Consider the following 534,219-nt stretch of genomic DNA (forward strand, 5'->3'; position numbering starts at 1 on the left):
CCTTACTTTATCAACACCACCTGTCTTATGGTGTGACAACTTGGGAGCAACTTACCTTTCCGCCAATCCAATTTTCCATGCTCGCACTAAACATGTCGAGATCAATTATCACTTTGTTCGTGATCAAGTCTCTGCAGGACGCCTTCATGTCAAATTCATCTCCACCAAGGATCAGCTTGCTGATATAATGACAAAGCCTTTGAGCTCTACCCGTTTCAAATTCATTCGAGACAAGTTGAGAGTTCAAGAACGCTCAACTTGAGGGGGTGTATTAGCTGTAAATATCCTACAATTACTTTTCCATCAGTTATAGAATCTCCATGATCTCAGCTGCTCCATGTCTACAAAATTGGATGATATACAACTATGTTTGTTCTCCATGATCTCAGCTGCTTCATGTGTATAAATAGAGAAGAAAACCTCAACACAGTTGTGTGAGGAAACCTGAATCTTATAATATACAACTATGTTTGTTCCATGTTTACAAAATTGGATGATTTTCATCCCTAATGGTTGAAAATGTTGTGAAGAGAGACTCTGGCTTTGATCAAGCGCCTGAACAGGCACTCAAGTCCTTCTTCTATATCTTGAATGTTAATTGCCTCCAAATCCTGGAGCCCAATTTGCACATTCTCAACTTGCATTGCGTAATCAGATTTTTTAAACTTGTGAGTAATAAGGGCATTCAATGCGGCATCCACTTTCTCAAGTTCATTCGTATCTGCAGTTTCCTCACCCTCACAGGATACTCTTTTAGGCTGCACTAGCTTGGAAACTAATGACCTACTGCTTGACTTTGATTTTGAACCAGCTATGAAGGACAACAAGAATTCAAACACAGCAACAGTTATTGCATCTAACTCTTTCAACATGTTGATCACAGCTTGAGTTTCATGGTTCCGTAACTTTCCTTGACCTTGAAGGCCTTGTTCATTGCCTTCTTGACATCCGTCCTAGAGGCAAGGTATTTTCTAACCTCACTCATGAAGCTCATGTCACCTCCTCGTCTTCTGCGCATAACGGATTGAAGTTCATGTGTGCACTCCTTTGTTTGCAAAAGGGCATCCTTAATGATGCCACACACATCCAGGAGCCTCAAAGATCCATCTAGTAGTTCATTGATCCATTTGTCTCCACACTCCTGGGATAAGTTTTGCTGAGAGTGTGGCAATAGAAAAAACTTCTCAACACAATCAGGCAAATCTTGGAAAAGAGAAAGGTCTTGTACTTTGCAGTTGAATGTTCAATTTGGTGTTTCAGTTTGCTTTCCTTCCCTTTAGCATCTGCTCAATATATATCACTGTTGAAAAGTAAATTGCTCTCTAATTTCTCATTAGTGAACAGTTTACTTAGCTTAGTTCATTTCTGTTTTTAGCTGAGTGAGTTTTATGTATGCTTGTGCTCATTTGCCAAGTGTAAGGAGCAGATTAGTCAGTTAGCTTTCAACGGCTCTTAGGCCTTGTGCTTCCATGTGTCATATCCACATTGGCTCTTGTAATTGAATTAATCGGCTGATGTAATGAGAGAATGAGAATATATACAAAAGGTGTGATCTCTGCAATGTACTGTAGATTGCATCTGAGAATATTTCCAATTTCTGATTTTCTCTTCTTAGCTCTCTCTCTCTCTCCCTTCAAGCTCCCTTGCCAATCCAAATATTAACATGGTATCAGTAGCGAAGGTTGGATCTGGATAGTGGGCGTTGAAGCTGTGTGAGCTGAGCTTGGAAATTTCAACGAAAATTTTCAAACTCCGATCATCGATTCTGGTCTCAAATGGCTGGGTCAGGTAGTAGTGATCTTCGGGCTCCAATATTCAATGGTGATAACTATGAATTTTGGAAGATCCGAATGAGAACTATTTTCAAGTCGCATGGAATCTGGGATCTAGTTGAAAAGGGTCTTGAGATTTCAGACTCGAAAGGGAAGAAGGTTGATGAAGAAGGGTCATCAGAGTCAGAGAAGGTGTCTCTGTTAATGAAGGATGCTAAGGCGCTTGGGATTATCCAAGGGGCTGTCTCAAATGACATTTTCCCTAGGATTTCGAATGAAGAAACCTCAAAGGGTGCGTGGGATATTCTTCATCAGGAGTTCCATGGTGACAAACAGGTCAGATCTATCAAACTTCAAGGTCTGAGACGTGATTTTGAGTACACAAGGATGAGGGATGATGAGACCTTGTCAATGTACCTCACTCGTTTACTTGAGCTGGTAAATCAGATGAAGGGCTATGGGGAAGATCTATCCAAAGGCAGGTTAGTTCAAAAACTGCTCATTAGCCTAACCAAGGAGTTTGATCCTGTTTGCTATGTCATTGAACAAACCAAGGATATTGAGGCTATTGAGGTACAAGAAGTAATTGCTGCACTGAGGGGATTTGCTCAACGTTTAGATAGGCACTCTGAAAGCACCACTGAGAAAGCTTTCAGCAGTATGAGCATAAATCAAAAAGGGTCTCAGTCTCATTCTGGTTTTGGTAATAACAAGTCGAAGAAAAACTGGAAATCGAAGGACAAGAAATGGGACTCTAAGTTTCAGAATAATACTCATCAAGGTGGAAAGAATGGCCAAGGAGACAAAGCTGAACAAGCTAAGGGAAAATGTAAGCACTGTGATAAGCTTCATTATGGTGAATGCTGGTTTAAAGGAAAGCCAAAGTGCTATGGGTGCAATCGTTTTGGGCATCTCATTAAAGACTGTGATTCAAACAAGACTGAGAGACTTGCAAACTTGGCTAGTAAGGTAACAGAACCTGCTACTATGTTTTATGCTTGTCATTCAGCTACTATTGGTAGAAATATGAATGTTTGGTATGTGGACAGTGCTTGTAGTAATCATATGACTGCTCATGAGTCCTTGCTTATTGATATAGATAGAAGTGTGAACTGTAAAGTTAAGATGGGTACTGGTGATTTGGTACAATCAATAGGCAAAGGTACTTTGGCTATAGATGTGCAAGGGGTTACTAGGTACATTAGGGAAGTCATGATTGTACCTGGTTTGGATGAGAATCTGTTAAGTGCAGGACAGATGATAGAACACGGGCATTGGTTGGTGTTTGGTGATAATGAGGTTAAGATTTATGAAGACAGACAGTTGAAAGAGTTGATTGCAAGAGTGCAAATGAAAGGGAACAGATGTTTTCCCTTAGATTTCAAATATGTGAATCCTCCAATGGCAAATAGAGCAACACTGGAAGAATCTTCCTGGTTGTGGCACAGAAGATATGGTCACCTAAACTACACTAGCCTATTGCTGCTACAAGAGAAAGACATGGTGCAAGGCCTGCCGAAGCTGCAAGGATCTGAGAAAGTCTGTTCTGGTTGTGCTATAAGCAAGAGTCACAGGAACTCATTTGATAAAGAGAAGGCATGGAGAGCTACTCAACCACTTGAACTGATTCACTCAGATATATGTGGTCCAATGCAGGTTACCACTCTTGGAGGGAATAGGTATTTTCTCACTTTTATTGATGATCACACACGAATGTGCTGGGTGTTTTTCTTACAGCACAAGTCTCAAGCATTCAACATTTTCAAAAGGTTCAAAAGCATGGTTGAACTGCAGAGTGGTTATCAAATTAAAAGGCTAAGAAGTGATAGGGGTGGAGAATATACCTCACTGGAATTTTCAAAGTTCTGTGAAGAATTGGGGTTAGAAAGACAATTAACTGTAGCTTACTCTCCACAACAGAATGGTGTTGCAGAGAGGAAGAATCGTACAGTGGTAGAAATGGCAAGAGCCATGATGCATGAGAAGCAGATTCCATTGAAATTCTGGGCAGAAGCTGTGAACACAGCTATCTATCTACAGAATCGAAGTCCAACAAGTGCTTTGGACAACACAACACCATTTGAGAAGTTCAGTGGGAGAAAACCAGGTGTTAAACATTTGAGAGTATTTGGCTCACTGTGCTATATCCATATTCCTTCTCAGAAAAGACACAAGCTGGAGGAAACTGGAATGAAGGGAGTCTTTCTTGGATATGGAATCTGTGAAAAAGGATATAGGATTTTCAATCTAGAAACTAAAAAGATTGAACTCTCAAGGAGTGTTATCTTTGATGAGAAAGCAATGTGGAATTGGGAGTTGAATGAAGAAGTTCATGTGACTATTCCACGGCATGAAGAAGAAAGTCCAAGAATATCAGAATTTGGTTCATGTTCTAATGAATCACTTCAGTCTGCTCAATCTCCACAGAGATCACAAGTGGTTAATGAGCTGCAAACTTCTATGGAATCAGCTACACATGATTCATCAGTTTCAATCTCTGAAATTTTTGATCATACTCCACAAAAATGGAAGAACTTAAGTGAAGTCTATGCTCAATGCAAAATGAGCATTATTGAACCAGAAAGTTACAATGAGGCAGCTCAAGATGATGCTTGGAACAAGGCCATGAATGAGGAGATATCAATGATAGAGAAGAATTCCACTTGGGAATTGGTTGACAGACCAAGCAGCAAACCAATTGTGGGAGTGAAGTGGATATATAAAACAAAGCTCAATCTTGATGGCTCCATTCAAAAGCACAAGGCAAGACTTGTAGCCAAGGGTTACACACAGAAACCAGGGATTGATTTCAATGAAACCTTTGCTCCAGTAGCAAGGTTAGATACTATTAGGACTCTCATTGCTCTAGCTGCACAGAAAAGCTGGAAATTGTGTCAATTGGATGTCAAATCAGCCTTCTTGAATGGCATTCTTGAAGAGGAAGTTTATGTAGACCAACCTGAAGGCTTTGTGATTAAAGGAGCTGAGGATAAAGTGTATAGATTGAGAAAAGCTCTCTATGGACTCAAACAGGCTCCAAGGGCCTGGTATAGTGAAATAGACACTTACCTAACTGAGTGTGGTTTTCATAGGAGTCCAAGTGAAGCAACTCTTTATGTAAGAACCAAAGAAGATGGTGAAACACTAATTGTGTCAATCTATGTAGATGACATCGTGTATACTGGAAGCAGTGATGGAATGATGGAAGAATTCAAGGCTGAAATGATGAGCAAGTATGAAATGTCAGATTTAGGCCTTCTTCACCATTTCCTTGGCATGGGAGTAACACAAAATGAAGGGAGCATCTTCATTCACCAGAAGAAGTATGCTCTAACCTTGCTGGATAAATTTGGGCTTAAGGATTGCAAATCTGTGAGCACTCCTTTGGTTGCTACTGACAAATTACAAAGGGAGGATGGATGTGAAGCTGCAGATGAAAGCTTGTACAGGAAAATTGTTGGAAGTCTTTTATACTTAACTGCAACCAGGCCTGACATTATGTTCTCTGTTAGCCTACTTGCAAGGTTCATGCACAGTCCTTCAAAGAAGCACTATGGAGCTGCCAAACGAGTTCTAAGGTACATACAGGGAACAATTGATTATGGAATTGAGTATGCAGCTGGAAAATCTGCATTCTTAATTGGATACTGCGATAGTGACTGGAGTGGATCTGAGGAAGACATGAAAAGCACCTCAGGATATGCCTTTTCATTTGGCAGCGGTGTGTTCTCATGGGCCTCAGTTAAACAGCATAGTGTAGCTCTTTCTACAGCATAAGCCGAGTATGTGAGTGCAGCTGTAGCAACCTCACAGGCCATTTGGCTTAGGTTCGTTCTTGAAGACTTTGGGGAAGAACAGACCACTACTACTACTCTATTCTGTGACAACACTTCAGCTATAGCCATGTCTAAAAATCCTGTTTTCCACCAGAGAAGCAAGCATATTCGAAGGAAGTTTCATTTCATCCGAGATGCAATTCAAGATGGTGAGATTGATTTGGTTTACTGCAAAGGTGAAGAACAAATTGCTGACATCTTTACCAAGGCTCTTCCCAAGGACAGATTCAGTTATTTGAGAAGCTTGCTTGGAGTGAAATCAGATAGCAATTTAGAAGGGAGTGTTGAAAAGTAAATTGCTCTCTAATTTCTCATTAGTGAACAGTTTACTTAGCTTAGTTCATTTCTGTTTTTAGCTGAGTGAGTTTTATGTATGCTTGTGCTCATATGCCAAGTGTAAGGAGCAGATTAGTCAGTTAGCTTTCAACGGCTCTTAGGCCTTGTGCTGCCATGTGTCATATCCACATTGGCTCTTGTAATTGAATTAATCGGCTGATGTAATGAGAGAATGAGAATATATACAAAAGGTGTGATCTCTGCAATGTACTGTAGATTGCATCTGAGAATATTTCCAATTTCTGATTTTCTCTTCTTAGCTCTCTCTCTCTCTCCCTTCAAGCTCCCTTGCCAATCCAAATATTAACAATCACATGGTTCGGGAGACAAGAGCAACTCATCCTCTTCACAGTAGAATCAGTCACAACGTGATTTCGATCTGGATCCGAAAACTATATCAGCGATGTTTATGCATTGTCTCCCCACCACCGGGTCACAAACCCCATCAGCACCTATATTTTACTTATAATATAAAGCATGAGTATCTTCAATTCAGTAACAATGTCATGGGATGCATTGTACAATCAACCATAAAATATGCAGAACATTAATGGTATTGTACCATATCTCTCTCTCTCTCTCTCTCTCTCTCTCTCTCTCTATCCAGCATTCCGGCTCTGCCTACCTCCCGTCCCCGGTGACGAGTTCTGTATCACTCTGCCAGGAAATATTTTGGCATTAATTTATATTCATGTGGTACATTGTCTGTGTCAAAATCAGTCATCACCTTCCATTTCCTACCAACTGGTTTTTTAATATCATACACATGCACATGCTGCAAGTGTTCGAAAAATCGGCCTAGGCGGCCGCCTAGGCGGCGCCTAGGGCGGGTCTGGGCGCTTGGGGGGATCCTTCATTTCCGAGAGCTTTAGGCGGCCCCATGTGGTAAACTAAGCGAAGAAGATTTGGCTGGATCTGCTCCACGAGCTTGCGGCGGCAGCACCAGGTGGTAAACGCGAAGAAGATGATCTAATGGAATACGCTGTACGCATCGTTTTGTTGGGTAGGACTAGGAGTTATTAAGCTATACGTATCGTTTTGGTAGGTAGGAGTTATTAAGCTATATGTATCGTTTATGGGCCCAACAAACTAAAATTGCAATGTAATATTTTTAACTAATATGTTAATTGAATAATAGAGTATTATTATATGCTTTATGCTTAACTTTTTTCCCATGTTTTATATCAAGAGTGCTGCTAAACGAACCCTAAAATTAACTGATTTCACCCTATGATCTAAGTACACCCTTATATTTTAATGAAAATGTAAAATTAACTAAGTACACCCTATTTAACTATCAGAAATACCCCTAATATACCCTAATACACTCTCCCGAAAGTTATGGATGTGCAATAATCACATGCCTAATAGTAACAGGTTAGGAAGGATGTATTTTGAAACTAGCCATATTGATTCACCTAGTGTGTGTTGTTTTGAGAATTATAACCATCCATTGAAATATCTGTACATCGTGTGTCAGCCATGGCACTGACTAACCAACCCTGAGTGACAAGAAATTTGTGATCTAATTTACAAGGACAAACGTTTGCATTTATGAAAAAATGTGAATATCTGCTGCACACTAGTAACAAATGCCAGAATTTTTGGTTGATTATTATGGTTTGTTGACGCCAAAAAGTGGTTCTTTGACTTAGAGGGTCAACTTAGTAATTTTATGCCTTCGGTATCCTTGATGCCTCGGTAGTCTACGCGATCTGCAATATGAGCAAACGCACGGTAAGACCTAGGGCACCGGTGTGGTACCGGCCGAAGGCTCTCCGATGCTTAAGTAAGTTCGGGAATAGAAAGTTCAACTGACAGATCAATAGGCTTGTATGCCGTGAGTTCTGATTACCTCCATTTTGGGATAGTTGGCCTCCTTTTATAGGTCTTGGGAGGTGTGCATTTTGTTGAATATTTCAATGTGGGACTGTGGGCGTCGCTTGGGAGCGTGCCACGTGTCCCAGGAGAGGGCGTTGCCCTAATGGAGAGATCGGTAGGTAGAGTGCCGAGGGCGCCTCTGACCAAGCCCAGTTTTCTCCACGTGTCTTGCCCTTATTGGCTGTTTATTTTGGGTGTAAACATGGTTGAATGGCTTTTTTTGTTATTATTCTTTTACAATACGAATATTTTATTTCTTCACAATTTTCTTATACACACCATGAAAGTCTTCAAAGGCTTATGCCTAGCCTTACGGGACATGACTGTTCTTAAGACTTTCGCAATATAAAAGACTGGAAAAGACTTCATAGGAAACTCATCTAACTTGCAAGAATATATCTCTAGGCTCATCCCTCACTGCTGTGAATGCTAACTCTTTCTTACCCTCTCTATCTGGGGGGTTTCGTTTCCACTTATACTTAAATCATTTGATATTTTGAAGAACCAATAGCGACAAAGTTCATTGCACATGAAAGAGGCTAACAAGGGCAGAGACAGAAAGCTTTTAAAACAATGAAAAATATTTGTGGAATGATCGAAAAAGACAAATCTAGTTAATCAAATTCTTAGTACGCCGAACAAAGATTCAATTTGCACATACAAACAGCAAGAGAAATCATATCATAGAACATTTGAATTTTTTGTGTATATCAAGGGAGGACTGCATTTGTTTGTCATTTCAGCAAACTTATGTGGGCAGCAAACCAGAGCATAATACATTCAGTTAAAACATATTGCATGGATTATCGATGATCTTAATGCATTATATAAAGATATAGCAAATGATGCTCATCAGCAGTTTCACCATTAACTCCTTAATTATGTACCATGGCTTTTGAACTACCATATCCTTTTTTCTTTCTACTCCTTGTACAGATGCTGCCATTTTCAATCATTGCTCGAACTTACAACAACATATCTTCGGGCTCATCCCTCTCTGCAAAGGACAACAATAACTCTGTCTGGTGCTCACCATCTGGGGAATTCTCTTTCGGTTTCCAAAAGATTGGTAGTGATGGTGGCTTCATACTAGCCATCTGGTTTAACAAAATACCTGAAAAGACTATTATCTGGTCAGCCAATGGCAACAATCCAGTGCAACAAGGATCCACAGTTGAAAGCACTGCACATGGCCAGTTGATGCTCAATGATATTGCAAAAGGCAAACAAAAAAGGATTGCTGACTTTGGTGGTATTGGAGTTGCCTATGCAGCCATGCTTGATACAAGAAATTTCGTTCTGGCCAATGGAAATTCAAACAATTTGAGGGAGGGTTTTGATCAACCAAACTGATACCTAGCAACAGAGACTCTAAAACTAAACAACACACTCCAAGGTAGCTACATGGTGTCAAACTACTCACGAGGGAGGTTCCAGTTTGCACTACAATCTGATGGAGCACTCTCGCTTTATACAACAAATTTCCCATTGGATACTCCTAATTATGTCTATTGGTCAACACACACTGAGGGTAGTGGTTTTCAGGTCATCTTCAAACAGTCTGGCTCTATTTACCATACAGCCACAAACGGATGCATACTTTATATTCATGTGGTACGTTTTCTGTGTCAGAATCATTCATCACCTTCCATTTCCTACCAACTGCTCTTTTAATATCATACACATGCATATACTGCTAGTGTTCGAAAAATCGGCTTAGGCGGCCGCCTAGGCGGCGCCTAGGCGCTGCCTGGGCAGGTCTGGGCGCCTGGGCAGATCCTTCATCTCCGAGAGCTTTAGGCGGCATCATGTGGTAAACTAAGCGAAGACGATTTGGCTGAATCTGCTCCACGAGCTTGCGGCGGCATCACCAGGTGGTAAACGCGAAGGAGATGACCTAACGGAATACGCTATAAATAGACTTTTAAAAGTATAGCCGCACGGCTATACGCTTTAAATAGAATATTTTCACTGTATAGCCGCACGGCTATCCCCTTTAAATAGTACAATCCTGATTTCTCTTTCTTAATTGCTTTATTTAGTAGTTATGTTTTAATTATTATTTACTTGGTGAATAATTAGTATTTAAATATTTTATTAAATTAAAAATTAAAAAAATAATTTCAGATGAAAGTAATTAACAATTTATCACTTTCACGTTTAATAATGTATTATACATGTATGTATGTATTTTTCATTAATACATCTGTGTTCTGCATACATCTTAAAGACTCAGTAAAATTCACGTTTTTAAAAAAGCAAACGCATTAATACTCCTATTATACAGGTACATACATATTTGTCATGCTAAATACACGTATTTTTTACAAAAATTTCAATAAGACACACAAAATTCACGTATTATACACATAATTCTCACATATTATTGAATAAAAATAATATATATTTAAAAAATAATATAGTGGCCGAACATTTAAGTTGTAATATGCAAAAATTTTGCCGAATGAAACACTTACTATTTATTTAGTATTTTTTCACATTCCGTATTTTACTAACTATGAATGAATGTACAGCCACACGGCTATACTCGGTTTTTTTCACCTATACTTGGTTTTTCTTTTAAATAGTACCGCTGCGCGGCTATACTCAGTTTATTTAATTTTTATTTTAAAAATAGTATAGCCGCGGAACTGTACTCGTTCTTCCTCAATTCTTTTTAAAAATAGTATAGTCGCGCAGAAAATTCAAACTACACAACAAACCATAGAATATATATAATTATAAGGCAATAACTCTTCTATCCAACATTCCAGCTCTACTTGCCTGCCTCCATGGAGACAAGTTCTCTATAACTCTGCCTCGGAAATATATAAATTCAATGGAAATGATCACATAACACAATATTTTACATTAAGAAATCAATTAAAATCATGTGGTCGCATATTGTCTGTGCAAAAGACTCAGAACCTTGTTAGATGCATGCATTTGAATTTTCCTGTGCTTTTCTTCATGAAATGAATTTATATATGCTATGTTATAATCAGAGCGGAACCACAACCAAGACTGTGGTGGACTATAGCCTAGGAAAGTTTTGAAGAAAAATAAATAAATAAACCTATATCTATATGGCCACTATAATAATAAACCAATATCTCTTTTTTTGTTGTTGAAATTAGAAAGGCAAAGTATCAAAAAAGTGCACGTAGGCTCTGAATGAGACCAACTGGCATGTGGTCCTATTATCATAATAAGTAAGTTGAATGTGGATAATGGATTGATGGGCAAGTCAGACCAACCAACCAGACCATCCGACATATATACTTGTTTGGTAGTGTTTGATGAATTCTATTCATTTTCCTATATACTAACATTGATCTATTTCTTTCTACCTATTGGGTTTCTTGTTGTGCGCTTGTGTACAATTACTTAGAACCATTTTTCGCAATGGGTTTTCAAAGATTAGCTGTATGCATGTGGCCATGATCGCCATGCATTATTAGGCAACAGTACTAACCATACACAGTATAAGTTATTCGGTACACGACTATTTAGGATCACTTACGAATCATGATTAGGTATCAAACTAACAACAAATGCACATCATTCTCCAGTTCATATGAACCGGAGATTAGTTGAAAGCCATTAAACACTATTATAGATGGAGGTAGATTGGCTTATGGATTAAAAATTAATAATCCTAGGTTCAATGTATAATCGGGATTAATCTCTTTTAAAGTACTTTTGGTTCTGAGAATCCTTCCTGTAAAGTCACAATGGCTCGTTTGTATTTGTAATTTTGTAAGCGCCAAGTGCCAACGACTCCTTAATCGCGCGCGAAAACTTGATTTTAAAATAATAAACAAGTACCGAGAAAACGCACGTGCTGATCTGTGCAACCTAGGAGGATTTCCCGCGACTAATTATTTAATTAATTAATTTAATTCAATACCCTAATGAACCAAATCGCATTGGACGGTCCTGATCTATAGACCGTATTTATAAGATGCATATTCGAGGGTCAGGATCTGAGGAGTTACGACGCGTTAGCGTCACCAACTGCTTTTTGAACGTAGGGCCCACTGCATTAACTGTTTGTCTGCTAAAAGTGGGGTACTTTCTGTATGCGACACGTTGAATTGGATGTCAAAGCCAAACACTTTCTCGTTATTGGAAGTTATAACGATTTCCATTTTTTTTTTTTAACTTTGATATAATTCAGTTTCAAGCCTTAAGGTTTGTGATAATATCATAAACACCCCCTATTTTTGGAAACATCACAGGGCGACCCTTTTGTGTTCATACATAGTAATATAGTATACATTCCCATGTCAATTATATGATTGTTGTAAGGTTGTCACACATGTTACAACAAAATAAATAAATTTGTGTAATATTATGGGAGTAGTAAGAATTGGAGGCAAGATCAAAATGAGGTGGTCATATATTTACCAAATTATATTATATTTAAACTTTTTATTATTTTCTATTTCATAATAAGAATATACGATATTTGTACAACATGACAAAAATTATAATCAAAAGTGGCATATTAGATTTTTAATTATTGGAATCTAAGACAATCATGTAAATAAGACCTCTATTTACATTGACATGAAAATATTGTCACACATTTTTCTTTGGATTCAGGTTCTTTATTTTTTAACATAAGCGTTATTGGATATAACATAATAATCAAACTTAAGACCTAACCAAAGATAAATACTCTTAATTATTTGAAGTATATGCGACTTACGGAAATTTTCTTCATTAAAGCTTAACAAATTTCATATGTTTGGATTGATGCATAGTGTGCAATTGAAACGATGGCTCTAATTAACTATGTTTTGGGGTTTAGGCCTCTACCTCATTAAGCCCCGTTCAAACATAAAAGGTGAAAAAAATGAGACACATGGAATGAAAGTATTGATTGAAATTTGCTAATATGTAAGTTATAATATGACGAAGATTTTTTTCCCAAAGATAATTGAACAAGCTCATATTATTTGTCAAAAAACATGAATTTTCTTTATTAAAGTAAATAATGAAATTGAATTGCGAAGTTTAGTTTAATGCGCGCCACGTGCAAACTGAAAAACCATGTATGGCGCGTTATGACATTATCTAAAACTCAGGGTGGTTCCTGATATTCTCTGAATTTTGATTTCTACCTGAGTTATTATTATTTTTTTGTTGGAAGAGATGCTATCATGTTCAATACTTCTTAACTTCCTTTTCTTTCTTCTCTTGCTAAAAAAAACTTCTCCTTTCTTTTATACAACCCCATTCTAAATTTAGCAACTCTCCCTCTCTCCCCAATCTGAAGAACAACATCTTTCAAACCCAAAAACAGGTACCAATATTTCTCAAATCACAACCTGATTTTTAATTTTTTTTATATTTTAAATTCATGTGTTTCATGGTATTTAATTTCCTCATGCAGTTACCATCTCAATTATTCTCTTTATGTTCTGTTTCGGTTACAAATTCATGATGGCATTCACATATTTTGAAATATCAAAAGTCATAAATGGTGATTTTGCACCTTTATTATCTGCATTATTGTGCTTATAGCAGAAGCTTTCAATTCATGGTTTTTGCTTCTCATTGTATTGAGATTTTTTCAGGGCCGTCTCCATTATATGCATTGTTAAAGTTCAAAACTTTCATGGAAATAGTGAAGTTTGCATGACAAAGGACATAAATTTGTTGATTGTCTGAGCAAATTGAAGGAATTTGCGATCTGGGTTTTTGTAAAATCGAGGATCAAACACATTTGAGGAGAAATCCATTTCATATGTTTTTGTCATTTGCAATCTGGACGTCCTTATTGCTGGTTGGTATGTTAAAAAAGTGGTAGGAAGTAGTGAAATGGGTTAAAATGGATGGAAAAGAAGATGGTGAAGCATACGAAGAGCAGGCTTCCTCGCCTATTCAGGTTTTGCAGGAGATATCCGAGGAGGCATTTAAAATGGCAGGGGAGACACTGCAAAACATGTACTCGGGTAATTCGAGCATGCCGCCATTGGCACCGGGGCATAGACGCTCCCAAAGTGAAGTTGTAACTACGAGACACCGGCGCAGTAACAGCTTGCAGAAATTGAAATGTCAAATGCAGAAGGCTTGGAAATGGGGTAGCAATTCGCGGGGTGATTTGCAATTGGCTTTCAATCCTGAGGTTTTGGCAAACCAAAAACGCCAATGGTATCAGCTTCACTCCAGATCAAAGGTGTTTTTCTGTAATTCTTGCTGCCTGGAATCCCACTTAAAAAGTTATATTCTTTATCAATTTATTCTTGTGCCTAATGAACTAAAATTTATGATGATTCCATTCTAGGACCGTATAAAATTTACGGAGCCAGATTCACTGTTTGAGCATTTTATTATCGCGGGGCTTCATCCTGATGCTAACCTTGAGACTGTGGAGGGTGCATTTGGCAAGAGAAGGAAATGGGAGATGGATATGATAAACTCTGGAATAGTAGACCTTAAATTGCTACAGCAGCGGGGACCTCCAATCCCAACATTAGAACCTCAGGTTGACTGCATAACTGCACTTGTTTCAACACTAAATGTGAATATGTTTTCAACACTATCTTTTTAACATTCGGATATGATTTTAGTCGTATTTTCGGACAATGCAATCTGTCCTGATGAGTTTTCCTTGTGGATACAAATAATTTTAAAGTTCCTCAATAGAAATACATTGGATCTTAGTTCAAAAAGGAGAAAAAGAAAGAGACTTTGGATCCATTATCTAACATTTTACAAGATTTTTACATACTGCATAAATAGGCAGTCATTTGTGGTTGTCTTCTGGCATGTGATGATAATATACTTATTTTCCAAATGTGTTTACTGAATCCACAGATACTTTTTAAATATCCTCCTGGGAAGCGGCTAGCAATGCGTTTGAAAGATTTAGCTGCCTTTTGTTTTCCTGGAGGGGTTAAGGTTTGATATTACTCATTTTCCATGATGCTAAGTTCACTCATTATATTTATATTCATTTAACACTTATGTTGTATTGATGTAATTCTAAATGATTCTCTTGAGTGGATTTTCATGATACAGGCACGGTTAATGGAGAAGACTCCGTCATTAAGTGATTTGAATCAAGTTGTTTATGGACAGGTGCACACCAAATCGTGTATCTTGTACTCTGTGACATATTTATTTCTCAACCTTTCAAAAACCTCCTTTTTTTTCCCATCTATCTGACACAACGTCTTGTTTGTTGGATAGTTTGCATCTGTAACAATATTTTGCAGTAGTGGGTTCTGTATAACAAATCAACATGTGAAGAAAAGTAGCGATTTTAACCTTTTCATCGTATTCTTGTTATATTTCTTCATCTACCTTTTTCTATTTGCACAAACAAAAACAAGTGAGAAAAAGAAGAAGAATACAAAGCATAACAGGTATTGAACAATGAAAAAGTAGGTGCCACATAATTATCTTTTTCTCTGTTCTTCCTTGCTCATACCAGAACCTACATCTAAACTGTTAGGAAGTGAGTCACAATGTATATTAAGCTAACACCCTTTTCCATGTGCAGTCCATCCTGCACCTGGATAGGCAAACATACATGTAGATGGAGAAACATAGGTGCATCCCCAACCTGCACGTTGCAAACTAATAAATAAGTGGGGAACATGGATATGAGGTTTCGAACACAGGACCTCTGGGAGATAAAGCTCTGATATTTGATACCACCATTGAACCTCAAAAGCTTAAACTATTAGGGAATGAGCCAACAATGTATATCAAGTTAAGATGATCTTTGAAAGCTCTCCTCTTTGTCATCAAGTTAGCCTACTGAAACTCTTTCTCAAATATTTAGGTTGGTACCTTGCCTTTTTCGACAGTCCCAATAGATTTTACTTCTCAGAGTGGAAGCAAAGATAGCAACAATGTTTGGGGCTTGATTGATTTCAAACCTTCATTTTTAACTAAACAAAACTGATCTTGTTTTTGGAATAGGTCCTTACTTTTATCAATCAGATATATCCTTGTGAAAAAGTGTGAGTCATTTCCATTAGAGTTTTGCATTTGACTTGCCACTTCATGTTTTATCTCATTATTTTTTGATTAACTAATGCTATATTAACTTGTAAATCTATAACATAGATAGCACTCTAATTATTTGATTTTCTCTTCAGGAGCATTTAGGCAAAGATGATTTAGCATTTATTTTCTCACTCAAGGTATCTTATGTCTTTATTTGTTGTCTCTTTTGAAGATTTATGCTACCTTCTTGCTTTCACAGTGTGCTATTTATATATGTTTGTAGCACACATGGTTTCTGAAAGTTATTTTTATGCCCTTTGATCAGGTGGCAGACAATGCAACACTTTATGGTATTTGCCTACATGTGTCAGAAATTGTTCAGAGGCCTCCTGCTATCTTAGGCATCTCATCCCCTCATCCTCATTCATCTGGAGGACTCTTCCGTTTTTTGGTTTCTGCACCTCGATGCTACTGTGTGCTATCCAGAGTTCCTTTTTTTGAGTTACATTATGAGATGCTCAATAGGTAATGCGATGGAATTTTAATTTCTCTATAACTTGTAAATATGGTATAGACATTTCAAATTCATTTTTTATCCTCACGAAATCAATTATTTCGCTGTATTTACTTGGATGCAGTATCATTCAAGAGGAGCGTCTGAGTCGAATAACACAATTTGCTAGTGAAATGTCCCTCCATGATTATGTTCCTACATTGCCCAAAGTACATGATGAAATGAATGATCATGATGATTCCCCTCATAAGGAGTCATTTGATGATTGGATGGACTCTGCAATACCTGTTGACAGTGCACTAGCCCTGACGGCTGCTGGTGCAGGAATTAGATCGGATGATGAGACTCCACCTTCACTCAAGTTATGGGAACCTCAGTCCCCTGAAAGTGTTACTGCTAGTGAGAGTTCAGATTTTAGTCAAGTACGGTATTTAGACAAGGATGGTAGAAAGGATTCACAATGTTCTGATGACTATGGTTTTGAGGCCGTAGAAACTCGCTCGGAGACTTCAGAAAGAATATATGGAAGCTATGGAAATGGCCACACTTCTCCAGAGGTTGGGCCATCTTTCTCCTCCAGGAATCGCACATTGGAGAGTCTTGGGAGTTCTGAATATCTATTTAGGTAGAAAATATATTGTTATCTTACTATTTGGTTTATCATTTTGTGCTTAAGACATAAATTTATTGATTGTTTTCAGAAATGGCCATACTTCTCCAGAGGTTGGGACATCGTTTTCCTCCAGGAGTCGCACATTGGAACGTCTTGGGAGTTCTGAATCTCTATTCAGGTGGAAAATATATGGTTATCTTACTATTTGACTTGTCCTTTTATTCTTAAGACATAAATTAGTAGTTTTTCTTTTACCCGGTGCTCTGTTGGTATATATGCTGTTACATGGGATTCAGTAGTTCTTGAAACATTTCTGTTACTCTTATGCGGTCATTTGGATATGCCCATTTATAATTTCTCTCTCAATTCTTTATGGCATGTCAAATAACTTAATGATTCCCATTTGTCTAAGTACAACTTCAATAATCTATTATTATCTTTGGCAGTCCAGCTAGAAGCATGGTATCAGAGGATGACGACGATGACCTTTTCTCAAATTGTGAGAAAGAGTTTGGTGATGAATTGATAATGGAATGGGCTAGGGTGAGTTTATCAATTTTTATCAATATCTTTGATGTTTACACAACTTTTTTTTTTCTTTTCTATGTAAGTGATATTTTGAATTCCATATGACAGTTATTTTTGTATAAACTCTCTATGATAGGAGAATAAGAACGATTTGCTACAGATTGTTTGTGGTTTTCATGCTCTGCCTCTTCCCCAACCAGGAAGTGAACTAGCTTTTCAACCTCTTGAACATCTACAGGCTATTGAGTATAGACGACCTCCAGTTACTGCCCTTGGTTTTGATGAAAAAAGTTTAGATTCGTTCGAAGATCCTGGGGTATTTGATTAATTACTCATTGTTCTTAGGCCACTCTCTCTCTCTGTCTCTCACTCTCCCTCTCCCTCTTTCAAATATTTTAGCATTTTATAATTTTCACTCAACATTACTTCACTTGGTTAAAGGTCAATGCTAAGTTGGCTGCTGCTGAGGAAGCTTTTGCACTATCACTATGGACGACTGCTACAATTTGCCGAGTTCTCTCCCTTGAAAGCGTAAGCTCAATTGTTTTGCTCAAGTCCATGTTAATATATATTTTTTTTTTTTGTTTAGATTTTTTTTTTCTGTAGTAACCAATATATCATCATGTCACGTAATGAGTTTCTATTCTTTCCTATGTGATCAATGTTTTCTCAATATAAGTTTCACCAGAGGGAAATAAACACAGCCGGTGAAAATTTGTTTATTAGGCCAGAAATCCCTAAAGATCTAACTTAGAAAAAGAACAAGTGGATAACCTGTAACTGTATTGATGTGAGCCCTCCATCCGGTAGGATTTTTATCATTTTCAAATTTGAATGGCAACAAGGAAAGCTACAAGGACTGTACAACAATTCTTGCTCCTGTGACTTTGTAACACAAAGTAAAGGTGCCGTATAAAGCCAAAACCTTCGAGGAAACACCACAACTCTAAAGAAAGCCCAACTTTGTGGACTATTATCATCTTCGTATGGCCATCTGAGTTAAGTCAATGAAGTGAGACTAAAAGTAACAATGGTACCACCACTGAAAATGACTTTCATTCTTTAGCTTATCTCATTTTCATGTGATTTACCTCTTAATAAGTTGGTAGATAAGGTACTTAGGTACAGAAACAATATGGAGAACTTGTTAGCATAGTTCTTCTGGAAATGCTTGGCACATGATCTTAAGCCTTCACATTTTGACCTAACAGCATCTTTGAAAGTGGGCTGATGTTTGTGGTCAAGAATGTACCCACTTTTGCCCCAGGAAAAAGAAAGTTTATTTTGTCCCCCCAGTAAATCTTGTTGTCTACTTTTGTTAATTCATAACTGATGTTTTTTTCCAGATTTTAGCGTTGGTTGCGGGTGTATTACTAGAAAAACAAGTGGTAGTAGTGTGTCCGAATCTGGTGAGTTAATCTTTGTATTGGAATTACTTTGTCAATCCTGAGAGCACTTTTTTTCTTCTTTAAATTTTGACCATTTGACACTTCACTAATGCAGGGTGTGCTATCAGCTACAGTGTTATCTCTCATTCCCATGATTCGTCCATTTCAATGGCAGAGTTTAATGCTTCCGGTAAGCTCGATATTATTAGTGTTCTGCATCTACTTTAATTGGTTTATATATGTGAGTTTATGTGTACTTTAACGAAACTTGGGAAGTCTGAGTTCTTAAATATTTAATGAGAAAACTGTTGTGGGGTTTTGTCGTAAATAAAGTTTGTTAGTTTTAAACCCCTTCAACAATACTGGGTTTCCACCAATGAGGATTACATGCATAAACGATGGTGCTTTGTTCAGTGTACATAAATGTTTCCTAATACACTGACTTCACTCTTCCTTTCCTTGTATTATACACACACACAGAGACACACTGTTCTTTGATAATATTGTTTCGTCTCGGATGGTCTTTTACCAAGTATCTATAGGTGCACTAATACTCTTTGTGGACATCATATTTTCTTAAGTTTCTTCAATATTCTTCAGGTTCTACCAGGGAAAATGCTTGATTTTCTTGACGCCCCAGTTCCGTTTATTGTGAGTTTCATCCCATATTAATCGTCATACTTGTATCTTTTGTTATATATATTCCATTGCATTTTGTTGTATGGCTAGTTAAGTTTAAGGCTTGATTAAACACAGTTGATTGCTTCGATTGAATATTTACCAAACCAGAATTCTAAAGGGGATGCCAAAGCGAAATGCATAATATTGCTTTGCTTGGAATTCTATTTTGTTCCTAGATTATATATAGGAAATACTAACTTACTGCTAGAAAATTCATGTAACTCTTAAGTTCGAACTTGAATTTCAGGGTTTGTAAGAAAATGGTGCCATTGTTTCCAGTTTAATTTCTTTTTTTCTCTTATCATTTTGCAGGTTGGGATACAACAAATTCCTGCAGATCTAAAGAGGAAAGCATGGGATCCTGTTCAAGTTAATGTGCAAAAGGATCAGGTTTCTTATTTTTACTTTTTTCCGCAAACTTTTTTCCTCTGTCAAATATGGATGATCTCTAAAACACAACAGAAAGATTTTTTTTGAATTTTTTCATGCTTGATAATCACACAATTGAAATTGATCATTCTAGAACTTCTGAAATTTTGAAATTTGTTGCACTTTATAAGTTTCCTTTTGGACTAAGAATGTCTTTTTTTCTTTGGGTCTGAGGACTACCGATGTACATGCTTCAAATTGTCTTTTTTCTTTTTTATCTTATAAGGATGAAAAAAAATAAAAACTTCCGTGGTCTTCCACTTTATATCTCTTGGGAACTACGGAATGCTCAGTTTTCCTTGCAACTACTTTGATGGAATTATGATGTATTTTATAGTTTTCAATAATCCCCAAACATTTGCAAACTAAGAATAATAAGTATCCTTGCTGTTACTTTATTGCTCATGCAGGTGAAAATGTGTCATTTGCCAACACTTCCAAGACATAAAGATCTAGCCTCTGAACTAGGGCCCATCCATGCTAGACTGTCACGTGAAGGTTCATTTGCTAAAAAGCATCCTGTATATAGGTGCAACGAAGTGCAGGTTTACTGTCATACTTGCATGCTTACTGCTTCTGCTCGTGATTCTGATGGATTTACACTAACAAAGAGTGATGTTGCAAACTTCACTCTCATACTTGCATGCCTCCTGCTTTCGTATTATGGAAAAATGTTTTAGAATCTATGATTAAAGGCCTGGGGTCATCCCATAGCTAACGAGTCCAAAGCGAGTTTTTAAGTTTTCAACAATATGGTTATGATACTTTTCTAAGCAGTTTCACTCTTTTATGTTTCAGGTTGAAGCTGCAGGTCAGTTTTTAGATGTCATGAAGAACTACTTGGAGTCACTTTGTTCGGAGCTAAGGTCTTACACAATAACGAGTGTACAATCAAACAATGACAGGGTAGAGAAATTAATGCCATAGTTTCTATATTCCTCCAAATCCTCAATAATATAAAACTGCAAATAGCTAAATATCACAGACGACCTGGCTTATCATACTTTTTTGACATGTAACTTTTTTCCTGTCTTTTCAGGTTTCTTTACTTCTTAAAGAGAGCTTCATTGATTCCTTTCCTAGTAAGGATCGGTCATTTATCAAGGTAACCTGCAATTCTTTCTAAATGTCTCATGCATATTTCATTACATTTACTTATCTATTTAGGTTAAGTTGTAGATGAAAGCGGTTATTTTATCACCTTTCTATTATTTCATCTGCAACTTTCGGCTTCTACAGTTGTTCGTAGACACACAAATGTTCACTGTTCTATCGGACTCTCGCCTGTCAAGCTTCGAGAATGGTGACCCCTAAGTTAAACCTTTTACAAGTTTAAGTGCATCGTTGTAAGATTCCAAATTGCAACTCAAAGATTTTCTCAAGGGTAATGGCTTCTGCAACAGTTGACGAATCACAAGGCACAACTAATTCAGAGTGAAGGGGCGGAATGGCTTATGGTCCTTTTGGTGATAGCCTGTCCAGGAATTTGCCAACCTAATATGGTTTGGGAGCCACGCCACTATCTCTTTCCAACTGCTGGCTAAAGCCTGCGGCAAATACTTTGTAACATAAAGTTATAGTCAAAAGTGCAAAATCCCCACACCAACATCTATTGTGGTGCACACACTAAAGGATCAGAATCCCAATTATTTTATGGGATTTGATGTTGGATCTATAAGAAACTTCCATCTCGTTCAAAATCTTGTAAATGTCAATAGACAAAACATAGTATTACGAGACTTTTTTCTGATCAAATATGTTTTAGCCGCTGATGCTTAACTTGTTATTGCCATAGGCAGATGTGAATTGCATCGAAATACATTTCCCTTATTTTGAGAGCTGAATAATCTCGACTATTTTCAATGAATTGTGAGGCTGAGCATAAACAAAAAACCTGATTTCAGTAAATGTAAACACAATTGTAATATAGCACATGCCCTTGTATTATTTGTTTTACATGCAACACACAGTTTCCAACCCCCAAAAGAAAAATGTTTCCACTAAACATGCTCTTCATTTTGATCACATATGCATTGCCATAGTCTAATTTCTGAGGGCAATGTGGCATCCACCATTCTTTCTAATTCCTTTGTCAAATTTAATGCTACGAACAAGTACGACCGCATTTCAGTGTACATTTACATTGTCATTTAATGCAGTGGCTAATGCCATTAGTTAATTCATGCAGAAGCACTGTACATAGGTAAGGTGCTATGCAAGGGCTGCCTCAAAGTAGCCTCAGGTTTCTGCCCTGTTACAGCAATTGCGTTTTCTAGAAATGGCAACCTTAATCAAATCATTTCTCTTCATCCTCGGAGTCCGATTTTGCAAAAACTGTTTCGGGCTGGGTTTGTGCATAAGCTGGAGCAATGTACTTTGGATCTTTTGCTGCAACATCCGCAAACTTCAATATGGCTTCTCTGGGATCTTCCTCCATCCAAGTCTCCTTGATCATGCCCCCTTGCTGAGATGGGACTCAAGTATGAATATCTTTTCTACAGTTGCATTAAATTTGGAAAGAAAAGATAAATAATCAATGGAGAAATAACCATTACCTTCATGAGGTACTGGGTCAATAAGCTTCCTTTACTTGCGCCTACTCGTCCACCAAAGCCTGGGCCTGTCATGGGAAGTTCAGGCTTATGGGATTTCAGTGGGTCCTTCAATGTTTTCTCTCGCTCACGCTTACGGCTTGGTTGATCTCTAAATAAGGGTAGAGCATGAGGGTTGTGAATCACTGGTTTTGCCTCAAAATCGTCAATAGATTTTTTCCTTGGAGCACGTGCAACACAAACAAGAGCTCCTTTTTCACTAAGGGTTGGATCATATAACACATGAGTTCCTCCTTGGCTTTTATCTCCTGCTGTTGCAAAGATCTTCACAAACAAAGGCATGTGAGACTTTTCATTTTTTTACTTTTGGAAAATCGAAGGCACGTAATGATGAGTATACTTTCATTCTTCATTTATTGTGCATGCATGCATATGAATGTGTTCAGTGATTCTCAATAGATCAACAAGCGCTTCAGAAAAATGATAGATTAAAAAAGCATGTTATTATTGAGAGTTTACCTGATTGAGTTTTGGGTGCCAAGCACACTGTACAACACTACAGGTGGGGGATATCCCAACTTTTGAAACAAGTTGAAGTTTTGCTCGATCGAAGAAGCATAGCAAACCTCCAGTAGTGCTCTCCCTTTCAATAGATGTTCCAGTCAAGAAGAGTTGCTCATCAGGACTAAATGCTATATTAGTTTGGGCATAGTTGTTTGGGAGATCATCAAACACCTTAACAGGATCCTTCATCTGACGCAAATCCCAAACCTGGTACACATGTAAATTAGAAGGGAAACACACAACAGAAAGAAAAAAAATTCCGAGTTAGTCCGATAATAAACAGCAGTATACTCCTTACTCATGTAATTCATTACCTTCAATGAACCATCAAGGCTTCTTGATAGTAAGATTCTCCCATCCATAGAAAACTTAAGTGCAGTAATATCATCTGAATGACTGTTTTGAACGTGTATATCTGGCCTGCTTCCCCATCCAGGCTTAAGGTTCCATATCTGTCAGAATGATACATGTTATGTGAGAAGAAGCTGATGGAAATAGCGTTAAGTACAATAACATCATAAATCTATCTATCCAACCAATGCAAACTTCCATTTTGGGGTGGGGGAGACCTAGTGAGCTTTTTTAGTACTGAGCCCATTTGAAGTAAGAGAGATTCAGCCAATACCTGTATAGAACCATCTCCTATACCACCTGCAATGCGTTTTCCATCACGATCCCAGGCACAAGTGGTGACCGGAATTCTTCCAGGCCTCGCAAGTTTTGGCTTGATTACCTGTTCATTGAGGTATTGCATCATTTAGTTTAAAGCATCAAGTTCGGTAATATACCTTCTCATTAATAAAAAAAAAAGTAAAACAGAGTATCCACAGTAGAAATCGATCTAAAAGGCAAAGTAGCATTATTGGATCCAGGATCAATAATCCAATTTACTATTACATAAAGCACTTGCAAATTCTGCAGAGAACTTAAGCCATTTTGCTAGTCACATAGTTATGCAAGACAACCCAAACCAATATTATTCGAAAACATATGTTTAAGCAAGACCCAAAACAAAGTCGAACCTGTTTCTGAGTTTTGAAGTCATTGACATCCCAAATACGCAGTGATCCATCCTCGGATGATGTCAAAATGGTGTCTTTAGTTCTAGGGTGCCACTCTCCACAAGTCAATCCAGAAATGTGGCCCTTGGTATTCTTGAGATCACGAATATACATGTCGCCTTTTACAAACTCTCCCAAAGTAAGCCCATCGCGGTCATAAATCTGAAAATTTCAAACAAAGACGAAAATGGTATAGGAAATGCAAATGCCCATTACGCGCCAATCTCATATACACAAAACCAAAATCAAAGAACGCCGAAAATAATAACAAAATTCACACAAGAAGATGTTGATTAAGAGCACCTTCGCTTGAGCTGAGCCTGTAACACAGAGAAAACGATCGGCTGTGGGACTCCAGCTTATGGTACGAACTTGATGACCTTCAGATGGTTCGAGCTGCCTAAAAGATTGCAACTTTGAATTCATTCCTTGGAAATCGTACATTCGCACAGAATAGTCATAGCTACCGGAAACAACTCTAGACCCAGTGTGATCGACGGCGAGGGCTGAAACGACCTTGGTATGGCCCTTCAGCACAATCTCATTGCTTAGCGGAATCCGATACCTATTCTCCAACTTTGAATCCGAATCAGAATCCGAATCCGAATCGTCCATGTTGGACCCCACCGGCGGCCTCGGCGGTCCAATCATCTCGCCATCGTCGTCGTCACTCTCGGCAATCTCAGATTGTGGCGGCGGAGGCGGCGGTCCAACCATGACATCGCCATCCCCATCCTCATCGTCTGCAGGGCTAGGTTCAGGATTAGGGTTAGGTTTAGGGTTTTTGGGGGCGCGGAGGGAGGTGAGCCAGGTTTGGGAGGAGGAGGAGAGAGAAGGGAGGTCGTTGGTTTTGGTGGAGGAGGGTTTTTCTGGAGGATTGTTAACGGAACGACGAGTCGTGTTGTGAATGGCTTCGAGAGAGGTTTGAGCCTTGGATTGCTTGCCAAACGTGAGAGGAAATTCAGCTCTAATTCCGTCGTATATCTCTGCCTCGTCGTCCGCCATTGGAATGTGTCTCTCTGCACTGTGCTTCTTCTTCTCCTTCTTTATCGATGTCCAAAACGTCGGCGTTTCTGGTGTTTTCCGACGGAGACTGGTTTATACGTGTCCAAGCTCCACCGCCATAAATTTTAAGATTTCGTTGCTGTTTGCAACTTTGCCGCGAGAGAAAGAAATAGCTGGTGGGTTGGGGTGGCCCAATTACTGCCCCATTTTGGACTAAGCCCAATTTTTGAAATTTTATTTGGACACCCAGTCTAAGTTTACATTATTCCAAACACAATATAGTTTCTTTTACGTCTGTGACAACCCCCGTATAATTAATCTCTTCATAAATCAAAGTCCCAACACTCCTTATAGGTTAGATTATTGCTTATACCTAAAAAAAAAGTCAAAGTCCTTTATAAAAATTTCTTTAAAAGAATTCTATGGTGTCCAAAGCCATAACAGTTTATCCTGAAAAATGCAACAAAGCCCTAGAAAAGACTTTGATAAAGTGTGACTATTAGCAATTAAACAATTCTAATAGACGGAAATATAAATAACTATAAAAAAAATAAAAGATTTGCGCACTATGGAGATGCTCCAATTGTTGAAGCTCTTGCTGTTGAGATTAGAGACCTTGATAGCAATGACCCAGATCTGATAACCAAAAGCTATGCTTTGGTTTTAATCCCATAATTTCCAAAATCGTTCCGTGGTCATTTAACTTCACTTTCACTTTCATTGGTATAAATGGTCATGCCTTCAATTTTGTTAATTTTTTCTCCTAAATGCAGGAGCAAAATGGTTTTTTTATATTATTTTTTAAAGGGTACATTTCATTACTGTGTTAGCCCAACACTAGGTAAACAGACACTGCCTTACGCTTGGAACATTGCTCCTTTTTTTTGTTTCCCAGATATCGGATTGGTTTGAAACTTGCATATATTTCATTTCCCAGATATCAATAACATCGACTCAGTATAAAAGTTGCTCCTTTTTTGTTTCCCAGATATCGAATTGGTTTGAAAATTGCATATATTTTATTTCCCAGTCCCAGATATCATCAACCCAGTATAAAAGTTAAAAGTTGCACCTTTTTGTTTTAATTTGCCAGATATCAAACGGATTAAATAATTGCTTCTTCTTTTTTCAAAAATGTTTTCCAGGTTTCTAGCTTGTAGAAAATTTGCATCCTTTGCTCCTTCCCTAATATCAAAAGTGTATTATGGTTTGGGTTTCTTATTGTTATCCTCATTGTTTTGATGTTCTCATCGTTGAAGGATTGAAAGAGAAAAATAAAGGTGGGTACTACCAGTGGCGGATCCAGGATTATGTGGCCAAGAGGGTTTAGTGTAAAAGTTCCAAAATTTTTCTACAATGAAGGGTTGGAAGAGCTGTGAAATTGGGACTGAAGGGTTTGGAGAGGTGCTGTGCAGAGTCGGGCTCGGGTAGGTAAGTGATGCTGTTTTTATTTTATTTTTTTATTTTTAAACCTGGCCCAAAACGACGTCGTTTTGAGGCCAGGTCAATTATAAAAAAATTGACTGAGCCTTGGACCAAACGACGTCGTTTGGCAAGGCTTGTTTTAAAAAAACAAGAGACGCGTAGCGCAGCAGAGGAAGCAATGGCCTGGGACTTTCGTCGAGCACTTGGTGTGCATACAAGGGGTCGTCCAGCAGCTGTCCAAGGGGGCATTCATGGAGTCCCTTGCCAACTTTCCAGCCTTCTAAGAGGTCGTCTGACCCCTCTTGTCACAACGTGCGTCCGCCCCTGGGTATTACCTGGCAGAACGAATCAGTGTGATGCCAGATTTAATAAAGACAATGGTGCACCCAACCTCTCAACTTGTCCAAGAAGAGGTAAACATTGGCTTTTACACTAGAAAGATTGCACCTTTTTATTTCCCGGATATCTAATTGGTTTGAAAGCTGCATCCTTTTTAACTTTCTAGATACCAAACAATTAGAGCAATTGCACATTGTTTCTTTTAGTTTTGCCATGTAAATAAGTTGTAGAAAATTTGCATTCCTCTCTTTACCGAATATGAAAGTTGATTTTGGTTTGGTTCTTATTGTTACAACACTATGTAGAAGCTGCTGATACTAGCCAACCAGAATTCAAACAATTCACAACACTATGTAGAAGTTGCTAATACTAACCAGCTAGAATTCAAACTCAATTTGCTACTATTTACAATTTAAAATTCATATCTATCAAAGGCAGTCACAGTCAGAATTATAACTACTACTCAAAATCTACATCCAATCTCCAAAATGAGACATACTTATCAAAAGCAGCCACAGTCAGAATTCAAATTGCCATTCAAAATCTACATCAAACCCCCAAAATGAGACATATTTACTCAAGTATCAAAATAATCCAGTAAGGCTCAAGGCCTCAAATACTCCACAAATCCCGTCTGAGTAGCCTTCTCAAACCATCTTCACTTTTTGCCTCTCACCCACCATGTCTCCAAAAGCAATCAATTGGCCAGCAGTGTTCCAATTTCATTCATTATCGATCTTGATCAGAATGTTCAGCTGGGTTGTTGAAGATACCACCACAAACTCGGAGGCCGCAACCTCTTACACCATCGCCTCATAACCTTGGATTGCCTCTAAAAGATGATGTAAACCCCATATTTCCGATTTGAATTGATCCACATATCATCGAAAAAATCTCTTGCTTCGAACTCCATGTTTGAATTCTCTTTGAATTGCTATTCCTGCTTCTGATGCCATCTCTAAGAGCCGATTAAAGTTTGGATGCAGTCACAGTCAGAATTCTAACTACTATTCAAAATCTACATCCAACCTCCAAAATGAGACAAACTTATCAAAGACAACCAAAGTAAGAATTAAAATTACCATTCAAAATCTACATGCAACCGACAAAATGAGACATACTTACTCAAGCATCAAAATAATTCAATAAGGCTCAAGGCCTCAAATACTTCACAAAACCCGTCCGAGTAGCACTCTCGACCATCTTCACTTTTTGCCTCTCTCCCACCATATCTCCAAAAGCAATCAATCGACCAGCAGTGTTCCAATTTCGTTCATTACCGATCTTGATCAGAAGGTTTAGCTGGGTAATTGAAGATATCACCACAAACTCGGAGGCCGCAACCTCTACCGCCACCGTCTCATAACCTTGGATTGCCTCTTCAAGATTATGTAAATCCCTTATATCCGATCCGAATTGATCCACATATCATCGAAAAAATCTCTTGCTTCGAACTCCACATCTGAATTCTCTTTGGATTGCTATTCCCGCTTCTGATGCCATCTCTAAGAGCCGATTGAAGTTTGGAGGTAGTCACAGTCAGAATTCTAACTACTATTCAAAATCTACATCCAACCTCCAAAATGAGACATACTTATCAAAGGCAGCCACAGTCAGAATTCAAATTACCATTCAAAATCTACATGCAACCTCCAAAATGAGACATACTTACTCAAGCAGCAAAAAAATCCAATAAGGCTTAAGGCCTCAAATACTCAACAAATCCCATCTAAGTAGCCTTCTCGACCATCTTCACTTTTTGCCTATCTCCCACCATATCTCTAAAAGCAATCAATCGGCCAGCAGTGTTCTAATTTCGTTCATTACCGATCTTGATCAGAAGGTTCAGGTGGGTTGTTGAAGATACCACCACAAACTCGAAGGCCATAACCTCTGCCACCACCGCCTCATAACCTTGGATTGCCTCTTCAAGATGATGTAATCCCCTTATTTCCAATTCGAATTGATCCACATACAATTGTAAAAATCTTTTGCTTCGAACTCCATGTATGAATTATCTTTGGATTTATTCCCGCTTTTGATGCCATCTATAATTGTCGATTGAAGTTTGGCCCTTGTCGAATGTAAACATCGAGCTCCAATGTCGGCATCTTCTCCACAAGATCCATCTGGGCTTCCATTTGTCTCTCATTGTTGATCAACATAGAACTTCGGTGCCAAAAACAATCTTCCATTTGTCTCTCAGAGATGGGAATAACAATCCAAAGAGAATTCAGAGATGGAGTTCGAAGCAGGGGAATTTTCTGATGGTATGTGGATCAATTCGAATCGGAAAGAAGAGGTTTACATCACCTAGGCAATCCAAGGTTAAGAGGCGATGGTGGCGGAGATTGTGGTCTCTAAGTTACTGGTGGCATCTTCAACAACCCAACTAAACCTTCTGATCAAGATCGGTAATGAAAGAAGTTGGAGACATGGTGAGAGAGAGGCAAAAAGTGAAGATGGTCGAGGGTGTTACTCAGGCGGGATTTTTGGAGTATTTGAGGCCTTGAGCCTTACTGGATAATTTTGATGCTTGAGTAAGTATGTCTCATTTGGAGGTTGGATGTAGATTTTGAATGGTAGTTTGAATTCTGACTGTGGCTGCCTTTGATAAGTATGTCTCATTTTGGAGGTTGGATGTAGATTTTGAATAGTAGTTAGAATTCTGACTGTGACCGCTTTTGATAGATATGTATTTTAAATTGTGAATAGTAGCAAATTGAGTTTGAATTCTGGTTGGCTAGTATCAGCAGCTTCTACATAGTGTTATGTATGTTGAATCATGAGTTTTCATTTCTATTATGTTTTGTTGAATCCTTCTTTGAATGTTGAATCCTTCTATAATTTTGCCACATTGAGAGTGGCACCAAATCCTGAATTTTCATTTTCATTATGTTTTGTAAGAAGAACATTTTCCTTACACATTGTTCATATCATCTGGACGGCGTCGTTAAGAATTAGGCTTAGGGATTTCGTTTTGGTCGAATACGTTTGCGGATTTTGTGTTTTCACTCACTTGAACTAGAAGCCGTTAAGAATTAGGCTTAGAGGTTTCGTTTTGGTCGAATAGGTTCGCGGATACTCACTTGAACTAGAAGCTCTTCACATCTTCACCTATGTTATACTTAACGACGAGGTAGAACACCAAACAAAATTTTCCGTTCTCTTTTTGGGTTTGAATACTATGTGTTCATATATAAAGGTGGTATAGTAATTAGCTACTCAATGTCAAAGTCAAACCCCTTCATGATCAATTTCACGTTTTCTTAGGTCTCAATATGTAAGCTAGAAACATATTCATTTCTTTCTATAAATTAATAAAATCATTCCACGAAAGTGGCCAACAAAAGCCAGAGCCTTTTTCTGTTTGCCCATCATTTGTTATCTTCTTGATTTATCAAACTTGGATAGCTAGACTTGGGCTTCTGGTGGTGTTTAGTCTGTATGCTCTAAGCTGTTTTTCTGCAATGGAGGGAGATGAGTTGTGATCTTGAGAAAGCTGGTCACAGTTTCAAAAGGAGTGGTTCTTTCCTTTGGACTGACAACGGAGTAGGAGTTTCCTCACCATCTTCACATGGAGAGGATGATGAGGAAGCTCTCAAGTGGGCTACTCTTTAAAGACTTGCAACTTTACAGTGCTTGAAGAAAGGTTTGATCTCTACACCTCAAGGCCATGTCAATAAACTTGATGGGAGCCATCTCGAAGTAAAATAAAACAAGAATTTGATTGAGAGGTTGGTTAGAGTAATGTCGCATCAACCGTTCTTATGAATTCCTTTGTCAAATTTAATGCTATGTAGGTACGAACCAGGACGGCATTTTGGTTTGCACGTACATTATTGTCATTTGCTACAGTGGCCATCACTTGGTTTTTGCAAAAGCACTGTACAGAAGTTGTTGAAGTGAGTCTCCTAATTAATCAAGGAGATTTATTTCCTTGATTAATTAAGGGATTTACTTTCCTTTTTTATATAGTTGTCAAATCATTGTATAATTAGGAGATACTTTCCTAATCCTTTACTATATCTAATTCCTTGTAAAGCACTCATGTAAACTCTTATATATACCTCTTTATGGAGAAGAATAAAATAAGAACCTAACATATTCAAAACCATATTCATATTTTAGCATGGTATCAGAGCAATCGATCCTCAGTTGTCTCTAAATTCTCATATCAAAATTTCTCCTCCCCCCTCCTCTTCAAAGGGGGGGGGGGGGAGGGGGAGTGAAAAAGGATCTGTTTCTCTTTCTCATGGAGATTTGCCTCTTTCTTGACTCCGAAATACCCTTCTCTTCAGGGGGAGAAGAGGATTGAAGAGAAGTTTCTATGTTCTTAAGTCGTGTTCACAGGGTTTCTATGTCCTTAGCTGTGTTCATAGGGTTTCTGTGTTCTTAAGCCGTGTTCACAGGGTTTCTGTGTCCTTAGCCGTGTTCACAGGGTTTCTGTGTTCTTTAAACTCCTCATATCAAATTTATCATATCCTACATCAAATTCCTCAAATCAAATTCCTCAAATCTTATACACATACCTCTCAAATCCAATTCATACATCAAATTCCTCAAATCAAATTCCTAAATCAAACGGTCGGTCACCAGTGGAAAGCGACCGGCCCCCCCTTAGTTCTTCGAACACGGAGAATCTGCTTCAAAACTACCAGTCGCCAGTGGAAAGCGACTGGTAGTCAGAGAAGCTGTTTCAAACCGACCGGTCGCCAAAATCCAGCGACCGATCACTAGAGGAAAACGATCAGTTTTCTCCACGCTGTCAAAATCAGGAGGAGGAAATTGAACCGTCTTATGAGATTTTGCCCGCTTCAGCTCCAGTACCACACAAATCACATGCTGAGGAAGTCATTTAGTGTGCCGGCTGACACACCCATTGAGATGAATCACAAGTTGTGTGAAGACATGGACCAAGAACCAACCAATAAGGAATAGTATCAAACGCCTTGTTGAAAGGTTGATATACCTGGCACACACAAGACCAGATAGTGCATATGCTGTGAGTGTGGTTAGTCAGTTTATGCATTCACCCAGTGTTTCTCATATGAATGTTGTTGATTGAATCTTAAGATACTTAAAGTCAGCCCTTGGAAAGGTTTTAATGTTATCAAAACATGAAGATCTTGAAGTTTTCGAATATACATATGTTGATTGGGCTGGGTTCATTACAAATAGACGCTCTACTTCTGGTTACTTTACATTCGTGGGAGATAACCTAGTCACTTGGCGGAGTAAAAAATAAAAATTGGTTTCTCGGTCTAGTGCAGAAGTAGAGTACAGAGAAATGACTCTAAGAGGTTGTGAATTATTGTGAATCAGAAGACTCTTGACAGAATTGGGTTTCAAGCCAGAAAAGCCAATGGAGTTACATTGTGATAACAAGTCAGCCATTAATATTGCCCATAATCCAGTTCAACATGATCGAACCAAACATGTTGAGGTGGATAGACATTTTATCAAAGAAAAAATTGAGAAGAAGATCATCCGCCTACCATTCATAAAATCAGAAGATCAACTGGCAGATATCTTAACCAAAGCTGTTTGTGGCAGAGTATTTCATGACTCACTTACCAAGTTGGGCATTTGTGACGTATATGCACCAACTTGAGGAGGAGTGTTGAAGTGAGTCTCCTAATTAATCAAGGAGATTTATTTCCTTGATTAATTAAGGGATTTACTTTCCTTTTTTATATAGTTGTCAAATCATTGTATAATTAGGAGATACTTTCCTAATCCTTTACTATATCTAATTCCTTGTAAAGCACTCATGTAAACTATTATATATACCTCCTTATGGAGAAGAATAAAATAAGAACCTAACATATTCAAAACCATATTCATATTTTAGCAGAGGTAAGATGTTATGCAAGAGAGGAACCTGCCTGCCTCAAAGTAGCCTCTGGTCTCTTCCTTGTTACAGCAATAGCGTTTTCTAGAAATGGCAACCTTAATCAAATCATTTCTCGGAGTCTGATTTTGCAAAAACTGTTTCGTGCATAAGCTGGAGCAATGTACTTTGGATCTTTTGCTGCAAAATCAGCAAACTTCAGTATGGCTTCTCTGGGATCTTCCTCCATCCAAGTCTCCTGATCATGCCCCTTTGCTGAGATGAGTATCTTTTCGGCAGTTACATAAATTTGGAAAGAAAAGATAAATAGTGAATGGAGAAAAAGCCATTACCTTGATAAGGTTACTTGCGCCAACTCGTCCACCAAAGCTGGTCCTGTCATGGGGAGTTTCAGGCTTATGGGATTTCAGAGGGTCCTTCAATCTTCTCTCACTCACTCTTACGGCTTGGCTGATCTCTAAATAAGGGTAGAGCTGCATGAGGGTTGTGAATCAATGGTTTTGCCTCAAAATCATCAATAGATTGTTTCCTCAGAGGACGTGCAACACAAACAAGAGCTCCTCTTTCACTAATGGTCGGATCACTAAGAGCTCCTCCTTGGCTTTTATCTCATGCTGTTGCAAAGATCTTCACAAAACAAAGGCACGTGAGACTTTTCATTCTTATATTTTTGGAAAGTCAAAGGCATGAGAATTTCTGAGTATACATTCATTCTTCATTTATTGTGTGCTTCTCAATAGTTCACCAAGCGCTTCAGAAAAAAATGATAGATTAAACAAGCACGTTTATAAGTGAGAGTATTATTACCTGATTGAGTTTTGGGTGCAAGGCACACTGCACCAACACTACAGGTGGGGGATGTCCCAACTTTCTGAAACAAGTTCAAGTTTTGCTCGATCGAAGAAGCATAGCAAACCTTAGTAGTGCTCCCCCTTTCAACCGATGTTCCACTCAAGTAGAGTTGCTCATTACCTTCACTTCAATGAACCGTCAAGGCTTCTTGACAGTAAGATTCTCCCATCCATGGAAAACTTAAGCCCAGTAATATCATCTGAACGACTATTTTGAACGTGTATATCTGGCCTGCTTCCCCATCCAGGCTTAAGGTTCCATATCTGTCAGAATGATGCATGTTATGTGAGAAGAAGCTCAAGGAAATAGCGTTTTTAAGTACAAGAACAGCATAAATCTTCTCTCCAACCAATGCAAACTCCATTTTGGGGTGGGGGAGTCCTAGTGAGCTTCTTCACTTCTGAGCCCTTTTGAGGTAAAGAGACATTCAGCCCACACATGTATGGAGCCATCAACTATACCACCTGCAACACAGGCACAAGTGGTGACCGGAACTCTTCCAGGCCTAGCAAGTTTTGGCTTCATTACCGGTTCATTGAACAAGTATTGCATCATTTAGTATAAAACATCAAGTCCAGTAATATGCATTCTCATTACTAAAAGCCAAAAAGAGTATCCACATTAAAAATCAATCTAAAAGGCAAAAAAGCATTGTTGGATCAATAATACCATTTCGCTAGTGCCATAGTTATGCTAGACACCCTCCCTCAACACGGGAGTAGTTTATTTTACCTTCTATTTTTTTCTTCAGCAAAATCAGTCAGTTTGTAATCACAGTTGGTACCAGCATTTTCATCTTCTTCGCCATTTCAAACACCCAAAAATAAATCACAGAAAAGTTTAGCTGTTTTCCGACAATCCAAATCTCAAATCGTACCATTCAACTTTAGTACATCAAACTCGAAGCCTAGTATTTGATATATAGTACCACCATAATCCGTAGATAACCTAAGCATTGTACCAACTACAAGCATACAAATTCAATTGACGACGGAACTTTTCTTTAACTCCTCTGTCAATTCCATGACACGATCCACCCAATTGACATATCTACAGCATTCCAGGTCTCGTAACTTTTTCCCGGTGTGAATGAAACGGGCCCTATTTCTACGAAGATGAAAGTTAACATCAAAGTTGAGAGTCATAGTAGACATCCACCGATACTGCCTTCGCCTTGAAAGGGTACTAGTAGCTGCTGCTTCCTTCTGCGGCAAGAGAGACAATATGCTAACGAGAATTTCATCTGGCATCTCGCTGATGCAATCCACCGAGTTGTACTCACCATTACTTTTCTCGATCTTCCTTTTGTTATATTTTGGCCCGTGTCTGTCTCCCAGTTTGAACTCACACTTGTGATAGATGAATTGGCCCAAATAAAAACAGAAACATAAAAAGAGTAAGGACTGAGGAGCAGTGGCAGACCTAGAACTATATCTTTGTGAGAGATTTCAAACTTTAAACACGGACACTTCCAGTCAATAAAAATTTGATCTGTGTCAAATAAGAAAGATGCAAGATTAAACCAGTTAGATATCTGAGAAATATAAAAGAAACAAAGGGTGAAATTGTTATAGTTGTCTGTTATCTGTTATCTGGCAAATAAAAAAGATGCTATTATCAAAACAATTGATATCTGGGAGATAAAAGAGTGCAAGCTTTCTAGTGTAAAAGTCAGTGTTTACCTTGTCTTGGACAAGTTGAGAGGTTGGGAATCCATTAAATTATTAACAAAAGGCATAAGAAAAACACCCATCGTAACAATAAGAACCAAACCAGAATCAACTTTCATATTCGGTAAAGAGAGGAAACTATGCAAATTTTCCACAACTTAGATACGTGGCAAATAAGAAATATGCAATTTTAAACCAGTTAGATATCTGAGAAACTAAAAGAAACAATGCGCAATTGCTCTAATGGTTTGATATCTGGAAAGTTCAAAAGGATGCAGCTTTCAAACCAATTAGATATCCGGGAAGTAAAAAGGTGCAATCTTTCTGGTGTTACAGCCGGTGTTTACCTCTTCTTGGACAAGTTGAGAGGTTGGGCGCACCATGTTCTTTTTCTCCTTCTTTCCCAAGTAGACCTCATACTTCTAATAGGTGTATCAGCCTAAAAGCAAACATAAAACAGAACATAAACAGAGTAAGAACTGAGTAGGGCTGTTAGTCAGTTTGAAACTGTTAATATTTCGCCAACATAGATTGGATTGTGTATTTTGCATCCAATGCAATGAGGTCAGAATCGAAACCAATCCGCTCCAATTACATATAATCAAATTGGATTGGATAATCAGTTAAAAGATGCAATTTTTAAACTAAATCGATTCTGGGAAATAAGAAAGTTGCAAATTTTCTTGCGTAAAAGACAATGTATGTTTACCTTGTTTTGGACAAACTCTGAGGATGAGCTTGCTCTTCCCTTCATCAAATCTGACATGCTTCAGGGTTTTTTTTGGTTGGTCGTGTGAAAGTAAACTGCATTCGAGATTCCTGAACTGGATCAGTTTCTCCAATGTTAAAAGATGAGACAGGTTATTTACCCAAAAACAAAAAGAAAAAACGAGGCAACAGGTTACAGGAAAAAATCAGGTAGACTAGAGAGATTTTATTAGAGTCTGTGTGGCATAAGACCTTCTAAGAAGTCATGTTGGGTTATTGAGGTTTACCTTATAAATCCAAGAATAATATTGGCTAAAGTTAATATATGAAGAGTTTAGTGCTTTTGGTCTGAGAATGGTTTTTTATTTCACTGTGAAATGTCAATTACATATGTCGAAGCTCTACCAACTTGAATCGTTGATTTCTTTGTTTACTAAATTGTCCGCAGTATTATTGGGGAAGGAAAATAACAATATCTACCGGAAATCAGTAGAAAGTAGCAACTATTGTTTTAGATGACGATTATCCATATCTTGCGGCGATTTTACATGTTTTGCACCGGTTTCTTAGGCATTAGTGACGGCTTTTGAGCCCATTATATGGAGCGCATCTTTAGCTACATTTTTCCCGTCACTAACCGCAGCTATTGATGTTTTTAGCAACGGCTGAGAAAACCACCGCTAAAAGTTGAAATTTTGGTTTAATTTCCCTCCATCCCCTGTTTAAAGAGGTTTTTTTTTGCCACACACAATGTAAATTAGGAATGTCCTTTGATTCCATTTGTTAAAAGTTTCACTCAAGTTATTTCCTAGTGTTATGATGAAAATATTGTGCACATATGAAACACTTGGCATGATCTCTCAAATATCTCTCATCTTCCTCACCCATTTCTTATACCACAACAAAACAAATGATTAAGCAAACTTCAAAACACATCTGCTTTGCTCTATGACTTGCATGGTAGAATGCTTCTTGGCTGCTGAAAAATTAACTTGATCTGCTCCAATGCCTAATTCACAAATACAACAAAGTCAGAAAAACTCCAGAAAATAATTTCATGCATCTGTGTGTACATAACACCAGATAAGCGAGAACATAGAAGATACCAGAATAGACGCTTTCAGCTCATCTTAAGACTCATGCAACAAATAAGCATATAAAGAAAAGGGCTTCTGAAATCAAAATAATTACAGGATATGAAGAATTTTAAGAGTAAGCCAAAACTGGAGTCTTGAAACACCATCTGCTTTCCAAAAACTCGAATTTAGGGTTTGAAATACAAGAGCAAAGAATTACATCAAATAGGGGAAAACTTTTTTAAAACACTAAATTGCAGACCTTGCAGCTTTTGGTGTTGTGGAACTAGAAATGGAGAGGATGGCCGTACTCTTTTCTTCACTGAAGCGTCTCCTACTACTCTGACACAGGTCACGTGGCGGCTATGGCGTAGCAGAAGTGCTCGCAGACGGCGTCGTGACGAATTTAGGGTTAGGGATTTGGTTCTGGTCGAATAGGTTTGGGGATTTTGGTAAAGACAGAAAAATTGGGGATTTCGCCAATTCCTTCCCTTACTAATAATCCGATTTGGGGCTTCCCCAAAACTGATTTGGGCCTTAACGACTAGCCCAATTCCTAGCCTTCTGGACTTTCCAATTCATCTAAAACCCAATTATTTCTTAAAGTGCGCCGCGGGGCCCACATATCCAAACTTTCATCATACGTGTCTATTAATATCTACATGTCATTGTTAGGAATAGATGTGACTCCTAAATCGGCAGAAAATCTAATTAGTTTAATAGTAATTATGTAGTCAATGTCAAAGTCAAACCCCCCGCATGGTCAATTCATCAACAATGCATAGAATATTAAAAATTAAATGAACGGTGATGATAGACATTGGAATGTATTAAGCAGCCTCAATGTAAGCTAGCCTATAAACATATTAATTTATAAATTAATTCAATCATTACATGAAATCAAAGTGGCCAACAGACCCTAGTTGCCTGGGTTTGAGCGCATTATAAAAAGAATGCGACCAAGGTCATTTTATGTCTGACTTTGACCTCGTCTTTAGTTGCTTGGGTATGCGCACTTGTCGTGGCTTCGATTCAATTCCTCATTTCTCAAACCAAGACTTAAATGGGAGCTGTGGTGGCGGCAGTGGGTTGTTGTGCTAGTCTTCTTGGGATTTAGACTACATGGGTGGGTTGGGTTCAATGAGCCCTGCTGTAGGGTGGTTCCTACTAGGTGTAGGATTTTATCACAAAAAATATTGGTCATATTCGTAGTGAAACTATTCATTATATATTTTATTTTATTTAGTTAAGTTTCCAATATGAAACTTATATTCTTCAACACTCGTTTAAAACAAAATATTTGAGCGAACCCAAGACCATATACATCTATGAATTGTGATATGTAACACGTGTTTGTTTTTATATCAAGTTGACTTGAGGCGAAATAGAAAATGAAATAAATTACAATCAATATGGAATATATGGTGAACCGACGCATTTTCCTTTTGGCAAATATGGATGGCGCTTATGTTCGGAATAGGTGGCCGCCGATATGGCGCATTAGCAAATGATGTAAACTCGATAAATGCAATACAAATATAGTTGGTATAAAAGTCAATGTATAAAAGTCAAACCCCCCACGTGATGGATTTCACCCTCTCTTTAGCGTGAATGGTGAAGGGGGCTAGCCACAATGCGTGTGATATATGAAAATGTAATGAATGGTGATGATATCATCCATGATGTCTGAAACTTTTGATCATGACATATATCATGCACGGCTTCTTTCTATAAATTATTCCAGGAAAGTGACCAACAAAAGCAAAACCATTTTTCTCTTGCTTTCCGTTTTCCCATGATTTGCTATCTTCTTTATTAAGTTTGGAACTTTGGATAAAAAAGACTTGGGTTTTTCATTTGTAGCTCTAGCTAGCTCTTGCTGGTTCTTCTACAATGGAGATAAGTTGTGATCTTGAGAAAGCTGGTCACAGTTTCAAAAGCTCTTCCTTTTGGACTGACAATGGCGCAGGAGTTTTCTCATCATCTTCACGTGGAGAGGATGATGAGGAAGCTCTCAAGTGGGCTGCCCTTCAGAGACTTCCAACTTTCCAGCGCTTGAAGAAAGGTTTGATCTCTACATCCGAAGGCCGTGCCGACGAAGTTGATGTGAGCCGTCTTCAAGTACAAGAAAGGAAGAATTTGATTGAGAGGTTGGTTGGAGTAGCTGAAGAGGATCATGAGAACTTTTTGTTGAGGCTCAAGAACCGCATTGATAGGTAAGAATTTAGAATTAATCTCAACTCTACATATTGCTATTTTTCTTGAATTTTCTCTGTTTTTTTAATTATATATTTATAATAATGGGTTTGTTTTACTTGGAATGTATCTCAGAGTTGGAATTAGCCTTCCTACAATTGAAGTTAGATTTGAGCATTTAAAAATTGCAGCTGAAGCATATGTAGGAGGCAGAGCTCTGCCTACAGTCTTTAACTACTGTGTTAATTTAGTGGAGGTAATGATTAACCACTAAAATCCAGTTTGTGTATTGCATATATAATCTTGGTGTTAATGCATTCTAACATAACTATTTGTTTCTGGGTTCCAAAGGGTTTGTTGAACTCCCTCCGTATTCTTCCTAGCAAGAAGCAACACTTGACTATCCTTAAAGATGTGAGTGGGATCATCAAGCCTTGCAGGTGAGAAAGTTGCAGACTATGTCTAAAATATATATTTGTTGGAGTTTGTGTGGCCTAATACTCACTTGGTTCATGTGTTTGCTCAGAATGACACTGCTTTTGGGTCCTCCGAGTTCCGGAAAGACCACACTGTTGTTGGCTTTGGCGGGAGAGCTTGACCGGGATCTCAAGGTTACACAAAATGAAATGGCGCCTTAAGATTTTTTATTTTAGCTTTAGTCTAAAGGTATTACTCTTGGATTATGTTACTAATTAGTCAAAATTCTTGTGCAGTTTTCTGGACGTGTGACTTACAATGGTCATGACATGCATGAGTTTGTGCCTCAGAGGAGTGCTGTCTATATCAGTCAACATGATGTTCATATGGGCGAGATGACAGTCGGAGAAACGTTGGCTTTTTCTGCAAGATGCCAAGGGGTTGGAGCTCGTTATGGTTCGTTTACAGGACTTCTTTTAATTGAACTTTCAGAATCAGACGAGAGACTATAACAGGAAACGATGATTGAGGTTTTTTTTCTTCTTCTGAATTTTGACAGATATCCTAGCAGAGATAAGTAGAAGAGAGAAAGAAGCGAATATTAAGCCAGATGCAGACTTGGATATCTACATGAAGGTGAGAATATCTACTTAAGAGACTACAACTATATTATGGACACCATTTTTCTTGGATGACAAACTATATTTCAGGATTCAGGGGAGTTTTTCGTTTTACAAGATGTTTTTGAAATGATCAACCATTTAGTGATGTTAATTTTAAGTTGTTTTTTGTAATTATAGGCCGTGGCATCAGAAAGCCAGAGGGCACAAGTGGTGACAGATTACATTCTAAAGGTAGAGCATCATATTTGTTTTTGCAATAACAAAAGGACTTTTGAAAATTACCCTTGCACTATTTCTCTTTATTGATCAATGATTCTATTTGATTTTCAGATCCTGGGACTGGATGTCTGTGCAGATACCTTGGTAGGGGATCAATTAATTAGGGGAATCTCTGGAGGACAAAAGAAGCGAGTCACAACGGGTAAACAAAGTCTAGTTCTTGCATTAAAGCACATGCATTGTAAATTTAAGTGGCAAATCTTTGACAAATGAATATTATATAGGTGAAATGTTGGTTGGACCTGCTAAGGCATTATTCATGGACGAAATATCTACTGGTTTGGATAGTTCAACTACGTATCAAATTGTGAATTCAATCAAGCAATATGTTCATATTCTCAAGGGGACTGCATTCATCTCACTGCTGCAGCCAGCACCTGAGACTTATGAACTATTTGATGACATTGTTCTCCTTTCTGATGGTCAAATTGTGTACCAAGGTCCTCGTGAACAAGTTCTTGAATTTTTTGAATCCATGGGCTTTAGATGTCCTGAGAGGAAAGGTGTGGCTGACTTCCTGCAAGAAGTAGGTCCTTATATTGCTTTGTTTTGATCATGTGAAAATAAAGAAAATGAGCATCACACATGGAGTCTCACATAAAATATGTTGTAGGTGACGTCAAGGAAAGATCAGGAGCAATATTGGGCAACCAAAGATGAGCCTTACAAGTTCATCACAGTAGAGGAATTTGTTGAGGCATTCAACTCATTCCCTGTGGGACGCAAACTTGCAGATGAACTTGCAACTCCATTTGACAAGACAAAGAGCCATCCAGCTGCATTAACAACAAAAAAGTATGGTGTTCGAAAAACAGAACTATTGAAAGCTTGCTTTGCAAGGGAATTCTTGCTTATGAAGAGGAACTCATTTGTCTACCTTTTCAAGCTTACCCAAGTGAGTTTTAACTTTACTTAAGCTTCTACTATAACCATTCTTTTGTCTTGTGCTCCTGGGTTTGATTTTTATTTTTTATTTTTCTTATTTTTAGCTCTCAATCTTGGCTCTAATTACAATGACACTGTTCCTACGGACTGAGATGCACCGTGATTCAGTAAGTGACGGAGGAATTTATGCTGGTGCTTTGTTCTTCTCCCTGGTTGCTGTTATGTTCAATGGATTGGCAGAGCTTTCAATGACAATTGCCAAGCTTCCTGTTTTTTATAAGCAAAGAAAACTACTCTTCTTTCCACCATGGGCATATGCCCTTCCCGCATGGATCCTCAAGATCCCTATCACTTGTCTTGAAGTAGGTGTTTGGGTATTTATTACCTACTATGTCATTGGATATGATCCAAATGTTGAAAGGTAAAACAACTAGAAAAAGTTACCACTTTATGGCTAACATTTGTTTTCATGTTTTCTCCATAAAAAAAATAATGAATATTCATGCACATGATGCAGGTTGTTTAAGCAGTTCCTTCTACTCTTACTCATTAATCAGATGGCTTCTGCGTTGTTCCGATTCATTGCTGGAGTTGGTAGAAGCTTGACTATCGCGAGCACATTTGGATCATTTGCTCTGGTCATGCTTTTTTCTTTGGGTGGCTTTGTCTTGTCAAGAGGTATAAAACAAGTAAAGAAACTTCATGTTACATTGCTTAATTGCTATGCAATGGTGTTTATTTTCTTTTGATTGTTTCCACAGAGGATATAAAGAAATGGTGGATATGGGGCTATTGGATGTCACCTTTGATGTACGGGCAGAATGCAATAGTAGTCAATGAGTTCCTTGGAAAGAGTTGGAGTCATGTAATCCTTTGATTTGCCTTTTTCAAACATTTTGGCTTGTGTCTCTTATTCATAGTCTAATTACTTTGTTCTCTTAAAGGTTCTTCCAAACTCAACCGAACCGTTAGGAGTTGCTGTTCTGAAGTCCCGTGGATTCTTCACTCATCCATCTTGGTATTGGATTGGCGTGGGAGCATTGGCTGGATACATGCTTATATTCAATATTTTTTTCACTTTGGCTCTCACTTATCTAAAGCGTGGGTACCTTCACCTTATCTTATGTGCACTAAATCTTACAAGTGAGACTTTAACTCATAAGATATAAAACATTGTGCAGCATTTGACAAGCCACAGGCTGTTAGATTGGAAGACTCTAGCTCATCCCCTCAAATTAGCCAAGGTGATATATCTCATAAGTAATGTTTGTGTATGTCTGCTTTGAGTGAAATATGATTAATATTTTTCTCTTTTTGGTGAAAATCAAATTTTATGGACGTACAGAGAATGGAAATGGAAGTGTATCTTCCAGGTCCTCATCTGCAAGGACAGAAGCTACTGCTGACACTCACCCTAACAAGAAAAGAGGAATGGTTCTTCCGTTTGAACCATATTCTATCACCTTTGATGAAATCACGTACTCTGTGGACATGCCACAGGTGATTTATATATGCAACCAGAGTTTTAGTGTGTTTGACTTTTGGCAAATCTGGTGCAAGTCCAACATTGTAAGACTTTTTTTTTAATTCGGACTTGCAGGAAATGAAGAATCAAGGTGTTCCAGAGGATAAATTGGTGCTCCTCAGGCGTGTGAGTGGTGCTTTCAGGCCGGGTGTTCTGACAGCTCTAATGGGAGTGAGTGGTGCTGGTAAAACGACGCTAATGGATGTACTTGCTGGCAGAAAAACTGGTGGTTATATTGAGGGAAAAATCACAATCTCTGGGCACCCAAAGAAGCAAGAATCATTTGCCCGGATTTCTGGATATTGTGAGCAGAATGACATACATTCTCCTCATGTTACTGTCTATGAGTCTTTGATGTACTCAGCGTGGTTGCGTTTACCTGCAGAAATCAATTCTGAAACTAGGAAGGTGGGTATTTTAAGTTACAAACTATAGTTTCTAAGCTTAATTTTGATTCTTATGAAATTTTGCTGTTGTGAACTAGTTGAGTTGATTGAAAGTTTGTTCCAATTTCTTATCCAAGTTACCATTCTTGTACATATGCATGATTTTGTGTAGAAGTTCACTAAAGCTGGGTTGCTAGAAAAATAAGTTTGTAAGTCAACCACCTGCCTCATCAAGTTTCATAAAATGAACATGATTGCAGATGTTCGTTGAGGAAGTGATGGGACTTGTGGAGCTGAATCCGTTGAGACAAGCACTAGTGGGGTTGCCTGGTGCGAATGGTCTCTCAACAGAGCAGCGGAAGAGGCTGACCATTGCGGTTGAACTCGTGGCTAACCCCTCCATAATATTCATGGATGAACCAACTTCAGGCTTAGATGCAAGAGCTGCTGCTATTGTTATGAGAACAGTTAGAAACACTGTGGATACTGGAAGAACAGTTGTCTGCACCATCCATCAACCAAGCATTGACATATTTGACGCTTTTGATGAGGTGAAAAATTCTTCATAGATCGAAAGATTTCGGACTTGGAACTCTACTTCATTGATCTGTTCTACATGAGTATGATTGTTTAACATGTCATTGCAGCTATTCCTGCTGAAGAAAGGAGGACAAGAGCTTTATGTAGGGCCACTTGGCCGTCATTCTTGCCATCTAATCAAGTACTTTGAGGTATGATGAATCAAGAAATTTCGAGCATGGAAATATCTGTATATTTTCTTTAAAGGTTTTGCTAATACGTGTATTTTTCTATGAAGGGAATTGAGAACGTGAGTAAAATCAAGGATGGTTATAATCCAGCAACCTGGATGTTGGAAGTCACCAGTTCAGCAAAAGAAATAGCTTTGGGGATTGATTTTGCTGATGTGTATAAAAAATCAGAAATTTACAGGTTTGGTTTTATATTGGAAAGAACCTCTCTCTTCCTAAGCAAGACTTGTTGGTGAAAACATACTCATCTATGGCATGTCTTTCAGGAGAAACAAAGCACTTATTGAAGAACTGAGCACCCCGGCTTCTGGTTCCGAGGACCTCTATTTCCCTACTAAATACTCTCAGCCATTTTTAACCCAATGCATAGCTTGCTTATGGAAACAACATTGGTCATATTGGCGCAATCCACCATACACTGCCATAAGGTTGATCTATACAGCCATCATAGCCTTGATGTTTGGGACAATGTTCTGGAACCTTGGCTCCAAAACGTAAGTTACAATGCAGACAAAAAGACAGATATATATTCTTACCAATATATTTTCTTCCAAATGTGATTTTGAAAATTTTGAATCCAGGACAAAACAACGGGATCTCTTCAATGCAATTGGTTCTATGTATGCTGCTGTTCTCTTTCTTGGTATTAAAAATTCTACAACAGTGCAGCCAGTCGTAGATGTGGAAAGAACAGTCTTCTATAGAGAACGAGCTGCCGGAATGTATTCTGCCTTGGCATATGCCTTTGCACAGGTGACTGATCATATATTCTACTAACATAATATTTTAGGTTTCACTGAGATTACTTGTACTATTTATCTTATGCCATTTCCGTATGTTGTTGCAGGTTACAATTGAGATCCCTTATGTTTTTGCACAAGCAGTTATCTATAGTGTCATAGTTTATGCAATGATTGGGTTTGAGTGGACTTTGGCTAAATTTTTATGGTACCTATTCTTCATGTATTTCACATTTTTGTACTTCACCTACTATGGCATGATGGGTGTGGCCTTGACGCCGAACCAACACGTTGCTGCTATAAGTGCCAGTGCATTTTATGCAATATGGAATGTCTTCTCAGGGTTCGTCATTCCCCGAACCGTAAGTGTTGCTTACCCTCAACTTGTAATGCATGTTTTTTGTGTGCATAGATTCTGTCTTCATGTCTTATTTTCTCATCCTGTAATTTTGATTCATGTTCATTTGGCCAACTACAGAGGATTCCTATATGGTGGAGATGGTACTATTGGGCGTGTCCAATGGCTTGGACCTTGTATGGACTGGCTACGTCACAGTTTGGAGATATACAGGACAAGCTTGAGACTGGTGAAACGGTGGAAGAATTTATGCGGAATTACTTCGGTTTCAAGCAAGAATTTATAGGAGTGGTGGCTGCCGTGGTGGTTGGATTCACTCTACTCTTTGCAGTTATCTTTGCCTTGTCCATCAAGATGTTGAATTTCCAGAGGCGATGAAATTTTTGTTTCAACAGGATTGTCTGGGGATGGCTAACATCTCAACGACTTTTTCATCATCTAGGAATTACTTTGATCTTATGTGTTGCAGTTTTAATTGTATAATTGGAAAAGCTGCTCATGTGATACAAAATTAATAAATAATAATATGATTCTTTTACAAGTTTCGAATTTTCGAGGGCTAATCACTCCACGAGCAGGCCAAAAAGTTGGCACCAACCATTATCGTTTTTGCCTCTATCATGTGAAGCCTAACAACTGACAGTTATATTCATGAAGGCCATGCTAACTAAGTTGATTGTAGAAGATATTAAGCTCAAACTTACAAGTTATTTTTTGATAGTATGTTGATCGTAGATATAACAGTATATTCTTATTTGTTGCCTGCTAAATTTCATGTAGTATTAGCCTGAAAAATAAATGTTGGCTGGAAAGCAGAAGGAGAAATGCTTTAATCAGCAGAAAGCAGCCAGTTTAGAGTTTAAAATGACGGTTTAACAGATTTTGAAACGATTTTGTGGATTTTGCGGCGAATATCTGACTTTTTCTGATGAAATTTGGGCACTTAACACTAACCGCTGCTAAGCGTTGCAACAGCGATCTTTAGCAGCGTAAGCCTAAACCGCCGCTAAAAGGCAATTTTGGAGTTTCAGTCGCCTCCTTAATCCGGAGACTATTACAAATGCATTCTTTCACACATCGTTCATTTAGAAATCTACTCACTAAAAAGAGCAGACATTTTCTTACATAGTCCACGTTTACAATTATTACAAGAAAATATTACAAATTTCACTACAGCTATTTCACTACAAATATTACAAATTTGCTGTGCAGAACTCCTTTCCCACTTGTCAGTACTTAGGTGATCACTCCCCCATAATTTAGATGTAACAAAAATGTCGTCTCTTTCAAAATTCGGATCAAGAATTGCCTCTGTCAAAGCATTTCCTAGAGCTGCCGGCTCAGAATCATAAATCTTCGCAGTGTCAAAATGCTGGTAACCCATCTGCATTACAAAATCATGCACTTTTAGAACACATTCATTCAGTGCTTGATAAAATAAATAAATAGTAAATAGTTGAAAACTAGAATATCCGTATGATCAAGTGAGTGATTGACATAGTTGCAAAACAAAAGGCAGTACACAAGCAAGCATGGAGGTTCTGTTTTGGCCTTCAATGGCAAAGGTTGAGGAATTAATATGGGTGGGCCAGGCTTGCCTAAAAATGGCCATACACAAACCAAAGCTTAAGTATTAGACTTTAACAAACTCATAATTAGGCTGTGTGTGTTAAGATATTACGCAAGGAGGATCCACATGCTTGATTTTTATTAATTTATGCATCTTAGCTAGCACCACCAGTGTGGCTTGTGATGAACACCAAATTTTATTCTACGACTGCTACGAACACCAAATTTTATTCACCAAATGACGTAACAGTGTTTAATTGATATATGGCGGCTATGGCGTCGCAGAAGTGCTCGCAGACGGCGTCGCAGAAGTGCTCGCAGACGGCGTCGTGACGAATTTAGGGTTAGGGTGGTTCTGGTCGAATAGGTTTGGGGATTTTGGTGAAGAAAGAAAAATTGGGGTTTTCGGCAATTCCTTCCTTACTATCAATCCGATTTGGGGCTTCCCCATTAAAAATAAATAAAAATAAAAATACTGATTTGGGCCTTAGCGGCTAGCCCAATTCCTGACCTTCTGGACTTTCCAATTCATCTCAAACTCAATTATTTCCCAAGTGCGCCGCCGGGCCCACATATCCAAACTTTTGTCATTCGTGTCTATTATCTACATGTCTTGGACTCTTACATGTAAATGGTTTTTTTATTGTCGGCTGAACAATGGTGATTTAGACGCCAAGTCAAGCTATAACTACTAATTCTATTTACATTATGAAATAGAAAATGAAATAAATTACAATCAATATGCAAATGACGTAAATTCCCTGTTATGATAAATGCAATACACCTATCGTTCTGATGAAATTTTTTTTTTTTCATTTTTTTCAGTCTCTATGTAAAAGTCAAACCCTCCACATGATACTTATTACTTTCACTTTCTCTTTGGCCTGGTGCGTCAATGCCTGTGATATCAAAAACTTTAATGAATGGTGATGATATCATCCATGATGTCTGAAACTTTTGATCATGACATGTTAACTTCTTTCTGTAAATTAATACAATCATTCCATGAAAGTGGCCAACAAAGGCCAAATCCTTTTTCTCCTGCTTTCTGTTTTCCCACTATTTATTTGCTATCTTCTTAGTTCATAAATAAAGTTGGAAACTTGGATAATAGAAAAAAGACTTGGGTTTCTGGTGGTTCTTCTACAATGGAGATTGGTTGTGATCTTGAGAAAGCTGGTCACAGTTTCAAAAGCTCTTCCTTTTGGACTGACACTGGCGCAGGAGTTTTCTCATCATCTTCACGTGGAGAGGATGATGAGGAAGCTCTCAAGTGGGCTGCTCTTCAGAGACTTCCAACTTTCCAGCGCTTGAAGAAAGGTTTGATCTCTACATCCGAAGGCCGTGCCAACGAAGTTGATGTGAGCCATCTTCAAATACAAGAAAGGAAGAATTTGATTGAGAGGTTGGTTGGAGTAGCTGAAGAGGATCATGAGAACTTTTTGTTGAGGCTCAAGAACCGCATTGATAGGTAAGAATTTAGAATTAATCTCAACTCTACATATTTCTATTTTTCTTGAATTTTCTCTGTTTTTTTAATTATATATTTATAATAATGGGTTTGTTTTACTTGGAATGTATCTCAGAGTTGGAATTAGCCTTCCTACAATTGAAGTTAGATTTGAGCATTTAAAAATTGCAGCTGAAGCTTATGTAGGAGGCAGAGCTCTGCCTACAGTCTTTAACTACTGTGTTAATTTAGTGGAGGTAATGATTAACCACTAAAATTCAGTTTGTGTATTTGCATATATAATCTTGGTGTTAATACATTCTAACATAACTATTTGTTTCTGGGTTCCAAAGGGTTTGTTGAACTCCCTCCGTATTCTTCCTAGCAAGAAGCAACACTTGACTATCCTTAAAGATGTGAGTGGGATCATCAAGCCTTGCAGGTGAGAAAGTTGCAGACTATGTCTCAAATATATATTTGTTGGAGTTTGTGTGGCCTAATACTCACTTGGTTCATGTGTTTGCTCAGAATGACACTGCTTTTGGGTCCTCCGAGTTCCGGAAAGACCACACTGTTGTTGGCTTTGGCGGGAGAGCTTGACCGGGATCTTAAGGTTACACAAAATGAAATGGCGCCTTAAGATTTTTTATTTTAGCTTTAGTCTAAAGGTATTACTCTTGGATTATGTTACTAATTAGTCAAAATTCTTGTGCAGTTTTCTGGACGTGTGACCTACAATGGTCATGACATGCATGAGTTTGTGCCTCAGAGGAGTGCTGTCTATATCAGTCAACATGATGTTCATATGGGCGAGATGACAGTCGGAGAAACGTTGGCTTTTTCTGCAAGATGCCAAGGGGTTGGAGCTCGTTATGGTTCGTTTACAGGACTTCTTTTTATTGAACTTTCAGAATCAGACGAGAGACTATAACAGGAAAAGATGATTGAGGTTTTTTTTCTTCTGAATTTTGACAGAGATCCTAGCAGAGATAAGTAGAAGAGAGAAAGAAGCGAATATTAAACCAGATGCAGACTTGGATATCTACATGAAGGTGAGAATATCTACTTAAGAGGTCTGTAAACTACAACTATATTATGGACACCATTTTTCTTGGATGATTAGTTAATTTTCAGTTGTTTTTTGTTATTATAGGCAGTGGCATCAGAAAGCCAGAGGACACAAGTGGTGACAGATTATATTCTAAAGGTAGAGCATCATATTTGTTTTGCAATGACAAAAGGACTTTTGAAAATTACCCTTGCACTATTTCTCTTTATTGATCAATAATCCATTTGATTTTTCAGATCCTGGGACTGGATGTCTGTGCAGATACCTTGGTAGGGGATCAATTAATTAGGGGCATCTCTGGAGGACAAAAGAAACGAGTCACAACGGGTAAACAAAGTCTAGTTCTTGCATTAAAGCACATGCATTGTAAATTTAAGTGGCAAATCTTTGACAAATGAATATTATATAGGTGAAATGTTGGTTGGACCTGCTAAGGCATTATTCATGGACGAAATATCTACTGGTTTGGATAGTTCAACTACATATCAAATTGTGAATTCGATCAAGCAATATGTTCATATTCTCAAGGGGACTGCATTCATCTCACTGCTGCAACCAGCACCTGAGACTTATGAACTATTTGATGACATTGTTCTCCTTTCTGATGGTCAAATTGTGTACCAAGGTCCTCGTGAACAAGTTCTTGAATTTTTTGAATCCATGGGCTTTAGATGTCCTGAGAGAAAAGGTGTGGCCGACTTCCTGCAAGAAGTAGGTCCTTATATTTCTTTGTTTTGATCTTGTGAAAATAAAGAAAATGAGCATCACACATGGAGTCTCACATAAAATATGTTGTAGGTGACGTCAAGGAAAGATCAGGAGCAATATTGGGCAACCAAAGATGAGCCTTACAAGTTCATCACAGTAGAGGAATTTGTTGAGCGATTCAACTCATTCCCTGTGGGGAGCAAACTTGCAGATGAACTTGCAACTCCATTTGACAAGACAAAGAGCCATCCAGCTGCATTAACAACAAAAAAGTATGGTGTTAGGAAAACAGAACTATTGAAAGCTTGCTTTGCAAGGGAATTCTTGCTTATGAAGAGGAACTCATTTGTCTACCTTTTCAAGCTTACCCAAGTGAGTTTTAACTTCACTTAAGCTTCTACTATAACCATTCTTTCATCTTGTGCTCCTGGGTTTGATTTTTATTTTTTATTTTCCTTATTTTTAGCTCTCAATCTTGGCTCTAATTACAATGACACTGTTCCTACGGACTGAGATGCACCGTGATTCAGTAAGTGACGGAGGAATTTATGCTGGTGCTTTGTTCTTCTCCATGGTTTCTGTTATGTTCAATGGAATGGCAGAGCTTTCTATGACAATTGCCAAGCTTCCTGTTTTTTATAAGCAAAGAAAACTACTCTTCTTTCCACCATGGGCATATGCCCTTCCCGCATGGATCCTCAAGATCCCTATCACTTGTCTTGAAGTAGGTGTTTGGGTATTTATTACCTACTATGTCATTGGATATGATCCAAATGTTGAAAGGTAAAACAACTAGAAAAAGTTACCACTTTATGGCTAACATTTGTTTTCATGTTTTCTCCATAATAAAAAATAATGAATATTCATGCACATGATGCAGGTTGTTTAAGCAGTACCTTCTACTCTTACTCATTAATCAGATGGCTTCTGCGTTGTTCCGATTCATTGCTGGAGTTGGTAGAAGCTTGACTATTGCAAACACATTTGGATCATTTGCTCTGGTCATGCTTTTTGCTTTGGGTGGCTTTGTCTTGTCAAGAGGTATAAAACAAGTAAAGAAACTTCATGTTACATTGCTTAATTGCTATGCAATGGTGTTTATTTTCTTTTGATTGTTTCCACAGAGGATATAAAGAAATGGTGGATATGGGGCTATTGGATATCGCCTTTGATGTATGGGCAGAATGCAATAGTAGTCAATGAGTTCCTTGGAAAGAGCTGGAGTCATGTAAACCTTTGATTTTCCTTTTTCAAACATTTTGGCTTGTGTCTCTTATTCATAGTCTAATTACTTTTTTCTCTTAAAGGTTCTTCCAAACTCAACTGAGCCGTTAGGAGTTGCTGTTCTGAAGTCCCGCGGATTCTTCACTCATCCATCTTGGTATTGGATTGGCGTGGGAGCATTGGCTGGATACATGATTATATTCAATATTTTTTTCACTTTGGCTCTCACTTATCTAAAGCGTGGGTACCTTCACCTTATCTTATGTGCACTAAATCTTACAAGTGAGACTTTAACTCATAAGATATAAAACATTGTGCAGCATTTGACAAGCCACAGGCTGTTAGATTGGAAGACTCTAGCTCATCTCCTCAAATTAGCCAAGGTGATATATCTCATAAGTAATGTTTGTGTATGTCTGCTTTGAGTGAAATATGATTAATATTTTTCTCTTTTTGGTGAAAATCAAATTTTATGGACGTACAGAGAATGGAAATGGAAGTGTATCTTCCAGGTCCTCATCTGCAAGGACACAAGCTACTGCTGACACTAACCCCAACAAGAAAAGAGGAATGGTTCTTCCGTTTGAACCATATTCTATCACCTTTGATGAAATCACGTACTCTGTGGACATGCCACAGGTGATTTATTTATGCAACCAGAGTTTAAGTGTGTTTGACTTTTGGCAAATCCGGTGCAAGTCCAACATTGTAAGACTTTTTTTTTTATTTGGACTTGCAGGAAATGAAGAATCAAGGTGTTCCAGAGGATAAATTGGTGCTCCTCAGGCGTGTGAGTGGTGCTTTCAGGCCAGGTGTTCTGACAGCTCTAATGGGAGTGAGTGGTGCTGGTAAAACGACGCTAATGGATGTACTTGCTGGCAGAAAAACTGGTGGTTATATTGAGGGAAAAATCACAATCTCTGGGCACCCAAAGAAGCAAGAATCATTTGCCCGGATTTCTGGATATTGTGAGCAGAATGACATACATTCTCCTCATGTTACTGTCTACGAGTCTTTGATGTACTCAGCGTGGTTGCGTTTACCTGCAGAAATCAATTCAGAAACTAGGAAGGTTGGTATTTTAAGTTACAAACTATAGTTTCTAAGCTTAATTTTGATTCTTATGAAATTTTGCTGTTGTGAACTAGTTGAGTTGATTGAAAGTTTGTTCCAATTTCTAATCCAAGTTACCATTCTTGTACATATGCATGATTTTGTGTAGAAGTTCACTAAAGCTGGGTTGCTAGAAAAATAAGTTTGTAAGTCAACCACCTGCCTCATCAAGTTTCATAAAATGAACATGATTGCAGATGTTCGTTGAGGAAGTGATGGGACTTGTGGAGCTGAATCCGTTGAGACAAGCACTAGTGGGGTTGCCTGGTGCGAATGGTCTCTCAACAGAGCAGCGGAAGAGGCTGACCATTGCGGTTGAACTCGTGGCTAACCCCTCCATAATATTCATGGATGAACCAACTTCAGGCTTAGATGCAAGAGCTGCTGCTATTGTTATGAGAACAGTTAGAAACACTGTGGATACTGGAAGAACAGTTGTCTGCACCATCCATCAACCAAGCATTGACATATTTGACGCTTTTGATGAGGTGAAAAATTCTTCATAGATCGAAAGATTTCGGACTTGGAACTCTACTTCATTGATCTGTTCTACATGAGTATGATTGTTTAACATGTCATTGCAGCTATTCCTGCTGAAGAAAGGAGGACAAGAGCTTTATGTAGGGCCACTTGGCCGTCATTCTTGCCATCTAATCAAGTACTTTGAGGTATGATGAATCAAGAAATTTCGAGCATGGATATATCTGTATATTTTCTTTAAAGGTTTTGCTAATACGTGTATTTTTCTATGAAGGGAATTGAGAACGTGAGTAAAATCAAGGATGGTTATAATCCAGCAACCTGGATGTTGGAAGTCACCAGTTCAGCAAATGAAATAGCTTCGGGGATTGATTTTGCTGATGTGTATAAAAAATCAGAAATTTACAGGTTTGGTTTTATATTGGAAAGAACCTCTCTTTTCCTAATAAGACTTGTTGGTGAAAACATACTCATCTATGGCATATCTTTCAGGAGAAACAAAGCACTTATTGAAGAACTGAGCACCCCGGCTTCTGGTTCGGAGGACCTCTATTTCCCTACTAAATACTCTCAGCCATTTTTAACCCAATGCATAGCTTGCTTATGGAAACAACATTGGTCATATTGGCGCAATCCACCATACACTGCCATAAGGTTGATCTATACAGCCATCATAGCCTTGATGTTTGGGACAATGTTCTGGAACCTTGGCTCCAAAACGTAAGTTACAATGCAGAACCAAAAGACAGATATATTCTTACCAATATATTTTCTTCCAAATGTGATTTTGAAAATTTTGAATCCAGAACGAAACAACGGGATCTCTTCAATGCAATTGGTTCTATGTATGCTGCTGTTCTCTTTCTTGGTATTAAAAATTCTACAACAGTGCAGCCAGTCGTAGATGTGGAAAGAACAGTCTTCTATAGAGAACGAGCTGCCGGAATGTATTCTGCCTTGGCATATGCCTTTGCACAGGTGACAGATCATATATTCTACTAACATAATATTTTAGGTTTCACTGAGATTACTTGTATTATTTATCTTATGCCATTTCCGTATGTTGTTGCAGGTTACAATTGAGATCCCTTATGTTTTTGCACAAGCAGTTATCTATAGTGTCATAGTTTATGCCATGATTGGGTTTGAGTGGACTTTGGCTAAATTCTTGTGGTACCTATTCTTCATGTATTTCACATTTTTGTACTTCACCTACTATGGCATGATGGGTGTGGCCTTGACGCCGAACCAACACATTGCTGCTATAAGTGCCAGTGCATTTTATGCAGTATGGAATGTCTTCTCAGGGTTCGTCATTCCCCGAACCGTAAGTGTTTCTTACCCTCAACTTGTAATGCATGTTTTATGTCTGCATAGAATCTGTCTTCATGTCTTATTTTCTCATCCTGTAATTTTGATTCATGTTCATTTGGCCAACTACAGAGGATTCCTGTATGGTGGAGATGGTACTATTGGGCATGTCCAATGGCTTGGACCTTGTATGGACTGGCTACGTCACAGTTTGGAGATATACAGGACAAGCTTGAGACCGGTGAAACAGTGGAAGAATTTATGCGGAATTACTTTGGTTTCAAGCAAGAATTTATAGGAGTGGTGGCTGCCGTGGTGGTTGGATTCACTCTACTCTTTGCAGTTATCTTTGCCTTGTCCATCAAGAAGTTGAATTTCCAGAGGCGATGAAATTTTTGTTTCAAAAGGATTGTCTGGGGATGGCTAACATGTCAACAACTTGTTCATCATCTAGGAATTTCTTTGATCTTATGTGTTGCAGTTGTAAGCAGGCCAAAAAGTTGGCACCAACCATTATCGTTTTTGCCTCTATCATGTGAAGCCTAAGAACTGACAATTATATTCGTGAAGGCCATGCTAACTAAGTTGATTGTAGAAGATATTAAGCTCAAACTTACAAGTTATGTTTTGATAGTATGTTGATTGTAGATATAACAGTATATTCTTATTTGTTGCCTGCTAAATTTCATGTAGTATTAGCCTGAAAAATAAATGTTGGTTGGAAAGCAGAAGGAGAAATGCTTTAATCAGCAGAAAGCTGAAAGTTTATAGTTTAAAATGACGGTTTAACGGATTTCGCAACGATTTTGTAAATTTAGCGGCGAATATCTGACTTTTCGTGACGAAATTTGGGTACCTAATATGTTAAATACCCTTTAGCAACACTTTTAACCGCTGCTAAGCGTTGCAACAGCGATCTTTAGCAGCGTAAGCCTAAACCGCTGCTAAAAGTCAATTTTGGAGTTTCTGTCACCTCCCTTATCCGGAGACTATTACAAATGCATTCTTTCACACATCGTGCATTTAGAAATTTACTCACTACAGAAAAAGAGCAGACATTTTCTTACATTGTCCACGTTTACAATTATTACAAGAAAATATTACAAATTTCACTACAGCTATTTCACTACAAATATTACAAATTTGCTGTGCAGAACTCCCTTCCCGCTTGTCAGTACTTAGGTGATCACTCCCCCATAATTTAGATGTAACAAAAATGTCGCATCAAGAATTGCCTCTGTCAAAGCATTTCTTAGAGCTGTCGGCTCAGAACGATAAATCTTCGCAGTGTCAAAATGCTGGTAACCCATCTGCATTACAAAATCATGCACTTTTAGAACACATTCATTCAGTGCTTGATAAAATAAATAAATACTAAAGAGTTGGAAACTAGAATATCTGAGTGATTGACAGAGTTGCAAAACAAAAGGCAGTACACAGCAAGCATGGAGTTTCTGTTTTGGCCTTCAATGGCAAAGGTTGATTAATTAATATGGGTGGGCCTGGCTTGCCTAAAAATGGCAATACGCAAACCAAAGCTTAAGTATTAGACTTTAACAAACTCATAATTAGGCTGTGTGTGTTGAGAAAATAAGCAAGGTGGATGGATCCACATGCTTGATTTTTGTTAATTTATGGATCTTGGCTAGCACCACCAGTGTGGCTTGTGATGAGTCACTCATAGGTGTCATTCATATTTCATTCTACGACTGCTACGAACACCAAACTTTATTCACCAAATGACATAACAGTGTTTAATTGATATTTTATTCACCTAATGACATAACCTAATTGATGTTTTATAATGACAAACTTATTTGCACTCTCTCTAAAAAAAAGTGTAAGAGATGTTTGGGTTGTCCCAATATCATGAAGCCATTTCCACAGCTAAGCCATTATTCGAGTCTACTACAATGTGAAAATACCATAGGGTAAGGAAAACTGCAAAGTAATTTCATGCTAATCCAAAAGAAAAATAATAGAGATGTCAATCTTCAAACTAATCGACCCCAGAGAGGTAGTCTAAAAACTCTTCTAAGGAATTGGTTTCATCAATTCAAACATTTTGAATTTAATCTTATTCCTCTAAGTGTCAAATATAGTGTAATTGAGAGAGTAAAGAGTGAGGAATAATAGATGTTTTGCAGAGAATTCTCCCTTATATCTTTGTATTGCTATCATGGAGATATTTATACACAATGTAGAAATGGTAACTATTAGTTACAAACAAGTATACAAAACCATGGAGCATTTCCAGGATTTGTGTCTCCCTAAAACATGGAAAATGTAAACATACCTAACTAAGACTTGCCTAACTATGACTTGCCTAATTATGACTTGCCTAACTTACTTGCCTAACTTACTTGCCTAACTCTTATGACTTGACTAACACTCCCCCTCAAGTTGGTGCAAAGATATCACGCATGCCCAACTTGTCAAGTGAGGCATAGAAAACTTTACTTGATACGGCCTTTGTCAGAATGTCGGCAAGTTGGTTTTCCGAGTTTACAAACGGAAACTTAATTATACCACTTTCAAGCTTTTCTTTGATGAAGTGTCGGTCGACTTCCACATGTTTGGTACGGTCGTGTTGTACTGGGTTATGTGCTATCTCGATAGCAGCTTTATTGTCACAGTACAAGTTTGTAGCTTTTAAGGGTTTAACTCCAAGATCCTTCAGTAATCTCCGTAACCAGAGCAATTCACACACTCCTTGAGCCATTCCCCTGAATTCTGCTTCAGCACTTGATCTAGCCACAACTTTTTGTTTCTTACTTCTCCAAGTGACTAAGTTGCCACCCACAAATGTAAAGTATCCAGATGTAGACCGTCTATCTGTGATGGATCCTGCCCAATCAGCATCTGTGTATCCTTCCGGGTACATATGTGTATGTTTGGAGAACATTAATCCTTTTGCAGGGGCAGCCTTCAAGTACCTCAGAATCCGAGTTACTCCATTCATGTGTGTCTCACTCGGTTGATGCATAAACTGACTCACCATACTTACAGCATAAGCTATGTCGGGCGTGTGTGTGACAGATAGATCAGTCGCCCAACTAACCTTTGGTACCTTTCTTTGTCAGTGGGTACTTGATCTGGATACATCCCTAACTTGTGGTTCTGCTCAATAGGTGTGTCAGCTGGCTTGCAATCAAGCATTCCAGTTTCTGTTAGCAAATCTAACACATATTTTCGTTGGGATAGAAATATGCCATGTTTTGATCTAGCAACTTCTATGCCAAGGAAATATTGTAACTCACCCAAGTCCTTCATCTCAAATTCACTAGCAAGGAGCTTCTGCAGATTCTTCATTTCTTCATTGTTATTACCGGTAACCACCATATCATCAACATAGATGATGAGGGCCGTCAGTTTGTTACCACGACGCTTTAAGAATAAAGTGTGATCCGAGTGACTCTGAGAGTATCCAAAACGCTTCATGGAATCAGTGAATCTTCCAAACCAAGCTCGTGGCGACTGCTTGAGCCCATATAGTGATTTTTTCAGCTTGCAAACGGTGTTGGGACCGAATGTCGTAGAGATCCCTGGTGGTGGTTCCATATACACTTCTTCTTGCAAGTCCCCGTGAAGGAACGCATTCTTTACATCATACTGCAGTAGTGGCCAATCAAGATTTGCAGCCAATGACATTAGAACACGAACAGTGTTGATCTTGGCAACAGGTGCAAATGTCTCATGGTAGTCAATTCCATATGTTTGTGTATACCCTTTGGCTACTAATCGAGCTTTGTATCTGTCTATGGATCCATCAGCTTTGTATTTAACAGTGTATATCCACCGACATCCAACTGGTTTCATCCCTTGTGGTAACTGAACCATCTCCCATGTAGAATTCTTTTCCAGAGCTTCCATTTCAATTGCCATTGCTTCAGCCCATCTGGAATCTGTTATAGCATCCTGCCACTTATTTGGAACACATACAGTAGATAATTGATTGACAAATGATGCATATGACTTTGACAATCTATGAGTTGAAACATGGTTATTAATGGGATATTTAGACTTGGCAGCAAGGTCAGGACAATATTGAGGTTTGGGTTTTCCTCTAGTGGTCCTAGGTGGGAGAGTGTATGGTATAGGATTAGGTGGTTCGGGAATTACCTCGAGTGTTTCTTCATCACGAGACGATTGGTCCGATGGTTGAGAAGAAGGGGTTGTATTTTGTAGTTGATCACAGCAAACATTTGGATTGTCATCTCCGGGATCTTCACCAAATAAGAACGATAATGTTTCTGTACCTTCATTGCTGTCCAGATATCCAGTTTCAAGTCTCGGCGACCGGTCGCTGGCTTCTGGGCGACCGGTCGTTTCTGAATCTGTACAAAAGCGACCGGTCGTTTCTGGAAGGCGACCGGTCGTTTCCGGCATTTTTGACTCTGTGAAAAAGCGACCGGTCGTTTCTGGGAGGCGACCGGTCGTTTCAGGACGATTTTCAGTGTTGTTGGAGCACGACGACCGGTCGCTGAGGTCCGGGCGACCGGTCGCTTTTGAACAGACTTGATTTTCTTCTTGAGCCTTGTTTTCCTTCTCTTCATTCCTCCTCTCCCCCTGAAGAGAAGGGGGCGTAACAGTTTTAAAGTATGATAAATCTTCATGGAATGTGGCATCCATAGTGACAAAGAGCTTGCGAGTAGGAGGATGGTAACACTTGTATCCTTTTTGATTTGATCCATACCCAACGAACGCACAACGAATGGCACAAGGGTCCAGTTTACTTCTTTGATGAGATGGAACATGAGCATATACAACACAACCAAATATGCGAGGAGGCAACTTGAGGACTGTAGGAAGAGAGACGTGACGAGCCAAGGTGTTCAGTGGAGTTTCAAACTTCAAAACACTACTAGGCACTCGATTAATGACATAGACTGCAGAAAGGAGGGCATGTCCCCATAAGTAGTGAGGGACCGATTGATCCAGCATGTATGCACGAGCAACCTCAAGTAATTGTCGATTCTTTCGCTCTGCGACACCATTTTGTTGTGGAGTAAAAGGTGTGGAGGTTTGATGAATGATGCCGTGGTCTCGAAAAAATTGTTCCAAGACCTTGTTCACATATTCCCCACCATTATCAGACCGGAATACTTTGATGGAGGCTTGGAATTGTGTGGTAATCATAGCATGAAATTCACGGATTGCAGCGGAAACATCACTTTTATGAGCAAGTAAGTATACCCAAGTCATGCGAGTGCAATCGTCAATAAATGTAACAAACCATCTTTTGCCATTGGAAGAGACTTTAGCAGGACCCCAAACATCAGAGTGAACCAAATCAAAAGGAAATTCTGTCTTATTATCACTTAAGGGAAAAACAGTTCGATGGCTTTTGGCCAATACACAGGTTTCACACTGAAACTGGTGATTATCTAAGCCACGAAACAAAGACGGAAACAAACGTTGAAGATAGCCAAATGATGGATGCCCTAGACGACGATGCCAGAGCCAAATCTGGTGTTGATTTCGAGCTTGTGAGCTGGAACTATGAGTATGAGCTGCCCTTGGTGGTGGAGATACCGTCAAGGAATACAACCCCCCTCTTCGTTTACCATGCCCAATCGTCGCGTGAGTCGTGAGGTCCTGAAAAATACAATGGGAAGGATAGAATGTGGCATAACAATTATATGAGTCAAGTAATTTTCCAACAGACAGCAAATTGCAATTGATGGAGGGAACAAGTAGTGTATGAGATAAAGATAAGGAAGGGGAAAGTGATATAGTTCCTTCACCAGCAACATTAGAAGGAACTCCATTGGCACTAGTAATGTATGGATGACAAGACTTAGAAGATAATGTGGAAAACATAGTAGAGTCAAAAGTCATATGATCAGTGGCACCTGTATCAATTATCCATGTAGTGGGTCGTGTACCTGATTCGGAGTCAGAAAGTAGAGTGGAAGATGGAGAAGCATCGGTAGTTATAACACATGCTGCCTTGGGAGTTTTGTTGCGGGACTTGAGAGCATCCCACCACTCAGGATAACCATGAAGCTTAAAGCACTTCTCAACAAGATGATTACCACCACAATGAGTGCACTTCTGAGTTCCCTTTGCATCGTCAGTTTTGGGACCCCGGGGGGGAAATCCGGAGGACGTACGGTGTGGTGGTCGATAGGGCTTGACGGCCATTGCACTTCCCCCGCCAAGCATGGAGGATTCTCGGTTATCTTCTTCTACCACAAGTGCATAAGCTTCAATGACTGCTGGAAGCGGGTTCATAGCAAGAATCCGACTACGAACGGAATCAAAGTTGGGATCGAGTCCTCCCAAAAAATCGTACACACGTTCAACTTCAAGTGCTTGTTGATGAAGAGCCACATCATCGGGATTGGTATGTTTGCAGGGACGGAGGCTGTCAATTTCCTGCCATATGATGTGTAACTTTTCATAGAAGACATTCACAGGCTCACCATTTTGAGAGGTGGTGACGGACTGGCGACGGAGTTGGTACAACTTGGAGCTATTCTGAGTAACAGTGTAAGTCTTCCGAGATGCATCCCACACCGCATAAGCCGTTGAGCAATGGTCAAATAAGGCACGTACATTTTTGGTCATGGAATTGAGGAGCCATGACTGCACCAAACAGTTGTCTTCATCCCAAGTTTCATAGCTAGGATCATCAATGGCAGGTGCAATTTTTTTACCATTAATGAAACCAGCCATACGACGAGCAGTGATGGCCAAGCGAACACTACGAGACCATGCAGGATAGTTGGACCCATCCAACTTATCAGGAGTAATTTGAGAGCAATCATGAGAGGACCGGAGTGGTGGAGTTGTGGAGTCGCTTTTGGTGGAGTCGATCTTAGAGGAGTCGGCAGTGGAGTTGGTGGTGTCTTCCATGAGGTAAATAGGTGAAGAGATTGATGCTGGGAAGAGGAAAAGTTGGTGCTGGAAAATTGGTAAAGGAAAGAGGTAAAGAGATGCAGCGGAAGATAGCTTAGAACTTCAGCAAACAAGAGCACAATTTTCAGCAAAGTGTAGAGGCAAGGCAAGGGTAGAGGTAGGAGCAATACAGCAGCAAAGTATGAGCAAGGGTAAGTAGAGATTAGGCAAGGATAAGGTTATGCAGAGGCAACCAAAATCGATTGCTCTGATACCATGTCAAATATAGTGTAATTGAGAGAGTAAAGAGTGAGGAATAATAGATGTTTTGCAGAGAATTCTCCCTTATATCTTTGTATTGCTATCATGGAGATATTTATACACAATGTAGAAAGGGTAACTATTAGTTACAAACAAGTATACAAAACCATGGAGCATTTCCAGGATTTGTGTCTCCCTAAAACATGGAAAATGTAAACATACCTAACTAAGACTTGCCTAACTATGACTTGCCTAATTATGACTTGCCTAACTTACTTGCCTAACTTACTTGCCTAACTCTTATGACTTGACTAACACTAAGTTCATGGTTCTAATAAATTACTGAAATTATATCACTAATAGCATAACCAAAGTAACAACAACAAGAAGGAAACCAAATCAAGACGAACTTGTATATCAGGTAACGAAAAAAGGATGCAAATTTTAGTTTTCTACTGGTCAGATATGTGGAAAATGAAAATAAAAAGATATGATCTTTTGAACCACTTAGATATAAAAGGCGCAAATTTTCTAGTGCAGAAGCTAAGCATTTACCTGTTTCGTTCAAATTGGGAGCATGGTAGTCCATTTCCCCTCTTGTTACTCATCTTTCATGGCAGCTATGGCACCGTAGGAGTGCTGGCGACGACGGTTTGAAGAATTAGGTTTAGGGATTTTGTTTTCGGTCGAATAGATTTGGGGATTTTGTCAAAACGGGTTGGTCAACGTCGCAACGATAAACAATTGGTCCCAATCGCAGGCCTGAAATCGTCATTTCATATTCTTCCAGTTCGGGTGAGGAGAGAAAGAGAAAATGGGCTTTTTTTGAGGCCCAAAGATATACTTTTGTATTCAGTAATGCGCCCAATCTAGAAAAAGCATGTTTTAAATAAGAGTGCTGCTAAACGAACCCTAAAATTAACTGAGTACACCTTGCTACTAAACTATTTATTGAATTACTAATTTACCCTAATATAAAATTACCAAAAAGATAAAATAATATTGGTATTTATTATTTTGAATCCATGCCTTCAAACAAATTGACTTAATTTTTAACAAACAACGCGGAATCCATGAGAACTGTATTGATCCAATTTGATATTTTTATGCATAAAACTTAAACAATCAATAACACAAACCAATTCATGCTGAAATATTGGAAACCCACACCCAAAGAGTTCTCCGCTGCAAGGTTGGAGGCTAGGAGAGTCTGAGAATGCCATGGTTGAGGGAGAAGAAGCATTCAAAATGCCTATTGATATTTTACATTATTTTCCATACGAGTTAACAATGTTTGTGTATTGTTAAAGGTTGAGAGACGTGTCAAAATTTTAGATAAAGGACATGAGGAGACAGGGAATTTGGGGACAGCAGATCTCAACTCCCCTGAGATCCTATTCTCTACGCCACCCCCCTTAACAACCCTAGTCACCATTTCTACTTAAACTCCGATGGCAACTCATTAAAACCCAATTCTCAAATGCAACAATCTAATCCCAATCCCAATTCAGATGTTTTCAAAAAACACATGGTGGTCGTGGTGGAGAACTGCAATTCCAGGTGGTGGTGGTTGCACATGAGAGAGAGAAAAGAAGAAGAAGAAGCAGGAGAGAGAGAGAGAGAGAGAGAGAGAGAGTTTTTTGTCAAAATATTATTTTATTATTATTTTACTGTAATTTTTTATTTTAAATACTTTAAAAGATTAAAAATTAAAGAGGGTGTACCATGGATATTTTTGGTAGTTAAATAGGGTGTACTTAGTTAATTTTACATTATAATTTAAACATTAGGGTGTACTTAACTCATAGGGTGTACTCAGTTAATTTTAGGGTTCGTTTAGCAGCACTCTTTAAATAAATATGATTGGAATAATTGCGGTTGTTGCAGTGGGAGTGTGGGATGCGGAGAGTATGAGATATGTCTTTTCATTTTCAAATTTTCTTGAAGTACTTTCCATTTTACTATTTTACCCTTATATAAAAAATAGTGTTCCATTTTACATGTTATTTAACTTAGGGCATTTTAAGGAATTTATTAAAATATAACAATAAAAGTATTTTCTTTTAGGCTAAAATGTCAAAATAGTCCCTGTGTTTTAGCATAATGGCCAATTTAATTCATGTGCTTTTAATTTGGCCAATTCGATCCTTATGTTTAGGATCATTAGCCAATTTAGTCCATTCAGTTAAAATTGTCCTTAAATATGAACATGAGAATCTTTTTCTTTTTCTTTTTTGTGCTTTTGAAAACCTATAAAGCTTTTTTAAATTAAAAAAAGTTGAATTGATTTAAAAATATATTAAAACTTCAATTAAACTAACATAACATTAGAAGAAAAAAAAACTTGTAAAAATGAAGGAGGCGTAGTCCGGGGAGGAGAAGTGCTGCTTAACGAGTGGAGTAGTGGGAAAAAGGGTTGACCATTGTAGGGTGGGGGAGGGTGATGAACGGAGGCATATAATAGAAGAGGGAGAGATGGGAGTTGGAGATGGTGTGGACGATCTGGGAGCCATGACTGAGGATGGGGCAAATGGCTAGGCAATGGTTGGGTCTGGGAAGATCTTGCTGGGAGTTGGTCAAGTAAGGGTAAATGGCTAGCCAATGATTGAACTCAAATAATTATGTTTTTTAATTAATGTTTAAATAGTTTTAAACTTTTTTAACTTAGATTTAAAAGAATGGATTACATTGACTAACAGTTGTAAACACGAGGACTCAATTAGCTAAATTAGAAATACATGAATTAAATTGACCAACATAATAAAACAGAGGGATCATTTTAGTATTTAAGTCTTTCTTTTATATATAGATAGATATAGATTTTTTTTTTAAATTATTCAATCGTTGGGAAGGGGGGATAGGGTAATATACATGGGGTGGGGTTTTTGAAAGATACCATCTCATGTGGCTCAAACCAGGATGACAATTAGGTGGAAGGGGGGAAAGTTGCTGCTCAACCACTGCGGCTAAACCCCATTAGATACTAATAATCCGATTTGGGGCTTCCCCATTTTTTAATTTTTAATTTTAAAAAAAACAACTGATTTGAGCCTTAACGGCTAGCGCAATTCCTGTCCTTCTGGACTTTCCAATTCATCTAAAGAGTCAAACCCAATTATTTCTAAGTGCGCCGCCGGGCCCACATATCCAAACTGTATCATACGTGTCTATTATCTACATGTCATTGTTAGGAATAGATGTGACCTCCTAAATCTGAATCTTCGCATATCTTGGACTGTTACATGTAAATCGTTTTTTTATTGTCGGCAGAAAATCTAATTAGTTTTATAGTAATTATGTTGTCAATGTCACAGTCAAACCCCCACAATGTCAATTCATCCACAATGCATAAAATATTAAAAATTAAATGAACGGTGATGATAGACATTGGCATGTATTAAGCAGCCTCAATGTAAGCTAAGCCTATAAACATATTAATTTATAAATTAATTCAATCATTACATGAAATCAAAGTGGCCAACAGACCTTAGTTGCTTGGGTTTGAGCGCATCACCTCGTCTTTAATTGCTTGGTTATGCGCACTTGTCATGGCTTCGATTCGATTTCTCATTTCTAAATGGGAGCTGTGGCAACAGTGGGTTATAGCACTAGTCTTCTTGGGATTTAGACTACATGGGTGGGTTCAATGAGCCCTATTGTTCCTCGTGTTAAATTTCATAGAGACGGGCCAGTAGTCCACTACTAGCAGCATTGATTTTGTCCACAATTTAGTCATCTACAAAGCCCAATAAATATGGGATTTTATCATAAAAGGTCTCGGTTATATTAGTAGTTGAACCATTTGTTATATATTGTATTTTATTTAGTCAAGTTTCCGATGTGGAATTTATATTCCTCAACACCTCGTTTAAAACAAAATATGTGAGCGATCCCAAGACCATATACATCTATGAATTGTTATCTGTAACACGTGTTTGTTTGTATATCAAGTTGACTTGACGCGAAATAGAAAATGAAATAAATTACAATCAATACGCAAAATCTGGTGAACTGATACCAACACATTTTCCTTTTGGGCAAAAATTGATGGCACTTATGTTTTGAATAGGTGGCCGCCGATTTGGCGCATTAGCAAATGATGTAAACTCCCTCTTATGATAAATGCAATACACCGATCGTTTTGAACAAAAAAAGAAAATTTTCATTCTTTTCAGTCTCTATGCATATAATAGCAATTAGCTAGTCAATGTAAAACCAGGGCCGGCCCTCCAGGGCAAAAATCTAAAGTGTGCCCTATAAATAAAGTAATCACTAAAATTATAATTTTTTATCTACTAATTAATTTTATTAAAATTATAGCATTCATTGCTTTACAACATGAGCCTTCCCATTTGTTATTGTTTGATGATAATAATTTGAGGAAAAATGTCATCGTGTTCATCCATAGGGAATTTGCAGTTAATTTCTCTTACATGAAACTTTTCTAAAAGTAAATCTACCATTTTTGCATCATAAATTTTCATTTCATTTTCATTTTCTGCCTATTCTTCCAAATGAATATGAACAATTCATTTGGTAAATCTTCAGATAAATTTTCATGTTTAAAGGAGGTAATCCATTACAGAACTCACGTTCTCCCTGCAAAACAGATTAAGACCCAAGAAAAATCATCTTTGTTTCTTATCTGGGTTGCACCTAAAACCCATCTCAATTCTCAATGAATAAGTTCTCAATTGACGACCTTGAATCTGCAAGAATGCCTATACAAAGTGATTATTTGAAAAATAGCAGCAACATAGAGAATAAATAGACAAAGAGAAAGGACTTACAGCTCTATTGGCTTCGTCTTGTCAGCCATGGAGAGGAAATGATAGGGAAAGAGAGAGGCGATGGAGAGGAGAGAGGCTGCGATGTGACTCTGTGAGTGAGGGATGATTGGTAGGTATGATAGGGAGGATTAAACAAATATGTACGCCTGGTTATTTTTTTTTTTTTTTTTCTAAGGACGTTTAGTTTTTTAAAGAATGGTGATGATATCATCCATTGTTGAAACCAATTGTGTCCGGAGAGAGAGGGAAGGAGAAAGAGTACTTTAAATAGAATTACCCCACTCCAACTAATACCGAGGCCTTTTGTGATAAAACCCCACACCTGAGGATTGTGCAGGTGGTAAAGTGGGGACAGTATCGGTGTTGTTGGAGTGGGCCCTCGGCCCGTTAACCTGGAAAATTTGACATGGTATAAGAGCCTAGGTTTTCTTGTGACCTGTGTTTGCGTTCTCCTTGCAATTTAAGTGCTCTCCTCCCCTCCTCATCAAGGGGGGGAGGGGGAGTGAAAAGGATATATTTATTGACGTATCCCCATTAGCTTGACATATTCCCATGAAGATGTTGCTTATTTTTTGACTCCGACGACCTCTTCTCTTCAGGGGGAGAGGAGGAGTGAAGAGAAGTTGTCTACGTGAATTAGCTAAAGTTGATATGGAAGACCTGTTGCTGTTGTCGTTGCCTCTACTACCGCAATTGATGTTACCGTTGCCGCTATTGTTGCCGTTGATGTTGCCTTTGTTTGCTTCGCTTTCTGTTGCTATGGTCATTGTCGATGATGTTGCTGTGTTTTGATATGTCTCTACCCTAACCCTAGACACTACCTATTTCTACTGCACTATACATCTAGCCTATAATCCTAGCCTGCCGCCTCCGTCGTCTACCTTGCTACTATCGCCGGCGCCTACTTTGCTACTGTCGCTGGCTCCTACCTTGCTATTATCACCGTTGCTCATCTATTCCGCTACAATTTAACCACCTATCTTCCATGGCTGATTCTGCTACATCTCAGTGTTAGTCAACGCATGTTTCTCAAGTACCATTGATCATATGGCTCCATCGACCCCTTCTCTTCAAGGGGAGAGGGGGAGTGAAGAGAAGTTGTCTCTGCTGTTGCTGGTGCCAATGCCTTGTATCGCTGTTGATGATGCCTGTTATGTCTCTGCCTTGTTACTCTTGTTGGTGCCAGTATTGTTGCTCATGCCTTTGCTGGTGTGTTTCCGCTGTGGTCATGCCCGTTGACCTTGCCTTTACTCTTGACTTTCTTTGCCTTGCCTTACCCTATTTGTTAGGGTTAGGGTTTGCCTTGCCATGCCTTGCCTTACCCTATTTGTTAGGGTTAGGGTTTGCCTTGCCATGCCTTGCCTTACCCTATTTTTAGGGTAAGGCTTTACCTTTGTCGTGTCTTACCCTATTTTTAGGGTTTTGTTGCCCTATCTGGGCTTTCTTTGCCATGCCTTGACACCTTGCCTTTTCTTGGCCTTTATTTGCCTTACCTTGCCTTACCCTATTTTTAGGGTTTGGTTTCTGCCTTATCTATTGCCGTGCTCACAGGGCTTCTGTGTTCTGCCATATCTATTGCTGTGCTCACAAAGCTTCTATGTTCTGCCTTATCTGCTGCCATGCTCACAGGGTTTCTGTGTTCTGCCTTATTTGCTGCCGTGCTCACAGGGTTTCTGTGTTCTGCTATGTGCCCTATTTCTTAGGGTTTGCTCTTGTGTTTCCGCTGCGAACTTTGCTTTAGTTTGTCACTTGTTTCACTCGTGGTTGACGAAAAGACCTTCTCTACAATTGGTGCTTCTCAAGTATGGTGTTCTGTGACTCGCTCGTCAAGTTGGGCATGCGAAATATCTTTGCCCAACTTGAGGGGGAGTGTCGGCGAGTCCTTACTTAGTTAGGATTTTGGTTCCTTACTATGTTAGGATTTTAGTTACTTACCTATTTGTCTAGTCCAATTATAATTAAGATTTATTTCATATTGTAATTTAGATTTATTTCCTATTTTATTTAGGGTTGTACTTATATAAATACCTCCATATTGGAGAAGAATAAAAATATGAGAAAATATGAGCATATACGAGCATATCTGAATATTTGCCCTACTTTGTTTGACATGGTATCAGAGCCAGGTTGCGGGCCCGTACTTGCCACGTGATGGGTGGGTCCCCGTTTGGCCCCGCGCGATGGGTGAGTCTCCATTTGGCTCCATGTAGGCCAAAGGTGCCACGTGATGGGTGGGTCCCCGTTTGGCCCCGCGCGATAGGTGGGTCCCTACATGGCTCCACGTGGTTGCCGATGTGTGGATCTCCACGTGTGACCCACAAAATGGGGTCTCACGTGCGGAGGAGTGTTGAAACCAATTGTGTCCCACATCGGAGAGAGAGGGAAGGAGAAAGAGTACTTTAAATAGAATTACCCCACTCCAACTAATACCGAGGCCTTTTGTGATAAAACCCCACACCTGAGGATTGTGCAGGTGGTAAAGTGGGGACAGTATCGGTGTTGTTGGAGTGGGCCTTCGGCCCGTTAACCTGGAAAATTTGACATCCATGATGTCTGAAACTTTTGATATCATGCATGACTTCTTTCTATAAATTATTCCATGAAAGTGGCCAACAAAAGCCAAACCATTTTTCTCTTGCTTTCTGTTTTCCCATGATTTGCTATCTTCTTTATTAAGTTTGGAACTTTGGATAAAAAAGACTTGGGTTTTTAATTTGTAGCTCTAGCTAGCTCTTGCTGGTTCTTCTACAATGGAGATAAGTTGTGATCTTGAGAAAGCTGGTCACAGTTTCAAAAGCTCTTCCTTTTGGACTGACAATGGCGTAGGAGTTTTCTCGTCATCTTCACGTGGAGAGGATGACGAGGAAGCTCTCAAGTGGGCTGCTCTTCAGAGACTTCCAACTTTCCAGCGCTTGAAGAAAGGTTTGATCTCAACTCTACATATTGCTCTCTTCTTGAATTTCCCCTACTAAATACTCTCAACCATTTTTAACCCAATGCATAGCTTGCTTATGGAAACAACATTGGTCATATTGGCGCAATCCACCATACACTGCCATAAGGTTGATCTATACAGCCATCATAGCCTTGATGTTTGGGACAATGTTCTGGAACCTTGGCTCCAAAACGTAAGTTACAATGCAGAACCAAAAGACAGATATATTCTTACCAATATATTTTCTTCCAAATGTGATTTTGAAAATTTTGAATCCAGAACGAAACAACGGGATCTCTTCAATGCAATTGGTTCTATGTATGCTGCTGTTCTCTTTCTTGGTATTAAAAATTCTACAACAGTGCAGCCAGTCGTAGATGTGGAAAGAACAGTCTTCTATAGAGAACGAGCTGCCGGAATGTATTCTGCCTTGGCATATGCCTTTGCACAGGTGACTGATCATATATTCTACTAACATAATATTTTAGGTTTCACTGAGATTACTTGTATTATTTATCTTATGCCATTTCCGTATGTTGTTGCAAGTTACAATTGAGATCCCTTATGTTTTTGCACAAGCAGTTATCTATAGTGTCATAGTTTATGCAATGATTGGGTTTGAGTGGACTTTGGCTAAATTCTTGTGGTACCTGTTCTTCATGTATTTCACATTTTTGTACTTCACCTACTATGGCATGATGGGTGTGTTGGAAAAATGGCTCACATTTAGTATGCAAGTGAAGGAGGAGGCGACCGGTCGCTGGGTATTTGCGACCGGTCGTTTTGAAGCAGATTCGAAGTCTGGCGACCGGTCGCTTTCAGACAGATTGCAATGCGACCGGTCGCCAGGAACGTGCGACCGGTCGCCAGACGTGCTGTGTCGTTTTTCCATGCGTTTTTCAAGGTGCATTTCACATGTGTTGGTTCCCTACCTAATCCCTCGAGCTTCCAAGAGTTTTATGGGTTCTAGGAAGTTTGGAAAAGTGCCTTAGAACCTGGAACACCATTTAAATGATGTTTGTTGTCTTGTACCAAAGGGTTTTCTAGGTGGGAGACAAGGGGACAAAGGGTGCATGCTTTATGGCTTGTTTTCTGGTTTGCCTAGCCTTGTGTTTAGTTTGGTAGCTGAAAGCAAGAACGTGAAGGAGTAATTGCAGCCCTCTACTAAGTCCAAAGGTCTGCCTACAAAAGAAAGTGAAGATGCAAGACAAAGTGTGGTTAATCTCAAAGTTGTTAAGTAGCTGGGAGCTATTGTGTTCAAAGGGAGGTTATCTCACCAAGGGAGGAAGAGAGAGAGGGAAATCAGTTCAAGAGAGAGCTGAGTTGGGTCTTGAGAGTTTAGACACCAAAGAAGGGAAACACCAAGTGTGAGAGAGTGTTCACAAGTGCATCAAAGTATTGAGCAAGGGGTGAGAGAGAAAAGAGAGCTTGGGAGAGAATAGAGTTCTAAGGGGGTTTCTTTGTAAACCAAAGTTGTAACTTATTCTTTCATTAGTGAATTTCTCAAGGGGATCACCAAGAGGATGTAGGCAATTGCTGAACCTCTATAAATTCTTGTGTCACTTTGTGCTTGGTTGGTTTCTCAAGTGTGTGTGTGTGATTCATCCATTATTTTGTTTGTCACAAAGTCCATCAACAACAAGATCATTAGGGGAAGGAGTGAAAGTGTTTATCCATTTTCACAACAGGGTGTGGCCTTGACGCCGAACCAACATGTTGCTGCTATAAGTGCCAGTGCATTTTATGCAATATGGAATGTCTTCTCAGGGTTCGTCATTCCCCGAACCGTAAGTGTTTCTTACCCTCAACTTGTAATGCATGTTTTATGTGTGCATAGAATCTGTCTTCATGTCTTTTTTTCTCATCCTGTAATTTTGATTCCTGTTCATTTGGCCAACTACAGAGGATTCCTATATGGTGGATATGGTACTATTGGGCATGTCCAATGGCTTGGACCTTGTATGGACTGGCTACGTCACAATTTGGAGATATACAGGACAAGCTTGAGACTGGTGAAACAGTGGAAGAATTTATGCAGAATTACTTTGGTTTCAAGCAAGAATTTATAGGAGTGGTGGCTGCTGTGGTGGTTGGATTCACTCTACTCTTTGCAGTTATCTTTGCCTTGTCCATCAAGAAGTTGAATTTCCAGAGGCGATGAAATTTTTGTTTCAACAGGATTGTCTGGGGATGGCTAACATGTCAACAACTTGTTCATCATCTAGGAATTTCTTTGAGTTGCAGTTTTAATTGTTAGCAGGCCAAAAAGTTGGCACCAACCATTATCGTTTTTGCCTCTATCATGTGAAGCCTAAGAACTGACAATTATATTCGTGAAGGCCATGCTAACTAAGTTGATTGTAGAAGATATTAAGCTCAAACTTACAAGTTATTTTTTGATAGGGAAAGCCTCTATGTTGATTGTAGATATAACAGTATATTCTTATTTGTCGCCTGCTAAATTTCATGTAGTATTAGCCTGAAAAATAAATGTTGGCTGGAAAGCAGAAGGATAAATGCTTTAATCAGAAGAAAGCAGCCAGTTTAGAGTTTAAAATGACGGTTTAAGAGATTTCGCAACGATTTTGTGGATTTGGCGCTGAACATCTGACTTTTCGTGACGAAATGTGGGTACCTAATATGTTAAATAATCTTTAGCAACACTTTTAACAGCTGGTAAGCGTTGTAACAGCGATCTTTAGCAGCGTAAGCCTAAAGCGCTCCTAAAAGTCAATTTTGGAGTTTCGGACGCCTACCTTATCCTAAGACTATTACAAATGCATTCTTTCACACATTGTGCATTTAGAAATTTACTCAAATTTGCCACAAAATACATCAAATTCAAATTTAACATTTTACATTTCACATCTCCCTTGGAGATGCTCTACGAACCTAAATGGATCAAATACACCCTATAATAAAGTCCAACTTCTTTTTTATCCTTTTGCATTATATCCTATTTTTGTTTTCATATCACGCAAGCATGTTTTAAATATGTGAACAAAAAAAAAAAACATGCTTTAAATATGTGAAAAAAGCATGTTTTTACTATGATGGAGGAATAATTGTGGTTGTAGTAGGAGTGGAAGTAATGTTTGCATTAATCAATTATATTTTTTGGTATTTTGAATGTTTCATCAGTCTCTACCTTTTGCTTTTGTATATATAAATAGGGATCGATATAGATGGTGATGTTGCATTACTTGTAGTTTTGTATAATTTGTTTTTTATTCATAAGATATTTCTTGTATATAATTTGTTTTGTATAATTTAAAATGCACAATTTTTTTTTTGGTTGTATTTAAAATGCACCATTATTAATAACCAACTGTCCTTTTTTTTTTTGCCCCCAAGTTTGATATTTTGATTTGTAATATTCATGAAGGCAAGTTATACAAGGAATTCCTTAAGAATCGCCAACTCAAAAGTGATTAAATGAAAGGTGGCGTCAGCCCATGAGTCACAGGATAACAACATATTATGAACAAAATATCTTCTAAATAATCTTTTCCCATAAATACAACTTTCCTTGAATTGCTGAAAAAAGCAAACCCAATCATACACTTCTTTATTCTGTTCATTTCTTCTCATGTTATTTTGTTTCTTGGTAAGAAAGTTTGGGAGAAAGAAATTGCAGCTGTTTTACAATGGATATGATGAGTGGTGATCTTGAAAAGGCAGGCCATAGTTTCAAAAGTGGTTCTTCCTATTGGGTCGACAATGGCATTGCAGTTTTCTCAACATCCCCACAGGTAGAAGACGATGAGGAAGCTCTGAAATGGGCTGCGCTGCAGCGTCTTCCTACTTTTCGCCGTCTAAAGAAAGGTTTGCTCACAACACCTGAAGGCCATGCCAATGAAGTTGATGTGAAGCGTCTTGGTTTGCAAGAAAGGAAAGGCTTGGTTGAGAGGTTAGTGGGAGTAGCAGAAGAGGGCCAAGAGAGCTTCTTGTTGAGGCTCAAGAGCCGCATTGATAGGTAAGATTTCACAATCTAGTCTTCTGGGTTTTCTTTGTTTTTTATCATAATGGGATTGTTTTTTCTTGGGTATCTCAGAGTTGGGATAAGCTTTCCTACAATAGAGGTCAGATTTGAGCATTTAAAAATTTCAGCTGAAGCTTATGTTGGAAGCATGGCTTTGCCTACAGTCTTGAACTATTGTGTTAACTTAGTGGAGGTAAATTATATATTATAGAACATTTGATTTTCCTGTCAAATCTCACTATATTCTTAACACGTTATTTGTTTCTGTGCACCAAAAGGGTTTCTTGAATTGCATCCATGTTCTTCCTACTAAGAAGAAACACTTGTCTATCCTTAAAGATGTCAGGGGGATCATCAACCCATCCAGGTGAGAAGAAAGGCTCTGTCCTATCCATGAAATAAACTCTGTTTTGTTCATCTTTATATATTGATCTCTTTCAATTCAAGATTAGTCTTTGAGGCCTAAATATGCATACTCATTTGATTACTCATTTAATATAAATAATTAAATACTTTAACCAGTCAACAAAATCAATGCAATTGATATAAACTGGGATTCAACTATATATCAATTAATCATTAAATCCAAGTGAAATCTATGGTTAAGCCAACACTTAATTATCCTAAGACCCTTATCTTTTAATTAATTGAATATATATTTATTAATCAATCACTAAGCCCACATGGCCCAATCCTTTTTAAACTTAAAGGAGGACCAACACTTAATCTTCCAATGTGGGACAAAGTTTCAACTCAAACACTCTACCCTCTAACATTTTCACCAATAAGAAAGTACTCTACTCACTTAACTTAGTGTTTTTCCTTTTTTTGCAGAATGACACTGCTTTTGGGTCCTCCAAGTTCCGGGAAGACCACACTCTTGTTGGCTTTGGCTGGAAAGCTTGGTCAGGATCTTAAGGTTAAACAAATGCAGTGCGCCTTTAATTTCTCTCAGTTTTTCTATCATTTTTTTTTTCCTTTTGAGCTTTACCCTTTAAATGTTACTCTTGCATTTTGTTTTTAATTTATAAAGTAGAAATACTTGTCCAGTCTTCAGGAAGTGTGACTTACAATGGTCATGACATGCATGAGTTTGTGCCTCAAAGGAGGGCTGCCTATATCAGTCAATATGATGTTCATATTGGAGAACTGACAGTCAAAGAAACCTTGGCCTTCTCTGCAAGATGCCAAGGGGTTGGACCCCGTTATGGTTGGTTTATAGGACTGTTTCTTATTTAGTTTCCTTTGATTTTCAAAACTAGACCAATGGATTAAAACATGACTGGTTTTGATTTTGAATTTGGGCAGAAATGATAGCAGAGCTAACTAGAAGAGAAAAAGAAGCGAATATTAAGCCGGATCCAGATGTAGACGTCTACATGAAGGTGAGAAATAAGCTACTTTAAGACTCTTAAATGAAGAGGTCTGTAGACTCTTGCTATATTTCAGGATTTAGGAGATTCTGCTATATGTGACCTTTTTCTTCCTATAAGATTGGGACTTCCTTTTTTGCTTGTTCTACGATATGCTTTTCAAGTCATCAAACATTTCGGTTGCTTTAATTAATCTGCTATGTTATCATAGGCAATTTCAACAGAAGGTCAGAAGGAAACATTGGTGACAGATTATATTCTTAAGGTAGCATCAATAATTCTTCTGTAATAAAAAAGGACTTTTAGAAATTACCATCAACTAATCAATATCCATTGATTTGCAGATTTTGGGATTAGATACTTGTGCAGATACCTTGGTGGGGGATGAATTATTAAGGGGTATCTCTGGAGGGCAAAAGAAACGAGTCACAACAGGTTAACAAAGTAAAGTTCTTTACATCAAACATGTAATTCAACTTCTTCATAAAGTAATTGTAGAATTTTTGATAATGTGTATAGGTGAGATGCTTGTTGGACCTGCTAGGGCTCTATTCATGGATGAAATATCAACTGGATTGGATAGTTCAACAACTTATCAGATTGTAAATTCAGTCAAGAACTATGTTCACATCCTTAATGGGACTGCAGTCATCTCACTGCTGCAGCCAGCACCTGAAACTTATGAACTTTTTGATGACATTATTCTCCTTTCTGATGGCCAAATTGTGTACCAAGGCCCTCGTGAACAAGTTCTTGATTTTTTTGAATCCATGGGCTTTCAATGTCCTGAGAGGAAAGGCGTGGCTGATTTCCTGCAAGAAGTAGGTTCATATATAGATTTTTGCTTCATCTTATGAACATAATTAGATAAACATTAAACGCGAGTCCTATAACCTAACATGTTCTAGGTGACATCAAGGAAAGATCAGGAGCAGTATTGGAAAAACAGAGATGAGCCTTACAGGTTCATCACAGTTCAGGAATTTGTTGAGGCTTTTCAGTCTTTCCCAGTGGGTGTAAAAATTAGAGAAGAACTTGCAGCTCCATTAGACAAGACCAAGAGCCACCCAGCTGCCTTGACGACCAAAAAATATGGTGTTAGAAAAATGGAACTATTGAAAGCTTGCTTTTCAAGGGAACTCTTGCTTATGAAGAGGAATTCATTTGTCTACATTTTCAAGATCATTCAAGTTAGTTTTGACTTAATTTTAACTTCTACAATAGCTTTTTCCTTTTTCTTCTGTGTGCCTGGATTTAATCTGCATTACTTCTTTTCCTTCATTTTAGCTTGCAATAATGGCACTGATTACAATGACTGTATTCCTATGGACTGAGATGCACCGTGATTCAGTAGCTGATGGAGGAATATATGCTGGTGCTTTGTTCTTCTCCTTTGTTACTGTTATGTTCAATGGAATGTCAGAGCTTTCTATGACTACTGCCAAGCTTCCTGTTTTCTATAAGCAAAGAGACCTCCTCTTCTTTCCGGCGTGGGCATATGCCCTTCCCACATCTATCCTCAAGATCCCTGTCACATTTTTAGAAGTTTCTGTTTGGGTATTTATCACTTACTATGTCATTGGATTTGATCCAAGTGTTGAAAGGTAATTAAGTACGAAATTTGTCACATTACCCTTTACATTTCTCTTCATATTTGTTCTAGCCCATATAATATACAATTCTGAAAATGATGCAGGCTGTTTAGACAATACCTTCTATTCTTACTCATTAATCAGATGGCTTCTGCATTAAACCGATTCCTTGCTGGAGTGGGTAGAAGCTTGACAGTTGCTAGCACATTTGGGTCATTTGCACTGCTCATGATTTTTTCTTTGAGTGGCTTTGTCCTGTCAAGAGGTATGAAATAAGTAAAGCAAGGGAACACCACTTCTCATAATTGCTATATAATGCTTTCTAATTTTCATTGGTTGATGTCATAGAGGATATAAAGGTTTGGTGGATATGGGGCTACTGGATATCACCTTTGATGTATGGGATGAATGCAATACTAGTTAATGAGTTCCTCGGAAAGAGTTGGAGACATGTAATTCCTTTACTTACTAATTTCAAACATTTTTGTGTTTGTCTATTCTATTTTGGTCAAATTCTGTGTTTGCCTCTTAGTAATTATAAATTTTTATTCGTATTTAAAGGTTCTTCCAAACTCAGCAGAACCACTAGGAGTTGCTGTTTTGAGATCTCGTGGATTCTTTACACAGTCATATTGGTATTGGATCGGCGTAGGAGCTTTGATTGGATACATATTCATGTTCAACATTTGTTTCAGTTTGTCTCTCACTTATCTAAACCGTAGGTACCTTCACCTAATCTGCTCTAAAACTTAGAGAAGTGAGAATTTGACTTATACTACCATAAAATGTTATGCAGCATTAGGGAAGCCACAGGCTGTTAAATTGGAAGAATCTCAAAGCAATGAACATGATGAGAAGAGTGGAAAAGTTGGTCGGTCACAGAACAGAGGAAATAGCTTGATTCCGCAAGTCAGCACAGGTGATATATCTCTCAGATAATGTTTGTGCTGTATGCAGTTGTCTATTGATGGTGATGATCAAAATTTTACCCTTTTTGATGAAAAATTGTATGGACATGCAGATAGTGGAGATGGAAGTACCTGTTCCAAGCCCACATCTGTTGGGACAGAAGCTACTACTGACATTAATCATAAGAAAAGAGGAATGGTTCTTCCCTTTGAACCACATTCCATCACGTTTGATGAAATCACGTACTCCGTGGACATGCCACAGGTGATATATATATATATATATATATATATATATATATATATATATATATATATGTGCAACAAACTTTCAAACATGTTCAAGATTGGACAAGCTTGTGCAACTCCAAATTATGAGTAATTTTGTGAATCCATCTTGCAGGCAATGAAGAACCAAGGTGTTCTTGAGGATAAATTGGTGCTTCTCAAGTGTGTCAGTGGTGCTTTCCGGCCAGGTGTTTTGACAGCTTTGATGGGAGTGAGTGGTGCTGGTAAAACTACTCTAATGGATGTACTGGCTGGTAGAAAAACTGGAGGATATATTGAGGGAAATATTTCAGTTTCTGGGTACCCAAAGAAGCAAGAATCATTTGCCAGAATTTCTGGATACTGTGAGCAGAATGACATCCACTCTCCTTATGTTACTGTCTATGAATCCTTGATGTACTCAGCATGGCTGCGTTTATCCACCGAAATAAATTCTGGAACCAGGAAGGTTGGTGTCTGAATTAGTAAAGCATAATTTTCTAAGCTTTATTTTCTTTTAATGCAATTTATAGTCATGAGCACGCTTGAACTGATTTGAAGAATTGGTTGTAGATGTTTGTTGAGGAAGTGATGAGACTGGTGGAGCTGAATCCATTAAGGCAAGCACTAGTAGGGTTACCTGGTGAAAGTGGTCTCTCAACTGAGCAGCGGAAGAGGCTGACCATTGCGGTTGAACTAGTAGCAAACCCTTCTGTAATATTCATGGATGAACCAACTTCAGGTTTAGATGCAAGAGCTGCTGCTATTGTAATGAGAGCTGTTAGGAACACTGTGGACACTGGAAGAACAATAGTGTGCACTATTCATCAGCCAAGCATCGACATATTTGAATCTTTTGATGAGGTGAAAACAAATATTGACTAAAGAGATTGAAATTCGAACTCTGTTTTTTGTCTGTTCTAAGTGATTAACATATGTAACATTTCATTGCAGTTGTTTCTATTGAAGAAAGGAGGACAAGAGATATATGTGGGGCCACTAGGTCGTCATTCTTGCCATTTGATCAAGTACTTTGAGGTATAATCTTATGAAAAATAAGGAAATTTTAGTGATAGAATATGATATATGATGTTCCTATCTTTTTTGCTTTTTTTTTTTTTTTTGTTTTTTTGGGGAAACAAAGGTTTTCCTATACATGTAATTTTCTGTTCAGGGAATTGAGGGGGTCAGAAAAATCAAGAATGGCTACAATCCAGCTACTTGGATGTTGGAAGTTACGACTTCAGCAAAAGAAACAGAATTGGGAATTGATTTTGCTGATGTGTATAAAAGTTCTGAACTTTATAGGTAGGATTATCAGACCGAAAAACCATCTACTACATTACAAATTTGAACCAACACTAAGTTAACAGAAAAACAATGAAAGAACCTCTCTACTTAAGTAAGATTTGCTGATGAAAGTGATTTTTTTCAGGAGAAACAAGTCACTCCTTCAAGAATTGAGTAACCCTGCGCCTGGTTCAAAGGATCTCTATTTCCCTACTCATTACCCTCAGTCATTTTTCACTCAGTGCATGGCTTGCTTATGGAAACAACATTGGTCATATTGGCGCAATCCGCCATACAATGCTATAAGATTGATATACACAACCATCGTAGCCTTGATGTTTGGGACAATGTTCTGGAACCTTGGTTCTAAAGTGTAAGTCATAGTGCAAAAGTAAAAAATAGGTGTAATCAAAGATGATATATATTCTTGCATTTGTAATTTTGGATTTGTTAATTCCAGGACAAAGCCACAGGATCTCTTCAATGCAATTGGTTCTATGTATGCTTCTGTTCTTTTTCTTGGTACTAAAAATGCCATGACAGTGCAGCCGATAGTGGCTATTGAAAGAACCGTTTTTTATAGAGAACGAGCTGCTGGAATGTATTCTGCCTTGGCATATGCCTTTGCACAGGTGACTTATTCTTTTTGCATTTTACAAACATAGTTGTCATAATGCATCCTCTTATCTTATTTGCCTTATGCTAACTCGATTCTTTGCTGTAGCTCACAATTGAGATCCCTTATGTTTTTGCGCAAGCTCTGATCTATGGTGTCATAGTTTATGCTATGATTGGATTTGAGTGGACTGTGGCTAAATTCTTTTGGTACCTATTCTTCATGTTTTTCACATGTGTATACTTCACCTTCTATGGCATGATGGGGGTGGCCTTGACGCCGAACCAACACGTTGCTGGTATAAGTTCTAATGCATTTTTTGCATTATGGAACCTCTTTTCAGGGTTCATGATCCCACGAACCGTAAGTGTTGCTTGACCTTTTAAGTTTCTAGTACTGCAAGTTTTTTTCTTTTCTTCAGTTAATAGAATCTGTATTGATGAAAAAATTTCGTTCTGGTTCTTTTGACCTCAATCAGAGGATTCCTATATGGTGGAGATGGTACTATTGGGCATCCCCAATGGCTTGGACCTTGTATGGATTGACTGTATCACAGTTTGGGGATTTACAAGATAAGCTCAACACAGGTGAAACAGTAGAAGAGTTTTTGAAGAATTACTTTGGTTTCAAACAAGAATTTATAGGAGTGGTTGCAGCTGCAGTTGTTGGATTTTCCCTCCTCTTTGCGTTTATCTATGCCTTGGGCATCAAGATGTTGAATTTCCAGAGGCGATAAGAAATTTTGTTTCGAATTATTTCAGTATCATATTTTAGGCTCTTTTTTGAATGGCAAACATGTCGACAACTATATATTCAAGGATTAGCCTCATCAGCTTTGATATTATATGTTGAACACAGACCACCATCGTCAAAAGATGTAATTCCGCAATCTATCTTTTTTGTATATATGTTAAGACTCTGTAAAGATGCCGGAGGCTTATGAATATATGTTACTCAGTTATCAAATAAAGGCATTTTGTACTTACACTACAAGTAAATTTATACGTACTGTCAGCTTTTATTATTGGTTTTTACCTTATGTTTCATGTTCCCAAGATATAATATGCATTCAAAAATAATTGAGTATAATTTGTTGATCTCCATTGATCATATGTCGCTCTGTGTTAGATACTGAATATCTGATGGACTCGTTGAAAAAACTAAGCATGGTTATCTTATTTCACTCGGTGAGAAGGCTATCATACTGCAACTTCTTCATATTTTGGCAGATATATGATCCCGGTTTATGAATATTTCATGCTAACTTCGTTTAAAATAATTCCTCAAGTTATTTCTTTTGGTTTTCATATGAAAATATTGGGCATATATGAAGTACTTTGAGGGACACGATCTTTTATCCCGCTTCTCCCCTCCCCCTTTTTCTTTTTGGTAAGGAAGCACTATAATAAATTAGGTGTACATATTGTTCAAAATTAAGCCAGAAGAAATAAAATAGCAACCATCCATGCAAAGGGAAATGGGCACTGTAAGGCAGCCATATGATTTGCTTTGGTCTACAGATGGTGTTTTTTGTTGTGTGTCAAAAAGGCAAATAAGTTAATGACATGAACATCAGACTTAGAAAAGTTATCAGAAATGGAGTTAAAACAATTTCAATTCAACTATCTATCTATCCATTGCATTCCATTTAACTGAAGTTCAAGAAGGTGAGTTCAAGAAATACATAAAAATGAAGTGTTTTAACTGAAATTCAAATTCAACAATTGGATTGAAGTTTGCACCAAACCCAATAAGAGACTGCATAATTGGAGGCTGGAGCCTAGAGAATCCATCTTAGCCCCAAAAAATTTAAAATGAAGTTTAGAGAATCCATTTCTAGCTAGATCAATAATAAGATTTACCTTAGAGATTAGCCAAGCCTTATCGATTCGATGAACGAAATTAGAGGAGCTTTTATACAACTCTACAACCAAAGCTCACACGCCAGAAACCCTTGTCACATTACCAAACCTTTCTTTCAAACCATATAATACCAATAAACTGCAACCTGAGACTACCAAGTGTTTGTTTTTAGGCTATGCTTCACATTATAAGGGTTACATTTGTTATTATCTGAAGACACACAGACAGTTGATATCAAGGCATGTCATTTTTTTTTATGAAAGTTGACTTTCCATACAAGTATGGTTCATTACTGCAATCAACTACAGGTTCTAATCCTACTTCAACTTCATTCTCTACTCCTGCAGTTTACATTCCTCGTCACCCAAATGCACCTGGTTCTGCTGTACCATCCTTACCTACTGAGCCTATTCAAACTTCAGTTTCTTCACCACCCACCACTCTGCAGATGAATTGTCATCCTAATCTTCCCTCTTTCACTTCCTGGGTTTGTGGATTAGAGGTAGAATTAGATTGTATTGGAAATGATAAATATCATTTATTGGCACTAGTGTCTTAGGTTTGTGTTGCGGCTCCCGGATCTTGGGTCCAAAGTCAAAGGAGTTAGAGTAGTGGGATTATGTATCCCGCCTTTTTAGTAGAATAAAATTATTCAACAAAAATGCATATAATGATATTATGTTGGGATTATCATTTATTCTATCCACATTCATTTTTTAGCACCAAACATGGTATTGGATTAAGCTAATCAAAGCCTACGACTTATCCTAATCCTACCCATCAAACGAGTTAGTGTTTAAACTCTCACTAAAGTGGCTCACTATTTTTCTCTCTTGAAAAATTCATCTGCACTCTCTTTTCTCTCCTCTATCTCCTTTCTGTCTTCCCTTTCTTCCTTATCTTTTTTCTCCTTCCTTCCGTTGTATGTTCTCAAATAATGTTGAAGAATGTTTCCTTTTTCTCCCGAGGCTCCCACCACCTAGTGCACTTAGATCATGTTTAGTGACTAGGATTAGATTGAATTAGGAGGCTGAATTGGATTCCATTGGTACGGAAAGAATAAATATTATTTTGTGTGGCGGCTCCCGGGTCTCGGCTCCCACCACCTAGTGCATTTCCATATAGATTCACACAAAAGTCTTAGAGGCTTCATGATTGTGTTTTCCCACTTCAACTTGTGAGCTCATCCACTTGCTTTCACAACATAATGCACTTTGTTTGTACTTAAACAAAACGGCCTCTGTTCTAGAAGTATAGTTAATTTAAGTTGGAGGGGGGGCAACTTGATTATATTATAAAGAAGTTTCCTCTACCAACCATAATTCAGATGTGACAAAGATGCGATTTCTATGTCTACTTTCCCATCGAATATTTTCGAGACCGCTACAAACAATGTACAAAAAATACTATAAGAAGTAATTACATGATGATAAAGTGATTTCAAATACGTCACCTCCCACTACCAAGGAGAAAGTAACCATATATATAATATATAGATGACAAATACTTGTAAAGGTAATAGCAAAAATAACAGAGATACCAATCTTCAAACTAACAGACCTCAGAGGTCATCTAAAAACTGTTGTAAGGAATAACTTCTTGGGTTCATCAATTCTTTTTTTCTTATACAAGCGATATGAGAGAGGAGGAATTCTCGAGCTACAAGCCCCTTGCCTTGGTGATCCATCAACGTGATATGGTTCAAATATGGTTATGAAATGATCCATCAACCATACTTAGATGTGATATATATGTCTTCTCTTTCTATTCTACCAGTAGTAATTCATATGAATGCTTGAGCGTAGTGTGAACAATATTGATAAAGGTGATCCATCAACGTGGTCAGCTAATATGGTTGATATGAATGATCCATCAACTTTCTATGATGTACAACAGATGGGAAAAGTGATTGAAAAGGGGTTGGAGTGTCGTGTGTGCAAGGAAAACATCGAAAAACTGCAGGTTTGGGCATTGAGCTCAAAATCGGGCCCATGATTCACGTTTTGAGGAGAACGACGTTACGAGTTCAACTCTGATGCAGCGGAACAAGAACAAAAAATAATTTCGAGCAAATTTAACTCCGTTGATTCTAAAAATATCCGGAATTAAAACTCTAATATGTTAATTATGAGAATACCTAAAAGAATAAAGAGATGAGAGAAAAATCTCAATCTTCATTCAATAAACAAACATCAACTGCCCTTGAAGTCTACCAGCCAACCAGCTTTAATAGCCAACAAAAACAAACGCGGTTGGCCCCATGAGCTTCTAAGCATTATTGAAACACTGAAACAGTAATTAAAACATTATTGCAATACTTAAATAGTAATTAAAACGAATGTGTAAAGACTTCAAATGTTAGGATAGACTTTATTCATCATGATCAATCATAACTCCATCAAACTCACTGCTTTTTTATGATATGCTCTTTTTCAGGTGTTTGACGTCGTTAGTAGCCCAAAACAACATTTTAGTTTTTGAGCTAGTTCTTGGAAATTTTGGGCATGTTTGGTATTCAACTTGAATCCAACTTTTTAAACTCAAAAACAGAATTTGAGTCCAAAACAAAGAAAACCTGTTTGGTAGCCCTATTTTTAAAAACTTGAACTCAAGAACAACTAAAAAACACCCTAATAATTGAAAACAAAAAATATCTGTTTTTTAAGTTTTTTTTCTAACAACCCACAAGTTCTTAAATTTTTAAGATTTGAAAATAGTTTTCAAGTTGCATACCAAACAAGTTTTTGAATCTTAAAAATAGATTTAAGAACTCCTTGTTTTTAAGAAAAATCAAAGTTTTTGAGTTCTCTATTTGAATAGGATACCAAACGCCCCCTTTGTTATTTCTCGTTTTTATTTCCTTTTTGGATTCCTAGGGTTTCTAGAACTTGAGCTAGTATTTAAACCAACTTTAGCTACAGGTTTAAGGTTGTTACCCGATTATCATTCAATACACGTTGGAGTGGAATCCAAAGCCTTTGGCCAATTATTTGATGGGGAATGCTAGCAACATTCTCTCTAACCTTCTCCTTTGGACCTTCTCCCCTCTTTGTTTGACATGTATCATTCTCTCTACACTTAAAACAATGCCATTAATTAACCAAGGTGGTTGGTGTGAGTGGTTCGGCACTCTCATTCCTTAAGAGAGGTCAGGGGTTCGATCCTTGCTCTCGTACGGAGTCACCACTTTGGCCAACACTTTGCCCTTTACGGGCCGACCCGGTGTGAGTGGGGATTAGTCTGGGTTGTGGTTAAGGCTTAAAGGTGCCACCCATAGTTGGGGCCCATCCAGGACCACCTCATGGTTTAGACCAAAAAAAAAAAAAAACAATGCCATTAATATATTATACATGCTAACTTTTGCTTTATGAGTTTACCCTTATTACATGTATTTAATTTATCCAAAAAAAATTCACAACTTTCTTACCATCTTATTAATCTTTTTTTAACGTAAATAATTTTTTTAAAGAAAATATGTGCTTTTTTTCTTAAAAGAGGAAATGTCCCTTTTTTATTTTATTTATAAAACACAAAGGGTTTAGATTTTTTTTTATAAAAAGTCTAAACTTGACGTTAAAAAAAAAGGGGACATTTCCTCTTTTTTTTTAAAAAAAAACAGATATTTTCTTTATAAAAAAATAAAATAATAAGATGGTAAAAAAGTTGAGAATTTTTTTTGGATAAATTGAATACATGTAATAAGGGTAAACTTGGAAAGCAAAAGTTAGCTTGTATAATATATTCATGGCATTGTTTTAAGTGTAGAGAGAATGACACATGTCAAGCAAAGAGGGGAGAAGGTCCAAAGGAGAAGGTTAGAGAGAAGGTTGCTAGCATTTCTCTTATTTGATTGCCTATCGTATTATCACGTTGCATCATGATACATGGTCAATCAAATCTGGAAAGATAATGTGGTTGAAATAGGTCTTTAATTTTTCACGTTAATGCTGATGAAAAATAAGTTCTATACGGAATTTCTTAACAAAGGCCAACTCACACGTGATTAAATACAGAACATTTTTGCCCACCACCCTAATTGGTGGGAGCATTGTCATCCTTTAGTTGCCATTGAATGAGTGTGATTTAGTCAAATCTCAAAAAATTAAATTAAAATTATCCAAATGGCAATTAACGTGGTGGTGACCAAAAATAATTTCAGGTGATGTAAACCCTTATGTCACGTAAAGACCTATCTCCATAAATAACTACTCTCCTTGCATTGCTGAAAAGAAAAGAAAGAACTTTGTAGCTGTTTTACAATGGATACGAGCCATGCCAATGAAGTTGATGTGAAGCTTCTTGATTTGCAAGAAAAGAAAGGCTTGCTTGAGAGGTTGGTCGGAGCAGTGGAAGAGGGTCAAGAGAGCTTCTTGTTGAGGCTCAAGAACCGCATTGATAGGTAAACAGTTCACTATCTTCTCTGTCTACATATATGTATATCGTTCTAGATTTTCTTAAATTTTCTTTGTTTTTTTATATTTTTTTAATTTTTTATTTATCATAATGGGATTGTTTTTCTTCGTATCGCAGAGTTGGAATAAGCTTTCCTACAATAGAAGTCAGATTTGAGCATCTAAACATTTCAGCTGAAGCTTATGTTGGAAGCAGGGCTTTGCCTACAGTCTTGAACTATTGTGTTAACTTATTGGAGGTAAATGATATATTAGAGCACATATGGTTTTCCTGTCAAATATCACTACATTCTTAAGAAGTTTTTTGTTTCTGTGCACCAAAGGGCTTCTTGAATAGCATCCATATTCTTCCCACTAATAAGAAACACTTGTCTATCCTTAAAGATGTCAGCGGGATCATCAAGCCTGGCAGGTTCATCCATAAACTCTGTTATGTTCATCTTTTTCAACTCAAAATTAGTCTTTGTGGCCCAATATGCATACTCACTTGGGTTTTAACCAAAAATAAACTACTCTACTCACTTAGTTCAGTGCTTCCTTTTTCTTTTTCTCTTTTTTTGTGCAGAATGGCACTGCTTTTGGGCCCTCCAAGTTCCGGGAAGACCACGCTCTTGTTGGCTTTGGCTGGAAAACTTGATCACGATCTTAAGGTTAAATAAATAAATGGAAAATTACTAAAATGGTCCTCAAACTTATACCCGATTTACATTTTGGTCCCTCAATTAAGTTCAAATGGTCCATCAACTATATATTAGTTGCTCCATTGATCCTACTGTTAAATTATGTTAATGTTGCTGTCAAATGTAAGGGTAAAACCGTCCATAACCGTCCTATGTTCCCCAAATAGGTGATAAAGTGGTGATACATAGGTGATACAGTGGTGATAAAGGGGTGATACATAGGTCAAAAGTCTTATTTACCCCCATAAATGCAGCATGTTTTGCTCACATGACTAAATTTAACAAAAAATGTAATAGTAGGACCAAAGCACCGATTAATAAAGAGTTGGTGGACCATTTAAACGAATAATTTAGTTTAGGGACCAAAATGTAAATCGGGTACAAATTTGAGGACCATTTGAGTAATTTAGCCAATAAATGAATTTAATTTCTCTAAGATTTTGGGTTATTCATTTTATTAGTCCCTGAACTTTGACCCGATTTGCATTTGAGGCCCTCAATTTCCAAAATTGTTCTCGTGGTCCTTCAACTTTTCGTTAGGACAAATTGTCCTGCTGTCAATTTTGTTAACTTTTTCTGTTAAATGCAGGGGTAAATGGTATTTTTGTATTATTTTTAGTTTTTAATTTCTCAATATTCCTTTCACCCCAAAAATAAAAATAAAAATAGAAACTAAAAATTAAAAAATCTTATTCCTATCCTCGGTCAAACTAAAAATTAAAAAAATCTTATTCCTATGCTCAATCAAACTAAATATTAAACATTAGTTCTTATTCCTAAAAACTTGAATTTTTTTTCTTCTTATTATTATTTTTTAATATTTTATTAATATTTTAATCAATTAAACATAAATAAAAATACCATTTTGCCCCTGCATTTAACAGAAAAGTTAACAAAATTGACGGTAGGACCATTTGCCCTAACGAAACTGAAGTTGAAGGATCACGGGAACGATTTTGGAAATTTAGGGACTCAAATGCAAATTGGGTCTAAGTTCATGGACTAATAAAACGAATAACCCCTAAGATTTTCTATCAAATTTTTTTCCCAAGCTTTACCTTTTAAATGTTACTCTTGACTTATAAAGTAAAAATACTTGTCCAGTCTTCAGGATGTGTGACTTACAATGGTTATGAGATGCATGAGTTTGTGCCTCAAAGGAGTGCTGCCTATATCAGTCAACATGATGTTCATATTGCAGAAATGACAGTCAAAGAAACCTTGGCCTTCTCTGCAAGATGCCAAGGGGTTGGACCCCGTTATGGTTGGTTTATAGGACTGCTTCTTATTTAGTTTCCTTTAATTTTCAAAACTAGACCAATAGATTAAAACATGATTGGTTTTTATTTTGAATTTCTGCAGAAATGCTGGAAGAGCTAACTAGAAGAGAGAGAGAAGCGAATATTAAGCCGGATCCAGATATAGACATCTTCATGAAGGTGAGAAATAAGCTACTTTTGATATAAGACTTTAAAATTTAGAGGTCTGTAGACTACTGCTATATTTCAGGAGTTAGGAGCTTTCTGCTATAGTTAACTCTTTGTTCCTATAAGATTTGAGACTTAATTTTTGCTTGCTCTGCGATATGCTGTTCGAATCATCAAACATTTCTGTCGCTTTAATTAGTTGTTTATGATATTATAGGCAATTTCAACAGAAGGCCAGAAGGAAATATTGGTGACAGATTATATTCTTAAGGTACCATCAATAATCTGTAATAAAGAAAAGCACTTTTAGTGATTACCATGAACTAATAAATATCCATTGATTTGCAGATTTTGGGATTAGATACTTGTGCAGATACCTTGATGGGGGATCAGTTATTAAGGGGCATCTCTGGAGGGCAAAAGAAACGAGTCACAACAGGTTAACAAAGTCAAGCTCTTTATATCAAACACGTAGGTTTTTACTTCGTCATAAAGTAATTGTAGATATTTTTTTGATAATGTGTATAGGTGAGATGCTTGTTGGACCCGCTAGGGCACTTTTCATGGATGAAATATCAACTGGCTTGGATAGTTCAACAACTTATCAGATTGTAAATTCAGTCAAGAACTATGTTCACATCCTTAATGGGACTGCAGTCATCTCACTGCTGCAGCCAGCACCTGAAACTTATGAACTATTTGATGACATTATTCTCCTTTCTGATGGCCAAATTGTGTACCAAGGCCCTCGTGAACAAGTTCTTGATTTTTTTGAATCCATGGGCTTTAAATGTCCCGAGAGGAAAGGTGTAGCTGACTTCCTGCAAGAAGTAGGTCCATATTTAGCTCTTGTTTGATCTTATGAAAATAATTGAGATAAACATTAAAAGAGAAGTATTATGTATAATTTCTCTTTTGTACCTAACATGTTGTAGGTGACATCAAGGAAAGATCAGGAGCAGTACTGGACAAACAGAGATGAGCCTTACAGGTTCATCACAGTCAAGCACTTTTCGGAGGCTTTTCAATCTTTTTCTGTGGGGAAAAGAATTACTGAGGAACTTGCAGCTCCATTTGACAAGACCAAGAGCGACCCAGCTGCCTTAACGACCAAGAAATATGGTATTAGAAAAGTGGAACTCTTGAAAGCTTGCTTTTCGAGGGAACTCTTGCTTATGAAGAGGAATTCATTTGTCTACGTTTTTAAGCTCACTCAAGTGAGTTTTGAGTTAATTTCTTCTGGATATGTAACTCTTTCTCTCTCTTCTTGAGAGTCTCTCTCTCCTAGTGAGAGTTCCCATACCCCTGGTGGTATCTCACTTCCTCATACCTGTTCCCATCTCAGGTCTTATCCTTTGTTCTCAATCCTTGTTACCAGCTTAGATTTTATCCCAATTCTCCTGTCTTCTACCTTCTTCTCTTTTCCCCTGTTTCTCTTGATCGTTTCCTTTGCTCTCTCAAAAACTCCAAACTTCAGTTTTTTCTCTTAACCCACATTTTCTATCCTCTGTTTTTCCATTACACCTTTCCCATATTCCACAATTCTCAGTTTTTATCCATGCCTTATATCTTCTTCAAAATCTGCCAATTTCTGCGTTTTGTTTAAATCTCATCTTACTCTATTGGGGTTCTTTATTTGTACCAGCTTTGGGAGGATGGAGGTTGGTTTGACTACCCCTGACCAACTTGCGGTTCAAATAGGGACATCACTAGGTTTACAGGAACTCAAAGCTGGAGTTACCCTGTTTGGTTCTTTGATTGCTGATAAACCTCCAAATATTGGGGCTGTAAAAAGGATGCTTAGGAATGCGTGGGCTGCCTTTGGAAATGTCCAAATCGTGGATGTCAAAGATTTACTTTTTTCTATAAAAGTAGATAATGAAGTTGCTGCAAAAAAAATTATAGACGGAGGTCCATGGACGATTATGGGGTTTGTGTTCTGTGTTCAGTATTGGCCACTAAATCTTGCTCTGGAAGAACTGAACCCCAGTCTGATCTCATACTGGGTTCAAGCCCATGGGGTTCCAAGGGGACAAATGAATGGGGAAACGGCGGGTCAGATTGGAGCACAATTTGAGAGGCTAATTGGGTTTGAAGACCCAGACCAACCTGGGGGAATGAGAGGGTATCTTCGTTCAAGAGTGGAACTGAATGCCTCGAATCCATTACCCTTGGGTATTTGGCTCCTACGCCCTGATCAAACTGAGTCTTGGGTGGAATTTCTCTATGAAAGATTGGCTAATTTCTGTTTCCAGTGTGGTCGCCTTGGTCATGGACTTGATCATTGCAAATTTGACTGCGTTCCTGATGAGGATGATGGGAAGCGCCAATATGGATCCTGGATGCAAGCCAAGATATCTCGTGACCTGGGTGTTTCTCCTCCTATCAAGTTACCAGTAGAGACACGGCGTCGAGCGGTGGCTACTAGGAGGACAGTCGGTGATCCTATAGCGAGTGGTGTTCACGTTCCCACTGAGCGTGTGAACCGATGTGAACAGGGCGTGCCTCGCATGGCTAATCCAGCTATTATTCCTGCTATCCAGCCATCTGTTGTCGGAAGAGAGAACAGTGCTTGCACATTGTCTATTGTGCCTAATAAACAGGGCGTGCCTCATATTGCTATTCCACCATCGGTTGTCGGAAAAGGACACAGTGCTTGTACATTGTCTATTGCGCCTAATAAACAGGGCGTGCCTCGTATTGCTATTCCACCATCGGTTGTCGGAAGAGGAAACAGTGCTAGTACATTGTCTTTGGTGCCTAATGGTGAGGGCCCAGTAGCTAGAATTGGTTCCAATTCGGGTGCTTTTGCCAACAGACCTATCTTTTTAGCTGATGCAACTGTTAGACAATGGATTAATCAGGAATTGTTTATTTCTGTGACCAATAATTGTGCTTTTGTTGGACCTAAATGTTGGAACTTACCCTTGGGCTCAATGGCTGGTATCAAAGCCCACACTCTTGGCAATTCAGAGGCTTGTAAGAGTGGACCTGGCTATTTTATTAATACTCCTAAAATCCAGACAGCCCCCGTGTCTGGAGAAATCCAACCTTCTGAACCTCCTCCTATTCATCATACACATGCAGTTTCTAAACCTATCTCCCCTGAGTCCCCTCATCCCATATTTCCATCTAAAAGACCTCTTACTATGTGTTCCTCTCCTGAGGAATCTATCCGGAAAAAACCAAAAATTGCAACTCAGCCGTTCCACTTAGCTGTGTCTACCAGAGGTCCCAATATTTCACCAAAAATTAGCAGGGGCAGGCGTGGTAGGAGCAGATGTGTTAGAAACAGATTTCTTCAATCTATGGACCTCTGTGATGACTTTTTCAGTGAGGTAAGGGTTCCTTCAGCTGATCGTGATGAGTTATATTTGGATAAATTTGGTGTTGAGATATTTCCTTCTTTGGAGAGTGGTAGCCTCTCAGGCGGTGGCGGCTGGCCTTCAACAGCCACAACATCGCCATGAGTTATGTGGTTTGGAATTGTCAAGGGTTAGGCTCCTCCTTGACAATTCGGCCACTAAAGGAGTTAATTAGGAGGCGTCGTCCTTCTATTGCTTTTCTGTTGGTTTTGTCAAGGGTGAAGCTGCATTTGATGTGTGGGTGTATGTTTTGTGTCACTATGGATGCGGGAGGTCTTACTGGGGGCTTGGGTCCTCAGAGTTTTATGGACTCCATTTCCTTGTTGGATCTTGGTTATTTTGGGCAGCGGTTTACTTGGCAAAATCTTCTTTTTGGTTATGTCGGCAGCTTTGTTTTTGTGTGTTTGTCTTTGTTTCCTATTATGCTTGTTCTCCTCCGATTCCTTGCGGTTTTGTCTCGTTGTTGGATCTTCTCCACCGTGTTACGTTCTGGAGCATCTCTCCTCAGTAATACTATTGCTGTTGAGGATGCTTTTAAAGTGCTTTTGGCACTTACCTCTCGGATTATGGTAGCGCTCTCTGTAGCTGTGATGGCGTATCCATCACCATCTTCCTCTCGGTTCTTTGGCTCTTGTGACTTCTCTGGTGGTTTTGGTCTTGCATTGGGTGCCTTGCCAATTGGTTATTGGTGGTGCAGCATGTCTCAGTTTCTTGTATTACGGACTTTCTTTCTGTTTCTTAGTTGTTGTTGTTTCCTTTTCTTTTTTTCTTTTTTTTCTTTTTTTTTTTTAAAATTTGATTGGGTAAGAAGCTTGGTTCTAGCCTTGAACTGAGGTCTAGCTGCTTTTACCTGGTTCGTGTATTTCTGGCTCTATTTGCAATCTATCCCGTTTTGGTTTCTTTGAAACCAAACATTGACCAAAAAAAAAAAAAAAAAAAAAAAGTGAGTTTTGAGTCTATTTTAGTTTCTATTAAAACCTTTTCTTTTTCTTCTGTGCACCTGGATTTAATATGCAGTACATGTTTTCCTTCTTTTTAGCTTGCAATAATGGCACTGATCACAATGACCGTATTCCTACGGATTGATATGCACCATGATTCAGTAACTGACGGAGGAATATATGCTGGTGCTTTGTTCTACTCCTTTGTTACTGTTATGTTCAGTGGAATGTCCGAGATTTCTATGACTATTGCCAAGCTTCCTGTTTTTTACAAGCAAAGAGACCTCTTTTTTCCGTCTTGGGCATATGCCCTTCCCACATGGATTCTCAAGATCCCTATCACGTTTTTAGATGTTTCTGTTTGGGTATTTATCACTTACTTTTTCATTGGATTTGATCCCACTGTTGAAAGGTAATCATGTACAAAGTTTTGTCACATTCTCGTTTAATTTGTTTTCATGCTTGTTGTAGGCCATATAATATATCATTCTGAAAATGATGCAGGTTGTTTAGACAATACCTTCTGTTCTTACTCATTAGTCAGATGGCTTCTGCGTTAAACCGATCCATTGCTGGAATGGGTAGAAGCATGGTTGTTGCTTACACATTTGGGTCATTTGCTCAGCTCATGCTTTTTGCTTTGGGTGGCTTCGTCCTGTCAAGAGGTATGAAATAAGTAAAGTAAAGAAACACCACTTCCCCTTATGTGCTAAACAATGTTTTCTAATGTCCTTTGGCTGATGTCACAGAGAATATACAGAAATGGTGGATATGGGGCTACTGGATATCACCTTTGATGTATGGGCAGAATGCAATCGTAGTTAATGAGTTCCTGGGAAAGAGTTGGAGTCATGTAATACCTTAATTCACTTGCCATTTCAAACACTTTTTTGTTTGTTCCTTAGTAATTATATTGTTGTACTTGCTATTAAAAGGTTCTTCCAAACTCAACGGAACCGCTCGGAGTTGCTGTTTTGAGGTCTCATGGATTCTTTACACTTCCATCTTGGTATTGGATTGGAGTAGGAGCTTTGGTTGGATACATACTCATATTCAACATTTGTTTCACTGTGGCTCTCACTTATCTAAACCGTAGGTACCTTAACCTTACCTGCACTAACTCTTAGAAATGAGAATTTAGCTTAAACTACCATAAAAATGTTATGCAGCGTTAGAGAAGCCACATTCTGTAAAATCAGAAGAATCTCAAAGCAATGAACATGACGAAAAGACTGGAGAATTTGGTCAGTTACAGAACCAAGGAAATAGCTTGATGCTGAAAATTAACACAGGTGATATATCCTCTCAAACACTGTTTGTGTATATCTGTTTTGTGTGGAATTGTATATTGGTGACCAAATATTACCACTTTTTATGAAATTTTTGTGGACATGCAGATAATGCAGAAGAATATATTAATCATAACAAGAAAAGAGGAATGGTTCTTCCATTTGAACCACATTTCATCACGTTTGATAAAATAACGTACTCTCTAGATATTCCACAGGTGATCGGACAAGTTTAAAACATGTTTGATATTAGACAAGTTTGTGCAACTCCTAAATTATGAGTAATTTTGTGAATCCATCTTGCAGTCAATGAAGAACTCCAAAGGTGTTGTTGAGGATAAATTGGTGCTTCTCAAGTGCGTTAGTGGTGCTTTTAGGCCAGGTGTTCTGACAGCTCTGATGGGAGTGAGCGGTGCTGGTAAAACTACACTAATGGATGTACTGGCTGGTAGAAAAACTAGAGGATATACTGAGGGAAATATTTCAGTTTCTGGGTATCCAAAGAAGCAAGACTCATTTGCCAGAATTTCTGGATACTGTGAGCAGAATGACATCCACTCTCCGTATGTTACTGTCTATGAATCCTTGATGTACTCAGCATGGCTTCGTCTATCTACGGAAATTAGTTCTGGAACAAGGAAGGTTGGTATCTGCTAGTTAAGAATAATTTCTACTATTTACTTTCTTTTAATGCAATTTAAAGTCATGAGCAAGCTTGAACTGATTTTCAGAATTGGTTGTAGATGTTCGTTGATGAAGTGATGAGACTCGTGGAGCTGAATCCATTAAGGCAAGCACTAGTAGGGTTACCTGGTGAAAGTGGTCTCTCAACCGAGCAGCGGAAGAGGCTGACCATTGCGGTTGAACTAGTAGCAAACCCTTCTGTAATATTCATGGATGAACCAACTTCAGGTTTAGATGCAAGAGCTGCTGCTATTGTTATGAGAGCGGTTAGGAACATTGTGGACACTGGAAGAACAATAGTGTGCACTATTCATCAGCCAAGCATCGACATATTTGAATCTTTTGATGAGGTGAAAACAGATATTGACTAAAGAGATTGAAACTGGAACTCCATGTGTTTTGTCTGTTCTAAGTGATTAGCATATGTAACATGTCATTGCAGTTGTTTCTAATGAAGCAAGGAGGACAGGAGATATATGTAGGGCCACTAGGTCGTCATTCTTGCCATTTGATCAAGTACTTTGAGGTAGAGTCTGATTGAAACTCAGGAAATTTCAATGATAAAATATGATATTCTTATCTTTTCTGCTGCTTCTTTTTTCAGAAAGGTTTTCTTGTGCATGTAATTTTCTGTGCAGGGAATTGAGGGGGTGAGCAAAATCAAGGATGGCTACAATCCAGCTACTTGGATGTTGGAAGTTACCACTTCAGCCAAAGAAACGGCATTAGGAATTGATTTTGCTGATGTTTATAGAAGTTCTGAAATTTATAGGTAGGTTTATCAGACCTTGAACCATGCATTAACTTTTACTGATGAAAGTGATTTCATTTCAGGAGAAACAAATCCCTTATTGAAGAACTGAGTACCCCTCCTCCTGGTTCAAAGGACCTCTACTTCCCTACTCAATATCCTCAGTCATTTTTCACTCAATACATGGCTTGCTTATGGAAACAACATTGGTCATACTGGCTCAATCCGGAATACAATGCCATAAGGTTTATCTACACAACTGTCGTAGCCTTGCTGCTTGGGACAATGTTCTGGAATCTTGGCACCAAAATGTAAGTCACAGTGCAGAAGTAAAATAGATGTAATAGAAGTTGAGATTCTTGCATGAGTAATTTTGAGTTTGTTAATTTCAGGACCAAACCGCAGGAGCTCTTTAATGCAATTGGTTCTATGTATGCTTCTGTTCTCTTCCTTGGTATTCAGAATGCTATGACAGTGCAGCCGATAGTGGCTGTTGAACGAACCGTCTTTTATAGAGAACGAGCTGCTGGAATGTATTCTGCCTTGGCATATGCCTATGCACAGGTGACTTATTCTATATGCATTTTACAAACATAGTTATTATTATGCATCATCTTATCTTATTTGTCTTGTGCGAATTCGATTATTTGTTGTAGGTCACAATTGAGGTCCTTTATGTTTTTGCACAAGCTGTGATCTATGGTGTCCTAGTTTATGCTATGATTGGCTTTGAGTGGACCGCGGCTAAATTCTTTTGGTACCTATTCTTCATGTTTTTCACATGTTTGTACTTCACCTTCTATGGCATGATGGGGGTGGCCTTGACACCAAATCAACATGTTGCTGCTATAACTTGTAATGCATTTTATGCATTATGGAACCTCTTTTCGGGGTTCATAATCCCACGAACCGTAAGCGTTGCATGCCCTTTAAGTTCCTACTACTGCAAGTTTTTTTTTTTCCAGTTAATAGAATCTGTATTGATGACAAATTTTCGTTCTTTTGGACGCCATATCAGAGAATTCCTATATGGTGGAGATGGTACTATTGGGCATCCCCAATGGCTTGGACCTTGTATGGATTGACTGCATCCCAGTTTGGAGATATACAGGCCAAGCTCAACACAGGTGAAACAGTGCAAGAGTTTCTGAGAAATTACTTTGGTTTCAAACAAGAATTTGTAGTTGTGGTTGCAGCTGTAGTCGTTGGATTTACACTACTCTTTGCATTTACCTATGCCTTGTCCATCAAGAAGTTGAATTTTCAGTGGCGATAAGAAATTATGTATCAATTAATTTCAATCAGCATAGTTTAGGCTAGGGTCTCAATAGCAAACATGTCATCAACTTGTTGACCATTTGGGACTTAGCCTCATCAACTTTAACACTTGTTAAAAATCCACCTAAGAACGGAGGGAGAAACACTTCCATTCGCATAATGTAAGATTGTGTTGTTTAAAATGACAGTTAATAGAACCATCTGATTTGATTCGTTCTCAATAGCCATGAGATGATCATCTTAGGGTGATCCTTTTGTCGACGGATGCTCCTATTACACTCGTAGTCTCTGAAGAATGAGAACCGACTATGTAGCATCTACATCGAGAATTCAAGTATTGTATACGTCATTAGTCCGATTCTTTGTTATATCTTTTGCGGCCGTTTGCAGCGATTTTATGACATTTAGTGACAAAAATTTAGTCTCAGATATGAAAGTCCCCTTTAGCAGCGGTTTTTTCCGTCGCTAACCGTTGTAGATTCACTAATTTGCAGCGAAGATAAAACCCGCCGCTAAAGGTTGCGTAGAATGCCATATTTCAGCCCTTCAGAAATGTGAGCTTTTACCGTCTTTCCCTCTTACATATTATAATTTTGGGACGCTACTCTAGTTTTAAAAAGGGCAAATTTTGTCACATGATCCTTGTTTATGAATATTTCATGCTAATTTGTTTTTTAATGCAATATTGGGCATATGCGAAGCATTTTAAAGGTCATGATCTCTTATCCCACTTCTCCCCACTCTTTTCTTTTGGCAAGGAACCACTACAATAAATAAAGTGTACATATTGTTCAAAAATCAGCCAGAAGAAATAAAATAGCCATCATTGAACGCTTTGGCCTATGCATTGCATGTAAGTACCCAGTGGAACAGTTGTGCTTACTGGCTGCACAATATCGAAAATCAAATATAAGTTGATGCATATGTGTAAAGGAACATTCAGGTACATTGTAGAAAGACTTAGAAAATTTACCGGAATTAGAGTTTAAGCAATTTCAATTCAACCATATCAGTATATTTGTGCACTAGGATCAGCAATTTCATAAATTATGAACATGCTTTAATTTTAATGAGACAGAACAAAATGCACGCCCTATGAACTTAAGAACATAGCATGTTGACTCTACGATACTATTTTTAAAAAAAACCATAATGTACAAATCGGTGAACAAGAAATCCACCAAAATCTTAAAACTACGATACCTCTCTACCACATTTCACTTGCAAAACTATAACTCTACGATACTACTGCTTTCCAATCCATAGATTAGCAAAACGTAAACGCCCTAAACTCTAAAGACGTAGATGCCCAAGAGGATGCCCGAAACCGTATACGATGCCATAACTAATCCATCTCATCACCCTTAACAATAACAAAAACCCTCCTATTCCTTTCCACCCACACTACCCAAAAAAACTGCCAACATAGAACATCTTCCCAGAACTTCTCCCCGTTTCTTTCCTCCAAAAAGATTGAACCTCTCTCCAAACAATGCACTGCATGAGGCAAGGAATGTCCCATGCACTACAAGTTGACTGTGGGTTAGCCCCATGATACACTCAAAGTACTGTCCTTCCTCCTTCTCAACCAGTGACCCTTGTAAGTTTAAAAAGGGCACAATTAAGGAGGTTTTCAAAACTAAATTTGAGGGCAATTACATAAATCTTAGTTAAATGGGTTATTAAGTCTTGATATGTAATAAATCTTAGTTATATACACACCACTCAGTTTATAGATTTATATATAATACTTTAACTAAGTTACACAGCCAGCCACCAATACCAATATCAAAGTCAGTACTTAAAGTTACATAAAGACAGGTTTAGTGAACCATCCACCAATATATGAAACCAGCTTTTTCTTTTTGTCAGAAAGTGATAAAATTCTTTGCAAAGACCCAAAAAAGGGCATCAAAATACACCAACAAAACTAAGCCCAAACAGACCGTTTCAATGAGATCATTCTACACCAGAACAGAAAACTAAATCGTATATACATTGTAGAAAGAAAAGTTACCAAAATTGGAGTTTAAACAATTTCAATTATATCAGTATATCATTTGTGCACTAGGATCAGAACCTTCAGAAAATTAAGAACATGCTTCGATTTCAATGAGGATACATAGACCAAAATATGTGTGAACTTACGAACATTACATGTTGACTGAGTTTTTTTTATAAGAGACCACAATTTTATTAAACAGCCACCACTCTATCTCATCACCCTTGACATCATAAAAAACTCTCCTATTCCTTTCCACCCCCACTACCCTAAAAACTTCCAACCTTGCACATCTTCCTAGAACTTCTCCCTGTTTCTTTCCTCCTAAAAAGTTGAACCTCTCTCCAAACAATGCACTACATGAGGCATAAGGAATGTCACATGCACTACATGTTGACTGTGAGTTAGCCCCATGATACACTCAAAGTAATGTCCTTCCTCCTTCTCAACCAGTGACCCATGTAATTTTAAAAAGGGCACAATTAAGGAGGGTTTCAAAACTAAATTTGAGGAAAATTACCTAAATCTGAGTTCAATGGGTTATATAGTCTTGATATGTAATAAATCTGAGTTATATACACACCACTCAGTTAATAGATTTACATATAATACTTAAGGTACACAGCCACCAATACCAATATCAAAGTCAGTGCTTCAAGTTACATAAAGTTAGAATCATATATTCACTACTCCAACACGAAGTGGGAAGGACGAAAATTTCGACTTACGATAAGTTATATATCAGGAAAATAAAAAATTTAAATAAAAAGAGGATGCAATTTTGAAACCAGTTTTTTTTTTTGTCAGAAAGTGAAAAACTTCATTGCAAAGACCCAAAAAAGGGCATCAAAATACATCAACAAAACTAAGCCTAAACAGACTGTTTCAATGAGATCATTCTACCCCAGAACAGAAAACTAAAATCTTGCAGACTTTGCCCAAAACAGAAACCAGTCAGATATTTGAGAAAGAAAAAGGGTGCAAATTTTCTAGTGAAAAAGCCAGATTTTATACCTTGTCTTGGACAAATTGAGACGATGGTATAGTGCTTTTCTCCTCTCTTCACTTATCTCATAGAAGTGTCACCGCGATTTGATACCGCTGGAGCCCAACCGACGTCGCGGTGGAGAATTAGGTTTAGGGATTTCGTTTTGATCGATTTTGGGGATTAAAGAAATCGGGTTTTCTGGTGACCCGAAGGAAGGCCGTCTTCAGTAATGAGCCCATTTCATGTTTGGACTTTTAACTTTTGACCCACAGTATAGAAAACCAAACTGTTGGTTCAGTTTAGGTTTCTTTTTTATTTAGTAGCAGAGTTTGGTGTAACTTTTTTTTTTGGTCTGAACTATGAGGTGGTTCTGGATGGGCCCCAACTATGGGTGGCACCTTTAAGCCTTAACCACAACCCAGACTAATCCCCACTCACACCGGGTCGGCTCGTAAGGGATAAAGTGTTGGCCAAAGTGGTGATTCCGTACGAGAGTTTGGTGTAACTTTTACTCCTTTTCTTTCATGGATATATGTTTTTAATTTTCCTAAAAATAATTTTAGCAAGTTTGTTTCGATAAATAATAAGAAATTTGTGTTAATAATTCCTAAACAACACCATATGTAGTAAAATACATTATTCTGCAAAATTTCAAAAAAAAAGTTTCAATGAAATATTCGGTCATTATAGAGTATTTTAATACTAATTAATTTCAAACAAAAATTACTGTATAGTATTTTATTCAATAATATGTGAAAAATTCGTGAATTTTGTCTGAATTATTTATAAATTATAAAAGTATATGTATTAAATGTGAATAATACATTTGTAAATAATATGTGTATAGTATATTTGATTTTTAAAAAACGGGTATTTTTACCATATCTTTGGTAAGCGTATGCCTATAATACGCGTACTATACCCAAATTTATTAACTAATTCCAATATTGGCCCAAAAAATAAGACATTACAATGATCCATTGAGGCTAAAGTCCAAAAAAGTTAGATAATAGTAAGTTTGGAAAGCAAGAAAACAAGTTGAACAAGTGGCGCTGAATCATTGAGGCAAACTTTAATAGGGTTACATGGTGAAAATGGTCTCTCAAATGAACTGAGCAGCGAAGGAGGTTTGAATACATAGCACAGCACCTGCATACCATGCCTATAATAAATAAGCCTTGTGGTCCATGAAGGTTGAACCAGATATCTCCATCAACACTAGAAAATTAAGAAAATTGCTGAAAGAACCTCTCTACTTAAGTAAAGTTTGTTTGTGAAAGTAATTCGTTTCTCGTTTCAGGAGAAACAAATCACTTACTGAAGAATTGAGTATTGCTGCTCCTATCCTCAATCATTTTTCACTTGATGCATGTGGCTTGTTTATGGAAACAATATTGGTCGTATTGGCGAAATCCGATGTAGAATGCCATAATTAAGTTTGATCTACACAACCATCGTACAAAGCCATAAGTAAATACATGTAACAGAAGTTGATGTTCTTGCAAGATCTCTTTGATGCAATTGGCTCTATCTGTGTATGCCTATGTTCTATATATGCAGTTGAACGAATGTTCGTTTATATTGAACGGGCTGCTAGAATGTACATATATATGCCTTTGCACAGGTGACTTCCCAAGCATTTTATGCACAATGGAACCTGCTTTATCAGAGTCCAACTGCTTCATCTATAACTTGGTAGCCACATAAACTCTACCTATACTTTAAGAAGTAAGTTTTTGAAGGAACAAAAGAAGAAGTGAATTTTGACCAATTCTATTTAATCTTTTGTTCATGTTTAATGAATGGTTTTGCACAACTATACAATCTGTGACTTGTATTGATGGTAAATTAATTATTCTTCCGAGATTTACTAAATTGCATGTGGTATTCTGGTGGAAAGAAAGTGAATGGCATCCGTAAATCAGAAGGAAAAGGACTTCAACCAGCAAAACGTAGATAATTTTGTTTTAATTGACAGTTTTCTATCTTTCACTGCGGTTTGCGACGGTTTTCTAATCTTTAGTGACAAATTTATGGTCCCAATTATGCAAAGGAAATTTAGCTACGGTTTTTTTCGTCGCAAAGCGCTGTTAAAAGGCATTCTGCGACGGTTACCCAAAAACCGCCGCTAAAAGTTGCAAGCAGTGTTTAATTTCTCCTTCCTTTGGAAGGTCGTTGTTTGTGTAAATTTAAAATTTTATTTAGTTGCTGTTTTAAGAAAATTGTTGGACCCATAAATTCTGAGGTGTACAAATTGCTGTGATAAATGTTATCTATATTTTTGTAAATTACGGGGGAAGAAATAAAATAGTCGCCATCGATCCAGAAGTAATTCACTATAAATGCCCACATCATTTGGTTTCCTCTATGGCTTGCATGTAAACAGTAAATGCTCACTCACGGTAGTAAGCTTTGCCTGCTAAAGAATACCACCATTAGAAATAAAATGAAAGTCAATGCATCGTTGCAAGACTAGGGAAAATGGCAGAAATGACGTTTAAACATTTTCAACTCAATTATTTGTGCACTATGATTTGGAAATAAGACATGACGAACTTAAAATAACGTCCTTCCCCTTCTCGGCCAACGACACTTTAATGTAACGTTCTTCCCCTTTCATAAACTTTCAGATGCCTAATATGGCCAGAACATGGTTAAGCATATGTTTTCCTAGCTGCAATAAGATAAATTTGATCCAATCTAGAAATAGAAAACTTTGACGGATAATTAAGTAGATAGCTTAAACATAAAGAATAACTCTACCACTTATTTTTAGTAGCTACTAAAGATCAGGATTCCACTTCCCGGTACATATTTAAGTTTATAACCCTACCTTTTTGTGTCTATCAGACCAGACACAGATAAAGCTCACTAAGAAGGTAGCATATATACATACAAACGAAGTGTTTTAACTGAAATTCGAACTCAACAATAGGACTGAAGTTTGCACCAAACCCAATTATCGACTACATAATTGGAGGCTGGAGCCTAGAGAAGCAATCTTAGCCCCCAGAAAATTTAAAATTAAGGTTTTAAATGGACCTACCATAATATTTACCTTAGAGTTTAGCCAACCCTTCTGCATGCTATTAAGGAAACTATAGGAGCTTTCATACAACTCTACCAACAAGTCACACACCACAAACCCTTGAACTGAGGGTTGTAACAGGATTGTTTAAAGAAAAAAAAAGCTTGGCATCATCTGGTCAGATTAATCCCAAGTTCTGTTCTTCTTCAGCTGTGTATTCGAACGAATATCTTTTTATGAAATAAATCTTAGTTACATACTTATCATTTCATTTACAGACTCATATCTGATACTCTTAATCAGATGCACAGCCACCAATACCAATACCCAACTCAATTCTTCAAAACATATTGAGTTAGAATCTTACATTCACTACCCCCAACAAAAAGTGGGAGGGGGGTGGGGGGCTATATAAGCCTGTGGATATGTATATATATTTTCTTAATGCAATCAACTACAGGTTCTAATCCTACTTCAACTTCATTCTCTACATTCCTCTTCAACCAAATGCACCTGGTTCTTCTGTACCATCCTTACCTATTGAACCTATTCAAACTTCAGTTTCTTCACCACCCACCACATCTACAGATCAATTCTCATCCTAATCTTCTCTCTTTCACTTCATGATTCCAACTTTTGAATCTATTTCACAAAACCCTTAACCAAAATAACGATGATAACGAAAAAAGATGCAAACTTGGATTTTTTTACAAAGATCGACATGTGGAAAAAGAAAAAGCGAAGAGCTGCAAAATTATCAACCGATTAGATATCTATTGCAAAGTTCAGTGCTTACCCCATCTTTACGAATTCGACGGTAGTGCACGCAACGTCGTGGTCTTGGGAATTAGGTTTAGGGATTTTGCTTTTGTCGAATGGATTTGGGGATTCAAGTTCTGAAGGGGCAAAGAGGGCCGATCGACGATAGCCGTTTGTGATCAGATTTGGGCCACAATGGCAGGCCTAATATTGTAATTTTTCTCTGTATTGAGTAATGAGCCCATTTCTTGTTTGGACTTTCGATTTTCAACTTTCGACCCACAAATGTTGATAATCAAACTATTGTTACAAGTGATCGTCTAGGGTTTCTCACACGCAAATTATTAAAATATCATGGGAGTTCAAATTTCAAATCTCCAGTTTACAAGTCAATGCAGTTTTCCCCTAAACTAGACCCGTTAGCTGTTCAAACTTTCTTTATTTACTAGAAGTGATGGCCATAACTTTTATCCCCTTTTTGTTCATTGGTTTTTAAATTTATTTTTAAGGTTTAAAATTCGTTTGTATTATATAAATAAATACATAACTATTTATTTAGTCTTAATAGTTGTTTATGTAAGGAAAAAAGCTACTTGGTGTATGCGTGAACGCGCACCAAAAAATTAGTATGCAAAAAATATTGACTGAATTTATGTTCGGATTAAAATATCCTCCTTACTTTGGCCATGTTTGGCTTACCATAACTTATAGAAAACCAAAGCTTGGATAGAAATGATAAGGCATTACCACACATGTCAATCTTTTTATTAAATTCAATCTCTCCATTTATTATGAGTCCATAGTGTAGGTAAAGCATTACCATTTAGGTTTATGTTTTTGCACCGAACCAAACACGTTGCTTGCCCTTAATTTGTAAGGAAGGTGTTGACACCATAACTGACCAAGCAACTAGAAGACTAAAAGGAACTCTAAGCAAAGCAAGAGGAGTCCCACATCGGAAAACAACAAGAAGTGAAGGCTCCCTCTCACCTATAAAAGCATACCACTCTCCACTTAAGAGGGGATGAAAAACTGAGCTGGGGGCTCCCTCTTCAGGACTCTCCTGTTAGTCCAGCCTTCGGGTCCTGGGTCTCCAGACCCGGGGACTTGACCCCTGGGCTCCAGACTCCTAGCTTTGTACTTTAGGCCCTAGGCCTTCTTCCATTTATCTTTGGGTCTAACCCCCTTGTACAAATGTAAACAATATCATAATGAGAACATCTTCTCTGTGGACGTAGCCCATTCATTAAGGGTGAACCACATATATCTTGTCTTTTGTATATTTATAAATTGGCCAAAGCCCTCACATACCTGCTGAAGGTCCAAGCCTTCACCTATCATCCATCACACCTCATCACTAAGTTGGACTCAATAATGGCCCAACCATTTTGAGCATCAACAGTTTGGCGCCGTCTGTGGGAATTGACACAAAAGGCTTCTGTCGTTCTCCCCTCTCCAGTGCTCTTCGGCACCCATACAATCAACATCACCTAGGCTGCCGTTAGGCAATGCCTTACTGGAGCCACCTTGAATGCCAGGTCAACAAATTGCAGAAGATGATATTTTAAGAAAGCCAATCAGTGTGGCTATACTTTGCATGGCTTGCAGGGCCAACCCAACATCTCAGTTCAAAGTACCGACCGACACTTCTTTGAAGAGTAAAAATATGGGGACTTGAGCTTGTCCCACAAGCTCCATCATTCGGCGTGCGCTGCCTTCGGCACCCCACCATACCCTTGCCATGGTCACGACACCCTTGCTTGGCTGACCCAGGTTCCTTACAACAGTACAAGAGACCCCAGCCTTAGCTCCGAAGGTCTATCAGTCGGAGCTTGCCGAACGAACTTGAGTCTTCTCCTTGCAAAAACCCTTGCAGCCATCTATCTATCTTTCAAAAGCTCTTGCCAAAGACACCCCAGCTCTGGCAAAAGCATTTGAAACCTCACGGCACCAATTGAAGCCAAGAGAAATCGCGAACGCCTTGAAGGACCAGCTAAAAACTTTGCCCACACTTCAGAAGGATCGAAAGGCTCCAATCACTTCCTTGCCGTCAGTCAAGGACCCAGACCCTAGACGGTCCTAGATTGGATGAACCCCCCTCCATGAACAAATGATGAACGACACCACGGACCCAGCTCCAACTCGATGCGAAAACTAGGCACTTAGACCCACTCCTCGCCGAAGACAGATCAGCCCCTCACCAAAATACCTTCGAATATCTCTTGCCGATCGGCACCTCCTCCGAGCTGAACTACGGACCCAGCTCCGAATATATTTTGGAGCCTAGCTTCCCTGCCGAACGGCAGGGAGCATGCAGAAGGTGAAGGAGTGACTTACCAATTTTTGGCTGACCCAGCCCCTCAAGCTAAAAGGTGACGACATGTCTTAAGCTAATAGGGGACTTGCACCTCCTCTCCCCAAACCCTGGCCCTTATCTCCAATCTTTGGACTCCCTTACCGAAGGTATAAAAACCCTAGCTATAAAAGCACAAGGGCCCAGCTACAAAAAGGCCCCAGCTACGTTTCAAAAACGGAAGGACCCAGCCTCTAAAAATCCGAATCTACCCTCAAAACCCTAGCCACCACCTGGGTCAAGGAGGCTTGCCGAAGCCCAGCTTTGGAACCCGGCCCCAAGGCCATTGCTCAAGCCCAACATCGCATAAAACTCCATTGCTGAAGTTTCAAACACACCTTCGCGCCACCTTGGCCTTTCTACTAAACGAACACTCGGACCCCCATGGACCCAGCTCGTAAAGTGCCCCCCAAGACACCCTTTCCAAATCTGGAAGCCCCCAGCCCCCGCTGAAGCCCAGCTCCACATAGCACAAACCCCAGGCCTTTGCCAAAGCCCAGCTCATGAGGCCCACCTACCAAGAACTTGGAAACTCGCGGGATCAAGCCCCTCATTCTTCCTGCCGAAGGACAAGCCCTTGCCGAAGCTCTGAAGGCCCAGCTCCAAGGACATGCCACAAGCTCAAATATCCACAAGGTACCCAAATTTCTTAAAATAATAATAAAATTTGCACATATGCATTCCTTCTCTTCGGCACCCTCGTGCCCAGGCACATTGCCTTGCCCCATGCAAGCTTTGTGTCACCTTTGGCATCTCATTTGCCTTCGGCACCCCCGTGCCTAGCTATACCTTCGGCACCCCCGTGCCTAGCTTCACCTTTGGCACCCCCGTGCCTAAGCCCACCTTTGGCACCCCCGTGCCTAAGCTCACATTCGGCATCTTCTTGCCTAAGCCCACCTTCGGCACCCCCAGTGCCCAAGCTCACCTTTGGCACCCTAGTGCCTAAGCTCACCTTTGGCACCCCCGTGCCTAAGCTCACCTTCGGCACCCCCGTGCCTAAGCCCACCTTTGGCACCCCCGTGCCTAAGCCCACCTTTGGCACCCCCGTGCCTAAGCTCATATTTGGTACCCCAGTGCCTAAGCTCCCCTTCGGCACCCCGTGCCTAAGCTCACCTCCGGCACCCCGTGCCTAAGCCCACCTTCGGCACCCTAGTGCCCAAGCTCACCTTCGGTACCCCCGTACCTGAGCTCACCTTCGGCGCCCCCGTGCCTAAGCCTACCTTTGGCACCTCCATGCCTTGCCACATGCAAGCTTGGCACCTTCGGCACCCCATGCCCTCTGGCATTATTGCGACAAGCAAGTCTTATGCCTTCGGCATCCTCATGCCTAGCCCCTTCCTCTTGCGACATGCAAGCTTGGCACCTTCGGCACCCCGTGCCCTTCGGCATTTTATATTGCGACAAGCAAGTCTTATGCCTTCGGCACCCCCGTGCCTAGCTACTTCCTCTTGCGACATGCAAGCTTGGCACCTTCGGCACCCCATGCCCTCTGGCATTATTGCGACATGCAAGTCTTATGCCTTCGGCATCCTCATGCCCAGCCACTTCCTCTTGCGACATGCAAGCTTGGCACCTTCGGCACCCCATGCCCTCTGGCATTATTGCGACATGCAAGTCTTATGCCTTCGGCATCCTCATGCCCAGCCACTTCCTCTTGCGACATGCAAGCTTGGCACCTTCGGCACCCCATGCCCTCTGGCATTATTGCGACATGCAAGTCTTATGCCTTCGGCATCCTCATGCCCAGTGTTGCGTAGATACAGCTGCACCAAAGTGGATTCAGTTGCATCCTCAACTTGTGATACTCGCAAGTGCACGAGCCGTTGGTAGTTTAGCATATGTAAGTGCGAGGTCGATTCCACAGGGATTGGTGATTGAATGATCCAACTCAGTTTTCCTACAAAACATAAATGAAAACAAAAGAAACAAAACAAGAAGAAAGAATGTACATTAAGAAAAATAAATTACAACTTGGAGAACATTAAAGAGAGCATTTGAGGAAGAAAGGAGAAGTGTTTGGGAAAAGTGGTTAAGGACATGGAGGCTTTTTGGAGAAGAAAGTAGAAGTAGAGAATTGTTTGAGAAAGTGTTTGGAGAATTTGATGAAGAAAGTGTTTGGAAACTTGGAGGATTTTGGAAGAGAAGGTTTGAGAACATTGGGAATTTGGAAGAGAAAGTGTTTGGGACATGTTTGAGAGCATGGAGAACTTTGAAGGAGAATAGAGAAGTGTTTGGAGAATTTAGAAGAAGAGAAGGGAGAAGAAAGTGTTTGAGAGCTTTGAGGATTAGAAGAAGAGAAGAGAGATGTGTTTGAGAAATTTGGAGAATTTGATGAAGGAATGTGGAGAAGTGTTTGAAGAACATGGAGACTTGAAGAAGAGAATATTGGAAGAGTAAGGAAAGTGGTGTTTGGGAACTTTGTGGATTTTGGAAGAGAAAGTGTTTGGAAAATTGGAGAATGTTTGAGAACTTTGGAACGGAAAGAAAGGTGTTTGTGAAGTGTTTGAGACATGGAGATGTTTGGAAGAGAAGGGAAATGTGTTTGGGAAATTTGGAGAAGGGAGGAGAAGTGTTTGAGTAGTTTAGAGAATTTGATGAAGGATGGGAGAAGTGTTTGAGAATTTAGAAGAAAGAAAATTTAGTAGAATGATCTCATTACAACAATTGAGAACTACAAAGGGAAACTAAGAGAATTTGAGGGAGAGAAGGGAAGGGAGCTCTAGAGAAGTGCTTGAGAGCTCCCCCCCTTGGGGTGTGTTTACAAGCTTGGGAAACCTCACTATATATAGGCCTAAGGAAGCTGAAAATCTGAATTAAGTATGGCTAATGCATACAACACTTGTTTTATAAAATCTGAAATGGTTGATGCACTTCACTAATGCATACAACACTTCCATTATAAAATCTGAAATGGTTGATGCACTTCACTAATAAATCCCACCAGCAGCCCTAGCTCATCTTCATGTCACCATGACCAAGCTTCCAACCAGAAATAATAGCTCATCCTGAGGTCAGCATGACCAGCAACTTCAAGGGCTTACGAATTGGGCTTCCCTTAAGCAAATTAAGACTTTAAGCACTCAAACTTGAAGTTCAGAATGTCTTCTTTCCAGCCATATATCATTTGGGCCAATCCAAGGTCGGAGGAGGAAGTTAAGGCCAAAACAAATTTCTAACTCATTTTGCGCGCTGATAAAATCCATCCTGAGCATGGCTCTGTGTTTGCTAGGTAACAGACTCCATATTTATCCAATGGGGCTGAATTTTGGATATGTTATATTACACACCCATTGGAACAACTTTCATGAAGAATGTGGCCTCATCCGAGCTATGTAGGTTGCTGAAACAAAGCTTGCAATATGACCTACGAAACTGGGCTGGCAGGGGACTGTAGCCAAAATTGAGTTTGTCTTTAAGCTCTTCATCCATTCATCCAAATTAGGCCCTAACATGCTTGAATTGCATGAATTATGCTCTCTAAAGCCATCATTATTACCTAAAGCTCAATGAACTGAAAGATAAACACAAAAAGGATTAAAAGCACAAGTTTAACTCAAAAACATAACCAAATCATAAGCTAGAAGGGTACAAAATGATATACAATTATGAACCGATCAAATACCCCCAAACCTAGATTTTGCTAGTCCTCGAGCAAAACAACACAAAACAAAACAAGAAGTTAACTAGACCACTTTCGTAGGTAACTCGATTGCATTGAGCGAATGCAACAAGCCTTTAAACCTCTAGGCATCCCTAGTAGGAGGAGTTGTGTCTCCTGAGGGTTTAACAGATACGATACCCACAAACGTTTTACTGACTCTGTAAAACAAGGTAATTAGAAAACTTAAAAGATTGTTAGTCCTTAAGCAAAATAAAAAACAAAAACAAACAAAAAATTACATTAACAAAAACAAAACAAAACAAAACAAAAAAAATTACAAAAATAAAAAGAACTCAAAACAATCTTTCCGAACATTTTCTGAAGAGAAATGACTCATGCACATGACTCAAAAGTTTTAACAATAAAAGCTCAATTTTAAACATTATTCACAAAGCGGAAAAGTTCAAAACATAATATGCTCAAAGTGTGGTAGTGTGATAGCCAAATGCAACAAATTCCCCAATCTTAGTTTTCACACAATTTCAAAAATCATACAAAGCACAAGTTCAACTTCAAATCTCACCAAAGTTGTCCTCTCACAAATGAATCACTCGGAAGAGGGCTATAATGCAACACTCAGTTATAAACATGAGATTAGAGTTAAACCATAAAGACTTAACTCGAAATAGAAAGATGAAGAACTTGCATTAATATGATCTCAAGAAGGATGCCAAACACTTAAAAGTAGAAAAATGAATGCAATTCAACCACATGACATTTAAGATCAATTTAGGTCTTTAACATAGGTTGTAATGGGGCCAAGGGTGTAAGGTGAGTAAGAAATGAAAGGTATGGATAAAACAAAGTCCAAGGAACTCAAAATATAAGAGCATAAAACAATTGTTTGCAAGACTTCGAATCATCACGATTAGATTTTTTCTTTTACACGATCAAAACTCCTTATACCTTCATTTACAATTATTCATACTCCTTTCCTTGAATTGAACAAACACCAATTTATTTAGAAGGCCCAAAAATGAAACCCAAAAATGAAATTTCATTCAACCACCACTTAATCACAATTTTTCTCTTTTCTTTTCTTTTCTTTCACCAATTGAGTGAATTTTATTTTATTTTTTATTTTTTTATGTAATATCCCTTCCCAAACTTAGCATGAAAAACACATCCGAATTAGAGCTCATGAATTCCTTAGAAAGGTAAATATTTGTTTTTCGGGCTAAGGCGAGGAAATATAATTGGTAAAATGAAAGAAAAGGTTTACATGTAGGCTCAAAATGGTAAACAATGGAAAATCATGCTTAAGCATGCATAAGGTTAGCTTGAAAGGCACAAACGATCCAAAGAAGGCCTTAATATCACTTCTTAAAATGTCATGAAGTCAAATTGCATAAGAATGAATGACTTTTAAGTGTTCAACCAAATCAATGAATAATGAGATCAAACAACAACTTTGATGACAAGAAAATAAGAGTATGTGTATAACACTCATGAAATGAAGCACAAGGCTCAAAAGCTCACATTATATGGTTATATAAGTCTAATTTATGCTTGATACAATTCTTTAGATCATGCAAATCCTTTAATTGGAAAATTATGAAACAAATGGCAAGTGCAAAGAAGGTTTCGAACATGTCATGCTAGAACGATGCCAAATTAATTAATTAATTAATTATTATTTTTTACAATAAAAATTTACAAGGAAAAAAATAAATAATAAATAAAATTCAATTTTTTATTTAAGTCATGCAACATTTATCACAATCCCATCAAATGTGTTCAGAAAGTGACTAAACAAAACAAGATTCAAAACAAGAAAGAAATTTAAATTTTTTTTAATTTTTTTTTAAAGAAAAACCAAGTTTACTTGCTAAACTCCAATACCCCCAAACCTAGAAATGAGCATTGTCCTCAATGTTTAAAAATTAGCCACAAACAATGTCATAACAACAAATGAAAGGTATTAAAGCAAATAAATAAAAAATCACAAAATCACAAAAGAAAACAAAAACAAAATAATTATAAAATAAAAATTACAACACAAACAAACAAACAAACAAAAAAAATGAAACAGTAAACCCTAATCACACAATTCCGAAACCCAAAAAAATTTTGAAGCCCAAAGCTCACAATTTCGAAACACAAACCACGGTGAATTTAACCCACTTTGAAACCCAAACTAAAGTGAAACCCGACCCACAATTTGTTTTCATTTCCAGCTTTTTATTATTATTTAGTTTTGTAAAAACAAACTATCGAACCATGAATAGCAACACAAAGAGCGGGATTTTAACATGGGTCATGATGTCTCGGTTCAGTGTAAGGGACCAACAGACAGGGTGAGACACGTGTCGACACATAGAGGCGCCGCAGACTCCACAAGCAAAAATTACGGGCTCATGGAAAGGCGCGAAGACTTTACTGAACGCGTTCGTTCAGAAAAGACACGTCGTGATAAATGAGTTGGGTATGGTTGGAAGGCGAGAAGGTTGTGGGACTCAAGGAATGCTGGAGATTCAGAAAATGCTCAGATGCTGCAATGGCTAGGGTTTGTCAAAGACTAAGTCTATAAGAAAGGGTGAAAAAAAAAACGCAAACTCAGAAACACACAAAAGAGAAAAGAAAGAAAGAAAGAAAAGAGAGTGAGAAATCAAATGGCCTCTAACTACCCATTTTCGTTGGATCTCAACCTAGCTCCACCGACTCAGACACGAGGCCAAGCAGCGGCACCAGTATGGATGCCCTACTTTGCTTCCGCACGGGGGCCTGTGACAGTAACTGACTCAATACTCCTGGACAACGATGTTGCCATTGGAGTGGGCAGAAATCTGGTGACTCCTAAAGATATACGTGTTCTGGGGACAAGGGATGACAACCGGGTCGTGAGCGATGCCCTGGCACTGAGCGTGCAGAGTACGGCAACAGTCGCAAGTTTGGGTCATCGCCTACTTGCGAAGTCCCATGAGGTAGAGGTGCTGAAAGGTCAGTTGGCGGCGGAGCGAAGTATGGTTGAGGAGTGTCAGACTGCTATAAAAAGCTTGAAAAGGGAGAGGTCAAGGATAGTGGAGGTGAATCGACACCAGCTAGAAGTATTGCGGGACGAGAATAGAAACCTATCAAAGATGGTAGAGTTGTACTCTCGCGACATGCGAAAACAGCTGGAAGACCTAGACAGACCGGGTAAACGCAAACAAGCAGATCGCGAGAGTAGTTACGCTCAAGCTAAGATTGCGATCTTTGGGAGCTCAAGTGATGAGCCCCAAGAAGCTGTGCGTGAAGCCCCGGAAGAGGACAGCCAGAGGGCCAAACTCAAAGCTCCAATGGTCGAGACACCAAGCACCGAGAAGAAATGATTTCCTACTGCATTATTGTTGTTTTTATTTTATTTTGTTGTTTTTGTATTTTCGTTATTTTGTTTTGAAAATAAAATAGTAAAGTTGCAGAAGAAAAAAAAAAAAAAACGGAAAAGAAAGCACACTTCCCAAACTTAAATCAAATAAAGACGACAAACGGAAAAGAAAGCACAGTTCCTTAACTAAAATAAAATAAAGATGACAGCCGAAAGGAAAAAGCAAAAACACAAAGCTCTAGAAAATGAAAGTAACGGGCAAAAACATAAAACACCAGAAAACACGGAAAAAAAGAAAAGTAAAGTGAAAGTAAAGGTGCTCCCCCTTGAAGCGATTAGGTCGAGCATGCCCGGGAAATCCGAAATGGTGTTGGCTTTCTCTCATCAGTGTATGTCTATTTAAACCACACCTCTGCAAGCGGATGATACCCAGCATTTCTTCCTGCAAACTCAAGGAAAAACATCAAAAAATTCAGAAGCAAAACAAATGGCATCCTCATGCACTCACCTTGATGATCTCAACCTTGAGCTCTCACTTGCACCACCGAATGCCCAGACAAGGGCTCCTCCAACTCCTGTCTTCCCAAACTCCACATATCATCACGGTACGGCCTCAAACTTTGCTGAGATAATACCGAACTTTTCTGAGGCAATGCCGAACAGAGCAGCGCTGCTGGGAGGCATGATTGGTAACAAGCTCACACCGACAGATCATCTGCATGTGGCACAGAGGTCTGACAAGGCAGCGGTGGAGGAGTCCCACAATTTAACTGTACTCCACGCGGTCTCGGCTACCAATTTGGGCATGCGATTGCTGGCGAGAACACGGGAGTGTGCCGCGATGAGCGAGGAAATAACTTCCTTGAAGGCTATGGTGGCGGACTTGCAGAAGCGGCTCTATTGTGCCAATCAGCACGTGGAAGCACTGCAGAGAAAAAATGAGGACCATGTGGAGCTGCTGCAGATTCTGCAAGTAAGAGAAAACAGAGGCATGCCATGAAGATGAAGATGAAGATGAAGAAGTTGTTTTTTTTTTTTTTTTTTTTTTTTTTTTTTTTTTTTAAACTTTTTATCTTTTTGAATGCAATGTTTGAATAAAAATGTGTTTTTAACACTCAGAAATAAACTAATTAACCACACCACGTAAATAAATAAACTAACCTAATAAAACAACAAAAAAAACATAAAAGAAAACAAAGAAGTTCCAAATTGCAATTTACAAGGAAAAATAAAAACCCAAATTTCAATTTTCAATTTTTTTTTTTTTTAATATTTATTATTATTGTTTTTAAAACACACAAATATACAAGCAACTCACGGATGACCAGTTAAGGGCCTCAGAAAACACAGCCAGGGGATCCGGGAAGGTTGGAGGGGTCACAATGGTCCCGCTTAAAACCCAAACTTCTTAGACACCGAAGGTGTCGCCTATAGAACTCCTAGACACTGTATTGACGGAAGTGCTCACTGGAGTTACCATAAGTCAGCTCATATGAAAAATCTTTTTAAAATTTTTAAGATAAGAAACAAAAACAAATTAAGATAAAATGGAACAACAAACCATAAACGAAAATGAACTAAGTACTCTAAACAAATTCAAACAAACAACATAAATTGTTGTACTAAAAGAAACAAACCAAGAAACCAAAGAAAAAAAAAAACAAACAGCACTTTCTATCACCCGTTTATCACCATTTGGACAGATTCGTTTCTATGTTTTTCAGCTTCGACCTCTGTTCAGTTTTTAGGCTATAACTTTCCAACCGTAAGTCCAAATTTCATGTTCTTTATATGGTTGGATTCAGCACAGAAAAACAAAGAACTCAGCGCGTACCAAAAGGTAAAAACAATAACGGAAATAAACATAATTCAAAGAAGAGAAAGGATTGAAATGCTCCCCCTTGAAGCGATTAGGTCGAGCGTGATGCATTTGGAGGTCGCGACTTCTCCCACTACTCCACACTTCCTATCTTTGAAGTTGCCATCTCTCTCCATTTTTATTGAGCTATTTACATTGCTAAAACAAACACATACAAAAACTTGAAACGGAATTAAAGGATTACGAAATATATATAAAAAAACTAAAAATGAAAGGGAAAATCAACACAAGTCCAATTCCATGCTTCAAAGCAACAAGCACCAATGGGTTGTGTAAGCTGGGACTTAAACCCAGTTCTCTTGCTTGTTGGGCAATTGTCCTTTTCTGTTGGACTACAAACACAACTTGTCCATTAACGTCATTAACTTTAAAACTTGAAATTGTCTAGTTAAGAAAAAAAAATAAAGTAGGAAAGCCAAATAGAATCAAACAATGTTACCGATCCCCGGCAACGGCGCCAAAAACTTGTTGCGTAGATACAGCTGCACCAAAGTGGATTCAGTTGCATCCTCAACTTGTGATACTCGCAAGTGCACGAGCCGTTGGTAGTTTAGCATATGTAAGTGCGAGGTCGATTCCACAGGGATTGGTGATTGAATGATCCAACTCAGTTTTCCTACAAAACATAAATGAAAACAAAAGAAACAAAACAAGAAGAAAGAATGTACATTAAGAAAAATAAATTACAACTTGGAGAACATTAAAGAGAGCATTTGAGGAAGAAAGGAGAAGTGTTTGGGAAAAGTGGTTAAGGACATGGAGGCTTTTTGGAGAAGAAAGTAGAAGTAGAGAATTGTTTGAGAAAGTGTTTGGAGAATTTGATGAAGAAAGTGTTTGGAAACTTGGAGGATTTTGGAAGAGAAGGTTTGAGAACATTGGGAATTTGGAAGAGAAAGTGTTTGGGACATGTTTGAGAGCATGGAGAACTTTGAAGGAGAATAGAGAAGTGTTTGGAGAATTTAGAAGAAGAGAAGGGAGAAGAAAGTGTTTGAGAGCTTTGAGGATTAGAAGAAGAGAAGAGAGATGTGTTTGAGAAATTTGGAGAATTTGATGAAGGAATGTGGAGAAGTGTTTGAAGAACATGGAGACTTGAAGAAGAGAATATTGGAAGAGTAAGGAAAGTGGTGTTTGGGAACTTTGTGGATTTTGGAAGAGAAAGTGTTTGGAAAATTGGAGAATGTTTGAGAACTTTGGAACGGAAAGAAAGGTGTTTGTGAAGTGTTTGAGACATGGAGATGTTTGGAAGAGAAGGGAAATGTGTTTGGGAAATTTGGAGAAGGGAGGAGAAGTGTTTGAGTAGTTTAGAGAATTTGATGAAGGATGGGAGAAGTGTTTGAGAATTTAGAAGAAAGAAAATTTAGTAGAATGATCTCATTACAACAATTGAGAACTACAAAGGGAAACTAAGAGAATTTGAGGGAGAGAAGGGAAGGGAGCTCTAGAGAAGTGCTTGAGAGCTCCCCCCCTTGGGGTGTGTTTACAAGCTTGGGAAACCTCACTATATATAGGCCTAAGGAAGCTGAAAATCTGAATTAAGTATGGCTAATGCATACAACACTTGTTTTATAAAATCTGAAATGGTTGATGCACTTCACTAATGCATACAACACTTCCATTATAAAATCTGAAATGGTTGATGCACTTCACTAATAAATCCCACCAGCAGCCCTAGCTCATCTTCATGTCACCATGACCAAGCTTCCAACCAGAAATAATAGCTCATCCTGAGGTCAGCATGACCAGCAACTTCAAGGGCTTACGAATTGGGCTTCCCTTAAGCAAATTAAGACTTTAAGCACTCAAACTTGAAGTTCAGAATGTCTTCTTTCCAGCCATATATCATTTGGGCCAATCCAAGGTCGGAGGAGGAAGTTAAGGCCAAAACAAATTTCTAACTCATTTTGCGCGCTGATAAAATCCATCCTGAGCATGGCTCTGTGTTTGCTAGGTAACAGACTCCATATTTATCCAATGGGGCTGAATTTTGGATATGTTATATTACACACCCATTGGAACAACTTTCATGAAGAATGTGGCCTCATCCGAGCTATGTAGGTTGCTGAAACAAAGCTTGCAATATGACCTACGAAACTGGGCTGGCAGGGGACTGTAGCCAAAATTGAGTTTGTCTTTAAGCTCTTCATCCATTCATCCAAATTAGGCCCTAACATGCTTGAATTGCATGAATTATGCTCTCTAAAGCCATCATTATTACCTAAAGCTCAATGAACTGAAAGATAAACACAAAAAGGATTAAAAGCACAAGTTTAACTCAAAAACATAACCAAATCATAAGCTAGAAGGGTACAAAATGATATACAATTATGAACCGATCACCCAGCTACTTCCTCTTGCGACATGCAAGCTTAGCACCTTCGGCACCCCATGCCCTCCGGCATTATTGCGACAAGCAAGTCTTATGCCTTCGGCACCCTCGTGCCTAGCCACTTCCTCTTGCGACATGCAAGCTTGGCACCTTCGGCACCCCATGCCCTCCGGCATTTTATATTGCGACAAGCAAGTCTCATGCCTTCGGCACCCTCGTGCCTAGCCACTTCCTCTTGCGACATGCAAGCTTGGCACTGATCGGTGCATATTTACATATCATTTTGTACCCTTCTAGCTTATGATTTGGTTATGTTTTTGAGTTAAACTTGTGCTTTTAATCCTTTTTGTGTTTATCTTTCAGTTCATTGAGCTTTAGGTAATAATGAGGGCTTTGGATAGTAAATGATGCAATCCATGCATGTTAGGGCCTAATTTGGATGAATGGATGAAGAGCTTAAAGACAAACTCAATTTTGGCTACAGTCCCCTGCCAGCTCAGTTTCGTAGGTCATATTGCAAGCTTTGTTTCAGCAACCTACATAGCTCGGATGAGGCCACATTCTTCATGAAAGTTGTTCCAATGGGTGTGTAATATAACATATCCAAAATTCAGCCCCATTGGATAAATATGGAGTCTGTTACCTAGCAAACACAGAGCCATGCTCAGGATGGATTTTATCAGCGCGCAAAATGAGTTAGCAATTTGTTTTGGCCTTAACTTCCTCCTCCGACCTTGGATTGGCCCAAATGATATATGGATGGAAAGAAGACATTCTGAACTTCAAGTTTGAGTGCTTAAAGTCTTAATTTGCTTAAGGGAAGCCCAATTCGTAAGCCCTTGAAGTTGCTGGTCATGCTGACCTCAGGATGAGCTATTATTTCTAGTTGGAAGCTTGGTCATGGTGACATGAAGATGAGCTAGGGCTGCTGGTGGGATTTATTAGTGAAGTGCATCAACCATTTCAGATTTTATAATGGAAGTGTTGTATGCATTAGTGAAGTGCATCAACCATTTCAGATTTTATAAAACAAGTGTTGTATGCATTAGCCATACTTAATTCAGATTTTCAGCTTCCTTAGGCCTATATATAGTGAGGTTTCCCAAGCTTGTAAACACACCCCAAGGGGGGGAGCTCTCAAACACTTCTCTAGAGCTCCCTTCCCTTCTCTCCCTCAAATTCTCTTAGTTTCTCTTTCTAGTTTTCAATTGTTGTAATGAAATCTTTTGGGCTGAAATTTTCTTTAAGTCTTTCCAAGTTCTACTTTACTTTTCATTATGTAAATTCTTTTCTTTAGTCTCAAGTTTGATTAGTTTCCAAGTTTCAATTATGGTTCATGTTCTTATTCATTATGCTTATAAGTTAATATGCTAGTTTGAATGATTGATCACCATTAAGGCTTGCATGTTAGCTATCTTGGTTTGAATTAAGAGTATACACCATGCTTTAATTCGAATTGAACTATGAATAGGAAGAGTATGTATGGACATTCGACAACAGGGATTAGATACATGCTTGGTTGTTTAAATTGTTCTTCTATGCTTAATGGGTTCCTAATGCTTAATTTTAGGTTAGACAACAAATGATCAAATTAGGGAATTAGGAACACAAGGTTATGACCACACACCATGGCTTAATCATACTTTAGCTAGAATCAATCCATTAATCTAATTGAACTTGGGAACTTATTTGCTTGAGTTATTTCCTTTTTTCTTGTTGTATTTATTTCCTTTCTTTTTCATTTCTGTTTTGTGTAGGGAAAATGAATTGAATCATTCAATCACCAATCCTCGTGGGATCGACCTCGCACTTACATATGCTATACTACCAAACGGCTCGTGCACTTGCGAGTATCACAAGTTGAGGATGCAGTTGAACCCATTTTGGTGCAGCTGTATCTACGCAACAAGTTTTTGGCGCCGTTGCCGGGGATCGGTAACATTGTTTGATTCTATTTGGCTTTCCTACTTTATTTTTTTTTCTTAACTGGACAATTTATTGTTTTAAAGTTAATGACGTTAATGGACAAGTTGTGTTTGTAGTCCAACAGAAAAGGACAATTGCCCAACAAGCAAGAGAACTGGGTTTAAGTCCCAGCTTACACAACCCATTGGTGCTTGTTGCTTTGAAGCATGGAATTGGATGTGTGTTGATTTTCCTTTTCATTTTAGTTTTTATTTCCTAATCCTTTTAATTCCATTTCAAGTTTGTGTGTTTGTTTTAGCAATTTATGATAGTTTAATAAAAATGAAGAGAGATGGCAACCTCAATCATAAGAATGGGAAGTGTGGAGCAATGGGAGAAGTCGCGACCTCCAAGTGCATCACATTCGACCTAATCGCTTCAAGGGGGAGCATTTCAATCCTTTCTCTTCTTTGAATTATGTTTATTTCCATCATTGTTTTTACCATTTGGTCCGTGCTGAGTTCTTTGTTTTTCTATGCTGAATCCAACCATATAAAGAACGTAAAATTTGGACTTACGGTTGGAAAGTTATAGCCTAAAAACGGAACAGAGGTCGAAGCTGAAAAACATAGAAACGAATCTGTCCAAATGGTGATAAACGGGTGATAGAAAGTGCTGTTTTTTTTTTTTTTTTTTTTTTTTTTTTTTTTTTTTTTTTCTTTGGTTTCTTGGTTTGTTTCTTTTAGTACAACAATTTATGTTGTTTGTTTGAATTTGTTTACAGTACTTAGTTCATTTTTGTTTATGGTTTGTTGTTTCATTTTATCTTAATTTGTTTTTATTTCTTATCTTTAAAATTTTTTTTTTTTAAAAAAAAGATTTTTCATATGAGCTGACTTATGGTAACTCCAGTGAGCACTTCCGTCAATACAGTGTCTAGGAGTTCTATAGGCGACACCTTCGGTGTCTAAGAAGTTTGGGTTTTAAGCGGGACCATTGTGACCCCTCCAACCTTCCCGGATCCCCTGGCTGTGTTTTCTGAGGCCCTTAACTAGTCATCCGTGAGTTGCTTGTATATTCGTGTGTTTTTAAATTAAGTTTATTTTTATTTTCTTTGTTTTCTTTTCTGTTGAGTCTTTGTTTTTGATTTGTTTTTGTTTTTGTTTCGTTAAGTTAGTTTATGTTTTTATTTACGTGGTTTGGTTGGTTAGTTTATTTCTGAGTGTTAAAACACATTTTTATTTCAAACATTGCATAAAAAAAAAACATAAAAAAAAAACAAAACAACAAAAACAAAATAAAAACAAAAACAATAAATAAAAAAAAACAAAAAAAGAAATATTCTTCATCTTCTTCATCATCATGGCTTGCCTCTATTTTCTCGCACTTGTAGAATCTGCAGCAGCTCCACATGGTCCTCATTTTTTCTCTGCAGTGCTTCCACGTGCTGATTGGCACAGTAAAGCCGCTTCTGCAAGTCCGCCACCATAGCCTTCAAGGAAGCTATTTCCTCGCTCATCGCGGCACACTCCCTTGTCCTCGCCAGTAATCGCATGCCCAAATTGGTAGCGGAGACCGCGTGGAGCACAGTTAAATTGTGGGACTCCTCTACCGCTGCCTTATCAGACCTCTGTGCCACATGCAGATGATCTGTCGGAGTGAGCTTGCTGCTAATCATGCCTCCTAGCAGCACTGCTCTGTTCGACAGTGCCTCAGAAAAGTTCGGTATTGCCTCAGCAAAGTTTGAGGCCGTGCCGTGATGATATGAAGAGTTTGGAAAGACAGTGTTTGGAGGAGCCCTTGTCTGGGCATTCGGTGGTGCAAGTGAGAGCTCAAGGTTGAGATCATCAAGGTGAGTGCATGAGGATGCCATTTTTTTTTTCTGTTTCTGGATTTTTTGATGTTTTTCCTTGAGTTGCAGGAAGAAATGCTGGGTATCATCCGCTTGCAGAGGTGTGGTTTAAATAGACATATGCTGATGAGAGAGAGCCAACACCATTTCGGATTTCCCGGGCATGCTCGACCTAATCGCTTCAAGGGGGAGCACCTTTACTTTTACTTTACTTTTTTCCGTGTTTTCTGGTGTTTAATGTTTTTGCCCGTTACTTTCATTTTCTAGAGCTTTGTGTTTTTGCCTTTCCCTTTCGGCTATCATCTTTATTTTATTTTAGTTAGGGAACTGTGCTTCCATTTCCGTTTGTCGTCTTCGTTTGATTTAAGTTTGGAAAGTGTGCTTTCTTTTCCGTTTTCTTTTTCCTTTTGCAAATTTACTCTTTTATTTCCAAAACAAAATAAAGACAAAAACAACCAAAAAAAATAAAATAAAATAAAATAAAAACATCAATAATGCAGTAGAAGTCATTTCTTCTCAGTGCTTGGTGTCTCGACCATTGGAGCTTTGAGTTTGGCCCTCTGGCTGTCCTCTTCCGGGGCTTCACGCACAGCTTCTTGGGGCTCATCACTTGAGCTCCCAAAGATCGCAATCTTAGCTTGAGCGTAACTACTCTCGCGATCTGCTTGTTTGCGTTTACCCGGTCTGTCTAGGTCCTCCAGCTGCTTTCGCATGTCGCGAGAATACAACTCTACCATCTTTGATAGGTTTTTATTCTCGTCCCGCAATACTTCTAGCTGGTGTCGATTCACCTCCACTATCCTTGACCTTTCCCTTTTCAAGCTTTTTATAGCACTCTGACAATCTTCAACCATACTTCGCTCCGCCGCCAACTGAGCTTTGAGCACCTCTACCTCATGGGACTTCGCAAGTAGGCGATGACCCAAACTTGCGACTGTTGCTGTACTCTGCACGCTCAGTGCCAGGGCATCGCTCACGACCCGGTTGTCATCCCTTGTCCCCAGAACACGTATATCTTTAGGAGTCACTAAATTTCTAGCCACTCCAATGGCAACATCGTTGTCCAGGAGTATTGAGTCAGTTACTGTCACAGGCCCCCGTGCAGAAGCAAAGTAGGGCATCCATACTGGTGCCGCTGCTTGGCCTCGTGTCTGAGTCGGTGGAGCTAGGTTGAGATCCAACGAAAATGGGTAGATAGAGGCCATTTGATTTCTCACTCTCTTTTCTTCTTTCTTTCTTTTCTCTTTTGTGTGTTTCTGAGTTTGCGTTTTTTTTTCACCCTTTCTTATAGACTTAGTCTTTGACAAACCCTAGCCATTACAGCATCTGAGCATTTTCTGAATCTCCAAGCATTCCTTGAGTCCCACAACCTTCTCGCCTTCCAACCATACCCAACTCATTTATCATGACGTGTCTTTTCTGAACGAACGCGTTCAGTAAAGTCTTCGCGCCTTTCCATGAGCCCGTAATTTTTGCTTGTGGAGTCTGCGGCGCCTCTATGTGTCGACACGTGTCTCGCCCTGTCTGTTGGTCCCTTACACTGAACCGAGACATCATGACCCATGTTAAAATCCCGCTCTTTGTGTTGCTAATCACGGTTCGATAGTTTGTTTTTACAAAACTAAATAATAATAAAAAGCCGGAAATGTAAACAAATTGTGGGTCGGGTTTCACTTTAGTTTGGGTTTCAAAGTGGGTTAAATTCACCGTGGTTTGTGTTTCGAAATTGTGGGCTTTGGGCTTCAAAATTTTTTTGGGTTTCAGAATTGTGTGATTAGGGTTTACTGTTTCATTTTTTTTTTTTTTTTGTTTGTTTGTGTTGTAATTTTTATTTTATAATTATTTTGTTTTTCTTTTCTTTTGTGATTTTGTGATTTTTTTTAATTTGCTTTAATACCTTTCATTTGTTGTTATGACATTGTTTGTGGCTAATTTTTAAACATTGAGGACAATGCTCATTTCTAGGTTTGGGGGTATTGGAGTTTAGCAAGTAAACTTGGTTTTTCTTAAAATTTAAAAAAAATAAAAAATAAAAAAATTTTAAATTTCTTTCTTGTTTTGAATCTTGTTTTGTTTAGTCACTTTCCGAACACATTTGATGAGATTGTGATAAATGTTGCATGACTTAAATAAAAAATTGAATTTTATTTTTTATTTATTTTTTTTCCTTGTAAATTTTTATTGTAAAAAAATAATAATTAATTAATTAATTAATTTGGCATCGTTCTAGCATGACATGTTCGAAACCTTCTTTGCACTTGCCATTTGTTTCATAATTTTCCAATTAAAGGATTTGCATGATCTAAAGAATTGTATGAATCATAAATTAGACTTATTTAACCAACCATATAAAGTGAGCTTTTGAGCCTTGTACTTCAATTCATGAGTGTTATATACATACTCTTATTTTCTTGTCATCAAAGTTGTTGATCTCATTATTCATTGATTTGGTTGAACACTTAAAAGTCATTCATTCTTATGCAATTTGATTTCATGACATTTAAGAAGTGATATTAAGGCCCTCTTTGGATCGTTTGTGCCTTTCAAGCTAACCTTATGCATGCTTAAGCATGATTTTCCATTGTTAACCATTTTGAGCCTACATGTAAACCTTTTCTTTCATTTTACCAATTATATTTCATCACCTTAGCCCGAAAAACAAGAATTTACCTTTCTAAGGAACTCATGAGCTCTAATTCGGATGTGTTTTTCATGCTAAGTTTGGGAAGGGATATTACATAAAGAAAAAAAAAAATTCACTCAATTGGTGAAAGAAAAAAAAAAAAAAAAAGAGAAAAAATTGTGATAAACTCGTGGTTGAATGAAATTTCATTTTTGGGTTTCATTTTTTGGCCTTCTAAATAAATTGGTGTTTGTTCAATTCAAGGAAAGGAGTATGAATAATTGTAAATGAAGGTATAAGGAGTTTTGATCGTGTAAAAGAAAAAATCTAATCGTGATGATTCGAAGTCTTGTAAACAATTGTTTTATGCTCTTATATTTTGAGTTTCTTGGACTTTGTTTTATCCATACCCTTCATTTCTTACTCACCTTACACCCTTGGCCCCATTACAACCTATGCTAAAGACCTAAATTGATCTTAAATGTCATATAGTTGAATTGCATGCATTTTCTTACTTTTAAGTGTTTGGCATCCTTCTTGAGATCATATTAATGCAAGTTCTTCATCTTTCTATTTCGAGTTAAGTCTTTATGGTTTAACTCTAATCTCATGTTTATAACTGAGTGTTGCATTATAGCCCTCTTCCGAGTGATTCATTTGTGAGAGGATAACTTTGGTGAGATTTGAAGTTGAACTTGTGCTTTGTATGATTTTTGAAATTGTGTGAAAACTAAGATTGGGGAATTTGTTGCATTTGGCTATCACACTACCACACTTTGAGCATATTATGTTTTGAACTTTGCCGCTTTGTGAATAATGTTTAAAATTGAGCTTTTATTGTTAAAACTTTTGAGTCATGTGCATGAGTCATTTCTCTTCAGAAAATGTTCGGAAAGATTGTTTTGAGTTCTTTTTATTTTTGTAATTTTTTTTTTGTTTTGTTTTGTTTTGTTTTTGTTAATGTAATTATTTTTTTTTGTTTTTGTTTTTTATTTTGCTTAAGGACTAACAATCTTTTAAGTTTTCTAATTACCTTGTTTTGTAGAGTCAGTAAAACGTTTGTGGGTATCGTATCTGTTAAACCCTCAGGAGACACAACTCCTCCTACTAGGGATGCCTAGAGGTTGAAAGGCTTGTTGCATACGCTCAATGCAATCGAGTTACCTACGAAAGTGGTCTAGTTAACTTCTTGTTTTGTTTTTAGCTTTGTTTTCCTTTTGTTTTGCTCGAGGACTAGCAAAATCTAGGTTTGGGGGTATTTGATCGGTGCATATTTACATATCATTTTGTACCCTTCTAGCTTATGATTTGGTTATGTTTTTGAGTTAAACTTGTGCTTTTAATCCTTTTTGTGTTTATCTTTCAGTTCATTGAGCTTTAGGTAATAATGAGGGCTTTGGATAGTAAATGATGCAATCCATGCATGTTAGGGCCTAATTTGGATGAATGGATGAAGAGCTTAAAGACAAACTCAATTTTGGCTACAGTCCCCTGCCAGCTCAGTTTCGTAGGTCATATTGCAAGCTTTGTTTCAGCAACCTACATAGCTCGGATGAGGCCACATTCTTCATGAAAGTTGTTCCAATGGGTGTGTAATATAACATATCCAAAATTCAGCCCCATTGGATAAATATGGAGTCTGTTACCTAGCAAACACAGAGCCATGCTCAGGATGGATTTTATCAGCGCGCAAAATGAGTTAGCAATTTGTTTTGGCCTTAACTTCCTCCTCCGACCTTGGATTGGCCCAAATGATATATGGATGGAAAGAAGACATTCTGAACTTCAAGTTTGAGTGCTTAAAGTCTTAATTTGCTTAAGGGAAGCCCAATTAGTAAGCCCTTGAAGTTGCTGGTCATGCTGACCTCAGGATGAGCTATTATTTCTAGTTGGAAGCTTGGTCATGGTGACATGAAGATGAGCTAGGGCTGCTGGTGGGATTTATTAGTGAAGTGCATCAACCATTTCAGATTTTATAATGGAAGTGTTGTATGCATTAGTGAAGTGCATCAACCATTTCAGATTTTATAAAACAAGTGTTGTATGCATTAGCCATACTTAATTCAGATTTTCAGCTTCCTTAGGCCTATATATAGTGAGGTTTCCCAAGCTTGTAAACACACCCCAAGGGGGGGAGCTCTCAAACACTTCTCTAGAGCTCCCTTCCCTTCTCTCCCTCAAATTCTCTTAGTTTCTCTTTCTAGTTTTCAATTGTTGTAATGAAATCTTTTGGGCTGAAATTTTCTTTAAGTCTTTCCAAGTTCTACTTTACTTTTCATTATGTAAATTCTTTTCTTTAGTCTCAAGTTTGATTAGTTTCCAAGTTTCAATTATGGTTCATGTTCTTATTCATTATGCTTATAAGTTAATATGCTAGTTTGAATGATTGATCACCATTAAGGCTTGCATGTTAGCTATCTTGGTTTGAATTAAGAGTATACACCATGCTTTAATTCGAATTGAACTATGAATAGGAAGAGTATGTATGGACATTCGACAACAGGGATTAGATACATGCTTGGTTGTTTAAATTGTTCTTCTATGCTTAATGGGTTCCTAATGCTTAATTTTAGGTTAGACAACAAATGATCAAATTAGGGAATTAGGAACACAAGGTTATGACCACACACCATGGCTTAATCATACTTTAGCTAGAATCAATCCATTAATCTAATTGAACTTGGGAACTTATTTGCTTGAGTTATTTCCTTTTTTCTTGTTGTATTTATTTCCTTTCTTTTTCATTTCTGTTTTGTGTAGGGAAAATGAATTGAATCATTCAATCACCAATCCTCGTGGGATCGACCTCGCACTTACATATGCTATACTACCAAACGGCTCGTGCACTTGCGAGTATCACAAGTTGAGGATGCAGTTGAACCCATTTTGGTGCAGCTGTATCTACGCAACAGGCACCTTCGGCACCCCATGCCCTTCGGCATTTTATATTGCGACATGCCTAGCTCTTCCCCTTGCCACATGCAAGCTTGTTTCGCCTTCGGCACCCCCGTGCCTAGGCCCACCTTTGGCACCTCCATGCTTTGCAACATCCAAGCTTTGGCATCCCTTTGCCTAAGCTCACCTTCGGCACCCCTTTGCCTAAGCCCACCTTTGGCACCCCTGTGCCTAAGCTCACCCTCGGCGCCCCCATGCCTAAGCTCACATTCGGCACCCCCGTGCCTAGGCACATTGCCTTGCAACATGCAAGCTTTGTGTCACCTTTGGCATCTCCTTTGCCTTCGGCACCCTCGCGCCTAGCTTCACCTTCGGCACCCTCTTGCCTAAGCCCACCTTCGGCACCCCCGTGCCTAGGCACATTGCCTTGCAACATGCAAGCTTTGTGTCACCTTTGGCATCTCCTTTGCCTTCGACACCCTCGTGCCTAAGTCCACCTTTGGCACCCCCGTGCCTAGGCACATTTCCTTGCGACATACAAGCTTATGTATTTGGCAAACCCCTCTGCCTTCGGCACCCTTGTGCCTTTAGCATCCCTTTTGCCTTCGACATCCCCCCCCCCCCTTGCGGACCGACACCTTGGCTCCTTGCCTAGCTTAGCCTAACACTCTAGGCTCAACCCAAGCCCACATGGCCCCTTGTTGAACGGCACGACACATGCCTAGCCCAAACACACCCAGGCCCTTCTGAAGGTTCATTCTCTTTCTTCCAGAGCCCAGCTCCAAATCCATGTCAAAATCCCCAAAGGCTTCACTACTTCACCATGACGAAGAATGGGCCACAAGGCCTCAAAATTTGCCAACAAATTCCCTTGCCGATCGACAAGGGATGTACCGAAGCTCCTAGCTGACCTAGCTCCAAATGCGACCTAGCTCATCGACTTGCTGACCTATCTCCAAAATGCGACCTAGCTCACACTCACCCACTTGCTGACATATCTCTTTTTGCCGACCTAGCTCCAAGCTCCAAAAGATGACCTAGCTCCTTTTTGTTGACTTAGCTCCAAAATGACCTAGCTCCTTTTTGCTAACCTAGCTCCAAAAGCCCGCCTTGGGCCTAGCCCTATTTCACCTACCAACTATCGCTAAAATGCCCAAACCCAAAAACTGGCGCTCAAACAAAAACCGGGACTAGACTCATCTCTAGGCCCAAGCCCGGGACTTTCTAAACCCCTTGCCGAACGGCAAGGGGCATGCAACTTTTTTTGGGGGCTCCCATAAATCTTAGCTCACCAAATGGCCCGGCCCCTTAAAAGGCCAGCCCTTGATGTTGGCCCCAATTCCTTGCCGAAGCCTCAAAAGCCAACCCCGTGAGGGACTCTATTTTCCTCTCCATGCTCCTTACCGTTCGGCAAGGAAGCTAAACCCTCAAGCTTTGTTCCCTTACCAAAGCAAATGGCTGACTTAGCCACACAAAAAAAAAAAAAAAAAAAAAAAAAAAAAAAAAATTTGCACCTGCCGAACGGTAGGCAACATGCAGAAGGAATTTGGGGGAGTTGCCAATTTTTGGCTGACCTAGCTCAAAAAAAAAAAAAAAAAAAATTTTGCACCTGCCGAACGGTAGGCAACATGCAGAAGGAATTTGGGGAAGTTGCCAATTTTTGGCTGACCAAGCAAAAAAAATAAAATAAAATAAAATAATTTTTGCACCTGCCGAACGGTAGGCAACATGCAGAAGGAATTTGGGGGAGTTGCCAATTTTTGGCTGACCTAGCTCAAAAAAAAAAAAAAAAAAAAAAAAAAAAAAAAAACTGAAACCTGCCGAACGGCAGGCAGCATGTAGAAGGAATTTGGGACTACCCAATTGGCTGACCTAGCCCCAAAAAAAAAAAAAAAAAAAAAAAAAAAAAAAAAAAAACTTCTCTCCCTCCAAACCACTTAGGTTCTTGTTGCAACTTCTCTCCCTCCAAAGTCCTTCTTACCCGGGGACTTGGGGGACTGGGGATAGTGCACTATACAACTTTGAAGACAAACTACGGTGTTGCTCGGCCAGTGCACTTAAAATTACAAATCCCCAAGCAAGAAGTATCTTCTTACTCGCGAACTTGGGGGACTACTGTTGACACCATAACTGACCAAGCAACTAGAAGACTAAAAGGAACTCTAAGCAAAGCAAGAGGAGTCCCACATTGGAAAACAACAAGAAGTGAAGGCTCCCTCTCACCTATAAAAGCATACCACTCTCCACTTAAGAGGGGATGAAAAACTGAGCTGGGGGCTCCCTCTTCAGGACTCTCCTGTTAGTCCAGCCTTCGGGTCCTGGGTCTCCAGACCCGGGGACTTGACCCCTGGGCTCCAGACTCCTATCTTTGTACTTTAGGCCCTAGGCCTTCTTCCATTTATCTTTGGGTCTAACCCCCTTGTACAAATGTAAACAATATCATAATGAGAACATCTTCTCTGTGGACGTAGCCCATTCATTAAGGGTGAACCACATATATCTTGTCTTTTGTATATTTATAAATTGGCCAAAGCCCTCACATACCTGCTGAAGGTCCAAGCCTTCACCCATCATCCATCACACCTCATCACTAAGTTGGACTCAATAATGGCCCAACCATTTTGAGCATCAACAGAAGGTTTTTAAGTCCTTTAAGAATAAGTGTCTCTATTCTACAAGTAAAGTTATTACGTTGGTGGCGGACACAACATGATTCCTCTATCTCATTCTCAACCATAAGTTGCATGTGACAAAGATATCTTCTCTCTTTCTTCTTTCCCATAGGAAGTAATTTCATGCTGAGGATAAAGTAATGTCAAATACTTCACCTCTCCCACTAGTCAATGAGAGAAACTAACCATATATAGATGATAAAGACAAGCAATAGCAAAATAATAGAGATACCAATTTCTTTTAAGGAATAACTTTTTGGTTTCATCAATTCCTTCTTTGATACAAGCGATACTAAAAAAGGGGGATTCGAGTACATAACCTTAAGTGCAGGAATACGTGCTCTTAACTACATAAGCTATAAGTCCTTTTCCTTGGTTTCATTAATTCTTTTAATACAAACGATATTGGGGAGGATTTTTGAAAACAAGAACTACAAGTCCCTTACCTTGGTTTCATTAAAATTGATAAAGATCAGATCAAATACTTGATAAGAACGATCCATCAACTTGCTATGTGGTCAATTAAATCTGGTCGGATAGTGCGGTTCCAATAGATCTTTGATTCATCACGTTAATACTTGTGATTAAATGCAAACTGGAATTTCTCAAAAAAGGCAAACTCACAAGTGATTAAATGCATAAAGCATCTTGGCCTCACCACCCTTAACTGGTGGTGACAGGGTGGTGAGCATTGTCACCACATTACTTCCAGTTGTAGTTGCATGAGTGTGATTTAATCTACATATTCCACAAATCTCAAAAGCTATAAAATTATCCGACGACAATTAACGTGGTGGCCAAAAATATTTTCGGGTGATGTCAACCCTTATGTCACGTAAATACCTATCTCCATATATAACAATTCTCCTTGCATTGCTAAAAAGAAAAGCAAAAACTTTGTAGCAGTTTTTCAATGGATATGAGCCATGCCAATGAAGTTGATGCGAAACATCTTGGTTCGCAAGAAAGGAAAAGCTTGCTTGAGAGGCTGGTCGGAGCAGTGGAAGAGGGTCAAGAGAGCTTCTTGTTGAGGCTCAAGAGCCGCATTGATAGGTAAGAGTAAACAATATTCTCTAGTCTACATGCATATCATTCTAGATTTTCTTAAATTTTCTTTGTTTTTTTTATCGTAAGGGGATTTTTTTTGTCTTGGTATCTCAGAGTTGGAATAAGCTTTCCTACAATAGAAGTCAGATTTGAGCATCTAAACATTTCAGCTGAAGCTTATGTTGGAAGCAGGGCTTTGCCTACAGTCTTGAACTATTGTGTTAACTTAGTGGAGGTAAATGATATATTAGAGCACATGATTTTCCTGTCAAATATCACTACAGTCTTAAGAAGTTTTTTGTTTCTGTGCACCAAAGGGTTTCTTGAATTCCATCTATATTCTTCCCACTAAGAAGAAACACTTGTCTATCCTTAAAGATGTCAGTGGGATCATCAAGCCTGGCAGGTGAGAAGTAACCTTCCCATGAAATAAACTCTGTTAGTCTGTTATGTTCATCTTTTTTCAATTCAGAATTAGTCTTTGTGAACTAATATGCATACTCACTTGGGTTTTAACGAAAAATAAACTACTCTACTCACTCAGTTCAGTGCTTCCTTTTTCTTTTTTTTTCTTTTTTTTTTTGCAGAATGGCACTGCTTTTGGGTCCTCCAAGTTCCGGGAAGACCACACTCTTGTTGGCTTTGGCTGGAAGGCTTGATCAGGATCTTAAGGTTAACTAAATGCAATGCGCCATTAATTTCTCTCAGATCTTCTATCAATTTTTTTTTTCCGAGCTTTACCCTTCAAATGTCACTCTTTGTTTTTAACTTAAAAAGTAGAATACTTGTCCAGTTTTCAGGAAGTGTGACTTACAATGGTTATGAGATGCATGAGTTTGTGCCTCAAAGGAGTGCTGCCTATATCAGTCAACATGATGTTCATATTGCAGAAATGACAGTAAAAGAAACCTTGGCCTTCTCTGCAAGATGCCAAGGGGTTGGACCCCGTTATGGTTGGTTTATAGGACTGCTTCGTACTTAGTTTCCTTGAATTTCAAAGCCAGGCCAATAGATTAAAACATGATTGGTTATGATTTTGAATTTTGGCAGAAATGCTGGTAGAGCTAACTAGAAGAGAAAGAGAAGTGAATATTAAGCCGGATCCAGATGTAGACATCTTCATGAAGGTGAGACATAAGCTACTTTATTTGATTTAAGACTCATAAATTAAGAGGGTCTGTAGAATAGTGCTTTATTTTAGGATTTAGGAGATTCTGCTATATGTGAACTTTTCCAATAAGATTTGAGACTTACTTTTTGCTTGTCCTGCAATATGCTTTTCAAATCATCGGACATTTCTGTTTTAATTGTTTACATATTATAGGCAATCGCAACAGAAGGCCAGAAGGAAATATTGGTGACAGATTATATTCTTAAGGTAGGATCAATAGCTCTTCAGTAAGAAAAGGACTTTTAGAACTTACCATCAACTAATCAATATCCATTGATTTGCAGATTTTGGGATTAGATGCTTGTGCAGATACCTTGGTGGGTGATCAATTATTAAGGGGTATCTCTGGAGGGCAAAAGAAACGAGTCACAACAGGTTAACAAACTCAAGTTCTTTACATCAAACTCAAGTTCAAAAAGTAATGGTATAATTTTTTTTTTGATAATGTGTATAGGTGAGATGCTTGTTGGACCTGCTAGGGCACTATTCATGGATGAAATATCAACTGGGTTGGATAGTTCAACAACTTACCAGATTGTAAATTCAGTCAAGAACTATGTTCACATCCTTAACGGGACTGCAGTCATCTCACTGCTGCAGCCAGCACCTGAAACTTATGAACTTTTTGATGACATTATTCTACTTTCTGATGGCCAAATTGTGTACCAAGGCCCTCGTGAACAAGTTCTTGATTTTTTTGAATCCATGGGCTTTAAATGTCCTGAGAGAAAAGGCGTAGCTGACTTCCTGCAAGAAGTAGGTCCATATTTAGCTCTTGTTTGATCTTATGAAAACAATTGAGATAAGCATTAAAAGAGGAGTATTATGTATTAATTTCTCTTGTGTACCTTACATGTTGTAGGTGACATCAAGGAAAGATCAGAAGCAGTACTGGACAAGCAGAGATGAGCCTTACAGGTTCATCACAGTCAAGCACTTTTCGGAGGCTTTTCAATCTTTTTCTGTGGGGAAAAGAATTACTGAGGAACTTGCAGCTCCATTTGACAAGACCAAGAGCGACCCAGCTGCCTTAACGACCAAGAAATATGGTATTAGAAAAGTTGAACTCTTGAAAGCTTGCTTTTCAAGGGAACTCTTGCTTATGAAGAGGAATTCATTTGTCTACGTTTTTAAGCTCACTCAAGTGAGTTTTGAGTCTATTTTAGCTTCTATTATAACCTTTTCTTTTTCATCTGTGCACCTGAATTTAATATGCAGTACTTCTTTTCCTTCTTTTTAGCTTGCAATAATGGCACTGATCACAATGACCGTATTCCTACGGATTGATATGCACCGTGATTCAGTAACTGATGGAGGAATATATGCTGGTGCTTTGTTCTACTCCTTTGTTACTGTTATGTTCAGTGGAATGTCAGAGATTTCTATGACTATTGCCAAGCTTCCTGTTTTTTATAAGCAAAGAGACCTCCTTTTTCCGTCATGGGCATATGCCCTTCCCATATGGATTCTCAAGATCCCTATCACGTTTTTAGATGTTTCTGTTTGGGTATTTATCACTTACTATGTCATTGGATTTGATCCCTGTGTTGAAAGGTAATCAAGTACAAAATTTTGTCACATTCTCCTTCATTTTTTTTGTTCATGTTTGTTGTTCTAGCCCATTTAATATATCATTCTGAAAATGATGCAGGTTTTTTAGACAATACCTTCTATTCTTACTCATTAGTCAGATGGCTTCTGCGTTAAACCGATCGATTGCTGGACTTGGTAGAAGCATGGTTGTTGCTTACACATTTGGGTCATTTGCACAGCTCATGCTTTTTGCTTTGGGTGGCTTCGTCCTGTCAAGAGGTATAAAATAAGTAAAGTAAAGAAACACCACTTCATCTTAAGTGCTATACAATGTTTTCTAATGCCCTTTGGTTGATGTCACAGAGAATATAAAGAAATGGTGGATATGGGGCTATTGGATATCACCTTTGATGTATGGTCAGAATGCAATCGTGGTTAATGAGTTCCTGGGAAAGAGTTGGAGTCATGTAATTCCTTAATTGACTAGCCATTTCAAACACTTTGGTGTTTGTCCCTTAATAATTATATTGTGTCCTTGCTATTAAAAGGTTCTTCCAAACTCAACGGAACCGCTAGGAGTTGCTGTTTTGAGGTCTCATGGATTCTTTACACATCCATCCTGGTATTGGATTGGAGTAGGAGCTTTGATTGGATATGTACTCATATTCAACGTTTGTTTCACTGTGGCTCTCACTTATCTAAACCGTAGGTGCCTTCACCTCATCTGCTCTAACACTTAGATATGTGAGACTTTTACTTATACTACCATAAAATATTATGCAGCATTAGAGAAGCAACAGGCTGTTAAATCGGAAGAATCTCAAAGCAAAGAACATGATGAGAAGAGTGGAGAAGTTGGTTGGTCACAGAACAAAGGACATAGCTTGATTCCACAAATCAACTCAGGTGATATTGATATATCCTCTCAGATACTGTTTGTGTATGTCTGTTTTGAGTGTAATTGTTTATTGATGACCAATATTGTACTCTCTATGCAGATAATGGAGAAGAGTGTACTAATCATAACAAGAAAAGAGGAATGGTTCTTCCATTTGAGCCACATTCCATCACGTTTGATAAAATCACGTACTCTATAACATGTTTGAGATTGGAAAAGTTTGCCTAACTCCAAAATTATGAGTAATTTTGTGAATCCATCTTGCAGTCAATGAAGAACCAAGGTGTTGTTGAGGACAAATTGGTGCTTCTCAAGTGTGTTAGTGGTGCTTTCAGGCCAGGTGTTCTGACAGCCCTTATGGGAGTGAGCGGTGCTGGTAAAACTACTCTAATGGATGTACTGGCTGGTAGAAAAACTAGAGGATATATTGAGGGAAATATTTCAGTTTCTGGGCATCCAAAAAAGCAAGACTCATTTGCCAGAATTTCTGGATACTGTGAGCAGAATGACATCCACTCTCCTTATGTTACTGTCTATGAATCCTTGATGTACTCAGCATGGCTGCGTCTATCTACGAAGATTAGTTCTGGAACCAGGAAGGTTGGTATCTGCTAGTTAAGAATAATTTTCTACTCTTTATTTTCTTTTAATGCAATTTAAAGTCATGAGCAAGCTTGAACTGATTTTAAGAATTGGTTCTAGATGTTCGTTGATGAAGTGATGAGACTTGTAGAGCTGAATCCATTAAGGCAAGCACTAGTAGGGTTACCTGGTGAAAGTGGTCTCTCAACCGAGCAGAGGAAGAGGCTGACCATTGCAGTTGAACTAGTGGCAAACCCTTCTGTAATATTCATGGATGAACCAACTTCAGGTTTAGATGCAAGAGCTGCTGCTATTGTTATGAGAGCGGTTAGGAACATTGTGGACACTGGAAGAACAATAGTGTGCACTATTCATCAGCCGAGCATCGACATATTTGAAGCTTTCGATGAGGTGAAAGCAGATATTGACTGAAAAGATTGAAATTGGAACTCCCATGTGTTTTGTTTGTTCTAAGTGGTTAGCATATGTAACATGTCATTGCAGTTGTTTTTAATGAAGCAAGGAGGACAGGAGATATATGTAGGGCCACTGGGTTGTCATTCTTGCCATTTGATCAAGTACTTTGAGGTAGAATCTGATTAAAACTCAGGAAATTTCAATGGTAAAATATGATATTCTTATTTTTTCTGCTGCTTCTTTTTTCGGAAACAAGGTTTTCTTGTACTTCTGTGCAGGGAATTGAGGGGGTGAGCAAAATCAAGAATGGCTACAATCCAGCTACTTGGATGTTGGAAGTTACCACTTCAGCCAAAGAAACGGCATTAGGAATTGATTTTGCTGATGTTTATAGAAGTTCTGAAATTTACAGGTAGGTTTATCATACTGAAAAACCACCTACTGCACTAAAAGAAAATTGCTGAAAGAAGGCATAAGTAAATTTTGTTGATGAAAGTGATTTTGTTTCAGGAGAAACAAATCCCTTATTGAAGAACTGAGTACCCCAGCTCCTGGTTCAAAGGACCTCTACTTCCCTACTCAATACCCTCAGTCATTTTTCACTCAATGCAAGGTTTGCTTATGGAAACAACATTGGTCATACTGGCACAATCCAGAATACAATGCCATAAGGTTGATCTACACAACTGTCGTAGCCTTGCTGCTTGGGACAATGTTCTGGAATCTTGGTTCCAAAATGTAAGTCAGAGTGCTGAAGTAAAATATATGTAATAGAAGTTGAGATTCTTGCATGAGTAATTTTGAGTTTGTTAATTTCAGGGAAAAACAGCAGGAACTCTTTAATGCAATTGGTTCTATGTATGCTTCTGTTATCTTTCTTGGTATTCAAAATGCCATGACAGTGCAGCCAATAGTGGCTGTTGAACGAACTGTCTTTTATAGAGAACGAGCTGCTGGAATGTATTCTGCCTTGGCATATGCCTTTGCACAGGTGAGTTATTCTATATGCACTTTACAAACATAGTTATTACAATGCATCATCTTATCTTATTTGTGTTGTGCTAATTCAATTATTTGTTGCAGGTAACAATTGAGGGCCTTTATGTTTTTGCACAAGCTGTGATCTACAGTGTCCTAGTTTATGCGATGATTGGATTTGAGTGGACTGTGGCTAAATTCTTTTGGTACCTATTCTTCATGTTTTTCACATGTTTGTACTTCACCTTCTATGGCATGATGGGGGTTGCCTTGACACCAAACCAACATGTTGCTGGTATAACTTCTAATGCATTTTATGCATTATGGAACCTCTTTTCCGGGTTCATCATCCCACGAACTGTAAGTTTCTAGTACTGCAAGTTTTTTTTTTTTCAGTTAATAGAATCTATTTTGATGACAAATTTTCTATCTGTTTCCTTTGGCTGCTATCAGAGAATTCCTATATGGTGGAGATGGTACTATTGGGCATCCCCAATGGCTTGGACCTTGTATGGATTGACTGTATCACAATTTGGAGATATACAGGCCAAGCTCAACACAGGTGAAACAGTACAAGAGTTTCTGAGAAGTTACTTTGGTTTCAAACAAGAATTTCTAGGAGTGGTTGCAGCTGTAGTTGTTGGATTTGCACTACTCTTTGCATTTACCTATGCCTTCTCCATCAAGATGTTGAATTTCCAATGGAGATAAGAAATTCTGAATAGCAATCATGTTATCAGCTTGTACACTATTTTGGAATTAGCCTCATCAAATTTAATATTGGTAAAGTGGTTCATTGCTTAAGATACAAGGATTTTTAAGTTCTTGTATGACATGGAAGAACACCTCTCGATTTTGTTGTAGGTATAATATTAGCCAAATGGTAAATAAGTTCTTTTTTTGTGGTTTACGAAATTGCCTGTTTGAATTTTAGGGGAGGAAAATTAAATATCCACCAAAGAAAGGAGGGAGAAACACTTCAATCAGCATAAAACAGGTAGTCTTCTTTTAAATGACGGTTTTGAACCTTTCGCTGCGGTGTGTGGCGATTTTATAACCTTTTGCAACAACATTAGGGTTTCAAATATGAAAATTCTCTATAGCAACGGTTTTTATCGTCGCTAACCGCTATAAAAGCCCTGATTAGCAGAGGAAAGGAAAACCGCCGCTAAAAGTTGTACATAGTGCTAGATTTTCCCTTCTAATGTGAGGTTTTACCGTCTTTCCTTCTTGCACATTGCAAGTTTGGGACCCTAGCTAGGGAAAATTCTAAAGACACAATTTGTCAGATTGTCCTTGTTTCTGAATATGTCATGCAAATTTATTTTTAAAAAGTCACCCCAAGTCATTTTTTGTTGGTTTTTTTTATGGAAATATTGGGCATATTCAAAGTAGTTTAGAGTGACCCGATCTCTTATCCCGCTTCTCCCCTTCTCTTTTTGGTAAGGAAGCACAGTGTACATATTGTTCAAAATTAAGCCGGAAGAAATAAACCAACATCCAAGGCATTAGAAATTGAGCACTCTAAAGTACCATGCTCACTCACAGTGGAACAAATAGAAGTTGATACATTGTAGAAAGACATTATAAATGTTATCAGAAATGGAGTTTAAGCTTTGCCCTATATAAATTTCTTCATTTTGTGACAAGTGTTATTGGGTAACTTTCTCTCTTTAAGTTCACAATTCTAATAAATTATGGATTTTGTTCCACAATAAACATAATTAAAAAAGAAATGACAATAAAAAGGAAACAAAACCAAGAGCACTTGTCTATTAGGGATAAGAAAAAAGGATGCAAATTTCGATTTACGGCAAGTTAGATATCTGGAAAATTAAAATAAATAAGAAAATATGCAATTTTGAAACCAGTTAGATATCTGGGAAATAAAAGAGGTGCAATGCTTTTCCCGGTTTGTACTTGTACTTCTAATATTGACCTAAAAACCATCAACAAAGATAGGACCTTGAAGAATGTTTACATCTCCATTTTCAATACAATCAAGCTACAAGTGTTCCATTTAAATTTGGCCCTAATCAAGCTACAAGTGATCTCTCACCCGAATCAGGCATTTGATTCCTTACAAAATCAAGTAAATAAATTACATAAATCTTGATTTAACGGGATAATTTTGCATTTAAAATTTAAGCAACTGTCTTGACAGGTAATAATCTAATTAGGTTACCAAAACCAATATCAAAGTGACTTCTTCAAATTGTATCGACTCAGAATCATATACATTCACTATATTGCATGGATTCAGAAAAAGGCTGCCAATTTTGAATTTCTACAAGTTCGAAATGTGGAAAATAAGATTTAAAAAGATGCAATCTTTAAACCGATTAGATAGCCATCCAAGGAGCCAGTGTGTACCTTCTCTTTACCAACTTGACAGAGGGGTCCTGGTGGCTCCGGTGGTGCGAGCAACGACGTCGTTCCGAGGATTAGGTTTAGGGATTTTGTTTTGTCGAATAAATTTGGGGATTTGGAGGGGGAACAAAGTCGGGTCGGGTCGGGCGATGGACGACAGCCGATTCTGAAGAGAAAAGAAGTCTTATTGTAGCCCAAAGCTTTGTTTGGGCCCAGATTATTTATTAAGAAAACAAATCGAAATTACTTGTGGACCACACCGACTTAGAATTAGAATTGATAATCCATTAGAAATATTGTATTTATCTTATACAATTAAATTCCTAGTGGGTTTAGAATTCTTTTCGTTTTCGTTTTCCTAGTTAGCTGTGTATATATATTGCGGGGTAGGGCGAGCTACACAGTTGAGTACTTGTGTAGGCATTATTTTTGTAATTTCAACATGTCAACAACGACAACCATTTTGTTACCCGAAGAAATCTTGTTTGAAATCCTTGCAAGATTACCGGCGAAATCTCTTTTGCGCTACGTATGTGTCTGCAAATCTTGGAACACTTTGATTAGAAGCCCTGATTTCATAAGCGCCCATCTCCAAGTCCAAGTGAAGAAAAATAAAGCATGTGATTATCTACTCATCCCAACCAGCACAAAAAATTGCTTTTCAATCTATTATGCTAGAGCTGAAACATTTTCCAAGTGCTTGGATTTAACGGTTCCTGATGTGCCCGACTCTTTCCATTTCGTTAATGGTTCTTGCAATGGATTGTTTTGCCTCTCTGATGCTTTTAATAAATCTATATATCTATGGAATCCATCAATCAGAAAAATCAAGAAACTTTTTCCCTTTCCAAAACAACCCCCCAATAGGGGCCTTACCATTGCTCTCGGGTTCGTGTTTCATCGTGCTGAAAATGACTACAGGGTTGTGAGGGTGAAGTGGTTTGCACACAAACTCATAGCCAACACAAATAGTTTTGAGGTTGAGGTTTACAGCCTTAGACTGAATGCTTGGAGAAGTATTAGCGCAATTCCTCCAGTTTCATTTCATTTCTGCATTTCGCTAGACATAGGTGCGTGCTTGAATGAAGTTGTGTATTGGTTGACAATGGAGCGTAATTCCTTCAGTTTCATTCTTTCTTTTGATTTTGTCAGTGAGGAATTTAAAAGGATTATTCTACCTCATCAAGTAGTGCCACCCACACTGGTTTTCGGAGAAATTCCTCCGATTATTCGAGTGTCAGAGAAATCACTTTTCTTTTTTCATCACATTCGACGACATGATGATGAGCAACTGGATTGTCTTTATGAGGTGTGGGTTCTTGAAATGGATGATACTTGGAAGAATACCCGCATGATTCTTCTCCCCAAAATGGGATATACAGCATGCCCACGGCCACTTGGGAGATTCACAACAAATGGCAGGTTTCTTATGGCTATGCCGTCGGGATATTTAAGCTCTAAATTGTTTTTATATGATCCTCAGTCGCACCAAGCCACCGATACCGGAATCAAAATCGTGAATTCTTATCAGTGTATCAATGCTTATAGTGAGAGTTTAATTTTACTTAACTGATAAATCATGAGTTGTATCTATTTATTTATCTATCTATATAAGCCACTAATTTGGCTATTTCTTTATTCAAGAATCCTTGCCCCATGCAAATCACCCTCCATCTATGCCAACGGCCTTTATTGCATTTGATTTAGCAATTATCTCTTCACTTCCTCTCTCTTGTGTATTTATTCGAGGACAAGAATATTGCAATTGTATGAAGTTCAGTCTCCTTCCTGAAAATATGTTATCTTGTATCTCAAGCCAATTAAAGATAATTCTTAAGAATTATCTCATAGAATCAAGATAATATCTTAAAGACTTCCTTCCAAGTAAGCCAATATTATAGTCATATTTTGGCCATGTCAAGATTATCTCATAAAACCAAGATAATATCTCCAAGAATATCTTGAGATTTCCCTTATTTGGCCTATATCATGTGATTGGTCATAAATGGGTAAAATTGTAAATTTTGGGCTCAAACCTTTTCAAACCAAAAAATAAACGGCCCTTGTTTTTATTTACAGGAACACTAAGCCAACCAGCCCAAAATTGTTCTAATATCGAAGCAAATTCAGCCCTAAACGTGGTCATGCCCACATAAGACTCACACAAATGCACCGCCAGCCAGGTGGTTTAGTAATTAATTTTGAAACAGTATACAGAATGCAACATCTCACGCATAATATTATAAATTGGTTTGTATTCCTGATGCCAACGGTTTTAACAGCTTTAAGGAGTTAGCGGGAAGTCGGGCACTCAGAATTGAGGACTGCTGAAGAAGCTGCTGCAGCTGCAGCAGGTACAGTTTCTTCTTCTAACTCCACAAGTTAGGACATTTTGTTAACTTCCGTTAAGTGTAGTTTTTATTTTTAAATTTATAAGGAAGCACATTCAGTTTCTTGCTCTAACTCCATGAGTTAGGCTTAGGACATATTGTGAATAGCTCTCATTCAGTCCCGCTCACCTAAAGACCTAAAATTGAAAGGATGACCAAATTAATCTCAACCACAAGATTAATTTATCAAAGGATTTTCAGAAGTTTTATCCCCTGAACTATCACGCTAAAAATACAAATTAAATTATAATAATTAATAAATAATTTTAAAAAAAATAACTGTATCTAATTGTATTATTGTAATTTTGAGTAATTGACTTTTAATGAATTTATCAAAATATGGATCAATGGTATTGTCACAATACTATTGTGTGTAATTTTGAGTTCTTTTAAATTTTAATTGTATTATTGTAAAATTACATTGTATGTTTAATCTAAATTACTACCTACGAGTCTATGGCCAAATTTTTTATTATCCCTAAACCTGATTGTCCACCACGATGTCGGTTGGCTCCAACGGTATCAAAATCGCCATGACAATTCTGTCATAACAACATTTAGAGCCTTCCTAACTAAGCAATCAAATGGGTCAGTCTTTTTTTCTCGTCTCTCTGTGTTTGGAATGACCACTATTCAAAAAAGCTCAAGCCAAGTCTAGAGAAAGAGGGGATGGGCCCATTGCATAAATCATCTCGTCAATAACCAATTGATTATTGTTGAAAGTCATATAATCATGATAATTATTGTTAAAAGTCATATAAGCATGAATAATTATTGTTGTGATTAAGGATAACAATTTACTACAGGATCCGATAAACAACTGAGAAAGATTATTTGGGCAACTGTTGGCAACATTGTGAATGATGTGAGAGACTTACTCGTGCAGTTTTCTTTAGAGGAATTCCAATTTTGACTTAGGGAGCGTAACAAAGTGGCTCATGTTATTGCCCGTTTTGCTTTACACGAACAAGGTCCTTATTATTGGTTAGAAGAAGGCCATGTGTGGCTAATGAAAACGACTCTGTCTCTGGCCTCAGGTACCTCCTCTGCAAGTTCCATTCACCGCCGAGGCGCCCAGACCCACCTTTCTCTTTTTTTGTTGACTTTTGTTTAGCCGCTCGACAACTATACCATTCACCATATGATATGATCTGTTTGAAATGGGAGACACATGTGAGAACGGGTTTCAAAATTAGTTACTTTTTTATATTTTATTTTATTTTTGTGTTGGGTTAGGAATTCTTTTCCTTGTTGTCATAGGATTTGTCTGTGCTTTATATATATTTTGAGGGGCTACCCTTTGAATAAATCATCTCGTCAATAACCCAACACAGTTGAGTACTTGTGTAGGCATTGTTTTTGTAATTTCAACATGTCAACAACAACCCCCCTTACCCTCCTCAAGTATGAAAGAAGAAGAACAAGACGAAGACAAGTGTTACCCGAAGAAATATTGTTTGAAATCCTTACAACATTACCGGTGAAATCTCTTTTGCGCTGCACATGTGTTTGCAAATCTTGGAACACTTTGATTAGCAGCCCTGATTTCATAAGCGCCCATGCCCATCTCCAAATGAAAAACAAAGCATGTGATTATCAACTTATCCAGACCAGTGAAATAAATTGCTTTTCACTCTATTCTTATAGTGCTGAAACATTTTCCAAGTGTTTGGATTTAAAGGTTCCTAATGTGGGCAACTTTTTTCACTTCGTTAAAGGTTCTTGCAATGGATTGCTTTGCCTCTCTGATTTTGTTCAGAATTACACATATCTATGGAATCCCTCAATTAGAAAAGTCAGGAAAATTGCTTCCATTCCCGTTCAAGACACAAACTATACTGTCGCTATCCTTGCTCTCGGGTTCGGGTTCCATCGTGCCGAAAATGACTACAAGGTTGTGAGGGTGATGAGGTTTAGACGCAAACGCAAAGGCAAAAAAAGTAGGTTTGAGGTTGAGGTTTACAGCCTTAGACTGAATGCTTGGAGAAGTATTAGCGCAGTTCCTCCTGTTTCATATGATGTCCAAGTTTCGCGACGCAAATGTGCACACTTGAATGGTGTTGTGTATTGGATGATAATGGAGCCTAATTCCTCCACTTTCATTCTTTCTTTTGATTTTGGCAGTGAGGAGTTTAAAAGGATTATGCTACCTCATCAATTAGTACTACCCACACCGGTTTTCGAACAAACTCCTCCGATTATTCGAGTGTCGGAGAAATCACTTTCCTTCTTCCATCGAATTCCACGACAAGATGATGATGAGCAACTGGGTTGTTTTTATGAGGTATGGGTTCTTGAAATGGATGATACTTGGAAAAATACCTGCACGATTCTTCTCCCCAAAATGGGATATATAGCATGCCCACTACCACTAGGGTTCACAACAAATGGCAGGTTTCTTATGGCTAGGGCGGGGGTATGTAAACGCAGGGAAGTTAAAGTGGTTTTATATGATCCTGAGTCGCACGAAGCCACCGATACCGGAATCAAAATGATAGATTCTTATGAGTGTGCCGATACTTATAGTGAGAGTTTAATTTTACTCAACTGATCGATCATGAGTTTGTATCTATCTATGTTTTCAAGTTCCATTTTATTTTATAATAATTAGGCAGTAGGTGGCTATACCTATACATGCCTTTGATCGACTATCTATATATGCATTCAACACTTGAGTTCAAAATTGTGGTTGATCATATAAATATTTATTTGAGTGTAATTTTATTCTAAATTTACTTAAGTACGTAATTGTGTGTTGAATTTTATTCTAAATAAACTTGAGGGCTTATTTCACGTGCATATTTGGTAGATCGATCCGTGTTCAACATTAATTTTTAAAACCAAAAAGTGATCAACCCTTGTGTTTTTTTTCTTCTTTTGTTTGAATTTACGGGAACCCCAAAAAATTGGTAATTTAAGTTGTTACATTTAGAAAACACCACGCATGCTCAAAATTTAAAAAGTTTATGATGCGTTTTTGGCTGAGTTTCCTTTGTGTTATGGTTATTGGAAAATATGTCCAAGTATTATATTAACTAAATTACACTATATACCATTTACCTTAATATTTTGTAATTATAATTTATTTTGAAGCATGTCATTAACTCCTTCATTTCTAATTAATACTCCCTTATTTCTAGCATAACAATATTCACAAAAGCCCCAAAATTTCGAAAAAAAAAATCCATAAATTTTTATGATAAATTAATCCTACAAATTTTCCACTCAGTTAATGAAGTTAACTTAAAGCACTAGTAAAAAAAACCCCTTGCGCGACCAAATTTTGCGCGACGAAACACAATTCGTCGCTCAAAGTGACTTTGCGCGACGAAAATTAAACTTCGTCGCTCAAAGTCTTACGCGACTAAATTTTGCGCAACGAAACACAAATCGTCGCACAAAGTCACTTTGCGCGACAAACCTTTGCGCGACGAAGTGTGGTTCGTCTCGTAAAGTTACAAAAATAAACAAAATAAAAAATTATTTTTAAAAATCTTTGGATGACTTTGCGCGACGAAACAATAAAATTCGGTGCACAAAGTCTTGCGCGACGAAGTGTGGTTCGTCTCGTAAAGTCTTTACAAAAATAAAGAAAATAAAAAATTATTTGTAAAAATCTTTCATGACTTTGCGCGACGAAAAAATAAAATTCGGTGCACAAAATCTTGCGCGACGAAGTGTGTTTCGTCTCGCAAAGTCTTTACAAAAATAAATAAAATAATTTTTTTTATAAAAATCTTTGCATGACTTTTTATAAAAATCTTTGCATGACTTTGCGCGACGAATTTCTAAACTTCGTCTCGCAAAGTCTTTACAAAAATAAAAATAAAAAAAATAAAAAAAATTATTTTGTTAGAAAAATATAATATTTTTAATGTATTATATTTTAAATTGACGATCAAATTGGTTCATTGTATTCATATAGGGTCAAGGAGTGTAGCTGTAAAAAATCATCAAAATCAAAATTGAAATAACCGTTAAATCGTGATTTTTCGTTTATAACCGTCGAAAAGTTTTGTCCTATTACTTGATCTCTGAATGTTTATTTTTTCCGATTTTTGGCGTATATGATCTCGAAGTATAAACAAACAAGTTTGATGGTTGGATCTTTGAAACTAGTTTCGTAGAATGCGTATGCCATCAAAACAATATATTCACTAACAATTAAGAGTTTATTTATACTTTCATTAAATACAACATAAGATTTTGTGGTATCCACTAGTGTAAATATTTTAAATTGACGATCAAATGGAGTCATTGTATTCATATAGGGTCAAGGAGTGTAGCTGTAAAAAATCATCAAAATCAGAGTTGAAATAATCGTTAAATCGTGATTTTTCATTTATAACCGTCGAAAAGTTTTGTCATATTACTTAATCTCTGAATGTTTATTTTTTCCGATTTTTGGCATATATGATCTCGAAGTGTAAACAAACAAGTTTGACGGTTGGATCATTGAAACTAGTTTCGTAGAATGCATATGCCATCAAAACAATATATTCACTAACAATTAAGAGTTTATTTATACTTTTATTAAATATAACATAAGATTTTGTGGTATCCACTAGTGTAAATATTTTAAATTGATGATCGAATGCAGTCATTGTATTCATATAGGGTCAAGGAGTGTAGCTGTAAAAAAATCATCAAAATCAGAGTTGAAATAACCGTTAAATCTTGATTTTTCGTTTATAACCGTCAAAATGTTTTGTCCCATTACTTGATCTTTAAAATTTTTTTTTTCCTGATTTTTGGCGTATATGATCTCGATGTATAAACAAACAAGTTTGATGGTTGGATCGTTGAAACTAGTTTCGTAGAATGAGTATGCCATCAAAACAATATATTCACTAACAATTAAGAGTTTATTTATATTTTCATTAAATATAACATAAGATTTTGTGGTATCCACTAGTGTAAATATTTTCAATTGATGATCGAATGCAGTCATTGTATTCATATAGCGTCAAGGAGTGTAGCTGTAAAAAATCATCAAAATCAGAGTTGAAATAACCGTTAAATCTTGATTTTTCTTTTATAACCGTCGAAATGTTTTGTCCCATTACTTGATCTCTTAATGTTTATTTTTTCTGAATTTTGGCGTATATGATCTCGAATTATAAACAAACAAGTTTGAGGGTTGGATCGTTGAGTAGCTTTAAAATTGTTTATTTTGTACGTATAACACTTAAGAAATTGAATAGTATATATATTTATTAGTAGCTTTAAATTTTTTTAAGACTTTGCGCGACCAATATAATAATTCGTCGCGCAAAGTATACTCTAAAAATTTCGGCGGGTACAAAAAATGGGAATTTAAAAAAATAAAATAAAATAACGACTTTGCGGGACGAATATATAGTCGTTCGTCGCGCAAAGTTTTGCGGGACAAATATAAAGTTCGTCGCGCAAAGTTTTGCGGGACCAATATATAGTCGTTCGTCGCGCAAAGTATACCCGAAAAATTTGGGCGGGTACCAAAAATGCGAATTTTTAAATTTTTTTTTCCAACTTTGCGCGACCAATATATAGTAGTTCGTCGCGCAAAGTAAACTCTAAAAATTTGGCGGGTACCAAAAATGGGAATTTAAAAAAAAAAATTACGACTTTGCGGGACCAATATATTGTTCGTCGCGCAAAGTATACCCGAAAAATTTGGGCAGGTACCAAAAATGGGAAGCGGGAATATTGTGGTCGCGCAAAACTTTGAGCGACCAAAATTTCGTCGCGCAAAACCCAAAAAATTTGGGCGCGCACCAAAAATTGGAATTTTTTTTATAAAATTTTTTCGAGACTTTGCACGACCAATATATTGTTTCGTCGCGCAAAGTGATACGGTTTTTAAAACCAAAATAACACCTCCACCATTTTCTCAATGTCTTCTACTCTTACCTCTCCTCTCTCTTTCCTTCTCCCCAAATCCTACCCTTTCTCTCACACTCACTCCTCTCACTTAATCTCTCATCTCTCTCTTCACTATCTATCACTCTCACTCACTCTCTTATCTCTCTTTTCATCATCTCTCACTCTCACTCACTCTTTCATCTCTCTCTCACTATCTTCTCTATTCTCTCACACTCACTTCTCCCTCTCATTCTCACTCACTCAAAATCTTGCCAAAAGGTATATTCTCTCCAAACTTTAATTTTTTTTTCATTAATATGTGTTTTTGGAGTTAGTTTTGAGTTTATTCTAATTTTTTGTTATTTTGTTGTTATTTGAAAATATTTGTTTTTTTTTGGGTAGGGAATCGTCGAGACTTTGACGGCTAAAGTTGAGGATTTGGACGCTATCGAAACATATCCTCCGCCACTATCACCACAATAGGCTTGTAGATTTTATTATTGTACTTTGTTAATTTATGTGTACATTTTGAATATTATATATATTGGATAATTTGACCACTATTTTTCATATGTAATTTTATTTTGAATATTTCAATTTAAATTAAAGTAATTAAAAAAAATAAAATCATACAATTAAATTTAATTTAAAAAGTAAAAATTTGAAAAATTAATATAATGAAATTGATATAAGAGAAATAATAATAAAAAAAATGTCAAAAACCTTGGGTGACAAAATATTTCGTCGAGCAAACTATTAAACTAGTTTATTTTAATTAAAAATTTTAAAAAAACAAAAAATTTAAATTTTTTTTAAAAAAAACAAAAATTTAAAAAAAATTGAATATTTCGTCGCGCAAAGCGACATTAACTTTCGTCGCGCAAAATAATATTATTCGTCGCGCAAAGTAATTAATATTCGTCGCGCAAAGTTGATAGTATTCGTCGCGCAAAGTAGTTATAATTCGTCGCGCAAAGTACCTTTGAGCGACGTTAGTATTCGTCGCGCAAAGTTGTTATCGTTCGTCGCGCAAAGTATCTTTGCGAGACAAAAAAAAAATTCCGTCCCGCAAAACCTTTCTTTACGATCTTTGCGCGACCAAAATTTCGTCGCTCAAAGTTTGCGCGACGAAATTGTACTTTGCGTAACAAAATTATTTCGTCGCGCAAAGTGTTTTTTGTAGTAGTGAAGGAACGCTACTTATATTAAACAAAAAAAAGAGGTAGTTATTCACAAAATGTAGATTATAGATAGATTATTCACAAAAAATAGGTATTTATTTATATAAAAACATAGGTAGATTATTCCTAAAAAAGTAGGCACAGTATTTAGGTAACGAAAAAATAGGGGTGTGTTATTTATAGGTACACAAAATAGGTACAGTATTTAGGTATAAAAAAAAAGGGTATGTTATTTATAGGTAAATTACAAAAGATATGTAGATTATTCATTAAAAAAAAATAGGTATGAAAAATAGGTACATTAGTTTATGCTAAAATTCCTAAATTTAAGCCATATGTTTTAGTTTCCGATCAAATGTAATGTTTTCCTGTCATTAATAATATATCATCTTTCAGAAGAAAAAAAAAACCATTTGAATGTTAATGACAATTGAATTGCATTAAATATGTTCAAAGTATATTCAGAATAATTAATGGAGAAAACAACAATTGCAAAGACGTAAGGTATTTTGGCCATCTAAAAATTATAATAAATAAGATCTTGAGCTTGATAAGGCTTGATGAGTTGGATCCTAATTATGGGTTTTTATTTATAAAAAAATGGGTTTTATTAATATGAATAAAAAGTGATGGGTTGCAGCAGTTAAGGAAAATTCAATTTAGAGGGGGTAAGCCAAATTTATTGGTTTGTATTCCTGATGCCAATGGTTTTAACAGCCTTAAGGAGTTAGCGGGAAGTCGGGCACTCAGAATTGAGGACCGCTGAAGAAGCTGCAGCTGCAGCAGGTACACATTCGGAGGGTTGTTGCCAAGTAAATGGTTATGAGGTTGGATCTGATGTTGCAGAATAGTGTCCTAAACCTATAAGTGCTGGCTTAACAGAAGCAGAGGAGTTGGAGAAGTACATAACCATTAATGGGATAGACTGTGTAGAGAATAAAAACCACGCCTTGCTTTTTTCTCATCTATTAATGGGATAGATTCTGTAGAGAATTGAAGTTCTAAGGTAGTTATAAATTTGGAAGTTGTCTTTGAGATAGTTATCAAGTCCACTGTCGTGCATGAATTTTCCCAAGTTTCTTTGTCTAAAACGGGACCTGTCACTGTTACAAACATGAGTGTGAGCTTACATTTTGGAGCATGCCTCCCTCATGTTACCACTTGATTGAGGAATATTTCTTTTTCTCTGGGAATGTTTAATGTAGGACTTGTTTGTCTTGAAATGGCAGAGAAAACCGGAGATTCACATTTTTGCTACTCGGTTCAAAGAACAGATATACCTGGTGCTCTGGCTACCTATCAACTTGTACATTCTGAAATTTCACCTGGGCTTCTTGAAGAAATCATCGTTAAGCATGCAAACATGGAACACTGCTTGGTGAGATGATATGAACAAGTTGTACCTTACACATATTGCATGTTTGAACAGGATTATTTTTCACAGGGAAATGTGGAATCTGCCTACTGTTTATATGAACAGGCCATTGCCATTGAAAAAGGAAAAGGGCATTCACAGACATTACCCATGTTGTTTGTGTTGGAATTTTAAAAGGTTTTAAAAATTTAACTATTTTTATTTATTTAATTATTTTGGTCGTTTTATTTTATTTATTGTGGGGTTATACATATTTAATTTTCAAGTATTATTTCTATATTGAATGCCTTAATTTTCTGGTTTAATGTGGTGAAGGTTACATGTTATTGGATGCTTATAAAATGCCACTCCTCCTTCACATTTGTAAAAAGACAATACACAATCAGAATATCGCATAGCACAATCACCACCACAATTTGATTCTCTCCTATTCTACTTTTTATATACTTTCTCTACTTATATTATTATTTTGGGCAACGGTTATGTGACATGGATACCTATATCCGTCGATGAAAGTGCTCATAGTGGATCTTGAGTTTGTGTACAAGGGGTCGTATCTTGGAGTCTTGTAGACCGCCAATACCTGCACGTAAGGAGGCTACAAAGGCTTTAGGACAACGTCTTTGATGTGCTTCACCATACCAAACTCATCTTCTTACGTATTATTTATTTTGCTTTTACATACCTATCAATTTGTTTTCTTCAGTTTCATTGTACCTTAATAGCTTTCCAATTTGTTTATATGTTATTTATAATATAAAAGTTTTTGTATTTGGCTTTACGAAGGAGGAAAAATGTATATTTTTATAACAGTTTGTTCACTACTCTCGGCTCACATACATGGTAAGTTATTAGTTAATGTCTGTCTTTTTTTTTTTATGGATTCTTGCTAAAATTACTCAACTTATTCAAGTAAACTAGATGTCCTTTTATGACTTTTGGGTGCCATTTTAGGATACGCCGCTGTGAACTAAATGTTTTCGCATCTCGTTGCTTTTCCTTTTCATTTGATCTTAGGTATCCTTGAATGCTGAGAAATTGTAGTTGAAGCGCTTGAGCATGCAGAGGTGTTTATATATAAAATCCTACTCCTTGAGTTGAGTTGCATGATTTTTGTCTGGATCCTCTCTCTCATACTCACACATTACACTCTTGAAACTCAAGGGAATATCTAAAGTGCCTGAGAGTTTCTATGTTGGTCAAGCATGGGACTCTATTTTTGTCAACTGGAGGAATCTCTGGTGTTTTTGTTTTTGAGGAGTGGTAGACAAACTTCCTCTAGAAGAGGAAAGGTGTGAGGTTTGTTCTGTTTTGTGAGTTTTATTTGCAGTCTTGTGCTGCTTTATTACTACCCATGTTCAGCCAGTGATGAAATATCTTAATTTCCATTTGTCCTTATCTGCTTTTTAACACGAATTTTCTGTTTCTCTTGGATTTTGGCCTCAAATTCTCATGTGCTTGGAAATAATTTTGCAGTTTATTGATCTCTTTGGGGATGCACAGTCCATAATGAAGCTTTGGAAAATTTCTATTTACCTTATTTAGGTAGTGGAAAATCAGACTTGCCCAACCCCACGTTAAACATTCCATCCATGTTCCTCCATTAAACATTCCATCCATCAAACATCCAATGAAGCTTTGAAAATTAGTTCCCTCATTAAACATTCCATCCATGATGTGGGTGTGGTTATATCCAATCCAAACACATGACTTGAACCCTAATTGGCAAACTCTATTGTACCTTTCCTCTATACTAGATTTGCACCCATCCTCTTCTCAAACTCAAAAGGCTGGAAATTAGGCTACCATGCCCTTCATTCCACGTTAGCAAATCCGACCAAAATATCAAGTGGACCAGGGTTGGTTGTGAGATATTTGAGGCCCTTTACGAAACTTAAACTAGACCTGATACAACAATATAGATCCTACTAATTAGCTATTTACCAAACATGGTTCCTAAACTATTGCAATCATATCTTCCAGACTAAGTAAATATCAATTACAAGAATCAATTACAACAATTATGCAGATGATGATAATCAAATATCTTAACACGCCTCCTCAAGTTGGTGAGTAGATATCATACACTCCTAACGAGCCAAGTAGAAAAGAGAATGGTGCCCTGCCTAGTGGTTTCATAACTAGGTCAGCCAGTTGCATCTTTGTGGGTGTGTACACTGTGAAAATTAGCCCGAAAACAAGATGTCGCACTAGGTGGCAGTCGAGCTCAACATGTTTTGTTCTCTCGTGGAATACATGATTCCTGGCAATATGTAGAGCCAATTGATTGTCACAATGAAGTGTTGCATGTTCAGAATGTGGAACGTTCAAGTCCTTGAGAATGTATCTAAGCCACTTGAGTTCACAACAAGCCTCTGCCATAGCCCGATACTCTGCTTCAGCTGATGATCGTGAGAAGGTGTTCTGTTTCCTTGTTTTCCATGAAATCAAGGAATTGCCAATGAAAGTACAGTAACCCATCACAGAACGTCTTGTGGTAGAACAAGTAGCCCAATCTGAGTTACAAAAGGCTTTGAGATTGAGATCGTTTTGTGCTGGAAAGAAGATACCTTGTCCAGATGAATTTTTAATGTACTGCAACATTAGTAAAGCAGCGTCAAGATGTGGTTGGTGCGGCTCATGTATGTAGCGGCTGAGCACATGGACAGCGAAGCTTATGTCTGGCCTAGTCACTATAAGGTATATGAGACGTCCGACCAAGCAGCAATACCTAGTGGGATCATGGAGTAATTTTCCTTCGTTTGGCTTGAGTCTTAGGGTTTTCTCCATGGGGAAGGATGAAGAACGTGCTCCCAGCAAACCAGTGTTATCAAGTAATTCAAGTGCATATTTGCGTTGTGAAATAAATATGCCTTTTCTGGATTGTGCCACTTCTATGCCCAAAAAGTATTTCAAGAGTCCCAAATCCTTGATGCGAAAATGGTGGTTGAGAAAGTCCTTGATGGATTGAATGGGTTGGGGATTGTTTCAAGTAATCACAATATCATCAACGTAAACCAAAATGGCAATAAAGAGTTTTTGTTGGACCTTGTAAATAAAGAATAATCAGTAATAGATTGTACAAATCTAGCTTCTCGGAGGGCAGCGGTGAGTTTTACAAATCAATTACGGCTTGCTTGCTTTAAACCATAGAGCGACTTTTATAGCCGACATACTAAGTTCCCCCTTGTCGACTAAATCCGGGAGGAATGTAAACTTCCTCATCTAAGTCGTCATGGAGAAATGCATTTTGCACGTCAAGTTGATGGAGATGCCAATCACGAGCGGCTACAATGGCAAGGAGGTAGTGGAAGGTAACGTGTTCGGCAATGGGAGAAAATGTCTCAGTGTAGTCGAGCCCTTCCTTTTGCTTGTAACCTTTAACAACAAGTCAGGCTTTATATCGTTCAACGGTACCATCAGAGTTGTATTTGACTTTGAACACCCATTTACAACCAATGATTTTGGAGATTGATGCGACAAAGGAATGGTGAGTAGAAGACAAATTATGGTAAGAATTAAAATTAGAAAGTGGGTAGCAAAAACTCTTACCGCGTGTGATGGTAAAAGATGAATTGGAATAGGCGGTGGACATGGTACTGTTACAGAAGATGAATTGGAATGGGCGGTGGACATGGTACTGTTGCAGAAGAAATCTCTGAGAAGGACAGAGGGTTGGGGGATGCGAGCGGAGCACCGAAGAGGAGGAGGTGGTGGTGAGGTAGGAGTGTTGTCTGGGCAGTTGGGATGGGAAGAGAGAAGAGGGAGGAGATGTAGGGTTGGTTGTGTTGGAGAAATTAGGTACAAAGAAGATAAGGGACGGTGAGGTTAGCATTGCAATGGTTTGGTTGGGTAATGGGCTGGTAATTGTGTTGCATTCCTAAAAGGACACAATTTAATGTGCAAACAACCAATTAAAAATACCCGCAAGTGCACGAATCTATCGAAGTATAGATTGTATAAGTACGGGGTCGATCCCACGAAGAACTTGTCGGTTGTCTATAAGTTCTAATTCGAGTACAAAAAGAACATTTAACTAACACACCACAATGCACAAATGAAAATTTTAAACTAAAAAGAAATATAAAAGAAACAAACAAAACAAAACAAAAAAAAAGAATTGTGCTGTGAACAGTGACCAGCGACCGGTCGTTTGTTAAGAGCGACCGGTCGTTTTTTTTTTGTCTGGCGACCGGTCGTGAGGTAAAAGCGACCGGTCGTTTTAGTACAGAGTCGAAACTTCAGAATTGTGTGCTGAGCGACCGGTCGTGAGACACTAGCGACCGGTCGTTCATGGGCAGAGTCGTTTTCTCTGTTTTTCCAGTTTCAACCTCTATCCAGTGTTTTGCCTATAACTTTCCAACCGTACGTCCAAAATTCACGTTCTTTATACGGTTGAATTCAGCACAGAAAATAGAAGAACACCACGCGGACCAAAAGTCCAAAACAATTACGAAAACAAATAGAATTTAGTAACAAAGACACGTAACGTGTCAAACACGCAACTCACACACACATTGGGGGGGGGGGTTTTGATTTGTTTGAAGTAACCTATTTCTATTGCATGAAAGTAAATGGACTTTGAAATTAAATGAGAATGGCGGAGATGAATTATCAAGATGTGAAATCAAAATGTAACAAACACTAGGGTTTCGGAATCCACCCTAAACAATTCTACCCAAGTTCATGAATACTCAAGTAATGAACTCTAAACGTGTTGATGAAGATGTTCGCAATCAAGACCATGGGTCGTGGCTCAAGACGCATTGATTCTCTCTAATATACGTAAAGTGCATGGTTCGTGCTACAATACTTGTGCCCTCCTCATAACCGAACCTAGGTATGGTTCGTACTTCGATTCAATTACAAGGAGAACCCATTAAGTTCAAAGAGAATATGAACATCACAAGAATCCTAATAGCATGGTGTTTACATTAGGTATTCAAGAAACCAATTCACATAGATGATTCTTACTTCATCCATTTATTGCTTAGGATAACATGAGGATACACATAATCCCAACAATCTCAAGAAGCATGCTTTCAAAGGTGATCAATCAAAGAAGAACATACATCAAGGATAGATTAATTTGGTGAATTGGAATTCATCAACAATATCTAGAAATTCATACACTCAAGCATCAAAACAAAAAGGTAATCATGTTTAGGGCTTCAACCTAAGCCCTAGCTATGGAGTTTAGTTGCTCATACTTATTCCAAATACAAACTCAAAATGAAATTAGAAAGAGTTTACAGATTTTCAGAAAATGATGAGAGCTTCAAGATCATCAATGGTGGAAGTCTTCTTCTCCACTTTTCTTGGCTGCACCTTGGCTTTCTCCTAGCTCCAAGCTCTCCAAAATCTGCTCTCAATTGTGTAGAATGATAGAATGAATTGGCTACCCACGTTCAAAACCTCTCCCACTTCAGATTGCAATTAACTTTCCATTGCCCATCAATTTCCAGCTCACAAATATAATATAAAACTCATACTTTAGTTAAAGCCTTTGCCCTTGTCCCCTTTGCCATGATGAAGCCTTGACTTCACAAAGATGCCAAAAGCTTCAGAAAATATCTCATTTGCAAAGGTAATTCCTTGTTACCAAGAGTTATGGTAACAAGAAATTAAGATGACACAAAAGAGGTAAAAGCTGGCCAAATCCGGATTTCCAGAGCTGTGGTAACATGCTGGATTGGTTGGATAGGCAATACTTGTCCAATGGAGCTCAAATTTGGATATGTTGTAGTTAACATCCATTGGAACAAGTCTCATGAAGATCATGACCTCATCCGAGCACCAGAGCATGTTGATCCCAGGCCAAGAAGTTGACCTACGAAAATGAACAAAAACAGAATTTATGACTAATAATGCACTTTTAGCTCATTTTCATCCCAACCAAGGTAAAACCTATTAAAACACAAAAAAGAAGTAAAAAGCTATAAAATGTCAAGAACTAACTCAAAATAGTGGGTGAATAACATGAAAAATCATGTGTAAAAATGAACCGAACAAACTTCCCAAACTTATCTTTTGCTAGTCCTCGAGCAAAACAGAAACTAAAACAAGACTCGAAACAAAACTTTCCGAACACTTTCCAAAGAGAGAGTGACTTATGCAACTGACTCAAAAGTTTTCACAAGAAAAACTCGGTTTAGACATCATTCACAAGGCAGCAAAGTTCAGAACACAACATGCTCAAGTGTAGTAGTGTGATAGCCAAATGGAACTCATTCTCCAATTTCAGTTTTCACACAACTTCAAAAATCATACCAAGCACAAATGTAACTTCAAATCTCACCAAAGTTGTCCTCTCACAAATGAATCACTCGGAAGAGGGTTACAATGCATCACTCAATAGTAAATATGAGAATAGAGTTAAACCATAAGGGACTTAACTCCAAATTAGCAAGATGAAAAAAAAATGCATGAATATGATCTCAAGAAGGATGCTAAACACTTAAAAGCTGAAAAATGTGTGCAAATCAACCACATGACATTTAGGATCAATTTAGGTCTTTATTATAGGTTGTAATGGGGCTAAGGGTGTAAGGTGAGTAAGAAATGAAAGATATGGATACAACAAAGTCCAAGGAACTCACAATGTAAGAGCATATAATCGTTGACTAAAAGACTTTGAAACATCACGCTTGAGATTTTCACTCAGTTTTTGGTGATCAAATAGACCACAAAGCCTTATACCTCCACTAATTATGATTCACACTCCTTCCTTCCATTTGAACAACCAAGAAACATGGAATTGAAATTGAAACCATTGCCACTTAACCACGACTTTTCTCTTTTCTTTCACCCTTTGAGTGAAGTATTTTTTTTTTTTTTTTTTTAAAGAATGTAATAACCCTTCCCAAACTTAGCATGAAAAACACATCTAAATTAAAGCTCACGAGTTCCTTAGAAAGGTGAATTCTTGTTTTTCAGGCTAAGGCTAGAAGTAATAATTGGTTACTTGAAAGAAAAGGCATACATGTAGGCTCAAAGTGGTTACAATGGAAAATCATGCTTAAGCATGCATAAGGTTAGCTTGAAAGGCACAAACGGTCCAAAGAGGGCCTTAATATCATTTCTCAAATGTCATGTAATCAAATTGCACAAGAATGAGTAACTTTTAAGTGCTCAACCAAATCAATGAATAATGAGATCAGACAACAACTCAGATGACAAGAAAAGTAAGAATATGTGTATAACACTCATGAATTGAAGCACAAGGCTCAAAGCTCACATTATATGGTTATACAAGTCTAATTCATGCTTGATACAATTCTTTGGATCATGCAAGTCCCTCAACTAGAGAATTATGAAACAAATGGCAAGTGCGTAGAGGGTTTCAAACATATCATGCTAGAACGATGCCATTTAGTGAATAACAAATTATTATTTTTTTTATAAAGCATTTTCAATCAAGTCATTTAAACATTCATCACAATCTCATCATATATGTCCGGAAAGTGACTTAAGAACAAAAAAGACTCAAAACAGAAAAGAAAACAAAATAAAAGAAAGTAAGAATTTAAGTGAAACGAAAAAGACTTGCTATCCCTTCCCAAACTTAGAAACAAACATTGTCCTCAATGTTAAAGAATTCAGGCACCAACAACGTTATAACAAGAATTAAAGGGAATAAAGCAAGTAAATACAAGAACAAACACGAAAAACAACTACAACACGGTCGCAAAAACAAAAACAAAAACGAATCCAAACAGAAACAAATAAAACAGTAAGCCCTAACAACAGTCTTACACATGCAGAAATCCAACCCAAAGAAACGCACAAACCAAATGAAAGCCCAACCCAAACGAAAGCCCAAAAGCGAAGAAAGTAAATAAAACAAAGAAACCAAGTCAGAAGCACAAAGAGCGAGGACTCAGTAAAATAGAAAAAGTGGGCCCTAAAGTCTCGGCACCTGTGAGTCACGGGATACAAAGTGAGAGACGTGTCGACAAGCAGAGGTCTCTCTCACGGTCCCAAGCCAGAATTATTGGCTTCATAGGAAGGTGTGACGACTTTCGTTTCTCAAAAGCGCTGAAAGGCGGAACTGTAATTAAAGGGGTTGGGGACCAGGTGAGGTGACCTAAGGGGATAGGCCGTAAGGGCCGCGCAAAACGCAGAAGCGCAGTGGCTAGGGTTACGTAAAAACTAACTCTATAAAGAAGAAGAGAAAGAGTTGGGGAAAAAACACACAAACGCAGAAACACACAACAGAGAAAAGAAAGAACAAAAGAAAAGAAAGTTCAAATGGCTTCTTCCTACCCATTCTCGCTGGATCTCAACCTAGCTCCACCGACTCAGACTCGGGGCCAAGCAGTGGCACCAGTGTGGATGCCCTACTTTGCCTCTGCACGGGGGCACGTGACAGTGAATGACTCGATACTGCTGGACAACGATGTTGCCCTTGGAGTTGCTAGAAATCTAGTAACTCCCAAGGATATACGGGTGCTGGGATCAAGGGATGACAACCGGGTCGTGAGCGATGCTCTGGCACTAAGCGTGCAAAGCACCGCAACAGTCGCAAGTGTGGGTCATCGCCTACTTGCGAAGTCCCATGAAGTGGAGGTGCTAAGAGGTCAGTTGGCGGCGGAGCGAAGTATGGTGGAAGAGTGCCAGAGTATTATTAAAAGTTTAAAAAGGGAAAGGGCAAGGATAGTGGAGGTGAATCGACACCAGCTAGAGGCGTTGCGGGAAGAGAACCAAAATCTCTCAAAGATGGTAAGTGTTTACGCCCATGACATGAGAAAGCAGCTGGAGGACCTGGACCAACCGGGTAAACGCAAGAAAACCGATCGCGAGAGTAGGTATGCTCAAGCTAAGAGTGCGATCTTTGGGAGCTCGAGTGATGAGCCCCAAGAGGCTGTGCGTGAAGCCCCGGAAGAGGATAGCCATAGGGCTAAACTCAAAGGTCCAATGGCCGAGACACCGAGCACTGTGAAAGAATAATTTCTAATGTATTAGTGGTGTGCCTGGTTGTCTTTGCCCTTTCCGTGTATTTGTTTGTTGTTTTTTTTTTGTTTTTGTTTTGTTTTGTTTTGTTTTTTTTTTTTGGGTCAGAAATAAAAGAAATGAAGTTGGAAAAGAAAAAGAAGCACACTTCCCAAACAAAACAAAGACGACAGCCGAAAGGGAAAACACACTTCCCTAACTAAAATAAGACAAAGGTGATAGCCGAAAGGGAAAGGCAAAAACACAAAACACTAGAAAAACACGGAAAAAAGAAAAGTAAAGTGAAAGTTAATGTGCTCCCCCTTGAGGCGATTAGGTCGAGCATGCCCGGGAAATCCGAAATGGCGTTGGCTCTCCCTCTCATCTGCATATGTCTATTTAAGCCACGCCTCTGCAAGCGGAAGAGTACCCTGCAATTCTTTCTGCAAACTCAAGGAAAACCATCAAAAACATCCAAGGACAAAACAATGGCATCCACATGTACTCACCTTGATGATCTCAACCTTGAGCTGTCACTAGCACCACCAAATTCCCAGATAAGGGCTCCTCCAAACCCTATCTTCCCAAACTCCTCATACCACCATGGCTCGGCCTCAAACTTCTCTGAGGTGGTGCCGCGAAGGGCAGTAATGCCGGAGGGCATGACTGTCAGCAGACTGACAGTTGCAGATCACCTGCATGTGGCGCAGAGGTCTGACCAGATGGCAGTGGACGAGTCCCACAATCTAACCGTGCTCAACGCGGTCTCGGCCACAAATTTGGGCATGCGCCTACTGGCGAGAACACGAGAGTGCGGGGCACTGAGTGAGGAGGTGGCGGTCCTGAAAGCTCTGGTGGCGGACCTGCAGAAGCGGCTCTACAGCGCCAACCAGCATGTAGAGATGCTGCAGAAAAGGAACGAAGATCATGTAGAGCTGCTGCAGATTCTACAAGCAAGAACAGACAGAGGCAATTAGCAGAAGCCTCAGCTAGCTCAAAATGCAAAAGAAACAAGTGATTCAAAAATTTATTGTTTTTTTTTTTTTTTTTTTTTTTTTTTTTTTTTAGAAATTTGTGTGTAGAATCACATGTTTTGGAATGAAATAAGCATTTGAGCCAAAATTCTGAGTGCATAAACATAAACAACCTACTTCCCAAACTTATATGAAACAATGTTTATAAATGATGGAGATTTAATACTAAACAATGCCATATAGAAAAATTGGGATGGATAATCACAAAATAAAAGAAATAGTAAACAATTAAAAGTTGAACTAACAGTAAAAGTTGAAACAAACAAACTAATAACCGTCTCAAAATAAAACCCAAAAACAAAATAAATTAAAAGTTCAAAAGGGTACAAAGCTCAAAGTACTACTGATCATCATCAGTCTCATCATCATCATCACCATCAACATCATCACCATCAACATGTGCAGAGGTCCCGGGATGACCTGGCATCTGGAGGTGCGTCCAAATGGCGTCAATGGAAGTGCTCATATGTTGCATCTGCTGATACTGGAGCATCTGCAAGTCCCAAATGGCTTGGAGAGAGGGCTCCCAAGCAGAAGTGTCGACAGTGGGAGCAGGCGGGAATGGCTGGAATGAGGCCGGCCCGTGTGGTGGTGGTGGTGGCATATGAGGCGGCACTGGAGCAGGTGCGGGTGCAGGTGCATGTGCATGGCGCCTCTGAGAGATACTCTTGGACACAGAAGTGTCCGAAATGGGACCCATGGGCTCAACATATATATCAGTGGGGCGAGCCCGAACACCTGAGCGGTCACAAATCATGCTAACAAGGCAAGGATAATAAATTATGCTTTTCTTACGTGCACAAGCCTTCAGGCGTTCAAAAATGATGTCAACAACTGGTAGGATAAAAGTTCCCTCATGCAAAATTTGCAGGAGCTTGACCCCTACTGATGGAATTTCCGACCGTTGGCCGGATGGATAAATGTTGTGGCGCACAAAGCTCCACAGGATGGCAAAGTAGGGTGTCAACTTACCCTGAATGAGGACAGTCTTTTTAGTTTGAGATGCAAAGGCAGCAGGGTCAGCATAAAAAAGTGTTTCAGCTGCCCTTTGCATGTCAAAATCCTCACCCAAAAATTGTCTCCAATTAACAGTATTCTCTCTGTCACTTATTTGAAGAACCTCAGAGATAATGGAGGTGGATAGTACAATATTTTTGCCCCGAACCTTAAGGGGCACCTCTGCATTACGTCTAAGTTCTTCCCTAGGGAAAGCGGCATAAAACTCACGCACAATTGATTCATTATATTTTGCATAGATGTGAGCTAAGGGTAGGAGGTTTCGGTCCCTAATAAGGTGCCGGACTTGAATAAGTCCAGCGGTTTGGATGGAGGGACTAAGATCTAAGTTACGCTCAGTAACCACAGTGGCAGTGAGCATTGCCTCTTCCGGTTGAGGTGCACTTCGTGAAGAAGATGCACCCCCTCTGGTACCCTGTCTAGCTCTAGACATCTAAGGAGAAAAAAAACCAATATGCACAAAACAAATCAACAACAAAATTCATGCCACAATTCCCAAACATGCAATACGCCACAATTATACCAATATCAAAACCAAAATGCATGCACATAGCCAAAATTTGCCACAATACAAATATACACCAATTCGAACGAGTCAACAATTTAATCACAATGTAAAAATACCACAATGCCACAATATTAATCATAATGCACAATTAAGCCAAAATTCCAAAATGTAAACAACATTCCCAACATTCAACCAAAATGACAAAATTCCAATAATAAACACAAATAACAACAACAATAATCAAATAAGAGATTGAGAGTGAGAAAAACATACCCAATTGAGGAAAATCACACCAAATGATAAACACAAGCCAAACCCAAAACAAAAACAAGAGAAACAACAAATTAGAAACAAAACAACTATAGGAATGCATTAGAGTAAGAAAATCAAAGAGAAAACACCAAGAAAAATTCGAAAATTACCTTGGTGCTACAGTAACCCTAACTGAAAATCACCTCAAATTGAAGAAAACACTTGAAATTTCAAGGAATAGATGCCAAAAACGGATTCTACTCGAAAAATTAAGTGAGAAAAGTGTGATTTGGGTTAGGATTAGGGTGGGTTGTGAGGGAGGTAGAGGGAGGGAGAAGAGAGAAGTCGAAGGGGGGGGGTGGGTCTGTCGCTGGGAAGAAGAGGAAGTGAGGAGAGAGAAGAGAGAAAGGAAAGAAAAAGACGGTTTTTAAAAAAAATTGCGACGAGCGACCGGTCGCGAGTGAAAAGCGACCGGTCGCTTTGAAGCAGATTCAATTTTAAGAAAAAAAACAACGAGCGACCGGTCGCGAGTGAAAAGCGACCGGTCGTTTCGAAGCAGATTCAATTTTAAGAAAAAACAACGAGCGACCGGTCGCGAGTGAAAAGCGACCGGTCGTTTCGAAGCAGATTCAATTTTAAGAAAAAAACAACGAGCGACCGGTCGCGAGTGAAAAGCGACCGGTCGTTTCGAAGCAGATTCAATTTTAAGAAAAAAACAACGAGCGACCGGTCGCGAGTGAAAAGCGACCGGTCGTTTCGAAGCAGATTCAATTTTTTCTGAAACTCCAAACGAGCGACCGGTCGCGAGGCATGTACGACCGGTCGTTCTCTCTCTCTCTTTTTTTTTTTTTTTTTTTTTTTTTTTTTTTTTTTTTTTGGGTTGAAAACTTTATTAAGGACTTACCTTCCCAACTCAGTTTTGCATCCCCGAATGTATATCAATGAAGTGAAGCACTTCATCTTCTTGATGCAAAGTATTTTCGTGGTAGATTTTCAACCTATGCCCATTAACTTTGAATTCCTTTCCTATGCCTATTGGTCGGATTTCAACTGCACCATAGGAAAAGACATTAGTAACAACAAATGGGCCAGTCCAGTGGGAACGAAGCTTACCTGGAAAGAGTTTGAACCTAGAGTTAAAGAGTAATACTCTTTGCCCTACTTCAAACGACCTTCTAATGATATGCTTATCATGAAACGCCTTTGTTTTTTCTTTGTAAATTTTTGCGTTCTCATAAGCATCATTGCGAAGCTCATCCAGTTCGCTCAGTTGTAACCTTCTGATATCTCCTGCTTCCTTCATGTCGAAGTTGTACTTCTTAATTGCCCAAAGGGCCCTGTGTTCAAGCTCAACAGGTAGATGACAAGGTTTACCAAAGATTAAGCGAAATGGAGACATACCGATTGGAGTTTTGTAAGCAGTTCGGTAGGCCCAGAGAGCATCGTTAAGGCGCAAAGACCAATCCTTTCGAGTAGGACCAACAGTCTTCTCTAATATATGCTTCACCTCTCTGTTAGAAATCTCCACTTGTCCACTAGTCTGAGGGTGATAGGGGGTGGACACCTTGTGAGTTATGCCATACTTCTTGAGTAGGGTCTCAAATGATCGGTTGCAAAAATGGGATCCCCCATCACTAATGATGGCCCTCGGTGTTCCAAACCTACAAAAGATATTGGCTCGAAGAAAGCTAAGAACAACTTTCGCATCATTAGTCTTGGTTGGAATTGCTTCCACCCATTTTGAAACATAATCAACCGCAAGTAGAATAAATAGATTTCCAAAAGATGAAGGAAATGGACCCATGAAATCTATTCCCCAAACATCAAATATTTCAACAATTAGAATTGGGTTTAAAGGCATTTGATTTCGAGATGAAATGTTACCCATTCGTTGACACCTATCACAAGATAGACAGAATTGTGATGCATCTTTGAACAAGCTTGGCCAATAGAATCCACTTTGCAAAACTTTTAAAGCTGTCTTCTTGGCTCCAAAGTGGCCACCACATGCGTTCGAATGACAGAATGTGAGTATGGACTGAGATTCGGTCTCGGGAACACATCGCCTAATCACGGAGTCCGAACAATACTTCCACAAATATGGGTCATCCCACACATAGGACTTAGTGGTTTTCAGCAATTTGTCCTTTTGACCTCTTGACAAATCCCTTGGTATATTTCCTGTAGCGAGAAAGTTGATAATGTCAGCATACCATGGGTCAGAAATTTGTAATGCAAAAAGTTGCTCATCAGGAAAGGATTCACGAAGAGGAAGAGTGTCTTCTTCGGTATTGGAGTTAGTGATCAATCGGCTAAGGTGGTCAGCTACCACATTCTCCGATCCCTTCTTATCTCTGATTTCAATATCAAACTCTTGGAGCAACAAAACCCATCGTATCAATCTTGGTTTTGCTTCCTTCTTTGCCAAGAGATATTTCAAAGCTGCATGATCAGTGAAAACAATTACTTTAGAGCCTATCAAGTACGAACGAAATTTCTCTAAAGCAAAAATTACAGCTAACAGCTCTTTCTCAGTAGTTGAATAGTTCAACTGAGCATCATTAAGGGTACGGCTTGCATAATATATTGCATGCAATCTCTTCTCAACTCTTTGTCCTAATACAGCTCCAACTGCAAAATCAGATGCATCACACATTAATTCAAAAGGTAAATTCCAATTTGGAGGCATAATGATAGGTGCAGTTGTGAGAAGAGTTTTGAGCCTTTGAAAAGCTGCCAAACATTCATCATTAAGATCAAAATTTGCATCTTTGGCAAGCAAGCTACACAATGGTCGAGAGATCTTAGAAAAATCTTTTATGAATCTTCTATAGAACCCGGCATGTCCTAAGAAGGATCGGATCTCTTTCACTGATGTGGGAGGTGACAACCCGCTTATCACATCTACTTTGGCTCTGTCAACCTCAATGCCTTGACTGGAAATCACATGACCTAAAACGATTCCCTATTGTACCATGAAATGACACTTTTCCCAATTGAGAATTAAGTTGCATTCCCGGCATCTTTGCAAAACTAAAGACAAGTTGTTAAGGCATGAATCAAATGAATGACCAAACACACTAAAATCATCCATGAATACTTCAATAAATTTTTCTACCATATCGGAGAAAATACTCATCATGCATCGTTGGAAGGTGGCCGGGGCATTACACAATCCAAATGGCATACGCCGGTAGGCGAAGGTACCATAAGGACATGTGAATGTCGTCTTGTGTTGGTCTTCAGGAGCGATGGCAATTTGATTGTATCCTGAATAGCCATCCAAGAAGCAGTAGTAACTGTGACCTGCAAGACGTTCAAGCATTTGGTCAATAAATGGTAATGGAAAATGATCTTTTCGGGTGGCGGTATTTAATTTTCTATAATCAATACAAACACGCCATCCCGTTTTGACACGAGAAGGAATAAGTTCATTTCCCTCATTTCTTACAACAGTTATTCCTGACTTTTTAGGAACCACTTGGACCGGGCTGACCCACTTGCTATCGGAAATAGGATAAATTATACCCACATCCAATAGCTTCAGAATTTCTTTTCGGACTACCTCTGTCATGATTGGGTTTAACCTGCGTTGAGCATCCTTTGTGGGTTTGGAATCAATTTCCAGTAAAATTCTATGCATGCATCTTGTTGGGCTTATTCCCTTGATGTCCGCAATACTCCAACCAATTGCTCCCTTGTGTTCTCTTAACACTTGCATCAACTTCTGTTCATTTTCCACATTGAGATTGCTAGCAATAATCACGGGCAATGTCTCTGTTTTACCTAAATAAACATACTTCAAGTGGGATGGCAATGGTTTGAGCTCTAACTCGGGTGCCCTGTCAAGAGAAGGAACAAGTTTTTCAGTATTGACTGGCAAAGGTATAAAATTTGGAGTGTACTTACGTGGTATGGCTGGACATGCATCAAGGAATTTCACAGCCTCAAGTAACTCATTATCAACAATTTCAGCAACTTGAGGATTTTGTGTCAACACCTTTTCTAATGAATCTGTACCATGAGTACTATTAAATGTATTTTGCACAATATGACACAATGTATCAATACGAAAACATTCATGTTCATCATTGGGGAGTTTAAAGGCATCATAAACTTTGAACTTTATTGTTTCCCCTTGAACTGTCATTGTCAATGTTCCTTGTCGAACATTGATCACAGTATCTGCAGTGGCCATGAAAGGGCGGCCAAGAATCAATGGAAGATTCGCACCCGGAATAGGAGCTTCTTCCATCTCTAGCACCAAAAAGTCAGCTGGTAAGATGAGATCATTTACTTTCACAAGTACATCTTCCAAAATTCCTCTTGGATATCTCACTGATCGGTCCGCCAATTGAATGCTAACAGAAGTTGGTTTAAGATCACCTAAGTTAAGGGCTTCAAAAACAGAATAAGGCATCAGATTAATTGAAGCACCTAAATCAAGTAAAGCTTTGTCAAACAATTTATCTCCAATTATGCAAGGAATTGTAAAACTTCCTGGATCTTTCAATTTGGGAGGGAGCTTCCTTTGCAAAACAGCAGAAGCTTTTTCCGTTAGTGCAACCGTTTCATGATCTTGGAATCTCCTCTTGGTGGTACAAAGGTCCTTCAAAAACTTTGCATAACTCGGAATTTGCTTGATTGCATCCAAGAGAGGAATATTGACTTGCACTTTTCTGAAGGTTTCCAATATTTCCTTGGCTTGTTGAATTTTTTTGGAACTCATAAGCCTGTGAGGAAAAGGAGCACGTAAGATTTCTTCGTCAGTAGGTTCACGACTTACCTTCTCCTTTCTTGCCCTTCTTGCAAGTTCATGCTTTGGGATCCACTCGGATGAAGAAGCTGCTTGCTTATCTCTCTCTTTGTTGCTTTCATCCTTTTCTTTAGGCTCAGCCACTTGTTCAACCTGCATGTCATCAACATTGTGAATCAAATCTTTAGAACCATTTATTTCACCAATTACCTTACCAGTTCTCAAGGTAACTGCTTGAACATGCTCACGCCCAGTTGGATTAATCTCTGGTTGGCTAGGCATCATACCAGGTTCCCTTTGACTCAAAGCTTGAGCAATTTGTCCCACTTGATTTTCTAGATTGGCAATGGCCTTATCCGTTTTCTGCATGTGGGTGTCATTCCTCTGCATGTAGCTTTTTGTCTCAGTGATGAAACTATCTGTGTTTCTAGCCATGGAAGCAACAAGTTCTTCCAAAGATTTTCCTGTAGATTGTGGTTGAGGTGGTGGTTGTGGTGGATTGTAGTAGTGCATTTGACCATGAGGTGGGCGAGTATGTTGTTGACCATGAGGTGGGTGAGTTGGCCCTTGAGGTGGTTGAGTTGGCCCTTGAGGTGGTTGAGTTGGCCCTTGTTGAACATTCGAATTGTCACTCCACCTGAAATTTGGATGATTTCTCCACCCCGGATTGTATGTTTGTGAGAAAGGATCATTCTTAGGCCACTGATTTCTTTGAAATGAGCCCACTGCATTTGCTTCCTCATGTGCCAAGGGACAATCCTCAGTGTCATGACCAATTGTGGAGCAAAATGCACAAACCTTGGATGATCCCGGTGCCAATTTCTTCACCATGTTGGTTAGGTTTGCAATCTGAGCTTCCATACTAGAAAGGGTACTTACATCATAGGATTCCCCTTTTCTGACTGGTCTTTGCCTTGAATTATATTGGCGAGCATTTGCAGCAACAAGATCAAATATTGCTCGCAGTTCTGTTGGAGTCTTGGTCATTATAGTTCCTCCTGCAGCTGCATTCACATTGTTTTGGTCCGCTTCAAAAAGTCCTTCATAGAAGTGTTGCATTAGAAGCCAAGCTTGTATGTTATGATGCGGACAAGTGATTAGAAGTTTCTTGAAACGGTCCCAATAATCCTGGAAGCTTTCTCCCGGCCTTTGCAGAATTCCTGTAATCTGACTTCGGAGTTCATTTTTCCTTTGTGCTGGGAAAAAATGTTGCAAGAACTTTGTAGCAAGATCCGTCCATGTTGTGATGGAATTTGGAGGTAGATAGTGAAGCCATTCCTTTGCTGTATCCTTCAAACTAAATGAGAAAAGTCTCATTCTTATCTCATCACTACTCATGCCTTCAATCTTTATTGTGGAACACACTTCCTCAAAGTCTAGGATATGTGCATTAGGATTTTCTCCAGGATTTCCCAAGAACTTAGGCAATATGTGTATCATGCCCGATCTCAACTCAAAGTTTTCCAAAGTGCTTGCGGGATATACTATGCAAGATGGTTGTCCAGTTGTTGGCGGTGAAGAGTATTCTTGCATAGTAAGTTCCGCATTTGCAGCTGCTGCCGCCATTGGTGAAGGTGGAGGTGACTCGACTTTTGGTGAGCTTGGTGATGATGAAAATGGCGAGAGTGAAAAAGGCAATGGAGTAGACACAGCTAGTTGGATGTTCCTTTCTCTCAAAGCTTGAGCTTGGATATCTTCTACAGTGCTATCTAATGAAATATCCAAATTCAGAAGGGACATAAGCAAAATGTTCCTGCAATAAGAAGAAAACAAAAACAAACTCAAATAAAATGAAATGACAAACAAAGAAAAAAAATGAAAATAAAATTAAGTACTCTAAATATACTCAAACAAAACATATAAGCAACCGTGCCAGTTCCCCGGCAACGGCGCCAAAAATTGTTGCATTCCTAAAAGGACACAATTTAATGTGCAAACAACCAATTAAAAATACCCGCAAGTGCACGAATCTATCGAAGTATAGATTGTATAAGTACGGGGTCGATCCCACGAAGAACTTGTCGGTTGTCTATAAGTTCTAATTCGAGTACAAAAAGAACATTTAACTAACACACCACAATGCACAAATGAAAATTTTAAACTAAAAAGAAATATAAAAGAAACAAACAAAACAAAACAAAAAAAAAGAATTGTGCTGTGAACAGTGACCAGCGACCGGTCGTTTGTTAAGAGCGACCGGTCGTTTTTTTTTTGTCTGGCGACCGGTCGTGAGGTAAAAGCGACCGGTCGTTTTAGTACAGAGTCGAAACTTCAGAATTGTGTGCTGAGCGACCGGTCGTGAGACACTAGCGACCGGTCGTTCATGGGCAGAGTCGTTTTCTCTGTTTTTCCAGTTTCAACCTCTATCCAGTGTTTTGCCTATAACTTTCCAACCGTACGTCCAAAATTCACGTTCTTTATACGGTTGAATTCAGCACAGAAAATAGAAGAACACCACGCGGACCAAAAGTCCAAAACAATTACGAAAACAAATAGAATTTAGTAACAAAGACACGTAACGTGTCAAACACGCAACTCACACACACATTGGGGGGGGGGTTTTGATTTGTTTGAAGTAACCTATTTCTATTGCATGAAAGTAAATGGACTTTGAAATTAAATGAGAATGGCGGAGATGAATTATCAAGATGTGAAATCAAAATGTAACAAACACTAGGGTTTCGGAATCCACCCTAAACAATTCTACCCAAGTTCATGAATACTCAAGTAATGAACTCTAAACGTGTTGATGAAGATGTTCGCAATCAAGACCATGGGTCGTGGCTCAAGACGCATTGATTCTCTCTAATATACGTAAAGTGCATGGTTCGTGCTACAATACTTGTGCCCTCCTCATAACCGAACCTAGGTATGGTTCGTACTTCGATTCAATTACAAGGAGAACCCATTAAGTTCAAAGAGAATATGAACATCACAAGAATCCTAATAGCATGGTGTTTACATTAGGTATTCAAGAAACCAATTCACATAGATGATTCTTACTTCATCCATTTATTGCTTAGGATAACATGAGGATACACATAATCCCAACAATCTCAAGAAGCATGCTTTCAAAGGTGATCAATCAAAGAAGAACATACATCAAGGATAGATTAATTTGGTGAATTGGAATTCATCAACAATATCTAGAAATTCATACACTCAAGCATCAAAACAAAAAGGTAATCATGTTTAGGGCTTCAACCTAAGCCCTAGCTATGGAGTTTAGTTGCTCATACTTATTCCAAATACAAACTCAAAATGAAATTAGAAAGAGTTTACAGATTTTCAGAAAATGATGAGAGCTTCAAGATCATCAATGGTGGAAGTCTTCTTCTCCACTTTTCTTGGCTGCACCTTGGCTTTCTCCTAGCTCCAAGCTCTCCAAAATCTGCTCTCAATTGTGTAGAATGATAGAATGAATTGGCTACCCACGTTCAAAACCTCTCCCACTTCAGATTGCAATTAACTTTCCATTGCCCATCAATTTCCAGCTCACAAATATAATATAAAACTCATACTTTAGTTAAAGCCTTTGCCCTTGTCCCCTTTGCCATGATGAAGCCTTGACTTCACAAAGATGCCAAAAGCTTCAGAAAATATCTCATTTGCAAAGGTAATTCCTTGTTACCAAGAGTTATGGTAACAAGAAATTAAGATGACACAAAAGAGGTAAAAGCTGGCCAAATCCGGATTTCCAGAGCTGTGGTAACATGCTGGATTGGTTGGATAGGCAATACTTGTCCAATGGAGCTCAAATTTGGATATGTTGTAGTTAACATCCATTGGAACAAGTCTCATGAAGATCATGACCTCATCCGAGCACCAGAGCATGTTGATCCCAGGCCAAGAAGTTGACCTACGAAAATGAACAAAAACAGAATTTATGACTAATAATGCACTTTTAGCTCATTTTCATCCCAACCAAGGTAAAACCTATTAAAACACAAAAAAGAAGTAAAAAGCTATAAAATTTCAAGAACTAACTCAAAATAGTGGGTGAATAACATGAAAAATCATGTGTAAAAATGAACCAAACAAATTGGTGTAGAAAGTGGGCTATGAGGTGTTGTGGGCCTGGTTGGATTGAAGGTGTATGGAGGATTTGTTGGTGGAATTGTAGAGTGAGTGGGCAGAAGTGTGTTGTTGGTGGTGGGTGTGAGAAATGGGAATATTGCAAGCGAAGTGCTCGTGCCATTTCAACATCGCAACTGACCAAAAACTTGTGGTTGTCAAAATCATACAAACAATATGCCTTTTGCCCGAAAGGATAGCCCACAAAAACACATTTACGAGCTCAATTGTCGAATTTATTGGTGGGTTGGAGGTTAGTAGCATAACATAAGCAACTGAACACACGAATGTGTTTGTAAGTAGGTGGTGGTCCAAAGAAAATTTCATAGGGTGTTTTGTTGGTTAAAACTAGTGTAGGGAGACAATTAATAAGGTAAGAAGCAGTGAGTACACAATCACCCCAAAATTGAAAATGAAGGTTAGCATGCAAGCGAAGTGCTCGTGCCATTTCAAGGAGATGCCGATGTTTTCTCTCGACAACTCTATTTTGTTGGGGTGTATAGGTGCAAGTGTGTTGGTAGATGACGCCATTCCCCCCCCCCCAATTATCGACACGAATGACTTTGATGTTGGTGTTAAATTGTGTTTTCACAAAAGAGAAGAAAGATGTAAGCAAATGTTGTATCTCAGATTTTAATTTCATCAAATAAACTCATGTAGTTCAGGAATAATCATCGATGATAGTTAAAAAATATTTGGCACTGGAGTGAGAGGCAACTTTGTGTGGTCCCCAAATATAACAGTCAATTAAATTAAAAGGCACAATACTATTTATTGAACTGGAAGGAAATCACAATCTAGTTTGCTTAGCTAATGGGCAAAAATCACAAATATGTTTAGGAAGGGAAATATTAGAAAATTACTTGGATAATAAACGAAGTTTGGCATCGGAAGGATGTCCCAATTGAAGGCGCCACACATTATTTTGAACAGTCACATGGTAGGTGGAAGAAGAGTGAATATGCGAAGTGAGGTGGTGCAGATCAAAGTAATACAAATTCTCATGCCTGTTGCCTAATCGAATCATCTTCTACGTGCACAAGTCATGTATATAACAAAAGGTAGGAAAAAAACAAACAAAACAATAAAAGGATTGAGTAAGACGTGGTACGAACAGAAGATTAACGTTAAAAGAAGGAACACATAAAACATCAGTAAGGTGAAAAAGAACATCAAATTGTATAGTGCCTATTGAAGTGATTTGTGCTTTATCCCTGACCCAATTGGTGGAAGAAAAATGTGTGAAAAAGTGGTAAAAAGATTAGGAGAGTGTAATATGGTCAGTAGCGCCACTATCTATGATCCAGACATCCGGTAAACATGTTTTGGCATGAAAACTAAAGCAAAAAGAAAATTTCAGACCTGCAAAATTTACTTGTGTTGGATTAACATCCTCCTTACCAACGGCATCCATTATTTGCATGTATTATTTGCCTTCACTTTCAATGCTCTTGGATTAAGGTAAGTTTCATGTTATTTGATGGAAGCACTCTTAGTTCTCGTATATTTGGATCTATTCGAGATACTTGGGTCATCTTGAATTTGTCCTTGGCCATTCATTTATTTGTAGGGTTTAAACCCTCTATACTTAAAATTGCACTCTTGCCGACATGTGGTATCTATCTACCTTCATATTTAATTACTTATATATATTAGTTTGTGCTTGTTGTGTGTAATTTTATGCTTGCATATGAGTTTTGGTGATTTTTTGGGTCGTTTGGTCAGAGAGAAATGGTATAATATTTTAATGCAATGGATTTCTTATGGGACATGGTCAGTTACTAGGCAATTGCTTTAGACTTTGGTATCTAGAAAATTTAGAGATACTTCATACTTTTATAATTATTGTGGATTGGGTGGTTGCTGTTTCTTTGCTCAGTTCCCTTCATTAGGAATTTATGTTGATATATAAGATGATCCAGTTAATAACTATAGTCTCTCGGTGCAACAAGTGCAGCAAGATTTTGAGGATGAAGTTGTGGTGAGGAAACTCCTGTAGAGGAAACGTATGCTTCATTTTCAAAATGAGGTAAACATTGTTCAAGAAACACCCGTTGTTTTGGTGGGGGAATTGGTGGGAGAGCCTAAAAAGAAAACTTATGCTTCTATAGTATGTGCCTAAACCCATGTCTCCTACTACTTCTATATGAGCATGTGTTTATTTCCCTGTTTGTGCCTTTGTGTGTGTGCTTTTCCTTGGGTGTTGGCAGACATTGCCTTTGACTATATTGCTATTGTGCATTCATCTTGTATTCAGTTATCTATCTTCTCATATTCTGTTGAGTACGTATTAATAACTTATGTTTTATTGTTTTGTGGTTTGTGACTGGAAAATAATAGATGTAAGTTGCTAAAAGGACGTCTACACCAACAGTAACTCCACAACTGGATTGCACAAGTGCTCAAACTGTGATACACGATCTGCCCAATTTTGACATTTTTGCTAGGGGAGATATGGAATGTGTTTTGGTATGTAGAGCTGTGTGCAAGGGATGGAAGAAGTTAATAGCTAATTCTGAATTCAAGAACACCTGACACATGAGGAATGTCTTAGTAGGTCAAAGTGATTTTGTAGTAGTACAAAGTAGCAACGAATGTTGCTTTTCAATCTTTAATACCAAGTATTTTCATAAGGATTTTGATGTTGAAATTCTTGCAAAAAAGAATTCAACATTTTTTTGCTATGGGGCTTGGTCTGCATTTTTGCTATCCCTTGGATAAATTTTGGGAATCCAATATATATACTTAATATGTCAATAAGGAGGTACAAGCAATTTCCCGACTACCCAGCCCTCTAGAAGAAAGCCAGTTTTGTTACCCTGGGCTTCGGACTTTATGATCAAAAAATGATTACAAAGAGTGCGAATTTTGAGGTTTGTAAGAGGTTCCTTTGTTGTTCAGATTTACAGCCTCAAAGTAATGGCTAGAGAACAATTACTGCAGCTCATTCGATTTCACAAGTAGCACCATTTCCTGAACCCAAGTCGCTATCACTGAATGGGGTGGTGTGTTGGCTTGTAATGGAGTCTTGTTCCCCATTCATTGTTTCCTTTCATCTGGAGCACGAGGAATTTCGAAAGATTATCCTTTCTGATGGGTTGTCAAGAACATTTTCGAAGTTCAACTTACCGACTATTGAAGTATTCGAAGGATATTTGTCTGTGTTGGTTACATGAAAGATGGAAATATATGGTACTGTGATGTCTGGATTGTGGAAGCAGCAAATGCTTGGAGAATCAATCGCACTTTTCGACTGCCAAGAAGTGATGTAATAGCATGACAGTTAGGAATCAGAAAAGATTATAAGGTCCATTTAGTAAATAGAGCCCGCAATTTGGTATACCCGAAATTGTTCTTGTTATTATCTAAGACTCAATATGCATACTCAGATCATAACAAGAACAGTTTTGGATATATCAAATTGCATGCTCTATTTACTAAGTTGATCTTGTAATCTTTTTTTATCCCTAACTAACATGCTATTGCATCACTTCTTGGCAGTCGAAAAGTGCGATTGATTCTCCAAACATTTGCTGCTTCCAAAATCCAGATATCACAGTACCTTGTATTTCCATCTTTTCTTGTAACCAACACAGACAAATATCCTTCGAATACTTCAATAGTCGGTAAGTTGAACTTCGAAAATATTCTTGACAGCCCATTAGGAAGGATAATCTTTCGAAATTCCTCGTGCTCCAGATGAAAAGAAGTAATAAATGGGGAACAAGACTCCATTACAAGCCCACACACCACCCCATTCAGTGATAGGGACCTGGGTTCAGGAAATCGTGCTACTTGTGAAATCGAAGGAGCTGCAGTAATTGTTTTTCGGTCATCTACTTTGAGATTGTAAATCTAAACAACAAAGAAACCTCTTACAAACCTCAAAATTCGCACAACTTTGTGATCATTTTTTGGATCATAAAGTCCGAAACCTAGGGTAACAAAGCTGGCTTTCTTTTAGAGGGCTGGGCAATCGGGAAGTTGCTTGTACCTCCTCATTGATAAATTAAGTATATACATTGGATTCTCAAAATTTACCCGAGGGATAGCAAAAATGCAGAGCAAGTCCTAGAGCCAAAAAATGTCGAATTCTTTTGTGCAAGAATTTCAACATCAAAATCCTTACGAAAATACTTGGCATCAAAGACTAAAAAGTAACATTTTGTTGCTACTTTGTACTACTACAGAATCACTTTGATCTGCCAAAACATTCCTCATGTGCTAGGTGTTCTTGAATTCAAAATTAGCTATTAACTTTCCCTTGCACACAGCTCTACATAACAAAACACATTTCATATCTCCCCTAGCAAAAATGTCTCAAACATCACATCAATGGGCATATCGCAATCTGAGCACTTGTGCATCCGATTGTGGAGTTACTGTTGGTGCAGACATCCTTTTAGCAACTTGCAACTATTATTTTCCAGTCACAAAACATAAGTTATTAATGTGTGCTCAACAAAATATGAGAGCTACGGTAGTGCTAGCTACGACATCGTCTTCGAAATTAGGTTTAGGGATTTTGTGGATTTTTGCCGAAGTATAGGCATTCAATTTCTGCAGAGGAAATGGTCCAATTGAATTAAATTTGGGCTATAATGGAGTGAGCCCATTCCATGTTTGGACTTTCGACTTTTGAGACTCACTATATTGAAAGTTAAAATTGTTCGTTTCTTTCCAAATGAGGCCATTTTTTTTTTCTTTTTAAAAACATTTTGTGGTAGAAGGGACTTGAGGCGACTCAAACTTTGACCCTCAAAAAAGGAATAGGCATAACTTCTTCTTTATTCATTTATTCATAACTTTTTTAATTATTTTTATGTATAAATAAAAATTTACTCTTAAAATTGTCTACATAAAAACAACAAAAAACTGTTTGGTGATTGTGACAAGACCCACCTCGAATTCCTCGGAATCCGGGACGAATCCCGTGAAAGTTCCGGCACCTTACCGATGCCGAGCCCACTTACTAAAGACACGAGACTTTCTATCGAAATTTCGGCAGAGTTTCCTTCGAAAATTGGACATTTCCCAAAATTTCTCAACCTGTTAAAATCACATTTAATAACTCTAACTGGCAACATGCACAAGTTACAAATCATGCAGTTTACATAGATGGCCTCCAGCCTCACAAATCAAACCCTAGTACATGCGATAAATGAGCAATCTAGGAGTTTCAGTTTACAAACGATAACAAAGTTAAACGGGAGAGGAACAAACGAAGTTTAAACTATTGAGACTCGAGGTTCGGAAGCTCAAGGCTTGACTCTGCTGCTCAACTCAGTCAACTACTGTCTAGGGGCGCAAAATAGAAAAGTGTGAGTAGACAAAAACAAAGTTTAGTTCGCAATTGAAACCAACATAATATAACCCCACCGTTTAAAAAACGATGCCGAAATCCATATGCATTCAAACCATCATGGATATATATATATATAAAGTTTGGTCAAAACCATAACGAAATTCGGAATCCCATAAAGATAATTAGTTTATCAACCCAATCAAAACTTTCATACTAATCCCAAACCATTCTCTCAAACTGGACAGATGGAGATGAGTGCAACTTACAAGCGAGATGGACGATCGAGAGATCGATTGAATGTTGGATGCCGATTCTTCCTGTCCTTGGATGCCGATCCTGAATAGAAAGAAGTCGAGACTCGTAAGGTCTATGGAACCGGTGTGGAACCAGCCTAAGACCCTCCGATGCCGAAGTAAGTTTGTTGTTTTAAGAGCTCTTGCTGTTGACCATATAGAAGTATAAAAGTCAAGCTGAAAAGTCTTACCCCTGTATTGTAGTGGAGGGGTCTATTTATAGAGGGCATTTAGTATGCTCTTAGTGCTCATTTTCGATGTGGGACTCGTGGGAGGGCCTTCTGAGGTCGACACGAGTCCTTAGATATTTTGGGCGGATACTTCGAGGCTGATTCTCTACAATCGGTAGGGGATGCCGATTGTAGACGAGTTGGGCTCGTAATGGCTGTTCGCAGCTTTGAGACAATGCCATCGGTGGCCGATGCCGATTGTCCGAGGCCTTGGGTACTTGGGCGAGTTTATAAGATCCACGTGTCGTTGTACGAGTGGAGGGTCAGATATGGTACAAACAGCGAGAGAGGAAGTATCCTCAGTGATAAATAAGAATAAACGAATAGTTATATATATGTACATAATATAAAATATATAAACATGTAAATAAATATATAAGTATGACATCACCTAGTTTGTACCAGGGAAACAATCCAACCGGGAAATTGTTTGACTAGTCCACGTGGAAGAATCCTCAATTGACCATATGGCTAGGGAACAAGCCGTCCAACTGGGACTAAGCTCTCCAACACGTACAACAAAATCCTTAATACTCGTACGCCTGTGACAAGTCTACGAAACACCCCGTCAAGGGTGCCCAGGTTCCAACATATCCAAGTATCTCAAATTCCAAGTATCATGAGAGGTACACAGGGTAGTGCGTATAGCACTTCAAGCTGACATACTAAAATCCATTTTCTTTGTGTATTCTCACATCAACACCCCACGTACCCCACACATAACCAACCATAGCTAGAAATTCTCAAAATCCATATATATAAATTCAAGATACTCAAATATGCCAAAACCCAAATATATTGCAAATACTTTACAAAAATATTAAATTCAACAATTGAATATATAATGAATTCAATAAACCATTAAATCCATATGCATAGTTTTTCCATCATAAAACAATGCTTATTATTTGAAAACAAAGTCCACTCACAAATAGTCCAATGCTGCTTGACCCTATGAGGGTCCCACCTTCTACGTGCGAGTAACCGAAGTACCTATTTACAAACACAAGCGCTAGATTAACATAAAGTAAATAAAATTCTAGTTTTCCCGGGTTTCAAACAAGTGTACGAGGAACGAGACGTTCCTAAAGTCCAACTATGTATTTCAGATGATGGGATAGCCTCGGAAGAAGCTCGGTCAACCGGGCGGTCAAACTTTCCATAATGGGTCAACTGGGCCCAAGGGGCCCACGACCTCCGATTTCTGATTCTGAAGCTCCTATAGGTTCAACAAGGTTTAATAAGCATGTCCTGCAAGTTTGGCCTGAATCGAACTGTCGGATCGCTCACGATTGCATGATCGGACGGTTATTGTTTAACGCAAATTTTAAGTTATTGAATTGGAACATTCGGGGCTCTGATTCACGATCCGCGAATTCCTACACTATCCTAGGGATGCCTAGATCAATATATATTAAATTGAAGTCGATCCAAAGATCCGAACATGTCGAACCCAGATAACCCCTAATATGCGATATCCGATCGACGGTCAAACAAAAACCAAATTCAAATCCGAGCATACCGTCGTGCTCGGGACAACATGGGGATCATTTTAGGACCAAGGGAGACACCCAAATAGTGCCCACACGCGCCGACAACACGTGGGTGTCCAAGGCGATTCCAGCGATTGGAAAATCTCCAAACCGCGGTCAAGACTTATACCTACATTATTAGGACATTAAGTGGAGTAACTTTTGTTCTTAGGCCAACCCCAAAAAGTGCCCGGAGATGGCTGGAATCAAGGGTCGAAACCGGCCAAAACTTCAATCGCTTAATTGACAACCAAAACGCAGAAATTGATCCTAAACAACCCAATCATTAGCTAGAACACATTGAGAGGATGAAAAAGCATACCTAGATTGCAAAATTTGGTAGCCGAAAACATCCGAACAAGCGATGAGAAAAAATGATCAAAACCGGCATCGTTTTTGCAGTTTCCGGCGGTGGCGCTGGCTGTTGGTGGCTAAGATGAGGTAGAACGAAGAGATGAGATCACAGTGGTCCTTTTGGTTTTGGGACCTGTGCCACCCAAAATGGTGGTCGGAGTTGGGCGGTGGCTTGCCAAACGTGGCCGGCTGTCACCGTTTTTGCGAGAGGGGGGGTTCGCGATGGGAGAGAGAGAAATGGGAGAGAATTTGATTTTTAGTAACCCTTTTCAAATTATTTACGATTTTGCCACTACGTTTCTTTTGATCGTAACTTCTTCGTTACAACTCCGATTCGAGCCCACTACATGTCTACGGACTCATCTCGATACGATCTTCGCAAAAGCATCCTTTGTTTCCCCCAAATCCTTCCGAATTAAAAAGTGACCAAATTTCCCCTACCTCGAGGGCTAAATTGTAATTTCACTATTTAATAAATTAATTTAATTAACGAATAATTAAATTTTTGGGTTCGGATGTTACATATTGCATGACAAAAAATTAAGGGTTAAATACCTTTTTGGTCATTGAGTTTTACACAAAAATTCAATTTGGTCACTAAGAAATTTTTTTAGCCAAATTAGTCATTATGTTTCCCAAAATTTACAATTTATAGACATTTTGTTAATTTTCATTAATTTCAATTTTTAATTTTATTTTTTAGAAAGCACGTTCAAGTCTTCTTCCTTTAACTCAACGAGTTAGGTTATTGTGTTATTAATATTTTTAAAAATTGGGGGAAATCTTGGGTTGAAATCGAATATATGATATATAAGGTCACAAATTGGATGTTATATTGAAGCTTGAATCGATTGAGTGAAAACCGTATTGTGACTTCGGATGACAAGGAGATGTAATCAAGGTGATATAGCAACAAAATATATTGGTAAGTTGTTGATTTCATTATAATTTGGTTTGGCTTTTTTATTTTCCTTATACCTCACAATTTCAATCAACCTAAGATTTCCCCCAATTTGCTAAACCCTAATACCACAATATACCCTAACTTGTTGAGTTAGAGGAAGAAGATTGAAGGTGCTTCCTAAAAACAAATAAAGCACTCAACGAAAGATAACAGAATGTCTATAAATTGTAAACTTCAGGAAACACAATTACTAGTGACCAAAAAAGTATTTAATCCAAAAATTAATATGCAATTAATACATATTAATTTTTGATTTTTTTTTTCTTGAGAACCTTTTTTATTGAGAGGGACGATAACATACTAACTCACACACACTACACGATGCTAGGACTCGGACTCAAAACCTCTTCAAAGAGCAATTACTCCAAACCACTATCCTGAATTTTTTTATTAATATAAGTAATAGCCTACATTAGACTATTCAAGGATCATACCGTATATGCAATTAGTATAAAGTTCGCTCATGAAAAATAAAGTTTAATTAAAGTATGACGTGGCACAACCCAGGCCGTTGCATTTCCTTGGAATGTTTGTAATTTTGTAACGCTGGTGGACGATGATTGCATACCGTCCACTCAGCAGCCCTTTGCAGAATTCAAAAGAAAGGACAAACATTTTCTGCATGCCTCCAAGTTCCAACTTCTCATTCGTTTTTTTCCTCTTTCGGAAATTCAATTTCAACCAAAGAAAACAAGTAGAAGCAGTCCAACTTGAAATGAAATACAAGACTGACAGTCCACCAGCTACTTACTGGTTTCCTTTCCAAGCCAATAACCCTCTTCACCTCCCTCATTTCTCTGCAACAATCTTCTTTGAGAAAGAAAGAAGAAGAAAACAGAACAGAGCATCAATCAGCAGAAGATGTAAGTCTCCCAATCTTTTTATCCTTTTTCTTTGGTAGATATATAATTTTGCTGCATACCAATTTGAAAGCTTCTTCCTTTTTACACATATGGATATGCAGGGAGAGTGGGCTGAAGCCAATGGATGCTGAGCAGCTCAGAGAGAATGCCCACAAGATGGTAGATTTCATTGCTGATTACTACAAAACCATTGAGAATTTCCCTGTTCTCAGCCAAGTGCAGGTTTCAACTCTCAATTCCATCTCTCTAATATCAATTCTGATTTAATTTCCAATTACCATTAGCATAACGCCATTCAATTTTGCAGCCGGGATATCTCCAGGAACTTTTACCGGATTCTGCACCTACTCATCCCGAGCCTTTGCAACTTATTTTTGATGGTATAGTTTCAATTGGGTTCCCCATGTTCTAGATTTCACTGCATACTTATTGCAAATGTGGTGTTTAGGATTAAAGTTTCTGGCCTGATTATGTAGAATATATCACTTTTTGTAAATTCTCTAAAATGCTGTCTTATACATGATAAATGTAATATCCATGCTTGGGCTAGAGTGGGCTCTAGCCCAGTGTTTACTTTGGAAAGAGAAAAATTAGGATTAGTTGTGTAACTGTAAACTCAATCCAAAAAATAATTAAATAATAGCCCACCGCTTTTTTAAGAAAGCAACCCACATCTACAGCCAAATACTTTAATACTTCAATTACTAAAGTTTCTTTTTTTCTCTCTCTCTTTTTTGGTTTATTCAGCTTTTGATTTGGCTCAAATAATGTTTATATGTCTCTCTGATTTTGTTTTTTCAAATTTATTGATGTTGCTTCTTTTGGAAATTTTGAAATATGAACCCTCCCTAACTAAACCACTCCGCTGAGCCAAAGTCCCCGAGCTTTAAATTGTTCTTCATCTGAGCCTCTGAATTTTGGTTTCTCTAGGTTTTCTTTGTTTGTTGTAGGTTTCTTTGTTCACATATCTTTATGAAAATATATTTTTTTAATGAATTCTGAAAATAGTTCTTAATTTGAAGGAAATATACTGAATTAATGAAAAAGTATACCACTTTCATTCATTTGAAGGAAATATCGCTATTGGACCAAAAAAAAAGAGGGAAATATCGCTATATATATATATTTGTTTAAAAATAGAGCTTATAATTGATCCCAACACACACACACAAAATTAGCCCAGCCCCTGTAAATATTCCTGGGTCCGCCATTGAATGTAATTTGTGTGGCAGAAACATGTGTGAAGAACAAAACTTTTATGCGATTGCAGACATTCAGGCTAAGATATTACCAGGGGTTACCCATTGGCAGAGCCCAAATTTCTTTGGGTACTACCCTTCCAACAGCAGCATTGCTGGATTTTTAGGTGAAATGATGAGCGCAGGCTTAAACGTTGTTGGGTTCAGCTGGATAACTTCTCCTGCTGCGACTGAACTTGAAATGATCGTATTGGATTGGTTTGGTAAAATGCTTAAACTACCCGAAGAATTTCTTTCAGCAGGTGAGATGATCGATTTTTACACAAATATATTTTTTTAATGAAATTCCAAGTGAACATTTTTCCTTTCGTTTTTCTCTGCCAAAAGTTGAAGAAACTTGTGTTGTGTTACTGCGGTGGAACCGTATTGAGCTTCTCGACTTATGATCGAACATCTTGTTGCAGGAAAAGGTGGTGGAGTGATACAAGGCTCAGCAAGTGAAGCTGTTCTTGTTGTTCTGTTGGCAGCTCGTGATAAGATTTTGAGGAGAGTAGGAAAAAATTCCCTTGAGAAGCTTGTTCTCTATGCATCTGATCAAACACATTCAGCTTTGCAAAAAGCTTGTCAGGTATCTTCCTAGTGTGCTCTACTATTCTTTCTTTTCCCGTCTTTTTTTCCTATGGTTTTCAGCAGTCTAGTCTTGCTTGCTAATCATAATGCCTTTCATTTTTCATAAGATTTATTGTTTAATGGCAGATAGGGGGGATCCATCCCGAGAATTGCAGGCTGCTGAGGACTGATTCTTCTACTGATTATGCCCTTTCTCCCAATGTACTTAATGAAGCGATTTCAGACGACGTCACCAGTGGTTTAATTCCATTTTTCCTCTGTGCGACAGTAAGAAACTGAAAAACCTTTGATGCTAATGTTGTTATTTGACCACAATGAAATGTTCACTAATGTTGTGAGGAGACCAAAGAGGTCTTTAAATTTAATTAGTTTCTGAAGGGCATAAGAATGGTAACTTGTATGCAACTAAATATGAAATGTATGGAATCAATTTTGTTTTAAACAAAGCAAATAATTTAACTATTGAACATTTTCACACACAACCCATTACGAGTCAAACCCATTACAAGGGTTGGTGCATGTGTTGATAATGGAATACGGTTTACCATAAACTCATAATAATATTTCGAATTTTTTTTCATGGTTTTATATGTTGTTATTAGAATTCTGGTTAACTAAAGAAACTTTGCATTTGTACTTTCAGGTCGGTACTACTTCATCAACGGCTGTTGACCCTTTGCTAGAACTGGGAAAGATTGCAAAGGTAACAGTTTAACTGTAAAATTTGCTTTAGACCATTAAAAATGGTTCTTCATTGCCAGCAAATTTTATGAAAAACCCTTTTAGATTGTGTAAATTTGACTTTTGAAATATAATTTTTAAAGTTTTTATTGACTTCCTGCTTAGAATATGAGATTCCATATGCCTTTTCTATTGTTGAGGCGTTGTTAAGGCAATTTTTTTTAAGGATGTTTGGAAACAAGATCTAATCAATGACATTAAAGATTTACCTAGTTTAACCATAATTGTAATGCTTTGCATTTTCCCAGAGTAATGAAATGTGGTTCCATGTGGATGCTGCATATGCTGGTAGTGCTTGTATATGTCCAGAGTACCGCCATTACATTGATGGTGTTGAAGAGGCAGACTCATTTAACACAAATGCACATAAATGGTTTCTCACGAACTTTGACTGTTCAGTGCTCTGGATCAAGGTATGTCATTGTCATGGTGTAGCTGTGCACATTGTTTGTATGCTTACTAGTTTTTTGGTTCCTCGCAGTTTTTCCTACTGCTGCTCTCCCTAAGAATTACATGCACCGTTACATCAAAGATTCATGAACTCCATTATCACCCTTGTCTTCATTATTTGAAACTTAAGAACTGACTCAAATACTTTTACATGAATTGTACTTCTCTGTAGTCAACTTCTAATGGAAGCATTTTGATTTTCTTCATGCATATGACCTTGTCAAATGAATAGGATGCAAGATTCACTGTGGCTTGCTATGGCAGTCCTCTTCACTAGTGTTTTGATACTTCATTCTTTCATTTTTGTTGTTCTTGTGGCAAGAAACACCTGATTTGTTGGTTGTCTTATGGCCTCAGTGGCTATAAATCCTGCTAATACCAGTAACCTTCTTTTCCATTAAAGAATAATAATCATATGAATGATATGTGTAAACATTTCAGATATCTTGGCTAATATCCATCTAAAATCATTTATGTCTTCACTATATTCTAATAATCCATCAGGAAATTAGTATGATCCACCTGATTAAGACTGTTTTCCGCTATATGATCAAATATCAGTTTTGTGTAACACCTTTTGTTCTCATTTCCCAGTTCTTGTTATTTATTAATACAGTTGTTGATGCGTCTATCTGCCGATACTTGTTTCATGATAACAGGATAGAAATGCTTTGATCCAGGCTCTGTCTACAAATCCTGAGTTCCTAAAAAACAAGGTAAATATGTTCCTCCATTATTTTCTTTACTATTAGGTACCAACAAATTAATTTGGGCAGGTGAATTCTTTAACTGTGACAGTTGATGCCCAGCCAACAAAAAAATACTGCAACAGGTTTGCACGTTTACTGATAATGTTGTTGATACTACAGGCCTCTCAAGCAAACCTAGTTGTGGATTACAAAGATTGGCAAATCCCACTTGGACGTCGGTTTAGGTGTGCCTTTGAACATTTTATAGCCAAATAAAACTTTTTTGGTTTGTCTTAGTACACTACGATTTAAAGTACTCTTTTTCTTTGAGAAGGCAGGTTTATTGACTAATGTGTTTTTACTGAGCTTGAATTATGAGAATACTTCATATTGTGGAAAGAAGAATGTTTCACTTCACATTATACCACATTTATGCCCTTTCAGATAGTTATCATGCTTTATAATCTTAATCATTGACTGCTGCTTCTAGATCATTAAAGCTATGGATGGTGATGAGACTTTATGGTCTGGAAAACCTACAATCATATATAAGAAACCATATTAATTTAGCTAAACACTTCGAAGAGCTCGTTGCTCAAGACCCCAGATTTGAGGTAATGGTCTTCTTCATGAAGTGTCTTTTTTCACCGCTATCTATTTACAAGTTGAATATGAAAATTTCATGCATACCTAATCGTGTTGTCGATAATTCACAACAACTCACAGATTGTTACTCCGCGGCTATTTTCGTTAGTTTGTTTCCGTCTTCTGCCCCCTCATAACGACGAAACGTGTGCTACTAAACTGAATCATGGCCTATTAGATGCTGTGAACTCAACCGGGAAGATTTTTGCTTCTCACACGGTAAGCTCACTTTTTACTTTATATTGTCATACACATTGATGCTGTTTTTCGTATCCTGGTTTTAAAAAATTATGTAAATTCAGTGTTGCTGATGACTACCAACATATTATACAGGTCCTGTCAGGGAAATACTTGTTACGTCTTGCAGTAGGAGCTCCATTGACTGAGGAGAGGCATGTGAATGCAGCATGGAAGCTTTTGCAAGATGAGGCTTCTGCCCTTCTTGCGACTCTTTAGTAAAAAGATTTTCTTATTTATGCAAACAAGAAGAAATTCTTGTAAAGCACAATAATATGTTGAATTCTCCTTACTTCCGAGGAGAAGTAACATACATTATTCGGGTACTTTAAAAAAAAAATGTAAATATGCACAATATTTCTACGTACATATTTGCTAGAATACTTCAATATATATGCATTTATAGAAACCTGATATGAGAGGAAGCTACATATGTTTGTTCCCTCGATAAATTATATGAGGTCAAAGTTCAAAAGTTCAATTTATGCATTACTTGTAAGACTTGAGGCAGAAGTTGATCAAAGATGATGCATTTTATGAACACAATGCATCATCTTATCTTATTTGACTTATGAGGTGGAGATCTTGTGCTAGGCCAATTAAATTTGTATATATATATATATATATATATATATATATATATATATATATATATATATATTTCTGGGTAGATAGATTCTCATGCAAAGTATAAACTCAGGTTCTTATTTCTGCACCACCCAAAATGGCATAAAGAGAATTGAAATTTACCTTTGGCATACTGCTTAGCATATGCACCAATTTAAAACAGAGAATAAAATCCTCAACAAGATAATTTCCTCACAATCCTCAACTTGCCTTATCTCGGATCTTATGGACCGATTTTACGGAGACAAGGATGAGAAAATTCTCAGTGAAACGTAATCTTGTGGAGCATAAAGTTTGATTGCAATATGATCTATAAGCAAGTGGAGGGACATACGAAAATTTCAAGCTTAATACTGAATATTGGTCGCTGGTCAATTGAGATGCTTATGCTTCTGTGATCATAATGTGTGACAGATACTAAAAGCAACTCTTGGCTCTGCTTCAAATCTATTTGGCATGAGCCAAGGGAACATGTTCCAAACTCCAAACTGGTCATTTTCAGTGATTGAAATAAAAATGTCTCTTTGGAATGTCCTCAACTTCTAAGGGATAAGGCATGAAGTTTGTTTTTTTGGAATTTTTTTGGGGGAGAAGTGTAGGAATGGTAGGATGGTGATGCTCTGGGAAGCATCATCTGGAAATATTCCATATCTGAAGTTGGTAATGGAAGTGTGAGATTGACTACAAAGATCTCCTTTTGGAATGTTCTCCCAACTTCCTAAGGCTAAAGGCACCTTTTTTTTTGGTCTGGAATATTTTTTGGGCAAAATCTTCATCAAGAATATTCAATCTAAATCTTATATTCATTGTTAATTACCTTTATATCCCTTCATCATGAATACCTAAGGTGTGGCCCAATATTATAGAATCTGCCAATGTGCTTGAATTGACTTCGAAAATATCTTTGGTTGGAAAGGTTTGAACAAACTAGCATCCTATTTTCAGCTTTACCAAGTAGAAAATTATTCCAATATATCATTAATTGATTTTTAATGAAAATTTAAATCTAGATCCCTATTTCTTCAAATGCAAACCCTGTTGTCCACCTTCAAAGATTTTTCTTTGAATGGGATACTTTAAAGCTTTTTTGCCCTGTTTTTTCGAGGACATAACCCGATAATTTTGTACTTGTTTTCACTCCTCATCAATAAAAATTCTATCACCTTTGTGTAAAAAAAGCCTTTTTTGCCTTGGTTAATTATCGAATTCCAAAATAAAGTAGAAATTGACATTGTTTTGGTTGAAGGAGCATGTGTGGAATATCTGTTTTTCTGGCCGACATACTTATAGATTCTAACACAAAACATCTGTTTAAAATGCTTTTGCCACGCATACATAACATGAGAAGAATCTGATTTCTTTCATTTTTTTTCTTTTAAAAACCCAATGGGAATATAAAATTTGTTTGCACTGCAGAGTGACAATAAAAAGATATATACTCATGCTAGGGAGACCAACTTGGGATACGAACTTATGTACCAACTCTCTAATAGAGGTGGAGCCCACCAATACAATAGGTCCTACGCTCTATTAGAGAGTTGGTACACAAGTTGGTCTCCCTAACATTTTCCATACTTATATGGCTAGACGAACATCATGGATCGCAGACAATGCACAATTTTCCTCTAAGCCATTAGATTCAATACATTGTTTTGTCATAAAAAAAATGTATGATCTTCATTATCAACGTCTAGATTCGAATCCAGCTACCAACAATCCCCTTAGTAGGTATTTGTAAAAATTCAAAAAAGGAGCTAAGATCCCCTTTGTAAGTTCTCAAATGGAACTTAATATGCCCTGACCTTGGAATGGGTAGCCTACCCTCTCCCTAAACTTTTCAAAACCCCAAAAACAAATGTGTATTCTTTTAGTGGTAAAAAGGATCCACATCATTCTTTACGTTTGTTTGTTAGGTTTTGATGAAATGGTATGATAAATGTTAATCTTGCATATCCGCACATTCATTCTCAACCATAAATTCCATCACCAACTTCACCTCCATCATGGTTGAGAATTACGCGCATGAACACAACCAAAGTTTATTGAGGTAGGCCTTATAATGAATTCCGATCGATACAATTGGAAACAAAATTTCTTTGACTGACAGCTAGCAGGCATGTTACCGAACTTTTCATTTTCATCGTGGTTGAGAATGGATAATGCAGATGACGAAGATGATTGTTAGTTGTTAATGAATTCAACATCGATGATCAACAGTTGAAAGTCATCCACGTATATATATCTTTCGATAGATAGATAGCATGGCCCACCCCCACCTATCTCCTTAGGCCTTTGTGCGTCATTTGCGACATGTGCAATGTATGTTGGAGAGGTTATCACCATCACATTTGCCATTTTCGTCTGCCCCACTTAGCCTTGGTCCTCAAAATGTACATAATAACTTTATGGTTGGGGTAGAAAATTCAAAGGCTACATTTGTGTAAAGGTTAAGCCATTGGGTTTGGACCGACCTTATGGTACACCTAGTCTTTTCAGCCGTACATAATAATTGTAGAGAAAGTAAAAATGAGCATTTATGGCTTGCTTTCAGTGGGCATAATATGTGCAGGATCTGAGTCATCATTATCCCTAATTATAACTACCGACAATGGATTTGAGTCATCTCTCATTGTCGACTATAAAGAAAGCTAAAGAAATTAAGTTTGGTTTTCATGATTATCTAAGCCCAATGGCATTGCCTACTTACTCTAAAGGGGCCGGAATTCATATCGAACTTTTAACCTAATTTTGTTTATGCATATGCGCAAAGTGTTATGAATTTACATAAAGTGGTCCGATAAGTAGATTAGAATGATTGAGTTTAGAGGTAATCGATGTTCATTGTTAATTATACTATTAGATGCTAAACTGACTGAGTGGCGTCATAACATGTCTTCTTCATTGTCCTTCTTTTGAAATAGATCATATCCAAACAACCATGGACTCTCTGGTGCAATATATGTCTTCATGCTTTTGTTTTGAGTCTTTGACCTAAAGTAAGAAATAGGGCAACCATTTGGATAAGTATGAGGCCAAAGCAATGTCCAAACCCAACACAATGCAGCTGGATGAAACTGCTGGCCAGCAACATATGGATTAGCCAAAGCTAATATTAAACTCCTAGTTTATTCTAAATCAGCCCATTAAGTCCTGGACCTTCTCATCATAAAATAAAAACCAGCCCACTCAGTCAAAACATTTAACAAAGTTTTGTCCCTAATTGTTATCATTAACATACCTATTTCTAAGTAAGGGTTCGTAGCTCAAGTTGTTAAAAATATTGATTCTTGCATTCGAATTTCTATTTTCCTTTTTTCCTATATCGTTTGTACCTTCACTCTGTCTAAATCATCCATCATATTATTCAAGTATTAAAACAACTGTCCCACTTTCCATTAGAATTTCTAGGAAAAAGAACATTGTTTCACTTCATGACATATACGTCAGTGAACAGTATGAGAAAGATTGTAGTCACAAGATCGAGATGGTCAATGGTGCTTTTCTTTCTTGAAGTTAAATATAGGATTAAAAATAATAATCAACATCTAGTTTTAAAATTAATTAGTGATCAGAATTACATGAAGTCTACGAATTTTGAGAGATATGCTGAGGTTCCCACGTGTGCCGACTTAATTGAAAATTGTTGGTCCAAACTAGGTGGGGGTTTGTGTGAGTTTGACAGCTCTTCAGAATTTGTATTGGCTCAGGTCAGCATCAAATCTGGCAAAGAATTGAATTCCAAGCTGAAGCGTGTTTATGGTCTTCTTTAGTGATGGATACCATGCAAAGATGGTAGGTTTTAAAGGCGAAATGTTTGAATGGCAGGTGGTTAATTACTGTTTAAACAAAGCATAAACACTGAGCTTTAAGCTTGTTTTGCTCCTGTCTTTACTGGTTAATTACTTGGGTAGCACCAACTTTAGGAACTTTGTTTGGTTCAAAAAGAGCTTTTTGTTTTTGGTAAATTATAACTGAGAAGGTTACAGAATCCAAAATGAACAGTTTTGATTCTCTATCTGAAGTTTTCAATTCATACACATACCTACTTTTTACCCTTTAATTTATAATAAAGAATGAAAAGCATCCCCTTTTCTTCAGCTTCCTTTAATTATGCAGGTTTCCTTGGTTGCCTTTGAAATGCCATGCAATTGAGGAGACATCACCAAAGTTGCACGCTTTCATTAGCAAATTTCCCTAAAAATTTCAGTGCTTTACAGACATGAACCAGCTTAAAAATTGTTTCCAAAAGCACAAGAGCAGCCCCACAGCCACATGTTCATGTCAGCTATAGAAAGAAATTTGATCATCCTAAGCCCATAGAGGCCATGCCTTTCCCAATAAACCAGAAAAGGCTTTACAGATTTTGTCATCATCTTCATCTCTGCAGAAGCAGCCAAACTAGGTGATAAGTGCGGTTCCTGATATGTTCAACACAAAAAACAACACTCAGTTTTCTTTAGGCACCCCAACCCATGAATTTCAATCCCTTGAATCAAAAAATTCATGCCACTGCGGCAGTCAGTTTTCTCTGCAAACCACAGGGCAGCGCTGGGTTTTCCCTTTTCATTATTAACTTTTTTATACAAGCTATTCTACTTTAATTTAATCCAAATTATAAAGAGGGAAATTCAAATTTAGGTACAGAGTGGGGAGCACATTCGCTCTAACCAACTTAGCTATATCTACCCATTTTCACTAATCTTAATTAAGGTGTTAGGGCGCCCTCATTAAAGAATCTTTAGGGTTCTCAAACTCAAAGTAGTGAATATTTTTAGGGTACAAGAGATACTCTAAATTAAAAGGGAGGGAATTTTCTCACAAACACTATCATGGTGTCATGGGGATTCGAACATGAGACCACTAGTCTACAAGTCAATGCCTCTTTTTACTAGGCTAGACCCAATGAGCACTAATCTTAATTAAAGTCCTTTTTGGTTCACATAACGGATTTAAGGAGAAATCATTTCCCATATTATTTCTCAAGAAATGAGAAATTAAAGATTCATTTCCCACGTTCGGTAATGTTAGGAAAGTAACCGGGAGATATCACTTTATTTCCTTTCCCATATTTGTTTGGAGTAGAAATGGAAAACAAAATTTGTATGATTTTCCAATTATATCCATATTAAATTAAATAAAAAAAGAATACATCTAATGTTTCTCATGAACCAAACGTGACCTAAGAGTACTCAAATTCAATGTCCTAAATCTTAGAATAAATACTATTAAACCCAAAAAAAAAACCTTATCATCATGTAATCACAGTCATTTTCAGTATTCTCATTAGGAATCCAGTAAATCCACCATCACCACGCATCACACCACTAACAAACACACACTGTAAAGTGTAAACAAACAAAACTCACTCTCACTCTCTCTTTCTCTCTCTCTCTGAAACATTAACAAATGGACGGTTCACTCATAATCTAATATTTCCTTGTTTGATGATGATATCCCTGTCACGATCTCATCAATACCCACAAACCCATGTAAATAATAATACTCTTTTGATTACCAACATATTCTTTTTCTACATTCCTCTATCTCAAATCACACATATGTGTGTGTGACTCGAGTCTCCAAAACAAAACATGCATACGTTTTTCATATAAATAATAATTGAAGCATATAATTATTTCACAATCTGAAATTTAAAACTAATAATAAACACACACACAAAGCTTTCCCATTTTTCATTCACCAAAGAACTACCCTCCCTCACCAATACCTTCTCTTTTACGTCCTCCTTCCTTCCTTCTCCATCTAGCTTTCTCACACGACAGTCTAAACAACTTTACAAGATGGGCATGCATATGCATAGTTAAAAAGAAGAAGGAAAATAAAGAAAGACTCTCTCTGTTTTTTCTCTCTCTCTTCTCGACTTCTACACGTTAAAGCCCAAAGCTTTATCGTCGACATTGACGTTTTTCTATAAATTTTTAGTCTGAGCTTTGTTTGCTCTGGTGTTTAATCTGCGTTTTGAGAGGCAGAGCTTGTTGGGCAACCTCCTTCACAGGCTTGCCTCAGCAAAACCTCCATCGGCTCACACCATTAAATCAATTTCAGGTCTGTTTTAATTTTTTTTTTGTTATTTTTCCATTGGAAGTTTTGATTTTTCGTCATCGTCTTTGTCCCGTTGTGTTCCCTCTAGATAACAAAATAAAATAGAGAGCGAAGAAAGAGAAAGACAATCGTCTACTCTCTCTTCATCTCCCTTCGTTTTCCGTGTTGATAAAAAAATCTGTTTGTTTCCATGTGCAATGTGTCTGCAGAGCTTTTATCTACAAATACATATTTGGTTGCATCTCAAAACCCAGATGGTGAAATGCCCTTCTCTGTCAAACGATTCGATCTCTCTCGCTTAGCTCACCATCGACTTACTCTCTTCAACCGACTCCTTCACAAGTTCCGCTATATTCAATAATGGGTCTCGCTCTTTTGCTCAATGGAACCTCAGCTTCATCACCAGCTCAACAATCATCGATTACCTTTTTGAGAGCTTTGCAAGGTCTGCCCGTTTTGGAACTCTCTTCAATTTTCATCAATTTGGTACTCTTTCTTGCCTTCCTCTTCATCGTCTCAGCCAGGCGAATATTTGTTTGTCTGGGTCGGATTAGAATCCTCAAAGACGATTTGGCCTCGAACGCAAGCTCAATTCGGCATAATAGTGTTGTTGATGCTGAAACTCGTGAGGTTCGAGTTGGTACAGCCTTCAAATTTTCAGTCTTTTGTTGCTTCTATGTGTTGTTTGTACAAGTTGTGTTGTTGGGTTTTGATGGGGTTGGTCTGATAAGAGCAGCTTCTAATGGGAAGGTTGTGGATTGGTCTGTGCTCTGCTTGCCAGCTGCACAAGGCTTAGGTTGGTTTGTGCTGAGTTTTTCAGCTCTGCATTGTAAATTCAAGCCGTCTGAGAAATTCCCACTGTTGTTGCGGGTCTGGTGGTCTGTGTCATTTCTGATTTGTCTGTGCACTTTATATGTTGATGGGAGAGGTTTTGCAATAGAAGGCTCAAAACACCTCAGTTCTCATGTTGTGGCAAATCTCGCCGTGACACCAGCCCTAGCCTTTCTTTGTTTTGTTGCATTTAGGGGTGTTACTGGTATTCATGTTTCTGGACACTCTGATCTTCAAGAGCCATTGCTTCTTGAAGAAGAAGCAGGGTGTCTTAAAGTTACCCCTTATCATGAAGCTGGGCTTTTTAGCTTGGCCACACTTTCTTGGTTAAACCCACTTCTTTCAACTGGGGCAAAGAGACCGCTTGAGATCAAGGACATTCCTCTTCTTGCACCACAAGATCGAGCCAAGACCAATTATAAGATCTTGAATTCAAATTGGGAGAAGTTGAAGGCTGAAAATCCTTCAAAACAGCCTTCTTTAGCCTGGGCAATTCTCAAGTCATTTTGGAAGGAGGCAGCTTGTAATGCCATATTTGCCGGCTTGAATACTCTTGTTTCATATGTTGGTCCGTTTATGATTAGCTATTTTGTCGATTATTTAGGGGGGATAGAGACTTTCCCCCATGAAGGGTATATCCTTGCTGGGACATTCTTTGCAGCCAAGCTTGTTGAGACCTTAACGACTCGGCAGTGGTATCTCGGGGTAGACATCTTGGGTATGCATGTAAGATCAGCTCTAACGGCAATGGTATACCGAAAAGGACTCAGGCTTTCCAGCACGGCCAAGCAAAGTCACACTAGTGGAGAGATTGTTAACTACATGGCTGTTGATGTGCAAAGGATAGGGGACTACTCCTGGTATCTCCATGACATGTGGATGCTTCCTATGCAAATAATTCTCGCCCTCGCAATTTTGTACAAGAATGTTGGAATTGCTTCTGTTGCGACGTTGATTGCCACCATTATCTCCATTGTTCTTACTGTTCCTGTGGCAAAGATACAAGAAGATTATCAAGACAAATTGATGACTGCGAAGGATGAAAGAATGAGGAAGACTTCAGAGTGTCTACGAAACATGAGGATTCTCAAGTTGCAAGCTTGGGAGGACAGGTACCGTTTGAAGTTAGAAGAGATGCGTGGTGTGGAGTTCAAGTGGCTACGCAAAGCCCTCTACTCTCAAGCTTTTATTACATTCATGTTCTGGAGCTCTCCTATATTTGTTTCAGCTGTAACTTTTGGTACCTCTATATTTTTGGGTCATCACCTCACTGCAGGTGGTGTTCTTTCTGCTCTAGCCACTTTCAGGATACTCCAAGAACCACTCAGGAATTTCCCTGATCTTGTATCAATGATGGCTCAGACAAAAGTTTCCCTTGATCGAATTTCTGGATTCCTGCAGGAGGAAGAGTTGCAGGACGATGCAACAATTGTCCTGCCAAGAGGCATCACAAAAACGTCAGTAGAAATTAAAGATGGTGCATTTTCCTGGGACCCTTCTTCTCCCAGGCCAACATTATCAGGAATACAAATGAAAGTGGAAAGAGGGATGCGTGTGGCTGTTTGTGGAATGGTTGGTTCTGGAAAATCAAGTTTTCTCTCTTGCATCCTTGGTGAGATCCCAAAAATCTCCGGTGAAGTAAGTTTGTATTTTTTGAATTTCTTATTCTGTTTTGCATCTCATGTTTTCGTTCCTGGCGGGTTCATGAAGTTGTTTTTCTTAGGCTGACTATTAATAATTCCCAATAAATGCTTCTTACCATATCATTTCAGGTAAAGTTATGCGGTACTGCTGCTTATGTTCCTCAGTCGGCGTGGATACAATCTGGAAATATTGAAGAAAATATTCTTTTTGGCAGCCCAATGGATAAACCAAAGTACAAGAAGGTTATCCATGCTTGTTCACTGAAAAAAGATTTGGAACTTTTTTCACATGGAGATCAGACCATAATTGGTGATAGGGGTATAAATCTGAGTGGTGGCCAGAAGCAACGTGTGCAGCTTGCAAGGGCACTCTATCAAGATGCTGACATTTATTTACTTGATGACCCCTTTAGTGCAGTTGATGCACACACTGGGTCAGAGTTGTTTAAGGTTAAACTTGCTAATTGTATCATTGATATCACATTTCAATTGACTTGAATATGGCTAAATATATTTTATGGGGGAATTGCAGGAATACATATTGACAGCATTAGAAGATAAAACTGTGATTTTCGTGACCCATCAAGTTGAATTTCTGCCGGCTGCTGATTTAATACTGGTATAGTCTTCAAACTTTTAATATATTGTTTCTGTAATGAAAGGTCCACATTGGCATCAATAGTCTGTTGCTTATTTGGATAAGTTAGCCAGTTAGCATATTTTGGCATTATTTTGAAGGCCTGTCATACATTAGCGGTTGTACCATCACTGGTTGGCTTGGAAAGTTTATACTTGTGTTGTTTCTGTTAGTTTATTGCAAAACTTTTGAAGTTTTATTTTTCCTTTTGTTTTCCATACTTTCCCCTTCCATTTCCATTTATTCTCAGTTTAGTTTCCTATATCTGGTTTTATATAATCTACTTTATGTGTCTTTGAGAGGTCTTCTGTAACCTTCATTTTCCATCTCTGAAGGTTCTTAAAGGAGGGCGCATCATACAGGCAGGAAAATATGATGATCTTTTACAGGCAGGAACTGATTTTAAATCACTAGTCTCAGCTCACCACGAAGCAATTGAAGCTATGGATATTCCTAATTACTCTTCAGGAGATTCAGATCAAAGCTTGTGTCCAGATGGCTCTATTGAACTCCGAAAAAATCGTGATACACCTAGCAGTAGTGTTGACTGTTTGGCAAAGGAAGTGCAAGAAGGTGCATCAGCTTCAGAGCAGAAAGCAATTAAAGAGAAAAAGAAAGCAAAGCGTTCAAGAAAAAAGCAGCTTGTCCAGGAAGAGGAAAGGGTACGAGGAAGAGTCAGCATGAAGGTTTACTTGTCATATATGGCTGCAGCATATAAAGGGTGGCTGATTCCACCCATAATCATTGCACAAGCAATATTTCAGTTCCTTCAAATTGCTAGTAGTTGGTGGATGGCTTGGGCAAATCCCCAAACAGAAGGAGACCATCCGAAAGTGAGTTCGATGGTCCTTCTTGTTGTTTACATGGCCCTTGCATTTGGGAGCTCTTGGTTTATATTTGTTAGAGCTATTTTGGTAGCTACATTTGGTCTAGCAGCTGCACAGAAGTTGTTTGTGAAGATGCTTAGAAGTGTGTTCCGGGCACCAATGTCTTTCTTTGACTCAACTCCTGCTGGACGGATCTTGAATCGTGTAAGCCTCTTGTTTTTGCTGGAATTTATGTGACTTTCTGTTTGTGAAAACACGTGTTACACAAACTCCTTTCATTTGCATTTTTAACTTTTGAATCGTTTACAATCTATAGGTATCAATTGATCAAAGTGTGGTGGATCTTGATATTCCTTTTAGACTTGGTGGGTTCGCTTCAACGACAATACAACTTATTGGTATTGTTGGTGTGATGACGACAGTTACCTGGCAAGTTTTGCTTCTTGTTATTCCTATGGCCATTGCTTGTTTGTGGATGCAGGTAATTAAATTTGTTGCCCTGATATTGTTGTTTTAAGTACTCTTTGGTATTTAGAAATGAAGAAGAAAAAAAAGGGTATTGCTCACTGTTAGTATCATATTCAATTTCTAGCATCTCCTCTAAATTGTAGATAAATCAGATTTTAGAACTTTAATGACATAAGGTCTCAAAAAATACTTTGCATCTCTTCTTCAAATAATTGGGGGGAATACAATTACTTTTAAAATTTTATTTCTGAATATATAAGATTCAGAAACTATGAGTTCGCTAAGTATTAATGCACCATCATTGTGTGGAGCCTGCAGTGATTGCTACAGAGAAAAGCATGTAAATGATTTTGATCAATTCCTTAACTTTGAGTAGCCTTATTCTTTTGTCTTTTTGTCATGTTGTGTATATGAATCTTCGAGCTAATTACTTAATGTTATGAAAAACTAATTCAAAGGGTCTAAGATCTTTTTCCTGTTCCCCGTTCTGCTGAAAGTTATTAAATATTGCACCTGAATGTAAGCATTCTGTGATGCAGAAATACTACATGGCTTCATCAAGAGAACTGGTCCGAATTGTTAGCATCCAGAAGTCTCCAATTATCCATCTTTTTGGTGAGTCAATTGCTGGAGCTGCCACGATAAGAGGATTTGGACAAGAAAAAAGGTTCATGAAGAGGAATCTTTATCTTCTTGATTGTTTTGCTCGTCCATTCTTCTGCAGTATTGCAGCTATTGAATGGCTCTGCCTGCGCATGGAACTACTCTCAACCTTTGTATTCGCTTTCTGCATGATTTTACTTGTGAGCTTTCCTCATGGAAGTATCGATCCAAGTAAGTTTATGTCTTATACTACTAAAGTTATCTATATGTTATCATGAGAATTGAGTTCTGTAAAACATGAGGTGAATATGAATCACAGAATGGGCATTTCAAAGTGTGCACACACAGATAAAAAATCTCTGAACTTCGTCTGGGAGTATCCACGACATCGTATCTCTTTCATGCTGACATTTCCTTGTGACATGGCTACACTGTAATTTTAACCTGATTGAGTCTCTGAGATCATAATTTTCAACCATCATATCTTATAAACGCATTGTTTACATTTTAATTTGTTGTAGTTTTCATTCAGTAGTGCACTTCGATGTGCTTTGTAGAGCAAAAGAAATCCCCTTTCTGCTAGCTTTAGAATACTGAATAGGTTTGAAAACTGGATTGGTGTTGACATAGTTTAAAGCTTAGTCTCAAATGATTGGATGACTTGATGGGAAGATGATAGAGTAGAGTTTACAGACTATGACAAAATGACATATCTAATGATAATTGGTTCTTTCATGAAGGCATGGCGGGCCTTGCTGTGACATATGGCCTGAATTTGAATGCACGCCTATCACGGTGGATACTTAGCTTTTGCAAGCTTGAAAACAAGATTATTTCTATTGAAAGGATTTATCAGTACAGTCAAATCCCAAGTGAAGCTCCACCTGTTATTGAGGATTCTCTTCCTCCATCTACATGGCCAGAGAATGGAACAATTGAAATAGTTGATTTAAAGGTATGCTGCCTGCAGTTCAATTTCATGTTATCTTTACATGTCCTTGTAATTAATGTCAGGGATAAGTTTTTTGTTGTGCCTATTCTTTGTTATGGGGATACGTTTTGTTATGCTTATGCTTAATTTTAGGAATAATATGTAGTTATATTGCAATTGGATTGCAAAATGAAAATGCTAACAGTCCTGCTTCCTTCTTCCTTGTTTCCTTTGAAGGTTCGTTACAAGGAAAATCTTCCTGTGGTCCTTCATGGGGTAACTTGTACTTTTCCTGGTGGAAAGAATATTGGAATTGTTGGGCGTACTGGAAGTGGTAAATCTACTCTGATCCAGGCATTATTTCGACTAATTGAACCAGCAGTGGGGAGGATCCTAATAGACAATGTTGATATTTCAACGATTGGTCTTCATGATCTCCGTAGCCGTCTCAGTATCATACCCCAAGATCCTACCTTATTTGAAGGGACCATTAGGGGCAATCTTGATCCCCTTGAAGAGCATTTGGATCATGAAATTTGGCAGGTTTGACTACTGTTGCATATCCTATCCTTCTCATTTTGGAATCTGACTGCATTTTTCGCAATTCAAGTAATTTTCTTATTACTTAAGCAGCAGGGGGTATTCTTTAATATAACTATCAACATATTTTAGTTTAATACTGGTCCTTGTATTAAGTCTATGTTGATCCTTGAAAACCAAGGATTATGTTATTGAAAAGTATACAGAAAATTAAAGTGTTTTTTAGGAATTCGTACACACATGTATTATACACATAGTTCCTAACTAGGGTTGGATTTATTCGGTACAGGCACTTGACAAATCTCAGCTTGGAGATATAATCCGTGAAAAAGAGCAAAAGCTTGATACACCAGGTACGAGTTAAATCTCTTACCCGGGACTCTCTAAATAAAGGAAATTATAATGTCTTGGTTTGTGTGTAGCTACCAATGAGTTGTATTTTTATGTTGAAATTGCAGTGCTGGAAAATGGAGATAATTGGAGTGTGGGGCAGCGACAACTTGTTTCTTTGGGCAGGGCATTGCTTAAGCAAGCAAAAATACTGGTGCTTGATGAAGCGACAGCATCAGTTGATACAGCCACAGACAATCTCATTCAGAAAATTATTCGAACAGAGTTTAAGAACTGCACTGTGTGTACTATTGCACATCGTATCCCAACCGTAATTGACAGTGATCTTGTACTGGTACTCAGTGATGGTACGTACAGTTGCATTTTTTGAAGGGTGGCACACATAATTACATTTTATGAATTTCCAGTAGACTCAGTATTCATCAAAAAGTAGAAAAATAGTCTAAAGTCGTGATTGAAAAATAAGTTCCTTCTCTTAAACCATAATCTGTTTTGGTTAAGAAAATGTAAGAGTTTGCACACATTTCTTTGCAAGTTATTGAATCGTTATGTGCACTAGTGAGGGACTCAACTTCAGTAAGTTATTCGTGTATTGCAAGTGCTCATTAACTGGATATTCTTGTGACATGATTCTGCATTTCCTTGAGAAAGTTTATTCTTTGGTGCTTAGGGCGGGTTTTTAAACACCATATTTGATGGTTTTGCAGGTCGAGTTGCAGAGTTTGATACTCCTACAAGGCTATTAGAAGATAAATCATCCATGTTTCTAAAATTGGTAACAGAATATTCATCAAGGTCTAGTGGCATACCAGATTTTTGATTCGGATGTCATGGCTAAGAACTCTTGATTCAAAGGCAACAGCAAGAGCAGATGATTACAAAATGAGACAGTTGATGCCACCAGGTTCATTGCGGCTGCTGCTGCATTCGGGAAGTTGAAAGATAATGGGAAGGATAAAGGTGATTGTCATGTTATCATTCCAAAACCCCATTGGAGGAAAATTGTTTCTAATTTACAGTGATTATGGGTTAATTCATCCCCCAAGCCGAATCGGGGAATTCTTTCATGGTCAGTGTACTTAGACAAATAAGTTGGGATGATGAGAGTCGTAATAAAATTACAAGAGGCAGAGATGGGGGGTATATTTGTGTTTAATCATGTTGAATAATGTAGTCTCTAGTTGAAGGAGTAGGCCTATTTATTTAGTTAGGCAATAGGTGCAGCTGGATTAGTCAATGTTTTTGGTCTGAAATGAGTCAATGTTTTATTCCACAGCAGAATGTTTAGACCCTGGTGCTAGAATATCATAATACCACATTTTGTCCCTGTTTCCTTTGTCACTGAATGGATTTCACTTGAAAATTGAAAACTTGCATATAAACTCTGTTCTGGTTTATGACACATTGACCATGCTCATGCATGATTCTGTAGAAAATTAAACAATCAGGCGGATTGAAAATATATCAGGTATTTTGCTCATGATCCTTGACCTATAAAATTACTTTCAAACAGCCTCCAACGGATTAGGATCTCATCATAAATTAATTACATGTTCAAATAAAAGACTGTTTTAACATGGTCAAGTTGGTGATCATGTTAAGTTGTCAAACTATCATACACTCAGTTCAAACAAAACCCTAATCAACTGTTCACATTTACAGTCCGATAACCTAACATATTAGATTGTTTAACAAGAAAACAGTTCTCACAAGCATACCCTTATTTCTAGTTTGGCCAAATTTCACTTTGGTCCCTAAATTATACTTTACTCCATTTAATTTCAATTTTGGAAATTTGCCACTGTAGCTTGCTGACCTAAACTAGAATTTGACTCAAATTACATAAACCAAAAATTTGGCCAAACAAATCAAGATTTGTCATCATAAGGGCAATAATGTCCCTTGATTATCTGTAAAAAACATCTCTTTTCAAACAAGTGGGTCATTTGTAGAGCCCAATTTGTATCCTATAGGCCCAAAAACAAGCTTACAGCATCACAAAGCAATAGCATATGCCCAAATCAGCACCACCTCCATCTTCTTCACCCAGCCCTTGTTCTTTCGCACGGGTTCTTCTCTCGCTTCTCTCTTGCTCGCTCTGAAAACTGCAGCTGAGCACGATGCAGGCCATTTCGAAGCGTGTCGGGCACCAATACCTGACTCCCTCGTCTTCAATCTCGTCGCTCAAGTCAATCTACCCTGTTTGCGATCACTGTAACCCCCCATTTCCTCTTCATTTCTTAGGGTTTGATTCTCCCTAATTTCGTGACGTTAATGTCTCAATTTGTCAATTTTGTAGATTATGGAGCTGATCGTCCAAAGTACGGATCTACACTCGCCACTAAGGGAGTGGGGCACCTTGTGCGCAAGGGCACAGGTGGAAGATCATCTGTTAGGTAACACTCCAATTCATCATTTCTAGTTACGCATTGTTCAGTCTGGAAAAGGTAGAAAATTTAAAGAGTGAAAGGGTTAGATTGTTGTTGCTCCGTTTGTTTTCGGGCAAAATGTAGGAAAAGTTCTAACTTTTTGTCAGAAATTGATTTACTCTATTAGGACAGGATAGATTTTTATCTCTTACATTTGCATTAGCAAGTAAAATTTTCATTGGAAATGGAATGTAACTTCTAAGAAGCTAACTACCAGCTCAAGTCTTGTGAGAAAAATGTTTTACGATTGCGTCAGGTGAACATAATGTCCTATTAATGATTTAACTATACAGATGAGTCAAGCTTCTCGTTTCTGAATGAAAAAATTAGTAAAAGAAAACCTAGACAACATAGATATTGAATCTGTTGATGTATTTCTTCCCTTTGTGTTTCATATCTAGAAAGTAAACATTATGTTGGTCTCATTGAATAATGTGTTTTAGGTGAAATTATTCACTTTGCGAATTTAGACACTTTAGAGGGATTGGGCTTGCAATTGTAAGTTGTCCCATAATTGTGTTGTTTACATTGTTTGGAAAATAATCTGTCTTTTTTCAGTGGCATTGTTGCTGCAGTTTTTGGATCTACAGGGTTCCTTGGTCGTTATCTTGTACAACAACTTGGTGAGCTAACTGTATATAAATGATTTTAATTGGTGGCATTGTTACCTGCATGCATTTATTTCGATTGTGCTTGTTTTCATTGAGAACATTTCTAGTAGGAGATTGTTGGACTGAAATTGATCTGTGAAAATACGTTTTTTATCTTTTATCCTTAAAAAAGACAGAAAAGTGTTTATAGTATTTTTCATGCATGTGTGTGCTGACTCTTTACTTCACTGCCAGCCAAAATGGGAAGTCAGGTGTTAGTTCCTTTCCGTGGTTCTGAAGATTCCCATCGTCATCTGAAGTTGATGGGGGATTTGGGACAGGTAGGGTAACCTGTGTTGTTTCACATATTTAAACATTCTTTCTTGACCGGCAATGCATTTGTTCTCCATTCTTCAATCTATCATGTTGCTGATCTTCTCACATTTCACATACACAGATAGTACCTATGAAATACAATCCGAGAGATGAAGATTCAATTAAGGCAGTCATGGCGAAAGCTAATGTGGTTATCAATCTTATTGGTATAAATTCTTCTATTGTAATTTTACATGTTAAAGATATTTAAATCTTTGGAATCAATGAAGGAACACTTTGTAGCTTGGCAGGGAGGGATTATGAGACAAGAAACTTTAGCTTTGAGGAAGTGAATCATTCCATGGCCGAACAACTGGCAACGGTAGGTATCCTGCATTGACATTCACAACATTATTTGTCATTCTTATGCTGCTTCTGATCCTAGTGCCATCTGCTTCTCTTAAAAATTGGTTTCACAAAGCATCAAACTTAACAAAAATGGGAGTAAAAAAGTGGTTCTAGTCAAGATTATTTTGTCTCAGTGACAATATTTTGTGTATAATGATCTTCTCCAACAAGCTGCAGTCTGAGATGCTGCTGTAAAGCCTGCAATTGAACTTTTCTTTCAAGATAGTTATAGAAGGGTCGTCTTGTGGGATCTCTCCCCCTCTTTCATTTGGTAGTAATGCATATACTGTTTTTTACTTCAATATTTTATTTTTATGCAGATTTCCAAGGAACACGGTGGTATCATGAGATTTATTCAAGTTTCTTGCTTAGGGGCATCTTCCTCATCACCCTCCAGATTTCTGAGGGCTAAAGCTGCTGCAGAGGAAGCAGTATTACGTGAATTGCCAGAGGTAGAATCATTTTCTTTGGTTTCTTGTATGTTGATATGTTTCTTTGGTTTCTTGTATGTCTAACACTCACTTTCACGAATAGGCCACTGTTTTGAGACCTGCTGTGTTGATTGGTACAGAGGACCGAATTTTGAATCGCTGGGCCTTTTTTGCGAAGAAATATGGCTTTCTTCCACTTATTGGGGATGGATCTACCAAGTATGTCTTTAATATATCAATTGGAAGTTAGTTAATTTTAAATTTTAAATTAGTGTAAAATAACAACTTTGATCATGCACTTGCATGCCTTTTTCTAAATCCTCATTGGATATTTTGCTTGTAATGCCTTCCATGCAGAATCCAACCTGTATATGTTGTTGATGTTGCTGGGGCAATCGTGGCAGCCTTGAAAGATGATGGCAGCAGCATGGGAAAAGTTTATGAACTGGGTGGGCCTGAGGTCTTTACAGTGCATCAATTGGTAATTACTAATTTCTCATCTGTTTATGTGAATTTGTTGCATCAATGTGGAATTTTCTCTTGCTAAGAACCTAAAAACTGCAGGCAGAGCTAATGTTTGAGACAATACGTGAATGGCCTCACTATGTGAAGGTTCCTCTCCCAATTGCAAAGGTAAACATGTAACGATGCAAATGTGTATGGATGCCAAGAGTGAATGATAGTAACTAGTACCAAACCCCAACCCCCAACAAAAAATAGAAAGTGTAATGGTGTGTCTTCAACATTTTCTTTCCATTATCATGTCTTGTGGATGTATTTATAACCATATCAGTGCCTGGTCTCCCAGTCCTAGTTGCATGCCAGATGAGCTAACTGCATGCCTATGTATGCCTATTTTCAATAATGTTTACTTGAACCTCAACTGTATATGAATTTGAATGTTCCAGGCAATTGCAGCACCTCGAGAAATATTATTAAATAAAGTTCCATTTCCATTACCTAATCCTGAAATCTTCAACCGAGATCAAATCCTTGCCCAAGCTACAGATACAGTCGTCTCAGAAAATTGTAAGTTCAATACTTTTTAGGATGAGTCGCGTAGTTCCTTCTTCCCCGTGTTTTTGTTTTTTCATCATTTTCTTGTCTATGATTGGTTAGTTTTCTCATTTTCCTTAATTTTGTGGTGGACTTTGTAGCTTTGACTTTCAGTGATCTTGGACTTGTGCCCCATAAGCTGAAGGGTTACCCTGTTGAGTTTCTTATCCAATATCGTAAGGGTGGCCCGAATTATGGTTCTACAGTCAGTGAAAGAGTGTCTCCAGATGCTTGGCCATGAGTCTCTTAGGCTTTTTAATTCTCAAATGCTTTTTAAGTCCAGGAGTGCAACCCACTTGGAAACTTTGAATCAGGTTTGAGGTGCAAGACTTGTGTTTCATTTTTTTTTCTTTTTTCCATTTTCCCCCACTGGTGGTATTCAGAATAAATGTATTAATAATGTGAAGGTCTACGACCATTCTATTTCAAAATTGTGCCCATTGTGATGATCTACATGGGCTTTTGGGGGTTGCTAATGATTATATTCTTGGTAATCACAGGTTTTCAGAGGGTAGGTTGCTTCTTTTGAGAAAAAGTAGGAAGCAATAAAAGATATGGAGAGTTATGCTTTTATGATTTTCATATCTGTAACATTTGACTGAATTTCAACCATTTGTAATTTCAAGATATTTGGCATCTTTTTTACTTGTTCATAAGCCCTGAGCCATGAAGGGAATTTGATGTATCTTATTATCTTTTTTTGCTTAATATCCTTGTAGTAGTGAGATGGGAAAATGATGGTGTTTTGTTGGCTGTAATTCTACCCTTTATAAATTAAATTTATAGATTCTATTTTCAGCCGGACAAACCATTCTATATTTTATAGTTTTCTTTGCATCCTGATGATATTAAAAACACTCCATGCATAATAAAACAAGAAAATAATATTATCAGAAAAGAAAAGAAAAATCAACGACGACCAACGTCTGAGATGGAAATGCAACACTATTTCTAACTGAGGAGGCAAATACAATTTACTGCTTAGAATGCTAGTTTGGCTTAAAGTCGTCATTCAACAAGAATATTTGCTTTTCTTGCCAAGTCTTTATGCCAAACTCATAAAGCAAGCAAGGAAGCAAGAAGCATGATTTGGAACTATAGTCTGAAGAAAAGCTTGATGGAGCCAAATTGACGCATCAAACACATTATGGAGCCAAATGCAGGCCATGACGAATTCTTTGAACGCATCAACTTAGAAGGAAAGAACACCGGGGCAGCATTTTTCATACGGCCGGGCACCGGAGCTGAGACGCACTCTGGTGATTGTTGCTGCATCAACATTTATATAAACAGCAATGTTCAGGGAGCTAACAATTCCTTTCTGGATGGGAGTTGTGTGAAAATGAAGGATCCAGGAGTTCACTTGTTCTTTGGAGACGTGAAGTTGGGCAAGTCTTTAAGAAGAAACAAGATGAAGAGAAAGAGAAGGAGAAAGAAAGAGGAAAGCCCATCTGCTTCGAAGCAGCAGCTAGGGTCTTGTCCCATTTTTTTATTTGTATTTTTCCCATTCATCTTGTTCCTTTCATTGTTATGTCCATGAAATTGGGATTTGTATGCAAACTTTTTTGTTCTTTTGACGACAAAACAAAACAATAGATTTCGCAGAGCAGAAAATATAACTATTTGTGAAGTGAAACTTATCCAAACATCACTTATCTACATACGTAAGTGAGTCTTATCTCTTCTCTTATAATAGTAAAAGAAAACTCGGGTAAACTTGGCAAGATTTAAGCTCTAGAAAAGAAACTTGTGTTCTCTCTCTCTCTCTCTCCCTGGTCCAGATCTTTAGATCCATGAAGATGATCACAAACAGTACACAAAGATCCCTTGTGTTGTGTGGTCAGACTCACAGAGATGTATAGTGGTTGCCCACTCTCTCATGCATATTAAAATTATGATGCCCAACCTCCAGCACAAAGTAGACAGGAGCTTCCTTACATGCTGTGATGTAATTGCAGGCTTAACGCTAGCCTATAGCTGCTTGAATAAAATAAATAATGGGCCTCACGACCTACCTACATATACACTCAAGGACAAAGGAGAATAATTTTATTGTACGTATGAAGCACATTTTGTCACTTCAACCCAGCAGTCCTTTTCTTGTCTCTGGTGAGAAAAATTGTGCTCCACCACTAGTCCTTGTATCTTAGGCCTACAACAATTTAATTATGTGATTAGTTTATAGTTAGAAATGGAGAATCATGCTTATGGGTTATGATCGTATGATTATATTCCACCTTTAATAAAGTAATTAATTAGGTGATGAAAAGATAATTTTATAATCAATTGAATTCGAATGAAGCTCGGATTAAAATCTTGTTTAATGACCAAACAAAGTAGAAAAAGTTGTCCTAAATTATTTGTTGGTATCATTGTCATAATTGTGAATTCCTTTACCCTTTCGCAGCTCCCAATAATTGTGCATCCCTAGACTAATGTCACCATGTTCATTGCTAAAAATGAGACACTTGAATATATATATGTATAATAAGTAAGAAAACAAAAAGTAACCACCTAACCACATTGCGTATGTGACTTTTCTCAAAAAACCCTAAGCCCCTTTTTCCAAAAAAAAAACACTCATAGAGTCGTTTTCACTTTGAGAGAGAGAAAGCCAGTGTTCTTCCTCTACCTCCTCTCTTTTCTTCCTTCCTTCACCTCTTCTCTTATTTTCAAAGACAAATGATTTTCCATATTTATCTTCGTTTTGTTATGATTCTCATCCAACCATCTAAGGCGGCTGCATCTTGGCGTCGAATTTCCACCTGTGTTTTGGCATCGGATTTCCACCACCATCCTTTTTGTGGTTTCTTTATGTTTAGAATAAGTTACAGAAACTCTTTGGGTTTTTTGTGTAGTTTTCACATTTCCTTTTGTGAGAGCTTTTCACATCTCATTTGTGATAGCTTTTCATTTCAAGTTTTATCTCTTTTTGATTTTTCTAAGTTTGCAATCTTAGTTGAGATTTCTATTCTAGAGTTTTTTCGATCTTGTGTGATTGTTAGTAGAGGTACACCAGATTGTCTTAATTTTGATGTTAGACCGCTCCGTTATTGTAATGACCTTTTTGTGGCGAGTTTGTATTGACCCTTTGTGACTAATGATTTTTTTGGCTAAATTATGAATGCAACCATAGAATTTTTTATTTTTAAAAAGAATATATATATATATATATGTATAATATTTACAGAACCCTATCTGTTTTGAGCATCTAAAAATCATTAGAGTAAAGAAGGCAGTAAATAAAATAGATATTTTTTGGGCAAAGTGGAAATTTACCATGCATGAGCCTTTTCCTTGATTGGGCAGGAGCAGTGTGGGGATAGAGAGTAATGCCATGATTTGCTTTGAAAATCCAATTAAGCTTCCTCATTAGATGGATCCTGTCCCTCCCAGTCACCAGTCACCAGTCACCAGTCACCAGTCACATGCAGATGCAGGAGAAAAAGGTTTGTTTGGGACAACCATGGTTGCATGATTCCAAGCCTCGAGACAGCGCCATCTTCGCCACATCACTCTCTCTTCACTTGGAAGTTGAGTTTTGCAAACTATCTGATCGACTGTAAATTAAGAACTTGGTTTGAAACAACTTATGTAAGAAGCACTTGTACTCATCATTAAGTGTTTTTATTTTATTTTTTTTATTTTGATCAAATACACATAAGTGCTTTCTTTATAGACGTTTCAATTAGAAACACGTCAAAATTTTTATTAAAATGTTAAGTACTCTATGATGAAATGTAATATATACTTTTTTATAAAGCGCTTTTATGAGTCATAAAGCGTTTTTAACCATTACAAAAGCTGACTAGATGAAATCACAACAAAATGTACACTACCCAATTTCATTTTCCATCAATAAATTGGTTGCTCTCTCTCTCTCCAAATCAATAGGTATTGACAGGCACGTTTTATGTCATTTTCCTTATTGGAAATCCAACTATGATTAGCAAATGAGATGATTGTTCAAAATTACTTTGCAAATAAGAATAAAGTAGCTCTTGCAATTATGAATTTATGATGGGGCCTAAAATGTCAAATTCGGAAATACTGATTTTTTTCTAAAATTTTCTTATTCATCATCATCAAGAGTAACAAGATTCCATGTATTCTTAAGTGTCATTTGTGGTTACCATCTTCGTATAAGTCTCCTCTTTCACACCTTACAATTTACTCTAATCCGGCCTTAACATTTTGAGACCCACCTGTTCCACCCACTCACTGACCTCCACGTGTCCAATTAACATTTGTCACTCAACCAAAAAAGAGTTTTATTCTAATAAAAAAAGAGTTGGATTTGAAGTGCCAAAAAAAAAGCGTGGGATTTTTAACTTCATGCAACGCAATTTGAGGGACGAGGAATGACATCACCTTCCTCAACGCGACACGTCTTCCCAATCATGCCACGCGGCGAAATCCTACCGGCTACCGACATGATACAACACCCGGCTTACGCTGCTAACATGCGCCACCATTTCATATCTGGACTCGCCGACTTGCGAGCTCATAGTCATATTATATACTCTCAGTCTCTCTCTCTCTGCCTCAGCACAAAATTGCATAAAATTCTCAATCTTTCTCGGCAAATCAAAACCTCTGTAAGTCTCTTTCTCTTAATTCACTAGTTAGCATTCCTTTCTTCGACTTTTCCCTTTTTCATGTTTAAAAGTTTGTCAATTTTGTATCTTTATCTCCAAGACAACCTGTAACTGATTTTTTTTTTTTAATTTTAATTTTTTGTAATTTAACAGATGGAACCAACTCGGTCATTCCTCTTGATTCGTGGAATTCAAATCTGGGTTCTTCTACATTTGGTCAATTTTAGTTAGTCCAGGTACATCTGTAGCTAAATATTTGTTCCTGAAATCTCTATTTCAGTTGGAGCTGTGAAAACAGCAAAAAAAGAATCTTTCTTTTTTATTTGGGAGCTGAATATAAGTTCACATTTGTGTGTTCAGAAAAAGGGTTTTTGGCATAGTCTTGTTGCTGTAAGTATTGGGGTGGAGGGTTCTGCATTTGGGTTTGTGTGTGAATTTGGTGATTGATTGAGTTGATTTGGGATTTGGGTTTTGTGTGTGAATTTGGTGATTGATTGAGGGGATTCGGGATTTCAATTCGAATGGGAATTCGATGCTTGCTTGATTGATTGGAGTTTGAATCCAATGAGACGCCGCTCTCCGACCAGTGTACCATCCGAGCAAATGGAGAAGGGGACAGGAAAGAGTCAGAATACAAGAATCTGTTTCTTGGCCTCATTGTCTGTGTTCTTCTGGATGTTACTGTTGTACTTCCATTTTGTTGTGCTCGGAGGTAGTACTGTAGATCAATCTGTCAAATTACAGTTACAAGCCGGTCCTGTTTACACAGAATTGAAGCCTACCCGTGTAACTAGTGATCCTCAGCTAGAAAACCAAAACACTGAATCGAAACCTATCCATGTAACCAGTGATCATCAGATGGACAACCAAAACACTGTATCGGCATCTACCCGTGTAACCGATGATCATCAGGTGGAGAACCAAAACACGGAATCAACCCCTACCGTTGTAGCCCCAGCTGCTCATCAAACGGAGTCCCCTGCAAAAGCCACCCAGAAACATGAAGCGGAGAAATATCCGTTCATGAAAGCATTGAGAACTGCTGAAAACAAGAATGATCCATGTGGTGGGAGATATATTTATGTGCATGACCTTCCCCCGAGGTTTAATGAGGATATGCTGAAGGAGTGTAGGAGTTTAAGCCTTTGGACAAACATGTGCAAGTTCACAACTAATGCTGGACTTGGTCCTCCACTTGAGAATGCTGAGGGGGTGTTTGGGGATACGGGTTGGTATGCCACGAATCAGTTTGCCGTGGACGTCATATTTAACAATCGGATGAAGCAATATGAGTGCTTGACAAATGATTCGTCTGTCGCAGCAGCTGTATTTGTTCCCTTTTATGCTGGGTTTGACATTGCCCGGTACCTTTGGGGATTCAATATATCAAGGAGGGATGCGGCTTCACTCGATCTGGTTGATTGGCTTATGAAGAGGCCAGAATGGGGCATTATGGGTGGCAAAGACCATTTTCTTGTTGCAGGAAGGATAACATGGGATTTTAGGAGACTGTCAGAGGAAGATTCAGATTGGGGTAACAAGCTTCTCTTTTTACCTGCTGCTAAGAATATGTCCATGCTTGTGGTCGAATCTAGCCCATGGAATGCTAATGATTTTGGTATTCCATATCCCACATACTTCCATCCAGCTAAAGATGCTGATGTTTTCATCTGGCAGGAGCGCATGAGAAGATTAAAGCGTGATTGGCTTTTCTCTTTTGCTGGTGCCCCACGTCCTGGCAATCCCAAGTCGATTAGGGGGCAGATCATTGATCAATGCAGGAATTCTAAGGTTGGCAAGCTGTTGGAATGTGATTTTGGGGAAAGCAAGTGTCATTCTCCAAGCAGTATAATGCAGATGTTTCAGAGCTCCCTTTTCTGCCTGCAACCACAGGGTGATTCGTACACACGGAGATCTGCTTTTGATTCAATGTTGGCTGGTTGCATACCTGTCTTCTTCCATCCTGGGTCGGCATACACACAATATACTTGGCATCTCCCAAAAGATTATACAAAGTATTCAGTGTTCATCCCAGAGAATGACATTCGTAAGAGAAACGTTAGCATAGAGGAAACACTAAGAAGAATTCCTCCCGAGCAGGTGAAGAAAATGAGGGAGGAGGTTATTAAACTTATTCCAAGTCTGGTATATGCTGATCCCCGCTCTAAGTTGGGGAACTTTAAAGATGCCTTTGATGTTTCTGTACAAGCAATTATTAACAAAGTTACAAAGTTGAGGATGGACATCCTTGAAGGTCGTACAGATGATAACTTTATTGAGGAAAACAGTTGGAAGTATGCTTTGTTGGAGGAGGGGCAACGTGAGGTAGGACCTCATGAATGGGATCCTTTCTTCTCGAAGCCAAAGGATGGCGAGGGCGATTCTGGTGAGACATCTGCTGAAGCTGCGAAAAATTCTTGGCATAATGAACAACGACAACATCAATCATCGGGCAGGTAACAGCACAGCAATAAGGAATCCATTCCACCAATGGCTAACGCATGAAGACAACAGATTAGCCTATGTGCCTTCTTGCATCGTGTTCGGGCAGGTATGGGCTCTTGCTGGTTCCTTGTCATGAACACTCATCACAGAACTCACCTTCAAGATATCCAGAGACCAACATTCTTGTTCAAATCCAAAACATACAAATAGTTTCTGCTTCTAGTGCATTTTTCCTATACGATATTTATACTTTCTGCATTGTGTAATTTTTGGTAGTTATTCTTTGTGATGTAGTCTAGCCAAGCTTTCATGTTCTTATCATCTTACAGGGAATAAAAATGAGTAATTATTAGCCCTTTATGTTATCATGCTAACTAAATTCAAGTATGATGTCGCCCACAGACAATTCATTTTATTTGTTACAGGAGAGCTGTGATACCATAAGCTTAATCATCTGCACAAAATTTTGCATATCTGTTATCTTTACCAAAGTTGAGCTACTTTTTCGGACTGCAGGTTTGACCAAATTGTGTATAACTTTATTTACCCTTTCCATATATGATTCAATTGACTGTAAAGAAATTGAAAACAACTGTGAAAAGAGCTGAGCATGAAGAGAATGTGGGACAAAAGATGAGAAGGAAAGAAAGGACTTGAAAGAAGGTTCCCAAAAATTGAGGTGTATATATCTTAGTATTAAATTATTAATGGACTCTAAAGTGTCTACTATATCCTAGTTTAGTTTAATTATACATCATTTGACAATTTCCACCATCCTTCCTTTCTTTTTCCTCCCTTGACTTAATTCCAGAGGTGTTTCTAGCTTGTACAGTTAAGCTGATACGAAGCTATGAGGATGTTCAACATTGACAAACAAAACCAAACCCATCATCTCTTTCAGAATTTATATTTCTCTGTTCTATTCTATGCATGCAAACTCCACCTTCTTCAAGTCCCAAAAATTTCTTTGAGTTTTGGTCCAAAGGGCAGCTTCTCCCTCTTACATGAAAAACAATGATAATTTTGTCTGGCTTTCTTAGGGCATTCCTCAGTTTGATGCAAGCCACACACAGCTAGCAGCAACTTTCTTATTCGGTTTCTGCCATCTGTGTGTACATATTCAAAGACATTCCTTTTCTACGACTCATGTTCTTTCCCCGACAATTTCGCCGCTAAAATTGAGTTTGGACCACTCTTAATTCGATTTTGGTCCCAATTTAGATTTAAACGGTAATTTAATTTCAATATGATAATCGAGTTAGTATCGTTTGAATGCAACGGTCCATTAGTAGGATAGACAAACTACAAATTAGAGTTAATCCTCCAACTTAGTTAAGTAATTTATTTTTATGTTCATCACATGCAACCCTTTGGTGATATTTTAAAAAAATTTAAATTTGCTGAGAATATGTTCATATTGTAACGCCCAAATATGGTCGCGATTGCGCTGGCAAACTTTGGACACTCTTTCTCTAATACTGCGATTTGGTTTTTCAATCTTCCCTTCTATGTTTCATGTAAAATAATTTGATCTCCAAATTTAAGGATCCTACGTGAATCCTCATTGTAATTTAATTTAATACTGCAATGGAAATCGTAAGAATCAAGAGAATATTTTCAACACCACCATCTGTCACGTAATGTTATCATTTTACTCTATAGTATAACTTTATGAATCCATTACGTACCCATAAATTATATTATTATCAGTGAATTAATAACAAAATGGGACGTGATAACGTCAATTTTTTTTCTAATAAAAATAGGGTGGCAGTAATGCACAAGCTGCATGCGGCGGAGGGAGCCATGGAGAGCAAATCCAGAGGAGAGAGAGAGAGCGTGTGGGTAAATGCAGAGCAGCACGAGAGAGAGATCAGCATTTAATGATACCAAGATTTATGTTCTCTAGTTTAGTACAACAAAAAGACAACTGAAATTCAAACACCAAATTGAGAAACAAAGATTCATAGAATTTTTTTTAAAACACATAACTGCCTTCGGTAGTAAATGAATTAAAGCTTAACCATAAATTCCCGTGAAAGCTTTAGCTCAAGCTCTTCAGCACTACCAAGGATCCTCGTGATGTAGAGCTCTTAAATTTCACGAGTTTTGTATTTCAACTCAGAGCACTCTCTCTCAGCTCAGAGAGAAAATGCCTCCCAAACCCCAAACCCTGTTCTCAATTGATCTCATCTCCCCAACTCCTTCAAATACCCTAGACTTCTTCCTCCAAATCATGAACATTTGCAGCCTAAGCGCCATTGTTGTCATCTTAACTTTCTACCATGGATTTCAAAAAGCATCTTTTCGTTTCCATTCTATTCCTTTGCTCGGTTTGCCTTCATGCAAACACTCTCCAGACTTACATTGTTCAGCTCCACCCACAAGGTGTGACCAGCTCTTCTTTTGCTACTAAGCCTAGTTGGCATCTCTCATTTCTTCAACAAACCGTGTCCTCTGAAGAAGACGCTTCTTCTCGGCTTCTCTACTCTTACCATTCTGCCATGGAAGGCTTTGCTGCTCAGCTGTCTGAATCTGAGCTTGAGTCCTTGCAAATGCTGCCTGATGTCATTGCAATTAGGCCTGACCACCGCCTCCAAATCCACACAACTTATTCATACAAGTTCTTGGGGCTTAACACTGCTTCAAGTGATGGTGCTTGGCACAAGTCTGCATTTGGTCGAGGCACGATCATTGGGGTGCTTGATACAGGAGTTTGGCCCGAGCATCCAAGCTTCGACGATCGTGGGATGCCACCAGTTCCCAGAAAGTGGAGAGGGATTTGCCAAGAAGGGCAAAACTTCAATTCTTCGAATTGTAACAAGAAACTCATTGGTGCCAGGTTCTTCACTGAAGGTCATCGCGTAGCTTCAGTGTCATCATACTCACAAGATGTTGGTCATGAGTATGTGTCGCCGCGTGATTCCCATGGGCATGGAACTCATACATCATCAACAGCTGGGGGTGCTTCTGTCGGAATGGCAAGTGTTTTTGGCAATGCAGCTGGTGTGGCTCGAGGAATGGCTCCCGGAGCACATGTAGCAGTGTACAAAGTCTGCTGGCTTAATGGATGTTATAGCTCTGATATCCTTGCTGCAATGGATGTTGCAATTAGAGATGGAGTTGACATTCTCTCCCTCTCTCTAGGTGGCTTCCCCGTTCCACTTTTCGATGACAGCATTGCAATTGGCAGTTTTCGTGCAGTGGAGCATGGAATTTCAGTTGTATGTGCAGCAGGCAACAATGGTCCAATTCCAAGCTCAGTTGCCAATGAAGCTCCTTGGATTGCTACCATTGGTGCCAGCACACTAGACCGAAGATTTCCAGGCATAGTTCAAATGGGGAATGGAAAATACCTCTATGGAGAATCCATGTACCCAGGAAACCATCTTATGAGAGCTGGGAAAGCGCTTGAACTGGTTTATGTGACCGGTGAGAATAGTGGAAGTGAATATTGCTTCAGAGGGTCTCTCCCAAGAGCAATAGTCCGCGGCAAAATAGTGGTTTGTGACCGAGGTGTCAATGGAAGGGCGGAGAAAGGTGAAGTGGTGAAGGAAGCTGGAGGAGCTGCAATGATTTTGGCAAATACAGAGATAAACCTAGAGGAGAACTCTGTTGATGTCCACGTCTTGCCTGCAACTCTGATTGGCTTCAAAGAGTCAGTTCACTTGAAGGCTTACATAAACTCAACAAGGAGACCAACAGCTAGAATTGTATTTGGAGGTACAGTCATACGAAAATCCAGGGCACCAGCGGTAGCTCAGTTCTCAGCTAGAGGACCGAGTTATTCTAACCCTTCAATCCTCAAACCAGATGTGATTGCTCCAGGGGTCAACATCATTGCTGCTTGGCCTCAAAACTTAGGTCCCACTGGCCTTCCAGAAGATTCTAGGAGAGTAAATTTCACTATCATGTCGGGGACTTCAATGGCCTGTCCTCATGCCAGTGGAATTGCTGCTCTTATACGCTCAGCTCATCCCAAATGGAGCCCTGCGGCAATTAAATCTGCTGTTATGACAACTGCTTCGGTAACTGATCATTCAGGAAAACCGATAATGGATGGAGACAAACCAGCTGGAGTTTTTGCAATTGGTGCTGGACATGTAAACCCTGAAAGAGCCATTGACCCGGGCTTGATTTATGACATCAGGCCAGAGGAGTATGTCACTCATTTATGCAGTCTTGGATACACAAAATCAGAAATTCTAACTATCACTCACAGGAACGTTAGCTGCCGTGAAATCCTGCAGATGAACAGGGGTTTCAACCTCAATTACCCCTCCATTTCAGTAACTTTCAAACATGGTATGAGAAGTAAAATGATCAAACGACGAGTAACAAACGTGGGAAGTCCTAATTCCATTTACTCGCTGGAACTAATGGCGCCTAAGGAAGTTAAAGTGAAAGTTAAGCCTCAAAGGTTAATATTCACAGACAGCAATCAGAGTTTGAGTTACAGGGTACGGTTTATATCAAGGAACAGAGCAGGAACAGCAAAAATGAGCTTTGCACAAGGGCAGTTGACATGGGTCAATTCTAAGAATAGCTTGAACAGGGTTAAAAGCCCGTTCTCGGTGACTTGGAAGTAACGGGGCTGATTGCAATCATGGCACCAGAGTGGTCATGGTAGTTCTACTCTAGAAATCAAAAAATCCATTGTTATTGTCTCATTGGATTCACATTTATGAAGATTTAAGGTTGAATATTTATCCTGGCTTTGTGTGGTAGAAAACTCGAGAGATACAAGCTATGCCCTTTTATAATCTGATAAAGGCAGAGGCTATTATTGTATTAACTACTAGTCTTCTATGCTGCTTGGAATCTTTGGACTATGAACTTTTTCTACTTAAAATGTTTCTGCAGTGATAAAGATTCATGTTACCCTCCTTTTAGTCAAATGAATTTACATATATAAATCTCATTATCTAGTATACTGATCCCTGTTTACTATCACCTATGTCCTCAATTGAGCAGAACATGTTATGAAATTTCCAATACAATATGAAATCCGAGGCAGATATAGATACAAACTTACAAGGTTATCAATACCTTAACAAGTCTGCACCTTCATAGACTGAATTGTTTAATCTGTCACCATCGTATCATTTCTTCAAATCACAACAGAGTAATTAAAAGAAAAACGGCTTTGAAACACAATCTTTCTCACCTCTCTAACTCAAAATACATAATACTGACATAAATCTCAATAAGAACGGAAAAATTGGTTGAATCAGAAGGACCATGCTGTACTTAGATTAAACTACATGTGTGGACTAATAAGATTCCCGAGTTTCATTTGACTTTGTAGAAAGCCAACATGGACAAGATGACAGGGAGGAGAAAGACACATTGCCTCAATTTTTGATGAATTGCAAGCCATTATCATTAGCATAGCGTTCCATGAATCTCATGAATCTGTCCCAATCTCTCGTAGTCCGCATAATATACTTTGCTTCAATTCCTGCAGGCTTTCCATTGACAAATTTGGCATTGACATCAACTGATTGAAGAACACCTTCTTCATCAATCATGTAAAATCCAGTGATGTCACCAAATTCACCAGAGGAGTCAAAAACAGAAGGTTGCTCAAACTTAAATATAGCCACGCCATTTGTACCATCTTTTGATTTAGTTAGCTTCACATCTGGTATTGTCTGTTCATCAGTTCCTTGGATAAACTGAATTTTTGGTTTGACCATCATTGTAATAGATCTAGATGCTTGAGTACACCGTCTTATTGGCGCCCATTGGGGACGAGACAAGTGCAAAGACTGACCATTGAATGTGGACTTTGCACTTCCATGGACAGCCCAAGATAACAAGCCTACACAATCAGAACACATATAATCTATGCTAGTATTATGGCTATGTTTCAGAATCCATGTCTCAGTTTTAACTTTTATCAATAATTCTCTCTCATTAAATACTTGAGGAGCCCTAATGGTCTCTGGGGTTTGGGAAAGGTGGAGATGATACACCTGAATTCAAATGTTGAGCTTTGATATAGAAAACACAGAACTGAGTATGTATTTAGTAATTTCATTTGAACTGAATGGTTTAGCAATATAAATTTGGTTTATGAAATCATTTCACCCCATTTGTCCCTTCATCTATAATTTCCCAAAAGCATAACCCAGAAACCTTAATGCACTAAGTCAAATTATGACATAAAAAATCAAACCATTCACCACAGTAGTGTACTGCTTGAAATTAAATAACACCACATGCAGAAAAGAAGCCAAAAAGAGTACCAGAATGAAGGCGTGGTTGCTGCAGACAGTGTGAGACTGGAGAGGAGAATGCAAGTGACTGCAGGGTTGCCATTGCACAAGCACAGAAAGAGAGAGACAGAGAGAGAGAAGAAGATATACTAGAGACTCAAAGAGTGTTAAAAAGGAGAGTATAATTGTGGTTTGGGGATAGAGTGGTGTGTAACAAGGACAGCCATTCACTCTCAGTACGTTCTCAGCTTTTCAAAGGATTGGTGGATGGATATACGGAAGAGAGAGATTGGCACTTGCTACATTCTGGTATGTTGTTGTGACTGTGCATGTGGCCCATGAATACCCGGCAAATTTCTACAACCCGACACGTGGCATCTTCTGCTTCTTTGGGTCTAAGTCCAATAATTGTCTGGCACCAGTTGAGCCTTGTTGGTTTGGTCACAACCAAACAGCCCAATATTACAAGTCCTATACAGTTTAACCCAATTTCTTGGCCTCTTTGTTTTTGGATTTTTGCATGTAAAATTGTCAATGCATGGTCTTTGGTTTTGACTTTTGAGAATAATATGTGTGTGTTCTCTTTCTTTTTTTTTTTTTTTTAAATTAATTTTTTTTTTAATTTTTTTACAAATGATAGTTCAGGCCACTTTAAATTAATCTAATTTACATGAAGGGGATTCAAAATTTGGGTACAAAGGAGCGGACTCACTGTCCTAACCAATATATCTAACCCACATCTGCACACTTAGAATTCAACAACAAAGAGAATTCCAATGTTTATCCGCATCATTACAGTCTCCAAATTAAGCATTGTTTTGATATGATTAGCTTAATGATTGAAATCAATCTAATTATTGTTGTATTTAATATGATTTTGGATAAATTCCATATGATCCTATGATATCAGCATCAGCCAAATCATTTACAATCCATGCCTACTTGTTAGAGATTTATTTGATGTTTGATAGCCTAATCATCCTAGTGTGTCGTCTACGGCTCTAGTTTCCACTCTCCCACGACTTTTCCATAATTGTTTTACAATAAGAAAACAAAGAGAGCTGAAAATGAAACCATCTCTCTATCAAATACACATTTTTCGAGTTTTCAACATGTAAAAATTGAGGCATCAAACTTGTTGAACATCTGCAACACTCACTGTACAGTGATAAATGGAGTGAAATTTTGGGAATTATATAATATGCGACAAATAAACACGTTTAGCATATGTTCATTTTGACTGAATTATGAATGCAATCTCATAATTTTAAAAATAAAAACAAAAATATATTGTTAACTTTTTTAAAAAAAAATTGTAGATAATTACATATTTTCATGGGCATAGACTATTTCCAACTCAGAGGCCGACAAGAGAGAGTTTGTTGGTTGGTAATAAAAGATGATGCTGCAATCCAATCCAAACCGTTGAAAATTGAACGAAAAGAACAATTTAGTTTGTTCATCATGTGACCGTGAATCATGACTAGGGTCTCTCTTACTCCGACTCTTCCTCAACTGGAGCCCCTTCCCCTTTTGATAAGTCAAAGTCAGATGGCCCCAAACATTACCGCGTAACACATTGATTTCGGCGGTTGCTTTTTGGCAGATGAAATCAAGGGAAGTGGTCATTTTGAACCATGGCGGCATTGGCTCATCATAGCATTGTTAGACTCAGTCGCTTACGCATTCGGATTAATTTTGTACTGATTCTAATCATCGATGCATTGTGAATAGTTAGAATCAGGTAAAAGATGTATGCGACTGGTCGTAACATCCTTTTAGACAATCAAATACAAAATGCAAGTTGTACAACTTTATGAACATTTAGGTGGGTTATAATTTAAAGGAGTGCTAGTGTGCCACATTTCCACGTGAACATGTCACAACGCCAAAATTGAAAACTTCCATTGCTACTACTGTCCTATGGCCATCTTGTAAAATGTTGTGTAGTGGAGAAGGTGCCACACATGGGTAGAAGTATTGGAGCACTTATTGTAACCACGATTTTGGGATACAATGGAGGGCTATAGCCGTACGGATGATGAGACCCACATTACTGTATTGTCGTATAATATTGATGCTGCCATGCATTTAATTAGCTCCTTATTATAGTGGTATTTTTCTTTTCAATTATAAAAGAGGTCGCAAATTCACTAAAAAGAAAAAAAAAGTATCGAAAGAAGAGAGGAAAAGGTTTTGTGGTTAGATTAGATTGTAGCCCAACTTATGATCATGTAGAGCATTACTTCCTACTCAAGAGAGACACCAGTGTGTTTACTATGATGAACACCATTATATATATATATATATTTGGTCAAACTTGCTGCAGCTACTTATGAGAAATCCAAACAATCAACAGAACCATGATTAAAAGGTTCCAAACTTGAAAAACAAATGAAATATTAAGCATTTAACAAATATATAATAGTAAGGGACTTTTAGCTCAAATCATTAAGAATATTTAACTCTGCACTCAAGGTTCTAGGTTTGATTTTCCGCTTCATCAATATCGCTTGTATAAAGTATATATATGTATAATACATGGTCCAATAAATTTATGATCCACACATAATGGATTATGTTAAAAAGAAAAGAGGGTAAAATAAAATTAATATTTGTAGGAAAAAGATGATGACGCAAGGGATGAAGCCAACAAAAAGAGGGGGCTTCCCATGTTGAAGATGTTTCTAAGTTGACCCGGCGGCTACGAGACATTGCCTTATTTCTCCCGCAATATTGGACTGCCCACAGACCACCTATAGCTATATAAATATATATACACACAAATACACACAAACAAATCAAACTTCAACAATCAAACAACAACGAAACAATCCAATTCCACCAAACTTTCCCCTTTTTCTCTCTCTTTCTCTTTCTCTTTCTCTCTCGTCTCTGTTTATGTTAGTATACTTTGTTGCTCAGTCCAAATCGTACGTAGAAGAAGAAGAAGTCTAGAGCTGGTAGAGAATATGGCCATAGACGAAAGTGGCCTAGCCAGACGGCTGTGGTTCAAGTTCAGAGACGACTCTGTTTTCTCTCTCTACACTCCCTTCTTCGTTGGCTTAGCCTCTGCTACTCTGCACTCTGAAACTACCTTTCGCCATTTCATCTCTCAGGACCTCCATTTTCTCAAAGCCTTCGTTCTCGCGTATGTTCAAAGCATATAAATACACCCATATTGATCATTTTGATAGATACACCCAAGCTGAGTAATGGGTTTTGTTTATTTTTCTCAGATATGAATTGGCGGAAGATTGTGCAGATGATGAGGACGACAAGAATGGTTTACGCGATTTGAGAAAACGTGCCGTTGGCAGGCTTGAAATTCACGACACATTTGTCCGAGTAAGTCAATAGATTCTCGTCTCTTTCTCTCTCTGTTGACTTTCCTCCCTTGTTTTCTTGTTTGTTTACAATGTATATATGTTTGCTTGACACAGAGCTAATTTTCTTAGATTCTGTTTGGCTGCCGAGAAAACTTGCACAGAAATTAAGGGAAAATTTTGAATTGTTTTGTTATAGTTTCTTTTCCAGAAATGCAACCGTATATTAAGATTAAGACTCTGTTTTGTTTCCGTAATTAGTGGACAATTAGTCTCTTCAGGCTTAGCTCATCATATCAGTTTTTATTTCTTTGTATTTTTCCTTTTAAAAACTTATCATATGGATTGATTAATGTTGTTGTTCTGCAATAATAGCTGCATGAATCATGGTGTTCATCATTATATATAATAACCATGATCATGGTCACTAATAATACTATTGCCTCATAATTAATCATCATATTCATCACCAGATATTCATCAATTATAATATATACCATAACTGTTCACAATAATTTGACTTGTTTATTGTAATCTCTGCTACTTTTAGCTCCATTTTTGTGTTCATAATTCATGTCAGTTAGTTCTGGTTTCAGTACATGTAGTTTGAATGAAATGAACATATTATGCAGGAATGGGGTTTTGAATTCCCAAATGAGGACATTTCTAAAGACATTGCAACAACCAAATACACAGATTTCTTGCTTGCAACAGCATCAGGGAAAATTGAAGGAGAAAGATCGGTTCTGGACAAAATCGCAACCCCTTTCGAAAAGACCAAAGTTGCTGCATATACACTTGCTGCTCTGGCGCCTTGTATGAGACTCTATGCCTTCATCAGTACAGAGATCCAGGGCATTATAAGTCCTGATCAAGATAGCACTCACATTTACAAAAGCTGGATAGAAAATTATTCGTCTCAAGTTTTCAAGGTCTTTCTGATTATAAATCAAAGTGTTTTCTGATACCCTTTGTTTTAAAAAGTTGTTAATGACCAAACAAGAGTATTTATTTCAGGAAATAGCCCTGCAAAATGAAGACATGCTAGATAAACTTAGTGTTTCTTTGACTGGTGAGGAGCTTGAGATTATAGAGAAGCTCTATCATCAAGCTATGAAGCTTCAAGTAGATTTTATTGCTGCTCAACCAATTTCTGATCACCAATCTGTAGTTCCTTTGTCTCGGGTGCATGACTTTAGCAAACGCCATCTTACGATACTTTGTGACTTTGATTTGGCATGCACTGCTTTTGATTCTGCTGCCATATTGGCTGAGATTGCAATCATAACAGCACCAAAGGCTGATATGGATGGATCTGATCAAACCCAACTTGCTCGGATGCCATCAGCAGATTTAAGGAGCACATGGGATGTTCTTTCAACCCAATACACTGAACAATTTGAGCAATGTGTAGAAAGCATTTTGGCCAGTGAGAGAGGTTTGATCAAAACTAATTATTAAGACTTGATTTTGGTTGATGCTTAGCATGAAATTAAACGTTATGTTCCTAAAATCTTGCAGTGGAAGAATTCGATTATGAACGTCTGTGTAGCGCGCTTGAACAACTCGTGGAGTTTGAGAGAAAGGCAAATGAAAGGGTGGTTCAGTCAGGAGTGTTGAAGGGTTTAAATGTGGAGGATATAAAAAGGGCTGGCCAGAGCCTCATTCTGCAAGATGGTTGCAGAAGCTTCTTTCAGAAGATTGTGAAGAATGAAAATCTGAAAACTGATGTTCATGTGCTTTCATATTGCTGGTGTAATGACCTCATTGTATCAGCTTTCTCTTCAGGTATGCTTTTTGGAAATACCTTGTACACATTTATTTATTTATTTTAAAAGTGGTATATTCAATTGATATCTAATATTTTTAATTGTGCAGGAGATTTGAATGTCTTGAATGTACATTCAAATGAGTTGGTTTATCAAGAATCTGTCACAACTGGTGAAATTGTAAAGAAGATGGAGTCTCCCATGGAGAAGCTTCAAGTCTTCAACGACGTCCTAATCGACCGCAGGAGCGAAGGCAATAAACACTTGACAGTTTACATTGGAGGCTCAGTGGGTGACTTGCTGTGCCTGCTTGAAGCAGATATAGGCATTGTTGTTGGTTCAAGTTCAAGCCTAAGGAGACTAGGTGATCATTTTGGTGTTTCCTTTGTCCCATTGTTCTCTGGCTTGGTGAAGAGGCAGAGAGAACTTGCTGATCAAGATTGTGCCTCTAATTGGTGGAAACCATTGTCTGGTGTTCTTTATACAGTGTCTAGTTGGGCTGAAATACAGGCATTCATTTTGGGTACATAAAAGCCACCTCTCTCTCTCTCTCTCTCTCTCTCATCTTTTCTCGAAGAGAAACAACATAGTATTAGTAGTAGGCTATGCGTATAGAAAGTTGGTGGCTGTATTTTCAATTGAGTGCCACAGGGCAGCCCCCCTTTTTCTTTTAGGGACTGCCCCAGAAAAAAAAAACACTATCCCTTTGGTTACTTATTTATTTGTGTTCAACTTCAGCTTTCTTTAGATTATTATATCCTTCAGGTTCAAGCAAGTTGGTGTTGAGAAAGATTTCAATGGCAACTTTCTGGCAGGTGAGAGAAAGAGAAGAAGATGTAATATAAATTTGTTTGTCTGTGAAATTTGCACATCAAACACATATTATTCTTTTTTTCACACCTTCCATTTGCTTCTGATGATATGTTGGAACTTGGATTGGAGAAGCAATTTTGGAAGTATATATGATATAAACTTGGCTACTGTTTGCCACATGGCATATATAGGTGTTGAATAAAAAATTCTAGATTGGGTAATGGGTTGCCAAAGGAGCTTGTCATGGGTTTTAATTGGGCTTAACCAATAGAAGTTGTTTGAACAATAAAATAAAAAAACCAATTGAAGTTTCCAATTAGCTTGGTTAGCCATTAGTCTTTATTTCTTGCCCAACTAATTTGGCATTAGGCTGGGTAACCTCAAATTACTGGAAACCAATTTGTAAGGTGGGTGCTGCTTCACATCATGAGTTTCTAAGAAAGGTACATGGATGGTGGTCATTATCGTAAGTTCATAACCAATTTAACTTTATCCATTCAACATTTGAGAGAGTCGTTCTATAGTGAGGGACTTATAAGGGTCATAGATGAGACCCTATCTTTTAACCGTTGTATCAAACTAACCAATATGATCCAGCGGCTAACCAATTTGATCAAATGGTTATTACAGAATTCTACCAACATTTGATGCAAAGTGATAGGCTGCCCTTGAAGCCCCACTAACTTGGATCTTTTCCCCTTTTTCTAGTGGTCCATAAGTTGTTCAAATGTCCTATAAGACTGTTTCAGACAACCAAAGTGGGAAATCAGAGGCTCATAGTTTTTGTAAAATTTTCCTTATTTGTCAAAAATTTTGGTTCTGCATAAATAAAAAATGTTAGTAGCGGTTGGGTTAGATATTCTTTAGCTAGCTATCCAATCTTTATTAATTAAAGCCATGAAAATGTCAACAAATTTTGATTAGCCCAACAAATAGGAAGAGTTCAACGTATAAGCTTCCATCACGACTGATGACCCAAAAGTCAGAAGAAACCAAACTAGTTGGAACAGACATTTGCAAGCAAAAATCAACCATCAGTAGCTATCAAAACTAGTAGATTTCATCCAAAGAATTAAGAAACTGTGGATAATTTTGTGAAACCAATTTTGTACGATGAGAGAAATACTAACCGGACTTACTCAAAAAAGAGTCTCTACATGTATTTGTTTGTTGATACCTCATGTTCATTGAGCAAAGGTGACAACAAATCCATGCATGCAGTGGCCCCGGGCCCCCCAATTTTTTTATCTCTCCTTTATTATATTATATAACATATAAAATTTGTAATAAACTTAAGTTAAAGTTCCCTCTAAAACAAATTAGAAATATTTAGCTCTAAACATGTAATTATTGAATACTTAAGTATTTTATATACTTGTATTTTCTATTTCGGCCCCCCTAACTTTATTATTCTAGCTCCAACCCCTGCATGCATGTATAAGCTCTTTTTTGAACAAGTCTCGTTAGCATTTCCCATATTTGAAATGAGTGATATCCTATCAAGTAATTTTTTTTGGCTCAATAACGGTAATATATACTATAGCTTAAAGTCATATGATGACTTGCAGGGATTAAAAAAAAGACGGAAAGAAAGAAAGAAAACATGACCCTGAATTTAATGAGAATGGTCAATAACGCGTAAGTATGCACTAGGAAAAAATAAAGGACCAGTTTGCCTCAAGTAGAGACTATACAATTTGTTGAATGTATATATAGGCTGCAGGGTTATGCTAAAAGAAGAAAATGCAGAAAGCTTAACTGGTGCATATGGTTGAGTGACCTGGAAGGAACTATAAGAAAATGGAGAAGTTACAACGAGGTTTTGGTGGTGATGGGGAAGAGGAAGGGTATGATGCGGTGGTTGTGGGGTCCGGCTACGGTGGTTCTGTTGTTGCTTGTAGGTTGTCCATGGCAGCTGCAGGCATAAGGGTTTGTCTACTTGAGAAAGGCCGCAGATGGGAATCTGAAGATTTCCCAACTGACAGCTTCAAGTTGTTGTCATCTTTGAGGATGGAGAGCCGGAACCTAGGCCTTAGCTTTGGATCCAAGGATGCACTAATCCAGGTCCGTACATGTGTTTCCTTAAATATTTCAGGTTTCCATTTTCCACAATTACTGTTTTATTCTCAATAGCATGTGTAGGTATTTCCTTAAATATTTCAGGTTTCCATTTTCCACAATTACTATTTCAGCTACCATAATAAAAACGTGCTTACGGGGCAGTCAACAAATGAAGTTGAAAATCAATAGCCTGAACAAAACATGTCGTATGTGTAGGTATACGAGCAAAATGATTCTGTAGCAGTAGTGGGTTGTGGGCTTGGTGGAGGCTCACTGGTGAACGCAGGAGTTATGATGCCAACGCCAGTTCGGGCCAGACGACATCTAAAATGGCCAAACGACTGGGAGAAGAACTGGGATCATTGTGAGGCTTCTGCTGCAGCCATGCTCAAAATACAAAGTGTTCCTGTGAAGTTTTCTGTTGGGCAGGCCTTGGAAGACATCGCCATTAAAGAAGAGGTTGGAGAAACTTCTGAGACTTCTGTAAAGCTGACTGTGAATTTTGACTTTGAAGATCAACGTCCAGGAAACACTGAAACTTCGAAACTTCAAGAGATGGGTAGCTGCTTGGCCTGTGGAAATTGTCTTTCTGGATGTCCTTATAATGCCAAAGCTTCTAACGACAAAACTTATCTACTTTCAGCAATCCAGGCATGTCTTATCTATAATCATCCCCTTATATGATATTGAATTTTTTTTGTTTGGTACTATTAGAGACTCTTCATATTCATATTCATGACAGTTAAAGCAAATTAAGGAGATTTCTGTTATAATTGTTAATACCCATAATTGCCTAGTTGTCTATTACAGTTTGGCTATAACTCCCAGACCATTGCAGCTTGTATAAAATCCATGTAATAGTGTTTATTCAGATATGAAAAGAATCTGTTTCTACATGGTATCTAGAGCCACCATTTTCCATTAAAATTCTTCTGCTTCTCTTCCTTTAAAATTCGTTCTACAGGTACAATAAAAATATATTTAGGCCCAGAAATCAGAGAGAAACTCTCATATGTAACGAGGATATCACTTTTTGCTATTTTCGACCAATAACGCAATGACACGCAGGATAATTTTCCACGTGTCATTGTGTTATTGGCCGAGGATAGCAAAACAATGCTATACCTGTTATAAGTAAGTTTTTTTTTCTTTTCCAAAAATCAGCCTAACTAGGGTTTTTAGGCTTGACCCGGCCTTGATGGCTGCAAGCTCTAATGAAGCCGATATGTGCCTAATTTTCGAGTTAGGCCGGCTCGTCTCAGTGATGACCCTATATATGCATTAATTAATATTTAGGATGTCAAGAGAGGTTTATAGTTAACCACTAAAACCAATACAAATGTTAACTTCTTGTGAAGCAGGCTGGATGCACTGTTAAAACTCAATGCCAAGTGCAGTATGTGATTAGAAACACGTATGACGATGACGGCCAAAGTGGCAGAAGAAAGAGAAGATGGCGTGTTTATTTGAATGAGATTGATTACGTGACATCCGATTTTGTAATCCTATCGGGTAAGAAATAACAAAAGGATGAGAGATTATAGAGTAGTACAGTATTACCACGTTAGTATATGATACTTATAATCAAAATTTGTTATGTGTCATATTTAAAAGAAAATTAAAACTATTTATTCAATTGGAGTTTGACTTCCAATTTTACCTTTTGGAATAAAATTAGAAAATTAGAAAATAAAAAATAAAAAATCCTTCAACTGGGAGTACTCCTCCACCCCCCATCTCCGTTTATTCCTCCCTTTTCCTTTTTCAGCTTCCTTTGCTTTTATACAATGAAGGAAACAAACCCACATCCCAAACCTCTCCTCCTGCTAATTTTACTACCCGCAATTCTATCTCTCCAATCAACTTTGGTTGTGGATTTTGTGTTCAATGGCTTCAACTCCTCAGACATGCTGCTTCTCTACAGCAACGCCACCCTCGAATCTCGGATTCTAACACTCACAAACAGCACAAATTTCTCCATCGGCCGAGCAAGTACAAGATCCCCACCAAGGCACCCAACTCTTCATATGTGTATCGTTTCTGAACTTCTTTCATCTTCTCCCAATCCTTCAGTTTCTCCATGGAGCCGTCTCCCTCGCCTCAAAACCTCATGTTCCAATTTCTTATTACTTTGTATTCTAACCATCACACTCTGAGGATTACCATGAGGAAAAAACTCTATAGAAAAGCAAATTGAAGTAAAGACCCTAAGAAGTTCTTTTGGGATGTGAATTTAAAACTAACTATAAAATAAAGTGGTAGCTGATGAGGGAAAGGGAGAGAGAGATGGAGGGTGGACTGTATAAAAGGTGGATGGATTCAATGATACTGTCGATAAAAAAAACAAAAAGAAGAAGACAGGGTAGGGTTACCGCCAAGATTGGCTTGAGCATTATTTTATTTTATTTTATTTTTAATGTTATTTTAAAGGGTGAAATTGGAGGTCAAAGTCCAGCTGTACAAGTATTTTTAATTTTCTTTTAAATGAGACATGTGGCAAATTTTGAAAGGAAGTATCATATGCTGATGTCGTAGTAATGTACTATTCTATAATTTCTCCAAAAGTACCACGTATAACTTGTGGACATTTTGGTCTCCATGGAAGATTTTAATTATAGATGTGTTTTTTTTTAGGGGGAGTTTTTGGCACGACTGAGATTCTGTTTCAGTCACAAATGAGAGGGCTGAGAGTTTCAGAAGCTCTTGGCTCAGGGTTCAGCTGCAATGGAAATAATGTTGCTTATCTCACGGGAAGCTCGACGCCATTGAATGGTTATGGACTAGATAAGAAGGAACTCTTTAAGATTCCATTTCAAGCAAGGCCAGGACCCTCCATCTCAACATCTTATACTTCATCAATGGGTTTTACAATCCAGGTTTGGAGACTTCTTAGTTTATACTTTATTTATTGTCTTTTGGTTGCTAGTATTAATATTTTAGCCACACTACAAGAAAACAATGTTAATAGTCACTGACATCCGTCACACATGTGGAACCGTGACGGTTAGTTATTACTATTAAGTACTAATAGTGCTTTTAGTCACCTCATTTTGTGCCACATGATAATTATTAATTATGTTTTCTCGTGTGTCGTGAAAAATCTAGATTAAATCAATATTTGGTTAATTTCCCCTTGTGATCCACATACAGAGTGCTATACTTCCAAGAGCTTATCCGCACCTTCTATTCAAAGGAATTTTAACCTATGGATGGCCTGGTGGATATTGGTTTTTTCATGGGATTTTAGACAAGATAAAACTTGCAATGGGTTTTAAAGCAACTCAAGCAGTGGCTCTTCTTGCATTGGGACATGATGAGAGTGATGGCAAGATCATGTTAGAGAAGGGCACCAACAAAATCAGCTTTATCCCACCTCGTGATCCCCTTCTCCCACGAAAAATCAAAGTCTTTCAAAAGCTCACTCAGAAACTTGGAGGAGTTCTCTTCATGTCAAAATACCGGAGCACAGCAGTCCATCTTTTAGGTGGGTGCAATGCATCATCATCAGGTCCTTCACATGGTGTTTGCAACCCCAAAGGGCAGGTTTTCGACCCTCTGGCCACGGTGCATCCAGGCCTCTACGTGTGTGATGCTTCTTTGATCCCATGTTCCATTGGCATCAACCCATCTTTTACTATTGCCACTGCAGCTGAGCACATAAGTAGGCACCTTGTGCAGGATGTTTTGGAGTACAAGATCAGGAGAGAAGGTACTAATTATCTTGGAGGTGTTCAAGATCCAGATTCCTTCACTGAGAAGACTAAGACTATAGATAATGGCCGGAGATCGGTTGTCACGTTTAAAGAAACCATGAGAGGTCATGTTGGGGGCATGCCATGCACAGCTTTTCTCAAAATGAAGATGAACCCTCATGGTGAGGACCAGAAGGACTCTGATATTGAATGGAACTTGGGTACTAATATTCATGGGAACTCTCATCCCCTTCTAAGAGGGAAAGTTGGAGGGCATGTAGAATTTAGAGGCTTTGAGAAGGATAATTTACATATCATAGACGGGGATGTAAATTTGTGTGAAGTAGATTCCAGAACTCCGTACACACACTATATGCGTTATCATCTTCATCTTGTGGCATCTACCGGTTCAAGGTATATATGAAGAGTAATATTCTCTTGTTAGACTTATGTTGCTACAATGCGAGTTTGAACCATACATTTTGACAAAAAAATTCAACCTGATCGTATATGTTAATTCTGGCATGCAGATATATTCTAGAGGGGAGAAAGATAATGAATCCTTATCTCCTTGCATCATATGCATGGAGGGAAGCTACCACACTGCATGTGACATTTGAAAAAGTTGCCGAGAAAAGCTCAAAGGATCAAGATCATGACAAGGTGATTTTAAAAGGGGAGCTTAGTATTTCCATGATGGAGCTTCTTAAGAGCCTCGTCAGCTTTGAAGGAAACAAGAAAGGAAAGTTCTTAAGCCTCCTCTTAGGGACTCTCTTCAGAACCTATTTGTTGCAGGTACCTCGAGGGAGCCAAGAGCACTTTAATCTGTCAGATTGTGAGCATAAATATTCTTATCCAAGCAGCACTCTTCACGATATAAAAACAGGTACGTGTACGTCGCAAAAATTTGAGTTCAATTGAAATTAGAAGCCCGAAAACTCACATGTATGTATGCATGCAGAAGATGGAGTGGTTATCAGTTGCAGGCAATGGAAGTGCCAGCAAAGTTTGTCAAAACTTAGAGGATCACATGAACAACGAAACCCAATTCTCCTTGTTAATGGATATGCTGTTGAGAGTTACTGGCTGCCAACAGAGCCAAATGACTTGGTCAGAACTTTGATTGAAGAAGGGCATGAAACATGGCTGTTACAATCAAGGCTGCATGTTCTGAATCCTTCGAACACTTTTACCCTTGAAGATGTTGGAAGATTTGATATCCCTGTTGGTAATTAAAAGAGCACAGGTCAATCATATACAGTTATATTTCTTGAGCATTTAATTTCTAATTGCTTCCACTTTTCTGAATCAATAATTTGCAGCCATTAATAAGATGCTTGAATTGCTCGGACCAAACGTAAAGGTGCATGTAGTTGCACACTGTGTTGGAGGCTTAGCCATACACATAGCTCTCATGGGAGGTCATGTCTCTGCTAGCCATATAGCTTCTCTGTCTTGCACCAACTCTTCCATGTTCTTCAAGCTTAATGCTTTGTCCACTGTCAAAATGCGGCTTCCTCTGCTCCCAGTGAGCCCCTCTCTCTCTCTCTCTCAAACTCAAAGTTCAGGTGTTAGATTTGGTAATGTACTTAACGAAGGATGATTATCTAATTCTCTATAATTTATATAAATGTATGTATATGCAGATATCAATGTTGATACTTGGAAATAACAAGACACTTCCTCTTGTGGAAACATCAACATCACCACCAGTGAGCTCACGGCATAGGCTCCTGAAACTGATAGCCCACCTGATACCGCGGTACGAGAGATGCAGCTGCAGTGAATGTGAGGTTGTCTCCGGCATATTTGGGAACGCATTCTGGCACGAAAACATAAGTCCAACAGTGCACCAGTGGTTGAACAAGGAAAGCTCAACAAGGCTTCCAATGGCAGCATTTCCTCACCTCAGAAAGATATGCAACTCAGGTTTTATAGTTGACAGCAATGGCAGCAACTCCTATTTGATCCACCCACAAAGAATGGCTCTCCCAACACTCTATATATCTGGCGGGCGGCCTCTCCTTGTGACACCTCAGACTTCTTTTCTTGCTCATAAATACATGAAGCTGCACCAGCCAGGGTTTAGGCATGAGAGGGTTGTTGTGGAGGGTTTTGGGCATTCGGATTTGTTGATTGGAGAAGAGTCCTGCGAGAAGGTGTTTCCTCACATTTTGTCTCATATAAGATCGGCTAATGGTGATGAGCAGCAAGGAAGAAATGTTCATATCAATGTTGCTGAGGGGAAGAAGGTCTTCTCTGATTCAGAAGCTGATCAATATCAATATGAAGAAGGATTTGGAATAATTACCTGGTTCTCTCCTTTTGTTGTTCTTCTGCTGGCTTTTTTGTTGGTTTCTCAGTTGGCTCGATTGTTTTTATAATCCTTTTTTTTTTTGGATGGAAAAGAAATCTTTATAAAAAGAACAAAAGAAAAAAAAGAGTATATATGTTGGAGATTTAATTTTAGAGTTTTTTTTTTAATACAATGAAACACTGATTCAATACTGAAGTTCTTTTGGTCAAATTTTGTCTTGAATTTTTTTTTTTTTTTTTCATAAGAAGAAAGAGGCCCAAGAGGGAGTCTTGGGCCAAAAAAATGGCAATTGGGGCTTGTTGTTATGGGTTTTAATTTGGCTTAAACAATTAGACTTTGAAGTTTTTATTTAGCTTTAGTGTGATAAAAAAAATATCAAAAAAGAAACTTTTGCATTTAACTTTTCTTGATGAGGGTTTTGCTCTCACATGTTCAAAAAGTAACATTGTATATAGTGCACAAGCCACCTGCTCAACTTAAAGTCATGAAACCCAAAATAATGATGAGACAATAATAAAACACAAATAGTTCAAAACCTGTTCAAGAGTCGATCAAAACCACACAAAAATGGCACATAGGGTTTGAATTATTGTAATGCACTAGGGTTTCAATTAAAATTAGTGAAAACAAATGTGGGTCCCAAAACATCATGGACCCCAGCTCATGCATGTGGGACACGTGCAGCCACAAGCATTGTGATCCCTTTTTTTTTTTTTTTTTAAAGTCTCCCTTTACAATCATGAAAGTTTTGGTTTTTGGTGTGCCTTGGCATAAACCCATGTGAAACCATATAACCATCCATACCTTCTTCCCATGGGTTCTTCAGATGAGGGTAAGATTAAGATCACAATCAAAAAATAATCTCTTAAGGCACCTAAAAAACCCCTCTCTCTCTCTCTCTCTCTCTCCAATTATAGGGTGGAGGTTCTTCTTCCCAAGGAAGCTGCTGTTTTCACATGGGTTTCCCATCTGTTCTTACAGCAGAAATAGTAGCATTTGTTGAATTATAAAAAGTGCCACTATATGACATTACCACTATTTTTAAATGTACTGCTCTACATGTGTCCATGTGAAAATTGGCAGTATAATAACAAAGAATGAAAAAAAGAAAAAGGGAAAAAAATAAAAGAATTTAATCTGAGAGAAATGGCAGTAGGTGGGGCCTTAGCTCAGACCACCATTGATGCACATCACTTTCTTCCATTTCCTCCTGTTTGCTCTTCCCCTTTTTCTATTCTGTTTTCCTATATAATTCACTTGGGGCACTCCCCATTGGGTGTGTTTTATAGAATTTTTGTTTAGATGTGTAAATTTTTACTTTTACACAAGCGATATTAAAGTAGAGAGAATCGAACTTAGAACTTCGAGTGTAAGTATAAATTCTCGTAACTACTTGAGTTACAAGTGTTTCTGAAGAATGTAAAACTACCAATCTTTCAAAGGGGGGGGTGCAGTGCACTAAAGTAATAGGAAGGTGCCCTGCATATTAACATTGAGGTATGGCCCATATCAATTCGTAATATTTAAACAGAGCTGAGTTTTTGGCTTTGTTTAAATGTTTGGTTCACCCTGTAACATGGCAAGATTCTCTCGTATCAATCATGAGGAATAAATGACATGTTCATTTGAGTTATTGAGTTCTAATTAACCATATAATTCGATAATGGGTATGAACTGGCCTTGCTTTTTTTATTCTTTGAGACATTAAAAAGTGGGAAAACGAAGGTTCATAAACTGTGTAAATTTTTCCTTATTTCTCAATTTTTTTTAGCAAACTAGTGAGAATTATCATTTGGGTTTGATGTTAGCAAATACACACGCTTGATATTTTTCTTTTTAATCATGCAATGATGGATCCACTTTAGGCACAATATTTTCTGAATCTTTGTCATACTTAGAATAGAAGTTACCCTATAGTACAAGCTGAAGCAGGAAAAGCTTGAGATGAAACCCAAATCATTCATGCATGTAGCTTTTGGAGTTGGTTCCACCACATCCTTTGTGTAAGGCTTAAGATAAAGTGGCTTTTAAGAAAAATCTGTCCCAAACTTCCATGTCCCAGGTATAATTGTTTTAAGACTTATTTACAACAATCCTACTTTGCCTTCTGAAACTTGTTTTAAGACTTATTTACAACAATACCCTCCAAAATTTCGGTCAAAACCTACTTTGCCTTCCGAAACTGCTGTAAATAAGCCTTGTTTTAATTATTGCTCTTGAACATAAAGATAGTATGTGTGTTTTCAACTTCCCAAATGCATAAATCAACTTATGGGAATGAAAGAAAAAATCGCATAAGTGGGTTAGGTCAGTTGACCAAGAGTAATGAGTCCGTCCCCATGCACTCAACTTCGAATCCCCTTTTCCGTAGATTAGATTAATTTAAAGTATGTATTATCGTTCGTATTTAAAAAAATGAAAGAAAAATCGTACAAGCATCACATTGGTTTTCCAATTTGAGTTCTAGGAATTAAAAAGGTATGATCTATTACTTATTGGGATCAAAACTTCCCCCAATACCAATACTGGATAAACCCTTTTACTGTTTCATCTCATTAGTTTTAATTTATAAGAAATAATTAGATAAGACAAAGAATTACGGAAAAAAATTAAACAATTTTCATTATGGGATTATGATAACTCGTCACTCAAGTTGACCAAATATGATAACAGATAAATAACAGAAAGAAGAAAGAACACTTAGACTGCATGAGAGAGAGAGAGAGAGAGAGAGGGGTATGACCACATTCTCCATCCCATGTTTGGTGTCGGAGAAACTTCCAATAAGTCCAAAGCTTTCCCCGTCATTACTTGCAGTTAACAGCTATTGCAGTGCCCAAGATCTCACGAGCCCTTCAAAAAAACTATTATTAGAAACTCATCAATCCACCAATTCAATTATTGTTTATTTATAAACCAACACATATGCATTAGCCAATCTTGTTTCCACTACACCCTCCCACCTTCTCTGTATTAGTTTTCAGAGAGTGAAAATGGTGGAAAGTCAGAGAGATTAAGCCAACTAACAAAACCCAACAAGCATTGCAAGATGCATTTGAAAACCCAGTTCTTGATTTTCTTCTTTTTGTGTTGTTTCATTGGTTGTTCTTCATTTGGTTTTGCTGCTGTGCCTAATGATGAAGTGTTTGCGTTGCTTTCAATAAAAGCTGGTCTGATTGATCCACTAAACAGCCTCAAAGATTGGAAGTTGCCAGAAAACGTGGCTAAGTATGAAGCAACTCACTGTAATTGGACTGGCGTGTGGTGCAACTCTGAGAGGCATGTTGAGAGGCTTGATCTCTCTCACATGAATCTCAGTGGCCCTGTATCAGATGACATCCAATGGCTCAAAGGTCTCACTTCTCTCAACTTGTGCTGCAGTGCGTTTTCTTCATCTTTGCCAAAATCCATGGCAAATCTCACAGCATTGAAGAGCCTTGATGTCAGTCAGAATTCACTTGTTGGTGACTTTCCATGGGGGCTTGGGAAAGCAGGTGGATTGACAACATTGAATGCTTCAAGCAACAACTTCTCTGGTTTTCTTCCTGAGGATCTTGGCAATGCCACTCTGCTTGAGACTCTGGATCTTAGAGGGAGCTTCTTCCAAGGCTCAATTCCAAAGTCCTTCAAGAACTTGCAGAAGCTCAAGTTTCTTGGGCTTTCTGGGAATAACCTCACTGGTCAAATCCCATCAGAGCTTGGCCAGCTTTCCTCCTTGGAAAGCATAATTCTTGGGTACAATGAATTTGAAGGTGGAATTCCAATGGAGTTTGGGAATCTCACCAACCTCAAGTATCTTGATTTGGCAGTTGGCAATCTTAGTGGTGAGATTCCAGCTGACTTAGGCAGGCTTAAGCTACTGGAGACTGTGTTCTTGTACAAGAACAATTTTGAAGGTAAAATCCCACCAGAAATGGTAACCATTACCCCATTGAAATTGCTGGATCTCTCTGATAACATGTTATCAGGGGAACTTCCAGCTGAGATAGATGAGCTGAAGAATTTGCAGCTTCTGAATGTAATGTGTAATAAGTTGTCAGGCTCAGTCCCTTTGGGACTTGCAAGTTTGACTCAGTTAAGTGTTCTTGAGCTATGGAACAATTCATTCTCAGGTCATTTACCAAGTGATCTTGGTAAAAATTCCCCATTGCAGTGGTTGGACATCTCATCCAACTCATTCTCTGGTGAGATTCCATCAACATTGTGCAATAAGGGCAATCTTACCAAGCTCATCCTCTTCAACAATGCCTTCACAGGTCCAATTCCGGTGAGCTTATCGACATGCCTTTCACTTGTCCGTGTTCGAATGCAGAACAATCTTCTTTCTGGGACAATCCCAATTGGTCTTGGCAAGCTTGGGAAGCTTCAGAGGTTAGAATTAGCAAATAACAATCTCACTGGTGTAATCCCAGGTGACATTTCTTCTTCTACCTCACTTTCGTTCATTGATATCTCTAGAAATCACCTCCATTCTTCTCTTCCTTCTACCATTCTTTCTGCTCCAAGTTTGCAAACCTTGATGGCCTCAAATAATGACTTAGTAGGAGAGATCCCAGACCAATTCCAGGACTGTCCTTCACTTTCAGTGCTTGATCTCTCATCAAACCATTTCTCAGGAACCATTCCGGCAAGCATTGCTTCATGTGAGAAATTGGTAAGCTTGAACCTTAGGAACAACCAATTGACTGGAGATATCCCAAAATCAATCTCCATGATGCCCACATTGTCCATTCTTGATCTATCCAACAACTCTCTTACTGGTGGAATACCAGAAAATTTTGGAATCTCTCCAGCCTTGGAAACTCTCAATGTCTCATACAACAAGCTGGAGGGTCCTGTCCCAGCAAATGGTGTGCTTAGAACAATAAACCCAAGTGATCTTGTGGGCAATGCTGGTCTCTGTGGCGGTGTACTCCCTCCGTGTATGCGAAACCCAGTATTTACATCAAGGCACAGGAGCTTGCACACAAGGAACATTGTTGCAGGATGGGTTATTGGGATTTTATCGGTTTTAGCAGCTGGAATTGCACTTTTTGGTGCTCGATCTCTGTACAAAAGGTGGTATTCGAATGGAAGTTGCTTCGAAGATAGTTTTGAAGTTGGCAAGGGAGAGTGGCCATGGAGATTGATGGCATTCCAGAGGCTTGGTTTTACAACTGCTGACATTCTGGCTTGTGTGAAAGAATCAAATGTGATTGGAATGGGAGCTACTGGGATCGTCTATAAGGCAGAGATATCAAGATCAAACACAGTTGTGGCAGTTAAAAAGTTATGGAGACCAGCAACAGATGTTGAAACCGGAAGTAGTGATGATCTAGTTGGAGAAGTGAATGTCTTGGGGAGGCTAAGGCATCGAAACATTGTTCGATTGTTAGGATTTCTGAACAATGATACCAATTTGATGATTATATATGAGTTTATGCACAATGGCAGCCTAGGAGAAACCCTGCATGGCAAGCAAGCAGGGAGGTTACTTGTAGATTGGGTTTCGAGGTACAACATAGCAGTTGGCGTCGCGCAAGGTCTCGCTTATCTTCACCATGATTGTCACCCACCAGTCATCCATAGAGATATCAAGTCCAACAACATACTACTTGATGCAAACCTTGATGCAAGGATTGCTGATTTTGGGTTGGCACGGATGATGGTTCGAAAAAATGAGACAGTTTCCATGGTGGCTGGATCGTACGGCTACATAGCCCCTGGTGAGTTTCTACCTTCTAGTTTCACATCTTAATCTTGTACTCATTTCGGTAAGTTTCTTGTCACTAACAAGTTTGTGACTTTGTGTTTACTTGATCAGAATATGGATACACATTGAAGGTTGATGAAAAGATTGATATCTACAGCTATGGTGTGGTTCTATTGGAGCTTCTCACTGGAAAGAGGCCATTAGACCCCGAGTTTGGAGAATCGGTAGACGTCGTGGAATGGATTCGGAGGAAGATTAGGGTAAACAAGAGTTTAGAAGAAGCATTGGACCCCAGTGTAGGAAATTGCTTGCATGTTCAAGAAGAGATGCTCCTAGTCCTTAGAATAGCATTGCTTTGCACTGCCAAGCTTCCCAAGGACAGGCCCTCAATGAGGGATGTCATAACCATGCTTGGAGAGGCAAAGCCTCGGAGGAAAAGCATTAGCAACAACAATGAAGCTTATGCAACTAAGAAAGACCAGCCTGTGTTTAGCACCTCACCTGTAAATGGCCTTCTCTAGGGACAGTAATTTTGAGTTTCCCTATTTGGCTGTTATTATTTTGATTTTTCATGCTGTATGTAAGATTAAGATTGCGTTTTGTTAACGTTTGTAATCAATAGTTCATATATCTCATTATTAGAATAACATCTTAAGTACAAAATAAGTCCAAGACCTCGATTTTTTCCAATCTTATTGACATTTTATTCTTACAAAACATTCTGTATCCGTTTGCCTTCCTTTCGGGTCTGGTTGTTCTGTATCAGAATTTGTGTAAAATTTCAGTTTCAACAAGCCCCGCAACAACATTGATCATTCTCATTATCAAACATTTTATCTCCATTAAACAAGGGGAATCGAAAACAGCCCATCTGCTATAACAGACAAAGGGATTTGACTGCGTCCCCATATATACAACTTCAACAACATCATTCACCAAAGTATGCAGCATATGCATATATATAGTACTATGACATCGAAAATTAAGATGACTATGGCTTTGACAAAGCAGGGAGATAACTCTCAGAGAAGGCGTACCAAGAATAAAATGAAATAACATTCGATAGCAACCAAAAATGAACCCAAAAAACCAAAAGGTTTCTCTCTTTTTTCGAAAAGCTCCAACTATAAGTTTCATCCACTTTGTACATCTTCAACCATACGTCGTCTCTTCTTGCTAAAATGGATCTATATCGGCTGGCATCTTTGCCTCACACTCTTTTCCTGTAGCCTTGGAGCTGCAAATTAAATTAACAGAGTTAGTATCGGGTAAAGCGGTAGCTTTCGGAGGCAAATTTGATGCTTCATTCACATCTACATACCAAGTCCATTAGCCTCAGATGTCCTCATAATTCTTAACCTCTTCACAGTACCAAGAAACATCCTGAATGCAAAATAAGTACAAACAAATAAGGTGTTGAGAAAACCAATAACTCAAAAAACCATATACTGTCCTCAGAGATGGGTTTTAAAATTTTAGATACCTGATTCTTTTAATACAGAATTTATAAGAATTAGATGAAACAAGCACAATTACTTAAGTCAAGTATAGTATTTCGAGTGCGCAAACACAGACCCCAAATTGATAAAAAAGCTTACCCCCAAGGAACATCTCCAACAAGCATCCAGTCTCCATCTTTGTCTTCATAAGTGAGCACAAACTCAAATGATCCATCCAGCAACTTTGACGGTCTAGTTGCTCCTGCCATTATACCATGCTCCTCCTGACCACCTGTACCTGATTATAGATAACATACAACCATCAGTCAAAGTGAAATAAAGACTCCGTCCAGCTAATATCAATAAACTTTATCTTGTCCAAATAAAAACCATACATTTTGATTGATAGATATTATGCATATGACATTTATCTTGAATCCCAACATATTCAAGAAACCAATAACTTTCAACTTTCCTAAATAGAAAAAATTTGGCCAATAAAAAACTCAATTTTCATTTTTTCTTCATTTAATTGGCATTCCAAGAGAGCTTGGTAAGATGATGCCACAGTGTATAGAAGGATCATTGTGCAACTCAAATTCGAGTAGCCTGTATTTTGAAACAAAAAACTAACAAACCCTATGAACTCTTCAATTTTGAATATCAAAATATAAAGGTTAGAATTACTAACGTATTGAGTTCAGATGCATAGAGGGTCCATCGAACATATCTTCCAATGTTTGTGCTAGAGCTTCATAGCAACTCTGTGCACTTAGATTAACCTTCCGCCCAATTGGAGTTCCATCCATATTCACCTTCACGAATAGGGAGCCCCTCAGGTGCCCTTTCTCCTTAGCATTTCCACTGTTTGCCTTCCCTGCAGTATTCTTGCATTCACTTTTCTCATCTACTGAGTTAAATACTTCAGTGGATGAAGATTTCGCTTGGGTAACCAAACTATTCATTCTATAAGTTCTGATTGGAGGCCATCCCACAACCTGACTGCTTCAACCAACAAAAGATACAATCAGACAAGAAAACAAAAACGAAAAACTTCTGAAAAACAGAAGAAAATTACCATAGCTCAGTACATATGACTCAAGGACAGCAGCTAATGATCACTATGCAACCCATATTGTCTCAAACAACAATGAAAAGAAAAAGAGCTACTTTAATGCTTCTGGGTAATTACAAAATCACAAATACGATTGTGTGCACAATAATGCAGAACCATAGTGTTGTTCCGATATACACTAGTATTATAACTCCAAGATGTAAACCAATGCTTCCATCAAGGATATTTATGCACTGTGCTAAGCAAGCAGAGATTATCTGCCTCCAGACCAACTAATACTAATTATGAAGTTAAAGGATAATGGGGATTCCTTGTCAGGATGCTAAATACTAAATAGGTTCTTAAATCTAACAACATTTGCCAAAAATAGAAAGTATGTCATAAAATCAAATCAAGGTTAACATGGAACAGAACCACGTTTGGAAAGCTATAATGCTAACAATAATTTATTGTGTGCAATAAGAGAAGGAGAAAGCCTAGAGTACCTAAAACTAGAACATCAATGAATGAATGAAACTTTAAAACAAAAAGCCCAAAAAAACTTTTTTTTTTTTTCGAGTCAAGTCTTACCTGGCACCATTAGCAGCTGCCACAGAATCAGCACTTCTCTTGGTCCCAGCTGTGACATTAGCACTGCTCAATGAAGACGATGATGAGGAGGACGAAGAAGCTGATGATGAGGACAAAGATGAACGCACAGAAGGAAAATCTTTAGCAGTCAAGATCCTAGCATATTGACCCCTTGGGCCTTGTCGGGCCTTCAATAAACAACCACCACCACCTCCACCAAGGCTCAACCCAAGACAGAGCTCAAGGTCAGACTCATCTGGGCTAGAAGAGTCCTCAGAAGACATGGCCAAGTTGTCTTCTTTAGACAGCGTTGACATAGTCAAAGACCCACCAGCTGAACCTCCACCTCCACCACCACTACCCAAAACACCCTCCATTGAAATCTTTCACCTTCTGACTCAAATTCAATCACAAAGCTCAGAGGCTCAGAACCCAGAAGTTACTTATATGCTTGTGCCTTTGTATAAAAGAGCAGACAAGGGTTGGGTTCAAGAGAGGCTCGATTTGGAGAGGAATTTTCAATTACAGCAAGTGATTGAGATGGAAAAGGAACAAAAGGAAGAAGTGGGTTTTGCTTGGGGCAGTAATCCTTTGCGCAAATTTACACAAAAATCAAACGCTTTGTCGGCCGTTTCTGCAAATTTTTGTGCACAATTTGTTGAACAAAAAATGAAAGCTTTATGCTTTGTTTGGTCGGTTTTGGGAAAGAGAAAGAGGGGCAAAAGGTAGGTGTTTGCTTTGCCTTGGTTTGGTGTGGGTGGTGATAAAACGAAAGAGGATGGGGTCTACCCATACTCATTGCAGGATGGACCCGCCTCTGTCTACTGTCTGCTTTATGCGCCTCCATCAATATCCTTGCTTGCTCCTAGGCTACCTCAATTTATCGTTCTCGTCTGACGATACCAAACTTATTACTTACTCTCTGCTCTCATTTATCTTATATATATATATATATAAATGGAGAAGGTTTTTTCTTTTTCTTTTTCTTTTTCTTTTTCTGATACAATCGAACTCCAATTTAGGCTTAATGAGAATTTTTGAATGGAAAACACTTATAAAATATATAAAAAATACAACCAAAGCAATAAATTATTTGAACTTTGATATAAAAGAACGGACTCACTACTATAATCAACTGATCTGCGAATAGTAGTACATTCATAAAACTAGAAGGCAACCACCTTCAAGCTTCTGTAATTTTTTTTTTTCTATATAAAAGAGTTTTATAAATATAAACCATGAAACCAACTGAAAAACGGGAAACGAGATTTTCTCGTGTTTTTCAAGTAGGAAAGAAAACAGAAGATGGGACCCGCCGCAACCCATACGCTCCAAACGACAAGCCGACAACGCGGGTCCACAAAACACAGGTCTCAACACGTTGGAGTTAGGACCGCGTGGGGCCCTCGCTTGGTGAGCACGTATCTTATGACACGTGGGAACAGGGGAACATCGGATTTAATGTGGACAGCTCAACGGACGCTGGGAAGGGACAGGATTGGCCAAGCTTTCAGGTACGGGAATTTGTGAAGGGGAATGCTAGCAACCTTCTCTCTAACCTTCTTTTTTGGACCTTCTCCCTTCTTCTCATGACAATTGTCACTTTCCTTACACTTAAAACAATGTCATTAATGCATCACACAAACTAGTTTTTGTTTTCCAAGTTTACCCTTATTAAATGTATTAATTTTTTTTAATAACAAGCTAATATTTTTTACAACTTTCTTACCATTTTGTTAAAAAAATTAAATAAGAAAATAAAAACTGAAGTTTTTTTTAAATTTTTTTTTTCCAAAGAGAATGTGTGTTTTGTTATAAACAAAATAAAGATGATAACAATGTCATGAAACGAACTTTTTTTTTTTTTTCAAAAAAATATGACGTTTTTCTTATGTTTTTTTTATTATTTAATTTTTAATAATGTGCTAAAGAAGTTGTAACAAAATTTGAATAAATTGAAGGAAATATAGAAGTCAATACATTTTAAAAGGGTAAACTTGGAAAACAAAAACTAACTTGTGTGATGAATTAATAACATTGTTTTTAGTGTAAGGAAAGTGACACTTGTCATGAGGAGAAGGGAGAAGGTCCAAAAGAGAAGGTTGGAGAGAAGGTTGCTAGCATTTCTCAGTTGGGAAACGTTTTTAAGTCCGTTTGCCACGTGGAGCACTCTGGCCTAGCCTGAGCTCGGCCTTTGACGGCGTCGTACTGGGGGACAACGTCTGTCAACGGTGGATCGGCTCATGTATGTAAGTGGGCCCAAGGGATGGAGAAAAATATCATATGCCCACATCATCATACAGTTCCATGATCCCCCACACTCATTCACTGTGAGACGGTGACACCTCATTTGGAAGTCCTTAATTTAAGAGGGAACAATCAAATGATGTGGAATTTTGCCAACTAAAGTTGAATAATGGTATCTTCTTTAGTTCAAGCCACATCTCCACTAATCAATTGCATTAGGTTAAGATAAGCTAAATAATGATAAGGTTTTCAGATTAATTACTTTTATTATTGTCGAAGGAACTGTGATTCATTATCACTCTAAAATAGTCATCATGCATTCTATCTGAACGGAAAACGTTAATATCGCTTCGTTAGGTTACCATAGAAGATATTTTGAAGGAATTAATTATGATTAAGACAACATATACAAGACAATTAAATTAAGCAATTAAAAATGATGAAGTTTCACAATCTTGTCCATGTCCAAATGGGACAAATCAAGACACAACTTTTTTGACTTTAAGATTTGTCTTATCATGGATGGACGGACCACCCATATCCTTCGTTTGTATTTTACTTCAAGTTAATATTTAGCGTTGGACCTAAACCTTCTAGGCCCTACATTTTTCTTGGGAAATTTTAGAATGGCTTCTGAAAACTTTATTTTCATTTCACCAAATCACTTATTAAATAAAAAACAAATAAAAACATTCTAGGGAACAATGTTTGGTCAGTCCATCCCAACTCAACTTTCTCAAACCCGGCCCAAGATTAAAAACCAAAAGCTTCCTCAAGAAAAAACTGAGATGGGCTGCAATGAATAACTACAACCAAAGCTCTGTGTCTCCTTCTACTAGGCAAAATACTCTGCTCAAGTGTAATTCAGTGCGAAAAGTTTCTACTATTGTACCACTCTGTACGAAGGTTTATGTGAAAAGGAGAATTTATATGGGCAAATACTCTTGCTTACTGATGTGTTTATTACTTTATTTCTTCTCTGGATTCACTGATTCTTGAGTGCTACAACCGGTGCATGCCGTGCAAGCTGGAGCAGGGGTGTCACATATACCGATCCGCATTGTTTGCTGCTTCACTTCATTTTCAGGAACATGAACAAGGGCATCAATGATTAGGATGTCCCAATCACGAGGTATGAGATATGAAAGCCAGGTGTCATCTGCGAAAGAGAAATTGGTATCAAAACCCAAGTGATATATATGTACTATGTAGTTGAAATCCAGAATGAAACACAAAATAGTGTAGTTAGTATTCGAACATTCCGCACAAGCCAATTTGTAAAGGACCTGGCATTGACAAGGAGAATAAGTACAGAGCAACAAAGGATGCCTATCAATTATCTGGGTTTGGATGTAAAATCATGTACAGCTGTTACGGTTTTAGATGTAAAATCAAGTATTGCACATGGAAGTGCATGAAGAAGATTCAAAACACCAAAATAAGATATACAGGCGCATGAGTAAGAACATGCACACAATGTACGTCTTTAAGTTTTTTGTGCTTGTGTCTGTGGACACGCGATGATCTGTTTGTGTGTATGTAAATCAATACAAACCTCCATTACGTACAGCCTTCACCTCCAAGACTCCCCCACCTCGTGGTCCGGAAACAGGAAATGTGCAAGATACAGAATGCCTCTTATGAGCTACTGCAAGCCATGCATTGTACCATGGGCCCTTCACAATAGGTTCCCCTATAGCTTCTATGATAGCCGGGTTCTTACTGGCTTTCTCCATGGCCTTGCTGCAAAATTTTCAGGAAAGGATTAAACGTGAAGCCATAACTTAAGTATACATATAGGACAGTGAAATGGTTTAGGGTTGTTCCTCAACCTCTATATAACCCCTTCCCCCTTCCAAGAAAAATTTCTCATTCTTCCCACAAACCACTACCAATGAACCAACAGTCTATGACTAGAACTGCCTAAACTTCCAACTTCAAGTGGGGACATTGTGTCATGATTGGTGTATGTAGAGGAAACAAAGCACACATCAAACAAGAAAGATGCTGACACGTAAGACATTTATTCCAGATAAGATGAAGTCATAAACAAAATTTGCCTAGTTTTACTCGCCCTCCCTCCCTGTCTACAATATTAACTAGTAATCTCTATGGTTTCTTTAAAGCTTATGCGAAAAACTTCTCATGAACTACATTACAAGAATGCTCAAATTCTTTGCACATTACCAAGTTGACGATTGCACAGTTTGATCTAATTAGTAAAGCCAGTCATATAACTGGTCCAAACTATTCTCAAACTCAAGAAATGAAAACCACATTTTTCAATCAAATGAGCTTAGATTCTAAGCTAGAATAGCAGACACACACACAAGACAAGACTTCATAACATTTAGAAAACCAATCACAAACAAAAATACATATTGTTCATTAGAAAAACCCAATGCAACCATCTCAAGTTCCCTATTTGAGCAGGCAAACAGATCTATCATATTGTTTAAGACACAAGAGAAAAAAGTCCCAGATAATCTGAAAAATACCTGCTGCAGCTCTGATAAATAACAAGATCATTAAGAGCGCTCAAGGCTACACCTCCCGTAGTAGTAATCAGAAGAAAAGACACTGCTTTACGACCAAACGAGCTCTTTCCTTCATCCACAGTCTTTGCCGAACTGCAGCAATAAGTCACATATATATAATCTCAAAACTACAAAACTACGAAATGGGTTTAGCCCATAATAATTGTTATTCAAAGAAAAAAAAAAAGGCTGCCATTGCTGTAACAGCTGCTATTCAAATGGGAATTATAATTTGATCAGAAATCAGGGGTTTTGAACAAAAACAGTATAAATTTGAACCTGGAAAACTGTGATGCTGAGGAGCTCTTGTTGAACAACGAAATCAACCTCCTCGCCAGCATTTCTCTCTCACTCTCTCTATCTCCGTGTCTTCCCTCGTATATGCTGGTGTTCTACTAGTACTTCCGGTGCCCTTCGCTTCCAATTTTCACGCACCCACCGTGACCGACTGGACCATTTTGTCCTTCTCAAAGTAAAGAGTGCGTATCTGGAGTCGAGGTCCATTTCGTCAAAAGGCCCATGGTCCCTTTTTGCTTGGGTAAATTTCATGACCCAAATACAATTTTTTTTTTAACACAACCAATATTGAGGGAGTATTCAATAAGAGGACTTCGGGCCTAAGAGTAACTGCTCTTAATCACTTTAAAAACGGATTAAAAAAAGTTCTCGCTTGCCGAATCCTTAGCTTAGCCTGCCTTGTCAAGGTAAAGGATTACTGCTAACAGAGCATTTGATGCATCAATTATATCAGTTCTATTTTTTCTTTACTCCACTTGGTTCATCAAACTGGAAGTAGGACGGGGAGTGGTGACCCCTATCAGCCTACCACCCCAACTACCCCTCCGACTGAGCCATCCCGATCGCCTCGATAACGAGGGCTGCCTGCCTCGTGACAAAATTACAAAGGAATTAATATGATAAACCAAGTTTTTGTTCTTGGTAAATTTCACTAATGCTTCTACATTTTAGTTTGTATCTCATTATAGCGTTTAACTTTAGGCATGTTTGGTTATAATTTACCCTCATACAGGATAGGGATTAGAAATTTTAGCTTTCTTTGGGACCAAAAGCAATAGCACCATTAGATGCCTTACTCAAACTATCTTTTAAATTATATATATACACACAAAAATGTCAAGTATACATAGAGGTTACAGCTTACAACAAGGCTGGCCTTCAAATCTAATGGCTCACTAATCTATATATCAATATAACATGTGCAGGGTGAAAGAAACAGTGATTCTTCAAGTGGGTTTCTGCACTAACCAAGCAAACTCAACTTCTTTCATCTCCCACCCAATTGTTCTTCTCCTTTGGTCCAGTGGGACCTTCCTCCCCGTAAAGCTCAACTGGAAACTTACTGAAAATGTTCTCCACTGAATATTTAAACATCACAGGCAAAAGATTGATAACTTTATCAAGCTCAGTTCTTGAATTGTACACAATTGTTGGACCCCATTCTCTCATAAACTTCAGCCAACATGGCTCAGTAACTACCCCGTCTCCAAGATACTCTGCTGAAACAAGTTCGTAATGGACACTCGAATCCACAGATAGATTACTACGAGCAGCATCATTCCTTATTCCAACTCCAAGCTTGTCTGACCCCTGAAGGTAAGTCCCGGGATGAGGGTAGCTCGCATGTCCACTTTTCGATGAGTGGACAATAGCTCTGTTCCCTTCTATGTACTCCAAATCATATGCATCTACCCATTTGCCACCGCTGTGCTGTGAGAAGTATATACTCCAAAGCTCTCCTGAAAAGTTGCAGATGCGGAGTGTGAAATGCTCCCAGTCACCCACGTGCTGTCCGATCTTGCTAAGAGGGATGTCCATAGGTCCAACTTTGATAGTGGCTGGTCCATTGAAGGGGCAAAACACCCACATTGCAATGTCAGAAAAAATCCCACCAAGAGCTGGTTTCACATGAACATAGAGTTTTGCACTTTCCAAGTTTCCATGTTTTATAATTTCTCTTTGATCATCATTCGGCAAGTCTATCCAAAACTGGCCATCATTTGTCCCCCCACTTGGCAAGTTTGAGCCGCTACCATCAATAGCCTCACCAACAGATGTGCCGGTTTTGTACAATAATGCTCCACTTTTGAAAAACCATGAAACAGAAGATGGCAAGTAGACCTCTTCTGGATGAAAGAAAACGGTGGGTCCATAATGATTGATAAGTGAATGAATTTGATCAAGATTTGGCATTCCAGATAGCTTAGGGTTCAGATTCTTCAAGCATCTAATGTGTAGATCCTTTACAATGCCGAAGTCGTTACTGCAGAAAAATGTACCTACAGAAACCCCTTTCCCCATCATTCCCCGATGATGTGGTCTCGTAGTCCAAACTTGAAAAGGAAGATTTAGAGATGTTGAAATGGCATTAAGAATGAGTGTGTAAGTTTCACATCTGTCAGTTAAATCAGCTCGAACACACCTCACTTCATCCAGCCCAGGTTTCGCAGGTTTGTTAGTCACTAAAAATCCCATTGCTTTGTAACCTTCAGGTGGCTGAGGTAGCCAAAAGTACCCACATGCACCATAAATTTCCTTATTTCCTTCGTCAGGACTCCATACTAATGTGTAATCAAGTGGTTTGCTGAGAGCCGGGGACTTGACGCGCTCCAAAACATTGGCTGTTTCTGGCATATCGGCCTCTCTAACCACAAGAACAAAACCGTGTAAAGGCTTATCATTAGATTGGCAATAGTGGCCAATGCTATGGAATCCATCAGGTATTCCCGCTGGTTTATAAAATGTAACACATTTTTTCTTGTCCTCTGGCAGAGAGCAGGTCCAGATGAACTCAAATCTGTTGATTTTGAAAACCTCTATTTCTCCAAGACTTACTTTTCCAGAAGCAAAACCTTCACCTGTGAAGGAAAATACATGCTAAAATCACTTAGAAAAGTAGTCCAATATGTCATTCAAATAAACAACTGGAATCACAAGACTCAATTTTAAACTCTAGGTTCAGGAATTCTGTTGAACACTTTTCATCATTCTCTACTATGAATGCCCAAACACTCAGTTTTCTCATTGACTTTATTAAGTTTTTACTTTTTTGCGTAAAGTTAATACTCAGGCATTCTTGAAGATATTGTTTCTGTATTTGCACAACCTCCAAAATTTTGCATGTTAATCAAAATTCAGCTGCAACATAGGTGAATATGAAACTACAAAAAGATTGAAAGAATTTCAGAACCTCTTCATAATTAATCCCAATAACGAAGATAGCTAAATAATATGGAAGAATGGCTTTCAAAATAGGGAAAAATATTGAAAAGGGCGGAAAGGAGATGGTAAGCAGTATACAGACATCAACCCATCATAACTTGGAGAGTATATATGGAAACTGAACCCCAAAAGAAACAAGCTATATACAACATGCTAATTCCAACAAATAAATAAATAAAAAAGAGATACACCATAATCTAGAGATCCCACAATAAACAACAGCAAGCACACTAAACACTCAAAAGAAGAAAAAAACATCAACACATAAAATGAAGTTCAAAATATTTTGAGGCCCAAAACTGACAAGCATATCTCTATCTCATATTCTATTATTCAAGTAAAGCAAGAACAGCTACGTGGCCCCAATTGTTGGAGCTTTTAAGTAAGCAATTATGTATGCAGAAAAATAAACATCAGAGCTAAAGGAATATTTCAAAGTTCCTACCCTTCTACACGCCTCAGCAAACTGAACCTAGCTATGAAGGGCATAAAAGACCATTTATAAGGGGAAAGAAGCTTTAAGAGGGACACAAAGGAAAAAAGTAATGTATTCTAGTAATATGACTAAGATTTGTATGAGAAACTATTAAGAGAAATAACCAAACAACCAATATGAAGTTAAACCATCCCAACCAAAAGGTGCATTCTTTTGATGTCATGCATCATATGTGGTACAATACAACTTATCCCCAGTCTAAAGCACACGATCAATGGAGAGGCTCTTTGCACACAAAATTATGCACTACCAATGAAAAACTGAGTCATCAAGCAACACAGTAGACTAAACGCACTTATGACTGAACCATGATATTGTGAATTTTGACATGTTATATGAGCATGGCCAACCATAGAGTACTGCCGAGAGGACAAACTTACCAGAAGATACAAAATAACATATACAAACAGAAAATATTGGGGTTGCATAGATCGTAATTTTCATATTAGCAGCCAAGCTCAAATTCAAACGGCCATTGGAGCTTCATGATTCCCAGAATATGCTAAATTCTGATAAGTCCGGGTACTTTGTATGAGGAAATCAAACTAACCATATAAAGCAAGCACTGATTGGTTTGTGCAAAACAAGTAACTTTTTTTTTCTGTACAAATGGAAAAAGAAAATAGTTTTGTTTTCAACGTAGTTACAATTTATCTAAAAAGAGAACGGCTATAATTCATGATCCATTCAACAAACAGAAACATCCATTAACCAAAAAAAGCAAACTATCACAACCGCAATTGATTGTCTTCAGCACAATCCGCAAACCATACTGCCCAAAATCCATGAACAATCCAAATAGTAATAGAAACCCACATTTTAAATTACCAAACAAAACGAACAATCCAACAAAGATCAAAGCTTTGCACTAAAACTTTCATACCTGGAGGCCACTGAGGAACGGGATCAGGCAGAGAGAAGGGTTCAGGCTCTGGTGGGAATAAGTTGGTGAGTTTCTTCCAATAGAAGCACTTGCACCCGAACATCGTTTCCCCGAAACCGAAACTCTCTCTGCCTCTTTCTCGCTCTCACATAAACAGGACGAGGGTCTGCCTCTGTACCTCTGATTCTATAATCGCAAACGTAACACACGGTTCTGAAATTGATTTATGGATTTACACCACCTTTAAGTAGAGATATTTCAAAATTCTGTGTCATTCTTTTGGGGCCCTCTCCCACAGTGCACAACTTTATAGCTCGACAATGAAAGATGATGATTTGATTTGAATGCAAAGCCGACACGATTTTTAATTAAAAATTTGTGTTCATGATTTCATTTTCTCCTTTTTTTTTTTTAAATGTTAAAAAAAAAATTACTAAGAGAATCTCGACGAATTCTTAAATTATATAAATCAAATTTTAATCAAAACATGAAAACTAGAAAATTTGGAAATTCAAAGAATGAAGCTTTTCTCAAGAAGAGTTCACCTTTATTTATGGGAAAGTTGCTTGTGATAAAGTGAAAGCAACCAATGAGGATGATAGGTCACTTTGGTCGTATTTGAAAAGAAAAACAAGTGGGATTAACCGTGATAATCTGAATATTCTTTAGTAGTAAACAGTAAATTGAAATTTGAGAGGGAAACAAGCATTCATTTTTATTTTTATTTTATTTTTTTGGTCAAAGAGATGCTTCATTGAAATAAAGAGAAATCAACGTAAAGTCTCCAAGAAGGAGGGAACTCCACTCAACAAATAACAATAAGGCAAAGAGAAACAAGCATTCATATGTAGTGTTTTTTCAACACTTCCAACAGGTCATGTCATCATATTACGATCCCTCTCAAAATTTACGATGCTGGGCTAATTTGGCATTGTCGTGCTGTGAAAATAATCGCTGACAAATTTACTGTGAGAGAAAGCAATTTGAGGTTTGGTAAACTTTTTGTTAAAAGTGTTGTTCGTATTGATTCCCACATAATCAGAAAATAATTGCCGCATAATTATTAAACCCAACGCCTCTTCGAAATTGATTCCTGCATAATTAGAAAATGAAAGCACATTATTAGCTGTTTTCCCTTATAGTTTTTTCTCACAACAATTTTTAACAATAAGTGATTTTCTCATAATTTATCAAACGAGTTTAACTTTCCAAAATTTTAAAAAAATCACTTATCATCTCAAATAAGTAATGCCAAACTAGCACGAAATGTAAAAGATGAAAAGGTCAATGCTTTCTTGTCGAGAATGAGGATTTGAACATCGAACCTCGTTGCACAAATAACTACTACTACTAGCGCAATTCCTTTGATGCTACAATGCCTCAAATGAACTTGTGAAGCTTGTGTTGCATATGTAGGACACGACACAACAAATGACGTCGTGTCGGTCTAATCATAATTTTCAGTCTTTTTTTTTTGGTGGTCAACTGGAGAATTCATAATTCTCAGTTTCTGCTACGTGTACGGCTGTAAAGTAGTTGTATTTCATTAATTCAACACGGCCGGTCGTTTGGTCTCCCAAATTTTATTTTCTGCATCTTTTTCATGGCAGACAACATGCCAATGGCAATACCATGTCATTTCCTTCAAATTTTGTCTGATTTTGACATGGCAGACAAAAGAAAATTATTATTTTTATATTTTAACCACCTTTTAAAGAAGCAAATTATTTGCTCCACACAATGAAGAGACTACTTTCCTCATCAAATAACCACAATTATTATAAGGTGTATCCATTTTGACCCGTCTAGTACTTTAACTCTTTGTAACACTTTCAAGGAAAAAGAAAAGAAGAATTATAAAGATGTATTTATTTTCTTATGGTGTAGAAACAAAGTGTGCAGAAAGTATTAGTTAATTCTATAAAATGTCATAAATATGAACTTAGCCAAATTGATTAGAGCGGATTGCCACGAGATCAAATCTCCCTCTCAGTAATTTAGAATAGAATATCGCTTGCATTAATAAAAAAATTCTACAAAATGTCACAATGCATGTCAACGACGATCGTACAGTTGTACACAGATATTACTGGTTGTTGGGTCCAAGTGTCAAAATCTTGTGACTTTTCAGAAGGGTTGAGTAGAAGCATCCAACGGAGCATATGATGCAGGACAGAGCTTTCAGCTTCACGAGGTTCCAGTGAGCTTTCCCATTTTCCAACTAACTAAAAAAGACAAGTTGATATTTTGAACCAAGTTAAATCTGAGCATTCTCAGCCATTCAAATAATATTATAATTTCCATTTGCAAGAAAAGGGAAAATCACAACTCAATATGAAACACATGTCTAGCCGCCCCTTCATATATCAGCAGCACTGTAGCAGAAGACTCAATAATTAATTCTTCTTTGTCATTTACAGCATTGGTTGGAACCCCAGAAAGTTGGTATGCTTCTTTCTTCTCCTCCTTCCTCCTTGCAATTTCATTTTCTCAAGCTTTGAAGCTTTTCTTCATGGGAGTGTTTTGTTTTGTTTTTTTTTTTTCTGAAGAGAAATGTGTTGCCTTTATAAACATAGCACTTTCTTTCTTGTGTCTGCAACTGCATAATTGAAGAAAAAAGGGTTAATTTATTTGCCTTTTCATTTCAAGTCTATTTATTTAGAGTCTTCTGTTTTTTTTTCTTTCTTTTTATTTGTAGGTAGTTTTACTTAATAATATATATTAATCCCACAGCAAAGACTAGTTGCTAAAAGGGTTGGTTGTCATGTAAATATATTTATTATGTTGAGCTCATAATGCAACTCCACTAATTCATATATATTATGTTGTCATTTTGCAGAGAATTTTCATCTACAGAGCAGAACAGAGAAAATCAGCAAAAAAAGCTTTCTTTCAAAGGATATCAATCATGTTGCTGAGGAGCTCATCAACACCAGTTATTGGATCTCTTCTTTCATCATTCTCAGCAGACAGTCCCAATATCATTAGCAACCATCACTCTGAGCCCACCAAACCAACCACCATCCACCATACTCCCTCCAAATTCTCATTCCACCAAACTGGGGCTCTCAACATCTCACACAATTCCTCACCAATCTCTCCCTCCGTTGATTCTGACCGGTTTTTGTCCCACGGGTTTCCGTCCCACGGGTTTCGAAGGGTTCAGTCTGATGGGAACCTGGAAGGACTACTGGTCAATGCTTCTTCTGACCAAAATGAAGATCGTGTCTGTGACTTAAAACCACCCAAGTTTTTCTCTGGAAGATCCAAGTGCACGATGCTGCAAACTATCCCATCTTTTTCATTTCATAACTCAGGAGGTTATGATGATGATGAAGAAGATAGTGATATAGAATATGAGGATGAGGAAGAAGAGTTTGAGGAGAATGTGGATAGAGTTGTGGCTATGGAAGGTGAAAATGTTGGTTTGGAGGAGAAGGTGAAGAACATGAGCTTAACTCAGGATGTGAAATTTTTGGACAAAATATGGAGTGCAGGTTTTGAAGATAAAAGAGAGCTTGTGAGTCAAGAAATGCATCTTGCATTGGGGCTTGGAATTGGTGGAGGCGGCGGCGGTAGCCGCGGTAGAGGAGAGGTTAATTGGGAAGGATCTGGTGATGATGGAGGAGACAACCATGGGGCTGAGGGGCATTACAAGAAGCTAGTTGAGGAAAATCCGGGCAACCCTTTGTTTCTTGGAAATTATGCTCAATTTTTGTATCAGGTGAGCCTCTTCTGCTTAAATAAATTTGTGTTCTTGACTTGTTCTTTTTTTTATCTGTCTTTGTGAGTGTGCTCAAATCACATGTTTGTTTTCAGACCAAAAGAGACCTTCATGGAGCAGAGGAATATTACTCTCGAGCCATCCTAGCAGACCCTAAAGATGGTGAAGTTTTGGCTCAATATGCTAATTTAGTGTGGGAGCTGCACCATGACCAAGACAGAGCCCTGAGCTACTATGAACGAGCAGTTCAAGCTGCACCTCAAGACAGGTACACAAATTTTTGTGTACATCAAACATGTTTTGAGATTTTGAAGGCCCTAATACATAATTTTTGACTTCGTGAATTTCAGCCATGTCCATGCGGCATATGCTAATTTCCTCTGGGAAACAGAGGAAGACGAAGATGAAGATGAAGCTGATTCAGCAGGGTACGATCTTCATGCCATGCCGTCATATCGCCACGAAGGAATTATGACTTCTGCAAGTGCCTAAGAAAATTGTGGTCGTGAACTTAAAGCGAGGAATTTTCAATACATGATCTTTGTAGGAAACCATGATTCAGAACTTCATGATGAATGTTCATGGCCTATGCATAAAACAATTTTTTTCTGAGATAAATGGTCTCTAAAATTTTCTTCCTCTCAACTTTTTCCCTTTCTCTGGTGATGAAGGCTAAAGCAATAATAAGAATAAAACTTAAACGTAAAAAACGTATGAGAATCATGAAAAACTGAAAGGCTTCATATAGAAAACTTGAAACAAACATCTTATCACATTTCCTCACAACTTGGGGCTTGAAAGGCCCAAAATTCCCCGCTTGAATTGCATGATAAAAACCATCCAAGGGGAGAGAACTTGTAAGCATAAACGTCGACTTAAGTCCAAATAAACTTTCATGTAAGTGACACTGAAAAGTACAAATACAATTTCATGAAACCATCTAGGGGAAAATAGTAGACAGGGAATCTTCTGCATCTCAAAAAGCCTTCAGACTCGGATAATGTTTCCCTTGATCTTCTGCCTGTGTGCTTCTAAAATCCTTCCTCTCTTATCGTGTACCACGCTGTTGGAAACCATTGCCTCTTGCTCTGCTGTAATCTCCACCATCCTGGTAACTACCCCTGCCTGAACTCCGGCCACCAAAACGCCCCCTTGTGGCTTCAGGTTGGTAACTGCCTCTGCCTCTCCCCCTTCCTCCTGCAAGCAAGGAGACCAGAAGTTGAGCAAATTAACATTTTACCTCCACTATAAAACAGTAATATATTTCGCTACCCGAAACAAGCAATGAAAGCTGAAAACTATTGCTTAATAATTCGGTACATCACATTCTAAGTGCTGGTTATGCCAATTAACTTCACTAAGCATCATTCCTATAAATGTACTAAAACATTTTCTGAACTGAACTCATGAAAGACAATGATTTGGTTCCATGGAAAACCTTGAAACTAGTGAAAGCAATTAATACATCTTGGAAGTACTGCAGTAAGTAGATTATATGCAATCCTATTAATGCGTTTCTGAATGACATCTCAGAACAAAAAGAAGGAACATTGCAAAGCAAAATCGATTGTGAGACTGAAATTGAGAAAAGGCATGTCTCTACCACCAAAATATTCTAAGATTTGTGAAGGCAGCGCCACTTCCATGTAGCAGCTGCCAACACCATCACATTCGTATCCACAAAATCACCTCAATAAGGACAAAACATAACCATAAGGGCCATCTCCAAGACTCCACACCACATCCCCATAAATCTACTTGCACTTATGTATTTCCAACACACACACACACAGATTATAAAGATTATATCCTATAGGCATCATCTGAAAACACTTTGCTACATCAAAGATGTTAATGAAAAAATAATGAAATTAGGCACATACTTCCTCGAGCAGCTCCAGTGCTGTTTGGTCTCCGCTCCTCAATGTAGACTTGCCTTCCAGCCAACTGAATCGGAGATGCCTACAAGGAAAAACACACATTCATGCCATGCAAAAGATATAGAGACTACAGAGCACAGTATAAGAGTAATGTTAACAAGAAGCTTGATAAAGTTTAATAAAATGCGCCAAACATTAATATACAGCATCAATGGACCAGCAATCCATCACATATACCACAAAGCCTTTACAATCAAAACTAAACAGTAAAATAACACCAAGGCCCACATGCAATACAAATTCCTAATAAAGGCAACTGACAAAAAATACAACAGCCACCCAATCCACATTAATTATAAAAGAATGGAGGATCCCTAAATTTTCTAGACACCAAAGTCCACAACGACTGCCCAGTAACTGACTATGTCCCACAAGAAATTCATTGCATTAAAAGATTCTACCATTTCTCTTCAACCAATCAACCCAAAAATTGCACTAAACCCCAGACATATGCAAGTATAAAATTACAAACAACAAGCACAATCTAATATATAAGCAATTATATACAAAGGCAGATATATCCCCAACGTCGACAAGAGTGCAAGATATGGAAAGTTTAAACCCACTAAATAAATGAATAGCCAAAGACAAATTCAAGATGACCCAAGGATCCCGAATGGATCCAATAAACATATATGAAAACTGAGAGCACTTCCATCAAATAACAAGAAACTTGCCTTAATCCATGAATATTGAAAAGCGAAAGCAAATAATACATCAATTTAATAATATAAAAATTCAAACCTTGAGTGCATTGTGAACGCCAAGAAGGTCTTCAAATTCAACAAAAGCATAGCAGACTCCAATTTCCTGCATCCACCAATTTCTACTTTAGCTCCTATCAAGTTCATATATAGCGGCACTAAGTAGAGAGACAAACTCACCTTGCGAGCCCTAACAAAGACCCCATCAGGTTTAATTTGACCAAAGTTCTTAAACTCCTGCTCGATCTCATCTTCAGTAACCGTAGGAGGCAAGTTTCTTACATAGACAGATTTCAGTTCACCTGGAACAATTATTTAACATGAGGTTCAACTTACAAATGCTTATACTAAGTTAAATTCAATGGTCCAACCTTCACCTTCACCAAGTCTCAAGCATACAGCAGTAAATCCCCAATTCATAAAACTACAACACGTCATACGTAAGAAACTAAACTTCCATTCCTAAATTAGTCATGCATGCTCTTATTTCAAAAACCATATCAGGAATCTTTGCCATACAACTCATAATAGAAATTAATGACATGGACGGTCTTTTGCATCGGTTAAATTCTGATAAAAAGCAAATAATCTCTCAGATATTCCCCCAGAATCAATATATAGAAGAATGCATTATAACCAGAAGTAACAAGCAGCAAGGTAAAAAAAAGTAACAATGGATAATTTAGTTTCTGATGTCATTAAGCATTATAACATGGCTAAAAACAAACCACCTTCTTCCTCTAGCGCGTAACCTTCCTCTGCTGCTTCTGCCCCAGACTCAGGCACAAAAGATAGAGTAGAGTTGGATTGTTCAACAGTGGGCTGAGGCGTGTAATTCCATTCTGAAGCAGCTTGAGCACTTCTGGAATAAGGTTGTGGAGTTATTGCTGGTGCAGATGGCCCTTTAGCAACTCGCAACTATCATTTTCCAGTCATACACAACAAAACAGTAAAACATAAGTTATTAAAGCACGCCCAACAAAATATGAGAAAATAGATAACTGAATATAAGATTGATGCACAACAGCAATATATTCAAAGCCAATGCCTACCAAAACACAAAAAATACACACACAAAAGCACAAACGGGGAAATAAACACATTCTCACACCGAAGTAGCAGAAGTCATGGGTTTAGGCACATACTATAGAAGCATAAGTTTTCTTTTCAGGCTCTCCCACCGGTTCCTCCACAGAAACAGCAGGTGTTTCTTGACTAGTGTTCACCACATTTTGAAATGAAGCATATGTTTCCTCTGCAGGAGTTTCCTCCACCACAACTTCAGTCTCATAATCTTGCTGCACCTGTTGCTCTGGGAGACTATACTTGTCAACTGGATCATCTTCTATATCAACAGAGTTCATGTACTCCCTTGCCTCTTCCTCGAAAACATAGTCAGAAACTGCAAAACACCGAGTTATATCCAATACATACACACCAAAATATCTCACACAAACTAATCCTTGAGATCTTTGCAATGATGTATAGAGAGAACACTTCTCTAATTCATAAGGATGATACAAGCATGCATACCTTCCACAATAAACAGCCAGAAAAAGGAATATTCAAGCAGCACAAGCACACAGTTGCATAAAAGAGCTTACCCAAGTCTAATAGTAATATTATCTTGACTTACCACGGGTAAATAGAAAATGTAAAAAAAAATAGAATCATAATCAAAATCATTACATGCTCAAAAGCATAGTACTCTGATATTTATAAAGAAAATGTCCACACATGGGAACCCCATGCCAAAAGTAGCTCAATAAGTAAAAATAAATTCCAATATAGCAACTAATAGATGAAATCAGTATAGTGTCACAACACCTGGTGGCTCTGGAAGAGGGCTAGAGGCACTCAGTTGCACATCATATCTGCCTTCTGACTGTATGGGTGCAGGATGTTGAAAAACAACTCCATCTTCAACGTACTGAAAGATATCGTTGAGAACAAAGTAACCTTTGTCCTGAGGAGCCAGAAAGAAGGTCTGGACAAATTTCCTCTTTACACTGGAGTCCCTTGTTTTAACAGAACCAGAAACCATCACAAGAATACCTCCATTCCAAGAATCGATAGAATTGATTGTCTTGACCTCAATTGAAGTAAAATGTAGTGACAGTATGTGTGTATGAATTTGCTGCAGAAGAAAAAGATATCTAATGAGCCAATGACTTAACAAGGGCGCAAAAAACAGCACAAGGGTCTCAAACAAATCAACTTAGGAAGACAAATGACAGAGATGCTTGTCTGTATGGAGAAGGTTATGCATGAACACTAAAAAAAATTGAGAGAAAAGACATACAAGGAACAATAACAAACATAGAAATCACAAGTAAGGTAAAGCCAAAAAAAAAGGCTAAATCAAAGACATTCATCTTGAGCTCGTAATTATATCACAGACACAACATATTAAATTCCTAAGGTGATAACAATTCCAACAACTCAATCCATATAAAGTGACCTTTCTTGGTCTTGGTTGGTGAATGGGATGGAGCTTTATACTCGAACTAAAAGCACAATGCAAACAAATAAGTACTTTAACAATAAAAAGATCGATTCGCATGTCGATTTTACTGATCAAACTGTATAAAAAGAACTGAACCAAGAAACTCAATTTCGGGCCAAAGAATACAAACGGCAACAATTACCACTATACTGGAAGCAGAATCTGTGGAATCACCATCAACATGGATAATGGAACTTCCTTCTGAGTAGAACTGATGAACAACATCTGGTTGCTTTTGAAGAACCTGATAGTACTGCCCCACAAAGTACGACCCCACCTGCAAGAACCCCAAATCACACATTACACACATACGCAACCCTAAATCTATACATACAAATATAAATATACACTTGAAGGTTGCAGGAATTGAATCTTGACCTGAACAGCACTAACAGCTCCAGGATAAGAACTTGCCATTGCCTCCTCTCTCAACACAAACGCATGCAGCGACGGTGAAATACTTCTGTGTTATACTCTACGAAACCCTAACTCACAGTCGTCTACACTCTGATCGATCGGTCACAGATCCACACACAGGCCAACTATATATCCCAAACCCTAAACCCAAGGTTTTACGGCACCTTGGGATTCGTCGTTCGAAGTACCAGAAGCTCAAAACGGCATGAAATCTTCAGAACAAAGGAAATGATACAGAGCTTAGCTTCGAGAGCGCGAGAGAGACAGAGAGAGTGGGCTTTGTATACTCCAAAGGGTTCTGCCTCTGCTTCTTTCTGCTTTTGCTTGCTTCCGGCTTTGGCTTATGAGATACTGATTCGCTAATTTTAAAGGGTTTTGCTGCAGAAGAGCACAGCCGTTGGATTACTTCGAATCGCAACCGCTCATCAAAACCCAGGAAAGCTTGCGTAAAGATACAAAATAACCAAGGGAAAGGTATCCAACCAATCTATCAAGTAATCTCAGCGTTTCATTTTATTAAATGGACGGCTGATATTCGAATGAAAACACGTAGCACAAGTTTTTATTTATAATTCAGATTTTATAACGCATATTTCATTTCAACTGTTCAATAACTGTCTATAATCAAATAATCAAGTTTTTATTGTGTCGCGAGAAAGTAGTTGTGGATGAGTATATGGAGAAAAACTTTCATGTCCTTATTTCATTGTTGTTTTTCTCCGTCTCTCTCCTTACGTCACTTATCAAAAAAGGGAAGAGATATGGACAATGAAACAGAAATATAAAAGTATTTCTCGAGTAGAGATGATCCACTTGATCTTTTGGTCGGATTTGCTAACGTGGGGCAAAGGGCATGGTAGCCTAATTTCATGCCTCTGAGTCTGAGAAGAGTATGAGTGGAAATCTCGTAGGAAGGAGAGGTACGGTGTAGGTTGACAATTAGGGTTCAAGTCATGTGTTTGAATTGGCTATTGCCAAACATGGAACATGGATGGAATGTTAATGGAGGAACTGATTTCCAAAGGGTCACTGTCAATCACACCATAACGTGAGGAGTTGGGCAAGTCTGATTTTCCACCACCTAAATAAGGCAAAGAGATTACCGGCCCACAAAAAGCTAAAAGAAGAAGGTAAACAGAAATTTGCTTTCAACAAGGAAAGGCTGCTGGTTTTCAAGATTCCTTTCCTAGTTTTTTTCTAATTTATTGAAATGAAATGACACCTTACATGTTAGAACCATTTTGTTTTGTCTTGTTTGAAGTTGGAGGAACGATGGATCTGAAAATTTGTAGGATTTCAGTAAGCAACAAATAAATAGCATTGTTGAAGATCGAGAAATTTCTACGCGAAAAAATGTTAGAAAATAATTATCTAAAATACATTTGCCATACACGACTAGAACTGATCACTAACTCCTGTCTCTTCAAAAATCTTTGTTAGCTACAAACCAATGTTCCCCAAAACAACCTTAAGTATCAATCGGGTTCTGTGAGAAAAGGAGAAAATTAGATTACATGGGCAAAATATCGCAGGCTAGTCCTGCCACCTCAGTAGTAAGTCCCATAATACGCCTGAGGCACTGAAGCAGGTTGCGGAGCCGGTGCTGTAGCTGCCGCTGCTGCTGCCACGGTTGGCTGTGCATAACTTTGTGGAGGGAAGGCCTGCTGAAATTGCAACTAAACTATCAGCTCAGAAAACAAATGGGAGGGGCAAAGTAGAAAAGAAAGCAAAAGAAAACGAGAAGAACGAAAAACAAATGAAAAGATATCAATAATGTGTTGTATACCTGAGCAGGATATGTAGAGGGATAAGCACCATAAGCAGCAGTCTGTGGCGTCGTTGCAGGCATTTGTGGATTGGCATAGCCACTTCCATAACCACCATATGCATTGTATGGCTATTAAGAGAAAATTTGAATAAACTGATCAGATAAATAATTTTGTTTAATAGAAATGTGGACCAAATCCAATTTTGAAGCCAAATTTCTATCTGGAGACATCTCTCCCTACTAAATGCATCACGTCAGAAAACTACCTGTTGGGTATAACCAGGGGTCCACTGTTGTCCCTGTGTAGCTTGCGTAGCTGGTGGCCAAGCTTGCGGCTGTACACCATAACCAGCTGGCCACTGGCTTTGTGCACTTGGATATGCTCCCATGATAGACTGGGCAGGCGAAGGAACGCCAGAGTAAGACTTTGCCATCTTTACTTTGTCGGAAGATAAAAAGTCCTCAGCTTGACGTTTTTTCTCTGACATGCTGCTCCTATGAGGTAAGAAGAGCTTGGCATGGCGATCCTCGGCCTTCTTTATAGACTGCGCATCTCCAAAGAGATTAATAAACTGCAAAATCATTTCCAAGCACATCAGAATTTGAGGCCAAAATCCAAGAGAAACAGAAAATTTGTGTTCAAAGGCACAAAGGACAAATGGAAATTAAGATATTAAAGAAACAACTAAGATATTTCATCACTGGCTGAACATCGCACGCACTCAGATGGTTATAAAGCAGCACAAGACTTCCAAATAAAACTCACAAAAGCAGACCAAACCTCAAACCTTTCCACTTCCAGAGGAAGTCTACTACTCCTCCAGAACAAAAACATCAGAGACTCCTCCAGTTAACAAAAAACAGGGTCAATATTAACCTCCCGAGCTTGACCAACATAGAAACTCTTAGGCACTTTACATATTCCCTTGAGTTTCAAGAGTGTAATGTGTGAATATGAGAGAGAGGATCCGGTCAAAAATCATGTAACTCAACTCAAGGAGTACGGTTTTATATATAAACACCTCTTTGAATATTCATCTTCAAGAAAACATAAAATATATATACCTCCAAATAGATACTAGATAGCTCTTCTCTGTCGGTAACACTCGCGAAATTGGGGTTTTCTGAGCTGGGCTCTATGAACTTCACAACCAACGAATCTAAGTAATCAATTTTCTTTGGCAGTGGCTGAATTGATTCAAAATGTATCAGAGCCTGCATGTAGAATTAATGAAAAACGTGAAATTAGTTTAATTTCTAAGAGAGAAAATGGGAATACATACATATAATGCAGAGAGAGAGAGAGAGAGAGAACCTCAAGTAGTGGTTTTGACAACTGTACATGCTCAAGCGCTTCAACTACAATTTCTCTAGCTTTTTCAGCATTCAAAGATACCTAGGAACAAATGAAAAGAAAAAGCAACGAGATACGAAAACATTTAGTTCACAGATGCATATCCTAAAATGGCACAAAAAATTCAAGGATGCATATCATAAAAGTTCATCTAGTTCACTTGAATTAAGTTAAGTAATTTTGGCAGTAATCCATAAAAAAGACAGACATTAACTAACAACTTACCAGGTATGTGAACCGAGAGTACTGAGCAAACAACATGGGTAATGTCTGTGAATGCTCTTTTCCTTTTTCAATGGCAATGGCCTGTTCATATAAAGAGTAGGCAGCCTCCACATTTCCCTGTGAAAAATAAAGAAACAATCAGGTTCAAACATGCAACATGTGTAAGGAAACTGGTAAGGTTCAACTTGTTTATATCATCTCACCAAGCGGTGTTCCATGTTTGCATGCTTTGCGATTGCTTCAAGAAGCCCAGGTGAAATTTCAGAATGTACAAGTTGGTAGGCAGCCTGAGCACCAGGTATATCCCCACTCTGCTCTTTGAACCGACCAGCAAAAAGGTGAATCTCTGGTTTTCTCTGCCATTTCAAGACAAACAAGTCATACATTAAACATTCCCAGAGAAAAAGAAATATTCCTCAATCAAGTGATAACATAAAGGAGGCAAGCTCCAAAATGTAATATAGCAATATCAACTCCATACATTACTCTACTTAAATCAGCATATGGTAATACACCCTCAAATTCAATATAAGACAAGTGCAACCCATGTGCAAGGCTGATAATCTGAAACAAAAAGGTCCCTGTTATCTATCTGTATATAATATAATGGGGGGGTGGGGGGGGGGGGGGGGGGGGGGGGGGGTGTAAACAGATTCCCCGTTCCTCATCCAGGAAAGGTAAGGGTTACAAACTTAACAGAGGGGGAAAAGCAGGAAAAGAAGGGCATGGAAAAATGTTTATCATATACTGTAACAATCAAACTCCTTTTGAGAGTTCAATATTGAATAATCTACAACAGTTTCAACACTTGAAATATAAGTTCACACTCATGTTTGTAACTGTGACAGGTCAATATAAACTCCGTTCTAGACAAAGAAACTTGGGGAATTCATGCACAACAGTGGACTTCATAACCATCTCAAAGACAACTTCCAAACTTCAACTCTCGACACAATCTATCCCATTAACTAGATTTTTTTTTTTTTTCCACTAACCAAACTACTTACAAGTATTCAAGATAGATGAGAAAAAAGCAAGGCATGGTTTTTATTATCATTACTTTCAAAATAAACAGTTATAGAAGCTCATTCATCTCTTAGCTCTAGATGTCAAAGTTGATAGCATACATGAAAATAAATTACAAGGACCAACCTTCACAAAGACCTGGGTTGCACGAGCAAGAGCATTATTGGCAATATCCAAACTTCCAACGGCTTCCATACAAAGAACATATCGAATCCAGTATTCAGGATAATTTGCGCAAGCAATTAGGCATCTTTCATATAACTTGACCACCTGATTCACAAAAACAGAAAGCTAATTACAAAAAGGTGCATTCATACACCACAATAGTAACCAATGGATAAACAAAACACAAAAGAGATATGCACAAGAAATACTCCATTAGTAGAACAGAGAGGCCCCTCAAATAGGAAAGGAGGGACCCTCCTTGCCTGACAGACAGATGGTTAGGAAGATAAGAAGATACCTGCATGCATAACATTGGAACTTTAAAAATAATAAAATTTACTAACAAACACATCATGAACCTAGAACGTGCACTGACAAATGAGGGTTTGAAATACTTAGCCTCGAAGAAACCAAATCGAAGGCCCATGCTTTAGTCTCAGTTCAAATTCCCGTTTTAAAAGTTGCTTCATCCAACGATTTAGCCAATAAAGCATATGATGCAGCAAATATTACTTAACTGTGAGTTACTGTATAACAAGCAGGATAACTAAAAACTACAGGCCATAAAATCAAAAAAGGAAACCAAACTCACTGAAAATACCTTGTTAAAGTCGCCTTCCCTTTCTATAAAGTCTAGGTAGTTGTTCCAATTTTCAAGCTCTGCAACATTGAGGGGCCGCACATGAAAGTACGGCCTCCTAATAGCTGTTTCAAAACTAATGATCTTAGAATCGAACTCTTTAGCTTTCTTATACATCTCTTCTCTAATGGTGATATACTTCTCCAACTCCTCTGCCTCTGTTAAGCCAGCACTTACAGGTTTAGGAGACTGTTCTGCAACATCAGATCCAACCTCTTCACCATTTACTTGGTCACCACCCTCCGAATGTGCACCTGCTGCAGCTGCAGCTTCTTCAGCAGTCCTCAATTCTGAGAGTGGCCGACTTCCCGCTAACTCCTTAAAGCTGTTAAAACCATTGGCACCATGAATACAAACCCATTTTCAATATTATGCATGAGATGTTGCACTATCCACATAAATATTTATACACATAAAAGGACATTTAAAACTATGCATGTCAAAGCACTCGTACAATTGTAGTGCATCCTGTATACTGTTACAAAAATCACAAATGATGACACGCATTCCTAAATTTATGAAAAGTAGAATACAAAAGGGCTCTTGTGGAGGTCGTGTGGCTTGTATTTGAACACCTTTAAAGTATTAGGGTTACTCGCATGCATGGAGCATACATTAACTATGGTCATACATCCTGGGACGACAAATTTGGAATCAGACACTCCAAACAAAATTGAAACAAAAAAGATGTGATGTTCAATGCAAACGGTAGAATAGATAGAAATATTTTCCTAAGTTCTTCACTAAATTTCAGGATTTTGCATATGCATATACTCCAAACAATGTTAGACTTATTCATGGATGAGTACATGATATAAAAAGCACGGGGAAGAAATGTATCACGCATACAGATAAAAGCAGTCCCCTACTTTATGAGGCAAACAATTCAGAAACCATCAACAAGAACAGGCAATCACCTCTGGCATAATTTTCAACGCAATACTAGGCATGGAAAACCCAATTATGATAACCAAAAAATAAAAAACAAAGAAATATAAAAAGATAACCCCAGTGTAGATTTATAAATATAAACAAACATGTAAATTTGCAAGGAGTCATCACCTGTTGAAATACCGATCCAGTTGTTGATTTGGATTCTCTAATATTCGTGAATAGATCATGGCAAGGCGGCCCCACTCCTGCTGCATGTACTCATATTCTATGTACTTATCCCAGAGAGGAAAAGACAAGTAATCCGTTCCAACATAAGCTAATCCTCGCTCAAAAAGCCTGAAAGACCATAAAAAAGGAAGTATTGTGATGAGAAGAGTACAAGTATCAATACATATGAGTTAAAGACATCCATGAAAGGGAGACACCGGCACAATTCACTCTAACACCATATGACACTTCTAAACGCTGCATTTACCTTCCTGAAATAAACCATACTATGTCCGTCAAATGGAGCAGTGATAGAGGCCATCTAAGCCATTAACTGGACGAGATCTTCTCAGCAGCAATTTGCATAATGATGCACTTCAGAGTGTCAAAGTTAAATAGAGCCATAATTCATTGACTAAATTACTAAGATGCACGTCTTCATGGTATGGGAGATTGAATGGATATTTGAGGCCAAAAAATGGTATCAGATCCTTATAAACACAAAACGAAACAAAAAGCTACACTAGTACAGCAGCCTCAAAATCAAGGGATTGCACATCAGAAAAGGATTTCTAAAGTGCATTCCCATCAAACCTTTCCGTAATACATGTGAAGAACCACTGTTGCAATCATACTGAAATGATGTTAGAAAGCAGGAACACCAGTTCCTTGCAACTGAGAAAAGCATGCAGTCATAAACTACCAAAACAAAGACCAACAATAAGAATGCATAAATGAACAGCTATTACCTTCTAACAGTGTCTGGATCTCCATATGTGCTTATGGCAAATATGCAGTAATGCAACCAGATGTCAACTGAATAGGTAACACCTTGAACTGCTCGTTCGAAAACCTCCACAACTTTATCCATAGAACCTAGACGTGCCTCATGATCCGCATACTTTTTCCAATAACCATAACACAAAGGAAACTCTGCTAAAAACGCATCATAAACTTTTTGAATTTTCAGTATGTTATCCTGCATAAGAATGTTGAGCAAATGTTAATTCCAAAGAGGTGCTAGATGTTAAATACAAATGAAATTCAAATAGACAATGAATTATGAAAGCAAGAAGTGGTGACAAAACAGTAACCAACAAGACCTACAGTAATAACAATTAGAGTCACTATAGAAAAAACAAAGAAGAAAGGAACATATGCATTCGAAGGTATCTGCTTTCATATATCCACTTATGCAAATCCATGGGAACGTCATGGCATACTAAGAGAACTGATCTCACATAATATCTAAGAACATATACAAGGCACTATTAAGTTCACCATTCTGCAATCTCAGATGACCCATACTTGAATAAAGAGAGTTTCTCACAAGGCACTATTAGGTTCATAATTCTACAACACCCATGAAAATCCCACTGCCATCTCTTGATGTGCTTACGTTGGGGAAAAAGTGAAACAGGAACATTCAACCATATGCTTCGTCTAATGACTCAAAATTCAAGCTAACATACCTCTGCAACTTTCTCTGTCTCTTCAATTAAAGCAGTCCAGGCATTAAAATCCAAGGAATCAGCTCTCACAATGTTCCAGAGTCTATCTTCTTCGGCAGACATAGCTTGGGCCAAAGAAATAAATAAATAAATAAAAGAAAAAATGTAAAAAGTTAAATGAAGTGAATCCAGATTTTCAGACGCATAATCTATAAGGAGGAACAAAATAGCAAACAGATCAAATCATATGGTCAATGGTAAAGTTGTCAAGCGGCTAAACAAAAGTCAACAAAAAAGAGAAATAGCATACCAGAACCATCTCCAAATTGTTGTACATCAACAGATCCAGCCACATTATCTGAAGCATCTCCATTATCAACAGATGAAACAGTTCCTGTTCCAGAAGCAGCAACACCATTCACAGAAGAATCATAACTAGCAGCATGAGATGACTCCATGGCTTCATTTTCATTACCAGCAACATTCCCACTAGCATCTGTCACTCCAACAGATGGTTTAGTCTCGTATGTCGTGTAACTATCTGATTGTTGAATGTGAGAATTGGGATCCGCAGAATATGCATCTGCAGGAGCAGCAGAAGTAGAAAACTCTGTGGTATCCTTAGAATGCAAGGCACTAGTATCAGGAGCAATATTTGAGTTGGCATCAGTGTAGCCCGTCGTGGTATATCCTGCTGATGTATATCCCATCACTGCAGATGTTTGAGCAACAACTGTCTCACTATCCCCCATACTTGACGATCAAATTTTTGCTTTAGTATCGTGCAAACTGCGAGAATATAAACAATAAACTTATAAGCTCTTCAACAATTGAGACAGCAAGAGTGGCACACTTAAATACATCTCTCACTAACAGTTTGGACAGAACAAGTATGCAAATAACCCTTTCATGACTTCAATCTAATCAATCCCAACAACAAGAACCCAATCCATATAAATGTGGTGGGGGAAACGAAGGTTAGGTTCATTGCATTGAAATTTACACTTTATATTGGATAGGATAAATAAAAAATTCAAGTAATCTCGATGAATTTTAACAATTTATATGAATTCTCCCTTTCCCAATAAACAATAATATGTTACACCACTCTTTAATTTCATAATCGAAATTTTAATTTTCTAAGAGAACCTAAAACAAGGAACTGTACCAAATTTAAGTGTGTTTTATATCCAATCTACATACGTGACCACTAAGGCCACTAACTCATTGAAGATTAAAGAGATTATAGTCAAATTAAAGAAGCAAAGCACAGACTATACGCTTAGCAGCAAATCAAAAAAGACGAGAAACCTAACCAGGATTAAGCCTAGGGTTTGGCAGGATAAACCCTAATTCGAAAGCGCAACAAAGAAGGAAGGCGAACGGCGGTGAATGGAACTCGCAGAGGAGGTACCTGAGGCCAGAGACGGCGTCGTTTTCGATAGAGTTCAGCTCAGCTTCGAGGAAGATGGAGATTTTGAAGCCTTTGAGTAAAAACTTTTTGGTGGTAAAACGAAACAGCAGAAGAGAGAGAACAGAGGAAACTTGAAGCGGTGGTAGGCGTAGGGCAGGTGACTCTTTTTATTTTCTTTTTCTTAATTTATTCGTTTCTTTTTAATGACGTGGAGCTTTTCTTGAATGTTGGATTTGGGCTGTGCAGATGATGATGCCTGGGCTTTGATCAGGCCCGTCCAAATTTTGTGGATAAAGACGTATAGGCATTTTGTGAATGACCATAGCCCAATCCAAAAATATAAGCACACTGCTTCCCTGTAAGGAGGCATTTCTGCTTTCTAAAAATCACAGTTTAACACAAATGCAAAAATAATTCATCAAAAGCATAAAAGAAAAATCAATACACACATGTCAAACTGTGATTAGAAATATGGCGGATAAAATTTACCATATTATTTGTTTAATCGTGTCGAAAAATTGTCACCCTTAATTGCAATTGAGATTGTGGAATTACATATGGAGGAGAAAATGTAAGCGTATGGATTTTGTATTTTTATTTTGGCTTCCATTGACAATTTTGTAATAGGACAATCATTGTATTTTCTCAAGCTTTGGTTTAGATTAAGAATTACATCTCTAGGTATTCTTATATGGCTACATGATGAACAACAATGGGTTTGACAAAAGGTAAATTTTGCATTGCATAACATTGCATTTTCTAACTTCCTGAAGATTATGACTAATCATTTTTCCTTCGTATGACTAGTCAACCTTAGCCTTAGTAGGATTTCCAGCTCATTGTTTCCAGTTGGATTCTACGCATCTATTTTGTCCTATTCTGTGAAATTCCATGTTGTCTTGTACGATTCTAACTTAGGAATTTTTGCGTAAAATCCAATGCATTCCTCATTTGGTAGCCCTGACTTTGGAAGGCAAGTTTTGGAAAGTTTCTTTGCAAACTTTCACTTCTTCCTCAAGAGTAACCTTCATATTTTTCATCTTTGAGTTTTCCAAATTTTTTCTTTTTGAAAACTGCATTTGAAATATGAAAACCTCATCTTGCTAGATCAAATCCTCTCTCATATATATCTAGGTTAGATTCAAGATTGATTTCTTCTAGAGTATGGTTTCTTGAAGAAATTGGTCATCTTCTCTTTGAATCCAAATTTCGTTTTTGTCTGTGTTGGAGCTAGCTAGCTGGTGCCATAGGATGAATGAGCTGAAGAAGGAGCTGTCATTGCCATGAAGGACCAAGTTGCTGGTTTTGCTAAACTGGAGAAGAAGATTGCACAAGGAAAGGTATAGCTCATCTTCCTAAATAGACCTAGAATTTGTTGAGTTTGCTAGTGTTTCTTTGTAATAATCTTTTTGCTTAATGGATTGCCTGGTCGGTTAATGACCCCCAGTTTTTCCCAATTGTGGGTTTCTGGGTGAACAAATTTCTGGTTTGCATCTCTTAAATTTTCTGGGTTTGTGTTCTTGACAGTTGACTAGTCATCACATATATTTCTGGGTTCATGTTCTTGTGGTTGACTAGTCATCATTTTATGCTGTCTGATGCTTACTTGATTATGATGCTTTCACACACTTTCATCATAGTCGTTGCTAGCACAGGGGATGCCTAGATTGATGGGTCCTTCTGAGTGCCTAGGTTGTCACTAGTAATTCTCTAGGCTTGCAGGTACATATTGATATGCTCTGTATATGTTCTTGGTTGTGATTATTCATGTCAGACAGTTGACTAGTCATAAGAGTATTGGTCAATGTCTAAAGTGTGTGAAGTTTGTTGTGGTTTTGTTTGAGTGTCATTTAATTTACCCCTCGTCACCTAAGTGTCAATTTCAATTGGTATCAGAGTGTCAACTCTTAACATAAATAGAGAGATCATTTGGGTGCTAATTGGTATTAGGTGTGTAGATATGGAAATTGATCAAATTTCTCTTTGCATTTGATAAGTGCATTATTTCCTATATTTTTATACCTCTTTTATTTGGTTTTTGTAGGGAAAGTTAATTAAAAAGAGCATTATTACCTTACTTTCCTTATTTTCAGCGATTCTGCGCTCTTGGAAGGATTTCAACTGAAAATCAACTTTTCGAATGAATTTTAGCACAAGGCCAATTGGAGAAGAAATCTAAGGCATTGAAGATCATTGTATCAAAGTTTCATAATTTTCTACCAAGCCAAATGCTCCAGACTTGCAAGTCAAGACAGCCTAAGTTGAAATCCCGTCAGAACTGCACTGCTGTTGAAGATTGAAGATTTGAAGACCTTTCCGATTTTTCCTAGTGGCGTGTAATATATGCTTGGAAAGCTTAGAGATAAAGCTACGTTTCTCATATTTTTCCAGAATTTACTAGGAATTGGAACGACCTCAAAACGTGCGTGCAAGATGGCTGACGTGTTTCCAAGTCAAAGAAGGATTCTTTCCTAATTTGTTTCCTTAATTGTTTGGGATTTTGTTTTACTTTAGGAGAGTTTTTCCAGACCTTTTAAGAGTAGGGTTTAGTTGTTTTACACTATATAAGGTCACCCTAAGGATCTCTTTAGATCATCCTCCCATATACCATACTTTTCCACCAACTTTCATACACCCAAAGAAACATCAGAGAGAGCCAAGGATTTGCTGCTGCACTACTTGAGGAGCTTTCGAAGGTGTTCCTGTGGAGACTCCGAAGATCAAATTCATCTGCCAAATCGGTTTTATGACAATAATTCTCTTGTTTATCTTTTCTTTTGTCATGAACTAATTATCCTTGCTAGGGCTACGATGTAGCCTAACCATGAATACTTAATTTTTATAGTTATATTAATTTCTTATTACTATTCCATATTGAGTATTTGTTACTGTTCTTAATGCTTTGAATATCTGGCCAATATTTAATTGATTTGATGATCCAAGCGGAGACCGAGAGGAGATGTTTGGTGTTTGCTTCTTGTAACAAATACCATGACTTGAATGAGTGCTCGAGAGGGACTAACATGACTCATGCAGTTTTCTTGCAGGTTCTCATATAACTTAATGGGTTCTTGATTTTCTAAATCTGTTGCTCGAGAGAGAATGGGTTGTTAATTAAGAATACTTTTGGTTGAGCCCGAGAGGGGATATCGAATGAATTAGGAGAAACCAACTGTCAACATGGATAGTAATTAGGGTTAATTGGCTATAAGAATTAAGTGGAATTGGTTATGGTGAAATCGGATGCTCTAGTGTCTCATCATCTTAATTTTCTATCATTAATTAAATTGCTATTTTTCATAATTGTTTTAGGTTACTTAAATCAATCAATCTTCTTAATCAATTGTTCAGATAAACTTTTGAATTAATCATAATTGGTAATTAATAGGAAATTACAGTCTTCGTGGGAACGATACTCTACTTATTTCTTTATTACTTGTGCGAATTGTGCGCTTGCAATAATTTCACAACAAGTTTTTGGCGCCGTTGCCGGGGACTGTTTTATTTTCTTTTAATATCAATATATTTTAATTCTGAGTTTAATTTGAATTTCTTCTTTTTGTTTCAGGTACTTTGATCCGTGTATGCACCGTTCTCGTACCCTAGAACTCATACCACTTGACCCAGAAATCGAACGTACGTTTCATAAGCGGAACAAAGGAAACAAAAAGCACACTTTGGTGGAACCACCATCCACACATATGGCGGAGGAAGCAGAAAGAGCAGTGAGGGAATTTGGCCCCCCAATGGCAACTCCCTCAGCGATCCGACGTCCTTCTATTGCAGCCAACAATTTTGAGATCAAGCCAGCCATGATCACCATGCTGCAGAATTCATCCGTATTTTGCGGTCTGCCGAATGAAGATCCAAATATACATCTTGCGATATTTTTGGAGATTTGTGACACATCCAAGTTCAATGGGGTATCTGACGACGCGATTCATTTAAGGCTATTCCCCTTCTCTTTGAAGGATAAAGCCAAGCTTTGGTTACTGTCACAGCCACAAGACTCCATCCGTACTTGGGATGATTTATCCAAGAAATTCCTTGCTAAATTTTTCCCACCAGCCAAAACTGCAAAATTCCGACAAGATATTATGTCATTCGCTCAGTTTGATAAGGAGCCTTTATATGAAGCCTGGGAACGATTCAAAGATTTATTGCGCAAGTGTCCTCACCATGAGCTACCAACTTGGATTCAAGTTCAGACTTTCTACAATGGGTTGAGTCAAACAAGTAGGACACTAGTTGATGCAGCTGCTGGAGGGGCTTTAATGGCAAAAACGGCTACTGAAGCATTTGAATTATTGGAGACCATGGCGTCCAACAACTACCAATGGCCGAGTGAGAGAATGAATCTGAAGCCAGCTGGAGTCTTGGAAGTTGATGCTATGGCTTTGCTAACAGCACAAATTTCTAACCTTACTAAAAAAGTTGATTCTTTAAGTGTTAATGCTATAAACACTAATACTAATTTTGGTTGTGAATTTTGTGCAGGCCCTCATCCAAGTTCAGAGTGCACCACAGGGAACCCATTCGCGTCCGCTGAGCAAGTCAATCAGGTTGGAGAATTTAATCGATCAAGGAATAATCCTTATTCCAATACATACAACCCCGGTTGGCGAAACCATCCAAATTTTTCATGGAGCAATACTCAGAATGTGCAGAGACCACCACCTGGCTTTCCAGCTCAAGAGAAGAAAGTAAATTTGGAAGATGCGCTTACTCAGTTGACTATGTCTACCACCCAATTTATGACTGAAACAAAAACCCAATTTCAGAATCAGAGCGCTTCTATTCGGAATTTGGAGGTGCAAGTAGGCCAACTCGCTAATGTATTGAGTGGAAGAAATCAAGGAGTATTTCCAAGCCAGTCCGAAGTTAACCCGAAAAATCAAGAACAAGCAAAGGCAATCACTCTTCGTAAAGGGAAGCAAGTGAATACAGCGGTCGACTTGGAAAAAGAAGCATCAGAGAAAGAACAAGAAGCCAAGAAGTCTGCGGCGGAAGTGGGACATGCATTTTCACCGCCAATCACCACCACAGAAAAATCCCAAGAAGAAGAAAATTCTACACCAATTCCTTCTCCTCCATTGAAGCCATATGTCCCACAAATCCCTTTTCCGCAGAGGTTGAGGAAAAATAAAATTGATGGGCAATTTTTAAAATTTTTGGAGATGTTCAGGAAGTTGCAGATCAACATTCCTTTTGCTGAAGCTTTGGAACAAATGCCAAGTTATGCGAAATTCATGAAAGACATTCTCTCCAAGAAAAGGAAATTTGGAGAGCACGAGAAAATCCAACTGACAGAAGAGTGCAGTGCCATCCTACAACGGAAGCTTCCACCAAAACAAAAAGATAGAGGGAGTTTTAAAATTCCATGCACTATTGGAAATAATTTCTTTGAAAGAGCTTTATGTGATTTGGGTTCTAGCATTAATTTACTACCTTTATCTGTTGCTAAAAAGATTGGTATTGGTGAAATTAAACCCACTACAGTTTCTTTGCAGATGGCGGACAGATCAATCACATACCCAGACGGAATTATTGAAGATGTTCTAGTAAAGGTTGATACACTCATATTTCCGGCGGATTTTTTGGTTTTGGATATGGAAGAAGATTCTGACACACAACTAATTTTGGGCCGCCCGTTCCTGATTACTTCACGCACTCTGATTGACGTAGAAGAAGGGTTACTAACTTTGAGAGTTGGGAATGAAAAAGCGACATTCAAAGTTTTTGAAGAAATTAAATTTCCAAGAGAAGCGGAGGATTGTTTTCGCATGGAATTAGTTGATAAAATTGCTTCCGACACATTTGAAAAGGAGAATCCGAGCCACCCATTGGAATCTACTTTGGTCCATGCTGCTACCCCCCAAGATGACAACCCCATGGTTGCCGAATATGCCTTGTATTTGGATGCATCACAACCGTACAACCCAAGGCAAAGGAATCAGTTCGAACCACTAGGAGCGGCACCTCCTAAGGCTGCACCTTCTGTGATTGCTGCACCTACACTCACTCTGAAGCCATTGCCAACGCATTTGAGGTATGCTTATTTGGGAACTTCTGAAACTTTACCAGTTATTATTGCTGCAAATTTGAGTGAAACTGAAGAAGAAAAAGTGTTACGGGTTTTGCGAAAACATAAAACTGCAATTGGGTGGACAATCGCTGACATCAAGGGTATTAGCCCTTCTATGTGTATGCACCAAATACTAATGGAAGAAGAGCATAAGCCATCCGTGGAGCATCAACGCCGATTGAACCCCAACATGAAAGAAGTGGTTCGTGCAGAGGTATTAAAATTGCTTGATGCGGGTATTATTTACCCTATATCTGATAGTAGTTGGGTGAGTCCTACACAGGTTGTGCCAAAGAAAGGAGGGATGACTGTTGTAAAAAATGAAAATAACGAGTTAGTCCCGACAAGAACTGTTACAGGATGGAGAGTCTGCATAGATTACAGGAAATTGAATTCTGCAACCAGAAAAGATCACTTCCCGTTGCCTTTTATTGATCAAATGCTAGAAAGACTTGCTGGGCATGCTTATTACTGTTTTCTAGATGGATACTCAGGGTATAATCAAATCCCTATCGCGCCTGAAGACCAAGAAAAAACGACCTTCACATGTCCATTTGGCACTTTTGCCTATCGTCGTATGCCTTTTGGGTTATGTAACGCTCCTGCCACTTTTCAGCGTTGTATGATGAGCATTTTCTCTGACATGGTGGAGCAATTTATTGAGGTATTTATGGATGACTTCTCTGTTTTCGGTTCATCTTTTGATTCTTGTTTGGATAATTTGGCATTGGTGTTGGCAAGATGTGAAGAAACCAATTTAGTTCTCAATTGGGAAAAATGCCATTTTATGGTACAAGAAGGGATTGTGTTGGGGCATAAAATTTCAGCTAGAGGTATTGAGGTTGACCGTGCAAAAATTGAGACCATAGAAAAGCTGCCACCCCCTTCTACAGTGAAAGGAATTCGAAGCTTCTTGGGACATGCTGGGTTTTATCGTCGATTTATTCAGGATTTCTCAAAAATTACAAAGCCTCTTTGCAAATTGTTATTGAAGGATTCTGAATTTAACTTTAATTCAGAATGTTTGGAGGCATTTAATTTATTGAAGGAGAAGCTCACCACTGCACCAGTCATTATTGCACCTGATTGGGAATTACCATTCGAGATTATGTGTGATGCAAGTGATTATGCTATTGGAGCTGTCTTGGGTCAACGGAAGAATAAATTACTACATGTGATTCACTATGCAAGTCGTACATTGAATGATGCCCAAATGAATTATGCCACTACGGAAAAAGAATTGTTGGCAGTGGTATTCGCATTGGATAAATTTCGTTCTTACTTATTGGGTGCGAAGGTGATTGTGTATACGGATCATGCGGCTTTGAAATTTTTGCTTGCCAAGAAGGAAGCAAAACCAAGACTAATCCGATGGGTTCTATTGCTTCAAGAGTTTGATATTGAAATTCGAGATAAAAAAGGGTCTGAGAATGTGGTGGCCGACCACCTCTCTAGGCTAGTCCGTGCGGATGAAGTTATAGAAGATGTTGCACCCATCTTAGAGACATTCCCTGACGAGCAACTATTTTCCATCACTTCTGAAAAAGAATTCATCAATCCCTGGTATGCAGACTTTGTCAATTATTTAGCTTGTGGTATTCTTCCCCCTAATATGTCTTTTTATCAGAAAAAGAAATTCCTTTCATTGGTTAAACATTATTATTGGGATGATCCATATTTGTGGAAGCACGGTCCTGACCAAGTTATACGAAGATGTGTACCTGAGACAGAGATGGTTGACATATTATTGCATTGTCACACTTTGGCATGTGGAGGCCATTATGGTGCTTCCAAGACTGCGGCCAAGGTTCTACAATCTGGGTTTTTCTGGCCTACTCTGTTTAAAGATGCTCAAGACTTTGTTGCGAGGTGTGATCCATGCCAACGTACTGGAAATATCTCTAGTCGAAACCAAATGCCCTTGAATAATATTTTGGAGGTTGAATTGTTTGATGTTTGGGGTATTGACTTCATGGGTCCGTTTCCGGTCTCGTATGGGAATTTGTATATTTTGGTTGCAGTGGATTATGTATCAAAATGGGTCGAAGCGGCTGCCTTACCCACTAATGACGCCAAGGTTGTGGTTAGATTTCTACGAAAGAATATTTTCACACGGTTTGGGGTCCCTCGTGCAATTATTAGTGATGGAGGTACGCATTTTTGCAATCGTCAATTTAATTCTCTTCTTGCAAAATATGGCATTACCCACAAAGTGTCCACTCCCTACCATCCGCAAACTAGTGGGCAAGTTGAAGTTTCGAATAGGGAATTAAAGAAAATCTTGGAAAAGACGGTGAATACCTCTAGGAAAGATTGGTCATTGAAATTGGATGATGCACTATGGGCTTATAGGACGGCATTCAAAGCACCAATTGGGATGTCACCATATAGACTTGTTTTTGGGAAAGCATGCCACCTTCCAGTGGAATTGGAGCATAAAGCATTTTGGGCTATTAAAACGCTCAATTTTGACATGAGTTCGGCGGGTGAGAAAAGGAAGTTACAATTGAATGAGTTAGAGGAACTTCGGAATGAATCCTATGAGCATGCGAAAATTTACAAAGACCGTACAAAGAAGTGGCATGACAAGCACATCTTGAAGAAGGAATTTTATGTGGGTCAAAGCGTTCTCCTCTACAACTCACGGTTGAAACTTTTTCCTGGTAAACTTCGCTCTCGTTGGTCTGGGCCATTCACGGTATTAACAGTGTATCCTTATGGGACAGTTGAAATCAAGAATGGTCGTGATGGTACAACGTTCAAAGTTAATGGCCATCGACTCAAACCATATGTGGCCACCGCATTCCTTGATGAGGAGACCACCGTCCTCCTCGATGATCCCAAGTAAATGCATCCAAAAGTCGGGCTATTGACTCTAAACTAAGCGCTTGTTGGGAGGCAACCCAACTAGGTACCTTCGTTCCTTATCTTTTTAATTTTTCGTTTGTGTGCTTCTCGCGTTCATTACTTTTACTATTCTCTGTCCTTACTTTTATTTTCATTTTAAACATTGAGGACAATGTTTGGTTTAGGTTTGAGGTGGGTAACATTCGTTTTATTTTAATTTTTTTTTTTTTCGTTTTTAGTCTTTTTCGAGTCATGCAAAACATTGGTGTTTATGTTTCGATAATACTGTTTTAATCTGTAATGGATTTGAAGATTTGGCCCGCGCTGCCTTCTTCAGTTTTTTGTGCTGAATCCAGCCATATAAGGCCCGTAATTTTCTGACTTTTCGTTTGGAATTTATAGCTATTTTTCTGAACAGGGGTCTGGAACTGGAATTTTTCTGCGATTCAGTACTGTTTTCTGTTTTCAACATCAGTTTTCATGAAGTTCTACTTTGTTTTCTGGTATTTTTTCTAAAGAGAAGTTGTGCGTTTGTTTGTCTATTTTCTGAGCATATAAGGCTTGTCAAAATCTGTGCAATGCTTTAAGAGATAATTGTTGAAAACTGATCTAAGGTCGAAATTGAAAAGAAGCAGTTTTTGTGAAATATAAATTCTAGTTAAAGTTATCACTTTTCCTTGCTAATAGAGATGTATATGTCATGTTTTGATCATGAATGCTTTACTAACGTGTTGCCATGAAGGGTTATTGCATTATAATCTTTGCACTTCACAATACCATATTCGTAATATTTTGGTGGAAAAGGTTGCTATGCTCGAATGACTATGGAATATTAGTGGAGACTACCTTTGTGAGATAATTGAGCCAAAAGCCATTCTTTGAGAAGGGTTTTATTGTTTCTACTCTTAAACACTCTTCGATTTTGTTCTTAATTAGTTTGCTCTCATTAGGTTTGTATTGGATACTAAAGAATTCTCTTATTTTTGTAGGTGCGTCGCTTCCAAGTTGGATGGACCATGAGAGATGATGTTAGGCTATGCATGTTTTCACCCTCTAAAAGACCTTTCATCCTACCCTTTTGTGTGCGTCATTAGCCCCTTTGTAACCAAACACTTAGCCTTTCTTTCACCACCCTTATTATCTATGACCTATACAACCCGTTTCTAAGCCATACCTTATAGCTTAGGATGTGCCAAAGTGATGAAAATAAGAAGGTTGAGCTCTACACCAAAGAATTGGCGTGTACCGAGGTGTTTGTGCAAAATTGCAAGAAGAAGAAAAAAAAAAGTATAAGAAAAGACGAAAGAAAAAAAAAGTATTTTGCAATTCAAAAGAGTAAAAGTTCAAAATCACTCCAAATGGAGTAGGAAATATGCACAATTCCTGGACGCTGAATACTACAAAATGTCAAAAGGAGCTGGCCGTGTATGTGATCGTGAATAATGCTTTGGTATGTCCTAAGTTTTTGTTATTCCTTTCCTTTCTTTCATACCCCAAGCCTAGCCTTTCATTACAACCTGAGTAGAAGACCTAACTGATCTTTTGGGAAATCTTGCTTGGAGGTGAGGTATGTACTCTAGTTCTTAGTATTTGATTCTTTTCATGAGACATTATTTTCAGAAATTTCCATTCTTCAAGCTAAGCATATGTGTTAATATTTGATTTCCATTACATAACTTCATACACATATGTGACATTTGAGTGTAAGCCTAGGATTCCGAGAGAAAAAATAGAGTGATATCCGGTGAGGGATAGAGTCAAGGCGAAATAATTCCATGGCATTCGAGTGTGGTTATCTTTAAGCTTGGATGTTATGACTTTTGGTATTACACGTTACACTATGATGCAATTATACTCAAAGTGGCATAGCTTTAGTGATGCAAATGTGATTGGCATGCATTGGTTTTTATTAGCTTGTTTAAAGTGGTGCCTTTAACGACTTTGTTTTGCAGTTAAACGTTTGTGGGTATCGTAACTGGTAAACCCTCAGGAGACACAACTCCTCCTACTAGGGACACCTAGAGGTTTAACGGCTTGTGGCACATGCTAAGTGCCATCGAGTTTACCTGCGAAAGTGGTTTAGTTAGTTTTTCGTTTTGTTTTTATTTTTTGTTTCTAATTTTGCTCGAGGACTAGCAAAAGATAGGTTTGAGGTAGTTTGATAAGTGCATTATTTCCTATATTTTTATACCTCTTTTATTTGGTTTTTGTAGGGAAAGTTAATTAAAAAGAGCATTATTACCTTACTTTCCTTATTTTCAGCGATTCTGCGCTCTTGGAAGGATTTCAACTGAAAATCAACTTTTCGAATGAATTTTAGCACAAGGCCAATTGGAGAAGAAATCTAAGGCATTGAAGATCATTGTATCAAAGTTTCATAATTTTCTACCAAGCCAAATGCTCCAGACTTGCAAGTCAAGACAGCCTAAGTTGAAATCCCGTCAGAACTGCACTGCTGTTGAAGATTGAAGATTTGAAGACCTTTCCGATTTTTCCTAGTGGCGTGTAATATATGCTTGGAAAGCTTAGAGATAAAGCTACGTTTCTCATATTTTTCCAGAATTTACTAGGAATTGGAACGACCTCAAAACGTGCGTGCAAGATGGCTGACGTGTTTCCAAGTCAAAGAAGGATTCTTTCCTAATTTGTTTCCTTAATTGTTTGGGATTTTGTTTTACTTTAGGAGAGTTTTTCCAGACCTTTTAAGAGTAGGGTTTAGTTGTTTTACACTATATAAGGTCACCCTAAGGATCTCTTTAGATCATCCTCCCATATACCATACTTTTCCACCAACTTTCATACACCCAAAGAAACATCAGAGAGAGCCAAGGATTTGCTGCTGCACTACTTGAGGAGCTTTCGAAGGTGTTCCTGTGGAGACTCCGAAGATCAAATTCATCTGCCAAATCGGTTTTATGACAATAATTCTCTTGTTTATCTTTTCTTTTGTCATGAACTAATTATCCTTGCTAGGGCTACGATGTAGCCTAACCATGAATACTTAATTTTTATAGTTATATTAATTTCTTATTACTATTCCATATTGAGTATTTGTTACTGTTCTTAATGCTTTGAATATCTGGCCAATATTTAATTGATTTGATTATCCAAGCGGAGACCGAGAGGAGATGTTTGGTGTTTGCTTCTTGTAACAAATACCATGACTTGAATGAGTGCTCGAGAGGGACTAACATGACTCATGCAGTTTTCTTGCAGGTTCTCATAGAACTTAATGGGTTCTTGATTTTCTAAATCTGTTGCTCGAGAGAGAATGGGTTGTTAATTAAGAATACTTTTGGTTGAGCCCGAGAGGGGATATCGAATGAATTAGGAGAAACCAACTGTCAACATGGATAGTAATTAGGGTTAATTGGCTATAAGAATTAAGTGGAATTGGTTATGGTGAAATCGGATGCTCTAGTGTCTCATCATCTTAATTTTCTATCATTAATTAAATTGCTATTTTTCATAATTGTTTTAGGTTACTTAAATCAATCAATCTTCTTAATCAATTGTTCAGATAAACTTTTGAATTAATCATAATTGGTAATTAATAGGAAATTACAGTCTTCGTGGGAACGATACTCTACTTATTTCTTTATTACTTGTGCGAATTGTGCGCTTGCAATAATTTCACAACAGCATTCATGATGAGCTTGCTTTGTTTGTCAATAAATTTAGAAGGGTTGTCAAAGATGATAGGCAGAATGACCAGTCATACAGGGAACTTTGTGAAAAGTATGATATGCTTTTCAATGAAACCTGTAATTTCAAAAAACAGAATCACATGCTGGAACAAAAGGTCAAAAAACTTGATGAATAATTAGTATTTTAATATTTTAATTAATTTCAAAAATTACTTAATATATACTAATTAATTATTTTTTGGAATCTATTAAGTTTTGTATACAAAATTAGTTTGTTTAGTTTAAATTTTGTAATTAAGTAATATCTTAGACTTATATCATTTTGTGGACTTTTTTCATATGCAATTTCAGGATTCCCAACACAGCCTGCTTCTTCACATGTTATCAGAGTCCAGAATATGCGATGAAACTCTTTTCCTACTTAGTCACAATGATAAAGGTTCAACTATTTTAGGGACTATGTTTGAGGAATATGGGTTTGAAGTTTGGCAGGTCTCAACCATAATTTGTAGCCTTACTAATCTCCATGCATAAGCACATGATGCGTACTTTAAATATTGGAATCCTTCAAAATTTGGATTCTTGTTGTTTGAAGTTGGTTATGCTTAGGGTGTTAGAGAAGAACTATTGGTTAAGTGACTCCTTGTTTTGCTTATTCATCCATATATGAATTTGGTTCATCATCTTCATTATCTACTATTATCCTGTTATTATAGGAGTTGCAATTCCTCCTTTTTTTTTTCCGTATATTTAAAGAGTATAGCCGGGGTGGCTATACTCGTTAAATATATTCCGAATATTTTAAACGTAGATCCGCGCTCCATACTTTTAAAATATATTACTCAATAGGCTATATTTGAATTTTTATTGATTTTTTTCTCAACCCTTAAATTATATCTAACGGTAGTTGACCACAAATTCCTTGAACCATCGGATCGAGGAGAACGAGATTAAATTGTTGCCAGAAGCCAAGATTTGTTGTTTGATAAAAATAAAAGATGAAGAAAGACTGAGATTCATAGAATCATATTAACCACTAAAAGAGAAGGAAACCAATTCTAGCAACCGAAAAAGTGAAAGAGCACAAATTAGAAAAACTATTAAGGTCTGCGAAAAAGAAAAAGAAAATCAGATTATGCCTTTGCATTCAACCGACCGTGGGTGGCTTGAGTAACAACATGTCTACATATTTTCATCTGCTATGCCGGAGTTGGAGGTGCTGTGGCGGCGATGGGAGGAAGAACATGGTCATGATTTTCTGCTCTGAATGTGTTTTTATTTGAGTGAACTTTTATTATTTATTTTTTTAACATTTAGTTTTTTATTAAGTTAAATTAATATCTTATGTAGTAAAGTAAAAAAAAATAAAAAATTTACTCTCTTTTTTCAGCCCTTAGATTAGATCAAGGGTGGGTGACCACAAATCTCTTGAACCTAGGGTCCATGAAAACGGGACTGATAAACATATATATAAATTCTTGAAATTCATATACATCACACCTTAAGAAAGCTCACTTCATGAAAGAAACAGATCATTTGGCACATCCAAGTTGATCCAATGTGATATGTCGAACATTAAGTTGAAGTGAAACTTGGTTTTCTCATTCCAAGGCTTGCTTGCTGTTTCTCCATCATGGGTTTTTGAATTCTACTCTGCACAACCCCATTCTTTTTATCAACGCTTTGTTGGAGCCTTTTCGTCATGTTCATAGGCCTTGCTGCCTTCTTCACCTGACTTTGGACGATCTTGGGTTGCTGGGGCTTTTGGGCAGCTGCCACTTTCTCTTTTGTGTTATGCACTTTGACAGCCAAAGACTTTTTATCAACCAGCTTGTTTCTGCTTCCAATCATCCCATCATTTTCTGAAATGAAAACCAAAAATCGAAAAGTAAAACTTACTGTTATCTCATGAGCTACTAAATTTTGGTGTAAGGAAATCAGAAATGAAATTACCAGGGCTAGATAAGACGGCACGGGGACGAAGGATTGAACAAGCTCTAGCATCAGCTGGTTTTGCAGCCTTACCAGGATTTCTGCTGTTCTCTTCTGTCCTTGACAAGTATGTTTAATTTTTCAGATAAATGTGAATGTTAATTGAATGTTTGAGGGTAAACTTTGTTAAGGTTCAATCAAACCTTTGGATGAAGAAATGGAGTGTCCCCGTAGCTTGGAGACATAAGCCTTCTTGGTTATGGCAATTGATGGCGGAGAACAGCTTTGAATCTCCTTCCCTGCAAAAATATATATGTATTTGATATAGAATTTCAAATATTATAAGTTAGATGGAAACAGTTTGTTACTTTGAAATTTTACCAGGGACAGATTCATCAGAGGCATTTGTCAACAGCAATGTCCTGTGATGATTTTGGGGGGAAAAATAATCATCTTGTTCTTGTAGCCTCACCTTCACTTTAGGATACACTTCAAAATCCAAAAGAAGCAAAAGAAAATTACATTATATCACACACAAAACTAAGCTCATGAAAAAAAAACCCGAAAAATTAAAGAACAAAAAAAAAAAATATCTGATAGAATTACTCACTTTGTTGTTTTGTTGTTTGTGCTTCTACAGCCAAAAACAAAGATTGCCCACAAGTAGAATATGAGAATGTTAGAATTAGAGGGTTAACAGAAGGTTTGTTTAGAAAGCAAGAGACAAAAAGCTCAAAAGAAGAAAGGTAGGCATGGAAGAAGCCTCACTTTTTGGAATTTGCTGTCTGTTTTCAAATTTGAATGGCTTTGCCCTTTAAGCTTGGTTTCCTTGGAGAATGGGCATGGAGAGCCTGAAGAAATCTTTGTTGGGTTTTCAAGCATACAGTCAATCAAGTAACATGAGTTGGAGTCCGACACAAGTACATATGAGCGCATGATACCTGATAAACTGAATGATGCCATCTTCATATCTTGACTTGAAAACCAAGCAAGCAGAATTGATTCTTCTGTCACTGAGTGGCAGAATATGTGATGAAACCCTTTTCCTACTTAGTCACAATGATGAAGGTTTAACTATTTTAGGGGCTATGTTTGAAGTTTGGTATGTCTCAACCATAATTTGTAGTCTTACTCATCTTCATGCATAAGCACATGCCCTGTGCTTTAAATATTGGAATCCTCCAAAATTTGGATTCTTGCTGTTTGAAGTTGGTTATGCTTAGGGTGTTAGAGAATAACTATTGGTTAAGTGATCTCTTTGTTTTGCTTATTGATCCACATATGAATTTGGTTCATCTTCTTCATTATCTACCATTCTCCTGTTATTATAGGAGTTGAAATTCCTCCTCTTTTTTATTCGTATATATTTAAAGAGTATAGTCGTACTGCTATACATTCGAAATATATTAAAATTTAAAGGGTATAGCCGCACTGCTATAATCATTAAATATATTTGAATATTTTAATTGTATAGCCGCGTGGCTATACCTGTTAAATATATTAAAATATTTAAATAGTATAGCCAAGCGGCTATATTCGTTAAATATATTCGAATATTTTAATAGTACAGCCGCGCGGCTATACACATGCCATATATTCGAATATTTTAATAGTATAGCCGCGCGGCTATACGCATGACATATATTCGAATATTTTAATAGTATAGCCGCTCGGCTATAACGTTAAAATTTATATATTTGTGCAACCGAGTTGGGTTTAAGTATAGATCAGTTGAGCCCAATTATAAGTTGTGGACAGGCTCAAAGAACTCATGGGCCAACTACAATTCCAAGTCGTAAATAAAAAATCCAACGACATGTTGTTTTGCAGAAGTAAGACTTTCATGACATAGTCCACTCTCCAAACCCTCCTCCTTCCTTCCCCAGTGTAAACTCCCAGTCCATCCATCCACTCCCCAATCCACTCTCTCTCGCTCTCTCCCTCTCTAATGGCGGCTCAAGCTCGAAAAGGCGGCATCTCCCTCCCGGAAAGGCGAAACCCTAAGAAGGACGACGAAGGCGTGATCGCGAAGCTCTCGCAGTCCCAAGTCGTCGTTCGGGGCAAGCAGGCCGCAAACGACGCCGCATTCGTCACCAAGAAGCTCATGAAGAGCACCGGCAAGGCCGCTTGGATCGCCGGCACCACGTTCCTCATACTGGTTGTGCCATTGATCATCGCCATGGACCGTGAGCAGCAGCTGAACGAGCTCGAGCTCCAGCAGGCCAACATCCTCGGCACCTCAGCTCCGCCTCCTAAGTGATTTGGGCCAGGCCGGGTCGAGTCGGATACACCGGTACCTTCCCCTCTTTCATAACCATTCTGTATCGCTTTGGGTTGAGATTGGTGAACCTTTTTTGGGGAGGGCTTTCTATAATGGTTGCGTAATTTCCTAGGGTTAGTGAGATTCGATTCGGAATTGCAATAATTTCGAGAGTTTTAGTGTTTTCTTTTTGGGAGAATGGAAGTTCAATGAATTACTGAAATGCCTGACGGTGCATTTGTGTGTCTTATTTGGGCATGAACAGGTTTAGAGCTGAATTTGCTTCGATATTAGAAATATTTTTTGCTGGTTGGCTTAGTGTTTACTATTCATAATAATCACTTGTTGTTGTATGTGCTCTGTTTTGTTTAATTCATAGCTTTTAGAAGAATTTTCCCATGTACAAATGTAGTTGTCATGCTTGCAAATATTGGGATTTTTCTTCAGCAAATGTTGTTGTTGAGCACTATGCGTAAGAACCAGTGTTTTTATGCTGTGATTGTCTAAACTTTCATACGCCAAGCATCTTGGTGACGTGTGGCTTCTAATTTTATGGCGGCACTTTAGACTCTTCAGTGCCATGAGACTCTTGTTCTATGTTGGGGTGTTTCATTGGCCTTGGCACAGTTTGCAAATCTAGGGTGTTTCATGGTACAATATAGATAAGCCATATCCTTTTCTGGGCAGCTAGAACTTTGTTTTACGTTGATTCTGATCTGTACCATGCATTTTAAGAGTATATGGCATGGAGGGGGGCATTCTGGGGATGTCTTTCATCAGCCAGCCACCAAATCCTCTCTGGAAATGGTCGAGGGGTCTTTCATTTGGTCAAGATGATGGGCCAACACACACAGGTTTAGAATATATTCTATTAATCGAACCTTATTTATTTTGACTTCTGAGAGCTTCGTAGCATAGTTCTTTTGGTTTTGTCTGGATCAGTGACTATTTATGGGGTGATTGGTCATCGCTTTATTAGAATGTTCAGCGTAGTGCATGGACAATTGCAATTTCTTCTTGGTTTGGAAATACATGGTGAATTGTTTGAATTTGTTTCTTTGACAAACATCTTCACATCTTCTCCTTCCCTGACTTTCAGAAGTCAGCACTTACAGTATAGTAAAATTGTGGTTGTGGGGAGTTCATTAAGGTTCAAAACAATCAGTAGGCACCCCTTCACAGTTTTAAAGGTTTTGTGCTATGCATTATGACCCTTATACCTGTTGAATTCAACATGCTTGATTTTATCATTCGGAGTTGGTGGTATGGTGGCTATATATGGACAGATCTTCTTGTACGGGCCTCTCCATTTTTCAGTTTCAAAACCTTTGTTTGATCGGTAAGTGTAGTTGTAGCTGGTTTGGGTTTGCCAGACAGAATGATGATATGTGAGGGATGAAATATGAAGTGATTGGCTAGTGTACGTGTTCTAGGAGGTCTTGGCTTGCCAGTCAGAATGATGATATGGTGAAATATGAGATAGCAAGTGGTCGTTTAATAGAAGATTGCGAATTTAGGGCTTATTAGAACAGCATGGATGCTTTACTGGCTGTACAGTTTTATGACTGCGGAACTCATTGGTGTGACAGAGCTGGAACTTATGTTGGCATAGTCCAACTTGCGGAATGAAGCAACCCTAGCAGAGAGATAGATGATGATTATTATTTTCAGATGAATGGCCTTTGTTAGCTTAGAGACCAATTTCAAAACTTTCAGTGGGAAAACAATCGGTCTCTACTAGGAAAAACATTAGCTAAGATCTCAACAGTTCAAATGTTGTAGGACCCTCCTAGTTAACGTTGATGGATATGGTCTGCTGCTAACCACCAGCTCCTCTAGATTCTAGACTTGAGCCTTAGGGTGCAGAATAACTTCCCCGTCAAGGCTGTGGTGGACTCCTCTTTTTATCTCGCATCACGTTTCCGTAGGGTGAGAATTCCAGCCGATAAGTAGATTGATTATAACTACGATGTAGTATAACAAAATGGTAATTGTTTTCCAAGCATCCAATCTGGGGATGTTAATCTGAACTACAAAAAAATCTTTATTTCTGAGTATCATCCATTTCAAGAATCCATAAAGAACCCAGTTGCTCATCGTCTTGTCTTCGAATTTGATGGAAGAGCGAAAGTGATTTCTCCAACACTCGAATAATCAGAGGAGTTTGTTTGAAAACTACGTACCGTGGGTTACTTGATGAGGTAGCATAATCCTTTTAAACTCCTCTCTCACTGCCAAAATCAAAAGAAAGAATGAAGTGGAGGAATTAGGCTCCATTGTAATCCAATACACAACTCCATTCAAGAATGGACATCCGTCTCTCGTTGAAACTTGGACATCCATATGAAACGGGAGGAACTGCGCTACTACTTCTCCAAGCATTCAGTCTAGGGCTGTAAACCTCAACCTCAAACCTACTTTTTTTGCCTCTGTATTTGCGTGCAAACATCATCACCCTCACAACCTTTCGGCACGATGAAACCCGAACCAGAGAGCAATGATATTGACAGTATAGGTTGTGTCTTGAATGGGAATGGGAGAAAGTGTCTTGATATTTCTGATTGAGGGATTCCATAGATATATAGAATTATGAACATGATCAGAGAAGCAAAGCAATCCATTGTAAGAACCTTTAACAAAATAAAAAAAAGTTGGGCGCATCTAGATTCAGGAACCTTTAAATCCAAGCTTGGGCTGATCTTGTCTTTGGGCTTGCCCAATCTTGGTAGGCCCCACCTCTTGTCCGGCCTGGATATACTTAGTGGGCGTGGGATGGGTTTTGCTATCCCAGGGGGCTTTTTGGCATGGCAAAACCCATAGGTGGAATTACTTTAATGGAACCTATTATTTTGTCTCAATCTATCCTTTGGTGTATCCATACATCGAAGGACGTTATCTTAATATATAATATAATACTTGGAAAGGTGTAAGCTTTTGAATAAAGAAAAAAAGGAAAGAAAAGAATGGCTTTATTTTGAAGTTTGAACTGTCTCTCAAACAAGAGATTTATAAATATTAAATACGTAGGGGTTATTAACCACGTGGATTTCCCCCAATTGAAGCTTGTTTATTTTTAGTCTCTACCACGAAAGTTGAAAGATTACCATGTTTTTATACGAAAATCAAATTATACATTCCAAATTCTGTTTTCATTTTTCACTTGTGTAATTACAAGTGAAAACTGAACCTAACATAACCTCTAAACCTAACATTGTTGGGCCAAAATTCAAGACTTCACTTGAAGTTTTTTAAGTGTCTGTTACATCGTGGTGGACAGTTTTTCTCTAGTTGAATGAAAATTTTAGGGGCCGTTTGATAATCTTTTCATTTTTCATTTTTAGTTTTCATTTTTTGTGCTAAAGTATAAAGGAAAACAAAAGTGAGAATGGAAGTGAGTATGAGATTAAGAGAGAGGATGATGGAATGGAGGAGTAACAAAAGTGAAAACAACAACTTGAAAGTGAAAATAATTTCAAAAACATTTCAGATTTTAGTTTTTATTTTCATTTTTATTACTTCTCCCTCTCATCCTCCCCTCTAATCTTCCTTGTCAATCTCTCATCTCCACTCTCGTTCTCACTTCCATTTTCTCTCTTTTTCCTCTATACTCTAGCACACAAAATAAAAAACTAAAAATTAAAATTGAAATAGTTATTAAACGGACTCTTAATCTCACTTCTTAGATTAACCTCATCATTTAACTTTAAAAATAGTGGTCATTCTATGCCGGAGCTACCAAATTTTCTAATTTCAACCCTCATTCCAAACACAGAGAGACAAGAAAAAAAAGACTATGACCCATTTGATTGCTTAGTTGGGAAGGCTCTAAATATTGTTGCGACCTAATGATACAACGACGAAGTACTTTTGCAACAATGTTGGCTCAGCCAGCCAGCCATCAGCATTAATGGGTAAAGCTAAATGGCAAAGAAAGAAAAAGGGCACGTAGCACTATCGCTTCTTAGATGGACCCCAAATCTGCTTGATAGGCAACTAGGGATTGGAAGATAAAAAGATCAAATGGAGACTAATTGAACCAAATAAACATTTCAACAGCAAGATTCAAGACCAATACATGGCTGTTCTTATTGAAAGCTGCATCATGCCTCTTGTGGGAGAAACACTCTCATGAAACAGAAATAACATTTTTTTGTTATCTTTGATCAATAATGCAATAATATGTGGTTTAACTTTTCCACGTATTATTAGCCGAGGATAGCATAACCCTAATTTTTGTTACCTTTGGTCAATAATGCAACGATATGTGGACTAACTTTACACGTATTATTGGCCCACAATCCTAATCATGCAATGCGTGTTTTAATAAGTGTGGTTAAGGAAACTGACCAATAAATGCTTCCCACCTCACCATCAAACTTATATTTTTTTAAAATTTGAATTGCCATTAGTTCATAATCATCCAAAGGGCCAAAATAGAATAGGAAGAAAGTAAGATCCATGCCAAACTTCTTTTCCTCAATGATTGATGCAAAAACAACAAAGAAGAGAATGAAATCAAAAGCTAAAAAGTATAATATTGAGGATCCATATGCGGGCAAGTACATAAAACAAAACTCCAACAAAAGTTTGTGTGTATTTGAGTAAGTGCATACTAACTTTCTTTCTGATCAGATCAAAAGTTGATCCCTAAATCTCAATACAACCCATCTGAAAAAGCAGTTCAATCTTCAAAACCCATCTCATGCCCTCAATAATCTGCACTAAATCATTGGCCTTCTCTCCACTATAGTAGCTGTACAAAATGTTTACTTGTCTTGATTGAGAAGCATTCAAATCTTCAATAGTAATAATCTCCATGCTTACCACTGTGTTTCTTCATGAGCTGCCGAACAAACATCAAGCAAACCACTAAAAACCCAAAAGCTGCCAATCCTCCCACTGCAATAGCTACTGTCCTCTGTGTATGATGCCTAGACCCTACAGTCCCTACACACATTAAGCACATCACAGGTGTCAGATTTTTGATCTGATACACAAATCTTTAGTCTTGAAGTTGAAACTAAAAACTATCTAGTGAGTGTCGGAGAAAAAAAGAGAAAGATGAAGAAAAGGTAAGTGATAGAATTACTCATGACAGATGGAAACTTGAAAACTTATGTGTCAAGGTCCAGCACCGTACAACTGTCTATCTCTCTCTCTCTCTCCCTCTTTTTCATTCTTCGTCATACCAATTTATTATGATCTCCAAGAGAAATAAATAAATCAAAGAGAACCCACATCATATTTGACCAAAAGGATTGCTTTAAGATACACTTATAAAAATCAAGCAGTGCCCGGCCAAAGACAACTAGGTATTAAATATTAAAAAGAAATTGCATAATAAAACAAAGTCCTAAAGTATAAACCCTTGTAGATAAAAACAAAACAAAAATGCATCTGAAAAAAATCAGTGTCTTCTATCTGAGTTTACCTGATGATGAAGTTATGCTTGGAACACCATTAGGGTAATAGCTGTAGTTAATATAGCACTTTTGAAGATATATCTGCCCAGAAATTGAATCACCACACTCAGTCTTAGCCTTCTGATCAGCACTTTTCACACAATCCCCACAATCCCCAGTGCCCAAATCACCTTCACACTGCCCCAAAACGTACACAGACTGATATGTCCCAGCATAAAACAACCCACCAGTTCCATTCTTCATCCCATTCTCCACCATAGCAAAAGCCGAGTCTCTCTTCCCCTCAAACCCACTGCTTCCACTTGCCTGATCTGACTTACAGATCTTGAACAAAAGCTCTGTTCCAGAAACCTGCTTGAACCCAGCAATCTCATAGCGCAAGTAACACCCACTGAGCTGAACTCTAGCTGCTACGACTTCTCCACAGAATTTGCTGGCCAAAGTTGGGATCTTTTTCACACAGCTGTTACACTGGGAGGTGGTGAGGTCTCCCCTGCATTGATACAGGCCTGAGATGGCATTTTGGCCTTCACCAGAAGTGGTTGAAAAGAAAGTCTTTTGTGAAGATTGTGAGACCAGAGAATCGAAGAGGGATTTGAGGGCTTGTGAAGAACTTGGGTCCTGGAACTTTTGGCTTGCACAGCCCTTGTAAACCAAGTTTGTGAAATCAGCAGAAGTGATGGCAAAGGGAAAGGAAGCAAAAACTGTGTAGAAAAGCAGAGCAGAGCACATGAAAGGAGATAGCTTGGTGGGCAAACCCATTTTTTGAGATGGGAGATTTGATCACACCGTGAAAGGTTTTAGAGGGGGTTTGGAAACTTTTGGAGGAAGTTGCTCTCGGAGTTCTCCAGAGAGCGGTTTTGGTTGAAAATAAGGGAGCTTGGTTTTGCTATAAAGGGTCCTGGCTGTTTCTTGTGGGGGGTTTTGGACCTTTTGGGCCGGTTTTGTTTTTGTAGCTTTTATTACTGATCATGCAGCACAAAATTTAGGGAAATTGGCGGCTTTACCCCCGGCGCAGCTAATTTATTCAATATTACCCCCATTTTGAAACTCCATCACAAATACCCCCTATAAAAACACCATATTGACAGCTTATTGTGTTTTTTTTTCCACAGTCCTTACGCTTTCTCTTCCTCTTCTTCCTTCTGCCAAACCTCACAAAATCCACCTCCACCACCATAGAATCTCCCCTAACTTTATCTCCTCTTAGTTATATCTTCCAAGTAGGGGCTGATTTCAACCTCAAGGTTGAACCCCAAATTTGGAACCATACCCTAGCCAAGGTGCGACTCACCACCTCCTTTGTCGGCCTCCACAACGAAGCCACAGTCTTGACTTTCCACCTCCGTCGTCGACTTCCACCACAAAGCCACGACACTTCATCGTCTATCATCACTGTGGTGAGTTCTGATATGGGTTTTGTTTTGTTTTGGGTTTCTTTAATTGATTGAGATTATTGGGTGATTGCTTTCATTGTTTTGAATGAGACATTAATGGGTTTCTGTTTTGGCTTGCTATTTCTGTGATTGAATGAAATTTACCAACTATTTCCTGTAGTTGTTAAGCTCTTGGACTTGGATACACTGTTTTGTGCTTATGATTTGTCTTTATACCTGTTTTGTGATTGAGACTTGGACTTACAGATCTCCTTGAAAATGATATATTCACTCTTTTGGGTGGTATGATATTCGATAAGAAACAACCTTGGACAGTCAAGGTTTGGCAATTTGTAAGTAATTTGTTAGTAATATGATACCCTAGGTTAATGGTTTTGGGTTGTTTTAACTTTAAGAGTTCTTGACACATGCCTTCCTTGCTGGAGCTTGAAACACAGCTAGGCTAGCTGAACCGTTTCACTTTGCATAATGCTGATGTTTTGAAATTGTTGGTTACTGATGTTTAATTGATGTTTTATCCATATGGTTTATCCACTAGTTGATAGATTTTTTATTGGTAGCTTAACATGTGTTAATAAAAGGAAATTTTATGATGGTCAGAAATGGACACAATTGCAATTTTGGTTTGCTACAATGGAAAATGGGTAACCTCAAAGAAGATGTGCACATATGAAGGGGGTGACTCAAAAGGCGTAATAATTTCGCGAAACATCACGTTTGGTGAGCTTTTGGAAAGGGTGCATAAGATTGTTAATACAGACAACAGGGAAGACAAGCTTTGTTTAAAGTTCTCAGTTTCAATATCCTTGAATGAGTGTAAGCATATCAAGATTGAGGATAATGATGATGTGAAATTTTTTATTAAGTACATTTGTGACGTAATTCCTTCAAAAGTGGCTCCTTTACTAGTGAGCATAGAAGACAGAGGAGTGAAAAATGTCGTAGGTGATCGTATGCATATCATGACAGATATGAGTCGAATGGCCTGTTCTTCAAATGCCATAGTTGAAAGCAATGGTAATATACATGGTGATTCTGGAACAGAATATTTAAACAGGATTGATTTTACAGGGATGGAGGGGATGCATAATGGTGATAATGGTACAGAAATGAATGGCTTGCAAATGCACTCAACCCCTTCTAGTTTGGCCCATTTGGAGACATTTTCACAAGTGGGTGTGACGGGTTTCGGAACAACGTCTGAACTTTCTATTCGACATAATTGGAGACAAATGGGTGAACAAAACGTGCACAATTTGGGTATTGTAAATGATGAAGAAGAAGATATTGAAAGTGCGTATTCACGGAATAATTGGGATCCAAAATTGGAAGTTGGGAAAATTTTCTCTAGTAAGGAAGCATTGTCCAACAAGTTACAATTGGCAGCAGTGAGAGGTCACTTTGAATTTAAGGTGAAGCAGTCTTGCAAGAGTCGATTGGTTGTGGTTTGTTCTCAAGGTCCATGTCCATGGCGGCTTCGTGCATCTAGTTATGGAGAAAAGAACTTCATGATTGTGAAATATAATCCGGTCCATGAATGTGATATGAGTTTTATACATGACAGGCATCGTCACGCAAGTGCTAAACTCGTTGGTAATGCAGTGAAACGGAAGTTGAAAGATTCTCGCACAATATACACACCAAGTGATATAATCAGAGATGTAAAACAAAACTTTGGGGTCACCATTAATTATTGCAAAGCTTGGAGATCGAGGGAGTTAGCTGTAATGTCCACTAGAGGTTCAGTAGAGGAGGCATATTCTCTCCTTCCAGCTTATTGTCACGAATTAGAGCGTGTGAATTCTGGCACAAGGACACACATCCACACCGATGAGAACAATAACTTTTTGTATTTTTTTATGGCTGTTGGGGCATGTATTAGAGGGTTTCAATCTTCGATGCGGCCAGTCATTGCTGTGGATGCCACGCATTTAAAATGTAAGTATAAGGGTGTCCTCTTTGTTGCTAATGCATTTGACGGAAATCGAAATATATATCCTCTTGCTTTTGGAATTGGGGATTTAGAGACGGATGCATCATGGCATTGGTTTTTTAGTAAGCTTCATGAAGCCATTGGTGAGTGTCCAAATCTTGTGATTATTTCTGATCGGAATATTAGCATAGAGAATGTGTGGCACAACGTTTTTCCAACAGCACAACATGGCATATGCTTTTACCATATGAAGGGTAACATGAAACGCACTTTCAAACTGAAAAAACGTGATAAATTGTTGCTATACTTTGAACAAGCTGCGAAATCTTATGGTATCGCTGAATTTGATCGTCATTTTCGTAAGATAAAGGGAAATGATGAGGTTGCTCAATATCTTGAAAGTGCAGGATTACACAAGTGGTCTAGAGCTCATATGGATGGACGTCGATACAATGTAATGACAACAAATATTGCGGAGTCAATCAACTCAGTCCTTCGGTTTGCAAGGATGCTACCAGTGGTGCATTTGATTGATGAAATCATCAAACTGCTTGTGAAATGGTTCAGTAAACGTCGTGATTTTGCTTTGAATTGTACATCAACATTGTGCCCTGACTTTGGCGAGAAGAAGCTGAGACACAGGTTGGAATGTGCTTCAAGGATGAATGTTGTGAAACTGAATCACGTAGAGTATAATGTCGTGGACGGTGATATGGACGGCCACGTACATTTGACGAATAACACTTGCAGTTGTAGGAAGTTTCAGCTTGAGCAACTACCTTGCAAGCATGTAGTTGCAGTTTGCCGTTTCTTGAAACTAAATGTATACTCCATGGCTTCTCGTTATTACACTCGAAATACATGGTTGGATGCTTATTCAGATACCATCTACCCGGTACAACCTCAAGAGTTGTGGGTTATTCCTGAAGATGTCCAAAGTAGAGTTGTGCATCCTCCCAATGCAAAGGTCATGCCAGGCCGACGAAAGAAGCTAAGGATTCCATCGCAAGGAGAGGATATCATAAGGAGAAAATGCTCAAGGTGCAGTGGCACAGGCCACAATAAAAGCACTTGTAAAAACAATGTTCCACTACCTAATGTTGGACATACATTATGAATTATGGAGTGTGAATTTGAATTGTATTTGTATTGCGTTTGGTGTTTTGTGGATTGTGAATTCTGTTAAATTTTCATTATTTGGTATGTATTGCGTATTCTATCTGCTATATTGTTGTTAAAATCTGTCATTTTCGGGCCTAAATTGTGTATTCAAAGTTTTTGATTCAGTGGGTCGAATCGGGGGTGGGTATGCCATTCCCATCTCCATCCCCGTGAAGCTTTTGTCCCCCATCCCTACCTTTGTAACCATAATACAGACTTGAAAAAAAAAAAAAAAAAGATATACGAGGGCAATACACTAGCAATATAATAGCAATAAAGGGCTATACGATGGCAATACACATACTCCCCTATAAATTTATTCCAGCACAGACTTGGAAAAAAAAGATATACGGGGGCAATACACTAGCAATATACAAGCAATAAAGGGCTATACAATGGCAATACACATACTCCCCCTATAAATTTATTCCAACACAGACTTGAAAAAAGAAAGATATACGGGGGCAATACAATAGCAATATACAAGCGATAAAAGGCTATACAATGGCAATATACAAACTCTATACGCCCCCTATAAATTTATTCCAACACAGACTTAAAAAAAAAAAAGATATACGGGGGCAATACAACAGCAATACACAAGCAATAAAATGCTATACCTCACCCTCTCTCTTTCGGCCGCCCTTCTCCACCTCCATCTCTCACTCTCTGTCACCTCTTTCGACTGCCGTTCTTCCCCTCTGATTCAACAAATTTCTCAATTTTTCTCAGCTTTCCTGAAATCCATGGCATCTCAAGTACTTAGCTTTTCTGCTATACTTTCACACCCATATGTTATTTGGGTTTTCTTTTGCTTGTTTCAATTTCATATATGGGTTGGAATTTTTGGTGCTTAATGTCACTTCAAGTCCCTCCAGGTCAAATTTGAGTGAGATTGTACATAAATTTGTTGAAACATAATTGTGGGTTTAATTTAAAATTTTCTCTCTCTTTTTTAAAATTAATATTTTCAGCTTGTGTAGAGAATGTTATTTAAGTAGGATTATACAAAAACTTGTTGAGCCAAAATTTTGGGACTGTGCAACAAATATTTCTCTGTTTGTCGTAAGGAATATTATGCTTGAAGCTTGAAGCTTGTCCAGGCTAAAATGATTTTGAAGTTTTTCTTTTGCTGATTGAATTTATTACTGAGTTAGGTTTTTATTCTGACAAGAAATCAATTAAAGAAACACAATTATTTGGTTCAATGGTCTCTTGGTTTTATAGGAGTTGTGTGATCTAATATAAAGGAACATTCGGGCCACTAGAAAGTGTTATGCATCTTCAAGAATCTGCTATGATTTGAATTTGTTTTGTTATGTTTTGGGATGTGATTTTTGAATGAACTACATAAATTGATATAAAGAACTACTAAGTGAGCTCTCTGCATCCATAATATTGAATCAGCAATGGTGAGCTTAAGTAGAAGCAAACGCTTGATATCTAGTAAGATAATAATCGAAGTTAAATTGTGCAAAGTTAGATTGTGCTTGATGTCCACCACTTACTTTAATTACACTCCTCTACAATGTAGGACACTTTTTGCAAAGTTAGATTGTGCTTGTAGAGGAATTGGATAATGGATAATGGGTTCACCAATTACAATACTGCTTTGTTCATTCCACAGTCCACTCTGGAATTGCTCTCCAATTCTTATAACCTTCCTTGTTTCTCTTTCTAAAATTATGTTTCATTGTTGTAGGTTGTTGCAGGCAGATGCCATAAACCATATCAGTTATAAGGTGAGAAAAAAGAGTTCTTTGATGACTGGGAAGAGTGTACAGAGGCATTGTAGTATGACAGCCATCATCATTCAGTGTTTTAGATTTAGGCTTACCTATGAGTTATTGCTAGGCTTATTGCCTTAACCTTTGGTTGTTGTTGGTGCTAGTGCTTCATGAGTTTGCTAACTTTTTAAGAAGGCCATGGAAAATGCACCTTGCATATTTGTTGATGAAATTGTTGTTGCACAACAAAGAGGACCTGTAATTTTTTTTGTTTTGCCATCTCTTTTGCAGGGTTCTTTTTTTTTTTCATGAAAAGCTATAAATTGGCAATAAACATACAATACAATGACAATAAAAGGCAATAAATGGTTATACACAAACAATAAACAAGCAATATATAGACAATATACACGTAATATACACTGAATGTATATAACGTGTTTTCTCAAAAAAGGATGTGACGTCCTTGATGAAATCACATTCTTACAACCATAATTTCCCAATTTCCCTACTATGGAAGCAATGTTATCTCATTACATCTTAAGATATACATAAGAAAGTGGCAAAAAACAAAAAATTTACATCTCCTCTTGGTCGGGAATTTTAACACAATTTATATCTATCATTAAAATTCCAGGACATGTCCTCTTAGACCCGAATTTAAGCTGAAAGTTAGCAATTTCCTCCCCAAAAGAACGCCGCCACTTGAAACAAGACAATCTTCCATCTGTATAAAATGGATAAAAAATGCATATTAGAAGTAAATCATTCAATCATAATTGAAACAAAAACATAACATTCAATCACAATTGAAACCAATTTCAAAATAGAAACCATTATCAAAATTCATATAGATTGTTGGCTTTTCTAAATGACCCAATTCTTCATATGGAAAGCTTTCACAAGACAGTACCATTGCAAAATTAAAGTTCACATTCATGCACACAATTTCATACTACTCAATTGCAATATAAAAGTAATTATAAACATGGGTGAAGTGAATGTGTGTCCTCGCAGGCGAATAAAAATACAAATCAGGAAATCAGGAAATCATCAATAGTGCATTTGGCATTGTTCAAACAATTAAAGAAGCACAGTCTCAGAGAAGAAGAAGAGCAAGACAATGGAACTAGATAAATGCAAAGAGCTGTCAACAAACCTTCAAGTTTTCCAAGAACCCTTTTCACGGCACCAACACAACTTTGGCATGATACCAACCTTGAGGATTGTATAGATTGCACCAAAAACAGATCTAGGATTGAATTACAAAAAAATAGAGAAAACAAAGATCCAACATATGCCAACTTTACACTATCAAACGTATGTTAAAATATTGGCATCTCATAAAACTTACAAAATCTCCAATCACTTTCAAAAGAAGTAAAGGATTAGAATCTTGCATTTGTTGGTGGTGCTACTGGTTTCAAATTATGATGTTGGTTTCTTACAGTTAAAACCCACATTACTGTTATTTCAGAGAGCATCTATGAGTTTTATATGTATTCTTACAGGTTGCTCAGAAAAGCCAGAAGTCCTAATTTGATATACCACTTAAGCGATTTCACAGACAAATCACAATCACAAAAGAGTGAATACACCACTTTCAAGGGGGTCTGCATGTCCAAGTCTCAATCACAAAACAGTGTATGCATGATTTCAGAGACAAATCTTAAGTACAAAACAATGTATCCAAGTCTAAGAGCTTGACAACCACAAGAAATAGTTGGTAAATTTCATTCAATCACAGAAACAGCAAACAAACCACAACAAAAACCCATTAATGTCTCATTCAAAATAGTAAAAGTAATCACCCAATAATCTCAATCAATAACAGAAACCCAAAAAAAAAAAAAGCAAAACCAATATTAGAACTCACCACAGTGAAGATCGAAGATGAAGGTGTCGTGGCTTTGTGGTGGAAGTTGACGACGGAGGTGGAGAGTCACGATTGTGGCTCCGTTATGGAGGCCGACGACGAAGGTGGTGAGTCACGCCTTGGCTAGGGTTCAATTCCAAATTTGGGGTTCAACCTTGAGGTTCAAATTAGCTCCTAGTTTGAAGATATAACTAAGAGGAGATTGAGTTAAGCGAGATTCTATGGTGGAGGTGGATTCCTGTGAGGTTTGGCAGAAGGAAGAAGAGGATGAGGAAGAAGAAGAGCAACGACTGAGAACAAAAAAAACCTAAGTGAAGGATGGGCAATAAGTTGTCAATAGGGAGTTTTTATAGGGAGTATTTGTGATTAGATTTCAAAATGGGGATAATATTGAATAAATTAGCTGCGCCGGGGGCAAAGCCGCCAATTTCCCCAAAATTTATGCTCCTCCAAACTCAGTACTTTTTTTTTTCAAAACAAGAAAATTTAGCACTAGGATTAAAGCTTGAAAGTATTGGGTATCTTGGTTTGTCACTATTTGACTAAATGAATTTGACGGTAAACTTCACGAATAATGTTTACTTATTTGGAATGAAGAAGTCTATTTAAACATGTGTTTAGCCATGTTCGGACCTTCATTTCCTTGTAAGTATGGAGAATATATATCCGAAAAATCTAAGCTTTAGGGGATCAACAATGGGAAATTTCCTAACCCTTTTTAATTTCGGTGCTTCCTAACCCTTTTCCCTTGTTCTTAGCTTTTAATTTTGAACTGATTTTATTCTGCTGCAAAATCTGGAATTGGAGTACTTTTTGACCAGTGGTTCTGAATATTAGCTGGACATTTTGACTGCAATTAGTAACGCTTTGCTGTCACATACCATGCATGCCGTGTGTGTTTAGCAGTTGCAGCCAAAAAAAAAAAGAACCATTCACAAAGAAGATATAATTATGGGGATTAAGTTTAGTCTTCAAAGTGGACTTTGGGCAAGCAGCAAAATTATCGTGCCTTCATTTTTGCTTCAGCAAATTTGACTTAGAATTAGAATAGAGGCTCAAAATAGTTGCTGACAACTAACAAGAGAAAATAAACATCTACTATCTGATTGAGATAAAGCACTCTTGTATTTAAGAAAGATTTGATTTTTAAGCATAATTAAGCTTATTTGATTGACGTTTAAACATTAAATTTACCTTCGACTTTTCGATACACGAAATATATCGGTATTTCGACTTGAGGTTGGTTCAAATAGTACAGAAAGTATAACAAGTCATTAGAAGGTATAGGTCTCAAAGCACTGTATCAAAGAAGTTTGCTCTGAGAGACTGAGGGTCAAAGAAGTTTTTGGTTACTATTTTATACACCTTTTGTGTGTATATATATATAGGGTTTACAGTACAGGAGGTACCTTGTTGGAGAAGATATTTCTTTGCCTTGCAGAGCCAGTTGGCTTTTTTTTTTTTTTTTTTTTTTGTGGCTCTGAACTTCTGACTTCAACCAATTAACCCAAAAAGGAAAATTGGGTATGCCACCTTTCATTTTATTGTCAATTTGCTGCTGTGATTTTCAAGAAGTTGAAAGATTTAGTAAAAATTAGAAACTCAAGCCTTAACATATGGGATGAAAACCTAAAGCTCTTGAGCCAGATGAGCCTCTTTGCTCTGAAGAGAGGGTTCCTAGAACTACAAGAGGTAGAGAACTGCGGCAGGGCAACTTACAGAGAGATTTATGACTTTGGCTATGCAAGCTAAAACTTGTGTTTGGGGCATTCCTCCAGCACTTGGCTTGGTTCAATTGAGGATGGTTATTAGTGGGGCGTGGATCAAAAGTTAATTTCTAAGATTAAAATGGTTGTTGCACTTAAATTAAGTAATTATTTGAGATAGATTTTGTATGCGTAAACTTCGCTTCTTGGTATACTACGAGAATGTTATCATTAATAGAATTTCTCTAAAATTAAATGTTCATTTTAATCAGAGATGTATTAAAGAAGCGTGGATCAAAGGTTCATTTCTAAGATTAAAAAGGCAATTGTGCATAAATCAAATGACCATATAAGAAAGATTTCGTAAGCAACAATATTTTTGTGCTTTCATCCGGGAGTGCATATTACAATTATCGTTAATAAAACTAGTTCCTTTTATAGATTACATGTTTAATTTAGCTAACCTTCTGTTCTATACATCCTGTGTTTGTTTTTAATCAAACTGAGAAGCTGTTCGAGTCCACCATCTAAAATTATACAAAAGAGCCAAAACGTTACAAAGGTGAAGTTTTGATTCTTCACCCTCCAGGCGCATGATAGCATAGCACTAATCCAAGTTTTTCAATTGTCAACCAAATATCCCAGACGATAGAGTACTCGCCCTTAACTGATGACAAGTGGCTCTCGCAGTGAATCACTTTACTAGATTAAAGAACAACCCCAGTGACAGAGTAATATGTAAAACGAAAGCAATTTCCATTCTTCTAAAACCCTATTTACTCCAAAAAGAAAAGAACACTCTCAGTCTCTCACTGTCGCTCTCTCAATTTCTTCGAAATGCTGGTAAGCTCATCACCCTCACTTCCAATTTTTGTTTTCTGAAAGCAATTTCGATCCTTTGACCTCTCATTTTTCCAATTTTCTCAAAATTTTTCGGTTTTTTTTTTCCCGAAAATGTTTTCAAGTTTTGTGTTCTGGGTTTTTATTTCCACGAATTTCTTGGTACATTGGTTTAGATTGTTTTTTTGTTAATTTGTTTTGAGAGCATATTTCTGAAACTTCTGTTTCATCTTTTTTCTTTTTATTTTTCGGTCGTTTGGTTCTTGGGAAAATTGTAGGCGAAATAAACTAGGAGAAGGCTCTTCTAGTTTCTCACTCTTTTTTGTTTATGGGTAATTTTCAGGTCTTGGTAGCTTGAATCGAGCTCCAAGGGTTTTTCGAGGTAAGACTTGTGTTGATAATAGTGCTATGTTTTGCATGCATGTATATGCATGTATATTTGGGGCTTCAAGTTCTTTCTCTTCCACTGTGTTGAGACTTGAGAGAGAGAGAGAGAGAGAGTCCAGTTCTCCATCGTTTTGATCTGAAGCTTTTCCAGTAGAAACATGCTATTCCTCCTTACACTTCAAATTGGTTTTTTGTTTATGCTGGGCAGGCTGGGAAATGGGAAATAAATAAAATTGATATTTGTCCCACTAGGACACGATTAGTTGAATCTGTTATCGTTTTGTCTGGATTTCCAAAAAACTGTTGCTTGTGCAGTGTTAAGGATGTTGGAACATCCAATTGTTTTTCAGTGAGACAGTGCATGCTCTAGTACTCTTATGTTGACTGTATTTTAGTTACAAGGTTTCGATGGTTGTAGCCTTTTAATTTTATAATGGACTCGCATATCTACTTCTTTAGACTCCTATTGGGCATCTTCTCTGAGAAATTTTGGAATATGTAGGTACAGTTTGGCACTGGGCGGCTCATAATCAGAATAAGGGGTAAGCGGACAGTGATGGCGCAAAAACCAAAAGTTCAGGCAGCCCTTAAAGCAATGGCAGAGCTTGGTATTAATGAAAAACAGGTCAAACCAGTGTTGAAGAGACTTTTTAAGTTATTTGACAAAAACTGGGAACTGATCGAAGCAGAGAATTATAGAGTGCTTATAGATGCTATATTTGATGAGGAGGAAAATGAGGTGCACTTTTATATTTTTTCCAGGCATTCTTTATTCCATTTCTTCTTCTTCTTCTCTCTCTCTCTCTCTCTCTCTCTCTCTCTCTCTCTCTCTCTCTCTCTCTCTCTCTCTCCTTCCTTTACTTATGCCTGCTTGATTTTGATTTCTTCTGTTAGGTTGTGGAAGAGAAGAAGAATTGCAAGAACTATGATGTATATAATTTAAATTCCCTTGGTTCTGGTGCTCTGATTTCTTGTTTTTTTTTTCTCACACTTGTGGCTATAGTTTCTGACATATCTATGGCCTATTACTTATCAGGAGGAAGATATGGAGGAAGAACCTCAGGTGCATCATGAAGCTAGTCGTACCTCAAAAAGGTTACATTCAAGCGGTCATGAGAGTTCATCACAGAAGAAGAAATCTACAAATGCTGATGTCTGTACACTTGACTCCCTTGCTTGTGTTTATTGCATTCTCACCCTTCTACCTATATCTGTTAACGTGCCTTTTGGCCTATTGTCTATAGCTGGAGAGTGATATGGAGGAAGAATTGCCGCTGCCTCATCAGCGGGAACGTCCCCTTAAAAGGTTGCGAAAAAGTCATGAGGGTCAGGTTTCACCATTCCCAAATTCCTGCAACCCTATGTTGGGTGATACTTCATCAGTACGACCAAAAGTTGAGAAAGATGGGCTACTTGGTACTCGTTCTCCCCAGCAGCTACGGGACATTACACGGTCACCTGAGTCAAGGGCAGAATTGCAGCAACCAATTTCACCCCATATTGGTAATAAAAACAAAGGCAAGCAACCTGTAATGTCTAAACCCTTGGCACCTCACGGAGTACGCTTTAAGGAGCTGGTGGTGGCGGAACCAGGCATCATTCTTTTGCCTAAACAGAATGTTAACACTCATCAATTACTGAAGCCTAAAGATGAGCCCTTCACTGATGACATGGCACAAGATGAGGTTCCTATTGCAGCCATTCTACCTGGTACATCTTTGTTTGCCTTATACTATGCTATCATTGATATCCCAGCAGATGGATAGTTGGAACCAGGAAAATCTGCTTTAACTGTGAATGGAATATAACTAAGATCGACATTTATTAGCATCAAAGGCATAGTACTATCTATGGACTAAAATTCTTTTGGATATTATTATTACCTTCAATAATCTTCTCGTAGAATGATTGTTGTTTTGTTCTTCTGCAGGTCCCTCAAGTGAAGAAAACCCTATACTCCAAGATGGTGCAACCGTGGAACAGAATGATCAAGAACATGTGGCATCCCAAGAGAAAGAAAGTACAACAAATGGTATTCAAGCTTCATATAATGAGGGGAATACAAACTCTGAGCTTGCAACCATTGAAGAGGAATCTCCTTCTAACTTAGAAGTTGCCTCTTCACCCTTAGGAGAGGTAAAGCTTTCTTTCAGTTGTAATTCAGCTATTGGAAGACCAGATTTTCATATGCCTAATCTAGATGCCGTTATAAAAATGACGGAGGAAAAATGTCTGCACTCATACAAAATTATTGACCCAAACTTTTCTCTAAAGAATCTGTTGGCGCATATGTGTGAGAGCTTTTTGGAATTGGGATCTAATTCCAATAGTGAATCACAGGATGGATCAATTAGTGTAGCACCAAATCTTGATGCATTGCGAAAAACTACTGCTTGGGATGCTGGGGGTGGAACTAAGGAACTATTATGTATGCAGTCATTTTCTTTAAACGGGTCTGTTAGTATTGAACACCCTACTGTGGTTACTGCTCCTCAAGTTCCCAGACTTCCCTTGTCTTTGAATGGTTTTGGTGAATGCAGAGAAGCCTGTGGGAGGACTGCTTCTAATGGTTTTTCTGGGGTTAATAAGGAAGGTGGATTGGAAGACTCTCGTGATCTGGTTGTTGTTCAACAGTGTGATCTGACTACTGATGATTTAAGGGCTTATCATGATATAAATGACATAACTAAAGGAGCAGAAAGAGTCACAATACCATGGGTAAATGAAATGAACAGCGAGTGTCCACTATCCTTCTTCTACATCTCCCGAAGCCTTGTTTTCCGAGACGCTGATGTTAACTTCTGTCTTTCTGGTATTGGGGATGGGGATTGCTGCTCAACTTGCTTAGGTGATTGCCTATCAGTGCCTGCACGTTGTGCTTGTGCATGTCAGACTGGCGGGGAGTTTGCTTACACCCCAGAAGGCCTTGTGAAGGATGATTTCTTGGAAGAGTGTATCTCTATGACTCGAAATCCTCAACAACATCATCCCTTATATTGTAAAAGCTGCCCACTTGAAAGAGTAAAGAATGATGATTGTTTAGAACCATGCAAAGGCCACTCAAGGAGAAAGTTTATCAAAGAATGCTGGAGCAAATGTGGCTGCGTCATACAATGTGGCAATCGAGTGGTCCAGAGAGGCATAAATTGCAAGTTGCAGGTCGGAATTTATGCGAAAATGTTCTTAGTTTGTCATTATTTGACGGAGTTTATTTTCTTCTTGATGTAAATCTTGTGCCTAAATTTTATTAGTTATATTGTCTGAAGTTATAATGTTAGCAATAAAGTTTTCTTCTATGGTACTTTTAGTCTGTTCTCACAGCTTCTCTGTTTAATTTGCACTGTGTTTTCCAGGTATTTTTTACTTCTGAAGGAAAAGGTTGGGGTCTACGAACCTTAGAGGACCTGCCAAAAGGTGCCTTTGTGTGTGAGTATGTTGGAGAAGTGCTAACCAGCAAAGAGTTACAGGAGAGGAACATTCAAAGCGCCAGAAGTGGGAAACGTCCCTATCCAGTGCTCCTGGATGCAAATTGGGGTTTGAAAGCAGTTTTGAGGAATGAAGAAGCTCTCTGTTTGGATGCAACAAAATATGGAAATGTTGCTAGGTTTATTAATCACAGGTAAACTTTTGAAGTTCACTTCCTCTAGCCCACAGCCAAATTTTTGTTTGCTCGACAAAGTTAACTTTCAGTTAATCATGTCCTTAATAGTCAATTCATATGATGTGTTAATCTTCTTTTACTAAGATATTTATAACTATGGGATCTATTTTGCATATGCTCAAACAGAAGTTGTAAATTTTGGGGCATTATAAGTTTCTGGTTTCCGCATATGCATGGAATTTTTATACTTAGGATCAGAAATAGTATAGTAGGAAAATAACTAAGGATGGTTAGAATGTAGTTGCAAATTGTAGTAACCTGACTCTTGCTGAGGATGCCAAAAAGGAAACTTACCTAGTTAAAAGGGAATTAGCAGTAGGCAATGCATGTTGAGAGTTTGTTGCGTTAAAATACAGTTTCATGTTACTCTTTTGTTGCACAAGAACAGAGTAGAAATGAGAGAAGCTGCAATTTATGCACCAGGAGCTTTAGCATTGTATCAGTAGCAGAGCCATTAGGCTCTTGCTGGAAAGCTTGCACGCCTTAAGAAAGTTTACTGGTCTTGTGCCTGAGTGTCTAGGGAAAGAGGCAACTTGCTTTAAAATAGAGCTTGAACTGTAGAATTTGTTCCCTGAACTTGTTGCCCGTCATAGCTAGGGTTGCTAGCAGAAGGAGCTGATTCATATTGGCTTCATTCTATGACATTCTATGGTGTGGAGAAACGTCTGACTGTGTTAAATTGAGTTAGGCTTCAGAATATCTGATATTGTTTCGTATCTTACTAGATGTTTGGATGCAAACTTGGTTGAAATCCCAGTTGAAGTGGAGACCCCGGATCATTGCTACTATCATGTATGTGAAGTTATGGAGCCTTTGATCCTTCATTTGCATAGTTATCGTTATCAACTTTGTTGGTGATTGAAGACATATTTATATGTTCTATTGTGCAGATTGCTTTTTTCACAACAAGAAAAGTGGATGCTTTGGAAGAGCTTAATTGGGTGAGTATATTTTATCTTATTAGATTGTATTTGTTGGTGGTATGCATATGGCATAAATTGTTTTGTCCTTTCAGAATTAGTTTTTAATGGAATAAGCATAGCTGCTCCCATATGAGGAGAAACGTTGATATTTTAATATCAGCATTCTGAAAACTTGAATGTATCATAATGGACCTTTTTTTTTCATGTGAATTGTTAAAATGCTGAAACTCTTATGCATATGAAATTTATTTCTATTTTTAGTCTTGTACTTATTCAGCCAAGTCTTACTAAGATCTTTTTTGCCAACATAGAATCCACTGTCCACTAATTCCACTTTAATTAGATGCTTTTTAGCTTTGAATTTCACCAGACTGGCGTATTCTATAAATTATTTCAGATTTAGTATGCTAGATAGGTTGTGGCAATATGTACATATAATTCCATATTTACAAGTGATCTTTATTACTATTTTCTAGTTCAATTGAGTCATTTCTGCTTCATCGAACTATGGTAAATTGATGTTTGGTAAACCTGTTTATCTATTTACCGTGAAAGGCTTCATGCTGATTGAAATAAAAATGCATAAAGAGGACAGGTTTGATTGATATTGTTCGGTTAAATATAAGTGATGCTTGAGTACCTACTTTGAACCTACAACCACATGGAAGGATTTGTAGATTATAACTGTATGTGATGTTTGAGGCCTTGATCAGAACAATTTATCTCAATATGGTGTGCTGGCGTGCCTTTATCCCGAAGACAACATTTAGCTTCATCCTTTAGAAATGTTCAAGCACAATATGGTACCTTAGAACAGGCAAAGCAATTTCCATTTTGGACTGCATTACATGGTATTATTGTATAATTTCGATGACAGGGTTCTGGATATAGATATTGAATAAGTTAATGTATAAATGACTTTATGGATAATGTGGCTGTTCTGTTTGCAGGATTATGGCATTGACTTTGATGACCATGATCATCCTGTTAAGGTGTTCCAGTGCCGATGTGGTAGTAAATTCTGCAGGAACATGAAACGTTCAAATAGTAAGTGTATTTTCCATTTCTGCCCCCTAAGACGCCAAATTTGCACATCCTTGTCTGTGAAAATAATTTTTTAATCCGAACTACATGTTGCTCCCGATGCTAACATTCATTTTGATGTCTGCATCCAACAGGATCTAGATCTGCATCAATTGCAGCATGAACGTCGGTGGGTCAGTTCATGGATAGTGGGTAGTGGCTACCTTCTCTTTTGGTTCAATATCAAGGATAGGTGTCAAACTGAGGATAGTTCTTGTTGGATGATTTTGTACAGGGTTTTATACATGTATAGCCGATTTGGTGTCTAATGTTATCAATGATAATTTAAAAGCCAGACACCGCAGCTTTCAATGTTGGCAGAGGCTAGACTGCTAAAATTACTCTAAAGTTCTATATATGGTTGCTGCTACGTAAGGCTAGATATTGTGTTTTATAAATAGAATATGTAGCCAGAAATGCCTATTCTGCTTTTATTATCATATTTGGGTGCACCCAAGTGTACAAATATAAGGAAAAAGGCCTCAAGTGTGAAGGCAGATGAAGAAACTCAATACCATTGCATATCATGTATACACATCTGAAGTTCTTAACTGAGTTGCCGTATCACTCAAGAAATGTAAAGCGCTGCCGCACTTTTATCTCTAAGAGACGGTGAATTCCTGTTGTGAGGTCTGCAGAGGACTTCATGATCAGACCCGGAGGGCATGACGGGTTGAATGCCTCCTGGGTTGAGCGGAAAAAGGGTCTTGTAGTAGCCCTCCATGATTGAAGTAAAATTGCAAGTTTCTGCAACCTCCGGAATCTGCACAAACACCCAAGCGGTCTCATCAGAACTTGGTAAAAGAAAAGCACTAACTAGCTTCTGTGAAAAGAAGCTATGGCATTGGCAGTACCTGGTAAATCTCACGCATGTAAGCATGAAGGTTAGGATATTCAATCAGCTTCTTCTTGGTGCATTTGAACAGCACATTGTACACAAGATCAAACCGAATCAAAGTTGTGAACAAACAAACATCTGCAAGCGTCAGATCATCTCCACACAAAAATCTTGAGCTGCCCAAATGATCTTCCACCATGTCCAACGCATCAAACAACTCATTCACCGCCGTATCATATGCTTTTTGAGACTGAGCAAATCCACATCTGCAAAATGGAAAATCCCAATAAATATACAGTTCTTGATTAAATTCATTAATTAATTAATTACTAATTAATTACCTATAAACACCATTATTGACATTTGGGTAGATTATGCTATTCCAAGTCTCAATTTTTTCCTTCAATGGAGGCGGCGAGAGATCCAAACCCGGATTCCGAGCCAACTCATTGAGTCCCGAGTTGAACAATTGGATTATATCGTAGCTCTCATTGCAGACCACCTCTCTCTTCTTCACATTCCAAAGCATTGGGACCGTGGACCGCCCATCGTACCCTCCTTCTCTCGATTTATAAACCTCTTTCAGGGTTTTAAACCCGTTTGCGTTATCCGGGCCGGGGACGAGCGTATTCGGATCGGGGATAGGGGTGCTGCTGAATTGCCACGAGCCGTCCTGGCCCGGCGCTGCGATTGAGACCGGGACGGCGTCGTTGAGGCCCTTGAGGGCCCGGACTATGAGGGTGCGGTGGGCCCAGGGACACGGGAGGCCCACGTAGAGGTGGAGGGAGGTTTCTGCTTGGCGGGGGATTTGATTGGGTGTGGCGCGGAATTTGGAGGGGGGTCTGGTGTAGGCGAGGGTGGGGTCGGAGGGGGCGAGCTGGGACATCATGATGCGCCACGTGGAATTCCAGGCTGTACGGACGGTGGAGATGAGGAGGCCGGGGGGGAGGGAGGCGCCCCACAGGAGTTTGGCGGCGGAGGAGAGGAGGGAAGTTGGGTCAGGCGGTTGGTTGCTGGACATTTTAGTGCTGACGTGGCAGGTGATGGGTTTGGGTTTGGCCCATTTGGCGGTGCTGGGTTTCGTCAGCAGCGGTGGAGTTGGGAGGTTGGGAGGGCTGAGCAGGGAAGTGCACGACATCTCAAAATGCTGGGGTTTTTTCAGTTCAGCTGCTGACTGATGATGAATGTGTCGTCCTGTGTGGTTGGGAATTCACCCTTCAGACGACACGTCGTATGAAAATCAATGCCAATGTAATGTCCGTGTTTTTTGAATTGAAACGACGTCGTAAGCACTGATTGGCGCCATCGAGCGGTAGCAGAAGCCGTGGCGCCCAATGAAAGGAAAAAGCAAAAATATTTAAAATACAAAGCAAAAATGATTGATTTTAGCCTCCCAATGAAAGGAAAAAGGTTGGGGAGGGCGGGAAAACCAGAAAGCCAAAGAGACACCGCCGCTTGAGGGCCTTTCCATTTCACATTTCCTGTCGTAAGCTTGGGCAGTGGCTTAGTGAAGAAGACGATGGGCTGGAACCACCCACACATCTCCTTGGAGCAACTCTTGAATCTGATCAAAGGTTTTGTAGATATACTGCTTCTGCTTTCTGGGTATCAATCCTCTGGTCGCCTTGCCCACTGGGACTCCCACAACATCAAAAAAGCCTTCCAATGGGGGCTCTTCTTTGAGAAGGTCAGCTTTCACTGCTTTTCCCCAATCATATTTGGTTTGAGTGATAAGGGTATCTCTGAATTTCATGTCTCTTTCAGTTGGGTTCAGTAAGTTGAGATTTTTCTTTTGGTGCTGTTAGGTCCTTGGAAGTTTTGGCTGCTCAGATGATTATGTGGGCTCTATGGAGGAACTTGATGCAGCTCTATCTGAAATGACATCTGCTGCTTCTCTTCCTAAGGTTATAGTTTTATTGATTTTATTGGTTTGGCTCCTTAAGTTTGTTGAATTAACTAGTTTTTGCTTATGAAAAAGTTTAAAGTGTAGCCTGCTTAGCTTAGTTGTATGTGCTTGATCAATCAGGGGCTTGCACATCTTTCATCTGCTACTCTTACTACTGCACGGGGCTTTGTGTTAGAACATCTCATTCATACCTTGCCTTTGAGGGATGCACATCTCAGAGCTTTGCTGATGGCAACTGTAGAGATGGATCTTGAAGAGTTATCAGAAACTGAGCATGATATTCTGAATGCATACTTCAACAAGTTGAAGTTGCAGAATACAACGCTTCAACGAAGCATTGCACCAGCTACAAAGATTGAAAATTGCGCCGGTGATGGTTTCACCAAGTATGTGGTGCAAGAGCTCTTGAAGCGGTGGTCTAAAGTTTCTTTAATATCAGCGGTTGAGGCAGGCTTAGATGTTCTTTCTCAAAATGTTAGACACAATAGTTGGAGCGAGTTTGATGATAGCTTGTTAAAAGAACAACTAAAGCATGAAAATGCTCCAGAGTAAGTGGGAAATGTGTGTCCACAAGCGTGTGTAACAGAAGAGTAAATAATGTGTGTGAGGGAAGTGAAGTGAATTGTGTCCTATGTGCAAGATTTAGTCTGAGGAGTTGTATTAAGACTGTATGTGTCTGGCTTAAGGAGTGAGTGGCTAGTCTCTTTGTGATAGAGGATTGTATGTCTCCTCATAAACTCCTTTTCTGAGATGCATTTAGTTCATTCATGAGTGTTTTTGTAGATATCTAGAGATGTTTACACGACAAATCAAAATTTTACTGCTGTATGTATGTTTTCAGGATCTCACAACTATGACCTGAACTGAATATTTTGTGGCTCCTTATTCAGGATTGTAGAGTGGTTGGTTGGTTCTCTGACATGGAACCGTTGGAAATCAAAGAATCTCTCCTATTTTCTTGATAAGAGAACTATTCAATTAGTGTCCGGTGCCAGCATGATATTTGCTGCCTCTAAGATTCAGTGGGTACAAATTTTTGAACGGCTGAATTTGAATGTTTCAGCAGGTTGCAGTGATGATGGTCTGTGCGAAACAATTGTAAGTCAGTTCAGTTAAATAAATAAGAATGAATTGTGACTTTTGTAATATAATGAATTCCCTGAAGGATTGATTCTCTCCAGCAATATTTCCGTGGTCGCGTGGTTATTTTCTTTAGAGTTGTGTATTGTATAGTTCTTGTATAAGAAAGGTGTGGGGGCGTCACCTAATCATATAGGCAATTTCATTCTTGAGGAAATAAACTATACTGTTGATTCTAGAGATTACGCTAAAGTTGCCCCTTTCAGAGCTGTAAAATACATATAGCTAATTGAACTGTTTGTCTATGATGTTTCCACACCACTGAATAAGAAGTGTAATTCTTTTTCCCTTTCGAAACAGGAGCTCTTGTTACTAGGGTGCATTACAAGCAGATGGACTTCTCTAATTGAACAATTGGTGTCAGTTTCTTATGATTGCAAAAATATCTCGGAGCAATATCATGACGTGTGCAACTTACTTTTTGGAAGATCTACAGCTCCTATTTCTAAACAGGAAGCAGTGAGTACAAAGGTTCTAAATTAATGCTGACAAGTATACATGCTTCTTTGCTTGTTCATGCTTTATCTTCTTGTATTAGTAATCATGGTTGGCTTTTGTGGTGGAACTAGGATAGTGACATTCTCGAGTATTTGAGTGGACTGCTGGGAAGTCAGCTGCATCAGTTGTGGAAAATATCCCCATCCCTTGTAGCCGTTGCAATTCCATCCTGGTATTCCTATACCATTCTATGCAATGTTTGGACGTGTTTTGGACTTTGATTTGAATCAATCATCTCGTTTGCAGAGGAACTGACTGAGTCATAGGTTTTGAATGATTTTCTTTCCCCCTTTACTAATTGGTGTTGCAGGTCACCCTTGTTTAGACTTTATTTGAGCGAAATTCAGATTCAGTTTAGAGGAGAGTTTTCAACAATGAGGTTTTGTATTGTAGCTCCTTTTCTACCTACTAATACTGTTTGTCAAGATGTATGATTGTGGCTGCAATTCACATTTATTTTGTTTTGCAGATGCTGCGACTGTGCTCATGATATGAAGGAGCACAATGACTGTGAGTATATATATCCAATTAATTCTGAAGTCAACCCTCCCCGTCCCCCCATCTGTTTTAGAAATGAAATAGAGGAAATGCTAGAATTAATATATAAACTTATTTCCAGGTGAACTTGCTGAGAGAATTTGGTGCCTTTACATTTTTCATGTTTGTGGCTCACATCTAATTGCCCGAAGTCGTGATGGTGATTAAATGTTTCAGTATCAGGTCAGTCTTAGAATGTTTATCGTCCATGCAAGTCTGAATTAATACTTACAACATTAGTCCTTTATTGCATTTTTTTAAATGTTATACAAAGCAACTCTATGTGGGCTTAAATTTTGTAGAACTAAATATATTGGCTGAAATTTGATAAATAGTTTAAAGTTGGAAGGAAACTTGTGATTGAAATATTTTTAGTTTAGTTGTGCGGGTCATGATTTTATAAGATATATGGTACAATCACTAAAGTTGTTGATTTTTTTTGTTGCCACAAATACATTTCACTAATGTTAGCTTCATTTATTTTAAAAAAATGTTTGTTTTATGTTGATCAACTCTTGATATCATTTCAAGATTTTTTTTCTCTTTGCCGAAGGGTGAATTATAAGCTGTAAGTTTATGGATCAAAAATCAAATTTTTTCCTCCTCCTGGTTCACTAGGTGGCTATTCTAAATGCAGTGGTGTTTTTGTGTGAAATTATCTCTTAGTCATAATTATTCTTCAGTTGTATTTCTTAGAAGACCTTGATTTGAAAAGAGAAATCAACACCTTGCTTGATCCATTGAATGTGCTTTGGTAGCAAAATCTTGATTTATTCACTTTTTATCCATATCAGCATCGAAGATCTACATGACACAATTTCTCATAATCTTTGTGGACCCTTTCTATGTACAGTATAATCAACCATGTGATGAAAAGGCTACATAAAGTTCACAAAAATTTATTTAAAATATGGTTGTTTTCTTTTTCCAAAGGGTAAACAAAACTTTTTCCTCCTCTCAAGATTGTGGGGTTTTCATTTGCATCTGGTTTACTAGGTAGCTATTCTAAATGCAGCAGGGTTTGCTATATTTTGCTTAGATATATGCTTTGTTAGCAGAGTCTTGATTAATTCCTTTTATAATATAAGTATAAAAAATATACACGACACAATTTGTCATGATCTTTGTGGGCCTTTTCTGTGTGAAGTGTGATCAACCATGTCATAAAGGGGCAAGTTCAAATTTTTTTTGATTAATCTGTTTACTATATGGCTCATGTAGGTATGGCCGGTGGGAACTTTTGATGTAAGAGTCTACCTCATCCCACGTGTGACGTATATTCTTCCAGGAAAGTTCACTATCAAGAGCCTTTGATTGAAACAGTAGCCAAATACAACAGATAATCACAAGCAGCTTTTTAGAGACGATCCATTCAAAAAGTTTTGTATCACTTGACTGACATTACATCACTAGAGGCAAGTCTTCAATCTTTTCTCCAAACTGGGACCTATGGGACCTGGGAATTGTTTTAAAGAAAAGTTGAATAGACTATTTGATTATAATGTTTATCAACTTCCACCAATGGGATTGTGACATCTCGTTGATGATGCCTGCTAGTGGGAATTGATACTTGAAAGCTTCATCTGCTTGTTTTCTTGCCAACCGTATATTATTCTTGGTGCTTTTTTGCTTCATTTCATATGAGCTCTCTATAAAACAACACACAGACCAAGGTGGATAAGGAGCTTAAAAATGAAAGTTTCTAGCATCTCTAGCTGTTGGAAAATCCAGTGTTTGAAGTTGGTGAAGGGAATCGCAAGCACCGGATCTGCGGTCACGCTTGTTAGCATTGAAAGAAGAGCATCAACTGGTTGTTGCCATGGATCCTATCTTTTGAGAAAGTTGATTTGGAAGTTGAAGTCACAATGGAAACAAGCTGTGGGATGGCGAAAGAGCTACACTCCTTACACCTATGATCTTCAAAGCTATTCTCTCAACTTCGACAACGGTTTCGATGACCATCTTTCACCTCATAGTTTCCGGTGATGCTTTGTCCTCTCAAAGGATATATGGACAATTTTTCCATTGAGATGTATAGATATTTTCCTTTGAGTCATGCTACTTAGATTTACATTCAACATTGTTGGCTAATAATAGCATGACCAAATTTTGTTTCATTTTCAACCTATTTCGTTTCTCTGCAGTGAGACTTATGTTGTGGCAAGATAATGTGAAGGAAACCAAACCTTGAAATGGTTGGAAAAAAGGGATCTTAACAATTGCTATTTCTTCTGTTTCCTCATTCTTGTGGAGTGGAGCAAATATTATTCTTCTTTCAATCTTTCTATCTTTGCTTGTAAAAAAGATAAAGTAAATTCTACAAAGATGGTTTTGGGGTCCACTCATTGCCATGTTTCTTTTGCATTCCAACCAAGATTACAACCATGAACAAACTTGACCTAATTTTTTTGTTTCCTTCTCTTTTTAAAATGCCAGAGAATTCAAACTTCACATTCACAACACCCAGTCGATCTTTTTCGACTGTCGATATGACAAACGTACACGAATTCCCTAAAACTAGAATGACCATTATCAATCAAACACCTACGTTTTGTTTTGCTCAACTTCTATCTATCAAAACTTCTTGCTTTGCCATCCGTTTGTTATGCCTAATTTTGCAACTCAAATTTAAAACAGGACAAATAGGTTAGCCCTTGGATGCTTTTTCTTTTTGGTCCATTGGATGCTTTTTCCTCTTTTATGTTTATATAACTTCATACAAAAAACATTTCATAGAAAAACATTGGTATTATGTTTTTCTATGAAATGTTACTTAACCGTGATTGGAGATGCAATGTCTCTCATATCTACAGGGAGCAAAACAGAGCAGCTGATCACCTTGCTAACTTGGGGTATGAGTTACCCTTGGGACTTCATATCTATGAGTCTGCTCCTGTCTCCCTCTCAAGCTTGTTGCTGGATGATGATCTAGGAAGAGCCCAAAGTAGGGCTGTGCCTTGTTAGCTTTTTTCTTTTCTGGCTTCGGCCTGCCTTGTAACCAAAAAAAAAAAAAAAACTTCACTTTGGAGATTCATAACATCACTTTGGAGATTCATGAAACTATGAGTCTCCTTGCAAAGCCCACAAGACATTTAATCAGACGGCTAAGATTCATTGATCAAACCAGAACTATGCATGACGCGTTTTCAAAGTGATGATGCTCAAAGAGCACACAAATCACTAGGGAACAATTTTCATGAGTTGTAAAGCATAAATATTAGAAATCAACTTACTACACTAACTTTTGGACACTAATTGACGCGACGATGTTTTATTTGTTGGAAATTAATAAAATCTCGAGTGAGTTCGGAAAGGAAACAAATGAAACGTTGGATCATAATTGGTGTTCAAAAGTTGTCTTCAACATTACTCTAAATTTTCCTTTTGTCCAGTTGTCCATTACACATTCATTAATCAACAATCAATTTACTAGCTATCAAACTTAATTGATTATACACCATGTGATCTCCAGTAAAAGGCAGTGACAATTCATGCCCCACAGCCCATGCCACCCTCAATTATGTCTTCTCTTTACCCCCAATCTAGACTCAACTCACCCATAATTTTCTCCATCCCCGTTTCTTTTTTGTCATCACATTTGAAATGGGAAAACTCACAGGATTTCTAATATTTTCAAGCCTCTTCACAGGCTTAGTGGTTGCAGCAGATTGGAACATTTTGAAAAACCAGAAAAACAAGAACAATGGGGTAGGAGATGGCTTGAAGAAGTACTGTGAGAGTTGGAGGATCAATGTGGAAGTGAACAACATTAGAGGTTTTGATGTGGTGCCCCAAGAATGTGTCCAGTACATTCAGAAATACATGACATCCTCTCAGTACAAGGCTGATTCAGAGAAGGCCTTGGAGGAGGTCACTTTCTACTTGAGCAGCTGCTGCACATTGGAAGGTGATGGCAAAGATGCATGGATTTTTGATGTTGATGATACACTTCTCTCCACCATTCCTTACTTCAAGAAACATGGTTTTGGGTAAGTGGGTTTTTACTGTGTTTTTCTTGGGGTAAAATTTTAATTACCTGAGTAAAATGTATTTTTGGATTTGGAAATCCCAAACTAGGGGAGAGAAGATCAATGCAACTTCTTTGGAGGCATGGATGAGAGAGAGTAAGGCACCAGCTCTTGAGCACACACTGAAGCTCTTCCATGAGATCAAAAACAGAGGACTTAAAATATTTTTGATCTCTTCAAGAAGGGAAAACCTTAGATCCTCAAGTGTGGACAATCTCATTAAGGTTGGATACCATGGATGGACTGGTCTTGTATTAAGGTATAATGAACTATCACCAAGGCTTTCAAATCCATCTTTTTGTTGATTATTTATGTGTAATTAAGCTTGCCTGAAATTGAAAACTTTAACAGGAGTTGTTTTAATTACAGGGGTCTTGAAGATGAGTTCATGGAAGTGCAAAAATACAAGTCTGAGGCAAGGCACAGATTGGTTGATGAAGGCTACCTCATCTGGGGCATCATTGGAGATCAATGGAGCAGCTTTGAGGGCCTTCCAGTTGCCAAAAGGACATTCAAATTACCCAATTCCATGTACTACAATTAGCATGAAATTTCAGTCCATAAATTATAAATTATAAAGCACAATATTGCTGTTCCTCTTTGCTTCTTTTTTTTTTTGATGAGAAAAGGGGGTTAAAGAACCCCAAAGGAAAAAACACACAGATTACACAACATTTATCAAACGGGTCTTAGCAACCCCAGCGAATCATTTCCTCTTTGCTTCTTTGTGCACTTATTTGACTAGCAAAAACAAAAGCACTTTTGTCCTTTCTCAGTTCAATGTTAGTGGTGGTGGGGTATGAACTATATGCTCTGCTGCGTTGTATTGCAAAGTTGTGGGTTTTAAGTGCTTCTGCATTTGAAGTTCCTGCATGTTCAAAGGAAAGTACCTCAAAAGTCAAGGAGACAACTTGATGTTTTTTTTCCCCCTTTTAAATCCATTGAATTATTGAAATGGCATCATTAGATGTTGATTTCTTTTGGAACTTTGTCTCCCTTTACCTCTCCATCTCTTAACCCAAAACAAAAGAAGCTTTCTTCTGGGCTAATTATAGCATATGGCATTACTTGTTGAAATTGGACTCAAAATGGCTCAATTCAGGTACACGTTGTTATTTTATACACTGTTCTACTTCTCCAAGCAAACGTTTTCAATTATGCAGAGAAAGAAAAAACAAGAAGAAAAAACATTTTAATTTTATTATTAATAACTTCGTCAAATCTATAAAAATTTAAGTTATTACGTTACCTTAATAAGAAATAGGAATGATCTTTACCGCGTGATTGTTATTAAAGCCCGAACACGCGTAAAAATAATTGCTCTTCATTTACAACCTTTTTATGCTAAGAATCTTACCTAAACAGCTGGAAGCAAGCTTAAGAAGGTCATTAACATTGCAAATCTGCATAATTAAAACCAAATCCCATTTTGGTTAGGCCATGAAAACAAAATCCCATTTTGAGTATTGAATTTTCCTTGAGCATTTTTCACTTGACTCAGTTTGTCCAAGATTCTAATTATCCATCTCGGTTCCTTACACGTGTCCACTCAACATCCCATATGGACCAAGTTTGGGTCCGAGAAGTAAAGACCCAAGACAAGCCCACAAAAACAGAAAACACGGAAGGAAAAAAAAAAAAAAACAAAGGAAGTAATGTCTTGTCTTAGGCCACGTTGGGCTTTTGGGCAACTCCAAAGGACATTTCAGTTGTCACGCTTTCCCCACGTGCACCGCACCAGATATTTACCCTGCCTACCAATCACAGTCCGCCACCACTGTGGGCCCCACGCATATGTTTACGAGAAATCGTTAAAACGAACTGCCGAGGCGCGTGGAGACATCCACTGTTCGTTAAAAATGCAGAGAGAGAGAGCCCCAAACGAGGGCCAAAGCCGAAGGGGACACAAAAACAAAGCGCACTCGTGTGACTCGTCACCGTTCACATCCTTTCATTTCGCTCATGGGCACGCCGGTGACGGAATTTAAAAACACCCGCCTGTTATTTTAGACGTATCTCCCTCCTCCTGCGCCAAATTCTGGGTTTTGATTCGATTCTGCGTGTTTCGGGCTCCAATTCTCCTACTTGGGGTGCTCTATCAGGTTTTAGGTACGAGCTTGATATACCCTTTTGATAAAGTTTTTCAATTTTTTGGTTTTTGGGTTGGAATTTCAGGCTTTATTGCTTGTCGTGGAATGCCCATTTGGAGTTTTGATTGAATTTTGCGTTTTTTTCCAAATTGGTATTGTTGGGTTTCGATTGAATTGGTATTTGTTGTTTGTATTGGTTCGTTTTTTTGGTGGATATTATGCTTCGTTTGGATATAGCAATTGTTTTGCATGGTGGGGTGCAATGCTTTTTCTTTGTAGCTGTTTTTTTTTACTTGGATGAATTGCATGTTTTGATGAAATTTGAATTGTTGGAGCTGATTATCACTTGAATTGTGATCGTGTGTCGGGGTTCCGTGAAGGAGGCTGTTTTATAGAATATGGCTTATAGCTGAAGTAGGGTTTTAAGAGAGAGTGAAAGCAAGTGTGAACTTATATTCGTTAACTTAAGTATTTTTGTAGATATTTTTGTTTTCTGGCAATTTTTTTCCTGTTTTGTTTGATTGACATAAGTTGGATTATTCTTTAGGGTGTTTCAAAGTCAGACAAATAATTGGTTTAGTGCTGATGAATGTGAACTTTTGATTGTGTTATGTAGCGTTGCAACTACATGATCAACTGCCTCATAAAAAAAGACAATACCGAAATCTTTTTATTTTATACGTTCTGCTTTCTTTTTTGGATAAGTTTCCTTCGGATAATAGGGTTCTTCCACTCTTAGTTTTAAGGGGTTCATTTAATCACGGCTTGCAGTGGCATGTACTGATGACGCTGTGATGCAATTGTAAACTCATTCTTGTGGGGTTTTTTTTCTGAAAACATTTTCAGGGTTCTGGGAGAGTTTTTATCATCTTCATGCCAAAAAATGCTTTCATTTTATGATGGTTGGTTTTAATGGTGTCTTGCACTAATGGATTTATCCTTCTGTTCACAGGTGAAAATTGATGACCCCTTTCTGTGATTTTGGTATCAATAACAAGCAAAAGGTGTGCTTTCAGTAGGTTTTAAGTTGGTAATTATCATCACTATCACAAGCTAAGCTAATATTTAATGACTAAATTACTGATGCTCCTTTCTGGTTTTAGGGCTATTGATGGAGGCACGCCCTGCTTTGTCCATTCAGAGATCAGCTGCAAAACAGTTTACTCACCTGGGGGTTTCTGCAGCAATGTCTTCATCTTTACCAGTCCTTCCAACCCCTATGGAAGAGACATATCCCAAGTTGCCTGACTCGCAACAGGTGTCCATGGAAAGAGAACTTATGACAAGGCCTGTTGTGCATGCAGGTCACTTAACCTCCAACAGTGGAGTAGTTGGTCACATATTTTCATCATCATCAGGATTCTCAACAGATCTTCACTACTCAGCTCTTTCATCTCATGAAAAACAGCCAAAAAACAATCCCTTCATTTCTCAGTCATCGGGTTCTGTGTCTTTGCCGTTACCCCATTCTTCTCATTCAGGGTTTCTTCAATCTACATCGTCTTGTCCTTATTCCAAAGAAAACAGTGGTTCCTGGTGTACAGATTCACTGCCAGGTTTCCTTGATTTTCCTGTAAATAACCATATCGAGAATAGTCAATTAGAGAGCAGTAGTTGTAGTGGGATTATGCCTGCTGAAGAATTTGTTAAGCGAAATGATTGGCAGGAATGGGCAGACCAGTTAATTACTGATGATGATGCTTTGACTTCTAACTGGAATGAGCTTCTTGTTGACAACAATGTTACAGATATGGAACCAAAGGTTGAGATCTTCTCGTATAGTTGGTGCTTGATATAGATTTTCAAGTTTAGTGAATAATATCTGTCATTGTTATGAAAAAAGAAAAACCAATTGGGTTGTGATTATGTTGTTTCAGATAAAATATCAGGTTCCCAAACCATCTTCGAATTTTTCAGCTCAGCAGCCCCAACTTCATCAGCAACAACCTGCTCCATCTGAGGAAATCATTCCTGCTCCTTCTAGAGAACTCATTCCAGCTCCATCTAGGGAAATAATTTCTGTTACTGCTCCTTCCTCAGCTAATAGTGCCCCCGCCAAGGCGCGCATGCGTTGGACACCAGAACTTCATGAGGCCTTTGTGGAGGCTGTGAACCAACTTGGCGGTAGTGAAAGTGTGTAACTATTCGGGCTTTACTGAATTCTTAGTGTATGATACAAACTTCTACCTCAATTAAGTTTTTACTTCTTGCAGGAGCAACTCCTAAGGGTGTGCTAAAGCTCATGAAAGTTGAAAGCTTGACTATCTATCATGTGAAAAGTCATTTGCAGGTACACATACTTCTTTCACCAATAAAGAGTTTCACATAGAAACTGTTTGTGTGTATGTGTGCTTGTGAGAACTTTCTTTTTACTGGAGTTCATTTTGAATTGCAGAAATACAGGACTGCTAGGTACAGACCAGAGTCATCTGAAGGTATATAGCATGTGCCTCCTCCATGTTTATACATGTGTACATTTGTATGTATATTATCTAGATGTGTGTCTGTATGCATAATTGCATATATCTATTTAGTGTATATGTTGATTGTATTTATGTAGGCATGATTTTGCTCTCATTCTGTTTCTTCTTTTAATATTTTATCCCATTGCATCAGCCTCTTTTTGCTTGCATTTTCCTTGTTTCCAGAAGTGATATACAAGGGGGAATGGAGGGATGTTTTAAGTATGCATTCCCCGTCTATATTTTTTGTTTTAATTTTTCTGGGGTCAAAATTGAATCTCTGAAGTGCATATGTTTTCGGATTAGGAATCTCTTATTCTTATTGTGATGCAAATCTGCTATGTTGCTGAAGCTTTTGGCGACGGAGGATAAAACAAGACATAATTAAGCACCAAATTTGTGACAAATGAAAGTCAGATGCAAAATCTTTTTTTCTCTTCGAAAACTATATTTCTTGTTCATTACTTAATTTTCTGTGCTTTGGTGCTGGAGATTGTGTGGGCTAGAGAAAAATTATGATCTTTAGCAGTGTTACCCTTTGTGTATTTCTTGTTTTTGATTCCACCAAATGAGAAATTCTTCTGACTTATTTTTTTATCCTTTATAATGCCCCTCTTCCCATAAATTGATTTGCGGTATTTCAATTTTGTACTATTTGTAAAATTTTCCAAGTCGTATGATTAATTTTTCCCATATCATTTCTGAGCAGGCTGTATTTTGGTGAATACTTGAATTTTCTTATTATTCTTTGATGTTTTCAGATTATTTATCTCTGTTTTTTTAGTCTATTCCCCAATACTGTACAGGATGCTGAAATTATTATCCTTGAGGTATATTTGTGCAGAAATGCTTGTTTTTATCTCCTTGAGTTTCATGTTCTACCATGAGACTTTGTGGTTGGCATGTCTATGCTGACCTCATTTACTATTTATACCTTACATGTAAGGATTTCTTAATTAGTTAATGTAGTGTGCTGTTAAACAATCTTCTATGCAGGGTCCTCGGAGAAGAAATTAACTCCCATTGAAGAAATGACTTCTCTTGATTTGAAAACGTAAGTCAATTACTGATTAATTCGTGATACCTTGGGAAGTCAGCCTCGGGAAGGAAAAACATAATGGAAAAATAACCTGGAAAGAGGCTTTATAAGCAGAATAGGAGGATATGAGCTACCTCAATCGCTAAACTTTAGCACCTGGAAGATATTTTTAATCATTATTCTTTTATAGGACCAAGGGTTCGATAGGACCAAGATATTGTTAACTTTAGCACCTGGCAGATACTGCGAACTGTTAACTTTAGCACCTGGAATGTACTGCTAACTGTTCACTATTTAAATGTGATAATCCCAGACTGGGGTCTCTCTAAGTGGGGGAAAAGGGTCAAATGAATCAACCTTCTACCAATAGATTTGTGTACCCGTATCTCATTGTTGGTTGCATTATCATGTTAAATTTTTCAGAAACTCTCTGCTCATTTGATTTGGGTAACAGGGGTATCGAGATCACTGAAGCTCTGCGGCTGCAGATGGAAGTTCAGAAACGGCTGCATGAACAGCTTGAGGTATGAATTTGTTTATTGGAAAAGGATTTTTCTTTCTAATTGATCACGGTTTTGAGTTATAACTTGACTTGTCTCTGCTGCCAAAGCTTGGGAAACATTTATAGCACTGTTGTACTGTTTAGGCTTTGGTCAAACTTCGAACCCTCAAATTCATATGTTCCTTGATTGTTGCTTATATACCCCAATTCTATTTGTTTAATACTTTTTTCTTTTGTTGTGTGTTTCTCAGTTGGTTATTTTGCTATGCACTATTTGTAACTTTCCGTTCTCTGCAGATTCAAAGAAATCTACAATTACGGATAGAAGAACAAGGGAAGTATCTTCAAATGATGTTTGAGAAGCAATGCAAGACGGGTATCGACACGCTGAAGGCAACATCATCGAATTTGGACGACCCCGCTGACCCTTTAGATGCAATGCAAGCTTGTCCTGACAAAAGTGAACTGGAGCCTTCCAAGGTGGACCTTGGTAAGACTGAAACTGATCCAGTTAAAGCCAACACCAAATCTGAAGAAGGCTCACTGGAGCGGTCAGGGAAGCAGAAGGTGTCTGAAACGGAAGCTCCTGAGGATCCTGAGTTAGATGTTTCTGTGTCCAGCTCCCAACCTCCAAAGCGTCCCAAAATAAAAGAATAAGCTTGTCATCTGTTATATCAGTATTAGACTGACCAATCGTTCCTGATTTATAGAAGGTCCCCATTTTAAGATGGGCTTCGGTGCCTATGGAAAGAGCCTTTTTTTGACTTAATATTCATCGTATTCTCGTGGGCATGAATAATGCGTATGTGATTTTTTCTGTCTAGTTGATAGTTTTAAGCTAATTAGTCAAGTTTTGATCTTAACATTCTTGAACCTCGTCTCTGTTCTCAACTTTGATGCTGTTAGCAATAATAATGTTAATCGGAATCACGAAATTGGATCCATCATTCATCCTCGGGACTGACATCATGGAAATGTTGGAAGACCCTAACATGGCCTACCCTTGCTTATCTTTTTCTACAAAAGGAAACACTATTGTGTGTGGCGATGATATTACGAATCTAATTAAATAATAGTCCATGTAATCTCCAATACTATGTCGTCATGTCATGTGCTATTACTGTTAGAAACATTTCTCCGGGTAGTGTGGCTCTTAGACAGAAAATGAAAAATATGAACGAGGAAATTTTAGTTTAAGGAATAATTTGTAATTTTAGTAAGGAACTCTATTGAATTTGTAATTAGATTTATGTTCTATATCGTTGATGAAAGAGAATTTTCTGAGGTGGGTACGTGACACATGGAGAAGGTAAGGTGTGTATTAATTTTTTTTTGGTCTATTTATAAAAAGAAAAATAAAGTTCGGCGTCAGCCTCATAGACACCTTTGAGTTGAAGCGAGCCATGGAGCATTTGCCAAACCAAGCAAGCAAACCCTCTCTCCCTCCCACCTATCGCTCAGTAACGTCTCTTGGACTCAAACATACGACCTCCCAACTCACAGTAGGTACAGAACTGACTCTCACACTTCCACGTGATTATCATATTCTCTCTTTACACCTCAACATTTCATTATAATACCCTCCTTCCCTTCTCTCCCCTCTCACCATCTTTTGAAGTTCAACAATCTCGTTTTGGTTTGCATGCCATGGCTTCAAACACCATGGCCGGCTTGTTTACTGGTTCTCACGCCCGAGATGAACTCCAAGTTGTGAATGGCACTGAAGAGGTATGCGTAAAATGTATAGCTTAATCTCTTTTTTAGTACACAATCTTTGTCCATGAGATTTGAACTCACAACCTTCTCCGTGTGACAAATGGTATGCAGAACCGGCCTCCGACAAGGCAGTCGGTGTCTTCATCGAAAGTGTGCAGGGTTTGTGGGGATGAGATTGGATACAAAGAAGATGGGGAGTTGTTTGTGGCATGTCATGTTTGCAGCTTCCCAGTTTGTCGGCCTTGTTATGACTATGAAAGGAGTGAAGGCAACCAGAGCTGCCCTCAGTGCAACACTCGTTATAAGCGTCAAAAAGGTAACATTTTAATTAATTCTCTCTCTCATAAATTAATATTGCATATGCATATGCATATGTAGTTATATTTTGCCTAGGCCTTAAATTATGTAAAGCGTGCGGTTTTTAATGTGTAGGTTGTCCTAGAGTTGCTGGAGATGAGGAAGACTTTGATGCAGATGATTTTGATGATGAGTTTCAGATCAAGATTGATCACCATGATGAGTCTACAGAAAAAAATAACTTCGTTAATCATTCGGTAATTTCATGTAGTTTGATAAGATAATAAGTTGTTATGAGGAGTAGGAAGTGACCTTAAGTCACCGAAGTGATTAAAAATTGTTGAGTTTTACAGGAAAATGGAGAACACACTCAACAGCAGTGGCATCACAACGATCAACCTTTCTCTGTTGGAGGAAGTGGTAAGGATAATATTCAATTCAACTTATATATTTGTTTCTTTTTATTGGGAATTGGATGTATTAATTTATGCCATTTTTGGTTTCTGTAGTTGCTGGTAAGGATTTTGAAGGTGAGAAAGAAGTTTTGAGCAATGCAGAGTGGAAAGACAGAGTGGAGAAATGGAAAGTCAGGCAAGAAAAGAAAGGTTTGGTGAACAAAGACGACAGAAATGATGATCAAGGCTACGAAGATGACTTCCTGTAAGTTGGTTTTGTACAAAATCTTTATACCAAATTATGCTTCTCAACTGATGTAGCAGTGTCTCATTTGTTCAAATCTGGACTTTTCGTAGTTTGGCTGAAGCCCGGCAACCACTGTGGCGAAAAGTACCCGTCTCATCAAGCAAAATCAGCCCTTACCGCATAGTCATTGTCTGCCGGCTTGTTATTCTGGCCTTCTTCTTCCGTTTTCGAATCTTAACTCCGGCATATGATGCTTATCCTTTGTGGATCATATCTGTAATTTGTGAGATATGGTTTGCATTTTCTTGGATACTTGATCAGTTCCCCAAGTGGAACCCCATCAACCGTGAGACTTACCTAGACCGCCTGACCATAAGGTTTGAGCGTGAGGGTGAGCCTAACACATTATCACCAGTTGATGTGTATGTGAGTACAGTGGACCCTCTCAAGGAGCCTCCAATCATTACTGCAAACACAGTTCTATCGATCTTATCTGTTGACTACCCTGTTGACAAGATCTGCTGTTATGTATCGGATGATGGTGCTTCAATGCTCCTTTTTGATTCCCTATCAGAGACTGCTGAATTTGCAAGAAGATGGGTGCCATTTTGCAAAAAGCATAACATTGAGCCTAGGGCCCCTGAGTTCTATTTCTCTCAGAAGATTGATTACTTGAAGGACAAGGTGCACCCAAACTTTGTGAAGGAGCGTAGAGCCATGAAGGTAAGCTAAAAGATACAGGAGAAACATATATTAATTTATGTCCTTCAGCTATTTTGTTGCAACACTTTTACGACAACAAAATGAGGTCTAAAGGTTTACTTGTGTGGTACTGCAGAGAGAGTACGAAGAATTCAAAGTGAGGATTAATGCATTGGTGTCAAAGGCTCAGAAGAAACCAGAAGAAGGTTGGGTGATGCAGGATGGTACTCCATGGCCTGGGAACAACACTCGTGATCATCCGGGAATGATCCAGGTTTGATATTCTGTTTTCTTCCCATTAAATCCACATGTCATCCAATGTGGCTCTTGTTGATGTTTAGGATTTATTAGTTTCTCAAAGAGAGAGAGCAGAAGTAAAGGAAATACAGTGTTGACATGGCCTGTGGACATTCTACTTGCTTTGCAGGTTTATCTGGGAAGTGAGGGAGCACTAGATGTGGATGGTAAGGAACTGCCTCGTCTTGTGTATGTTTCACGTGAGAAACGTCCCGGCTATCAACATCACAAGAAAGCTGGTGCCATGAATGCTTTGGTGAGCTAATGTTGATTAAATGTGTATTTAGGTCGAGGCAAGATTGGTTCATACAGTAATGTTTATACCTTAAATGTTGTATGTGATCAACAGGTTCGAGTTTCTGCAGTGCTTACTAATGCACCTTTCATGTTGAATCTTGATTGTGACCACTACATCAACAACAGCAAGGCTGTAAGAGAAGCTATGTGCTTCCTAATGGATCCCCAACTTGGGAAGAAGCTATGCTATGTTCAATTCCCTCAAAGATTTGATGGTATTGATCGGCATGATAGATATGCTAATCGAAATGTTGTGTTCTTTGATGTAAGTGCCACTAGAGCTTTAACTTCAACACATTCTCTTACAATACAGAATTCTCTGCCTGTAATAGTTTAGCTCAATGCCTTGACTTTGTTTTTGGTTATAGATCAACATGAGAGGCCTAGATGGGATCCAAGGACCAGTGTATGTTGGTACTGGATGTGTCTTCAATAGACAAGCATTGTATGGCTATGATCCTCCAGTGTCTGAAAAGCGACCTAAGATGACATGTGACTGCTGGCCTTCATGGTGCTTCTGTGGCTGTTGTCGCAGTTCAAAGAAGTCTAAGTCTAAGTCTAAGAAGCATGGGATAAGAAGTCTTCTTGGGGGAATTTACACCAAGAAGAAGAAAATGATGGGGAAAAACTACGTAAGGAAAGGGAGTGCCCCCATGTTTGATCTTGAAGAGATTGAAGAAGGGTTTGAAGGCTATGATGAGTTGGAGAAATCATCACTCATGTCACAGAAAAATTTTGAGAAACGTTTTGGACAGTCTCCTGTTTTTATTGCTTCCACTCTTATGGAAAATGGTGGGCTTCCTGAAGGGAATAATAGCCAAACACTCGTTAAGGAGGCCATTCATGTCATAAGTTGTGGCTATGAAGAAAAAACTGAATGGGGAAAAGAGGTGAGTAGCATTATGATGAACTACTTAACTATTTAAGCATTTCTACTAATCAATTCTTTTTAGGCCAGGATTTGATACAAAAACTATAACAACTCAAGATGATGAATTGGTTGGTTTTTCATTGCAGATTGGGTGGATTTATGGTTCAGTTACAGAAGATATTTTGACTGGCTTCAAAATGCATTGTAGAGGATGGAAGTCAGTTTACTGCATGCCAAAAAGACCAGCTTTCAAGGGATCTGCTCCTATTAATCTATCAGATCGGTTGCACCAAGTTCTGAGATGGGCTCTTGGCTCTGTTGAAATCTTTCTTAGTCGTCACTGCCCCTTATGGTATGCCTATGGAGGAAAATTGAAATGGCTGGAGAGGCTTGCTTACATCAACACCATAGTCTACCCTTTCACTTCCATTCCCTTACTTGCATATTGCACTGTTCCAGCAGTCTGTCTTTTGACCGGAAAGTTCATCATCCCCACTGTAAGTACTTTTACTTTTAGAGACTACTTGTTTGAAGATCAAAGGAAATTGGCCAATTCATGAATCATATTTTCTAATCAGAATTTAATTATTTGCAGCTTAATAACTTTGCTAGCATATGGTTCATGGCTCTTTTCCTCTCCATCATTGCAACTGGCATCCTAGAGCTCAGATGGAGCAATGTTAGCATCGAGGACTGGTGGCGTAACGAGCAATTTTGGGTGATTGGTGGAGTGTCTGCACATTTTTTCGCTGTCTTTCAAGGCCTCCTCAAAGTTCTGTTTGGAGTTGACACCAACTTTACTGTAACATCAAAAGCAGCAGAGGATGCTGAGTTTGGTGAACTCTACCTCTTCAAATGGACAACTCTTCTCATACCACCAACCACCCTGATCATCTTGAACATGGTAGGAGTAGTAGCTGGAATTTCTGATGCCATTAACAATGGCTATGGCTCGTGGGGTCCTTTGTTCGGAAAGCTATTTTTCTCCTTTTGGGTCATTGTTCATCTCTACCCCTTTCTCAAAGGTTTGATGGGAAGGCAAAACAGAACTCCTACCATTGTGATCCTTTGGTCAGTTCTTCTTGCTTCCATCTTCTCATTGATTTGGGTGAGAATTGATCCCTTCTTGCCCAAGCAAACTGGACCAATTCTTAAACAATGTGGTGTGGAATGCTAGCCATGCTATGCTGTTGGGGGTTTCAACTTTCTCTTCATTGATTGTCTTTGTAGTTATGCAACTTTTGCTTGTTTGTCTTCAAATGTTCTCAAGTTTCCAAAGGTCATTTGTGTAGACACTATACGTATATGATATATTCTTAAGAGAGCTTTTTGACACTTATTTGTGTGACCAGGGATCCACTGCTACATGTATAAAACTTAATTACAATACAAATTATGTGTTTCTTATTATTTTTTTCCTCGAATTTTTTTCTTATTGAGACTATGGGCTGTTATATATATATATATATATATTTCAGTACAAGCGATAGTCTAAACTAAAAGAAAGGGGAATTTTCTTTCACACACACAACTACGATGCCACAAGAGTTCCAACCTAAGACCTGGTTTGCAAGTCTGGCCCTTTTTCAGTGTCTATGGGCTGGTATTTTAAAACATAGCTATAAAGTCAACAACACAGACAGAACCTTCGTCTGGCTGGAAAGTATTTAATAAGCATCAAAAGCCATTGATGATGTGAGCTGTGAGCAAGCTGTTGAAAGCTAAGTCTGAAACCCCACCAGAAAAGAAAAAAAAAGCAAGTCTTACCCGTTTCGAAAAACGCGGTTTTGCAGACAATTTGGTGAATTTAAAGCATTTAAAGGTTTAGCAGATGAAGTATGGAAAAGTTGACAGTTGTCGATTGTAAATGAAACTACATTATATACACTATTATATAGTACAAGTACCAAAAGATTCAAAACTTTTGGGTTAGACCAAAAGATTATTTTCTTAACTAGTATGCAGCTGGGGCATCAAGAACCAACATTGTTACTAGGCTCAATGCATGTACACACAATACAAACACACCAATAAAGAGCTAGTTATATATTTGCATTTTGAACTAAGATTTGGTTGGCATACACACTACCACTAGTTTCAATCTCTTCCTCTATTTTTGATGGCCAGTTAGTTTGTTGATGGTTAACGCACCAAATGGTTCAGAGAGGTAAGGCTGGGTCCGAGCTGATAGTTCTTGTGCCACATAACGCATTGTGGGTCGTGACTCCGGTTGGGCACGAGTGCAGGCCAAGGCTATGGTCACCACAAACACCACTGCCTCTGCCAGTTCACCGGTTGGAGGCTCCAGCCTTTGGTCTAACACATCTTTTAAAAGCAACTCTGTGTTGTCCTTCAGTGGTTTTGATGACTCTAATAAGGACTCAAGCATTTCCCTTGGGTGCCTTCCCATCATGATTTCTAATGCCACCACTCCAAAGCTATACACATCACTCTTATCTGTGACACGCATGGTGAAAGCAAGCTCTGCACATCAAGAAAAACAAAATTAGTCACCTTCGCCAAGTATTTAGTCAAAAACATTAGCATTTACAATACTTCTCAAGATCGAAAATGCCTTAAAAATGAACAAACCACACAGTAAGATTACCTGGTGCCATGTAGCCATAAGAACCAGCAACATTGGTCCAGCTAGTTGAATCCGAGCTCAACAGTTTTGCTGTTCCAAAATCCGCGAGGCGTGGCTCAAAATCACACTCAAGCAACACATTGTTGACAGAAACATCCCGGTGCACAACTGGTGGAGAACAATCATTGTGCAAGTAAGAAAGTGCATGAGCTAGTCCTTGCACAATTTTGACCCTTGTACCCCATCCAAGTTCATCATCTCCTTCCACACCATACAATGCTTTTCCTAGGCTGCCTCTCTCTAAATACTCATAAACCAAGAACATGGAACCCCTTCTTGAACAGAACCCAAATAACCTAATGATGTTGCGGTGCCTGACATGCGTCAAAGTTTTTATTTCATTCTCAAAACTCTGGCGATTTATTGCTGGAATGTCACTAGAGTTGGATACGTTAAGCCTCTTAACTGCAACAATTTGGCCTGATATCAACTCTGCCTTGTACACCCTTCCAAATCCTCCTTTTCCAATGCAGTACTTCTCATCAAAGTCCTCTGTGGCCTTCACAATTTCTCCAAACGTAAATTTCACTTCTCTTTCCCATATACTAGAATCAAAGCTCTCAGACTTAGAACTTTTGGTTTCATCATCAAGCAACTTGGGTTTCTTTCGGAATATAAGAATAAGAGCAATAACAGTAGCAATCACTAATAAACCACAAACAGGAACAAAAACACCAATTAGAATTTTGTTGTTGTTCTTGTTGGACTTTTTGCCGGAGGAACTGCATGCACTTAGTCCCTCTGAAGCTCCACACAAGCCAGAGTTTCCAACAAAGGCATTTGCAGGCGCCTTTTGGAAAATCCCACCAGTTGGGACTGGACCTGTCAAGTTGTTATAAGAAAAATCAAAGCTGTTTAGACTACGCATGGTGGCAAATGCTGATGGGATGGACCCTGAGAGATGGTTGTTTGAGACATTGAGAACCTCCAATTGAGTGAGCTTGGCCAAGTTTGAAGGTATTTCTCCAGTGAGAAAATTGCTGCTAAGATCCAGTAAGTACCGCAACTCTAAGTTTCCAATCTCTGCCGGGATATTACCGGATAACTTGTTATGGCTCAAGTTCAAGCTTGTTAAACTGTCAAACGTGCCAGAATCAATTGGTATTGCCCCTGTAAAATTGTTATCAGACAAATCAAGAAGTTCGAGCTTCGTCAATTTGCCTACACTCTTGGGGATTGATCCTGCCAAGTGGTTGCCGCTCAGCTTGAGCGAGAAGAGCATGCTTAGATTTCCCAGTTCATCCGGAATTTGCCCAATGAAATCATTAGCTTCTAAGCTTAGAGATTGCAATTGTGTCATCTGCCCAAGCTCAGGTGGGATTTGACCAGAGATTCTATTTCTAGCCATGCTCATAGAAGATATATTTTTGCATTCTGCCCACTGTGGTGAGAGAGTACCAACAAACTGGTTGTCACTAAGAGCAATGAACTCAAGACTGGGATGAACACCAAACGCATTTGTAATGTTTCCGGTGAATTGGTTACCATCAAACCGGACTCTAGATAATCCTGAACAATTTCTCAAGCACGCAGGCAATGACCCAATGAAGTTGTTACCATTGACTGTGAGATTTTGCAAAGCGAACCCACTGCACAATTCTTGTGGCAATTCTCCAGAGAAACTATTGTTGGAAAAGCTAACATACACCAAATTAGGACTGTGCTTCCCAAAATCGCTCGGAACGTCTCCTGATAATTCATTAGTGAACACAGAAAAACTCTCAAGGCTACTTAGAAGAGAAATGTTCTTTGGCAACTCCCCATGAAGTTGGTTTGTGTTGACATCAAAGGTAGCCAATGACATCATGTTTCCAATCTCTGGGGGGATTGTCCCAGTGAGATTGTTGTTGAAAAGCTGTAGGCTATGAAGATTTGTGAGACTCCACAGTGTTATAGGAATTGGCCCTGATAGCTGGTTTCCAGAAAGATCCAAATCTGTCAAATCTTTCAAGTTTCCAATCTCTGAGGGAATCGAGGCAGTGAACTTGTTTTGGAACAGAAAAAGGACATTGAGTTTTGTCAAAAGCCCAATTTCTGCTGGAATATTCCCACTGAAGCTGTTGTTTTGAAGTTGTAAAGAGACCATTTCAGTCCAATTGGAAACCAGAGAAGGCAATAGTGGACCAGTAAATGAATTCCCAGATAAACCCAATTCACCAATTTTGGTAAGCTTGGAGAAGGACAGAGGCAGTTCCCCACTGAGGAAATTGGAAGCCAGGGCCAAGTAGGTGAGGTTGGTACAAAGACCAAGCTCAGAAGGGATTGAAGAGTTTAAGGAATTCTCCCTAAGATCAAGGTGTTTAAGCTCCCTGAGTTGGCCTATGGAGGATGGAATTGGCCCTTCAAGGGAATTGGTAAGCAGGTCAATTCTTTGAAGGCCAGATATCAAACCAATATCTTCAGGAATTGGACCACTGAAGTGGTTCAGTGCTAAATTAAGGTGTTTAAGCTTAGGAAAGCTTGTTGGCAATGGTCCTTCGAATTGGTTATTGGTGAGATTGAGAAACTCAAGCTTGCGCAGATTAGTAAATACCACTTCTGGTATTTGACCAGTGAAAGCATTTTGTGACAAGTCCAGGAATGTCAAGTTCAAACATTTAGATATAAATTCTGGGAATTCTGAATCAAGACTGTTTAGATCAAAATCAAGGTATGTCAAAGAAGGCATGCCTGAAAATTTAGACCAGTCAGGAGTTTCTAAGTAGTTTCCTCCAAGAATAAAAAACTGTACCTTTTGGAGATTGCTAAGCTGATAGGGAATTACACCAGTGAGATTGTTGTTGAAGAAACTCAAATACTGAAGCTCAGTCAGCATGCCTATCTGCACAGGTATTTCTTGACTGAATAAGTTGGTGCCCAAGTCCAAAGTTGTGAGCTTGGAGAGTTTGCCAATGGCAGATGGCACAGGCCCTGTGAAATTGTTGCCATTGAGGTTGAATTGGGTGAGATTGAGAAATGGGGTGAAGTTGAAATGGGATAGTGTTGCAGAGATGTTGAAGTTGGAGAGGTCAATTTGGGAAACTTGTTTGCTGCTCTGGTCACAAACAATGGCAGTCCAGTTGCAAAGATTGTCGAGGTTAGTGAGAGACCATGAATTGAGAGAAGGTGGTGCAGAAGCAAAGGTGTTCTTCCAACTTACCAAAGCTTCTGCCTGAGTTTTTGGTGATGAAATGGCCTTCAATGGAAGCAAAGCAAGCAGGAGAATATGAAGGAGAAGAAGAAGATAAGTAGGCTTCTGACCAGAGAAAACTCCTCCTTCCATGGTGGTTTGACGCGTTCATGTTATGTATAAATTTGATCCAAGATTTATAGAGGTATAGTGGGCCCACTTGTCCATTAATTTCTTGATATTAAAATGACAGGAAAAAGATAGGTCAACTTAAAAGGTCATGCTCATGGCTTTGTTTGCATTATGCATTGGATGGAATTGATTCTTCTGAGTGTGCAAGTTGGAGTGAATGTTTTAAGAAAGAGAGACTCTTATGAAAAAGGTTAAAAGACATGCGCAGTAAGCATTAGCTATATGTCCCTTTCAATGTGTGTACGGTTTTTTTATGCTTAAATTAAAATATATTGCAGTTTTGATGAAGATTGTTGTGAATAATGTTAAATACCCAAACCAACTAAACTAGTGGTCCACCATCTATTTTTTTTTTAATACAAAAAATGTTATAGTTTTATCTAATCTAAATTACGGGAAGAGGGATTTGAACTCAGGCGCAGAGTGTGAAGCACATCTACTATAGCGAACTTGACTAAACCCATATCTGCTTTTTTTAATTGGCTTTACTATGGAGTATATCTGCACACCATACAAAATATATATATATATATATATATATAATCTTAACCAAAAACAAAAGAAAAAATGTATAATGTATAGAAAACAATTTTATCTGTACCCATCGATACAGAATCATGAAAATAAAATGAAATTGGTGTATGATCGATAAGAAAATAGAGGGGCCGCTTACATTACTGCATTAAAATATTTTAATGGAAAATGATTATTCAGTCCAAATGGATAATTATTTGAGGTTAGGAATTAGGGCACTTATATATTTTAATTGCAAAAAATGATTATTCAGCCAAATGGATAATTAGTTGAGGTTAAAAATTTGGGCACTTATATATTTAGAGCGTGGATTGTGGAGCACCCTTTTAAGTGGAAGTTTTTTTACCAAACATTTGGCATAGAAAATTAAAATACTTTATAAGGAAAACCAATGAAGAGAAGACAGATTAACAATCTGATAAGTCATACCATCTAGATTCAAACTAGATGCTTCAACTTTTTGGATATCTACTTTCTCTTTTTTGGCAATTAAAGGAAGACCATCTAGATTCATTTGTACACTATTAATAAAATAGATTTAACTTCACCAAAAATAAATAAATAAATTTAACAGACGAGTAAAAGGAAATGTTAACAACAGTCGTACACGTGCAAATTCAAAAATTATAAACAATTACTGTATAAGAATTATAGACTGACGTATGAACGACTATGACGAACATCTAAGATACAACAGAATTATGTTTAAAAATTCTATGTTATGTATTAGATTAATTTCCAACTATACCAACCGAAACATGAACTTCCCAACTACCAAGGATAATACCTCGTAGGTTCCAAGAAGGGAACCAGCGCCTTAAAAGGCATCAAATAGTATTACAACTTTGACCAACATAGTAGTTGTACCAGGCTATGCCAAAAAACACTCGCCTGCTCCCTCCATCTCTCTCCTCACGTGCTAATCACGTGAGTATCAGTCTGTGGAGAGAAATGCGAAATTGAAAATGAAGATTGAAGAAGTTTGGCTGCTGTTGCTGCTTAGTCCTCCTACAGTGAGAATAGGATGACAAGACTTAGAAGAAAAAAAATCTAGTGAGTGGGACAATGACAAGTCAAGTCTCCAGGTACTTTTCAAAGTTGATCAGCTTCATTATTCCAAAGTTGAACATGGCAATATCAGCCTTTTAAGTTTTAATTATAACAATTTTAAAAGGACTTAGTTTGGTTAAGAAATATTGTAATTGTACCTTCCATAGCATAGCAAAAGCCTTCACTGGTGTGGTTTTGATACATACTTGCAATGCTCCCTGTATTTCTTCGGTATTTATTACGGTGATTTGAACTTCGAAATTTCAACAATTTTCTTATTTTGCAGGACAATTAGTCGAAATTTTAATTGAAATTGTAATATTTTTCTGCTTCTTTTTTCTGTTTATGGTAGGTAAGGCTAATTTTGAAAGATGGGGTGCTCATGAAGATGAATTCCTTTCGAGTCTCACAGAAAAATACATACATAGAGACTTTGCTCATCTTCAAACTTCACTTTCAATTTCACGTTTGTCTACACAGACAGATATTAGACCCTACCCTACACTTTATCACCTTGTTGGAAAATTTTAACATTCTTTCATGCACTTTAAGGGGCCAGTTTCTTTTTAGGCCCCAACAGTTTGGTGGTTGCTAACTAGTTTTTGGTTCTTTTCTCACTGGACAACACTTTGGTTTCTAGTAGGTCGGAAGTGTTACTTTTGTTGGTAGTTGAAAATTTAATCAAATGCATAACATAGAAGTTTTAACATAATCTAGTTGGATTACACGAGTAATTGATTCGTGAATATTAGTAACACAAATCGTCACATACGCATAAATAATTGTTATAAATCAACGTTTACAACCGTTCACGTTGACAGGATAGAGCTAAATCCCTTAACTTTGCATTGGTACATAAACGATATGTGTGTGGACCTCTTATGTTTAAAAATTCTTCTGGTTTTGTAAACTTGCCAACTTGTTGATGGTGATCATGCCAAATGGTGCAGAGAGGTAAGCTTGGGTCCTGGCTGATGATAGTTCTTTTGCCACAAAATCCATGGTCGGTCTTGACTCTGCATTCGTGCGCGTACAGGCCAAAGCCATGGTTACCACAGAAGCCACTGCCGCTGCCGACTGACCGGGAGGAGGCCTTAGCCGTTGGTCTAACAAATCCTTCAAAAGCAATTCTGCATTTTCTGGTAATGAGACTGATAGAGAAGCTAAAAGCTCCCCAGGATGCCTTCCCATCATTATTTCTAATGCCACCACTCCAAAGCTATACACATCACACTTATCCGTCACACGCATTGTGAAAGCTAGCTCTACATGCACATCAAAGCAACAAAATCAACCAACATTTTTCTATCATAAACAATGTGTCAATATAAGTCATGTACAAATATAATATTAGTTTATTGGATTTTACCTGGAGCCATGTAGCCGTAAGATCCAGCTACAGAAGTCCAATTTGATGAATCTGTGCTCAACAACCTTGCAGTTCCAAAATCCGATAACCGTGGCACGAAATCCTTCTCGAGTAATATGTTGTTCAAAGTTATGTCCCTGTGAACAATTGGAGGAGAGCAGTCATTGTGCAAGTAAGAAATTGCATGAGCTAGCCCTTGCACAATTTTCACCCTTGTGCTCCATCCAAGTTCGGCTTCCCCTGTCCCATACAATACTTTTCTCAAGCTACCTCTCTCTGCATATTCATACACCAAGTACAAGCACTCCCTCCATGAGCAGAACCCATAAAGCTTTATTATGTTTCTGTGCCTCACTTCTGTCAAGGTTCGAATCTCATTCCCAAAACTCTGGCGATTTATTTCTGGAATGTCACTAGAGTCTGAAATGTTCAGCTTCTTAACTGCAACCACTTTTCCCCTACCCAACACAGCCTTGTAGACACTCCCAAATCCTCCTTTTCCAATGTGGTACTTCTCATCAAAGTTCTCTGTTGCCTTCACAATTGTACCAAATGTGAATTTTCCGTATCTTCCCCACATCCCTGAATCAAAACTCTCAGACATCCTAGGACTTTCAGTTTCCTTTGGTTTCGATTTGCGGCAGAAATTTAGAACTACTGCAGCACTTGTAGTTGCAACCACTAATATTAAGGTACCGGAAACCAGGAGTCCAAGATGAACCTTGTTAAACTTGTTGGACTTTCCTTGATTTGAGTTGCATGGAGTTAGTCCCTCCGTATCTCCGCATAAACCATCATTTCCAACAAAGGCATTTGCATGCACTTTTTGAAAAACGGCACCAGTTGGGATTGGACCAGTCAAGTTATTGTAAGAGAAATCAATGCCACCTAGACTAACCATTTGGGAAAATGTTTCTGGGATGCTCCCTGAGAGATGGTTATGTGAGACATTAAGAATCTCCAGCTGTATTAGCTTAGCCAGGTTTGCAGGAAGCGGTTCTGAGAGTGAATTGCTGCTGAGGTCCAACAAGTAATGCAAGGGCAAATTACCAAGCTCTGGTGGTATTTGACCAAATAAATTGTTGTGGCTCAGATTTAAAGTTGACAACTTCACAAACTTACCAAGCTCTATGGGGATGTTTCCTGACAAATTGTTTTTGGATAAATCAAGCAACTCGAGATTAGTCAAATTGCTTAGACTCTTGGGGATGTCTCCTGTCAAATGATTCTTGCTCAGATTGAGCTTGAACAGTAGGCCTAAGTTTCCCAACTGAGCCGGAATGTATCCAGTCAAGTCATTAGAGTCCAGGATTAGTTCTGCCAATTTGCTCAACTTCCCAAACTCATGTGGAATTTGACCAGAAATTTTATTTCTATCCATGAACAAGCTTTGGAGACTTTCACATTCTCCCAATTCTGGTGAGATTTCACCAACAAATTGATTAATGCTGAGATAAACAGAGGTAAGATTAGGATGAATACCAAATGAATTTGTAATGCTTCCCGTGAATTGGTTGTGACCAACAGCAACTGTTCGTAGTTTTGAACAATTTCTCAAGCACTTTGGCAATGACCCAGAGAAGTTGTTATCACCTACAGACAATTCTTCCAGAGCAGAACCGCTACACAATTCTGGTGGGAGCTCTCCCGTAAAGCTGTTGTCCGAAAGGCGCAGAATGGTCAAATTAGGACTGTACCTGCCAAAATCCCTCGGAATGCTTCCCGAAAAATTATTGGTGAACACAGAGAATGACTTTAATTTAGTAAGCCGAGAAATGGTGCCTGGCAACTCTCCATACAGGTGGTTATTGTCTGCATAAAATTCCTCCAGTGACACCATATTTTCAATCTCTGGTGGAATCATGCCAGTGAGATTGTTGAAGTAAAGGTCGACTCTCTTAATATTTGTGAGGTTCCACAGTGTCATAGGAATTGGCCCTGAGAGCTGGTTTCCCGAAAGAGCCAATCCTGTCAAATCTTTCAAGTTACCAATCTCTGAGGGAATTGATCCAGATAAGCTATTATTGTTTAGAAAAAGGTAGTTGAGCTTTGTCAACAGGCCAATTTCTGCTGGAATATTCCCACTGAACTTATTGTATTGAAGTTGCAAAGAGTCCACTTTAGTCCAATTGGAGATAAGGGAAGGCAGGATGGGACCTGTAAGAAGATTTCCAGATAAACCCAATTGATTGATGTTGTTCAGATTGGACAAGGACAGAGGCAATTCTCCATTGAGTTTATTGGAAGCCAGTGTAAGTCTGTACTAAGCTTTTAAACTATAATACTAACCTAGTTCAGCCATGGTAGCAGTAGAGTATCACGATTTCTTGTAGAGAGTCTTCTTCCCTTTTGCAGCACTTTAGTTTCTCTTTCTCTTAGATAGGGTGAGATCTGATTTGAGAGAGAGTTGCTGCAAGGGAAGGGACCTCTATTTATATATGCATCACATCGATACCTTGCCTATCAAGAAGTAATCGTGTGTCCTTGTTGCATTTAGATTAGGTTTGGTTCAATCCATAATATACTAGGAATCCTCTTTACACTTGTTTTCTTTAATAAACTCTGTATAAGTGTTTAGATAGAAGACTAGGTTTTGTTTCCTGATCAACTAAGAAAACCGAATCCTCTTAGGATTAGAAGATCACCTTCCGTGGACTAAGACAAGATTTTGTCTTACAGCCAGGGCCAAGTAGGTGAGGTTGACGCAAAAACCAAGTTCAGAAGGGATTGAAAAGTTTAAGGAATTGTTTCGAAGATCAAGGTACTGGAGCTCTCTGAGTTGGCCTATAGAAGATGGAATTTTCCCTTCAAGAGAATTTTGAAGCAGGTCGATATGCTGAAGACCAGATATCGAACCGATATCTTCAGGAATTGGGCCACTGAACTTGTTCACTTGTGCATGAAGGTGTTTGAGCTTGGAAAGTTTGGAAAAGTTTTTTGGAAAGGGTCCTTGAAACAGGTTGTTAGTGAGATTGAGATATTCAAGTTTGGCCAGATTATTACATACTGCTGATGGTATTTGGCCAGTCATATTAGTCTGAGACAAGTCAAGGAATGTCAAGTTCCAACAATGGGATATGAAATCTGGGAAATCTGAATTTAGATGTGTATTATCATGAATATCAAGGTAGGTCAATGAAGGCATGCCTGAAAACTTGGACCAATCAGGAGATATAAAGATGTTTGATGCAAGGTCCAAGTACCATACCTTTTGGAGATAGCTTAGCTGATAAGGGATGGCACCATAGAGATTGTTGTTGTGGAAACTCAAGTACTGCAGCTCTGCTAGCCTGCCTATCTCAGATGGTATTTCTTGATAAAAAATGTTGTTGCCCAAGTCCAAGAATGTGAGGCTGGTGAGGTTGCCAATGGCAGATGGAATTTGTCCACTGAAATTGTTGCCGAAGAGGTTGAAGTGACTGAGATTGGGAAACCGGATGAAGTCGAATCGGCTTAATGTTCCAGTGATGTTCATGTTGGAGAGGTCTATTTTGCAGACTGTTCTGGTTTTGGTGGTGTGATCGCCGCACGCAACTCCGGTCCAGTTGCAAAGGTTGTTGATGTTAGTGAGGGACCATGAATGGAGAAGTGAAGGTGGTGGAGAAGAAGAAGAAGAAAAGCTTCTCTTCCATTTGATCAGGGCCTCTGCCTGTGCTCTTGGTGTTGGAGATGATGATGCGGTTGTGATCAGTGGCAATGAGGAAAACAGGAAAATGTGAAAGAGGAGGGAAAGAGGTTTCTGAATCATTGGCATGGTTTGGACTTGCATTTGCTTTAGTGTTGGATCTGATTTGAGTTTGTCAACTTGTGACATAAAGTTTGGGAATTGTTGTCGTGGATGGTTCATTTCTTGGATGCATGCATGCTTCCTTATATAGAGAAGAAGAACGAGTTACACACCTCACAATTTCGGCTTATAACCCATTTGGGACTGGATTTCACACGTGAAAACTCGCTTAATAATTTGCATGAGTTACACATCACATGTTTTTGGCTTTGAAAAGGTAACCGTCCAAAAAATTATTAGCATTAAAGAAGCCACTTCCTGAATAAAATTACAGTATTTTAGTTGCAAGCTTTGGCTTACATATTTTAACGCGTAAAAGGCAGAGCAGCCAGTTAAGTGGAATTACTATTACTCATTATTTTGCTTATCAAGTTAAACAAACATCGAGTAGCTAAAGTGTGTGAAGCAACTGATTACAATTTACAAGTTTATGACGTTATTTTGTCGTCCATTCATATTTTAACAAGTGAGTTAGTATTACCATTAGTGACGGAAGTAGAATTTTTAGCTTGGAGGGGCCAAAATTTCAAAATCACTTCCGCATAGGTTTTTCATCTTCAACTGAGAGGGCCAGCACTAATCTTATTGCAGTAATTGTATTGCTATTTCATATGTTTTATAATATATTACAAGAGATTGAAAATTAAATTTTGGAGGGGGGGGGGGGGGGGGGATGGCTTTGCCTCTAACCACCATATAACTGTATGACTATAAACACGAAGAAAAAAAAAATCCTAATCAAAATCCCAATATCACCAATTAGTGCCTGAATTGAATTCATAAGTAGAAGATGTTATGGTAGGTAGATAAAATACTATATGATCTTACAAATTTAATAAAACACATTGCATTAAAACCATCTCCAAGTGCCCAAAGTTCTTTGAACTTGAGTCCCAATGAATGAGTGTTTCACCTCAAGGTTCAAATCAAGATATGAAAGGAAGCTGTGTAGCTGCGCCGTTTTTCCAAATCAAGAAGAACTCAAAAGTTGTCAAAAGTGGGTTGAATATAGTAAACTCTCAATTTACACGGCTTCGACCAGCAGCAATTCGAAGTTTCCTGGTAGTAGTAGTACAACAAGTACTTATTATGAAGACCGTACGGAGGGAAACCCAAAAACCCAAATAAAACAAAAGATGGGTTGTTATTAGTGTTGTTTCTTCTTGGAAAGCCTGCAAACCCAGCATTTTTAAGTTCCCACTAAGTCATGAAAAAGGGTTTTGATTTGCAATTCAATGGTTTTATGTTTGAAATTCATTATACCTTGATAGTGTGTATGAGCAAACTCCATTCCTTTGTGGCTTATAGTTTAGATTATCGCTTGAATTCAAGATTTTTCTAAAAAAAATTCTCACTATCTACAATTTGTTTAGTTACATTTGGGTTGGGCCTACAAAAGGCCTAGATAATGAGTGTTGAACTAGCCTATTCTAGCCCAACATCCTAAGAAAAATGCGGGAGCCAACGGATCTATTTGGCGGGAAGCAACGGGCCATAAAGTGCTTGCTTCTTCCCATTTTCTGGGAAATCTGTCATCCTCAAAATCTCACCCTTGGATGGGTTCCGAATCGCCAAATTTGTTTGGGTCTCAGCAGCAACTTCCTCCAAACACCTTCAAATCCAAGGCACCTAGAAGCCGAGAAATTGTTTTAAAAAAACCCTAATGTTATGGTGTGGGGCTAGACTTTATATTTTTCTGTTTCCCTTTTTTTATTTTTCTGTTTTTTGTTAAATTAAATTTCTAACTTAACATAGGGGCTAGACTTTATATTATGTCCGGACAGAACCCACTTATGGGTGGAAAACTATTAGTCAACAACTATTAGTTCAAAAAAGTAAATTTTCTTCTTAACTAAATAAATAAATATATTTTTTTATGAAAATCCATTAAAAAACCATTTAGCCTCTCTCTCTCTCTCTCTCTCTCTCTCTCTACTCTCTAAATGGTTTTTTAATGGATTTTCATAAAAAAAAAAATTTATTTATTTATTTAATCCACATGTCACGATGTGATTGTACATGTGGGCTCCACTTATCTTCCACATCATACACTTAACAGAATTTTTGATGGCAAGGACCATTCGTGATAATTTCGTAAACGTCAAGGACCATTTGTGATAAAAAGCCTAAATTAAAATAAAGCTTTCAACCAAAAATAAATAAATAAAAATAATGCAAATTACAAGTGAATTTTAAGAACGAAAATGATAACAATAAGAATCAACCTTCTATAAAGCTTGGAACATAACATTAACTCCTCAAACCACCATGGAAGGAGGAGTTTTCTCTGCTCAGAACCCTACTTATCTTCTTCTTCTCCTTCATATTTTCCTGCTTGCTTTGCTTCCATTCAAGGCCATTTCATCACCAAAAACACAGGCAGAAGCTTTGCTAAGTTGGCAGAACACCTTTTATTCTGCACCACCTTCTCTCACTTCATGGTCTCTCACTAACCTCAACAATCTTTGCAACTGGACTGCCATTGTTTGTGACCAGAGCAGCAAACAAGTTTCCCAAATTGACCTCTCCAACTTCGACATCTCTGCAACACTATCCCATTTCAACTTCACCCCATTTCCCAATCTCACCCAATTCAACCTATCTGGCAACTATTTCAAAGGACCTATACCATCAGCCATTCGAAACCTCTCCAAGCTCACAACTTTGGACTTGGGCCACAACTACTTTGAACAAGAAATACCTGTGGAGATAGGCAAGTTAACAGAGCTCAAGTATCTGAGTTTCTACGGCAACGGTCTTAGTGGTACTATTCCCTATCAGCTTAGCAATCTCCAAAAGGTACAGTTTTTGATTCTTGGAGGAAACAACTTCTTCTTCGAAACTCTTGACTGGTCTGAATTTTCAGGCATGCCTTCTTTGACATACCTTGATCTTTCTCTAATGACTCTTGAGTATTCAGCTAAGAAGCACGGACACGGATACGGATACGGCGATACGATACGACACGATACGGGAATACGGCAAATTTTCAAAAACTAGGATACGATACGTCATGGATACGGCAATTAAAAATTTATATTAAAATCAACATATTAAATAAATATTATTAAATTACCGTGGTTAGTAACCACAAATTTTTTTCCAAATTAAAATTGCTCTTCACGTGGGGGGTAAGGGTGGGGTGGGTTTGATTATGTAATAGATGACATGACATGTTTCACATGTGATAGCTACAAGTTCACATACAAGGTATCAGACATGAAATATAATAATATATATGTGTTGGTTAACTTACATATAATATAATAATATATGTCTGTATGTGATAAGGACAAAAAAAAAGCTGTACCAAAACACATAGAGAGAGAACCGTGAACATACCGATGGACAAACCAGAAACACAGATCAGAGAGAGAAGCTTGACTTGAGAAACAGAACCAAAATTCGCTACAAATCCCACCACCACGACCACACCAGACTTGAATTCGAACCTGGGCTTTGTTATTTATATATGCGTGAAGAAGAAGAAGAAGAATTGATGAAGAAGAAGAAGAAGAATTGATGGGTGGCTGGCTGTCGGCTTTGCTTGTTTATTTATATGAAGAAGAAGAAGATCTACAGGAAAAGATCTTCCAAGTTTCAAAAGAGGTAAGGCGATCCCGTGTTGTTCAAGACTTCGAATTCTTGTCGAATTCTAATTTATCCCGCAATTTTTTCCTAAAACGTGTCCAAAAATTGGGATACTCGTATCTGTCTTATCAGATACGCGTATCCTTTCGTCCAAAACCGTATCCTTTGACTCGGATACGTATCCCGAGAGTATCCGCGCGTATCTTATGCGTATCGTATCCTGGACCGTATCAGACACGGGATACGCTGGTCATGCTGCGTATCCGTGCTTCCCAGGTATTCAGAATTCCCAGAATTTATATCTAAATGTTTGAACTTGACATTCCTTAACTTGTCTGGAAATTTCTTTACTGGCCAAATACCGGAACAAGTATTTACCAATCTGAGCAAGCTCAAACACCTTAATTTAGCACAAAACTACTTCGATGGTGCTATTCCTGAAGGTATTGGTTTGATATCTGGCCTTCAAAGCTTGGATCTTTCGAGAAACCAGCTCTCTGGGTCAATTCCTCTAACACTAAACAGCCTTTCAATTATTCAGATCTTAAATCTTTCCAACAACAATCTCAATGGGCCATTCCCGACAGAGATTGACTTCCCACTCCTGCGAAATTTTGATTTGTCTAATAACAATTTCACACGGCCCAAAAAAAAAAAGGGATTTATAATTAGTGTCCTTGTAGCTGTTTGTGGTTTATCGGTGGTTGGAACTACAATTGCCCTGATTCTTATGTTCCGTAAGATAGCCAAGCGTGTTCTTAAGACTACAATTGCCCTGATTCTTATGTTCCATAAGAAACCCAAGCGTGTTCTTAAGAAAATCAATAGTGCTCAAAACTTTGAGAATTTTGAGTCAATAATATTGCAAGAAGAAGTAAAATTTACGTTTGGGGAAGTTGTAAAGGCCGTAGACGATTTTCATGAGAAGTATTGTATTGGAAAAGGAGGATTTGGAAGAATATACAAGGCAGAGTTGCTATCGGGTCAAGTTGTCGCAGTTAAGAGGCTTAATCTGTCAGACTCTAACGACATTCCAGCAATCAATCTCCAAAGTTTTGAGAATGAAATCCGAACTCTGACAAATGTCCGGCATAGGAACATCATTCGGCTGTATGGGTTTTGTTCAAGGAGGGGATGCATCTTCTTGCTCTATGAATATTTAGAGAGAGGCAGCCTGGGAAAAGCATTGTATGGGGTTGAAGGGGTAACTCAACTTGGCTGGGCTACAAGGGTCAAAGTTGTGAAAGGATTAGCTCATGCACTTTCTTACTTGCACCATGACTGCTCTCCACCAATTGTGCACCGTGATGTAACTGTGAACAATGTATTGCTCGAGTCAGATTTCGAAGCCCGACTTTCAGATTTCGGAACAGCAAGACTGATTAGTGCCAATTCATCCAACTGGACCCATATTGTTGGCTCATTTGGCTACTGCTAAAATATGAATACGGGTTTGAATATGTTCAGATAATTTATTCTTCTCCATAAGGAGGTATATATAAAGAGTTTACAAGAGTGCTATACAAGGAATTAGATACAGGAAAGAATTAGGAAAGTATCTCCTAATTATACAAAGATTTATCAATTATATTAAATAGGAAAGTAAATCCCTTAATTAATCAAGGAAATAAATCTCCTTGATTAATTAGGAGACTCACGTCAACACTCCTCCTCAAGTTGGTGCATATACGTCACCAATGCCCAACTTGGTAAGTGAGTCATGAAATACTCTTCCACAAACAGCTTTGGTTAAGATATCTGCCAATTGATATTCTGATTTTACGAATGGTAGGCGAATGATCTTCGTCTCAAATTTTTCCTTGATAAAATGTCTATCCACCTCAACATGTTTAGTTCGATCATGTTGAACTGGATTATGGGCAATATCGATGACTGACTTGTTATCACAATGTAACTCCATTGGTTTTTCTGGCTTGAAACCCAATTCTGTCAACAATCTTCTGATCCATAGTAATTCACAAACTCCGTGAGCCATTCCTCGATACTCTGCTTAAGCACTAGACCGAGAAACCACATTTTGTTTCTTACTCCGCCAAGTGACTAGGTTACCTCCAACAAACGTGAAGTAACCTGAAGTAGAGCGTCTATCAGTAATAGAGCCAGCCCAATCAGCATCTGTATATCCCACAACTTCGAGATCTCTATTTTTTGAGAACATTAATCCTTTCCCAGGTGCTGACTTTAAGTATCTTAAGATCCGATCAACTGCATTCCTATGTGACACACTGGGTGAATGAATAAACTGACTAACCACACTCACAGCATATGCAATATCTGGTCTTGTGTGGGCTAAATATATCAACCTTCCAACAAGGCGTTGGTATTGTTCCTTATTGGTTGGTTCTTGATCCATGTCTTCACATAACTTGTGATTCATCTCGATGGGTGTATCAGCAGGTTTGCATCCAAGCATTCCTGTTTCAGTGAGTAGATCTAATACATACTTCCTTTGAGACAGACATATACCAGTTGTGGATCTGGCTACTTCAATTCCTAGAAAATACTTCAGATCACCTAAATCCTTCATCTCAAATTCCTGAGACAAATACTTCTGCGGTTTTATTTGCTCTCCTGCGTCGTTTCCAGTTACGATTATATCATCCACATACACAATTAATGCAGTAAGGTTTCTTCCATCACGCTTCAAGAATAAGGTGTGATCTGCATTACTCTGTATATATCCAAAATTCTTCATGGATTTAGTGAATTTGCCAAACCATGCTCTGGGGGATTGCTTCAATCCATACAATGACTTTTTGAGCTTGCAAACTTGATTCTCCTTGTCATGAGTGAAGTTACATCCTGGTGGTAAGTCCATATGTACTTCTTCTTCCAGGTCTCCATGTAAGAATGCATTCTTTACATCAAACTGATGTAATGGCCAATCGAGATTTGCTGCTAGAGACAGGAGGACTCTGATAGTTTTGATCTTGGCTACTGGGGCAAAGGTTTCTTGGTAGTCTATCCCATATCTCTGTGTGTATCCCTTTGCCACCAATCTAGCTTTATATCTTTCAATAGATCCATCTGCCTTGAGTTTCACAGTATAGATCCACCTGCATCCCACTGTCTTCTTTCCATGAGGTAATGGCACGAGTTCCCATGTGCCATTCTTCTGGAGAGCTCGCATTTCTTCATTCATGGCTTCTTTCCATTTTGGGTCTTCTAGTGCTTCGGTTACACTGTTGGGAACAGGTATGTCGGCTAACTGCTTCACAAAGTGTACCCGTGACTCAGATAATCTGGTGAGGGATACATAATTGTTGATGGGATATTTCCCCTTTGCATTAAGATTTGCTTCGTAGTGAACTGGGGGTTTACCGCGATTCTTCCTTTTTGGAATCTGATATGTAGGCTCTGCGCCTTCTGAAATGCAATCAGTTATTTCATTAATGTTATCAGTTTCAGGTAGAGAAGTTACCTGAATGACGTCCTCAGCAGGTGATTGGTGTGGTATTGGAGCTGAAGAATTCTCCGGAGTAGGCACAAACTCTTCAATTCTCTCCTCCTGAGTGTGATGGCTGGGATCGGACTGAAGCGGAACAATTTCAGAAAAAACTGGGGGGAGCGACCGGTCGTTCGGGTTAGGCGACCGGTCGTTCTCAGGCAGAGTCGTGGACGTGCGTGGCGACCGGTCGTTAGAGACATGCGACCGGTCGCGTTCAGGCTGAGTCGTTTGCGACCGGTCGTTTTCATCTGGCGACCAGTCGTTTTCATCGGGCGACCGGTCGCTAGAGGTCTGCGACCGGTCGTTCTGAGTCTGGAACGAATCTGGAAAAACGGCTGAAGGGAAAAATTCTGAAATTGGAGAAGTGTCTTCCTGTGCATCTGAAAAATAGATCTCGTGTTCCCGGAACACAACATCCATCGAAGTATAAACCTTCTGACTAAGAGGATGATAACACCTGTAACCTTTCTGATGAGGTGCATAACCAATGAAAACACACTTGTCGGCGCGGGGATCCAATTTGCTGTGTTGGTGATCATGTAAGTGGACAAACACCACACAACCAAAAATGCGGGGTTCCAGGTTTCGGGTTGGAGGTATTTGGGTATGGTGGTGGAGTGTTTGAAGGGGGGTTTTGAACTGGAGGATACTAGAGGGAATCCGATTTATAAGGTATGCTGCAGAGAGGACGGCCTCTCCCCAAAAGGACCGAGGCATATTTGCACCAAAGAGTGAGGCACGAACTACTTCCAATAAGTGTCTATTCTTTCGTTCTACCACACCATTCTGTTGTGGAGTGTAAGGACATGAGCGTTGATGTATGATGCCATGATCTTGAAAGAACTGATTCAGATCATGGTTGAGAAATTCTCCGCCATTATCGGAACGAAGAATCTGAATTCGAGTATGAAATTGAGTCTCTACCATGTGATAGAACTGTTGAAATTTGGAACTGACTTCCCCTTTGGTTTGGAGAAGGGAAACCCAGGTCATACGTGTGCAATCATCGATAAACGTGACAAACCATCGAGCGCCCCCTGGAGTGGGAATTCTAGCCAGGCCCCAAACATCAGAATGAACAAGAGAAAAGGGAACCAGACTTTTAGCTGAGCGTAAGGGAAAAGGAACACGATGGCTCTTGGCCAGTTCACAGATGTCACACTGAAAACTGGAAATATCTAACTTTGAAAATAAGGAAGGAAATAGCTTCTGTAAGTATCCAAACGAAGCATGTCCAAGACGGCGATGCCATAACCATACTTTGGAAGTGTGCTTCGCAACACTCGCACCCCCAATTTTGTAAGCTTGACTGAGGCTGGCTTCACTGTCAGAAGCCAAGTCCAGATAGTAGAGTTTGCCCCTCCTAGTACCACAATCAATCGTCCTGGTGCTGAGAATGTCCTGAAAAACACAATGAGTAGGCCAAAAAGTTACAGTACAATTCAAAGCCGTAGTAATTTGGGCAACAGACAAGAGATTATGATGTAAGGATGGAACAATCAACACAGAATCCAAAGTGAGGGAGTCAGAGAGAGAGAGGGAACCCTCCCCAATTACTGGGGAGGGGGTACCATTGGCATTAGACACCACCGATTGAGAAGACGGTGTATGAGAGTAAATTTGTCCCGGATCAAAGGTCATGTGATCAGTGGCTCCGGTGTCAATGACCCATGTGAGTTTCTTTGAAGAACTATGCAAAACATAACTTGGGGAACCAGTGGTGGCAATTGTGGAGGAAGAGACGATATTCATTGCAGCGGAAGGATTTGAAGAATACGAGGGAAAAAACTGTTTAGGGTTTCAGATATGTGTTTAGGGTTCGGATTCGTGTTTAGGGTTTCGGATTCGTGTTTAGGGTTTCGGGATTCAGGATACGAGGATACGGGTTCGTGTTTCAAGGAATTCGATACGAGGGATTCGGGTTTCAAGAAATTCGATACGAGGATTTAGAGACAACCTAGGATCGATTGCTCTGATACCATGCTAAAATATGAATACGGGTTTGAATATGTTCAGATAATTTATTCTTCTCCATAAGGAGGTATATATAAAGAGTTTACAAGAGTGCTATACAAGGAATTAGATACAGGAAAGAATTAGGAAAGTATCTCCTAATTATACAAAGATTTATCAATTATATAAAATAGGAAAGTAAATCCCTTAATTAATCAAGGAAATAAATCTCCTTGATTAATTAGGAGACTCACGTCAACATGGCGCCAGGTAACATACCAATTTAACGTTGTGCATTTTTGGATCATCTTTTGGTGGCTGAGATATGTTTTGAGGCAACTTGGTTTATTTTTCTCTTCATGTGCAGAGCTTGCATTGACAATGCGAGTCACGGATAAGTGTGATGTGTATAGCTTTGGAGTGGTGGCGCTGGAAGTTATGATGGGAAGGCACCCATGGGATCTGCTGGAATCCCAACTATCAGAATCATCAAAATCAATGGAGGACAATGCAGAGTTGCTTTTAAAGGATTTGTTAGACCAAAGGCTGGAGGCTCCAAGCAATGAATTGGCAAAGGCATTGGTGCTTGTGATGAGTTTAGCCTTGGGTTGTATACGTACGCATCCCGGGTCTCGACCTACAATGCTTTATGTAGCACAAAAACTATCAGCTCATAGTCTGCCTTCCCTTCCTGAACCATTTGCCATGCTAACCATCAACAAGCTGATGGGGATATAAAACTAGAAGGAAAAAAAATAAAACTAGTTGGAAAGTTTTCTGTGTGTAAGAGAAATTTTGAACTTGCTATTTGGGATGGAAAAGTTTCACTTTAGGTTGTTAACAAATATTTTCATTATTTTATGGTTTGGGTTTTTTTTTCTTCAATTTTTTCAAAATTTAAATTTTACAAAATTTTACTTTAATTTTAAATTATTTATTAATATTTTAGTTGAAATAAACTGCTTTAACCCTTATGGCATGTTTACTTATAAAGAACGGGTATTTGAATGATTCAAATTCCTACTTTTTCTGTGTTTACTAACACATGAAATGATTCCAATTCATGACTTCCCATGCGTTTACTATAACACATAAGGAATAAAAGATTATGTGGGTTCCACATTAAAATCCATAATCGAATGCCCTCAAAATTGGGAATGAAATCAACTAGGAGGGAGTAGTTGATCTGATTCTCATACCTTGATTACCCCATCTAAGTTCCCCGATTCATGACTTCTCCCATCCTCGGTAAGTAAAAATTAAATTGACGGTCAAAATGTGAGGAACGACTCAATTGGAATGAATGAGAAAGTTGGATAATCTTGGAAATGTTGTAGTTTACTAACTAATTAATAAAATTTTGAACTTGCTATTTGGGATTTCATTCTCCTCAATTTTACAATCTTTCTTGTCGTAGTACTAGTTTTGAGTAGCATGTTGGTCCAATAATGCTTAAATTACAAATTTCCTTTCACCTACCTAGACAACAACATGTTCAAAGAAAATGTAACAAGTAGTTCCCAAGTGCATACATGAATATAATGCAATCATGGTAAATTATGTTTATAGACTCTATAAAACTGAAAATGAAGAAAACTCAAGGTGCTACGTACCTAGTCGTCCTCCAAGTATTAACCAATGCTAAAGATTTGCTGACTTTGACTATGGTGATCAGAGTTGAGAGATGACCGAGGAAGTTTCCCTTTGCTGACTGCTTGAAAACAATTGGGAATATTTTTCTCAATCTTCACATACGAGCTAGACTTTTGTTCAGTTTGGAATAAGGAGGACAATGCAGAACTGCTTTTGAAAGATGTATTGGACCAAAGGCTAGAGGCTCCAACCAATGAATTGGTAAAGGCTGTGGTGCTTGTGATGAGTTTAGCCTTGGTTTGTATACGTACGCATCCCAGGTCTCGACCTACAATGCTTCCTGAACCATCAACAGGCTAATGGGGGCTACTAAAATAGAAGAAAATTGTGAAACTAGTAGGAAAATTCAAAAACTTGTGTTTAAGTAGTGAGGGAAATAATTTGTTTGCAAATTTCAACGTTTTATATCCATGCCTATCTCTGCTTTAAGCTCTTAATTTTGTTGGTTATATATCGTCAAAGGTTGCTTATACTTATATTTATATGGATTGTATACTGTAAGACTGAATAATTTAAAAGAAAATTAGATCGAAACTTTAATAGTAACTGAACAACATTGAGTTTTTGTGATAATGTTGTAAAGAAAAGAAATCAAATTTAGGTTGTGAACCTACTCCTATGAACTCAATGGGGGAACTAAAACAACATAAATAAAACAATCAAACCACTCCTATGAACTCAATGGGGGAACTGCCTCTGTATTTGTCCAATTTGAGGAGCTGGCACCAAAAGCTTTACCGAGTCGACCCATAAAAAGGCACGTGCTGGCCGCTCCGACCTGCTATTGGAAAAGTAAGGTTTTTGTAAATTTCAATTGAGTTGTTTATATGCGTATGATTTATTCATGACTCATTTTGTTTGTGATTTGCTACTTATTTGGTTACTTAGGCACTTTGGAAATGTTCTAATTTACTATATATAATAATTGTTACATATGATGGGTGCTTGAATTCATAAGTAGAAGATATTGGTATATGTGGGTACAATATTTAGTTAACTTAGGCAATTTCCCTTCATTTGTAGATTTTAAGTCGACTGCTTGAGAACAATATTGTGAATATTTTTCTGAGTCTTCACATACGGTCTAGACTTTTCTTCACATACGGGCTGCGCCATGCTTAACTTCCTCAGCCCATTCATAGTAGATACGACGAACACACGCCTGGTTTTCTGTTTTTTGTAAAATGAAATTTCTGACTTAATATAGGGGCCAGACTTTCTATTATGTCTATATACATTAATTCCGCTGAGTGTCCTGCTTTTTCTTCAACTGACTCTATGACTCTGATGACTCTGATGACTATGAGAAATTGCAGGGCACAGGTCTAGTTGACCCAAAGATTTTTATTAGTTTAGCCGCGTGGAATTTTAAGAACGAAAATGATAACAATAAGAATCAGCCTTCTATAAAGCTTGGAACATAACATTAACTCGTCAAACCACCATGGAAGGACGAGTTTTCTCTGCTCAGAACCCTACTTATCTTCTTCTTCTCCTTCATATTTTCCTGCTTGCTTTGCTTCCATTCAAAGCCATTTCATCACCAAAAACACAGGCAGAAGCTTTGGTAAGTTGGAAGAATACCTTAGATTATGCACCATCTTCTCTCCCTTCATGGTCCCTCACTAACCTCAACAATCTTTGCAACTGGACTGCCATTGTTTGTGACCACAGCAGCAAACAAGTTTCCCAAATTGACCTCTCCAACTTCAACATCTCTGCAACACTAACCCGTTTCAGCTTCACCCCATTTCTCAATCTCACCCAATTCAACCTATCTGGCAACAATTTCACAGGACCTATACCATCAGCCATTGGCAACCTCTCCAAGCTCACAACTTTGGACTTGGCCCACAACTCTTTCGATCAAGAAATACCTGTGGAGATAGGCCAACTCGGAGAGCTCCGGCACCTTGATCTTCAAAACAATTCCTTAAACTCTTCAATCCCATCTGAGCTTGGTCTTTGTACCAACCTCACCTACTTGGCCCTGACTTCCAATAAACTCAGTGGGGAACTGCCTCTGTCCTTGTCCAATCTGAACAACATCACCCATCTGAGTTTATTTGCTAATCGGTTTACCGGACCACTCTTGCCTTCTTTGCTCTCCAATTGGACCAAAGTGGCCCATTTGCTACTTCAACACAACAGCTTCAGTGGGAATATTCCACCAGAAATAGGAAGATTATCAAATTTGATTGACTTGGATCTTTCGAGAAACCAGTTCTCTGGGTCAATTCCTCTAACACTATGGAAACTTCGAAATATTCAGAGCTTAAATCTTTCCTACAACAATCTCAATGGCCCATTCCCGGAGAATATTGATTTCCCATTCCCGGAGAATATTGATTTGTCTAATAACAATTTCACACAGGCAGAAGCTTTTTTAAGTTGGAAGATCACCTTTGCTTCTGCACCACCTTCTCTCACTTCATGGTCCCCCACTAACCTCAACAATCTTTGCAACTGGACTGCCATTATTTGTGACCACAGCAGCAAACAAGTTTCCCAAATTGACCTCTCCAACTTCAACATCTCTGCAACACTAACCCGTTTCAGCTTCACCCCATTTCTCAATCTCACCCAATTCAACCTATCTGGCAACAATTTCACAGGACCTATACCATCAGCCATTGGCAACCTCTCCAAGCTCACAACTTTGGACTTGGCCCACAACTCTTTCGATCAAGAAATACCTGTGGAGATAGGCAAGTTAACTGAGCTTCTGTATTTGAGTTTCTTCAACAACAGTCTCACTGGTGTAATTCCCTATCAGCTCAGCAATCTCCAAAAGGTACAGTTTTTGATTCTTGGAAGAAACAACTTCTTCGAAACTCCTGACTGGTCTGAATTTTCAGGCATGCCTTCGTTGACTTACCTTGATTTTTCTCTAAACAGTCTTCGTTATTCAGAATTCCCAGAATTTATATCTAAATGTTTGAACTTGACATTCCTTGACTTGTCTGGAAATTTCTTTACTGGCCAAATACCAGAAGTGGTATTTACTAATCTGCGCAAGCTTGAGTTTCTAAATCTCAACAATAACAAATTCCAAGGACCATTGCCAACAAGCTTTCCTAAGCTTAAACACCTTCATTTAGCACAAAACAAATTCGGTGGTGCTATTCCTGAAGACATTGGTTTGATATCTGGTCTTCAGCGTATTAACTTCGTTTCGAATTTCCTTGAAGGGCCAATTCCATCATCTATAGTCCAACTCAGGGAGCTTAAATACCTTGCTCTTAGCTATAATTCCTTAAACTCTTCAATCCCTTCTGAGCTTGGCCTTTGCACCAACCTCACCTACTTGGCCCTAGCTTCCAATCACCTTGAAGGGCCAATTCCATCATCTATAGGCCAACTCAGGGAGCTTCAGTACCTTGATCTTCACATGAATTCCTTAGACTCTTCAATCCCATCTGAGCTTGGTCTTTGTCCCAACCTCACCTACTTGGACCTGACTTCCAATCACCTTGAAGGGAAAATTCCGCCTTCTATAGGCCAACTCAGAGAGCTCTGGTACCTTGATCTTAGTAACAATTCCTTAAATTCTTCAATCCCTTCTGAGCTTGGTTTTTGTACCAGCCTCACCTACTTGACCCTGGCTTCCAATAAACTCAATGGGGACCTGCCTCTGTCCTTGTCCAATCTGAACAACCTCACCGATCTGAGTTTATTTGATAATTGGTTTACCGGTCCACTCTTGCCTTCTCTGCTCTCCAATTGGACCAAAGTGGTCTCTTTGCAACTTCAACACAACAGCTTTAGTGGGAATATTCCACCAGAAATTGGACTGTTGACAAGCCTCAATGTGCTTTATCTGAATGATAATAAGTTCTCTGCCTCAATTCCGTCAGATATAGGAAGATTATCAGATTTGAGAAGCTTGGATCTTTCGAGAAACCAGCTCTCTGGGTCACTTCCTCTAACACAATGGAAACTTCGATATATTCAGAGCTTAAATCTTTCCAACAACAATCTCAGTGGCCCAGACCCGACAGGGATTGCCTTCCCATTCCTGCAGAATTTTGATTTCTCAAATAACAATTTCACACGGCCCTTGTGTGGAGATGCTACGGGCCTAACTAGAGCTTGCAATTCCAAAAAAAATAACGACAAAGTTATAATTGGTGTCCTTGTACCTGTTTGTGGTTTATCCTTCATTGCAGCTTCAATTGCTCGGATTCTTATGTTCCATAAGAAAACCAAGTGTGCTCTTAAGAAAATCAATAGTGCTCAAAACTTTGAGAATTTTGAGTCAATGATATTGCAAGAAGAAGTAAAATTTACGTTTGGGGAAGTTGTAAAGGCCATAGACAATTTTCATGAGAAGTACTGTATTGGAACAGGAGGATTTGGAAGAGTATACAAGGCAGAGTTGCTATCAGGTCAAGTTGTCGCAGTTAAGAGGCTTAACACGTCAGACTCTAACGACATTCCAGCAATCAATCTCCAAAGTTTCGAGAATGAAATCCGAACTCTGACAAATGTCAGGCATAGGAATATCATTCGGCTATATGGGTTCTGTTCAAGGAAGGGATGCATCTTCTTGCTCTATGAATATTTAGAGAGAGGCAGCTTGGGAAAGGCATTGTATGGGGTTGATGGGGTAACTGAACTTGGATGGGCTACAAGGGTCAAAGTTGTGAAAGGATTAGCTCATGCACTTTCTTACTTGCACCATGACTGCTCTCCACCAATTGTGCACCGTGATGTAACTGTGAACAATGTATTGCTCGAGTCAGATTTCGAAGCCCGACTTTCTGATTTTGGAACAGCAAGACTGATTAGTGCCAATTCATCCAACTGGACCCATATTGTTGGCTCATTTGGTTACATGGCCCCAGGTAACATACCAATTTAATTTTGTTCATTTTTGGATCATATTTTGGTGACTGAGATATGTTTTGAAGATATTTGGTTTGTTTTTCTCTTCATGTGCAGAGCTTGCATTGACAATGCGAGTCACAGATAAGTGTGATGTGTACAGCTTTGGAGTGGTGGCACTGGAAGTGATGATGGGAAGGCACCCAGGGGATCTGCTAGAATCCCAGCTATCAAAATCATCACAATCAATGAAGGAGGACAATGCAGAGTTGCTTTTGAAGGATTTGTTAGACCAAAGGCTGGAGGCTCCAAGCAATGAATTGGCAAAGGCAGTGGTGCTTGTGATGAGTTTAGCCTTGGGTTGTATACGTACGCGTCCCGGGTCTCGACCTACAATGCTTTATGTGGCACAAAAACTATCAGCTCAGAGTCTGCCTTCCCTTCTTGAACCATTTGGCATGCTAACCATCAACAAGCTGATGGGGATATAAAACTAGAAGGAAAAAAAATAAAACTAGTTGGAAAGTTTTCTGTGTGTAAGAGAAATTCTTATACCATGTATGTTAACATTAATATCTGCACCGTCCTGGGTCTCAACCTACAATGGTTTATGTGGCACAAAAGCTATCAGCTTAGACCATGCCTCGCCTTCCCTAACCATTTCGTATGTTGACCATCAACAGGCTAATGGGGATACAAAAATAGAAGAAAATGTGAAACTAGTTGGAAAGTATTCTATGTTTAAGATAAACTTTATAAACCTGTGCTGATAAACTTTATAAACCTGTGCTTGATCTGTAAGATTGAAAGAGAGTGGCCAATAAATTGTTTGCAAATTCATGTCTATCTCTGCTTTAAGCTATTAAGTTTGTTGATTGTAATCATCTTTACCCTCGCATCGCATGTTTGGCTTTTATGAAGTAACCGAATGCACTTGCTCTGTTAGGCAGAGCAATTACTATTGCCCAATATTTGGCTCAGCATGTTAAAAAAGAGTAAAAGAAACATTAGTAGTTAAAAGTGTGTGAAGCAGCTGATTATAGCAGTTAAAGATTTTCCTTTTATCAATATAAGAACCTTTTTTCTTGTACTACTAGTTTTGAATAGCATGCTGGTCCAACAATGCCTAAATTGCAACTTTCCCTTCACCTAGACAATAACATGTTGAAGGGAAATGCACTTATAATATTATAATATTATGATATAATACGATAGTCATTCACACGTACGTAATTGGAATACCAAGTTATGGTTAGAAATTCTAAAACGTGGGATTGGAGTTTTTTCTTTGTCTATGTAAAGAAAGGAACTAATGTGAAACTGAGAATGAAGATCAACGGAAAGTTCAATGTAGTCAATCGTCCTACTAATGACAGCCAACGTTGTGCGTGTGAATGTTCTTGCTCTTTTCACGATTTTGGATCCTAGAGGAAGACCAGACTTGGACAAATGAATAACCCTCAGAGTCAGAGGTAGGAAACTTACAACATTTGACTCCAGATTTGAATCTTTCAGGGCCAATTCCTAAAACTCCATTAATCCCATTTCCCAACAAGTTTTAGTTGAAAAAGTTCACATGGACATTTCTTCAACGTGAAGGATTTGTTAGACCAAAGGCTGGAGGCTCCAAGCAATGAATTGGCAAAGGCAGTGGTGCCTGTGATGAGTTTAGCTTTGGCTTGTATAAGTACGCGTCCCGAGTCTCGACCTACGCACAATACTTATTTGGTTACTTAGGAACCTTGGAAATGATCTAATTTACTATCTAATTACTATCTAATGATGGGTGCTTGAATTCATAAGTAGAAGATATTGGTATATGTGGGTACAATATTTGGTTAACTTAGGCAATTTATTTCCTAAGATTTTGCTGACGTTGACTATGGTGATCAGAAATGACCAAGGCAATTTCCCTTCACATACGTAGATTTTAGGTTGACTGCTTGAGAACAATTGTGAATAGTTTTCTCGGTCTTCACATACGGGCTAGACTTTTATTCAGTTTGGAATAATGGATGGGCCATGCTTAACTTCCTCAGCTCATTCATAATAGAACTTAAACATAGGGGCTATAGACTTTATATTTTTCTGTTTCCCTTTTTTATTTTTCTGTTTTATGCTAAATGAAATTTCTAACTTAACACACGGGCTAGAATAATGCTTAAATTACAAATTTCCTTTCACCTACCTAGACAACAACATGTTCAAAGAAAATGTAACGAGTAGTTCACACGTGGGTACATGAATATGGTGCAATCATGGTAAATTATGTTTATAGACTCTATAAAACTGAAAATGAAGAAACTCAAGGTGCTACGTACCTAGTCGTCCTCCAAGTATTAACCAATGCTAAAGATTTGCTGACTTTGACTATGGTGATCAGAATTGAGAGATGACTGAGGAAGTTTCCCTTCATTTGTAAATTTTGAGCTGACTGCTTGAAAACAATTGGGAATATTTTTCTCAGTCTTCACATACGAGCTAGACTTTTATTCAGTTTGGAATAATGGCTGGGCCATGGATAACAGATAAGTGTGATGTGTATAGCTTTAGAGTGGTGGCACTAGAAGTTATGATATGTTAGAATCCCAGCTAACAGAATCATCAAAGCCAATGAAGGGCAATGCAGAATTGCTTTTGAAAGATGTATTGGACCAAAGGCTGGAGGCTCCAACCAACGAATTGGCAAAGGCGGTGGCGCTTGTGATGAGTTTAGCCTTGGTTTATATACGTACGCATCCCGGGTGTCGACCTACGATGGTTTATGTGGCACAAAAACTATCAGCTCATTCCCTGCCTCGCCTTCCTGAACCATCAACAGGCTAATGGGGGCTACTAAAATAGAAGAAAATTGTGAAACTAGTAGGAAAATTCAAAAATTTGTGTTTAAGTTGTGAGGGCAATAATTTGTTTGCAAATTTCAACGTTTTATATCCATGCCTATCTCTGCTTTAAGCTCTTAATTTTGTTGGTTATATATCGTCAAAGGTTGCTTATACTTATATTTATATGGATTGTATACTGTAAGACTGAATAATTTAAAAGAAAATTAGATCGAAACTTTAATAGTAACTGAACAACATTGAGTTTTTGTGATAATGTTGTAAAGAAAAGAAATCAAATTTAGGTTGTGAACCTTTTGTACTATTCAGCAATTACCACAGTTGTGAGCTTTTCGGAACAATATTTATAACCTAATTAACCTAGGCCAGTTTTCAATTGTGAATATTTTTCTCAGTCTTCACATACGGGCTAGACTTTTCTTCAGTTTGGAATAATGGCTGGGCCATGCTTAACTTCCTCAGCCCATTCATAGTAGATACGACGAACACACGCCTGGTTTTCTGTTTTTTGTAAAATGAAATTTCTAACTTAATATTATGTCTATATATGTCTCTGATGACTATGAGAAATTGCAGGGCACAGAAAATTTCACAGGGTTTATACCGTCTGCCATTGGCAACCTCTCCAAGCTCACAACTTTGGACTTGGGCCACAACTCTTTCGATCAAGATATACCTGTGGAGATTGGCAAGTTAACAGAGCTCAAGTATTTGAGTTTCTTCAACAACAGTCTCACTGGTGTAATTCCCTATCAGCTCAGCAATCTCCAAAAGGTACAGTTTTTGATTCTTGGAAGAAACAACTTCTTCTTAGAAACTCCTGACTGGTCTAAATTTTCAGGCATGCCTTCTTTGACATACCTTGATTTTCAGAAGTCCCAGACTTCATATCCTGAAGATTCAGAATCCCCAGAATTCCCTGAATTTATATCTAAATGTTTGAACTTGACATTCCTTGACTTGTCTGGAAATTTCTTTACTGGCCAAATACCAGAACAAGTATTTACCAATCTGGGCAAGCTTGAATATCTCAATCTCACCAACAACCAATTCGAAGGACCACTGCCACCAAAATTTCCCGAGCTTAAACACCTTCATTTAGCACACAACAACTTCGGTGGTGCAATTCCTAAAGATATTGGTTTGATATCTGGTCTTCAGCGTATTGACTTGGCTTGGAATTCCCTTGAAGGGCCAATTCCATCATCTATAGGCCAACTGAGGGAACTTCAGTACCTTGATCTTCACATGAATTCCTTAGACTCTTCAATCCCTTTTGAGCTTGGTCTTTGTACCAACCTCACCTACTTGAACCTGAGTTACAATCACCTTGAAGGGAAAATTCCACCTTCTATAGGCCAACTGAGGGAACTTCAGTACCTTGATCTTCACATGAATTCCTTAGACTCTTCAATCCCTTTTGAGCTTGGTCTTTGTACCAACCTCACCTACTTGAACCTGAGTTACAATCACCTTGAAGGGAAAATTCCACCTTCTATAGGCCAACTCAGAGAGCTTCAGTACCTTGATCTTCACATGAATTCCTTAGACTCTTCAATCCCATCTGATCTTGGTCTTTGTACCAACCTCACCTACTTGGCCCTGGCTTCCAATAAACTCAATGGGGAACTGCCTTCCATTGTCTTCACCTTGTCTCCTTGCCACGGTAGGTTTTGGTTTTTAAATATATCCCAAGGCTGCTTTGACACAGAAAATTCCACTTAACTAAAGTAAATTATTGTTACCAAATGGCATGGTAACAAGTAGAAGTAAGATCACACCAAGTTGGGGTAAAATTGGTCCAAAGAGATTTCCAAAGTTGGGATCAATTGCTGGATCGGGTGGGTGGGCAATACTTGCTCAATGGAGCCCAAATTCGGATATGTTGTAGTCAACATCCATTGGAACAAGTTTCATGAAGTTCTTCACCTCATTCGAGCACGGGAGCATGCTGATCCAAGGCCAAGAAGTTGACCTACGAAAATGAACAAAATCAGAATTTATAACCAATAATGCACTTTTAGCTCATTTTCATTCTAATCAAGGCAAAATCTAAGAAAACACAAAAGGAAGTAAAAAGCTATAAAATGTCAAGAACTAACTCAAAATAATGGGTGAATAACATGAAAAATCATGTGTAAAAATGAACCGAACATTCACCTAGCCCACGCCCACCCTAAGAATAATAAAATGTTGAACTTGCTATTTGGGACTTCAATGTTGATGCAGTGTGATAATATAGAAGACAATCAAACGATTAGCTTAAAAGAACCCAAGCATGGAATCCACCATATATGAGAAAACCTTAAGTTTATTGAATTCATAATGATAGCATAATGCCCTAACCACGGGCTAAAGTTGGTTTAAATACTCCTAGAAACCCTATGATTAAAAAGGGAAATTAACACAAGTTTCCAAAAACTAGCAAAATACTAAAATACTTTTTTTGGGCTGCTAAATGATCTCAAACGCTCAAAAAAATCTCATAATCATGGCAAATTGATGAGTTTTGCTTGTGATGCCCTTTTCTTCAAAACAGTGGGTCATGGGCCTAAATCCGAACTTTAGCATGTTGGTATAACAATGTTTTAAATTGCAAATTTCCTTTCAACATGTTGAAAGGAAATATAATTCTCATATAAGATATTCGGTCACACACATAAACAACTCTAATGTAATTAAAATATCAAATTATGGTTAGAAACACTATAACGCGGGTGGTTTTTGTTTTGTTTTTTTGTTGTCCGTGTAGAGAAGCTACTGTGAAATTGAAAATGATGATCAAGATATGAAAGCTACCCTGTTTTTCTAAGTCAAGAGCAACTTTAATTACTTGTCAAAAGTTGGTTGGATACAGTAAGCCCTCAATTTACACGGCTTTGACGAGCAGCAATTTACACGACTTATGAAGACCCTACCAAGAAGAGAGGAAAAAAAACAAAAGTAAGATGAGTTGTTAGTAGTTCAATTTTATATTTATTATTATTATTAAAGTAGTTCAATTTTATATGGAATCAATTTTTAAAGTAGTTGCATCTTGGAAATGTTGTAGCTTACTAACTAATCAATTAATTGTACATAGAATCATGGGTGCTTGAATTCATAAGAAAATATAATCGTAGGGGCTAGACTTTATATTCCGTCCGGACAAATGGTTGGGGCCAAGGGAAGGGAAGACTAGACCAGGCCAGTCAAGTGGAGGAAACCAACCACACAACTTTTGTTAACATTAACATCTGCAGAGTCCCGGGTCTCTACCTACAATTACTTATTTGGTTACTTAGGCAGCTTGGAAATGTTGTAATTTACTATCTAATAATTGTTACATATGATGGGTGCTTGAATTCATAAGTAGAAGATATTGGTATATGTGGGTACAATATTTAGTTAACTTAGGCAATTTCCCTTCATTTGTAGATTTTAAGCCGACTGCTTGAGAACAATATTGTGAATATTTTTCTCAGTCTTCACATACGGGCTAGACTTTTCTTCACATACGGGCTGCGCCATGCTTAACTTCCTCAGCCCATTCATAGTAGATACGACGAACACACGCCTGGTTTTCTGTTTTTTGTAAAATGAAATTTCTGACTTAATATAGGGGCCAGACTTTCTATTATGTCTATATACATTAATTCCGCTGAGTGTCCTGCTTTTTCTTCAACTGACTCTATGACTCTGATGACTCTGATGACTATGAGAAATTGCAGGGCACAAGTCTAGTTGACCCAAAGATTTTTATTAGTTTAGCCGCGTGGAATTTTAAGAACGAAAATGATAACAATAAGAATCAGCCTTCTATAAAGCTTGGAACATAACATTAACTCGTCAAACCACCATGGAAGGACGAGTTTTCTCTGCTCAGAACCCTACTTATCTTCTTCTTCTCCTTCATATTTTCCTGCTTGCTTTGCTTCCATTCAAGGCCATTTCATCACCAAAAACACAGGCAGAAGCTTTGCTAAGTTGGAAGAACACCTTTGATTTTTCTTATGCACCATCTTCTCTCCCTTCATGGTCCCTCACTAACCTCAACAATCTTTGCAACTGGACTGCCATTGTTTGTGACCACAGCAGCACACAAGTTTCCCAAATTGACCTCTCCTACTTCGACATCTATGCAACACTAACCCATTTCAACTTCACCCCATTTCTCAATCTCACCCAATTCAACCTATCTGGCAACTATTTCGAAGGGCCTATACCGTCTGCCATTGGCAACCTCTCCAAGCTCACAACTTTGGACTTGGGCCACAACTTCTTCAGTGGAGAAATACCTGTGGAGATAGGCATGTTGACTGAGCTTAAATACCTTGATCTTAGAGAGAATTCCTTAAACTCTTCAATCCCTTCTGAGCTTGGTCTTTGTACCAACCTCGCCTACTTGGACCTGGCTTCCAATTCCCTTGAAGGGAAAATTCCATCCTCTATAGGCCAACTCAAAGAACTTCAGTACCTTGATCTTAGAGAGAATTCCTTAAACTCTTCAATCCCTTCTGAGCTTGGTCTTTGTACCAACCTCACCTACTTGAACCTGACTTCCAATCACCTTGAGGGGAAAATTCCACCTTCTATAGGCCAACTGAGGGAACTTCAGTACCTTGATCTTCACATGAATTCCCTAGACTCTTCAATCCCTTCTGAGCTTGGTCTTTGTTCCAGCCTCACCTACTTGGCCCTGGCTTCCAATCACCTTGAAGGGAAAATTCCATCCTCTATAGGCCAACTCGGAGAGCTCCGGCACCTTGATCTTCAAAACAATTCCTTAAACTCTTCAATCCCATCTGAGCTTGGTCTTTGTACCAACCTCACCTACTTGGCCCTGACTTCCAATAAACTCAGTGGGGAACTGCCTCTGTCCTTGTCCAATCTGAACAACATCACCCATCTGAGTTTATTTGCTAATCGGTTTACCGGACCACTCTTGCCTTCTTTGCTCTCCAATTGGACCAAAGTGGCCCATTTGCTACTTCAACACAACAGCTTCAGTGGGAATATTCCACCAGAAATAGGAAGATTATCAAATTTGATTGACTTGGATCTTTCGAGAAACCAGTTCTCTGGGTCAATTCCTCTAACACTATGGAAACTTCGAAATATTCTGAGCTTAAATCTTTCCTACAACAATCTCAATGGCCCATTCCCGGAGAATATTGATTTCCCATTCCCGGAGAATATTGATTTGTCTAATAACAATTTCACACAGGCAGAAGCTTTTTTAAGTTGGAAGATCACCTTTGCTTCTGCACCACCTTCTCTCACTTCATGGTCCCCCACTAACCTCAACAATCTTTGCAACTGGACTGCCATTGTTTGTGACCACAGCAGCAAACAAGTTTCCCAAATTGACCTCTCCAACTTCAACATCTCTGCAACACTAACCCGTTTCAGCTTCACCCCATTTCTCAATCTCACCCAATTCAACCTATCTGGCAACAATTTCACAGGACCTATACCATCAGCCATTGGCAACCTCTCCAAGCTCACAACTTTGGACTTGGGCCACAACTTATTCAGTCAAGAAATACCTGTGGAGATAGGCATGTTAACAGAGCTCAGGTATCTGAGTTTCTACAACAACGGTCTTAGTGGTACTATTCCCTATCAGCTCAGCAATCTCCAAAAGGTACAGTTTTTGATTCTTGGAGCAAACTACTTATTAGAAAATCCTGACTGGTCTAAATTTTCAGGCATGCCTTCTTTGACATACCTTGATTTTTCTCTAAACAGTTTTAATTCAGAATTCCCAGAATTTATATCTAAATGTTTGAACTTGACATTCCTTGACTTGTCTGGAAATTTCTTTACTGGCCAAATACCAGAACAAGTATTTACCAATCTGGGCAAGCTTGAATATCTCAATCTCACCAACAACCAATTCCAAGGACCACTGCCATCAAACTTTCCCAAGCTTAAACACCTTCATTTAGCACAAAACAACTTCGGTGGTGCTATTCCTGAAGATATTGGTTTAATATCTGGTCTTCAGCGTATTGACTTGGCTTGGAATTCCCTTGAAGGGCCAATTCCACCTTCTATAGGCCAACTCAGAGAGCTTCAGTACCTTGATCTTCACAAGAATTCCTTAAACTCTTCAATCCCATCTGAGCTTGGTCTTTGTACCAGCCTCACCTACTTGGATCTTTCGAGTAACCAGCTCTCTGGGTCAATTCCTTTAACACTCAGCAAACTTCCATTTATTCAGAGCTTAAATCTTTCTAACAATCTCAATGGCCCATTCCCGCTCATGAAGAATTTTGATTTGTCTAATAACAATTTCACATGGGAATTCCAAAAAGACCCCGACAATACTTTTGTTGGAAACTCTGGCTTGTGTGGAGATGCCAGGGGACTAACTAGAGCGTGCAATTCCAACATAAATAACAACAAAGTTATAATTGGTGTCCTTGTGCCTGTTTGTGGTTTATTAGTGGTTGCAACTGCGATTGCTCTGATTCTTATGTTCCATAAGAAAACCAGGCGTGTTCTTAAGAAAGTCAATAGTGCTCAAAACTTTGAGAATTTTGAGTCAATGATATTGCAAGAAGAAGTAAAATTTACGTTTGGGGAAGTTGTAAAGGCCATAGACAATTTTCATGAGAAGTACTGTATTGGAACAGGAGGATTTGGAAGAGTATACAAGGCAGAGTTGCTATCAGGTCAAGTTGTCGCAGTTAAGAGGCTTAACACGTCAGACTCTAACGACATTCCAGCAATCAATCTCCAAAGTTTCGAGAATGAAATCCGAACTCTGACAAATGTCAGGCATAGGAATATCATTCGGCTATATGGGTTCTGTTCAAGGAAGGGATGCATCTTCTTGCTCTATGAATATTTAGAGAGAGGCAGCTTGGGAAAGGCATTGTATGGGGTTGATGGGGTAACTGAACTTGGATGGGCTACAAGGGTCAAAGTTGTGAAAGGATTAGCTCATGCACTTTCTTACTTGCACCATGACTGCTCTCCACCAATTGTGCACCGTGATGTAACTGTCAACAATGTATTGCTCGAGTCAGATTTCGAAGCCCGACTTTCTGATTTTGGAACAGCAAGACTGATTAGTGCCAATTCATCCAACTGGACCCATATTGTTGGCTCATTTGGTTACATGGCGCCAGGTAACATACCAATTTAATTTTGTTCATTTTTGGATCATATTTTGGTGACTGAGATATGTTTTGAGGATATTTGGTTTGTTTTTCTCTTCGTGTGCAGAGCTTGCATTGACAATGCGAGTCACGGATAAGTGTGATGTGTATAGCTTTGGAGTGGTGGCGCTGGAAGTTATGATGGGAAGGCACCCAGGGCATCTGCTAGAATCCCAGCTATCAGAATCATCAAAATCAGTGAAGGAGGACACTGCAGAGTTGCTTTTGAAGGATTTGTTAGAACAAAGGCTGGAGGCTCCAAACAATGAATTGGCAAAGGCAGTGGTGCTTGTGATGAGTTTAGCCTTGGGTTGTATACGTACGCGTCCCGGGTCTCGACCTACAATGCTTTATGTAGCACAAAAACTATCAGCTCGTAGTCTGCCTTCCCTTCCTGAACCATTTGGCATGCTAACCATCAACAAGCTGATGGGGATATAAAACTAGAAGGAAAAAAAAAAAAACTAGTTGGAAAGCTTTCTGTGTGTAAGAGAAATTCTTAATTATACCATGTATGTTAACATTAACATCTGCACCGTCCATTCTAAAAAAATAAAAATCTGCACCTTCCTAATTACTCATCTCTATTCTTTTTAGATTATATGTGTGTGACTCATTTACTAGCAATCCTTCTTTTCTTTTTGGATTATCTGTATTCTTTTTGGATTATATGTATATGCGTGACTCATTTACAAGCAATCTTTTTTTTTTAATTTTTTGGTAAATTTATTACTAGTATGTATATGCGTGAGTTATATTATACTTTAATTTTTTTATAAATATTTTTAATTATTAATAATAGTATACATAGATAGATAAAATTGAGGAGATTTTTTTCCTCATTTTCTTAACCAGACATTTTATAGTTATCTAAATATCTTGCACAATTTTCTTCAAAAAACGAACGGGTGATTTAGATTTAGGCCCAATAAACAACGGGTGTTCCACTAGCCCACTAGCCCACAGAAGATGCGAGCCAACGGATCTATTTGGCGGGAAGCAACGGGTCACGCGAGAGTGCCAGCTCATCTTTCCCGCCAGAGACCCCGATAAATACCGGAAAACCCCACATGGCCATTGCTTCTTCTTCTTCTTCTTCTCTGTGAGACTGTGAACCCTCAAAATCTCACCTTTCGATCGATTCCAAATCTCACATTTCTATTTGATCTCTGCAATGAGTTCCTTAGGAACCTTCAAATCCAAGACACCCAGAAGCCGAGAAAAGAAAGTCCTAGACCCAAAGCGCCAAATCTTAGGCAATGACACACTGAGCACCAAAACCCCTCAGAAATCTGAAAAAATCTCTGGACGAGCCCGAAACGGCAACGTCGCGTTCTCCATCGGCGACATCAGAAGAGCCGCCGCCAAAAGCCTCAGCGAGTCGAGCCAGAAGCGACGGACGGACCAGATCGATTCTTGGCCCGACGAAAGCCCAAAGAAGAAACGCGTCGGCCGCTCCGAGAAGCTACAGGAAAAGTAAGCGTTTGTGAATCTCAGTTGTCTGTTATATTTATGTGATCTGCTCCTGCATTTCTAGGTTGATTCTGATTTCTTCGATTTCCGGGTTGGCTTATTTCTTCTTTTTGTTTCTTGTTTGCAGATATGAAATATTGAGTGAGTTTTTCAATGGCTTGGACACTTCGATTCGGTTGTTGCGGTTGAGGGGTTTGAAGCCCAGTTTTAGCAATATTTGCCCCCAAATCGAGTGTTTGACGGATAGGTATACTAAATTAAATTTTCTTTTCAATTGATTGTTTGGTTGCTGAAGAAATGAAATTAGGCTATTATAGAAATTGATTGTCTCTTTATCTCGGTTTTTAGGAGGTTTACATGTGGTCACTTGGCTCAGCTGAAGTTTGTTTTACCTGAGGTGATTGAGATAAAGAAAGTTCTTGTTAAGGATGAGAGAACCAGTTGTCTTAAGCCTGATCTTCATGTCACCATCAATGTTGATGCACTAGAGAGTGATGGCAAGGCGAAATCTGAAGGTGGTGGGAGTATGCATTTGAGGAAGACATTCCGCAAACGGCTTGCAGATATTTCAAAATCCCATCCTGAGGTATACCCAATACTCACTTTCTGATACAACATTACTAATATGGTTTAATTTCTAAAGTATTCTTTGTTATTAAATTGATCTGGAATCTGGAAAGTTATTGGTGTTCTGGCATGACTTTGATTGAGCGTGCAGAGACTTTAAAGGACACAAGGATTTAGAATATAAATACTATATTAATTGATGTAACAGAAATAACTCTATGCACCTGGTTTCATTTGTTTAGTTTTTTCAAAAAGGTTATTCTTGCAGTTGGGTTCCTGTATTCAAAAAGGTTTTTATGAATATCAAGTTAGATTATGGTCCTGTTCTTGTGACTTCAACGTTTTATTTTTATCAATTTAACAATTTATTTTTTGAACCATTAATAGCATGCGGTCTAACGATGCTTAACATGCTTTCAGGATTATGAAATTCCAGAAGAAACTTTGCCTCAGCCATTCGATATTAGGAAGCAAGATATGCAATCAGATACAGGAAAACTTCCCTTGTCATCATCTCCTGGTGACATATTGACTGATATACACACAGTTGAGCAGCCAGCAATGTCAACAAGCTGCCTTCAGGGCGATGAAGTTCCAGAATCAAACGTCAATACAGTTTGCTCTGTTGGGGAAAGGAGTACTTGTGCTTCATTGTATGGCCAAGTGCCTGTAACTCCAACCAAAGGCATAGACCCCATAGAAAATGATGATTGTTTGCCCATACAAAGTGATAGCATTCAGTCGACTCCAGCAAAGCTTGCTTCAACTCCAGCTAGGTTGATGGCTGACACACCTGCATTGCACCGACCAAAGCGATGTTATATGAGCCCAGATGATAATTCAACTAGCTCGCCGAACAAGTTGGTTAGGCGTCCTCCGCGCTCCAGGTCTTTGAAATTTGACACTCCTGTGAAGAATAAAAATGTTGAGGATGAAGTTCCTGATATGGGTGGTGCATCAATCGATACTGACAGCCTCGATATTCTTCCAGAGGATCTTTTGCAATCGGTATGTCTATCATGAATTCTCCATTTTTTTTCCCTTATTGAGCATGCCTTCTATGTCTAGAATTCTGTGAAAGCTGTTGGAGCTTACTAATTCCATCTTACCTTAATCCACCTGCATAAAAGTATCATCTTTTTTTTTTTTTGGTCTCAAATGAAATGTCCAAAAGGAGCAGATTACACTTAAATGTAGACTGGACGTATGCTATCATCATTACATTTGGTGCTATTACCATTAATTATGGCAGCATGTGTTCGTAACAATGTGCATACATTGCTAGAAAGCTTTCTTACTTCTGCTAAAATGGTGTAGCATATTTAAACAAATATTTCCTGAATCCAGCCCACAATGTGTTCTTGTGCTCACTCTTTGTGTTCAACACAGATGCATTTAATTTTGCTCAATTTAGTCCTGAAAGTTATTGGGAACCATGTTATAGTTGAAACTCTTACGTGGTTGGAAATGTACTTCAGTCTCAATCTTCAAGCCTGCTTATTCCAAGTCTTTACATGTACTACCTGAACTTGAACATAATGAACTGTAATTCTGAGAAGAATATATCTTTCTGCAGCTTAGAGAAAAGGAGAGGAAGGCAATAGAGGAGCGAAATCCAGCCATCTCAGAAGCAAAGAGGCGGCGCCAGATGATTTCCAGCCTGCCTAAGCTCTTCAATATGATTCATTTCCTATTGCAGTCTATGAACCGTTCAGTTATCACAAAAGAGGAGCTTGTACACAAGCTAATCTGGACCAATTTTGATATTGTTGACAGAAGTAAGTCTTTAAATAAAAGCCGATAATATTTCTATGAAAGCTCATGGTGAGCCTAACTCTTTCTTTCTTCTTTTCGCAGAGGAAGTTCAAGAGCAGCTAAAATTGTTGCTAGAGCTGGTTCCCGATTGGATTTCTGAGAAACAGTTATCATCTGAAGCTGATTTGATTATGATCCAGTGAGTTTTCTCTATAGTTAGAAGTACAAATCATGCGCTTCTAGTGCATATGTATTTATCTTCTATTAAAAGGATAAACACTTGATAAAATTGTTTGATGTCATTACTTATGGTCTCTTGCAGCATTAATAAAATGTCAGATCCCGAGTCCATACGTGCAAGGCTTGAGGAAGCAAAGTGAGCTAGAGAATGCTAGAATTTTTGAAGTTGTACGAGAAGCATATTTAGAGATGTTGTACAATTTTCCCATTTCATTGGGCATCTTAGTGTTAGTTTATTATTGTTGATGTAAAGGACATCTGGGTGGCATAATCATGTAGGTAGAACGAAGGCCTTCTCCAAGAATGTTATTCACCAACAAGATTGTATAAATATCTATTTCCTTCCTTCCTGTTGTTTTTAGTTTTCGGTGTGGTTTGATATAATGCTGAAATCTCTTAGCAACATACAAAATGCTCCATCACAGGCTGATGGAATGTATACTCTCATCTCTAGTCAACTTCAAGCCTATGGTTTTTTACTTTTCTTGTCCACCGTGAAGGGAAGATATCAAATGCGGCAAATAATTGAAGCCTTTTTATATGGATCCTTAAAGATAATGTTCTTCTTTGCTCAAAATAAAAGGTGACTTCGATTACAAGTCAACTTGAAGCCTATTATGCCCCATCTTTAAATCACAACAAACAAAAAAATAATAATTAATGCCAGAGAGATTATAAAAGGCACAGTCTTTTTTCTTAAACCCTAAAAAAGATTGGCTTCTCTTCTCTCCCCATCGCTCGAGAAACAAGGATGAAAAACTTGTTGGAAAGCTCTGAACCGGAGGAGAACAACAGCGACGCTGGCCCAAGTGATACTGTATGCATTTCTCTTCTCTTATGGACTGTGTAAAATGAAGTTGATATGTTGTCTGTCAATGTTGAGATGCATGCTATAATAGCTTCCTTGGAAATGTTGGAATTCACTTTTCATCTCAAATTGTTGTATGACGGTTTTGCATATGCAATTGGACAATAAATTTTGAAGAATAAACACTTGATCAAATTGTGTGATGTTTATTACTTCTCGTTTCTTGCAGCATTAATAAAATGTCGATCGCTAGTCAATACGTGCAGCAAGGCTAGAAGAGGCAAAGTGAGCTAGAGAATGCTAGAAATTTTGAAGTTTACTTGTACGAGCAGCATATTTTGAAGATGGTGTACAATTTTCCCAAGCAACATTCAAAATGCTGAAATTTCTAAAGCAACGTACAAGCTGATTGCTATGAATCTTCTCTCATTAACTGCTCCTCTCTAGTCAAAATAGGCTGCTCTGACTGTGTATGTGTAAATTATTTTACAAGAAAAAGAATATATATTTTTATAAAGTCAATAGGGTTTTTCTAATTTTCTCCAGCGTGAAGATATCAAATCAAGGCAATTAATTGAAGACGATATTCTTCAACTTCAAGTATGGAAATGAGACTTCTGATATAGATAGACAATAAGCATCTCCATCTTTCAATTATAACAAAAACAAATCATTAATACTTCATAAGAAAATTGAACTCTATAAGCCTATTACACCCATATTTAATACAAATTACAAAAATAATTATAAAAAAAAAAACCTCCATCCACAGGACCTACAAGGAAAGGTTGGACTTCTCAAACATCCCACCCAACCTTTGGTAGGGAAGCTTGAAAAGATGTTCACACACTAAGCAAAATAGTAAACGGCCAAAGGAGAGATAATAACCATTTCAATATATTCTTCAATGCATTTTCTGCATGCCATTGTTTCTCTTCAAAACTTTTTCAGAGAACTAAAAAAAAGCTCTGAATTCAATTAGTTCTGTTCCAAGAGCATGAAGAAATCAGAGAGACTTATTTGTTTTGTTCTTCTGTTCTGTCTTCTTGAAGCAATCCATGCACAAACTGAAGCAGAAGCTCTGCTAAACTGGAAAATCAGTTTAAGCTCTTCTTCTTTAACATCATGGACTTTCACTAGCAGCAGAAGCAGCCCTTGCAACTGGACTGGAATTCAGTGCAATGAAGCTGGCAGCATTGTTGAAATAAATTTGGTGGATTCAGGCCTTGATGGAACACTCAACAGGTTTGACTTCTCTGCCTTTCCTAATCTCTCTTCCCTCAATCTCAATTACAACAATCTTGTGGGAGAAATCCCAGTTGGGATTCGGTATGCAACAAAGCTCACTTTACTTGATCTAGGTAGTAACAACTTCACAAACCCGATTCCCCCGGAGATCGGGAACCTCTCAGAACTCCAAGTTCTTCTTCTCTACAACAATTCACTCACAGGTCAAATCCCATATCAGCTTAGCAACCTACAAAAAGTTTGGAATCTCAGTTTAGGAGCAAACTATTTAGAGAATCCTGATAATGTTCAGTTTAAGGGGATGGCATCTTTAACAGACCTTTGGCTCTACTATAACAATTTGGTGGAGGTTCCCTCATTTGTCTCAGAATGTCCAAAGCTAATATCTCTAGATTTGTCCTTCAATCTGATCACAGGTCAGGTTCCAGTGCAACTACTGACAGGTCTTAAGAACCTTGAGTACCTAGACCTGACCAAGAATTCATTTGATGGACAAATACCTGCAGGTATTAAGAATTTTTCGAAACTTCGACACCTGAGGTTGGGAATAAACATGCTGAATGGTACTATACCAGACGAAATTGGGTTCTTGTCAAACCTCGAATTGCTTGAACTGCAAGAAAATTTGTTCCAGGGACCAATACCATCCTCAATAGGAAATCTGCAGATGCTTCAGAATTTGAATCTTCATAGTGCAGGCCTGAATTCCAGCATCCCGAAAGAACTTAGTTCCTGTGTGAACCTTACTTTTCTTGATCTATCCAAAAACAACCTTACTGGTTCTTTGCCTCTTTCCATGGCCTTCTTAACAAGGATCAAACAGCTGGCAATTTCAGATAATCAGTTATCTGGTGAACTCCATTCATCACTTTTATCGAATTGGACAGAACTCGTTTCGTTGCAACTCCCAAATAACAAACTGTCTGGAGTCATTCCTCATGAAATTGGTTCACTCCAAACGCTCAATTATCTCTATCTTTATGAAAACCAGTTTTCAGGTCCCTTGCCTCCAGAAATAGGTAATTTGTCAAATTTGTTAGAGCTTCAAATGTCCACCAATTCTTTCACCGGTACCATCCCTTCAACCATTGGAAATTTATCTAAGCTTGTCAAATTAGGCCTTTATGGAAACCAGCTCAGTGGAAACCTTCCTCCTGAAATAGGAAGGATGGAAAACTTAGAAGAACTGGACTTCAGCTTCAACAAGTTGCAGGGATCTTTGCCTTCATCAATAACCAGCTTGCAAAAAATTACCATATTCTATGTTACATCTAACAACTTGTCAGGAAGCATTCCTGAAGATTTTGGTCCCACTCTTTTGAGAAATGTGAGTTTCTCCACAAACAATTTCTCGGGAAAGCTTCCTCCTGGAATTTGTAATGGAGGGAACCTTGTTTACATAGCAGCCAACTATAACAAACTAGTGGGACCTATTCCAGGAAGTCTTAGGAACTGTACAGGATTGAACCGAGTCCGGCTGGAGCAGAACCTTCTCAATGGAAATGTCACAGATGCATTTGGCATATACCCGAATCTGGAATTTATTGACTTGGGATATAACCAACTCTATGGTGTTTTGTCATCCAATTGGGAAAAATGTACAAATCTCTCAGACTTCCGGATACCTTCCAACATGATATCAGGTAACATCCCACCAGGGCTGGGAAAACTGCCAAATATGCAAAATCTCGACCTTTCTAATAATCAACTTACTGGGAGAATCCCCGTGGAGCTATTCGGTCCCTCTTCGCTTCTACTCAAACTTAATGTGAGCAACAATCAGCTTTCAGATGGGATACCAGCAAAAATTGGAGCATTGGTAAAGCTGCAGTACTTGGATTTTTCAGCAAACAATTTAAGTGGGCCAATACCAGAAGAACTTGGGAACTGCCAGGAACTTTTATACTTGCAGCTGAGTAGAAATAGACTAAATGGCACAATGCCATTTCAGCTAGGAAATCTTTTGGCCTTGCAGTATCTCCTAGACCTCAGTCAAAATTCAATCACAGGAAAGATAACCCCACAACTTGGGAATTTAAGAAAATTAGAAATATTGAATCTTTCTCACAATCATCTCTCTGGTTCAATACCTAATGGTCTTCAGTATCTACAAAGTCTTCAAGATGTTGACGTGTCATATAATAATCTTGAAGGTCCTCTCCCCGAGAATCAGGCATTTCGAAAAGCTCCAACAAAGTCAGTGGCAGGCAACCCTGGTCTGTGTGGAGAGAAGAGACAAGGACTGAGCCCCTGCAATGCAGACTCTTCAACAAAAAACCAAGACAAAAACAACAGAAGGAAATTGATTATTGCCATAGCTACGTCAGTGGCTGCTTTAGCCCTTCTATTAACTTTGGTTGGGGTTTACATTATGTTGTGTCGTCGATCAAGGTCTAATCAACATAAAAAGGACAATAATATAGAAGGAAGATCCACATTTTCTGTATGGAATTACATGAAGAGAGTTGATTTTAAAGACATAGTTGCTGTTACAGAGAATTTCAATGACAATTATTGCATAGGAAGGGGTGGACAAGGAAGCGTGTACAAAGCAATGCTACCTACAGGTGACATCTTTGCTGTGAAGCGTTTTCAACCATTTGATGAAAGTGAAAATCCCAAGGAAAACCAGATGAAGAACTTCATGGCTGAAATGCATGCACTCACTGAAATCCGACACCGAAATATTATCAAACTGTATGGATTCAGCTCCTACAATGGCTCCATGTATTTCGTGTACGAGTATGTAGAAAGGGGTAGCTTGAACAAGGTAATTCAGGAGGAGAAGGAGGGACAGATTTCGAACTGGGAAATCCGGTTAAAGATTATCAGAGGAGTGGCACATGCACTTTCTTACCTGCACCACGACTGTTCCCCAAGAATCGTGCACCGAGACATAACAGGAAATAACATACTATTAGACATAGACTTGGAGCCCAAGATATCGGATTTTGGAACAGCAAGGTTGCTGAGAGAGAATGAGTCTAACTGGACAGTTCCTGTTGGCTCATACGGTTACATGGCACCAGGTATTTCTCAAATTCACCCACAACTGAGCAACACTTTTGTCCTTAAAAGGCAACAAAATTCAACGAATATATAGTTGAAACCATGAACTCAAACTTCCCATTTAAATGAAGAAAAAAAAAGTTCAAGTCCAAAAGGATATATAATCTCATTAAATTCTTGTACTTGTTCCTTTGTTTTTGTTGCAGAGCTTGCTTCTACAATGAAGGTGACAGAGAAATGTGACGTGTACAGTTTCGGCGTAGTTTCTTTAGAGCTACTCATGGGGAAGCACCCTCAGGAACTCCTCCTAAGTCTGCAATCTGGAGAAGACATAGACATGCTCTTAACTGATGTCCTTGACAAGAGGCCTGCACCACCTGCTGGTCCAGTTGAACAAAGTCTGGTCTTAGCTACCAGCCTCTCACTGGCTTGCATTCATGAAAATCCCATTTCTCGACCCACCATGCATCAAGTGGCTGCTCAACTCTCAGCAGCATCCACACATATATCTCCACCTGCATCTTTCCATACGCTCACATTAAGGAACTTGATGGATATGTTGTAGTAAAATATAACTTTTATTATAAGCTTGTTTCCTACTCCATGGACACACTACTAGAAAAGTCACTTGATTCAAGAGTTTGAGATGAATTTATTTTCTTCAAACCCCAAAATGCTGTTTTTTCTTCTGTTTTTCTCCCCAAAAGCCCAAAAACAACTAAGACTACGGATATTCCTTCGATTATTTTTTGTAAGTATTTTATTATTTAAGGCAAGGACTTTGAAGTTATTTTAAATGGGGACAATTAGTCCCTAAAATCTTTTAAAATGTGGATGATAGAGAATATTTCTGGGTATGCGTACTAAAAACTACCAGAGAAGAGAACCTACTAGTGAACTTGGCAACCGCTCAAATATGGAATCTCCATTTTTCAGCATTGGAGAAAGAAATATGGGTAAGCAAGTCTATTTCATTCAACCACTAAATTTTACAACAGCCAAGCGTCACACAGAAATAAATACATAATTCACAAAAGAATTAAAAAATGGACATCATGAACATACAATCACAAACCAATCTTGTTTCCTCCAAAAAAAGAAAAACAATCTCATACAAACACTAAGCTTCAGCAGCACCCCCTCTATTCAAAGCCCTTTCCAACCTTGTCTCAAATGGGGTAGAATGCCAATTCACTCTTTTATCCTGCAAACCCATGAATTTTTATCAGAACCCACCAAGACCTAATGGAAAAGAGTCTCACAAATCTTACTTCCAGTGTACCTCTCTGTATTTGCTGGTGGTATTTGGTATTCCTTTGTAAGAAGAGGCACCAGAAGAACCCTTGGCAGGAGGAGCTGAGTGATTCCAGTAGGTTCCAACAGTCCCTATTATGGGCATCTCATCTGGGCTTCTAGTTGGCGACTTCCTTGGTGAAGAGGAAGCTGAAAACTGTCTGAGCTCTTCAACAGTTAATGCACCTAAAATTGGTCTGTCTTCTTGGCTTCTCGCTGAGTTTGATCCGTGTGACATGCTTTTCTCGGGTGTGCCAGTGTCTAAAGCAATTGTGCTAGTCTTGTTAACAGGTGTATGTTCTGATGAAACCAACCAGTTTGAGAGGCTAGCATCAACTGCCAATTCTTGGTGAGGATTCTTCGAATGCTTCTTGTGTTGATCAGCTTTGGATTTGAAGCTCAAACTTGGTTCCGAACTGAATGAAATCCGGGGCTCTTGATCCAGTGTGAAATTCTCCTTCTGAGGCTTCATTAGTGATGTCCCTTTGGCTTTGACAGCTTTCCACTGTGTAAGATTTTCAACAGGGTTTAGCACGGAATGAACATAACCACTCCTATCACGTGCATTGTGGTTCAAACCAGTTGGTTTTATTGGCATTGGACTATCAAAATCCTCAGTACTTATTTGAGGTATAGAAACCCCTTTATTCGATTCTACAATTTCATCTTCGTACTCTAGTTCCCCATCATCGTCATAGTAATCATCCTCATCTTCATCATCAAGATCACTAACTTCAGAGTCTAATGGTTCATCTTCATCATCACTATCCCTGCAATTCTGGTACCTATGATTAGGAGGGTATGACCCTGAGCTCGAAGTGATCGAACTATCGTCAGAGGAAGACTTGGATTGGCATGGTTTTTCCAAAATCTTCCCCTCTTCCTTCTTCCCACTCTCTTCAGTATCCAATAAAGGATCCGAGGTCTCGTTGCTTGAAACATGCTCGTAGGTTTTGACATTAGAATCAAAAGTTACTTTCTTTCTAGCATTTAAGCTCAGTTGCTCCACTGGCTTATCCCTGCAGACCATAACTCATAACCTTAGTATATAAAAAAAACCAAAAAGTAAGTGTAATCTAAAAGCAAAAAGTAAGTGTAATCTAAAAGCAAACAGATGCAATTGAACTCAAAAAACCATGAAATTCAATCACTCACCGGACTTCTTCCAATACGGGGCTAATAGGAGTTTCCTGAACCTCCGGTACAGAAGAGACTGCAGATTGAACAGGCTCGAAGCTTGTATATCTCTGCCAAAAACAAATTTAGAGAAAGAGAGATTAGTTCAGAATAAATACAAAGCTCTGTTTGGCTGGTGATAAATCCACAGAAAGTTAAAAAAAAAAAAAAAAGGTCTTGAACTTTAAGCGTTTTCTGAAGAGAACAATTAAAAGATATAGAAAAAATCCCACAAATTGAGCCTAATTCAACAAAATATGGCATACTCAGAACTGACTGGTCTGTTTACAAACTTAGAACCCCAAAAAAGGAAACAATAAAGAATCAAAGTTTAAAACTTTGCTTGTTTCTAGTCTTTCTTTCTACAGTTTTCTCAGGAACCAAACAGGCGGAAACATGATCATAAACCAAGCTTAGAAACTCTGACTTACATGGTCTCGGTGCTGAACCCTGTACCTCTGTATCCTGCGTTTTTTGTCTTTGGAAGAACCAAAACATGCAAGAAAGCAACCCATTATTGATCTCTTTCCTCTGGGTCTCTCAAAGATTGCGTCTTTCTGTAAAAGAAGGAATTGGGTTCTGGGTTTTCATAGTTTCAAATCCATCTTTCCCACTGAAAGAGGGAGTGAGAGAGAGAGAGAAAGAGGAAAGCAGTGGCCGTTGGGTTGGTAGGTAAAGAATTAGAAAGTTTTGGAAAGGTAAAGGAGGGGAAGGGAAGGACAAAACGGTCATAAACTTTGAAGGATTTGGGGCTTGGGGACCCTACCAGTAGAGAGAGAGACAGAGAGAGAGAAAGGGCGCCCATAAGGTTCTTTTAAATTTCGAGAAAGGAGATATGACCGTTAGGGATTCATGAGTGTGTTGATCACAGCCTGTAAAATTGGGGATTTTTTTTCTAACGCAAAATTATCAAGCTGTGTTGCAGACTCTGTCTTTATTTAATCTGCACCGTTCATCACTGATCACTGAAAACATTGGTAGCCTGTGGGCCCTACATCTACCTCATGTTTTATCTGGACCCTTCGTACCCGCTCCGCTGGTCCCATGGGCGATGGGCCAATGGTTTAGAATACTCATGAAATGAGAAACCGACTCTTGCAAGGTGGGAGGGATACTGGAAATAAGAATACTTGATTCTGAGTTCATTCAGTTTTGCTTAGTTTTAATATCCTCGAGTATCCCCATATTGCTTGCATCCCTACAATGAGTGGGATGGGATCATAGGACCTCTATAGTTACCATCTAGTTATATCACCCTCCTGTCTTAAAAAAAAAAAAAAAACATGTAGAATTTTATTATGATTTACGGTGATAGAAAAAGGAAAAAATTGACGGACCTTGTGTTGGTGGTTCGGCTTGAATTGTATTCGAATTGAGTCCGAGCCAATTATCATGCATCTCGCTCCTCTAAATGAGATTGTAAAGCACAAATTTATGAATTCATCAAACAATAATAAGGGCATTAGTTAAATTTAATTAAAATAGTTTAGGATAGTTTGAACCACCAAGCAACTTAGTTACAATTGCAATTATATGAATTAATGTTGCATTTCTTTTCTTCGAGAAAGAAAAAAGAAGGCAAAATTTGAACTATGATCATCACAATATGTGAGTAAGAAGTGTTGGGTCTCCACTAAATTGTCCCATCTTCTAGAAAACCATAAATTAAACTATGATACTATTAAAAAAATTAATGTGCCTAGAAACAATTTCAAGTGAGGAATGATAAATTTTTTGTTCATGTTATCTCAATCCACAATTGGAGGTAAGTGCTCCATCATTACTAATAGACAATCAAAAAAAATAAATAAGGGTCTTCCTTTAAAAATGAAGGACTTTATATCAAAAGAAATAATTTATCAAAATATCAAAATGATAAAAAGGAAAAACTATAGTGGGGTGAGAGAGGCTCGAACTCTCGACCTCAGGATAACTCAGAAGCTATGAGACCTACGCGCTAGCCAACTGCGCCACCACCCCGTTGTTGTTTTAGCTTCCACAGTAATTTTATTTAATGTATAACATTCTCGCCATTGGTTGGGCAAACCTCGCGGCTATCTTCCAGTTCCCACGTGCCCAATTCGGTGTCGTTTTCAAACAAACCCTAGGCAGTAGCCCTTCCCTCCTCGACACTTCCTCCTTCCTTTCTAACCCCACTCTGTGTCTCCTTCTCTCTCTCTCTCTCGTTTCAGAGAGCAGAAACAACACCAAGACACAAAACACACACACAGAGCCAGCCATGGACTCAGACGAAGGTAAGCTGTTCATAGGAGGGCTGGCCTGGGACACCACAGAGGACAAGCTCACCGACTACTTCAACCAGTACGGTGACGTCACCCAGACCGTCATCATGCGCGACAAGACCACTGGCCGGCCCAGGGGCTTCGGCTTCGTTGTCTTCTCTGATCCCGCTGTGCTCGATAGGGTCCTCAACGACAAGCACACCATTGATGGCCGAGTGGTCAGTCTCTGTCCCTCTTCTATTTTAGCTGCATTGGCTCATCGATTGGAATTGCTTAATGCTTTTCTTGTTTATGCTAATTTTATTGGGTTTAATTGTTTTTTTAGCTTCTTGTGAGTGTTCTGCGTTCTGGGATTTCGTTATTTTGCTGTAATGTGTTATGGGTTTGGCTATTTTGATGTTAATTTTGATAGGCTTTTACATGCTTTAGCTGTCTTTGAGTGTTATTGCATTCTGGAGTCTCTTATTATGTGGTAATGTGTACTGGGTAATGCTAATTTTGAGTTGGGCTTGCATCTGCTTGCTGAAGACCTATAAGAGTTAGCGAAAGTCAATTATTTGGCTTATAAGTCTATCTTTATATTGAGTTTTTATTTTTATTTTTTTAAAGAGTCTATCTTTATTGTATCTTTTGACTTTCTACTGATTTGGTTGGTTGTTAAGCTCCTCGTGGGGAACTTTACAGAAGTACTTGCAGTTATGTGATTATTGGGTTCATTGTGGTCTTTGACTGATGAAAACCAAGTTCATTAGGGCGAGAATTCCATTCTCATTGCTTACTTAGTCTGTTAGAAATAATTTTGTTTATGTGACATCTTTTCTAAGATGTAAAGTGTGTGCAAGCAATGATTTTTAATGGGAGTTTCGTATTATTATCTACTTCTTATTCGTTAGTGAAGATTTTTCTATGATTTTATATTCTGGGTGCCCATTGATGTGAAATTATACGCATAGGGTGCTTCATGGAAGCACAAGATAAGTTGTCAACATTAAAAAACTTGACTATTCAATCCCTAAACTGTCAGTAATTTACTGAAAATTATGTTGTATAACAACACCAACTTACTCTTGATTTAAATGGCTGAATTTATTTCTTCTAAGCACGGCTTAATGGTACTGGTTAAAAAGTTTGTACAAATGCACACATAGGGAGGTTGGATTATTTTCTTTTATTTTATAAATTTCTGTCATGGCCTTCAATTGTGAAATTGTCCAAATACAAATTTTTAGCTTTTAGTCTCAAAATGATTGACTTCTAGTTTTTAAGATTCAATTACTACTTTTATGTGTTCCTTACAAAAGATTCTGAGCTGATTTGTATATGGAACAACTTTTCAGGAATGACATAAATCTACCACTTTCATTTTATTGGGTTGTTTCTTGCCCCTTATGGATATGCGTATACTAGTTTAATATATTTCTTTGCTTTGTCTGTACATATGTTTGTCCCTTCATCAGTTGAATGTTCTACTTTGACTACACAGGTGGAAGCAAAAAAGGCTTTATCAAGAGAAGAACAGCAGACATCCAATAGAAGTGGAAATTTTAATACCACCAGAAGCTCTGGAGGGGGAGGAAATTTTAAGACCAAGAAAATATTTGTTGGAGGATTGCCTTCCACACTGACAGAAGATGGATTTCGTCAATTCTTTGAAAATTATGGCTCTGTCACTGATGTAGTAATAATGTATGACCAGAATACTCAACGACCCCGTGGTTTTGGTTTCATAACATTTGATACTGAAGATGCAGTTGATAGAGTACTACACAAGAACTACCATGAGTTGAATGGTAAACTTGTAGAGGTAAAGCGAGCACTTCCGAAAGATGCAAATCCTGGTGGTGGGGCCCGTGGTGGGGGTTTTCAAGGTTACAATGCCTCCGGTGCCAGTACAAATGCATTTGATGGCCGCATGGATGGCAATAGGTACATGCAGCCACAAACTACAGCAGGTGGTTTCCCTCCATATTCTGGTTATGGTGCGCCAGGGTATGGTTATGGGGCGGCAAATACAGGGGTTGGTTATGGAGGTTATGGAAGTTATGGTCTTGGTGGTTATGGAAGTGCCAATACTGGTTTTGGTGGTCCTGCAGGATCATATGGAAATCCAAATGCCCCTAATGCTGGTTATGTTAGTGGGGCACCTGCTGCATTGAAAAGTACTTGGAGCAACCAAACTCCTTCTGGGTATGGTGCTTCTGGTTATGGGGCTGCAGCTCCTTGGAGTGCTCCTGGTGGAAGTGGTGCTCCTTCTGCTCCAAGGGGTCAATCCCCAAGTGGGGCCTCTGGTTACGGAAATCAAGGTTATGGGTATGGAAATTATGGCGGGAGTTACGCTTCTTATCCTGGTGGATACGGGAGCTCTGGTGGGCGTGGTGGAAGTACCCCAACTAGCAACTCTGGTGGTAGTGCTAGCGGTGGAGAGCAACAAGGGACCCGTGGTGGCTACATGGGGAGTGGCTATGGCGACACCAATGGAAATTCAGGGTACTCTAATGCATCATGGAGATCTGATCCTTCACAGGCCACTGGTGGCTATGGTGGTTCTCAGTCCAGGCAGGCCTAACATTGGAGATCCAACAGATTTTGAAATTTGTTTCACAGGAATCCTTGTGCAAGTGATCATTTCTCCAGTCTGACAGTTTATGCATGAGAAGAGTTGAAATTAAATCCAGAGACTGGTTGGATTGCTTAATTCTTGGTGGTAGTTGGCAGTTCTGCTAGAAGTTACAACCAATACATTCTAGTAGTAGTAATTCTTATTGAAATTTTCAGAATTTAATATCTAGGTTGCCTATATTGTGCGTGCTTTATGATTTTGGAGCTCCCCTCTTCCCCTTTCCACTCAACCCTCTCTCTCTCCCTCTCTTTTCTGTTTGACCTAGATAGTTTCTATTGAACTTACTTATCACTGTGGGTAATGATGATAGTTATTGTTTCTGGTGCTGCATTAGTTTTATCAGTTGTGATGTGCTAGAAATTTGATGTTACTGTCTTTATTATTCATGCTCATTGAACTTTTTTTTCCTTGATCAGACTCATTGAACTTATTTATCCAGTGGGTAATCATGATAGTTCATTGTTCCTGGTACTGGATTAGTTTAATTCAGTTTCTGTGCGCTAGATGTTACTTCCTGGATTACTCATGCTTTGAGTTTATTATGTCTGGTCCATTTAAGCAACTGGGCTGCTGCATTTCTAGTGATTGAAGGGTAGATCTAGTAAAACTTAAGTAGCACTGAGTAATATGTGCTCCGCATGATAGGATTCCTCTACACTCTTCGTGAAATGTGTAATAACTTTCCTCCTGGATTTGCACTTCTTGTGCAGGAGATCCTACTTTTCAATTCTGGGATGCAATAATTTTATAAATGGGATTTGTAGCATGGACATGATTTTCAGGTTGGAGTTGCTCGATGCATTGCCTTGGTTTCAGAGTTGTCCAAGCCAGTCTTTGTGGTGGTATGTTACCTAAAAGTTTATGTGGGTAGTTTTAGGTGCTCAGTTTCATTTAATATGGGATTATATAAGTACCTGTTTATGTGTTTTCCTTGATTATAGATGTCGGTAGTGTTCTTTTAGGATTGAAGAGGGGAAAAGGATAACAAGAGAAACAAACATGAAAGTAGAAATCTTCAGAATAGTTTTGACAGTTCGAGTCATTTGGAATCGGAGTCATTCTTGATTTATATAGTATATAGGGGTGGCTAACTTTTCAAGAGGCCCCAATTTTGATTAGAGATCCATGAAGACAATACTTTCTCCATTTGTTGCATGATTGGGAATATTAATGGTAGTTGAAGAATAATTCATACGTAATTTCAACTACATATGCCAGTTTGGGCAACAAACGTAGTGCTGGCTTGGCTCAAGCGTCGATCAGTGTGAATTTTAAACTCACACCAATTTGCGGCTTGCAACACTCCACAATTTTTAGGCAAAAAATAGAAGGGAACAAGAGTTTTAACAGGAACACCGTTGCGTCCTTGGTTGATTGTGAGGTCTACATCCATCAAAAGTTGATAGTTACCCATAGTTGCGCCGGTTTATGCATTAAATTGTTTCCTTGGCCTGATACTTAGCCATCATTAGTGGTCTCTTTCCCATCATTGTGTGGGAGCCAAAAAGTGCTTCTTTGGAGAATGACTTCTCTATAATCACTTTAAGTGGTTTTATGTGAAGCATCTGGCCACGAAATGATTCTGGCCTATTTAGAATCACTTCCAAACGAGCTTTTTTGCAACAAAATCACAAGTTAGTAAAAAAGGACTTCTTTTGCATTACTTGTGAATGAACGGAACAGACACTCATACTAGTCCTTGGTGCTCTATTCGTTTCCAAGACTTTAATTAAAATGCAACAACAAAGAAACATATCTAGAACAGCTGGAATGGGAAACCAATTCCATTTGTGAGTCAGCATTAATTAATTTATTCAGAACATGAAAAATACTAGAAATATTGAAGCCCAGCCACTTGACGTCTCTTTTACTTTTCTTCACCACCAAATTTCTTCCACTCGCTTCCCCATCCTCGCAGCCAACTGTAGTTAAACAATCAGAGATCAAAAGTGAATTACAACATTAATTTCCAAACAAGTTCTTACATGCATCTCAACATTGACAGACATATCTTATCAAAACAAATACATTGACAGAAATATCAACTTGAGTTCACATAGATGACCGTATTCGTCGACTCTTGGAACAATCCACCTATAGGCTCTATATATATCAAACAAGAATCCACCTATATACATTTAACCAAATTTTACTTCCTCACCCTCTCCAACCCCTTCTGCATCTTCTCCTGTTCCTCTCTGTAATACTCATCATACAGCTGCAAAATTCCAGTACAAAACTGTTTCAGTACATAGCATTATTTTGATTTTCAATTTTTTCAAATTGGCATATATCAATTTTCTTTTTTACTCCATAAACATATCATCCAATTAGAATAAGGAGCATCACCAAAAAAAAAAAAGTGATTGCAACATTTACAAAAACAAGCTAATAAAGTTTATCAAATACATAGATATTATTTCCTCACCTCATCTGGCCATAATTCAGGATCGTCACCCAGATCCATAACATCCACCTCCGACTCCTCCTGAAAAATTTCAGCACAAACTATAACATGCATTTCAAATCAGCATATCCATCTGACCAGACTAGAAAGATCAAATTTTCAGACTCAGGGAACTATTTTATTCCCACTTTGCATCAAACTCGTATCACTTTCTTTCCTTTTAGATTTGATTAGTGGAACCTAATGATGGTTCACTCGCAAACAACATTTTATGTGCCTAAAACAGCATATGTCTAATATTCGAAACAATCGAAATTCAAAGAGCAAAATCTTCGAAAGAACACCAGGTAAACTTGGACTTATGAGAATCCATTTCATTACCTCCTCACAGATCGATGTCCCGACATCTTCACCACCAGCATCCTACAACAATCATAGATACAATCATACAAAGTTCCAAAGTGATGACAAGATTTATAAACAAGCTATAGCATGTGAACCCAGATGGGTCTAGAGCAATAAAAAGGAACATACACTATCTTTGTTTTCAAGATGGCTCATCACCATTTTGAAGATGAACTTTGGAAACCTGTTAGGATCATCACGCGTTGGGGGCACTAACTTCCTTAACTTTGCAATATCATCAAGATTAAAATGGAGAGGCCTGCAGATTGGCAGTTGAACCATTTCAAATTGGGAAAGAGGGGGGAATAGTCACATCATACACGACACGAGGACACGTTAAAAATGACAAGAATAATAGAGGCCAAATTAAATGGGTGAGGATTTTTACAGGCTCGAATCCTGCTTTCCCTCATGTTGCTGTTTAGGAGCTTCTTCCATTTTCTTCTCTATCTCGGGATTTAGCTGAATGGCAAATTGGATAGAATTATATATATATATATATATATATATATATATATATGTATGTATGTACAGATAAAAAATAGGTACATAAGAGACAAATAAAGTTTTTTAGTTTGTTATATCAGTCTTGAATAAAACCAAAGCCAAACCATGTATGATTAGCAGCCCACAAGAGAAGAGACAACCGAATTGATTCCCAAATTCATAAAAATATGCGAATTGAAAAAAAATAAATTTTGAACTAATGAAAAGTAATAACTTTAAACATATATATTTCATGGGAAGCCTCCACTAAAATAAAACCTTTTTTTTTGTTTGTCAGTAGTGATTTCATTAAAAGGGTTTAGGGTTTGGCCAAGAGAAACAAAACAATCCTTAACCAACCAAGGAAGCAAACAAAAACGACCACGGAAGACAAATCCCAACCAAGACAGACCAACGAAACTACATCGCAGACTAGTTCTCATGGGATGGGGGAGCAGGGAGGATCATCCATCAGAGTTCGAGACTCCACTAAAATAATAACCTTAAATATTGAAAAAAGAGAGAGAGAGAGAGAGAGAGAGAGAGAGAGAGAGAGAGAAACGCATGCGTACAGATACAGTATTTTCACTTGGGCCAGAAAGAGCGTTGGTGATGTTCTCCTCCGGTTCAGAGTGATAGGATGCTAAGGGTGTTTCAGTCTTTTGTATTAGCAATTAATTGACTATATTAGGAGTTTAATTAGTATTGTAAGGATGTTGAATTGTATTGTGTTTTGAGTAATAGAAATAGTATATTCTCTCTGTACATTTGGGTCAAGGTTGAACGGGGTTTAACATAGAGCTTTCCAATGAGTTTTTCATCCTTGTTTCTTGGAGCCAACGAGCCAGTGAGCGACGGATGGGTGGAGACCAGAGAAGACAATTTTTTTTAGGGTTCGAAAAAGACCGACTCTGCAATTTTCTTTTTCTTTCTTTTTTTATATTTTCGCAAACCGACGTACAGCGTTTTATTGAAGATATTTCTTATTTAATTTCAAGGCAACAAACCGTATGTGTAGGCTTTGGCTTAAGAACTTTCTTGATTTGTTTTTAAAATGTTTTATGGGAACGTGACCACTCCCACTGAAAGAGAGAGTGAGGAGGAGGGGAGAAGAGACAGATGGTTGGTGGGGATTTGAGATTTTTTTTAATTTTAAAATTAATATGATTTTTAAAACATTTTTTTTTTACACTTAAGCACTTGCGTCATAAATTTAACTGAAAACCACTCTCCACATCATCAATTTAACTGAAGTCCAAATGGTCAAATTAACAGAGGGTATACATTAGTCAAATTTTACATTCGGGTGCAAATTGATTAAAACCTCATGGCCCGATCATCAAAGTCATGAAAACGAAGGCATTCTAGACTAAAAAACCACGTAAAACCCTAGCCGCTAAAAGAGGGAAAGAAAAAGAAAATGAAGGCATTAATTTCTCATTAGAATAATGCAATATTGGCCCTGTAGCCTAGAATATTTCATCAATTCAATTGAATTATGCTTTACTATGTATATAAAAATGGAACTAAGATTAATTAAACTGTTTGAGATCAACTAAACTCTCAGTCTCAGAGCTATAATTATCTAAACATTTGGCATCTCCAAATGAAGAAGGACTATCAAGCATACAATATTACTTCGGTCAGTAAGACCATTGCTGTTGTTTCTTGGAGCGATGGATGGATGGAGAAGACAATATTTTTTAGGGTTTGAGAAGACCAACTTTGCGGTTTGTTTTGTGCAAACCGACTTATAACGTGTTATTGAAGATATTTCTTATTTAACAACTACATATGCCAGTTTGGGCAACAAACGTAATGGCTTGGTGTAAGAACTTTGGTCACTTTTGTACAATGTTGATGCTCTTTTGGGGAGGTCAACTTAGATAGAGGTGGAATGGTGGATGATGTGTGAAGATATGGGTCTTCAACAGGTGTATGTACCTTCGGTAGATTGTTGCCTTCGGTAGTTAAAGTAAATAAAGTAAATAAACATGCAGAAGACAAGATATGCGTGGTTCACCCGAATGATGGAGACTATCAGGCATCTCCAAATGAAGAAGGACTATCAGGCATACAGTATTACTTCAGCCAGTAATACCATTGCTATTGTTTCTTGGAGCGAAGGATGGGTGGAGAAGACAATCTTTTTTAGGGTTTGAGAAGACCAACTTTGCGGTTTGTTTTATGCAAACCGACTTATAATGTGTTATTGAAGATATTTCTTATTTAGGTTCAACTACATATACCAGTTTGGGCAACAAACGTAATGGCTTGGTGTAAGAACTTTTGTCACTTTTGTACAATGTTGATGCTCTTTTTGGGAGGTCAACTTAGATAGAGGTGGAATGGTGGATGATGTGTGAAGACATGGGTCTTCAACAGGTGTATGTGCCTTCGGCAGATTGTTGCCTTCGTAGTTAAAGTAAATAAGCATGCAGAAGACAAGATATGCGTGGTTCACCCGAATGATGGATGGGTGGAGAAGGACTATCAGGCATCTCCAAATGAAGAATGACTATCAGGCATACAGTATTACTTCGGCCGGTAAGACCATTGCTATTGTTTCTAGGAGCGAAGGATGGGTGGAGAAGACAATCTTTTTTAGGGTTTGAGAAGACCAACTTTGCGGTTTGTTTTGTGCAAACTGTTCGGTTCATTTTTACACATGATTTTTCATGTTATTCACCCACTATTTTGAGTTAGTTCTTGACATTTTATAGCTTTTTACTTCTTTTTTGTGTTTTCTTAGATTTTACCTTGGTTGGGATGAAAATGAGCTAAAAGTGCATTATTGGTTATAAATTCTGATTTTGTTCATTTTCGTAGGTCAACTTCTTGGCCTGGGATCAACATACTCTGGTGCTCGGATGAGGTCATGATCTTCATGAGACTTGTTCCAATGGATGTTAACTACAACATATCCAAATTTGAGCTCCATTGGACAAGTATTGCCTATCCAACCAATCCAGCATGTTACCACAGCTCTGGAAATCCGGAATTGGCCAGCTTTTACCCCCATTGTGTCATCTTGATTATTCTTGTTACCATAACACTTGGTAACAAGAATTTACCTTAGTAGATGAGATATTTTCTGAAGCATTTGGCATCTTTGTGAGGACAAGGCTTCATCATTTGCAAGGGGACAAGAAGACAATGGGTGAAGACTTTGCATTAGAATACTAAAAGTAAAAGCTGGAAAGGAGGAGAGAGGGAAGCAAAAGGAGTGCAAAGAGCATCAGCCATTGCAATCAGAATCATTCCACAATTTGCAGAGATTTTGGAGCTGGAGATTAAGCTTGGAGCTAGGGAGCTCAAGGAGGAAGACAAGGGCAACAAAGCAAGAAGTGGAAGAGATTTCCACCATTGAAGACCTTGAGCTCCCATGTTCACAAAATCTGTAACTTCTTTCTAGTTTTGTTTTGAGTTTGTATTTGAAATAAGTATGAGGAACTAAACTCCATAGCTAGGGCTTAGGTTGAAGCCCTAAACATGATTACCTTATTGTTTTGATGCTTGAGTGTATGAATTTCTAGATATTGTTGATGAATTCCAATTCACCAAATTAATCTATCCTTGATGTATGTTCTTCTTTGATTGATCTCCTTTGAAAGCATGCTTCTTGAGATTGTTGGGATTATGTGTATCTTCATGTTATCCTAAGCAATAAATGGATGAAGTAAGAATCATCCATGTGAATTGGTTTCTTGAATACCTAATGTAAACACCATGCTATTAGGGTTCTTGTGATGTTCATATTCTCTTTGAACTTAATGGGTTTTTCTTGTAATTGAATCAAAGTACTAAGCACACCTAGATTCGATTATAGGGAAGGCACAAGTATTGTAGCACTCGTACTGCACTTTACGTACATTAGAGAGAATCAATGCGTCTTGAGCCACTCGTACTGGTCTTGATTGCGAACATCTTCAACAACACGTTTGGAGTTCATCACTTGAGTATTCATGAACATTGGTAGAATTGTTTAGGGTGGATTCCGAAACCCTAGTGTTTGTTACATTTTAATTTCACAATTTGATAATTCATCTCTGCCATTCTCATTTAAATTCAAAGTCCATTTACTTTCATGAAATAGAAATAGGTCACTTGAACCAAACCAAACCCCCCCCCCCCCAAATGTGTGTGTGAGTTGCGTGTTCGACACGTTATGTGTCTTTGTTACTAAATTTTATCTATTTCCGTAATTGTTTTGGACTTTTGGTCCGCGTTGTGTTCTTGCATTTTCTGTGCTGAATCCAACCGTATAAAGAACGTGAAATTTGGATAAACGGTTGGAAAGTTGTAGGCAAAACACTGGACAGAGGTCGAAACTGGAAAAACAGAGAAACGAATCTGCCCAAAAACGACCGGTCGTCACTGTTCAGGCGACCGGTCGCACATGAATCTGCCCAAAAACGACCGGTCGTCACTGTTCATTTTCACTGTTCACCGCACTGTTCATGGCACTGTTCACAGGTGATAAATAGGTGATAAAAGGGTGATAGAAAGTGCTGTTTCTGTTTTTCTTTGGTTTCTTGTGTTGTTTCATTTCTTTTACATTTCTTTACTCATTTTTAGTTTCCAATTTGCATTTGTGCATTTGTGGTGTGTTAGTTGAGTGTTCTCTTTGTACTCGAATTAGAACTTATAGGCAACCGACAAGTTCTTCGTGGGATCGACCCCGTACTTACATAATCTATACTTCGATAGATTCGTGCACTTGCGGGTATTTTTAATTGGTTGTTTGCACATTAATTTGTGTCCTTTTAGGAATGCAACACAAACCGACTTATAACGTGTTATTGAAGATATTTCTTATTTAGGTTCAACTACAAATACCAGTTTGGGCAACAAACGTAATGGCTTGGTGTAAGAACTTTGGTCACTTTTGTACAATGTTGATGCTCTTTTTGGGAGGTCAACTTAGATAGAGGTGGAATGGTGGATGATGTGTGAAGACATGGGTCTTCAACAGGTGTATGTGCCTTCGGCAGATTGTTGCCTTCGGTAGTTAAAGTAAATAAAGTAAATAAGCATGCAGAAGACAAGATATGCGTGGTTCACCCGAATGATGGATGTGTTAGAAATGTACCCTAAGAGCCAATACATTTGATGTAATCTCCTTAGAATACATTTCGTATATGATATATAAAGGTCAAACTTAATTTGTTATCTTTTACATTGTGTAAAGAAACAAATGTCCAGGGTATGCTAAATAAGAGATAAAGTAATCTAAAGAAGATTAGATTCATGAGACCTTTAATATCTAATTGTAGTATCCCAAAATATTCCTAATCATAGGTTATCAAATGGGCATTGATAAATCGTCAAGATTAGCGCATATTATGTATGCTCAATTGGGAGGATGGTTAGTCTCAAACCATTTGTGTAGTTGACACTAATACAAGTATGTGGGTGCTCATTAGTGAATGAGTACACTGAACGCGATCAACCGTAGTTCTCATATGGAGTATTTATCTACATGTCAAATGAGAACTCATAGTTGCAATAATGCAAATTAGTCCTTAGACCTGAGGCATCATGGTTGTCTTGTGATGCGTTATTGATCTTTGATAGCTCTTAAAGGCAAGCCGTAAAAGATTTGTCTTAAGTGTTGTTGGGATCTCTTAATTCATCATAGGGGCATGTGAATGTACAATAAGGAATCTCTACTTTCGATAAAGAAGGAGAATGTTTCAAGATGTGATTCAGTAAATCTTTGGCCAAAGTATTTTGAGCTTGATTTAGAAAGTTGTTCTTAATCATGTTCTTTTGAATCACATGAGGTTGTAAATCATATTAGGGGTTTGACATAATCAATCCGTACCCTAATAATATGATTTGAAACATTGTATAAGAGAAGGACCGTATTGCATTACAATTCCAACTGAATAGGTTCTTCATCTATTCTGGTTAGCTTGGGTAGCCTTGATATATTGCTAGATGTCACTCTTGGCTTGTGGAAGTCCTAGGATTGATTGTGATCGATCCAAATAAAGGAAGAATTAAAAAGGGGTTTTAATTCCAGTTGGTTAGAAAGAGTTCTAATATTTTCCCACTGCCTTGCTAATTAGAACCTAATGGATCGCACACCTTAAATGGTTAACTTTGAGTAATACAAATGAGAATGAGGAAATCAATTTGATTGATTTGATGTGGATGATTTACTACGTGTAAAAACGTATTTGGGCTAAGTAATAGTTAACGGAAAGCCCAAATGGTTGGGTATCAAGCCCAAGGGCTTAAGACACCTAAATATTATGGTTTAAGTGTCATAAGGCCCAAGTTTGGAAGCCCAATGGGGTTTGGCCGAAAATGCTTAAGTGAATGTGTATGGGAATTGTTTCCATAAGCTCATTAACACACAAACACAATCCAACATCAACCAAATGGGTTTGGAAGATCAAAGAGAGAAAAATGAGAGTTTTCAAGAGTGAAACACTTTCATCTTTCAAAGTGGTTTAGATTGAAACCAATCTTGAGAATCTTGCACTAGCATCCAAGTATTCTCAAGATACTTATTCTCATCTCAAGGTTCCATTGGTGTGGAGACTTAGAGGCCATATACTTTTGTGGCTCTCATGGAGGAGAAAGATCAAGGAGCAAAGATCAAAGATCAAAGAGGAGATCAACAAAGAGGAAATCATCAAGAGAAGACCAAACACAAATTGGTTCATATAATTGCTTCAAGGGTAATTAGATCTTATCATTTCTCTTGAATTTTCATTTATGAAAAACATATCAATGTTCATGGCTTAAGATACTTGGAAGAAGTTTTGTTTTTGAATTTAAACAACCACCACAGACTTCCGCTGCGATTAATTTGATTAAATGCATGTTTAATATTCAAATGAACTTTGGAAAAATGTTTTGAAATTCCTACAGGATGGGTGGAGAAGGACTATCAGGCATCTCCAAATGAAGAATGACTATCAAGCATACAGTATTACTTCGGCCGGTAATACCATTGCTATTGTTTCTTGGAGCGAAGGATGGGTGGAGAAGACAATCTTTTTTAGGGTTTGAGAAGACCAACTTTGCGGTTTGTTTTGTGCAAACCGACTTATAACGTGTTATTGAAGATATTTCTTATTTAGGATCAACTACATATGCCAGTTTGGGCAACAAACGTAATGGCTTTGTGTAAGAACTTTGGTCACTTTTGTACAATGTTGATGCTCTTTTTGGGAGGTCAACTTAGATAGAGGTGGAATGGTGGATGATGTGTGAAGATATGGGTCTTCAACAGGTGTATGTGCCTTCGGCAGATTGTTGCCTTCGGTAGTTAAGGTAAATAAAGTAAATAAGCATGCAGAAGACAAGATATGCGTGGTTCACCCGAATGATGGACACTATCAGGCATCTCCAAATGAAGAAGGACTATCAGGCATACAGTATTACTTCAGCCGGTAAGACCATTGCTGTTGTTCCTTGGAGCGATGGATAGGTGGAGAAGACAATCTTTTTTAGGGTTTGAGAAGACCAACTTTGCGGTTTGTTTTGTGCAAACCGACTTATAACGTGTTATTGAAGATATTTCTTATTTAGATTCAACTACATATACCAGTTTGGGCAACAAACGTAATGGCTTGGTATAAGAACTTTGGTCACTTTTGTACAATGTTGATGCTCTTTTTGGGAGGTCAACTTAGATAGAGGTGGAATGGTGGATGATGTGTGAAGACATGGGTCTTCAACAGGTGTATGTGCCTTCGGCAGATTGTTGCCTTCGGTAGTTAAGGTAAATAAAGTAAATAAGCATGCAGAAGACAAGATATGCGTGGTTCACCCGAATGATGGATGGGTGGAGAAGGACTATCAGGCATCTCCAAATGAAGAAGGACTATCAGGCATACAGTATTACTTCGGCCGGTAAGACCATTGCTGTTGTTTCTTGGAGCGATGGATCGGTGGAGAATACAATCTTTTTTAGGGTTCGAGAAGACCAACTTTGCGGTTTGTTTTGTGCAAACCGACTTACAACGTGTTATTGAAGATATTTCTTATTTAGGTTCAACTACATATGCCAGTTTGGGAAACAAACGTAATGGCTTGGCAGTTAAGGTAAATAAAGTAAATAAGAATGCAGAAGACAAGATATACGTGGTTCACCCGAATGATGGGCTACGTCAACGGAGAAGATATTCTCATTATGATAATGTTTGTTTACATTTGTACAAGGGGATTAGACCCAAAGATAAATAGAAGAAGGTCTAGGGCTTAAGGTACAAAGCTAGGAATCCGAAGCCCAAGGGTCAAGTCCCAAGATCAGACCTGACCAGGACCCGAAGACCAGACCAGCAGCAGAGTCCCGAAAAGAGAGCCATTTTCTAAGGGGAGAGTAGTCTTCTTTTATAGGTGAGGGGGAGTCTTCATCTCTTGTAGTTTTTCGATGTGGGACTCCTCTTGCTTAGAGTTGTGGTAATGCTTATTTGGCTGAGGTGATGACCTCTCAAAGCATGGCATGTGGATGGTCTAGCCTAGCTAGTTGCCGGTCAGTTATGGTACTAACAGTAGTCCCTCAAGTTCGTGAGTAAGAAGATACTTCTTGGTTAAAGACTTTCAGTTTTAAGTGCACTGGCCGAGCAACACCACAGTTCATCTTCCAAGCTGCATAGTGCACTGCCCATAGTCCCCCAAGTCTCCGGGTAAAAAGGACATTGGAGGGAGGGAACTTGCAACAAAAAGTCAAGTGGTTTGCAAGTCCTGTTTTTGCTATGCAATGGTGTCGAATAGAACGTAGGTGCCGAAGGCGTAAGATGCATGTCAAAAGGCGATGTGCCTAGGCACGAAGGTGCCGAAGGTGTAATGCTTGCGTGTCGTAGGGCTATGTGGCTAGGTACGAAGGTGCTGAATGCATAGGGGATGCCGAAGGCGACACAAATCTTGCATGTCGCAGGGCGATATGGTTAGGCACGAGGGTGCCGAATGCACAAAGGTTGCATGTCACAAGACAATGTGCTTAGGCACCGGGGTGCCGAAGGTATAAAACTTGCATGTCGCAAGAGAAGGTGGCTAAGCATGATGGTACCGAAGACAAAGGGATGCCAAATACACAAAGCTTGCATGTCGCAAGACAAAAGGGTGCCGAATGTGTAAAGCTTGCGTGTCACAAGGTGATGTGGCTGGGCACGAGAGCGCCGAAGGCATAAGGGATGCCCAAGGCGACATAAAATGTGCATGTCGCAAGGCGATGTGCTTACGCACGAGGGTGCCGAAGGCATAAAGCTTAAATGTTGCAAGGCAATGTGCTAGGCACAAGTGTGCCGAAGGCAATGGGGATGCTGAAGGCACAAAGCTTTCATGTTGCAAGGGAATATGCTAGGCACGAGGGTGCCGAAAGAATAAAAACTTGCACGTCACAAGGGTTTGCACCACCGCGGAAAGATCGCCGGAAATGACTCTGACCACCGCACCACCACTCCTCCAAAAATTCTGAAAACCGACGGCAAGGGTTGCGATATGGGGAAAGATGCTTGCAATGGCAGAGATGAATGCAAAAGCGCAAGTCGTGACTTGCTGATGCTTTTCGAACCACCCCTTGCGAGTGATAAATGCTGAAGGTATACGGCGCAAGTCGTGACCCTTGTTGAAGATTTTATACACAGCCCCTCCTTCTAAACCCTAGCCCTAACACGTGCCAAGGCCCAGCCCCTTGCCTCACGCCAAGCCCAGCCAACACGGAGCACCTTTGCCGAACGGCAAGGGCCTTGCTGAAACAGGGGGATGCACACAGTCTATTAGCTGAAGACAAAAACCAAGCACAAGGCCCCGACCCCTTGCCAAATGGCAAGGGTCATGCCGGGTGTCCTACGAGCTCACATCCAAACTTTTGACACCTGCCGAAGGTCTAGCTTCCTTAATAAAATAAAATAAAAACCAATCCCCGCCGAACAGTAGGCACTGTGCAGAGGGAGGGGGAGGGTTCACAAAATTTCTCCTCACCCCAACCCTGCCGAATGGCAGGGCTTATGTTGCTAAACCATCGCGTTTGCCCCTACCTAAGCCCATTCCCAAAACCTTCCAAGGACACTCCAGTGCCGAAGGTACGTGCACACCCTAGGCCACCCTAGCCTGCTTGCCGAACGGCAAGGGTATGGCCAAAGATAAACAATGGCTCACAAAAATTTGCTTCCAACTCAGCCTTGCCGAAGCTATGGTCTCTCGCCAACATTATCAAAACCAAAGACACAAGTGGCACTTCGAAAACGACTATATCCAAGGCCTTCCCAAGCTCCATGCTAGAGGCCTAACAAACTCTAGACAGGCTCTCTGCCGAAGGCTCGTTCCAAAGGTCTAAAGACCTCCAAGGATGACGCAACTTCTAGCTTGCCAACTTGGGGGACTAAGGAATGTCCTACGGCTCCTACTAAATCAGGAATGCTCGATCATGATTATACAAAAATCTCACAAGTTCCCAACCCAAAAGTTACTTCTTGACCCGAACTTGGGGGACTACTGTTTACACCCTAATCAACCGAGCATATCCAGCATCAAAGCGACTAGCAGCAAGACAGACACGCCTTCTCTCCTGCTGAAATGCCCCAAAGGGACACACATATAAATCCCTAGAAAGTGACTGATGTCATCACCTTCCGACATACCAAAGGAAGACACTCTTCCGAAGCGGCAGTCACCGACCGAAGCTCACAACTACCGAACCTAATCTCCAGGAACATGTGTCACCACCAAGGCAACTTGCACAAAGTCCCACAACAAAACTTTGTGCAAGACTCCCATTTTCACTTCCCTATAAATAGGGAACAGTACCCGAGTAAAAAAGGTAACTATTTTCTCACCTTTACTGTTATTCTATCAAAATTACCACATATAGCTGATTTAAGCATCGGAGAGCCTTCGGCAGGCACCACCACCGGTGTCCGAAGCTTGATGACTGCTTCTCCCTCCTTGTCTTCTGCAGGTTCACCAATTACCGAAGGTCCTCGCCTTCTTCCCTGCTGAAGATCCTATACTCCCTTCCTAAGTTGATTCTCCCCAAAAAGAGCATCAACATACAACTTTCCCTTTCTTCCCAGTCATTTCTTACTTCTACGACAAGGCATCCCATTATCATCTCTTCGCCTATAAATTTATACTGATTTTCTCTCGTGTTGTCTTTAAACCAACAACTAAAATCAAACACAACATACTCCAATCTATACTATCACGCCACTTAGATTTTGAGAGGAAAATTTTCTCAAAATCCAAAGCTTAAGATCAGCACAAAAGAACTGGGGTTGAGCTCTAGGAACCAAAAAAGGCTTCCAAACCTCTCTAGCCTTCAGACTCGTTCCAACCACATAATAAGCTGTTGTTTATTCTCGACTGATTCTCTCTCTTGCTGTCTTTAAATAATAATAATTATTATTGTTTTGTCAATACCCATAAATTGTATTTGATCTAATAAGAAGCGCAACCTTCTATTAGGTATGTCTGTCGATAGAGGTTATTGTGCATTTTTTTTTCTTTCAAATTTTATAAGGCTGATCAACAGACGTAGATAAAGTAGCCTTTTTGCATATTATATTTATATATTTTTTGGTAGGTTCATTCTTTGTGAATTGCTAATTTGCTAGAAGATGTTGTGAACTTTTACGTCAGTTTTTATTACACCATCTCGTCTTTTCATTCTATATCTACAATATTATTATTCTGGTATATCACTGGGGATCCAACTGATTTCCTAATAAGACTTTTAACTCTTTTGCATATGAAATTTCACAGACAACATTAAAATCCTTTTATTCTGTGCAGTAGCTGTTGACTTGAAGGCTAACTTTGAGAACCAAAAATATATCTTCTTACAATGTCGTTGTTTGATAAAGATATCTTCCGCAAGATGAACTTAGCTTCGTCCGTTGAATTCCTGGCTCAAAGGTTTGGCAATACAAACATATCAACTCAACTAGATGAGCAGAGTAGCATTAATCTCAAACTCATCAAGAAAAGGTTTAAGGCTATGAAATTTAATTATGACCGTCTCCGAGATTTATCACTGCAAGAAAAAAGAATTTGTTGAGGTGTATGATCTTTCCGCAGAATTTGTACAAAAGGATTTACAAGAACTAATCCATAATACCTTGGGATCGATCCTAGTTAAGAAGGAGTTCAAGTTCATTGTGCCTTCTAGAAGTTCAACCCACACGGTCTTCAACGATGAGTTATGTCGTAGGTTGTTGACGAGACATGAAATAATACGAAGTCACAACCCTTATGCATACGTACCTTTTTTATTTTGTTGATCATCCATGACCGCTGCTTCATCAATAAAGAACGCATAAAGAAGTGTGAGATTTTTTATGTTGATTCTAAGCTGTTTGGGACTGAGAGCAGTTCAGATAGAGTTGTTGACGCTCTTTTTGGGAGGGTCAACTTAGATAGATGTGGAGTGGTGGATAATGTGTGAAGACGTGAGCCTTCAGCATGTGTATGTGCCTTCGGCAGTCAATGACATTCAATGTAAGTAAAGTAAATAAGCATGTAGAAGACAAGGTATACATGGTTCACCCGAATGATGGGCTACGTCCATGGAGAAGGATGTTCTCATTATGATAATGTTTGTTTACATTTATACAAGGGGATAGACCCAAAGATAAAGGGAAGAAGGCTCAAGACCTAAGGTACAAAGCCCAAGAGTCCAAGGCCCAAGGGTTAAGACCCAAGACCCAAAGTGCAGAAGAGAGAGAGAGGGTCCTTTTCTAAGGGGAGAGTAGTCTTCTTTTATAGGTGAAGGGAAGTCTCCATCTCTTATAGTTTTCCGATGTGGGACTCCTTACCTTGCTTAGAGTTGTGACTTGTGGTCATTCTTCTTTGGCTAAGGTGATGACCTCTCAAAGCATGGCACAAGGATGATCTAGCCTAGCTAGTTGCTCGACTAGTTACAATACCAACAGTAGTCCCCCAAGTTCGCGAGTAAAAAGGTACCTCTTGATTGGGGACTTGTAATTTTAAGTGCACTGGCCGAGCAACACCACAGTTCATCTTCCAAGCTGTGTAGTGCACTACCCATAGTCCCTTAAGTCCTCGGGTAAGAAGGACATTGGAGGGAGGGAACTTGCAACAAAAAGCCAAGTGGTTTGCAAGTTCTCAGTTTGTTATGCAATGGTACCAAAGGGCATGAAGGGCCGGGGGTGCTGAAGGTACAAGACTTGAACGTCGCAAGACAAATATGCTCATGCACGAGGGTGCCGAAGGCAAAGGAGATGCCAAAGGTGACATAAAGCTTGCATGTTACAAGGCAATGTGCTTAGGCATGGGGGTGTCAAAGGTGAAGGGGTGCTGAAGGCGACACAAAGCTTACATGTTGCAAGACAATGTTCTTAGGCACGGGGGTGCTGAAGGTGAGCTTAGACACGGGGGTGCCAAAGGCGACACAAAGCTTGCATGTTGCAAGGCAATGTGCTTAGACACGGGGGTGCCGAAGGTGAAGGGATGCCAAAGGCGACACAATGCTTGCATGTTGCAAGGCAATGTGCTTAGGCATAGGGGTGCCGAAGGTGAAGGGATGGTTCTGAACGGTAGGTATGACATCATCACGAGTCGCATGGATCTCATTCCATGCTTCGGACGGAAGGGTTCCGAACGGAAGGTATGATGTCATCGCGGGTGCCAAAGGTGACACAAAGCTTGCATGTTGCAAGGCAATTTGCTTAGGCACGGGGGTGCCGAAGGTGAAAGGGTGCCAAAGGCGACACAAAGCTTGCATGTTGCAAGATAATGTGCTTAGGCACGGGAGTACCGAAGGTGACACAAAGCTTGCATGTTGCAAGGCAATGTGCTTAGGCACGGGGGTGCCGAAGGTGAGCTTAGGTAAGGGAGTGCCGAAGACAAAGGGATGCCGAAGGCGACACAAAGCTTGCATGTTGCAAGGCAATGTGCTTAGGCACGGGGGTGCCGAATGTGAGCTTAGGCACGGGGGTGCCGAAGGCAAAGGGATGCCGAAGGCGACACAAAGCTTGCATGTTGCAAGGCAATGTGCTTAGGCACAGGGGTGCCGAAGGCAAAGGGATGCTGAAGGCAACACAAAGCTTTCATGTTGCAAGGCAATGTGCTTAGGCACGGGGGTACCGAAGGTGAAGGGATGGTTTCGAATGGAAGGTATAACATCATCACGAGTCACATGGGTCTCATTCCATGCTTCGGACGGGAGGGTTCCGAATGGAAGGTATGACGTCATCACGGGTGCCGAAGATGACACAAAGCTTGCATGTTGCAAGGCAATTTGCTTAAGCACGGGGGTGCCGAAGGCAACACAAAATTTGCATGTTGCTGCCCCTCATCCCCCTCTTCTCTTCTCGTCTTTTCCTTTTAGGTTGGTGAATAAGTCAACTATGGCGTTTTGAATAAAAAGCCCATTGTGGTGATTTCTTATAAGCCATGCTTAGATTGAAGTTCTCCATCACCCATTTTAGTCTATGTTCTCTAAATTTGATTTTGCATCATTGTTTGGGAGTGATTTTGGATATGCCAAAAAGCACTTCTTTGGAGAATGACTTCTCTATATAATATAATCACTTTAAGTAGTTTTATGTGATTCTATGGAGAAGCATATGGCCACAAAGTGATTCTACCTATTTAGAATCACTTCCAAACGAGCTCTTTTGCAACAGAAAAAACAAGTTAGTAAAAAAGGACTCCTTTGCATTACTTGTGAATGAACGGAACAGAAACACTCCGACTAGTCCTTGGTGCTCTTTCGTTTCCAAGACTTAATAATAATGCAACAAAAGAAAAACATATCTAGAACAGATGGAATGGGAAAACAATTCCTTTTCTGAGTCAGCATTAATTAATTTATTCAGAACATGAAAAATACTAGACATATTCAAGCCAAGCCACACTTCCCCATCCCCGTCTCAGAAACCAATTTCGTCCAATCGCTTCCCCATCTCCGAAGCCAATTGTAGTAAAACAATCATAGATCAAAAGTGAATTACAACATTAATTTCCAAAGAAGTTCTTACATGCATCTCAACATTAACAGACATATCTTATCAAAACAAAAACATTGACAGAAATATCATCATTGAGTTCACATGGATGACCGAATTCATCGACTCTTGGAACAATCCACCCTCTCTAACCAAATTTTAACCAAATTTAACTTCCTCACCCTCTCTAACCCCTTCCGCATCTTCTCCTGTTCCGCTTTGTAATACTCATCATACAGCTGCAAAATTCCGGTACAAAACTGTTTCAGTACATAGCATTATTTTGATTTTCGACAAAAACAAGCTAATAAAGTTTACCAAATACATAGATATTATTTCCTCACCTCATTTGGCCATAATTCAGGATCCTCCTCCAAATCAATAACATCCACCTCCGACTGCTCCTGAAAAATTTCAGTACAAACTATAAACATGCATTTCAAATCAGCATATCCACCTGACTAGACTAGAAAGATCAAATTTCCAGACTCCGGGAACTATTCTATTCCCAGTTTGCATCAAACTAGTATCACTTTCTTTCCTTTTAGATTTGATTAGTGGAACCTAATGATGGTTCACGAGCAAACGGCATTTTATGTGCCTAAAACAGCACATGTCTAATATTCGAAACAATCGAAATTTGAAGACCAAAATCTTCGAAAGAACACCAGGTAAACTTGTGCAAACCGAAGAATTTCCAACGGCAACCCCCTCCCGAACCCATTTACTTTTAAAAATATAATAAAAGAATAATAATATTTTTCATTTAGAGTGGAGTTTAATTTTTTACTAAAAGTGTTAAATTGTTACATAAGCCATTAAATTCAAATTTAACATCTTCAGTGGAGGATCCGGAACCTCTACATTTAGCTATTATGCATTTACTTGCACTTTGCTGCATCCAAACCATCCTAATAATCTAAAAACTTAAGAAATGCCACGCCATCAAGCTTTGAGTCAACTTTTTAAAAAATATATATATAAACAATGCTCTTTAATTTTTTTAATTTCTTTTTCCTGCCTTGAGCGTCTTCACCACCTGGGTTGAGTTCCTGCCTTTGTGATTTAATGGAAAAACTCCCTTGTTTGCAAAAATCGTCAGTTCACATGATCACATCAAGTAAAATTAGTGTTCTTTTTTTTCTTTCAGTCCACATGTTATTTTCCAGAGCCTTTTGGGGAAGAAAGAGATGCTAATGAATATGGAACAACGGACCATAACTACGCCTCCTTCCGTATAGTTGGTTGCTTTGTGAATTTTTTTATTTCCGTATTCTTTTGTCATGTACGAGTACCTTAGTGTTGGGTTTTATAAAAAAAAAAAATTCTTCTCTCAATTGGAATATAAATTACTAATTTGAGTATTTAATAGTGTAGATGATGAGATTACTATTCAACCAATTTAAAAGATGAAATTCATGACAATTTTGATTGTAACAAATGTATATATTATTAATTAATAAAAAATGATATTATGAAGTGGACCAAAATGGGTAGTTAGTGTTTTATTAACCTATAAACCAGTTAGCGTTTTAACGCTCTTATTCAAATTATTTTTTAAAATTTTGTGTAAGGTCCCTTTTATTGTGAAATCCTAACTCCACCTTCTACATTAGATTTCATTGCTCATCGATCTCTGCTACTTGAACCCGGAGTTTTTGTTTGCCTTCGTTTTGACCAAATAATTGAAGATAACATCAACATACTCATTCATATTCAAGAATATATTATGAAAATAGATTAAATAAATATGAAATGCATTTGAGTTCCAAGGACCCCAATCCAAAATCAAGAAAAGTAGAATTAAAAATATAAAAAAAGGACAGCATCTTTGATGGTGTGGTTGCGGAAAAGGAAGCGAAAAAATCTGTGCAAAGAATAACTAGTTTTGCCTAATTGGAGTTGAAACTTGCGATATTTCATTAGAAGAAATACACTTAAATCAGACAAGACGCTCAAAATTGAAGGCATCAAACGTCTCTTTTACTTGTCTTCTTCAAAAATCTCCATCCATTAAATGGATCCCCATCTCCAAATACATCTGTCAAACAACAATAAGAGAGGAAAAGTGAATTCCAACATTTCCAAAGAAGCTATTCTATTTATAGCATGCATCTCAACATTGACAGACGCCTCAAAGTAGAGTTTCACTTTCTTTCCCTTTAGATTCGAAGTCGAAGAGCAAAAGCTTCAAAAGAACAACAGGTAAACTTGGAATTATGGGAATCCATTTCATTACCTCCTCACGGCGATGTCCCAACGACATCTTCACCACCAGCATCCTACAACAATCATAGATAATCCAAAGTGATTACAACATTTACAAATAAGCTATAGCATGTGAACCCATATGTTTCTAGAGCAGAGAAAAACCTCTTGACAAAGTGCAAGCTGGCTCATTAATATTCTGACGATGAACTTTGTAAACCTATTATCATCATCCAGCGTGCGGCACACTAACTTCCTTGCCTTTGTAATATCATCAACAGTAAACTGTAGATACCTGCAGATTGCCGGTTGAACCATTTCAATTTGGGAAAGAGGGGAAATATCACACCATGCATGACGACACATTAAGAATTAGAAGAATAGAGCCCAAATAGTCACCAACTGAGAAACAAAGCGGCCAAGAGAAACAAAAGGGGTTAGTGTTTCGCCAAAGAGAAACAAAGCAGCCCTTGACCAACCAAGGGAGCAAACAAAAACCACCAAGGAAGACAAGTCATGCAGGACAAGTCCCAACCAAACTACGTCGCACACTTAACTAAAATAACTTTAAATATTGAAAAAAGAGAGAGAGAGAGAGAGAGAGAGAGAGAAACGCATGCATACAGTATCACTTCGGCCAGCATTACTGTTGTTCTCCGGTTCACAGCTTTCCAACGAGTTTTTCATCCTTGTTTCTTGGAGCGAGCTAGCGAGCCATGGGTTGAGACAAGAGTAGACGATTTTTTTTAGGGTGGAGAGAAGACCGGCTTTGCGTTTTTCTTTTAAATTTTTTTGGGCAAACCGATTGTTTTTTGTTGAAGTAGCAAAGCCTTTCAATAAATTGCAACAAAAAAAGAGCCTTTCAATAAATAAAAAATAACAAACCCATACGCCAGTTTGGGCAACCAACCTAATATGTAATGTTTGGCTTAAGAACTTTCATGTTCTCTTTTATTTATTTACTAGCCCCAAGTGCCAATTGGTTTTTTATTTTTGAATTAAGAAAGATAATCCAAAACAAAAAAAAACTGAAATTGTGTTTCATGAAAATAGAACCCAAGTTCTTATTTTGGTTTTTATTTTAAATTTTTTTAATGTTAAAAAATATTAATTTACTATATTATTCTTATTTAATGAAAAGTTCCAGTACTTAATAAATTCATGGATAATTTTCATATGTATGCGACTAAGATGAAAAAAACTTGATGCAAAGACTAAAACTTAGTAAACTTCCACGTAGTAAAATGAAAATTACCCTAAATTCATTAATCAATGACAATTTTTATATTTTGAATATTTTACCATTCTCTACTTTTTATTATATATATAGATTTCCTTTTGGAATAGATTTTTTAAATGTTTTTCAGGAACGTACTCACTGGTGATCCATTTTACAAAATTTAGCAAAAAACTGGCTTTCTTTCATGCTTCTTTTTCTTTTCTTGTTTCTGTTTAAAAAACAAAACTTCATTTGTGTTACTGAGAGAATCGGCGGTGGGATTGCCAAACTGCAATTCCGGCTACTACACCTTATATACTCAGCCAAGAATTAATTCCAAACCTCTCTAAATAATTTTCAAGCGAACCCAAAAGGTGAGTGAGGCTAAAATACGTGACTGGATGCTATTAATCATAGATATGTGGACTCCACCATAGAATCCACGCTAATTGGCGCATGCTTGGGTGACTGTCATCAATAGGGTGTGAGGTCTACGTCCATCGAAGGATGACAGTCACCCAACACAACCAAGTGAGCGTGGTGATCGTGTGTGGATGGTATTGTCAGAATATATGCACCTGTTTGAATTGCCATATGCATGTGTATCTATCATCAGTAGCAGTCTAGCTATGATCCCACATTTCCACTGGGTGTTTCTTTTTCCAGTGGGTTTTTGTGTGGGCCTATGAACGTGGGTTTAGTTAGTCATGGGAACAGTAACCTCCATATGCACAGCATTTTGAACGAAGAGAAGCCCAGCGAAGCCATAGCCTCATGCTCCACTATCGACCACCCCCTGTTTATTCCCTCATCTTTACCATCTTCCTACTTGAGTTTCTTGGAATCACTTTCTAAATATTTCTTTTAATTATGCCTTTTTTTGGGCTTCGGTCTCAGTCTATTTTGAGTGTGACGTTGAGCTTTGCTCTTAGACAGATTGCACACAATTACTGTAATATGGGGTCTACGGACATTGGAAGTTTACCAAATATTAATTGCTTGTGATCTTTATGTCTGGTATTGGTGGTGGTTTTCAACTTTAAGTGTTTGTCTTGAAGGCTTTGCTGTTTCTTGTTTTGTTTTTGCTTGCTATTTGTTTGAGTGAGTCTTTGCCTTTGTTGAATTTAGCTTCAATTTGTCTGTTCTGGTTGCATCATGGGTGTGTTGTTCTTAATCTTTGGTGCTTGCACTGTTCTTCATATTCTTTTACTTTACAATTCATTTTTTGTTGTTGTTTAGTGATGAGTATATTCTTATGGAGAATTCTTAAATAAGTATTTTATGTTAAGAATTTGTCACATATTTCTAATTTCGGCTGTTTGATTGTATTTATTAGATGTTTTTGTAGATTTAATATGTAATATACATGCAATCCAACGGTTGAGATTAAAATTATATAATCAATTCTTAACATAAAATACTTATTGAAGAATCTCTCATATTCTTATATACATACGTACGTACTTATGTATGACATATGCATTATATACGAGATTGGATTGAATTGGATTGGATTATACCTTTTCACTCACTTTCAGTTTGTGTCAATGGAATCCATGAGTTGACACCACGTTTTTCAACCACCATAAAAAGTCCTAAGTCCAATAATTAAATGCACTTATTTCAAGCAATGTGGAAGTAACTAGCATGACCAGAATACCATATCTATGATAAGATTCCTAAACAAAAAGAAACAAGTGAATGAGATCTAAAAATATAATTATTTTATTTTATTTTCTATTCATAGTTTTGTTTGGAAGCTGAAAGACCAACTAGCTAACTAGACTCCTATGACCAAAAAAAAGCTAACTAGACTCCAAGTCTGTCTTTCTTGCTCTCTCTAGCTCTGACATTATGGAAAATCCAGAGGAGAAAGGCCCTGCATATGGAGGACAAGATTTCACACAAGATGGGACTGTGGATCTCAAAGGCAGACCAATTTTGAGATCAAAGACTGGGAGATGGAGAGCTTGCTCCTTCATTGTAGGTATGTATGTATATAGCTTAATTATAACATTATATATACATTTACATATATATAATTAAATGTTGGATTGTGTTTTTTAGGGTATGAAATATTTGAAAGGATGGCAAATCATGGGATTTCAGCAAACTTAGTGGTGTATTTGACAAGGAAGCTCCATGAAGGCACTGTACAATCTTCAAACAATGTCACCAACTGGTTTGGCACCCTTTGGCTCACACCTATTTTTGGTGCTTACATTGCAGATACATATCTTGGTAGATATAGGACCTTTGTTCTAGCAGTTCTCATTTATCTCATGGTAAATTCTTGGACACAACTTTTTTCTTTTTTCAGATGAATTGTCTTAGGTAGCTCATATAATAACCGCAGTAACAAAAATATGGGTTTCTCTTAACAGGGCATGTCACTTTTAACACTAGCTGTATCAGTGCCAGCTTTGAAGCCACCAGCTTGTGCCCATGGCATTCAAGCAGAGGATTGCACAAAAGCTTCACCTTTTCAAGTGGGCATCTTCTATTGTGCATTGTACATGATAGCAGTTGGAGCTGGTGGAACCAAGCCCAACATCTTAACCATGGGAGCAGACCAATTTGATGATTTTGAGCCCAAGGAGAAGGCCCACAAGCTCTCCTTCTTCAATTGGTGGATGTTTTCCGTTTTCTTTGGCACCCTTTTCTCACACACTTTCTTGGTGTACATACAAGACAATGTTGGTTGGACTCTTGGCTATGGCATCCCAACAGTTGGGCTTGTGATTGCAGTGGTGGTGTTCTTGGTGGGAACCCCATCTTACAGGCACAAGTTGCCTTCAGGAAGTCCTATCACTAGTGTTGCTCAGGTACTAGTAGCAGCAGTTAGGAAGTGGAAAGTTCCTGTCCCAAATGACCCAAAAGAGCTTTATGAATTGAGCCTGGAAGATTATGCAGACAAAAGCAAACTCAAAATTGATCACTCCTCATCTTTGAGGTACTTGTTCTTAATGTCTATGTTTAATTCTTAGTCTCGAAATTCGTACATCAATGTTCTTTTGTCAGACAGTCTAACATATTATGTTATTATTATATTATAAATTTGAACAATTTCTTAGCCTCGAACAAAGTCTATTCCTTATTAATCAGAAAATGTTCTCTTGTCAAACAGTCTGAGGTATTATGTTATCATATTATCAATTTGAATTACTAATTGAGTGAATTCTTGTTTTAATAACGGTAACAAATTAAGTAACTTAAACCCATTTTTATATCACAATTTCTTAGTTTTAGACAATACTAAACGTATATAATGTTCATCATAGTCTTCAAACAAAGTGCTTTCAATTTCTGACCTTTACCCCTAAGTGGATGTCCCACCTTACTTGCTCTGCATTAAGCTCCTGCAGATCACTTGACAGAGCTGCTGTGAAGAGTGGACCAAGCACACCATGGACTCTATGTCCAGTGACCCAAGTTGAAGAAACCAAGCAAATGATGAAGATGATTCCAGTTTTGCTCACAACATTTATACCTGCCATCATCATAGCTGAGACACACACCCTTTTCATCAAGCAAGGCACCACATTAGATGCTTCCATGGGTCCCCATTTCAAAATCCCCCCTGCATCTCTTGCATCATTCATAACACTTTCCATGTTGGTCAGCCTCCCAATCTATGACCGTCTCTTCGTGCCAGCAATCAGGCGTTACACGAAAAACCCCAGAGGAATCACACTGCTGAAGAGAATGGGAATTGGGTTTGTGATGCAAATCATAATCATGGTCATTGCCTGTTTGGCTGAAAGAAAAAGACTCAGCGTTGCAAGAGAAAATGGCATCTTTGGCAAAGGAGAAAAAGTACCTCTCACAATTTTCATTCTGCTGCCACAGTTTGCTCTGATGGGTGTAGCTGATACCTTTGTGGAAGTTGCAAAGATTGAGTTTTTCTACGACCAAGCACCACAAGGCTGTAAACTTTATTGACTGCACATAAGTAGAACACATATCTTTGGTATGTCATAGAAACTGTCGAAATATCAAGAATATACACAAGAGCTCTTCTCCTCAATCTGATCCCTCATACACTCATTCTAGATGGGGTGAATTCTTTTGTGTGGGTTGGCTTGATCGGTTGAGCAGGGGCACTTGTATTTATATGCATATTCCTAAGAGTCTTGCCCATCAAGAAACTCTTAAGAAGTCTTTATTGCATTAGGTTTATAACTTCTAATCCACAATTAAGATAGGAATCCTTCTAGCTCTTATATTAGCCTTAAAACACTAACTTTAATAGAGCTGCAGGTTTAGTTGTATTTGAACTCCTAATTGATATCAAGTCTTAGAATCCTTTGATGATTATAAGACCACACTTTAATGGGTTAGACATCTACACGTCTAACATTCTCCCACTTGGTCTAATGATCATCAAGAACTCAATATCAATTACTGTAAGGCCTATGGAATTCAATTAAACTATAATTCCTAATCAAGTCACTGTCAATCAAAAGAACATGCATGGAACTATCAAGACTTATTGAACATTTCTATATTTCAAGGTCTTTACAATTACACATACAAGCTCTCAAGATCACATGAGACTTCCGTCAAGACTAGAATGCAGAATGATCATGACCAAACTTAATTTGTGTTTACAAAGGTCACTTTCATTCATACGCCCTCCCTTTAGAGATTACCAAGATCTCTCCTTAATGACTCTGGTATGAATTCATGTCTTATGCAGTGACTGTAGCTAGTTATACTGCATGATGACATGTAACTGGATTCATTTGTCAAGAATAATAAATATAAAACTGAAGTCACATAATTTATTAAAAGAATTGAACCAAACAGTAGTAAACAAAATAACTGAACTGTCTCCAAGAAAATAACGAAATTAAGTGGAATAAAACTCAACTCCCACTAATTCTACATATCAAAACTTAACGGCATAACCATAATTGTAACAAGTATGAAACAACCTTATTCAATGAATCAATGAACCACTGGAAAAAATTCTTTCTTTTGCCTTCTCCCTTACAAGCATGAACCAAAATCCAAATGCTTATTAGCAATCACAAATTTCAATTGAAAAGGCAAAAGTCATTGATTAACTACTGAAGATTTGAACAAAACTGCATGAAATAATAAGAACATATAACATACGTAAACCAAACTTTGTTCTTATTAGCCTTAAAATCCTTAATGCAAAACTAGATTGTTAAGCGATTAATCAGAAATATCCAAATTACCGAATACATCCTCAAAGAAGATCATTAAACGCTCCCACTCATCAAAACATATATTTTGCATGTTACAAAATTGGATCAATACCATATAAAATGAATGAATACATTATAAAACTTTATCGCAGTCCAATCCTTAGAGTTAGAGCTCAAATTTAATTTATTCAATTCTTTCTCAAACAACACTTTACATGTAAGTTGCATGTAGATGAGAAAAACAAAAACTGTAATGGAAGCATTCAACTTTATTCCACTCGTATCTTAAACACCGATATTCAATTTTCTTTAAGCAATACAAGTAGAAAACAATAAGCATGGTAAGAATTTTAATAGCCAAAACGAAACAGTCAGTCATCCAAACAGTTCCAAGTATGCTTATTAGTACTCAGAAAACTTCAATGTGTCAAAAACCAGAAAAGAATTCCAAGTATGCTCCAAAACCTATATGAGCTTTATCAGAATACAAGATAATAAGGTATTGAGTGTGAAGCCCAAAACTTTACATCACTTCTCCCACTTGGGCAAACACTCACTACTTTGCTACTTCAATATATAGTGCACCAATAACCTTATGATTAGAAAAACTGTGACAAAAAAGTGTAAAAGAACTTTCAAGGCGTGCTCCTAATGTACTTCACAGTATAAGCCTAAATGCACAAAACTGTCAAGAAAATTCCAGCAATGATATGTGATTACTTGAGAATTTGCCATAATTAATTTATAAATCGGATTAGTATCAAATTTAATGCAAACAAACTAGAGTCATTAATCTTCAAACAGAAAAATTAATGAGTCGTTTTATAGCTAATTAAAAAGTCTGAAATTGACCTACAAGGTTACTCAGAAAATCTGTCAGCACATACTTTTCCTGAACACAGATCACTAATAAAATTCTCACAAATAATCTATACATCCAATAATCACGAGACTTTGCAGAATTCACGAAGACACGTATATGCTCAACATATCAAAAATTCAGTTCATTTGAAGATCTTTAAGTGAGTCATTCAACAATCTTTATTCATAATGCAGAAACTGTCAGGAAAATTCCTGTGCATCTGTTTCAACTTTATAAATTCACCAAAAATTCAATTCTCAATATATTTTCATGAATTCAGCGTCTAAAGAAAGCTTAGAAAAAGATCCTTATCGCCTAATTTTATCACAAATTAATTCGTACTACAACATTATGTAAATAGACATCATAGCAGCATGGTTCAAAACTGGAAAAATTAGTTAACTATAGAATTATGAATGCTATCAATATGCTCCTCAAAATTTAATTATCCTTATTTCTAATGCAAGATCTAAACTTCATATAGCATGACATTTTCCTCATATTAAAACAAAAAAGTTTATCCAAATAATTTGCCATGCAAAACCCAAGTTTTTCTTTAGGTTATCATTCAAAATTATCCTTTCTTGGGTGAAACGATCATATTTCTTAATATCAAGCATGAATACTATATAACATGACATATAATTAGACGTCGATAAACTGAGAATTGAAAACTATAATGGCAATAAAATAGTGATATTCTTTAAATGCAAGTGATATAACCACAATTAATACTTGTAAATATATATTCACAAGGCAAGTTTGCCTTTATCCAATACTGAAAGCATCAAATATAACACCAATCATGCCTCAAAAACACTTGCAGCAGTACGCCATACCATTTAAAACAAGCCAACTTTATTTTATTTCATTCTATATGACGAACACAACCTTACAGATCAATCCAACTTTACTTGATTCAATCCAATTAAATATGTATCAATCCTTTTACACGTATGAATCAATCCAGCTGTATGTTATAAAACAGTCACTTGATTGCATATGAAAAATAGCCAAGTATCAAAACATGTCCATACATAACCAAATAAGAAAACACAAATTTTTGATCAATCAAGTCACAAATACCAAAATTGCATACATTCTATGAATATGCATAAACCTTGATGTGAACTAATAGTGATCAGAAACTGTAGTGTAACTTGAGAGAATATTTGATATGAGAAATTAATGCAATCAATTTTTCATACTCATATCTCCTTTATGTGATCAACCAAAAATCTATTTATTTGTCATACCATTAACTTTCATGACTATTCAAGATCACCAATATCAAATTATCATCAACAACTTAAACATGTTACAATCCGTATAACAAGAACAAAAATTTGTATGCCAATGGAGTTAAGGTTCATTGTGACATAACTGAAATCTTCCAAAATATATCATACAATCAATCTGTCCCCATATCCTCAATCAAACATAATTAATTCACACCTTTGGGTAGAGAATTAAACATGTTTTCAACACTAGGACATGAACATACACGAATTTCCTGAACAAAGAAACTCCCACGTCTTTGGACTGAAGAAATTCCTTGCTAATTCATGCAGTTCATCTCCCATGCTGTTCCATTATAAGTGTACTCATGTTAAACCACTCACATCTTTGGATAGAGAGTTTTTAACACGCCTTCACCTACAATGCCAATTATGATCAATTCCTTAAATCCAGAAAACTATTAACGATTGAGTTGCTTTGGCTCACTCAACCATTGCGAGAATATCTGTAGACTATGATCATAAAACTTCCAAATATGATAAAGTTAAAACTTTATACTTTTATCACATTTAATAACCAATCTTATTAGAATCAAAGGTTCTTTAATCAACTAGGTTGCTTTCGCTCTTTAAATTGAAACAAGAACTCTTGAAACTTTGATCTCAACCCTTCAAGCATGAACGAGAAAAGCTGTATATCGAAACACGCTTAACAAAATATGTTGGTGTAATAAAGGTTAATAAAACAATACATTGCTTCTGTAACTTTCAGTTTTAGGTTTTATCCTTCTGGTTTGGTACTTTATAACCTTTCGCATATGTACACTTTTATGCTGATATTAAAACCTAGAACTGAGTTAAATTAATCATGGAATAAATAAATGAATTTCTCCAAATAAGTCACAGAAAAACAGTTCATGACATGCGATTACTTAATCAACACAAAACATGCTTGGGTCAATTTAACATCAATGACTGAAGCTGAAACTAAAAACCCCAATTGTATCTTAAATATATATATATATACTTGTGCATGTATTCTTTTGCCGCAAAGAAAGTACTTATCCAACTTATGAAATTTAAGCATGCTTGAGGAGATATCAAAACTGAAGCCATGTTTATCATGCTGCAAAATTTGAGATTGAAACTAAAACCATATACATGCTTAAGTCAATTTCCATAGGACCTCAAAACTTTTCCTTAGTTTACTTTATTATTATACATTATTAATGGGAAGAGATATGCCGCATAGATGTTGATAAGTCAAAAGGTAAGTCCAACGAAAACAAGCCAACATCAATCTGCATGTTAACTAAGGATACAAATAAAATAAAAAACACAAACTTTATGTTTACTTTTAGTGAGGCATAAAACCATGGACAACACAAGTCTGTTGAAGGCAATTCAAAAGCAGCGCAATCAAGTTAGATTCAATAAAAACGGCCATACCTCAAAATCAGAATAGTGGATCTTGTCAAGAGGTAGCAAAAGAGGAAGAATTGTCGCCTTATTAATTCCAAAGAGCCGTATTGCAGAGTAACAGAAAAGGTGGGTAATTTCTATCGGTTCTAAAATATGCAGCCTAGGCTCTGATACCACATGTAAACTTTATTGACTGCACATAAGTAGAACACATATCTTTGGTATGTCATAGAAACTGTCGAAATATCAAGAATATACACAAGAGCTCTTCTCCTCAATCTGATCCCTCATACACTCATTCTAGATGGGGTGAATTCTTTTGTGTGGGTTGGCTTGATCGGTTGAGCAGGGGCACTTGTATTTATATGCATATTCCTAAGAGTCTTGCCCATCAAGAAACTCTTAAGAAGTCTTTATTGCATTAGGTTTATAACTTCTAATCCACAATTAAGATAGGAATCCTTCTAGCTCTTATATTAGCCTTAAAACACTAACTTTAATAGAGCTGCAGGTTTAGTTGTATTTGAACTCCTAATTGATATCAAGTCTTAGAATCCTTTGATGATTATAAGACCACACTTTAATGGGTTAGACATCTACACGTCTAACAAAGGCATGAAGAGCATGGGGTCTTCATATTTCACTACAAGTTTTGCGGTTGGGAATTTTCTAAGTAGTTTTCTTCTAAAAACAGTTTCTGATGTGACCAAAAGACATGGACACAAAGGCGGCTGGGTCTTGGACAATTTGAATGCCTCGCATTTGGACTATTACTATGCATTGTTGGCTGCCTTGGTCTTCCTTAACTTCCTATTCTTTCTGGTTGTTGCCAAGTTCTTTGTTTATAATGCTGACATTTCTCAAGCCAAGGTAGCTGTGGAATCTTAAGAGGTGAAGACTTGAAGACTGGACTAGTTAAGCTGATCATGGATTAGAAGCTTTTTTTACAAATATGTTCCTTGCTTCTCAGTTAATTAAGATCAAATAAAATCCAACTAATTTATTTTGGTCACTGTAAACCCAATCAAAGATTTCCATGGCGCAAGATGAAACCGATTTCTCTTAAGAAAAGTTCTAGTATTTTGAGACCGTTTACATCTCTTATAGAAGTGAGACCCATATAAAACTCATCTATGCGGAAACGTCTTATCTGAGTTAGAATTGCATTAGCTACAAAAAACAAGTGGCAAAGGCATCCAGCCTCCTTAAAATCTTCAGATTCTTCACCATGACTAATGCATACGTCTGTCTTTTCTTATGATACATTTCATTTTTTATAGCAAGTTGATGTAGATTGATTGATATAAATAAATAAACAAAATGAAGAAAGAAAATTATTTTTGGATTTCGCATATTCATGACCGGCTAATTTTGATTCCATGAAAGTGATGTTCCATACAAAACAAACACTTTACAGTGGCATGAGGTTAATTTCAAATGTTAGAATATGATTAATCACATGTGGCCTACCAAAAGAAGGATGAAATTAAAGACACGTCTCAAATTAAAGGTGACAGCAGATCATAATCTTTCGTTTTTTAGCACCTAACTTTTTGGTTAATTTTGATGTGACATGGGTATTATCAAACTTTAGGATCGTTTTCTGAAATATTTTTTATTAAAAAAAAGAGAGGATCCAAATCCTTCGATGGTTTGTAGTTCGGGGCTTGTTCTTCTAGTACTTGCACAAAGATCCTAAGTCGGCTATTTTTTCTTGTTTTTTGTTAAACATTTACTAGTATAAGAGAAGGCGAACAAGTTAGAGTTGAAAGAAAATCGACTAGCTTATAATTTCGTGAATGATTAACAACCGTTAATTAATACAAATTTTATATTTATTAATGGTTACTAGTAGTCACCCACAAGACACTACCGTTAATAAAGCTTATAGGAGAAAAACAAAAAATGTGACCAACAAAGTGACAGGAAATAAATCTAAAATGTTGGAGACAACCAACTAATTAATTACCTGTCCGAAGTCTTTTATAAAAAGCTATGAGCTAATCACATGACTTTCAAGTCCCCAAGTCCCTAGTCATTTCATTAAACACATGATGGCAAGTGTAGAAGAGAAAGGCTCTGCTGATGGAAGAGAAGATCACACACAAGATGGGACTGTGGATCTCAAAGGTAGACCAATTTTACGATCAAAGACTGGGAGATGGAGAGCTTGTTCCTTCATTGTAGGTATGTAATGTACTCCCTAGTTTTTGTTCTTCAAATAGTGTAAGGGCCCCTTAGCTGGGAGCAAAACGTGCATATCCCGGAGGTATACATCTGTTTGTAAGTTTATTTATCTTTTCACGTGATTTGTCGCATAAGGAGATAATTAGACTGAGCATGTGTTAAAAAGTAAGTCTCGTGGTCAAAATCATCCTCCGTTTCACTATGACGAATCAATATGTATGATTTTTTTGTTGCTGTTGGGTGTGTTTGATTAATTTGTAGGATATGAAGTGTTTGAGAGGATGGCATACTATGGAATTGCATCAAACTTGGTGATTTATTTGACAACGAAGCTCCATGAAGGCACCGTAACCTCTGCCAACAATGTTACCAACTGGGTTGGGACTGTGTGGATGACACCTCTGTTGGGAGCTTATATTGCAGATGCTCATCTTGGCCGCTACTGGACTTTCGTTATTGCTTCTGCCATATATCTTGTGGTACGAATTAACTCAATTCCAAGCACTTAATAAATTATATCCACATGCATATACATAATTTATCATTTCTTATGATAGAACTTGCATGCCAATACATATGCACAAGTATATATGGATCATTAATTGTTGAACAAACCACAAGCATTATATATAAGTGATAATTTTCTGCTTAAATGTGATCACATCTCACCTTGGTGACATGCAAGCTTATTAAGGGTTGTTTGTTTGTTTGTTTTTTTTTTTTTTTTAAGTTATTCTAAAAGGTTTTGGCCGCTAATGTATGCATTCACAAATAATTTATAAGAACAAACCTAGTTGGTATCGAAAAAGGTGATGATTTTGGCACTTTAAAATCACCCTTAACTTATCTCATGCACTCCTCATTTGTGAGTGGTATAAGAGCATGTGAGGTGAGACTTGAAGTGTCAAAATCATTCCCCATCGGATATCATGATGACCCTTTTGCTATGTTTTTCCAAGATAATGTATTTCTCGTTGTATATTTTGGGATATAATTGGAAGTTTGATCACACATCACAAGCCTCCTCATGCACTTGCCTGCCTCTTTAACTTTTCCTATCCAGTTAAGAGATTAGTTGATCATGACAATTTTAAATATGAAGCAGATTCACAATTTCACCAATATGCCTAATAATTAAGAAAGATCAAGCTGAAAATTTTGGCTTTTGGGCCATTTGGTCCCTATCTGGCTTTAACAATCTATGCATTACATAATTTTTTTCACTGTATCTATACATGAAACTCATAATGCTCCTCTTGGTTACCAATTAGGGCATGTCCCTATTAACCCTAGCAGTTTCATTACCTGCCCTAAGGCCACCATCATGTGGCAGTGAAGATTGTGATAAAAGAGCCTCACCATTCCAAGTAGGCATATTCTATTGTGCATTGTACATAATTGCAATTGGAACAGGAGGGACCAAACCCAACATCTCAACCATGGGAGCAGATCAATTTGATGAGTTTGAGCCCAAGGAGAGGACCCAAAAGCTATCCTTTTTCAACTGGTGGATGTTCAGCATTTTCTTTGGGACCCTTTTCTCAAACACCTTCTTGATTTACCTACAAGACAATGTGGGCTGGGCTCTTGGCTATGGGCTTCCAACACTTGGGCTTGCTCTCTCTATTTTGGTGTTTTTGTTGGGCACTAAATTTTATAGGCACAAATTGCCTTCTGAGAGTCCTTTCAGTAGGATAGCTCATGTGATTGTGGCTGCTCTAAGAAAGTGGAGGGTAACAATCCCAGATGACCAAAAAGAGCTTCATGAGCTGAGCTTGGAAGCGTACACAAAGTCTGGGAAATTCAGAATTGACCACTCCCCTTCGTTAAGGTAGATCCAAATGACCCTAAACAACATTTTTAATAGGATTGTGATGTGGTCTATATAATGTAGTCAATAAATGCGATACAAATAGTTTTATTTTGGTAAACCTAAATATAGCTAACATTTTATTACCTGCAGATTTCTCGACAAAGCAGCTGTAAAGAGCGGGCTAACCTCACCGTGGATGCTATGTCCAGTGACGCAAGTCGAAGAAACCAAGCAAATGATCAAAATGGTTCCGATTCTGGTAGCAACATTTGTGCCAAGCATGATGTTAGCTCAAGGAGGAACACTTTTCATCAAACAGGGCACAACACTAGATAGAAGCATAGGTCCCAACTTTGAGATCCCTCCAGCATGTCTCTCAGCATTCATAACAATCTTCATGCTGATAAGCCTTGTAGTCTACGACCGCCTCTTCGTCCCATGGATCCGGGGCTACACGAAGAACCCTAGAGGGATCACATTGCTGCAGAGATTAGGCATTGGCCTTGTGATACATGTCGTGATCATGGTCACAGCTTGGTTGGCTGAAAGAAAAAGGCTGAGTGTCGTAAGAGAACATCAATTGTTTGGGAAAAAGGACACACTTCCTCTCACAATTTTCATTCTTTTTCCTCAGTTTGCTTTGTTGGGGATTGCCGATTCTTTTGTGGAAACAGCCAAGATAGAGTTGTTCTATGACCAAGCACCCCAAGGCATGAAGAGCCTTGGGACCTCATACTTCACAACCAGCTTGGGAATTGGAAGCTTTCTTAGTAGTTTTCTTCTCTCAACAGTTTCAAACATCACCAAGCAACATGGCAGGGGTTGGATTTTGGACAACCTAAACATCTCTCATTTCGACTACTATTATTTGTTCTTGGCTGTCTTGAGCTCTCTCAACCTGCTCTTCTTCCTCTTCGTGGCGAAGTACTTTGTTTACAATGCAGACACGACAGAACCGAAAGGAGACTTCGCCATGGAAACTTTGCCAAACAAACCTCCGTCTCAAGCTCAAACCGAAGCCTCAAATGCTTTACTTTTAAGCTGATAAAATGTTTCTTGTGTTTGTACAAAGGAAAACACAAAACTATAACAAGATATATAAACTTGAAGACCAGGTTTCAAACCTAAACAGGCTTCATTCTGTTGGAAGAACAACAATCATTAACGAGGCAGTAAAATAAAAAGGTTGCAGTGTCCTATAATTAATTAATTTGGTTTAATTTAAATCATTGAGCCCAAGAGCCCCAAGGTCTAAGGCCCATCTTTTAATTAATTAATTAATTTTATATATATATATATATATATATATATATATATATATATTAATTAATCATTGGCTCAGCTAATTAGGCATTGATCCAAAGGTCAAAACCCACAAGCCACTCAATTGGGCCGCTTGCATAACACAATCCAAATTATTCTATTTCTAAGAGTAAGTCTTATAAGAACTCTAATTTTCCAATGTGAGACTAATTTCATCTGAAGCTTTATTCTTGTGAGTCAAGCATTTGCCAAACTTCCAATGGATGCAGCCTTCCAATGTATGTACTTATGAACTGTTTCAGTTCTTCTCCAATTTGAGATTTTTGTTTCCCTCTTCTGGCGCAGTTTGACTCTTCATTGACTCTCCATTATTCCCAAACTACCCCTACCTCAACTCCTTCCTTTTTCCTCTTTTCCTTTCTCCGTACCCAACCCAACCCTAATATATATATATATATATATATATATATTTTTAAACAACTACAATTGCAGAACCTGTCAAGTTCTTGATTGAATCACACATCACACGCATATTTATCATTCAATAATACTTCCGACATCACTCATCTATCTCTGGTCATTATAGATTCAAGGCTTTTTATCACAAATGGTCCTTGACGTTTATGAAATTATCATGAATGGTCCTTGAGGTTTTTTTGTGACACTACTAGTCCTTAACGTTTGGACTTTTTATCACAAATGGTCCCTGCCGTAAAAAATTATGTTAAGTGTATGATGTGGAAGATAAGTGGAGCCCATATGTCCAATCACATCGTGACATGTGGATTAAATAAATAAATAAATATTTTTTTGATGAAAATCCATTAAAAAACCATTCAAATTTGGTCATACCTGTTGCATAGATACAGCTGCACCAAAATGGATTCAGTTGCATCCTCAACTTGTGATACTCGCAAGTGCACGAACCGTTGGTAGTTTAGCGTATGTAAGTGCGAGGTCGATCCCACGAGGATTGGTGATTGAATGATTCAATTCATTTTTCCTACACAAAACAGAAACAAAAACAAAGAACATGAAAGAAGGAAGAAAATAAGAAAGTAACTCAAGCAAATAAGTTCCCAAGTTCAATTTAGATTAATGGATTGATTCTAGCTAAAGTATGATTAAGCCATGGTGTGTGGTCATAACCTTGTGTTCCTAATTCCCTAATTTGATCATTTGTTGTCTAACCTAAAATTAAGCATTAGGAACCCATTAAGCATAGAAGAACATTTTAAACAACCAAGCATGTATCTAATCCCTGTTGTCGAATGTCCATACATACTCTTCCTATTCATAGTTCAATTCGAATTAAAGCATGGTGTATACTCTTAATTCAAACCAAGATAGCTAACATGCAAGCCTAAATGGTGATCAATCATTCAAACTAGCATATTAACTTATAAGCATAATGAATAAGAACAAAAACCATAATTGAAACTTGGAAACTAATTCAACTTGAAAACTTAAGAAAGAATGTACATTAAATAAATTACAACTAAGAAAACATTAAAGAAAGCTAGAATTGAGAACTAGAAAGCAAAACTAAGAGAATTTGAGGGAGAGAAGGGAAGGGAGCTCTAGAGAAGTGTTTGAGAGCTCCCCCCCTTGGGGTGTTTTTACAAGCTTGGGAAACCTCACTATATATAGGCCTAAGGAAGCTGAAAATCTGAATTAAGTATGGCTAATGCATACAACACTTGTTTTATAAAATCTGAAATGGTTGATGCACTTCACTAATGCATACAACACTTCCATTATAAAATATGAAATGGTTGATGCACTTCACCACTAAATCCCACCAGCAGCCCTAGCTCATCTTCATGTCACCATGACCAAGCTTCCAACCAGAAATGATAGCTCATACCTAGCTCACCATGACCAAGCATCCAACCAGCACATGCTGAGGTCAGCATGACCAGCAACTTCAAGGGCTTACAACTTGGGCTTCTCTTAATCAAATTAGGACTTTAAGCACTCGAAATTGAAGTTCAGAATGTCTTCTTTCCAGCCATATGTTATTTGGGCCAATCCAAGGTCGGAGGAAGAAGTTAAGGCCGAAACAAATTGCTAACTCATTTTCGGCGCTGATAAGATCCATCCTGAGCATGGTTCTGTGTTTGCTAGGTAACGGACTCCAGAGTTATCCAATGGGGCTGAATTATGGATATGTTATAGTACACACCAATTGGAACAACTTTCATGAAGAATGTGGCCTCATTCGAGCTATGTAGGTTGTTGAAACAAAGCTTGCAATATGACCTACGAAACTGAGCTGGCAGGGGACTGTAGCCAAAATTGAGTTTGTCTTTAAGCTCTTCATCCATTCATCCAAATTAGGCCCTAACATGCATGGATTGCATCATTTACTATCCAAAGCCCTTATTATTACCTAAAGCTCAATGAACTGAAAGATAAACACAAAAAGGATTAAAAGCACAAGTTTAACTCAAAAACATAACCAAATCATAAGCTAGAAGGGTACAAAATGATATGTAAATATGCACCGATCAAATACCCCCAAACCTAGATTTTGCTAGTCCTCGAGCAAAACGAAAGGAAAACAAAGATAAAAACAAACAAGAAGTTAACTAGACCACTTTCGTAGGTAACTCGATTGCATTGAGCATATGCAACAAGCCTTTAAACCTCTAGGCATCCCTAGTAGGAGGAGTTGTGTCTCCTGAGGGTTTAACAGATACGATACCCACAAACGTTTTACTGACTCTGTAAAACAAGTTAATTAGAAAACTTAAAAGATTGTTAGTCCTTAAGCAAAATAAAAAAATAAAAACAAAAAAAATAATTACATTAACAAACAAACAAACAAATAAATAAATAACGAAACAAAACAAAACAAAACAAAACAAAATTACAAAAATAAAAAGAACTCAAAACAATCTTTCCGAACATTTTCTGAAGAGAAATGACTCATGCACATGACTCAAAAGTTTTAACAATAAAAGCTCAATTTTAAACATTATTCACAAAGCGGCAAAGTTCAAAACATAATATGCTCAAAGTGTGGTAGTGTGATAGCCAAATGCAACAAATTCCCCAATCTTAGTTTTCACACAATTTCAAAAATCATACAAAGCACAAGTTCAACTTCAAATCTCACCAAAGTTGTCCTCTCACAAATGAATCACTCGGAAGAGGGCTATAATGCAACACTCAGTTATAAACATGAGATTAGAGTTAAACCATAAAGACTTAACTCGAAATAGAAAGATGAAGAACTTGCATTAATATGATCTCAAGAAGGATGTCAAACACTTAAAAGTAGAAAAATGAATGCAATTCAACCACATGACATTTAAGATCAATTTAGGTCTTTAACATGGGTTGTAATGGGGCCAAGGGTGTAAGGTGAGTAAGAAATGAAGGATATGGATAATACAAAGTCCAAGGAACTCGCAATGCAAGAGCATAAAAAAATTGTTTACAAGACTTTGAATCATCACGATTAGATTTTTTTCTTTTACCTGATCAAAACTCCTTATACCCTTCATTTACATTGATTCACTCCTTTCCTGAACAACCACCAATTTATTTTGAAGGCCCAAAAATGAAATTTCATTCAACCACCACTTAATCATAACTTTTTTCTTTTCTTTTCTTTCACCAATTGTGTGATTTTCTTTTTTTTTCTTCGAAATTCCCAAACTTAGTATGAAAAACACATCCCAATTAAAGCTCATGAGTTCTTTAGAAAGGTAAATATTTGTTTTTCAGGCTAAGGCGAGGAAATATAATTGGTTAAATGAAAGAAAAGGTTTACATGTATGCTCAAAATGGTTAACAATGGAAAATCATGCTTAAGCATGCATAAGGTTAGCTTGAAAGGCACAAACGATCCAAAGAGGGCCTTAATATCACTTCTTAAATGTCGTGAAGTCAAATTGCATAAGAATGAATGACTTTTAAGTGTTCAACCAAATCAATAAATAATGAGATCAAACAACAACTTTGATGACAAGAAAATAAGAGTATGTATATAACACTCATGAATTGAAGTACAAGGCTCAAAAGCTCACTTTATATGGTTATATAAGTCTAATTTGTGCTTGATACAATTCTTTGGGTCATGCAAATCCTTTAATTGGAAAATTATGAAACAAATGGCAAGTGTAAAGAAGGTTTCAAACATATCATGCTAGAACAATGCCAAATTTTTTTTTATTTTTTTAATAAAGAAAAAAAAACACTAAAATAAAATGAAATCCAATTTTTATTTAAGTCATGCAAACATTTATCACTATCTCATCATAAGTGTTCGGAAAGTGACTCAAAACAAAAACAAAACAAAACAATACTTAAAATAAAAACAAGCAAAAAAAAAAATATTTTTTTTTTTCAATTATTATTTTTTTTAATTTTAAGAAAAACCAAATTTACTTGCTAAACTCCAATACCCCCAAACCTAGAAATGAACATTGTCCTCAATGTTTAAAAATTAGCCACAACCAATGTCATAACAACAAATGAAGGGTATTAAAGCAAATAAAAATCACAAAACATACAAAAATAAAATAAAACAATTACAAAATAAAAATTACAAAACAAACAATCAAATAAAATAAAATAAAATAAATAAATAAAAAGACACGAAACAGTAAAACACTCAAAACAGTAAGCCCTAACAGATAGTCTTACACAAACTGAAACCCAAACAATTGAAAGCCCAACCCAAAATGAAATTAACCCAACAACGGTAAAACCCGACCCAACATGAAATCTGAAGCCCACACGTTTAAATTTAATTTTTTCTTAAAAAGATAAAACGTGAATTATGAGCGCAAAGCGGGATTTCTAAAAAGAGGGAATGTGGTCCCTGATGTCGTTTCATGGATAGTCACGGGCAGAAAGCAGGAGCCACGTGTCGACGCATAGAGGCGCCGCAGATCCACAAGCGAAAATTACGGGCTCATGGAAAGGCGCGACAACTTTGCTGAACGCGTCCGTTCAGACAAAGCAAGTCGTGACAAATGTGTTGGAAACGGTTGGAAAGTGAGAAGGTTGTGGGACTCGAGGAACGCTGGATATTCAGAAAACGCTTAGACGCTGCAACGGCTAGGGTTTGTTTGTCAAAGACTACATCTATAAGAAGGAAAAAGAAGGGAAAAAAACAAAAAACAAAAAACACACAAACTCAGAAACACAAAAGTGAAAAGAAGCAAGAAAAAGAAAAAAAAAGTGAGAAATCAAATGGCTTCTTCCTACCCCTTTTCGTTAGATCTCAACCTAGCTCCACCGACTCAGACACGAGGCCAAGCAGTAGCACCAGTATGGATGCCCTACTTTGCCTCCGCACGGGGGCCTGTGACTGTCAATGACTCAATACTCCTGGACAACGATGTTGCCATTGGAGTTTGCAGAAATTTAGTGACTCCCAAAGATATACGTGTGTTCGGGACAAGGGATGACAACCGGGTCACGAGTGATGCCCTGGCACTGAGCGTGCAGAGTACAGCATGTGTCGCAAGTTTGGGTCATCGCCTACTTGCGAAGTCCCATGAGGTAGAGGTGCTTAAAGCTCAGTTGGCGGCGGAGCGAAGTTTGGTTGAAGACTGTCAGAGTGCTATAAAAAGCTTGAAAAGGGAGAGGTCAAGGATTGTGGAGGTGAATCGACACCAGCTAGAAGTATTGCGAGACGAGAATAAAAATCTATCAAAGATGGTAGAGTTGTACTCTCGCGACATGAGAAAGCAACTGGAGGACCTAGACCGACCGGGTAAACGCAAGCAAGCGGATCGCGAGAGTAGTTACGCTCAAGCTAAGATTGCGATCTTTGGGAGCTCAAGTGATGAGCCCCAAGAGGCTGTGCGTGAAGCCCCGGAAGAGGACAGCCAGAGGGCCAAACTCAAAGCTCCTATGGTCGAGACACCGAAGGCCAAGAAGAAATGATTTCAGTTTTTATTTAATTTTAAAGTGTATGTGTGTTTTTTTTTTCTTTAATTGGGAAATAAAAACGTTAGCTATCTCAAAGAAACGATTGACCCTAAATTTAAAGAATGACAATCAAACAAAAACACGAAGACCCAAACAAGATTTTTTATTTTTATTTTTTTATTTTTAGTTAAGTAAATACACAAATAACTGCTTCTTCTTTTAAGAGAAAAACTTAAGGATGACCAGTTAAGGGCCTCAGAAAACACAGCCAGGGGTTCCGGGAAGGTTGGAGGGGTCACAATGGTCCCGCTTAAAACCCTAACTTCTTAGACACCGAAGGTGTCGCCTTAAAGAACTCCTAGACACTGTATAGACTGCGGTTGCTCACTGGAGTTACCAAAAATTTAGCTCCTTCAAAGAATATCCTATGAGTTTTAAATTATACTACCTAATTAAATAAAAAACAAAATAAATAAATAAATAAATAAACTGAAATAAACACGCAATTCAAACAATAATTTAAAAGAAGAGTTGGGATTCTTGCACCAGGTGTCCAAGACACATCTTTAATTTTGTCTCTTCTTCCAACTACATTATTAAGAAACCAGTCAAACAAGAAGAAAATAATTGAAAATAAAATAAAATAAAATAAAAACTGAAAAAGCAAAAACACAAACATCAGAAAACAGGGAGGCAAAAGTAAGTGAAAGTGTAGACATGCTCCCTTTTAAAAAAAAACGTGCTCGCAATTTGCGCCAGAAATGAAGGGATCCGAGAGAAAAGAGCACAGGATAGCACCCTCGAGATCCGAAGTGCTTTCGGCTCCCTCATCTGCATAAGTCTATTTAAACTCATCTCGGTGAAGTAGAAGAGCACCCCGCATTTCTTCCTGCAAATTTAGAGAAAACATCAAAAAATCCAAAAACAAAACAATGGCATCCTCATGCACTCACCTTGATGATCTTAGCCTTGAACTGTCCCTTGCACCACCGAATGCGCAGATAAGGGCTCCTCAAAACCATGTCTTCCCAAACTCCACATATCATCACGGTACGGCCTCAAACTTTGCTGAGGTAATACCGAACTTTTCTGAGGCAATGCCGAACAGAGCAGCGCTGCTTGGAGGCATGATTGGCAGCAAGCTCACACCAACAGATCATCTGCATGTGGCACAGAGGTCTGACAAAGCAGCGGTGGAGGAGTCCCACAATTTAACTGTACTCCACGCGGTCTCGGCTACCAATTTGGGCATGCGATTGCTGGCGAGAACACGGGAGTGTGCCGCGATGAGCGAGGAAATAGCTTCCTTGAAGGCTATGGTGGCGGACTTGCAGAAGCGGCTCTATTGTGCCAATCAGCACATGGAAGCACTGCAGAGAAAAAATGAGGACCATGTGGAGCTGCTGCAGATTCTGCAAGTAAGAGAAAACAGAGGCATGCCATGAAGATGAAGATGAAGATGAAGAAGTTGTTTTTATTTTTAATTTACTTGAATGTTTTTTTGTTTTTTTTGTTTTAAACTTTTTATCTTTTTGAATGCAATGTTTGAATAAAAATGTGTTTTTAACACTTAGAAATAAACTAACTAACCACACCACGTAAATAAATAAACTAACCTAACAAAACAAAAAAAAGAACATAAAAGAAAACAAAGAACTTCCAAATTGATTTTTTTTTTTTAAAAAATTTATTATTATTTACAACTAACTGACCACACAAAGAAAAAAAAAACAACAAAGAAGTTCCAAATTGCAATTTACAAGGAAAATTAAATAAAAACTCAAATTTCAATTTTTTTTTTTAACTTTTTAATTTTTAATTTTTTTAATTTTTGTTTTTTTGTTTTTTTTGTTTTTTTTTTTTTTGAAAAAAAACACACAAATATACAAGCAACTCATGGATGACCAGTTAAGGGCCTCAGAAAACACAGCCAGGGGATCCGGGAAGGTTGGAGGGGTCACAAAGGTCCCACTTAAAACCCAAACTTCTTAGACACTGAAGGTGTCGCCTAAAGAACTCCTAGACACTGTATTGACGGAGACGCTCACTGGAGTTACCACGAGTCAGCTAATATAAAAAATCTTTTTTAATTTTTTTTTAATAAAAGAAATAGAAAATTAAAATTACTGAAGTAATAACAAAACAACTAAAGAGAAAGGATTGGAATACTCCCCCTTGAAGCGATTAGGTCGAGCATGATGCATTTGGAGGTCGCGACTTCTCCCACTGCTCCACACTCCCCATTCTTATGATTGAGGTTGCCATCTCTCTCCATTTTTATTAAGCTATCATAAATTGCTAAAACGAACACAAAAAACTTGAAACAGAATTAAAGGATTACGAAATATATAAAAAAAACTAAAAATGAAAAGGAAAAATCAACACACGTCCAATTCCATGCTTCAAAGCAACAAGCACCAATGGGTTGTGTAAGCTGGGACTTAAACCCAGTTCTCTTGCTTGTTGGGCAATTGTCCTTTTCTGTTGGACTACAAACACAACTTGTCCATTAATGTCATTAAGTTTAAAACTTGAAATTGTCCAGTTAAGAAAAAAAAAAATAAAGTAGGAAAGCCAAATATAATCAAACAATGTTACCGATCCCCGGCAACGGCGCCAAAAACTTGTTGCATAGATACAGCTGCACCAAAATGGATTCAGTTGCATCCTCAACTTGTGATACTCGCAAGTGCACGAACCGTTGGTAGTTTAGCGTATGTAAGTGCGAGGTCGATCCCACGAGGATTGGTGATTGAATGATTCAATTCATTTTTCCTACACAAAACAGAAACAAAAACAAAGAACATGAAAGAAGGAAGAAAATAAGAAAGTAACTCAAGCAAATAAGTTCCCAAGTTCAATTTAGATTAATGGATTGATTCTAGCTAAAGTATGATTAAGCCATGGTGTGTGGTCATAACCTTGTGTTCCTAATTCCCTAATTTGATCATTTGTTGTCTAACCTAAAATTAAGCATTAGGAACCCATTAAGCATAGAAGAACATTTTAAACAACCAAGCATGTATCTAATCCCTGTTGTCGAATGTCCATACATACTCTTCCTATTCATAGTTCAATTCGAATTAAAGCATGGTGTATACTCTTAATTCAAACCAAGATAGCTAACATGCAAGCCTAAATGGTGATCAATCATTCAAACTAGCATATTAACTTATAAGCATAATGAATAAGAACAAAAACCATAATTGAAACTTGGAAACTAATTCAACTTGAAAACTTAAGAAAGAATGTACATTAAATAAATTACAACTAAGAAAACATTAAAGAAAGCTAGAATTGAGAACTAGAAAGCAAAACTAAGAGAATTTGAGGGAGAGAAGGGAAGGGAGCTCTAGAGAAGTGTTTGAGAGCTCCCCCCCTTGGGGTGTTTTTACAAGCTTGGGAAACCTCACTATATATAGGCCTAAGGAAGCTGAAAATCTGAATTAAGTATGGCTAATGCATACAACACTTGTTTTATAAAATCTGAAATGGTTGATGCACTTCACTAATGCATACAACACTTCCATTATAAAATATGAAATGGTTGATGCACTTCACCACTAAATCCCACCAGCAGCCCTAGCTCATCTTCATGTCACCATGACCAAGCTTCCAACCAGAAATGATAGCTCATACCTAGCTCACCATGACCAAGCATCCAACCAGCACATGCTGAGGTCAGCATGACCAGCAACTTCAAGGGCTTACAACTTGGGCTTCTCTTAATCAAATTAGGACTTTAAGCACTCGAAATTGAAGTTCAGAATGTCTTCTTTCCAGCCATATGTTATTTGGGCCAATCCAAGGTCGGAGGAAGAAGTTAAGGCCGAAACAAATTGCTAACTCATTTTCGGCGCTGATAAGATCCATCCTGAGCATGGTTCTGTGTTTGCTAGGTAACGGACTCCAGAGTTATCCAATGGGGCTGAATTATGGATATGTTATAGTACACACCAATTGGAACAACTTTCATGAAGAATGTGGCCTCATTCGAGCTATGTAGGTTGTTGAAACAAAGCTTGCAATATGACCTACGAAACTGAGCTGGCAGGGGACTGTAGCCAAAATTGAGTTTGTCTTTAAGCTCTTCATCCATTCATCCAAATTAGGCCCTAACATGCATGGATTGCATCATTTACTATCCAAAGCCCTCATTATTACCTAAAGCTCAATGAACTGAAAGATAAACACAAAAAGGATTAAAAGCACAAGTTTAACTCAAAAACATAACCAAATCATAAGCTAGAAGGGTACAAAATGATATGTAAATATGCACCGATCAATACCTTAGATCGATCTTTCAAACCCTGCTTCACTATGTGAAATGAATCCCCATTTGTTTCCTCCACAGGCTCTTCGTTATTGGACATCTTTTGTTAATCGGAAATAGAGTTACAGAGATAGATTGAGAGGTAAAAGAGCGAGAGGGAGAGAAGGAAGGTGGTGCTTGTGTTTCCACACAAAATATGTTATAAGCTTTAAAAGGAAGAATCTCTCTGCTTCCACATATAAAAGAGGTTCGCAGTTTTTTAATGTGAAACTTCTGTACGTTTTTTACCTTTTTATTTTATTTTAATGGAGGTAAAAGAGAGAGAGAGAGAGAGAGAGAGAGAGAGAGGCTAAATGGTTTTTTAATGGATTTTCATAATAAAAAAATTATTTATTTATTTATTTAATCCACATGTCACGATGTGATTGGACATGTGGGCTCCACTTATCTTCCACATCATACACTTAACAGAATTTTTGACGGCAGGGACCATTTGTGATAAAAAGTCCAAACGTTAAGGACTATTAGTGTCACAAAAAAACCTTAAGAACCATTCGTGATAATTTCGTAAACGTCAAGGACCATTTGTGATAAAAAGCCTAGATTCAATTATTGCTGAATTATATTAGTAAATATAATTTTTCCAATTACTCAACAGAAAAAATATATATTAGTAAATAACACAAAGATCCTAAGTCAGCTTTTTCTTTATCTTGTTTTTTGTTAAACGTTTACTAGTTTAAGAGAAGGCGAACAAGTCAGAGTTGAAAGAAAATCGACTAGCTCATATTTTCGTGAATGATTAATAACCGTTGGTTAATATGAATTTTATATTTATTAATGGTTACTAGTAGTCACCCACAAGACACTACCGTTAATAAAGCTTATAAGAGAAAAACAAAAAATGTAACCAAAAAAGTGGCAGGAAATAAATCTCAAATGTTGGAGACAACCAACTAATTAATTACCTGTCCGAAAACTTTATAAAAAGCTATGAGCTGATCACGTGACTTTCAAGGCCCCAAGTCCCTAGTCATTTCATTAAACACATTGATGGCAAGTATAGAAGAGAAAGGCTCTGCAGATGGAAGAGAAGATCACACACAAGATGGGACTGTGGATCTCAAAGGTAGACTAATTTTACGATCAAAGACTGGGAGATGGAGAGCTTGTTCCTTCATTTTAGGTGTGTAATGTACTCCCTAGTTTTTGTTCTTCAAATATTTGTAAGGGCCCCTTAGCTGGGAGCAAAACGTGCATATCCCGGAGGTGTACATCTGTTTGTAAGTTTATTTCTCTTTGCACGTGATTTGTCGTGTAAGGAGATAATTAGACTGAGCATGGGTTAAAAAGTAAGTCTCGTGATCAAAATCATCCTCCATTTCACTATGACGAATCAATATGTATGATTTTTTTTGTTGATGTTGGGTGTGTTTGATTAATTTGTAGGGCTCATACTATGGAATTGCATCAAACTTGGTGATTTATTTGACAACGAAGCTCCATGAAGGCAATGTAACCTCTGCCAACAATGTTACCAACTGGGTTGGGACTGTGTGGATGACACCTCTGTTGGATGCTCATCTTGGCCGCTACTGGACTTTTGTTATTGCTTCTTCCATATATCTTGTGGTACGAATTAACTCAATTCCAAGCACTTAATAAATTATATCCACATGCATATACATAATTTATCATTTCTCATGATAGAACTTGCATGCCAATATATGCACAAGTATATATGGATCATTAATTGTTGAACAAACCACAAGCATTATATATAAGTGATAATTTTCTGCTTAAATGTGATCACATCTCACCTTGGTGACGTGCAAGCTTATTAAGGGTTTTCTGTTTTTGTTTTTAAAAAAAAGTTATACTAAAAGGTTTTGGATCACAGATAATTTACAAGAATGAACTTAGTTGGTATCGAAAAAGGTGACGATAAAATCACCCTTAACTTATCTCATGCACTCCTCATTTGTGAATGGTAGAAGAGTGTGTGAGGTGAGATTTGTGTAAGATTTGCATTCTAAACCCTAAGGTGGTCTTCTAATCACTTAAGGATAACTAGTTCAATGTCAATTAGGATTACATGGATCGATTAATTTTAAGGCTTGATATATGACTGTTTCAGATAAATACAAGTGCTTAAGGTTTCCTATTTCTAAATGGATTGAGATACCTAATCCTTTAGGTTAAAGGAGTTTAAGTAATCCATGATGAGGAGGATTCTTAAACTATGCCTATAAAAGGGAGGTCCCTATGCTAACGGCAAATACACATTATTCTCATATCATTCTACCCCATCAAGAAGAGATTAAGGAGCCGTATAGCATAGAGAAACTACCCTACATAAAATCTGCCTAACCTGAGAACCAGAACCTGCTGTAGAGTTCCAGTGCAAGAAATCAAGTTTCCTGCTACAGTAATTCACACAATGTCGAATCAAGGTATGTGTTGTGAATATATAAACCTAGTAAAGTTTACATTTGGTATCAGAGCCTAGGTTATATGTTCTTAACCTAATTACAAGATAAAATTCGCATTAAAATCTGGTTTCAATTAAACTAGTCATTATAGCATGTATGTTTTGATTGCATATCTTATTTGTTAAGGTATGAGTTAAGCATAAAGTTCTCTGCTTAAATCATGCTTGAAAGACTGATTGATCAAAGTTTGGGGAGGATCTTGAATCAATTAAGTAAGCCACAGCAACTTAATCGATGCAGGAAATTCTTCATTCAAGGTTCTTGATCAAAATTGCATTATATTCAATCTCTCTTGTACAAATCTCTGTCCACAGACGTGAATTGTGAAAGAAGGATTGATTATAATGGAACGGTTTAGAACAACAGATTGTATGAGCAAACAATGAGTGTTCCTCTATCCACAGATGTGGAATCATTCGTTGTTTCAAGATTGCTTCTACAGATTTGCTGTTTTAAGACCATGGAACATGTTTGATTTGTGACCTACAGGTGCAAATCAATAATGTTTAATTAAGGTTATTGGGGATTTGTATTTATGTTTTCTTGAAATTACAGTGAATGCTACAAGCTATAACTCCATCGAAATCTTGACCGGTTCAAACTATCTAAAGTGGAAAGAAGAGCTGGAAATTTCACTAGGGCTGATGGACTATGATATAGCTCTAAAGTGGGATGTAATCAAAGAACCTGCTGCAGATACAACTGCAGATGACAAAAAGAAATATGAAAGGTGGGAAAAGGCCAACAGGATGGCTACACTGATTATGTTAAAAACCATGACACCTTCTTTGAGAGGTAGCATTCCAAGATCAGAAAGTGCTAAGGATTATCTTGCTGCCATTGGTCAGAAGTTTAAGGAATCTGAGAAAGGAGAGAAAGGTGCTTTGCTAAACAGATTGACTGAGATGAAGTATGATGGGCGAGGTTCTGTAAGAGCTCACATAATGAATATGGCAGACATTGCACACAAGCTAAAGGAATTGAAGATGACTATAGATGATGATATGATGGTGCATTTTGCATTGAATTCACTGCCAAAAGAATTCAAAACTCTCAAGAGTTCTTATGTAGCTCAAAAGGAAAGCTGGACATTGGATGATCTCATAACAATAAGTGTTCAAGAAGAAAATAACATCATCATGGAAAGGGGTCAGAAAACTGTGAATATGGTACAAGATTTTCGTGCCAAACAATTCAAAGAAAAGAAGGGAAATTTTGCAGAAAAGAAAGATAAGGAAAATACCAAGATAAAAGAGGGAAAACCAACTGGATTGAAATGCTATTTCTGCAGAAAATTTGGACACTTGAAAAGGAACTGCACAAGGTACCAGAGGTGGTTAGAAAAGCAAAAAGGAAAAGGTGAAGGTAAGATTGAAAACGCTTTGGTCTGTTTTGAATCAAATTTAATTGATGTTTCAACTGATACTTGGTGGTTAGACAGTGGTACTTCAATACATGTTGCTAATTCTTTGCAGGGGTTCATAACCAAGAGGCCACCAAACAAGGATGAGGTGAAGGTGTTCGTAGGAAATGGAGTCAAAGTACAAGTGGAGTTCATTGGAGCAGTTAGGATTCAACTAGATTCTGGTTTTGTTTTAGATTTGGTAGATGTAGTATATGTTCCTTCTATGACAAGGAACCTTATTTCAGTTGCTAGGCTTGTAAAATCAAAGCTCACTTTGAGTTTTGATGAATTTGGTATTTCAATTTTCAATAATAAAGAGTTAGTTGGCAATGGAATCCTTGTTGGCAATATGTTTCAGTTAAACTGCAAGACTCCTCAAATGGTTATGAACATTACAAGCACAAAACGTAAGAATCAGATATCTGCAAAAATTTGGCACAAGAGACTCGGCCATATTTCAAAAGAAAGATTGAACACCCTATGCAAAGAATCTGTGTTAGCACCACTTGATTTTAATGAGTTGGATGAAAATTGTGTTGAATGCATAAAAGGAAAACTAACCACCTTAAGGAAGAAAGGAGCAGTAAGAAGTGAAAATTTGTTGGAATTAATTCACACTGATATTTGTGGTCCTTTTCCAAATCCAACACATGAAGGATACAAGTATTTTATCACATTCACAGAAGATCACTCAAGATATGGACATATCTATTTGATAAAAGAAAAATCAGAAGCCTTAGATATGTTCAAAATCTATAAAGCTGAGGTGGAAAACAGTTGGAATTTAAAATTAAAGTGGTAAGGTCAGACAGAGGTGGAGAGTATTATGGCAGGTTTGATGAGGCTGGAAGGAATCCAGGACCTTTTGCAAAATACCTACAAGAAGAAGGAATAATTGCTCAATATACAAATCCTGGAACACCCCAGCAGAATGGAGTTTCTGAGAGAAGGAATAGGACTCTAAAAGACATGGTTAGAAGTATGTTGTGTGGTACTAATCTTCCTATTTTTCTATGGGGAGAAGCCTTGAAGACTGCAAATTACATTTTGAATAGAGTTCCAACAAAGAGTGTTAACAAAATACCTTTCGAAATATGGAACAAAAGAAAGCCTAGCTTAAACCACTTAAAAGTTTGGGGTTGCAAAGCAGAGGCGAAACTCTACAATCCTATGGAAAAGAAGCTAGATTCTAGAACTGTAAGTTGCTATTTCGTAGGTTATCCAGAAGGAACAAAAGGATATAGGTTCTATTGTCCAAAGAACACTACAAGATTTGTTGAAACTCAAAGGGCCGTTTTCATGGAAGATGAATATGATAAAATAAAAGACAGAGTTTTGGATTTTGATGAAGGATCAATGGAGATTGATAACCATGCTGGATCTGAGACAAGTAAGGGCACTGTTATTATACCTGCAGTTGACACAAACTGTGATAATCCTGACAATATGGAAGAAGACACGGATCAGGCACAAAACACAAATCCACCTGTGTATGATAATGACATTGACATTCCAGACACAATTCAAGCAGAAATTATGAATCCTGCTGTGCAAAATAACAATGACATTCAAGGCACAGACCAAAATATGCAGGATATGGAATTGAGAAGGTCAAAAAGGGCAAGAAGATCTGCTTTGCCGGATTGCTATGTATATCTGCAAGAATCTGAGCATGACATACTTGGAAAGGATGATCCTGAGAACTTCAAACAAGCCATGATGAGTGAAGACAATGAAAAGTGGTTGGCTGCAATGAAATCTGAGTTAGAGTCAATGAAAAAGAATGGTGTTTGGGAATTAAAAGTTTTACCTCAAGGAAGTAAACCTATAGGCTGCAAGTGGGTTTATAAGACTAAAAGGGACTCGAAAGGGGCAATAGACAGGTACAAAGCTAGGCTGGTTGCAAAAGGATACACACAACAAGAGGGCATTGATTATACAGAAACTTTCTCACCAGTATCTACTAAAGACTCATTCAGAGTAATCATGGCGTTGGTTGCACATTTTGACTTGCATCTTCACCAGATGGATGTCAAAACTGCATTCCTAAATGGATATTTGAAGGAAGAAATTTACATGCAGCAGCCTGAGGGTTTTGTTCAAAAGGGACAGGAAAACATGGTCTGCAAATTGAACAAATCATTATATGGTTTAAAACAAGCTTCTAGACAGTGGTACATGAGATTTGATGAAGTTATCAAGACATATGGGTTCACAGAAAATGTCCTAGATTCATGCATATATGTCAAGATGAGTGGGAGGCACTATGTTTTACTCGTACTCTATGTGGATGACATTCTCCTAGCAAGCACTAATCTCACACTGTTACATGATGTCAAGGTCTTCCTATCTAAGCATTTTGAAATGACTGATTTAGGAGAGGCATCTTATGTTCTTGGAATAGAAATTAGCCGAGATAGGAAAAGAGGCTTATTAGGACTTTCACAAAAGGGGTACATTGAGAAAATACTCAAAAGGTTCAATATGATGGACTGTGCAGGGGGTGATGTGCCTATTAACAAAGGAGATAAGTTCAGTCGTGAACAGGCGCCAAAAACAGATCAAGAGAAGTTGGAGATGGCAGATAAGCCTTATGCATCATTGGTTGGCAGCCTTATGTATGCTCAAGTCTGCACAAGGCCTGATCTAGCTTTTCCTTTAAGTGTGTTAGGGAGGTTTCAATCGAATCCAGGACATGCTCATTGGGTTGCAGGGAAGAAAATCATGAGATACCTGCAGAGAACAAAGGATTTTAAGATAGTTTACAAAAGGAATGAAAGCTTAGAATTGGTTGGTTATGCAGATGCTGACTTTGCAGGATGTGCAGATGACTTAAAGTCTACTTCAGGTTTTGTTTTTCTATTTGGAGGAGCTGCAGTTTCTTGGAAAAGTGTTAAGCAGTCTATTGTGAGCACCTCAACTATGCAGGCAGAGTTCATAGCTTGTTATGAAACAACATGTCAAGCACTTTGGCTGAAAATTTTTCTAACTAGCCTGAAAGTTTTGGGAACAATTGAGAAGCCTATACAGATTTGGAATGATAATAACTCAGCTATATTGTTTGCAAAAGGGAACAAAAGGTCAATTGGAGGGAAGCCTTTATCGCTAAAGTTCTTATCAGTGAAAGAGAAGATCAGTGAAGGAAGCATTGCTATGGATCATATTAATACAGAGTCTAATCTAGCAGATCCATTCAATAAAGGGCTACCAAATAATGTTTTCAAGAGGCATGTAACTGATATGGGGTTGTTATCCAGTTTTGATGCTTAAAAACAGTGGGAGCAGCTTGTTAGTTTTCAAGAGAAAAAGGATATATCGGGAATTTGCAGATTTGTCGTCCGAGCTCCGATTGAGGTGTATTATACCTTTTTGAAAAGGGAATGACGCCACAAATCAGACTCAGTGCTTTGCACTGATGTAGGGTGTTTTTTTGGCCATCTGAGCTCGTTTAGCCTTCCAAAACCGCATTTAAAGAGTTGAAAGTTTTGATTTTGATGTTGTTTTGGTTATTTTGTTTGGTTAACTTGTTTTGCATAAACTTTTGGTTATTTGAATGCAATTAACAGTGAATGATTAGTTGCTAGCTTAAGGTTAACTGTTAAAGTATTGCATTCATAACAGTGATGTCTTTTACTTGGAGTAAAAGAAAGGATCTTGAACAATCCTATAAGTTGGACTAAAAGAATGATCATAGCAGTTATGTCAATTTGGTTAGCTATGATCGTTCTGTGATTTCAATCTTGATGGGAGCCCTATGTGACATTGGATTTGATAAATGTAGTTGTAAAGACTTCATGGAAGTTTCTCTGCTCAGTCTTGATAACTCATTATCATCTTCATTGTTGACAAGTGGCTTGATGAGGAAACAAAATCGAACTGTATTCCACAAGGCCTTACAGTAATTGACATTGTTCTTTAGTGATTATTTGACCAAGTGGGAGAATGTAAGATTTGCATTCTAAACCCTAAGGTGGTCTTCTAATCACTTAAGGATAACTAGTTCAATGTCAATTAGGATTACATGGATCGATTAATTTTAAGGCTTGATATATGACTGTTTCAGATAAATACAAGTGCTTAAGGTTTCCTATTTCTAAATGGATTGAGATACCTAATCCTTTAGGTTAAAGGAGTTTAAGTAATCCATGATGAGGAGGATTCTTAAACTATGCCTATAAAAGGGAGGTCCCTATGCTAACGGCAAATACACATTATTCTCATATCATTCTACCCCATCAAGAAGAGATTAAGGAGCCGTATAGCATAGAGAAACTACCCTACATAAAATCTGCCTAACCTGAGAACCAGAACCTGCTGTAGAGTTCCAGTGCAAGAAATCAAGTTTCCTGCTACAGTAATTCACACAATGTCGAATCAAGGTATGTGTTGTGAATATATAAACCTAGTAAAGTTTACAATTTGAAGTGTCAAAATCATTCCCAATCGGATATCATGATTGCCTTTTTGCTATGTTTTTCCAAGACAATGTATTTCTCATTGTATATTTTGGGATATAATTGGTAGTTTGATCACACATCACAAGCCTCCTCATGCACTTGCCTGCCTATTTAACTTTTCCTATCCAGTAGGTTGGGTAAGGAGAAAGGAAAAGAGGAAACAGGAAGGAGTCGAGGTAGGGGTAGTTTGGGAATAATGGAGAGTCAATGGAGAGTGAAACAGCGCCAGAAGAGGAAAACAAAAATCTCGAATTGGATCAGAATTGATAGAGTTCATACGTACATACATTAGAAGGCTGCATCCATTGGAAGTTTGGCAAATGCATGACTCACAAGAATGAAGCTTGAGTTATTGGAAAACTAGAGTTCCTTGAAGGTCTTTATAAGACTTACTCTAAAGAACATAATAGCTTGGATAGGGCTATGCAAGTGGCCCAATTGAGTGGCTTGTGCGTTTGAGTCTTTGGATTAATGCCTTATTAATTGAGCCAATGATTAATTAATTAATATATATATATATATATATATATATAATTAATCAAAAGATGGGCCTCTTACCTCTTAGAAATAATACTTCTGTTTTTTGCTAATTAAAGTAATTAAAAAAAGGCTAAGGTATTACTTAATTAGATGCATTAAATTCAAGAAGTTGGCCAAAAAACAAGAGTGTTGCTAAACGAACCCTAAAATTAACTGAGTACATCCTAATATTTAAATCAAAATGTAAAATTAACTAAGTACACCCTATTTAATTACCAAAAATACCCCGGATACACCCTTGAGAAGCTTTGATTCAAAGGCCGCAGAAAGCCCCTTGTTTTCTCTTTGATTTATTATTCTCCATTGCCGTGTGGTTCTTTAATTGAATAAATGATGTTTACCGGGTCTTAAATTAGAACGGACAAAAACAAAGATAAAAAGTTCAATTTAGGGATGCATGTATCGTGATGACCTTGTTGGGATACCCCTAGGAAATCCTATCTTCGTATGATCAGTGTGTCTGGCTTTTTCTCCTTCAACCACTAAATGGGCCTGATTCGAGTTTGAATGAATTAGCGCATGTACCTCGCTCAACCACATAATGGAATAGGGTTTCTATCTATTTTTCCCAATTAAGCAGATTCTTCAACTCAAATCCCAAAAGTTTCAATCTTTATTTTCTTATTTTTCACCCAAATTGAATTGGGTTTCTTCAATTTTTTAGAATTTCAATACACAATTACCGAATTCCAATTTCAATTCCAAGCAAGCACGTATGAACTCGCTTGGTATTTGGAGGTTTTTTAATCTTTTTATTGTCAATAAAAGCAAATAACATAGTTTTTGGAGTATGGTTTTTCGTTTATGTTTGATTAGAGTTGAATATGGTGAGTAGGGTGTACTTATTAAAATTACATTTATTTCATAATTCAAAATATCCTTTTTGGTAATTTTATATAAGGATAAATTAGTAATTCAATAAATAGTTTGATAGTAGGGTGTACTCAGTTACTTTTAGGGTTCATTTAGCACCACTCAAAAACAAAAGTGAAGAAACTAATTTTATATTTTTAAAACTCAAAAAACAAAAAAAGCAAAACAACCTCACCCGACGAAATTACCTCTACCGACGACATTTCGTCGCGGGAAACCTAATCCGACAAACTTTTGCCGGCAAACACCTATGCCGACGAAATTTCATCGCGAGAGGTTTTTAAAAAAAAATTAAATATAAACTTAGTGTCTTTAGGTCAATAAATTTTTATTTTTTCAAAATTTCTTTCCAGTAATTAATTTAATTACTTTCATTAGTAATTATTTTCTAACTATTATTTCTCTAGTGAATAATTAGTATTAAATATTTTAATTAATAGCATAAATGATATTACTAAATAAATAGTATTTAGACTAGTCTAGAGCATTATCTATTACGTTTAGGCCATTACCAACGTATATCTATTGTGAGATCCCACATCGACCAACGGAGAGTGGGTGATGTGCCTTATATGTACACACCCGCATCCATATAGCACGAGGCCTTTTGGGAGCTCACTGGCTTCGGAGTTGTAGGAACTCCGAGGTTAAGCGAGTTGGGGGCGAGAGCAATCCCAGGATGGGTGACCCACTGGGAAGTTGGTCGTGAGCTCCCATAAACAAAACCGTGAGGGCCAGAGAGGGGGGGCCCAAAGCGGACAATATCGTGCTACGGCAGAGCCGATCCGGGATGTGACATCTATTGTCCCCTTTTGATTTTTTACTTTTCCAGAGTTATTACCCGTATAAAGAATTTAGCATTTTCCCATTTAATACTCGTATTATACACGTACATACGTATTTTTTGAATAATACTTCCGTTTTTCGTATATGTCTTCAAGAGTCGGTATAATGAAAGCAAACGTATAATACACGTACTTTAATGATTATTTAATATCAAAGAACAAAAAGCGGAAGTCCACAAAATTATTCAAAAAACAATTAATTACTATTTACCAAGTAATTTACGAAATCAGTAAAAATTTTAAATATTCGCTAAAGAAATAATAATTAAAACATAATCACTAACTAAAGTAATTAAAAAAAGGCTAAGGTATTACTTAATTAGATGCATTAAATTCAAGAAGTTGGCCAAAAAACAAAAGTGAAGAAACTAAATTTCTATTTTTAAAACTAAAAAAAAAAAAAGAGGCCAAACAACCTCTCCCGACGAAATTACCTCTACCGACGACATTTCGTCGCAAGAAACCTAATCCGACAAACTTTTGCCGGCAAACACCTATGCCGACGAAATTTCATCGCGAGAGGTTTTTAAAAAAAAATTAAATATAAACTTAGTGTCTTTAGGTCAATAAATTTTTATTTTTTCAAAATTTCTTTCCAGTAATTAATTTAATTACTTTCATTAGTAATTATTTTCTAACTATTATTTCTCTAGTGAATAATTAGTATTAAATATTTTAATTAATAGCATAAATGATATTACTAAATAAATAGTATTTAGACTAGTCTAGAGCATTATCTATTACGTTTAGGCCATTACCAACGTATATCTATTGTCCCCTTTTGATTTTTTACTTTTCCAGAGTTATTACCCGTATAAAGAATTTAGCATTTTCCCATTTAATACTCGTATTATACACGTACATACGTATTTTTTGAATAATACTTCCGTTTTTCGTATATGTCTTCAAGAGTCGGTATAATGAAAGCAAACGTATAATACACGTACTTTAATGATTTTTTAATATCAAAGAACAAAAAGCGGAAGTCCACAAAATTATTCAAAAAACAATTAATTACTATTTACCAAGTAATTTACGAAATCAGTAAAATATTTAAATATTCGCTAAAGAAATAATAATTAAAAAATAATCACTAACTAAAGTAATTAAAAAAAGGCTAAGGTATTACTTAATTAGATGCATTAAATTCAAGAAGTTGGCCAAAAAACAAAAGTGTAGAAACTAAATTTCTATTTTTAAAACTAAAAAAAAAAAGAGGCCAAACAACCTCTCCCGACGAAATTACCTCTACCGACGAAATTTCGTCGCGAGAAACCTAATCCGACAAACTTTTGCCGGCAAACACCTATGCCGACGAAATTTCGTCGCGAGAGGTTTTTAAAAAAACATTAAATATAAATTTAGTGTCTTTAGGTCAATAAATTTTTATTTTTTCAAAATTTCTTTCCAGTAATTAATTTAATTACTTTCATTAGTAATTATTTTCTAACTATTATTTCTCTAGTGAATAATTAGTATTAAATATTTTAATTAATAGCTTAAATGATATTACTAAATAAATAGTATTTAGACTAGTCTAGAGCATTATCTATTACGTTTAGGCCATTACCAACGTATATCTATTGTCCCCTTTTGATTTTTTACTTTTCCAGAGTTATTACCCGTATAAAGAATTTAGCATTTTCCCATTTAATACTCGTATTATACACGTACATACGTATTTTTTGAATAATACTTCCGTTTTTCGTATATGTCTTCAAGAGTCGGTATAATGAAAGCAAACGTATAATACACGTACTTTAATGATTTTTTAATATCAAAGAACAAAAAGCGGAAGTCCACAAAATTATTCAAAAAACAATTAATTACTATTTACCAAGTAATTTACGAAATCAGTAAAATATTTAAATATTCGCTAAAGAAATAATAATTAAAACATAATCACTAATTAAAGTAATTAAAAAAAGGCTAAGGTATTACTTAATTAGATGCATTAAATTCAAGAAGTTGGCCAAAAAACAAAAGTGAAGAAACTAAATTTCTATTTTTAAAACTCAAAAAAAAAAAGAGGCCAAACAACCTCTCCCGACGAAATTACCTCTACCGACGAAATTTCGTCGCGAGAAACCTAATCCGACAAACTTTTGCCGGCAAACACCTATGCCGACGAAATTTCGTCGCGAGAGGTTTTTAAAAAAACATTAAATATAAATTTAGTGTCTTTAGGTCAATAAATTTTTATTTTTTCAAAATTTCTTTCCAGTAATTAATTTAATTACTTTCATTAGTAATTATTTTCTAACTATTATTTCTCTAGTGAATAATTAGTATTAAATATTTTAATTAATAGCTTAAATGATATTACTAAATAAATAGTATTTAGACTAGTCTAGAGCATTATCTATTACGTTTAGGCCATTACCAACGTATATCTATTGTCCCCTTTTGATTTTTTACTTTTCCAGAGTTATTACCCGTATAAAGAATTTAGCATTTTCCCATTTAATACTCGTATTATACACGTACATACGTATTTTTTGAATAATACTTCCGTTTTTCGTATATGTCTTCAAGAGTCGGTATAATGAAAGCAAACGTATAATACACGTACTTTAATGATTTTTTAATATCAAAGAACAAAAAGCGGAAGTCCACAAAATTATTCAAAAAACAATTAATTACTATTTACCAAGTAATTTACGAAATCAGTAAAATATTTAAATATTCGCTAAAGAAATAATAATTAAAACATAATCACTAATTAAAGTAATTAAAAAAAGGCTAAGGTATTACTTAATTAGATGCATTAAATTCAAGAAGTTGGCCAAAAAACAAAAGTGAAGAAACTAAATTTCTATTTTTAAAACTCAAAAAAAAAAAGAGGCCAAACAACCTCTCCCGACGAAATTACCTCTACCGACGAAATTTCGTCGCGAGAAACCTAATCCGACAAACTTTTGCCGGCAAACACCTATGCCGACGAAATTTCGTCGCGAGAGGTTTTTAAAAAAAAATTAAATATAAACTTAGTGTCTTTAGGTCAATAAATTTTTATTTTTTCAAAATTTCTTTCCAGTAATTAATTTAATTACTTTCATTAGTAATTATTTTCTAACTATTATTTCTCTAGTGAATAATTAGTATTAAATATTTTAATTAATAGCTTAAATGATATTACTAAATAAATAGTATTTAGACTAGTCTAGAGCATTATCTATTACGTTTAGGCCATTACCAACGTATATCTATTGTCCCCTTTTGATTTTTTACTTTTCCAGAGTTATTACCCGTATAAAGAATTTAGCATTTTCCCATTTAATACTCGTATTATACACGTACATACGTATTTTTTGAATAATACTTCCGTTTTTCGTATATGTCTTCAAGAGTCGGTATAATGAAAGCAAACGTATAATACACGTACTTTAATGATTTTTTAATATCAAAGAACAAAAAGCGGAAGTCCACAAAATTATTCAAAAAACAATTAATTACTATTTACCAAGTAATTTACGAAATCAGTAAAATATTTAAATATTCGCTAAAGAAATAATAATTAAAACATAATCACTAATTAAAGTAATTAAAAAAAGGCTAAGGTATTACTTAATTAGATGCATTAAATTCAAGAAGTTGGCCAAAAAACAAAAGTGAAGAAACTAAATTTCTATTTTTAAAACTAAAAAAAAAAAAGAGGCCAAACAACCTCTCCCGACAAAATTACCTCTACCGACGAAATTTCGTCGCGAGAGGTTTTAAAAACATGGGTAATGATTTCCCCACTCCAATTTTATCCACTTACACTCCTTTTTTAGTTATAAAATGGAGTGTAAGTGGATAAAATTGGAGTGAGGAAATCACCACTCAAAAACAAAAGTGAAGAAACTAATAATGGGTTCCTTGAAAAAAAAAATCGTTCTCTTTTATTTTCATTTATCAATAAGGCTAGTGTAGAATATTATCCATTACTATTATCTTAGCCTGATTTAATTACTTTAATTAGTAATTATGTTCTAACTATTATTTCTCTAGCGAATAATTAGCATTAAATATTTTAATTTACTTAATAAATAGTAATTTGTTTTTTTATTTTTTTTCTTTAATAAAATATTTAAGTACTAATTATTCACTAAGTAAATAATAATTTAAACATAACTACTAATTAAAGTAAAAAATTTATTTTCAAAAATAAATTAGTAAGTCATGTGCTTGGTATGTTACTTTTTAGAGCATGTTACTTTCTAAACGAAGTAATGAATGAAATTTGAAAAGTTGACGTTGGAGTACTCTTATTTTGAATAATTATTTGCAGAATTTTGGACTTAATATTTCAATTTTTATACATTTAAGATGAACAAGACATTTTTATACATGTGCCTTTGAAAGGCGGGTTGCCATAGAACTCATGACAAAAAAAAACCGTGAGTGGGGAAATAAAACTAAACATGAACAGAGTATCAGAAATTTCAAAATTTTACTTGACTTTTAGAAATAAACAAGTTTCAAAACAAAACTAAGTATGAACAAGGAAAAAAAATATTATATGAAAAACCTAGCCACAAACTGAAATCTAACATGTGGGATTCAGTCTGAATAAAATCTACATGATCAAATGGCTCCCATTATTTTTCTTTTTTTTTTTTTGGTTTTTTTTTGCTAGATGGATATTCTTGGCATGAACAGAAAATCCCTGCCATTGCATGCTTTGTCAACAGACAAGACGCTGTAACTCACATCTAGCAATTGATTCCAAGAGCCAGGTGTGGCCAATGATTTGGGATCCAATTTTTGCGGCTATATCCTGGGCTTCATTTGACCTTTGCCAAAGGATTGAAACTTCTTCCCCCAACTTGCATCCTTCTTGGGGGTCAAGGTTGTAAACAACTAGCGTCCTTGAAGCTGCCTGTCCAAGAGAACTTTGTTCCAGCGCTTCTTCTGTGCTGTCAAAAACAGTACCTCCTGCGGCTATGATCAAATCTTCAAGATCTTCCTGTCTATCCAGTACAAAATCACCAGCAAAATAGAAACTCAAACCATTGAAGAGCTTTGGATCCTGCAGAGGAAATAATCCAATAACTCAAATCAAAATAGAGTTCTAAGAAGATTTGCATAATTGGTTCTAAAGTTATTGGCAGATATTTCAGTTGGAGGGTAATTATTGGAAAGTAAACTTGAGTTTATGCACTTTCACAAAGTTTTCTTGGAGGAACTTACCTTGTTTAATGCCCGAAGCCTGCCAGTTTTTGGGCCATCATGACACCCATAGTTATCGAGACTAACTTCATAAGGTTCTTCATCTACATGATGCATGGCTTCCATGCATGCTTTTACCCCTGCACCCATGTCTATGTAATTAGACATTTAAAATGAATAAAAAGCGGCACACCATATGATAAATAACACATTAACTAAAAGACGTCAGTCAGAAAAGTGCATGAAAGATCTTTCAAGCACATACATCACAGGTTTGTCAAAAATATTCATCCATAGAAAATGCAATTGAAGCTTACAGTCAATTTTCAGAATCCATCTTCCAGCCAAAATGGCCATGCAGGTTTTTAAAGTCCGGACATATGCACCATCCTCATCCACAGCTGCAATTACATGTGTAACATCTGGTCTCCAGATCTTGGACACAGTTCCACCATTCATCTTGGCAAACTTGATCAAAAGAAGCTGCACCATTCAGAGAAAAGATACAAGTTGCTCATACAGCAACCAAGACATTTAGTTTATACAATAGAACATGATCTTCCAGATCACATAAAAAGAAAATTGGCATTGCAGATTGTTACTATTGGTAGAACTGTAGGCCTGAAAACCAGGAGCCTCAAATCTACAATTCACCTTATAACATTATTATAAATTTTATCCAAGGATAAGTCTAAATAGATTGCAAAACATAATGTTATCAAATTAGTAATTTGACCACAACAGGTCCTTGCAAGGTAAGCAAAGAAAGGATCAATATCATTGCAGAGATAAGCTCTACCAAGTTTTGAGACACTCAAGATTACTTTCCATCATGTCTTAATAACAACATGGAGCCAAGTGGGTAATAACATGAGTAATTCCTTTCAAACTAACCTTCTCTTCAGAAGACAAACCAGAAGGGCATAAAATCCATTCTTTTGCTCCATTTGAAGCTACCCAACTGTTGGACAGCGGACGTATTCTGCGTGGCAGAAAATTTGACATTCGATTAAACATTGACAGTGTAACTAAGATAGAAACATTTACAAGCCTTTTGTAAGGACTTAGGGCTTATAAGTAATAAGCATCTTGAAGAGCTAAGAGTTAAAAAAATAAAAGGGACCAAAACATAAGAATTCTGCTTCAAATAATCATTTGGGCATCAAAAGAGCAAAAAGAACAATGTCATACTTGGGATTCTCAGAATTTGGCTTCTCACTGGGAAATTTAACAGAACAATGAGCTGGACAGAGCAGCAGAAAGTTTTCCTGTAAGAAGTCAAAAAACCATTAACTATTATTTAAGGCTTAATGGACTTTGGCAACAATGTAAAGATAAAAATAAAATCTTAAGACAATAGATACTAAACAAAAGGACCACAATAAACACATTGAACATGCTACTCCATAAAAAAGCAAATGATATATACCCTGTCCCAACGACATTTAGAAATTCCAATTGCACAGGTAACATGATAGCTTCTCCGGCAGGACTTCACAAAGCATCCCAATGCTGCTCCCTTTAGCCCACATTTGCTGCATTTAAGCTTTGCACCCCTTGCCACTTCTGCTTTCAACTTCTTAACAGCTTCACCAACAAAATACACTTGTGGTGCCCTGCAATTTAAAATCCAAAATATGTTCACTATATATTCATCTTTAGAAATACATACACTTTTGTGTATAGAAGACATTAGTATGTTTCCAGAAAAAGAAAACCTAAATGTTTTCACATGTTTACTAACTATGGTGGACAAAAAAATTTGACATATTACTGCTTGAACATACCAATCAATGCATATTCTGTGAACAGGGATGGCATTTGAAACAGCTGCCTCATCTCCCACTACCAATTTCTCATTAGAATAATGCAGCATTGGCCCTGTAACCTGAAAGATTTCATCAATTCAATTGAATTACACTTTACCATGTATACAAAATGGCACTAAGATTAATTAAACCACGTAAGAGTAACTAACCTCTGAGATTGTGGAAGACTGGCAAAATGCACAAATGGTATTAGAAGATGTCCTGAATCCATGTTCCAGCTCAGAATTAGTAGTTGAAACTGGCTCAAAGTTCAGATTCTTTTGTCTTTTGAGGTCCCTCAAGTGACCATCATTTTCAGTTGCAGAACTATCATGCCTTTTCAGACCTGTTCTACTATCATCAATTTCACTGATAGATTTCCTGACCAAAGAACTTTCTGAAATCTGAAAAAAGAATCACATAAAAGTAGAGGATATAAATAATCACAATTATAAGACATTAGTATAACCGTAGAACAAAATAATATATCAATAAAACTAGCTTTGAAATGAAAAAAATAAAAAAAAAGTTCATATACGCGTAGACACTCATGCATCGCACAATTTCTATTCAACCATGGAATTTTCAAATTTCTGTCAAAATAAAATATTTATATTTACTTCATAGATTTCTTACACATGATTTTATTTCATCTAGCTTGCATGACATGGGTACAATACCAAGGGAGAATGCTAATTTTGCACGTTTGTAACTTGAAGAAAACAACAAAATGGCATTAGTAAATCAAGAAACTATAAAAATCTTACTTGCTCACGGTGACGATCAGAGCTATCATTATCTGAACATTTGGTATCACCAAATGAAGGAGGACTGTCCGGCAATGACTGCGCGACCTGATTCATGTCTCTCTCTATGGTCATACATTCTTCAAGTCCCCCAGCTCTTATTTGAGAGCTTGGAGGCGAATTGAGATTTCCTACTCCATTAAATCCATCTATTGGCATGACACACTTATCTACTTTGCAATTCGTGTCAACTACATCTGCAACAGAACGATTCAGACTACATGGAACCCAAACTCGTTCATTAGCACCTGATGAATAAATGGATTGCCCACTGTTTGAATTACCCCCTTGGCCATTGTCAAATGGTTCTTTAGCCATTTTCCCAGCAAAACTGATATTAGGTGAAACAGTCCTAACATCTGCAGCAATTGACACATACAGCTCAAATATTATCGCCTGACAAAGCTTTAAAACAAAGAGCAGTGGGTGAGAAGCTCCAAAGTAGTATCTAAATAAGTGTATTTTTACATAAAGGTTGTACCAGAAGAAATGGGCTGCAACAAGTTGGCACAGAAAGACGCATCCAAGCTTTTGTAGATTGCTACTATGTTTTCCATGAAAGGCGCAGGCCTGAGATCTGCCAGCCCACAAAACCATTGCATCAGATAGAAAATTAATTAGATAAATTATTTTTGAGAGTTTATACAATAATTTTTTCAGCCCAAAGAAACTAACTCTTTCACTAAAAGTACTATCTCCCATCATAAAACCCTAATTAAGGGCAATCAACAACTATACCTCGATCCGCAACTTGAACTTTACACAAAGGGCACTCTTTTCCAAAATGCGTCGAATTGGGTATGCAGGAACTGCAATTAATTCAAAATACAACGTCAAATTAAGAATCTTGAGATGCAAAGTAACCGAACAAGGAGATTAGGGAAAAGGAAAAAGTTGAAGAAGAAGACGCACTTGCAGAAAATGTGATTGCATGGAAGCAAAGTTGGCCGATGAAGCAAACTCAAGCTGCAGACAACAAGAACAACACGAAAGCAGAAAAACCCATGTCAGATAAACCCTGTTTGTTTCTCATAAAACCAAAACAAAAAATATCGATAAAATAAAATAAAAAGAAGATAAATTTAGCAAGCGAAACAAACCAGAGCGAACACTTGAGCTCGAGACCCAGTTTCTGAAAATGAAGAACGCACGGATTCATCATCGACCTGGTAGAACTATCACTACACTTAGAATCCGCCATTGAAGCTTGGCTCTGGAAACCGAACAGTTGCAGAGAACAAAGAGTGCATAAAGGTTACAGCGATGAAGGAGGAGGGCATGGAGTATTAATAAGGGGGTCTTTTCGCTCGGGGTGTTGGAGTGTGAGGGACACGTGGACACCGTGATTTGTTCTACGAAATAAGAAATGGGCGGGTGATTTTTTTTATTAGAACGCTGACGTTTCCACTCGCGCGCATTTCCATTTTCAGTTTTAGAGACTCCCGCCTGCGTGCTCCCTCTTATTTTTTATTTTCCCTTTCTTGGCTTTTTCATTTGATGGGTTATTTCAAATTTAAAGATTGTGGGTTTATATATATATATATAATAAAGGCATTAGTGAAATAATATCTCATTGGTACATTAGTTCTTATTTAATTTTCATATTTCCTCAGATTTTAAACTGAAGGAGCCATGATCATCATGTCACCTCTTTCATTTTGCTATTGCAGTCTAACAGAGTTTTCCTCAGAATTAAATTCAATCCCTGAAAAATCCACAGTTTCACCATCTCTATAGATTGTTCATAACAAACTTGGGACATCAGATGGACTGTCATTCCCTTCCTCAACAGAGACCATCTCCACGGCCTCACCGATGTTATTTACCGCCAACTATGTTGATGGTACATTAGTTTCTTCAATGATATGTGATATATCAACTGCCTTGTTGGACAAATTTTCAGAGCCAGTAGTTTGAGATTCTATGGAAGTGTCAGTCAAATCTATAGCACCTCTGTCACTGGAATTCCAATCCAATTCTAGGACACCACAAGACCCTCCTTGAGGACAAGATTCTGTAATCAATGATTCTGTTTCTTCATTAAAGGCAATTTCTGCATTGTCTACGGCTATCACATCCTCCTTCGATTGCGTATAATCATCTAAAGGACTTACAACATCATCCTCAAAAGAGTCAGTTGCATACTTTGATTCGCCATTGCACGGTTCAGCATTTAAGGCAAGTTCTGGATCATATGTGGCTACTGCATCCTCTAAAGAATTTCTAACATCTTCCCAAAAAGAGTCAGCTGCATTCTTAGGTTCTGCATTCAGTGAGGCTGATTCAGCATTATAGGCAACTTCTGGATCATATGTAGCTGCTGCATCCTCCTCTGGCTCCACATAATCTTCTAATGAGTTTCTAACATCTTCTTGAAAAGAGTCAGCTGAAATCTTCGATTGGTCCATGCATGGTCCTGTATCCGCTGATGCTGTTTTTGCATTGTAGGCAACTTTTGGATCATGTGTGACTACTGCATCCTCCTCTGGCTCCACATAATCTTCTAAAGAGCTTCTAACGTTTTCCTCTAAAGAGCCAGCTGAGGCAACTTCTGGCTCGTCTGTGGCTACTGCATCCTCCTCTGAAGAACTAGCATCATCCGGAAAAGAGTCAGCTGCATACTTGGATTGGTCCTCTGATTCTTGTTCACTGACAGGCTCTTGGTCCAGAGGCAACAGTGTTTTCTCACTCTCCAGCAGCTTTTGGATTGTTTCAGCAGCAAAGTCTATAGCCCATATATCATCATTGACATCTCTGCACAAAAGGATTCAAGAAACTGTAACGTCTAAGGGATCAATATAAAACTCAATCTTTTGAGCATGGCAGTAGACGCACATGCTAAATGTTGAACTTACAGCTAGCACAAGTGAAAAAAAGGACCACCTTAATGAAAAAGGATGGAGTCTGCGAGAGAGAGAGAGAGAGAGAGAGAGAGAGAGAGAGAGAGAGATACCTTCTTGGATCTAGTCCAGCTGAAAGTAAGGCTGATTTCATGAGATTTAGTAGAAACAAAGGGTTATTGGAGAAGTATCCTCCATACTTTGAGATTTCCACCAGAAATTGCACATCCAAAACAAACTGCTCCAGGAAACATAAACAAAATGATATATATTAAATGAACATGCATCGTAATAAAATGGATTACAAAGAGGCTGCTAGCACTTATCTAAGCAAAAGGCAAAAGAAAGAAAAAAATGAGCCACAGACCTGCTTGAAATTGAGAGGAAGCTCTACTGTCATATTCTCCCCGTCGATATCCCGGTTCTCTTTGTTATTTGAAACCCAAACAAAGACGGCCTCTATAAGCTCCCTCAATAGCTCCAATAACCAATCAACTTCAAAAATATTGTCTTCAGAAAGTTTTTCCAGTTTTCTCAGCTCTAAAAACAGTACCTGATGAGACATCAGAATCACAACATATAAGCAGCATAAAATCTAGTCCACAAACTACAGATTTTATCAACCAATAAGAGTCTATTTACTAATGCATGAGGAAAATTAAAAGAAAAACTGCTGAACGAGGCAGTGACATGAAAAACCATCTACAACTTCCATTTATGTTGGCAAAAATACCTGAAAGGCAAGGGAAGGCATCACTCCATGAAACATAGAAGACTCACCAGGCCCGTCAACACTACTTGCAGGAGTGAGTTTGTAGCTAGTTTTGACGGACATAATTTTCAATATAAATTGCTCACAGAAAAGAGCTCTGAGCCGACAAGAAGCCTCTTGAATGAACGAAATACAACTGTCAAGTTCCTTCACTTGAACCTCAACTGGATGGATTTTCATTAATTCAGAGTTGACATCACTAACACCTTTGAAGATGCTTCTAACCATGCTGGAGAAGAGTTGCTCTAGTGCTGACAGATTGGCTAAGATAGAAACCTGTTGTTGCACTGAATTGGCCAAATAGAGTCTCGAATTATTTGTTTCTGCAACAGCTGTTTCACAGTTGATGGCTCTTTCAAGGATGTCTATATACTTTTTGAAGAGGTTCATAAGTCCACTAACGATTGATCCTTCAATTTGAAGGGAAAATAATGGGTTGACATCTACAGTGATAGACTGGAAGGGAAAAAACAAGTTACAAGTAAGAATAGCATCACACCAGAAAGATTAATAGTTTATATATACACATATCAAATACTATCATGACGCTTTATACACATTTGGTCTCTCATTCAAGAGCTTTAGTCTCATAAACAAAAGCCCAATGCATGTCTATCACCCGGCAGCTTTGCTTTTGTCTAAAATCAATACAAAGACAAAATTATACATACCTGCAGCAGTGTTACAAACTTCCGGCCGCTGTTAGTGAGCAAGCAATATTCTGGTTGTTGCCCGACAACCATGGAAGAACAACCTTCATTCATAATTCCTGATACAAGATATCTACCCAAAACCCAAGCATCAGTCGCTGTAAAGATATCAATTACTTTCTTAAAGTGGTCTAGGTGTTTATGTAGAACCTCTTCCATGCAAGGGCGAATATGCTTGATCAAATATGGCCGCAGCACTAATCTCTGAGTTTCCAACAGAGAACAAAATGACATTGCAAACTGTACAGCTTCCACTGCTGTGGACAATCCACCACTTATTTCTGAGATGGTCTTAACATATTTATCAAAACAAGCACAAAACACTTTTGTTTCTTGACTGGCCCACTGGACAAGTTCCAATGCATATGGAGAAGTTTCCCCATATAACATCACAAAACTTCTCGCCGCTTGAGAAATCATAGAGAATACAAACTTTGAGAGTTCCCTGATATATAACCTATGTAAGAATGATTTTGAAGCCTGAAAATTATGTATCCCAGACGCAATGCGTGAATGGTAGTACTTGATCAACAATTGAGTTGCAAGGTGACTGTCACCTAGCCTGCAGAGCCCCACCAGTGCCTTTTGAAGCTCCGGGGCAGCTATTCTTCGATTTTCAGCCACCATTGTCAACTGTAGTGTAAGCATGGTCTTCCTCTCAGAAACTTCAGAGCTAAACAATCTCAACTCATCCACCGGACAATCCTCTTCAAACCGCAACCTTTGAAGATTCTCATCCTCCAATTCTATGATGGACAGTGCCTCATCTATCCTGTTCTCAGACAAGAGAGTGTCCAAGGTTTCTAAAACATCATTTGCATGAGCTTCTAACTTGCTGATGGGAAGCAGCTCCTCGCATCCAGATTCTTCGATAACCAAGTCTATAGTCTCCTTTGATAAAACCTTCAAATATATTCCATCTACAAGGTCACTCACTAGCCTCTTTTGGGCCACTACATGGTTTTTCAGTTGCATCAGCTCACTTTCCACATGCCCTACTTCTTCAAATATTCTACAAAAACAAAACGATCACCTCAATTCCCTAGGGTCAAGTAACTCAATTTACTTCAAATTTTATGAAAAAAATGTTGTATATAATCAAAGATAACATTTTTAATTATGCTTAAAAAAACATAGTATATAGTACCTAACAAAGGCCGAATAATTGGAAAATATGTGTTTGTGAAATTCTTCACTGGATGCAGCCTTTAGCTCGAGGAGCTCTGAACAAAGATGCTTAATTCCCTACATAATCAACAGCAAACAAAGAACTTAATAATACTCTGTCCCTTTCTTTTTCTCAGAGCTTTCTCGGAAACTAAACAGAAGGTAACTAATTAATCAACTGAAGAAATTAACGAAAAGAACTGACCTTTCCAGTCATGGATTGAAGATCAGACTCGTCGTCTCGGTCGCTGGACACGGAGGATAAGTCGGAGGCGGAATCGGACTGCGTGCAGTTCTCCATTTCGGGAAGGTCTCTGAATCGGAATCTGGAGGACGAAGACTCCATGGAAACTGGTCTTCCACTGCCCAAACGACAACGTAAGCTCCAATGGAGGATTTAAACGAAGTCATTTTGTTAGCTTCTGAAAACTCAAGCCTTTGGAGCTCTCTCCTTGTCGTTTCGTATTGGCGCGCTTTGGTTTCTTCGCTCCTCTCTCTCAGCAAACGGCTCTGTTGCAGTACCAGGTGATACGGCGACGTGTTGGTGATGCGGAGCTGGTTGGACGGCGTCGTTTAGGGAATAACGGTGTGAAACAGAAAGAAAGGGACTTTGGACCAATAGCCGAAAAGAGTCTTTCCTTTCTAACTCCCAACCAAAAAATGGTGTCATAAAAACGACAGTAGCTTTTGCATTTTCCTCTTCAAACCGCCAAACGGCAATGCGAGCTCCGTCGTACAACCACCACGTCACGGCGTTTCTCCTCCTCCTCCTTCTTCTACCGCTCTTCCATGGCCATGGCGTCGGAGGAGACTGGAGCGGCGACTATTCCAAGCTCTCGGGAATCATAATCCCTGGCTTGGCCTCCACGCAGCTTCGCGCTTGGTCGATCCTCGACTGCCCTTACTCTCCTCTCGATTTCAACCCTCTCGATTTGGTCTGGCTCGACACCACCAAAGTACGTCTCTTCTATTCTCTTCTCTTTACTTCGCTCTGCTTTTGATTTTCGCATAATATGAGTTTTGTCTGCGTTTCTAATGATCGTTTTTGCGTCGCAGCTTCTCTCTGCTGTGAACTGTTGGCTCAAATGCATGCTTCTGGACCCGTACAACCAAACAGATCACCCTGAGTGCAAGTCACGGCCCGATAGCGGTCTTTCGGCGATCACGGAACTCGATCCTGGCTACATTACTGGTAACTTTCCATGGTCTCTGAATTTCATGTGTCTCTTTTGAATTTGATTTTTCAGGTTTTGATTATTTTTCAAGTTTCTTGCTTTCTTTATAACCATTTCCAACAGGTCCTCTCTCTTCGGTATGGAAAGAATGGGTGAAATGGTGTATCGAATTCGGTATTGAGGCGAATGCTATCATTGCTGTGCCATATGACTGGAGGCTGTCACCGTCTATGCTTGAGGAGCGAGACCTTTACTTTCACAAGCTAAAGTTCGTATTTTTATCTAATTCTCATGGCTTATTTACTACCACATTTGCCTCACCAGTCAGCTTCCATTTGGCAAACTGAGAATTAATATTTCGTTGATAATGAACTAAACCAACAGTCAAATTGAGCATACATTCTGTACCAGAAGAGTTATTGTCACAATTATGTTCATATACTGATGTGTTAATACAGATTGACATTTGAAACGGCACTAAAACTTCGTGGAGGCCCCTCAGTAGTGTTTGCCCATTCACTGGGTAATCATGTCTTCCGCTACTTTCTGGAGTGGTTGAAGCTGGAAATTGCACCTAAACATTATATCCAATGGCTGGATGAACACATTCATGCCTATTTTGCCGTTGGTATGATTGGTTTGCATCAAAATCTGTTTATCTTGAATGTTTTGTCCCTTACAATAGTGCATGTTATTTATCTAGTTATTTTGTTGAGTTGAATCCAGGAGCTCCACTTCTTGGTGCAATCGAGACAGTCAAAGGAACACTTTCTGGATTAACATTTGGCCTTCCTATTTCCGAGGTGACCTCCTTTTTCTTATTCAATAACCCTCCTCAACGATAGTTCATTTCTTTTTCTTATTAACTTTTAACTGTTCAACATATGTTTTGTTCTTCTTTTTATGTATTTAACTATCTGTTCTTTATGGAAAAAGAGGGCAAAGTGATCTTTTTATCTTTTCAGTCATTATATCCAGATACACTTAGAAATTCGAATTGATATTGTCTTGATCATGCTCTGAAAACTCAAAGAATATAAATTGGTATGGTAATCAGTTAATATCATTGTTCATACCTAAATTACCTTGGTTACTTGGACTTTCTCTGTACTAACTGCGCTAGCAAATGTGGCTTTCACTAGCTTTTTTGAAATAGTGGAGATTCATGATAGTTTCTTTTAGATATGAATTCATGTTCTAACATGTGCATATGATAAATGTTTGACGTTTCTAACATGTGCATGTTATAAATGTTTGACATTATCAGGGGACAGCTCGGTTGATGGTCAATTCATTTGCATCTTCGTTATGGATGATGCCATTTTCGAAGTACTGTAGGGCAGAGAATACATACTGGAAACATTTCTGTGGGGGAAACATGGACAAGAGGGGTCATAACATGTATCACTGTGATGAGCGGGAATTTCAGTTAAACTTTTCTGGATGGCCAACAAATATTATCAATATTGAAATTCCTTCAATCCGTGGTAAATTCTTAACCCTCATGCAAATTTTGTGGTTAAAATGTTGTTATTATGCTCATATGTACTCTTTGTATCTTATATTGGCAGGATTTGGAGCCTATCCATCAGCTACTGAAATAGCTGAGGCTAACTTGTCTAGCATAGAATGTGGACTCCCTACCCAATTGTCTTTCTCTGCTCGCGAAATATCAGATGGGACCTTTTTCAAAGCAATAGAGGATTATGACCCGGACATCAAGAGGATTTTGCACCAATTAAAGACGTGGGTAGTTTGTTTATAATCATGAAGAATACCATTTTGTGTGTTTTTTTTTTTCCTGACATTGGATGCCTTTTTATTACAACTTCTGTTGTCCGTGCTGTTAGTTTTGAACTTAGTCTGATTACAGCTTCCAGACTTCATTTTCTTTGTGTCAGCAGTACAAATCAATGCTGCCTTCAATAGCCGTTTTACTTTCTTAAGTTAGTTGTGTTAGTGTTCCAATCACCCAGGTTAAATTACACCTTTTAATGCTAGTGGTAAAGGACATTTTCTCCTATGAAAATTTGTTGTTCTTTTTCCAGTGTATATATTGCTTTAGTTTTCTCTTTCAATTCTTTTACAGGGTGGACATCCAAGATTAAGCCATCTTGACTGTAGTTACCTAATTTTGTATGGATAAAGATTCTTTAATGGTAGTTGTTGTGTTATGCATGTTGCCCCTTAACTTTGTACTTCTATTTCGATAATTTGAATTTTTTTGCAAACATAGATGAAGTTGTGTCTGGTTTAGCTTTCCAACTAGATTGTGTTTGTGATGCTGTGTATTTCAGGTTATATCATGATGATCCAGTTTTAAATCCACTTACACCATGGGACAGGCCACCTCTGAAAAATATATTTTGTATCTATGGAACAGACTTGAAAACTGAGGTATATTTGCATTCTTGTAGTGGATAGAATATTTCTATGTGTCATTAGTATTACTGAAGCAATTTCACATTATTGGCGTTCTTGTTTTAATAACTATTGCTTGGTTTTTTTTGTTTTGGTTTCTGTATCACAGTGGTGAATTTGGAAATTTAATGTTTGTGTGCTTTATTTCTTAGTATTTTCCCGTACTTGAAAATTTCTAGTTTATTATTACTAAATGGTATTTGCTTATTAAATGCACTTGGTGCTAGAATTCATGGTTCACTTTGTTGTTGTCACTTGAAGTTTGTAAGTGATAACAATTTCGAAGGTGTAATATAAGTGAAACTACTCTTCAGAATCAGACATGATTCTTTTTGAAATACACTAATTTATTTTACTTCATATATCTGTCACAAGTTCAGTAACATTTATGTTATTTTTGGTTAATTTCTCTATGAATAACTTGTCAATCAGTTTTAGTGACAATAAGAACAGCTGCTAGATTATATTCATCCTAAGATATCTCTTTCTTATGACTAGGGATTTGTTGGTGCCTGTTCTACATTTAGCTGGTAACGGTGTTGTGGTGAATGATAGTTTTGGTATCTTGGCAATGGAAAAACAGGTTGGTTACTATTTTGCACCGAGTGGCAAGCCCTACCCTGATAATTGGATCATTACCGATGTGATTTATGAGATTGAAGGTTCCTTGTTCTCAAGGTAAGTTTTCTTCATATTTCCAGGCTACATCAGTAAACCCTGTGCATGCATGAGTGTGGGTTTATGTGGACGCGTGGAATGTATTATCAGATCTTATTTTGGCTTAATTGGTAAAAAATCACGAGGTGTTGATTTCGCGTAAGCTAAGAAGAGAGATGTTACTACTAACTGTAGTAGATAATTTCATAATATTCTTGCAGGTCAGGAAATCTTGTTGAAGGAAATCCAGGAGCTTCAAGCGGGGATGAGACTGTGAGTTCAAAATTATTACATGCCAGCATGGTTTCAAGAATAGAATATGTTTAGATTCTCCTGCTTCAGTATTATTACTTTTGTGGTCTAATTTTTGGAGTATCATACTCAGCATTTAGTAGACAAATCATTAACAGGTACCGTACCATTCTCTTTCTTGGTGCAAGAACTGGCTTGGACCAAAAGTCAACATAACTAGGGCTCCTCAGGTATTGGCTCTCAGTTTAGTATATAGCACGTGACCTCGTCTACAATGACTCATTTCAACACTCTTTACAAAATTGGAAGGATCATCATTAAGTTTGATGTGTTTCTTCACCAGTAAAGTGGCATTGTATATGAGTTTTGATTTTTCTTTTCTTCTTGAAATTGCAGTCAGAGCATGATGGTTCTGATGTACAAGTGGAATTGAATGTGGAACATCATCATGAAGAAGATATTTTGCCCAACATGACAAGGTTGCCAAGGGTCAAGTACATAACTTACTATGAAGATTCTGAAAGTATACCAGGAAAAAGGACAGCAGTCTGGGAGATAGATAAAGGTGTGGGTCTCAACCAGTGCTCACAAACGCATAACTTTTCTGCATGGAAATAACTTTAAAGTATGACTAGATAAATCACATTGACTATTACAATATAATTCTATGTAGCTAAACACGATGGTTTGTTTCACTTAGACTTCAATTTCTCATTTTTACAATTTTTTTTATATATATTAACAATTAATGATAGCAGATTCTAAATAAATAGATAATACGTTGACACTGTCTTAATGTAGCGAATCATAGGAACATTGTTAGATCCCCAGTTCTAATGAGAGAGTTGTGGCTTCAAATTTGGCATGATATCCATCCCGATGCAACATCAAAATTTGTTACTAAAGGTGAATGTTTCTTCTCTTCTTCTATCCCCTCCTCCACTTCCTCCTTTAAGCAGTGTCGCTGACATATAAAATCTGCAACAGCCAAGCGTGGACCTCTGAGGGATGAGGACTGTTATTGGGATTATGGAAAAGCTCGATGTGCATGGGCTGAATACTGTGAATACAGGTTTGTTCTTTTAAAACAACTGATAAATCTTAGCTGAAAGTTTTAAATTTTCCTTCACCCCTCCCCCCCTTATTTTTTTTCAAGGAAATAGAAACAGAAAAACCTTACCTTGATGATGCAGATACCTTTTCGGAGATGTTCATTTAGGACAGAGCTGTAGGTTGAAGAATTCTTCAGCAAATCTTCTTTCGCATTATTTGTAGATTAGGAGGTATTCCTTTCTTCTCCATCTCGTACTGAAAGCTTAATACTACTGCACTTGTTGGGCTTCACCTTACATAGCCTTGTGATTTTGTGGAAACAATGGGATCACACAAGAAAGTGATACTGAGACATGTAAGGTTTTCATTGATGAAACATTCCAATATCCATAGAAATGGTTTTTTAACTATAATCTATGCAATTTTGATGATATTTCAGGTCCCTTGCCAATATTTGAGATAGTTGGAGGCACAGACCATTAACATACAAGTGGTCTCACTTTTGTCTCCTGTAAAACTTTAGCAGTTAAGCAATTCCCTTTTGTATCAAGCAGAATCGGGACAGCATCTCGGATCTTCAGAATGCTTGATGATTTTATTGATGGTAGAAATCTAACTTGGTGCGTCAGCCTTGTCGTCACTCGATTTTGCCACTGGAAGACACGCTTCTAGCCCTGATTAGCCTTCCCAAACTCTGTCAAGCTGTAGCTTATTATTTTCTTGTAGCTTTTCGACGCACCACCAAAGTATTTCGCATATGCATTGTTAACATGGCCTGCTATCAGATTCTTGCCAATAAGTGTATTTTATTTACTTGAGAAGTATAGCTTGTAAAGGCTTTAGTGCCGCAAACGGATAAAGATGCATTCAACTACACGGTCTATATCTTCAAGATTCACTGAAATATGCCCTCGTAGATTTTGTATGTAAGTTGTTACTAATAATTTATCTTTTGTATCTTTAAATCTGCAAACTCTATCTGGAAGCCTTTTAAATTGATGTAATTCTGAGAAACCCTTGTGGAACTTTGCTGAGTTGACAAAAGCTCAAGTGAAGTAGAGGCACAAACACACCCAGGTTTACATGACACATGTGATTAGCATGTGATTGTACAAATCAAGGAAACAAGCAATGAGAATCCAAATCTACATTTGTATCATACCTACAAGGCAAGCTTAATTGTTCCTATAACAAAGATGTGTGGTTCATTGATAAAAGAAAATAGGGGGATCAAATGGAAGAAATGTATTTAAGAATGCAGGATCTTCCAGAAAAGAGTCAGCTAACTGCCCTTTTTTATCTCAAAGGTGTATTGTAGTTCCATGTGACTTCTCCGGTCATCATCTTCGAACTGTAAAATAGAAACCCATCAGAAAAATGGGAGTATATTCTGTATATACACAAGAACAAAATTTACAAGTTACTACCCATTATGTAATTACCACAGAGATGAAAACAATGCTAGAGGAAAGCCATTTTGCAAACATGAAGCAATGACTACAAATAGTCTCTTCGACCCCAAGCAATTACTACAGATGTTACCGTTGAAAAATTAAAATTGAGCTTGCTGCTTGCAAACATGTACTAACTTCCACGCACCTTAAGCTTTGCTGAATAAATGCCCCTTGCCAGCAACCCAGATGGAGTTGTCTCCTCTTCCAAGGTGTGCACGTATGGTTCTTTGTTAGGAGCAAACGTACCCAACATTCCTTTGCTCTGATCAACTGAAACATAAGGGAAGGGGAAAAATTGGTATAATTGTTAGACTACACAACCTAAACTTAGAACAAGATAGATTGAAAGGATCAATCTTTCTCTCTTGTTAGTCCAGTGGGTTGAACGAAAAAAGTAAACTGGTTGCGCAAAATCAGTATGTATTTCTGCTAACAGGTTAACAAGTTGTTAACATATTTCAAAAAGCTTTCAACCATCTGCACTGCATTTAAAACATCTAGAGAAGACAATCAAACAGTCTTATGTACCTTGGAGCCCTCCTTTCCATACTGTGTTGGAGTAGGTGAGGCCTGAAACAATGTTGTGCAGAACACTAAATGCTAGCTTAAGCTGATATCGAGATCCCTCTTTGAGTGTAAACAGGACACGGTCAATCTGATTTTCATCAACAGGCAAGGGAGTACTGATTTCCCCGAAATCATCGGAGATGATTCCGATGGAGTGGAATTTGACTTCAGGTTCCATTTGGCCTAATCAAATGGAAAGACTCTTAGCAAGAATAAGACAACGGATGGAAAAACCATCACAAACTAGGTGTCAAATAAAGACCCAAGCATAAAAGTGTGACGAAGAAGACAAACCATTTAAATCGTTTTCCAAGCAACCAAGCAGCTTCTCTTTCCACCTCCTTAAGCTTTCATCATCCTGTTAAGCACAGGTAGCTTCAAAATTAAATTGGTAGGCTCCAAACAGTTTGATTTCCAATTTCACACAAACTGACCAATCTAAATAGATGCAACTTCAATTTGGATGTCAGCAGGAATTAGATCAATATAATAAGATTGATCTGATTGTGATATCAAAACTAAAAGGTTGTATTTGAATTATTTCAGATGCATAACACATTAGCATCACCCAACTGAACATAACTGAGATTAAAATCTCAAATGTTCGGGCAATGGCAGGGGCCACACCACACATTCAGACAGCTAATAAAATGAGACCAGAAAAAAGGCTTTTTCTTTCTTTTCCTGCATTTTCTGAGCTGCCAAAGACACCATCTTTTGGGTTCAAGAAAAAGCCTAAATAACCCATTACATATATTCAAATATTCAATCAAACAAAACTAACATTAACTAAGAAAAAGTAAAATAGACTCAAATCTACATAGATGAAAAGACTGAAATAGAATTGTGGGGGTGAGAGAAGAACAAAGAGAACCTTGTCTTTATCAATCTGTTCCTTAAGAGAAACCAAAGGCCCAGGTACAAAACCAGAAGCAATCCCATTGCTCTTATCATCATCATCTTCTTCTTCTTCTTCTTCTCCAACTCCACAAACCTCACTTAGCTTTTCTCTCATTTCCTTTTGCTTTTCTTCTCTTCCCTGATCACTCACAACACCACCAGCTGAAGACCCTCCTGATGATGACCCTGCCTCCATCTCTCTCTCTCTCTCTCTCTCTCTCTCTCTCTCACACACACACAACAAACAGTAAAAAAGGCACACACAGAGAGTCAAACAAGCCCTTTGAAATTTGTTGGGACAGGAACTTAAAGAACAAAAAGTTGTGTTTCAAAGAGGGCCAAAAAAATACGTATAAAGTAACGTATAATCTCTCTGTTTTATACACTTACGCTGTTTGTTTGTCTGTGGACTTTTGTCGTCTTCTAGAGCTCTTTATACCTATCTCTGCTGTGTGTGACTCTGTCGGCTATACTGTCTGTCCCCTGTTCACTGGACCGTTTACGAAGCAGCTCACTGTATTTAAATACATCCTCAACTGCAAAAGGACCAATTTGCAATTTTCCAATACTTTTCCAATAAGACAAAACCACCGTGGGGTCAATTCGTGAATAAAATTGAATAATACATGATGTCTTTTTATTTTCTTTTTACCCTATTAAATTTCAAACTCACATAAATATGTAAGTTAGATCGGTTGATCAAGGCAATATACCGGTTACTTTGTACTTAAGTTGAATCTTTTTATGGGGTTCTACTCTAATAAAAAAATAACCTTAACTTGCAGACAAATGATATCAAATTCGAACTCTTATAATACATTAATAGTGTATATGTGAGAAATCTCCTCCAAATATAATTTAAACTATTGCCAGTTTTCAAAAAAAAAGTTTGATCCACCTCCATTTATAAACTGGATCTTTTTGTCAAAAGAAAAAGAAAATTTTCAAATCCTCATCAGACCCGAAAAGAAGAAAAAGATTTCATCCCATTTTTGGCCCAACTCCGACTCAAGGGTTCTAAGCCCATTTTTGTATTATTGTTTTGCCCTAAACCTCCCCAACCCATGTATGGGAAGGGCCCAAAATAAACCTTTTCCGGGTCGGGCTATGAGAGTGGGTTCCATATAAAAGCAAAGTCAAGTTAGTTATATACAAAAGCCAAATTTCGACACGTGGTCGACTCACGTTAAAGGAATTGTTAACCTAATTCTCACAAATTTTGCTTCATAAATCAAAGTTTGAACACATAATGAACATTTATCTTCTTTGGCTACAATTCTGGAACAACATAACAGTTGAAGTGTTCATTAACGATAAGCCAAATCTTAATATGGCCTAACTTTTGAAGAATGTACGCTAAAAAACGATTCACAAAATGCATAATTATAATCCGCGGCACGCAATCTCTTTTTTATTTAGTTGCCAAATACATACGTACCTGATAGTTACAATAACACTTACGATGGTTAAATACCTATTCAAATATCCTCTTCTGCTTCATTCATACCTATGATGTGTGGCCAAGAAGAGTAAATTCAATTCAAAGATAACCATTTTAGTACGCTTCTAAAAGTATATTTACTAGTGCTTGTTAATTTGTAACCTAACACAGGACACGTGGCAATCGTACGTGGGATGCCAAAATGTACAAACCAAATAAAACCCTGGTTGGAAATCTTTTGCATTTTGATCACAATACTAATCATGACATGTGGCGGAATTAAAAAGAGTCACAAAATTCTGTGAAGAGTAAGACCAAACTTTTTTTTTTCTTCTTTTATACAAGCCCTATTAAGAAAGAGGGAATCGAACTTAAGACCTTAGATGCAGATTAAATATGTACCACTTAGAACCACAAACTCTGAAGCTCAAAGCAGAAAGAAGAAATGCCAAGAATATGTGGCAAATATTTCTTCTATTCCAAATTAATCCAAACCCATCCCTCAACATTCCAAGAAGCCAGTAAACATCTGACGACAACTCAAAGGCTCTTTCGTGAGGCTAGCAATGCTAAAGCCACACGCTTTTTAGGTGCAGAGGAGAACACGTAGATGCAAAAGTGCTCTGCTAAACTTGTGGATAAACACCTTAAAAAGAGGGCAGAAATCCCTAACACATACAGTGAACCAAGTTTTGTTGAGGTCACGAACAAACATATAGTATAATATTATTGGTAATTTAATCCTCAGCTGCATGATATAAATGTGGATGTTCATCTTTTATTTAATGTTTCAAATGGATGTGTGATACGTGACCCATTAGCCAATCAAGCTCTAGAATCCTCAATCTATCACATATTTTTGCATGATGAAGCATGCATGTGTTTGCATGGTTTTACATGCATGAGTAAATGTCTTGTAACTGGGAAGGAAAAGTTAGGGTTAAGTTGTGTATCTTAAACCACAAATCCCAAACTTTAAACCTTAAAATTGTGATTTTTGTTGTTGTCTATTTAATTACTTATCTAATATAAATTTAAAAGAGAGTAATTAGCTAGTACCGAGTACCAATTTACAGTATATTATATATTGTTGACATTTGTTCAAACATTATCCGTAGACCAAATATCGACACTAATTTGGCACTGGTACCAAACATATTATTATTTTTCACCTTATGTAATGGAGCAAAAGTCATAGTCCGCCCAAAGAGATCATTTCGTCTCAATCTCTCAATGTCCAAGACCCCATACCTCTCAACCCATAGCCAATACTCTCTCTCTCTCTCTCTCTCTCTCTCTCTCTCTCTCGTTGTCTATAAATACCTAAACCTCCTTATGACATTCAAATCATCACTTTGAACATCAATATTCATTCATAGCCTACAAACCTACATTCTGACATCCCATCACATAGCATTTGCTAAAAAAACCAGCCTTTTGTATTGTTTTGTCCCTCTTTTACACACGATAAAAAACACACACACACACACAAAAGAGGAAGCATCAAACAATGGCTCTGCAAAAACATTTGGTCTTGTTCTATGTTGTTGTCTCTTTCTGTGCTGCTTCATGTTACAGTAGTGGTTTCCAAGAGTTCAACTCACTTCATAGTTTTGTTGACCATGAAAAAGAGTCTGGCTATAATTCTAGAGCTCATCCTTCATACATGAACACCATTGAAGGTGTCGAGTTCATGGAATTCATAAAGCCAAGAGCTCAGCTCTTCAGTTCGAGGAAGCTCGAAAGAGCGGCCGGTAGCAAGTCATCAAGCTCGGTCAAAACGATTAGTGTTGCTAATTTTGGAGCTAAAGGAAATGGTGCCGATGACACACAGGTATAAATATAATAGATGATGGGCTTATAGGCTTGTTAATATTAGAATATTCATATAGTAATTAATGCCACACACACACACATATATATATATATATATATATATATATATATATATATATATATATGACCACATTAACTAATAACAACCTTGGTGGTCACAATTTCTGTTTGGTTTTGCGAATGATGGGCCAATAATGTTCGTATAAATTATTGTAGAAGTTGACAGTTTCATATCGAAACCATTAAGATAATATTTTTTCTTTACATGAGTTCGTGAGTAAATGTGATTAGTAAACGTGGTATAAATAATTATGCGCTTATTTTAATAGAATTTGTGTTGAAAGTAATGTTTAATTTGTTTCTTCATGTACATGTTGGGTTCGTTCAGGCATTTGAGAAGGCGTGGAAGGCAGCTTGTTCTTCCAATGGAGCCATAGTTCTTGTGGTGCCACAAAAGACCTATCTTGTTAGGCCGATCGAATTCTCAGGCCCCTGCAAATCTCATCTTACAATGCAGGTAATTGAGATTAATGTGTTTAATTAATTTTGGATGTTTTCATAAGCATAATGTTGCTTGTTTGGAAAATTTCAGATATATGGAACCATAGAAGCATCAGATGATCGGTCAGTCTACAAAGATGTTACGCATTGGCTTATCTTTGACAACGTCCAAAGCTTGTTAGTTGAAGGTCCTGGAACCATCAACGGCAATGGAAATATATGGTGGAAAAACTCATGCAAAAGAAAGCCTCAGGTACTAATTAAACCCTAAATTAATTTGCTCTATTCAACTATGAAAACTTGTAAAATTAACTTACGTACTAATTAGAATCTCTTCAATTGATTCACAGCCTCCCTGCAACGAACAGGCCCCCACTGTACGTATACAATCCTCTAATCAAAAAATTTATGTGCTTTTTTTAAAATTATAATTAGTGCCATTAATGAAGTTTAAAGTTAAAAATTGTTCATGTCCATGCCTTGGGTGCAGGCGGTGACCTTCAACAAGTGCAATAACTTGCTGGTGAAGAATCTGAAGATCCAAGACGCACAGCAAATGCATGTTAGATTTCAAAATTGTATAAATGTTGAAGCTTCCCATCTTACAGTAACTGCACCAGAAGATAGTCCTAATACTGATGGAATTCATATCACAAATACCCAGAACATTACCATCTCGAGCTCTGTTATAGGAACAGGTACATTTGTATAAAGAAATATATATACAGTTATTCTCTCATCCGGACGTCCGCTCATAATATTGTCCGAGAATTTATATATATATATATATATATTCACACATACACACATATACGATCATCAATTCAAACTAATTAAACCATGTTGTTTGAATTGAAGGTGATGATTGCATCTCTATTGTAAGTGGGTCCAAAAGAGTGCGAGCTACAGACATAACTTGTGGACCAGGCCATGGAATCAGGTTAATTTCCTACTCTAAACTCCAACTTCTTCAAGACCCAAAATTGAAATTTTCATTTTAAATATTATCAACATAATGTTAATGGTTTTTATTTTTTATTATTTTGATTCCATGGGATGTGATCAGTATTGGTAGCTTGGGAGAAGACAATGCAAATGACCATGTTTCAGGAGTATTTGTGAATGGGGCTAAGATTTCTGGAACCTCAAATGGAGTCAGGATCAAGACATGGCAGGGAGGTTCAGGCAGAGCGAGCAATATTGTTTTCCAGAATGTGGAAATGAATGATGTGACTAACCCTATCATCATAGACCAAAATTATTGTGACCACAAAAACAAGGATTGTACACAACAGGTAATTAATTTCATTAATTGGTATATAATCCCTTCATTAATTTGTCCTACATTGGAAACTTAATCAACCCTCCTTGTTTGATTTGTAATATATTGCAGAGGTCGGCAGTTCAAGTGAAAAATGTGTTGTACCAGAACATAAGAGGGACAAGTGCTTCAACTGATGCCATAACATTTAATTGCAGCCAAAGTGTTCCATGTCAAGGCATTGTGCTTCAAAACATTCAACTGCAAAATGGAAGAGCCAAATGCAACAATGTTAAACCTGCGTACAAAGGCGCTGTCTCTCCGCGATGTTCTCGAGGATTAGTAAATTAAAAAAGGGATTATGAAATTAGGTTTGGATTGTAAATCATGTATTAATTCTTGTACCCAATAGCACATAAATAATTGTTTCTATGTTGTAATTATATGATCATATAGTTATTGTGAATAAGCATACATAAAGAAAAGATACCAACTTTGATACAAGTTACTTTTATACAACCCAAGTGTTTCTTTTTTTCACTTGTACTTTTGTTTGTTGGCATCAAAGTATTAGCAACCCACTCGGTATCCGTATAGATAGCCTTACATTACAACCAAGGTTTCTCCGCAGGCACCATAGCCTTGTATAACAAAATATATATATGAAAAAGTGGTATTAAAAGAATAAAGAAAGTTACAACAACATAGTTTAAGACTACATTGGAGAACAAAGATCTCCATACGAGCAAAGGCATTGTATAAAATAGTTACTATATTGGGGTGATGCAGTCATCACTGGGTAGCGGGATTCGATATATCTGTACTTTTATCCCGACCGTATGACGCAGCCTGAGAATGGTAACTCAACCAAAGTATGTGTGGCTATCTGAAGGGTTCAACAGGAGCAGACTCTTCAAGAAAGACTGCAGCCTCAAAGCATTCCGCAGCCTCTAATGAAGAAGATGGGGTACCCTGGGAGTCGTAGAGTAGGCCAAGGTTATACCATGCAGAATGGTTCGTTCTATCAAGACTTAATGCATTCATCAGAAAGCTTCGGACAACAGTGTACGAGTGGTGTGAGCGATCACCAAGCCGTCTGAGGACAACAGCTGTAGAGATTAAGCTCGGTACATGGGAAGGGTCAATATCCAAAGCTTCTAAAAAAGCTCTTATAGCTTCTTTATAGAGGCCCTTAGTTTCATAAAGCACACCTGCAAAATCGATAAAGGTCCACATCTTTAGCACTACACACTATGCCAGGAGAAGTTTCCACAAACACAAATGTAGAGGGATAAATATATTTCGTTCTCAATTATTAATGCTTTGAATATTTAATCGGTGAGTGATCTAATTGTTGGTACACAGGGAACCAGAGCAGTTCATGAAAGAACTGATTGAAAGATATAAGAAAAAACACACGCACACACAAACCAAGTGAGTGTCTGAATTTACCTGTGGCATGACATCTATTAGCAGAGTAAGCATTTATGACTTTAGCTTTGGAAAGACAAATCTCAGCATCACTCCATTGTGAAAGATTTATGTAGACATATGCCAGATCATGCCATATTTCCAATTCCAACCTTCCAGAAAAATTTCCGTTACTCTGTCATTTAATAAAACAACAGAAGATTACTTGCAGTGGAACAATTCAAGTATCAAAGGTATATGAAAGAAACATCCATTCACAACTTTCATGAGGAAACAGAAAAGGAAAAAAGAAAACCTGTTTTTCAAATAGTTCTTAATAAATGGGAAAAGTAATCAAATAATGCACCTTTAGAAGCTTCTTCCCATAACCATAGCTTTTACTCTGAACTTGAAGAAAAGCGAGAAGTTGAGTGTATGTTGCAATGGCATTTTTAAACTGACCCTGCGCAATTTGAAGTTTTGCTTTGGTTCTCAGTAATTCACCTTGTTCCCATTTCCCTGACTGATCCAAAGCAGCCTCTATGATTGTTTCAGCATCCACAAACCGTTTCTGAGCTGACAGTATTCTGCTCAACAATAACCAACTTTTAATATTAGACCCACCTTCCAGCTTTAACATTTGCTTTGCACAATCAAGTGCAGCATCCAACTTTCTCTGCTCAGCATATTCTAGACTGAGATGGTAATGAATAATAGGGTCACTCATTGTTGTCATTCTCCCAGCAGTTTCCAGGGCCTGAAGTGCCTCAGCCTGTCTTTTCACTCTCTCATATTCAGCAACCGCTGATTTAGAATGCGCTGAAAGTGATATGCCCAATAAACAAGCAGCGGTACTTTTCAAATGATCACATGTACTATCCAAACTTTCAACAGCTCTAAGGGCAAAACCTACCCCTTCTTCTGCATGACTGGGGTTTTCCCCACATATCTTCGATGCCAATAACAAAGCTGGAAAGCACATTGGATCCTCGCTTTTACTCAACAATTTCCTCAGTAGATTTAAAGCAACTGAATCCTCATCTGCTCCGTAGTAGCAGAGAGCTAGTTTGTAGAATATTTCTTTCCGATCCATAAACCCAGGTAGCAATTCTTCAACTTGATTAGCTAAAGCCCTGGTATCCCCGGATACAGATAGAGCAAACGAAAGATGATCCAAGATTGATGGATCCCACTGAATTTTTTTAAGACAAAATTTTCTAAGTAGTATCATTAGCAGAAGAATAGCCTCTTCTAAACTGTTTCTGGGTACAAATGAACTGTCCATTTGGGAGCGGAGGTTTGGGGGGCTTGCTTCAGCTCCACTATAAAGAAGAAAAACAGCAAACTCCTTCTGAATCTTTGCGGTAGTTTCTACCTCAAGGTTCCAATGATGGAGTAAAGCCCATCGGTAGGACATGATAGCTTCATGCGGACAATCAGCAAGTTTCCATAATTCTGGGAGCAACTCAACACTCTTACTTACAATCTCCTGCAATTTACAGTCAGCACCAAAGTTTTGAGGCAAGCCATCTGGTAATGAAGATTCAACAACGTCCAGAATAACCTTGCAAGATTGAGCACCTTCTGCAAGAATGATTGAAGATATACATAAGCCACATGATGATGCTCTGATTATCAGGTAAAGCTCACAAATTCCTTCTTTTCTTTACCCATCCCAAGTAAAATACTCAATATTATGGTGAAGAAGCTAACAGGGCATTAATTTAAATTGAAATGGTTTGATGGTGGCATCATTACAAAATGTCTTAAAAGCCTATTATATTCTTACAAAATTAATGTGTACTAATTTTTTATCAGTAAAAGTAAACTGACCAAAAACTAAACCGCCTCACTAAAATAAATGAGTGCAGGTTAAAATTATGTACAGTCTCACATAATCCAAGATTCTACAAGCAAGAATCAAAAACATGTAAACCCGCATATTAACAGTACCTTTAAACCTCCCAAGATCCTGCAATGATTTTGCTTTGAGAAGTATTGCTTCCAGAAGTAAAGTTACAGCATTTATAGACATTGGCGGGGTAGAAAAACTTTGAGAACGCCTCCTACGCCGCTCACCTCCTCTGGCAAGGGTAAATTTTATTTTCGGAGTCAATGCAGCAATATCTATTCCTTCAAATACATGTAAAGCAGCTTCTATGTTTCCTTTCTGATATTCGTATCTTCCTAATAACGCTCTTGCTTCCTGAAAATTCAAATGTTAAGCTTTAAAATACACAAACAACTTCCAGGGTCACCAATACAAAGACTGCATTGTTTCAGACAGGCTCCTAAGGCAAAGAACTCTGCTTTTCATTGTAAGAGTTTGACTGACATGCTTTGGCATGCAAAACCACTATTGGCTGCATTTAATTATCCTCGATAGCCTCCTCCTGGCATACCTAGTTTTCTCCCTAAAAGGTCAACGGACAGCCTTTAGTATGCGAAGGGCCTAAAAGTAGGACTATTTTATGAACTGAACAATGCAGAGTGACACATTGACCTAGAAAGGCTTGTCAAAAGTTGCAATAACTTCACCACTCTGTTCATGATGCAGATGAAGGATTTGTAAGGGTCTATGGGGAAATCCTGATTATTATGACCAAATACTCATATATTTAAGGATCATAGGATGAAAAGGCAACGGAAACTGGGTTTGACAACAATCAGTTTAATGTCTATTTATCAAAATCCTTTAGAACTTCATCAGTTTTATTAGATTACCTCCTGGGAGTTTAAAAAAATATATATAAAAAAATTGAAATTGAAATTGAAAAGAATAAAACAGGTGGTTCAACAGATAAGCAACTTTTAAAGCAAACAAACCTCATAGTTCAAGCAACCACTCTCACGCAGAGATGACTCAGCTTCTTCTATATTGCCAGTGTGTGGTTTCTTTGTAATCTCAACAGCTCGAGATGAAGACTCACTGGTTGTACGATCCTTGGTTGCAAGGGATTCATTTTCTGAAGGAACCATTTCATCTGCTGCTCTTAATTGCTCTCCAGAGCAGAGGCACTTCATTACCTTTCCAAAGTTCCGCGTAGATTTACCCCTCCTCCCCTTTTCGGTTCTACTCCTCCTCATAATGCTTCACAGTGGTCCAAAATCTTCAACCACCAACAGTAATTCAGAAACTTTGTGAGTGAAATTGGAACATGCTCATTACAACAGTTAAGTGATAACTATTAGACCATGATCAAATTAAGATAAAGATCAATCAGGCAATCGCTCAAACTTTTGCATTAAAAAAGAAGTAATTATGAGAACCCAACAACTAACTAATCCTACAAATGATTGAACAACAAATACGGGAACCATAATTTTAATACTGGAAAAGAGAATACAAATGAAAATTAACATGAAGAAAATTTCTTCAACAATAAAGATATAAATTTACCAAAATTCAAGGCCAAGACCCTAACTTTATCACTCACAGAAAACAATAACTATCAAACCCAAAAACCCATCAGTCACACTTGAGAAATTCCAACAGCATCATCAAATTTCACCCCCACCCACATATGACCCTCAAATGGCATCAATTAGAAAGACAAACCAAAAATTCATGACAAATCACTAGATTCCAAACCCTAGAAACTGACAGAAGAACCTTAAATTGTATAAATAACCAATGAAAAAGAAAAGCAATCACCTTTTGTTTGTGCAAAGCAGAAAAGCAGAGACTAAGAGCTCACATGACATGAACAGCAATGCATTACTCATCACTTCAATTTTATTTCCAACAAAACCCTCCTTTGATGGGTTCTTTTGAATCTTCCTTTTCTTCTCTTTTCCTTGTTTGCTTCTTCAGTAGGTGATTTGGGTGAGAAGAGGGCATGGAATTTTGAATTGAAGCGTAAGCTTGAAGATTTTCTAGGGGTTAAGAAATTGAGGAACTCAGAATAAATAAAATAAAAAGTTGGGGTTTTCGGGAATTGGGAAATTCCTTTTTGGGTCCCGCCGCGTGTAGCATCTCATTTACTTTCACCACCGTGGCTGGGGCTGATTGTTCGCCACGTGGAATGCGTTTTAAGACGCTTCGTTGGCGTTAAACGGTATTTAACTAAACTGTACCAAAGTCAACAGTTATTTCTCCTTTTCTTTACTACGCTGAGGTTTTTTTTTTTAAATTAAAAATTTATTTTAGAATTAAAAAAGATAATGAGTAATTGTGTTCCATAAAAATAGGAATTTGTTTTTTCGGCCTGCAAAGTTAGTGGCAAATTTTATGTAGTATATGTTATATTATTAATACTAGCCTCTTCGCAAGCACTTCCGCGCCTGCAAGAGGCTTTTTTAAAAAAAAATTAAAATTTATTTTAGAATTAAAAAAGATAATTGGCAGTTGTGTTCCATAAAAATAGGCCAGTATCTGATTTTTCTTTTAATTTCAATTTTTTTTAATATGAAAAAGTGTGAATTTACCATATTATTCTCATTTAATTAATAATTTCAATTCTTAATGTTTTCATTAACTAAAGGCATTTTCTGGTATTTTGAATGTTTTATCATTCTCTGCCTTTTGCTTTATATATATAGATATTCCCATTAATTTGAGCCGTTTGATAACTATTTTAATTTTAGTTTTTAGTTTTCATTTTTTATTTTTTATTTTTTGGTGTTAAGAGTATAGAGAAAAATAAGAGTGAGAATGAGATTGAGAGAGAATATGAGAGGGAAGAATGAAAGGAATTAGTAACAAAAGTGAAAATAATTTGAAATAAATTTTAGTTTTTATTTTTTATTTTCACTTTTGTTACTCTTCCCTCTTATCTAGTGGCGATTCTTGGGGTCGTGCAAGGTGAGCACATGCACAGGCCCCCACTTCCAAGAGGGCCCCAAAAATATTATATTACTGCATGAAATATTATTATTTTATTGAGGCTAGGTTTTTCTTTTAAATAAAAAAATATCAGATTGGGTTTAGTTTAATATACTAATATAATATTAATAATTTATATAAAGCAAAAGGCAGAGAATGGTGAAACATTCAAAATACTAGAAAATGCTATTGGTTAATGCAAACATTAAGAATTGAAATTATTAATTAAATGAGGATAATATGGTAAATTCATACTTTTTCATATTTAAAAAAATTAAAATTAAAAGAAAAATCATATACTGGCCTATTTTTATGGAACACAACTGCCAATTATCTTTTTTAATTCTAAAATATATTTTTTTTTTTTAAAAAAAAAAAACCTCTTGCAGGCGCGGAAGTGCTTGCGAAGAGGCTAGTATTAATAATATAACATATACTACATAAAATTTGCCACTAACTTTGCAGGCCGAAAAAACAAATTACATACTAGTCACATTAACAAAACAAAAAACAAAAAGTTTGAATACATAATATATTAATCTAATATATCATAGCCCAACCCTTATATAGCATTCAAGTTTATTTTTCTTTTCACCCAACTGTCATAAGCCATGTAGCCTTTTTTTGACAGTTTCATGAATCAAGCTCAATTCTCTCTCTCAAATTCTTAGAGTTTTCTCTCCCTTTTTCTAAATCATAATTGAAGAAATTTCCCTATTCAACGAGTTCATCATCATAAGGTCAAGACAAATTGAGGTAAAACTTTGATAGTATAGTTATTGATCCAAGAAAATTCATTAATTATTTGTCGGAGAATTTTTATTTTAATATGACTGTGTTTTGGTGAGTTTTGGTTGCAAATTTGCTATCAATATATACGGTCCAATTCTAATATTTTTGTTCGTTGACCAAAAAAAAAAATTCTAATATTTTTGTTGAAGGCTTTGTTTTAAGAGACCCCATTACTCATTTTGCGAGGCCCCTAAAATCTCAAAGATGCCCTTGCTCCCATCCTCTCCTCTCATCTTCCCTCTCAATTACATCTCCACTATCATTCTTACCTTCATTCTCCTTCTTTTTCCTCTATATTACTCTAGCATAAAAAATGAAAATAAAAACTAAAATTGAAATAGTTATCAAAATGGCACTTATATTTCTAGTTTACAAAAAATTAAAATATATATATTCATTTTCTAAATAAATAAAGACAAAAAATCACTCTTCATCTCTATAGTTTGTTGGATTTTTACTTTTGCATGTGGTTTTAATTCTAGTAATTTGACTCTTGTAATTTAATATACGTCGCAATTTAAAGACATGTTCAATTTTTCGATGGAATAAGCACGTGTCCCTTACGTGGAAGGGTATTTTGGACGAATTTTTTTATGGAATTTTATAGAAGTTTGTATGTGTTTTAAATTGTGATATAATTAAACTTTATGCCAAAGTTAAAATTACATAGACCAAAGAGAACTAAACAAACTACATGAGTCAAAGTGACTTTTTCCCATAACAAAACATAAAGACTAAATCAACCTCATTTATGCGACAATAAATTATACACTTGTCATTTTATGGGGTATTAAAAAGTGGGCGAAAATATTATTTTTTATTTTTCCAAAGTTATGAATAGGGAGAGGGTTTTCTCACACGCATTATTAAGATGTCATGAAGTTCGAACTTGAGACTATTGATTTGCAAATCCATACCCCTAATCGAATTTATACTCAAATGATTAAATAAGAGTACGAAATATACAACGGGGAACAAATCCTGCTCACCAAATATCTTTTCATAATGCTATGAACAATCACGGATCAGAAACTAATCAAACACGAAGATGTGGTTGCTGAGCTTTGCTTGATTTATTGACATCAAACCGTCTTCTGATGTATCTAGTTATGGTTTTCAAGTGCAGATAGATTTTATACATCCTCACCTCAGTTTCTAGTGGTGTTGACTTGTTCCTCCACCTTAGCTTTTGTTTTGGCATACAACGGATAGATTTCTTCCACATATTTGTTTTATTTTATCTTGACTTTTCAAGTTCACCGGCCACAAATAATAACGTGGCTTCAAAAAAACAATGCGGAAATTTTAAAAGAAGGAAAATAAGAAGGAATAAGACAATTTAATTGAATTAAAAACGAGCTTTTGATCAATTGTTGTTAGCAAGTTAAATAAATTCACTTGAAAATCATATATATCCAATAGCAAGTTAAATAAAGTGGTACTTCTTTTCGTAAAATTAGAACATATCAAAAGTTTGAATTACCATATCTATTAACGAAATAAAAGTTCATTTATATTTATAATGTCTTATAAAATCTAAAGATTGTCCGTTCTTGTTCTTGATGTATATTTTGTGAAAAATTTCGTAACGCTAAGATTAATTAGCATGTCTTTGTATGTTTGTAAATGTCGGAGCAAAAATTACTCCCCAAGAAATCAATCCACTAGCATCCTAAACTTGAGGAAGTTGCTGCAATCAAGATACATATTTTTCTATTTTCTATCAATGACTACACATGAATGAAATCATAAAATTAGTGGGACTTAATGGCTAAGGCCTACCAGGATAAAAATGTCATATGTCCAAGAATATATCAAAGGCTACCATATTTCATGCCACATGACAAGCCCATATGATCACCAACTATCATGCCCATGATGGATTGGTTATGGCTCATGGAAAAAGCCATGAAACATAGAATTTGGAGCCCAAGATTCAATTGCTCATAAAAAAAACAAAAAAAAAGCCAATTAACGCAGCATCCCAATAGAAAAAAAGGGATGTACAATATTATTTCTAAATTCTCCTGCAATTTCTTGAATTCCTACTGACTTAGCATCATAATGTTTTTTTGCAAGTACCCCTCCTCCCTTATTGGTTGCAAGTGAAGGATAATGTCTTATTTTTCAACATTGATTACAAGATTACTTGTTAGATGATCCAAAATTTTACACTCCAACGATAAAGTTGTTTTACATGCCACAAAGAATCGTCATAAAGCAACATGGATTACTTACAAAATAATTTCATTGTCAAGTTTCTCAAGTATTGAACAATAGGAATACAACACGAATATATTCTTAAACACAAGGTTAATTTGACTTTTGAGTAGTTTGATTGAATGTGAGGTTAATTTGACCTAAGTGTTAAGTCGACCTTCGTTTTTCGCAATTTAGAATTGATTGATTCTACAATATTACCACTGATATTATATTAACTTATTATGTTAAGGATTTTCGGGGTTCATGTTATATGCCATTAAAATTGAAAAGATTTACATCCTTTTACCACAACTATGATTAGTTGTTCCAAATGATTGATGGTAGGAGGTATTAGTTAAACGTGTTACATAAGTCTATGACAAAAAGGTCGGGGAAAGAAAAAAACTATAATTTGAAAACCATACATACAATACCAAGTCAGGAAACTTAAAACTAAAAGAAAATCTTCATATAATTCAAATTAAATATGTTTTTAATCTCGAAATAAGTCTATCCTTTTTTTGGTTTTTATAGATTACCCACTAAGAGGAATTGTCAGTAGCGAAACTCTAACTTAGACATTGATAGCGAAGAAAAGGATCCTTACCAACTCAACCAACCCTCATTGACAAAATAAGTCTATTATTCTTTTTATAGTAATCCATTCCATTCAAGATTTGTGTTATTTATGCTAATATCCCATTTGGACTATAACTATGATAAATGTTCTTAATTACTAATGGGAAACCTATTATTACCCCAAACTGACTAGGATTGGAGTGCGGATCCACCCTTAGGTTAGGGTGGAATCTAGCCCAATATAAATGGTGACAAAAATATGAGTTTAATGTTAAATTTTAGAGAGTTCATCCTATTATATTATTACATCCGAATTATCAAGGATGAAGTGAATTTTTGCCACAATTAACAAACTTTGGTGCGGCACGCAAACTAACATTAATTGTGGCTAAACAGGAATCTAATTAGTTTTGGACTAGACAACCCCTAACCTCCGAAGAACCTAGGGGTATATTTGTCATTCTATCTATCAGGGTATTCTCGTAGTTTCGTGAGAAAGCAAGGGGCAATCGTTCAATTCCACATCTATAAATACAGAGAACTCAACCCCTCCTCCCATTCCTCTACCCCATATTTTTTTTCCTCCTCTCTCTCCCTCTCTCTCTCTCTCTCTCTCTCTCTCTCTCTCTCTCTCTCTCTCTCTTTCTCTCTTGTCTCTTTCTTTGCAACAATCTTTCTCCAGATTCCGGTTAATTGTCCGTACGGTCTCTTCTCTCCCACCCAAACCTTTGCCCTCCCTTTCTCTTTTCATTTTTTATTTTTTTGGGTGGGTCCTGATTTTTCCTGAATCTGCTTTTGTTTTTAGGATTTTTCATCCTACAGTCAGTTTCTAATTTTTTTTTACTGTTAATTTACCGTTTTACCCTTTGATTTGGACGTTTTGTTTTGTTTTTTTTTTCTACGTACCAAACAAGTTTTATCAGATTTATCCTTTTTTTATAAAAAATTTCCTTCTGGGTTGGATTTGTGGTGGGTTTCATGAACTGCGGCTGCGCACGTGGCATGCACCCAGATAGCCATCATGAACACCAAAACGATGCGTTTGCCACCTCGTCGGATTTCGACGACCAATGCGTCAAATAACAACAAGCGCAAAGAGAAGGAGAGTGGCTTCGACGCGCTCCACCAGTCAACAACAACAACAAAGATGCTCAAGCTGGCCCCACCGCCTCAAGCCGGCTCCAACAGGTCACCGGAGCCGGCTTCTTCCGGCCAGCTTCTAGCCGGCTATTTGGCGCACGAGTTCCTCACCAAGGGCACGCTCCTAGGGCAGCCGTGGGACACATCCAAAGCCGAGCCGGCTCCCGCGTCTCCGGATGAGGAAGCCGAGCCGAGATCGGGATCCGAGCCGCATTTTGAGAACTTGGAGAGATACGTGGAAGTTGCTGATTTGCTGAAGACGGATGGGGCCCACTTAGCTGGCATTGTCAACCCAACTCAGCTCGCTCGCGTTTTACAGTTGTGAGGCAGATGGGAGCTAGGAAAGGGGCAAAAATCCATTCGGCATTTTGGCTTTCAAATATGGAAATTACATTTTTTTTTTCCTTTCTTTTTTTCTTTTTTGTAGCGGGCAAAAATGTATGAATGTATGTACGTGCTCGCAGGGCTTGTAGGTAGGCATCCATTATGAATGTTTGATAAAATTGCTTTTCAATTTAAAATAGAAATGGGAAATTTTCTGAGCAATTACTCTTTGATTATTTTGCTATAACATCATATTTAGAACATCTGTAAATATTGAAATTGACCTTAACCAATAATAGAGATGCCACACCTAAATAACATTTACATCTAATCACACTTAAGTTACATTATCATTATCAAGTGAGATGTCAATCGGAAGCAAATTAATCATCAACGCTAAAATCAAGTTTTCAGTCACGCGTGGCCGCCTCATCAATAGAAGAGAACTCATCTGCGGCCATGTATGACTGTCGGTAACATTTTTCATATAATACTTGAACTCAAATTGTACGTATTGAGTTTCGATTTGTACATCTAACTTTATTTGTTGGGTTACAAATTTAAATGAGATTCATTGAAGATTGTAAATTATAAGAAGCTTAATTGCTCTAGTGACTTTTGAAAATATGATTAAATCTTACATTGCTCCTTAGAATTCAAAGTGATCCCTCGCGGTCGAATCCGTCAAATAATATGTTTAAAAAGCTGACGTTGGCATAAATGAGACTCACAACTTTATTCAACAAAGATGTGGGTCCCATCTGCTCATGTGGTGCAAGCAAACCAAATTGCAAGTACTTGAAATTGTTTCACAAAACACGGCCGTTTTCATGTAACTACTTTAACATCTGAGGCGTCATCAAGACTTGACAGGAGAAGAGGGAAGAAGAGAAAAACGAGGGAGGAAAAACAAAAACGGAATAGGAAAACGTGGTTTTCTATTCACGTCTGAATTAGGTGTGGCATTTTCACAAACACTTGGGGTGCAGAGACTGATTCACCACTGAAAAAAGCACCAAAAAATGCTGAGCTTTCAAACTTGCCTCCCGCCCATACTGCCGAGCGCCTCTGTGCACCGTACCCGCGCTCTAAACTCTCTTCCTTGCTTGGCTATCTCGAAAAAATCCGATTCGGAGCCTGATCCTAAACCTCGCTCCAACGCGAAACCGAAACATCGCCGCCGAAAAATTGAAACTTCTGAAGACGAAGATGAAGAACAAGGCGAGACGTTCCCGACGACGATTCCGAGGAAGCCTCGGCGTGGGCGTAGAAGCGAGGCGGCCGCGGTGGAAGATTACGTGCGGGAGTCACTTGATCGAACATTTGCATCGATCAGAGAGCAGAACCCAGAAATTGTTGAGAAGAAAGAAGAAGTGATGAAGAGGAAAGTTGACGACGATGAAGAAGATGAGGGTTTTGGAAGAGAGAAGAGCATGGTGGTTGAAGAGGAGAGTAGGGACTGGCCTTTGGATGCTGACGTGGGGTGGGGGATTAGGGCTTCGGAGTACTTTGAGAATCACCCGATAAGGAACGTGGTGGGTGACAATGGGGTTGAGCTTGATTGGGAAGGTGAGGTTGAAGATAATTGGGTGAAGGAGATTAATTGCTTGGAATGGGAAAGCTTTGCATTTCATCCAAGTCCGCTTCTGGTTCTTGTTTTTGAGAGGTACAACAGAGCAAGCGATAACTGGAAGGCTTTGAAAGAGCTCGAAAAGGCAGTCAAGGTCTATTGGGATGCCAAAGATCGCTTGCCTCCTCGGGTATGCGTGTGTTATCAAACTCGTCATTTTCATTTTTTTGCAATGATTTATGGATGATTGCTGTTAAAGATTGTAACTTTACCTCCAATTTCTGTTTTTGTATTCAACAGTCGGTTAAGATAGACATTAATATTGAGAGAGATTTGGCTTATGCTCTCAAAGTTAGAGAATGTCCTCAGATTTTGTTTCTACGAGGAAACAGGATCTTGTACAGAGAGAAAGGTGAGAATTTATTTTCCTTAAAAAATCAGTGCTTTTATTAGCTAGAACCAAGGCATGGATCATATACTTTTGCAAGTTGTTCCTATGTTGCCATGATATTAAGTTTGTTTTGTTCTTGTAGAGATTCGAACAGCAGAAGAATTGGTTCCAATGATAGCGCATTTCTACTACAATGCAAAGAGGCCCTCCTGGATTGATGTCAAGGAGTTATCTCCACCTTACTAGTGGCAATCTGGTACTTAGAATCTGAACGCTGTAAGGTTTTTTTTTTTCTTTTGTTTATTTATGCTTGAAGCTTGATTATGAGCTCTGCCCTGATGCTTCAACATCTGTTTTAATTTTTTTTTTGCCCTCCAGGCTTCAGATTATGCGCTGGTGAAAGCATTGGTTAATTCAGAGCTTGGAAGCATGAAGCACAATCGAGAGTAGGTTGCATTTGCAGGTATAAGCTGATGATCCCTGGGTATTGATTTTGAATGGGTGTTAATTAGGTAATGAGTTATTGTCATTTGTGTTTGATGATATCTTTCTTTGACCATACTGATATAATTTTTTAAATGAAACGAACCTAATGGAGCTCGCTCCTACAATGTCAGTGATTATACAAGATGCTAAATTTGCACAATAAAAAGAATTAGGTATAGAATGGGAATTGGTTAGCTGTAATTTCAATGCATTCTTCACTCATGAGCTTCTTGTGGAATATGGACCAATTGTACTAGAAGCTAATATCATGGATATGATATATCATTACACTAATTCACGGCTTGTAAATTGCAAACAAGGCAAGGCAGTGAAGGCACTCTATTAATAGGCTCAGAATTAGAGAACAATAGATCCCAAAAAGTTACACTAGAAACGATGCGTTCTTGTCAAAGGAATGTCAAAGCTTCATACCACATGTTGCTTCTTCTTCCTCGTTCTCCTGGCGGCTGCAGGTCCATATATAATTTCCTACTATTCACTCATATTATCATAGGGTAGCTGATAAATACATGCGTATTCACGATTGGGATATGTCTAAACGCTTTGTTTTCATAACATTCTTATACCAATTGTAATGTATGGGCAAGGCTGTATAAAACTGTTCTAATTTGGTTTTTGTATCCTCTCTCTCTCTCTTCCTAAGCAAACACATTTTATTCCCCTCTTAGGATGTGCGACTCTCATAAGCGATACTGATTATTGCTGCATGTGTGTTTGTATGCATTGTGGAAGTTGAAACAGAGTATGCGAGAACCAGGTGAGCAGCCTGCGTGTGTGGCATCATGGGACTGTTTTAATGGTGAAGAGGGCAAATGTAGCTTGCAGGAAAAATTTAAAGGTTGTGGAATCTGCAGCTATGGTTTGCTTGCTGGACATAAGATTTTTGCTGGTGCGGCTATGGTTTGCTTGCTAGACATGATAAAATTTAAGTATGTACGTCAAGTGTTTAAGATACACTAAACGCAATAAGATCTATATCCCCTTTCATATGGTTTTTGCATTATTTAATATATAATTACTTGTTGACTATGTACATTTTTATTCAACCAATACACTCAACTTTTTCAGAAAGCTCAGAAATAGAGATTAATTTTCTTAAATTGTGGTAGGATACTAGTGTCCTTTTAAACTTACAGTTAATATAAAATTCAGATCATTTAAGAAAAAAAATTAAATAAAAAGAAAAATAAAAGAGGATTAGGCACTATATAAACAAGTCTTAAATGAAATAACAAAGAAAAAAAGGCAATAAATAAACTCCTTTTTATCTGCTCATGTGAGTCTTGTGGTGACTGCAGTTTTTTGTCCTGGTATTTGGGAAAATCATGTAATATACATGAAACAATTCCCAGTTAATTGTACTGTCCATCCCTCTTGGCACAATCAAACCTTCACAATCTCTTCCATTTTTAAATTTACCAAGTAAATTTTCAAAAAAATGTATATATATATATATATATATCTAAAATTGGATATGTATTGGTTTGGAATCAAGTAAGGAATGCAGCAGCAGCAGCATATGGCACATATAGAAGCTAATTGAGGTTGATACGACTCAACTGCTTGCTCATGCAAGGCAGTGCACTCCATAAATATGCTTAGAGTCAGAATTAGAATTAGAATAAGAAGCCACCTATATATTTTTGTGAAGGAAATAAATGGCAAAGCTTCTTCATATTCATACCGCCACCACCACGGCTTGCTTCTTCCTCCTCCTCCTAGTCCGCCTAGCAGCAGCAGGAGGAGGTCCATAGATACTTATAATACTTTCCTCCCGTTTATATATTAATTAGTTAGTTCTCATAGACTATGATGGTGATTGATTTGTGTTGGGTTTTTGCTGCGTTGTGTGTTGTTTTGTAGTTGAAGCTAGTGGAGTGGTGGGCGTGGTGGCAGGTGAAGAAGAAGAATCAGACGAAGGCGAGCCTCTTCGGTGCATAACCTCGTGGGACTGCACCAGTGTCCAAGCTTGCAAGCAAGAATGCTCGCGCTATGCCAGAAGCTATGGATCCTGCGTAACTTCAGAGCCTCCTCACAAAGTTTGCTTGTGCACCTATGACTGCCCATGCCCTCCTCCATCGCCCTAGTTACATATAAGTTAACATACATACATGTAAATAAAACCTCACATCCCCTGTCTGTCTGTATATGGGATGGGATATCTTTGCATTAAATTGCAAAATATAATAATTTCAATATCCTTATTGAAAAAGTGTCACACTTGTTCATGACACAGGAACTTATATTGCCATATTTTCTCAGCTATCAAGCTTGTTGCCTCCCTCTCAAACAGAAACTATACTATTCGCATAAACAACAGGTCCGTTATATTCTCTACCACAAACTGGATTTTCAAGTGGATCATAATAGCCTGTAGCAGTTTGAATAGTAGGAAGAGACATTCGGTTTTTGGTACGGATGTTATAGCAGACTGTACATCCATTGAACTCAACCACAAGAAGATGATCGCTTTTCGAGAAGGCCAATGCCCACGAGCAGGCCCCGAGCCCCATTAACATGGGGCTCAGGCTCACCGTGAGCTCAAAATCCACATATTTTGTCCAAACACAATCACCAAAACCATCCTCCATCAGCATCAGCCACATTCCAAAGCATCTAATGCCATTACTATTATTACGCAAGCCACAAAGAGAAATGGAAGATTCATTCCACACTATAAGGTACATGTAAAGCCCTGGGAAAATATAACAGTTGCTGGCTTCTAGCAGCTCATCTGGTAACACTAGCTCATCAAACACCTCACCACTCATATCAAACGAAACAATCACTTGCCTAATCTCGTTTTGATCATGTAGAGCTTCCTCGTCATCCATGAATTCCTTTTGTTTCTCAATTCCCAACCAATAACACATCCCCTTCAAGTATATCTGGAAACTTTCAGGCCAAAGGAAAGTAGTTTCTGTTTCTAAAGAATAAGACTTGATCTCTCTCCAACAAGAAGAATCTTCACTAGTTCCCAACGTGTACACTTCTGCTCTCAGAGGATAAATAACCACAGAATAATTTGTATGAGCATGCGTTTGCGACCAAGAAAACATAATGTTAACAACTTTGTAAGCTTTAGATATAGGATCATAGCCAAATCCCATGCCACTTCTGAGCCGACTCGAGTTTGGTGTGTATGGGATTCCCTGCTCAAGTAGGGACATCATATCCGGAAGGTATTTTTGCGAGGGAAGAAGCTTGAATTCCTGAATTGCCGGATTCCACAAAAACACCTTACCATAATCGGCGAAGGTGGCTACACAAATGATCCCATGACAATGGCCTACAACACTAAGTTCTTCTTTACTCATACAAAGTGGAACATTTATGTCCTCCACCCTAGACAAAACAAGCCTATATATATGCTCACCATCACCATCACCATCATACTCGCAAAAAGTAAGCATTGAGAACACCGGTTTGGTCTCGTTGGCGTTCGGGTCCTCATGAGGGACTAATCGCTTCAAAAAGATACAAATGGATTGATTGTTGTGCAAGCAATTGAAGAGTTGATTGTCTACGAACCTGGGATTGTTGATCAGAGCATACCACCATTTGGCCACGCACTTGAACCGCATCAGGGTTTTCGGAGGCAGACTTGATAGAACTTTTTCCAATAAATCTTCCCCAATTTTGCAAATGTTTGCCATTTCTACTATATATGTCAACTCTCAAACCTTTCCTCCCTTTCTGTCTTCTACCTCTTCTTCTTCTGCACACACAAACAAAAAATAACAAACAACACCCAGACATAAAGGAATTATCATATCTATATTATATATATAAATCAAAGAGTAAAAACAACGCAAGACTTTCTCAAATGTAATCCACAGAATAAACAAAAACAAATATTAAAAGGGATTAAAGTATAAAGAAAAACCATATTAAACATTATAAAGAAAAACAAACAAAACAAGATATATATATATATATATATATATAGTTACCTTAATTAGTCAGTGAAGAGGAACATAGAAAATATACAATGGAAAGAAGCAAAATTATGGTTTTGATAATGCGGGATGAGATAGAGAGAAATGCAGCAGTGAATCCGGATCTGTTCTCCCCAAAATTGGTATCTCCATATGTCTTTGTTTAACATGTGTCCTTCAACGCGTAACATAAGTTAACTTACATTCAGTTCCATTTTAACTTCCATATATTCTTGCACCAGAACCGATCTGGAGATTTTGGAAACCCGGGGCTATACCAAAGGGAAGACCTTATATACGTAAGACTCCTTATAGGAATAAATAAATATATTCATTTTCTATGTGTCTATATAGAATTCCAAAATAAAAAAATAAAAAATTAGACCTTATAATTTCACTTTTTTGAATGGCTAAATTTTATCATATAAGTAATGATTGAACACATGAAACCAACATCTACTGTAAGTAGGGGCGGAGCCAGCATGGGACCAGTGTGGTCCTCGGCCCTACTCCATTTTTATCTATTCTATTTGTATATTATATATGATATATAATATTATAATATAATATGTTAGTTTTAGGTATTGCTCTTAATTAGCATAAATTGTAGAAATATACTTAAAATCAAACATGAAATTCTTGGAGACCATAGTTGCGATGGTTTTAAGTATTGCTCTTTCCTTCAACATTGTGGGAAACATGAGCTGCAATGCTGCTGGACAGTATGACTACTTTAAGTTTGTTCAGGAGTCTCCTTTTGCATATTGCAAAGATGGTAATGGAAAGAATAGATGCAACATCCTACCTCTACCACGGATATTTACCATTCATGGCTTGTGGCCAAGCAACTTCACAAATCGTCATGAACCTTGCGTTGGTGCACAATTTAGTAGAGTTGTGGTATATCTCTATCATACATACATACACATATTGAGAATAATGCATGTAGCTTCTGTTATGTTTCTCGTGTTTTGTTTTGTTTACTTTTGGTTTTTTTTTTTTGGCATGCATGCACGAAATGATATTTAATTTTTCTTTGCCATTGTTAGATGAATGAAGCCTCCAATGATGACTTGCGAGCTGATCTGCAGTTGTCATGGCGAAGCTTCAAGAGTCGGTGGTCAAATATGGACTTCTGGGAATATGAATACAACAAACACGGCAAGTGCTCCGACCACAAGTTTTCGCAGACGCAATACTTCGACCGTGCCAGGAGTTTGTGGAAGCAATACAAAGCTCATACTCTATTTTCTAATCGCTCGCTTGAACCAGGCAAGTCATATCGTTTAACTGACCTTGAACAAGCCATCCAATCATTTATAAACTCGAGCAAACCTCTTCTCCGGTGCAAGCAAATTACAGAACAGAACGCAACAAAACAATATTTGCTGGAAGTCGTAATTTGCTTTGATGACAGAGCAATCAATCCAGTGAATTGTCCCGGGAGGAAAGAATGTGATCCACTATCACGTGTATGGTATATGCTATAGCCTATAGGTAGAAGGGTGAATTAAGCTATATTGATATAAATCTAATAAGGATGAAATATATAATCTATGAATAAATGTGTATGTAGCTATGTGACGCGATGAGCTAATCGTGATCATGATCGTAATGCTTAATTTGCAGTTTGTGTTATATATAATCTATGTTCTGATTTCTTAATGCACATCCCTACTGATCGGTTCATAATTGTATATCATTTTGTACCCTTATAGCTTATAATTTGGTTATGTTTTTGAGTTAAACTTGTGCTTTTAATCCTTTTTGTGTTTATCTTTCAGTTCATTGAGCTTTAGGTAATAATGATGGCTTTAGAGAGCATAATTGATGCAATCCATGCATGTTAAGGCCTAGTTTGGATGAATGGATGAAGAGCTTAAAGACAAACTCATTTTGGCTACAGCCCCCTGCCAGTCCAGTTCCGTAGGTCATATTGCAAGCTTTGTTTCAACAATCTACATAGCTCGAATGAGGCTACATTCTTCATGAAAGTTGTTCCAATTAGTGTATACTATAACATATCCAAAATTCAGCCCCATTGGATAAATCTGGAGTCCGTTACATAGCAAACACAGAACCATGCTCAGGATGGATCTTATCAGCGCGGAAAATGAGTTAGCAATTTGTTTCGGCCTTAACTTCTTCCTCCGACCTTGGATTGGCCCAAATAACATATGGCTGGAAAGAAGACATTCTGAACTTCAATTTAGAGTGCTTAAAGTCCTAATTTGATTAAGAGAAGCCCAAGTTGTAAGCCCTTGAAGTTGCTGGTCATGCTGACCTCAGCATGTGCTGGTTGGATGCTTGGTCATGGTGAGCTAGGTATGAGCTATCATTTCTGGTTGGAAGCTTGGTCATGGTGACATGAAGATGAGCTAGGGCTGCTCGTGGGATCGACCTCGCACTTACATACGCTATACTACTGAACGGCTCGTGCACTTGCGAGTATCACAAGTTGAGGATGCAACTGAATCCATTTTGGTGAAGCTGTATCTACGCAACAAGTTTTTGGCGCCGTTGCCGGGGAATTGGCAGCATAGTTTGGTTCTATTTCTTTTCCCTACTTTTTTTATTTTTTTTATTTTTCATTTTCATGTTTTTCTAGACAATTTCTTGTTTTAAAGTTAATAACGTTAATGGACCAGTTGTGTTTGTAGTCCAACAGAAAAGGACAATTGCCCAACAAGCAAGAGAACTGGGTTTAAGTCCCAGCTTACACAACCCATTGGTGCTTGTTGCTTTGAAGCATGGAATTGGATGTGTGTTGATTTTCCTTTTCATTTTAGTTTTTATTTCCTAATCCTTTTAATTCTATTTCAAGTTTTCTATGTTTGTTTTAGCAATTTATTATAGCTCAATAATAAATGGAGAGAGATGGCAACCTCAATCATAAGAATGGGAAGTGTGGAGCAGTGGGAGAAGTCGCGACCTCCAAGTGCATCACGCTCGACCTAATCGCTTCAAGGGGGAGCATTTCAATCCTTTCTCTTCTTTGAATTCTGTTTATTTCCGTAGTTGTTTTTGCCTTTTGGTCCGCGTTGAGTTCTTTGTTTTTTTTATGCTGAATCCAACCATATAAAGAACGTAAAATTTGGACTTACGGTTAGAAAGTTATAGCCTAAAAACTGAACAGAGGTCGAAGTTGAAAAACATAGAAACGAATCTGTCCAAATGGTGATAAATAGGTGATAGAAAGTGCTGTTTGTTTTTTTTCATTGGTTTCTTGGTTTGTTTCTTTTAGTACAACAATTTATGTCGTTTGTTTAAGTTTGTTTAGAGTACTTAGTTCATTTAAGTTTATGATTTGTAGTTTCATGTTATCTTAATTTGTTTTTGTTTCTTTTTTTTACGAGAATATATTTAAAAAACATTTTATAAAAAAAAATTTATTTTTCATATGAGCTGACTTATGGTAACTCCAGTGAGCACCTTCGTCAATACAGTGTCTAGGAGTTCTTTAGGCGACACCTTCGGTGTCTAAGAAGTTTGGGTTTTAAGCGGGACCATTGTGACCCCTCCAACCTTCCCGGATCCCCTGGCTGTGTTTTCTGAGGCCCTTAACTGGTCATCCGTGAGTTGCTTGTATATTGTGTGTTTTTAAATTAAGTTTTTTTTATTTTCTTTGTTTTCTTTTCTGTTGAGTCTTTGTTTTTGTTTTGTTTCTGTTTTTGTGTTGTTATGTTAGTTTATTTATTTATTTACGTGGTATGGTTAGTTAGTTTATTTCTAAGTGTTAAAACACTTTTTTTTATTTCAAACATTGCATAAAAAAAAAAAAACACAAAAACGAAAATAAAACAAAAATAAAAACAATAAAAAAATAAAAAAAACATCATCTTCATCATCATCTTCTTCATCTTCTTCATCTCCATCATCATCATGGCTTGCCTCTATTTTCTCGCACTTGTAGAATCTGCAGCAGCTCCACATGGTCCTCATTTTTTCTCTGCAGTGCTTCCACGTGCTGATTGGCACAGTAGAGCCACTTCTGCAAGTCCGCCACCATAGCCTTCAAGGAAGCTATTTCCTCGCTCATCGCGGCACACTCCCTTGTCCTCGCCAGTAATCGCATGCCCAAATTGGTAGCCGAGACCGCGTGGAGCACAGTTAAATTGTGGGACTCCTCTACCGCTGCCTTATCAGACCTCTGTGCCACATGCAGATGATCTGTCGGAGTGAGCTTGCTGCTAATCATGCCTCCTAGCAGCACTGCTCTGTTCGGCAGTGCCTCAGAAAAGTTCGGTATTGCCTCAGCAAAGTTTGAGGCCGTACCGTGATGATATGTGGAGTTTGGGAAGACACGGTTTGGAGGAGCCCTTATCTGGGCATTCGGAGGTGCAAGGGACAGCTCAAGGTCGAGATCATCAAGGTGAGTGCATGAGGATGCCATTTTTTTTGTTTCTGGATTTTTTGATGTTTTTCCTTGAGTTTGCAGGAAGAAATGCTGGGTATCATCCGCTTGTAGAGGCGTGGTTTAAATAGACATACGTTGATGAGAGAGAGCCAACACCATTTCGGATTTCCCGGGCATGCTCGACCTAATCGCTTCAAGGGGGAGCACCTTTACTTTCACTTTACTTTTCTTTTTTCCGTGTTTTCTGGTGTTTTATGTTTTTGCCCGTTACTTTCATTTTCTAGAGCTTTGTGTTTTTGCTTTTTCCTTTCGGCTGTCATCTTTATTTTATTTTAGTTAGGGAACTGTGCTTTCTTTTCCGTTTGTCTTCTTTGTTTGATTTAAGTTTGGAAAGTGTGCTTTCTTTTCCGTTTTCTTTTTCCTTCTGCAACTTTACTTCCGAAACAAAATAATGAAAATACAAAAACAAAATAAAATAAAACCAACAATAATGCAGTAGGAAATCATTTCTTCTTGGTGCTTGGTGTCTCGACCATTGGAGCTTTGAGTTTGGCCCTCTGGCTGTCCTCTTCCGGGGCTTCACGCACAGCTTCTTGGGGCTCATCACTTGAGCTCCCAAAGATCGCAATCTTAGCTTGAGCGTAACTACTCTCACGATCTGCTTGCTTGCGTTTACCCTGTCGGTCTAGGTCTTCCAGCTGTTTTCGCATGTCGCGAGAGTACAACTCTACCATCTTTGATAGGTTTCTATTCTCGTCCCGCAATACTTCTAGCTGGTGTCGATTCACCTCCACTATCCTTGACCTCTCCCTTTTCAAGCTTTTTATAGCAGTCTGACACTCCTCAACCATACTTCGCTCCGCCGCCAACTGACCTTTCAGCACCTCTACCTCATGGGACTTCGCAAGTAGGCGATGACCCAAACTTGCGACTGTTGCCGTACTCTGCACGCTCAGTGCCAGGGCATCGCTCACGACCCGGTTGTCATCCCTTGTCCCCAGAACACGTATATCTTTAGGAGTCACTAAATTTCTAGCCACTCCAATGGCAACATCGTTGTCCAGGAGTATTGAGTCAGTTACTGTCACAGGCCCCCGTGCGGAAGCAAAGTAGGGCATCCATACTGGTGCCGCTGCTTGGCCTCGTGTCTGAGTCGGTGGAGCTAGGTTGAGATCCAACGAAAATGGGTAGTTAGAGGCCATTTGATTTCTCACTCTCTTTTCTTCTTTCTTTCTTTTCTCTTTTGTGTGTTTCTGAGTTTGCGTTTTTTTTTCACCCTTTCTTATAGACTTAGTCTTTGACATACCCTAGCCATTACAGCATCTGAGCATTTTCTGAATCTCCAGCATTCCTTGAGTCCCACAACCTTCTCGCCTTCCAACCATACCCAACTCATTTATCACAACGTGTCTTTTCTGAACGAACGCGTTCAGTAAAGTCTTCGCGCCTTTCCATGAGCCCGTAATTTTTGCTTGTGGAGTCTGCGGCGCCTCTATGCGTCGACACGTGTCTCGCCCTGTCTGTTGGTCCCTTACACTGAACCGAGACATCATGACCCATGTTAAAATCCCGCTCTTTGTGTTGCTAATCACGGTTCGATAGTTTGTTTTTACAAAACTAAATAATAATAAAAAGCCGGAAATGAAAACAAATTGTGGGTCGGGTTTCACTTTAGTTTGGGTTTCAAAGTGGGTTAAATTCACCGTGGTTTGTGTTTCGAAATTGTGGGCTTTGGGCTTCAAATTTTTTTTGGGTTTCAGAATTGTGTGATTAGGGTTTACTGTTTCATTTTTTGTTTGTTTGTTTGTTTGTGTTGTAATTTTTATTTTATAATTATTTTGTTTTTGTTTTCTTTTGTGATTTTGTGATTTTTTTATTTATTTGCTTTAATACCTTTCATTTGTTGTTATGACATTGTTTGTGGCTAATTTTTAAACATTGAGAACAATGCTCATTTCTAGGTTTGGGGGTATTGGAGTTTAGCAAGTAAACTTGGTTTTTCTTAAAAAAATTTTTTTTAAAAAAAAATTTAAATTTCTTTCTTGTTTTGAATCTTGTTTTGTTTAGTCACTTTCCGAACACATTTGATGAGATTGTGATAAATGTTGCATGACTTAAATAAAAAATTGAATTTTATTTATTTTTTATTTTATTTCCTTGTAAATTTTTATTGTAAAAATAAATAATTAATTAATTAATTAATTTGGCATCGTTCTAGCATGACATGTTTGAAACCTTCTTTGCACTTGCCATTTGTTTCATAATTTTCCAATTAAAGGATTTGCATGACCCAAAGAATTGTATCAAGCATAAATTAGACTTATATAACCATAAATGTGAGCTTTTGAGCCTTGTGCTTCATTTCATGAGTGTTATACACATACTCTTATTTTCTTGTCATCAAAGTTGTTGTTTGATCTCATTATTCATTGATTTGGTTGAATACTTAAAAGTCATTCATTCTTTTGCAATTCGATTTCATGACATTTAAGAAATGATATTAAGGTCCTCTTTGGATTGTTTGTACCTTTCAAGCTAACCTTATGCATGCTTAAGCATGATTTTCCATTGTTAACCATTTTGAGCCTACATGTAAACCTTTTCTTTCATTTTACCAATTATATTTCCTCGCCTTAGCCCGAAAAACAAGAATTTACCTTTCTAAGGAACTCATGAGCTCTAATTCGGATGTGTTTTTCATGCTAAGTTTGGGAAGGGATATTACATAAAGAAAAAAAAAATTCACTCAATTGGTGAAAGAAAAGAAAAGAAAAGAGAAAAATTGTGATTAAGTGGTGGTTGAATGAAATTTCATTTTTGGGTTTAATTTTTGGGCCTTCTAAATAAATTGGTGTTTGTTCAGTTCAAGGAAAGGAGTATGAATAATTGTAAATGAAGGTATAAGGAGTTTTGATCGTGTAAAAGAAAAAATCTAATCGTGATGATTCGAAGTCTTGTAAACAATTGTTTTATGCTCTTATATTTTGAGTTTCTTGGACTTTGTTTTATCCATACCCTTCATTTCTTACTCACCTTACACCCTTGGCCCCATTACAACCTATGCTAAAGACCTAAATTGATCTTAAATGTCATGTGGTTGAATTGCATTTATTTTTCTACTTTTAAGTGTTTGGCATCCTTCTTGAGATCATATTAATGCAAGTTCTTCATCTTTCTATTGCGAGTTAAGTCCCTTATGGTTTAACTCTAATCTCATGTTTATAACTGAGTGTTGCATTGTAGCCCTCTTCCGAGTGATTCATTTGTGAGAGGACAATTTTGGTGAGATTTGAAGTTGAAGTTGTGTTTGGTATGATTTTTGAAATTGTGTGAAAACTAAGATTGGGGAATTTGTTGCATTTGGCTATCACACTACTACACTTTGAGCATGTTGTGTTTTGAACTTTGCCACCTTTTAAATAATGTCTAAAATTGAGTTTTTATTGTTAAAACTTTTGAGTCATGTGCATGAGTCATTTCTCTTCAGAAAATGTTCGGAATGATTGTTTTCAGTTTTTTTTTTAATTTTTAATTTTTGTTTTGTTTTTGTAATTATTTTTGTTTTGGTTTTTGTGTTTCTTTTATTTTGCTTAAAGACTAACAAATCTAATAAGTTTTCTAACCACTTTATTTTGTAGAGTTAGTAAAACATTTGTGGGTATCGTTTCTGTTAAACCCTCAGGAGACACAACTCCTCCTACTAGGGATGCCTAGAGGTTTAAAGGCTTGTTGCATACGCTCAATGCAATCGAGTTACCTACGAAAGTGGTCTAGTTAACTTCTTATTTTGTTTTATTTTTCTTCGTTTTCCTTTTGTTTTGCTTGAGGACTAGCAAAATCTAGGTTTGGGGGTATTTGATCGGTTCATAATTGTATATCATTTTGTACCCTTCTAGCTTATAATTTGGTTATGTTTTTGAGTTAAACTTGTGCTTTTAATCCTTTTTGTGTTTATCTTTCAGTTCATTGAGCTTTAGGTAATAATGATGGCTTTAGAGAGCATAATTGATGCAATCCATGCATGTTAAGGCCTAGTTTGGATGAATGGATGAAGAGCTTAAAGACAAACTCATTTTGGCTACAGCTCCCTGCCAGTCCAGTTCCGTAGGTTATATTGCAAGCTTTGTTTCAACAATCTACATAGCTCGAATGAGGCCACATTCTTCATGAAAGTTGTTCCAATTAGTGTATACTATAACATATCCAAAATTCAGCCCCATTGGATAACTCTGGAGTCCGTTACCTAGCAAACACAGAACCATGCTCAGGATGGATCTTATCAGCGCGGAAAATGAGTTAGCAATTTGTTTCGGCCTTAACTTCTTCCTCCGACCTTGGATTGGCCCAAATAACATATGGCTGGAAAGAAGACATTCTGAACTTCAATTTAGAGTGCTTAAAGTCCTAATTTGATTAAGAGAAGCCCAAGTTGTAAGCCCTTGAAATTGCTGGTCATGCTGACCTCAGCATGTGCTGGTTGGATGCTTGGTCATGGTGAGCTAGGTATGAGCTATCATTTCTGGTTGGAAGCTTGGTCATGGTGACATGAAGATGAGCTAGGGCTGCTCGTGGGATCGACCTCGCATTTACATACGCTATACTACTGAACGGCTCGTGCACTTGCGAGTATCACAAGTTGAGGATGCAACTGAATCCATTTTGGTGAAGCTGTATCTACGCAACACCTACCCTATATAGTTTTGCAACAGGCATAGTCATCATGTTTATCTGGAAATGGAAAATTTTATATGAATTGCATGCATATATCAATACTACAAGTTTAATTACGTCTCTTTTGATCATCAACTACAGTGTACATAGAAAAAATGAAAACTCTTGTACGTACAGTGAGAAAAAGATGAGAATTTTCTTTCTTAAAAAATCAGTGCTTTTTATTAGTTGTTAGAAATTAGAAGCTTGGATCATAATGTTGTATCAAACTCGTGTACATGACACACTAAGAAATTCTATATTGCCAGATTTTCTCATCTCTCAAGTTTGTTGCCTCCCAAGACCTATCGAAACTATACTATTCACATATACAACAATTGGCGGATCCAGTGTCGGCATACAAATTTGAACAGTAGGAAGAGACATTCGGTTTTCGGTGCGGAGGTTATAGCAGATTGTGCATCCATCTTTGTCAACCACAAGAAGCTCATCGCTTTTCCAGAGTGGCAATGCCCATCCGCCATCCCTGAGGTCCATTATGGGGATCGATGCGAGCTCAAAACCAGCGTGTTTTGTCCAAACACAAGCACCAAAATCATCGTCCATCAGCCACATTCCAAAGTACGGAATAACATCATATCTGCTAACCCAAACACAAAGAGCAATGGAAGATTCATTCCACACTCTAAGCTTCATGAAAAACCCAAAATAAGATGTATGATGGACTGGCAGCTCATCTGGCAACGCTACCTCATCAAACACCTCATCACTCATGTCAAACGAAACCATCACTTGCCTAATCAATTCGTCATATCGAGTTTCCTCACTATGTATATCCAAGAATTCCTTTTGTTGCTCAGTTCCCAACCAATAACACATCCCCTTAAAGTATATCTCGAAATTTTCAGGCCAAAGGAAAGTAGTTTCTGTTTCCAAAGAGTAAGTCTTGATCTCTCTCCAAGAAGAAGATTCTTCACTACTTCCCAGCGTGTACACTTGTACTCTCAGAGGATAAATAACCACAGAATATAATGTATGAGCATGCAGTTGCAAACCATCAAATATAATGCTAACAACTTTATAAGCTTTAGATATAGGATCATAGCCAAATCCCATGGCCCATCCGAGCCGATTTAATGATAGATACGGGCCATGCTGCTGATATATGGACTCCCAATCCGTAAAGTATTTCTCCGAAGGAAGAAGCTTGAATTCCTGAATTGCCGGATTCCACAAAAACACCTTACTATAATTATCTACGTGTACACAAATGATTCCATGACAATGGCCTACAATCCTAAGTTCTTCACCAGCACTCATTACACTCATAGAAACTGGAACATTGATGTCCTCCACCCTAGACAATAGAAACCTATGCGCACCACCATCTACATCCTCGCAAAAAGTAAGCATTGAGAACACTGATTCAGTCTCGCTAGCGTTTGGATCCTTGTTAGGGACTAATCGCTTCAAAAAGATTGATTGATTGTTGTGCAAGCAATTGGAGAGTTGATTGTCTACGAACCTGGGATTGTTGATCTGCGCATACCACCATTTGGCCGCACACTTGAATCGCATAAGGGATTTTGGAGGTAGACTTGATAGAATTTTTACCAATAAATCTTCCCCAATTTTGCAACTGTGTGCCATTATTTCAGCTATATATGTCTCAACCCTTTCCGTCTTCTACCTCTTCTTCTTTTGCACACACAAACAGGAAATAACAAAACAACACCCAGGTTAAACATAAGGAAAAATTATCATATCTGTATTATATATAAATCAAAGAGTAAAAACAACGTAAGACTTTCTAAAGTGTAATCCACAGAGAAACTTCGATTAACATCGTATTCAGAATAACAAATATTAAAAGGGATTAAAGTATACCAAACCATATTAAACAGGTATATATAAATAGTTACCTTATAATGACTGGGAAGAGGAACGTAGCAAATATACAATGGAAAGAAGCAAATTTAAGGTTTGATCATGGAATGAGAGAGAGAGAGATAGAGAGAGAAATGCAGCTGTGATTCCGGATCTGTTATCTCCAAAATTGGTGTTCCCATGTCTCTGCTTGACATGTGTCCTTCAACCTAACGCTGGAATTTGTTATTCAAAAAAGAAATTACCAGACAAAATTAAACATAAAAAACCAAAAAAAACTAGATATATATAGTTAGGTTAGTTAGCAGCAGTAGGAAAAGGAACATATAGCAAATATACAATGTGAAGAAGCAAAATTAAGGCTTCATCAAAGGATGAGAGAGAGAGAGAAATGCAATACTTAATTCGTATTTGTTGTTCTCAAACTTTACTGACAATTTAAGGGCCCGTTTGATAACAATTTCAATTTTAATTTTTAGTTTTTAGTTTTCATTTTTTGTGTGTTGGAATCTATAGAGAAAAAAAAAAAGGAGAATGGAAAGAGTGGAGATGGTATTGAGAGGGAAGATGAGATGAACTAATCGTGATCATGATCGCGATGAACTAACCAGTGAATTGTCCCAAGACCTATCGAAACTAAACTATTCACATATACGATTGGCGGATCCAGTTTCGACATACAAAATATACTACTCTATAAAAGCTTTCCTAGTTTTCCTGTCTATGCTAGTCTTGTTATTATGGATGTTCAGTACACGGAGCAAAAGCTTTCCTAGTTTTCCTGTCTATGCTAGTCTTGTTATTATGGATGTTCAGTACACGGAGCAGAGAGAGAGGGGACATAGATTTATGCCATCATTCAGATCTGCGGTCCCCCAACCTCAACATCAACCCTGTCAACAAGACTACATATGAATTTTATGTTGTTTCTGTTTCTTGCTTTTCTTTTATGTAACATTCCATGTGAGTCTAAATTAGTCTAAATTGGAACCATTGATGTTGATAGTGAGTTTAGGTTACATATATACATATATATATATATATATATATATATATATATATATCACCCTTCTCCATCGATAGAGATCTTCCTTAATATCTCCCTCTCTCCCTTTCTTAATTAGCATAAATTGTTGAAATATACTTAAAATCAAACATGAAATTCTTGGAGACCATAGTTGCGATGGTTTTAGGTATTGCTCTTTCCTTCAACATTGCGGGAAACATGAGCTGCAATGCTGCTGGATAGTATGACTACTTTAAGTTTGTTCAGGAGTCTCCTTTTGCATTTGCAAAGATGTTAATGGAATTAATAGATGCAACATCCTACCTCTGCCACGGATATTTACCATTCATGGCTTGTGGCCAAGCAACTTCACAAATCGTCATGAACCTTGCGTTGGTGCACAATTTAGTAGAGTTGTGGTGTATCTCTATCATACATACATACACATATTGAGAATAATGCATGTAGCTTCTGTTATGTTTCTCGTGTTTTGTTTTGTTTACTTTTGGTTTTAGTTTTTAGAAAATTTGGCATAAGTCCAATTTTGAGGAGAGACTTTGGGTGCAATCCACGCAGAAATTGTTGTTGATCCAAGTCCTTTGACTTTTGTGCCACATAAGATTACATGCCTATTTTCAATTTATTGATATTTACTTTTTTTTAATTTTTTGTTCCAGTTATGCACCTAAAACATAAATAAGGTAAATTATGAATTCCTAAAATTGGTAAGTTATTGATTTGTATGATATTAATTATCATATTTGATTTGAATTTAATTGCAAATCTATTTATTGAATTCTGAAATTTTCCCAAGGTATACGACATCAAAATTTGTAATAAGAGTTCATAAAAACTTCATACCTTAACAATAGGTAAGGTACCTATGCATACACCTCGTATGCAGTATGCAGGTAATTAAACCCACAAATTACCTCTGATCCAGGTAATTAAATCCATAAATTACCTCTAGTCTAGGTAGTTATGCCCTCTAGCCCAGCTAATTGAACTCATATAATATCTTGGTATGGATCTTTAAACTCAACCGAGATAAAAATCCATACAAAATTTCTTTGAAAAAAAAAACACTATTACATGGAAGACATGTACGTATGTATATAAATATGAACCTCCAGAAAAAACTGCTTAAGAAAACTCAAGAAAAAAACACTTACCTGTAAGGCAGGTACATATATACCTGTATGTATTAACATTATTTACCTGTATGTCAGGTACATAATTTAATGTGGGTGCTTGTCTGATCGATTGGTATAATATGTGAGTCTTTACTTTTTATTGATTAAATTGTATTTTATCTATATATTATGAATATTATCAAGGAACAAAAATTCAAAATTCAAAATTTGGAATTCAATTTCAAGGAAATAATGCATTAAATTTAGATTTTCAATGTATTTTCCTTATTTACCTTAAAAGGTAAAATCGACACAACAAAAAAGTAATAAATGTCAAAGGAAATTTGCATCCATAACATCTACTATGCAGGGGCGGAGCCAGCATGGGACCAGTGTGGTCCTCGCCCCACTGCATTTTTATCTATTCTATTTGTATATTATATATATGATATATAATATTATAGTATATTATGTTAGTTTAGGATATTTACCCTAAAATAAAATAATATATTATGTTTTTTTGGTCTACAAATTAACCATAAAATTTCTTGATCTCTCTTCTACTCATCTCCCTTAAATCTTCTAGGTTAATTTATGACATTTGCGCTAAAAACTCTTAAAGTTTTAACCTTTTTTTTTTCTTCCTCTTTTGTTCAAAGCTTTATGAATTTTTTATTTTCCTCATATTTTTTATGTATGAGTTGGGTACTTTAATATTGTGCTTTATGAACTTTTTATTTTTCTATTTTTTTTTTCTGTTGGAATATAAATTATTAATTTTTAAGTATTTAATAGTGTAGATGAAATTAGAATCAATTTAAAATAATTATGAAGAAAATACAAATTTTATGAAGTAACCCTCTAATGTAAAATTCAAGCTACGCCAGTGACAATAGGACATGCATTAATTCGTAGCTAGCTAGAACACATTATTTCTGTAAGCATATGTGAAACATGTCATATACGGCAACTTTATCTTTGTAAGAATATGTGAAACACGTTATATGTTTACTCCGTACGAAAGGCACTCCATTGCCAACCACGTGTATGTTTGTTCTAAAATATTAATTTGAGCTGTCCGATCATGTGCCATTCGCGACTCACAGTAGAGAGAGAGAGAGAGAGAGAGAGAGAGAGAGGAACATAGATTTCTGCTATCCTTCTGATCTGCAGTGCCCCAACCAACATTAACCCCGTAATTGCATTTAATTCTTGTGTCTAGAAAGCTCTGTATGTATATATTCCTTTGGGATGGATCACCCTTCTCATCGATAGATCTTCCTTAATATCTCCCTCCCTTTCTTAATTAGCATTAATTGTTGAAATCTCCCTCTCCCTCCCTTTCTTAATTAGCATTAATTGTTGAAATATACTTCAAATCAAACATGAAATTCTTGGAGATGATAGTTATGATGGTTTTAGCTATTTCTCTTTCCTACATTGTGGGAAAGTATGACTACTTTCCAACAATGATCCGCAATCTTTCTGCTACAAAGTATGACTACTTTGTGTTTGCTCAGCAGCCTCCTTTTGTATATTGCATAAGAAATAGATATTGCAAGGACGAACGTCCCCGATATTTACCATCCATGGCTTGTGGCCAAGCAACAAGTCGAGACATCACGGTGTTGGAAAATTGGCTCGCATAAAGGATACTAATTCTTGGACCAGCGACCGGTCGCACGACATTTGCGACCGGTCGTTTTCAGGCAGAGTCGAAGTCTGGAGCGAAGTCGACTAGCAACCGGTCGCTGGCTATTTGCGACCGGTCGTTTTCAGGCAGAGTCGAAGTCTGGAGCGAAGTCGACTAGCGACCGGTCGCTGGCTATTTGCGACCGGTCGTTTTCAGGCAGAGTCGAGGCCTGGAGCGAAACCTTCTTGCGACCGGTCGCAAGCTACCAGCGACCGGTCGCCCAGCACGTGCTGTTTCTGATTCCTCGGTCGCCCAGCACGTGCTGTTTCTACCAGCGAGGGTGTCTCATGTATGCAATGGTGTGCACACGCCCCGACTTAGCCCAAGCCGTAAGTGTTGTGTCAAGATACATGGCGAATCCGGGCAAACAACATTGGACAGCAGCGAAGTGGATTCTCAGGTACTTGAAGGGCACCAAGAGGATTGGGATTTTGTTTGAAAGACAACAAGGAAAAGCATGTGTGTCGGGTTATGTGGATTCCGATTATGCAGGAGATTTAGACAAGAGGAGATCCACCACAGGATATGTCTTCATTTGTGGTGGAGGACCGATTAGTTGGAGAGCGGTGTTACAATCGGTTAGTGCCTTGTCTACTACAGAAGCGGAGTATATGGCGCTAACGGAAGCTTCAAAGGAAGCGGTGTGGCTGAAGAGATTGGCAAAGGAATTTGGGATTACCCAAGACTTGGTGGTGATACAAAGTGATAGTCAAAGTGCTATACACTTAGTGAAGAATCAAGCATTCCACGGAAGATCAAAACACATTGATGTTCGGTACCACCGGATAAGAGATTGGGTGAACGATGGAGACATCATGGTAAGGAAGGTTCATACAAATGAGAACGCTTCAGATTGTCTAACGAAGCCAGTCACAACAGCAAAGTTCAAGCATTGTTTGAACTTGCTAAATCTTGTTACATGCTAAAGATTGAGGTGGAGTTCTTGAGAGTTATCGGGACGACTCTCAAAGACATTACAGATGTCCTGGAAGGCAATAATGTCCACAAGAAGCTTTAGGCTCGCCAAGGTGGAGATTGTTGGAAAATTGGCTCGCATAAAGGATACTAATTCTTGGACCAGCGACCGGTCGCACGACATTTGCGACCGGTCGTTTTCAGGCAGAGTCGAAGTCTGGAGCGAAGTCGACTAGCGACCGGTCGCTGGCTATTTGCGACCGGTCGTTTTCAGGCAGAGTCGAAGTCTGGAGCGAAGTCGACTAGCGACCGGTCGCTGGCTATTTGCGACCGGTCGTTTTCAGGCAGAGTCGAGGCCTGGAGCGAAACCTTCTTGCGACCGGTCGCCCAGCACGTGCTGTTTCTGATTCCTCGAGTTTTGGACTCCATTTTCAAGGGCTATCGCCTCCTACCTACTTGCAAGGACTCTAGGGGTCACTTCTAAGTCAGAAGAACGTTGGCAATCAGTTGGGAGGTTGGAGGTAGCATTGAAGGACATTGGAAGACTTGTTTTCAAGGTGTAACCACCCTATGGTTCTATATAGGGTGGCTACACAAGTAACCATCAATACATAGCTTGTGGCTGGCCTAACCTGTGGTCTATGTCAGGTATTCAAGGGCAGAACGTAGGAGACAAAGCAAGGGTCTTCTCTCAAGTCTAGAGGCTCATGTATTAAAGGAAAGAGTGAGCAAGTCTGAAATTGCAAGAGAGACAGAGAGAGTTGGAAGAAAAGTAGCTGGGAACTAGTGAGTCAAGAAGAGGAGAGAATTCTCAAGTGTATCAAGGTGTTGAGCAAGGGTGAGAGAGAAACAGATTGTGTGGGTAGTGGTCTAAGGGGGTTTCCATTTGTAAACCAAAGTTGTAACCTATCTTCACTAGTGAAATTTCTCAAGGGGATCACCAAAGAGGATGTAGGCAAATTGCTGAACCTCTATAAACACTTGTGTCTTTTGTGCTTGATTATTTTCTGTGTGTGTGTGTAAGATTCATCCATTTTTGAGTCTTGTCCAAAGTCCATCAACAACAAGGTCTAAAGGGGAGTGAGTTGGTTCTAATTCACAACACACGGAACTTGCAGTGGTGTAAACTTTAGTAGAGATGAGGTATATGATATATTGAGAATTCTGCATGCACGGCAAGTGCTTCGACAACCTGTTTTCGCAGACAAAAATACTTCAACCATGCCTGGCATTTGTGGAACCAATATAAAGCTCATGATCTATTTTCTAATCACTCGATTAAACCAGGCATCCCACGTGATTATACTAAACTTGGAGGAGCCATCCGATCATTTATAAACTCGAGCAAACCTCTTCTCTGGTGCAAGATCATTAAAGAACAGAACGCAACAAAACAATATTTGCTGGAAGTCAGAATTTGCTTTGATCAAAATGCAACTAAACCAGAAAATTGTGAGGGGAATACAAATCCAGTGAATTGTCCCAGGAGGAGGATGACAAAAGAATGTGATCCACGATCACGTGTATGGTATATGCTATAGCCTATAGGTAGAAGGGTGAATTAAGCTATATTGATATAAATCTAATAAGGATGAAATATATAATCTATGAATAAATGTGTACGTGAAGGAAGTTGAGGTTCCACCCCAAAACCAATTGGCAATGGGGGGAGTAGCCCAACTCCTTAGAAACCCAGGAGTTGAACTAATCGTGACGCGATGAACTAATCGTGACGCGATGAACTAATCGTGATCATGATCGTAATGCTTGATTTGCAGTTTGTGTTATATATACTCTATGTTTTGATTTCTTAATGCACATCCCTATATAGTTTTGCAACAGGCATAGTCATCATGTTTTTCTGGAAATGGAAAATCTTATATGAATTGCATGCATATATCAATCAACTACAAGTTTAATTATATCTCTTTTGATAATCAACTACAATGTACATAGAAAAAATGAAAACTCTTGTACGTACAGTACAGTGAGAAAAATATGAGAATTTTCTTTCTTAAAAAATCAGTGCTTTTTATTAGTTGTTAGAAATTAGAAGTTTGGATCATAATGTTGTATCAAACTCGTGTACATGACACACTAAGAAATTCTATATTGCCAGATTTTCTCATCTCTCAAGTTTTTTTGCCTCCCAAGACCTATTGAAACTATACTATTCACATATACAATTGGCGGATCCAATTTCGACATACAAACTATACTATTCTATATTGCCAGCTTTTTTCTCTTTTTATGCTTTATAAAAGCTTTCTTAGTTATCCTATCTATGCTAGTCTTGTTATATTATGGATGTTAAGTACATGGAGCAGAGAGAGAGGGGACATAGATTTATGTCATCCTTCAGATCTGCGGTCCCCCAACCTCAACATCAACCCTGTCAACAACACTACATGTGAATGTTATGTTGTTTCTGTTTCTTGCTTTCTTTTATGTAACATTCCATGTGAGTCTAAATTTAGTCTAAATTGGACACATTGATGCTGATTGTGAGTTTAGGTTACACACACATATATATATATATATATATATCCTTGGGATGGATCACCCATCTCCATCGATAGAGATCTTCCTTAATATCTCCCTCCCTCCCTTTCTTAATTAGCATAAATTGTTCTTAAAATCAAACATGAAATTCTTGGAGACCATAGTTGCGATGGTTTTAGGTATTGCTCTTTCCTTCAACATTGTGGGAAACATGAGCTGCAATGCTGCTGGACAGTATGACTACTTTAAGTTTGTTCAGGAGTCTCCTTTTGCATTTTGCAAATATGGTAATGGAAATAATAGATGCAACATCCTACCTCTGCCACGGATATTTACCATTCATGGCTTGTGGCCAAGCAACTTCACAAATCGTCATGAACCTTGCGTTGGTGCACAATTTAGTAGAGTTGTGGTATATCTCTATCATACATACGTACACATTTGTTTACTTTTGGTTTTAGTTTTTTGGCATGCATGCACGAAATGATATTTAATTTTTCTTTGCCATTGTTAGATGAATGAAGCCTCCAATGATGACTTGCGAGCTGATCTGGAGTTGTCATGGCGAAGCTTCATCAGTGGGCAGTCAAATATGGACTTCTGGGAATATGAATACAACACACACGGCAAGTGCTCCGACCACAAGTTTTCGCAGACGCAATACTTCGACCGTGCCAGGAGTTTGTGGAAGCAATACAAAGCTCATACTCTATTTTCTAATCGCTCGCTTGAACCAGGCAAGTCATATCGTTTAACTGACCTTGAACAAGCCATCCGATCATTTATAGGCGGGAGAAGACCTCTTCTCCTTTGCAAGAAATCTGAGGAGGAGAAAAAACAATATTTGCTGGAAGTCGTAATTTGCTTTGATGACAGAGCAATCAATCCAGTGAATTGTCCCAGGAGGAAAGAATGTGATCCACGATCACCTGTATGGTATATGCTATAGCCTAGCTATAGGTAGAAGGGTGAATTAAGCTATATTGATATAAATCTAATAAGGATGAAATATATAATCTATGAATAAATGTGTACGTAGCTATGTGACGCGATGAACTAATCATGATCATGCAGTTTGTGTTATATATAATCAATGTTTTGATTTCTTAATGCACATCCCTATATAGTTTTGCAACAGGCATATAGTCATCATGTTTATATGGAAATGGAAAATCTTATATGAACTGCATGCATATATCAATCAACTAATTATGTCTCTTTTGATCATCAACTACAGTGTATATAGAAAAAATGAAAACTCTTGTACGTACAGTGAGAATTTTCTTTCTTAAAAAATCAGTGCTTTTTATTTAGTTGTTAGAAATTAGAAGCTTGGATCATAATGTTGTATCAAACTCGTGTACATGTACATGACACACTAAGAAATTCTATATTGCCAGATTTTCTCATCTCTCAAGTTTGTTGCCTCCCAAGACCTATCGAAACTATACTATTCACATATACAACAATTGGCGGATCCAGTTTCCACATACAAAGTTGAATAGTAGGAAGAGACATTTGGTTTTCGGTGCGGAGGTTATAGCAGACTGTGCATCCATCTTTGTCAGCCACAAGAAGCTCATTGCCTTTCCAGAGTGGCAATGCCCATCCGCCCTCCCTGAGGTCCATTATGGGGATCGATGCGAGCTCAAAACCTGCGTGTTTTGTCCAAACACAAGCACCAAAATCATCGTCCATCAGCCACATTCCAAAGTATGGAATAACATCATAACTCCAATGCCAAACACAAAGAGCAACGGAAGATTCATTCCACACTGTAAGCTTCATGAAAAGCCCAAAAAAAGTTGTGTCATGGCCTAGCAGCTCATCTGGCAACGCTACCTCATCAAACACCTCATCACTCATGTCAAACGAAACCATCACTTGCCTAATCGTTTCTTCATATTCAGTTTCCTCATTATATATATCCAGGAATTCCTTTTGTTGCTCATTTCCCAACCAATAACACATCCCTTTAAAGTATATCTCGAACTTTTCAGGCCAAAGGAAAGTAGTTTCTGTTTCCAAAGAGTAAGTCTTGATCTCTCTCCAAGAAGAAGATTCTTCACTACTTCCCAGCGTGTACACTTGTACTCTCAGAGGATAAATAACCGCAGAATATAATGTATGAGCATGCCATTGCGAACCATAAAATGTAATGCTAACAACTTTATAAGCTTTAGATATAGGATCATAGCCAAATCCCATGGCCCATCCAAGCCGATTTAATGGTTGATACGGGGCAAGCTGCTGATTTAGGGACTCCCAATCCGTAAAGTATTTCTCCGAGGGAAGAAGCTTGAATTCCCGAATTGCCGGATTCCACAAAAACACCTTACTATAATTATCTACGTGTACACAAATGATTCCATGACAATGGCCTACAATCCTAAGTTCTTCACCAGCACTCATTACACTCATAGAAACTGGAACATTGATGTCCTCCACCCTAGACAATAGAAACCTACGCGCACCACCATCTACATCCTCGCAAAAAGTAAGCATTGAGAACACTGATTCGGTCTCGCTAGCGTTTGGATCCTTGTTAGGGACTAATCGCTTCAAAAAGATTGATTGATTGTTGTGCAAGCAATTGGAGAGTTGATTGTCTACGAACCTGGGTTTGTTGATCTGCGCATACCACCATTTGGCCGCGCACTTGAATCGCATAAGGGATTTTGGAGGTAGACTTGATAGAATTTTTACCAATAAATCTTCCCCAATTTTGCAACTGTGTGCCATTATTTCAGCTATATATGTCTCAACCCTTTCCGTCTTCTACCTCTTCTTCTTTTGCACACACAAACAAGAAATAACAAAACAACACCCAAGTTAAACATAATTAAGGAAAAATTATCATATCTGTATTATATATAAATCAAAGAGTAAAAACAACGTAAGACTTTCTAAAGTGTAATCCACAGAGAAACTTCGATTAACATCGTATTCATAATAACAAATATTAAAAGGGATTAAAGTATACCAAACCATATTAAACAGGTATATATAAATAGTTACCTTATAATGACTGGGAAGAGGAACGTAGCAAATATACAATGGAAAGAAGCAAATTTAAGGTTTGATCATGGGATGAGAGAGAGAGAGATAGAGAGAGAAATGCAGCAGTGATTCCGGATCTGTTATCTCCAAAATTGGTGTTCCCATGTCTCTGCTTGACATGTGTCCTTCAACCTAACGCTGGAATTTGTTATTCAAAAAAGAAATTACCAGACAAAATTAAACATTAAAAACAAAAAAAAAACTAGATATATATAGTTAGGTTAGTTCGCAGCAGTAGGAAAAGGAACATATAGCAAATATACAATAGGAAGAAGCAAAATTAAGGCTTCATCAAAGGATGAGAGAGAGAGAAATGCAATACTTAGTTCGTATTTGTTGTTCTCAAACTGAACTGAAAATTTAAGGGCCCGTTTGATAACAATTTCAATTTCAATTTCAATTATAATTAAAAACCTTGAAGTTTTCCTACATTTCCATTGCTATTGTTGTTTTGGCTGTTCAGAAAGTGGAGCCATAAAAAGCCTTAAAGAAATAGATTATGAAATAATATCATCTAAATTCAATTTACAACAATATTTTTGTATGATTATATGTCACGACTTGACTCCCCTAGCACGATATTGTCCGCTTTGGGCCCCCCTCTCTGCCCTTACGGTTTTGTTTTTGGGAGCTCACAAGCAACTTCCCAGTGGGTCACCCATCCTAGGATTGCTCTGGCCCCCAACTCGCTTAACTTCGGTGTTCCTATGACTCCGAAGCCAGTGAACTCCCAAAAGGCCTCGCGCTAGGAAGAGAAGTGCCCACACATTTAAAGCACTTCACCTTTCCCTCCCCGAGCGATGTGGGATTGCTCACCGTTCTTGTTTCCCCAAGACACGGGTCTTACATTGTATCACAATTCAATTGTGCCATGTATTTTATGGTGTGTCTATGTTTTTTGTTTATTTTTTATTCAAAATGATATTAGGAGAGGTGACTCGAATCTAGGGCATCGAATGCAAGAATAAATACACTTGAACTACAATACTAGCCCGTTATGGGCATACACATTTTTTAAGCTTGAAATTTTATTTATTTTGATAAATATCACGAGGTGTCCTCACACTTGAAGGGTGAATTAAGCTATATTGTTATAAATCTAATAAAGGATGAAATATATAATCTATGAATAAATGTGTACGTAGCTATGTGACGCAATGAACTAATCGTGATCATGATCGTAATGCTTAATTTGCAGTTTGTGTTATATATAATCTATGTTTTGATTTCTTAATGCACATCCCTATATAGTTCTGCAACAGGCATAGTCATCATGTTTATCTGGAAATGGAAAATCTTATACGAATTGCATGCATATATCAATCAACTACAAGTTTAATTATATCTCTTTTGATAATCAACTACAATGTACATAGAAAAAATGAAAACTCTTGTACGTACAGTGAGAAAAAGATGAGAATTTTCTTTCTTAAAAAATCAGTGCTTTTTATTAGTTGTTAGAAATTAGAAGTTTGGATCATAATGTTGTATCAAACTCATGTACATGACACACTAAGAATTTCTATATTGCCAGATTTTCTCATCTCTCAATAGTTTGTTGCCTCCCAAGACCTATCAAAACTATACTATTCACATATACAAGTGGCGGATCCAGGTTCGACATACAAACTATACTATTCTATATTGCCAGCTTTTTCTTCTTTTTATGTTTTATAAAAGCTTTCCTAGTTTTCTTGTCTATGCTAGTCTTGTTATTATGGATGTTCAGTACATGGAGCAGAGAGAGAGGGGACATAGATTTATGCCATTCTTCGGATCTGCGGTCCCCCAACCTCAACACAACCCTGTCAACAACACTACATGTGAATTTTATGTTATTTCTGTTTCTTGCTTTCTTTTATGTAACATTCCATGTGAGTCTAAATTAGTCTAAATTGGACCCATTGATGCTTATTGTGAGTTTAGGTTATATATATATATATATATTTCCTTGGGGTGGATCACCCTTCTCCATCGATAGAGATCTTCCTTAATATCTCCCTCCCTCCCTTTCTTAATTAGCATAAATTGTTGAAATATACTTAAAATCAAACATGAAATTCTTGGAGACCATAGTTGCGATGGTTTTAAGTATTGCTCTTTCCTTCAACATTGTGGGAAACATGAGCTGCAATACTGCTGGACAGTATGACTACTTTAAATTTGTTCAGGAGTCTCCTTTTGCATATTGCAAATATGGTAATGGAAATAATAGATGCAACATCCTACCTCTGCCACGGATATTTACCATTCATGGCTTGTGGCCAAGCAACACTACACCAGAACACATCTATTACGGCGCACAAAGCACGTTGTGAATTATCATTCACGACGCGAAACATGTTTATCTGGAAATGAAAAATCTTATATGAATTGCATGCATATATCAATCAACTACAAGTTTAATTATATCTCTTTTGATAATCAACTACAATGTACATAGAAAAAATGAAAACTCTTGTACGTACAGTGAGAAAAAGATGAGAATTTTCTTTCTTAAAAAATCAGTGCTTTTTATTAGTTGTTAGAAATTAGAAGTTTGGATCATAATGTTGTATCAAACTCATGTACATGACACACTAAGAATTTCTATATTGCCAGATTTTCTCATCTCTCAATAGTTTGTTGCCTCCCAAGACCTATCAAAACTATACTATTCACATATACAAGTGGCGGATCCAGTTTCGACATACAAACTATACTATTCTATATTGCCAGCTTTTTCTTCTTTTTATGTTTTATAAAAGCTTTCCTAGTTTTCTTGTCTATGCTAGTCTTGTTATTATGGATGTTCAGTACATGGAGCAGAGAGAGAGGGGACATAGATTTATGCCATTCTTCGGATCTGCGGTCCCCCAACCTCAACACAACCCTGTCAACAACACTACATGTGAATTTTATGTTATTTCTGTTTCTTGCTTTCTTTTATGTAACATTCCATGTGAGTCTAAATTAGTCTAAATTGAACCCATTGATGCTTATTGTGAGTTTAGGTTACATATATATATATATATATATATATATATACCTTGGGGTGGATCACCCTTCTCCATCGATAGAGATCTTCCAATTAATATCTCCCTCCCTCCCTTTCTTAATTAGCATAAATTGTTGAAATATACTTAAAATCAAACATGAAATTCTTGGAGACCATAGTTGCGATGGTTTTAGGTATTGCTCTTTCCTTCAACATTGTGGGAAACATGAGCTGCAATGCTGCTGGACAGTATAACTACTTTAAGTTTGTTCAGGAGTCTCCTTTTGCATATTGCAAAGATGGTAATGGAAATAATAGATGCAACATCCTACCTCTGCCACGGATATTTACCATTCATGGCTTGTGGCCAAGCAACTTCACAAATCGTCATGAACCTTGCGTTGGTGCACAATTTAGTAGAGTTGTGGTATATCTCTATCATACATACATTCACATATTGAGAATAATGCATGTAGCTTCTGTTATGTTTCTCGTGTTTTGTTTTGTTTACTTTTGGGTTTTTTTTTGGCATGCATGCACGAAATGATATTTAATTTTTCTTTGTCATTGTTAGATGAATGAAGCCTCCAATGATGACTTGCGAGCTGATCTGCAGTTGTCATGGCGAAGCTTCAACAGTCGGTGGTCAAATATGGACTTCTGGGAATATGAATACAACAAACACGGCAAGTGCTCTTATAAGATTACTCCTCCAGGAACTCTTCCTATAAATACAAGGCTCAAGCTACATTCAAAGGGTTCAAACACCAAACCAAAGTCTCCCACGGAGCAACTTATTTTTTCCTGTAATGCACTTTCAATATCTTTATTTGCTTTCCTAGGAGTAGTGTTAGACTGTAAGGAGAATTCATTCATCAATATATCATACAACCCTTGATTTTCAAGGCGCCGGAGCACCATCCCTGTTGTTCGTTCACTCACCCCACATATCATACGACCGTCGCTCCCTGAGCAACGCGCCGGAGCACCGCCCAAAACCCACCACCAACACCATCACTCAACGGCCTTATAGTTTAGGCCGTGAACCTAACAGCCGAGACTAGTTCCTCTCTCGGCTACAATCATTTGATTAGAAGACGAGTTTAAACAGGCGCACCACTCATCCATCCTACACTCATCAACATCTCGAAGCACGGTAGACCGTGCTGGCACGCCCGCGCACAACCGCACCGCACCCAAAAGCAGGAAACCGCGTGTCAACGCATATCCCCTCGGCCTGGAACTCCAGGCCGTGAGATTTGCGCGGCAGACATGATCGTAATGCTTTATTTGCAGTTTGTGTTATATATAATCTATGTTTTGCACTACAAGAAAATTGGCTTTTTACAGCGTGCGATGTGCGTCGTAAATGACTATTCACGGCATGCTATCACGTGCCATAAAAGGCCGTGCTGTAAAAAGTATTTTTCTTTTACAGCATGTGTGGGAGCAAATTTCCTCCCACGAGAATATTCGCCCAAGATTCCTTCGTCTTCTCCGCTTCTCTTTCTCCCTGCAAAATAAATCGGAGTAAAAGGACCACACCCGGGGGGTGTTGGCCAAAGGCCCTCCGATGCCTAAGTTAGGTTGGGTATTTCAAGGAAAACCGAGTGGCCGGAGCCGTGTGTGATGGCCGGAGCCTTGTGTGAGAGAAAGAAAGAATAGGAAGGGAGAAGGGTTTGTGAGAAATAATTTATGCAGAGTTTCAGTAGGAATTCAGACGTACCTCAATCCTCATGTGTAGCCAATATTTATAGAGGGTCTCAGAGGCTTTAATTTGGCGAGGTTGGTGGGGTTGGTGTGGTTGGTGGGTTGGTGTATTTAGGGGTTAGGGATTTAATCAAATCCCTAATTAAGACAAAAATCAAAGACATCTAATTTAAATCAAATAACCTCCTAATTAATTCAGATAACTCCCAATTAGGTTTGGTAACCCCAAATTAGGTCAAATAATTCCCAAATTGATTGGCCTAATTATTTGACCTAGAATGAGATATTTTGCTTCCACAGCATGCATTGGCTTGCCACAAGTGTTAATAATGCACGCCATGACTGAGCTCTCATAAAGTTTGGACAACTAATTACGGAATGCTTTGCGTGCCGTAAAATATCTTTCACGGCACACATTGCACGCCATAATAGAGTCGTTTATTAACATTTAAGGCTTGCGAAGCACGGTGTGTTTGAGTTTTCTTTTTTTTAAAAAAATTAATTAATTTCATGACTACCCTTATTTCATATTAACAAATATGCTTATATCAAATATTCCCCTGGACACACATGATTTCACAAAAAGAAAATAAGTATAGCAACCAAACCTTAAAGAAAGAACTATTTCATTGATAACTATACCAATTCCAAATACATAATCACTGCTTGTGCAAGAGTAAATAATAAGGCATCTAAACATACACAAAACTTATATACATGGTTCAAATTCAATAATCGCTACTACAAAAATGACAATAAACGACGTGGAAACACATATCGAAAAACTTGGAGCAATATACAAGCTCTTCACCACCACTCATTACACTCATAGAAACTGGAACATTGATGTCCTCCACCCTCGACAATAGAAACGTATGCGCACCACCATCTACGTCCTCGCAAAAAGTAAGCACTGAGAGCACTGATTCGGTCTCTTTAGCGTTCGGGTCCTTGTTAGGGACTAATTGCTTCAAAAAGATTGATTGATTGTTGTGCAAGCAATTGGAGAGTTGATTATCTACGAACCTGGGATTGTTGATCTGCGCATACCACCATTTGGCCGCGCACTTGAATCGCATAAGGGATTTTGGAGGTAGACTTGATAGAATTTTTACCAATAAATCTTCCCCAATTTTGCAACTGTGTGCCATTATTTCAGCTATATAATATATATATATATATATCTCAACCCTTTCCGTCTTTTACCTCTTCTTCTTTTGCACACACAAACAGGAAATAACAAAACAACACCCAGGTTAAAAACAAGGAAAAATTATCATATCTGTATTATATATGTTGGCACCAAAACTGAACAGATAGAGATGAGTGCAACTTACAAGTGGTGAGGACGATCTAGCAGATCGATTGAGTGATAGATGCAGATTCTTCTTGTCCTTGGATGCAGATCCTAAATAGAAGAGAGTTGAGGCTCGTGAGGCCTATGGAACCGGTGTGGAACCAGCCTAAGACCCTCCGATGCCAAAGTAAGTTTGTTTTCTAAGAGCCCCCGCTGTTGACAATATATTAGTATAAAGGTCAAGCTGGAAAGTCTTACCCCTGTATTGTAGTGAAGGGGCCTATTTATAGAGGGCATTTTGTATGCTCTTAGTACTTAATTTCGATGTGGGACTCGTGGGAGGGCCCTATGAGGTCGACACGAGTCCTTAGATATTTCGAGCGGGTGCTCCTGTAGCGACCTTTTGCCCACTTGAGACAATATCATCGGTAGCCGACGCTGATTGTTCGGAGCCTTGGGCACTTGGGTAAGTTTCTAAGATCCACGTGTCGTTGTATGAGCGGAGGGTCAGATATGGTACAAACAATATATAAATCAAAGAGTAAAAACAACGTAAGACTTTCTAAAGTGTAATCCATAGAGAAACTTCGATTAACATTGTATTTAGAATAACAAATATTAAAAGGGATTAAAGTATACCAAACCATATTAAACAGGTATATATAAATAGTTACCTTATAATGATTGGGAAGAGGAACGTAGCAAATATACAATGGAAAGAAGCAAATTTAAGGTTTGATCATGGGATGAGAGAGAGAGAGAAATGCAGCAGTGATTACGGATCTGTTCTCTCCAAAATTGGTGTTCCCATGTGCAGCTTTTTTTATTAATGGAATTTGGACGGAATGGATATTGGCTAACGGATACAAACATAAGGACCAGATTGGCCAAATTGATAACATGGGGACTAAATTGAACAATGAGGTAAAACACATGGACCATTTTGACATTTAAGTCTTTATTTTAATTAGGGATGTATGTCGGTTCAAAACCAATACAATTTAGTCAATCCGCATCCCATTCAATAATATAGATTGGATTGTGATTTTTTTTCAATCCAATCCAATCCAATCATATTAGATGTTTAAATTCGATCCGATCCAATTTATATTGGATTGGATTAGATTGGATGATCTGTTTTGATTGTGGAAAAAAAGGCAATAATGAAATATTAAATATTTACAACATTATTTTTGTATGATTGTATCACAGTTCAATTGTGCCATGTATTTTATGGTGTGTCTATGTTTTTTGTTTATTTTTTATTCAAATGATATTAGGAGAGGTGACTCGAATCTAGGGCATCGAATGCAAGAGTAAATACACTTGAACTACAATACTAGCCCGTTATGGGCATACGCATTTTTTAAGCTTGAAATTTTATTTATTTTTTATAAATATCACGAGGTGTCTTCACACCTGAAGGGTGAGATTAATCTCTGATCGGGGTTCAGCTTGTCTCTAGCCACAAAGTGCTTTCAACGAGTTTCGAACCTCTGTCATTGAGGCACCATATAATTTACCAATTGCACCACCCCTTGTGGTTTTTAAGCTTGAAATTTTACCAACAAGTAAATGGGACATTGGGATCAAACTGAGAACCGGTTCATTCAGAGTAACCGGTTTTGAAAGTCTGAAAAAAAAAAAGGAACCGGAGATCTATGACGCGGCGCCGATCTATTGGCTCACATAAAATAAAAAAAATAAAAAAATGAAAATCATAAAATGCCTAAAACGGGTCAAAAGAATATTAAAAAAGAAAATGCACTAGGGATCCTTTCGCATTCTCAGACCCAATCGCCTCTGCGTCCGGCAAACGCAGTCTCTCTCTCTCTCTCTCTCTCTCTCTCTAGTTGTTGCTTTAGGGTTTGAGAGCTTCAAACAATGGTGAGAGGATTACTGAAGCAGCTTACCTCTCGTTCTCTCTCTATCGCCGGAAAATGGCAGCAGCAACAGCTCCGCCGCCTCAACATTCACGAATATCAGGTCTCTCTCTGTGCATATTTCGCTCACACTTACAATCAAATTCAAGCTTTCATATGTAGCTGATCTGTTTCTCTTTTAATACTCCAGAAACTCTGGAAAGTAAAGAACACAATTTTTCGTTTTATGATTTGTTTATATGTTTCATAGTTATTTTGTTGTCTTTGATTAATTTAATACAGTTGTGTAAAGTTAATAGTAGTGATCAGCGAAAATTTTCATCCCTCAAAAATTGTCTTCCTGTGCAACAAAAAAAACTTCAAAATTTTGAAATATACATGTATAGAATATGATGTGTATGTATATGTGCCAAATTTCTGTTTTATTTATTTATTTATGAGAATGGTGTACATCTTCGAGTCACATTGCATCATCCTAGTTGTTGGTTATGCTTCTGTGCGAGAGTGAGAATGTTGTTTGAATTTTGAGGATGAATGCCTTTCACTTTGGCTGAAACAAGGGGGCTGATTTGATGAGCAAATATGGGGTTAATGTTCCGAAAGGTGTTGCCGTCGCTTCCGTTGATGAAGTCAAAAGGGCAATTCAGGATGTATTCCCCAAGGAAAGTGAGGTAATTATTGGAAATCATGGTCTTTTCATATTCAGGTTTATTTTGACAAGAAGACAAGCACTATTCTATGTTGCTGATCAAACTGAGAAAAAAGAAATATTCATAGCAATATTCGTTTTCTTTTCCAGGACAAAACTTTATGTCTGATTTAAGGATAATTTATCTTCATATTTCAATGGCTGAAAAAGTCAAAGTTGGAATACTGTTCTTATATCTTTTTTTATTTTTAGCAAACTAGCTTAGTGTTTGAAAAGGGGCAATGCTAACTTGGATTTTGGTGCAGTTGGTAGTTAAAAGCCAAGTTTTGGCTGGTGGAAGAGGCTTGGGAACCTTTAAAAATGGTCTCAAGGGTGGTGTTCACATTGTCCCGGCTGACCAAGTTGAAGATATCGCTGGTACTAAAAACCATCTTTGTTATATGAGAATGTTTCCCTGGCGTTTTTGTTTTCTTAAAGTTATCTCTGGGCATACCAACACAGGCTCTCATAGAAATAACTCTAGCACACCCTAGCTTGATACGTTAGATTACAATGCCTCTAGCAATGCATGCATGTTAGTTTACAATAGTATGTTGTGATAGTCTTTTGTACATTTATTCTTCTGTATGATTCTGGAAGTTGCTGCTTTCTAAGATGTGATACTGCTTTGTCCTTTTGGTGCTCTTCTTTATTTCAATTTTGTACTTCTCTTGCAGGCAAGATGCTTGGTCAGATTCTTGTTACCAAGCAAACAGGTCCTCAGGGAAAAATTGTCAGCAAGGTTGGCATTGCAATTTGTTTCATATTGTACATTTATATTAACTTGTAGCATTGAACACATTTTAGTTCCCAAACTTTCATTTTTATGTTAAAGCTTGGAATCCTTGTTGCTGAGGATTCCAAATTTTCATTTTTATTTTATATTAAATAAAACTTGGTGCTAAGGACTTCCAAGCCTCAAACTTTCTTGAACATACACATCAGCACTATAAATTTTTTACTTATAATTTGGTTTCTAACTTTTGCCTGTACAGGTTTATTTGTGCCAAAAGTTGTCGCTTGTCAATGAGATGTACTTTGCTATCACTCTGGATCGCAAAACTGCTGGCCCAGTATGTTCTCAAACTGACTTCATTATCTTTGTCTGGTGCAAATTAATTACCTATTTTATTTTCCTATGTCTTTGTTAATGTTAGTTTTCTTCAAAGTGAGCTTCCTGAATTAAGATGCATATTTTGATATCCATTTTTCAGCTTATAATTGCCTGTGCAAAGGGAGGAACAAGCATTGAAGACCTTGCTGAGAAATTCCCTGATCAGATAATAAAGGTACTTAGCCTTATCTTTTATTTTTATGTTTTAGCAACTACTCTTCCCTTTTCTGTATTGTGATTTAACTAGTATCTTCTTACTTTGTTTTCTTATTCTGTGGTCGATAGGTACCTGTCGATGTTTTCACTGGAATTACAGATGAAGATGCCGCAAAGGTTGTTGATGGTTTGGCTCCTAAAGTGGCCGATAGAAGTAGTTCAATTGATCAAGTGAAGAAATTATATAAGCTATTCAGTGAGACTGACTGCACACTTCTGGAAGTGAGCATAATTTTTAGGTTAAAGTAATTTTACTGTTTAACCACTTCCCCTCCTTCCATTTTATCTATCTGACCCTTGATTTTTGGACAGATCAATCCACTTGCAGAGACTTCTGATAACCAGCTAGTAGCTGCTGATGCCAAGTTGAACTTTGATGACAATGCTGCTTTTCATCAGAAAGAGATATTTGCTCTTCGGGATCCAACACAAGAGGATCCTCGAGAGGTTTGGTTAATTATCCTTGTGTTTGCCCACTTTTACAGCTGATTAATAGTACTATTCGTTGCAGTTCTGTTGCCACTTACCACCCCATCTTCCTTTGTAGACTTGAATTTCATTTCTAATTGTTTAGGGTTTTTGGGCTCTACCTTTTAATGTATTTCAATTTTTTTTTTCTTTTTCCGCCTTCCTGTACAGATTTTTTTTTTTTTTGGTTTATATGTATGTGCAACATGTGCATCCCAAATTTGGTGAGGATTTTTGCTACAAGCAGCTATTCTCACACATCTTATGTTGATCTGTAACGGAATTTTTTGTTTAAAATCATGATCTGGGTTGGGCAGGTTTATACCTGCCCCTTATAGGGGTGGAGGAAGGTGGGGCCCCGAGATACCTAGCGAACCTTTGTCAGCTTTTAATAGGCGTTCCTGATCCCCACTCCCAACAGGAATGGAGGAATAACAGGGCCAATGAAAGTTTCCATATTTTCTACGTGGTATAATATTTCATTGTTATAGTAAAGCCCAGCTGCCACCCATGAGTTTGTTTGTTGGAGATGCTTTATCTAGGTAGTTGAATGTTATCTGATACATTTACAACAGGACACACTGTGTCTACAGTTAAGAGTGCACAACTTGAATGTGAAGTTCTTTGTGGTAGATAACAATATTTTTTGGTGTTTACTTATTTGCTCTGGTGCCTTTTACCTACTGACAGGTGGCTGCTGCCAAAGTAGATTTGAATTATATTGGGTTAGATGGGGAAATTGGTTGCATGGTGAATGGTGCAGGATTAGCTATGGCTACAATGGATATTATTAAATTACATGGGGGAACTCCTGCCAATTTTCTCGATGTAGGCGGAAATGCTTCTGAAAACCAGGTAATGATGGAGTGATAGGAAATGAATGAACTGCTTGTCGGACCTTTTTTCCCCACTGTTGTCATTGAGTCTTTTTCTTTTTCTTTTTCTTTTTCAGCTTTATTCTTTACTTCTTTGGTATCAGGATCTGTTTTATATCTCAATTTGAATGTGGCTTTGGTTTTAAGATGGTTCACTAGTTTGTTAAAAAATTGAGGATGCTCTTTGTGCAATGTGCACATGCATGTCTGAGTGCTAAAGCCTAATGCCAGTTATTGTTTTTGGTTGTACACTTCTCTGTTAAGGAATATGACTGTGATTTATAGCACATAAGAAACTCAAATTTCTTTCTGTTTCTCTAATTTTAAATTATGTGAAACAGGTTGTTGAGGCATTTAAGATTTTGACTTCTGATGAGAAAGTGAAGGCCATTTTGGTGAATATCTTTGGTGGAATAATGAAATGTGATGTGATTGCAAGTGGAATCGTCAATGCTGCTAAACAGGTGATTCTCCAATTAATTGCCATGTTTTGGCAAATTATTTCCTGGTGGTTTCATTTTACTTGATATCAATTTGGATTGTGCTTAAGAAGGAGATTGAAATAATTTGGTTAATTACTGCCGGGAGATGAATTTTGGGAAAAAAAAAATTCCACTAAGGAGCAGAAGTTTTTCTTGACCTCATAAATTCCAAATTTAACAGTTGTGAATAATTGTATGGCCTCAATCTAGTTTCTGCGGAAGCATTAACTTTTTTTCATCCATGTTCAAGGTTAAACTAGAAGTGCCCGTGGTCGTTCGTCTCGAAGGCACCAACGTTGACCAAGGAAAGAGAATTCTGAAGGTACCAATTAGAAATTTAGGATCCTAATATATAAAAGTACAGAAAAAAAAAAAAGTCAGTCATGGAAAATATATTCAGAATGTATATTAGAAACTTTCTTGTTTGTTAATGGCTGTGCAGGAAAGTGGAATGGCTTTAATTACAGCAGAAGATCTGGATGATGCTGCTGAGAAAGCGGTTAAAGCACTGAAGAAATAGATCCCTTGATTCTCTTTATAATTACATTATGAATATAATTCTTATTTTATCTTTTCCTTTTTCTCTTATGGTGACACTGATGTACTCTGTTGGTGTTTTGTGTATGACATTACATAACACACCACCTGCATAGTTCGAGCATAATTGAAATTGTTTGAAGACAAGTTTTGAGGCTATATTTGTTGTCAACGAATTTTCAATTTTGCAGATAATTAGAAAAGAAAATTGTTCCAAAGGGGATCGAGTTCTACTACATTTTCAGTATAAGATTTGAGTATTTTTAGATATTTTCTTTTTTTATCAATGAGGTTAAGGAATTCGATGGGTGAGTATTTCAGGTTGTGGATATATAGATTGATCTCTTCACACAAGAACGCTAGAAATCAAAAAACACACTATCAACATGCAAATATGCAATGGTTACTCCCCATTCTCTGGTAATTTGCCAACCCCAACAAATACTGTCCCTCTCCACTTGGCTCTCTCTCTCTCTCTCTCTCTCTCTCTCTCTCTCTCTCTCTCTCATTTGGGATTACATCACATCACAAGGAGGAGAGAGAAGGAGCAGAGGGTGCCGGTTGTCGGGGTTGAGCGACTGTCGAGTGGGGTTCGGCAGCTGCTAGGGTTTTTTTCTTCTTTATTCAAAGTCTTCTCTTTCGTATTTTCTTTTTTACAGTTAAAATATAGGACAAAAGAGGGGATTGCTGGGATGAAATTTTTTTTATGGTGGATCAAGTCAGCAGGAGGGAGGGGGTTATATTTAGACCTTCCCATAAAGACAAAATCCCTCCTACAAAACACCTTACAGACAAAAGAAACATTCGCCTCTCTGCCTCCTAGACAGCTCAAGCTCTCTCGCTCGCAGCGCCGCATTTCTGTCCCTCATGCCATGATCATTTCTGTCCCTCATGCCATGATCGAACCTTAATTTCGCTTCTTCCCACTTATCCTAGTTGACATTTTCTTTGTAAAGATGAACAAGGAGGGTTTTCTCTATATTGTAGTTGTTAATGATCAAGATATATAATATAAGATGCAAAACGTATATTTAGATTTTCCATTTGAGACATGACTTTCTCCTGTTAGGTTGAAGTGAATATAATCTGCTGATTATATTAAGGTGGAATGATTCCATTCCCACTTATCCTAGTGGCTTTTGCTTTTCATGCACCTTATTGTGTGGGAATGATTGCATTGGTCTTTGTGGCTTGCGTACGTAGGAATGATAGTAATGGTTTTGAATCATTTGGAATGTGGGTGATGGATGATGTTGCCGTTGCCGTTGCCGTTGCCGTTGTCAAGCTTGTTTGGAGAAAACACTTGGATTTTGAACTGAGCCCCATAATGGACCTCAGGCGGTTGGATTGGGCATTGGCATTGTATGGTTCACGGAGATGGATGTACAATTTGCTATAACCTGCGTACCAAAAACCGTACGTGTCTTCCTATTCCAAGTGTTCCACTATTATTATCCATTAAAAAATTTAATTACTGGAGAATATAATGGACCTGTGAATATATAGTTTCTGTCTTGGGAGGGAGGCAACAAGCTTGAGAGATGAGAAAATCTGGTAATATTTTTTCCAATAAGGATATCGAAATTATTATATTTTTATTGTTGAAAATATTTGTGATGTGATGTGCAAATTATGTATCTATTTCATGCTATTAACTGTAAGTTTAAAAGGATACTAGTGTGCTATTAATCGTAAATATCATACACACATTCATATATATACAATCAAAGTGAACAACACATGTCAAGCAGAGACAAATGATGAGGACACCAATTTTGGGGAGAACAGATCCGGATTTACTGCTGCATTTCTCTCTCTCTCTCTCTCTCTCTCTCTCTCTCTCTCATCCCGTGATCAAACCTTAAATTTGCTTCTTTCCATTGTATATTTGCTATGTTCCTCTTCCCACTCATTATAAGGTAACTATATATATCTATTTTTCTTTGTAATGTTTAATATGGTTTGGTATACTTTAATCCCTTTTAATATTTGTTATTCTGAATACGATGTTAATCGAACTTTCTCTGTGGATTTCACTTTAGAAAGTCCTACGTTGTTTTACTCGTTGATTTATATATAATACAGATATGATAATTTTTCTTTATGCTTAACCTGGGTGCTTTTTGTTATTTCCTGTTTGTGTGTGCAAAAGAAGAAGAGGTAGAAGACGGAAAGGGTTGAGACATATATATATATATTATATAGCTGAAATAATGGCACACAGTTGCAAAATTGGGGAAGATTTATTGGTAAAAATTCTATCAGGTCTACCTCCAAAATCCCTTATGCGATTCAAGTGCGCGGACAAATGGTGGTATGCGCAGATCAACAATCCCAGGTTCGTAGACAATCAACTCTACTCCAATTGCTTGCACAACAATCAATCAATCTTTTTGAAGCGATTAGTCCCTAACAAGGATCCAAACGCTAGCGAGACCGAATCAGTGTTCTCAATGCTTACTTTTTGCGAGGATGTAGATGGTGGTGCGCATAGGTTTCTATTGTCTAGGGTGGAGGACATCAATGTTCCAGTTTCTATGAGTGTAATGAGTGGTGGTGGAGATCTTAGGATTGTGGGCCATTGTCATGGAATCATTTGTGTGCACGTAGATAATTATAGTAAGGTGTTTTTGTGGAATCCGGCAATTCGGGAATTCAAGCTTCTTCCCTCGGAGAAATACTTTACGGATTGGGAGTCCCAATATCAGCAGCTTGCCCCGTATCAACCATTAAATCGGCTCGAATGGGCCATGGGATTTGGCTATGATCCTATATCTAAAGCTTATAAAGTTGTTAACATTATATTTGATGGTTCGCAACTGCATGCTCATACATTATATTCTGTGGTTGTTTATCCTCTGAGAGTACAAGTGTACACGCTGGGAAGTAGTGAAGAATCTTCTTCTTGGAGAGAGATCAAGACTTACTCTTTGGAAACAGAAACTACTTTCCTTTGGCCTGAAAATTTCGAGATATACTTTAAGGGGATGTGTTATTGGTTGGGAAATGAGCAACAAAAGGAATTCGTGGATAATGATGAAACTCAATATGAAGAAACGATTAGGAAAGTGATGGTTTCGTTTGACATGAGTGATGAGGTGTTTGATGAGGTAGCGTTGCCAGATGAGCTGCTAGGCCATGATATAACTAATTTTGGTTTCATGAAGCTTACAGTGTGGAATGAATCTTCCATAGCTCTTTGTGTTTGGCATGGCAGTTATGATGTTATTCCATACTTTGGAATGTGGCTGATGGACGATGATTTTGGTGCTTGTGTTTGGACAAAACACGCAGGTTTTGAGCTCACATCGATCCCCATAATGGACCTCAGGGAGGGCGGATGGGCATTGCCACTCTGGAAAAGCGATGAGCTTCTTGTGGCTGACAAAGATGGATGCACAATCTGCTATAACCTCCGCACCGAAAACCGAATGTCTCTTCCTACTGTTCAAATTTGTATGTCGAAACTGGATCCGCCAATTGTATATGTGAATAGTATAGTTTCGATAGGTCTTGCGAGGCAACAAACTTGAGAGATGAGAAAATCTGGCAATATAGAATTTCTTAGTGTGTCATGTACACGACAACATTATGATCCAAGCTTCTAATTTCCTTTTTTTTTTTTTTTTTTTTGAGTGTCCCAGCTACACTGAGATTCGAACATGTAAACCCCTCGGTAGCTTCTAATTTTTTAAGAAAGAAAATTCTCATCTTTTTCTCACTGTACGTACAAGAGTTTTCATTTTTTCTATGTACACTGTAGTTGATGATCAAAAGAGACATAATTAGTTGATAGATATAAGATTTTCCATTTCCATATAAACATGATGACCATGCCTATTGCAAAACTATATAGGGATGTGCATTAAGAAATCAAAACATAGATTATATATAACACGAACTGCAAATTAAGCATTACAATCATGATCACGATTAGTTCATTGCGTCACACATAGCTACGTACACATTTATTCATAGATTATATATTTCATCCTTATTGGATTTATATCAATATAGCTTAATTCACCCTTCTACCTATAGGCTATAGCATATACCATACAGGTGATGGTGGATCACATTTTTTTGTCATCCTCCTGGGACAATTCACTGGATTGATTGCTCTGGCATCAAAGCAAATTACGACTTCCAGCAAATATTGTTTTTTCCCCTTAGATTGCTTGCAAAGGAGAAGAGGTCACTACTACAAAAATCGAAATAGACGACGGTAATCCACCGTCATGTTTTCGGTTTTTCAACCGTCGTGAAATCGAGCGACGTCTTTTGATGCATAAAACCACGACGGTAAATCCCCGTCGTCTATTATTTGTAAAGACGACGCTTTTACTCAAAAGCGTCGTCTATTATAGTAAATAGACGACGGTTTTTTTATAAAAATGGTCGTCTATTATGAAGTAAAGACGACCTTTTTTATATGAAAAGGGTCGTCTATTATGAAGTAAATACGACGGTTTTCATATAAAAACCATCGTCTATTATATGTAAAGACGACGGTTTTTTTTATAAAAAGGGTCGTATATTATTAAGTAAAGACGACGGTTTTCATATAAAAAGGGTCGTCTATTATATGTAAAGACGACGGTTTTTTTATAAAAAGGGTCGTGTATTGTTAAGTAAAGACGACCCTTTTTATATGAAAAGGGTCGTCTATTATGAAGTAAAGATGACAGTTTTTTTTTTAAAAAGGGTCGTCTATTATATGTAAGGGTCGTCTTAATTGTTAGTGAATATATTGTTTTGAGTAAAACCGTAGTTGATTGTATATAAAAAAGACGTTATGGTGTTAAAAGAGGTCATTGATAATATATACAGATGACGGTTTTTCCAATAAAACCATCGTTTTATTATATTTAGTTTTTTTGAAGAGTCAATAGTTATTACATAGTCAACCAATCTTTATTCTATTACATACATACTTCCTACCTATAATTAGAAATAACGGAGCTCACAAATTCTACTAATTTGATTTTAACTTCATCAATTTGTTCTTGGGTTGACTTAGCTCTGCCTTCTTGCACATTTTCCAAGTTGTTGGTGTCGGAAAAGGAAAGACCTGCACGAAAGAGACCACAATACTCTTAAACATAAACTTGTTTAGCAGTAACCTAACCTTAGCAAAAAGATCTATGCAGCTCTAGAATGACAACATAACACAATTGGCATAATTGGCAAAGTACCTGTTCTTGTGGTGGCACTATAACCTGTTCTTGTGGTGGCACCATAACAAACGAAAAATCAGAGATTCAGAAAATTAACAATGAAATTCCAAAATAATTAAAGTAAACAACAAAAACAAAAAGTATTTTGGACCTGATGATGTTGTCGGTCCAAAAACAAACGGATCTAGTGAGGGATGAGTCTGTTTTGCCTCATCTTCTTCGTCAGCTTCTTCTTGATTACAAAGGCCTTGTGGGACGGCTGTGCATATTTATAAAAAACCCAAATGAGAAACTCACTTAAATCCCACGAAATTAGCACAATACATGAACAAACATATATATATATATATATATAGACCGATTTCCATAAGTCTTTCAAGATCGAGTCGCTGAGTTTGATGAGCGAGTTGAGTGCTTGAGAGCGAGATCTTCTTTGAAGAAAGTGAAGGTCGAGATGTTTTAGAGAGTGCAGGAGGGTTTCAAGGAGGGAGAGATAAGGTTTTCAGAGACGGGGGAAAATCTGAAAATTTGTCGAGCGCGAATTCACTTAAGTAGCCTTTTTTAGCGTGTTTTAAAAGACGACGCTTGTTAATGAGAGATAAGGTTTTCAAAGACGGGTGAAAATTTGAAAATTTGTCGAGCGCGAATTCACTTAAGCGGCCATTTTTTAGCGTGTTTTAAAAGACGACCCTTTTTATAAAAAAAACCGTCGTCTTTACATATAATAGATCTTTACATATAATAGACGACCCTTTTTATATAAAAACCGTCGTCTTTACTTAATAATAGACGACCCTTTTTATAAAAAAAATCGTCGTCTTTACATATAATAGACGACCTTTTTTACAAAAAAACCGTCGTCTTTACTTCATAATAGACTTTCATTAAATACAACATAAGATTTTGTGGTATCCACTAGTGTAAATATTTTAAATTGAAGATCAAATTGAGTCATTGTATTCATATAGGGTCAAGGAGTGTAGTTGTAAAAAATCATCAAAATCGGAGTTAAAATAACCATTAAATCTTGATTTTTCGTTTATAACTGTCGAAATGTTTTGTCCCGTTACTTGATCTCTGAATTTTTTTTTTTCCGATTTTTGGCGTATATGATCTCGATGTGTAAACAAACAAGTTTGACGGTTGGATCGTTGAAACTAGTTTTGTAGAATGTGTATGCCATCAAAACAATATATTCACTAACAATTAAGAGTTTATTTATACTTTCATTAAATATAACATAAGATTTTGTGGTATCCACTAGTGTAAATATTTTAAATTGACGATCGAATGCAGTCATTGTATTCATATAGGGTCAAGGAGTGTAGCTGTAAAAAATCATCAAAATCAGAGTTGAAATAACCGTTAAATCTTGTTTTTAAAAAACCGTCATCTTTACTTCACAATAGACGACCCTTTTTAAAAACAAACCGTCATGTTTACATATAATAGACGACCCTTTTTAAAAAAAACCGTCATCTTTACTTCATAATAGACGACTCTTTTTTAAAAACACCGTCATCTTTACTTAATAATAGACGACCCTTTTAAAAAAAAACCATCATCTTTACTTCATAATAGACGACCCTTTTTATATGAAAACCGTCGTCTTTACTTAATAATAGATGACCCTTTTTATAAAAAAACCGTCGTCTTTACATATAATAGACGACCCTTTTTATATGAAAACCGTCGTCTTTACTTCATAAAAGACGACCCTTTTTATATAAAAACCGTCGTTTTTACTTATAATAGACGACCCTTTTTATAAAAAACCGTCTCTTTACATATAATAGACGACAGTTCTTTCAAAACAACCATGTCTTTACCAAAAAAAGGACACTTGATTTTTAAAAGATGATGCTTGTCATACCTGTTGTCGTTGTTTTTTGGTCAGATTTTAACTCTGAACAAAAGTTTTTTAATAAGACGAGGCTTTTTTATTTGTGTGCGTCGTTATAAAAAAATTCTCAACAGTATCTCCATTTTTTAGTTGTTTAAGTCACTTATCCACGACGGTTTTTTTGTTACCGTCGTCTTTTTAAAATCAACGACGGTTTTTGTTCTACCGTCGTCTTTTTCTGGTCGTCTTTTGCCCTTTTTGTAGTAGTGGGTCTTCTCCCGCCTATAAATGATCGGATGGCTTGTTCAAGGTCAGTAAAACGATATGACTTGCCTGGTTCAAGCGAGCGATTAGAAAATAGAGTATGAGCTTTGTATTGCTTCCACAAACTCCTGGCACGGTCGAAGTATTGCGTCTGCGAAAACTTGTGGTCGGAGCACTTGCCGTGTGTGTTGTATTCATATTCCCAGAAGTCCATATTTGACTGCCCACTGATGAAGCTTCGCCATGACAACTCCAGATCAGCTCGCAAGTCATCATTGGAGGCTTCATTCATCTAACAATGGCAAAGAAAAATTAAATATCATTTCGTGCATGCATGCCAAAAAAAAAACCAAAAAACTAAAACCAAAAGTAAACAAAACAAAACACGAGAAACATAACATAAGCTAAATGCATTATTCTCAATATGTGTATGTATGTATGATAGAGATATACCACATCTCTACTAAATTGTGCACCAACGCAAGGTTCATGACGATTTGTGAAGTTGCTTGGCCACAAGCCATGAATGGTAAATATCCGTGGCAGAGGTAGGATATTGCATCTATTAATTCCATTACCATATTTGCAAAATGCAAAAGGAGACTCCTGAACAAACTTAAAGTAGTCATACTGTCCAGCAGCATTGCAGCTCATGTTTCCCTCAATGTTGAAGGAAAGAGCAATACCTAACACCATCGCAACTATGGCATAAATCTATGTCCCCTCTCTCTCTGCTCCGTGTACTGAACATCCATAATAACAAGACTAGCATAGAAAGGAAAACTAGGAAAGCTTTTATAGAAATAGTATAGTTTGTATGTCGAAACTGGATCCGCCAATTGTATATGTGAATAGTTTAGTTTCGATAGGTCTTGGGACAATTCACTGGTTAGTTCATCGCGATCATAATAATGTTTAGTTCATCGCGTCACACAGCTACGTACACATTTACTCTAGATTATATATTTCATCCTTATTAGATTTATATCAATATAGCTATTGGAAGTTGTCCAGCATGCCAGCATTGTATTGGAAGTTGTCCAGCGTTTTTTGTTTGTCTGTGTATTCCCGTTCCCCATGTAGTTCTCTTTCTTGTGTTTAGGAACTCTTTGTATAGAAGGTTGTTCTTAATTAAAGGGGCTGCCGTTTACCTTCCCTAAGTCTCATGTAGGAGGGTTTGTCTCCTTTATATTCATCTCTGCACAATTGTAATATATTATGATTTGATAATACAAAATACAACTCTTTAGAAATTCAATATGGTATCAGAGCAGGGAAAATAATCTGCTTCTGCGTTACTTCTATCTGATCTCCTTCAACCTTCAAAATGGCTGAAGATAATCCTTTTGGGTCTGAAGCAGAAAGTTCACAAGTTCCTTCATCCGTGAATTTGTCTGAGGTGGATGTAAATCCAAATCAAAGATTAAGCTCAGTCTTGTTGAATGAGTTTAACTACTTGCCCTGGTCGAGAGCAGTATCTCTTGCTCTAGGAGGAAGGTCCAAGTTAGGATTCATAAATGGAAGCATCGAAGCCCCTGATGCTTCTTCATCAACTTATGAATCCTGGCTTAGCAAAGATCAGCTGGTTATGTCGTGGCTCCTAAATTCTATGGAACGTAAACTAGCTGAAATATTCAGTTACTCTGAATCATCATCCAAGCTATGGGAGACTGTCAAGGAAATGTACAGCAGTCAGAACAATGCTGCACGCGTTTTCCAATTGAAGAAGGACATCTCCAACCTGCAACAAGAAGGAAAGCCTTTTGTACAACTTCTAGGTAGCATGAAGAGCATGTGGAATGAGTTGGAAACATATCGCCCGCATACAACTGATGCTTCTACGTTACTAAAGAGGGCTGAAGAAGACAAGATATTTCAACTCTTGTCCAGTCTTGACTCAGAATATGAAGACCTACGAAGCCACATACTCATGAACACCGAACTCCCTTCCTTCACCAGTGTATGTTCAACTATTCAACGTGAAGAAGTACGTAGAAAAGTCATGAACATTGGTACAAAGGCCAATGTATCTGAAGCAAGGGCTTATCTAACCAACGAGAGGACGTACAGAGGGAAGCATCCAAACTTGAAGTGCCAACACTGCAACTACCCTGGTCATGTTAAGGAGACATGTTGGATTTTGCACCCAGAATTAAAACCTAATTTCATGAAAGAAAACAAGGGCTCACAAAGGCTGAATCGTACTACACACAGAGCCAACCATGCATCTGTCTCCATCTTCAATGGATCTGATACACTCAAGAACTTCACAGCAAATCCAACTGCACTTATAAATGAGTTTGCATCGTATCTTCAAAGCAAAAATGGAGGGGCTAGAAGTAACCATACAACCAGTATTGAAGATGGAAACTCGTCAGCGTTGCTAGGCAAGTTTGCTGGTTTTCTGGCAGACACTGAACACATACCTCAACAAGACAGGCAAGGTGTCATGAATGCTTTCAAAACTGCTCTTAATGTAAATATGTTGCATGATTTTTGGGTTGTAGATTCGGGTGCCACAGATCACATGACCAACCATGTGTCTAAGTTTCATAAGTTTGAAAAATTATCAAAACCTTTTCAAGTCTCAATTGCAAATGGTGAGGGTGCTGATGTCTTGGGAAAGGGAAAAATCAATTTGATGTCAGATAAAATTGAGTCAGTGGCCTTATATGTTCCTTCCTTTCCATTTCAACTGCTATCTGTGGGAAAAATCACCAATAACTTGAATTGTTTAGCCATCTTCTCTCCTCACAATGTCATTTTTCAGGATTGTGTCACCAAGAAGACGATTGGTGAAGGGTTTTTTCTAGATGGCCTCTATTACATATCAAAGAGCAGTCCCAGAGTTTTTCAAGCCAAGTCCACCTCGCTTCAAGATAACCAATTGTGGCATCAACGTTTAGCTCATCCTTCGCAACCTATTTTGTCAACCTTGTTGCCAAACCTAGGGAAGGATTCCATTTCATGTGAAACCTGCCATATGTCTAAGGCCACTAGACTACCTTTTAGCTCATCTTTATCCAGGGCTAGTAAGATGTTTGAACTTGTTCATTCGGATGTATGGGGGCCAACGAGTGAATCTTTTGATGGTTTTAAGTATTTTGTAATTTTTGTGGATGATTTCTCTAGAGCCACATGGTTGTACCTTTTAAAGTCTAAAAACGAAGTTATGGAAGTGTTTAAGGATTTTCATAATCTTGTTACAAACCATTTCTCTTCTCAAATTCAAACCTTAAGGTCTGATAATGGCACCGAATATATGTCCCATGTCATGACACAATATTTGAGCAATCATGGCATCATGCATCAAACAAGTTGTGTTGGCACTCCTCAACAAAATGGCATAGCGGAAAGAAAAAACCGTGATTTACTTGAAAAAACTAGAGCTTTAATGCTACAAATGAATGTACCAAAGAGATTTTGGTCTCAAGGAGTCATGGCAGCGGCTTACCTCATTAATAGACTACCTAGCCGAGTCTTGGGCTTTAAATCTCCCATAGAGGTCATGAAAGGAAGAAAAGTTGATATTTCACATCTTAGAGTCTTTGGTTGTATTTGTTTTGTTCATGTCCAACCTCATCATCGAGATAAATTGGACCCTAGAGCTGTTAAATGCATCTTTCTTGGTTATTCATCAACACAAAAGGGATATAAGTGCTATAATCCCCAACTGAGAAAAATGATTGTGTCTAAAGATGTTCGATTCCATGAAACTAATCCTTTTTACAGCAAGTTACTTGAAACCACAATTCAAGGGGAGTGTGTCTTGGATTTGTTTCCTCTACCAATAATTGAGCTCAACATTCCTTATGCTTCAACAAATAAAAGTCTCAGTGTACCATTCACTGAGAGTAACAATGAAGCCACTCAGCCTGATGAGACACTGCATGAGGATGGTGACAACCAAGGTGAACTTCAAGATGTATCTGAAGATTTGAATGAGTGTGAGACAACACTTGCAGCACCACGACGCAATCCTATGCGTGATAGACAACCCCCCACAAGGTTTCAAGATTTTGTCACCTACAAACCCAAGCATCCGATCTCCCATTGTGTATCATACCAAAGGGTGACTCCCTCACATGCTGCATTTCTAAACAATATTTCAAGTTACAGTGAGCCTCAGAATTTTCATGAGGCTAACAACCATGCTGTGTGGAAAGAGGCAATGCAAGAAGAACTTAATGCTCTAGACCAGCACCAAACCTGGAGCATCACCAAACTTCCAAAAGGAAAAAGGGCAGTGGGTTGTAAGTGGATCTATAAGATCAAATTTAATTCAGATGGTTCCATTGAGAGGCATAAATCAAGGCTGGTGGCTCGGGGATTCACTCAAACATTCGAGGTGGATTACAAAGAAACATTTGCACCTGTTGCGAAAATGAACTCAGTTAGGGTTCTATTGTCTGTTGCGGTCAACAAGGGATGGTCCATGTATCAGATGGACGTGAAGAATGCTTTTTTGCACGGTGATCTCGAAGAAGAAGTCTACATGAAATTGCCACCAGGACATCCTCAAAACAATGAACCTGATTTAGTGTGCAAATTGCACAAATCAATTTATGGACTGAAACAATCTCCTCGAGCTTGGTATGCCAAGCTAAGTTCAGTTCTTCAGAGTATTGGTTTCAAAGGAAGTAATGCCGATTCATCATTGTTTGTTCGCACTGGAGCTGTGGGAAAATTAGTTGTGTTGATCTATGTCGATGACTTAATAATTACAGGTGATAATGCTGAAGAGATCTCCAAGCTCAAACAATCACTTCAACAAAGGTTTGCAATTAAAGATCTTGGTGTTTTGAAGTATTTTCTTGGAATAGAAATGGCAACTTCACACAAGGGATTATTTCTTAATCAAAGAAAGTATGTTATAGATCTGCTCAAGGAAGCTAACATGAGCAATGCTAAACCAGCAATAACTCCCCTTGATAGCAAGCTTAAACTCAGCTTGGAGGGCACGCCACTCACGAATATAAGCTATTATCAAAGACTTGTTGGTAAGTTGATCTACCTAACAATCACCAGACCTGACATAACATATTCAGTGAGTATCGCAAGCCAATTCATGCAATCTCCCACAGTCGAACATTTGAACCTTGTTAAAAGGATCCTACGCTACTTAAAAGGGTCTGTGGGTCGTGGCATCATCATGAAGAAGAATGAGAACACCCAAATCATGGGATATTGCGATGCTGATTGGGCAGGAAACGCAATCGATCGCAAGTCCACAACTGGTTACTGTACTTTCGTAGGTGGGAACCTGGTCACATGGAAGAGTAAAAAGCAAACTGTCATCGCAAGATCAAGTGCCGAAGCTGAATACCGAGCAATGGCCTCAACTGCGTGTGAACTGATATGGCTAAAGGGTCTTCTATGTGATTTAGGTGTGTTTACAACTCATCCTATGTCCTTATTCTGTGATAACCAGGCAGCAATGCACATAGCATCAAACCCAGTGTTTCATGAGAGAACGAAACACATCGAAGTTGACTGTCATTATGTTCGGGAACAAGTCCAGTCGCAGGTGATTCAGACCCATTATACAAGAAGCTTCGATCAGTTGGCCGACATATTCACCAAACCTTTGGCTTCTCATCAGTTTCAAAGGCTTCTGTCCAAGCTTGGATCCATCAACCTTCTGGATCCAGCTTGAGGGGGAGTATTGGAAGTTGTCCAGCGTGCCAGCATTGTATTGGAAGTTGTCCAGCGTTTTTTGTTTGTCTGTGTATTCCCGTTCCCCATGTAGTTCTCTTTCTTGTGTTTAGGAACTCTTTGTATAGAAGGTTGTTCTTAATTAAAGGGGCTGCCGTTTACCTTCCCTAAGTCTCATGTAGGAGGGTTTGTCTCCTTTATATTCATCTCTGCACAATTGTAATAGATTATGATTTGATAATACAAAATACAACTCTTTAGAAATTCAATAATAGCTTAATTCACCCTTCTACCTATAGGCTATAGCATATACCACATGATGGTGGATCACATTCTTTTGTCATCCTCCTCCTGGGACAATTCACTGGATTTGTATTCCCCTCACAATTTTCTGGTTTAGTTGCATTTTGATCAAAGCAAATTCTGACTTCCAGCAAATATTGTTTTGTTGCGTTATGTTCTGTAATGATCTTGCACCAGAGAAGAGGTTTGCTCGAGTTTATAAATGATCGGATGGCTCCTTCAAGTTTAGTATAATTACGTGGGATGCCTGGTTTAATCGAGTGATTAGAAAATAGATCATGAGCTTTGTATTGGTTCCACAAATGCCAGGCATGGTTGAAGTATTTTTGTCTGTGAAAACAGGTTGTCGGAGCACTTGCCGTGCATGCAGAATTCTCAATATATCATATACCTCATCTCTACTAAAGTTTACACCACTGCAAGTTCCGTGATGTCTCGACTTGTTGTAAATTAAATTTAGATGATATTATTTCATAATCTATTTCTTTAAGGCTTTTTATGGCTCCACTTTCTGAACAGCCAAAACAACAATAGCAATGGAAATGTAGGAAAACTTCAAGGTTTTTAATTATAATTGAAATTGAAATTGTTATCAAACGGGCCCTTAAATTTTCAGTTCAGTTTGAGAACAACAAATATGAACTAAGTATTGCATTTCTCTCTCTCTCATCCTTTGATGAAGCCTTAATTTTGCTTCTTCCCATTGTATATTTGCTATATGTTCCTTTTCCTACTGCTGCTAACTAACCTAACTATATATATCTAGTTTTTGTTTTTGTTTTTAATGTTTAATTTTGTCTGGTAATTTCTTTTTTGAATAACAAATTCCAGCGTTAGGTTGAAGGACACATGTCAAGCAGAGACATGGGAACACCAATTTTGGAGATAACAGATCCGGAATCACTGCTGCATTTCTCTCTCTATCTCTCTCTCTCTCATCCCATGATCAAACCTTAAATTTGCTTCTTTCCATTGTATATTTGCTACGTTCCTCTTCCCAGTCATTATAAGGTAACTATATATACCTGTTTAATATGGTTTGGTATACTTTAATCCCTTTTAATATTTGTTATTCTGAATACGATGTTAATCGAAGTTTCTCTGTGGATTTCACTTTAGAAAGTCTTACGTTGTTTTTACTCTTTGATTTATATATAATACAGATATGATAATTTTTCCTTATGTTTAACCTGGGTGTTGTTTTGTTATTTCCTGTTTGTGTGTGCAAAAGAAGAAGAGGTAGAAGACGGAAAGGGTTGAGACATATATAGCTGAAATAATGGCACACAGTTGCAAAATTGGGGAAGATTTATTGGTAAAAATTCTATCAAGTCTACCTCCAAAATCCCTTATGCGATTCAAGTGCGCGGCCAAATGGTGGTATGCGCAGATCAACAATCCCAGGTTCGTAGACAATCAACTCTCCAATTGCTTGCACAACAATCAATCAATCTTTTTGAAGCGATTAGTCCCTAACAAGGACCCGAACGCTAGCGAGACCGAATCAGTGTTCTCAATGCTTACTTTTTGCGAGGACGTAGATGATGGTGCGCATACATTTCTATTGTCTAGGGTGGAGGACATCAATGTTCCAGTTTCTATGAGTGTAATGAGTGCTGGTGAAGAACTTAGGATTGTAGGCCATTGTCATGGAATCATTTGTGTACACGTAGATAATTATAGTAAGGTGTTTTTGTGGAATCCGGCAATTCGGGAATTCAAGCTTCTTCCCTCGGAGAAATACTTTACGGATTGGGAGTCCGTATATCAGCAGTATGGCCTGTATCTATCATTAGAGCGGCTCGGATGGGCCATGGGATTTGGCTATGATCCTATATCTAAAGCTTATAAAGTTGTTAGCATTATATTTGATGGTTTGCAACTGCATGCTCATACATTATATTCTGTGGTTATTTATCCTCTGAGAGTACAAGTGTACACGCTGGGAAGTAGTGAAGAATCTTCTTCTTGGAGAGAGATCAAGACTTACTCTTTGGAAACAGAAACTACTTTCCTTTGGCCTGAAAATTTCGAGATATACTTTAAGGGGATGTGTTATTGGTTGGGAACTGAGCAACAAAAGGAATTCTTGGATATATATAGTGAGGAAACTCGATATGACGATATCATTAGGAAAGTGATGGTTTCGTTTGACATGAGTGATGAGGTGTTTGATGAGGTAGCGTTGCCAGATGAGGTGCCAGTCCATGATACAACTTTTTTTGGGCTTTTCATGAAGCTTAGAGTGTGGAATGAATCTTCCATTGCTCTTTGTGTTTGGGATAGCAGTAATGATGTTAGTCCGTACTTTGGAATGTGGCTGATGGACGATGATTTTGGTGCTTGTGTTTGGACAAAACACGCAGGTTTTGAGCTCGCATCGATCCCCATAATGGACCTCAGGGATGGCGGATGGGCATTGCCACTCTGGAAAAGCGATGAGCTTCTTGTGGTTGACAAAGATGGATGCACAATTTGCTATAACCTCCGCAACGAAAACCGAATGTCTCTTCCTAGTGTTCAAATTTGTATGCCGACACTGGATCCGCCAATTGTTGTATATGTGAATAGTATAGTTTCGATAGGTCTTGGGAGGCAACAAACTTGAGAGATGAGAAAATCTGGCAATATAGAATTTCTTAGTGTGTCATGTACACGAGTTTGATACAACATTATGATCCAAGCTTCTAATTTCAAACAACTAATAAAAAGCACTGATTTTTTACGAAAGAAAATTCTCATCTTTTTCTCACTGTACGTACAAGAGTTTTCATTTTTTCTATGTACACTGTAGTTGATGATCAAAAGAGACGTAATTAAACTTGTAGTTGATTGATAAACATGATGACTATGCCTGTTGCAAAACTATATAGGGTAGGGATGTGCATTAAGAAATCAGAACATAGATTATATATAACACAAACTGCAAATTAAGCATTACGATCATGATCACGATTAGCTCATCGCGTCACATAGCTACATACACATTTATTCATAGATTATATATTTCATCCTTATTAGATTTATATCAATATAGCTTAATTCACCCTTCTACCTATAGGCTATAGCATATACCATACACGTGATAGTGGATCACATTCTTTCCTCCCGGGACAATTCACTGGATTGATTGCTCTGTCATCAAAGCAAATTACGACTTCCAGCAAATATTGATTTGTTGCGTTCTGTTCTGTAATTTTCTTGCACCGGAGAAGAGGTTTCCTCGAGTTTATAAATGATCGGATGGCTTGTTCAAGGTCAGTAAAACGATATGACTTGCCTGGTTCAAGCGAGCGATTAGAAAATAGAGTATGAGCTTTGTATTGCTTCCACAAACTCCTGGCACGGTCGAAGTATTGCGTCTGCGAAAACTTGTGGTCGGAGCACTTGCCGTGTGTGTTGTATTCATATTCCCAGAAGTCCATATTTGACTGCCCACTGATGAAGCTTCGCCATGACAACTCCAGATCAGCTCGCAAGTCATCATTGGAGGCTTCATTCATCTAACAATGGCAAAGAAAAATTAAATATCATTTCGTGCATGCATGCCAAAAAAAAAACCAAAAAACTAAAACCAAAAGTAAACAAAACAAAACACGAGAAACATAACATAAGCTAAATGCATTATTCTCAATATGTGTATGTATGTATGATAGAGATATACCACATCTCTACTAAATTGTGCACCAACGCAAGGTTCATGACGATTTGTGAAGTTGCTTGGCCACAAGCCATGAATGGTAAATATCCGTGGCAGAGGTAGGATGTTGCATCTATTAATTCCATTACCATATTTGCAAAATGCAAAAGGAGACTCCTGAACAAACTTAAAGTAGTCATACTGTCCAGCAGCATTGCAGCTCATGTTTCCCTCAATGTTGAAGGAAAGAGCAATACCTAACACCATCGCAACTATGGTCTCCAAGAATTTCATGTTTGATTTTAAGAACAATTTATGCTAATTAAGAAAGGGAGGGAGGGAGATATTAAGGAAGATCTCTATCGATGGAGATGGGTGATCCATCCCAAGGATATATATATATATATATATATGTGTGTGTGTAACCTAAACTCACAATCAGCATCAATGTGTCCAATTTAGACTAATTTAGACTCACATGGAATGTTACATAAAAGAAAGCAAGAAAACAGAAACAACATAACATGTACATGTAGTGTTGTTGACAGGGTTGATGTTGAGGTTGGGGGACCGCAGATCTAAAGGATGGCATAAATCTATGTCCCCTCTCTCTATGCTCCATGTACTTAACATCCATAATATAACAAGACTAGCATAGATAGGATAACTAAGAAAGCTTTTATATAGCATAAAAAGAGGAAAAAGCTGGCAATATAGAATAGTATAGTTTGTATGTCGAAACTGGATCCGCCAATTGTATATGTGAATAGTATAGTTTCAATAGGTCTTGGGAGGCAAAAAACTTGAGAGATGAGAAAATCTGGCAATATAGAATTTCTTAGTGTGTCATGTACACGAGTTTGATACAACATTATGATCCAAACTTCTAATTTCTAACAACTAATAAAAAGCACTGATTTTTTAAGAAAGAAAATTCTCATATTTTTCTCACTGTACTGTACGTACAAGAGTTTTCATTTTTTCTATGTACATTGTAGTTGATTATCAAAAGAGATATAATTAAACTTGTATTTGATTGATATATGCATGCAATTCATATAAGATTTTCCATTTCCAGATAAACATGATGACTATGCCTGTTGCAAAACTATATAGGGATGTGCATTAAGAAATCAAAACATAGATTATATATAACACAAACTGCAAATTAATCATTACGATCATGATCACGATTAGTTCATCGTGTCACATAGCTGTTGAGAGTCTTACATTGAAAATTTAAGGGACCAAGCCTGGGTTTATAAGGAGTTGGGCTACTCCCCCCATTGTCAATTTGTTTTAGGGTGGAACCTCAACTTCCTTCACGTACACATTTATTCATAGATTATATATTTCATCCTTATTAGATTTATATCAATATAGCTTAATTCACCCTTCTACCTATAGGCTATAGCATACCGTACAGGTGATCGTGGATCACATTCTTTTGTCATCCTCCTCCTGGGACAATTCACTGGATTTGTATTCCCCTCACAATTTTCTGGTTTAGTTGCATTTTGATCAAAGCAAATTCTGACTTCCAGCAAATATTGTTTTGTTGCGTTATGTTCTGTAATGATCTTGCACCAGAGAAGAGGTTTGCTCGAGTTTATAAATGATCGGATGGCTCCTTCAAGTTTAGTATAATTACGTGGGATGCCTGGTTTAATCGAGTGATTAGAAAATAGATCATGAGCTTTGTATTGGTTCCACAAATGCCAGGCATGGTTGAAGTATTTTTGTCTGTGAAAACAGGTTGTCGGAGCACTTGCCGTGCATGCAGAATTCTCAATATATCATATACCTCATCTCTACTAAAGTTTACACCACTGCAAGTTCCGTGATGTCTCGACTTGTTGCTTGGCCACAAGCCATGGATCGGGGACGTTCGTCCTTGCAATATCTATTTCTTATGCAATATACAAAAGGAGACTGCTGAGCAAACACAAAGTAGTCATACTTTGTAGTTGTAGCAGAAAGATTGCGGATCATTGTTGGAAAGTAGTCATACTTTCCCACAATGTAGAAAAGAGAAATAGCTAAAACCATCAGAACTATCATCTCCAAGAATTTCATGTTTGATTTGAAGTATATTTAAACAATTAATGCTAATTAAGAAAGGGAGGGAGAGGGAGATTTCAACAATTAATGCTAATTAAGAAAGGGAGGGAGATATTAAGGAAGATCTATCGATGAGAAGGGTGATCCATCCCAAAGGAATATATACATACAGAGCTTTCTAGACACAAGAATTAAATGCAACCACCGGCTGCAAACGAACTCTTACACACTTAACTCAGCTGACTTTTCTGGACTCTAAACAGACAGGGTAATTGATTGACAATGACAGGGTTAATTGGTTGACAATTACGGGGTTAATGTTGGTTGGGGCACTGCAGATCAGAAGGATAGCAGAAATGAGAAATCTATGCAGAAATCTATGTTCCTCTCTCTCTCTCTCTCTCTCTCTCTCTCTCTCGCTACTGTGAGTCGCGAATGGCACATGATCGGACAGCTCAAATTAATATTTTAGAACAAACATACACGTGGTTGGCAATGGAGTGCCTTTCGTACGGAGTAAACATATAACGTGTTTCACATATTCTTACAAAGATAAAGTTGCCGTATATGACATGTTTCACATATGCTTACAGAAATAATGTGTTCTAGCTAGCTACGAATTAATGCATGTCCTATTGTCAGTGGAGTAGCTTGAATTTTACACTAGAGGGTTCCTTCATAAAATTTGTATTTTCTTCATAATTATCATGAATTTCATATTTTAAACTGATTAAATACTAATTTCATCTACACTATTAAACACTTAAAAATTAATAATTTATATTCCAACAAAAACAAGAAGTAGAAAAATAAAAAGTTCATAAAGCGCAATATTAAAGTACCCAACTCATACATAAAAAATATGAGGAAAATAAAAAATTCATAAAGCTTTAAACAAAAAAGGAAGAAAAAAAAAAGGTTAAAACTTTAGGAGTTTTTAGCGCAAATGTCATAAATTAACCTAGAAGATTTAAGGGAGATGAGTAGAAGAGAGATCAAGAAATTTTATGGTTAATTTGTAGACCTAAAAAACCTAATATATTATTTTATTTTAGGGTAAGTATCCTAAACTAACATAATATTATAATATTATATATCATATATAATATACAAATAGAATAGATAAAAATGGAGTGGGGCCGAGGACCACACTGGTCCCATGCTGGCTCCGCCCCTGCCTATAGTAGATGTTATGGATGCAAATTTCCTCGTAGGTAGATTCGAAGAAGATCTTCACACCTCTTTAATTCGTTATTCCAAGATTCCCTGCAAAATAAGAACAATAAATCAAAGAACACCAGTGTGGTGTTGATCAAGAGCCCTCTAATGCCTAAATCATAATATGGTCTCAAGGAGATGCATGTATTTCTAAAAGGAAAAGAGATTTCTCTAGGGAGGGAAGGGGGTGGCGTGAGAGCCAGAGAGAGAAAGTGGCATGTAGCCTTGGGGAATTTTTCTAGGGTTTTGTAATTACCTCTTTGTGAAATAAGCTTGTCTTTATATAACTCTATCACCTTGTGCCTTCTTTGGAATAATTGTGGGAGAATAATCATTTTTAAGGGAATTATTCACTTCTATAAATAAGGAGATGGAGGAAATCGAGGAGATTTTAACACGCATGTATGATAACGCCTTCCACATAACATAACATTATTAGCCAGAAATAGTAAAACCGTGTTATCTCCGTTGCAACTAAGTTTTTCTCATCAAGGAGTGCACATGGGCATTGTGTAGTTTGTTGAGGTTTTATTTACATGTATGTATGTTACAGGTAGCTAGGACGATGGAAGAGGTTGTGGGCAATCATAGGGGCACAAGCAAGCTTTGTGAGCAGAATCTATCCATAGCCTCTGGCATTAGCATACTTGTGTGAGCATTCTTGCTTGCAAGCTTGGACACCGGTGCAATCCCACGAGGTTATCCACCGAAGAGCGTCGCCTTCGTCTGATTCTGATTCGTCTTCACCCTCTTTTTTTTAAAATCAATAGTTCAGTCACTTTATCCCTTGTTTCTCAACATGCGCATTGACCATATATCATTCAGCTGGCCAACCTATATACTTCGTAAATATTATACACATATATACAGCACTCACAAAAATATAGAACAATCAGAAAATACTAATCAAAAGTGCAAGATAGTGTCGGCCCTGAGGCAGGGCCGGAAGGGCAACCACCCTGGGCTCACCTCAAGTAGGGCCCCAAATTTTTTATTATTAATAATACATATGAGGTTTTTTTTATAAAGATTTTAATATGAAGTTATGCATCAAAATTTCTTAAAGTTGCTCTTGCAACAGTGGTTTGCCTTTAACTATACTCAAACCATATCCAAGTTGGAGTCCTAACTTCGGAAGGAGTGATTTGTGTGTTAACATGTGTTGTTCAATACGGATCCCGAGTCTCTGTATTTAGAATTCACGCATTTTCCAGTATTTCACTCTATCTTATCTTGGCTGTTGTAATAATCTAATGACCTATAAGATGACACGTTAGCTATTAGTCAATTTGGATTTATTTTATGAGACCCATCATATTTTTTAACAGCCTAAAGTGC

General features: G+C 37.9%; 61 protein-coding genes, 4 long non-coding RNA genes, 3 other non-coding genes and 5 pseudogenes across 105 annotated transcripts; 44 read left to right on the top strand and 29 right to left on the bottom strand.

Annotated features, from left to right (window-relative positions):
* Positions 1-506: 506 nt before the first annotated feature.
* Positions 507-1,478, bottom strand: LOC110771408 (uncharacterized; annotated as a pseudogene).
* Positions 1,479-12,976: 11,498 nt separating this feature from the next.
* On the top strand, positions 12,977-21,718 carry LOC110771411 (DENN (AEX-3) domain-containing protein). Of its 3 annotated transcripts, XM_088245452.1 has the most exons (21): positions 12,977-13,136; positions 13,411-14,012; positions 14,121-14,321; positions 14,654-14,737; positions 14,858-14,917; positions 15,946-15,990; positions 16,119-16,318; positions 16,432-16,932; positions 17,009-17,098; positions 17,367-17,463; positions 17,585-17,764; positions 17,890-17,979; positions 18,795-18,857; positions 18,952-19,026; positions 19,437-19,487; positions 19,830-19,907; positions 20,357-20,491; positions 20,745-20,852; positions 20,986-21,051; positions 21,186-21,249; positions 21,350-21,718. In XM_088245452.1, the coding sequence occupies exons 2-21, from the start codon at positions 13,665-13,667 to the stop codon at positions 21,382-21,384; spliced, it is 2,571 nt and encodes an 856-aa protein (XP_088101578.1). In that variant the 5' UTR covers positions 12,977-13,136; positions 13,411-13,664; the 3' UTR covers positions 21,385-21,718. The 3 variants fall into 3 exon arrangements, 2 of the variants coding, with proteins under 2 accessions (XP_088101578.1, XP_088101579.1); XM_088245453.1 differs by having other exon boundaries at positions 21,186-21,718; XR_015826294.1 differs by lacking the exons at positions 21,186-21,249; positions 21,350-21,718 and having other exon boundaries at positions 20,357-20,475.
* Positions 21,719-21,828: 110 nt separating this feature from the next.
* On the bottom strand, positions 21,829-25,279 carry LOC110771412 (uncharacterized). The gene is made up of 7 exons (XM_021975710.2): positions 24,427-25,279; positions 24,085-24,285; positions 23,688-23,795; positions 23,377-23,514; positions 23,018-23,269; positions 22,502-22,822; positions 21,829-22,410 (listed from the first exon to the last, which is right to left on the bottom strand). Exons 1-7 carry the CDS (start codon positions 25,126-25,128, stop codon positions 22,243-22,245), a joined length of 1,890 nt encoding a protein of 629 aa, XP_021831402.1. The 5' UTR covers positions 25,129-25,279; the 3' UTR covers positions 21,829-22,242.
* A 7,575-nt stretch (positions 25,280-32,854) lies between these two features.
* LOC110771416 (uncharacterized) lies at positions 32,855-34,123 on the bottom strand (annotated as a pseudogene).
* A 2,706-nt stretch (positions 34,124-36,829) lies between these two features.
* Positions 36,830-37,581, bottom strand: LOC110771415 (uncharacterized). The gene is made up of 2 exons (XR_002528887.2): positions 37,315-37,581; positions 36,830-36,985 (listed from the first exon to the last, which is right to left on the bottom strand). It is a non-coding gene; the product is annotated as an uncharacterized LOC110771415 (long non-coding RNA).
* A 1,252-nt stretch (positions 37,582-38,833) lies between these two features.
* Positions 38,834-45,740, top strand: LOC110771401 (pleiotropic drug resistance protein 1-like). Its single transcript, XM_021975701.2, has 24 exons — positions 38,834-39,268; positions 39,384-39,504; positions 39,600-39,688; positions 39,775-39,859; positions 39,962-40,121; positions 40,225-40,301; positions 40,466-40,519; positions 40,619-40,709; positions 40,792-41,093; positions 41,181-41,462; positions 41,557-41,873; positions 41,970-42,130; positions 42,214-42,317; positions 42,397-42,553; positions 42,634-42,696; positions 42,798-42,952; positions 43,053-43,385; positions 43,624-43,914; positions 44,011-44,094; positions 44,181-44,314; positions 44,400-44,627; positions 44,715-44,886; positions 44,981-45,235; positions 45,352-45,740. The coding sequence occupies exons 1-24, from the start codon at positions 38,946-38,948 to the stop codon at positions 45,607-45,609; spliced, it is 4,296 nt and encodes a 1,431-aa protein (XP_021831393.2). The 5' UTR covers positions 38,834-38,945; the 3' UTR covers positions 45,610-45,740.
* A 2,068-nt stretch (positions 45,741-47,808) lies between these two features.
* On the top strand, positions 47,809-54,824 carry LOC110771400 (pleiotropic drug resistance protein 1-like). The gene is made up of 24 exons (XM_021975700.2): positions 47,809-48,271; positions 48,387-48,507; positions 48,604-48,692; positions 48,779-48,863; positions 48,966-49,125; positions 49,226-49,302; positions 49,404-49,457; positions 49,556-49,646; positions 49,729-50,030; positions 50,118-50,399; positions 50,494-50,810; positions 50,908-51,068; positions 51,152-51,255; positions 51,335-51,491; positions 51,572-51,634; positions 51,736-51,890; positions 51,991-52,323; positions 52,562-52,852; positions 52,949-53,032; positions 53,119-53,252; positions 53,337-53,564; positions 53,651-53,822; positions 53,917-54,171; positions 54,288-54,824. The coding sequence occupies exons 1-24, from the start codon at positions 47,949-47,951 to the stop codon at positions 54,543-54,545; spliced, it is 4,296 nt and encodes a 1,431-aa protein (XP_021831392.2). The 5' UTR covers positions 47,809-47,948; the 3' UTR covers positions 54,546-54,824.
* A 353-nt stretch (positions 54,825-55,177) lies between these two features.
* LOC110771403 (uncharacterized) lies at positions 55,178-62,048 on the bottom strand. The gene is made up of 2 exons (XR_002528885.2): positions 61,815-62,048; positions 55,178-55,465 (listed from the first exon to the last, which is right to left on the bottom strand). It is a non-coding gene; the product is annotated as an uncharacterized LOC110771403 (long non-coding RNA).
* Positions 62,049-72,520: 10,472 nt separating this feature from the next.
* Positions 72,521-80,010, top strand: LOC110771399 (pleiotropic drug resistance protein 1-like). The gene is made up of 24 exons (XM_021975697.2): positions 72,521-72,960; positions 73,039-73,159; positions 73,245-73,333; positions 73,801-73,885; positions 74,017-74,176; positions 74,275-74,351; positions 74,551-74,604; positions 74,684-74,774; positions 74,859-75,160; positions 75,248-75,529; positions 75,627-75,943; positions 76,036-76,196; positions 76,280-76,383; positions 76,493-76,649; positions 76,728-76,850; positions 76,953-77,104; positions 77,243-77,575; positions 77,680-77,970; positions 78,061-78,144; positions 78,281-78,414; positions 78,542-78,769; positions 78,857-79,028; positions 79,121-79,375; positions 79,491-80,010. The coding sequence occupies exons 1-24, from the start codon at positions 72,632-72,634 to the stop codon at positions 79,746-79,748; spliced, it is 4,359 nt and encodes a 1,452-aa protein (XP_021831389.1). The 5' UTR covers positions 72,521-72,631; the 3' UTR covers positions 79,749-80,010.
* Positions 80,011-85,122: 5,112 nt separating this feature from the next.
* LOC110771404 (pleiotropic drug resistance protein 1-like) lies at positions 85,123-95,938 on the top strand. Its single transcript, XM_088244982.1, has 24 exons — positions 85,123-85,274; positions 85,406-85,526; positions 85,611-85,699; positions 85,853-85,937; positions 87,072-87,231; positions 87,330-87,406; positions 87,612-87,665; positions 87,743-87,833; positions 87,923-88,224; positions 88,330-88,611; positions 91,799-92,112; positions 92,205-92,365; positions 92,450-92,553; positions 92,636-92,792; positions 92,870-92,992; positions 93,098-93,207; positions 93,296-93,631; positions 93,733-94,023; positions 94,116-94,199; positions 94,312-94,445; positions 94,508-94,735; positions 94,817-94,988; positions 95,081-95,335; positions 95,443-95,938. The coding sequence occupies exons 1-24, from the start codon at positions 85,135-85,137 to the stop codon at positions 95,698-95,700; spliced, it is 4,128 nt and encodes a 1,375-aa protein (XP_088101108.1). The 5' UTR covers positions 85,123-85,134; the 3' UTR covers positions 95,701-95,938.
* A 419-nt stretch (positions 95,939-96,357) lies between these two features.
* Positions 96,358-98,949, bottom strand: LOC110771414 (uncharacterized). Its single transcript, XR_002528886.2, has 2 exons — positions 98,719-98,949; positions 96,358-96,588 (listed from the first exon to the last, which is right to left on the bottom strand). It is a non-coding gene; the product is annotated as an uncharacterized LOC110771414 (long non-coding RNA).
* A 29,808-nt stretch (positions 98,950-128,757) lies between these two features.
* On the top strand, positions 128,758-135,477 carry LOC110771323 (pleiotropic drug resistance protein 1-like; annotated as a pseudogene). The gene is made up of 22 exons (XR_015826235.1): positions 128,758-129,005; positions 129,114-129,234; positions 129,317-129,405; positions 129,587-129,671; positions 129,793-129,952; positions 130,050-130,126; positions 130,324-130,377; positions 130,455-130,545; positions 130,625-130,926; positions 131,033-131,314; positions 131,411-131,724; positions 131,822-131,982; positions 132,067-132,170; positions 132,252-132,408; positions 132,487-132,609; positions 132,702-133,201; positions 133,304-133,771; positions 133,879-134,012; positions 134,111-134,338; positions 134,420-134,591; positions 134,684-134,938; positions 135,032-135,477. The product of XR_015826235.1 is annotated as a pleiotropic drug resistance protein 1-like (transcript).
* A 1,913-nt stretch (positions 135,478-137,390) lies between these two features.
* On the top strand, positions 137,391-138,521 carry LOC148292674 (F-box/kelch-repeat protein At3g23880-like). Its single transcript, XM_088245898.1, has one exon. The coding sequence runs from the start codon at positions 137,391-137,393 to the stop codon at positions 138,519-138,521; it is 1,131 nt and encodes a 376-aa protein (XP_088102024.1).
* Positions 138,522-140,911: 2,390 nt separating this feature from the next.
* LOC148292675 (F-box/kelch-repeat protein At3g23880-like) lies at positions 140,912-141,695 on the top strand (annotated as a pseudogene).
* A 23,616-nt stretch (positions 141,696-165,311) lies between these two features.
* On the top strand, positions 165,312-165,418 carry LOC148292676 (small nucleolar RNA R71). The gene has a single exon (XR_015827246.1). It is a non-coding gene; the product is annotated as a small nucleolar RNA R71 (small nucleolar RNA).
* Positions 165,419-177,921: 12,503 nt separating this feature from the next.
* AAS (Pyridoxal phosphate (PLP)-dependent transferases superfamily protein) lies at positions 177,922-182,851 on the top strand. 2 transcript variants are annotated; one of them, XM_021975613.2, is made up of 12 exons: positions 177,922-178,073; positions 178,159-178,231; positions 179,122-179,352; positions 179,515-179,678; positions 179,807-179,947; positions 180,324-180,383; positions 180,670-180,834; positions 181,531-181,587; positions 181,741-181,805; positions 182,051-182,174; positions 182,287-182,424; positions 182,539-182,851. In XM_021975613.2, the coding sequence occupies exons 1-12, from the start codon at positions 177,972-177,974 to the stop codon at positions 182,659-182,661; spliced, it is 1,443 nt and encodes a 480-aa protein (XP_021831305.2). In that variant the 5' UTR covers positions 177,922-177,971; the 3' UTR covers positions 182,662-182,851. The 2 variants fall into 2 exon arrangements, with proteins under 2 accessions (XP_021831305.2, XP_021831306.1); XM_021975614.2 differs by lacking the exon at positions 177,922-178,073 and having other exon boundaries at positions 179,084-179,352.
* A 5,889-nt stretch (positions 182,852-188,740) lies between these two features.
* ABCC5 (multidrug resistance-associated protein 5) lies at positions 188,741-197,304 on the top strand. Its single transcript, XM_021975621.2, has 12 exons — positions 188,741-189,135; positions 189,342-191,601; positions 191,736-192,056; positions 192,139-192,225; positions 192,579-193,274; positions 193,387-193,551; positions 194,078-194,372; positions 194,882-195,096; positions 195,310-195,615; positions 195,902-195,965; positions 196,071-196,310; positions 196,671-197,304. Exons 2-12 carry the CDS (start codon positions 189,493-189,495, stop codon positions 196,781-196,783), a joined length of 4,611 nt encoding a protein of 1,536 aa, XP_021831313.2. The 5' UTR covers positions 188,741-189,135; positions 189,342-189,492; the 3' UTR covers positions 196,784-197,304.
* A 664-nt stretch (positions 197,305-197,968) lies between these two features.
* On the top strand, positions 197,969-202,000 carry LOC110771335 (NAD(P)-binding Rossmann-fold superfamily protein). Of its 2 annotated transcripts, XR_002528879.2 has the most exons (13): positions 197,969-198,177; positions 198,263-198,359; positions 198,951-199,015; positions 199,238-199,323; positions 199,440-199,524; positions 199,609-199,679; positions 200,026-200,157; positions 200,240-200,355; positions 200,494-200,617; positions 200,701-200,769; positions 201,045-201,165; positions 201,294-201,506; positions 201,693-202,000. XR_002528879.2 is itself a non-coding variant. In XM_021975622.2 (12 exons), exons 1-12 carry the CDS (start codon positions 198,084-198,086, stop codon positions 201,431-201,433), a joined length of 1,200 nt encoding a protein of 399 aa, XP_021831314.1. In that variant the 5' UTR covers positions 197,969-198,083; the 3' UTR covers positions 201,434-202,000. The 2 variants fall into 2 exon arrangements, 1 of the variants encoding a protein (XP_021831314.1); XM_021975622.2 differs by having other exon boundaries at positions 201,294-202,000.
* A 143-nt stretch (positions 202,001-202,143) lies between these two features.
* LOC110771336 (uncharacterized) lies at positions 202,144-202,752 on the top strand. Its single transcript, XM_021975623.2, has one exon. It carries the CDS (start codon positions 202,340-202,342, stop codon positions 202,730-202,732), a length of 393 nt encoding a protein of 130 aa, XP_021831315.2. The 5' UTR covers positions 202,144-202,339; the 3' UTR covers positions 202,733-202,752.
* A 2,899-nt stretch (positions 202,753-205,651) lies between these two features.
* On the top strand, positions 205,652-208,595 carry MUR3 (Exostosin family protein). 2 transcript variants are annotated; one of them, XM_021975626.2, is made up of 3 exons: positions 205,652-205,790; positions 205,944-206,026; positions 206,151-208,595. In XM_021975626.2, exon 3 carries the CDS (start codon positions 206,355-206,357, stop codon positions 208,248-208,250), a length of 1,896 nt encoding a protein of 631 aa, XP_021831318.1. In that variant the 5' UTR covers positions 205,652-205,790; positions 205,944-206,026; positions 206,151-206,354; the 3' UTR covers positions 208,251-208,595. The 2 variants fall into 2 exon arrangements, with proteins under 2 accessions (XP_021831318.1, XP_021831317.1); XM_021975625.2 differs by having other exon boundaries at positions 205,944-208,595.
* Positions 208,596-210,248: 1,653 nt separating this feature from the next.
* Positions 210,249-213,056, top strand: SDD1 (Subtilase family protein). Its single transcript, XM_021975624.2, has one exon. The coding sequence runs from the start codon at positions 210,521-210,523 to the stop codon at positions 212,822-212,824; it is 2,304 nt and encodes a 767-aa protein (XP_021831316.2). The 5' UTR covers positions 210,249-210,520; the 3' UTR covers positions 212,825-213,056.
* A 251-nt stretch (positions 213,057-213,307) lies between these two features.
* PSB28 (photosystem II reaction center PSB28 protein) lies at positions 213,308-214,728 on the bottom strand. The gene is made up of 2 exons (XM_021975628.2): positions 214,487-214,728; positions 213,308-214,059 (listed from the first exon to the last, which is right to left on the bottom strand). Exons 1-2 carry the CDS (start codon positions 214,557-214,559, stop codon positions 213,590-213,592), a joined length of 543 nt encoding a protein of 180 aa, XP_021831320.1. The 5' UTR covers positions 214,560-214,728; the 3' UTR covers positions 213,308-213,589.
* Positions 214,729-217,245: 2,517 nt separating this feature from the next.
* On the top strand, positions 217,246-220,450 carry LOC110771340 (bifunctional TH2 protein, mitochondrial-like). Its single transcript, XM_021975627.2, has 6 exons — positions 217,246-217,607; positions 217,696-217,804; positions 218,415-218,714; positions 218,800-219,220; positions 219,304-219,570; positions 219,661-220,450. The coding sequence occupies exons 1-6, from the start codon at positions 217,429-217,431 to the stop codon at positions 220,080-220,082; spliced, it is 1,698 nt and encodes a 565-aa protein (XP_021831319.2). The 5' UTR covers positions 217,246-217,428; the 3' UTR covers positions 220,083-220,450.
* A 1,714-nt stretch (positions 220,451-222,164) lies between these two features.
* Positions 222,165-228,501, top strand: LOC110771346 (uncharacterized). The gene is made up of 9 exons (XM_021975636.2): positions 222,165-222,428; positions 222,642-223,076; positions 223,787-223,937; positions 225,060-225,301; positions 225,576-226,531; positions 226,648-227,003; positions 227,079-227,345; positions 227,440-227,645; positions 227,764-228,501. The coding sequence occupies exons 1-9, from the start codon at positions 222,165-222,167 to the stop codon at positions 228,499-228,501; spliced, it is 3,615 nt and encodes a 1,204-aa protein (XP_021831328.2).
* A 2,637-nt stretch (positions 228,502-231,138) lies between these two features.
* On the top strand, positions 231,139-234,777 carry LOC110771349 (Leucine-rich repeat transmembrane protein kinase family protein). The gene is made up of 2 exons (XM_021975639.2): positions 231,139-234,139; positions 234,238-234,777. The coding sequence occupies exons 1-2, from the start codon at positions 231,484-231,486 to the stop codon at positions 234,645-234,647; spliced, it is 3,066 nt and encodes a 1,021-aa protein (XP_021831331.2). The 5' UTR covers positions 231,139-231,483; the 3' UTR covers positions 234,648-234,777.
* A 170-nt stretch (positions 234,778-234,947) lies between these two features.
* On the bottom strand, positions 234,948-237,946 carry IAA11 (indole-3-acetic acid inducible 11). Of its 2 annotated transcripts, none has more exons than XM_088245326.1 (5): positions 237,211-237,946; positions 236,257-236,570; positions 235,725-235,863; positions 235,448-235,509; positions 234,948-235,363 (listed from the first exon to the last, which is right to left on the bottom strand). In XM_088245326.1, the coding sequence occupies exons 1-5, from the start codon at positions 237,585-237,587 to the stop codon at positions 235,314-235,316; spliced, it is 942 nt and encodes a 313-aa protein (XP_088101452.1). In that variant the 5' UTR covers positions 237,588-237,946; the 3' UTR covers positions 234,948-235,313. The 2 variants fall into 2 exon arrangements, with proteins under 2 accessions (XP_088101452.1, XP_021831332.1); XM_021975640.2 differs by having other exon boundaries at positions 236,257-236,567; positions 237,211-237,944.
* Positions 237,947-240,088: 2,142 nt separating this feature from the next.
* Positions 240,089-242,407, bottom strand: LOC110771351 (cytochrome oxidase complex assembly protein). Its single transcript, XM_021975641.2, has 4 exons — positions 242,274-242,407; positions 241,956-242,087; positions 241,013-241,200; positions 240,089-240,616 (listed from the first exon to the last, which is right to left on the bottom strand). The coding sequence occupies exons 1-4, from the start codon at positions 242,333-242,335 to the stop codon at positions 240,426-240,428; spliced, it is 573 nt and encodes a 190-aa protein (XP_021831333.1). The 5' UTR covers positions 242,336-242,407; the 3' UTR covers positions 240,089-240,425.
* Positions 242,408-243,084: 677 nt separating this feature from the next.
* Positions 243,085-246,849, bottom strand: LOC110771333 (hypothetical protein At1g04090). The gene is made up of 2 exons (XM_021975620.2): positions 246,614-246,849; positions 243,085-244,870 (listed from the first exon to the last, which is right to left on the bottom strand). Exons 1-2 carry the CDS (start codon positions 246,714-246,716, stop codon positions 243,270-243,272), a joined length of 1,704 nt encoding a protein of 567 aa, XP_021831312.1. The 5' UTR covers positions 246,717-246,849; the 3' UTR covers positions 243,085-243,269.
* A 2,053-nt stretch (positions 246,850-248,902) lies between these two features.
* LOC110771322 (uncharacterized) lies at positions 248,903-250,955 on the top strand. Of its 2 annotated transcripts, none has more exons than XM_021975603.2 (4): positions 248,903-249,058; positions 249,453-250,337; positions 250,433-250,605; positions 250,688-250,955. In XM_021975603.2, the coding sequence occupies exons 2-4, from the start codon at positions 249,522-249,524 to the stop codon at positions 250,827-250,829; spliced, it is 1,131 nt and encodes a 376-aa protein (XP_021831295.1). In that variant the 5' UTR covers positions 248,903-249,058; positions 249,453-249,521; the 3' UTR covers positions 250,830-250,955. The 2 variants fall into 2 exon arrangements, with proteins under 2 accessions (XP_021831295.1, XP_021831296.1); XM_021975604.2 differs by lacking the exon at positions 248,903-249,058 and adding an exon at positions 249,076-249,234.
* A 102-nt stretch (positions 250,956-251,057) lies between these two features.
* LOC110771321 (Nuclear transport factor 2 (NTF2) family protein with RNA binding (RRM-RBD-RNP motifs) domain-containing protein) lies at positions 251,058-256,263 on the bottom strand. The gene is made up of 9 exons (XM_021975602.2): positions 255,866-256,263; positions 255,630-255,764; positions 254,809-255,118; positions 254,127-254,383; positions 253,713-253,899; positions 253,162-253,283; positions 253,022-253,087; positions 252,221-252,299; positions 251,058-251,534 (listed from the first exon to the last, which is right to left on the bottom strand). The coding sequence occupies exons 1-9, from the start codon at positions 255,902-255,904 to the stop codon at positions 251,386-251,388; spliced, it is 1,344 nt and encodes a 447-aa protein (XP_021831294.1). The 5' UTR covers positions 255,905-256,263; the 3' UTR covers positions 251,058-251,385.
* A 995-nt stretch (positions 256,264-257,258) lies between these two features.
* PRP39 (Tetratricopeptide repeat (TPR)-like superfamily protein) lies at positions 257,259-265,205 on the bottom strand. Of its 4 annotated transcripts, none has more exons than XM_021975616.2 (14): positions 265,049-265,205; positions 263,945-264,423; positions 263,656-263,759; positions 262,933-263,162; positions 262,145-262,312; positions 261,044-261,407; positions 260,404-260,547; positions 259,455-259,607; positions 259,252-259,368; positions 258,988-259,068; positions 258,738-258,887; positions 257,939-258,244; positions 257,691-257,801; positions 257,259-257,568 (listed from the first exon to the last, which is right to left on the bottom strand). In XM_021975616.2, the coding sequence occupies exons 2-14, from the start codon at positions 264,384-264,386 to the stop codon at positions 257,452-257,454; spliced, it is 2,487 nt and encodes an 828-aa protein (XP_021831308.1). In that variant the 5' UTR covers positions 264,387-264,423; positions 265,049-265,205; the 3' UTR covers positions 257,259-257,451. The 4 variants fall into 4 exon arrangements, with proteins under 4 accessions (XP_021831308.1, XP_021831309.1, XP_021831307.1 ...); XM_021975617.2 differs by having other exon boundaries at positions 257,259-257,565; positions 264,951-265,205; XM_021975615.2 differs by having other exon boundaries at positions 264,951-265,205.
* A 3,922-nt stretch (positions 265,206-269,127) lies between these two features.
* Positions 269,128-269,234, bottom strand: LOC148292677 (small nucleolar RNA R71). The gene has a single exon (XR_015827219.1). It is a non-coding gene; the product is annotated as a small nucleolar RNA R71 (small nucleolar RNA).
* Positions 269,235-279,032: 9,798 nt separating this feature from the next.
* On the bottom strand, positions 279,033-280,482 carry LOC110771344 (uncharacterized). Of its 2 annotated transcripts, XM_021975634.2 has the most exons (6): positions 280,328-280,482; positions 280,170-280,193; positions 279,941-280,048; positions 279,763-279,858; positions 279,581-279,673; positions 279,033-279,489 (listed from the first exon to the last, which is right to left on the bottom strand). In XM_021975634.2, coding segments are annotated over exons 2-6 (585 nt in total). In that variant the 5' UTR covers positions 280,171-280,193; positions 280,328-280,482; the 3' UTR covers positions 279,033-279,202. The 2 variants fall into 2 exon arrangements, with proteins under 2 accessions (XP_021831326.1, XP_021831325.1); XM_021975633.2 differs by having other exon boundaries at positions 280,170-280,478.
* A 913-nt stretch (positions 280,483-281,395) lies between these two features.
* LOC110771320 (mitochondrial import receptor subunit TOM9-2) lies at positions 281,396-282,172 on the top strand. The gene has a single exon (XM_021975600.2). It carries the CDS (start codon positions 281,508-281,510, stop codon positions 281,817-281,819), a length of 312 nt encoding a protein of 103 aa, XP_021831292.2. The 5' UTR covers positions 281,396-281,507; the 3' UTR covers positions 281,820-282,172.
* A 4,157-nt stretch (positions 282,173-286,329) lies between these two features.
* Positions 286,330-288,159, bottom strand: PDLP1 (plasmodesmata-located protein 1). The gene is made up of 2 exons (XM_021975612.2): positions 287,251-288,159; positions 286,330-286,766 (listed from the first exon to the last, which is right to left on the bottom strand). Exons 1-2 carry the CDS (start codon positions 288,002-288,004, stop codon positions 286,618-286,620), a joined length of 903 nt encoding a protein of 300 aa, XP_021831304.1. The 5' UTR covers positions 288,005-288,159; the 3' UTR covers positions 286,330-286,617.
* Positions 288,160-288,310: 151 nt separating this feature from the next.
* Positions 288,311-291,777, top strand: LOC110768889 (uncharacterized). The gene is made up of 2 exons (XM_088246225.1): positions 288,311-288,642; positions 289,240-291,777. The coding sequence occupies exon 2, from the start codon at positions 289,242-289,244 to the stop codon at positions 291,687-291,689; it is 2,448 nt and encodes an 815-aa protein (XP_088102351.1). The 5' UTR covers positions 288,311-288,642; positions 289,240-289,241; the 3' UTR covers positions 291,690-291,777.
* A 5,989-nt stretch (positions 291,778-297,766) lies between these two features.
* On the top strand, positions 297,767-304,388 carry SUVR2 (SET-domain containing protein lysine methyltransferase family protein). 3 transcript variants are annotated; one of them, XM_021975607.2, is made up of 13 exons: positions 297,767-297,885; positions 298,226-298,264; positions 298,772-299,008; positions 299,164-299,199; positions 299,306-299,422; positions 299,514-299,979; positions 300,200-300,405; positions 300,610-301,428; positions 301,623-301,888; positions 302,656-302,722; positions 302,821-302,871; positions 303,804-303,900; positions 304,032-304,388. In XM_021975607.2, the coding sequence occupies exons 3-13, from the start codon at positions 298,826-298,828 to the stop codon at positions 304,058-304,060; spliced, it is 2,337 nt and encodes a 778-aa protein (XP_021831299.1). In that variant the 5' UTR covers positions 297,767-297,885; positions 298,226-298,264; positions 298,772-298,825; the 3' UTR covers positions 304,061-304,388. The 3 variants fall into 3 exon arrangements, with proteins under 3 accessions (XP_021831299.1, XP_021831298.1, XP_088101380.1); XM_021975606.2 differs by having other exon boundaries at positions 300,200-301,428; XM_088245254.1 differs by having other exon boundaries at positions 297,771-297,885; positions 298,778-299,008; positions 300,200-301,428.
* LOC110771327 (Glutathione S-transferase family protein) lies at positions 304,344-306,025 on the bottom strand. Its single transcript, XM_021975611.2, has 3 exons — positions 305,116-306,025; positions 304,791-305,040; positions 304,344-304,699 (listed from the first exon to the last, which is right to left on the bottom strand). The coding sequence occupies exons 1-3, from the start codon at positions 305,910-305,912 to the stop codon at positions 304,505-304,507; spliced, it is 1,242 nt and encodes a 413-aa protein (XP_021831303.1). The 5' UTR covers positions 305,913-306,025; the 3' UTR covers positions 304,344-304,504.
* Positions 306,026-306,048: 23 nt separating this feature from the next.
* Positions 306,049-310,269, top strand: LOC110771326 (fanconi anemia group F protein (FANCF)). Of its 3 annotated transcripts, none has more exons than XM_021975608.2 (10): positions 306,049-306,461; positions 306,580-306,678; positions 306,801-307,228; positions 307,571-307,778; positions 308,121-308,291; positions 308,390-308,490; positions 308,629-308,697; positions 308,788-308,828; positions 308,938-309,038; positions 310,077-310,269. In XM_021975608.2, exons 1-9 carry the CDS (start codon positions 306,294-306,296, stop codon positions 309,021-309,023), a joined length of 1,371 nt encoding a protein of 456 aa, XP_021831300.1. In that variant the 5' UTR covers positions 306,049-306,293; the 3' UTR covers positions 309,024-309,038; positions 310,077-310,269. The 3 variants fall into 3 exon arrangements, with proteins under 3 accessions (XP_021831300.1, XP_021831301.1, XP_021831302.1); XM_021975609.2 differs by having other exon boundaries at positions 308,121-308,279; XM_021975610.2 differs by having other exon boundaries at positions 306,801-307,066.
* A 1,967-nt stretch (positions 310,270-312,236) lies between these two features.
* Positions 312,237-313,478, top strand: LOC110771342 (acid phosphatase 1-like). 2 transcript variants are annotated; one of them, XM_088245199.1, is made up of 3 exons: positions 312,237-312,844; positions 312,933-313,142; positions 313,235-313,478. In XM_088245199.1, the coding sequence occupies exons 1-3, from the start codon at positions 312,459-312,461 to the stop codon at positions 313,425-313,427; spliced, it is 789 nt and encodes a 262-aa protein (XP_088101325.1). In that variant the 5' UTR covers positions 312,237-312,458; the 3' UTR covers positions 313,428-313,478. The 2 variants fall into 2 exon arrangements, with proteins under 2 accessions (XP_088101325.1, XP_021831323.1); XM_021975631.2 differs by having other exon boundaries at positions 312,254-312,844; positions 313,253-313,478.
* A 1,242-nt stretch (positions 313,479-314,720) lies between these two features.
* On the top strand, positions 314,721-319,849 carry LOC110771331 (phosphate starvation response 1). Of its 2 annotated transcripts, none has more exons than XM_088245301.1 (9): positions 314,721-314,992; positions 315,926-316,003; positions 316,077-316,735; positions 316,851-317,106; positions 317,187-317,263; positions 317,369-317,408; positions 318,432-318,489; positions 318,929-318,998; positions 319,274-319,849. In XM_088245301.1, exons 3-9 carry the CDS (start codon positions 316,085-316,087, stop codon positions 319,631-319,633), a joined length of 1,512 nt encoding a protein of 503 aa, XP_088101427.1. In that variant the 5' UTR covers positions 314,721-314,992; positions 315,926-316,003; positions 316,077-316,084; the 3' UTR covers positions 319,634-319,849. The 2 variants fall into 2 exon arrangements, with proteins under 2 accessions (XP_088101427.1, XP_021831311.2); XM_021975619.2 differs by having other exon boundaries at positions 315,926-315,977.
* A 693-nt stretch (positions 319,850-320,542) lies between these two features.
* CESA4 (cellulose synthase A4) lies at positions 320,543-325,208 on the top strand. The gene is made up of 12 exons (XM_088245300.1): positions 320,543-320,704; positions 320,804-321,008; positions 321,125-321,246; positions 321,343-321,409; positions 321,499-321,649; positions 321,742-322,354; positions 322,470-322,607; positions 322,761-322,886; positions 322,980-323,192; positions 323,296-323,817; positions 323,945-324,295; positions 324,394-325,208. Exons 1-12 carry the CDS (start codon positions 320,624-320,626, stop codon positions 324,973-324,975), a joined length of 3,171 nt encoding a protein of 1,056 aa, XP_088101426.1. The 5' UTR covers positions 320,543-320,623; the 3' UTR covers positions 324,976-325,208.
* Positions 325,209-325,652: 444 nt separating this feature from the next.
* On the bottom strand, positions 325,653-329,734 carry LOC110748735 (uncharacterized). Its single transcript, XM_021948680.2, has 2 exons — positions 326,407-329,734; positions 325,653-326,282 (listed from the first exon to the last, which is right to left on the bottom strand). The coding sequence occupies exons 1-2, from the start codon at positions 329,705-329,707 to the stop codon at positions 325,909-325,911; spliced, it is 3,675 nt and encodes a 1,224-aa protein (XP_021804372.2). The 5' UTR covers positions 329,708-329,734; the 3' UTR covers positions 325,653-325,908.
* A 2,318-nt stretch (positions 329,735-332,052) lies between these two features.
* LOC148292678 (uncharacterized) lies at positions 332,053-336,525 on the bottom strand. The gene is made up of 3 exons (XM_088245585.1): positions 335,377-336,525; positions 332,700-334,962; positions 332,053-332,595 (listed from the first exon to the last, which is right to left on the bottom strand). The coding sequence occupies exons 1-3, from the start codon at positions 336,511-336,513 to the stop codon at positions 332,216-332,218; spliced, it is 3,780 nt and encodes a 1,259-aa protein (XP_088101711.1). The 5' UTR covers positions 336,514-336,525; the 3' UTR covers positions 332,053-332,215.
* A 2,229-nt stretch (positions 336,526-338,754) lies between these two features.
* Positions 338,755-346,287, top strand: LOC148292679 (uncharacterized; annotated as a pseudogene).
* A 2,274-nt stretch (positions 346,288-348,561) lies between these two features.
* LOC110771929 (uncharacterized) lies at positions 348,562-352,610 on the top strand. The gene is made up of 2 exons (XM_088246192.1): positions 348,562-351,999; positions 352,097-352,610. Exons 1-2 carry the CDS (start codon positions 348,597-348,599, stop codon positions 352,468-352,470), a joined length of 3,777 nt encoding a protein of 1,258 aa, XP_088102318.1. The 5' UTR covers positions 348,562-348,596; the 3' UTR covers positions 352,471-352,610.
* Positions 352,611-355,115: 2,505 nt separating this feature from the next.
* LOC148292680 (uncharacterized) lies at positions 355,116-356,755 on the top strand. Its single transcript, XM_088245521.1, has one exon. The coding sequence runs from the start codon at positions 355,360-355,362 to the stop codon at positions 356,545-356,547; it is 1,188 nt and encodes a 395-aa protein (XP_088101647.1). The 5' UTR covers positions 355,116-355,359; the 3' UTR covers positions 356,548-356,755.
* Positions 356,756-358,630: 1,875 nt separating this feature from the next.
* Positions 358,631-362,551, top strand: LOC110771936 (uncharacterized). The gene is made up of 2 exons (XM_021976299.2): positions 358,631-361,940; positions 362,038-362,551. The coding sequence occupies exons 1-2, from the start codon at positions 358,661-358,663 to the stop codon at positions 362,409-362,411; spliced, it is 3,654 nt and encodes a 1,217-aa protein (XP_021831991.2). The 5' UTR covers positions 358,631-358,660; the 3' UTR covers positions 362,412-362,551.
* Positions 362,552-362,775: 224 nt separating this feature from the next.
* Positions 362,776-366,350, top strand: LOC110771927 (CDT1-like protein a, chloroplastic). The gene is made up of 7 exons (XM_021976288.2): positions 362,776-363,446; positions 363,571-363,690; positions 363,792-364,029; positions 364,431-365,018; positions 365,587-365,788; positions 365,868-365,964; positions 366,088-366,350. The coding sequence occupies exons 1-7, from the start codon at positions 363,145-363,147 to the stop codon at positions 366,143-366,145; spliced, it is 1,605 nt and encodes a 534-aa protein (XP_021831980.1). The 5' UTR covers positions 362,776-363,144; the 3' UTR covers positions 366,146-366,350.
* Positions 366,351-367,685: 1,335 nt separating this feature from the next.
* LOC110771930 (uncharacterized) lies at positions 367,686-371,858 on the top strand. Of its 2 annotated transcripts, XM_088245575.1 has the most exons (3): positions 367,903-368,058; positions 368,175-371,090; positions 371,277-371,858. In XM_088245575.1, exons 1-3 carry the CDS (start codon positions 368,043-368,045, stop codon positions 371,633-371,635), a joined length of 3,291 nt encoding a protein of 1,096 aa, XP_088101701.1. In that variant the 5' UTR covers positions 367,903-368,042; the 3' UTR covers positions 371,636-371,858. The 2 variants fall into 2 exon arrangements, with proteins under 2 accessions (XP_021831983.1, XP_088101701.1); XM_021976291.2 differs by having other exon boundaries at positions 367,686-371,090.
* Positions 371,859-372,027: 169 nt separating this feature from the next.
* On the bottom strand, positions 372,028-374,350 carry LOC110771928 (eisosome protein). The gene is made up of 4 exons (XM_021976289.2): positions 373,971-374,350; positions 373,519-373,610; positions 372,353-373,382; positions 372,028-372,274 (listed from the first exon to the last, which is right to left on the bottom strand). Exons 1-4 carry the CDS (start codon positions 374,052-374,054, stop codon positions 372,191-372,193), a joined length of 1,290 nt encoding a protein of 429 aa, XP_021831981.1. The 5' UTR covers positions 374,055-374,350; the 3' UTR covers positions 372,028-372,190.
* Positions 374,351-375,434: 1,084 nt separating this feature from the next.
* TRNAM-CAU (transfer RNA methionine (anticodon CAU)) lies at positions 375,435-375,519 on the bottom strand. Its single transcript is given in 2 exon segments — positions 375,435-375,470; positions 375,482-375,519. It is a non-coding gene; the product is annotated as a tRNA-Met (tRNA).
* Positions 375,520-375,650: 131 nt separating this feature from the next.
* On the top strand, positions 375,651-378,817 carry LOC110771932 (heterogeneous nuclear ribonucleoprotein 1). The gene is made up of 2 exons (XM_021976293.2): positions 375,651-376,000; positions 377,266-378,817. The coding sequence occupies exons 1-2, from the start codon at positions 375,779-375,781 to the stop codon at positions 378,346-378,348; spliced, it is 1,305 nt and encodes a 434-aa protein (XP_021831985.1). The 5' UTR covers positions 375,651-375,778; the 3' UTR covers positions 378,349-378,817.
* A 1,228-nt stretch (positions 378,818-380,045) lies between these two features.
* On the bottom strand, positions 380,046-382,578 carry LOC110771934 (uncharacterized). The gene is made up of 7 exons (XM_021976296.2): positions 382,273-382,578; positions 381,603-381,676; positions 381,344-381,473; positions 381,191-381,232; positions 380,831-380,890; positions 380,564-380,620; positions 380,046-380,324 (listed from the first exon to the last, which is right to left on the bottom strand). The coding sequence occupies exons 2-7, from the start codon at positions 381,650-381,652 to the stop codon at positions 380,280-380,282; spliced, it is 384 nt and encodes a 127-aa protein (XP_021831988.1). The 5' UTR covers positions 381,653-381,676; positions 382,273-382,578; the 3' UTR covers positions 380,046-380,279.
* Positions 382,579-398,420: 15,842 nt separating this feature from the next.
* On the bottom strand, positions 398,421-399,709 carry LOC110771926 (uncharacterized). Of its 2 annotated transcripts, none has more exons than XR_002528956.2 (4): positions 399,463-399,709; positions 399,004-399,133; positions 398,870-398,912; positions 398,421-398,671 (listed from the first exon to the last, which is right to left on the bottom strand). It is a non-coding gene; the product is annotated as an uncharacterized LOC110771926 (long non-coding RNA). The 2 variants fall into 2 exon arrangements; XR_002528957.2 differs by having other exon boundaries at positions 399,004-399,240.
* A 2,021-nt stretch (positions 399,710-401,730) lies between these two features.
* Positions 401,731-409,743, top strand: LOC110771933 (protein NRT1/ PTR FAMILY 5.2-like). 2 transcript variants are annotated; one of them, XM_021976294.2, is made up of 5 exons: positions 401,731-402,044; positions 402,125-402,342; positions 402,442-403,010; positions 403,423-403,982; positions 409,370-409,743. In XM_021976294.2, exons 1-5 carry the CDS (start codon positions 401,912-401,914, stop codon positions 409,642-409,644), a joined length of 1,755 nt encoding a protein of 584 aa, XP_021831986.2. In that variant the 5' UTR covers positions 401,731-401,911; the 3' UTR covers positions 409,645-409,743. The 2 variants fall into 2 exon arrangements, with proteins under 2 accessions (XP_021831986.2, XP_088101179.1); XM_088245053.1 differs by lacking the exon at positions 409,370-409,743 and having other exon boundaries at positions 401,732-402,044; positions 403,414-404,455.
* A 939-nt stretch (positions 409,744-410,682) lies between these two features.
* On the top strand, positions 410,683-413,983 carry LOC110771931 (protein NRT1/ PTR FAMILY 5.2-like). The gene is made up of 4 exons (XM_021976292.2): positions 410,683-410,943; positions 411,205-411,422; positions 412,215-412,774; positions 412,907-413,983. Exons 1-4 carry the CDS (start codon positions 410,808-410,810, stop codon positions 413,799-413,801), a joined length of 1,809 nt encoding a protein of 602 aa, XP_021831984.1. The 5' UTR covers positions 410,683-410,807; the 3' UTR covers positions 413,802-413,983.
* Positions 413,984-426,227: 12,244 nt separating this feature from the next.
* LOC148292681 (uncharacterized) lies at positions 426,228-428,416 on the top strand. Its single transcript, XM_088245225.1, has 3 exons — positions 426,228-426,637; positions 427,232-428,041; positions 428,152-428,416. The coding sequence occupies exons 1-3, from the start codon at positions 426,625-426,627 to the stop codon at positions 428,184-428,186; spliced, it is 858 nt and encodes a 285-aa protein (XP_088101351.1). The 5' UTR covers positions 426,228-426,624; the 3' UTR covers positions 428,187-428,416.
* A 10,796-nt stretch (positions 428,417-439,212) lies between these two features.
* BARD1 (breast cancer associated RING 1) lies at positions 439,213-444,026 on the bottom strand. The gene is made up of 13 exons (XM_021959015.2): positions 443,665-444,026; positions 443,477-443,530; positions 443,303-443,373; positions 443,046-443,141; positions 442,526-442,923; positions 441,929-442,162; positions 441,738-441,838; positions 441,380-441,566; positions 441,142-441,218; positions 440,845-440,932; positions 440,268-440,433; positions 439,972-440,090; positions 439,213-439,810 (listed from the first exon to the last, which is right to left on the bottom strand). Exons 1-13 carry the CDS (start codon positions 443,763-443,765, stop codon positions 439,466-439,468), a joined length of 2,037 nt encoding a protein of 678 aa, XP_021814707.1. The 5' UTR covers positions 443,766-444,026; the 3' UTR covers positions 439,213-439,465.
* Positions 444,027-444,128: 102 nt separating this feature from the next.
* Positions 444,129-448,564, bottom strand: LOC110757507 (exocyst complex component EXO84B-like). The gene is made up of 7 exons (XM_088245214.1): positions 448,259-448,564; positions 448,034-448,131; positions 446,848-447,898; positions 446,138-446,632; positions 445,772-445,957; positions 445,518-445,642; positions 444,129-445,318 (listed from the first exon to the last, which is right to left on the bottom strand). Exons 1-7 carry the CDS (start codon positions 448,397-448,399, stop codon positions 444,397-444,399), a joined length of 3,018 nt encoding a protein of 1,005 aa, XP_088101340.1. The 5' UTR covers positions 448,400-448,564; the 3' UTR covers positions 444,129-444,396.
* Positions 448,565-448,696: 132 nt separating this feature from the next.
* Positions 448,697-454,584, top strand: PSAT1 (phospholipid sterol acyl transferase 1). Of its 5 annotated transcripts, none has more exons than XR_002526807.2 (16): positions 448,698-449,009; positions 449,110-449,245; positions 449,352-449,496; positions 449,687-449,856; positions 449,955-450,031; positions 450,496-450,715; positions 450,800-450,974; positions 451,526-451,625; positions 452,233-452,327; positions 452,528-452,579; positions 452,717-452,788; positions 452,955-453,123; positions 453,360-453,464; positions 453,546-453,630; positions 453,752-453,966; positions 454,051-454,584. XR_002526807.2 is itself a non-coding variant. In XM_021959113.2 (16 exons), the coding sequence occupies exons 1-15, from the start codon at positions 448,773-448,775 to the stop codon at positions 453,831-453,833; spliced, it is 1,920 nt and encodes a 639-aa protein (XP_021814805.1). In that variant the 5' UTR covers positions 448,698-448,772; the 3' UTR covers positions 453,834-453,841; positions 454,051-454,584. The 5 variants fall into 5 exon arrangements, 1 of the variants encoding a protein (XP_021814805.1); XM_021959113.2 differs by having other exon boundaries at positions 453,752-453,841; XR_002526808.2 differs by lacking the exons at positions 453,360-453,464; positions 454,051-454,584 and having other exon boundaries at positions 448,697-449,009; positions 453,515-453,630; positions 453,752-453,841.
* A 78-nt stretch (positions 454,585-454,662) lies between these two features.
* Positions 454,663-456,873, bottom strand: LOC110757489 (rho GDP-dissociation inhibitor 1-like). Its single transcript, XM_021959114.2, has 5 exons — positions 456,507-456,873; positions 455,927-455,990; positions 455,594-455,815; positions 455,211-455,335; positions 454,663-454,962 (listed from the first exon to the last, which is right to left on the bottom strand). The coding sequence occupies exons 1-5, from the start codon at positions 456,726-456,728 to the stop codon at positions 454,894-454,896; spliced, it is 702 nt and encodes a 233-aa protein (XP_021814806.1). The 5' UTR covers positions 456,729-456,873; the 3' UTR covers positions 454,663-454,893.
* Positions 456,874-459,340: 2,467 nt separating this feature from the next.
* On the top strand, positions 459,341-462,228 carry LOC110757491 (polygalacturonase-like). Its single transcript, XM_021959117.2, has 8 exons — positions 459,341-459,807; positions 460,198-460,326; positions 460,402-460,563; positions 460,661-460,687; positions 460,801-461,008; positions 461,169-461,250; positions 461,377-461,605; positions 461,704-462,228. Exons 1-8 carry the CDS (start codon positions 459,484-459,486, stop codon positions 461,920-461,922), a joined length of 1,380 nt encoding a protein of 459 aa, XP_021814809.2. The 5' UTR covers positions 459,341-459,483; the 3' UTR covers positions 461,923-462,228.
* A 2-nt stretch (positions 462,229-462,230) lies between these two features.
* On the bottom strand, positions 462,231-466,892 carry NPGR2 (no pollen germination related 2). Its single transcript, XM_021959115.2, has 6 exons — positions 466,637-466,892; positions 465,808-466,091; positions 464,935-465,187; positions 463,349-464,565; positions 463,024-463,177; positions 462,231-462,782 (listed from the first exon to the last, which is right to left on the bottom strand). Exons 2-6 carry the CDS (start codon positions 466,066-466,068, stop codon positions 462,454-462,456), a joined length of 2,214 nt encoding a protein of 737 aa, XP_021814807.1. The 5' UTR covers positions 466,069-466,091; positions 466,637-466,892; the 3' UTR covers positions 462,231-462,453.
* A 5,053-nt stretch (positions 466,893-471,945) lies between these two features.
* LOC110757435 (uncharacterized) lies at positions 471,946-473,065 on the top strand. Its single transcript, XM_021959031.2, has one exon. It carries the CDS (start codon positions 472,401-472,403, stop codon positions 472,842-472,844), a length of 444 nt encoding a protein of 147 aa, XP_021814723.1. The 5' UTR covers positions 471,946-472,400; the 3' UTR covers positions 472,845-473,065.
* A 613-nt stretch (positions 473,066-473,678) lies between these two features.
* Positions 473,679-477,550, top strand: MRL7 (polyadenylate-binding protein 2-binding protein). 13 transcript variants are annotated; one of them, XM_088246396.1, is made up of 6 exons: positions 473,679-474,603; positions 474,714-474,825; positions 474,947-475,085; positions 475,183-475,267; positions 475,980-477,057; positions 477,175-477,550. In XM_088246396.1, exons 1-3 carry the CDS (start codon positions 473,866-473,868, stop codon positions 475,048-475,050), a joined length of 954 nt encoding a protein of 317 aa, XP_088102522.1. In that variant the 5' UTR covers positions 473,679-473,865; the 3' UTR covers positions 475,051-475,085; positions 475,183-475,267; positions 475,980-477,057; positions 477,175-477,550. The 13 variants fall into 13 exon arrangements, with proteins under 13 accessions (XP_088102522.1, XP_088102519.1, XP_088102523.1 ...); XM_088246393.1 differs by having other exon boundaries at positions 476,044-477,057; XM_088246397.1 differs by having other exon boundaries at positions 476,053-477,057.
* On the bottom strand, positions 477,494-478,967 carry LOC110757449 (F-box/kelch-repeat protein At3g23880-like). Its single transcript, XM_021959045.2, has one exon. The coding sequence runs from the start codon at positions 478,965-478,967 to the stop codon at positions 477,597-477,599; it is 1,371 nt and encodes a 456-aa protein (XP_021814737.2). The 3' UTR covers positions 477,494-477,596.
* Positions 478,968-479,879: 912 nt separating this feature from the next.
* LOC110746524 (ribonuclease S-7-like) lies at positions 479,880-480,739 on the top strand. Its single transcript, XM_088245899.1, has 2 exons — positions 479,880-480,149; positions 480,299-480,739. The coding sequence occupies exons 1-2, from the start codon at positions 479,880-479,882 to the stop codon at positions 480,737-480,739; spliced, it is 711 nt and encodes a 236-aa protein (XP_088102025.1).
* A 7,776-nt stretch (positions 480,740-488,515) lies between these two features.
* LOC110757527 (F-box/kelch-repeat protein At3g23880-like) lies at positions 488,516-489,972 on the bottom strand. Its single transcript, XM_021959163.2, has one exon. It carries the CDS (start codon positions 489,925-489,927, stop codon positions 488,599-488,601), a length of 1,329 nt encoding a protein of 442 aa, XP_021814855.2. The 5' UTR covers positions 489,928-489,972; the 3' UTR covers positions 488,516-488,598.
* An 8,755-nt stretch (positions 489,973-498,727) lies between these two features.
* LOC110746525 (putative F-box protein At1g32420) lies at positions 498,728-500,197 on the bottom strand. Its single transcript, XM_021946754.2, has one exon. It carries the CDS (start codon positions 500,153-500,155, stop codon positions 498,827-498,829), a length of 1,329 nt encoding a protein of 442 aa, XP_021802446.2. The 5' UTR covers positions 500,156-500,197; the 3' UTR covers positions 498,728-498,826.
* Positions 500,198-508,209: 8,012 nt separating this feature from the next.
* LOC110757482 (ATP citrate lyase (ACL) family protein) lies at positions 508,210-512,879 on the top strand. The gene is made up of 12 exons (XM_021959105.2): positions 508,210-508,443; positions 508,901-509,011; positions 509,295-509,406; positions 509,706-509,770; positions 510,024-510,101; positions 510,243-510,317; positions 510,428-510,580; positions 510,671-510,805; positions 511,517-511,681; positions 512,043-512,165; positions 512,434-512,505; positions 512,626-512,879. Exons 1-12 carry the CDS (start codon positions 508,342-508,344, stop codon positions 512,701-512,703), a joined length of 1,269 nt encoding a protein of 422 aa, XP_021814797.1. The 5' UTR covers positions 508,210-508,341; the 3' UTR covers positions 512,704-512,879.
* Positions 512,880-514,933: 2,054 nt separating this feature from the next.
* LOC110757511 (F-box/kelch-repeat protein At3g06240-like) lies at positions 514,934-516,386 on the top strand. Its single transcript, XM_088246348.1, has one exon. The coding sequence runs from the start codon at positions 514,934-514,936 to the stop codon at positions 516,251-516,253; it is 1,320 nt and encodes a 439-aa protein (XP_088102474.1). The 3' UTR covers positions 516,254-516,386.
* Positions 516,387-527,151: 10,765 nt separating this feature from the next.
* LOC148292682 (F-box/kelch-repeat protein At3g23880-like) lies at positions 527,152-528,692 on the top strand. Its single transcript, XM_088244989.1, has one exon. The coding sequence runs from the start codon at positions 527,242-527,244 to the stop codon at positions 528,568-528,570; it is 1,329 nt and encodes a 442-aa protein (XP_088101115.1). The 5' UTR covers positions 527,152-527,241; the 3' UTR covers positions 528,571-528,692.
* The last annotated feature ends 5,527 nt before the right edge of the window (positions 528,693-534,219 follow it).

This window comes from Prunus avium, chromosome 8 (assembly GCF_965620075.1).
Source record: "Prunus avium chromosome 8, drPruAviu1.hap1.1, whole genome shotgun sequence".
In the NCBI taxonomy this organism is placed as follows: Eukaryota; Viridiplantae; Streptophyta; class Magnoliopsida; order Rosales; family Rosaceae; genus Prunus; species Prunus avium.

Excerpts from the sequence above, each read along its gene's own strand:
- LOC110771411 (XM_088245452.1), top strand. The coding sequence starts at position 13,665 with ATGGATGGAAAAGAAGATGGTGAAGCATACGAAGAGCAGGCTTCCTCG. Across the intron at positions 18,858-18,951 it reads TAGTAGTGTGTCCGAATCTG|GGTGTGCTATCAGCTACAGT; the intron begins GTGAGTTAATCT and ends TCACTAATGCAG. Across the intron at positions 20,853-20,985 it reads TACAATCAAACAATGACAGG|GTTTCTTTACTTCTTAAAGA; the intron begins GTAGAGAAATTA and ends CTGTCTTTTCAG.
- LOC110771412 (XM_021975710.2), bottom strand. The coding sequence starts at position 25,128 with ATGGCGGACGACGAGGCAGAGATATACGACGGAATTAGAGCTGAATTT. Across the intron at positions 23,270-23,376 it reads GCCTTGATGGTTCATTGAAG|GTTTGGGATTTGCGTCAGAT; the intron begins GTAATGAATTAC and ends CATGTGTACCAG. Across the intron at positions 22,823-23,017 it reads GGCACCCAAAACTCAATCAG|ATCTTTGCAACAGCAGGAGA; the intron begins GTAAACTCTCAA and ends TTGTTTGTGAAG.
- LOC110771401 (XM_021975701.2), top strand. The coding sequence starts at position 38,946 with ATGGAGATAAGTTGTGATCTTGAGAAAGCTGGTCACAGTTTCAAAAGC. Across the intron at positions 40,520-40,618 it reads TGACAGATTACATTCTAAAG|ATCCTGGGACTGGATGTCTG; the intron begins GTAGAGCATCAT and ends TTTGATTTTCAG. Across the intron at positions 44,628-44,714 it reads TGGAACCTTGGCTCCAAAAC|GACAAAACAACGGGATCTCT; the intron begins GTAAGTTACAAT and ends TTTTGAATCCAG.
- LOC110771400 (XM_021975700.2), top strand. The coding sequence starts at position 47,949 with ATGGAGATTGGTTGTGATCTTGAGAAAGCTGGTCACAGTTTCAAAAGC. Across the intron at positions 49,647-49,728 it reads AAAGAAACGAGTCACAACGG|GTGAAATGTTGGTTGGACCT; the intron begins GTAAACAAAGTC and ends AATATTATATAG. Across the intron at positions 50,400-50,493 it reads ACCTTTTCAAGCTTACCCAA|CTCTCAATCTTGGCTCTAAT; the intron begins GTGAGTTTTAAC and ends CCTTATTTTTAG.
- LOC110771399 (XM_021975697.2), top strand. The coding sequence starts at position 72,632 with ATGGATATGATGAGTGGTGATCTTGAAAAGGCAGGCCATAGTTTCAAA. Across the intron at positions 77,971-78,060 it reads TATTTGAATCTTTTGATGAG|TTGTTTCTATTGAAGAAAGG; the intron begins GTGAAAACAAAT and ends ATTTCATTGCAG. Across the intron at positions 78,770-78,856 it reads TGGAACCTTGGTTCTAAAGT|GACAAAGCCACAGGATCTCT; the intron begins GTAAGTCATAGT and ends TGTTAATTCCAG.
- LOC110771404 (XM_088244982.1), top strand. The coding sequence starts at position 85,135 with ATGGATACGAGCCATGCCAATGAAGTTGATGTGAAGCTTCTTGATTTG. Across the intron at positions 94,200-94,311 it reads ATTTGATCAAGTACTTTGAG|GGAATTGAGGGGGTGAGCAA; the intron begins GTAGAGTCTGAT and ends TTTTCTGTGCAG. Across the intron at positions 95,336-95,442 it reads GGTTCATAATCCCACGAACC|AGAATTCCTATATGGTGGAG; the intron begins GTAAGCGTTGCA and ends ACGCCATATCAG.
- LOC148292674 (XM_088245898.1), top strand. The coding sequence starts at position 137,391 with ATGTCAACAACGACAACCATTTTGTTACCCGAAGAAATCTTGTTTGAA.
- AAS (XM_021975613.2), top strand. The coding sequence starts at position 177,972 with ATGGATGCTGAGCAGCTCAGAGAGAATGCCCACAAGATGGTAGATTTC. Across the intron at positions 179,679-179,806 it reads CTTTGCAAAAAGCTTGTCAG|ATAGGGGGGATCCATCCCGA; the intron begins GTATCTTCCTAG and ends GTTTAATGGCAG. Across the intron at positions 179,948-180,323 it reads CATTTTTCCTCTGTGCGACA|GTCGGTACTACTTCATCAAC; the intron begins GTAAGAAACTGA and ends TTGTACTTTCAG.
- ABCC5 (XM_021975621.2), top strand. The coding sequence starts at position 189,493 with ATGGGTCTCGCTCTTTTGCTCAATGGAACCTCAGCTTCATCACCAGCT. Across the intron at positions 193,552-194,077 it reads TTGCTTGTTTGTGGATGCAG|AAATACTACATGGCTTCATC; the intron begins GTAATTAAATTT and ends TCTGTGATGCAG. Across the intron at positions 195,616-195,901 it reads TGGATCATGAAATTTGGCAG|GCACTTGACAAATCTCAGCT; the intron begins GTTTGACTACTG and ends TATTCGGTACAG.
- LOC110771335 (XM_021975622.2), top strand. The coding sequence starts at position 198,084 with ATGCAGGCCATTTCGAAGCGTGTCGGGCACCAATACCTGACTCCCTCG. Across the intron at positions 198,178-198,262 it reads CTACCCTGTTTGCGATCACT|ATTATGGAGCTGATCGTCCA; the intron begins GTAACCCCCCAT and ends TCAATTTTGTAG. Across the intron at positions 201,166-201,293 it reads TACAGTCGTCTCAGAAAATT|CTTTGACTTTCAGTGATCTT; the intron begins GTAAGTTCAATA and ends TGGACTTTGTAG.
- LOC110771336 (XM_021975623.2), top strand. The coding sequence starts at position 202,340 with ATGGAGCCAAATGCAGGCCATGACGAATTCTTTGAACGCATCAACTTA.
- MUR3 (XM_021975625.2), top strand. The coding sequence starts at position 206,355 with ATGAGACGCCGCTCTCCGACCAGTGTACCATCCGAGCAAATGGAGAAG.
- SDD1 (XM_021975624.2), top strand. The coding sequence starts at position 210,521 with ATGGATTTCAAAAAGCATCTTTTCGTTTCCATTCTATTCCTTTGCTCG.
- PSB28 (XM_021975628.2), bottom strand. The coding sequence starts at position 214,559 with ATGGCAACCCTGCAGTCACTTGCATTCTCCTCTCCAGTCTCACACTGT. Across the intron at positions 214,060-214,486 it reads GCAACCACGCCTTCATTCTG|GCTTGTTATCTTGGGCTGTC; the intron begins GTACTCTTTTTG and ends CTGATTGTGTAG.
- LOC110771340 (XM_021975627.2), top strand. The coding sequence starts at position 217,429 with ATGGCCATAGACGAAAGTGGCCTAGCCAGACGGCTGTGGTTCAAGTTC. Across the intron at positions 219,221-219,303 it reads CATTTTGGCCAGTGAGAGAG|TGGAAGAATTCGATTATGAA; the intron begins GTTTGATCAAAA and ends AAAATCTTGCAG. Across the intron at positions 219,571-219,660 it reads TGTATCAGCTTTCTCTTCAG|GAGATTTGAATGTCTTGAAT; the intron begins GTATGCTTTTTG and ends TTAATTGTGCAG.
- LOC110771346 (XM_021975636.2), top strand. The coding sequence starts at position 222,165 with ATGGAGAAGTTACAACGAGGTTTTGGTGGTGATGGGGAAGAGGAAGGG. Across the intron at positions 225,302-225,575 it reads CAATGGGTTTTACAATCCAG|AGTGCTATACTTCCAAGAGC; the intron begins GTTTGGAGACTT and ends ATCCACATACAG. Across the intron at positions 227,346-227,439 it reads AAGATTTGATATCCCTGTTG|CCATTAATAAGATGCTTGAA; the intron begins GTAATTAAAAGA and ends AATAATTTGCAG.
- LOC110771349 (XM_021975639.2), top strand. The coding sequence starts at position 231,484 with ATGCATTTGAAAACCCAGTTCTTGATTTTCTTCTTTTTGTGTTGTTTC. Across the intron at positions 234,140-234,237 it reads GTACGGCTACATAGCCCCTG|AATATGGATACACATTGAAG; the intron begins GTGAGTTTCTAC and ends TTACTTGATCAG.
- IAA11 (XM_088245326.1), bottom strand. The coding sequence starts at position 237,587 with ATGGAGGGTGTTTTGGGTAGTGGTGGTGGAGGTGGAGGTTCAGCTGGT. Across the intron at positions 235,510-235,724 it reads GTTGGAGATGTTCCTTGGGG|GATGTTTCTTGGTACTGTGA; the intron begins GTAAGCTTTTTT and ends TTTTGCATTCAG. Across the intron at positions 235,364-235,447 it reads ATCTGAGGCTAATGGACTTG|CTCCAAGGCTACAGGAAAAG; the intron begins GTATGTAGATGT and ends TTTAATTTGCAG.
- LOC110771351 (XM_021975641.2), bottom strand. The coding sequence starts at position 242,335 with ATGCTGGCGAGGAGGTTGATTTCGTTGTTCAACAAGAGCTCCTCAGCA. Across the intron at positions 242,088-242,273 it reads TCAGCATCACAGTTTTCCAG|TTCGGCAAAGACTGTGGATG; the intron begins GTTCAAATTTAT and ends TTATTGCTGCAG. Across the intron at positions 240,617-241,012 it reads GAAGGCTGTACGTAATGGAG|ATGACACCTGGCTTTCATAT; the intron begins GTTTGTATTGAT and ends TCTCTTTCGCAG.
- LOC110771333 (XM_021975620.2), bottom strand. The coding sequence starts at position 246,716 with ATGTTCGGGTGCAAGTGCTTCTATTGGAAGAAACTCACCAACTTATTC. Across the intron at positions 244,871-246,613 it reads CGTTCCTCAGTGGCCTCCAG|GTGAAGGTTTTGCTTCTGGA; the intron begins GTATGAAAGTTT and ends TTTCCTTCACAG.
- LOC110771322 (XM_021975603.2), top strand. The coding sequence starts at position 249,522 with ATGTTGCTGAGGAGCTCATCAACACCAGTTATTGGATCTCTTCTTTCA. Across the intron at positions 250,338-250,432 it reads ATGCTCAATTTTTGTATCAG|ACCAAAAGAGACCTTCATGG; the intron begins GTGAGCCTCTTC and ends GTTTGTTTTCAG. Across the intron at positions 250,606-250,687 it reads CAAGCTGCACCTCAAGACAG|CCATGTCCATGCGGCATATG; the intron begins GTACACAAATTT and ends CGTGAATTTCAG.
- LOC110771321 (XM_021975602.2), bottom strand. The coding sequence starts at position 255,904 with ATGGCAAGTTCTTATCCTGGAGCTGTTAGTGCTGTTCAG. Across the intron at positions 253,284-253,712 it reads TTACGCGCTAGAGGAAGAAG|GTGAACTGAAATCTGTCTAT; the intron begins GTGGTTTGTTTT and ends TAATTGTTCCAG. Across the intron at positions 252,300-253,021 it reads GCGTTCACAATGCACTCAAG|GCATCTCCGATTCAGTTGGC; the intron begins GTTTGAATTTTT and ends TTTTCCTTGTAG.
- PRP39 (XM_021975616.2), bottom strand. The coding sequence starts at position 264,386 with ATGGGGGATAGTGAGACAGTTGTTGCTCAAACATCTGCAGTGATGGGA. Across the intron at positions 263,760-263,944 it reads ACAATTTGGAGATGGTTCTG|CTATGTCTGCCGAAGAAGAT; the intron begins GTATGCTATTTC and ends CTTTGGCCCAAG. Across the intron at positions 257,569-257,690 it reads CCTCTACATATCCTGCTCAG|CAGGCCTTCCCTCCACAAAG; the intron begins GTATACAACACA and ends TTGCAATTTCAG.
- LOC110771344 (XM_021975634.2), bottom strand. Across the intron at positions 279,859-279,940 it reads CTCTGATGAATCTGTCCCTG|GGAAGGAGATTCAAAGCTGT; the intron begins GTAAAATTTCAA and ends ATATTTTTGCAG. Across the intron at positions 279,490-279,580 it reads TGCCGTCTTATCTAGCCCTG|AAAATGATGGGATGATTGGA; the intron begins GTAATTTCATTT and ends TTTTCATTTCAG.
- LOC110771320 (XM_021975600.2), top strand. The coding sequence starts at position 281,508 with ATGGCGGCTCAAGCTCGAAAAGGCGGCATCTCCCTCCCGGAAAGGCGA.
- PDLP1 (XM_021975612.2), bottom strand. The coding sequence starts at position 288,004 with ATGGGTTTGCCCACCAAGCTATCTCCTTTCATGTGCTCTGCTCTGCTT. Across the intron at positions 286,767-287,250 it reads AAGCATAACTTCATCATCAG|GGACTGTAGGGTCTAGGCAT; the intron begins GTAAACTCAGAT and ends TAATGTGTGTAG.
- LOC110768889 (XM_088246225.1), top strand. The coding sequence starts at position 289,242 with ATGGACACAATTGCAATTTTGGTTTGCTACAATGGAAAATGGGTAACC.
- SUVR2 (XM_021975606.2), top strand. The coding sequence starts at position 298,826 with ATGGCGCAAAAACCAAAAGTTCAGGCAGCCCTTAAAGCAATGGCAGAG. Across the intron at positions 302,872-303,803 it reads CTTTGGAAGAGCTTAATTGG|GATTATGGCATTGACTTTGA; the intron begins GTGAGTATATTT and ends TTCTGTTTGCAG. Across the intron at positions 303,901-304,031 it reads GAACATGAAACGTTCAAATA|GATCTAGATCTGCATCAATT; the intron begins GTAAGTGTATTT and ends TGCATCCAACAG.
- LOC110771327 (XM_021975611.2), bottom strand. The coding sequence starts at position 305,912 with ATGTCGTGCACTTCCCTGCTCAGCCCTCCCAACCTCCCAACTCCACCG. Across the intron at positions 305,041-305,115 it reads GTCAATAATGGTGTTTATAG|ATGTGGATTTGCTCAGTCTC; the intron begins GTAATTAATTAG and ends TCCATTTTGCAG. Across the intron at positions 304,700-304,790 it reads ACATGCGTGAGATTTACCAG|ATTCCGGAGGTTGCAGAAAC; the intron begins GTACTGCCAATG and ends GTGTTTGTGCAG.
- LOC110771326 (XM_021975608.2), top strand. The coding sequence starts at position 306,294 with ATGGGCTGGAACCACCCACACATCTCCTTGGAGCAACTCTTGAATCTG. Across the intron at positions 307,229-307,570 it reads AAGCATGAAAATGCTCCAGA|GATTGTAGAGTGGTTGGTTG; the intron begins GTAAGTGGGAAA and ends CTCCTTATTCAG. Across the intron at positions 308,491-308,628 it reads GCCGTTGCAATTCCATCCTG|GTCACCCTTGTTTAGACTTT; the intron begins GTATTCCTATAC and ends TTGGTGTTGCAG.
- LOC110771342 (XM_088245199.1), top strand. The coding sequence starts at position 312,459 with ATGGGAAAACTCACAGGATTTCTAATATTTTCAAGCCTCTTCACAGGC. Across the intron at positions 312,845-312,932 it reads TTCAAGAAACATGGTTTTGG|GGGAGAGAAGATCAATGCAA; the intron begins GTAAGTGGGTTT and ends ATCCCAAACTAG. Across the intron at positions 313,143-313,234 it reads TGGACTGGTCTTGTATTAAG|GAGTTGTTTTAATTACAGGG; the intron begins GTATAATGAACT and ends AAACTTTAACAG.
- LOC110771331 (XM_088245301.1), top strand. The coding sequence starts at position 316,085 with ATGGAGGCACGCCCTGCTTTGTCCATTCAGAGATCAGCTGCAAAACAG. Across the intron at positions 317,107-317,186 it reads CCAACTTGGCGGTAGTGAAA|GAGCAACTCCTAAGGGTGTG; the intron begins GTGTGTAACTAT and ends TACTTCTTGCAG. Across the intron at positions 317,409-318,431 it reads CAGACCAGAGTCATCTGAAG|GGTCCTCGGAGAAGAAATTA; the intron begins GTATATAGCATG and ends TCTTCTATGCAG.
- CESA4 (XM_088245300.1), top strand. The coding sequence starts at position 320,624 with ATGGCTTCAAACACCATGGCCGGCTTGTTTACTGGTTCTCACGCCCGA. Across the intron at positions 322,355-322,469 it reads AGGAGCGTAGAGCCATGAAG|AGAGAGTACGAAGAATTCAA; the intron begins GTAAGCTAAAAG and ends GTGGTACTGCAG. Across the intron at positions 324,296-324,393 it reads GAAAGTTCATCATCCCCACT|CTTAATAACTTTGCTAGCAT; the intron begins GTAAGTACTTTT and ends AATTATTTGCAG.
- LOC110748735 (XM_021948680.2), bottom strand. The coding sequence starts at position 329,707 with ATGGAAGGAGGAGTTTTCTCTGGTCAGAAGCCTACTTATCTTCTTCTT. Across the intron at positions 326,283-326,406 it reads TTATGGCTACATGGCACCAG|AGCTTGCTTTCACCATGCGT; the intron begins GTAATCTTACTG and ends CTTGATGTGCAG.
- LOC148292678 (XM_088245585.1), bottom strand. The coding sequence starts at position 336,513 with ATGTCACAAGTTGACAAACTCAAATCAGATCCAACACTAAAGCAAATG. Across the intron at positions 334,963-335,376 it reads TCACCTACTTGGCCCTGGCT|TACAGACTTACACTGGCTTC; the intron begins GTAAGACAAAAT and ends TTAAAAGCTTAG. Across the intron at positions 332,596-332,699 it reads TTACGGCTACATGGCTCCAG|AGCTAGCTTTCACAATGCGT; the intron begins GTAAAATCCAAT and ends ATGTGCATGTAG.
- LOC110771929 (XM_088246192.1), top strand. The coding sequence starts at position 348,597 with ATGGAAGGACGAGTTTTCTCTGCTCAGAACCCTACTTATCTTCTTCTT. Across the intron at positions 352,000-352,096 it reads ATTTGGTTACATGGCCCCAG|AGCTTGCATTGACAATGCGA; the intron begins GTAACATACCAA and ends CTTCATGTGCAG.
- LOC148292680 (XM_088245521.1), top strand. The coding sequence starts at position 355,360 with ATGTCTATATATGTCTCTGATGACTATGAGAAATTGCAGGGCACAGAA.
- LOC110771936 (XM_021976299.2), top strand. The coding sequence starts at position 358,661 with ATGGAAGGACGAGTTTTCTCTGCTCAGAACCCTACTTATCTTCTTCTT. Across the intron at positions 361,941-362,037 it reads ATTTGGTTACATGGCGCCAG|AGCTTGCATTGACAATGCGA; the intron begins GTAACATACCAA and ends CTTCGTGTGCAG.
- LOC110771927 (XM_021976288.2), top strand. The coding sequence starts at position 363,145 with ATGAGTTCCTTAGGAACCTTCAAATCCAAGACACCCAGAAGCCGAGAA. Across the intron at positions 364,030-364,430 it reads TTTCAAAATCCCATCCTGAG|GATTATGAAATTCCAGAAGA; the intron begins GTATACCCAATA and ends ACATGCTTTCAG. Across the intron at positions 365,965-366,087 it reads GCTGATTTGATTATGATCCA|CATTAATAAAATGTCAGATC; the intron begins GTGAGTTTTCTC and ends GGTCTCTTGCAG.
- LOC110771930 (XM_021976291.2), top strand. The coding sequence starts at position 367,811 with ATGAAGAAATCAGAGAGACTTATTTGTTTTGTTCTTCTGTTCTGTCTT. Across the intron at positions 371,091-371,276 it reads ATACGGTTACATGGCACCAG|AGCTTGCTTCTACAATGAAG; the intron begins GTATTTCTCAAA and ends TTTTTGTTGCAG.
- LOC110771928 (XM_021976289.2), bottom strand. The coding sequence starts at position 374,054 with ATGGGTTGCTTTCTTGCATGTTTTGGTTCTTCCAAAGACAAAAAACGC. Across the intron at positions 373,383-373,518 it reads CCCGTATTGGAAGAAGTCCG|GGATAAGCCAGTGGAGCAAC; the intron begins GTGAGTGATTGA and ends TATGGTCTGCAG. Across the intron at positions 372,275-372,352 it reads CCACCAGCAAATACAGAGAG|GATAAAAGAGTGAATTGGCA; the intron begins GTACACTGGAAG and ends ATGGGTTTGCAG.
- LOC110771932 (XM_021976293.2), top strand. The coding sequence starts at position 375,779 with ATGGACTCAGACGAAGGTAAGCTGTTCATAGGAGGGCTGGCCTGGGAC. Across the intron at positions 376,001-377,265 it reads ACACCATTGATGGCCGAGTG|GTGGAAGCAAAAAAGGCTTT; the intron begins GTCAGTCTCTGT and ends TTGACTACACAG.
- LOC110771934 (XM_021976296.2), bottom strand. The coding sequence starts at position 381,652 with ATGGAAGAAGCTCCTAAACAGCAACATGAGGGAAAGCAGGATTCGAGC. Across the intron at positions 381,474-381,602 it reads GGAAAGCAGGATTCGAGCCT|GCCTCTCCATTTTAATCTTG; the intron begins GTAAAAATCCTC and ends GCCAATCTGCAG. Across the intron at positions 380,325-380,563 it reads TGCAGAAGGGGTTGGAGAGG|TTGGCTGCGAGGATGGGGAA; the intron begins GTGAGGAAGTAA and ends GTTTAACTACAG.
- LOC110771933 (XM_021976294.2), top strand. The coding sequence starts at position 401,912 with ATGGAAAATCCAGAGGAGAAAGGCCCTGCATATGGAGGACAAGATTTC. Across the intron at positions 403,011-403,422 it reads GATCACTCCTCATCTTTGAG|ATCACTTGACAGAGCTGCTG; the intron begins GTACTTGTTCTT and ends AAGCTCCTGCAG. Across the intron at positions 403,983-409,369 it reads CTACGACCAAGCACCACAAG|GCATGAAGAGCATGGGGTCT; the intron begins GCTGTAAACTTT and ends CGTCTAACAAAG.
- LOC110771931 (XM_021976292.2), top strand. The coding sequence starts at position 410,808 with ATGATGGCAAGTGTAGAAGAGAAAGGCTCTGCTGATGGAAGAGAAGAT. Across the intron at positions 410,944-411,204 it reads AGCTTGTTCCTTCATTGTAG|GATATGAAGTGTTTGAGAGG; the intron begins GTATGTAATGTA and ends ATTAATTTGTAG. Across the intron at positions 412,775-412,906 it reads GACCACTCCCCTTCGTTAAG|ATTTCTCGACAAAGCAGCTG; the intron begins GTAGATCCAAAT and ends TATTACCTGCAG.
- LOC148292681 (XM_088245225.1), top strand. Across the intron at positions 428,042-428,151 it reads GCAAAAAGGAAAAGGTGAAG|GGGTTCATAACCAAGAGGCC; the intron begins GTAAGATTGAAA and ends AATTCTTTGCAG.
- BARD1 (XM_021959015.2), bottom strand. The coding sequence starts at position 443,765 with ATGGCGGATTCTAAGTGTAGTGATAGTTCTACCAGGTCGATGATGAAT. Across the intron at positions 442,163-442,525 it reads CTGATCGTCACCGTGAGCAA|ATTTCAGAAAGTTCTTTGGT; the intron begins GTAAGATTTTTA and ends TTCTTTTTTCAG. Across the intron at positions 440,933-441,141 it reads CCAAATTCTGAGAATCCCAA|AATACGTCCGCTGTCCAACA; the intron begins GTATGACATTGT and ends TCTGCCACGCAG.
- LOC110757507 (XM_088245214.1), bottom strand. The coding sequence starts at position 448,399 with ATGGAGTCTTCGTCCTCCAGATTCCGATTCAGAGACCTTCCCGAAATG. Across the intron at positions 445,958-446,137 it reads TGCCTTCCCTTGCCTTTCAG|GTACTGTTTTTAGAGCTGAG; the intron begins GTATTTTTGCCA and ends ATGTCTCATCAG. Across the intron at positions 445,319-445,517 it reads GCTGGACTAGATCCAAGAAG|AGATGTCAATGATGATATAT; the intron begins GTATCTCTCTCT and ends CCTTTTGTGCAG.
- PSAT1 (XM_021959113.2), top strand. The coding sequence starts at position 448,773 with ATGCGAGCTCCGTCGTACAACCACCACGTCACGGCGTTTCTCCTCCTC. Across the intron at positions 450,975-451,525 it reads ATTTTGCACCAATTAAAGAC|GTTATATCATGATGATCCAG; the intron begins GTGGGTAGTTTG and ends TGTGTATTTCAG. Across the intron at positions 452,580-452,716 it reads CTTCAAGCGGGGATGAGACT|GTACCGTACCATTCTCTTTC; the intron begins GTGAGTTCAAAA and ends AATCATTAACAG.
- LOC110757489 (XM_021959114.2), bottom strand. The coding sequence starts at position 456,728 with ATGGAGGCAGGGTCATCATCAGGAGGGTCTTCAGCTGGTGGTGTTGTG. Across the intron at positions 455,816-455,926 it reads CTTGGAAAACGATTTAAATG|GCCAAATGGAACCTGAAGTC; the intron begins GTTTGTCTTCTT and ends CCATTTGATTAG. Across the intron at positions 454,963-455,210 it reads TTTATTCAGCAAAGCTTAAG|TTCGAAGATGATGACCGGAG; the intron begins GTGCGTGGAAGT and ends TCTATTTTACAG.
- LOC110757491 (XM_021959117.2), top strand. The coding sequence starts at position 459,484 with ATGGCTCTGCAAAAACATTTGGTCTTGTTCTATGTTGTTGTCTCTTTC. Across the intron at positions 459,808-460,197 it reads ATGGTGCCGATGACACACAG|GCATTTGAGAAGGCGTGGAA; the intron begins GTATAAATATAA and ends GGGTTCGTTCAG. Across the intron at positions 461,009-461,168 it reads GAGCTCTGTTATAGGAACAG|GTGATGATTGCATCTCTATT; the intron begins GTACATTTGTAT and ends TTTGAATTGAAG.
- NPGR2 (XM_021959115.2), bottom strand. The coding sequence starts at position 466,068 with ATGAGGAGGAGTAGAACCGAAAAGGGGAGGAGGGGTAAATCTACGCGG. Across the intron at positions 465,188-465,807 it reads GTGGTTGCTTGAACTATGAG|GAAGCAAGAGCGTTATTAGG; the intron begins GTTTGTTTGCTT and ends TTGAATTTTCAG. Across the intron at positions 463,178-463,348 it reads ATGGGAAGAAGCTTCTAAAG|AGTAACGGAAATTTTTCTGG; the intron begins GTGCATTATTTG and ends ATTAAATGACAG.
- LOC110757435 (XM_021959031.2), top strand. The coding sequence starts at position 472,401 with ATGAACACCAAAACGATGCGTTTGCCACCTCGTCGGATTTCGACGACC.
- MRL7 (XM_088246396.1), top strand. The coding sequence starts at position 473,866 with ATGCTGAGCTTTCAAACTTGCCTCCCGCCCATACTGCCGAGCGCCTCT. Across the intron at positions 474,604-474,713 it reads AAGATCGCTTGCCTCCTCGG|TCGGTTAAGATAGACATTAA; the intron begins GTATGCGTGTGT and ends TGTATTCAACAG. Across the intron at positions 474,826-474,946 it reads GATCTTGTACAGAGAGAAAG|AGATTCGAACAGCAGAAGAA; the intron begins GTGAGAATTTAT and ends TTGTTCTTGTAG.
- LOC110757449 (XM_021959045.2), bottom strand. The coding sequence starts at position 478,967 with ATGGCAAACATTTGCAAAATTGGGGAAGATTTATTGGAAAAAGTTCTA.
- LOC110746524 (XM_088245899.1), top strand. The coding sequence starts at position 479,880 with ATGAAATTCTTGGAGACCATAGTTGCGATGGTTTTAAGTATTGCTCTT. Across the intron at positions 480,150-480,298 it reads CACAATTTAGTAGAGTTGTG|ATGAATGAAGCCTCCAATGA; the intron begins GTATATCTCTAT and ends TGCCATTGTTAG.
- LOC110757527 (XM_021959163.2), bottom strand. The coding sequence starts at position 489,927 with ATGGCACACAGTTGCAAAATTGGGGAAGATTTATTGGTAAAAATTCTA.
- LOC110746525 (XM_021946754.2), bottom strand. The coding sequence starts at position 500,155 with ATGGCACACAGTTGCAAAATTGGGGAAGATTTATTGGTAAAAATTCTA.
- LOC110757482 (XM_021959105.2), top strand. The coding sequence starts at position 508,342 with ATGGTGAGAGGATTACTGAAGCAGCTTACCTCTCGTTCTCTCTCTATC. Across the intron at positions 508,444-508,900 it reads TCAACATTCACGAATATCAG|GGGGCTGATTTGATGAGCAA; the intron begins GTCTCTCTCTGT and ends GGCTGAAACAAG. Across the intron at positions 510,318-510,427 it reads TCCCTGATCAGATAATAAAG|GTACCTGTCGATGTTTTCAC; the intron begins GTACTTAGCCTT and ends TGTGGTCGATAG.
- LOC110757511 (XM_088246348.1), top strand. The coding sequence starts at position 514,934 with ATGGCACACAGTTGCAAAATTGGGGAAGATTTATTGGTAAAAATTCTA.
- LOC148292682 (XM_088244989.1), top strand. The coding sequence starts at position 527,242 with ATGGCACACAGTTGCAAAATTGGGGAAGATTTATTGGTAAAAATTCTA.